Source organism: Pan troglodytes, chromosome X (genome assembly GCF_028858775.2).
Source record: "Pan troglodytes isolate AG18354 chromosome X, NHGRI_mPanTro3-v2.0_pri, whole genome shotgun sequence".
Lineage (NCBI taxonomy): Eukaryota > Metazoa > Chordata > Mammalia > Primates > Hominidae > Pan > Pan troglodytes.
Genome location: NC_072421.2, coordinates 127,979,023 through 128,484,108, shown reverse-complemented (window position 1 = coordinate 128,484,108; position 505,086 = coordinate 127,979,023). Strand labels below are relative to the sequence as shown.

The window sequence follows — 505,086 nt, the reverse complement described above, 5'->3', positions numbered from 1 at the left end:
AGCGACAAAAACAAATATGAGAGAATAAATGTTATTATGTGTTTTTTAAACTGTGAGTTTGGAAAAGTACAAGATGTCCTGCTTGTGCTCTCAAGTTATATTTAATATCATCAAATCCCACTCACCATTGCAGGTTATTGCTTAAGGGTCACCTGAGGTCGAAGTGGAGACAGGAGAGAAAGGACAAAGGGGGAAAGGATGAGAGGGTAAAGACATAGCCAGACTGCTCAAAGGAGTGCTTAGCAGGGAGGCTCCTGGAAGCATTCATCTCCAGTGAGTGGACAGGGGGGCTTACTTGAGAAGGAGCCAGAGTAGGCTATTGCTGTTCAACCCCAAACCCTGCACTTGAGACCCCCTCCACAAATCACATGCTGAGATTTCCAAAATACCCTTGCCCTTAGAATCTCAAAGGATTCTCACTTCAGCTGCAAGAAGCCAAGGGGGCATTACTACACACCCTATTTGACAAGTGGGGCTTTAAAGGCTACAGAAGTTTGGAAGAGGCAATGCCTAGTGTAGAAAAGAAAACCAACAGATCATGATGCAGTGGAAAGTATACTGGAATTTATAAATTTACATTTAGCAGAATCTCAAGCATGTCAAATTGCATAGAAAAAAAGCTGGAAGGAAATATGGACCCAATATTGATCATTATGGATGACTGACGTTTTCTTCTTCATACGTGTCTGGGTTTTCCTCTCCCCTCAAACATTTTACAATGGGCTTTACTGGTTTTATACACAATAAAAAAGGTAAATACTAAAGAAAAATAGGGCATCAGCCTAAAATTCATGTTCCATCTCTGCTCCTCTCACTCTCTGAGACTCAGTTTCTACAACCATCCTCAGGGAACTGAGATTGGATGGAGATATTGACTGAGAGAAAGGAAAAGAAAGGGAAAGAATAGAAATGGAAGGAAAGGGAAGAGAAAGAAAACAAAGGGAAGGAAAAGGGAAGAGAAGAGAAAGGAAGGGAAGGAAAGGTCAAGACTAAGATGGTGGTCTAGTTGAAGTTATCTTGGAAAAGGAGATACTGTTCTCTGACCTCAGAGATGGTGGCTATGATAATGCTTTGCAAATTGTCAAGAGCTATTATGCAAATGACAAGACTCATTGCTCTTAAAGACCCCTGCTCCCCATCGGACATATGTGTGCATGCACGCACGCACACACACACACACACCCCTTCCCTAAACTGCTTGAACATTTACACTTTGGCTCAATTTTCTCTTCCATTTCGGCGATCTCATTACCAATTCCAGGCAGAGTCTGTTCTCTGCTTGTCACTAGCCAATCTAGCTACCTTGGATTCCCCAGCGTAACTGAGTTTTTTCCCCCTATAGACTGTTGTCATTAACAAGTGTCATCTACATAACCCAAAGCCATGTCCCAGAGCTCTGCAAGAGCCAGCATAGTGACTAAAAATGCAGCCTGGTCCAACCAGGACGGGATCTACATTTCCTTCTTTCAAGCCATATTAATTACCTCACTATGATAATTCCTCACCTATGCCCAGAGTCTATGGTTTGCAAAGAAGCTGTATATTCCGTATCTTTCTGGGGCCTCACAGCAGTATTGGAAGGGAGGCAAGTCAGAGATGGACACTCCTGTTTACAGAACACAGAGAGGGCAAGTGACCTGTTCTAGAATCACAGAGAGTGAGTAAAAGATAGTATCAGAATTCAAATCCAACTTTATCCCATACCCAAGCCAGGCTCTTTCTCCTATAACATAGCATTAGCTTACAGTTGGATATGGAGAAAGGAAAACACAGAAAATGAGTAACTATGCACATGACCATTGAGAGATTCAACATGACATGGTTGCAAAACCTTTTTCTTACTGGAATAAGACGAGATCCACGACTTGTAATAAGACTCCATTTGGAATCTGGAAGCCAGATAAGAGAAAGTTCTCTGTCTGAGATTATCACTGGGCTCTTCCACGAATCATTTCTTCATTCATTTATTAAGTATATCAGCATTTATTAAATATTTCATATGCGCCAGGCACTGTGCTTAGTGCTGATGGATAAGATATAAAGAAAGGCAGGATATGGTCCAGAGCCTCAAGGAATTCATCATGGTCTAAGAGGGAGGAATTTAAAACATACATGGCTAATTCCAAATACATAGCAAAGTAGGATTCATGCCATGAAAGAGTAAAATGCTCTGGTAGCCTAGAGAAAAGATTCAGATCTGTTTGCTGTTTGGGGGATGTGGGATGACTTCATGCTATATGAAACTGACCAAGGAAGGATGAGTAGAATTTGAGGAAATAGGAACTGGGTGGGTGTAGGGACTGCCAGGAAGAGAACAGCATGATATAGGCACAGTGGTAAGAAACCAGACGGATTAGATGGGAATCAGTGAATAATTCTATTTTGATGGAGCTGGGATTGGATACAAGAAAGAAAAAGATAAGATGGGAATATATATTTGGGCCAGATCATGGTAAGCTTGGAATACTGTGGGCCCAGCATCAGTTTCCATCCTTCTCAGAGGCCAGCAGTGGCTGTGCAGGAAGGATTTGAGGAAGGCACAAAGGATGGACGCTGCTCCCTCAGATCCAGAGGCCAAGGGAAAAAATAGTGATGCTTACATTGGTTCCAAAAGAGGGAAAGCCACACTAAGTCTTTTTGGCAGGGTAGCAAATAATGGCAAGTTGCTTTCAGAGAAAATGTGCTCAATTTTGGTTTTTAAAAATTTTTTTTATATATTTAGGGGGTAGAAGTCCAGATTTCTTACATGCATATATTGCCTAGTGGTGAAGTCTGGGCTTTTAGTGTGCCCATCCCCCCAAAGAGTGAACACTGTAGCCAATATGTAATTTTTCAATCCTCATCCGTCTCCCACTCTCCCACCTTTTGAAGTCTCCAATGTCTGTTATTTCTCCCTGTATGTTCATGTGTATCCATTGTTTGGCTCCCACTTCTAAGTGAGAACATGTGGTATTTGTCTTTCTGATACTGAGCTATTTCACTTAAGATAATAGCCCCCAGTTCCATCCATCTTCCTGCAAAAAAACATGACTTCATTCTTTTTATGGCTGGGTAGTATTCGATGGTGTATACATACACCACATTTTCTTTATCCAGTCATCCGTTGATGGACATGTAGGTTGATTCTGTGACTTTGCTATTGTAACTAGTGCTGTGATAAACATGTGAGTGCAGGCATTTTAAAAAAATAATGATTTATTTTCATTTCAGGAGAAACCCAGTAGTAGGATTGCTGAATCAAATGGTAGTTCTATTTTTAGTTCTTTGAGAAATCTCCATGCTGGAAAATGCTCAATTTTGTTCACTGAAATTTTGGCCTTGGCACCTTCCCCAGTTCACCTTCTATGCCTTTACTTGTGCTAAACTTTAAACCTGTAGTGTCATCCTCAGCCTATCTCCCATGAATTCCACTTGTTGAGGATGCAGATTCATTTTGTTCAAGGTATTTTTCCTGCCCTTTGCTTCAGTGGTCCTCACTTCCCCATAGTTAAAGCCACTGATACCTATTTCTGCTCAGTCTTCTTCCTGGCTCCTCCTTGGCTTACTTCTTTGGAGTTAGTCTTTTTTAGTTTAGTTCCTGGTCCTCTTCTCATAGTCTAATTTGAAGATGCCATTCCTGAGCAATGTGGTCCACACTCATGGTTGCAACTTCTTTGCCAATAACCTCTAAATCTTTATCTTCTCTTTTCTGAGTCCATGTCCCACAAATCCAGTTGCCTCATTGTACATCTCCACTTTGATGTACCACAGTTAACTCCAACTCGAAATCTCTTTCACCATTCTAGAAGAAATAAACTTCTAGAAGAAATCTCTTCCACCATTCTAGAAGAAACAAACATGCTTTTCCACCTAATCTACTATCATATGCTTCATCATGCAAATTAGGCACCTAGACCTTTTTCTTGACACTCTCCACCCACTGTCCCCTAAATATCCAATCAACAAGCAAGTCTTGAAATTTCTACTTCTTTAATATTAGCCGACTATGTCTGCTTCACTTTATCTCCCTGCTGATATCTCAACTGGATTCCTAAAATAGCCTTCTAACTGATGTCCTTGACCCCAAATAATGCGCCCCAATTCTCACACAAGCCATGAATCAGTACTCTTTTCAAATATCACTTCTTCCAGGAAGCATCTCTGGATCCCTCTCAACCAGTCCTCTCTTCACATAGATCTTGCTCTGGGAATAATGGAATTAAATAGCATCTCATAGCCAAAGAACTTCAGAAATGCTGATGTTATGTCCTGTTTCTGTAAGAAGAAATTGGAACAAGGCAGATTTATGCTCCCCAAAAATATTCTTGAGGTGTATTCTGCTGTGGAGAATCCTGAGGTACATGTAAACCTAAGAGAGCAGGAGTTCAGGAATTGGGAGTGGGCTCCAAGAGAGCAGCCAGCTCTGTAGAATCCACACTAATCTGCTTCCAAACACTCCAAGTTTTCTAATTTTACCCTTTTTCTTTGGCTTTCTCACCAAAGATGTGACCCACTGCTGCAGGGATTTGGGAAATAAAATGCATCATTAATCAAAAATTACTCTTCCCTAAAATAAAATATTAGCTCTGTTGGGTAGTTAATTGCATTATCAGAATGAGCAGCTCATCCTCTTTTACAAGGGCTTTAAACACTGATCGCCTAATAAGTGCAGGAATTATAGTTAATCTAGCTCAAAATTTAATTATGATGAGTCATACATCACAAAGCAAGCACACGGGGCAAAACTCTGGTGAAGTCATGTCCAACTGACCTTGACCCCAGGCCTGCTGGTTCTTCTTTCTAGGTGGGAAATTGGAAATCCTTCCTGTTTGTGAAATAACAGGGACATCCAAACAAGACCCACCCCAGTCTACCTCAGAAGTCTTACGGGAAAGCCTGCCTTAATCAAATCTTGCAATGAGAAAGCCCAGAAGCAATTCTTCCTCTGGGCTCTGCCTTTCCAGACCCTGTTAGAGTATTATGCAGTTAGATTTGAAGAACACCATTACAGTGGATCCAGGCTGGGACTAGGTATTAAGGAATTGCGTGAGACGTTCAGAATTTCAAGAATGCATCTAAATATATAGTTTCAAAGACTTTCGTGGTTGACACAGACCTAAAAAGTCAACAGTTCCTCCACGTGGTATGGCTTTGTGTCCTCGAATTCTCCCAATTGCTCACATAACTGAGGACAATCTTCCAGGTTTTTTTCTGAGTAAAAAAAGCTGATCAGCCTTCTTCATTTGGAATTTTCCACTTCTAATAATGTGGTTTAAGAAGTTATTATCTCTGAGCAGTTACTGGCACCTAAATTATTTTCTCACTGGTCATTTTAATTATTTGTATACATATGCAGGTTGAACTCAATTGCCTCACTTTTCATTAATGACTGCTAAATTCTTTTATATTTAACCCATTATTCAAGCTAGTCATGACTTTGGGGAATACTCTTTCTGCCCTCCAAAATAGCTAGATCTTCTTCTTGCTCTTTGCCATCTGTACTATTGAAAAGCAATTCTTTTTTTTTTTTTCCTGTTTGGAAGTCATACATAGTTTTTCTTTACCATTTCAAGGGTGTATCAATCTCTATGTATTTATTTCCTGATGAGGGTATTAAGGAAGCCTCTTATATGTCTTTATTCAATCTTCCTACCCTCTAGGTTGACTTCCTTTTCTTGGTATTTTGGGGCTTAGGAGAAAAAGATTTTGATCTAAACCTTCCATGATTATAGGCATGTTAGTCATATTTCCTTCTCTTCCATTTTGCTTATCTGTTGTTGTGCTACAAACCATCCAAAATTTAGTGGTCTTAAGCAACAATTTTATGTTATTCATTATTTCATGGATCAGGAATTTGAGACGGCCTTGCCTAGTGGTTTGTTTCTCATTCATGTGGAGTTGGCTGGAGGGCTGGGACTGGACACTCCACTTTCAAGATCGCTTCTGCACCTACATGTCCTCAAGGTCTGGAACCTTGTACCCCACCTCAATATGACATCTCATCCTCCAGGCCCACTCCATATGACTTGAGCTTTTCATAGCGTTGATGGTCTTAGGGTAGTCACATGTTGGCTGGCTTTCAAGAAATCAGTGAAAATTTCCAGAGCAGTTAAGAGCTATTCCAAGTACTGTAACAGCATCACTTCTATTGTATTTTATTGGTAAAAGCAGTCACAGGTCCCATCCAGACTCAAAAAGTTAGAGAAATAGACTCTACTTCTTGATGGGGTAGTGGCATTGCAAAACAGCATATAGAATATGACATATTGTTGTAGCTGTCTTTGGAAAATACAAACTTCCACACTTTCTATAGATTTCCAGACTTAAAAGTCTCATACTTTAAAATACACATGGAAAGACTGTACAAGAATGGAGAAATTTCAAGAAATAAAGATTTAAGGATTTGGACTATTTACCTTGAAGATAATATCACGTGGTGGATGAAACAAGGATTTAAATTCATAAAAATCTATATTCAAATCCTACCATGAATCTTACAAATTTTAAACCCATGGAAAAATAACTTTATACATCAATAAACATTTACTAAGCATTTTAATATGCTAAGCATTGTGCTAGAAACCTAGGTATACATAAATGCCTAAAACAATATATAAGCCTTCAAAAAGGATCTTGAATGAGACCCATGTTTCGTGTTTGGGTAACCAGTTGTTTTGTGTTGCTGTTTACTGTGATAAAACATACAGGAGGAGATAATAGTTTCTGTATAAGCTAAAGTGCAGGGTTAAGCAGGGGAAGATGTCAAATAGGCAGTCAGAAATACTAGAATACTGAATGGTCTGGTCTAAAGACACAGTTTTGGCAGTGATCAAAATAAAAATGGTAACTGAAGCCCTAGAAGTGTATGAGTGTGCAGAGCGAGAAGAAAAGGTGGCATAAAAATGATCCCTGATAAAACATCAGTGTTTACGGGGTAAATGGTGAAAAAGGAACTTGCAGAGAAAAGATTACTGGATTTGAAGACATAACGTTAGAAGCCTGAAAATTAAACAAAGAGAGGAAAAATAAAAAATGTCAACATAGTGTTAATGAGCTGTGAGACCACTGAAATCAGCCTCATAGACATAATCAGAGTCATCAAAGGAGGAGGGAGGACAGAAAAAATATTTTAAGAAATAATGGCTGAATATTTTTCAAATTAGATAAAAATTATGAACCCACAAATCTAAGAATCTCAACAATTCCCAAGCATAAAAATTGTGAAAAACTACACCAAGGGACATCATAACCCAATTGCTTAAAATCAGTGATAAAGATAAAATCTTATCTTTAAGATAAATCTTAAAAGAAGCCAGTACAAGGGGACTGGGAGTGGGGTGGGTTAGGTGGGTGGTGGAAGACACATTACCTAAAGAGGGACAATTATAAGAAAGACAGCAGATTTCTTATTGGAAATGATGCAAGTTATAAGACATCAGAAAAAAATATATTTAAAAGCACTGAAACAAACCTGTTAACCATGCTAACAATGGACACAGGAAAGCTAAAGTGGCTATATCAATACATGCAAAGTAGACTTCAGACCAGTGAGGGTCTTTTCATAATGTTAAACAGGTTAATTCATTAAAAATACATAATAATCTTATATAATGAGGTTCAAAAATACATGATGCAAACACTGATAGAGCTTAGACAAATCCACGATCATGGTTGGAGATTTCACTACCCTTCTGTCTTAGTCTATTTTGTGTTGCTATAAAGGAATATCTAAGGCTGGGGAATTTTTAAAGGAATTAGTTTTATTTGGCTCATAGTTGTGCAGGCTATACAAGAAGCATGGAGCAAGCATTTGCTCCTGATGAGGGCTTCAGGGAGCTTCCACTCATGGCAGAAGGCGAATGGGAGCCAGCAAGTACAAAGATCACATAGCAAGAGAGAAACCAAGGTGTGGGGAGGTTCCAGGCTCTTTTTAAAAACCAGCTTTTGTGGGAACTAAGAGGGCAAGAACTCACTTTCCCTCATCTCAGGGAGGACATGAATCTATTCATGAGGTATCAGCCCCCATGACCCAAACACATCCCATTAGGCTCCACTTCCAACATCGGGGATTAAATTTCAACATGAGGCTTGGAGGTATATCCAAACTATAGTAGCAACAAATGATAGAAAAGTAGAAGGTTAGTGAGATTGGAAAAGACTAAAAAAGCGCTTTCAACGAAATTGACCGAAGTGACATTTATAGAGCACTTCACCCAAAGTATTGGAATAAATATTTTTCCGAGTACAGATAGAACATTTATCATGATAGACCATATTATGGCTTATAAAACAAACCTGAATACTTTAAAAAAATAGTAAAATTATACAAATATATTCTGATCAATATGAAATTGAATTAGAAACCAGTAACAGAAAGACATCTGAAAAGTTCCCAAATATTAAAAAAAAAAAACCTAAACAATACACTTAAATTACCCGTGGGTCAAATAGGAACTCATAAGAAATGGAAAATATTTTGAAGTGAATAAAAATGATAATGCAAAATACCAATTTTGCAGATTGCAGATGAAGTAGTGCTCAGAGGACAATTTATACTATGAAAGGCTATATTAGAAAAGAAGAAATGGCTCATATCAATAATCTAAACTTCCACTTTAAGAAACTATAAAGTAAAAGCAAATTAAGCTCAAAGTAAGGAGAAAGAGGGGCATAAAGTTAAGGGTAGAAATCAATAAAATATTATGTAAAACAGAAATACAATTGTGAAAATCAACAAAACCAAAAGCTAATTTTTTGAGTAGATAAATAAAATTGTTAAACCTCTAGCCAGACTGTTCAGGAAAAAAAAGAAAGAAGACATAATTTACTAATATCAGGAATGAGAGGGGTGATACCACTGCAGATTTTACAGATAATGAAAGAATATTATAGACAATTTTAGGCTAATAGTTTCAACAACTTAGATGAAATGAGCAAATTTCTTAAAAGATGTAAGCTATCAAAGCTCGCTCAAGAAGAAAGAATTTGTAGTTGAAAACCTTTCTACATAAAAAATTCTAGGACCAGACGGCTTTTCTGGTCATTTTTACCAAATATTGAAGAAAGAAATAATACCAATCCTACACAAACATTTCCAGAAATATAAAGATGAGGGAATACTTTACGACTCAGTCTATGAGCCAGCATTACCCTGAGACTAAAACCAGTTGTAATCAATACAAGTAAAGCAAACTATATATCAATATCTCTTACAAGCATAAAGATGAAAATGTTTAACTAATTTTATGAAATCAAACCCAGTAATACATTTAAAAGATACTACATCATAGTTAAGTGAAATTTATTCAAGGATTGCAAAGTTGGATTAATATTTGAAAATGTCAATATATAATAATTCACCATATTAACAAAGAAAATCCATATAATTATCTTAGTAACGTAGCAAAAACACGTTCTACAATATTCAATGTCCATTCCTGGTGTTAAAAATAGAAACTTCTATGCAAACCTGCCATAGAAGACAGCATCTTCAAACTGATAAATGGAAAACCTGCTGCTAATATCACACTGAATGTTGAAAGACTGAATGCTTTTGCCCTAAGATCAGTAGTAAGGTAAGGGTGTCTACTTTCACCACTTCTGTTCAATATTTTACTGGAGACCACACTCAATACAATAAGGTGAGAAAATACATAAAAGACATATGTATTTGGAACAAAGATATTTTATTCCCAGACTACAGGATCATCTCTGTAGAAAATCGTAAGGAATCTACAAAAAAGCTATTAAAAGTAATAAGTGAGTTTAGCAAGGTTGCAGGATACAAGGTCAATATACAAAAATCAATTTTTGTACCCTAGCAACAAACAAAAGGAAATTGAAAAATTTTAAATATTATTTTCAATACCGTCAAATAATATAAAATACTTAGGAATAAATTTGACAAATAACATGGAAAACATGTACATAATATTGCTGAAAGAAATTTTAAAAGACCTAAACAAATGGAAAGTTATGTTTATGGATCAGAAAGTTCAATAATGGTAAGATAGCAGTTTTCTCCAAATTGATCTACAGATTCATCATAATCCCATTCAAAATCCCAGTAGGCTTCTGTATAGATATTGACAAGTTGATTCTAAAATTTACATAGGAATTCAAAGGACCTAGATGTGTCAAAAATAACTTTAATAAAAAACGAATAACTGCCTGGTTTTAAGATTTATAGTAAAGGTATAATAATCAAGACAGTATAGTATTGGTATAAAAACAGACTTATATATCAATAGAACAGAATAGAGAGTCCAAAATAGACCCACACATATAAGGTCATTTGATTTTTCACAAAGATGGCAAGGCAATTTAATGGGGAAATCTTTTTCAACAAACTTCTGAAACAATGGAAAGATCACGTACAAAAAAGTAGGGCCTCAGCCCTTATCTCATGTTATATATAAAAATTAACTCAAAATGGATCAAAGACTTAAAAGTAAGAGCTAAAACTATAAAACTTCCAGCACAACACTTAATAGAAACTCTAAGTGACTTTACATTTGGCAAAGATTTTCTAAATAGAATACAATAAGCATGAGGACTTAAGCAAAATCAATAATTGGACTTCATCAAAATTAAAAACTATTGTTTCCTAAAAAATACTATTAGTAAAATAAAAAGGCAAGTCACAGATGGGAGAAAACATTTACAAATCACATATCCAATAAAGGACTTGTATCTAGAATATATAAAGAATTTTTATAACTCAATAATAAGAAGATAAGCAATACACTAAAAATAGGCAATAGATTAGAATAGACACTTCACGAAAGAAGAAATACAAATGGCAAATATGTACATGAAAAGATGTTCAACATCATTTGTCCTTAAAGAAATGTGAATCAAAACCACAATGAGATATCATTACACATCCATTAGAATGTCTAAAATGAAAAGACTGACCATACCAATGTTGGTGAGGATGTGGAACAACTGGAATTTTCATTCATTTCTCATGGGAATATAAAATGGTATATCCACTTTGGAAAACAATGTGGCAGTTTCTTAAAAAGTTAAACATATACCTATATTACAACCCATTCATCCTTCTCCTAGCTATTTACCGAAGAGAAATGAAAGCATATACACTAGCCCACAAATGCTCATTGCAGCTTTATTAAAAACAGCCACAAACTGTAAACAACCCAAATGTTCATCAACAGGAGAATGGATAAATAAATTGTGGCATATTTATACAATGGGATGCTACTTAGCAATTTAAAAGAGCAAACTGTTGATGCATGCACAACATGGATGAGTCTCAAAATAATTATTTTGAGTGAAATAAGCCAGACAAAAAAAGAGTACATCCTGTCTGAATCCATTTATATAAAATTCTAGGAAATGTAAACTAATCTGTGTTGATAAAAGCAGATCAATGGCTGCTTAGGGACAGTGTGTGGGCTGTTTGGTTTACCAAAGTGTATCTCAAAACTTTTGTTGGTGACAGATATGTTCATTATCTTGATTGAGGTAATAGTTTCATGGGTGTATACATGTGTCAAAACTCATCAAAATGTATATTTTAAATATGTGCAATTTATTATATGCTTCAATACAACTGTAATAAAAAGTAAGAGCAGGACTAAAGAGTAATCATGGTAAATGTAGCACAGTGGAGTAGTATGATTGATCACACTGAGTTGAAAAAAGAATAGGAAGTGAGAAAACTGAGATTGGGTATAGACCACTGATTTTTTAGACTTAAAAGATGAGAGCAGCTTTAATAGTAGATGAAGGGGACAGTGGTGGCAAGAAAAGATTTCTAAAGAAGAGGGACAGTTGAGCATATGAATAACCTGAGGTTAGGGAACTGGTAGGGAGAGAGGGAATAAAGGGTCAGGAAAGAGAATGGATAGTAGTATAAGCAAGATTCTAGGGGAGATAGGAGGAGGAAAATTAGAGGAGGGTGTACAGAGCAAAGGTGGAGAAACTAGAGGATGGGGCCAGTTCTTCTGAAACTAAAAGAGAAATGTGAAGTGAGAGCTAGTGAAGCCAAAGAGACCTTTGTAGGTATGGGGACAAGAAGCTGAAGGTAACTTCAATCTCCTTTATGAATTAGGAGTCTTAGCCATTGTATGGGGTGTGGTGAGGGTAGAGTGAAAGGGACTGTTCTTTGAGAGGAGTGATGAAAAACTTGGAGTATAGATGGGAGAAAAACTGGAGAAAGAGGTGACTTGGGGCATGTGAAAGGATTGCAGGGTGGCCAGAAGGACCAACTGAGGTTGGAAATTCTGACTGTTAGAGGTACCAATACTTGGGGTGCTGCTCCTTTCTCCCACAGTGGCCATTATGACATCAGAGAAATCATTAGTTTGGAGAGACTCAAAACTGAGGCTAAATAGTGCAGATGTGGTCATTGGAGGGCAAGGGGAAGAAGAGGCAGTCAATACTAAATAAATATGCTCCAAGATCCTGGCTGGACAAGGAAAAAAGTGAAGAGAAAAGGAAGGTCTTGGGCACTGGCCCCTCAGTGAAGCCAAAGAGCAAATGGCATGGACCCAGCCTTCATTAGGGGATTTGGGCCTCAGTGGGATATTGGAGTTGAAGCCACACCCAGTGATGTCAAGTGAATGGGAGTGGTTGAGGTGCTCAGAAGTTAAAGGTCAGAGAGATGTGAGGCCAGGGTGTTTGGGGTGGGACTTTCATGTGTATATTGTTGAGGACACCCAGGATGAGGACAGAACTTGGAGTGTCAAGGAAGCCTGTGAGCTGGTCCTTAGAGTTCAGGAAATGATCATCACAAGGGTGGTAGATGCTGGTATAGTATGATGATCTATGTCTTAATGGAGTTTCATGCCTTGAAATCTAGTGGAAAAAACAATTCTACTACTGAAAAGATTCATTTTAATTTGATTAAGTTCTAGGGACAAAGTTTCAATATAGTCAATTTTGTTTTCTTCTTATGCCAGTTTTTTTGAAGAGGTGGTTTGAACACTTAGTTCATTGCATCTCTGAGAGAACAAATTAAGATAATGAATTTAAAATGCTCAACCCAGAGCGTGGCACCTAGTAAGTGATCAGTAAATGTAAGCAGCAACTATTAATATTACTGTGCTTTTGATTTGTTTTACCATTAAGTAATGTTATCTCTTTGAAGACTTATTTCTACAGCCTAGGGATTTTCTCTGGAGCTATAAGGCACAGTTCTGTCTCTGCAAATGACAAATCCTCTGACTTCTAAAGACAGCCAAGACATCTCTCAACCCTAGGCAAAATATCCCCAATTTCTCCCCTGTTCCTCTAAGGATCTCCTTTCCAGAATCCCAGTGAAAAAAAAAAACAAAACCACAAAACAATTTCAGTCATAACTTGTCTGTTTCCACAGGTTCACAGCTAGAGAGAAATTTAGCCTCAGGACAAATTGTACCTTGAGTCTCACTCATACATGATTTAGACGATATTTAGATGATACCTTGCACTTAAGACTTTAGAGTTGTTGCTGGACTGAGTTAAGACTTTTGGGTCTGTTGAGATGGACTGCATATATTTTGCATGTGAGAAAGACATGAATTTTGGGGGGCAAAATGTTATGGAATGAAAGTTTGTGTCCCGCCGGAACTCATATGTTGAAGCCATAACTCCCAATGTGTTGGTAGTTAGAATGGGGCCTTGGAAGTGTTAGATGAGGTAATGATTACAGAGCCCTCATGATGGGATTTGTACCCTTATAAGAAGCAATATCAGAGAACTAGCTCTCTCTCTCTCTCTCTCTCTCTGCGCCATGTGGGGACACAGTGAGAAAGCAATCATCTGCAAGCCGGGAAGAGAGCCCTCATCAGAACTCAACCATGCTAGCACCCTAATCTTGGACTTCTAGCCCCCAGAACTGTGAGAAAATTAATTTCTGCTGTTTAAGCCACCCAGTCTATGGCATTTTATTATGGCAGCTAGAGCTAATATGTGTATCTTGACTAGAGTTCTGACTTCACATAGTATTCTTAGCATGTGCATATGTCACATTTTACTTATTCAGTCTTTTAGTAATAGAAATCTATATTGCTTTCAGTGCTATCACAAACAATGATTTTATAAACACCCTTGCACATGTCCCTTAATGGTTCTGTTATAGAATTATAAACTCATTCATAGAGTTTATGCATATTTAGTTTCATTAAGCACCTTCAGATTGCTCTCCTGAGTGGCTCTACCACTTCACACTCCAACCAACAGAACTTAATATATGATTTCTCATATCATCATCAGCTCATAATATTATCTGGCTTTATAACTTTGCCATTCAAATGTGTGTTAAGCAATATTTTGTGGATTTTTAAATTTGCATTTATATGAGTACTACTGAAACTGGGCATCTTTCCATAGATTCACCCGTAGATGTAGTTCCATCTACATCCAAAATGGATTTGAAACAGATTAACATAAAAATTCAGAGAAATAGGGCAGATAAATAAAGATCAAAAGAATGATAGGAAAATCATGTAGAGAAAGGGAGAACCAAAGGTGAAACAGTTTCCTCCACCTAACATAACTCTGAGTTTCCTGGTAGCCAAGACAAAAAGGAAAAAATGATTCATTTATTCAATAAATGTTTCATGTTGCAGCTTTAAGGTTTGAATTTCTTTGGTCTGTTAGCTGAGTTTCAGGATAGATAGAAAATAAATATAGTTTTGGGAAAATAATCTGACTAAATCAAATCCTCAAAATGTAAGCATCAGAATAACACTAGAGAAAATATTCCTCAGGGCTGAATCATCTTACCAATCATCATATCTGCAAATAGCTTTTGAGACATTTGTTTTGGTTTGAAAAATATTTTTAAGACATGTTGATTTTTAAGTTTTTTTCTAAAAAAACTTTTGTTTTGAGCAGTGGGAAGCAGACTGCATAAAACCATTCTGAAAATATTTTCTCAAAACACTGTGATGCTTAACAGTGTTTAAAGAATTTTGATTTTCAAATGTTGGTTTCAAAATGGCTATGAAAATTGCATTCCTCAGGCAAAACTATGGAAATAGTAAAAGAATCTATGGTTGTCAGGGACTGGGGGGAAGGTGGGATGAATAAGTAGAGTGCAGAAGATTTTGGGGGCAGTGAAACTACTCTGTATGGCACTATAATGTTGACTACATGTCGTCATACATATGCCCAAAGCCATAGAATGTACAACACCATGAGTGAACCCTAGCGTAAACTGTGGACTTTGGATAATGGTGTGTCAATGTAGCGATTCATCAATTGAAAGAAATGTATCACTCTGGTGAGGAAATGTTGATAACAGGGGAGGCTGTGCATGTGTGGGAGCAGAGGGTATATGGAAGATCTCTGAACCTTCCTGTCCATTTATCTGTGAACTTCAAGCTGCCCTAAAAGATTGTCTTTATTTTTAAAAGTTTATTTACTCCTCCATCACAATGAGTCCCCCCATTGCTGCACTGGGACCAACCAGCCATGGCTCCTGCCTGAGGGCTGCAAAGGGTCCCAGCTATAGGCCTGGATCATTATATATTTAGCCTTATGAACAAGAAAGGAGCAAGTCTGGGGGCTCCCCAAGGCAGAGGCAGAGTCCTTAACTCCATGGTCCCTGGTACTGCCACAAGTGTCTACTGGAGAACTGTAGAGGGGTAAATGAAGAAGTGGCCCTTTGAGCTTCAGCAGTCACCTTATTCAACTGCAGTAGATGAGGCCTTGCAAGCCACTTAGCTAACCCTGGTAGGGTGAAACTCTGGATCTTTTTGAATCCTGGTATCCCAAAGCAGAAAAAGCTCTCAGCAAATACCATTGTTTAAATGTATACTATATTTCAGGTCCTGTACCAGGCACTTAACATGTTGCACTCAATGTTGTCAGCAATCCCATGAGGTAGATAAAATAGTGTTATTCCCATTTTAAATATAAAGAAACTAAGGCTTAGCAACATTATGTGACATCCCCAAAGTCACACAGCTGGTAATTGGGGAAACTGGTGCTAGAACCCAAGTCCAAAGATTTCAAAACCTGAAATCTTTTAACCATTTCACTATATCACCTGCCTCCTCTTCACTCAGCAGTGGGATTAGCAATTAACATCATTATATTCATTATATTAAGAATATATTAATATTGTCCTTTATGCTTACCAAGTACATTACATCCTTGTGTCTAACTAGATTATAAGTTCCTTAAGGGTATCAACTGCCCTTTATACTTCCCTTGTAGCCCAATAGTGCTTATCATAGCTGTAGGAACTTACAAGGAAAGGATGGAAGGAAAGGACTAATATTTATCCCATACACACTATTCTAAGCATTTTATATGTTTTATCTCATGAAATCTTCATACCTCTTTGATATAACTGCTACTACTAGTATTCCTGTTATAAAGACTGAGGAAACTGAGGCCTAAAGGGTTTAAATGACTTTCTCAGAAAGAAGCCAGACACTAGAGAACATTCCGTATTATTTTGTTTACATGAAGATTAAAAACAGACAAAATGGCTACACGGTAATAGAAGTTATCATAGTAGCTACCTCTGCAGGGGATACTAACGAGAAGGAGCATATCGGAGCCTGCTGAGGTGCTGGAAATGTTCTACATTTTTATAGGAGATGGGTACATGATGTATACATCTCTAAAAATTCATTAGTTTGTACACTTAAGATTTATGTATTTTTGTATGTAAGTTGTATCTCAGTTAAAAGCAAATGAAACAACTTTTTAAACACTTTCTCAGAGAGCCGTAAGTAGCAAATGAGAGAGCTAAAATTTGAATCCAGGTACATGTGCTCCAACTTTTATGCTTCAAATGTCCCTGCCTCCTCTCACTTCTGCCGTTTTTATAAATATCAGCTCGATCCTCCTCTAGATAGTTTTCACTTCCCCTGACAGCTTCACTAGCTGAACATGAGCTGAGAGAAAAGGCTTCATTAAATATCCCACCCTCTGGCGCTCTCCACGCCCCTCACTCAACCCTTCTTTTTAATCAAGGGACCACATCTTAATCCTCATGATGTCAATAATTCAAGCAGAGGCATCCATCAAATGGACTTTAGTAATTAAAAGCTGGTGATGTTGAAATAATTCTTCTGCTTACATTCTATGATTGGAGAGTTTTGCAACCATACACTGGAAGCAATAATAAACAGCTTCAATTTAGTTAATCTATTCAATCTCACCAGTATTTATTGGTCAACTATTCTGCATAAGTCGTCGTACAGGGTCTGGTAAAGACTACAAAGATGACCACCAGGGTCCCTGAGGAGGTCTAAGTCAAGTGGGAGTAGTAGATGTGAACAGGTATCTCAGCTCTGCCGGAAGATGGAATGCTGTCATTAACACTATAGAGCTGAAAAGTGACATGAGTATCTAGGGAGAGACATTGATTTCCATGGTAGGAAGGTAAGGAATGTCAGGGAAGGCTTCCCAGAGGAGGTGGCTTTGAACTATCTCCTACCATACATCCAAACTATCCAGATATGTTGGCTCTGTACTCAAAATATATCCTGATCCAACCACTTCCTCCTCACTCCCATTACTAATAGTGGACCAAGCTATCATCATGCATCACCTGGTCTATTGCACTAGCTTTCTAACTGGGTTGTCTCCTCTTGCCTCCAGGATTTTCCTCACCAGGGTTCACAGACCTACTATTTAATAACAAATAAATAAATTGTTGCTGACTGCCTGCATTAAAGTCTTTTGTTGGCTTTTAATTTTACTTAGAGCAGTCTCTCAACTTTATTATGGCCTCCACAGCCCTACATGATCTGGCCCCTGCCTAGCTCTCTGATCTCGTATGCCCATCTCCTTGTTCACTGTACTTTAGCCACACTGGCCTCCTTACTATTCCTGAAACTTGCCAAACACATTCCTGTATCAGGGCATTGGCACTCTTAGTCCTCTCTGCTTGGAATGCCTCATCACTCACCTCATTCAGGTCTTTTATATGTTCCCTCCTCAGAGTCCCAAGCTAAAATAGGAATCTTCTCCACCATTGTCTACCCCTTTGCCCTGCATCATTTTTCTTCATAGCTCTTATCACTACTTGACATTTTCTTATATAAATATGTGTCCATTGATTTATTTACTGTCTTCCTCACTAAAATATAAACTCCATCAAAGCAGAGGCTTTTGTCTGTCTTGTTCACTGAAAAATTTCCAATGCCTAGACACGGCCTTGCACATAGTAGGTGCCCAATCAGTAACTGCTGAATGTACAGTTAGAAATGGAGGTAAAATATATTTCCCGTGGAACACTGATTCATGCATTCGTTCAACACCGTGCAGGGTGTGAACGTAACGTATGTCTGGGAAGGTAAACCTGACAAATGTGGTCCCTGTCCTCACAGAATTCTCAGTCTCATAAACAAGCAGTTACAAACTATAGCATAAGTTCTTTGATGAGGCAAACATTGTCGACTGTGGGAGCACATGAGAGGACTATCCTACAATGATGAGCATAGTCACTGGTCCATGGTATTTATTTATTCATTGAATCACCTGTCAAACATTTATTAAGCATCTCCTCTATGAAAAACACGGTGCTTGGCAAAGGAAATTAGGCAATTAACAAGATGACTCAATCTCTTCTCTCGTATAGGTCATAGTCAAGTAGATGGGATACATGATCAATGTCGGGATATAGAAAGATAAAGGTGAAGAGTGGTGAATGGAATAGAGCCAAGAAGCTAGAGGCAAAGAGGCCTGGGAAAAGGCTGTTGCAATAATCCAGTCAGAAAGTAAGACAAGCTGGTCTGGGACAGAGGCATTGGGGGTGCAGAGGAGGAGATTAACTTTACCCATAACTAATAAAGTAAGATATGACCACTTTTCCCCAAAGCACCCTTAACTGGCCTGAAGAACCCCATATCAGGCTTTTCACTCTGTCTCTCCTCCCACCATTATTCATGCTGCATTCTCAGTTGGGAGTCCCCATTAATCCTTCCTGACACTGGCATATTCCATTGCACACAACAGAAATTTGCCACTGTAAATAAAAATAGGGTGTGAAGGCATTTCCCCTACTGCAAAGCAGACTATATTAACCCTACTAAGCAGAAAGTGGAAGACGGGCAGGAGGCAGATGGGAGCCAAGAGGGTTTTGAGAGGTGGAAGGCTCCTCCCTTGAGCCAGCCAACTGGGCCAAGAGAGCCAGACCAAGGGCTGAGTTTCCAGGGGCCCATTCCATTTCAGTCGACTTATTTAGGCATTACTTTATTTATACCCCTGCTTCATTCCACGCTGCCTTCTGATCAACAGATCCCCTCCCCCCATCTACCCTTTCAAATTACGATCATTAGGATAGATTTCCTTGGGGACCCAGGCTACACCTGTTTCTTGCACGTGCTCAAGTGGGAAAGTGTCCAAGGACTGAATACAACTACCTCATTGTTGGGGAGAAAATTGAGACCCCGAGAAGTTGACCACATGGCTCAAGATCACAGATCTGATAAGTGACTAAATCTGTTTGTATGGATGTGAGTCCAGGTCTTTTGATATCCCTGGTTTGGGGATGGCATTTTCTTATGGTTCAAATGACAAGAACTCACTTTCCAGTGGAGACCTTTCCTAAACGGAGTGAAAATGTCATTTAGTGGAAAAAGGGGATTCCCTTCACAACTTGGGTTGCATTCAACTTTGCAAGAAGCTATGCTTATAAGGGTGAGAGTGTGAAGAAGTATACACATGCCTATGTGGTGGTTTCTGTCAACTCCACACATACAAATGCAAGCGCCCAGGCACACACTTATATGCACATTCACCCCCTTTAGTTGCCCAGAAGATTGGAGCCATCTCTGGTGAAAAAAAACACACACACACACAACTATTTTGTTTATGATGCAGCAACCATTTGAAGCCTGATTCCACAGTGGTCTGTAGGGCCTCAAATTGGGTGAGGGGTGACCTCATCATTTGAGCTTCCTCCTGTCCAACTGCAGGCCCCAGACTTTCTCTTTCTCTCTCACTCCCTCTACCGTCTCATTTTGTCTGTCAGTCTCTCTGTTGCTCTGGTCTCTATCACACTTTGTCTCTGTCTCTTTCCTCTATCTCTTGCTGTCTCCTATTTTCTCTCTCCCTCTCCATCACACTTTTCTGCTTACCCACCTTCACACTCTGTGTGTTGTTCTGCTTCCCTTCCTCTCTCTCTTCCAAGAAGCCCTCAAGGAGTCCCAGGCTTCTAAGCTGATGAGTCAGAACTGCCCTATTCAGCTCTTAACTGGCTATCTTCCTTAATCTTTCCACAAAAATAAGTCCCATTTGCAACCTATATTAAAAGCCTCCCTGGAAAAAAACAGTCTTTGACTGCTTCCAGCCACCTCCTCGCAGGACTTCGCACAGGGTTTGGCACACACCAGGTGCTCAAAGAATACCCATTCCCCAGCCGTGGCCCACTCCATTGACTGTTCAGCAATCACAAAGTTATCCCTAACCCCAATACCTCCTCTCTGGAGCTGGAATCATTCATGGCAGCTGGGAAAGCAAAGAACCTTTGAGCACATGTGTCTGATGTGCACATGTATCTAGAGAATTCTCTCCCACTCACTGGCACAGAGTCCAATGAGCACATATGTCTAGAGTGGTATCTCCCACTTCCCCAAGCAGAAATACATCATTTGCCCCAGGGCCTAGCCTCCTGAAGTCAGACTAGGCCAGTTATGAGCAAGGGTATACTGGTCTGATTGCCACAGCACCTGTCACCTCAGGCCCCTCATCATCCTTCTTACAGCTTTCCCCTACACTAGATCCCTATCTAGTTTTGCTGTTTTCTAGTTGTGGAGCTCATGTTTAATGTTTGTCTCCACCATTAGACAGTAGGTACCCCACAAGGGCAAAATGTGTGTCTTTTTACCATTATATCCCTAGGACCTAGCACAGTGCCTGGCACAGAGTGGGCATGAATACATATTTGCTGAATAGATCAGCAAATTAACCAATCATGCTCGGTTTTCTCTCCTGTAAAATGGAGTGTATTTGTCCGTTTTCACACTGCTATAAAGAACTACCTGAGACTGGGTAATTTATGAATAAAAGAGGTTTAGTTGACTCGCAGTTCTGCAGGCTTAACAGGAAGCATGACTAGGAAGCCTCAGGAAACTTACAATCATGGTGGAAGATGAAGGGGGAGCAAGGCACATCTTCCCATGGTGGAGCAGGAGAGAGAGAGAGGGAAGGCGGAAGTACCACACTCTTTTAAACAACGGGATCTTGTGAGAAATCATTCACTGTCATGAGAACAGCAAGAGGGAAGTCTGCCCCCACGATTCAATCACCTTCCCCCAGGCCCCTCCCCTGACACTTGGAGATTACAATTTGTGATGAGATTTGGGTGGGGACACAGAACAAAACCATATCATGAGGACAATACCAACTACTTCCTAGGATTCTTGGAAGGATTAAGATATGACTCTCTCTCTCTCTCTCTCTCTCTATATATATATATATATATATGCCAATCACTCACCATATATATGTATATATATATATATATATATATATATATATATATAGTGTGTTGGGTTGCATTCAACTTTGCAAGAAGCTATGCTTGTATGGGTGAGAGTGTGAGGAAGGAGTATACACATGCCTATGTGGTGGTTTCTGTCAACTCCACACACACAAATGCAAGCACCCAGGCACACACTTATATGCACATTCACTCCCTTTAGTAGCCCAGAAGATTGGACCTATTTCTGGTGAAAAAAAAAACTATTTTTTATGTTGCAGCAACTATTTGCAATATATACACTATATATATATATATATAGTGTATATATATGTGTGTGTATATATAGTGTATATATGTGTGTGTGTGTATATATACATATACATATATATATAGTGACTGGCATACAGCAGGTGCTCAATAAATGTAAGAACTTTGCAGTGTTGTTGGGGGGGACACAATAAATTGACACATGTAGAATTGATGAGTACAGTGCCTGACACAGAAGAGGCCCTCAATAAATATCCATGCCTTTCACCACATGCCTGCAGCCAGAGCTGCAGGGGGACCAGCTGAGTGAGCCCCCTTACAAATGCCTTCAGGAATGGTGGCCTGTGCCCTCTGGTAGCCTCTCTCAGCAACCCTAAGCAAGTGGACACTTACTTTGTAATCTCCAAGGCCCCATCTTCAGCCCCTGCCCAGCCTTTCCTGGCTAATTAGATGAGTAAAGGTGTTTACTGTCTCTGGCTAGGCAGCTGATGGATGGTCGAGGCTGCAGATCATTAACCTTTCCCGGGTTCCCAAATGTTCTCATTAAGGAGCCCTGTCCCGTGTCTTTTTCCAGCCCTGAGCGAAGGCTGTGGGGTTGGCTGGCACAGGGAGCAAGCAGTGAGTAGGACGTGACTGCAGTGGTTCTGGGCAGAGTTCTCTGCTATAGCCCCAGGATTCTTTCTGCTCTTTCCCCTACTTACTTCTTTTAGAAAGCTGCATCCTCCTGGAGATATATGCTCTTGGGAACCTCCCACCAAAAGGTTTTCCCTGATTCTGCCTCTAATTGGCTCTGTGACTTTGGGCAAACTACCTTGTCTCTCTCTGACCTGTTTCCCTACCTTTAGAACGAGCCTCTTTGCTCTTTAAAGGCTCTTGCTGCTCTTGGGAATCTCTGTTTCAGGAGCAGAAGTGGTGACAGATTACTACAAGGCAGGACCCAGGAGATGGAGCTCACTAATGGTGATCCTACTCCAGTCCACCAGTCAACCTAGTTTCTATCTAAAGGAACTCTTTACTCCCTTGATACTCCTCAGAAGGGCTCTATGCAGGATCCTCTGGACTCCCAGAGGCATGTACTCTAGTGCACAATGAGAATGAATTAATGAATAAAAATCTCTCAGCACTCATGGCAGAAATATGCTTCTGGGTTCTAAATCTGACTAGTTGTATGACTCTGAATGAGTTGCTTAACCTTCCTTGGCCTTGGTTTCTTTAATTGTAAAATAGTAATAATAACAACTCAAGTGATTTGAGATACTAAATGAGATAATAGATATAAAACTTCTAGCTCAGCGTTTGAATTTTCCTAAAGGAAGTCAGGGCACACCCTGTTTTATCTTGATAAGTCCATCTCCTTCTCACTGAAATTGAAGGGGCAAAATTCTAGCACAGTTTCTTTCAACCTTTCCCCACCAATCATCCACAGAGGCTTCAAATTTCTATCAGAAGAGCTACTCTTTGAAGGGCGTAGGACTTGTGTATTTTAGTGGGGTAAAGGCATCTCAAGGGGATATAAAATAGAGTTAACACATTTGCAGGAAGAAGTTTACCTGATTAGGCTATTAGTATCCAGAGAACAGAGATAGGATCCCAATCAGAGAAGTGGAAATGACCAAGATGAGAATATAGGACATGAGCACAGGAAATCCTCTACGGCTCTTCCTCTCCCTTTGCCCTTTCCAAATCCAGTCTATTATGGAGTCCTGTCTACCTCCCTGAAAAGATCACGTATCTTAAACTCAACATAGCCAACACTGAACTTATGGCCCCACCCCCAATCTGCTCCTCTTCCCTCAGTGCTCCCCATTATAGTGAATGGCACCACCATCTGTTAAAAGTCCCAAGTAAGATACTGGGTCACTTCTTTTACTGCTTTCTCTCCCTATAGTCCACAGAGACTCCCCAAACCCAGTATGTCTCACATCCAAAATATGTCTCAAATATGTCCACTTCTCTCTGTCTTAACTTGAAATTCCCGGGCTGTTCTCCAGGCCAATTGAATCAGAATCTAAGGAGGTGAAACTCAGGAATCGGTATTTTTTTAAAGCTCTCCAGATAAGTCCAAGGTGCAGCCAAGGATGAGAACCATTGCCCTACACATTAAACACAGTGATATTTTCAAAATATAAATCATGTTCTGTCACTCTCCCTTCAAAAACCCTTTGCTGGATTCTCATTGTGCTTGGAATGAGCTCCTAGCTCTTTCCCAAAACCTACAAGACCCTCTAAAAGATGGTCCCTGCTGATCTCTCTGATATTATCTATATCCTCCCCTTTTATTCTTACATTTAAACCATATTACCCTTCTTCTATACCTCCAATATACCAAGTTCATTTCCATCTGGAGGATTGGCATTAACAGTCTCAGTATTCCCAAGCTCAAAAGCCAACTTTGAGGCCTCAACTCCATTCCAAGGGGAGAATTGCCTTGTTTATACAAGGGAGAATAGTGAACCAAAAAAGTGAAGAAGCTTGGATTTTCCCTTGAGCATTTCCCCATCCTTTCTTCATCCAGTGCTCCTCCATACCATCTGAGCTGGTATGTGCAGTGTCCATACCAGCTGTCACTTGTTTGAAGGCCCTGTACTGGACATTTCCATCACTACAAACAATTTTACACTATGAAATCTAGTTAAATCCTAAATGCAAATTAAAACCATGAACACACACACACACACACACACACACACATCCAAAAATGGCTAAATTCTTTTAAAAGATATCAGTACAAGTGTTGGGAAGGATAAGGAGCACCAAGAATTCATATACTCTCCTGGTAGGCATACAAATAGGAACAATCACTTTAGAAAATTGTTTGACAGTATCTAACAAAGTAAAATACATACTTGATCTAACCTAACCTATGATCAAGCAATTCTATACTTAGGTATATTGAGAAATAAGTACATATGCCCACCTAAAAACATGTACAAGAGTGTTTATAGCCAATGAGAACACACGGACACAGGGAGGAGAACAACACACACTGGCATACACTGGAGACTGTCAGGGGGTGCGGGGAGGGAGAGCATCAGAATAAATAGCTAATGCATGCAAAACTTAATACCTAGGTGATGGGTTGATAGGTGCAGAAAACTACCATGGTATACGTTTACCTATGTAACAAACCTGCACCTTCTGCACATGTATCCAGGAACTTAAAATTAAAATAAAATAAAAATAAAAATAAACCTTCTAAAAAGGACAAAAAAAGAATGTTCATAGCAACAACATCATACATAATAGTCCCTAATTAGAAATCACTCAAATGTCCACTCAGCAGTGGAATGATAAATAAAATGCCATATGTTCATACAATGAAATGCTACAAATACAGTAAAAAATAAACTACTGGCTCATTCAACAACATGGATGAATTTTACAGACGTAGGGATGAATAAAAGAAGGCAGACATGAAAGAGTACATTGAAGAACAAGCAAGCTGAACATTGCTGATAGAAGTCAGACTAGCACAGTGCATCTCAAAGCAACAGCAGCACTTCAGAACTTGTTATAAATGCAGATTCTTGAGCCGCATCCAGATCTATTTAATGAGAATCTCTGAAGGTGGGGCTCAGTCATCCGTGCAACAAGCCCTCCAGATGATTCTGGATTAGTGGTTACCTCTTGGAGGAATATTAACTGGGAAAAGGCACGAGAGAGCCTTCTATCATGCTTGAAATGTTCCACAGCATCAGGGAATTATAACATAAGCAGGGAGGACAAATTCAGAAAATAATGGGGAATGGGCTGGGGTTTGAAAACAGGACATGGAATTCTGTCGATGTGAAGGAGTTTGAAGTGGCAGGGATGAGGAGTGGGAAAGGGCAGCCCTGACTGGTTCTAATTGTATTTGCCAGGCTGGTGCTCTCCATTTGAGCTTAGCTGCCTTCTTGCTCTCCAACCTCTACCACAAAGCCTGGAGAATGCCCCCATTTATCCTATCCAGAGAGTAGTGCTTAGCCATGGGCCTTGGTTGCTGACCTGCCTGCCTTTGAAACTTTCTTTCCAATTAATAGAACTCTCATCTCCTTAATGGAATGAGCCAGTTCTGTTCCAAAGGCCATTTCATTTGGCTTTGGCTCTGGCTGGTGGTGGGGAGACTAAAGGATCTTGCTGAGTCTGCGCCAGAGTCATCATTTTCCTGTCCACCCCATCAGTCCACTTACTTTAAGAGCCTGTCAGGAAGAAGATGAAGCACCCAACTTGATGCTATGTCCAAAACTGGCCACTTAGGTATATGGCGCTCCTGACACTAACCTGGGAGCTGGCCCGAGAAACTCCCAGCACTCAACAGGTTACCAGCTAATCAAAGTTGGCTTCTTGAGGACCCAGAACTGTAGGTTTAAACTAGACGAACCTTAGAGGGCTTCTGGTGTATCACCTCATTGGATTTGTGGTGGAAATGAAGTCCAGGACCACACAGGAAACTAGTGGCTCCCAGGAAGGATGCTTAGTAGATGTGCCAGCTATATCATCCATGTGTCTCCCAAAAGATGACCATATGGAAAAGTTTGTGGCTTCAGCTTCAGCTCCTATTTCTGTTCAATTTTTGTCAACAAAGATTGTCTCTCGAGCAATGGGCTTGTGATGGGAATATGTTTCCTCATTGAAAACTCGTTTCATGCCCAGGAAAGTAGCTTTCCTCCAGGACCCTGAGAATTAAAGATGCTCACCCCAGGGACCTGAAGAGGCAGGGCAGTGTGCCGCAAAATGGGCTGGCCCTCCCTAGGACTGTTTTCACAGCAGTACCTGTCCCTAAAGTTTGGGTTGGAGCATCCTGGCTTTCATTCTTTAATTTGTCCGTGCCACATGCTAAGCACCACTGTGAACAGATTCTCTTTGCCATGGATAATACAGCCTTTCAATTTGGAGAACTCTAGTGTGATGGAGGTCAAAGAGACCATGTGGTGTGGTAGAAAGACTACTGAATCTAAAGACAGAGAGACATGGATTCATAGTCCCAGCTCTGCCACTTACTAATCATGAGATATTGGTCAAATCATTTCATTTTTGAGCCCTGTTTTCCCCAGCTATACAATGGAGATTATAATATCTACTTTTCAGAGTTGTATAGATAAAATAGTGGCCATAGAGTATTTTACACAGTGCCAGACACACAGTAGGAACTCACTAAATGATACCTGTCGTCTTTATTAGCTGAGTAATCTCAAGCAAATCCTTTCACCTCTGGAGCCATCAGGTTTCTTATCATATTTCAAATGGAGATGATAATATCCTCCTGATAGGATTGTTATGATGATTAAATGAAGATACGTTTATAAAATGCCTTGCACAATGCCTGGCACATGGTAGGCACTCAATACCTGTCTGTTGAATTTGAATAGAGACCAAAGAGAACATATACCTAGGGTTGGGCAGGGAGGGCTTAAGCCACTGGTTTTCCAAAAGCAGGGTCTCGACATTCAATTAGAAGAGCTGGTAATTGCAGAGCCATCAGCACTGGGCCATTTATCTTAACGACAGGAAGCTGATCAGGGATTGTTATGAGATTTTATCCAGTAGCACCAGCTTGTTCAACATCAATTCCTGTCACCTGGATTTTCTCTGTTTCTCAGGTTCCCTGGGGGACCATGACAGTGTTTGTTTCGGACTCAGCAGAGAAATAAGAAGAGCAGAGTCCAGGACACAGACTGGCCATAGCCAGATGCCATGATTCTAGTCCTTGGACTATGGCAGCTTATTCTCACTACTGCATGGGGATAGGGAGTACTCAGACCAGTGGGATAAATAGGTACATCTTTAAACAATCTCTAGCTAACAAGAGAAGTACTGGACATAGGTCCTGGATAAGTGCTATGGGATTATAAGGAGGAGAGCAAAATATCCACTTTGGAGGGACAGGAAGGGCTTCCCAAAGGAGAGCACATTTGAACCGGCTTTGGATGAGTAGGGATTCAACAGGTAAGAGTAGAGGAAACGGCATCTGCAAAGGCATGGAACAGTGAGACAGCATGGCATATTTGGAAAAGAGATTCAAAGATGCTTAAATATATGAGGAGTAGACAGGAGGCTGGACAGGAAGAGAATGTGAATTTCCTTGTGGGAAAAAATAGGGAAAGTGGACTTAATCTTTAAGGAAAGTGGGAGTCCTGAAAAAGTTTTAAGCTAAGGCACAGTTCCCTAATCAGACTCATATTTTTAAAAGCTTATCTGGGCACACTGTGGATAATGGGCTGCAGAGGGGAGAGATGGTAGCATAGAAACCAGTTAGGAGACTTTTGCAGTCATTCAGGCAAGAAATGATGAGGATCTGTACTAGGTGGAGGCAACGTGGGGCAAGAGGGATCAAGAAGAGGAACTAGGCCTTGGTGGTCAATTGAATGTGGGGGTTGAAGGAAAACAGGGAGACTGAGGATGATTCTGAAATTTACAGTTTAAGAAACTGAGTAAATGGTGATGCCATTAGCTGAGATAAGGGACATAGGGTGAGGAAGTAATGAGTTATGTCAAATTTGAGGTACATGAAAGACATCTAGGTAGAAATGACAAAGGCTGCTATGTATTTCTTATATGCCAAGCATAGTACATTTTCTGTGTTTTCTAACTTGATGCTTAAAACAACCCTATGAGTAGACACTATAATTATTCCCATTTTATGGGTGAAGAAACCAAGTTTGGGCAGCTTGCTGAGTCTAGTCTAATTTCAGACTTCTAAGTGTTTGTACTTTACCACTCTTCCAAGAGATAAAGCCTTAAGGACAGTCTCTACGGCAAACGTCTTTGTATACAAGTTGTGAGGTAGCAATCATTGCTCCACAAATGACCACCCAGAACCTAAATTATTGCTGTGGCAATTTGCAAAGTCATTTCCTGTCATTTCATTTGAAACACTTTCTGGGAGCTAATCTAGAGAAAGCTATATCTAGCCTGGGAGACTCTCTGCCACTTGGCTGTTGACAATGGAAAAGACCCTCAGATGCCCTTCCACCTGACCAATATTTAGAGGCTTTCATGGGGTGCCATAGCTCCTCTCATTTGCTCTGGACCTTGGCCCAGACCCTTTCTCAGTGGCTGCTAGGCAAACAGCTATGTTCAGGCATCACAACATTTATAAAAAAACGAGCAAGTGCTAGGGAGCTTTTAGTGCTCCCAGGGGAGTAGAATTGTGATGTTTTGTCCTTTTTCTCTTTTCCCAGTCTTAGATACCTCTCTGTGCAAGACATTCCTTCAATGATTACCCCCGAATGGTCTTTCTTGGTTTTATTATTTTCCTTCTATCGACCACTTCCATCCTCAGGGGCTTTTCAGAGTCACTCTAAGACCTCTGTGGTTTTAATTAACCAAGTGGTTTGGTGCTATCAGCCTCCTTCCATCAATGTATTAGTCATTTCCTTCTTAGGCTCATTAATGAACATACTTAATAACACTGTTTCCAGCCCCAAATCTCTAGAGCCCTCCCCACCCCTCCCCACAATGCCTTTCCCCTTGCCAGGAACTGTTGGACACTCATACACTGGCCCCTTCCCTTTGCACCAGTTTGAAATTCATAAATATGAACTTACTCTCCAGGATTGGAGAGGAGTCTCTGGGCATGTGTGTGGGTGTGGGGATGCATATGCATGTGCAAGACAGGCAAGGCGGGGGAGTCAGAGAGAAACAGACATAAAGGAACAACAGGGAAAGATAATGAAAAATTTTCCATAATAGGGTTTTATCCACAGGCCTTTTGAAAATCAGTCAATTACATATAATGTGTATTCTCTATCCCCTCGTCCACAACCTGCTGTCATGACTCCCACTGTGCCACCTCTCCCCCAAAACTATGAATCATAGACTCATAAAAATGCCACAACTGGAAGAGGCCTTAAAGACCATCTAGCCCCAATTCCTGATGGTACAGATGAGAAAATTGAGGTTTAGAAGGAGCCAGGCTATTACTCATCTGGGGTCACCATGGGCATTACTTTTCTAGCTTCTTCAGTGGAGGCCCCCTAACCACCTTCCCTACCTGAGAGTGAGGCATAGTAGGCAGGAGGGGTTGAGAGTACAGAATCAGGAGGCTGATTGTTGAAGTTCAAATCTTAGCTCTGTAAGTCACTGCATTTGTTTCCTGGGGCTGGTGTAACAAAGTACCACAAACCGGATGGCTTAAAACAACAGAAATGTGTTCTCTCACAGTTCATGGGATCTGCAGGGTTGGTTCCTTCTGGAGGCTCTGAGGGAGAAACTGTCTTATGCCTCTCTCCTAGCTTCTAATGATTGTCGGCAGTCTTTGATGATCCCTGACTAATAGACACATCATTCCAATCTATGCCTCAATCATCACATCGCCTTCTTCTCTGTGTCTCTGTGTGATGTCCTCTCCTTTTCTTAAAAGGACACCAGCCATTGAACTGAGGACCCACCCCAAATCCAAGATGATTTCATCTCAAAATTCCTAACTAATTATGTCTGCAAAGGCTTTTTTTTTTACAAATAAGGTTACATTCTGAGGTTCTGGATGGATGTGAATCTAGAGGATGCTATTCAAATTACTACAGTGATGAAACCTCTCTGATCCTTAGCTTCCTCGTCTGTAAAATGGGCATAATAATATTCCTTATATCATGAGGTTTTGAAGACCAACAAATGGTTTTGAAGTTAATAGATGGTAAAACATTCAGAACAGTGCCTAACATGTAGTAAGCACATACTGGCATGTTAGCCCACTTATTCTTGAGCTCCTTTGAGAATTCTTTCATTTTTTTTTTTAAACTATGTATCTTACACTGAGAACAATGTTTGGCACATAATAGGGACTCATTAAATATTTGTGAAATGAATTCACGGGTGTTTTGGAATCATACCCAGGGGAAGCCCATCTTCATAAACTGATGGGACCCTGGAGGACTTATTCACACATTCCTCCAGCTGGAGAAGCTAGAATTCATCCAGCCCTTTAGGGAAACAACTGAAATGGCAAGGGAGGGATTGAAGCATGCAGGGTCAAAACTTACAAACGACACTGGGAAAGGGCACTCCTGGGCCACACTCAGCACTAAGGAAGACCACAGACTGGAGGAATTCGAATCACTTATCTCTATGGGCACAGATACAGCCATTGGGAGAGGAAGAGAGAGAAGAGGCAGGCAGGCAGGCACCAGCTGCCGGCTGACCGGGTCATTGAGTACCAGCAGCTCTCTAAATACAGAACCCAAAAAGGTTCTGGGGACATTGCTAGCAAGGCTAAGGGAAACAGTCATGGAGCTCCCTATCGGCTGTGTCTTCAATTGGATATTGTCGCCCAAAGGATGCCCTTACTAGGAAAAGTGCCTGGCAGAGGCTGAGCTGGCTGCCCAGCTGTCTTTCAGGGCTCAGTTACCTTTCACTCCCTCCCCGCTGGGCAGGGATTTGCTCCTGGAGTTTGGGTGAAAGAGTGTGTATGTGTGTATATGTGTGTGTGTGTGAGACAGAATGTTTGTGTGTCTGTTTCACTGTGTGGCGTACATGTACCTGTTTGTTTGGGGAGGATAGGTTTGCTCTCCAGGGCAGGAACATGTAATCTAAGCCTGCCTCCAAGGCCAAGGCCAGCAGGGGAGCTGAAATCCAAAATTAGCACACTGACCTGAAGCCTTGGCCTGAATGCATAAGGGTGCACATGGCAGAAAGCTGGCCAGGGTGGACATGGGAGAGAGGCATCAGAGAACCTCAAATTGTGTCACCCTTAGTGGGAATGCAGGTTCATGGAACCACCAGCCACCATCCCAGGACCGTGCTGTATGAGATAGCCAGTTGAAAGACAGTCAGTAGCTAGAATTTGGAGCTCAGTGTGTGACCTCATTCAGTTGGTGGCCAGGACGAGGGCTCAGAAAGAGCTAACATTTTTTGAGCATGTAACAGGTGCCAGGCACTGTGTTGAACTCTTTACAAACATGGACCTGTTTGCTCCTTAGGATCTTCCTGAGATAGTTGCTAATAGTATCCCTCTTTTCCAGTTAAAATCTCAGGCTCAGAGTGCACACAGCTAGGAAATGATAGAGCCAGAATCAGAAAATAAGCAGGTTGACTCCAGAAGCCATGGCCTTAACCATTAGGCTGTACGGTCCGCAGAATACGACTCATCTCGAGGCTAGGCTACAAGTCGCAGGCTGTGGCCAACATTAGGGGTTTGGTCTCCAGACAAATTTGGGGGTCTGTTTACATGGAGTTCATATTCTGCCACTGTCTTAGGTTTTGATTCATCTCTGCAGCAAAAACGTAAGGATTATATATGAGGTAGCGCCCCCTTGTGGGTAGAGTGGTGGCACCAAGTAAATCAGAGATTTTGAAGATTTTTTTTTTTTCTTTATGGATTCTCAGTGCGTGGTTGGGTCCAGTGTGGTTGGTGGGGCCTAGTGTGCTTGTAGTCCCAGGAGGGCTTGCCAGTGGAAAGGACAAAGTTGCCACAAAAGTACTGAGAAAAAGGACTTAAAGTGAGCTGAACTGAAGACAAGTTCAGCTGGGGCATCTAATGTGCTTTAAAACGAAAGATGTTAAAAGAAAGTTGAAAGATAGTCAGCTGGAATTTGGAGCTCAGTGTGTGACTTCATTCAGTTTGTGGCCAGGACAAAGGCTCAGAAATAGCTAATATTTTTTGAGCATGTACCAGGTGCCAGGCACTGTGTTAAATTCTTTACAAACATTGGCCCATTAGTTCTTCAGAATCTTTCTGAGATAGTTACTAATAGTATCTATACTCATTGTAGCCCCAAGAGATCAGGCTCATTTTCTCAGGGAAACTGAGAAAATGGAAATAAAGGAGATCCTGATGAGAAAACACTTAGGTCCTACCTGTTACGATAGTAACTGTGTAATTGTGTATCAATCATAAGTATTACATAATATTAGATGCATTAATGGTAGCAGCTCTAATTTGTGGAATTCTTACTATGTGCCAGGGTTTTGACATATATAATCTTCTTAACAACCTCGCATGCTGGAAATTATTTTTTCTATTTTACAATTAAGGAAGCTGAACCTCAGATGATTCAGACTGCCTGGGTTTGAATCCTGCCTCTAGAATTTACCGGTTATATGACCCTGGGTAAATCATTATCCTCTCTGTATCTCAGTTTCCTTATCCTTAAAATGAGGATAATAAAGCACCAATTTCACAGAGCTGCCATGGGAATTAAATTAGAATCGTTCATCCACATAAATCTCTTCGGACAGTGCCGGCACTTAGTGAGTGTGTAATAAATGTCAGTTATTTTTATCTATATGGTGAAGAGTCCCCAATGTCTCCTCTGGATTTCAGACTACATATCCACCTGTCTTCTTTGCATCTCCAGCTGGGTATCTCAAAGACACCTCAAACTTGATATATTCAAAAGCCAAACTCATGACCACCCCCACTCTCATCAAACACAAGCCCTGTCCTAGGAATTGTTATTGCCCCTTCCTTGGCTCAGTCCCCATAGCCTAACCATCAACACGTCCCCTGGTAATAAGTGTAAGTAGTTTAGCATTATGGTTAATAACAGAGACACTGGAGTCAAGCATGGTCAAACATAGTGAACATTCTAATTCTACCACTTATTAACTCCGTAGCCAGTCTTCTCTGAGTCTCAGTTTCCTCATCTGTTAAATAGGGATAATAATCTTATCTATCTCATTAGATTACTGTGAGGATTAAATGAATTAGTACATACAAATGTCTTAGAAGAGTGCCTCATATATGGAAAGTCCTCAGTACCCATGAGGTGCTATTTTTATTTTTATTATATATATATAATTTTTATTATACTTTGAGTTCTAGGGTACATGTGTACAATGTGCAGGTTTGTTACATAGGTATACATGTGCCATGTTGGTGTGCTGGAGGTGCTATTTTTATTACGTGAGTTTGTTTCCTGGGTTTTTGTTTTGGTAGCTATAGCCTTGGCTTCCTCATTACTATGACTATCCCTTCATATGTCTTCTTCTGTAAGAAGTGGAACGGCAAGAAATGAATGTATGAGATGCCAGTGGTGAAATCTGGATGGTGAAGCCACCAATGACCTTAAATCAAACAAAACAGCACAGATGGCTCAGACCCTCATCTATATTCCATATTTGTTAGAGGGAGGTTGGTGTCGACCTAGAACACGGCAAGACTTGGCATTAAGAGAAGATTGAAGTCAGGCCAGATGAAAAATTATCATTAGAAACATTCGTTTCATTGCCAAAAATGTATTAACTGAATCCCTATTATGTGCTAGACACTGGGGAGATAAGTGGATCAGACCCAGCCCTGTCCTCAAAGACTTCACAGTATCTGAGGATTGGACAAGAACTGTGGAGGCTTCAAGTCACTTCTCAACTCCCCGACAGGCTGTGATTTCAGCCATTCATTGGATATTTCTCAGCATCAATTCCCCCATCTTTGCAATGGAACAGTTGCTAGACAGATCTCTCTATTATTTAATAAAAACCTCATTTAGCTGCTCCAAAAATTCTGCCCTGAGGAGTGGATAGCAGCCTCAGATCTGGAGTCACACAGGCCAAGGGGCAAATCCCAGCTTTGCCACTTAGTAGCTGTGTAACTTTGAGGTAGTCGTTCAACCTCCCGGAGTCCCTGTTGCATCACCTGTACAATGGAGTTAATAATAGTACCTACCTCATAGGATTGTGGAGGAGTAAAAGATCATCCGTATAAAGCAGTGAACACAGTGCGTAGCACAGAGTAAGAGCTTGATGCCTATTGGCCATTATTTTTAACCTACAAGGATACAGAAATAATCCAAAAAGGAATACAAAAGACTATGAGTATGTGCATATATTGAAAACATGTTCACCAAGGAAAATATTATCTAATGTGCAAAAACTCTGACCATAGCCCAGGTTTATCTCCCAGTACCCACTTGTGTCCTATCAGGGCTCCCAGTGTGAAAAGTGGAGCTAGTCTAAAGGTTCAAAATAATGAGATTAGAGGTCAGGAAAACCTAGGTTAGAATCCCACTTTGGTATTCCCAAGCCAGCTTTCTAGAAGTATAATAACATACATGTTCCATGGTACTTTGCAGTTCAGATATGCTGTCATTAGGAAGGAAGTAGCCTTAGGTTGGGATCTCCATGGGCCATTGAACCAGGATTTTCATATCTCTTCGGTGGTGGGACAGAAACAGCATGCTTTTCCATTCAGTTTCATTGTTGTTTTTGTTTCGTTTGTTTGTAGGGAAGCCGTGGGGATAATTGCTATGAGTGTGGTCTCTACAGCCAGACTACCTGGGTTCAAATTCCAGCTCTGCCACTTACCTGCTCTGTGACCTTGGGCAAGTTACTCAGCTTTTCTGAGCTTCAGTTTTATCATGTGTCAAATAGTAACAATATACCACACAAGACTGCATTGAGGATAAAATGAGATCACCTATAATCATATAGATATATATTTGATCTAGTCCAGTGGCTGGCATGTTAAGTAAGCTGACAGCTCCACCATGCAGGTGAGAAATCAAGGAGCAGGAAGGCCAACAAATCCTCTTTACCGCAAAGCCTCTCTTCAGTGGTGCCTAAAATTCCATGAGTACAGACTCATACCCTCAGTTAAGTTGCCCAGATGCTTCCTATTGGAGATAAATGTATCCAGAAGATACTACACCTCAACTGGACTCAACCAGAGTAGAGACGGGGTGACTGGCAGCTGATGGTTGGGCACAGAGCTGGGGTGGTCACCAATGAGCGGGGAACCCAGAAGAGGGGTGAACAGGTCTCAGAAAAAAATTTTCACTGACCCCTCAACTGTACCTGCAGATGCACTGTGCCCTGGTGAAAGGACTGGAAGGGGCCGTGTCAGGTGTAGATCCAGCTACTTGCCTGCCAAGCTCGACAATTGTGCGGTTATGAGAGGAAGTGATGACGTGCAATATTTCCAGATACATGTGCAGGGGTTTTTTAATTAACTTGTCCTTGCACTATTAATTTTTATTGCTTGTTCTCTCCTCACTTCTGATAGCTCAGCCAGTGGGCACATCAGCCTGACATTTTAATCTTGTTCCCACAAAGATTATTTCCTCAGAACTGCATTGTGCAGCCCCCTCACCCTGGCTCTAGTAGGTCCCAAATGGGTAGAATTTCATTTATCAAGTATTTTCTTCAGTGTACCTGGGATCCTGTCTGGCACAGTGAAGGAGAATGGGCTGAGTAGCCTGGGATGTCTAAGTTTAAACCTCAGCCTTGCTGTGTGATCTTGGCTAAGTTGCCTAACCTCTCTGAGTTTCAGTTTCTTCATCTTTAAAATTGGTATTATGATACCCAACTCAGAAAATTGCTCTGGGGATAAAATGGTATGGCATGTGTTAATACACCCTTTTCAGAGACTACCCCATCTAAGTCTGGAATATTCAGCATGTAATGGTGAATAAAGAATGGCTAGGGGACAGTGTGTAGAGCCTGGAGGGAAAAGAGAAATAATAAAAGGAGATGTAGAATGATTAAGTCAGGCTAATTAACACATCCATCACCTCACATACTTATCCTTTCTTTATGGTGAGAACACTTAAAATCCACTCTTTCAGCAATTTTGAAATGTATAATACATTATTACTAACTATAGTGAGCATGCTGTGCAGTAGATCACTAGACCTTCTTCCTCCTGTCTAATTGAAACTTTGTACCCTTTTATTCACATCTTCCCTTTCCCTGTCCACCCCCTACTCCAGCCCCTGGTAGCTCCCATTCTACTCTCTACTTCTATGAGTTCAACTTTTTTAGATTCCACATATAAGTAAAATCATGTGGTTTTGTCTTTCTGTGCCTGGCTTATTTCACTTAGCATAATGTCCTTCACGTTCATCCACGTTGTTGCGAGTGACAAGATTTCCTTATTTTTTGACTGAAAAATACTCGTGTGTGTGTGTGTGTGTGTGTGACATTTTTTAATCCATTTATTCATTCATGGGCACTTAGATTGTTTCCATATTATGAAAAATTAGTTTGACTTAATCATTCTACAATATATACATGTATCATCACATCATATTGTACCCCATATGTATTATATATACTATTATTATTTGTGAATTTAAAAAAAAAGGAGAAGTAAGTGTGAGTAGAGGGTGCCGGGGGTGGTGGTCCACCTGATAGCTTTCACGTTCTCTGTGAAAGAAGAGAGGCCAGCTACTAAGTCTGAGGGAGTAGGGGTGGGCAGGAGGCTGGAGAAATCTGGGAATCAGTCTTCAGCAAGAATTTCCGCATGGTTGATTGTGCGTGGCTGTTGGCCCACCCCAGTGGCCTAACATCCCATTCCCACAGCTCTAGAAATTACCTTCTGCTCTAGAAACTCTTCCTTGGTTTAGTCACAGCATGGATTCTCCAAATGACAGACATTGTCTGTACATGTACTGGCTATTCTTTCCAACCACCTTGTCTCAAAGTTAACTTTGGCCCTTTTCTGAGCTCTTCCAGATACTGTGTATGCTGTGGCTTGTTACGAATTCTTCTCCTCCACTGTCCTGCTGCCTGTAAATTCAGTGGCTCATCGACAGGTCCTTTTGGACTGGAAGCTTCCTGGAGAGAGCATCAGGCTGGTGAAGTTCTCCCCATGCAGTAGGCATAGCACAGACTCGATGACAGCATTTCCTCCTGTCATCCTTTTTCCTGATACTTGAGGCAACACAGAGGCCTAAAGCCCTTTCTTGCCTTGTACTTGACTTTTCTATACATTTAAATGTGTCTTTTAAATTTTTTCTCTTACTCTTTATTCTCTCTCCTCTTTTCTCCCCTTCCACTTCTTTCTCTTTGGTTCTTTTTTTCATGTTTCTCCATTTCTCTCTTAATAAATATCTCCCCTTCTCTCCATCTCTATCTCTGCATATCTATATATATATATATACACACACACATATACACTATATATGTATATATACATATATACATATACACACATACAGTGTATATGTGTGTATATGTATGTGTGTATATATGTATATATGTACATATATGTGTATATATGTATATGTGTACATATGTGTATATATACATGTATATATGTATGCACATATGCCATCTTTTTCTATAAATAACTTTCTCTTTTAGTCTGTCTTGCTCTCTATATCGTATGCCCCCCTCACTGATTCTTCTTTCATCCTGATAGAAGAGCCTTTCTCAAAATTTCTTTTTCTTCCAACATTTATTTTAGATTCCGTGGGTACCTGTGGAGCTTTGTTACATGGGCATATTACATGATGCTGAGGTTTGGGGTTTGATTGAACCCATCACCTAGGTAGTGGGCATAGTACCCAATAGTTTTTCAGCCCTTGCTCCCCTCCCTCTCTCCCACCTCTAGTAGTCCCTAGTGTCTACTGTTGCCATCTTTATGTCCATGTGCATCCAATGTTTAGCTCCCACTTATAAGTGAGAACATGTGGTATTTGGTTTTCAGGATATCTTGAGCCCTGTGGAATTCCCTCACAACAGGTGGAGAATCCAAGAAAGTGCTTAAGGATGGTGGCAGTGGCTGGGGCTAGGAAGATTTACTGCTGCCACAGAAGGAGAGAGAAAGAGCTTTCCTTCCCTGCGTCTATAAGTGGCCTGAAACAAGTCTTTTGGAAACACCTCCCACACCCCAACTCCCCAGTGTCAAAAGAGGCCCTACCATCCCTTGCAGCCCCTCTCCCCCATGATAAACAGGCTGCCCTCTAGGTTGCAATGCAGCGAAAGAGCCTGGATGGGCATCATCCAGGCCAAGGTGGGCGGTGGCAGATGGTCGGGGAAGTGGAATGAGGTTACCAAGGGAGGGTATACATTTTCACATATTTGACCCCAGGATCCTTTCTGCTTATCAAATGTTCACATGAATATACTCAAAAACTATCCCAAGGAATCTTGGTTGTCAGGGACATAATGCTTGAATCAACCTTCCCCTCAAAATGTTCCATTATGTTATCTTAAACCACCAACCTCATCCTCACCCACTGACCCAGGCACTTGGCTTATAGAGAGGCTCAAGCTTCCATCAGGTGGCATGCCATGTGACTTTTATGAGCACTTCCAATGTTAGACTCCTCTGATCATATGCTACGTCTAGGTTCAACACCTGTTTTGCAGCACAATTCTACCTCCTCCTCACCAGCACTGGGGTGGTGGTGTGAAAAGAACCTCGCCTTAGTTTGGGGTTCTAACTCCTACAGTCCTGTTTGTTACAGTGGTCCCCAGTGGTTTCAGGAAGCATTTCCCAGCTGAGTAGCCAGCCCCTTTCAAAAGAAATATATATATATATATATATATATATATATATATATATATATGGATCGCAATTATTGAGTCATCTTCATTACGGTGTTAAACTGGGTACAAAGAGAAAATAAGCTGCTAACTCCCTATGCTTATGGCTGATATACAATTATAAAGCTGAAACAAAGTTCCAAATGAAATGTAAACAAAACCACAAAACCAATAAAAATCAAATGAACAACAGTTCTTTTTAACAAGGTGGATGATGTTGTTTTGCTAAAATTAAATTGCTATTCAGATCGTGACTATGGTGCTGACTGCAATACAGGTTCTTTTGAGTTCGTCGTGCTATATTACTGTGAGCCAGGCAATGACTCAGCTCTCGCACCACTTTTTTCCCCATCAGATCTATTGCTAAACTGTCATTCCTGTAGCCCTGAGGGACATCATTTGGCCTTCACTGGGACTAAGCCATCATTTATGTATTAAGTCCTCCTATGTTCTTTCCTCATTAGTCCTTGACAATGCAAGTAGGACATTGTGAAGGTAATGAGTTCTTTTACACAAAAATGTGGCAGAGATTGCTAGTTATCCATCCCACTACTCACCCCTTTCTCTCCTAATGTGCTCAACTAAAACACATACTGTATTCCATGGCCTCCATTGTAGCCATACCACCAAGTTCTGGTCAATGAGATACAAGTGGAAGTGTTATTGGTGATTTCTTGGGGATCTTCTAAAAGGGAAGGGGGCTGGTCCTTCCTTGCCCTTTCCCCCATCTTACTGCTTGGAATGAGCAAGTATTAGTTGGAGCTATGGCTATCAGCTTGCATCACGAGAATGACGGCCATGGCTTCAGAACAGCATAGTGGAGATCTGGGAGGATATGTGGTACCTAACAACATGGAGCTGCCACACCAAACCTGCACAGCTTATCTTTGAACTTTTTGGACATGATGCAGAATTCATCTTCTATCTTGTTTATACCAGTATTATTTTGGATTTTTTTCTGTTACATGCAGCCTAATCTGATCCTAATACATCGAGGCAGATGTAAATGAGAGTCCAGAAATCCTATGGTTGCCCTTTAGCTATAAGGTGGTCTTGCAGATGGATGATACAGAATAGGCTTATATCATTCGGTTTAGACTTTAATTGTGATAAAAACACAATTTTAACTGGTGCAGCCATTATGGAAGTACAGGCATTCCTCAAAAAAATTGAAAATAGAACTACCATATGAACCAGCAATCCCACTACTGGGTATATACCCAAAGTAAGTGAAATGTGTATATTGAAGAGATATCTGCACTCCTATGTTCTTTGCAGCATTATTGACAATAGCCAAGATATGGAATCAACCTAAGTGACCATCAATAGATAAATAAAGACATTGGAACAGCAAACCAAATACTGCATGTTCTCACTTATAATTGGGAGCTAAATGATGAGAACACATAGACACATAGAGGGGAACAACACACACTGGGGCCTATCAGAGGGTGGAGAGTTGGAGGAGGGAGAGGATCAGAAAAATAACTAATGGGTATCAGGCTTAACAACTGGGTGACAAAATAATCTGTACAACAAACTCCCAAACCCCCATGACACAAGTTTACCTCTGTAAAGAACCTGCACATGTACCCGTGAACTTAAAATAAAAGTTAAACATAATTATAACTCGAAAAAGGAAAAAAAAATTCTGGGGTGTGTGTGTGTGTGCCTGTGTGTGTGTGTGTGTGTGTGTGTGTATATATATATATATATATATATATATATATAATGGAATATTATTCAGCCTTAAAAAATAAGGAGATACTGTCATTTGGAACAACATGGATGAACCTGGAGGACATTATGCTAAGTGAAATGGGCCAGAAACAGATATAAAAATACTGCATGATTGCACTTATATGTGGGATCAAAAAAAAGCTGAATATATAGAAATAGAGTAGAACACTAGTTACCATGGGCAGCAGAGAGAGGAGATTGGGAGATGTAGGTTAGAGGGCACAAAGTTGCAGTTATGTAGGATGAAGGAGTCTAGCAAGCTAATGTATAGCATGAGGACTACAGTTAGTAATATTGTATTGTATACTGGAAATTTGCTAACAAAGTAGATTTTAGGTATTCTTGCTACAAAAAAACTGTGAAATATTAGATATGTTAATTTGCTTCACAATAGTAACAATTGCACTATGTAGATGTATGTCAAAACATCGCGTTGTATACCTTAAATATATCCAAGAGAAAACCACAGGAAAAACATCCCACAATTTTAAAATTATCACAGAAAACTCTCGAACCTCTAAGAATATCCCATACTCCCACAGGTTGTCAGAACCCAGAGGAAACTCTGGCTTAGTAGATTCCTAATGTATCACCCAGAAAGGATATAGGAACCCTAATACTGAGGTGATGATGTATACACCATGAAGTTATATTGGTGATCCCCTGCCTTTGTGCTTGTATCTATCTCAGGCAGGCCCCAAAGGAAAGAAACTAGAACAGGGCTAAGTAAGAAGCTCAGGTGAGGAGGACATTGGTTTGGGGAAGCCAAGCAACAACTGGAGGAGGAAGGCAGACATCAGCTCCATCTGCCTAAACCTACTTCCCAGCCCTTTCTCACACCCAGCTCCCTTTGTCCTTGTCCTACATCGGTGCCCAGAAGCCTGCTTCTGATGGCAGGAGAAGCCACAAGCTAAAAGAGTGACTCTCATTGCTTCCTAGAACGCCAGGAGCATGGAGCAGGTGACAGGAAGGTTGGGGCCAAAGCACTAGCCAGGAACAGTCAGCTTTCTATCCCTCCTGGGGCCCCAGCTGCTGGGCATAGCCACGGCCCTGGAAACTTGACTCCTCTGACTGAAATCTCCATGTTAATTTCAAATTTAGCCCTGGGCCTTAAGCCACTTCATAAACTGCCTCCTCATTTGTTTCCCTCCCCGCCACCTCCTCAGGGTTCAGAGCCAAAATTTGGTAGGAGGCGGCAGTAGGCCTGTGAAATATGAACCTCAGTTTGGCCTGCTCAACCTGTCTCCAAATAATAAATCTTAAGTCACTGTAGAGAATTCCTCCTGCCTTTGCCACAGTTCTTTTTCCTTCTGTTCCCCTTTCCTTCATTCTACTCCCACCACCCTTTCTGCCTTCTTGGAGTCCCTGCCCTTGGCCTGCCAGCCTTCCCTTCCCCTGCAGGCTTTGCTGGGTCCCATAGGGTGAAGTATTGGAAAAAGCATGTGTTTGGGCTACAGAATGAAAGTTAGTCCCGGATCTGCCACTAACTAGCTGTAAGATCCAACACAAGTCACTTCAATCCTCTGAGTCTGTTTCCACTCCTGGAAAATGCGAATAGTCATTCTCCTAATGAAGCTGCCATCATGATTTAATTAAATGAGACAAATAGGAAACTGTCCCTGATGCCTAGTAAGGACTTTTAGTCAATACACACATGTGTATCCCCCACCAGCCATAACTATTCCCCAAACCTGGCCCTGTTCCACTGCTGCTGGTCCTGGTGAATGGCACCTGTTGCCATCCAGAAAGCAAAGAATGGTTCCTGACTCATTCCTCCAGCTTGTTTTCCAAGTTCAATCCATCACCAAGCAAGTCCTGTCAATTTTACTTCTCTGTTTAGGTCAGATACCAGCTCATAATACCATGTACCTTTGTCACTACTTTGAACAGTCGCAATTTTACATTTATGGGTGTTCTTATTCATGTTTATCTCCCCTCTCATCATCATATTCCCAATGCCTAGCACAGTGCCTGTCATGTAGTCAGGGGCTTGATAAACATTGTTGAATAGATGAATGAACTAGGGCTAAGTATTATTTCCATTAACTGGCAAGCCACTTGAGACTCAGAGAAGTTAAAAAATGTGCCCAGAGTCACACAGATGAACAGCCAAGCCAGGCTTTGAACTGATATTTGTCTGATTCCAGAGTTGATGCTTTTTCCCCCAGTTTTATATATAATTGACAAATAAAGATGTATAAATTTAAGGTACAGAACATGAGGATTTGATGTACATATACACTTGTCCCTCAGTATCCATGGGGGATTGGTTCCAGGACTCCCTATGGATACCAAAATTCATGACTCCCCATGGATACTAAAATTCATGAATGCCGAAGTCCCTGTTATAAAATGGTGTGGTATTTGCATATAACCTATGAACATCCTGGTGGATACTTTAAATCATCTCCAGATTACTTGTAATACCTAATCCAGCATAAATGCTACATAAATAGTTGTTATACCACATTGTTTAGGGAATAATGACAAGACAAAAAGTCTGTACATGTTTAGTACAGCTGCAACCATATATTTTGTAAAAAATATTTTAAATCCTGGTTTGACTGAATCCATAGATAAGGAACCCACAGATAATGAAGGGCTGACTGCATATTGCAAAATGATTACTATAATCAAATTGGTTAACACATTCATTACCTCACAAAGTTACCTTTTTTTGTGTGGCGAGAGCATTTACGATCACCTCTCTCAGCAAATTTCAAGTATACAAATACAGTATTGTTAACTATCATAATCATGCTGCATATTCAGTTCCCAGAATTTATTCATTTTATAACTGAGACTTTGTACACTTTGGCAGTGATAAAAATGCTATACCAACAGGTTGAGACATGGTACAGGTATGAAGTAGGGCAGGAGATCTCTAAAGTAGACTTTTGTATATCTTTCCTTTGGTCCTTCAATGAAATCCTTCCCCTTTTTTAGGTTAGGGGCTGTGTCAGTGTTTAAGTCAGGGTCAGGATTCTAGTCTGGTTGAGATGGGGTTTTCACTCTTTTCCATGTCAATGCCACTTTGACCTGGGCATGGTATAGGTATATGCGTGTGTATGGAGGGATCAAAGCAAAGAGACAGGCAGGCCTAGACCTGGTAAAATAGAGCAAGATACGGATCTACACAGACATGCTGCCCTGAAACCTGAAGGCAGTAGGGATGGGAGTGGGGGCTAGCACCATCTGGAAGACACACAGACATTCCTCAGGGCTCCATGCTCATTTCAAGTGGAAAATGAACGCTGAGAAAAGTGTTGGGGTGTCTGGGGTGGAAATGTGAGAGCACAATAGGAATAAGAAGTATATTCATTATGGAGAGCTTAGTGTGAGCGAGGCACTGTACTAGATGCTAGCTTAATCTTCACATCAACCCAGACAAGGAACTAAAGGTCAGAGTGGTTGACTTGTTTGAGATTCCACAGCCAGAGGGGATGGCAGAGCTAAGACTTAGACCCAAGTCTATTTCTACAGGGAAATTTGAAGGAAGAACAGAAGTCAAAGCCCAAGTCAGTTCTGCCCAAGAAAAGCACCAAGCCACAGGACTCCCTTCTCTGATGAACAGCTGTTGATGAACAGCTGGCGGTAATATCAATATGTCCTGTTGTGTTCCAGGGGTCTTCCACACTGGCTCAGCACCTATCCCTGTGCCACCTTCCCCTCTCACTCTGCCTCTCATCTTCAGCAAGTTCTGGATGCCCTAGTGTCTCAAAATGTTAAGGGCTACTCTCTGGGACTCCCCTCTGTCCTGGTATCTCTAGGACAGGAAAGTAAAGAAAGTTTAGAAATGCCACCCACAAATCAGAAGAATTTGAATTAAAGATAATTTAGTATCTATTCTAGCACAGCATTCTAATTTGGGTTTATATGGTCTTTAAGGTTATGAAATCGACGTGTACCAGAAATATTTAACTGCTGGCTCTACTACTTACCAACTCTGGGATCTTAGGCAAGTCACTTCCTTCCTCTGATCCTTTGGTTTCTCATCTGTGAATGGAAATCATCATTCCTTCCTTTCAGGGGCATTGGGAAAATAAGAGATAATATGTATAAAACACTCTTGCACTGCTGTGATTCATAACCAGCTGCATCCAGCATAACATCCTGTTTCAGCAGATCTTAATAGTTATTAATCAAATGTTAAAGGGCTTTCTTTATTTATTTAGACATTTCATTGTAAATACAATTAACAATCTTATTCTTTTCAGATGCAATCCCTAGTGAGCCTGATGATCAAACTTCTGAGCGATCAGATTCCTGAAAGAGCAGTCTCTCCATGACAAAAGATGGATTTGGAAATGAGAAAGCAATTTCTGTGAAACTTCTGCACCTGTGGTAGACTCAGAAACACATACAAGGCTATAAATGTCTTTATGCACTTATTAATTTTCCAATAAACATACTCAACAGTACACCTAATAGGGAAGTTCTGTGATTAATTTTTCAAACAATAAGAAAATAAATGATCAGAAAGGCTTACAGTCTCATAACTACAATCTGTCAGTATCAACATTTATAAATTAAAAGGCTTCATTTTCTCATGATCACTGGATGCTTGGCACACATATTGGCTGAAAAAATACAGAAAAAAAGCCTCATTATTCAACCTAGCTAAATATTAGAGACCACATTTAAATGTTTTCATTTTTAATTTTGTGGGTGTACATATTTATGGGGTGCATGAGATGTTGTGATACAGGCATGCAATGTGAAATAAGCACATCATGGAGAATGGGGTATCCATCCCCTCAAGCATTTATCCTTTGAGTTACAAACAATCCAATTACACTCTTTCCGTTATTTAAAAATGTACAATTATTATTGACTATAGTTGCCCTGTTGTGCAATCCAATAGTAGGTCTTATTGATTCTTTCTATTTTTTGTACTTATTAACCATCCCCACCTCCCTCCACCCTCTCACTACCCTTCACAGCCTCTGTTAACCATCCTTCTACTCTTTCCATGAGTTCCATTGTTTTGATTTTTAGATCCCACAAATAAGTGAGAACATGTGATGTTTGTCTTTCTGTGTTTGGCTTATTTCACTTAACATTATGATCTCTAGTTCTATCCATGTTGTTGCAAATGATAGGATCTCATTTTTTTATGGCTGAATAGTACTTTATTGTGTATATGTGCCACATTTTCTTTATCCATTCATTGTTGATGGACACTTAGGTTGCTTCCAAATATTAGCTACTGTAAACAGTGCTGCAACAAACATAGGAGTGCAGATATCTCTTCAATATACTGAATTCCTTTCTTTTGGGTGTATACCCAGCAGTGGGATTGCTGAATCATATTGTCGCTCTAGGCTTAGTTTTCTGAGGAACCTCCAAACTGTTCTACACAGTGGCTGTGCTAATTTTCATTCCCACCAACAGTGTACAAAGGTTCCATTTTATCCACATCCTCGTCAGCATTTGTTACTGCCTGTCTTTTGGATATAAGCCATTTTAACTGGGGTGAGATGACATCTCATTGTAGTTTTGATTTCCATTGCTCCAATGATCAATGATGTTGAGCAGTGGTCCGATCTTGGCTCACTGCAACCTCTGCCTCCCGAGTTCAAGCGATTCTCCTGCCTCAGCCTCCCAAGTAGCTGGGTTCACAGGCACCTGCCACCGTGGCAGGCTAATTTTTGTATTTTTAGTAGAGATGCGGTTTCGCCATGTTGGCGAGGCTGGTCTCAAACTCCTGACCTCAAGTGACCTGCCTGCCTCGTCCTCCCAAAGTGCTGGGATTACAGGCGTGAGCCACCACACCCAGCTGATGTTGAGCAACTTTTCATATGCCCGTTTGCCACTGCACACCACTGGTTTGAGGGAGGTAGCCACTGTAGCTGAACATGATAAATAAGAATGGACTCACAGAAAGACACACAAGTGAACTGTAGCACCAGAACCACCATAGACATTACTCACAACTCCAGGGGCAGTATTTACATATACTATGAAATGAAATGACATACTCTGGATTTATGCAGTGTGGTGGTCCTGTGCAGAACAATGGGGGAAAAGGGAAGATAAACAGATAGAAAATACATTCTCTAGACTATGTGGCTTGTTTGGGCTGGCCAGGGTCTAGCCTGACCATCCAGACCAGTCCATGGGTCTGCTCAGTGGGTGGAGTTATCTTTTTGTTATCTGTGCAGTTATAAGTTTTTCCAGAGTGGCCAATGATTCTAGTTTGTCAGTGTGTCTAGAGCAGACACACTGCAATCCCAGCCATTGGCCTTACCTCTGGATCTCTCCTGTACCTTTCCTAGGCCTCTATGATGTTTCTCCAGCTGGATGTACAAGCTGAGAGTGGTCATGGTTGTCCCTGGAGCAGAGAAGGTTTCAGGGTGTCTCAACAATTCTTTCTGGGACTTAGGCTCCTTCGGCCCTAGCAACGTCCCTTTGGCCTGGCCCCTTAACGGAACTGTCTCCAGTGGGAGGCAGGATGTAGCCAGCTTTGGAAAGAGGCCCAGCCCACTCCAGCATGTACTCTGGGTGAGGTGGGCAAAAGGGCTCCCCCTCCCATAACCACAGTTTCCCTGAAAACCAGCCTCTCAACTCAATACAGCTCTGTCTGCTACATGACCTCTGTGGACCCAATATCTGCCTTATCTAACCTTCAGGCCTTGTATAGAAAGACACCTGCACATGTATATTTATTGCAGCCTAATTCACAATTGCAAAGATATGGAACCAACCTAAGTGCCTATCAATCATTAAGTGGATAAAGAAAATGTGGTATATATACACCATGGAATACTACTCAGCCTTGGAAAGGAACAAAAGTAATGTCTTTTGTAGCAACTTGGATGGAACTGGAGGCCATTATTCTAAGTGAAGTAACTTAGGAATAGAAAGCCAGTTACCGCATGTTCTCACTTATAAGTAGGAGCTAAGCTATGGATACATAAAGGCACACAGAGTGGTATAATGGACTTTGGAGACTCAGAAGGGGGAGAGTGGGGGCGAAGATAAAAAACCACATATTGGGTACAATGTACGCTACTTGGGTGACGAGTGCACTAAAATCTCACAATTCACCACTATATAACTCATTCTTGCAACCCAAAACCACTTGTGCCACAAAATTTATTGAAATAAAAACATATTTTAAAAAAGAAAGATCACATAGGGCAGTTATGTGACAGTCATGAGTAAGCAGCGTTCTGGAGTCAGACACTCTGGATTCAAGCAACTTCTTTGTCACCTACCCAGTTGCTTCACTTTTCTAAGTCTTGGTTTTCTTGTCTATAAAATGAAGTAAAAATAATATGTACTTTGTAGGATTGTTGGTAGGATTAGAAGACACAATTAATGTAAACTACAGTATAACCGTGGGCAAATTACTTAGCTTCTCTCTGCCTCAGTTTCCTTATCTCTAAAGTGGGAAAAATAGTAGTGTCTACCTCATATATAGGAATGTTATGAAAATTAAATAAATTGAAATTTGCAAAGCAGTATAGAAAGATTGGCACAGAGTGTTTGTTAAGTAAGCAAATGTCAGGTGCCTCCTCAATCATTCCACATAGATCTATCAATTACCTACTCTGTGCCAGTCATCTTTCTAGTCAGAAAGGATGTAGAAATGAATAAAATCAACAAGATTCCCTACGGAGTCTAGTGGGGGAAGACAAACAGTAAATAGGCCAGCAATAAAATAAATAAGACAAATATTAAAGTAATGATTTCCAGGAAGGAAATGAAACAAGGTAATAGGAAAGAGAGTAATGGGGGAAAAGGCACAGGGCACCATTCCATAAGGTGGTGTCTTAGTCCATTTAGCGTTACTGTACCATAATACCTTAGATTGGGTAATTTATAAAGAAAAGAGGTTCAGTTATCTCACAGTTCTGCAGGCTGGGTAGTTCAAAGGCATGACCCTGGCTTCTAGCAATACCTTGCATGCTATGTCATAACATGGTTGGGAAGGTCAAAGGGGAAGCAGACATGAGAGGGAAAACCTGAAGGGCATCCAGGCTTTACAACAATCCACTCTTGGGGAAACTAATCCATTCCTGTGGGAACTAATACAGTCTTGCAAGAGCAAGAACTCACTCACTACTGTGAAAACAACACTAACCCATTCATGAGAGATCTGCCGCCACGACCCACACACCTCCCTCTAGGCCCCACCTCTCAACTCTGCCTCTTTGGGTATCAAATTTCAATGTGAGTTTTGGTGGGGACAAACAATCCATAACTATAGCAGCTAGTCAGGGAAGGCCTTTATTAGGAGGTGACATTTAGCTAACACCCAGGTACAAAACCAGAGACAGATATTGGGAGATAAGTCTTCCAGGCAGAGGAAAGAGATAGTGCAAAGGTCCTGAGGTATGGTTGGAATAGTGTAAGGGAGAAACTAGTGGGTGATGAAGGCAAAGAGGGAGACAAGAGACCTGATCATGCAAGGCCCTGGGGTTCATGTAAAGGAGTTTAAGTTTTATTATAGCTGAATCAGGAAACCAATTTCATAGACCGACCACTTGTTTTATATTTGGCGGAACTGAGGCCCAGTGAGGGGAAGCAATGGTCAAAGATCACACAAAGAATTGGTAGCAAAACTAGGATTATTACTGAGCTTCCCTCATTCTCCAGCATCTTGCACTTTATTCTCAGACATGTCATACCATATCATATGATATCATATAACATTGCAGATTGGCCGAATGCAGTTTCTACGAATGAAACTGATTACCTGAAAATGCATTTCAGGTTATTTATCCAGCAATTCCTACCCTGCACATGCTAGTGCTCAATCCCAGGCCAGCCAGACATTGGTAAGTGCCACAGAGTTTCTGCACAGAGAGGCACTGAAAGTGGCCAGCTCAGCCCTTCCCCTTCCAGCCACCTGAGAAAGAGCAGAAATTTTTGCATTAGTGTAGGAGTCTCATAGGAGGAACCTGAAAGGAATTCCTGCACACAAACAAGAAGATGAAGTATCTGTCCTCTGGAGGTCGTTTTGACATGGGGAATTAGGCTGAAGCCTTGTGTGTTCATTCCTTAATCAAGAAGAAAAACATTTATCTGTAAGGGAATGCCATCTCAGATGGTACAGTACAGCTTTAGCCAAAGAAGGGCATCACAGTCCAGCATTAGCCAAAAAATAGCAACAGTTTAGCAGCCTGGACTGCTCGTTCCTTCAGGTTACTGTGGCCATCTCCTTGCTGGCCATAAGAGAGAAATGCTCTATTTTTATAATGCTCCACTAGTTAAATCAAGCCCATCTAAGACATTCTGCCGTTCCCTTTCCCGAGCTTATATAATCTGGCTTTTTCAAAAAAATTCTGACAAATACTTTTTTATAACAAAAAGCAAATAAGTTTAGAGTGCATGAGGGGTAGGAATGATTTAGCTTACAAAATATTGCTTTATGATGTGCTTTCTTTTCTGATTATTTAAATAATATATTTACTTTGTAGACCACTATGAAATTAAAGGACTATAAAGAAGAAATTTAAAATCACCTGTAACTACACAACCCAGCGATAACCGTTTGTAGTTTTTAATTGTCCTTTTCTTATGTACAGAAAACATTAAATAATTAAGATTATATTGTATATACAAATGTGTATCTTGTTTTCCTTATTTAAAATTGTGACTTTTCTCAATTCATTAGTCCCATAAAAGTATGATTTCACTAATTGCTATATAATATTCCAATAGAAACATATTTCATAATCTATATAACCCAACCTTTAGTGTAACAATTTACAAAGTGTGAAGACATTAGTAGCGTTTGTTTAAAAAAAAAAAAGTATAAAAAATGATCCATAGTTGTGAGTTTCAAACCCTGTTTCTAACAGAACTTTACATTTTTTTTAGCATGACTCATCTCAGAGCCTTATTACACTAATGTATATTGGACTCTCGACGGGAATATAGCACGCAGCGTTTCCTGTTTGTATATGCGGAGCATTTTATTGGACTGATGCTCTATAGAACAAACATAGTGAGATACCGCCCCAGTGTGGACATTTAGGATGTTGCAGTATTTCACTCTGCAGTAACCATACTTGGCATGGACATTTTTGTGTATTCATCTGGCTGTTTCCTTAAGAGAGATTCATAGGAAAGAAACTATTGGGCCAAAAAAACACAGAGTTCTGATTCTACCCTAGCTACCTTTTTCTCTTGGTCTCCATGGGCCCCACTCCACAAGGGATCTCAAGAAAAACAGACTCTCAGGTCGACTGAGTATTTTTCTGCTCAGCACAAAGCCTGCCTCATTGTAGTAGAGGTTTGTTGTTTTGTTTTTGGTTTTTCCAAATAAACTATTTTTATTCTAGAACTGTTTTTGGTAAAAGCTGGTAAGATAGTACAAGGAGCTCCCATATACCCAACATCCTGTTTCCCCTATTATTAACATCTTACATTAGTATGGTACATTTGTCATAATTAGTGAACTGATATTAATAATGCATTATAATTAACTAAAGTCCATGCTTAATTTATATTTCCTTAGTTTTTACCTACTGTCCTTTTTCAGTTCCAGGATCCAATCCAGGATACCACATCATTTGACCATAATATCTCCTCAAGTTCCTCTTGGCTGTGATGGTTTTTTTAGTCACTTCTTGTTTTTGATGACCTTACAAGTTTTGAGTAGTGATGGTTAGGTATTTTGCAGAATGTCCCTCAATTGAGACTTGTCTGATATTTTTTTCATGACCAAATTGGGGTAATGTGTTTTTGGCAGGAGGACCTCAGAGGTCAAGCGACATTCTCATTCACATCATATCAAGAGTATACACTATTAATATAACATGTCACTATTGTTGTTAACCTTGATCAACTAGCTTGAGATAATGTTTGTCAAGTTTGTCCATTGTAAGGTTGCTCTTTCTCCCCTTTCCATAATGAATAGAAAGTTACTACACAGTGCCTAGACTTAAGGGGTGGGAGTTATGCTCCATTGTTGAGGTCATTTTTAAATAGAAGCTATAGTTATCTATTTGTGCATCATTCTTTAGATGAATTCTTTGGGCCCATTAAGTATACAGGGTGTCATGGTTGTATTAAATCCAGTCCTTCTCCTCTAAGAACTTAATATCTATTTGGGAACTTTGTCTAGGGATGATATTATACAGGCACAATGTATTATAGCATTGACAACTGCAAATGGTGATTTTCTGGAATTCAGAATCTTCCTCAGGCTATAGAGAAAAGCAGGCATCAAAAAAGTATATGACAATGAAGATATTCACTTGCGAGTAAAACAAGTATAACTGATAAAAGTTATTTTAAAAACGAACAACCATTTAAAAGTCTCTCAAAATTGTCCTAAGGCAAGACAGCAAGTGAGGAAATATTTATTTAAGAAAATCTACTAAATCTTGACAAGAACAGTAAGAGTTTGTTGCACTTGAGCCATAACCCATTCCTTCCATCTCCCCTCCCCAGCTAAGCATGAAAGAAACTTCATTCTGGGTACATAAGGCCAAGAAGACAAGGCTTCCTCTCCCTTCAGTTCCCGGTCAAGTGACTCAATATCTCACAGGAGGGCAAGCCACCAGTATTTATCATCACCCCCCACCACTTCACCATGAGTTGCAGAGATGAGTGTAGCCAAGAAAAATGCTGATGTATTCCTTTCTCCACCCAGACACAATCATAGGGCAGAGGCTCTACCCCCAGGTATGAAAGGATAAGAATACTGAGGCACTAATTGTCCTTGCCCCCATCTCACTCATAGGGCAGAGGTTCAATTCTGGGAGAGCCAAGCTGAGAAAACCTGAGTCTACTGCCCCTGCCAAACAGCCTCGTCATAAAGCATGAATATCATTCCAAGAAAAGTGGGCCACTGTCCTTGCACCCAGCTCTGGAGTTGTGGCTCAGAGATTTTGGCTCAGCAGCAGAGGCGGGTCATAAGGACAGACAGCTCTGAAGCTCTCCCTAAAGTAAATAACTTTATTTGAAACAGACTGGAGAAGTTCAAACCTAAGGGCACTTTCAAAAACAATGGATATTTGGTGGTAAGCAATTAAGAAGAGGCTGAGAATTCTCTTAATTAAGATCAACCACTTAAAACATAGGCAAACTAGCTCACCAGAGAGAACCAGAGAAGGAGACAGCAAAGATGAACCCTCCTGAGATCTGAACAAACCTCAAAGACTTGCCTCAAGTACTATCTGTGAAAAGGGTCCTAGATTTAATTGGATTTATCTGTGAAACAATTTATATCCCAGGACTTTGTCAAAAACAATAAAGCAATCACCCAGCAAGTAGTGAAACTTCACAGCTGGGTATGATTCCAAACAATGCACATAGCTTGACAGAGAGATGGAGAAAGAGAGCTCCAATAAAACCACTGGCATCCTAGGGTGAGGGTGCACGTGCCCAAGGCTGTGCTCTCTGAAGATCAACACTGAAGACTTCACACTGAGGGAGAAATTGATTTCACTAAAATAGTTTAATCAAGTCACTAAACAAGCAAATAATGGCAAAAAGAAGCCTCGGAGAGAGAGAAGGGAAATCAATATCTAGTTGCTGCAAGATGTTACTTAAAATGCCCAATTTTCAACAAAAAATAAATAGGAGACAACTAAAGAAACAGAAGAAAGTCAATCATATGTATGGAACAAAAGCAGGCAACAGAAACAATCTGTGAGTGGGCCCAGATGTTGGATTTGACAAAGATTCCAAAGCTGCCATCAGAAATGTGTTTAAAGAACTAAAGGAAACCATGTTTGAAAAAGTAAAGGGGAAAAATTGCAGAGTAGGAATCTCCAAAACTCCTCTTCTCCATAAAAGTAATGGGAAAACTAGCAAAAATTGTCAGAAGCAAATTTTTCAGAACTCTAGAAATTATCCAAGAGTTTCCAGCAATCTGAGGTGCATTTATTCAAGAAAAATGGCTGAATCTCAGTAAGAAGAGTGAGATTGTGGTGTTTTTACTTGTCCTAGCCCAATTCCCTACACTCTAGCACAACAGTAGGCTTGAAAAATCATAATCTGCATTCATGGTGAAAACCAACAGCCTGACAGACACCAGAGAGAGCCGAAAGGAGCTGGAACACTTTCCAATAATTATTCCCAGAGAATTGTCATTATTCAACCTGTCTGGTGGTTCCCAGGAAATGCCACTTGTAAGGTTGTCTGTATTTAACCTGATTCAGCACTCTCCCAGTGTGAAAGCCTTCCACCTGGGGGCATTTATCAAAAACAATTCCAAGCAATTTATTAGCGCTGCTGCTGCATAAGATGGTGAGTAACAGTTGAGGCAAACAATAGAGTGACCAAAAATCTTAAAAGTTAAAACTAGGGAATGAGATATTCATAGGGACTTTGAAAAGCTTTTGACAAGGATGCCAAGACAACTAAATAAAATAATAGTCCTTTCAACAAATGGTGCTGGGGAAAATGGACTTGACATTCATAAGAATGATGATTACATCTACGTTTTCTCCTAAGAGTTTTATCTTTTTAGCTGTTGCATAAAAGCATTTAATTTATCTTGAGTTAATTTTTATGTATAGTGTGTGGTAGAGGTCTGTCCTGGTCCATTTTGTGCTGCTATAACAGAATACTACAAAGTGGATCATTTATAAATAATAGAAATTTATTTCCTCACAGATCTGAGAGCTAGGAAGTCCAAGATCATGGGGCTGACATCTGGCAAAAGCTTTCTTGCTGTATCATCCCATGACAGAAAGTGGAAGAGCAGGACAAGGCGAGAGAAAGCAAGAGATCAAACTTACAGCCTTAACCCCTTTTATAATTAGCATTAATCCATTCATAAGGGCTCCACCCTCATGATCTAAATATCTTCCATTAGGCTCCACCTCCCAATTTTGTTGCATTGGGGATTAAGTTTCCAACACATGCTTTTGGGGGGACACATTCAAACCATTGCAAGGTCTAACTTCATTCCTTTGAATGTGATAATCTAGTTATCCCAGTAACAATGGGCTGGATTGGGAGGCAAGCACAAAAATGTCAGGAGAATAGGGATAAAAGTGCTACCCAGAGAGAAGGAGAAAGACATGAAAAGGAATTTTCAACCATGAACAGCAGCCTACACTGACCAATTAACAAACCAATAACTTAGGCCTCAAGTACTAGAGTGGAAATATACCTCAGTGGTTAAAATAATAGGTTCTACACTCGGACTGTCTGGATTCAAATCCTAACTCTACCACTTGCTGTGTGACCTCCTCGTGTCTCCATTTCCCCTTTTGAACAATAGAGATAGTGCTAATACTTACCCCATAGTGTTACTGAGACAATTAAGACATGAGGCTTAGAAAGTGACTGATGCATAGTATGGGCTCAAGAAACATTAGCTCTTAATGTGTATCTGCTGTGCACACCAACCTGGAGTCCTATATGTACCATCCCTTTGAAGGGGATTATAGTTGACATCTTCTTACTTCATATTCAACAAATACTTTGTGTCAGACACCACCCCAGGTACTGTGGGAAATACAAAGATGAATAAGCTAGGTCCATGGCTTCAATTACCATTTACTTGTTAACAACTCTGAAATCTATAACTCCAGCTCACACATGATCTTTCCTGCACTCCATACACATCAACTGATTCTTGTTGAACCTCTCTACCTGAATTGCCAATAGGTACCTCCATGTCACCACATCAAAAACAAAACAAAAAAACAACCTTACTTCCACATAACTCCCAACCCTACCTCTTCCCCTGTATTCTCTATTGAAATTAATGGCATCATTTTCACCGAGTTGCCCCACCTAGATATCTAGGAATCTTTCTGGAGGCTTTGCTGACTCCCCATATCCTACCAAACACTAAACTGATTGATTGTACCTATTACACAGTATCGTCATAATCCTGAAGGACACAATTCCAAATGCCATAATTCCGAATGTTGGAATCCCAAAAGATCAAAATTCCTAAAATCTAAAAACCCTAACATCTAAAAGCCTGAAAATTATAATGCTGAAAGATTAAAATGCCAAATACTGAAACCCTGAAAGCTGAATTCTAGGGAAGAGATTAGTGAATTTTTGGTTGTATATAGGATACTTGCATCATGTTAGGTGGAACTATTACCTTGTTATTGTCTTTATTTGGAAATTAAGTGTGATTTAAGGAGATACATGTGGGTGTCAGTTCCCCTAATAAATTCTCTCTCAAGTATTTATATATGTATCCCATCGGTTCTGTCCCTCTGGAGAACCCTGACTAATACAGATTTAGTATTGGGGAAGCTAAATGTCATTCCTTCTTACTGTACTCCTTATGACACAATAGAAGAGACCTGAAAAAAAATGATCCTTTGCAAAAAGGCCGTGAGAAGTATACAAGGCTACTTAATGGTGAAAGATAAAAGTTTAAAAGCTAATTACTATTGGTGCTGCAAAAGCAGAAAATAATTTCAACAGCTGAGCAATTATCAGACTTTAAGTGGACAGCATATACTTAGGAAATGCATAGGCCACAACCACTCTCTAAATACAAGTGCAACAAGTGTTTCAGAGATCGTAGAAGTGAAAATGCAGGCAAAAAAATACAAGAAATCTGCCTTGTCAGATTATTCAATTATGTATGACTTGTGTCCCTTCTCACACAGTGCCAATTCACCATACTATGTATTTCATATTTGCATCATTTCTAATACTGAAAGTATGATTGTGTAAAGATTTTAGAGAGTTTTAATGTGTTGTATGCATTTTTTTTGCAAATTTGACTCCACAAAACTGCATTATCACAACCCTGACTTTGTGTATAAGCATTGTGTGTGTATGTAAAAACATTGAAACTTCCTCAATAAATGAAGAGATGCCCTTTTTGTATATATGCATTTGTGAAAGGTAAAATTTCTTGAGATCTCAGCTTTTTGGGTAACTATATGCGGTGGTGACCCATGGCAGTTTTTGAATGATCTTGTCAAGACTTATGCTGTCCCTTATAGTATTTCAGAAGACCACAGTTATAAAGCTGGGTGAAAACAATTACTAACTATAGTAATATGCATTTATGTATTTTGCTTTTTGATCTCTTTATGAATACGGTTCATCTTCTCATAACTTTTATACCCATGTGACTACTGTTAGTGTACCTGAATGTTTATGTTTGCAAAAATATACACGTTATTTTTGCCCATTTTATTGTGTAAAGTGGCCAGCCTATGAAGTGTTCTGTCATGATTTCATGTGTTTCTCAAATAAATCACCCTTTAAAATGTAAATAAATGTATTTAAAATAATTTTAAAGTTATTTCCCCCAGAATTATCTTTTCAGGATTTTGATCTTTTGGCAATGTGATTTTTGAGATTTTATAGACTTCAGAGATGGTGGTCTTTCAAGATTTCAACATTGGGATTATGGCTTTTGGGATTGTGTCTTCTGATATTATGACCCAAACCCTTCTCATTCACATTTCTCAACACCCCTTGCAGTTACCCTACTCACCATTGTTACTTGCCTGGATTATTCTAATGTAATACTTGTGCTCTCTCCAATACATTCTCCAAGTGAACAGCTGCAATGAGCATTTGAAAAATACACACACACACTTAAAAACCATCTGTGGAACAAAGTGTAAATCCTTTAGTCTGGCCAACAAAGCCTTTATCTTCCTCTCAAGTCTTATGTTAGCCATGACCTACTCCACTCCCCTGACACCTTCATTTCTACCATTTCAGCCAGACTGCCCTCCCTTCACTTTTTCCAAGGTGTCAATCTTTTTCCAGCCTCAATACATTCCCTATGCTGTTTCTCTACCCCCACAACTAATTTGTACTAGTCATTCAAGTTTCAGGTAAAATAACACATCATGAGAGATTTCTTCCCTAATTCCTCAGATTAGATCAGACTTCCCAGTTAAACAATTTTATTCCCTAACACTTATCATGTACGTTTAATGTCTATCTTCCTTATTAGACTGTAAGTGCACTAGGACAAGGACCATGCTTTAGTCACTGCTGTAGTCCCAAATACCTAGCACAGTGCCTTTGCACTCAGTAGATGCTCAACAAAAATTTGGGTTGAAAAAAGAAGGAAGGGAGGGGAAGAGAGATTAAGGGAGGAAAAAAGGGTGGAGGCAGGACAGGGAAACATTGTAAGAGGTAGGAAATAGATAAAACATATTCCTTGACATTGAGGAGCTTCTAGAGCCAAGTATAAGGTCACGTAAGTAGACAATTTCATACAGGGGTAGAAGTGCTATGGCAGAGGTGTGTACATGGTGATAGAGGAATTCAGAAGAAGGGACTACCCTGTCTAGGATCTCAGGAAAGGCTAGACAAAGGAGATGACATATGAAATGGCTCTTTTTTTAGCAGCTTTATTGATATATAATTCACATACCACACAATTTTAAAGTCTAAAATTTAATAGATTTTAGTATATTCACAGAAACATGTAGCCATCACCACAATCAATTTTAGGACATTTTTGTCACATCTGAAAAGAAGCCCCTACCCATTAGCAATCACTCCCATTGCCCCTTCCCCCCAGATCCTGGAAATCACTAATCTATTCATTGTCTCTATATAAATTTGCCTATTCTGGATATTTCATATAAATTGAATCATACTACATATGGCTTTTTGTGTCTGACTTCTTTCACTTAGCATAATGTTTTCAGGGTTCATCCTTGTTGTAGCATGTATCAGTATTTCGTTCTTTTTATGGCTGCATTATATTCTAGTGCATGAATATACCAGATTTCATGTATTCATTCATTAGTTGATGGACATTTGGATTTTTTCCACCTTTAGGCTATTATGAACAATACTGCTGTAAACGACTTGTGTACAAGCTTTTGTGTGAACACACTTGTTTGTGTATAGAAGGCTCTCAATAAACATTTTTTCAATAAATGAATAAATGAGTGTATACATAAAGTAGCTATTACGGTGCTCAGCAAAAACAGATGTTTAGTAAATATTAGTTGCCACTGCTGTTGTCGTTACTGTCATCATCATTATTACTAGAACTGAGCTACATCTATAAAATGGAAATTTTAAAATTCTTCATTTGCTGTGAGCATACTAGATCTGGTCCAACAACAAAAACAAATGGTATATGGGACAACTAACTAGTTGAGTGGCCTTAGGTAGGTCACATCTCCTTCTTTCTCAGATTCTCAGGCTTATTCATATATGCGCATGGCAGTATTGTATGGCAGTTCCGTGCACAGGCTCTGGAGCTAATGCCTGAGTTTAATACCAAGTTTTGTCTTTTGCTAGTGATGTGACCTTGGATAAGTTACTAATCTTTTTAATCCTGTTCCCTTATCTGTAAAATGAAGACAATAATAGTATCTAACTCCACAGAGTAGTTTTGATGATTAAATGAGATGGTGCAGGTAAAATGCTTAGCATAGGACCTGGCAAAGAGACAACATTCTAATGATAACTGTGACCCAAAGCCTCAGCCTCTGGTGGATCCTGCAAGAAAGCCCTCATCTAACCATAGCAACTCAGGTCGGTGGGTGGAAAACTGCCAACTCTCACGTGCTGCGCCTAACTTGAAGATTCTGGAGTGTCTCTGCAGCAAACAGCGCTCCTGGTAATTTAAGAACTACTTTCTGGTGGTCCATTTCTTCCCACTGTCAGGTCTTCATAATCTGAGCCAATGCAAAATGTCAGGGAAAATTGCATGTTGATGCACATCCCACAACTCCGGACCTTCCTCCATCAAAATATCATGATGTGTGGCTGTAAAGCCCAAGATAAATCATTCAGGCACTGTTGCTGTTCAAGATTATCTGCAAACATGTTCGCCTCCATCAGAGGAAATAATTAAAATCTCACATATTTCCTTATAGCAATATTCTTTTGCACTTGATTCAGTTGGATGATCATGATGATAATTCCTTACATCTGTATAGCTTGATGGCTTCAAAGAAATTTCACGTTAGTCACTTGGAAGGACATAACCAACTGTGGGAAGGGGAGGGTTGGAGACATTCAGTCACTTTGCAACTGAATAAACAAATGTCTCAGACCTCCTGATTTTAGTCTGGAGTATTTATCTTTGGTATCCTAACTCCCTGGGGAGGACTAGATCATTTACTCCTCTCAACAGCTATAAATTGATCTCTTCATCTTGTAACCAAATCTCCCTACTCTCCCACCTAGCAAATTTTGCCTACCTTCTGAGTAATCCATATCTGACCCTCAGCATGGGCGACCCTGCTGGATTATTGATGCTCTCATTCCTTTCTCTCACCACCTCTGCATGCAAACTGCACCCCATCCCTCTCTGTCTTGATCTCTGCCAGTTTAACCCATTTGTCAATTTTCAATCTTTAGTTATCACTCCCCACCCAGGTGCTTATTATAAGCTGCCAGTACATTTCCATCTCGTCCATCTTCTCAGTCTCTGAATCTACCACATGAAAGGTCATATTTCTCTATTCCAATTTCTGCTAATGGCCTTAACAACACTTAATGGGAACAGAAAAGGATTTCACCTTTCCAAAGGTGTCGATCAACTTTCAACAAGTTCCCAATTAATTCTGACTGTGCTTCCAAGGATTAATTGGACAGAACTGTTGATGTCCACTACCCTGGGGCTGCTTCGTGACATGCAATGTCCTGCTGGATACTTTCTGCTGTCTGAGGGTCACTTGTAGACTGGTGAGTTATATTTAATCATAATCATCCTGCTTGACAAATGGCCTTAGGGGGCCAGTCATCTCCCAAGAACATTAGCTGTCCTCTTGCAATTGATTGGCACCCCAGAGCTACCGCACCCCTCCCCTTTTGTGACAAAGCCCAGATCAGACTTCCTAAACTCAGGAGTTGGCAAACATTCCCAGTGCTCTGCCACAGTTCTTGTGTATTTGGAGGATTTGAAGCAAGGAAAGGTGATCCACATGCAGCGCTCACTGAGTTGGCAGTAGGAGGCTGGGAAAATGGAGCAGTATATGCATGGAGACTTACAAAGATGCCTTTTAGTTTTTGCGATCAGGGTTGTGGGACAAGATCAGCAATAGCTCTTAAGAGTTGTTCAGAGGGGCTGCAGGTGTCCAGCACGACATTTTGGACACACGTTCCTTGTCCACTGTCCCAGTGTCTGCCCATTAAACAACTGGTTCCTGCAGACATAAGGTAGAGATCACTGAAGAGAAAGTGTATCCATTTGTTGTGTTAGACCTCTTGCAAATCCATAGGGAAACAAGTTAAAGACAGTCTGTGCCCTCCAGCACCGTAGTCAAATCAAGAAGATAGACAAGTAAGTAATTATATTTAGAAAACAGTGAGAAAATAACTATTAAAAGGGGAAATACAGGGTGCTGTGAGAACACAAAAAAGGGGTACCTAATCTGTACTTGGGAGAGCAGTAAGGATCTCTTTGAAGAAGTAACAACTGACAGAGAGCCTCTCCTTAATCCAACTTTAGTCGGGCTCTGATGAATCCTCTTCCCAACTAGGCCTTGACTCTTGAACTTCTATGCGTTGTACAATTTTAGCAAGAATCCCGCTCATTGGTTTAGCCAGAACTCCCCATCTTCAATATCTGATCACCCTCAACATCTTATTGAGTTCTTCAACCTCCATCACCCCTCAGGTGATGTTTGATCACCCTGGCCTATCTTCAGCAAGAATCCTGTTAGGTCAGATTAGCCAGGATCCCATCTGACCCCTGATGTTTCCTCTTAGTAATTTTCCATCCATTGACCAACCCACTGCTGCTCGGCTATAAATCTCCACTTTTCCTTGTTGTATTCAGAGTTAAGCTCAATCCTTTTTGCCTACTGCAAAACCTCACTGTGGTGGTACCTAGGTCTATCACTACAGTCCACATGGATAAAGTCTGCCTTACCATTCTTTAACTGGTTTCACGAATCATTTTTTCTTTAACACACTCAGGCTGAGTCCTGAGGCATGTCAAAAAAGGTAGACTGGTGTGGGTGAGTGGAAAGGAAGGGTGTTCATCAGGCCAGAAGTGTGTGTGTGTGTGTGTATGTGTGTGTGTGTGTGAGAGAGAGAGAGAGAGAGATTGAGAGAAAAGAGAGAGACAGAATGAATATGTATGACTGAATGTCTGGCATAAACACAATTACTGAAAATGGATGAAATTCAAAAATAAGGCTAGTATAGTGTGCAGGGACCAAACCATAGAATACTACTTACACAGGCTATGCTGGGAAATTAGCTGTGATTCAAATAATCCTCCAATTTCTGTTATCTGCTGTGTATATAACATCTATATGAGACATCTCAGGGCCAGAAGTGAAAGAAATTGTAGATGTGATCTCTATGTTCAAAGTGTTCACAGCTTATTTGGAGTGCAGAGTCTAGATACGAAAAAGACTTCAGAAGCCTACAAGGCACAGTGGCAGGAATCTAGGGTGTCTGTAAGGCCTAGATATTTACATAGTAACTAACACACCTGAGCGAGCAGTAGAGGGTAAGGAAATGTTAGGGAAAGGAAGGGGCTTTATTCAAAGGCTCAGGTTCCATCAGCCCCCTCATACCAGTCTGTTAGCTCTAGACCCCTCTCTTCTTTGGAGTTAGTTACACACCTCCTGCAAGCTAACCAAGGTCCTTGCCAACACTGTGACACAGACACCGACTTTCAGTAGCTTCTCCTAATGCTCTGAGCCTCAATACATTTATCTATGAAATGGGCATGGGTGAAAACACAGTTGGCTTCATTCACGCTGAAAATCCCTTCCAGGAAAACCTGCTGCACCCTGCTCCTCAAGTACTTCATACTGATTCTCCATTGAAGATGGTGGTAGTTTGTCTTCAACATAATCAGAAGTCATTATGTCTTTCTATGTATGCTGTTGCCCTTTCCTTGTGCAGAGGTAGAGATTATTCCTCAAGTCCTCTTGGGTCTGAACTCATGAGAGTGCTTTGACTAACTGGAAAAGGTAGAAGTTTCATTACACTAGTTCTAAGCCTAGGATTTAACACAACTGGCATTATCTACTTCACACTCTTGAAACGCTCCCTCTGGGAACATACCTACCATGCTGCGAGAAACCCAACCTAAAAAGAGCAAGCACATGTAGGTCCTCCAGTCAACAGCTCCTGATGAGCTCCCAGCTGAAATCTAACATCAACTGCCAGCTATGTAAGTGAGCCATTTTCAATGTTTAGCCCAGTTTAGCTCTCAGATGACTGTAGCTCCAGTTGCCCTCTGACTGTCACTGAATGAAAGAAGCAAATTGAGAACTTCCCAGCTGAGCCCGCCCAATCCACAGAACCATTATAGATAATAATGAACTGTTGTTTTTAGCCACAAACTTTTGTTGTCAGTTGTTAAGCAGCGATAGATAAATCTCAGGGCCTTACTATTGGGTAAACCTGGGGCTCAACAAACTTTTGTGTAAAGGGTTAGATAGTAAATATTTTTGACTTTCCTGACCATGCAGTTTCTGTTACAACTACTCAACTCTGCCATGATAATGCAAAAGCAGTTACAGACAATACAGAAACAAATGGACATGGCTATGTTCCAATCAAACTTTATTTTACAAAATCGGGGGAGGACTGAGGCCTTTGCCATAGTTTGCATCTCCTAAGTTAATTGGATAAAATAATTTATCACAGAGTAGGAAAGACTAATAACTAGGTGAATCTCTCTAATAATATTAGCCTTTTGGCAGGAGTTTTCTGGAAACACAAAGCTTTCAATGATTGTTTTCCAAAATGGATTTTGTGAGACAGTCATGGGGTTGGGGAGATGTTCTATTGTCAAATAATTTTGTGAATCTGTTGGTGAAATCTAAGTATACAAAGTTTGTTCTAAAACAAAATCTGTTATACAAAGTTTTATACTGCAGGATTCCTTTACAATAGCCTTTACATGCTTATCCCAAAAAAGTATACTGCTGGAATTTCAGAGCTAATGCCAGGCTGCTGGAAGAGACGTTTTAAAATGAGGGAATTTGGGGTATCAGTTCTTCCTATATTTAAAACCAGAGCTGATGCTGTTTATCCCTCTTCATTCATTTTCTCTCACTGCTTTTCTTCAGGCTCACCTTTTGATCTCCATAATACACCGGCTCTGCCAATTATACACTGTTTGTTATTGATGTTTACCCTCTCCAGGCTTTGGCTTCCCTGATATGTAAAGCTAACAATTTTTACAATAACTATACCCCAGACCCCCATTCCAAGGTGGAGGAGCATTCCTGGCAGAATGAAGAGTTACAGTAAAGGCCCGAAGGAGACAGTGTGCCTGTTCTGTTCAAGGAAGCCAGTGTGGCAGCAGCAGAGTAAGTGTGGGGGAAAACAGTGGGAAATGAAGTTGGAGATGTTACCAGGAGCCAGATCTTGTAGAACCCTATAGAATATTATAAGAACTTGATCAATTGTTCTGAATGAAATAGGGAATCTTTTTTGTTTGTTTGTTTGTTTTTTGAGACGGAGTCTTGCTCTGTCGTCCAGGCCGGAGTGCAGTGGTGCCATCTTGGCTCACCGCAAGCTCCGCCTCCAGGGTCCACGCCATTCTCCTGCCTCAGCCTCCCAAGTAGCTGGGACCACAGGCGCCCACCACCACGCCCGGCTAATTTTTTGTGTTTTTAGTAGAGATGGGGTTTCACCATGTTAGCCAGGACGGTCTCGATCTCCTGACCTCGTGATCCGCCTGCCTCAGCCTCCCGAAATAGGGAATCATTGTGAGGTTTTGTAGTGGAGGAAAAGCATAATCTAATTTAGGATTTTAAAGCATCACCCTATATGCACCAAAATACAGAATCTCAAAATGTATGAAACAAAAATGGACAGAAATAAAAGGAGAAATAGACAAATCCTTAATTATAGTTGAAGAATTCAACACCCTCTTATTAACACCTGACACAATTACGAGACAGAAAATCATCATCAAGGATATAGAATATCTGAAAAACACACTCAACCAACAAGGTCTAATTGATGTGTGTGGAAAACCTCACCCCAAAACAGCAGAATACACATTCTTTTCAAGACACTGTGGAACATTTGCCAAAGCAGACCATGTTCTGGTACATAAAGTGAGACTCAATAAATTTTTAAAAATTGAAATCATACAGAATGTATTCACTGACCACAGTGGAATCAAACCAGAAATCAGTAACAGAAAGATAAACAAACACTTGGAAACTAAACAACACTTTTGTAAATAGCCCATGGGTCAAGGAGGAAGTCTAAAGGTAAATTAAAAAATACCTTGAACTGAATTAAAATGAAAATGCAACATATCAAAATTTGTGGTAAGCAGCTAAAGTGATACTGAGAAGGTAATTTATAACACTAAATGTTTATATTAGAAATGAGAAAATATGTCAAATCAATAAGTTCCTACCTCAGGAAATAAGAAGACAAAATAATAAATTCAAGCAGGGTGGAGAAATTAAATAATAAACACAAGAATAGAAATCAATGAAATTAATAACAGAAAAATAGATGAAATTAATGAAACAAAAAGCTGGTTCATTGAAAAGGCCAATAAAATTAACAAACCATTAGCAAAATTGACAGAAAAAAGAAAGAATGTAAAAATTACCCATATCAGGAATCAGACAGAGGATATCACTACAGACCCTGAAAACATCAAAAGAGAATAAAGGAATACTACAAAGAACTCAATACACACAAATTTGATGAAATGGACCAACTCCTCAAAAAGCGCAAACTATCAAAACTCAACCAAGATGAAATACACAATCTGAATATCCCTATAATCATCAAAGAAAGAATTCATAATTTAAAACCTCCCAGAAAACCTCCCATTTAAAGAAGTATTTATACCAAATTTACAAAACATCTTCCAAAAAATAGAAACTGGATGAACCCTTCCCAACTCATTTTAGGAGGCCATTATTACCCTGATACCAAAAACCGTGTAAAGATAATACAAAAAAAGCAACTACAGAACAAGGTCTCTGATGAACTAGATGCAAAAACCCTCAACAAAATGTTAGCAAACAGAATCTAACAATGTAAAAAAAGAATTATACACCTATAACAAGTGAGATTTATTCCACGTATGCACGACTAGTTGAATAACTGAAAATCAAATATTATAACTCATGCCAACAGGCTCAAGAAGAAAAATCATGATTATATCAATTAATGTGGAAAACAGATTTGACAAAATTCAAAACCCATTTATGATAAAAAGTTTTAGAAAAATAGGAATAGGAGGGAAATTAAGTTATAGATCATTTGGGGGAGAACTGACATATTTACTATCTTAACTCTCCTAATAAGTCTTCTAATCCATGAACAGAGTATGTCTCATTATATGATTGAGAACTTGATAAAGAGCATTTACAAAAAAACCTATAGGTAACAATGCTTAGCGGTGAAAGATTGAATGCTTTCCTCTAAAATTGAGAACAAAGCCAGGATATGTACTCTTGCCTTTCTCATTCAACTTAGTAGTGGAAATCCTGGCCTCTGCATTAAGGCAAGCAAAAGGAATAAAAGGCCTAGAAATCAGAAAGGAAAAAACACAATTATTCCTATTTTCCCTATTTACAGATGACATGATGGCCTAAGTAATAAATCTGAGGGAATTTTTTAAACTCCTAGAAATTATAGGTAGTTCAGCAAAGTTTCAGTTTATAAGACCAATGCACAAAAATAAATTGCATTTCTGTATACTAACAATGAGCATGTATACACTGAAATTAAAAACAAAATATCATTTGCAATCACTCCAAATAAAATGAAATACTGACATATGCACTTAACAAAACTTGAACAGGATCTGTAAGCTGAAAATAATAAAATGAAAGAAATTTTTAAACTAGCTAAATAATTGGAATGGAATAACATGCTCATGGAATAGAAGATTCAACATAGTAAAAATGTCAATTCTCCCTCCAAATGATTTGTAGGTTTAATGCAATTCCTATAAAAATATCTGCAAAGTTTCCTTGTAGACATGGAAAAGTTTATTCTAAAATTTATATGGATGGGTGCAGGCCCTACAATATGTAAAATGATCTCGACAAAGAAAAACAAAGTAGGGATAATCAATCTACCCAATATTAAAGCTTTACTATTAAATATTAAATACTAAGTATTATTATAAATAATAAATAAATGTTAAATAATATGAAGGTTTTAATATATGCCTTCAATAATCAAGATTGTGGAATTGGCAGAGGGATAGGCACATAGATCAATGGAACTGAATAGAGAACTCAGAAGTGGACCCACACAAATGTGTCCAAGTAATTTTTGACAAAGTTGTCAAAATATATCACTGGAGGAAGGATAAACTTTGTAACAAATGGTGCTAGAGGTATTGGACATTCATAGACAACAAATGACCCTTAACTTAAACCTCATACCTTATAAAAGTTCAAAATGGATCATGGACTTCAATGTAAAACATAAAATTATAAAACTTTTTTAAAAAGTTTTTTAAGTAGGAGAAAATCTTCAGGGTCTAAGGCTAGACAAGGATTTATTAAACTTGACACTAAAAATACAATTTATAAAGGGAAAAAATTGATAAGACTTCATCAAAATAAAAAACTTTTTCTCTGCAAAGGACCCTATTAAGAGGATGAAACAACAAGCTACAGAGTGGGAGAAAATATTTGCAAACCACATATCCAGAAAGGACAATATTTAGAGTATGGGAGTAACCCAAACTCAACAGTTTAAAAAATCCAATTAAATAATAGAAAAAAGACATAAACAGACATTTCACTGAGGATGATATACAGATGGCAAATAAGTACATGGAAAGATATTCAACATTATTAGTGATTAAAGAAATGTGAAAAAAAATCACAATGATATATCACTACACTACTATCAGCTTAGCTAAAATAAAAAATAGTGACAACATCAGATGCTGCCAAGGATGAGGAGAAACTGGATCACTCATACATTACTGGTGAGAATGTAGCCACTCTGAATAACAGTTTGGTACTTCTTCAACATATTAAATATAGTTTCCATATGACCCACTGTTATACAAATGAGTCAAAGATGGCCTCTGTATGTTAGCCCTATCTTGTTTATTTTTTTCACAAGCCAGGATTTATTAGCTCAAAAGCCCATCAGTACTAAGGTCAAATTTTCACACATTCTTTTGTTATAAATGTAGCTCAAATAAACAGATATTTACTCATTTAGAGCCTTCCTGCTTTGCATACTCCACAAAACTGCATCCAACACCTGTTAGCCAGAGATAAGACAAACCACAGGGCTAAAGACTCTAAGCCACTGTTACCCTTCAGAGTCTCTGCTGCTCAGTGATATAACCTAGACACTTAAGCTTCCTCTTTGATCCCTCGTTCCCCCCAGAAGTTCCCTTGCCCTCCTCTCCTTAATAAAATAAAGAGGGGAAATTTGGACACAGAGACAAACATGCACAGAGGGAAGATGACATGAAGATGGTTATGTGATAATGTAGGCAAAGATTGGACTGATGGCAGCTGCAAGCCAAAGATTGCCAGCCACTACTAGTAGCTAGGAAATGACAAGGAAGTATTCTACCAAGACAGTTTCAGAGACAGCTGACTTGATTTGGGACAGCTAGCCTCCAGAGCTGTACGGCAACAAATTCTTGTTGTTTTAAGCCATGTAGTTTTTGGTACTTTGTTATGACAGCCCTATCAAACTAATACACCATGGAATATTTGGAATATTACTCCGCAATTAAGGCAATGAACTATTGATAAACACAACTTGGAGAATTATGCTAAATTTTTTAAAAGGCCAATCCCAAAAGGTGACACACTGTATAATCCCATTCATAGAACATTATGAAATGCCAAATATTAGAAATGAATGACAGGTTAGTGGTTGCCAGAGTTTAGGGATGGGACTGTGGGGTGCACAGGAGGGTTGTGTGCATGGCTATAAAAGAGCAACACAAAGGATCCTTGTGGAAATGTTCTGTATCTTGACTGGTGCTAAATTTGTGAATCTACACGTGATAAAATTGTATAGAACTTACTACACACACAAGTATAAAGTAAAACTAGAGAAATCAGAATCAAATTAGTGATTTGTATCAGTGTATCGGTATCTTGGTCGTGATATTATACTATAGTGTTGCAAAATGCTGCTATTTGGGGAGCTTAGCAAAGTGTCAATGGGTCTCTCTAAATTATTTCTTACAACTGCATGTGAATCTACAATTACCTCAATAAAAATTTCAATTAGAATAAAGCATCACTTGGCTGTTAAGAACAAACTTTGAAGGGCAAGGGTGGCAGCAGGGAGAACAGCTAGGAAACTTCTGCATAAATCCAGGAATAAATGGATAATTGCTCCGACTAGGATGATAGCAGTAACGTAAAGGTAGAGAGAAGCAGTTGGATTCTGGATACATAGTGTTTTGAAAGTAGAACTAACAGAATTTTCTAACAGATGCATGTAAGATGTGAGAGAAAGAGAAGTGTCAAGGATGACGTAAAGGTGTTAATATGGTGAAGGCTGCAGGTGGAGAGGGTTTGGCAGTAGAGTTGGGGGGAAAGGATTAAGATAGTAAACCTTGGGGACTGGATGAGATCATTAAGGGAATAATTCTTGCTTAGAGAAAAGAGAAAAACTAATAACTGAGACTTCAAAGAAGGTTCTCGGAAAAAAAAAATGTACCTCAGAAAGTTACCCAATTACAAAAGTATGGAACATTGAAGCATGTGGATTTGTGGACTACTTGGAGTAAGGAGTCTGCAACCCACAGGCTGGGGATTATTAGGCTGGGATATCTTGGATAGGAATATGGGCCTCACGACTTGAGTCTATGTCCAAGGAACCCAGGAGGAAAATACCCTCCTTCCCCCACCCCCTCAAAAAGTGACAAAACAAAACAAAATAGTAGGTCCAAAGTGGCTGCTTTCATATTCTGCAAAGGTATCCCTGAGTGGGCAGATAGTTACTTTGTAAATATTGTGAAAAATGACTTCATTCTGCCATCTGATCCAATCTTTCCACTGGGAGCTTAGCTGCTTCCCCCAGATCCAACCTGTCAGTCTCATGGTTGATATAGACTCCAGAAGATGTGGCCCTGGCTGCCACCCTCCTCATCATGCTTCTCACCCCATCTGTTGGCTGGTTCTTAATTCTCTGCACTGGCATTAGAATTTCCCTCTGGGAACCCAATTAGGGTGTGCTCACCAAGCAAAACTAATGTGCCCTCTGTATGATGTGTATAGAGCAATGTTCAACATGTTGGTTTTGGGGGACTCAAAGCAGCAAAATGACAGTGCTCCCATAACGCCTGTCAGTCTTGGACAGGATCAGAAGAAGAGAAGAAAGGAGGGAGGAAGGGAGAGAGAATGGAAACATTTTGGGACAGAGCTGCCACCTACTACTGCTCCGCCATGCCTGGAAAAGCAATGAAAGCTGAAGGCAAGAGCTCAGTTTCCTAGCCCACTGGTGAGGCAGTAATATCTCTAAGCCAATTAGTTACACAGAGGGTGGGAAGGTTGCTCAGTCTGGAGAAATGAAGCATGAAGAGGGCCGGTTGGAGACAGGAGCTTTTTTCAGTTGTGAGGTGCATGGCTGTCACTGTTGGTGACATGAGAATAAAGGAGAAAACTGGTTTCTGTATTGTGGCTTCGAAGCTCAAACCTAGTGATGTCACTAAGTTATGGGAGGCAGAAGAAGTGGGCTTAGATGGGGATGAACCTTTTGACAGCCACAGCCTGCCTGCCCATCAGCCTGCCTCCTTATCCCTGGTATAGGTGGTTGGGGCCCTACAGGGTGCATTCCACAATTGTGGGCATGGAGTATGAAGAAGAGTACAAGAATAATCTGGGGCACTAGTCAAAAGCACAGATTTCCAAGTCCAGCACAGGCTTCCTGAAACAGAATCTCTGTAGGAAGGTTTTGGGAAATCTGCATTTTACTAAGTGACCCCTATGCTCCTGATCTGAAGCCTGTTCACACAGTGGCCTTTGGAAAACCAGAGGCCCTCTGAGACCCTCTCCAGCTCCAAGAGGCCAGGACTGTGCTCACTAGCCCCAGTGCCAGCCAATGTAGCCTGAAGAGAAGTGAGTGCAGAAGTTACCTTGCAGAGCCAAGGAAAAGGGGATGAATGCCCCCAGGGATAAGACTGTATTCCTGGAGACTCCAGCCCTTCTGGTAAGGGAGGGTACAGTTAGGAGCACTGTGTCAGGAGTCACACACTGCCCCTGCCTTTGGCGACACTTTGATCATGAATAATAGCTCACATATATTAAGAATCTATTATGTGCCAAATACTTTGCTAAGCACTTAAACTCTTTTTTTCCTTCTTATGAAAACTTTCTGAAGTAGGGATTGTTATTTTCCCATTTCATAGAAGAAAAGGCTGAGACTCAGAAAAGAGAAGCAACTTACCCAAGATCACACAGCTGTTAACTACCATGCTAGGTCTGGGTTGCCTCACCTAAGTAACAAAGAAGTATTTCGGCAAAAGCCTTTTGGAATCATTAAAACTAACAGAGCCACTCTTACGGTTGGATTCTCAAGCTCAGGCAGAGTTGAAGGTAAGGTTTGGGGTGGCCCGAGTTTTAGTAAACCGCAAGTCCCACATGGTTAATTGCATGGGTATCCACCTCTGTGAAGTGGCTTTTCTGTCTTCCCTGAGTCCCACCACTTCCCTACTGTTTCCATATCAGGACCTACACTAATCCAGAAAGTGCCTTTGAGAGAATTAGAAAAAGTTGTCCCTTTAATACATGCAACCCCATGGGCACAGGGCTTGGAGAGCACATTGAGACGCTAGGCAGATTAGAAAATGATGGGTTTTCTTCTGGGTAGATGCAACCCTGAATCAGGTATATGGCTTGGGGAGTGGAGAATGGACTGGATTATAGCCCTTTGAACTCCCTTGGCCATACACTCTTGTACAGAGTCCAATCTGCCCAATTTTCCAGAGCAGACCTTCTTACCACCCTGCCCAACACTTCTAGTGGTCTCTAGACTGAGAGGTTACCCAATTTCAGGGAGGTGAGAAACTAGGGAGCTCCTCCCTGAAGGACACCAAGCCTTTGGAGAAAGAAACTAGAGAAGGTCTTCTTGAGTTTCTTGGATATGTGGATTAATGTATTTTGTCAAATTTGGGAAGTGTTCAGCAATTAGCTCTTGAAATATTATTTCTGCCCGTTTCTCTCTCCTCTCCTGGGACCCCCATTATGCATATGGTGGTACATTTGATGGCATTCCACAGGTCTCTGAGGCTCTGTTCATCTTTTTTCATTCTTATTTTTGTCCCTCAGACTGCAAAATCTTGATTGATCTAGCTTCAAGTTTGTTGATTCTTTCTTTTGCCTGCTCAAATCTGCTGTTAAGTAAGCCCTTTTACTGAATTTTTCATTTGCTATTGTACTTTTCAACTCCAGAATTTCTACTGTGCTACTTTTATAATATCTGTCTCTTTACTGATATTCTCTATTTGATAAGAAATTGTCACCATACCTTCATTTAAGTATTTAAATGTGGTTTCCTTTAGTTATTTGAACAGGTTTATAATTGTTTCTTTGAAGTCTTTTTCTGCTAAGCAAACATCTGGGTCCACTCAGAGACAGGTCTACTGAATGCTCTTTTTTCTTGTACAGGGCAATACTTTCCTGTTTCTTTATATGTCTCATATTTTTTGTTGAAATTTGGACATTTTGGATAAAATATTGTAGCAACTCTAGATACTATTCTCCCTTTGGGGCTTGTTGTTCCTGTTGTTTGTTCATTTGTTTATTTGTTTGGTGATATGACTGGATTAATTCTGTGAAGTCTATTTCCCCTGCAGTGTGTAGCCCCAGATGTCCCTGCTAAGATTTTTTCCCCTTGTTTTCGTTTTAAAGACCAATTTCCCAGAGGTTGCCTCTAGATCACCATAGCTTAGTGGTTAGCCACTGACTGGTCAAAAGTTGTAAATAAGTTCCCAGGTCCAGTAGTTTTCACCCTTTACCACAGGATCTATGTATGGCTTGGAGATTACTTTCTCTGTTAAGGGGAAAACGTATTTTGAAAGTACCGTTTTCTAGTCAACCTGAGAAAGTGCAGCCTTGAGCATGGAAGTCTTCCTGACCACCAGAGATGGGTGTGATTTTAGCAGGGTTTTCTTAGACTGTCTCTTTCCTGGATCTACCTGTTAAACTCATGGCTGGTCTCCCTCTATTGCTATTACCAAGCTGTTATTCCAATTGCTAGACACTGATTTTTATAGTTTCAACAACACACCCTAGGGCATGAATTCCACCATTCTCTGAACCAAATGAAATCTCCTTCTCTGCTGGAGCCAGATCTTCCAGTCTTTGCAGTTTGCCTCACCCCTTCTCCCAGGTAGAACTGCAATGCCATGGCATGAGAGTTGTAGGAGAATTGGAGGACACTGTTCTTCACTTACTGCTCCACCCGCCTCTTTCCAACAAAGTGAATGCTGTGGGTTGAGGAAGCAGACAACACCACCTGGCTATTGCCATCACCCAATGTAGATTTCTACAGCCTGAAGATGGGGGAGATAGGAGAAATGAGAGAGATGGCAGGAAATGGAATCTATTGTTTACCAGCTCATACTGCCTTGCAAATATAGATCTTCAATACCAGAGAAATGGGGTGACACAAGCTGCCTACTTGGTTGCAGCTGTGGAATCTGTTCAGTCTGCCCAGAGTAGTTCCTCCATACACAGAGCTGGAGGAGAGATGGGTGCAGCCTCTGGCTCAGGTGCTGTGGCCTGCTGTGGTTCATACAAGTTTTGATCAAATTTGTTGAATAAATCCCTCCCAGTTTTGGACAATCTCCAGAGACTTTTAAAGGTTTTCTTTGATAATTTTGACCAGTGTAACAAATATCTCTCTGGGGGAGAAGATTCTCTGAGCTCCCCACAGAGAAGGGATTGTACAAATGTCTTCTCTAAACCTGAGATCCTATACCCATCCCTTCATGCGCAATATACTCAAACCACACTGATTTCTTTGTGTTCCTTCAATATACCAAGATTTTTCCTGCCTTGAGGTCTTTGCACATTATATTCCCTCTGTCTAAAGTGTATCTTCACCAATTCATGAGGCTGGCTTTCCTCTCACCATTTGGGTCACAACTCAAGTATCACCTCTACAGAGTGGTTTACCCTGACAACTCAATTTAAAACATAACAAAATAAAAAATCCCTGTCTGATCCATACTCCAGTCACTCCATCATATTATCTTATTTCCTTCATAGCACTTACTAATATCTGAACATAGAGACAATATAGCTTAGTGAGATAGTGCCAGACTACCTGAGTTTGAATCCTGGCTCTAACACTTTCTAGCTCTGTGACTTTGGACAAGTTCACTCACTCAGACAACACCTCGGAGCTTCACTTTCCTCATCTGTAAAACAGGAATAATAATAGTGTCTGCCTCTCAGTGTCACTGTGAGGGCTATGGATAAATTAATACATATAAAGTGCTCAGTAAAGTGTCTGATGCACAGTAAGACTTCTCCCAGCGTTAGCTATTGTGGTGCCAGCATCCCAAATGGGCCTCCAGTGATCCCTGTTTCCTGGCATTCACATTGGATTTGGTCTATGTTATAAGGCAAAAGTGATGAGACGGGGTTATAAAAAAAAGACTTCGTCTTTCACCGTGGGCACTCTCATTCATTTGCGCTTTCTGTCTCACTTGGATCACTCACACTGGGGGAAGGAAGCTAGCTGCCATATCAAGCAGCCCCATGGAGAAGTCCATGTGGTATGTCAAAAAATAGAGGCTTCTTTCAACCCCATAATTGAGCTTGGCAGCAGATTCTCCACCCCTTGCCGAAAGCTTGACTACAACCTCATGAAAGATCTGGGGCCAGACTATCCAGCTAAGCCGCTCCTCCTGAATTCCTAACCCTCAGAAACTGCTTGATACAGTAAATATTTGTTGTTTTAAGCTAAGTTTTAGAATAATTTGTTATGCAACAATAGATAAGTATCTCAGCTGCTAAATTATCGTGTTGGTTTACATGATTATTATCAGCCCTCTCTTCTCTGCTCTATCCCTAGACCCTTTAGGGAACTGCTGAACTTAGAGTTAGCACAAGAATTTTTATGGGTTGAGTATGTTCAAAATTTGACTAGACAACTTGATTAGGCCTTACTTGATTGTTACTGCACTATTTCTGATGTCATGGAAAAAACACTGGGCTAGGAATGGCAGCTATTTTCACTGGACACCTAAGTGATCTTGGATAAGTCATTTCACACCTCTGAACATTCTCACATCTCAAATAGAGAAAATAATAACACCATAGCTGTAAAGGTAGTTGTAAAGATGAAATGAAATAATAGAGGGGAAACCCACTGAGAGAACAATGTCAGGACAACTTCATCAAATTTCCTCTAACAATTGCCTTGTGTTGTCCACAGCTATGTGGGAAAACATCTTCTGAATTAAAAAAAATATTATTATTAATATCTACCTTGGTATGTGGAATTAAAAGACTCTGAGGTAGTTATATTATAGCTGAGTGTTTTTCATTCAGTCCCCAATTTGGCAGTTCTACAAGTAGCAATCATCCTACCAAAGCACATTTTTTTTTCCCTAATAAACCAAGGTATCAGTCTCTTTCAATGGTTGTAATTTTCCCCCATTGTATTAATTTAACACACTTTTGGTTTGAGTATGCAATTCCTTTTTGCCACAAACAGCTCAGTATTGAAATGTTGCTTTCACTGTTTGAGCAATTTTCTCTTTAAGCCAGTAACTGCCCATAACTTGGAATAGACACTTTTTCTTCGTGCCCTGGTTGCTATGTTCCCAGGCTTGTTGCGTGACACTGTTCCTATTAAAGTACTCTCTTTAGAGACTGAGTAACCTACTCATAGCCACACAGTAAAAAAAAAGCTTATGTAGCTACATAAAGGGATGAGGAATCTTCGTATGTGCTGCTATTAAGTGATCTCCAGGATCTACTGTTAGGTTATAAAAACAAAGTGCAGAATAATGTATACAGTATGATAGCTTTAATCTGATAAAGAGAGAGAATAGGAATGTGTATTTATGTGTATATTTTAAAATAATACTGGAAGGATAAACCAAAAATAATAAAAATGGCAACTTATGAGGAGGGAGAAACCAGGGTGAAAAGAACAATAAAGGAAGCTAAACGTATGTAAATGTAATGTATTTTATATATTTGTCTTTGGAACCATAATGCTGTTTTATAAATTATTAAAAAGTAAAATAAAATGATAAAGCAATCACTAAAAATCAAAACACAAAATGAAACTGATGAATTTAACTTATATTGAGATGGTAACATAACCTTAACCATACAGAAAGGAATTATTTCAAGTGATTGTAAAACACAATACTTTAACTACACATCCACAGTGGGATATACCTTAGGAACAAAAGCAGCTACAAATAAATCTTAAAGCATTTTCAGTAGCCATATTGTTAGCAATAACATTGGTAAGGTTATGAAACCATATGTCTTATTCAGTTCAGGTTGCTATAATAAAATACCATAAACTAGGTGGCTTATAAACACCAGATATTTATTTCTCACAGTTCTGGAGACTGGAAGTCCATGATCAGAGTACCAGCATGATTGGGTTCTGGTGAGAGCCCTCTTCTGTCTAGTAGACAGCTGCCTTCTCACTGTGTCCTCATATGGCAGAACTAGAGTTAGCTGGCTTTCTGGCCTCTTCTTAAAAGGGCACTAATTCCATTTGGGAAGACTCTACCTTCAAGATCTAATTATCTCCCAAAGGCTCCATCTCCAAATACCAACACATTGGGATTAGCATTTTAACATATGAATTTAGCAGGGGGGACCACAAACATTCAGTCCATACATAGCACCATAATAAATATTTTAGAATAAAGCAAATTAAGGTTTTCAACATATGGGAAAAGAGATATGAATATAAAATGAAATAAAATAAATAAAAACCCTATAACCCTATACTTTAATTTGAAATGTTAGTATGAACTCATGATGTAATCTTCTTAACACATATTTATTTAATAGCTCTGATCATAGAAAACTCTTAGAAAATATGAACATAGTAGCAAACTAACTGCCACAGCATTCAGATTGTGGTCTCTAAACACTATTTCCCATTAAAAGGAATCAGGATTCATTGAAGAAATAGCTCATACTGAGTCTGTGGCGGGAAATATATATGATGAGCCTCAAATTATAATGGGTGATTCTATATATCATGCAAATATCATTCTATATATCAAGAAAGATGATTCAAAGCTATTTTCTGTCGTGCCAGAAAGCAAGAAAACTAACAAACGCTATTTAGGTTTTGTCAAAAAGGACACAGAAGCCAACCTAAGTGGTTTCCAGTGGAAGATAGAACAATTTGATCATTAAAAAGAACAATAACTGCAGTCATTTTAACATATAAAAATGTTTAGATACATGAACTCATCATGATATTAAAACAATGCAAAGGAGGCAGGTGCAGTGGTGCATGCCTGTAGTCCCAGCAACTCAGGAAACTGAGGTGGAAGGATCGCTTGAGCCCAGGAGTTCAAGGCTGCAGTGAACTACGATCGTGCCACTACACTCCAGCCCGGGTCCAGAGCGAGACCCTGTCTCTTAAAAAATAAAAATAAAAAAATTAGCCAGGCATGGTGATGTGTGCTTCTAGTATTAGTTACTTAGGATGCGAAACAGGAGGATAGCTTGAGCCCGGAAGTTTGAGGCTGTAGTGAGCTATGATTGCATCATTGCACTCCAGCCCGAGCAACCGAGCAAAACTAAAATAAATAAAATACAATGAAATAAAAAAGCAAGCCAGAACACATTTATTTGGTCAGCTTTGGGAGATGCTAGGGAGCCAATTCCTTATTCTTAACACAGACAAATAAAATATATAAGGGATTTCCACAACTCAATAGCTATATATATAAATATATATATATATCTCCAATTTAAAAAATGGAAAAGGACTTCAACAGACATTCCTTCAAAGACAACATACAAATGGCTAGCAGGTATATGAAAATGTGCTCAATATCACTAATCATCAAGGAAATGCAAATTAAAGCCACAATGAGATATCACCTCACACCTGTTAAGATGATTATTACAAAAAGACAAAAGATGACAAGTGTTGGTGAGGATGTAGAGAAAAGGGAACCCTCATACACTATTGGTGAAAATGTAAACTGGTACAGCCATTTTGAAAAATAATGAGGCGGTTCATCCAAAAATTAAAAATATATCTACCATATCTTCCAGCAATTTCTCTTCTGGACGTATATCCCAAAGAAATAAAAAAAGTATTTCAAAGAGATATTCGCTCTCTCATGTTTATTGCAGCATTATTCACAATAGCCAAGATGTGGAAATAACCTAAATGTCTACCAACAGATAAATGGATAAAGAAAATGTGGTGTATATGCAAAGGGATATCATTCAGCCTTTAAAAGGAAGGAAATCCTGCCATTTGTGACAACATGAATGAACTTGGAGGACATTCTATTAAGTGAAATAAGCCAAACACAGAAGAACAAGTACTGCATGATCTCACTTATATGTGGGCTCTAAAATTGTCAAACTCATAAAAGCACAGAGTAGAATGGGTTGCCAGAGGTTTAGAGAAAGAGGAATAGAGAGGTATAGAGAAAGGGGAATTATTGGTCAAAGGGTACAGTGTCCATTATGCAAGATAAATTAGTCCTGGAGATCTAATTTACAGCACAGCATCTTTAGTTAACAATACTGTACTGCATACAGTAATTGAAATTTGCTAAGAGGGTGGATCCTAAATATTCTGAACATTAAAATAGTGGTAACTATGTGAGGTAATAGGTATGTTAACTACCTTGATTGTAATGATCATATCACAGTGTATAAATATATCAAACCATCAAGCTGTACACCCTAAATGTATATAATTTCTATTTTTTATTATACTTTAAGTTCTGGAGTACATGTGCAGAACGTGCAGTTTTGTTACATAGGTATACATGTGCCATTGTGGTTTGCTGCACCCATCAACCTGTCATCTACATTAGGTATTTCTCCTAATGCTATCCCTCCCCTAGCCCCCCACCCCCTGACAGGCCCCAGTGTGTGATGTTCCCCTCCCTGTGTCCATGTGTTCTCATTGTTCAACTCCCACTGTTAGAATTACCTAAGATTATAAGCAGCCATCATGAATATGTTTCAGTGAACAATTGCAAACATACTTGAAGCAAATGAAAAACAGAGACTCAAGGAAGAGAGCGTGTCTCAACAAAGAAATGGAACATGTATAAAAGAAAAAAATGAAAATTTTAGAGCTGAAAAATACTATAACACTACTTTAAAATTCATTGCAGACTCAACATCAGAATGGAGAGGACAGAGGAAAAAAATTAGTAAACTGGAAAATATAATAATGGAAATTAACCAATAGAGAGAAAATATAGCCTGAAAATGATGAATAGAGCCCCCAAAACCTGTAGAACTATAATAAACAACAGGACATTCACGTCACTGGAGTCCTATAAAAAAGAGGAAAAAAAGGAAAGGGCTGGAAAAGTACTATAAGAAAGAATAGCTGAAATTTCTCACATTTGTTACAAGACACAAACCTACATATTTAAGAGGCTGGGCAAACCCCAAGCAGTATACACCCCAAGCAATCCACACTAAGACACAGCATAGTCAAATTTCTGAAAACTAAAAAAGAAATAAGAAAAATTTTGAGAGCAGTGAGAGAGAAATGACACATTATCCATGGGAGGAAAAACTATTCAAATGACATCAGATTTCTCGTCAGAAAATAGAGAGGCCAAAAGAAAATGGCACAACATTTTCAATAGCTGAAACAAAAGAACAGTCAGCTCAGAATCCTATATCCAGAAAAAATATCCTATAAGAATGAAGGGGAAATCAAGATATTTTCAGATGAAGAAAAATTAAGAAAATGTGTGACTAGCAGAACTACCCTCTAAGAATGGGTCTGTAAACAGAAAGGAAATGACAAAAAATAAATCTTGGGACATCAGGAAGGAAGAAAGATCATAAAATTAAAAAAATGAGTAAAGACAAGAAATTTTCATTCTTGAGTTTTTAAATTATATGTGATATGTGGAGGAAAAATTATAACACTGTTGTGGTTCTAAATATATGTAAAAAATATTTAAGACAATTATATCATAAATGGGGAAGGACTCAGGAATGTAAAAGGAGGTAGGGTTTCTACACTTTACTTGAACCCATAAAATAATAACACTCATGGATTATGATTATACTGTTTACCTTCAGTATCTGTGGATTCCACATTTGTGGATTCAACCAACTACAGATAAAAAATATTTGAAAAATAAAACCAGATGGTTATATCTGTGCTTACATGTACAGATTTTTTCTTGTCATTATTCCCTAAACAATACAGTATAACAACTATTTACATGACATTTACATTGTATTAGGTGTTGCAAGTAACCTAGAGATGCTTTAAAGTATATGGGAGGATGTGCATAAGTGATATGCAAATACTACACCATTGTGTATCAGGGACTTGAGCACCCATGAATTTTGGTATTTGAGGGGGATCCTGGAACCAATCCCACATAGATACTGAGGGATGGCTGTATGTATTTCCAGTAAATTCTCATTATTCAAAGTAGTTATGCTCTATAAAGTTGCCTTAAACCCTAAATTCCTAAATACTGAAACACTGCTCCTACTACAATAAATTTTACTATGTATTTATAATATAGTACAGTATTCTACATATTGCTAGATACAATTTGCTAAAAATTTTAGGTCTTTTGCATTTATGTTCAGGACAGATATTGACCTATAATTATCCTTTTAAAATAATGTCTTTTTCCATATTATAAGTAAAAATTATGCTTGCCTTATAAAACAAGTTGCTAAATGTATCCTGTTTTTCTTCCCTCAAAAGCAATTTGTGTTACATGTCCTCCTTAAATATTTAGAAGAATTCACCAGTGTTGTCATCTGGCCTGGCTGTTTTATTTCCTGTGGCATGGTTTTTAATTACGGTTTTGTATTTCTTTAGTATAATAGATACAGGACTCTTCACATTTTCAATTTTTCTAGTGTTGGTTTTGGTAAAATTTTTAAATGAATTTGTCTGTTTTATCAAAAGTTTAAAGTTTTTGGCATAAAATTCTTCATAATATCTTATTATCATTTTAATATCTGTAGGATATTAAATGAAATTCATGAAATTGGTAACTTCTGTTTTTTCTCTTTTATTTGCTTGATCAGTCTTGCCACAGAATCTATCAATTCTTTATCTTCTTGAGTTAGACATGTAGATTGTTGATTTTTTTTTTTTGAGACAGAGTCTTGCTCTGTTGCCCAGGCTGGAGTGCAGCGGTGCAATCTCAGCTCACTGCAGCCCAGCCTCCACCTCCTGGGTTCAAGCAATTCTCCTGCCTCAGCCTCCTGAGAATTTTTCAATTTTTCTTCTTTAAATATATACTATATATTTTACATTTGTATATTTACCTATATATTTCTCCATAAACGCTGGTTTAATAACATACATTTTAATGTTAATTTTGTTTAGATATAGTTACAGTTGGTAAAATGAACAGATCTTAAGTGTGCAGGTTGATCAGAATTTTAACAAATGAACACACCTGTGTAATTAAAACCAATATAAAGACACAGAATATTGCTAGCACTTTAGAAAGTTCCCCCATGCCATTTTCAAGTTAATTATCCCCCTTCCACCCAGAGGCAACCACTATTATGAGTGTTATTTAATCATGTAAATGTATCACACTTTACTTATGCATTCTCCTTTTGATGCACATTTAAATTGTTACCAATGTTTTGCTATTCTGAACAAAGCTGCAATGAGCATGCTCATTTAAGATTTTTTGTGGATATATGGTCTTTATTTCTTTTAATAATTATCTAGGAGTAGAGTTGTTGGATTATAAGGTAGTTATATGTGATGGTTAATTTTATGCATCAACTTGGCTAGATCACAAACTGCCCAGATATTTGACTAAACATTATTTCTGGGCATGTATATGAAAGTATTTCCAGATTAGATTAGCATTTGAATCAGTAGCCTGAGTAAAAAAGATCCACTCTCACCAATGTGGGCTGGCATCATCTAGTCAATTAGGGCCCAAATAGAACATAAAGGTGGAAGAAGAGTGAATTCCCTCTTCTCTCTCTTCTGGAACTAAGACATCCATTTCTCCTACCCTGGGACATTAGAGCTGCTAGTTTTCAGGCTTTGGGACTCTGGAATTTATACCAGCAGACCCCTTCTTCACTCCCACCCCCAACTATTCTCAGGCCTTCAGCCTCAGACTAAATTACATCACCTGCTTTCCTAATTATACAATTTGCAGATGGCAGATTGTGGGACTTATTAGTCTCCATAATCACATAAGCCAATTCCCATAACCTGTCTTATACATCTATACATGCCCCATTGGTTTTGTTTCTCTGAAGAACCCTACCACATAGCATATGTTTGGAGTTATAAGAGTTTTGAAATGTGGTTATACCATTTTCCACTTCCACCAGCAGCATACAAGAGATTCAGATACTCTTCAACCTCTGCAACATCTGATATTGAAAGTCGTCTTAACTGTAACCATCTTGGTGTGTGTGTAGTAGTACATTGCTATGGCTTTAACTCAATGGCTAATGTTGCTGAGCATCTTTACTGGCCATTGGTAGATACTCTTCTATGAAATGTCTAAGTTTTAAAAACTTAGACATTTTTATTGGGTTGCTTATTTTTATCATTGAGTTGTAGGAGTTCTTCACATGTTCTGTGTGTGAGTCATTTGTCAGTTATATGTATCACAAATATATTTTTCAGTACAATGGCTTGTCTTCTTATTTTCTTAATGTTGTTTTTTGATGAGTAGACATTTTTGGTTTTTATGAAATACACATATCATTTTTTATTTCATCATTTTTTGCTTTTATAATTTCTCTTATGCATTTTAGTGTATATTGTTCTTGTATTTACTTATTTCTAAGACAGACTTGATTTTTCATAAAAATTATTTTTAATTGGCACATAATAATTGAACATATTTATGGAGTACAGTGTGATATTTCAATACCTGTACACAATGTGTAATGATCAAATCAGGGTAATTAGCATATTTATAATTTCAAATGTTTATCATTTCTTTATGTTGGGAACATTCAAAATCCTCTCTGCTAACTCTTTGAAAACACAGAATAAATTATTGCTAACTTAGTCACCTTACAGTTCTATAGAACACCAGAACTCATTCCTCCTATCTAGCTTTAATTTTGTATCCATTAACCAATCTTTGGCTATCCCTTTCCCTCCACTCTTCCCAACTTCTAGTTATCACTATTCTACTCTACTTTTATGCGATCAACTTAAGTGCTTTATACATTTAAAAAAACTTTGCCTAGCCTCCAGTTCATAAAGATAATCTCTTATGACTTCTAAGAGTTTTAAAGTTTTAGTTTTTATATTTATGATCCATTTTGAGTTTATTTTTGTATATGGTATAAGGTATGAAACAAGGTTCATTTATTTCAATGCTGATATTTAGTTGTTTTGACGCCTTGGTGTCATTGTCAAAAATCACTTGGTAATATGTGAGTTGGTCTATTTCCTGACTTTATTTCTGTTCCATGGATCTGTTTTCATATATAAATACCATATTATCTTGATTACCATAGCTTTATTTTAGATATTAAAATCAGCGTAAATACTCCTACTTTAATCTTTTTCTCAAGAATGTTTTTGCCTATTCTAGTCAAGATGCATGGCCATAGAAATTTTAGAAATATCCTGACAATTTCTATGAAAAAATCCAGCTGGAATTTTTAACAGAATCCTGTTGAAAGCAAGAATGAATGTGCAATAACTTCAGATCTTAAAATATTGAGTCTTCTAAGCCATGAACACTTTATATGAAAACATTCCCTAGTTTATTTAGGTCTTCAACGTTTTGAGTGTTCTGTGTAGAGAGCCTACATATTTTTTATTAAATATGAATATTATATTTTGAGCTTTGGTAAATTTTTAAATTTCATATTCCAATTATTTGTTGCTTGTATATATAAATACAATTGGTTTTTATGTATTGACCTTTTGTCTTGTAAATTTTCCATTTTTTGAATATTTCTTAGGGTTTATATGTAAATAATCATGTTGGGTATAAAAAAAAGAAAACTAGTTCAACTTTTCTCCTTTTCAATATTTGTGCCCTTTATTTTTCTTACCATATTGCACTTACCAGGGCCTCCAGTACAATGTTGAATACAAATAGTGAAAGCAGACATTTTTGTCTTGTTTCTAACCTTGAGGGAAGCATTTAATATTTCACAATTAAATGTTATGTTAGCTGTTGGTTTTTCTAGGTTGAGGAAGTTCCCTAGTTTGCTGAATTTTTCTTTTCATTCTGAATTGTTATTGAATTTTGTAAGATTTTCCTGCCTTTGTTGTGATCATATGGTTTTTAAAAATCTTTGTTCTCTTAATATTATTAAGTTAATAGATTTTTGAACATTAAATAGAACTTTGATTCTTCAAATAAACACTAGTTGTTCATAATGTATTATTCCTTTTATATATTGGTGGATTTGAATTGTGTGTGTGTATATATATACGTGTATATATGTATATATACGTGTATATATGTATATATACGTATATATATACGTATACGTGTATATATATACGTATATATACGTATACGTATATATATGTATACGTATATATATATACGTATATATACGTATACATATATATATATATATTTTTTTTTTTTTTTTCCTAGACGGAGTTTTGCTTTTGCTCTATCACCCAAGCTGGAGTGCAGTGGTGTGATCTTGGCTCACTGCAACCTCCACCTCCGGGGTTCAAGCAACTCTCCTGCCTCAGCCTCCTGAGTAGCAAGGATTACAGGCACCCATCACCCCACCCAGCTAATTTTTGTACTTTTAGTAGAGACGGGGTTTCACTATGTTGGCCAGGCTGGTCTCGAATTCCTGACCTCGTGATCCGCCGGCTTCGGCCTCCCAAAGTGCTAGGATTACAGGCGTGAGCCACCGTGCCCGGCCTGAATTGTCAATATTTTTAACAGATTTTTGCATCTATGTTCATGAGGGATATTGGTTTGTAATCTGCTTTTTTTGTAATGCTCTTGTCGGGTTAAAGCTGGGGCTACATAATTTGTGGGACCCAGTGCAAATGAAAATGGAGGGCCCCTTATTCATAAAGCTTTTTAAAAATGTTAAAGGTACTAAAATATCAACATTTTTCCTTAAAATATTTTATTACATATAAAATGTAATATAGATAACAATGATACATAAATGTTTCTTATAGAAACCTCAACCCTGCTTTTAAAACTTCCTAATTGATTTAGTCAGGCCCACTCAGATTATCCAGGATAATCTCCCTTACTTAAAATTCAGTGGATCAGGGGCTTTAATTGCACATGCAATGATACATGATACCTGAATGATATATAAACATACAAATTGCAAAAATGGTGTCAAAATTTTATATAATACAATGAATAATATTTTATTAATGTGGTATTTTTATTGATCATAAGATTTTTTTGGCTCACTTTTGTGAAAATTATTTATTAGATCCTCAAAGTTTTTAATTTTAGTAACCGCATTTTTTTTTTTTTTTTTTTTTTTGAGATGGAGTCTTGCTCAGTCGCCCAGGCTGGAGTGCAATGGTGCAATCACGGCTGACTGCAAGCTCCGCCTCCTGGGTTCACGCCATTCTCCTGCCTCAGCCTCCGGAGTAGCTGGGACTACAGGCGCCTGCCACCACACCCGGCTAATTTTTTTGTATTTTTAGTAGATATGGGGTTTCTCCGTAGCCAGGATAGTCTCAATCCCCCGACCTTGTGATCCACTCGCCTCGGCCTCCCAAAGTGCTGGGATTACAGGCGTGAGCCACCATGCCTGGCAAGTAACCTCATTTTTAATTGACATAATGAAAGCAACATGCATTTTTAGGTTGTGATAACAATGTAATAAATTTCCAATAAATTGTATTACAGTTAGACCTGATGATTCTTGGAGAACAATTTCTCCGAAAAAAAAAAAACTCTTCATACAAATGCAGTTTTCTGTAAGTGTGATTTAATTTAATTATTTTATTTATTTATTTTTGAGACAGTCTTGCTGTTTTGCCCAGGCTGGAGTGCTCACCAGCAATGGTGAGCTGGGAGGCTCACCACAATGTCCGCCTCCCAGGTTCAAGCGATTCTCCTGCCTCAGCCTCCCTAGTAGCTGGGATTATAGACATGCACCACCACACCCAGCTAATTTTTGTATTTTTAGTAGAGATGGGGTTTTACCATGTTGGTCAGGCTAGTCTCGAACTCCTGGCCTCATGTGATCCACCTGCCTTGGCCTCCCAAAGTGCTGAGATTACAGGCAAGAGCCACCGCACCCAACTATTAATTTTAAATGTATATTTATATGACGATATGTTAAGTAGAATTCTTAAAATGGCCCCTAAAATGTCATACCCTAATCTCTAGAACCTGTATAGATATATTAATATATGATGAGATACCTCTCATGATTGTGTTACACAGCGTAGTTGACCTCAAAAAAGGAAGATTATTCAGGTGAGCCTAGTCAAATCACATGAACACTTTTAAATGCAGTTTTCTCCAGCTAGTAGCAAAAGGGGAAGTCAAAGGGATTTAAAGCATATGGGGGAGTCACATGAGGGATCCTGATGCCAGTTGTGATAGTTTCTTTACTGTAAAGATGATTTTTTTCCTCGTTTGGAAAGAAGTCACTAAGTCTTGCCCAAACTCAAGGAGTGGTGGTGGCAATAATAATTAAGCATCATCTCCAAGAGGGGAGAATCTATAGAAATTTCTGATAAATTTCTGATAAACATGGAATTCTTTTGTAAGAAAATTTGTCTTGTTTCCCTCATTTATTTATTTATTCAATCATCTATTTATACCACTAAGGATTCAAATATTTTTATTTTGTACTTTGGGTAATAATCCAGTAGTACATGATTTACTTTGTTGTCCAGATTTTTCCATCTTTGCTCATTGGGAGCTCTTTCGCATTGCCTTCTGTCCTTCTGTGTCACTTTGACATGCCCTACCTTTTTTTTAGAAAAACTACTTCCTTATTTTGTGGTACTACAAGATGCTCCAGACTCACCTTGTATTTCCTCTGAATCATTTTCTCTAAATAGTGAATTAAGCCCATTCACATTTATTGATATCACTGATATGTTTAATTTCAACTCTGTCATCCTATTTTATTCTATTACTGTGTGTGTCAGTCAGGTTGAATCAGAGAAGTAGAACATGTAGGGTGTATGTCTGTTACATGAATTGGCTTATGCAATTGTAGGGCCTAGCTAAAAAAGCCTGAAATCCTTAGGGCAAGCAGTGACGAAGGGAAGTTCACTGGCAGGCTCAAATTCCACAGGCACAGGCCAAAGCTGTTGTCCACAGGAAGAATTTTTTCTGTCTCTTCGAGAAACTTCAGCCCTGCTTTTAAGACTTACCTAATTGATTCAGTCAGGCCCACTCAGATTATCCAGGATAATCTCTCTTACTTAAAATCAATGAATTAGGGGCTTTAATTGCATCAGCAAGAACATTCAACAGCAATACCTAGATTAGTGTTTGATGGAACAACTGGGGGCTATAGCCCAGCCAAACTGACATCTCATGGGAGCCGTCACACTGTAAGTATTATATTGTACTTTCTGTGTGTCTATGTGGGCTCTTTTCCTGCCTTGGTAATTAGGCAGGTTTGTCACTTTGTTCTAGTGGTTACCTTTACACTACTGTCTTTTATAATACTCTTACTTTCCTTACTTAACCTTCTACTACCTGGTTTGTCAGATTTAATCTTTATTTGATATCCCTTTACCTCCATGTATTCCCCATGTAACAATAAAACAGAACTAATGTTTAAAAGTATACTTAAAAGAAAAAAACTTTCCAGCAACAAAATAAAACCAGCATTGTCATACTAGATACAGTCCGTCATGTATGGGGGGAAAGCTGATCCAGAATGGTTGGCACCAATAAAAATCTCAGTGCCAAATCTTAGACTTCAAATGTAAATAAATAAAGCTCAGGGCCTCTTGGCAAAAAGTTGAAGTAACTTTAAAAGAATGAAAATAAGTTTAGCACCAAACTTCCCAACAATAACATAGAAAGCAAGACAACAATGGAGTAGCATGTTCAAGAAACTCAAGGAAATACAGTGTGAGCCAAGCTGTCTTTCACTTATTGATTACAATTTAGTCCTCATTTCTATGATGATTTTGACATCAATTAATTTCTTGAATTCAGCCAACTCTTATTTTACATACATTTGTTTTTATGTCCACTTCTGCTATGAGCTTTGAATTTCTAATTTAAAGCATTTTTACTGGTTTGTGAAGTCTCACAATTTCCTTTTGCTTCATGCTTGATTTGGGAAGAAATTTTTAATGCCAAAATGTTTTGATTCTAATTTTCTGACTTTGTTCACAGTACCTATGTATGAATATTGACAGTCACCTTCAGGTCATTTTTAAATAAAATATTTTCCTGCACAGCAAGAACAGTTGCATTGGGATGTAGAGGTGAAATAAGCTTTTTTGTTTCAAGAGTGCCCTTTACTTTGGTGTAACAAAGTTGGGGTTTTTGGTGGTGGTGATGGTGATGATGGTGGTGATTAATGGTCATGGTGTGTTTTCTGATTCTGTCATTCTGTTTTTGTTGTTTCTGCAAGAATTTTAATTTCCCTTCTTGCATCCTTCTTTCCTTTATCAAGTCTCTAAGGGGTGCTGCCTTTCCAATGTTTTGCTTTTCCCCAAAAGTGGTAGCTTCCTGAGACTTCCTTCTATGATCTCAGAAAATGTTTTGATTAAATTTTTATTATGAGATTATTTTAGATCCATCTGCATTTGGAAGAAATTAACAGAAAGTTCCTCTGTACCATTTACCCAGTTTTTCTCAACAGTAACATCTTGAAAAAGCACAGAAAAATACCACAATTAGAATACCGATATATATACAGTCAAGATACAAAATATTTCCATCACCACAATGATCATTCATGTTTTTCTTTTATATTCACCTCCATTTCCTTTCCACCTCTACTCCCTCTTTCATCCCTGCCAACCACTAATCTGTTTGCAATCTTTATAATTTTGTCATGTCAAGAATGTTATACAGATGGAATCATACAGCATGTAACTTTTGGGGATTGGCTTTTTTCACTCAGCATAATTCTCTGGCAATTCAGGCAGGTTGTTGTGTATAGCAATAGTTTGTTTCTTTTTAATTGTACGCATGTTACAACAGTTTACAAATTCACTCATTGAAGGGTATCTGGGTTGTTTCCAAATTTTGACTGTCATAAATATAGGTACTATGAATATTTGTGTATGTGTTTCTGTGTGGACATAAGTTTTTATTTCTTAGGAATAAAAGCTCAGGAGTATGACTGCTGGTTATATAGCAAGTATATGTTTTGTTTTGTTTTGAAGAAACTGTCAATCTGTTTCCTAGAAAGGTTATACATCCCCACCAGCAATGTATGAAAGATTCCATTTCCCCACATTCTTGACAGCATTAGGTATTGTCATTTTTAAGTTGTTGCTGTTCTAATACGTGTATAGTGATATCTCATTGTAGTTTTAATGTGCATTACACTAATGATGTTAAATATTTTTTCCTGTATAATGTTAGCTGTAGGTGCTTTGTACATGCTCTTTATCAAGTTTAGGAAATTACCCTCTATTACTATTTTTCTGAGAGTTTTTATAATGAATGAGTGTTAAAATTTGACAAATGCTTTTAATGCATTCATATGATAATTTTCTTCGTTAGCCTGTTAATATAGTGGATTATATTGATTAATTTTCAAATATTGAACTGGCCTCATAGCCCTGGAGTAAACTCCACTTGGTCATGGCGTATCATTTTTAAAATACATTACTGAATTATATTCACTAAAATATTGTTGAAGAGTTTTGTGTCTGTATTAGAGGGAAATTATTTGTATGTAGTTTTCTTTTTGGTACAGATTTTGTCTGGTTTTGGTATCAGCATAGTACTAGCTTCATAAAAAGAATATTCCCTAGTCTTCTATTTTCTTGAATAGATTGTATAGAATTGTTGTTCATTTTTCTTTAAATGTTTGGTAGAATTCTCCAGTGAAGTCATGAGAGCTTGGAAATTTATTTTTCTGGGCAATTTTTAAATTATGATTTCATTTCCTTTATTGTTATAAGGCTATTCAATAATCTATTTCATATTTGGTGAGTTGTAGTTGTTTATGCTTTCTAATTAATGGGTCTATTTCATCTAAGTTTTCAAATTTATGTGTGTAGAATTATTCTTATAATTCTCTATTATACTTTCGATGTCTGCATAGTGTAAAGTGATATCCCTTGTTTCATTTCTAATATTGTAATATGTGATTTTTTTTCCCTTTATTTTTTTAAGACAGAGTCTCACTCTGTTGCCCAGGCTGGAGTGCAGTGGTGCGATCATGGTTTACTACAGCCTTGAACTCCTGGGCTCAGGTGATTCTCCCACCTTAGCCTCCTGAGTAGCTGGGACTACAGGCATGCTCCACCATGTCTGACTAATTTTTTGTACTTTTTGTAGAGATGGGGTTTTGCCATGTTGCCCAGGCTGGTCTCAAACCCCTGGGCTCAAGTGATCCACCCACCCCAGCCTCCCAAAGTGCTGGGATTACAGGCGTGAGCCACGGAGCCCGGCCTGTTTTTTTTATTTTGTTTTTGTCAGTATTGCTAAAGGTTTGTCACTATTACTGATCTTTTAAAAGAGCAAGCTCTTTGTTTCATCGATTTTTATTATTGCTTTTCTGTTTTCAATATCACTGGTTTCTGTTCTTGTCTTTATTATTTCCTTTATTCCACTTGCTTTAGGTACATTTTGCTCTCCTTTATTATTTGAGGTGAGAATTTAGATTATTGATTTGCAATATTTCCTCTTTTTTTTTTCCCAAGGTAATTTTTATTTTTTATTTTATTTATTTATTTATTTATTTTTTTTTATTATACTTTAAGTTTTAGGGTACATGTGCACATTGTGCAGGTTAGTTAAATATGTATACATGTGCCATGCTGGTGCGCTGCACCCACTAACTCGTCATCTAGCATTAGTTATATCTCCCAATGCTATCCCTCCCCCCTCCCCCCACCCCCCCACAGTCCCCAGAGTGTGATATTCCCCTTCCTGTGTCCATGTGATCTCATTGTTCAATTCCCACCTATGAGTGAGAATATGCGGTGTTTGGTTTTTTGTTCTTGCGATAGTTTACTGAGAATGATGATTTCCAATTTCATCCATGTCCCTACAAAGGACATGAACTCATCATTTTTTATGGCTGCATAGTATTCCATGGCGTATATGTGCCACATTTTCTTAATCCAGTCTATCATTGTTGGACATTTGGGTTGGTTCCAAGTCTTTGCTATTGTGAATAATGCCACAATAAACATACGTGTGCATGTGTCTTTATAGCAGCATGATTTATTGTCATTTGGGTATATACCCAGTAATGGGATGGCTGGGTCAAATGGTATTTCTAGTTCTAGATCCCTGAGGAATCGCCACACTGACTTCCACAATGGTTGAACTAGTTTACAGTCCCACCAACAGTGTAAAAGTGTTCCTATTTCTCCACATCCTCTCCAGCACCTGTTGTTTCCTGACTTTTTAATGATTGCCATTCTAACTGGTGTGAGATGATATCTCATAGTGGTTTTGATTTGCATTTCTCTGATGGCCAGTAATGATGAGCATTTTTTCATGTGTTTTTTGGCTGCATAAATGTCTTCTTTTGAGAAGTGTCTGTTCATGTCCTTCGCCCACTTTTTGATGGGGTTGTTTGTTTTTTTCTTCTAAATTTGTTTGAGTTCATTGTAGATTCTGGATATTAGCCCTTTGTCAGATGAGTAGGTTGCAAAAATTTTCTCCCATGTTGTAGGTTGCCTGTTCACTCTGATGGTAGTTTCTTTTGCTGTGCAGAAGCTCTTTAGTTTAATTAGATCCCATTTGTCAATTTTGGCTTTTGTTGCCATTGCTTTTGGTGTTTTGGACATGAAGTCCTTGCCCATGCCTATGTCCTCAATGGTAATGCCTAGGTTTTCTTCTAGGGTTTTTATGGTTTTAGGTCTAACGTTTAAATCTTTAATCCATCTTGAATTGATTTTTGTATAAGGTGTAAGGAAGGGATCCAGTTTCAGCTTTCTACATATGGCTAGCCAGTTTTCCCAGCACCATTTATTAAATAGGGAATCCTTTCCCCATTGCTTGTTTTTCTCAGGTTTGTCAAAGATCAGAGAGTTGTAGGTATGCGGCGTTATTTCTGAGGGCTCTGTTCTGTTCCATTGATCTATATCTCTGTTTTGGTACCAGTACCATGCTGTTTTGGTTACTGTAGCCTTGTAGTATAGTTTGAAGTCAGGTAGTGTGATGCCTCCAGCTTTGTTCTTTTGGCTTAGGATTAACTTGGCGATGCGGGCTCTTTTTTGGTTCCATATGAACTTTAAAGTAGTTTTTTCCAATTCTGTGAAGAAAGTCATTGGTAGCTTGATGGGGATGGCATTGAATCTGTAATTACCTTGGGCAGTATGGCCATTTTCACGATATTGATTCTTCCTACCCATGAGCATGGAATGTTCTTCCATTTGTTTGTATCCTCTTTTATTTCTTTGAGCAGTGGTTTGTAGTTCTCCTGGAAGAGGTCCTTCACATCCCTTGTAAGTTGGATTCCTAGGTATTTTATTCTCTTTGAAGCAATTGTGAATGGGAGTTCACTCATGATTTGGCTCTCTATTTGTCTGTTGTTGGTGTATAAGAATGCTTGTGATTTTTGTACATTGATTTTGTATCCTGAGACTTTGCTGAAGTTGCTTATCAGCTTAAGGAGATTTTGGGCTGAGACGATGGAGTTTTCTAGATAAACAATCATGTCGTCTGCAAACAGGGACAATTTGACTTCCTCTTTTCCTAATTGAATACCCTTTATTTCCTTCTCCTGCCTGATTGCCCTGGCCAGAACTTCCAACACTATGTTGAATAGGAGTGGTGAGAGAGGGCATCCCTGTCTTGTGCCAGTTTTCAAAGGGAATGCTTCCAGTTTTTGCCCATTCAGTATGATACTGGCTGTGGGTTTGTCATAGATAGCTCTTATTATTTTGAAATATGTCCCATCAATACCTAATTTATTGAGAGTTTTTAGCATGAAGGGTTGTTGAATTTTGTCAAAGGCTTTTTCTGCATCTATTGAGATAATCATGTGGTTTTTGTCTTTGGCTCTGTTTATATGCTGGATTACATTTATTGATTTGCATATATTGAACCAGCCTTGCATCCCAGGGATGAAGCCCACTTGATCATGGTGGATAAGCTTTTTGATGTGCTGCTGGATTCGGTTTGCCAGTATCTTATTGAGGATTTTTGCATCAATGTTCATCAAGGATATTGGTCTAAAATTCTCTTTTTTTGTTGTGTCTCTTCCTGACTTTGGTATCAGGATGATGCTGGCCTCATAAAATGAGTTAGGGAGGATTCCCTCTTTTTCTATTGATTGGAATAGTTTCAGAAGGAATGGTACCAGTTCCTCCTTGTACCTCTGGTAGAATTCGGCTGTGAATCCATCTGGTCCTGGACTCTTTTTGGTTGGTAAACTATTGATTATTGCCACAATTTCAGCTCCTGTTATTGGTCTATTCAGAGATTCAACTTCTTCCTGGTTTAGTCTTGGGAGGGTTTACGTGTCGAGGAATGTATCCATTTCTTCTAGATTTTCTAGTTTATTTGCATAGAGGTGTTTGTAATATTCTCTGATGGTAGTTTGTATTTCTGTGGGACCGGTGGTGATATCCCCTTTATCATTTTTTATTGTGTCTATTTGATTCTTCTCTCTTTTCTTCTTTATTAGTCTTGCTAGTGGTCTATCAATTTTGTTGATCCTTTCAAAAAACCAGCTCCTGGATTCATTGATTTTTTGAAGGGTTTTTTGTGTCTCTATTTCCTTCAGTTCTGCTCTGATTTTAGTTATTTCTTGCCTTCTGCTAGCTTTTGAATGTGTTTGCTCTTGCTTTTCTAGTTCTTTTAATTGTGATATTAGGGTGTCAATTTTGGATCTTTCCTGCTTTCTCTTGTGGGCATTTAGTGCTATAAATTTCCCTCTACACACTGCTTTGAATGTGTCCCAGAGATTCTGGTATGTTGTGTCTTTGTTCTCGTTGGTTTCAAAGAACATCTTTATTTCTGCCTTCATTTCGTTATGTACCCAGTAGTCATTCAGGAGCAGGTTGTTCAGTTTCCATGTAGTTGAGTGGCTTTGAGTGAGATTCTTAATCCTGAGTTCTAGTTTGATTGCACTGTGGTCTGAGAGATAGTTTGTTATAATTTCTGTTCTTTTACATTTGCTGAGGAGAGCTTTACTTCCAACTGTGTGGTCAACTTTGGAATAGGTGTGGTGTGGTGCTGAAAAAAATGTATATTCTGTTGATTTGGGGTGGAGAGTTCTGTAGATGTCTATTAGGTCCGCTTGGTGCAGAGCTGAGTTCAATTCCTGGGTATCCTTGTTGACTTTCTGTCTCGTTGATCTGTCTAATGTTGACGGTGGGGTGTTAAACTCTCCAATTATTAATGTGTGGGAGTCTAAGTCTCTTTGTAGGTCACTCAGGACTTGCTTTATGAATCTGGGTGCTCCTGTATTGGGTGCATATATATTTAGGATAGTTAGCTCCTCTTGTTGAATTGATCCCTTTACCATTATGTAATGGCCTTCTTTGTCTCTTTTGATCTTTGTTGGTTTAAAGTCTGTTTTATCAGAGACTAGGATTGCAACCCCTGCCTTTTTTTGTTTTCCATTTGCTTGGTAGATCTTCCTCCATCCTTTTATTTTGAGCCTATGTGTGTCTCTGCCCGTGAGATGGGTTTCCTGAATACAGCACACTGATGGGTCTTGACTCTTTATCCAACTTGCCAGTCTGTGTCTTTTAATTGGAGAATTTAGTCCATTTACATTTAAAGTTAATATTGTTATGTGTGAATTTGATCGTGTCATTATGATGTTAGCTGGTGATTTTGCTCGTTAGTTGATGCAGTTTCTTCCTAGTCTCGATGGTCTTTACATTTTGGCAGGATTTGGCAGTGGCTGGTACTGGTTGTTCCTTTCCATGTTTAGCGCTTCCTTCAGGAGCTCTTTTAGGGCAGGCCTGGTGGTGACAAAATCTGTCAGCATTTGCTTGTCTGTAAAGTATTTTATTTCTCCTTCACTTATGAAGCTTAGTTTGGCTGGATATGAAATTCTGGGTTGAAAATTCTTTTCTTTAAGAATGTTGAATATTGGCCCCCACTCTCTTCTGGCTTGTAGGGTTTCTGCAGAGAGATCCGCTGTTAGTCTGATGGGCTTCCCTTTGAGGGTAACCCGACCTTTCTCTCTGGCTGCCCTTAACATTTTTTCCTTCATTTCAACTTTGGTGAATCTGACAATTATGTGTCTTGGAGTTGCTCTTCTCGAGGAGTATCTTTGTGGCATTCTCTGTATTTCCTGAATCTGAATGTTGGCCTGCCTTGCTAGATTGGGGAAGTTCTCCTGGATAATATCCTGCAGAGTGTTTTCCAACTTGGTTCCATTCTCCCCATCACTTTCAGGTACACCAATCAGACCTAGATTTGGTCTTTTCACATAGTCCCATGTTTCTTGGAGGCTTTGCTCATTTCTTTTTATTCTTTTTTCTCTAAACTTCCCTTCTCGCTTCATTTCATTCATTTCATCTTCCATTGCTGATACCCTTTCTTCCAGTTGATCGCATCGGCTCCTGAGGCTTCTGCATTCTTCATGTAGTTCTCAAGCCTTGGTTTTCAGCTCCATCAGCTCCTTTAAGCACTTCTCTGTATTGGTTATTCTAGTTATACATTCTTCTAAATTTTTTTCAAAGTTTTCAACTTCTTTGCCTTTGGTTTGAATGTCCTCCCGTAGCTCAGAGTAATTTGATCGTCTGAAGCCTTCTTCTCTCAGCTCGTCAAAGTCATTCTCCATCCAGCTTTGTTCCGTTGCTGGTGAGGAACTGCGTTCCTTTGGAGGAGGAGAGGTGCTCTGCGTTTTAGAGTTTCCAGTTTTTCTGTTCTGTTTTTTCCCCATCTTTGTGGTTTTATCTGCTTTTGGTCTTTGATGATGGTGATGTACAGATGGGTTTTCGGTGTGGATGTCCTTTCTGTTTGTTAGTTTTCCTTCTAACAGACAGGACCCTCAGCTGCAGGTCTGTTGGAATACCCTGCCGTGTGAGGTGTCAGTATGCCCCTGCTGGGGGGTGCCTCCCAGTTAGGCTGCTCGGGGGTCAGGGGTCAGGGACCCACTTGAGGAGGCAGTCTGCCGGTTCTCAGATCTCCAGCTGCGTGCTGGGAGAACCACTGCTCTCTTCAAAGCTGTCAGACAGGGACATTTAAGTCTGCAGAGGTTACTGCTGTCTTTTTGTTTGTCTGTGCCCTGCCCCCATAGGTGGAGCCTACAGAGGCAGGCAGGCCTCCTTGAGCTGTGGTGGGCTCCACCCAGTTCGAGCTTCCCGGCTGCTTTGTTTACCTAATCAAGCCTGGGCAATGGCGGGCGCCCCTCCCCCAGCCTGGCTGCCGCCTTGCAGTTTGATCTCAGACTGCCCTGCTAGCAATCAGCGAGATTCCGTGGGCGTAGGACCCTCCGAGCCAGGTGTGGGATATAGTCTCGTGGTGCGCCGTTTTTTAAGCCGGTCTGAAAAGCGCAATATTCGGGTGGGAGTGACCCGATTTTCCAGGTGCGTCCGTCACCCCTTTCTTTGACTCGGAAAGGGAACTCCCTGACCCCTTGTGCTTCCCAGGTGAGGCAATGCTTGGCCCTGCTTCGGCTCGCGCACGGTGCGCGTACCCACTGGCCTGCGCCCACTGTCTGGCACTCCCTAGTGAGATGAACCCGGTACCTCAGATGGAAATGCAGAAATCACCCGTCTTCTGCGTCGCTCACGCTGGGAGCTGTAGACCGGAGCTGTTCCTATTCGGCCATCTTGGCTCCTCCCTCTATTTCCTGTTTTCTAATGCATGCATTTAGTGCTATATATTTCACTCTCAGACCTGTTTTAGCTGTGCTCCACGCATTTTCATATGGTGTATTTTCATTTTAGATCAATTCAATGTATTTTTTGTATTTTGTATTTTTATAAAATGTTGTTTGCAACTTTCCCTTTGGCTCATGGATGATTTAAGTGTGTTGTTTACTTTCCTAGAGTTTAGCCAGTTTCCTGTTATTGCTACTAATTTCTACGTTTTTTTTTTTCATTATAGTTGTAAGACATGTTCTGTAATGATTTCAACTTTAAAATTTTGTTGAGGTTTGTCTTATGGCACAGAATATTGTCTATCTTGGTGTATGTTCCATGAACACTTGAAAAGAATGTGTATTCTGCTTTTGGATGGGATGTCCTATAAATGCCAATTAGATCCAACTAACAGGCTATGATGCTGCTGAGCTATTCTATATCCTTATGGATTTTCTGTCTAACTCTTCTACAGTTATTGAGACAGGGATGCTGAAATCTCCAACTATAATTGTGGATTTGTCTGCTTCTCCTTTCAGTTCTATCAGTTTTTGCTTCATGTATTTTGCAGCTTTGTCGTTTCATGCAGGCACATTTAGGATTGCTTTGTCGTCTTGGTGTGTTAGCTATTTTATCATTATATGTCTCCCTTTGGTATTTGTTTTTTGCTTTGAAGTCTACTTTATCTAATATGTGTAGGGTGAAAATATTGAGTTGTCCAAAATACATGTTTCCAGCTGAGGTTGAGCAACATAATGCTCCACCCTTTTGTCTCATCTGTTGTAAAGAGGTGGTCAGAGGATGCAGATAGTAGAGGGCAGTGTCATGTAGTGCAGGAAGTTCTGGTTCTGGGGCCATTTGGATGGATGGGGTTTGAATACCAACTCTGGTACCTCTGGGTGCAGCCTCAAGCAAGTCACTTAATACTTCTTTTTTAAAAAATCAAGCCATTCTTACATTGCTAACAAGTCACTTAATACTTCTGAACCTTGTTTTCCCTTTAGTAAAATGAAGAAAATAGACTCTATCAGGATGAGTGGTTTTAGGATATAAGGTTATAATTTATGTCAGATATTTACAGATATGTACTAAAAGCAATACATATGTAGTTGTTCCTAGTACAATAAATTGGACTTTCACAAAATTATTTTCTCTTTGAAAGAAACTAAAAACATTGGGCCAACAAATATATGAAAAAATCCTCAACATCACTAATCATCATAGAAATGCAAATCGTAACCACAATGAGGTATCATCTCATACCAGTTAGGATGGCTATCATCAAAGAGACAAAAAAATAACAAATGCTGGTGAGAAAGTAGAGGAAAGGGAACTCTTATATACTGTTCGTGGGAATGTAAACTAGTACAGCCACTATGAAGAATATTATAGAGGTTCCTCAAAAAAGTACAAATAGAATTACCATATGATCCAGCAATCTCACTACTGGGAATTTATCCAAAAGAAAATAAATCAGTATATTCAAGAAAATATCTGCACTCCTGTGTTTATTATAACACTATTCATAATAGCCAAGGTATGGAATCAACCTAGGTGTCTAACGACAGATGAATGGATAAAGAAAATGTGGTGTGTGTATATATATATATATGCAATAGAATATTCAGCCATTGAAAAGAATTCTGTCATTCACAGCAGCATGGATGGAACTGGAGAACATTATGTTAAGTGAAATAAGCCAGGAACGCAAAGGTCAGCACTGCAGGTTCTTACTCATATGGGGAAGCTAAAAAAAAATTGATCTCATAGAAGTAAAAAGTAGAACAGAGGGTACTACAAGCTGAGAGGGGTAGGGGGAAATGGAGAGATGGGGAGAGATTGTTAAGGAATACAAAATTATAGCTAGATAGAAAGAATAAGTTTTAGTGTTCTATACTGCTATAGGATGACTGCAGTTAACAGCATATTATATAGTTTCAAACTACTATATAGTTTCAAATAGCTAAAAGAAAGATATTGAATGTTCCCAACACAAAGAAATGATAAATGTTGAAGATGATAGATATGCTAATTACCCTAAACTGATCATGATATACTATATTTATCAAAACATGACTATGTACCACATGAATATGTACAATTACTATTTGTCAGTTAAAAATAAAATTAAATGAAATGAAAAAAGAAAGTTAAATGGCAAACCACAGATTAGGAGCAAGTATATAAAAGTCAAATATCTGATAAAGGAATTGTACACAACATACATAAAGATCTCTTATAACAATAAAATAGGCAAAATATTTTAACAGACATCACAAAAGGATAATTTGGATGGTAAATAAACTTATGAAAAAATGCTCAATGCTCAGAAAAATTAAAAGACTGCTAGTTGGCCAGGCGCGGTGGCTCACGCCTGTAATCCTAGCACTTTGGAAGGCCAAGGCAGGTGGATTGCCTGAGCTCAGGAGTTGGAGACCAGCATGGGCAACAATGGTGAAACCCCATCTCTACTAAAATAGAAAAAATTAGCTGAGCATGGCAGTGTGCGCCTGTAGTCCCAGCTACTCGGGAGGCTGAGGCAGGAGAATTGCTTGAACCTGGGAGGCGGGGGTTGCAGTGAGCTGAGATCACGCCACTGCACTCCAGCCTGGGCAACAGAGCAAGACTCCGTCTCCAAAAAAAAAAAAAAAAAAAAAAAAAAAAGACTGCTGGCGACAAGGATATGAAAACACAAGTAATCTCATCAATAAAGGGAATGTTAAGTCGTATAACCACTTTGGAAAAAAGTTTGAGAACATTTTACAAAGTTAAACATATACTTATGATATAACTCAGCAATTAAACTCCAACATATTTATCCAAAAGAAATGGAAGCATATGTATATATGTGTGTATATATATGTGTGTGTATATATATATATGTGTATATATGTATATGTAAGCATATATATATATTTATACATTGTTTATTCATTCACCTGTTGATAAACATTTTGGTTGTTTCTAGTTTTTTACTGATATGAATAAAGGTGCTATGACATTTACACACAAGTATTTGTGTGTATATATATATATATGCTTCCATTTATATATATTTTTCATATATATTTTCCATTTTCCATATATATTTTCCATTTTCCATATAAATATTCCATTTATATACATATGGATGCATATATATAAATATATATAAATGGAAGCATACATATATACACAAATACTTGTACGCAAATGTCATAGCACCTTTATTCATAACAGTTTTTTACTGTAAACAACCCAAATGTTTATCAACAGGTGAATGAATACACAATGTTCTGTATATCCATGCAATGGAATGCTATTCAGCAATTAAAAGGAATGTACTACTGGAACATGCAACAAAATGGATAAATCTCAAAAACACTCTGCTGAGTGAAAGAAGTAAGAAACAAAGGGGTGCAAACTATATAATTTCATTTATATGCAATTCTGGAACAAGAAAAGTATAACAAAAAAAACAGATCAATGATTGTCTGGAGTTAGGGGTGAAAGAACTGACTGCACAGGGGCACAAGGGAATTTGGGGTGAGGTAGTGATGGAAATGTCCTATATTTTAATTGTGCTGGTTACATAGGTGAATAAATTTGTCAAAATTCATCAAACTGTACACTTTAACTTAGTGCATTTTATTTTATGTAACTTATAATTCAATAAACTTGATTTTTTTAACGATGAGCTAAATACTTGAAAGGAATTTCTCAAAAAAAAAGATATCCAAATGGCCAATAGGGCATTTGAAAAAGTGCTCAACATCAATGATTATTAGGTAAATTTAAGTCCACCAATGAGTTACAACTACATGACCATAAGAATGACTTAAATTAAAAATACTGACAATAGTAAGTGTCAACATGGAAGTGGTGCACCTGGAACTTTTATACATTGCTGGTGTGAGTAAAATTTTAACTATGTTGGAAAAACATTTGACAGAATACTTAAATAACCCATATGCCTGCCCTATGATGCAATAATAGATATATTTTGCTATATATCTAGATATATTTTCCAAGATAAATGAGTACATGTATTTAAAAATGATATGTACAGAGTGTTCCCATTGATTTTATTCATAATAGTCTCAAACTGAAAACAACAAAAATTCCATTAACAGTAGATGGGATAAATGTTAAATTCATATAATGGAATACTACACAAAAATTAAAAATAGACTACTAGCACACGCAACAACATTGATGAATCTAACTGAAATATATTGAATGAAAGAAGTAGAACTAAAGAGTACACACTGTGTCATTCCGTGAGTATTATACTAAAAATAGACAAAACTAATTTATGATGATAGAAGTCAGAATAGTAGTCTTCTATGAGGATAACTGGGAAGGGGCAAAATGAGCCTGCTAGATGCTGAAAATATTCTATATCTTGGTCCGGCCGTGGTTATGAGGTGTTTACATGTATAAACATTCATGAAGCTGCACACTTAAGACTTGTGCACTTTATTATAATAAGTTATAGTCAACACATTTAGAAATGCAAATGGAATAAGCAATTTAGTAAAAAGACAAAGATTTTCAAATTAGATTTTAAAAACACAACTCTGTGCTCTTTAAAAGAGACACTTTGCCTAAAGCATGGAAGAAAGTCAAATATAAAAGAGCGGGAAAAGATACACACCATGTAAGCAATAACTAGAAGAAAGTTGATATAGCTATATTATTATGACTCAAAGTATACTTACGGAAAGAAGGATATTTCATAATGGCAAAGGAATTCAACAACAGAATTCAAAGATTAAGAAAGAATTAAATGGAAGATACAAAAATCACTAGTTCGTAGGGGCATAATACAACCTCGACAGGGAGATGTAAAAATCATAAATGTTTGTGCACACAATTTCACATTTTTAAATACATAACACATAAGTTCATGTAACAAAGCAGAAATAGACAAATCTACAACTGTAGTATGAAAAATTAACACATTTCTCAAAGTAAATCAGAAAATGCAGAAAGTCAGTACTTATATAAAGATATAAACAACACAACAGATGAAGTCGGCCTAATCGACATACATAGAATACCATTTGCAAAAATAGCAGAAAACACGCTATATTCGAGAGCTCACAGAACATTTCCCAAAAAAGACCATATGTTGAGTGATGAAGCAAGTTTCAACAAATTGTTAAGACTGAAGTAATATAGGAGAGGCTCTGTAACCAAAATGAAAATTAACTAGAAACCAATATTAAATAAATATCCCCAAACCTTCAATTGTTTGAAAATGAAGCAATACCTTATAAATAATTGATAGGTCAAAAAATACAGTGGAAAGCTGAAAATATTTTGAATTGAATAATCTATTTTGACATAAACTATCAAAGTGTAAGATTCAGCTAGATCAGTTTTCAGTAGGAAGATTAAAGTTTTAAATGCATGAACTAAAATGAAAAAAGTTGAACATCAACGATCTAATCTTCCTGCTCAAAAAGCTAGTAAAACAAATTAACCTAAAGAAAATATAAGAAAGGAAATGATAACAAGGACAGAAAACATTGCAATAGAAAGCTTATGTACAGGCCAGACACCTTTTTCCACTATTTTATATTTGACTTTCCTGCATGCTTTAGGCAAATGGTCTCTTTTAAGGAGCACAGAGTTGTGTTTTTAAAATCTAATTTGAAAGTCTTTGTCTTTTTACTAAAGGCTCACACCCATATTCACAGCACTTTGGGAGGCTGAGGCAGGCGGATCACTTGAGCTCAGGAGTTCAAGACAGCATGGGCAACATGGTGAAACCCCACCTCTACAAAAAATACAAAAATTAGCCAGGCATGGTGGCATATGCCTATAGTCCCAGCTACTCGGGGTGCTGAGGTGGGAGGATTACCTGAACCTGTGGAGGTTGAGGCTGCACAGTGAGCCATGATCACACCACTGCACTCCAGCATGGGTGACAGAGCAAGACCCTGTCTCAAAAGAGAGAGAGAGAGAGAGAGAAAGTAAGTAAGTTAGTTTATGTACAATTGAAAAAAATTTTAAAGTCAGAATTTAGTACTTTAGTAACAATATATATAAAGTATAACATATTATGACAAAGTAGGGTTTGTCCCATTAATAAAAGATTCTTTAACATTTGAAAATCAATGCAATTTGCCATATTAATGGAATAAAGGAGAACATCTATATGATGATCTCAGCATTTGCAGAAAACACACTTGATAAAATTCAGCATTCATATCTCAGCAATTAGGAATAGAATACAACTTCTTCAACCTGATTGAGGACTGTATTAGTCCGTTCTCATGCTGCTATAAGAACATACCTGAGACTGGGTAATTTACAAAGGAAAGAGGTTTAATTGACTCACAGTTCCTCAGGGCTGGGGAGGCCTCAGAAAACTTACAATCACGGTGGAAGAGGAAGCAGACATGTCCTTCTTCACAAAGCAGCAGGAGAGAGAAGAATGAGAGCCTAGCGAAGGGCGAAGCCCCTTATAAAACCATCAGATCTCATGAGAACTTACTCACTGTCATGAGAATAGCAAGAGGGAAGCTGCCCCAATGATTCAATTACCTCCCAACCGGTCCCTCCCATGACACATGGAGATTATGGGAACTACAATTCAAGATGAGTTTTGGTGGGGACACAGCCAAACTATATCAAGGACATTACATGAAACCTAAAACCAGCATCATAGTCAATGGTGAAAGATTGAATACTTCCCCCCTAATATCAGCAACAAGGCAATGATGTCCACTCCCACCACTTTTATTCAACATTGTACTGGGAGTCCTAGTCAGCACCATAAGGCAAGAAGAAGAGATAAAAGGAATACAGATTCAAAAGGAATAAATTAAAACTGTTTATTTGCAAACAACATGATTATGCTCATAGAAAATTTCAAGGAACCTACCAAAAAGCTACTAGAACTAATAGGTGAATTTAGCAAGGTCACTGGACAATAGGGCAATATACAAATATCAATTATATTTCTGTATAGTAGCAATGAAAAAAATGAAAAATGATGTTAAGAAGATAATTCTATTTACAACAGCATGTAAACGGAGAAAACAATTAGGGATAAATTTTACAAAATTTTTTATAAGATCTGTACAGTGAAAACTACAAAATACTGCCAAGGAAACTGAAGAAGACCTAAATAAATTTAATATGCCAGGTTCATGGAAGGAAGACTCAATATCATTAAAGATGTCAATTCTTCCAAATTTGATTTATGCACTCATGAAAATACTATTAAAAATCTCAGCAGCTTTCAAAAAATTGATAAGGCAATGTAAAATCATGTATGAAAAATCAACAAACTTAGAATAGCCAAGAAAATTAAGGAGGAAGAGGAAGGAAGAGGAGGTATCGAGAGAAGGAGAAGCAAAGGAAGAACCACCACCTCCAACACTATCCTAACACTATCCTCCAACACTATCAAGCTTAAGTACTTATACTACTAGATAGCAATAATTATTATAAAGCTATAGTAATTAAGCAGTGTGGTATTGATAAAACCATAAACAGGCAAGTGGAATAAAACAGACAGCTAGGAAACAAATCTACACATACAGTAACTTGCTTCATGACAGAATCATCACTACTACTCAGTGGTGAAAAGATAATTCTGGGTAAAGTGAATACTCATAAGGAATAATTAACCTTGACCTCTAACTCACATCATACACAAACATTAATTAATTCTAGAAGAAAAGTAGAAGAATATTTTCATTATATTCAGGGAAGCAAAACTTTCTTAAATGGACAGAAAAAAATAGCCAAAAAAAGCGATAAATTGAGCTTCATTAAAGCTAAGAATATCTTTTAATCAAAAGACAAGATAAAAATAAAGAGGAAAAGGGCCAGACACAGACTGGAGGAAGATCTGTATATATGCTGATCCATATTCAGAACATATATAATAAACTTTTATATATCAGTAAGAATAGATTGACAAAGTTTTAAAATAATAGGCATACAAAATGGACATCCAAATGATGCACCCATCATTATTCACTGGATAAATATAAGGCTACAAAGAGGTACAGCTAACCTACCCTTCTCCCTCACCAATCAGAATGGCTAAAATTTAAAGTTGCTGTGGATGTGAAGTAACTTAACTTTTGATACATTGCTGGCAAGAGAATAAATTTGGTGCAGCCACTTTGGAATATACTTTAGTTATACAGACATACATCCGATAAAAATTTGTCAAGGTGTACATGAGATTGGTACATTTTACCATATATGTTACATCTCAATAACAAGAAAGAATCAGAAATATGAGTGATATGGTTTGGCTGTGTTTCCACCCAAATCTCATCTTGAATTTCCATGTGTTGTGGGAGGGACCCAGTGAGAGGTAATTGAATCATGGGGGCAAGTCTTTCCCATGCTGTTCTCATGATGCTGAATAAGTCTCACAAGATCTGATGGTTTTAAAAAGCGGAGTTCTCCTGCCAAAGCTCTCTCTCTTTGCCTGCTGCCATCCATGTAAGACGTGACTTTCTCCTCCTTGCCTTCCTCCATGATTGTGAGGCTTCCCCAGCCACATGGAACTGTAAGTCCAATTAATCCTCTTTCTTTTGTAAAATGCCCAGCCTCGGGTATGTCTTTATTGGCAGCATGAAAAAGGACTAATACAGTAAATTGTACCAGTAGAGTGGGGTGCTACTGAAAAGATACCAAAAAATGTGGAAGCAACTTTGAAACTGGGTAACAGGCAGAGGCTGGAACAGTTTGGAGGGCTCAGAAGAAGACATGAAAATGTGATAAAGTTTGGAACCTCCTAGAGGCTTGTTGAATGGCTTTGACAAAAATGCTGATAGTGATATGAACAATAAGGTCCAGGCTCAGGTGGTCTCAGATGGAGATGAGGAACTTGTTTGGAACTGAAGCAAAGGTAATTCTTGTTACATTTTAGCAAAGAGACTGGCAGCATTTTGCCCCTGCCCTAGAGATTTGTGCAACTTTGAACTTGAGAGAGATGATTCAGGGTATCTAGTGAAATAAATTTCCAAGCAGCAAAGCATTCAAGATGTGACTTGGATGCTGTTAAAAACATTCAGTTTTATAAGGGAAGTAGAGCATAAAAGTTTGGAAAATTTGCAGCCTGACAATGAGATAGAAAAGAAAATCCCATTTTCTGAGAAATTCAAGCCAGCTGCATAAATTTGCATAACTAATGCAAATCCCCAAGACAAGGGGGAAAATGCCTCCAGGGCATGACAGAGGTCTTCATGGCAGCCCCTCCCATCACAGGCCTGAAGCCTAGGAGGAAAAAGTGGTTTTGTGGGCCAGGCCCAGGGTTCTGTACTGTGTGCAGCCTAGGGACTTGGTGCCTTCCATCCCAGCCACTCCAGCCATGGCTGAAAGGGGCCAGTGTAGAGCTCAGGCCGTGGCTTTAGAGGGTGCAAGCTTCAACCTTGGCAGCTTCCATGGGTGTTGAGCCTGCCAGTGCACAGAAGTCAAGAACAGAGGTTTGGGAACCTCCACCTAGATTTCAGAAGATGTATGGAAATGCTTGGATGTCCAGGCAGAAATTTGTTGCAGGGGCAGGGCTCTCATGGAGAACCTCTGCTAGAGCAGTGCAGAAGGGAAATGTGGCGTTGGAGTCTGCACACAGAGTCCCTACTGGGGCACTGTCTAGTGGAGCTGTAAGAAGAGGGCCACCATCCTCCAGACCCGGGAATGGTAGATCCACTGACAGCTTGCACCGTGAGCCTGGAAAAGCTGCAGACACTCAATGCCAGTCCATCAAAGCAGCCGGGAGGGAGGCTGTACCCTGCAAAGCCACAGAGGCAGAGTTGCCCAAGACCATGGGAACCCACCTCTTGCATCAGCGTGAACTGGACGTGAGACATGGAGTCAAAGGAGATCATTTTGGAGCTTTAAGATTTGACTGCCCTGTTGGATTTTGGACTTGCATGGCACCTGTAGCCCTTTTGTTTTGGCCAATTTCTCCCATTTGGAATGGCTGTATTTACCTAATGTCTGTACCCCCACTGTATCTAGGAAGTAACTAACCTGCTTTTGATTTTACAGGCTCATGGCAGAAGGGACTTGCCTTGTCTCAGATGAGACTTTGGACTGTGGACTTTTGAGTTAATGCTGAAATGAGTTAAGACTTTGGGGGACTGTTGGGAAGGCATGATTGATTTTAAAATGTGAGGATGTGCGATTTGGAAGGGGCAAGGGGTGGAATGATATGGTTTGGCTGTGTCCCCACCCAAATCTCATCTTGAATTTCCATATGTTGTGGGAAGGACCCACTGGGAGGTAATTGAATCATGGGTGCAAGTCTTTCCTGTGCTGTTCTCGTGATAGTAAGTCTCATGAGATCTGATGGTTTTAAAAAGAGGAGTTCCCCTGTACAAGCTCTCTCTCTTTTTGCCTGTTGCTATCCATATGAGACATGACTTGCTCCTTCTTGCCTTCCTCCATGATTGTGAGGCTTCCCCAGCCACGTGGAAATGTAAGTCCAATTAAACCTTTTTCTTTTGTAAATTTCCCAGTCTTGGGTATGTCTTTATCAGCAGTGTGAAAATGGACTAATATAATGAGAAAAGACATGAGATGATAGGAGGAATTTAAACACAAAATATATATTTGATCATATGAAAGAATTAGTATTAATTTTACAGCTGTGATAACAGTATTTTAGTCATGTTTTGTTAAAAGTCCATATCTTTTAGAGATGCAGCCTGAAAATGTTGTGGATAAAATAAAATGATGTGTGGAATTTACTTATAATAATCCAGTTTTGTGGGAGGGGGTGAATGGGAGAACAGATGAAATAAGATTGAGTATGTGCTAACTGTAATTGAAACTAGGTAATGGGTAAAAGGGACTTCATTATACTATTACTTCTATTTTTCATTTGATTGAACTTTTCCACAATAAAAAGGAAAAATAAATACCCTCCTCCCTTCATTCTAAAAGAGCATAGGTTTTGCGGCCATACAGAGTTCCCCTACTGATTAGCTGTGTGACTATAGAGAGGTTGCCTAACCTCCCTGATCCTCAGTTATCCTCACTTTCAAACGGCAATATTTAGAGACCTGCCTCACAGAAGTTGGAAGGATTAGATAAAATTCTGTTGTCAAGCACTCAGCATAGGGCCTAGCTAACATATAGCAGGTGCTCAATGTTTTCTGATTTCTTTTGCTTCTCCTATTTTTTTTAAACCAAGACATTTCCTAATTCCTCAATCAACATATAGATGGAATTTATTTTTTGTCTTTTATTCCCTATGGGACAGTGTTTTCTGAAAGACTCACCAACATGCTCCCCACCTGAGGACTTTAGAAGACCTGGAGATAGGGGTGGGGAGAAACGAGTAATGCTGGCATATCAGGACTCCTGGGGGCAAATGCCATTTTGTCCCACAAAGCTCTGGATAGAATAGGTGCCTAAAATGTGCTTACTGGCTGAGACAGTGGGTAGGTGAATTCTAGATTGCTTTTGTTTTGTTTCCCCATATTTGAAGGTGGATATGGTAGAGATGGTGGTGTATATGACACTTCTCCTTCCCTTTTCCCCCACTGGCATCAAAGCCTACTTGACTCAGATTTGAAGTACTTAAGGCTCCTCCTTCATATCTCTAATTTCACATCATATCACAATATTGGCAACAACTACAATTTATGGCATAATGATTAAAACCTTGAACATTGTCTCTGCCACTAACGCTGAGCCTCACTTTAACTTATCTGCAAAATGGGGATGCTACAAAGTGTGGCTGGAAGAATTAAATTTTAAAAAATTCATGAAAAAGTTAATAACACAGTCTGGCATGTGGTAAGTAGTAAACACTACCTTTTGATGCTGTTACAGTTGGCCTGTAGATCAGGGTCTTTACATATATTATCTCTAATGGTCTACACTCTTTGACTCCATCAGCCTCACCAGGAACCCAATTTTCCTGTGGGTGCACTGGGTCCCCTCAGTGCCTGCCCACTACAGCACTAATCATCTGGTCCAGCTTCACTTCCCCTCTCCTCCCTTCCAAACTGAACTGCCCAATTTCCTAGATCCCATCTCATTACCTCTTGTTGTCCACCAGGTGGCACCAGAGAATGCGAAAAGCCCACAAGCTCTGCACCAAACTTCCCAGAGGCGTTTGAATTCTGTGGGGGGCTTCCTGGACAACCAAACAAGACTTTCTTATGGGAGAAGAGTTTTTATTTTTTATTTAAGGTCTACCCCAAACCACCGTGCATGGGCCATCCTAGCCCATTAACTAAGGTTACAGCCCTGCCCATACTTTCATCCGTGTGTTTCCACCTTCCCTCATCCTTCCTTTCCAGCACTTGGGCCAGGAAGCTCTTCTCTAAGACAAAGTATCCCATTGCCACACTTTCAAAAGGCTCTATAAGTCCTCTTAATTCTTTTTGCTCGGGAAGAGTTGCTCCCCCTGCACTTCTAACCATCTCTCCCTATTTCCCCAAAGCCACTCCTTGGTACTTCCTGGAAGATGTCCCACTGAGGACATGTCTATGAGGCTGATAGGGGCAGAAAGGAAGATTAGTTAGCTATGGTTGGCTAGATTTCCAAGGTACCTTGACTCCAGAATTATATAGAACATTATATATAGAACATTATTGGAATAAAATGTTATTCCCAGGCAAGGCAGATCAAGGTGAGTTTCAGGGTACAGGGAAAGAATGAAGACAAGAAAAAAAAAAAAAAACTCTGGCCAGGTGCAGTGGCTCACGTCTGTAATCCCAGCATTTTGGGAGGCCAAGACAGGTGGATCACCTGAGGTCAGGAGTTCGAGACCAGCCTGGCCAACGTGGTGAAACCTCGTCTCTACTAAAAATAGGCGTCTCGTGGCAGGCGCCTGTAATCCCAGCTACGCGAGAGGGTGAGGCAGGAGAATTGCTTGAACCTTGGAGGCAGAGGTTACAGTGAGCTGAGATCGCGCCACTGCACACCAGCCTGGGCAACAGAGTGAGACTCTGTCTCAAACAAACAAACAAACAAAACAAAAACCTCTGAGAAAAATTGGTGGCTGGAGAGTGCTTAATACGCTTCAGTTTCCACAACTTTAAAAGAAAATAATAATAATTGCTATCATAATAAGGTTATAATAAGGCAAAAAAGAGTTATTCCTTGTAAAGCGCTTGGAACAGCACCTAGCATGTAGCAAGTGCTATCTTTAATTTTATAGCTGTAGTACTACACTTATCATATTAGCAGCCCTTAGCCACAGTGAAGCCCTCCAGACAGGGTGTTTTAGGAGGCTAACCCTGTCCTGGCTCTCAGTCACTTCAGTCTCCAGTTTCCTACTTAATCCTGAATTCATTCTGGCACACTACAGGATCTGTGACATCCTCCTCCAAGATGTCCTTGTCAATTAATCCCCACTTTCAGCTAAAATCAGTGAGCAGCAAGGGGGCTAGAGGAGTATCAGCAAGAGCCAACATGTGGCATATCTGTTGTATATCTGGCTCAAGGTAGGTATCAAAGTGAGCAATTTTTGGCACCAACAAGAGAGCTAAGGCCTTTGACCCAATCCCATTACCCCTCTTCCTTCCTGGCAGTAGCTCTAGCCATTGCACTCTACGGCAGCTTTGCAAGCTGGCTGGAGTGATATTGCCTCACTCTACCACACTGTGTCATCATCATGCGCTCCTTTCTGTGACTTAATGCTTGTTTATTTCTAGAAGGATGAGAAATGTAACATGTTCAAAGTTTTAAGTACAAACCATCATTTTACAGACAAAGCTTCAACCCAGAGAGTGGATGGGAGTTGCTTAAAGTAACAATGCTGGCATGTTTGTTTCTTCCAAAGACTCTAGGCTCCTTGAGGTCAGGCACCATGATTTCTACTTGATTAGTATTTCTCTTTATATAGCATCTTAATGGTAGAAGACCAATGAGCAGCACTCCACCTCAAGTTTTCCCTGAATACAGGGTCCATTGTTCTTCCAGTCCTAAATGCCAGCTGGGGGCCAGATCGTGAACACAGTGGTTGGTGCATGACCAGTTGCCCTAAAGACCTGAAGTGGGCTGAGCACTCCCAAACCTACCATCTGCAAACCCTTTCACCATTTTGCTTTCTATGTTCTTTAAATCCTTTTCAAGGAGTGAGGCTGTGGGTTACAACCAAAATTCCTAGTCCTTGCAGCCCCTCAGGAGTTGGCCTCTTCACACCACTTCACTATTCCCTAGCATGCCCTCAGGGCATCTGCACTGCATAATTCTGGGACGGGGGTAGGAATGGGGAGCACCATTATGTTTGCCATTATCCTTGTGGTCTATGTGAATAGTGTAGCTACTATTCACTGATCACTTATGATGGGTTAGGCACATCAAATGAGACACCCTTTAAATAAGTGTATGTCATTTAATCCTCACAGCAACCTCATGAAGTAGGTATATTATTATTCATTTTCAAAAATGAGTAAACTGATATTAACAGAGCCCAGTTGACTTGCCTAAACCTAAAATTAAACCACTCACTAGCAGCCTGGCTCCAGAGCCTACTCTAAAGCATGATCCCATTGTTCTTAAAATGTAGTCTGCACAGACCACCTGTATTAGAATCACTTCAGGTGCAAGTAACAAGCTGTTGTGTCCCACCCCAACTGAACTGAATCAGAATCTCTGAGCATAGGACCCAGGAATATTTGTGATTTTACCCAGGTATCTGAGATTAGACTAAAGCTTGAGAACCAATGTACTATACTTAACACATACATGCTGACTGACACAGAATCATGCATGTAAATATATGCCCATGCATGCAAATAAAAAACATACTCATCAACACATAATATTTTACATCAGAGTAGTCCTTAGAGATAAGTGGGGGAACATTTCCATAGTATCTGCTTTTCCAGCCAAATCATCACATCAAGAAATTTGCATAATGAATTCCACATTCCAGACTCCATAGAAAAAAATGTGTATGAAAACACCTTGGCCTCATTGGATCCTGGCAGGTGAGGATGGGTGATTGGCTCCCCAGACCCATAGCCCATCATACTTCTCCCCCTGTCTATAAGTCCATTAGGTTATGCCATAAGTCAATTTCAAAATAAAGTGAAGATGCAAAGGAAGTATGAGGTACATCAAAATCCTTGCCTGGCTAATTCTTAGCTGTATGGATTTGAATACATGACTTCATCTCTCTTGCTTCCGTTTTTTTCATTTGTAAAATTTCGATGGTAATTATAATAGTATCCATTTCATAAGATTGTTATGACGATTAAACGAGCCAATATATTGAAAGAGCTTGGATTCTAAGCTCTAGAACAAGAACTTGGCAAGTTGTACTCAATGTTAGTATAGTAGTACAAGTAATAGTAGTAGTAGTAGTAGTAGTAGCAGCAGCAGCAGCAGTAATCAGGTTTTGAGGTTAGCATCCAACCCCTGTCTGTTTTCAGCTGGATTACAAATGGGTCTTTAGGTGGAGAACCTTGGAGAGTTTGTCAATATGGTATGGGAGAATATGTTTTTCGATCTGAACCTACGATGGAGGAAAAACATGAAGATATTTTTCTTAGCACTTCCTCCTCTGTCATACTAATTCAACTCATCATTATTTATTTTATGATATGAAGTTTTACTGCAAAAGCATTCAGTGTTCCCATTCCCTGGCCTTGGCAGATGTTGCCAGGTATGGGATAAAGTGAGGAACGTGACATTAGAATGAGACAGCAAGGAGAGGAAATACATATCCAAAATTCCTCATACAAAACACTTAGGGGCCGATGTTTTCTGAAATTCATTATTTGAGAGATTTTAGAAAGGTAATATGGTATATATACATGGTCTATAATACCCCTGGTAGGTGTTACAAACACATTAGTATTTCTATATCAAAATGAATATTCATAGAAATAGGTTGAAGACTGTAAGTAGCCTTATGTTGATTCAGGTCACATTTTGCTACCTAATGAGTTTTGGTGGTAAACTTATGAAAACTTTCGGTTTTTGAGATTATTGGATTTACAGATAATGGGTCATGGCCCATGGTCTGGTAGCTCAAGAATGAAAGCAAAGAAAAATAGTTGAGACCCACTAATGAGATCCTGATGAAGACTCCTTGGTTGTGAATTGGTGGCCCAGTCTTCACTTTTCTCCAGCCAGAGATTATACCCGTCTTCCAGCCCGAAGTCCCAAAAGTGCCTATCACTTTGAGTGGAAGGTTGTGGATCACTTAAAGCAAAGTTGTATCTACTATAGATGCAGAAAACATGATCTTGGGATTTGAGCTTTGCATATACCAGGGTCAAGTTTTGACCATGAGTCGCATCAGGAAGTAAAGGACTGGAATAGAGCACTCTGATTTGCTCTTTCCATGTACTGAGATTATGCACAAGATTTTAACTAGAGAATAGGTGCTATACTATAGCCAAAGAATGTGCGTCAACCATAGCATCAGAAAATAGGTCTCTTTGAGTTTATCTATTTGGATTTTGTTGAGTTCTCAGATATGTAGATTCACATATTCCATCAGGTTTGGGATATTTTTGGCCATTCAGATATTCTTTGTATCCCTTTCTCTCTCTCTTATCCTGCTGGAGTTTCCATTTATGACAACGTTGGTCTGCTTAATAGTGTCCCACAGGCCCAGCAGGAGCTTGTTTAGCCATACTGAAGGCAGGAACATAATCAATCCCTCTTGTCCACAGCATATAGACTCCCTGGGGAAAGACGTAGATGCCAGATACAACGTAGATAAGCCAAGCCAAGAGCAGACGGTAGAAATAATGGAAAGTTGGCTGTACAGTCCCTTGGAAATACTGTTGGCAAGGCTGATATTTGGGCATAGAGAAAAGCATGGAGGCCTACCTCAGTGGTCATCCACCTTTTTGCTGCCCCCATACTCTTCATACACACAACACACTATCACGAACTTACATTTTACACTCAGTGATTCTCATGGAGAGGATGCCCTAGAAGCTACATGTACCCTCACAGAGATGATGATATGCCCCCTTCTGTACACTCTCTCAGTTCCTCACAGGTTCAAATCACTCTAGGGAATGACACAGTGGAAAACTAACATATTCTTCCCACTAAATCCTTCCCTGTGTCACTCTGCACTGAAGCCCAAAATGTCCATCAAAAGCCATTCCTGGAGGCTGAGGTATTCAGAAGCAGCCTGAGAAACCAGCAAAAGCCTTCAACTGAGAGTTGGACCCATCTGGATTCTACTCTTCACTCTGCTACCTACTAGCTGTGTGATATTGAGAAAATAAACTCTCTGAACATGTTTTTTCAACTCCAAAAAGGGCATCATAATAATAATATGAACCTGATGAATCCAAGTTCTTTCAATGTATTGGCTCATTTAATTGTCATAACAATCTTATGAAATGGGTACTATTGGCCGGGCGCAGTGGCTCACACCTATAATCCTAGCACTTTGGGAGGCCGAGGCAGGAGGATTGCCTGAGCTCAGGAGTTCGAGACCAGACTGGGCAACGTGGTGAAACCCTGTCTCTACTACAATAAAAAAAAAAATTAGCCAGGCATGGTGGCATGCACCTGTAGTTCCAGCTACTTGAGAGGCTGAGGCAGGAGAATCGCTAGAACCCAGGAGGCGGAGGTTGCAGTGAGCCAAGACTGCGCCACTGCGTTCCAGCCTGGGCGACAGAGTGAGACTCTATCTCTGAAAAAAAAAAAAAAAAAAGAAAAAGAAAAGAAATGGGTATTAATATTATTGTCATCCCAATTTTCCAGATGAAAAATTAGAGTTGCTGTAAGAATTAAGACAAAGTTGACAAAGTCAAGGGGTCAAGGTGGGATGTAAATCTCACATATGTTATATGGGCCAGGTGGCATATGCAAAAAGCACAGTAGACTGGGGTCAGATAAAACTGGATTTGAAACCTGGCTCTGCATTTACTAGCTGTGTGGCTCTTTTGAATCTCTTAATTAGCTTAACAGCTTTTTAAAATCTGTATAATGAGGATAACAACACTTATCATATTGGACTGTCATGAGCCTCCATGGGAGAATGTAAGTAAAAACAAACATGCATTCCATAGATATTTATTGAACATATAGTGAGTGAGATATAATGGAGATCACTGTAGCCTGGGGCAAGATGAGGAATGGTTTAGAAAGGGTGCTCAGGAAAACCAGTACTGGCAAAAAGAACATGATGGAAGAGCTTAACAAATGGGACTTTCTGGCCGGGTGTGGTGGTTCATGCCTGTAATCCCAACACTTTGGGAGGCCAAGGCGGGTGGAACACCTGAGGTCAGGAGTTTGAGACCAGCCTGGCCAACATGGTGAAGCCCGTCTCTGCTGAAAATACAAAAAAATTAGCTGGGCGTGGGGGTGGGTGCCTGTAATCCCAGTTACTTGGGAGGCTGAGGCAGGAGAATCACTTGAACTCAGGAGGCAGAGGTTGCAGTGAGCCAAGACCGCGCCATTGCACACCAGCCTGGGCAACAAGAACGAAACTCCGTCTCAAAAAAATCCCCAAAAAACAAATAAAACAAAACAAACAAACAAAAAACCAAATGGGACTTTCCATTTTTTGCAAGGTTTTCCAACTTGCATTAATTCCACAATTTATAAAAATGTCTGTCCTTCAAGAAGCACATATCTACTTCCCAGGGTTACCAGCTCCCTGGTCACCAGTTCTTTCCTTTCTTCTCAATCTCATGTGCTTGCCCTGTCCTTCTTAAGCAAAAATTCTGAGACACCAAGGACATTGCTGGTCCTGATTCAGTAAACGGCCTCTCTTTATGGTTTCTTCCCTGCATCATTCCTACCATTTCACTTGTATGAATCCACTTTTTTAACCTTTTATGACAACTTTATTGATGTATAATTACCAATCACTATCATCACAGGCTGAGCAAACAGTCTCTTAAGCTTGGTCACAGAGCAAGCTGCCAACACTGAATGCAGATCCTGTGTTTAACCCTGACCACCAGCCAAACACCTAACCCAAGACATAGCCTAAACTCCTAACTCTGAACTTGGAGGCTTAACTCCAATTTCACACCAAGCCTTTAACCCTGGCCACAAATGAAGACCCTAATTCTATCCACAAACTGAGCCACTTTCTGGCCACACTCCAGGGTCTTAATCCTGATTAAATCAAGTCCCTAGGCCTAGTTACATACTGACTGTCTACATCTGGCCCAAGAGTAAGTACTTAAGACTGGTCCCAACCTGAATCTCTAACCCTGATCCCCTATTGAACCATAACTATGGCTACTGTATAAGTCCTTAATTCACGATACAGGGATCAAAAATAACATCAGATATAGCCCCTAAGTCTGTACCCAGGCTGAGTCTCTAAACTAGGCTACAGACTGCATGACCTAACTCTGGGATATACTTAACATCCTGAACTGACCACAAAATGAGTGCTCAGCATAGATACTAACTGAGCTCTAGCCCTGACTACAGACTGAGGCTCTAACTTGGTCACAGCCTGAGATCTGATCTTGGAAACCAACCCAGCTACAATTTCCACAGACTTAGCACTAACCAGAAAATGACCCCAACATTGGCAACAGAATGACTACTAAACTTGGCCTCATACAGAGACGAAAACATGTACAGAGACCAGACTCTAAACTTGTCCCAACTCTGTGCCTTAATCATGGCCAAGAAGTGAAACCAAATCTTCCACAAAACTTGAGGATATTTTGACCACAGCATATGTCCTAATCCTGACTATAGACAGAACCCTGAACATGGCCACAAACTGAGTCTTAACCATGTTCAAAGCCCAAGTTCTAAACCTGGACAGAGACTGGGTTCATAAATCTGATCAGGAAATAATCTACTGATCCTGGGACAGACTGAGCCCTATCACTGGCCACTGATTTGACCCCTAAACCTTACAGCTTCTAACTGGTTACAGACTGCATCTCTAACTCTAGCCATAGACTGAATTCCTAACTCTCATCACAGACTGAGCCCATAAGCCTAACCTCTGACATGAGCTTTCAACCTGAAAATAAATCTGATTTCTCCAAATGGCTAATGACTGATCCTGAATTTTTGAGATAGACTGAACCCTATCTCTGGATAAATGTTCACCCAAGACTGGATCCCAATTTCAACCACAACTTTAACTTTAACCCTGGCTACCGACTGATTCCTAATACCAGAAATTAAGCTGCTCACCAGCACTGGGCAGAGACTGAACCCAAACCTTGAAGATGAATGAAGGACAAACTAGACAAAGACAAAACAAATACTTTTCATCTTCTTGGCCTAAAACCCTGCAACAGATTTAATTCTAACCCTGAGTACAGACTGAACTCACCATGGCTAAGATCTGAGCCCTCTTCCTGGCCACATTCTGAATACCGAGCTGGGATGAAGACTGTAAGTCCCACCACAGTCTGAGACCTAAAGGCCAAGCCCTAAGCCTGGTTAGAGAAATGATTCCTGACTCTACAAGACTAAATCAAAATCCTGCTCATACTATCAGATCTAACAACAGGCTGAGACTAAGTACTAACCTTTGTCACATATCAAGTCTTAAACCCATAAACAAAGTTCACTGTATTAGTGGCCACAAACTGAGTCCTAGCACTAGCTGGAGGTTGAGCAATCAGTCTGGTCACAAACTTAGTCCTCAATTGTGAATAGATGTACCCATGGCACTGGGCACATTATGGTCACTAACAATTAGCAAAGACTGAACTCTACTACTGATACCGAAATGCCTGCTACACTAAGCCAGAGTCTAAGTGCCAGACTGACAATAGGCAATGAACACTCTGAACTCAAACCCTGGCAACATCCTGATCCCAAAACCCTGATTACAGCCTGAGCCTCTAAAGCTTTCAATCTGGATTTTATGTGTTGTTTGTTCTCATCTCAACTCTATCCACAGACTGACAAATAACATCAACAGCTAATCCAAAAAACCTGTTTACACTCTTAGCCTTAAAACCTTCTTCATAGTAAGCCTTACCTTGGTTATTGGTAACTCCCAAACTCTGGTACAAGTTTAATCAGATAGCACTACCACCAATACTCAGTGAACACAAATGCTACATAAAGTCATAGTGGAATTACTCCCTCCAGACTCAACTCTGTTAGTGGTCAAATTGAAATGGCTAATACAGGTCACCGACTGAGCCCTGCTCTGGCCACAGAATGAGGGCCAACACAGGCCACTGTGAATTAGCTCCATAGAACATTGTTGATATGAGCTATGGACAAAGACAGAATCCTGACACTGGCTAAAGTCAGAAACCACACCTTGAACTTACTCTAGCCAAATATGCATCCCAAATCCTGTTCATATTCATCATTGAAATCCTGGCCACAAACTGTATCATAATTTTGTCCATATATGAAATGCTAACTCTGGTTTGAGACAAGGCTCTAGGGCACATGACAGGTAATGTCCTAACATGGCAACAGACTGAATATTAGACATTGACTGTGCCTTACCATTGGCCACGGACTGAGACTTAATTATTGGACCCAGAATAAACTCTAACCATGAATACGAATTGAAACTTAACCTGATGAAAGACTGAACACAAATCCTGTTCATATTCTTACTTCATTTTTTCCTAGGCAACATCATCAGCATGAAGACTAATCCCAGGCAGAGCCATGGTCCTGGCCTTTATTGACTTTCAAGTCTAGAAATGAAAGTGATTCCAACATTGATCAAAAACTAAAGTCAAACATTGAGCTGAGCCCTAACCTTGGGTGTGGTCTAAGTCTGGTCCACAGACTGAGCCCTAACTCTAATTTTAGAATGAGGCCTCTTCCTACACACAGACTAAATCCTAATTCTGGCCAAAATTTGAACCCAAATCTTGCACCTTGACTTCATAAACCAGGCCACTCTAGACTTACAGCAGCCTCAGAGTGAGCTTTAACACCCTGAGGCTGCTGTTAGTCCAGAGTGGTCAGAGATGCACTTTAATCTGTGACACAGACTGAACCATGGCTCTAAATCTTGGGCCTAATATTGCTATCAGGCTTAACCCTAAACTTGGTTTGATGGTCTTCTGATCCTGAATCCACAATGGCCTGTAAAAACAGCTACAGACTTACTAAATCTTAACCTGAGAAAAGATTGAAGCTAAATACATTCCACATTATACACATGAACCCTGGCCTTGACCTGGGCTCTACACTGGCTCTGGATACAGCTCTAACCTTGACTTCCTAATTGTTCTCTGAATCCAGACAGACTGTTTGACCCTGGGCCAGTATTTCACAAATTCATCTTATTATATAACAACAGACCAAAGAGTATCACGTTTGTATATACACATACAAATATATGTATACATTTGTGCTTATATATAATATATATTGTATATAAAATTTCTGTATGGCTTATTGGAGATATAGATATGTTTTATATATTATATATAAAATTTCCATATGGCTTATTGGAGATATATATATATATATGTGTGTGTGTGTATATTTATATCACCATACAGAAATAGCCATACACAGCTGTGACATACACAGTAAGAAATATTACTTATCACAGCTATGTATTTTAATTATTTATCTTGTTTGTTGATGGCTTCTTCCTAATAGAATATAGCCTCCAAAGGGAAGGGATGTTGTATGTGTTTTCCACTTCTCTATTCCCAGCATCTAGAATAATGTCTGGCACATTATAGGTACTCAATAAAAACTTGTTATATTGATGAAGGAGTAATTTCTTCTTACTATTCTGTCCTGCTACTTGACCTCTCTGTAATATATGCCAGTAATTCTACTTTGTTTTCTCTTGGTTCATCTGTTTGGGCATTCCCTCTCAGCTTCCTTGGAAGACATCTCTTCTTCTACTTGCTACTTGAATATCATTATTTTCCAGGATTCCATAATCTTTGTCTTTTTAAAAACTATTATTCTAAATACTCTCTAAGTTGGCTGGGCACAGTGGCTCACGCCTGTAATCCCAGCACTTTGGGAGGCTGAGGCGGGTGGATCACTTGACATCAGGAGTTCGAGACCAGCCTGGGCAACACAGTGAAGCCCCATCCCTACTAAAAATAAAAAAAAAAAATAGCCAGCTGTGGTGGCAGGCACCTGTAATCCCAGCTACTCGGGAGGCTGAGGCAGGAGAATCGCTTGAACCCAGGAGGCAGAGGTTGCAGTGAGCCGAGATTGTGCCACTGCACTCCAGCCTAGGCAACAGGGTAAGAAACCATCTCAAAAAAAAAATACTCTCTAAGTAAAGTTTAAACAATTTTTCACTTATTTAATTGCCCTCTATATTATACTAATGTCTCCCAAATGTTTAGTTCCAAGCAAGACCTCTCTCCCAAGCTTCCGACTGGCATTTCTCAGCAGCCTATCAGGCATCTCCAACCAAAAGTTCCACAGACTCTTCAAATTTTAAATGTTCAAAACTGATTTCCTCCTATTCTTCACAAAACTTGCTATTCTTTCTAGGTTCAATATCTCAGTGAATGGTACTACCATACACTTAGTCTTCCAAGTCAGAACTTGGGAGTCGTAATGGACTCCTCCCCTTCTCTCACTTTCCACATCTACCAACTCCATCTGATTATTCCATTTCCTGCTAGAAATACTTTGATGAACAGGAACCCATGTTTTAACTCACCATTAAAACCCAAAACCTGTCATAGTGTATGGAACATAGTAGGTGCTCTGCAAATACTTTGAAATCAATGATCAAATCAAAGTAAAGAGTCATGGAAAAAAAGATAAAAAGAAAGGAGACAAAGCTGAGAAAAGAAATTCTGCATTTGATTCACACAATGTTTTTCTGGTGGCCATAATACTGAAAATGCCTTGTTTCACTCCTTTTTATGGCTGAAATGAGGTGATTTTTCTTTTTCTCTTTTTTCTTTCTTTTTTTAATTTTTAAATTTTTTTTGAGACAGAGTCTTGCTCTATCACCCACTACACTCGAGTGTAGTGGTACAATATCGGCTCACTGCAGCCCTAACTTTCCAAGCTCAAGGGATCCTCCTGCTTCAGCTTCCTGAGTAGCTGGGACTACAGGCATGCGCCACTATGCCTGGCTAATTTTCTTGATTTTTTGTAGAGACAAGGTCTCATTATGTTGCCCAAGCTGGTCTCGAACTCCTGGGCTCAAGCAATCCTCCCAACTTGGTGTCCCAAAGTGCTAGGGTTACAGGCATGAGCCCCGGCACCCAGCCGATTTTTCTTTTTTTAAAAAAAGCAAATTATTTTCCTGGAGGAATTTAAAAGTATAAAAAGTATTAAAACATAATATAGCAATTCAATTACCACCCTCCAGAATGATTCCCCATAATATCCTAGCTATGTGTTCCCAGTATGTTCTATGTGTATATGCTTTAAAAAATAAACACTATATAAGCACAAAAATTCCTCTGATGGTTCTCTCCCACTTTCAAGTTAAATTATGAACTAATTGATATGACCCCTTGTTGCTGCCTGATCTAGTCTCTGCAATATGGAACTTTTGCTATTGTTCTCTGCACTCTTTCATGCCTTTATGCCTTTGCATATGCTTTGTATAGAATATAGTTGACCTCCCTGCCCCAAATCTGACAAATATTTTACTGGTTCTTCAACCAGTTCTCCAGAAGTAGAACGAGTTCTTCCTCCTCTATGTTCCTATAGAACCCTATGTAGACTTCTTTACAGCATTTTGCACATTGTATACTCATCTATTCCTCCCCCCAGATTCTCCTCTACTACAACTCCCCTCACCTGGATTTTGGGCTACTTGAGGGCAGGGACTATTTTTCCAAATTCTGTGGCAACAGTGCCTAGCCCAGAGCTTTGCACAAAGCACTATGCTGAATAAATGGTTGAATTTATTAAATCGTCTTCCTCCTTCACTTATCTTTTTAAAATATTGGGCAATTACCTCAGCAAAATGAAATTCCCCTGTCTTTCCCTTCATTTTACTCGTGAGTCGAAAAGTTGTCCTCATCAAGAAGTTGTAGTAATTCAACTGTAACAATCCATCAAGCTACAAGGATTCATCTCTAACAGAGAAAAAAAAAGGTCAAAAGTTAGGAGTGAAATTAGCCCTAATAAACAACCATTTTCCTCAACCTTTAAGTGACTTGGAAGTGCTTGGCATTCCCCACCTATGTCTTTATCCAGCTCTTTTAACATATTTTTACTCAAAAGGTTAAGTTTCTTAAAGACACATATAGTTACTCGTTTGTACTTAAGTTGTATTGTCTATCTGTTCTAAATTGTTATTTATAGCAGTTTATGTGGCCACTGTTTTTCATGGCAACAACATAGCTTCATTATGGATTAAATAGGCTTCTGCTGGGCTGGTGTACATCACATTTCTATGCCTATTTATGACACTGTTTCCAGGGGGAACTATAATTTCCAATTAGAAAAAAATATATACATTCTTCCATACCTTTCAAGTGATTTTAATGCAGGTGGTTCACAAGGAACACACTTTAACAATTTTAAAGGACTATAACTCTCAATTAAAATTCTAAGCTTATCAAAGAATAAACATCATCTTATGAAAAACACTTAAAACTCAATAACAATTTCAAATCACGATAGAAAGTGCTTCCCTCAAAATGCTAAGAGCTTAACCGACATGAAAATAAATCTAGAGCCTTCGTCTGTCCCCACAAGCACAAACCCATAACCCCAAGAGAGATTCTCTAGACGGTGCGCCCAAACTACAATACCCAGAATACCCTTCTCCGTCTGAACGCTGGGGACAATCGGAAGGGGAGGGGAAGAATTGTGCGTATTGAGAAATAAGTGTCCCGCAACTCCATCTCCCATAATTCTCGGTCCTCACTTGCGTCTCTCTGCCAATGTCAACACGAGTTACCCCCAGGAAGAACAGCCTCCAGCGACCTCAAACTACATTTCCCATGAAGCCATGGGCTCGGGCCTCCGGCTTCCCCGGTGACCAGTAGCCAATAGGAGACGCCGCAGTGGGCACCCTGTGTGTGAGAGTCCAGCCTTGGGCCAGAGTGCCGGGTCTAGGCCTGGAAGCGCGAGGCGGGCATTTCGGAAGAGAGTGGCGCGGCGTGGGGCGCCGCGAGGGCACTACGAGCCCAGGAACTGCCGCGCCGGCCCGATTTTCCGCGGCTGTATAAGGACTAGCGCTTCGGTAGCCGGGGAGCTGGAGGTCAGAGAGGCAGAAAGCCCCAGTGGCCGTGGCTGGGGACTGTGGGACTGAGGGGGCCTAGGGAGGAGGGTGCTTCCGGGGCCGCGGTCCTCAGCGCCTAACTCCACCCAGCTCCGCCTCTGCAGGGGAGGGGGTATCGGGACTGGGAGTCGGGGGTGGGCTTTTGAGCTCTAGGCGCCAGTTCTCTTGAGCCCGGGAGCGCGCTGTCTTTGCTCTTTTTTTTTTTTTTTTTGGTCCAACTCGCCCGCCCTTTTTTTTTTTTTTCCCACGACGCCGCCCTCCTCCCCCTGGCTCTGTGCCTCCTCAGAGGTCCGAAGTTGGGGTTTGCGTCCAGGGTTTTACCTAGGCGGTGACTGTACTCTAATTCTTACCGCGGGAATTGGGTGATCTCTTTCCTCTTTTCCCTCAATTTGTATTTCAGGTTTGGGCACATAACCCTCCCTGCGCTACACTCCCCATTTTCTTTGGGGCATGGGAATTCCTTGCCACGCTCAGGGCGTGACTTTTTTTTTTTTCAAACTTTCTCTTTTTGCCTCCTTAATTGATCGCCATCTCTTTACTGGCCCCTCAGCCACCTGCCACTTCCCCCACCAGGTCTTTGAAGTGGGAAGAGTTTCCCCTCAATTTCTAGAAGGGATGGGAAGCAAAAGAGGGAAGGAATCTTGCTTTTGAGAAATGTGTGTTTAAGGTTCAGTGCAGGGTTCTGGTGAGAGTAAAAGGCAAGTTAGACTGGTTATAAAAACCCAGCGCTTTAGGGGTTTCCAGCAAAGACTGATAGCACTAATGTTGACAAACATTTAGGGGGCACACCTTTATTCTACAGAATAAAGTAGACCGTGTGAAACAGACCATATTAATCATTGTATTATTACAAACGTGTGCAAAAAAACGCTAAGAGGGGTCAGTGGAAGAGCATACTGATGGGGGTGGTGAGTTCATCTATGGAAGTTCAAGCCTAACCCGGAAAGTGCTGAAGCCCTCATCCGGCTTTTAGGCTTTGTGAAGGAGGTGAATTTTAATTTGGGCTCCAGCAGAGTACAGGGGATTTGAAGTTGTCAAAGAGGAGGGAGAAAATGCTTCCTGCTACTGAGATTGGACTTTGAGAAGGGTAAACAGAAGAGGGAGCACTGTGAGACAGGTGGGCTTGCCTGATTGGAATAAAAGATATCAGCACAAATATACTGGGAAATAAATAGGGTGGAGAAGCTTGGGGTCATAATAACATGATACTTTGAAACATACACATAGTTTGGATATTATTCTGTATCAAATAAAATTGAAGGCAAAAATTAAGATTGGATGATTTTTCTTTTCATCCTAGGGAACCTGATTTGAGATCAATTCTTGGAGAACACAAAGAAGTGTGATGGTATGTTCCAGGTGTGAGTTTAAATCCAAGAAGAAGCTTGTCTTGCAGATGTTTTGTTTGTAGCTATTCTTAGCTACAGTCTATAGCTGTCAACTTTAAAGCCTAGAGACATCGATTTATTTTCTTAAGAAATGCATTTGCTGTCCCTGTGCATCACATTATCTGAACTGTAGTTATCTCATTGGGTGACAATAATGACTGCTATTTATTGAACCCACATAATGTCCTCGTCATCATCATAAATACTTTGTTGCATTATCTTAAGAGTGTTGTGAAGTAGGTACTATTATTCCTGTTTCTTTTTCTAGAAGAAAACACTAAAATGCACAGAAGTTAAACAATCTACTTAAAGTCACATAGATTATAAGTTGAGTTGAGGTTTGGGTGTACAGATTTCTGACTCCAAAGCCCATGCTCTGTTCAACATGGTTTGCTGCTCCCAATGTTCATTCTTGTTCTTGACTTTCCAGTTGTGGTAAGGAGAGATAGGTATAGTTCATCATCCTGGCCAAAACCCAAATGATTCACTTAAAGTTTCTATGTCAGAATGTATTTGCTGTAAAGTAGCTGCCAAAACCAAATTAACTGTCATTGCAACTGTAGCTAATTGTGTCTGCCAAAACCATAGTCAGTACGGCTATTTCTGAATTAGATGATTCTCTTTATAACACATATCATACCTCTAAGCTATTTGAACCTTGATAGTACTTTGGATGTATTTTATTTTCGCATTTTAAAAAGTTACCTGGGACACTAGATCTCTTTCATGACCTCTGCCCACGTGAAGTGTTGGAGAAACAATGAAGTACAAGGTGTGAACTCTTCCTGGGGTCTAGTTGGGGAGCTGGATGCCCACAGTTCTGAGATACTGTAGTGTGTAGTATAACAGAGACAGGTACAAAGTGCTATGGAGGGATAAAGGAAGGTGTGACTCACTGTAAGGGAGACTCGGAGAAGGCTTCCATGAGGAGGTGACATGAGATAGGTCTTGAAGGATAGTGAGTTTGCCCCAGGCAGGGAAGGAGTAGAGGGGAGGCATTTCAGATAGAGGAGTCAGTCTGTGAAAGATGTGTGGCTGTATAAGAGTAGGGCATGTTCATTCAATGTGGAAGAATTCAGCATGGCTGGAGTGCAGATAGTTGAGTAAAAGGAAAGTGTAAATGGGTAGGAGAAGAGTCTGGAAAGAGGTTGGGGCTGATTTGCGAAGAACCTTGATTGCAATCCTAAATTGGAATGTGCCCCCATAGGTCAGTGGTTCTCAAAACGTAGGGCATCTGCCAGTGGTAGTTACACTGTGCTCCCACAAACATTTTAATTTTACTAGTTACATGTTCAAATATGTCTTAAAAAACATAAAACTGAACTAAGCCGTCACATCTAAGACTTTGGATTTTACTTCATAAAAATAGAAAGTGAACCAGTTTTCAGTTCATTTAAAGACAAATATTAAGTAATAATAGTACACATTGTGTGTGAATATGGTAAAAATCACTAAGTAATACTCATGACTGAAATTTGGGAAGTGCTGCTTGTAGGCCATAAGAAACCATTAACATGTTTTAGAAGAGCACCACGATCAGATTTTTACTTTAAGGACAATGACAGTGGGAAGGATACAGTGGAGGTGGATATGATGAGGCTGCTACTCTGTTCCACAGAGAGACAGTAAAGACCCAAGAGTAGTGACGTGAGCGGAGCGAAGAGATTTGAGAAACATTTAGGAGGTAAAATTATTAGGACTTGGTGGATGTTAATATTATTTTGTCAGTGTTACCAGAATTGTTTTAAAAGTCTGCATGCCCCCCTTGCCTCTTGTCCTTTATATTCTATGGTGAGCAATAATATTGCCAAAACATGCTATGTTTCTATGTTCATTAAGATTACAATGGAAGCTATAGTTACCACTCGAGTGGATTTGGATTACACACAAACATCCTTCCCACCTTACTCAGTGTCCTTGAGAGCAGTAGCACAAATATTTAAGGCACTGATTAGGAATATGACCATGATCTGTGACCCTTAGACATGCAAGAAATTCCTCAGCCTTTAAGACTCAGCTCATATGTCAACACCTCTGTGAAGCCTTCCCGACAGCCCTTGCCCAACATACATGAATGCACACACAAGGCAATGTTAGGCCTCTGGCTTCCACAGGACCCTGCACTTAGTTACCTCCGTCCTAGCCTGTACCACACTGTAGGGTGTCGGTCTGTGGATGTCTCTGTGTTCCCCACTAGACTGTGAACTCCTTGAGGGCAGGGACCAGGTTTCATTCATCTCCATACCCATAGCATCCAGAAGAGCACTTGACACATGGTAGTCACCTAATAAATGGTTATTGGGTGAAAAGAATTGATAAACAGATTTGCATGAATATAACTGGGGACCTTGGTAGCACAGAGTGCCAAATGCTATGAAAAGACTAGGTGTTTGCTACATTTGCTACTTTTGCTGAAGAAAGGAGTAAATTAAAGTGCCCATAATTTCATGAAAGACCTACTTTTTCCCTCTTTTCTTCACTCTCCCCTGGTTATCTTACCTTTTTCTTTCCTATCATTTACCTATCCAGACACCTATTCCTTAGCCCTGCCCATTACTTTGCTGCTCTTGACAGAGTTCACCTTCCTCCTGCCCTGATACTTTGCCAGGAAACATCCTTCCTTCTACCCACCCAAGTCCAGTACACTCCGTCCTTGACATCACTCTCAAGTTCATCTCCTACTCATAGACTCTGCTGCTGGGACTATAATTTGATACAGCTCTTCTGGAGAGCAATTCGTCAATATGTATCAGAAACCTTAATAGAATACAGCTTTTAACCTACCACTTCAACTTCTAGAGCTCTATGCTGAGGAAACAATCATGATGTTTCCAAAAATTTAATACTCAGGACATCTATCCCAGAGTTCTTTATACTAATAGCAAAAACAAAAAAAAAAAAAAAAGAAAAAAAAGAACATCTTAAATGTACAATACTAGGGATTTGAATGAAATCAATTGTGGTACATTTATAGAATGGATTACTAAGTAGCCTTGTAAGTTGATTTTACCAAACAATATTTAATGATGTGGAAAATTGTTTTTGATATATTAAGAGAAAATTCACATCATAGAACTCTCAGTACAGAGTGACAGATCCCAGTTTAAAAACATATACATAACACACACACGCACACACACACGCACACGCACACACACATCTGTGTAGGCATACATAGGAAAAATCCTGTAATGGTAAACACACAAAAAAATATTAATAGGGGTTTGCTACAAGTAGTAAGATTGCATATGACTTCTACTTTTAACCTTTTGCATATTTTTATTTTCTAATCTACAGTATATTTGTTAATTTTTAAAAAGTTATTTTGACCAGGCACAGTGGCTTACACCTGTAATCCCAGCACTTTGGGATGCCAAGGCAGGCGGATCACCTGAGGTCAGGAGTTTGAGACCAGGCTGGCCACCATGGGGAAACCCCGTCTCTACTAAAAATACAAAAATTAGCCGGGCGTGATGGCATGCGCCTGTAATCCCAGCTACTCGGGAGGCTGAGGCAGGAGAATTGCTTCAACCCAGGAGGCGGAGGCTGCAGTGAGCCAAGATTGCACCACTACACTCCAGCCTGGGAGACAGAGTGAGACTCTGTCTCAAAAAAAAAAAAAGTTATTTTAAAATGTTTTCCCGGTGTCCACCATTGTCTTACTTTGGGGCATACCTTCCACCCCCCAACACACATGCATCACTTCTAGCCTGGATTACTGCTGCTTCCAGCCTGCTTCCCTTCTAGTCTACTCTTTACCAATGCTGACAGAATGATTTTTGTAAATCACAAATCTAAAACCATCCAGTCTCTATATAAAATAGTTCAAAGGCTGTCCATTGTCTTCAGAGTAATATCCAGACTTCTTAGACTGCCTGATAAAAGCTTTGAAAATCAGCTCCCTGCTTGCTCCTCTAGTATTAGGTTTTCCTTCTGTGATTTACTTTTCTGGGGGGTCTTTGGCCAGTGGCAGGCACATAATAGGTATTTAATTAATGTTAGCCAATGTTGATGTGGACTGTATGGATTAGCTATTTTATGCCAGGCAATCTACTGGTATTTAATTCTCAGAGCAAAAATATTAAACACATAAAATAGTTATTCCTATTTTACAGATGAGGAAAACTAAATACATCAAAGCGAGAAGAAAAGTTATCATAATAAAGGGCATTTTTTAAAGAGAAAATTTAAAACCTCCTGCCATAACTCTGTTTTCTTTATTTTCCAGCAATCCTTGCTGGTCCTTGTCAGGAAGAAAACAGGCTTTGTACACTCCCTTGGGCAAGTTATATGTGACCACAGCATAACAAGAACAGCCAACTGACATGATCTCACCCTGTCGTGGTTCACATTGTGCTCATGTACAGAAATCTTTCCTTTGTGTACATAACACTTCACACAGGAGAGATGGAATAGCTCCAGTTGCTCTGTTTTTCTTTATTTTTTGAAATTCTGTGTCATTTGGGATGGGGATGTCAACAGAGAGCTACAGAAAACTGTGATAGAATTGAATGTACAAGAAACAATGTGTCTCATGGGAGCCGATGTCATTGGTTAATTTATTTTTTTAAATGTGATGTAGATGTATTTTCCAGCAATCTGTCCCCAGGGAAGACCTTGGTTGAATTCAATAGTTAATCCTACTTACAGAACGCAGCCCATGTGTGCACTATATTCTTGCATTGTTAAGTTATTTTAGACATATGTAGTGGATTACCATACGACATACAGTCGAGTGTATATAGGATATCTGATTTTCTCTACAATAACGTATCAGTGGTCATTCAGGATCCTGAAGTGTAGTCTTCCCTTCATTTTCCTTACAGATAATACCCATTGTGCAAAAATGGATGATTTCTAAGGGATGGAAGTCCTAAGCATGAGTCATCTGAGTAAAATATTTCTTTATAAGGAACTGTTACTTTTAAATACTCCAGGAAAAAAAATCTATAGTTTTCCTGCTACATGATCAAATAATTTGAATGTAGAAATTACAGATAGGGTTTCACTTCATTCGATGAATTATTGTAGGCTTACTATGTGAAAGCACTCCGTTAGGCACTGCACTAGATACTCATAAATACCCCTTTTAATGCCTTCTGTATAAAAAGAGAAAGAACAAGGGAGAGAGAGAGCAAGCAAGCACACAAGAGTAAGAGAATTCAAGAGCAAATAAAAGAGAAAAATTTTAACAAGTGGGCCCATCTTATAAATGAAAATTCACCCAGCTGAAAATTGGGATATGTACCCATGGGGATGTGTGGTTTTTTGTTTTTTTTTCTCAGTGGGATAGCTAGGCAAAAATGAGCTACCAGATAGCTGATAAGCAAATGATCTGCTTCTCTGTTTACAAACAGTATGAGAAGGAACAGTGACTTTCTGTGCTTCCCAGCCTTGCACAAGCCTGCTGGTGATGTGAGAGTTATGATTGTGTCAGCTTTTCCAGGGTTTCTGTCTCTGCTGCAGAGATTTGGCAGACACCTCAGACAAATTTTATGTCTCTTAAATCTTCCTCAAGCTAGGCTTGGCTCTTAGATTTATATGTGCAAAAAAGTAAAGTGTTTACCAGTCTGACATTTTTGAAGATCAAAACAGACTTAGTTTAAAAAAAGAAATCAGCATACACCTCAGTTTAGTCAGAAAGACCTAATTGCTTTTTGCTATTTGTTTAAAACAGCCCAAATGTGTACTTTTCAGAAATGGCCACTGATCATATGTCTAAAGATTTATGTTCTGTCCCTCAGTGTTGCTTCCTTTTTTTCTTGCCTACAAAGTGTAAAGTTTTGCTGAAGTCTTAATTTTCCTTTTTTTGCCTTTACTGATACATAGTATAAAACACTGTAGGATGGAAACATGGTGAAATACATTGGCAATCTAGGAGGAGAAAAAAGATAATTTTTATTAGCTCTGCTTCCCTCCCCTTTCTGGTGCTCTGTTTTTCAGTGGTCTCTTACTCACAAAATGTTGTTCTTTAGCATAATAACGATAGGTGAGTAGAAGAATCAAAGAGCTTTCAGTGACCACACTTTAACAAAGCTGGTCCAAATGCCTCGGTAGGCAGAGCACAAATGAATATGGCAGTCATTCAGGAGAATTGAGACACTATGGAAAATGTTACTTCAGAGAACAACATTGCTTTAGTGGTGAACTATGAAAGATAAGGATGGAGAAATCCCCAGTAAGGGCCCTTGTCATCTGCTCCAGCTGCTCTTCATTTTTAGCCAGCAACAACTGCTAATAAGAGTTTCCTGGGATAGAAACTGCCCCACAATAAGCCCCCATAAGGTGTCCTCCTATCAGCTTTTCTTCAGTCAGGTCCTCAAACATACTTCACTAGGATTACTCTGGTCACATACCATTCTAATTTTCACCTTTCAAGAGATGCTGAGTTTGACTTCAAGGAGTACTTGATGTTCAAACTCATTCATTCAATAGACATTTGAGCATATATACAGGACCAGACCCTATGCTAAACACCAGGACTATAATAATGAATTTGATGTGATGTAATCCCTGCCCTTAAGGAGCTCACAGTCTAATAGGGGAGATAGACATTCAAACCAGTGATCGTATTTTGATGTGAAAAGCACCCAAAAGAGAGAGAAGGTGTTCTGGGAATATGGAGGAGGGAATTACAGCTGGGGGTGGACAACTTAGAGATCAGAGTCTAACTGTGCTGAATCATAAAGGATGAGGGGCATTGCCTAGTCTCTATGTGGACAAAGAGGTGATGGGCAAGGATTCCAGGCAGAGGGACCATCAACACATGCAAGGCAGTCAAATGTGTAAAACTGCATAGTTCAGAAAAAGGTAAGATATTGTGTGTGAACCACTGAAAGCGTGGGAAAGGGGGACAGGATAAGAGTCTGGAAAGGTATCCTGTGGCTGGTTGGGTGAAGTAAGTCAGCTTGCTAAGAAGTATGGCCATTGTCCTATATGTAGGGATGAGTGAACACAGGGTTTTAAATGGGAGGAGTAACATGATTGCACTGGAGGTTGGACTTCATGGGGGGAAAAGCTGAAGACAGATGAAGTCCACTTTCTTTTTTTAAAATTTTATTATTTTTATTTTGAAATACTTTCAATTTAGAAAAAAGTTGAAAGAATGGTATAAAGAATATTAAAATAACCATTTGAGAATAAAATTTTAACATGCTTCATCATTTCTGAATATGTTATTTGAATCTTCTACCAAAAAAAAAAGGATATTCCATATATAGCTACAATACAATCATAGACGTCAGGAAATTTTCTTTTTTTTTTCTTTTTTTTTTAATTTTACTTTAAGTTCTAGGATACTGCGCAGAACGTGCAGGTTTGTTACATAGGTATACATGTGCCATGGTCAAGGATCTAGAACCAGAAATACTATTTGACCCAAGCAATCCCATTACTGGGTGTATATCCAAAGGATTATAAAGTCCACTTTCTAATTTGGCAGTCTTTGAGAGGTTTTACCCTAATCACTTGCTACTATTCAGCAATGCCATCTCTGCTAGGGTTTCTTTCCATATACAGAGATCACTTTGAACAATTGTTTCCTTCTGCACACAGGACATAACTTCCTGCACTCCTTCACATGTTACTCAGATGAATATTCATTCTTTCCAACTCAAATCAGTGATTCTAGCAGTAATTGAGGTTTGATTATCATGAAGGAAAGAAATCAGTTTTGAAGCACAGCAGCTTCATTTCAAAAGCATTCTATGAGGCGTATATTTATTGCTTGCTGAGTCAGCAGGGCTGAGGCACGTGCTGGTCAGCTGCCCTTGGGATTTGGGGGAGGAAAAAGGAAAGGCTGAAGAGATGTCAGGAAGTGGCTATTTGAAAAATAAGCAGCAACCAGCATGTTGGAAATCCTTAAACGTCACATCCAGATATGGGAAGTGGATAGACGTACCAGATGTACATGAATATAAAACAAGTGCATGTTGAAGGTACCTGTGCCCAAACAAATTGTACCATCTAGCCAGTCAGTTTTAGATCATGTTCTTTCCCTGACTCAGATACTGTAAATGGCTTCCCATTATCCATAGGATGAAGTCCAAACTCTTCAGCCTGACCTTTAGTACTGTCTGCAATCTGGCTCCAACCTACCTTTCTAATCTTTGTACTTCTGTCTTACAGAACTCTGCTCCAGCCAGTTACCCTTTCAGACACTGCTTTGGCATTCCGTTACTTACAGTGGGAGCCCTCTCAGGGGCTGTATTTTTTACTTCTTTGAATTCCCCAAAGTGCCTAGCACAGTGTCTTGCATATAGTAGGCCCCCAAGATATATCTGTGACTGTTATTTTTCCCCACCCTTCCACCATTGTTTCCAATATCTCTACTATCAACCCAATGCCCTCACTACTGAAAATGGCAACTGAGACACTAGGTAAAAGAGGTTGGTCCTCAACAAATTATCTTTTAACTTTCTAGTTTGAAGTACTTTTAAATACAGAAAAATTGCAAGCATCATATAAGAATTCTTATATACCATTTGCTCAGATTCACCAATTGTTATTATTTTGCCCTATTTGCTTTATACTTTTCTATATAATTATAATTATTTTGTTCTGAAACACTTGTGGTTGAATAAGCCATACCCCTTTCCCCCTCTCCTTTTTGTCAACCTTTTATTGTGAAAATATTCAAATACAGAGAAAAGTTAAAAGAATTACACATTGAACACCCAGATACTCACCATTTAGATTCTACAATGAACATTTTGTTGTATTTGCTTTATCACCTATTAATCTATCCATTCCTTTCTGCATTTCAGATTAAGTGGCAGACATTAGTACAGTTTTAAAAAATTTTTCAGTATGCATATCATTAACTAGATGAACAAACTCTTTTGTGCTCTGAAATCAACCAAGTCATCCTGCATTATACCTGCATTTACTGTGTTGCCAAAACTCTAGTCTGTGTATCTTAGATCTGTTTGGCCATGGATCACATGTCTTTTTCATTAACTCTTGGATGACTTTCTATTTCACCTAGTGTCGTGCAAGGCACACATTCCATAGACAGCACTTGATGCTGATGAGCAGAAACAGAGCTAGTGCCAGAGGAAGAATCATGATAAAACCAGAATAAACTGGGGAAGGACAGAAGGGAATCTGAGAAGAGGGCCACAGGTGAATAGGAAAGAAGCCAGGGCTTGAAGAATTGGGGGAAAGCAGGATGTCTCCACCTGCCTGGTACTTCCAGCAGTACTGTCTGCTACTTCCGAGCTTTTTCTTTAAAAGGATGGGTTCCAGGAAACTAGGGACAACTGCTGCTAAGCAGAGCACATGACAAGTTTCCTTGCTACTCTTTAGGAAACCCCAATTAATGTATTCATGTTGCTTCATGAATATGCTGATTTACCATAAGATGCAAGTTAGTTTTGGAGAATGTACGGAGACCACTGAAAACCTTCCAAACTATATCTGTGCTATAACCAAAGAGCACTTAAATTCAGTGAATCCCAGTGTCGTTTTCCTTTATGACCTTTTCTTTCTTGTATTGCTGTGAATACAAGGATAGCTTTCATCGGTCTTCACTGAGTTGTCATTTTGTGTCAAGTACTATGCGAGATGCTATCAGATCACTGACACTTTCCAACAACCTGACAAGGTAGGGACTACTTCCTCCCCATTTTTCAGATAAGAAAACTTGAGACACAGCATGGTTAACTGTCTTGTCCATAAGACAGAATTCAAGAAATTCAGGTCTGCCTGACTCCAGAGCCCAGTATTCCTAACCGTTATACCAAACTGTACAATGAAATTTAAAAAAATGTCAACCCAGTATAAATGCAAGTAAATTTACTTTCACTGTTTTGAATCAGCATGTAATTTATTCACTAAGCAAGCCCAATTGAATCAGTGAATTAAGAACTATTCCTTTAATTCTTAAGATATTGTTATAGTAATGGATTCAAATTGCCTGAGTTCGAATCCCAGTACCAGTCAAGTACTGTAAGCAAGTCACTTAGCATCAGTAAGCCTTAGTTTCCTTGCCTATAAAGTGAGGATAAACGTGTCTGCTATAGGAGGATTACTTGAGCCGAGGAGTTCAAGGTTACAGTGAACTATGATTGTGTCACTGCACTCCAGCCTGCGTGACAGAGCGAGACCCTTTCTCAAAAAAAAAAAAACAACATATAGTGTTGTATTGTGAAGATTGGTTAAGAAAATTATGTAAAATTTGCCATGTCTGACATGCAGTAGGGGCTCAGCCTATACTAGATCACTGTCATTTCTTTCCTTTTCCTTTTATTGGACCAGACAACTCATCTGTAACTTTCACTTGAGGAAAACAAACTATTCCTGAAACATTTTTTTGAGGAGAGACATTCTGAAAAAGTATATTAGGTTATTTCTGAGGCTGAACAAGGACAGTTACCAACTCTTAAATGAAGTGTATTTCTTTTAAAAAAAAACTTTTAAAAATTTTATTTATTTATTTATTTAAGAGGTGGGATCTCGCTCTCTTGCCCAGGCTGGTCTTGAACTCCTGAGGTTAAGTGATCCTCCCACCTGGGCCTCCCAAAGTACTAGGATTATTGGTGTGAGCCACCATGCCCGGCCAAGTATATTTCAAAATAAGCTAGAAACATGAATCCTTAAAAGAGTTGGGGTGGTCCATCTCTCTGCCTCCTGCAGATTAAGGCTAAATTGTGACTTTATCTGTTTCATCACTAGACTAAATTCCACAGTTGGCATAGACTATTAAAACTGGGATATTGGCAATCCCAGCCTGGCCATTTCATGGCAAGCAAGCTGAGGCTAAGAGAGTAGAAGTGACTTGACCAAGATCAAACAGTGAAGAAAATCAGGAGACGTCAATTCTTCTGACTCCTTATCCAGTGTTCATTCTGTGGTTCCCTTGTCAGCTTTCAGACAGGTGAAACCAAGCCTTGCTGTGTGTTCTTTGCAGGAGCTTGAGCTGATTAGACTCTCAGGGTTTGGTGCAAGTTTGATTGATTCAGAAAACATGAAACTTTGTTCTGGTTCAAATCAGCTTGCTAGTTTTTGTTGCTTTCAAACTGTTACAATTTCTGTTTTGTTTGGAATTTAGCAAATTAGTGTTGTGTCTTCCCGTTTAAGTTCATGGTTTGGTTCAAGTTCTTAGTTCTTTGAAATCTTCCACTAGGACTTTTGTTTTTGACAAAAATACTCAGAATCTGGGGTGGCTAGTGATGGAAATTCATTTGAAAAAAATCAGTCAGGCTTGGTGACGGCTGCCGAGGAGGAGCTTGGGTGGTTTAGGGAACCATTAGTGCTTACATTCTGGAGCTTGAAATCGGGATAATGGAAACAGTGCAATGGTTTTTGGTATGCGTGTTTGTTTTTGTAAGGATGCTTTCATTGCCCTTCTTGCTAATCTGGGTTGAAACTACTGCCTCCCACCTCATTGCCTTTTGGGACACTCTGTCAGTCATATTCCTCATTTTTTGACTGTCAGAAAGAAGCTAACAAAAAAAAAATCATCTTTCCTGTCCTTTCCCTTTACTTTGAATGGCCCTTCTGAGGAACTTGGGGAATATGAATTTCAAGCTTAAATTTGTGAAGGAGTTTAGTTGCAATGTCCAAAGGCAGAACAGTCCTATTCTGAAATACAGCCTTTGTTCCTTTCTTACCAATGTGGTTTTAAAAGTCACAGGCAAGCCTCCTTTGCTGAACCTGAAATTGGACTGACACCTTCCTTAGTGGGCAGCCATGCTGCCAGTGAGGCTGTGGTGGACGGTAGCAGGGATGAGGCCTCTGGAGAATTGTATCCCACCTGCCTCACTTTCTGAATGGCAGAGGAAAGTGAGATCTGGTGCTAGGGCTGTCAGTACCTTTTCAGGCTCTTGACTGTTTCCCTAAGCAGTTGGAAGGCTAGGATTGCAGCTTTGATGGTTAGGGGGCCACTCCCAATACCTCAAAAGACAAGCACTTTTTATTATAGTAGGTGAGACTTTGGATGATTTCAGCAAGTATGTTTCTGATTAGAAAGCTCTCACTTTAGATTCATTTTCTCTTTTCTCCACCCCTCCCCTCTGTTTCCCTCCTCCTCTCTTGTCTTTTTCTCCCCTTCCCCCTTTCAGCAGCTCACTTGCTCTTAGCTACCAATTACCTGTTATGTGATTAATATTATCCTTTTCCCAATTGGCTTAACATAGATTTTGGATATATATTTTACTGGCATCTTCAGTAGTAGCAATGACGTTCAAAGGGGCAATTAGAAAAAGTTTTCTTTCTTCTTACAAGAAGTAGGATGGGCACTTGTTTGAGGGCACAGATAGCAGTGGATGGGACCAAGAGGAGCTGACATCTGATATCCCTGCTCTATCCCCCACCTTTCTTTTGGCTGCTTCAGATTTGGTTCATGTGGACAAACACACTTGGGAACCACTATACAGATGGAAATCAGGACATGTGGGATTTGGCTGAACCAAAGATCCCCAAACATTGCCTGGATCATTTAGTGCCCCAGGTGTGGCCACCCCAGGACTTCATGTGCTAAAATTGTGTCCCAGCTGAAGCCAGCTGGTCACTGTATATATAGGATCAAGGCAGCTTGGAGCCTCATAAAGCATAACTTTGGATTTTTACCTTGTGGATTTAGATTTAGTTAATCACTTTGAATCCTACCCCAACACACTGGGCAATGAGGATGTAACAGGCAAATAGAAAGCTTGAACAAAAGGAGATGCTCATTATCTAGTAGTTTGCATTCCAGATGGGACATAATGCTAGACCATATGAAGAAAAATGGACTGACTTTCCAGAAAGGAAAGAGAGAATTTAGAGGGCTCCAGTCTCTTTAATAAACTTTTGATGTATTATTTTAAAATTTTTTCAAAAACGTTCCCTGCTATAGAATTTTAAGAGCAAACAGCGATTCTGTCTAATTTAAAAATTGTAAGAATTGAGCAGTGTTTCATGAAATTATATTAGTTCTTTCTTTTTATTTGCCTTATGTGATAGAGGTTCCTCACTTCAATCATTAAGGCAAGATTTGTTTAGGGCATGGTAGTAATAATCCCATACAATTGTATAGCCCTTTACAATTTACATAAGGGTTTTCATACCTATTATCTCATTAGCTGTTCACAGCAATCCTGTGAGACAGTCAGGATAGGTACTATTATCTCCAGTTAACAAATAAAGGGAACTTAGGCTCAAAGAAGTTAAGTGACTTGGCCAGAGTCACATAGTTAGAAAGTTGTAGAACTGGAAGCTGAACCCAGGTTTCCTGATACCCAGCCCCAGTGCTCCTTCGGTTGTATCATATTTCCTCCCAAAGACACTATCTCCTTTTTGTTCCTACTCATGATTAATTTTAAAATCCGTCTAAAAATGAGCTTTAGTTTAGTGGATGAGTAAAACTGAAGCACTTACATGTAAAGTGCTTTCTCAAGTCACCTATGAAGTGGGTCCTGCACATAGCTCTTGGCTTTTCACCTTCATTTTAACTGAACTATTTTTAAGTAGACATAGATTTGTTTTTCAGTGTTAAATATATGGACAAAAGTTGTGTGATCCCCTGATTATAGGTGTGAAAGCTGCGCTTGGGGAATGGGACTAGGGATGAAGAATTGCCTTAAAATAATTAGCTTCTTGCCTTTGTGTTAAGAGATGTCATGTTCAATAGAATTTAATTTCTTTATACTTCCTTTGCTTCCAGCCTTTTAAAAATACAATTCTTTAGGGAAAATTAGCAAATATTCATTCTGAATGTTGATTTCTCAGGAATAAGGGTAGCCAGAGGAAAGAAAAAGCAAAGGGGTGACTTTCTGTGCCCTATAAGAGTGGGCAAACATTATTTTGTTTGGAGCTGTGAGCTAAGATTTCTTCCAAGGCATGCAAATCGTAAAGTTCTGATTTGTCAACTGCATGCTGTTTCTTTAGGCACTGATGTATGAAATCCCGAACGAATTCTCCAATGAACATACTGCTAATTGCTTCTCCACCTGCTCTCCAACCTCCTCCACCCCACCCCCTCCACTCCCAATTCAGCCTATAAGTGTCCGTCATTGGAGATGGATGGTGACACATGCAGTAATAGCAATTCATAAAAGCCAGTTCCAGCCCTTGTCTTCAAGGCTCCTGGATTTTCCACTGCCTGCTTTTGTGTAAGTGAAGTGGATGGAAGTGCTACTGGCATCAGAATCCTCCTCCCTATGCTCCGTTGCTGAAGCTCAGTTGCTCGGCTGGAGCTGAGCTAAACAGAAGCGTCAGATCTAAGCTGAATTATAGCTATTTTTCTTTTTCCTCAATGGGGTGGGTGGGTTAGGGATAGGGTATAGTGGGGGTTTGGGGTGCTTTGACTTTTCTTCTTGTGGAGAGAAGAGGGTAAGGAGAGAATAACTCACGATAGGATACAACGTGAAACAGTTCCCTGAAGAGTGTCACAATGTTCCTGGTACAATATACAGGTATAGTATGTTTTGTTTTATCTGAATTTCCCCTTTGTTTCAAAGTGCATTTCTTTCTTTTATTTTTCCTTCAGTTCAACTGTACTGAAGGACAAATAGCGTTCTAATGAGCTAAACAAAATAGCTGCATAAAACATGCCTGCCCCCAGCTATAATGTTTGTAGCAGATTGCTGTATAAAATCTGCGTTTTCTGTTAAACTGGTAGTCCTGATCCCTTAATTGTGCATGCTTCTCTGCTGTATTCTTGTATTGAATTTCTCAAGTCTTATGTCTGCAACTGGTAGTATGTGATATAGCTTAGAGTGTTTGCACAGAAGACAGTGCTTTGGAAGCAAAAAGCAATTTTTAAACACTTAGTGTGTTATGTTTCTCTAGAGTTTATTAACTCCTGTATTTGTTAATTGGTTGTATAGATTTGGGATATACCTAAGAGTAGGGAAACTTCAAACAGGAAGCATTCCAGGACACATCTGTTTGGTAAATTTAGTTATTTTTCATTACTGAACTCAGGTTGATGAACATTATATATTATTGTTGTTTGTTTATTCTCCTGATAGAAAAAAAAAAGTGCTGGAAACAGCAAAGCTACAAATACGAGCCCCAAACCATCTGTATTGTAAAATATCCTTGGATCAAAAGTGTTTCTTAAGTATTCTCTTAAGCTTTCAGAAACATAATGGTCCATAATAATGAAGAAGATTCTGATCAGGTATGGGCGAATGTTTTTTGAAAGGCTTCTTACACAGCAGTTAGACAGAAAGGTCCCTTGCAAATGAAAAACCCTGAGAAAGTTTCACTTTCTTGCTGCACAGAACAGAAGCTTAGTTCCTACAACCACGTTTTTTTGATAAGTTTGAATATCATTTGTTGTCAAGGACTTTCATCTCCATTGTTGCTTTATTATTCTTAAAATATTATGCTCCTATGCTTAACAGCTAAAAGATCATGTTCTATTTTGATGCGTGGTTTGACAGTTGATTTCGCTCCTCATTAATTGGACAGCATGCAGATGATGTGGAGAAGTGAGTGAGTGACAATATTTCAAGGTTACGTTGAAGAGCATACAGTGAACCTTAGTGCCTGGACCAACAGCTGCTGAATTGAATTGTCTGCAATTAAAGCAACAGCAGGTTTGTGTAGTCTCCCTGCAGCCCATTTATTTGAATTTATAGCTTCAGTTTCTTCTTTGAGTATTGGTTGGTTGGTTCTGCTAAGTGTTGGAAAGTTGTGCTTGCTGGATGTTTTCTCTGTATTCCAATGCATGCTTGACTCTAGAAGAGCCTTCTGTGTACATTTTAATGTGAGAAGTTGTTGAGGCTTTTTTCTTACGGTTAAAACCAGAGATTGTCTTATTTTCTCCACTATAAAATTAAATAGATTTACATGGAAAATATTGCTTTGTTGAATAAATAGAGATTTCTCATGGACCAGTGTTACTGGTTTAAGTTTCTGGCAATGAAAAATGCTGGACTTTGTTATGCTACTGGAATTACTATATCTGGGAAGAACTTCTCTCTGCTAATAAAAATGTTTACACATTAAAAACGACATTATCTCCTTGCCAGCTCTCAATTCCACAGTGACCTAATGAATAATTTCAAATCTAACTAGGTGGCTTTTATGACTGTATTTTATTTGTATGCTAATAGTGAATACATGTTTAATTCCTTAATGGTTTTACTCTATTAAAAATTACAATATTAGTGTAGTTGTTGGTTACTGAATGATAGTGGATGTGGTATAAAACATTTAGACAGTGATTTAATATATACTTTCTTAGTTCATTCTCAGTAAGTGTGAGGTCAGTGATATGATCTCCATTTTATAGGTAAGAAAACTGAGACTCAGGATGAGTAACTGGCCTGAGGTCTCCATCTAAGTGCAGCCTAAACTTACAGGTTACATTATCTGATTAAAGAATCTGTGCTTTTTCCTCCCTGATATCAGGCTGCCTCTCGGTTGATGGGTGCCAGGTAAATGTGACTTATGCTACTAGAGAAGGAGGATAAATTTGGTCATTTACTGAAAAATGTATTCTTGGATAGGACGCTAGAGATGTTTTCAAAACTACTTTTAATCCAGCATTTATTTGAATATGTGTGTGATTTCAAGATTAATTTTACAGATGTGTAAGAAACACTAGTGTTTTGATTAATGTGTACATCAATATGAATGAAAGTAGAGCTTTGTGAAATTTTGGGGAAGCAAAATGTTGTCTATTCCAAAAGGTTAGTATGGAGTATTTTCTCTTCTAAAAAGCTAGTTTGTTTGTACTGTTGTACTGGATGAACTTATAAGATTGTTTCCATGAAAGTATATGTATTTTAAGATATACTGGCTATGAATGTGAAGTGCTATATGTTTTTGAAATTTGAGTATTTCGTCCAGATCAGCAGAAAAAATATACAGCTAATTCAGGTTCACACTTTTCTTTCTTTCTGTCTGTCTCTGTCTCTGTGTCTCTCTTTCTCTCTCTCTCTCTCTCTCATAGATCAGCATTCTTATCTTTTAAAATTTCCAAATGGTTTCTCAATTTTAAATTAATTAGTTTTAAGGGAAAAAATGCTTTTTGTCCCACTGAAGAAAGGAATACTATTTAAAGCCACATTATCAGTTCAGCAAATGAACCCAACTACTTGAATGGCTCATACAAGCTCTCTGGTAAAACTTTCTTTAGGACCCCTTCAGTAAACATTCTTGAAGGGGCCATTTTTATATCTGAATTTATTAGAGACTGTCCCGTGTACTAGATTAATGACTCGATGTTCACGCCATAGACAACTCTTCTTCAGCATTTGACAATGAATATTTGAGAATGTTGATAAGAAAATGGGCCAGAGATAGAGCAAGTATTGTTATAATCTGTTTATGAGACTTTAAGATGGTAATGAATATATTATCTCAGATACCATGTAATTGGAATTTACCCTTATCTAAGATGATATCTTTATATTTTAACATATCTTAAAGTAAATCTGTCCTCGTATTATTTCCTTCTGGCAAAAAAGAAAGGAGGATGATATGAAGCCCTTTTATCATTCTTTAGACTTAAATGAATTTGACACTTAAAAAATACAGGTGGGAACTTCGGGGAACAGATCAGGATTAGAGGAAGGAGAACTGGGCAAACTAGGCATGAAATTGGAAGTTCCATATTAAACTTGGTTTCAGGTGGCAAATGTCCTATGTAGTTGGAAGCTCTGGCTAACATCCCTCACTGTGTTCCTTTTTCTAGGAATAGGCACTCTGAATATAAATGAAAAAGAATTTATTGGGGCTTTTAAAGAAATTGACATTTTCTTATTGGCTAAAGAAAAAGTCTTTCATCTACAAAATAGTTACTTTTTCCTTGTCTTGTTTGAGGCCAAGAAAAATTCAAGAGGGAGATTTGTAGGTTCTGGTTGTTCAGGGAGCTGAAGTTGAGTCGTCTGATGGATTTTCCTCTTTGGTACACCTATGAGCGTGTTTTAGAGGAGTGAAGGGCAGGTCTCATGGACGGGAATATAAAGGTTAGTATACACCAGTCCGTGGTGTGCTGGAGCCAGCTTGCACTAGCGTATTTAAGGGGATCACCAAGAATATTAACAAATTCAAAAATTTATTCATATTTGCCTTTTTCCAAAAAGGAATTAATATGCTTATTATGAATAATACAATAATTAAGGCATGCTATTTATGTAGGATAGTATACTGCAAATGGGGCTGCTAAACTATACTGATTGACATTATTGAGCATAGTACAGTTGAGTGTGTGTCTCCCCAGCCATATATAAACACAATAATAAGAATAGCTAACATTTGGCCAGGCACAGTGGCTCACACCTGTAATCCCAGCACTTTGGGAGGCCGAGGGGGGTGGATCACTTGAGGTCAGGAGTTCGAGTCCAGCATGGCCAACGTGGCAAAACCCTGTCTCTACTAAAAATATAAAAATTAGCCGGGCATGGTGGTGGGTTCCTGTAATCTCAGCTACATGGGAGCCTGCAGCAGGAGAATCGCTTGAACTCGGGAGGCAGAGGTTACAGTGAGCTGAGACCATGCCATTGCACTCCATCCTGGGCAACAAGAGCAAAACTCCGTCTCAGAAAAAAACAAAACAAAACAAAACAAAAAACAAACTAACATTTATTGAAAGCTTGCTCTGTGCCAGATCATGTTATAAATACCTTATATGTATGAACTCATCAACGCTCACAGCAATGCCATAAGGTAGACAGTAGTATTTCCATTTTCAGGTTAGAAAAACAGATACAGAGTTTAAGTATCCAGCCTACCACGTCACACAATTACTAAGTAGCAAGAATCAATATTGGATGGCAAGTTTGTCTTCAGAGCCAATGCTCTTAACCACTGTGGAGTATGCTGTATGTCTTTAGGGGTTCTTTATTAAAGAAACTGTTTGCCCACCTGTGTGCTACCCGGAGCAGATATCCCATTGTTCATGACTTCAAAAGACCTAGACAGTGTAGAGCTGTCTGCTGACCAGACTATTAAAAATTTTTACTTTCTTTCCAACCCCCATCGTTGGTAGTCTTTACTGACAAAGTGAAGGGGAACATTGCATCCCCAGGAATTTCTAAACATTGCTACTACTCATGTTCTTTCTTCAGATTTTCAGCTTTGCTTTTAAGATCTCTTTCATAATCTGTTGCTTCTCTCCATTCTCAGCTTTTTGCAACAAGAAACATTGACAGCCAAAGTGTAATTTTTCTTCCATGCAGCCAAATGGCCAAACATCACACATCTTCTCTGTGTCTACTCTCTCCCGACTCCATTTTATGCCTAACTGTTAGAATGTTCTTCCTAAATGCAGATCTTATCCTATCACTCCTCTCCTTAAAAATCCTCTAAAGGATTTTGCTTTTTTTTTTTTTTTTTCCAAACAGACATTCAGGGCCATCCATAGCCTTGTCCCAGGCACTCAGAATTCCCTTACACTCTTATCTCCCACTACACAACGCTCTCTATATCTTATTTACCTGCCACTCTAGACCACTTCTGGGTCATAAGTACACCCCAAATTTTCAAGCTCCTGTGCCTTTCCATACTGTTCTCTACATTTCAATTGCCATCCTTCCTTATCTCCAGAGATCGTAGAGCTGCTCAATATTTAAGGTTCCACTCAAATTATACCTGCTACTGTATTTAATATTTATTTTTGGTCTGTCTTCCCCCAATAGACTGAGTTCTTAAAGTCATGACCATATTTTACTTGTCTCTTAGCACATAACCTGGTGTCTTGCACACAGTTAGCACTCACATGCAGTATTCAGACCTTCAGCAGCTGCACCACCAGAGGTTTTTCTCCTCTTCTGCTAGCTAAAGGTTCCGAGCTGTTCCGAAGCCTGAGTTTCTGAAGCTGGATGGCTAAATTGCTTCTGCTTTGCATAGGTATTCTGGAATATTCTGTTCAAAAGTTTTTTTTTTCCTAGTGCAAGTACCTTCTTAATTTTTTTTTCTATACTCATCCTCGCTCAGATCTACTATACTTTGAAAGCTGTCTTTTGCCTTTGTGGAACATTTTGCACTTTTGTATAGCGGTAAGGGCTTGCCTATGTACACATATTTAATACCATTCAAGAAAAGAAATCGGTATATGTAAAGTGATAATTGGAATTTTTGATGCATAATCACAGTGTTTCTCAAAATGTGGTTTAGGAATTACCTGTGACAGCGTTACCTAAGACATGTGTAAAATGTAGATTTCTGAATTCCCATCCCAGACCTACTGAATCACTCTGAGTGATCTGCATTTAGCAAACTCCCCAGGTAATTCTTCTGTATGAATGACTTTTGAGAACCACTATTCAAAGGCAAAAATGCTAAATTCTGATCTGTATTCTCTATGGATATTCATATTAATTACATTGTGGAAAAACTATCCTGAAAATGGTTTGAATATTGTGTTCGAACACTGAAAGTCTTAGTTTCCTGATATCTAACCCAGTGCTGCCTGATGGAACTGTGTTAGATGATGAAGTATTCTGTATCTTTACTATCTATCTAACACAGTATCCACTAGCCACATGTGGCTATTGAGCATTGAAATGTGGCTACTTCAACTGAGGAACTGAATTTTTTTGTTTTATTAAGTTTAATTAAATGGATATTTAAATAATCACATGTGGCTACTGGATGTAGTACCGTCAGTGCAGCTCAAGAAGGTTTGGCTATCCAGAAGGAGTAATTCTCTTACAGGTCTAGATGGCCACAGTGATAATTGTATCAACAGGAAATCAAACTGGAATGTTGTTTCCTTTTACATATAGGACAAGCATTTCTTTTTATGGATAATTTAAATTTTAAAAACGGCCTAAAGTGAGTTATCCTCAGAAGGGATTTGACAAATTATGATCTCAACTAAATTTAAATGCGAGCTGCACTCTGCATTTCTCATCAGTACTGTTTTTCTCATATTGGCTTGCTGTTGAGGGTTGGCTGTTAAGTCTTGATTTCTGAGCTAGGGATAAGAAAGTTGAGTTAATCAGAAGAGCTCCTACCTTCAATGTTTATGTCATAGACACTTTTATACATTTTAGCTCTCATAGTCCCTTTCACTATTTTCTTTTGGATTGTTCAACCCCTTAGCCACTCATGACTCACAACTTTTCAGCTTCCATTTCTTCCACGAATAAATCTTTTTTGAACCAGTAGTATATTCCTTTCAGGACTATTTTGTTATTTAAAATAGCATTAATACTTTGGAAGAAGTTGATCAGAAATGGAATGTAGTCTGTACATAAAGAGATATAAATGTAGGTCCTTTTATGTTTTGTTATTGTGTGGAGTTCATCAAGTATATTAGTTGTACTTGGTGGCTTTAAAAAGAACCCAGTGTCAAATTTCTAAAGTACTGGGAAAAAAAAATACATGGATAGAGTAATGTCCTTGACTATTGTTATCTATGGAAACTATATGGTAAGTAACTATGCCTGCTGGACCTGCCCTCTGTTGCCTAGATCCCAGTTCTTTGTATACTTTTCAATTGCTAAAATTTTTAGCACATCCTGAAATTCCCTTCTTTCTCTTTCCATTCTTCACTTTCTTTGGCTCAGTTTTCTGTTTTTAATGGACAGCAGGCATCCTCCCCAGCTTTTTTGTAACATTCAAACTCACTCCCAGAATTCATTGTTGTATCCAACCTCACTGAACTGCCTAGAGGAGTTCAAAACGGGTGTTTCAAAGTGCCTCTCAGGGCCACCCTGGAGCACTCTGCAAATAGGTTCTTTTGTTTTGAGGACTAAAGAGACAGTATCGCAGCTACAGTTCTGAGAAATGTGTAAAGAGAAAACCCATTTGGATCTAAAGGAAAATTTTAACTTCTTGCCTCTCCCTTCCCCCAGACTACATCTACAATTTTCAGTGACATTTTTACTTTGTTTAGGAAACCAGTCATTTCTGCTTTCAGTAAAAAAAGTTCACTCTGATCAGGATCCTTCCTAATTTAAACCAGAGTAGAGAAGAAGGGAAATATGTTTTAAAGGTATGCTATAGGACTATGCTAAGATATTTACATAAATTATTTTATTTAATCCTTGTTAGTACTCTCAATAAATGATAAGTTGTTCTTCTTAGCCGAGACTATATATACCACTAACTTGTCTAGAGCTCTGTCTCCAGAAACACTGCTCTTAGAAAGCCTGCATTCCTGTTGCTTTTTACTTATACACATAATTGTGAATGGTTACCTATTCTCTTACTCTATTTCTCTGTGGGTATGGGTGTTGAAGAGATAAGATGGGAGGGAGGGAGGGACGGAGGGAAGGAGAGAAAGGGAGAAGGGAAGAGAGAAGAGAGATTATCAGTACTAGGATATTCCCTCATAAAAATCCCAGATCTGCATAAAATGGGAGAATGTAAAGAAAACACTTCCTGTGCTAGCTGTGTATTGAACAGGAATTGGGATGTGTTTTAAGAGAGCTTCTGACTAAGGGGTTGTAAAGAAAGCCTTCTTTAGATTCTTTATACACTCTACTTATTGCCACTCGCTTGCCCAGCAGTCTAAGAGACTGCTGACTCTTGCTGCCAAACATGGTTGGCATTTTCCCAAACCTTGACCGTGGGGTTTGGAGGTGGAACAGGAATTGCAAAGAACCACAAGCCTTACACACTCTGCTGAGTCATGGAAATTTGCCCAGCTTATTCATTGGAAGTTGTACAATCTGCATTCACCTCAATTTGTGGTAAGGAATATGAGGAACGTAAAATAATTGTGACAATCCATATTTAATAAAAATGGCAATAAGCTGCAAGTAAATCAGACTATTCTGGAAAGGTTTTATGGGTGGCATTTTACATTTCGTCTTGGTTATAAATATCAAACAAATAAATATAAAACATCAAAAGTAATTTTGATTCATGCTTTTATACATCTACAAGTGACAGGGGATAGTAAACTATATTAAGAGTGTGCAATGTGATACATCATTTTAAAAGCCAATATGGTTTTGAGTAACTGACATGGATATGGACAAATAACTTAGAGCATAGTAGTGAGAATCCCTTTTTAATTGGTAGTAAGACTATGCCCAAGTTTCCATTCTCTGGAACTGAGATGCTTGAAATGGAAAAGAGCAATTGAAATGCTTAAGGAATCTAGGGAGAGTGGTTTATGAAGGTAGGACACAAAGTAAATATGATAAAGACAGCTTGAGTAGTTCGTGAATATTGGCACTCACGACTCTTTTGAGTGGAGTGAGCAATAAAGAGCATAGTCTCACGGAAAAAGGAATAAGCACAGGCAGAAATATGACCACTGGAGGGATGAGCCTGGAATTCCAGTAGTGTCTCTCCCCATCTCAACTAGTATTCCCGAGTGCCCTACCCATGTGCTTTGTGAGGCATTTAACAAGAAGGGAAAGAAATGGTCTGAGAAGAAATGGTTTGAAGGAATTGAAGTGAGAAGGACATAATTGTTTTGTCAAATATTAACAGCTAGTTAAAATAAAAGGAAACCCCACCCCAGAACATTTCTTTGGCTGGCCTCACATTAAGGCCAGATGAAGCATAAGCTGTAGAGAAGAACCTCACTCTAACATGGAATATGATCTAAGGCAATGCCCTTCTTGGACCATCTCCACATGGATTTATTACTGGAAGTAACAGAAGGGCTATGTTAGAACATTAGAACACAGTTCCAAGGCATGAACACTGAGGTTGGGATTTATAGTAAGGCTCTGGTGTACTAGCTGGACAATGAGTACAATTTCATTGCAGATGTTTTCCATTGGAGATTTTTGACATGTCAGTGAGCCAGGATAAGTCAGCCAGCACTACTTAGCTAGCACCTACTGTATTGTGTTGCCTGTACTTGACCAATCCAGTGAGGGAAGTATTTGAAGCTGTTTAGCCATTTCTGATCCTCAGGGCACTATTGATAAGCTGCCCCTCCCAGGATAGTAAACTGCCCCTTGCTGTTGTGAAACAGGTGATGGATAAACAGCTTTTCTCATAGTATCTGTACTTCTCTCTTTTCAGTATCAAATCATTCCCAGTAAAGTGTAAAATGGAGTAGACGACTCCCCATGAGGTTTTAAATCTAGATCATAATGGACCACCTGCCAAATGCTTTCCCTTTATGATCCCAAGTTAAAGTTATTGACAGAGAGAAAGGCATTGCAAAATGGAGTGCCAGTTTCTTACGGCATTCATGGACTTAAGCCAAAATATTTAAAACGCTCAGACAAATAGTTCATTCAGGAGCTTTGGAAGCAACTTGTAAAAATCAACAGCCTGCCTATTCCATATCTGGGGAAAGGACAGAAGAGAGAGGAAGGAGATAAAAGAGTACGGAATGATTTGTATTCATTAACTATTATCAGTGTTAAGTACAATGTAGGATGTTGTTCTTACTAACATTTACGAAATGCTACCCTTAAACCTGCAGACTAAGGAAAGAGCAATCCAGTAGATGTGCCCTTTGCTAAATGATTGAGCCAGAAACAGCATATAAATATTAGAAATGGCTTAAACCACAGCATCAAGTTTTATTATTTCATAAGGAAGTCACTATTGGGACTTATGACTCTAGTGGGAATATGTAAGTACTCATTTATTTCCAGCTAATGAGAAAATTATTAAGAAAGAGAAAAGGGAGGTTTATAGATAAAAGTTCAGAAGGATTTTGTAATATAAGCATTTTAAAAGAATTTTATGGTTGTAAGAAACCTTAAAGGTTATCAAGTCATTTTCCCTCACTCCCTTTCATACATAATCTATTCCCTATATCTACTCCATCCTCAAGTGGTCAATCCAGTTTATGCTTAGATACTCCCAATAATTTAACACTCTCTACTATACGGTAGGAAATCTGATTTTTGAATAGCTCAAGTTATTGAATGTTTGCATAAATAAGCCAAAATCTCTTTTCAGCCTCTATTCAGCTCCTACTCTTAGACATAGTACCATCCACACAACCTACAAAATAAATTGAGGAGTTATGTAGTGTGGTGACCCTGATTCTACTTCCCCTTGCTGCTATGCCAAGCAACTGGTAGCCCTTCAAATGCTGGAAAACAATCATCATGTGCTCCGAGTGACTGTTTTTATTAACAGCTTTATTGATGTATGGCTTACATATCATACAGTTTACTCATTTTAAGTGTATAATTTAGTGATCTTTAGTATATTCACAGGGTTATGCAACCCTCACCAAAAATCTAATTTTAGAACATTTTTGTTGCCCCCAAAATAAGTAAACCCAGATCTCCTTAGCCTTTAACTCCCAATTTCCTATACTCCCTTCCTCCAACTCCCAGTGCTAGGCAACTACTAATCTACTCTCTCTATAGATTTGCCTATTCTGGACATTCCATATGAATGGAATCATGAAATATGTGGCCTTTTTCTTCTGGCTTCTTTCACTTAGCATAATGATTTCAAGGTTAATCTGTGTTATATCACTAATCAGTATTTCACTCCATTTTATGGTTGGGTAATATTCCACTGTATGGACATAGCACATTTTGTTTATCTAGTCATCATTTGGGTTATTTCCATTTTTGGCTATTGTCAGTAATGCTGCTATGAGCATTAATGTATAAGTTTTCATGTGGACATATGTGTTCATTACTCTTTGGTATATATATACCTAGGCGTATATACCTGGGTCATGTGGTAACTCTATGTTTAACCTTTTGAGGAGGTGGCAAAAATGTTTTCCAAAGTGGCTGCACAATTTTACGGTCCTACCAGCAATAAATAAGCATTCCAGTTTGTCCACAATCTTGTCAACACTTATTATTGTCTGCCTTTCTTTTTATTTTATACTAATAGGTGTGAAGTGGTGTCTTATTGTGGTTTTGAAAATACTTTCTACCATTCTGTAGGCCTTCTTTTCACTTTTATGATTATATCATTTGTCTGAAAATATTTCTAATTTTGATAAAGCACAGTTATCTTTTTTTCTTTTGTTGCTTCTGTTTTGGCATCATATATAATAAACCACTGCTTAATTTCAAAGTCATGAAGATTCACTTTCATGTTTTCTTCTAAGAATTTCAAAGTTTAGCTCTTACATATAGGCCTATGATCCGATTTTAGTTCATTGTTGTATATGATGTGAGGCAGGGATCCAACTATAGTATTCATCTGGATATCCAAATGTCCCAGCATCATTTGTTTGAAAAACCACTTTTCTCTGTTGCATGGTCTTGACACTCTTGTCAAAAATTAATTGAAGGTAAATATAAGTGTTTATTTTTGAACACTCAATTTTATTCCTTTTGTCTATATGCCTGCCCTTACATTGTTACCACACTGTTTTGTCTATATGCCTGCCCTTATGTCAGTACCACACTCTTTTGATCTCAGGAAATGAGAGTCCTCCAACTTTGCTCTTCTTTAAGATTGTTTTGGTTTTTCTGGGTTTCTTGTATTTGTACATGAATTTTGGAATCAGTGTGTCAATTTCTGCAAAAAAAAAAAAAAAGCCAGCTTAGATTTCAAAAAGAATTACTCTGAATTTATAGAGAGTGACTGATTTTTAAAAGGCACACACCTCACTTAGAATAAGATCCCATGAGAGGTGACTCTGTACATAGTTTTCCTATACCCTTTCTCACCAGTAACACCACTTCAGAACCAAACCTATACCTTTTAAAACTACTTTTTAAAAAGTAGCCAGAATCTCCATGGTATAAATATGTAATATAAGACAACCAAAATTAAGTGCCCTGTTTAGTGACTCACACACTTCTTGCATTTGATTGGGATTATTCCTGAGTGAAGAAGCCAAGAACAACAAGTTGAAGGAGAAAATTAGCTAGGTCAGAGATGGTTTCTTTTTACTCAGACCCATCCTGGAGTGAGCACACATGCGTATGTTTGTGTGTGTCGGGGGGGGGGGCATGCATGTGTTGGTGTTAGTGTCTGTGTGGGCAGGGAGTGGCTGTGTGTATGTCTCTACATGTTTCTGTTTTAATCCTTGCATGCAGATATGTGCATATGCATAGGTGCACAAGTATGTGTGTATATGTGTTGTGTTTTTTGTTTTTTCTTTTAGATCCTAGCAAGATGCCTTTTGATAATGGAATAGAATGTTACAAATAGGCTTTGTGGCATTTCATCCTTTTAGATGAGCTTATTGAGATTTTGGAGTTACAGATGAATTTGGCCTTTCCACCTGAAAAGGGTATTATCTTTTATTTCATTGCTTTCCTTCTTCTGTATCTCATTCCCTTGCTTGGCACTAGTTTCTGCATTTGCTTCTTCTTGGTTATTAAGCTATAGTTCCACATGATTTCCATAGTTGACCCATTCCCCTCCACTGTTGTGATTACCTGTGCTGCCAACCCTGTGATGATGGCTTATTGGCTTTTGCCCTTTCTTCCCACTCTTTACTACCAAGGAGTCAATTGATCCGCAGAACCTTTCTAATTCTCTCACACTCTATCCCCCAGATGGTGTCAAAAGTGTCAGGTCATGTGTTTTTCAATTACAGATGGAACAAAGTATTTACCAAGTGGTTTTCTAGGACATGACAAACACAGCCTGGTACACTTCTTAGTTAGAGTATGGAGAATAGAAAGCTAGTCCTTAAGAATGAAGAGCATTCAATCAGGATTTGAAAGCTTAGTCAAGTAGAAAGCTGGTACTGTATGTGCCTCTAGCTTTTAAAAAATTCTCCTCGCTTTTCTTCGTTTGTTATACTTTAAGTTCTGGGATACATGTGCAGAACGTGCAGGCTTGTTACATAGGTATACATGTGCCATGGTGGTTTGCTGCACCCATCAATCCATCATCTACATTAGGTATTTCTCCTAATGCTATTCCTCCCCTAGTCCCCCACCCCCTGACAGGCCCCCGTGTGTGATGTTCCCCTCCCTGTGTCCATGTGTTCTCATTGTTCCACTCTCACTTATGAGTGAGAACATGTCGTGTTTGGTTTTCTGTTCTTGTGTTAGTTTGCTGAGAAGGATGGTTTCCAGCTTCATCCATGTCCCTGCAAAAGACATGAACTCATCCTTTTTTATGACTGCATAGTATTCCATGGTGTATATGTGCCACATTTTCTTTATCCAGTCTATCATTTGTAGGCATTTGTGTTGGTTCCAAGTCTTTGGTATTGTGAACGGTGCCACAATTAACATATGTGTGCATGTGTCTTTATTGTAGAATGATTTATAATCCTTTGGGTATATACCCAGTAATGGGATTGCTGGGTCAAATGGTATTTCTAGTTCTAGATCCTTGAGGAATCACCACACTGTCTTCCACAATGGTTGAACTAATTTACACTCCCACCAGCAGTGTAAAAGCGTTCCTGTTTCTCCACATCCTCTCCAGCGTTTGTTGTTTCCTGACTTTTTAATGATCACCATTCTAACTGGTGTGAGATGGTATCTCATTTTGGTTTTCATTTGGCTTTCTCTAATGACCAGTGATATTGAGCTTTATTTCATATGTTTGTTGGCCGCATAAATGTCTTTTTTTGAGAAGTGTCTGTTTGTATCCTTCACCCACTTTTTGATGGGGTTGTTTTTTTTCCTGTAAATTTGTTTAAGTTCCTTGTAGATTCTGGATATTAGCCCTTTGTCAGATGGATAGATTGCAAAAATTTTCTCCCGTTCTGTAGGTTGCTTGTTCACTCTGATGATAGTTTCTTTTGTTGTGCAAAAGCTCTTTAGTTTTATTAGATCCCATTTGTCAATTTTGGCTTTTGTTGCCATTGCTTTTGGTGTTTTATTCATGAAGTCTTTGCCCATGCCTATGTCCTGAATGGTATTGCCTAGGTTTTCTTCTAGGGTTTTTATGGTTTTAGGTCTTACATGTAAGTCTTTAATCCATCCTGAGTTAATTTTTGTGTAAGGTGTAAGGAAGGGGTCCAGTTTCAGTTTTCTGCATATGGCTAGCCAGTTTTCCCAACACCGTTTATTAAATAGGGAATCCTTTCCCCATTTCTTGTTTTTGTCAGGTTTGTCAAAGATCAGATGGTTGTAGATGTGTGGTATTATTTTTGCAGCCTCTGTTCTGTTCCATTGGTCTATATCTCTGTTTTGGTACCAGTACCATGCTGTTTTGGTTACTGTAGCCTTGTAGTATAGTTTGACATCAGGTAGCGTGATGCTTCTAGCTTTGTTCTTTTTGCTTAGGATTGTCTTTCTTGCTTCCTTCTTTTTCTTTCCTTCCTTCATTGCTTCCATTAGCATGATGATCTGCCACGCAGAGGTAGGTTAGGAATGAAGGTAAGTAATACTTTGTAAGTATTAAACATAGGCTGATGCTGAAATCAAGTAGAGAAGAGATATGCCACCATGCGGAAACATGCAATATTAGAGATAGGGAGACATAGTTTGAAAAAGACTTCTCGAAGATTCTGATATGATCTTCAGTGAGTGCTATACCAGCCTAGCTGAAAATCACTGAGATAAATAAAAATGACTACTGTTTCATCCATGAGAATTTTTTAAGCAACCTTAAATAAGTTCCTATAGCTTAATACGTGCTTTTGCCTTACAAAATAAAACAGAACAAAACTAATGCTGAAGAAAATAGAAACTTACTTAGAACAACTTCTCAGATGGTTTCTAGTATTAGCAATTTGCTATGTCCAAAAACTGAGGAGCCCAATGAGGTAAAGTAGTTCTTGCACGTAAAAGGAAAGGCATTTGCTACCCCCAGTGTTCCTGCATATTGTAAGCTCTAGCAGAGTGGGTGGGGAAGGAACACCATTGTCTAAAATGGACAAATAGAAGAAAAAGTTTCTAAGAGGTTTGCCCAGCTTTAAAAATACTTTTTCCACATAATTAAACTAATTAGAGATTCTGTATTGATTCATGACCTCCTCTTTTAAGATATAATGTCTCATGGTGAGGTTAACCCTCAACCGTATTTTAGCATCAATTACTTGAATCAAATATCTGCATCGATTCCTAACTGAGGTTTCTGTTCCTCGGTGGCTTAGTAAAGAAGGTGTAAGGGAGATGTGTGCATCTCCTTATCTCTTTCTTTACCTGTTTGATGGTATTATGGGGAGGGACTTTCAAAATGCTTTTGTGGGAAAGAACTCTAGTGTTGGGATAGGATAAAGGCACATAATATTAGTTAATTTGATTGTTTGTCCTCGCCCTTCACCTTTGTAAATCGTATTCAACTCACCTGACTCAAATCCTGTACATCACAGAAAGCCTCCTCTTCTTTTGCTAGCCTACATTGATTTTCCCCTTCTTTGAACTACAGCAGTATTTATTGTCTGTACTACCCAATCTAATGTTTGATTGGGCGTTATATATTCTTCTGTTCTTTAGTGAGTTTGTATGTGCCAAACTTGTTCCCCCTTATAGAAGACTAGTGATTTATATGTACTACAAATGACTGTTGGGAGGAAATGATTGCAAGTTCTTTAAGGCAAGGACTGTGACTTTCTTATTCCTTTGTTTAGTATTCTCCGTGGCATATAGAACAATATATTTGGATTTAGGGAAAAATCACCTTTAATTACTGTTACAATTAAGATTTCACTCAATATTGCTATCTAACTTAAAACATGCAAAATTTACAAGTAGATACTATGATGCATATGTTATACAGTAATGGCTTTAGTCACTTGGACTAAATTGGCAGTATTCTTTCCCTTCTTTGCACTAGCCTTAGCTCATGGTACTGGTGGTCATTCCTGATGGCCTTGATACTGGCTCTTTCTCATAACGACTAGTAGAAGCATATAGAAATGCTATTTGATGACTTCATGCAATGGAATAGAAACATCGAAGAAAATATAGAAGCTCTCTCTCTCTCTCTGTCTCTCTCTCTCCCTCTCCCTCCCTCTCCCTCTCTCTCTCTCTCCCTCCCTCCCTCCCTCCCTCCCTCCCTCTCACTTGTTTCCCAAATATTCAAAGATCTATACCTGGCAAGCCCAATAGTTGTTTCTCTCTTAAAACACACAGAAAAAGGTTGACATAGACTTAAGAGGGCAAAATAAGAATGTCCTTCTAGAAAGATAGAGTGGCTTTTAATTCTCAGCAGTTGCTGGAACAGTAAAACAAGTAGCAATTGGCAAGGTGTGTGTTAAAGGGATTTATATATTTAATCATTTCCCCTCTGCACTTCCTCACCTTTGTAATTTCTCCTTGTAACATCAGGTAGAATACAGTGTCGACAATTGCCTCTCTTCCCCCCAGTTGACGTTTAAAATTATGAACACTGTGTAATGAAATGGTGATTTTTATTCTGTCCTGGTGGTAAAATGGGATTTGCTGATGTGTAAAATGAGACAAAGATAAATAACAAACAGATGTTCCCACAAAATGTTCATTAAATCCCTGCCTAGCAGAAGATGCCGGATTACATGTATTCAAACTCTAAATGTGTTAGAGAATAAGGAGCTTTTATACCTTAATGCTCAATTTACGAAAGATGATATAGCTTTCTTTGTAAAAATCATGGTAATCAGTGACTTACAGTCGTTTCTTCATTTCAGAGTGGCTTGTCATGACTGTTTTTAAACTTTTCTTATTGATTTTGACAGTTCCAATTATCCAAACAGGCATCACTTTATTGAGGGATTATGAAGTGGGTTTAAGCCTCATAGATTTTACCAGATAAGACCCCATCACTTCCAACATGTGGAAGTGATGTCTTTTACTTGGATTATCTCTAAAGGACTATCTGCCAAAGGGATGTGATGGTGATTTGAGGTGAGTGGGGATAGGAAGGGAGAGCAAGAACAGACTCACCATCACCTTCTTCCTCTCTCTCTTTCATAAAAAGTAGAATTTGTAGTTCTTGATACAGCATATTGCTTAGAGCAAGGCCTGCATACTACTGGTAAGCCACTGTTACGCTGTGCTAAATTTTAGGCAGGTGCCTATTTCTGTTAAGTTTTAATATGTACTTTGTGCTCTAAATGTGGGAAGGAATACCTACCTTTCTTTACCTGGGGAAGGAGGTAGCCAGAGAAGGTAGCTTAAGAATGATATTTGATCTGAGTCTTGAAGGATGGTGGAAGTTTGTTAGAAAAGAGAACAAAAAGAATTTCAGTCAGAGGGAATAGCATTTGCAAAGACACAGAATCCTGAATCAGGAAAAACTGTCAATGACCTCCCAATGATCAATGTGGCTTTGTGTCTGAGTTTCCTCATCTGTAAAATGGACTTAGAAATGACACCTACCATATATGGTTGTGAAGATTAAATGAGTTGATATATGTAATTTAGAACAGTGCCTGACACATGAGAATGATTAAGAAGTCTGGCCTCCACTCATGAGTTTGGTAGCTGGAGTTTGGTGTGTGGATAGGAAAGTGGAGAAAAACCAAGTTGATGTAATAAGTTGGGAGGTGCAGATTATACACTTACACTGTGCTAAGGAATGTGGATTTTTAAATAGGTGATTAGGAACTATTTTGGAATTTTAAGCTGGCGTTTCAAATGTGTGACCAGATTTGCATTTTAGAAAGACTACTTTGTTTGCCTCGTGAAAGATAAATCTGGATGTGTTGGAAAGGGGAAAGGATTTGTGAAAAATGGAGGCAGAAAGATCAGTTATAAGGCTATTTGCAGTAGTCCAAGCAGGATGATGGAGGATCTAAATTAGGAGAGTGGCACTAAAAATGAAAAGCAAGGTACAAATTAAACAGATATTTTAGTTACTAGATTTCACAGACTGGCAACTAATAAATGTGTTTTGTTTGGCCCACACAGTATTTGAATCTGAATGCTCTTACATGGAACATACATTCTCCAATTAGACTTAGGCTCTGCAATACCCTATTGTATTATATCACATATTGATGTTGCCTGGGCTGACCATTTTATGAGTAGGAAGAGGAAGAAGTTCAGGTTGATCCCTGAATTTCTAGGTCCAGTGACTGGATGAATAGAGGTATCAATACCCTAGATGAGAAAGTCAGGAGTAAATTTGGGAGAAAAGATGAATTACATTGTGGGTATATTAATTTGGAGGTATCTAGGATATCAGTAAGAAATAAAGATCTGTGGGTCAGGAAATAAGTCTGCACTAGAGATATAGATTTGGGAGCATTATTAGTTTATAGGTGGTAGCTGAAACCATTTATGTGGATTATATCACTCGTATAGTATATTTACAATGCAAAGAGAAATGGTCTGAGCCCAATAAGAAACCAGTGAAGTGACCAAAGATAATGGTAAAAGAAGAAAGAGTTTCAGGCATAGTGTAGACCAGTGATTCTAAGTGTGGTCCATGAACACCGGGGGCTCCGAGCCCAAGATTCTTCCAGGGAGTCTGAGAGGTCAAAACAATTTAATTCTAATATGTTATTTGTCTTTTTCACCATGTTGACATTTTCACTGATGGAGCAAAAGCAACTGTGGGTAAAACCGCTGGTACCTTGGCGGAAATTAAGAGAGTGGCACCAAATTGTATTTGTTAGTAATTATATTCTTTATTTTGTTTAGATATACCACATTTTGTTTATTCATTTATTGATTGATGTATATTGGGAATTTCTCATCTTTTGGCTATTATGAATAATTCTATGAAATTTGTGTGGGCATATGTTTTTATTTCTCTTAAGAATATACCTAGGAGTGGAAATGCTGGATCATATGTAACTCTATGTTTAGTCATCTGAGGAATTGCCAGACTCTTCCAAGTAATTGTATTCTTTACTGCTGCACACTCACAGTTAAGAAAAAAAGCCATTCTCAGTAATGTCTTTTATAAGTCAGTAACTATTATTAGTTTATTACATTTTGACCTTTATGTACATTTTTAAATGTTCTATGTATCAAATGGGAAGAACACATAAAGCACTTCTGATGCATACTGAAGGACAATGGTATTCATCCTTCAATAAGCCTTGCATCCTCCTATGCAAGTCTTAAGGTAAAGCATTTGTATGGTTGAGTTGCAAACTGAACTAGCAGCTTTTTACATAGGATTCCAATTTTACTTGAAAGAACAACTGACAAACTATGGCTATTCTGTGTCACTGAGTATTTGGCAGTAATTTTCTCAAAAATAAAGTGAGCCTGTGACTTTAAGGAAAACAACTGGTATTTCTTGCCAATGTTAAAATTTAGAATTAGAATTTTGGAACACGTATCTGCCACCATGAGCTTGAGAGTTTACCAATGCTAATAGACTTCTATGATGAGGCCAGTCATGATGTTAACTAATTTGAGAATATCGTGTAATGAAATGTGTAACATTGGAAGATTTGCATAACTCAGTGAACCAATATTTGTCAAATGATCAATGAATAATGTTGTAAAATCATGCCTGGGGAAAAATCCATTTAAAGTACAAGACTGACCAGTGGTTTTAATATAACAAAGCCCCAAAAGTTCATTAATATAGATTCAGATTTCCCATTTCACTAAAGAAACTGCCACTAACTGCCACTGTTAAATTTTGATGTAGTATTAAAGAATAATATCTACAATTATCTGAAAAGACTATTCAAATGTTCTTCCATTTTCCAACTATATATTTACCTGAGCCTAGATTTTCTTCATATATTTTAACCAAAAACATATCACAAAGAATTGAATGCAGAATTAAACATTAGAATCCACCTGCCTTCTAATATGCTGTCTTCCATAAAAAATATTTGCAAAATTATAAAACAATGCCATTATTCTCATTGATTTTAATTTGTTTTAGAAAATAGTTATTTTTGTAAACATGTTATTTCTGTTGACATGTGTTTGATTTATTTTTGTTATATTTACATGAATAATTACTTTTACAAGTCATAGTTATAATTTATAATATAGTAAATATTAATAAATATAACCTACAAAAACCAAAGGCTCTTTGGGGTCCTCCATATTTTTCAAAATTATAAAGGGGTTCCAAAGCAAAGAGTTTCAGAACTGCTGTGGTAGACTACTAAAAAAAAAAATGGGGTTAACAAGTGAAGAAACTTGTCTTACTGTTAAGTAGCCTAGAATTCTATTAAATATAAGAAAGCTGAGACAATGAAAAAGCAAAATATGGAAAAATATGACTAAGATCCAAATTGAGTGACATAGACAGTAGATGATAACCAAGTTTCTAAAAACATAGAATGTGGACAAAAGTTGTAAGGGATTTGTCGGAACGAGAGACTTGAGCATACATAGGATTTTGTAGAACAAAAAAGTGAACAGGATGCTTGCCAAGCTTTCCAAGCATGATGACCAGCATGAGCAGAGTTCTAGTGGCCGACATAAGCATCATGTGCTTTAGAAACAGTAAGGAAATCATCCCAGCTGGAGTAAATAGTTTGCACTGGTGAATAGCAAGAGATTAGCTGGATAAATAAATTAAAGCCAGATTATGGAGAGCTTTAAAAGTCAAGATTAGGGATTTAGATTTTATTGGCAATGGGAAACTATTAAATGTTCATGATTCAGGATGATGACATGATGAAAGTGATGGAAATTAACCTAGAAGTAGTGTGAATGAGAGGTTGGAAATAGACTAGAAATCAATCAGGACAATGTTATCTGTATATGAAGTGGTGAGGAACTAGTTGCTGGAATGGAATGCAAGTAATGGATATGAGAGATATTTTAATGGTATAATGAATAGGACTTGATTGATTAGGAAAAGAGGATTGATATTGAGACTAGATGACTGAGAGAATGGTGATGCCATTGTTAGAAAATGAAAGAACAGGGAAACCCATTTTAAGTAGTTGTTGATAACTAGGTTATTAACTTGTTTGTTGAAAGTGTGAGATTGCATAATAGAAATATGTATGCATAGGGAATCACTATATAGGGGTTTGAATGAGAAATATAAAATCGAGAGGCCACATATAGAAAGGTGATCATTGGGTTTCAGGAAATGAATGAGTTTTTTGAGGAAATGAATTATATAAAGCAGGAGCCCAGGAGCCAAATCTTAGGATCTACGGCTATTAGGATATGATAGGAGGAGCCCCTGAGGAAGGCTGAAAAAACAATTGGAGACTATTAGAACAGAATCCTATCAGATTGCAGAAGCCAATGGAAGACATAGTTTCAAGAAGGAGATATAAATCAGCCATGTCAAATTCCACAGAGAATAGAAGATTTAATGTATAACGTAAGCTCTGTGAAAGCTCTCTTAAATGATCTCTGTATATTTTACTCAATGATGTTTCCTAAGTGTGTAGAATTGTACTTGGCACATAGTAGGTAGTGAATCAATAAATGAGTATAATTAGCTAGTGATGCTGAAAGTTTTGTGAAAAACTTTTAAATATAAGCATATTGAAGAAAAATAACTAATGAGCAACATCTTCAGATACAAACCTCTGTAAACATATTGATTCTCTCTATTTGCTTATCAGGCGGTATTATTGGAAGCCAGCACAGTGTTGTTGAAATGCACAGTGAAGATGGAGGTAGATCGTTTAGCCTTGCTGATTCACATATGAGGCAGCCAGAGGGAGGCAGATGATATGTCTGTTTGCATAATTCTACAGACCAAGACCCTGCTGGTAGCCTTACCTTCTAGTCTTTAGTTTGTGCTCTTCATCTGAATCGGATATATTCTTTTGCTGCGGATGTATGGTGCAAACAGTATTGGCCTCAAAATGAATAACTACTTTAGAATTTAAATAGTTATAATCACAGTCATTAAGAAATCTGATTTTTGTTTAAACTTATTTTGGTATTGGCTCATAAATTTTAGTTGCAAGTTTTTTCAGAAGACCAGTGTATTCGTTAATTTCAAAAAAAAAAAAAAATCTGTGTCCAATTTTTGTTGTTGTTTTTCAAGGCAGAGTCTTGCTTTGTCACCCAGGCTGGAGTGCAGTGGCATGATCTCAGCTCATTGCAACCTCTGCCTCCCGTGTTCAAGCAATTCTCGTGCCTCAGTCTCCCAAGTAGCTGGGATTATAGGCACACACCACCATGCCTGGATTTCTTTTGTATATTAGTAGAAATGGGGTTTCACATGTTGGCCAGGCTGGTCTCAAACTCCTGGCCTCAAGTGATCCACCCACCTTGGCCTCCCAAAGTGCTGGGATTACAAGTGTGAGCTACCATGCCCAGCCAAAAGATTATGTCCAATTTAGTTGTTAAAGTAGATTTGTTTATTTCAGTTTTGGCATGAGTAGCCATAATGGATACAAGAGGAAAATAGGTGATTTTACTGGAGGAAACAGTATGGATTCCCTCATAAACTACTTACATAGCAATGACTATGTTTTGAGCTTGGACTTTGTATTAGTTATCAACTGCCCTGTAACAAATTACCCTCAAACTTAGCACATTAAAGCAGCAAGCATTATCTTACAGTTTTTGTGTGTCAGGAATCTAGAAATGGTTTAGCTGAATTCCTCTGCCTTAAGGTCTCTCGTGAGCTTGCAGTTAAGCTGCAACTGAGCCTGTGGTTGAATCCGAAGGCTTGACTGAACTGGGGAGAGGATCCACTTTCAAGCTCACTTGGGTGGTTCTTGGCAGACCTCAGACCGTTGCCACACAGGCTTCTCCATAGGGCTAACCCATGAAATGTCAGTGGCTACCCCAGAGAGGGTGATTCAGGAAAGACTGCCCAAGACAGAAGCCAGAGTCATTTTATAATCTAATCTCAAAAATGATATCCCATATATATTAAACTACATATATGTAATCACATTTATGATTATAATTATATATAAATATATATACACTCACACCTATATGATTTTTAAAGACACATATTTACTGAAACACAGTCTGAGAAGAAACTGAAAAGCCAAATGAGAAAAAGAGGTTTACATGAAGAGATAATTGATCTTCAAGTGACTCTTACAACTACAAACCCACCCAGAAAGACAGAAGAAAATGTTTAACATTAACAACTCCACTTAAATTTCAATACTGTTACTCAATTTATGTAAGTTAATGTGAAATAAGATACTAACTACAGTTAAATGTAGCCCCTATATATGGGTTTTAGTGCATATTTGAAGACAGAAATAGAAAAAAGTAGACTAAACTGGTAAGAAATTGAATTTTAAAAACAGGTATTATAGATTACCTCATAGTTCATATTTCCTCTTACCTTTACTTCTATTACATTTTAGTTTAGTAACTGAAATTATAAGAATCCGCATTTTTGTAGAATGGTAATTTAGTAGGAAGGGGAACAATGCTGTCTTGCAGCAGATCTTTAAATTCAATTTTTAACTAAATTAATTTCATGAGGTCTAGGTTGTTCTATCTAAATCCAAAAATTATAGGTATTCATTTAGATTCATAAACCATATCTCGTTTACTCAAAATGAAAGATATAACCCTGTCTTGTCTACAGAGAGTAAGAAAGGATTAAGGCAAGAGAGAAAAGTGTTTTATTCATCGTAACAACACAAGATGCCTATTTGAAACTGAGGAAGGAGAAGATATGTATAATATTTAGAAGGAGTTTATTTGTGTATGTACATTTCAAAAGGGATACACTTCTGAAATAGTCATTTCTCATTTGGAAAGACAGACATCTGTGTGCTCAAAAAGGAAACTAATAAGTGAAAAAGGAAGAGTTTGGATTAGCTTATGTCTGAGGTCCCACCTAGCTTTAACATTCTGAGTCCATGTTTAGATTAGACATTGGAGGTATAAATCTTATTTTTGTTAAGGAGAATGAGAAAACATGCATAATTAAAACCTGTAGATCATCCCTAAACTTCATTTTAGCCTAAGCTTTATAAGAGGCAAACCAAATGTGTTTGTGTTTGTGGTGTGGGTGAGTTTTCACGGTATCTTGGCTTAGAGGTAATGGGAGAGGGTAGTGCTGTGTACCTTGCAATAGGAGGTATACCTTATTCAGTCTTTTGTGTCCTACCAGGAAATGTAGATAATTGCTTTACAGACATAAACCACTTTTGTATTCTCTGTAGCTCAGGAATTGGCCAGAGTAAGAAGGAAGCTGTGATTAGCCTTCCCTGTGCCCCTCAGTTATTCCTTTCAAATAGGCTTTTGTTCCCAAATTCTCTTATTCTTCTTAAGGTTAAACTAAGGTGGCTGCTCCCTATTTTCTCATCCACCACAGATTCTGTTTCATACTCATTCATTTATTTATCAAATACTTATTGAGTGCCTACTATGTGCTAAGTAAGTTTTAGGTGCTAGAAATACATCTGGGAACAAAAAACATCCCTTTCCTATTGCTTAGGTTCTAAAAGGGGGAGATAGGCAAATGTTACACACCCACCCACATACACCCACCCCTCTCACACACATACTCAGAGTCTTAAGTGATTTTATATAGCTGGAAGGTGATAAGTGATTATGTATGTATGTATGTATACATATATAGGCAATTAGTGATATGGAAGAAATAGGGCAGGTTTAGGAGAATTGAAAGCATCGGTGGGAAAAAAGTTGCAATTTTAAATGGGATGCTCAGTGTAACCTCATTGAGAAGGGACATTTAAGATATTATTTGGAGGAATTTGGAGGAAAGCGGCTATCTGGGGGAAGAGCATTCAAGCAGAGAAAAAGAACCAGCACAAAGACCTTCAGACGAGAGAGTGTCTGGATTGTTCAAGGAACTAGGGTTCAAGGAGCTAGTGTGACTAGAGCAGAGTGAATGAACAAGGGGAGTACTAGGAGATTAATTCACAAGAGTATAACAGAGGGAGGGAGCAGATCTTGTAGGCTCCTAAGTAAATACCTTGTAATTGCCATTGTAATTTACCTTGTAAATACCTTGGCTTTACTTTGAGTAAAATGAGGAGTCCTTGGAGGGTTTTGAGCAGAAGAGTGATATAATGTGGTTTTTAAAAGGATTATGCTGGCTACTGTCTTTTTTGTTGTTTAAACCACTTTATTGGTATAAACCACTTTACTGGTATATGATTGACATAAAAAAGCTATATGTATTTCATGTGTACAACTTGATAAGTTTGGAGATAAGTATACACCACAAAACCATCACCTTAATCTATGTCATTAACCTATCAATCACCTCCAAAACTGTCCTCCCACCCTCTTATTTATTATTATTTGTGTGTATGACAAGAACACTTAACATAAGATCTACCCCCTTAGCAATTTTTAAAATACACCATACAGTATTGTTAACTTATAGGCACTATGCTGTACAATAGATGTAGGCCTTACTCATCTGGTGCGACCAAAACTTTGTACCCTTTGACTAATACCTTCCCATTTCACTCTCCTCCCAGGCCCTGGAAACCCTGGTATTCTACTTTCTGCTTCTATGAGTTTGACTACTTTATATTCATCATATAGTGCTATCATGTAGTATTTTTCCTTCTGTGTCTGGCTTATTTCATTATGTCACTTAGCTTGACATTCTCCAGGTTCATCCGTGTTGCTGCAAATGCCAGGATTCCCTTCTTTTTAAGACTAGATAATTGTTCTAGAGTGTGGTTGGTTGTGTGTGTGTGTGTATGTACACCACCTTTTCTTTACCCATTCATCTATAAATGGACATTTAGATTGCTTGGCTATTAAGAATTATGCTGCAGTGAACATGGGAGTGTAGATATCTCTTCAAGATAATGATTTCAGATCCTTTGGATTTATACCCAGAAGTGGGATTGCTGGATCATATGGTAGTTATATTTTTAATTTTTTAAGAAACCTCCATATTGTGTTTCAATATACATTTTCACTAACAGTGTACAAGAGTTGCATTTTTTCCACATCCTTGCCTACATTTATCTTTTGTTTTTATTGTTGTTGTTTTGATAAATGGTCACCCAAGCAGGTGTGAGGTGATACCTCATTGTGGTTTTGATTTGCATTTCTCTGATGATTAGTGATATTGGGTACCTTTTCACATACCTCCTGGTCATTTGTATAGATGTCTGTTTAGGTACTTTGCTCACTTATTATTATTATTTTTTGCTATTGCATTGTAGGAGTTCCTTATTTATTTGTGATAATAACCTTTTATCAAATAGATGGCTTGTAAATATTTTCTCCCATTCTGTAGGTTGCCTTTTCATTTTGTTGTTTCCTTCTCTGTGCAGAAGCTGTGGCTATCTTAAAAAGAGATTACAGGTGTATGAGCAAGGTGGAAGCAGGGAGACCAGATAGGAAGTTGCTTCAGTAATCTAAGCAAGAGATGGTGGTAGATGGAAGCAGGGTGGAAACTGTTCAATGGAAAGAAGTGGTTAGATTCAGATACATTATGAGGGTACAACAAACAGGATATGCTAATAGATTGGATATGGTGTGTGAAAGGGGGAAGTCAAGGATGAACCCAAGTTTTTTCCTTCTGAGGAAGGAGGTTACATTTACTGAGATGGGAAGGACTGTAGGTAGAGTAAGCTTGGCATGTAAGAGTTCAGTTTTAGACTTGATGGTTTGAGATGCTTACTAGACATCGAAGTGGAAATGTCAAGCAGTTAGGTGAGAAAACAAACCTGGAGCACAGAGGACAGGTCTGAACTAGAGCTATGCATTTAGGAGTGTTCAGCACATACATAGTATTTTAAATCCAAAGAAATCCGTGGGAGTGAAGACAGAGAAGAGATCTAAGAACTGAGCCCTGGATTAATCCAATGTTAAAAAGTTGGAGAGAAGCTGGGCACAGTGGCTCATGCCTGTAATCTCAGCATTTTGGGAGGCCAAGGCGGGTGGATCACCTGAGGTCAGGAGTTCGAGAGCAGCCTGGCCAACATGGCGAAACCCAGTCTCTACTAAAAATACAAAAATTAGGCCAGGTGTGGTGGCTTGCCCCTGTAATCCCAGCTACTCAGGAGGCTGACACAACAGAATCGCTTGATCCCAGGAGGCAGAGGTTGCAGTGAGCCGAGATCGTGCCACTGCACTCCAGCCTGGGTGACAGAGCGAGACTCCATCAAAAAAAAAAAAAAAAAGTTTCGGAGAAGACAAGGAACCAGCAAAGAAAACTGAGAAGGAATGGCCAGTGAGCAGGAGTAGGAGGAAAATCAAAAGAATGTGGTATCTTAAAATTAAGTAAATTGACCACTGACCACAGTCTCTTCTGTCCTCTCTATTGCCATTGCCTTATCCCTAGTTCAGCACCACATCATTACTTGTCTAAACTGCAATGGTGTCTTAATTGTCTTCTTGCCTCCCTTATTTCCTCTAATGCATCCCCCACCCTGTCAGACATTTCTGTTTCAAACACAAGTTGGATTCTGTCACTCCCTTGCTCAAAACACTTAATCTATTTATAGTTTATACACACTCTGCTGCTTTTGTCTTCCATGGCTTTGCCTTTGCTTGTGTAGTCCATTGTGCCTGAAGTATACCCTCTACATTTCTCATCACCAAGTGAACTCCTACTTACTCTGCGAGACTCAATTCAGGTACTATCTCATTCAGGAAGTCTTCCTTGATTTTTCCTCTGGACTTCAGTTTGCCTTATGCATATTTTTATTTTTGCCTTAAACATTTTTAAAAATCATTTTATGTTTATCTGTTTATCCCATTTAGGATTTTTTTTGTTTTTTTGTTTTGTTTTGTTTTGTTTTTGTTTTTGAGACAGAGTCTTGCTCTATCACCCAGGCTGGAGTGCAATGGCACGATCTCGGCTTGCTGCAACCTCCGCCTCCCGGGTTCAAGCAATTCAAGCAATTCTCCTGTGTCAGCCTCCTGAGTAGCTTGAATTACAGGTGCACACCACCATACCTGGCTAATTTTTGTATTTTTAGTAGAGAACTGGGTTTCACCATGTTGGTCAGGCTGGTCTCAAACTGCTGACCTCATGATCCACCTTGGCCTCCCAACGTGCTGGGATTACAGGCGTGAGCCACCGTGCCCAGCCAGGCTGTTATTTCTTAAAGGACAGTGATCGTATCTTGCCCATCTTTAAATGTTTGGCACCTAACATAGGGTCTGACACATAGTAGGCAGTAAATAAGTGTTTAATGAATGAATGAATGAATAAATGAGGGGTCACTTTTTCTCCTTGCTCTAGGTATGTCAGTTTCAGTTTAGAGGGTTATAAATTTTTCTCTACAACTTTGAATTGTTTCCAATTCTTCAATTTAAAATTCTAATATAACTAGTTATGGGACAGAATAACTGATTTGCATCTCAGATGCAGGAGAAGCGTGCAGAATAACAATATGCTGTGGGTTTGATAGCACTCAAATATTGTATCTCTCAGTGTAATCAATATACATCTGAGTTACTGTAATACAGCCAATACTCACAAGTTGAATTTGTTAGGTTACTGCATTTACCTCTCTAGGATACCAATACCATGTAAAATAAGTTCTTATGGGAAGACTCATGTTTGCTTGTATCTTTGGGGAGAAAGAAGATAGTGTCATCCTGGACCTTTAAAAAGGTATTTAATGCACATTTATCATAATCTAAAAGAATAAAGCTTGACTTTTTTTCCCGGTGTGCTTTATTTCATAGGTAGAAATGTAAAAATGCCCATGATTGGCCGGGCGCTGTGGCTCACATCTGTAATCTCAGCACTTTGGGAGGCGGAGGCGGGCGGATCACCTGAGGTCAGGAGTTCAAAACCAGCCTGGCCAAAGCATGGCGAATCCCCATCTCTACAGAAAATACAAAAATTAGCCAGGTGTGCTGGCATGCATCTGTAATCTCAGCTACTTGGGAGGCTGAGGCAGGAGAATCGCTTGAACCCGGGGAGGCAGAGGTTGCAGTGAGCCGAAATTGCACCATTGCACTCCAGCCTGGGCGACAGAGCAAGACTCCGTCTAAAAAAAAAGAAAAAAGAAAAAAGCCCATGATTAGGTATACCTGTCATCTAGCCAATCCAGCATTCTGTTTCTGAGAAGACTTTATTAGGAAATCATCATATGTCCCACTAATACCAACCTCAAATGCGTAGTAGTATTTCTGGGAGGAAAAACATTCTAATTTCTTTCAGTAGTCCCTATGGATCTATTGTCAGTGATTTTATCCAACATATTTTTAAATTTGTTCATTTGTAATTTTAAAAATTCTATATTTGAGACAAAAGAGTTTTCTAATTACATTTTGCTGTTTAAAGGAATACTTTTATTGAATTCAGCATTCTTTTTTACTTAATATTTTTGACATACATAAAACTATACATAATTAATATATATAACTTGATGAGTTTGGAGATAATTATATGCACCATGAAACCATCCTCTATCTATGTCATAAGTCTGTCCATTACCTCCAAAATTTCCTCCTGTTCTCTTATTTATTATTTGTGTGTATGTGGGGATAAGAACTTAACATAAGATCTACCCTCTTAGGAATATTTAAAGCATACAATGAGTATTGTTAACTGTAGGTGCTATGTTGTACAGTAGATCTCTAGGACTTGTATAAATGAAACTTTATACCTTTTGACTAATACTTCTCCGTTTCACTTTCCTCACAGCCCTTAGAACCCTTGGCATTCCATCCTCTGCTTCTGTGAGTTTGACTACTTTAGAGATGACTTTAAACAAATGCATACACCTTTGTAGTTAACACCATAATGAAAACATAAACTATTTTCATCTCACCAAAAAGTTTCTCTATATGACTGTTTCCAGTCAATCTCCAGTCTGCATAGGCAACCACTCTTTTGACTTCTATCACTATAAATTAGTTGTCTGTTACTAAGTTTCAAATACATGGGATCATACACTCTATGCTTTCTGGTCTCTGGCTTTTTTCCCTTAGCATTTTTATTTTTTAGATTAACCCATGTTGTTGAGTGTTATCAGTAGTATGTTCATTTTTATTTTTGAGTAATGTGCCATTATATGAATTAACTACATTTGGCTTATCCATTTACCAGTTAATACACATTTGTGCTTTTTCCAATTTTTCTCTGTATTATGAATAAGTCTGCTGTGAACATATAAGCCCTTATTGCTATATATTCCACTCTACGCACTGCTTTGCCCCATCTCACAAATTTAGATATAGCCTGTTGTCATGTTAATTCAGCTGAGTACTTTTACATATCCTGTGGGGTTTCTTCTTTGACCCAAAGATTATTTATATTTTTTAGATACTTCTCTGTTATTGACTTATTATTTAATTCCATTGTGCCAAAGAAGATGTTCTATATGATTTAAATAGTTTCAAATTTACTGTGACTTGTTTTATGGACTTGAATAGAGTCTATCATGAAGAATGTTCCAGGGACTGTAACCTTAGTTCCTTTTGGAAATAAGAGTTCCTTAGTTTGTTCCAAAAGATATATAAGAATATATATAGACGTTGAAATTATATATTCAACGTTGGAACCACTAAGTTCCAAAAGAACTTAGTTCCTTTTGGACCAGTAGAGCCTAAGGTCATAGTGACAGAAAGCACAAAATTTGCTTGTGAATCACTAGGAGTAATAGTGAATCAAGCCACTCCCATTTTTACCTCTAATACTTATTACAGAATCCATGAATCCTGGCTGTTGGAGAAATAACACCATATGTTGGACATTATTTTAGAGCATCCTGAAAGACATTACCTCTGGAAGACATTGTCACCTACCTGGTACTGTAGCTCAATCTTCAAAAAGCCATTCCACCATTGTAGTAAACTCGCTTCTTCAGCATGATGGGAAACATGGCAAGACTAGTGAATTCCACGAGCAAAGGCTCATTACCATTCTTCATTTGCTATGAAATGACTTTCTTGATCAAAAATGGTGCTACGTGTAATACCATCATGGTGGATAAGGCATTCTGTACTTTTTAAAATGATACTGACAAACTACTTCTAGAGTAGCTGAGACATTTTACATTCCCACCAGTAATATAAATGATAGTTTCTCAGAATTCTTGGCAGGATATGGTGGTGTCACTGTTTTTACTTTAGTACTCTGATAGGTGAGCGTGATATCTCATTGTGATCTTAATTTGCATTTCCCTGAGGGCTAGTGATGTTGAGTATCTTTTCATCTGTTTATGTGCCATCTGTATATCATCCTTATGAAATATCTCTTTATGTCCTTTGACCTTTCTAATTGGTTATATTTTTACTGTTCAGTTCTGAGAGCTTTTTATATAATCTAGGTATATGAGTTTTTTGGTCAGATATGTGCTTTACAAATATATTTTTGCCAATCTGTGGCTTGTCTTTTCATCTACTTAATAGTCTCTGACAGAGCAAAAGTTTAAAACTTTGATGAATAATAATGTATCGTTTTTTTTCTTTTATGGATTGTACTTTGGTGTCATGTCTAGAGCAATCCCTAGATCCCAAAGATTTTTCTTTCTTTGATTATGCACATACATTTCAGAATAAGCTTGTCTAGCATATACATTTTAGAATAAGCTTGTCTCTATCTGAAAAAAAATCTTGCTGGGATTTTGATGGATATTGCATTTAACCAATACGTCATTTTGAGGGAGAACTGGCCATCTTTCCTATGTTCTGTCTTCCAATCCTTGAGTGCAGTATGTGTCTCCGTTTATTGATGTCTTCTTTTATTTTTCATCGTTATTGTAGTTTTCAACATATAAATTATGTACACATTTCGTTAGATTTATACCTAAGTATTTATACCGAAGATTTATACTTAAGTACCTAAGATTTATACCTACATATTTCTCTTTTTTGAACAATTGTAAATGGTATGTTATTTTTAATTTCGGTGTCCACATGTTCATTGCTAGTGTATAGAAATATAATTGATTTTTGTAGTTGGTATTAATTATAGCCTCTCACCTTGCTGAATTCCAAATTAGTTCTAGGAGAGTTTTTACATAGACCCTCATGTCACCTGCAAATAGAGTGAACTTTATTTCTTCCTTTCCAATTTGTATGCCTTTTGTTTCCTTTTCTTGTCTTAGTGCACTGGCTAGAACTCCCAGTACTGTATTGAATAAGAATGGTGACAGGATATGTCTTTGCCTTATTACCAATAATAGGAAAGAGTATTCAGTCTTTCACCAAGATGTTAGCTATAGATTTTTTTTGTAGATGCTTTTAACCAAGTTGAGGAAGTTCCCCCTCTATTCCTAAGTTTTCCGAGACATTTTATTGTGAATCACTGCTGAATTTTTAAATGCCTTTCTGTATCAATTAATATAATGCAATTTTTCTTTATTCTGCTAATGTGGTGAATTCCATTGATGGATTTTTTGAATACTGATCCAGCCTTGCATCCCTGTAATAAACCTCAATTGGACATGATGTATGATTATTCTTATATATCTGCTATCATTCTAATTTTTTTTTCTTATAGGTAAATGTGTTGTTTCTCTCTTGCTGCTCTCAATATTTTTTCATTGTCTTTAGTTTTCAGTAGTTTAATTATTTGCATTGGTGCAGATTTGTGTGTGTGTGTCCTATTTGGGATTAGTTCAGCTTTTGGATTCTGTAGGTTTATGTCTTTGGTAAAATTTCTGAAATTTTTACCCATTATTTCTTTGAATACCCATTCTTCTCCTCTTGTTCTGAGAATTCAGTCATACAAATGTTAGATCTGTTGTTATTGTGCTACACGTCCTTGAGGCTCTGTTTACTATTTTTCACTCTATTTTCTCTTTATTGTTCATATTAGGTAATTTCTATTGTTCTATCTTCAAGTCCACTGATTCTTTCCTCTGTCATCTATCTGTATTCTACTATTGAGTCCATCCAGGATTTTAAAATTTTTGTTTATTGTATTTTTAGTGTTAATTTTTTCATTTGGTTTTTCTTTACATCTTTTATTTTTACTGAAACTTTCTATTTTTAAATTTAAGTATGTTCATAGTTGCTCATTAAAGCATTTTTGTAACAGCTGGCCTAAAATACTTGTCAGATAATTTCAACGTCTGTGTCATCTTGGTGTTTGTGTCCTCTGTTAAATTGATATTTCCCTGGTTTTTGATATAAGTGATTTTTATTTAATTCTTGACATTTTGGGTATTATAAGACTCTGGATCTTATTTAAATCTTCTGTTTTACTTGGTTTCTTCTGACATCATGCTGGCAGGGGAAGTGGTCATTACCTTATTACTGCCATGTGGAAGTAGAAATACAGACTCTCCACTCAGCCTCCATTGAAACTCTAGGAAATGGGGGTGGGGGAACCTCATTACTGCTGGTTGGAAGTGGAAGTTGAAGCTCCCCTTTAGGCGTTTGCTGACATCAGCCTGGTTGATAGACAGGAGCACTTGATTCCTATGACATTGCTGATTGGGGATTAAAAAAAACCCAGCTCTCTACTTGGCCTTCTTTGATACACCACCCCCGTAGGTTGGTTGGGACACCTCATTAGATCCTGGAGAAGGTGGAAGTCCAGTTTCCTCACTCAGTGCTTGCTCATAGGGATGAGGTTAGGGGTGCAGTTTCTTGTGTTGTTTGGCTATTGTTTAAGAGTTTTCTGTCTTGCTGTACTCCCCCTTCTTGGTCCTTTGACTAGAGAAAGCTGGCTTTCTTGAAGCTTTTTTTTTTCCCTCTGCCCATTGGCATTTCTAGGTTGCTGGTTTTACCAATACCTGGTCTGGGATATATATAGTAAAAAAAATACCCAGGGAATTCACCACTTTGTCATTCCCTGGGTCTCAAAGTCCCTAGTAAGTCTACTTTTTTTCTCCACCTTTGAAAATGTTCTTATGTTTGTCTTATATATAATGTCCAAGTTTTTAGCTGTACTTAATGGGAGAAATAGAGAGATGTGCAACTATGCTGTCTTGTCTTGAAACTAGAGACTCAGATATATTTTTTTTGTTGTAATTCACCACTTTAAATAGGGAGTTGTCCTATTATGATCTCCCGTACATAATGTTCATAATGGTCATTGAAATGGTATATTTCAATTATGTCCCTTCTCAGCCATTTTTCATCCCTTCAGTCATTTAGTTGACGTTAGTAGATGATCTTCAGCTTGATTATGACATCCTTGAATATCTTGATGGTATTTTTCAAATGTCTCAACTCCATGACTGTTTTTACTTCCAACTCAGGACACAGTAATTTTAGTGACCTCTTCCTGGGTTTCCTTTGAATACAAAGAAAAATCCAGACAAGTCTTCATTTCATTTAAAGCCATGCTCAAATTTCACCTCTTCAGAATGGCCTTTATGACCATTCTGGATATGTTTGCCCTGCTTTATTTTCTTTATATCACTTATCACTGTGTGATATTTTATTTTTCATATGACTAATGACTCTCTATTTTGTATCTATGGATTTGTTCACTGTCTCTCTCCTTGGAAAGTGTCAGAGCTCTATAAGTGCATGGGCTGTGTTTTGTTCACTTTTGTATTCCCATTGCCTAGAAAAGTCATTGGCATATAGTAGGCTCTAAATAAATATTTTGGCCAATTGAATGAATAAATACGTCACAAGAGATTTGGGTGGAAGAGAGAAGAAAGAATAGAAAATTCTGGGTACTTAGTGTAAAGAATTTTAACCAACTCATATGCTACTAGACAATAACATTAGATTAGATATATACACCAAACTTAGGCCAAAATGTGTGAAAGGAAGAAAATAACTTCTGTTTTCTTTCTTTGCTTCTTTTTTTTCTCATCTAAGCCATATTTCTTGTCCTAGGATAGGGGCAAGGTCTTTCTGAAAACAGCAGTTGTAGCCCTCTGATGAGAAGGGGTAAATTGAAAATTGGAAAAGTCTTGACTAGAAATTTCCACATTTTGCTTAGATGATAGAAGCAAGTGACAGTTTGGCCAGCTGCCCCAGGTGCATTAAAATTCATGTGGCCCCTGGACTAACTGGATCCATTCCAAATGTAGATCTTCCAAATGAAACTGAAGACATTGAATTGAATCCAGATTTTACAGGGGAATAGCTAAAATGAATAGAAGAAAGCAGTGATGTCATACTGTGTGGTCAGAACCCTGCCGTATTATCCTCCTCAGTATGACTTTTGTTGTAGCTATCTGTGGAGCCACACATTGACTGGGCTGTCTACATTTGTTAGAGCAGAGAAAAGGATGCTACCTTTTCCCTAAGATGTCATTGTATCTTGGAGGAAGACTAGAAAGGGATAAGATGTTTCTCATTTCATCTATTAGTTCGATATCTCTCTAAGCAACTCAGGTATCAGGCACCATAGATTGAAAAAAGAAAGCTGTTTTATAAAAATACATCCATTTATCCCAGCCTGGGCAACATGGTAAAACCTCATCTCTACAAAAAATACAAAAATTAGCCAGGCATGGTGACACCTGCCTGTAGTCCCAGCTACTTGGGAGGCTGAGGCAGGAGAATCACTTGAACCCAAAAAATATATATCCATTTATAAGGCATATTCAAAAAAGGAATAGTATATAGTATATCATAATAAAAATTAGGGCTAGGCTAAAACAAAAATGGAATTTAAGTTCACCTTAATGTCTTTTTAAATGTAATAGCTTTCTGGGGAAATACAATTCTGGTTTGAGAATATTAGTCATGTACAACACTTGTCCTGGATAACTGATATCACCTGAGCCATAAAATTACAGAGCCACCTGGCCCTTTCCAGAAAGATTTCCTTCAGAAATTATATTGTTTCTTGAACAGGCAAAGCTTTTACTCAAATGAGCTGTCTCCAATAAGCTCTCCATCAAATTATCTGCCATTGGTGCAGTTGTTCTTAATTTCACTTAAGTGCCTGCTGGCTGACTTTGAGTGCAAAAAGACAAAACATATCTTATTGGATGGAATTTAAGTTTGGGGGGAAAAAGGAAAGCAGCTGCTGCCTTCTTGACCTCCCTGCTCTCTTCCCACTAGTAGTGGAATAGGGGGCAGAGAAAATAGCCTTTGTTTTTAACTTGATTTACCTACTTTGGAGACTTCCTTACTTGTAGCATGTGAATGTAAACATATAAAACGTGTTCGTTGAAAGAAAAATTTCCTGGCAAAGCAAAATTCAGTCTGATGATTCGCTCCCACAAAATTTTATTTCATATGGTTGAGTAGAATTTTGCCTTTATTTGTTCTGCTGATTCAAGGAGGATGCTAACTTAATGGGTGTACTTTTTTGCTTTGTTTTTATTCTAATATCACCATTTGTAATTGTGGGTAGTAAATAATAGAATGAATAATGGAGAAATTTGATGGCTTTTCTTATAACCCTGTACATATAAGAAAAAAATTCTATAAAATATGGAAAGTACTTTATACCTTTTTGCTGAATTTCAGTGAACATGATCAATAATAACTTCACCCATCCATCCATAAATTCATTATTTATTTATTCAATGTTTATTTGAATGCCTGTTGCCCCAGGCACTGATGATACACTCATAAAAAAGATACAGAAGTGGACTTTCTATTCCAATGGGTCCTTGATGGTGTCCTGCTGCTTAAAGCCCCCCTTCCCCTCAAGTGCATTCCCATTTTATTTATTTTGTTTTCCCCAAAAAGATGGTGAGCTCTTCTATGGTAGAAATCCTATCTTGTGCTTTCTGTGATTCTAGATATTCAACATGTTGGACTGAATTGAACAAAGGCTATTGAAGATGTAGGTGAGGAAAATTTCACAGTCATAGGATATTAGATCTAGAGGGAATTGTTAAAGATGATTTAGCCCATAGATTTTCAAACTGTGTTCACAGGATCCATGAAGGCATCTGTATAGATGCATGTAAGACTGGTTCAGGGAGAAGGAGAGGCCCAGGAGAAGGCTTATGAGCCTGTTATGACCTTCCCTGTGCTTCAAGCATAAGATTTCCACTTTCAGCTCTTTTATGTGTAGGATATTCCTGTAAGTTGTCTTTTGAATAAAGGGTTGGCTGCTAAAAAAAAGTTGGAATCCGCTGACAGGTCCAACATCTCTATCATAAGATAGGCCTAAAAAGGTTGAGTGATTTGTTCAAGGTCATACATATAGTTAATAATGCTCTTAGAACTAAAACCTAAATCTTCTAATTTCCAATCTGGGGTTCTTTCCATGACATTCTGCTGTTTCCTGCTTCACAACTGTTCCATGACCAGCCCAATGCTTGACACAGAGAGCATAACTGAAAGAAAGAATGTTAAAATCCACTTTGACAACACTTCTTCTCTTCTTGGACATAATTCAATATCTCGGCACTTAGCAAAGTGACTGTCACACAGTAGGTGCTTAATGGTGATGGTTGTATGGTGGTGGTTATTCTTGATTGATTGTTTATCTTTCCAGATTAAAGCACTCTAATCTTTTTATTCTATTCTCATAGTCTCCCCTCCACCCCACCATCCCTTCAAACATCTTTCTTGTCTTTAGTCTCTGACTACAGTTCTTGGGATGGACTGGGTGTGAAAACTGGAACATATATAGGCAGTTCTAACTTACAGCTTAACTAACTTAACTAGCTAGCTTAAGCTGCCACTTAAATCCCTTTACCTTATTTCTTTAATTATGTAACAACAGTTGTTTATTGTTAAGATTAAGAAAATAACTGTGAAATATAAGTTGTACTAAAAATGGTTTTAAAAGTTCAGTTGGGTTTTTTGTTTGTTTGACTGATGGCTTTAAAAGTATAATTGAGCCATTAGTTGATTTATCCTTCTCACTGCTTCTCTACAGATGCGAATTTCATTTTAACTAGTGCTTTCAGCTTCTTGCTATGGTTTCTTTGGGCTTAGTTGGTTTCCTTTTCCTTTTCCTCACCTGTTGCCTACTCACTGTTTTGCAGTTGGACATCTTCTCCAGCCCAGGTTACCTAATATTACTGACAAAGATTTTCATCTTTCCTCAAGGAGGGATCATTTAGGATTGCAGTTTTTTTTTGTTTTTTTGTTTGTTTGTTTTGTTTTGTTTTGTTTTGTTTTGTTTTTGACAGAGTCTCACTCTGTCGCCCAGGCTGGAGTACAGTGGCACAATCTTGGTTCACTGGGATTGCAGTTTTTTACATCTTGCAGACACATCTTCTAGGACCAATTTGGCCAGAATGTTCTCTCTGGTGCAAATATAAGATTGCTTTAGGAAGGGTCTGCTGCCATCAGCCACTGCTGCTACTGCTGTTGCCAGTGCAATGGGAGGGAGAAAATTGGCTTTGTGGCCAGATAGAATTAGATTTTGTTTGTTTTTCTGGTTTATTTTTGCTTTGGGTTGATTTTACTTCTGTCTTATTAGCATCTTATTAATAGAGAAAAGTATTACAAAGAGAGTTTAGAACTCAAAGGTAGAAATCCATTCTCCATTTGGTAAAAAAATAGGACCTCCACTTTTTAAAAGTTCATGCTAGATTTACAATATTTGATTTAAGGGTACTTGCACAGTTTTCTTTTACTCTCTACTTTTTTTTTCCCTCATAGATGACTTTTTCTTGAGTAGTGTATTTATTGTGGTGTAGATTTTGGCATTATGTACTGAGAATCTGTAATTCAATCTTTTCAGGTGTTCATCTTTATTTAATGACATTGATAAATTGAACTATGGCTCTTTATATGCATAAGATCTTCTAACTATATGTAATCATATTTATTGTACAGTTATTTTTAAAATCTAGGGGTTTGTGCAGTGAGCCGAGATCGCGCCACTGCACTCCAGCCTGGGCGACAGAGCGAGACTCCATCTCAAAACAAAAACAAAAACAAAAACAACAACAAAAAAACCCTAGAGGTTTGGAGAAACCAAGACCAGTTTCATCATTTTCCAGATAGTAGATGACCAGGCTATTTTTAGAGAGCTTTGAAACTGGGGTTATTAGATAATTTGTGGTCATGAGACTGTAACTAAAACTTGTCTGAAGTTATTAGACTGAAAGCTGATCTCCTAGCCTAGAATAATACTGGAACTAGGATTTACATACTTAGAGTGACTTTTATCTTTAACACAATAGAATCATTGAACATTATATAATGTACAACAATAGTTTGTATCATGGTCAGTCAACAAACATTTATTGACTATAATCATTCACCGTAGGAGTGCAGATATTAGTTTCACAACAGCTGGTTTAAATTTGTTCTGTTACTGAGTGAAAGTTTTATACTGTTGATATACATAGATTCTTCTTTATGATATGTGTCTGGGTTAGGCAGAAGAATAGACAACTGTCTAGGTTTTAGTCCTGATTTTTCTATGGATCCTTTGTCATCTGGCCTTTTTTTCTTAGAGGTCACCTAATAGATACCACTCTGCTAATATAGCAGCTTAATTGTTTTTTATAATTGGATTCAAGGCAACATCAATCACAAGTGAAATTAATAACTAGGTGCTCTATGCAGTAGAATAATATATTTGTACAAACTTGTAACATTTTTCTAAAAATATAATGTACAGATGGATGCCACTAGTAGCACAACTAGAAATTATGCTTATATATTAATATGAATAGACAACCACAGACAGTCTCAGGAGTTCCTTAAAACAATCCTATTTATATTTATTTATTCATAGGTCTTAAGTATATCTGACCAATACTTAAATATAGTGTAAAAAAAAAAAACACTTCATCCTCCATTAAACTAGACCTCAATGCTTACCTCAGGCTGAGCTCACCCCAGAGATTCATCTTTAACACAAACGTGAAAACACATTTCGTTACAAATATAAATAATACAATTCAACCTTTTCAGGAGATTTCTGGGGACTTCCTACTTCTCATTTATTACAGCCTCCTGAATTTGGCCTTAGGGCTTTAAGATGTTTCAAGAATGTTTCCCCATTCACTTTTGTGGGAAAAATTCTACTTCCTCAATAGGGACTGGTTGGACATAGTTTCAGCTTTCTGCTTATGAAGTATGGATTTTTTCTCTCTGCCTATTTCCCACAGTACAGGCATTCTAACTTTTAAGGAGACAGTATGCTAAAATTCAGATTTATAAAAGAAAAATCAAAAGCAAGTCCACATGAAGGTTGATGGTACATGGATACCTCACTTTGTACCGAAAATGTGCTTCTGATAAACTGAACATATAAATTCCATATTTGTAGAAACAAATCTTACTTGCATGTACAATGTTAGCTTAGCATTGTAAAAGATTGCCGACTGGGCGCAGTGGCTCATGCCTGTAATCCCACCACTTTGGGAGGCTGATGTGGGCAGATCACCCGAGGTCAGGAGTTCGAGACCAGCCTGATCAACATGGAAAAACCCCGTCTCTACTAAAAATACAAAATTAGGCGGGCGTGGTGGCACATGCCTGTAATCCCAGCTACTCAGGAGGCAGAGGCAGGAGAATCGCTTGAATCCGGGAGGCAGAGGTTGCGGTGAGCCGAGATCATGCCATTGCACTCCAGCCTGGGCAACAAGAAGGAAACTTCGTCTCAAAAAAAAAAAAAATTGCCACATGGAGTGCTTCTGTAATACACATAAGCACTCTTGCTTTTCTGGTTTGTGGATTGGATAAGGGAACAGTGGATTTTCTTAAAGTAGGGCACACCTATACTCTGTATTCCCATATAAAGTTTTTAATTTCAAAGACTGACCCCTTTGTTAGACCCTGATTTCTCAACCTGATCTTCTGTAGTCTCTTGTGGTTTCTTCCTACTTCATTAGTCTAGTGACTCAGGTGAGCTTTCCTGACCCCTGATCTCTGCCTGGCTATCATATGTTATACTATATGAAAATATAATGATATATTTGTGTATTTATAAGTGAGATATAGCAGGAATTTATATAGGAGCCCTACAAATATATGTGTTTTTCTATCAAAGTTTTATGATATTCAAGACCAGCAAGCACAATGCACGTTGTGAAAGTTTTCTTTTTTTCTGTACATTACTACTTATTTTAAATATTCTTGTTTTGCTTCTTAACCTTTTACATGATATACTAACTCTATCCATTACCGAAGCATAACCACTTCTGAAGTGAAATGACATCTATCTAACCATGTTAAAAATAGTATTGGTTGGCCAGGTGCAGTGGCTCATGCCTGTAATCCGAGCACTTTGGGAGGCCAAGGCGGGCAGATTGCCTAAGCTCGGGAGTTCGAGACCAGCCTGACCAACATGGAGAAACCCTGTCTCTACTAAAAATACAAAATTAGCCGGGTGTGGTGGCACATGCCTGTAATCCCAGCTACTCAGGAGGCTGAGGCAGGAGAATTGCTTGAGCCCAGGAGGCAGAGGTTGCGGTGAGCCGAGATCACGCCATTGCACTCCAGCCTGGGCAACAGGAGTGAAACTCTGTCTCGAAAAACAAACAAACAAACAAACAAACAAAACTATTGGTTTTGTTTACAATAGGAAGAATACACTCTTCTTTGCACTGAAAGAGCTTAACCCATCTTCAATGTTGGCAAGGATAATGGTTCTTTTGATTTGTTTTTAAAAGGGTATGTACTAGTAGTCTCATTTTAGCCTTTGATTTTCTTTCTTACTACCCTGTCCTTTGGCTTCATTTGCCTCTTTATGGGAAAGAATGCATCTGAGGCTTTCTTTGCTTCTACTCTTACCATGATATGTAGACTAGTTTATGGAAAAATACATTGGCTGCCTGCTGTGCATTTAAATTCCCCACTTCCCTGCTGCATTTGTGTGCAGCAACTGAAAGACAAATAGATGCATGCAGGGCCATTTTTGTCAGCGAAAGTTTTTGGACATATGCATTACCAAGCACACATATCATTAAATATGAGTTTAATATCTGGAAGCAAAAGTGATAGTGCATCAACTTTGTCCACAGAGGAGAAAAGGGGTCACTGTTTATGAGAACTAAATGGAAGCGTATCCTTCTTATCAATCAAAGAAATTAAGAGATGAGAATTGGTCTTTTATGCCATCTGGTTCCTCCCCCAGGGACCAGCAGACAATTGGTCCTTGCATTATTATATTCTTAGTGCTGGTTATTATTGTTACATGTTTCCATAGCTTTGCAGTAACTTCAAATGCTTCTGGAGCCACGATTCCTCCACCTCTCTTGACCAGGGAAGTTCAGGCTGTATTTCCTTTCAAATAAGATATCTCCCTTCCTTTTCAATGTTTAGTAAGCCTTATTCCAAAAAACTGTGTCAAGTTACTGGGATTCAGCTTTTTCAAGATAATTTGTGTCTACTTGGTTATCCTTAACTTTTATCTTACTTTTTTTTCTGTTCTGAGTGATCTTAAACAATTTTAGGAATTTTTTATCGTGTAACAATTTAACATCATGAACATTTTGAAATTGGACCTCTAAGACCAACTGTATTCTTTACGAAGGATAGAAATGGGAAGGGAAAGATGATTGCCTCAATCTCTCTTTCTTCCCTCCCTTCCTCCTTCTCTTTCTCTTTCCCTCTCTCTCTCTCATGAACACGATACATGCACAAAATATAGTGGCCTTTACCCAACCAGTCTCCAAATGCCTCAACCAGATCATCACAGTGCCATCTGGATGACAGGCAAGGGGGAAGTAGGGAAGGGGGTGGAGGGACTAAGTGAGGTTTGGGAGATGAGAAATAGATATGTTAAGGAAGCAGCAAATTACAGAATTGCCAAGCCATAAGGGATTATACAGAACTTTTTCTTAGTTGTACAGTGTGGAAAGTGAGGCTCATAGAGTTAATGTCTAAGGCAGCTGACCTCTCTGGAGTCCACTGTTTTGTTTCCTATGCCAGGCTGAAGGCAAAGATTGTGGGGATTAACAGTACTGGGTCAAAATTCTGAAAATTTTTTCTTCCCATTAATTCATTCAGTTTATCAACATATATTTATTAACCAACTATGATGTACCAGACACTGTGCTAAGTGCCATGGACACCAAATGGTCCCTGACCTCAAGGAACTTATAGTTTATTCATCAAACTCTAGTGGGAAATAGAGAAGCAGAGAAATAGAGAATCACATACAGAAGGATATGTGATTACACATGTAGGATGCTATCGGAGCATATATGAGGTACCACCTAACTCTCTTTTAGGTGGCTAGAGATAGCTTTCTGGCAGAAGTTGCCCAGGCCAAGGTGGTACAAGTATTCCAGGCTGATGTGATGTTAAAGTGTATGAAATCCCTGAGGCTAGAACTGAAAAATAGTTTTGTATGACTAGAGATTATAAAGTAGTCAAGGATTGGGCCAGGGTGGGGGTGAGGTTAAAGGGGTTGTTGAGCAATAGAGTATGGACGAGACTGTAGAGATATGCAGGAACCAAGTCATAAAGGACCTTATTTACCATGCCAGGAAGTTTGAAGTTCTGCAGTCTATGAACAATAAAGAAGTCACCGGAAAGTTTTTAGGTCAGTGAGTGACATGATCATATTTGTCTTTTGGAAGGATTACTCTGTCTGCAACTAGAGAGTTGGTTGGAGGCAGGAAGACATATGAGGCGGTTATTGCAATAATCTTCCTGGACTGAGATGATTATGTTTGTTATTGAGAGAAGGTTCACATGTGAGATAGGAGGTAGAGTCCAAAGGGCTCGGTTACTGGATATGGAGAATGGGAGAGAGGGAAGAATATGGATAACTCCCAGGTTTCTGGCTTGGGCAGCTAGGTGGGGTGTGAGCCATTTACTGACTTGGAGAACACGAGAGGAAGATCAGGATTGTTGAGTAAACGTATTTATGGGATGCCCACACTGAGAAAAATCTGGATTAGAAATATAGATTTGAAAGTTATCAGCATATATAGTGATATGATTTGAAGTTGCGGGGCCACCTAGAGCTAATCTGAGGATTAGTTGCCCTTAGACTTGACTTTGCCTAAAACTCCTTTAGAAATCTGAAAACTATAGACCCTCTCCCCATAAAATTTACATACACTATTCTGCATACAATTTTAGGAAGGTCCACAGACCTCTTGAGGTGTATCCATGAACTCTCATGATGTACAGATTAAGAGTCCCTGATTTTAGAGAAAGAATAAATGAGGCATAAAGATGGAGTGCTAGAAAACACTGGCACTTAAGAAATGGGTAAAGGAGAAGTTCATGAAAAAAAACTGAGAAAGATAAACCCAAGAGTTAGGGGGTATCACAGAAGGCAAGGGAAGAGAGAGTTTCAAGAAAGTAGGAATAATTAGCAGAGTTTAGTGCTGCAGAGAGAACGAATAAGATAAGGACTGAAAAGTGATCATTGGCTTTAGCAACAAAGAGTCTCAGTGACCTTTGAAAGGGTTGTTGTAAAATACTGTGGACAGAATTCAGAATGCATTGATTAAGGAGTGGATGAGAGGAGAGGAAGTGGAACAGCAAATGCAGGCCACATTCTTCCAAGGGGGTAGAGTAGCTGAGTGGGGTGCCTTTGGTTCGTTTAAGGATGGATAGGGCATTAAGAGTTTCTTTTGGTATTTTCTTTGAATTAATCATCTCATTTTCTGATTTCTTATCATAAAAAGAATAAATAAACCAAAGGAATCAGCTACATAAGAAATGAAGTCTTGCATATTTTCAGTGCTTCTGTCTGATATTAATAAATGATGAATTGTGGTTTTAAGTCCCTATAGTTCTATATCTTTTCCTCGGCTTTGCTTAAAGTGTTTACCTACCCAGAATCCACAATGCCTCAGGCAGTACTAAATTAGCACTATAGGTGTATTAAGGCCAGCCTGGCTGGGGTGAGCACGGCATTACGGCTGGCTTTAGACCCTTGGTTGAGGAGCCAGCTTTGTAATACCCAACTTAGTAATTATGGGGGCTTTATGTTTGCATGTGTGAACCTTAGTTAAGCTTTGTCATAGATTTTTCAAAACAGCTGGGGCTTTTGGTCTATGAAGACATTAATTTGTGTCTCCAGGGGCTATGCATATATCAAATTGGAAAAGAGGGGAGGAGGAGCGAATTTCTTTTTTTGTGTGAATCCCAGCTCCCTGTTAACTGTTTAATTGAGGAGAAGGAAAGAGTCCTGTGACAATTACTGAATTAGTGATGCACTATTATCTTCTTCTTGATGTATTCTAGCTTGATGTATTTATGTTAAAAAAAGACAGTAAACGCTGTTTCCCATAGAAGGCCCTGCTTTGTTGCCCTTCAACAGAAATGTAGACTCAGATTTCACAGTTCCTGTTGTTTCAAAGGGAGGCTTAATGTTGGTTGGTGATGGTTGTTAATTTCAACTTTAGTCCTCTTTTCTTAACCATCTGCTGTGTAGTGGCTCTCAGTCACAGTTGAGGGACAGCAACAAGGATCCCACCTGGGGAAAGCAAAGTAATAACATAGGCCTTTGGAAATTCTGCTGTTTATTCCTCTCTAGCCCTATAAAGGATTATTGGGAAATCATGTCATCATGGAAGCAATGGCCATGTTGGAGTGAATTAAGGGTGGGAAGCGAGCCTGGTCCTAAATTCTTATGACCTTTGGAAATATCAGTATAAATGATGCTGTGGTAATCCAAGGTTTCCCCCTCCTCCACTGTGTTATCTTTTAGCCACTGCTGAATCTAACTGAAGAATGCCAGAATGTAGAAAAATGGGGCTTCTTTGTGGTTTTCTTATTTTCATATTTGCTACCTTTTTAGTCCATTAGAGAAGTAGATGATAGCAAATACAATACACTCTGCAAAATAATACAGTAACTCCCACCCTGCAAATGTGTGTGTGTGTTTGTGTGTGTTACTAAATATTCTTAACATTCAAGAGCATATTCATAGAGGAAAAGGACCGTGTTCTCCTCTAAAACAATCCTGTGATGCCACTGTCAGAATCCAGAACATGGCCCATGACTCAGTATGGTGTTTCTCCAATTAGAAGCCAAAACGAAACAGATTCTATCACTGTCTTATAGAACAGTTTTTATTAATAAGAATAACCAGTGTTGATTCTTAAGATTTCAGTTGGGCTGTGTATCTGTAGGTCTCATTGAGCAAAGTAAGAAGTTGTTTGTTTGTTTTTTGAGATGGGGTCTTGCACTGTCACCCAGGCTAGAGTGCAGTGGTGTGGTTACAGCTCACCACAGCCTCAACTTCCTGGGCTCAAGCAATCCTTCTACCTCAGCTTTCCAAGTAGCTGAGACTATAGGCATGCACTGCCAAGCCTGACTAATTTTTGTATTTTTTTTAGAGACAAGTTTTCACCATATTGCTCAGGCTGGTCTTGAACCCCTAGACTCAAGGAATCCACATGCCTTGTCCTCTCAAAGTGCTGGGATTACAGGAATGAGCCACCATGCCCGGCCAAGGGTTTTAATAGACTGTTTTATTTATTTATTTATTTATTTATTTATTTATTTTTTAAAAGAGAGAAAATCTTGTATTATAAGTGTGCATTGAGTTGGTTGTTGCTTTTTGTTGCTCCTACTCTAGCTTTTAATAGTTATTATTGGTTTCTTCACGTTGATTTAATTGGTTGTGAGTTGTTTAACCATAGAGTGTATAGAATGCATTTTAATTTCAACAGTATTTTTGGCCTATAATTTTCTAATAATTTGAACATAAGACATAATGGTGTTATAGCTCAAATGTAAATAATCTGTATATTTTTCTTAAAAAATGTATCTGTACTTCATCTAAAATTCGCTTGCACAGTAATACTTCATTGGTGATATGCTCTCTATAAATCTGTGCTACTTAAAACATAAGTTAAATAGTTACAAGATAATAAGATGACCAGGATATTTTTAATTTATAGGGCATTTAAAATACATTTCACCTTATTTAATGCTTACTGTGATTTTGAGAGAAAAATTCCTCCATTTTATAGAAATGGAGAGACAGAGGTAGGATGAAATATAGACTGTTTTCTGAGAGGATTGTAAAAAAGAGTAGAGCCTATCCAAGATGTCAGCCCATACATTGAAATTCTCTCATAAACCGATAGTTTTACATGCACTAGAGGCAAAAAGGCATTACCTGACAGTAGTTTTGATGACTACATTAAGATTTAAATTAATAACAAAAATTTTAAACATATTTATTGTATGATTGCTGATCCAAAGTCATGGGCAATATAGTTCTCAGACTTTTTTACAACATATTACTAGGTCTTGAGCTGTGAGGAGTATGGTTGTCTACTAAAGTTCAGGTTCCATTTCTTATAGTTAATACATTATAAATGGTCTTGCTCAATACAGCCCTCTGTTGTAACTCAATTGTAAATGTTGAACTTTCCCCTTCAGCTTGGATATATAATGATAATCTTTGTAAAGCATAATTTAATTAACTGTTTTAAAATTATTTAAGCAAGAGGTTAGGAAGAGAAATATTCAACTATTTCAGTTCTCTATTAAAATTATAAAAGTTGTTTAAAACTCCCATTTTTCCCGGGCTATTCCTCAGCAATAACCTGATTTGAAAAGCAATTAAGTATGGTGTGGGAAGATATAATACCTTAACCATAAGGCTACAGAATAGAACTATACATTATTGGACCCAGAAGAGATATTAAAACTTAAGTAGTCCAACACCCTCATTTTATGAATGAGGAAACCGTGATCCAAATAGGTTAAATGACTGATCCATGTTCAAACACTAGATAGGTTAGTGGCATAGATAGGGCTTGATCTCAAGTTCCTTGACTCAATTAGTGATCTTCTCAGTATTCTTTACTGCCTCCAGAAAATCAGAAAGGTGAAAACTGAACTCCAATATTACACTTCCAAAGCATGAACTCTACCTCTTTACATGACTTGAGATGCTTAATCAGTAATAACCAACAAGATTAAATTTATTATCTTTTTAATTCAGTAAGTTGCCTTGGAAAGCAACCACATAAAATGGATTGCAAGAGACACTTTGGCGGCAATGTCCCTTAGTGTGTGTGGCAGGAATTAGATTCACTGCATTGTGTATGTATCCCAACTGCTAAGAAAGCAGAGTCCTAGGAAAGAGCTACAGGAGCAGGCCAGTGCAACTGCTCTGATTCAGTAAGTAACTTGAATTTCTGATGGAATTGATCACTCATTAGCCTATGGGCCAGGAAAAAAGGAAATCAATGAACAAAAAATATCATAGTGATAAGAGACTATACGTGACCCCTACCTTGACCACATGTGCCTTGAGTTGAGCTTTATCTTCTCGAGATTAAGGAACAGTCTACTCTGCATGGCATACTTGGGCCATACCTAAAATCATGCTTTCCATCATTCTGGGAACTACTTCTTAAGAAAGATACTTGACAGACTAGAATGAAACAAAGATGGCCAGGGGCTGGAAAACACTACCATGTAAAGAAAGGTTAGATATTGGGCTTTTAGTGTCTAGAAAAGAAAAAACTTAGGAATGGAGAAGGGGAAGGGAACTGACATATTTTTAAGTACCTCTTTTGTGCCAGGCACTTTGCGTATATTATCTCTTCTTATTCTCACAGCCACCCTGTACAGTAGGAGTTATCTTCTTTTTTGTTGTTGTTGGTTTCTTTTTTGTTTGTTTTTTGAGACAGTTTCGCTCTTGTCCCCCAGGCCGGAATGCAGTGGCGCGATCTCGGCTCACTGCAACCTCTGTCTCCTTGGATCAAGCGATTCTCCTGCCTCAGCCTCCCAAGTAGCTGGGATTACAGGCATGCACCACTATGCCCAGCTAATGTTTGTATTTTTAGCAGAGACGGGGTTTTACCATGTTGGCCAGGCTGGTCTCATAACTCCTTACCTCAAGTGATCCGCCCACTTCAGCCTCCCAAAGTGCTGGGGTTACAGGCATGAGCCATCGTGCCAGGATAGTAGGTGTTATCTGCTTTCAAAGTGTCTGATTTGAAGGTATCAGATAACTTGCCTAATATAGAGTTAATATAAAGCAGAGAGATGCATACCTTTGAAGCTCATGCTTTGGATAGGAGTCTTCAAATATTTGAAGAGCTGATATGAACAAGAGGATTGAGGATTGATATGTGTCACTCCAGAGGGTATCCTTAGTAGTGATAGTAGCAGTTGTAAATGTAGCAGTAATATTAGCAGTAAGATCAAGAGCTGATATTTACTGAGCACTTATTTTGTACCAGGGACTGTGCTAAGTACTTGATTTGTGTTAACTTGTTTAATTGCAATCCTATGAGGTAGGTACTATTGTTATCTCCATTTTTACATATAAAGAAACTGAAACACAGAGATTAAGTGATCTACCCAAGATCATATAAATGAGGGAACCTGGATATGAACCCAGGTAGCCATAGGAATTCAGATTTTAGCCTAGCATATAGGGGAAAACCTTTCTATTCAAACTGTCTGGCGGTGGAATGGGTGTTCTTATGAAGCAAGGACTTTTCCAGTCCTGAACATGTTTAAGTATGTCTAGATGCCACTGTTAGGCATGCTGTGAATGAGATTCTTTTACTGGGATCAAGGTTAAAAGTAAGATAACCTCAAAGGACCATTTCAACTCTAAAATTATACAAATCTGATTTGACATGTCTACTGGTTAGTGAGCAGCTATGACCTTTCTAGTCCATTTGTGGACTTAGTTGGGTACTCAGAGCTCATAGTAGAAAGGCTTCACTTCTGTTACTGTAGATGAGCTGTTGGCACAGGAGAAGTATAAGTTAATGCACTGGGCCACCAAATGGAGAGAAGCCATTCCAAGGGTCTGTTGCAAGAACCAATTTAGAAACCACTGGACAAGGTCAAAAGAAATCCATTAACGAAAATTGATTAGTCTTTAAGGTTCTGGTTTCTCATTGTAATAATTTGTAATCCAAATGAATTTAGTACCCACTTTCAAATTCCAACACTTACAATTTTATCTTAATAATTCCTAGTATCAACCTGCCATATGCTTCTTCCCTTTCCAACCCTGTGATAATGTCAGTTATCTATTCATTCAGACACCTTTGTATTTCTAATATTGGCCAACTAAAAAAGCCATCTGTGGGTTCATATAAAATGCTCACCTAGAGGATAAAAGGTTTCATTGAATTTAAAAACACAAAGTACTATGCCATGAGGAAAATAACCCACTGATAAAGCTAAATAGCTTACTCTCTTCCTCTCCCCCAGCCTTTCTTTGCCTTTCTTTGGCTACCTTTATAAAATAAAATATTTCATGAGAAAAATTAGCTCTCTAGGAATTCCATCACTGTCAGTAGTAAAAGTGAGAAGGCACTATCAGTAACCTCTTTTACCCACTCTTGAGAGCTTTGGAAAGGCAGCTAGGAACGTAGCTTATCACTACTTCCTGGGTCAGAGATAACAGCTGTTAGTCACCTGGGAAGGCAGCAGAGCAGAGAGAAGCTAGCCAAGAACTGCTCTGGAGAAATACAAACATAAAAGCTTAAGACTCTTCAATCAGTTGCTCCTCAGACTGCTGAAAACCCCCTGTAGAAGGCCAGTCGAGTCTTTGAATGTGCTCATTTTTTTTCTGGAGACTCACTGATCAATTTGGTATTGTGCATTGTACAAAGGATCAAAAATCAGAGTCTGCCTACATTGATTGTGATTCCATGTGTCTTGCTAAGGTTACGTGACATTTTTCCCAGATGCTCAGTCCCTAGAGAAGGGAATTCTCTAACAGTGGTCTAGTTATGTTTCATATCTAGCCTTTCTCTCAATTCAACTTAAAGCACCAGTGATATTTCAGAAACAAAGTCTGAGACTTTTCTTATTAGAAACATTTTTATTGACCTAACAGAAGCCTTTGATTTAGTCACCCATATACAGTTTCTTCAGAAATCCCGTGATTCTGGGTTTAGCAGTGACCCCGTAAAATGGTTTTCTCTCCATTTAGTTCTTGCCAACTTAGCCTCGACCTGGAGGTCCAAAATACTTGCAGACTGTCATTTTTAGTGAAGAATAACTGAAGTCTTTCGTTGGCTGATGGTGAAGGAGAGTTCAAAGACTATGCTGGCAGCTCCATTTGCTATCACGGGAAGTTTCTCCTTTTGAAATCATCTCCCTCTTTCTAGCAGATCTGCTGTGTCAAGGGTGCGCTTTTTAGCAGAATTTATTCCTTGAGTTGCTTTCGGTGTAAGTTATCCGCAAAGGCAAAACATTCATGGTAATTTATGTGACATAACTTATTTCAGTAGAGTAATAGAATGGTAGAGCTAAAGGGGATGTTATGGAAGCTTCTGCTTGATATTCTTGTTTTATAGATGGGGAAACTGAGGCACAGAGGTGTTAAATTACTCACCTGAAGCCATACAAACTAGTTAGTATCAGAGCCTAGAGTACAAACCCAGGCCTCGGGACTCCTAATCAAGTGTTTTTTTCTAATATGTTATGCTGCTTTCTGCCTAGCTAATTCGTGTAGAATTTACCTATCATAATATACATACATATTACATGTAAATAAATATTAAATAGATATGTATGTTATGTATTCTATTGGTGGCAACATAACCTAGCAGTTAAGAGCAGACATAGATCTGAATTCTACCCCTTAATACTGGTGTGAATGTATACATCTAACTTAATCTCTGAGCCTCAGTTGCCTCATCTGTAAAACTGAGACAATAAGAGTACTCACTCACCTGTTAAAATTATGAGAATGAAATAAGAAAATGCATGTAAAGTACTTTGTAAACTGCCTTGTGCATAGTAAACTCTCTGTGAATGACAGCTATTTTTACTATTTAACTTTTTTCTATATAGCTCATTCAGTTCCACCCCCTACCGCCTCCCCTCCCCAGGATGAGAATTCCCTTGGAAATTTTAATTTTATTAAGCTAGCATGCAAATGTGTTGTAATGCAACATTCTTCTAGCTAGACTGAGTCTAGCATATCCATTTTTTTTCTAAGTTAATTGCAGCCTGATTTGGTTCTGTTTAGTATCACATCTATTTCCACAAACAGGAAATTGTCTTTTCTATATTTTGATTGGCAGGGATGGTTTTATAAACTATATTGAATTATATTAGTGTTTCTCTATGGTGGAGGAGACACTTTCATTATAAGCCTCTGTTCCTAGGTGCTTATCTTTTTCATAAAATTACCCTTTGGACTGATATATTTTTAACTTGTTTTCTATTTCAGATGGGGTGGAAAAATTGGAGGGTGTGAAAAATGGAGAAATTTCTTATAACATTTTATTTGACTACCAAGTAATCACATTTGAAGATTTTCCTGTTTGCCCCTGCAGTTTCAAAATGTTAAAATCCCATAAGAACCCAGAAACACACAGCATAATTATTTTAAAGAACAGCTTGCAGAAATTCCGCAGGAAGCAACAATGTATATATGAGATCAGAGTCTTATGAAGACAGGGTACCTGGTCCCAGAAGCTTTCTTTTTCAAATCATCTTTGACAATCAAGATTAAAAAAAAAAAAAGACAAATAGATTTCTTTAAATTGGATCCTGCTTTGTTATATTCCCAGCTATCCTCCTTTCTCAACATGGTTGAAAAATGTTTATCAGGGGAAAAAAAAGAGGAACAAAGTAAGCAGGAAGTAAAGGTTAAAGAGCAGTTAAGAAAAACAAGAATTTGTAAATGCCCAAGACCAGAAACCGGAGCCCAGTGCCCTGGGGATTTCAGTCAAATTGCTGTCAACAGGATCTGAAAGAGATGGAGTTCCATTGTAAGGAGAGTGCCATTCATTAGGGCTAATCCCAACTAAAGGGGATGTGCCTGAGTACCTGAGAGGAGGCAGAGTCAGTTGAAAGAGAATATAAAGGTTATGTCTAGGAGTAGTATAGAAACTTCAAAAGCAACAAGAAGACATGGGCTGAAAGGTTGCGCTCTATAGTGGAAGTTAGAGAATGGAGGAACAAAAAGGGATTGTTTAATCACTTAAACTAGTACTAAGTAATGTGGTTATTACAAAATTGCCTGTAACTTGGCAACCCCCATTTAAAATGTAAGCTCCATGAGATGAGGACTTATTGTCTGTTTGTTTACTGATATTAATATATATCTCTCCAGCACCAAGAGCAATTTCTGGCCATAGTAGGTGCTCAGTGAACATTTGTTGAATTAGTGAATGATAGAAGTTTACTATGAGGTTTCCTCCTATAAAATAAAGTTAATTTGTTTCCCTGAACTGCCTCTAATTGCTGCTTTGGAGTGATGAGGAGTAAAAGGTAAAGAAGGACCTTAAACCCAAGATGTAAATCAAAGTAACAGTGGAAACCTGGCTCAGGGCAAGAATGGTTTGAGGGCTGCCTTTAGAAAGTGTTCCATTCATCTTAGTTGGCAGCAAAATCGCCTTCATTTTTCAGATATCCTTTCCCTGAATCCTTAGATGTACTATGCTGGCATTAGAAGGGAAGCTAAAGTCAGGCATCCCCAAAGACAAGACTCCCTATTTGACATTTCACCTGCTACTGACAGCCTATGGCAGTTGCTGTTCCATTGCTTGATTCAAAAAAAGAACAGCCTCACACATCAGAAATTCTTCCCCCCTTGTTACTCTCTTAAGCTAATTTGAACCTGTGTAACCTCTGTGTGGGCTCGTCATGCCAGCTCCTAGAACAGTGCCCGGCACCTAGCAAGTACTCAATAAATATTTATTGAATGAAACGACCCTGTCTGGTCTCACAGTTTGAAAGACTACCTGTTTTGTTGGTCCCCTTTCCATAGTCCCCCAAAGAAGATAGAGATATATCAGGAAGAGCAATTATGGGGAAATTGAAGAAAAGGAATGGAAAGTAATTGCAATTTCATGTGTGCCCAGATTCCAGTGCACTTTGGAAAATCCCCTCCGTATCTCAGATGAGTTGCAACTCCAAATCAACATGTAAAGCAGTTATTTTAAATGTGCAATGCTAAGACTCAAGAAAGTTTAGTACCTGCTTTCATTCTAGGGTGAAAAGAAAATTCAGTGCTGTTTGTGTGTGTGTGTGTGTGTGTGTGTGTGTGTGTGTGTGTGTGATTATACATGAATACTTATACTTCAGATGACGTTATTAAAACATATGTGTCTTTCTTATGTTTATCTGGCCCACCAGTTAGGGAGTTATATTTAGGTATGTAATTCAAGATTTCCTCACACCTAATCCCAAAGCATTTGAGCATAACCAACATTTTGCTAAAAGGGGGTGGTGTGTGAAGGCAGATATGCCTTCTACAGGATGAAAGTTGGAATTTGAGTCCCTAAAGGTTTATAGGCAGGCCTAGGAGACTCCTGCTCTCAAAGCCAGGAAGTAAAATATCATGGACAGTATTTTTAATACTAGGGCTAGATGTGTAGGATGTGAAACTAGTACAGGAAATGTAGAACAAGAACATTTGGCAACCTTGTGCTTCCTGTCTAAAATAACCATTATGGAACATCAGTGGGAGGTGGTAGGCTATAGTGAATTTTAACATTTTTTGTATTAGACTGCCATACTACTGAATTTTTCGTATGTTATAGATTTTTTTCTGTTTTATTTTTGCTTTTTGTTCTTAGAAAAGTCAGTTCCCAAGTGGGGGGGGTGTGTGTGTGTGTGTATGTGTGTGTGTGTGTGTAAGGGAATATCTATATTTAGTATCTGCCTTTAGGTGTATTTGTTTCCAGAGTTACTTCTTTAACAACTGACATGGTATTCTTTGGGCAAGTCATTTATTTTGAGCACTGTAAGATTTCTGATGGGAGTGCTGTAAACTCCAGCTCTAAATTGATGTTGAAGAATCGATAAACTACTTAGCAGAGGAATAAATGGCTTGAGGAAAAAAATAACCAAGTAAAATATGTCTCTCTTTCTGTCCAAGCATGTATAGTGAGACGGAGCATATTTGACAAAGAGAGCATTAAACGGCTGTCACCTTCAGGGTCCTGTCCCTCATCTGGTTTAATTTTGTAGATTTTTTTTTTTTAAATTCAGACAGAGATCACCACAAAAAGAGATTAGAACCTGCTGATTAAAGGTTGGCAAAAGGTTTGGGATCATGAAAGCAACCAGATTCTTTTCCTAAAGAAGTAAGAATTATTTTCCCCTACTTAGAGTATCCTTATTAAATAGCATTGTCCCAGATATTATTCAGAGCAATCCAGGAATTAACTTTTTAGTTCAGCAAAAATTTATTGAGCACCTTTTTGGTACTAGATACTCTGCTAGATATTGTAAAAACAACAGTGAAAAAATATATACAAAGGTCGCTGCCCTCATTGAGCTTTACAACAGACAAATAAACATGGAAATACATAAATATATGCATAAAATACTTATCAACTATAGGAAGTGCTAAGATAGCTATGGATGAGTAAAAATATGAGAGGACCTACTTTGATATCACGGAAAAAAGGTTTCTATGAGAAAGTGAATTTTAGGCTGAGACCTGATAATTGAGGAAGTACCTGTCATGCAAAGAGCCTGAGGAACAGCAAGCACAGGTCTCTGAGGCAAGAGATGACTGGTTGTATTGCGGGAACACAGGGAAGGCCAGTATAGTTGAATGAGAGGGAATGTAGCATGAGATGAAGTTGGGAGAGGTAAACATCATACTGGGCTTATAGGTCCAAACAAGTTTGGATTTTTATTCTAAGAGCAGTGAGAATCCATAGAAAGATTTTAAGCACAGGAGTGATAATGAATTGTTTTACACTTTTTAAAAGACTACTTTGACTGCAACCGTGGTTTGAATGTCTTCTCCAAAACTCATGTTAAAATTTAATTGCCAATGTTAACAGTATTGGGAGATGGGACCTGTAAGAGATGATTAGGTCATTGCCAATGTTAACAGTATTGGGAAATGGTACCCGTAAGAGATGATTAGGTCATGAGGGCTCTGTCCTCATGAATGAGTTAGTGCCACAGGACTGGATTAGTTATTGCAGGAGTGGACTCCTGATAAAAAGATAGAAGTTTGGCCCCCATTCCCTCTGTTTTGTGTGCTTGCTTGCCCTTCTGCCCTTCAGCCGTGTTATGATGTAGCATGAAGGCCCTTCCCAGATGTAGCCCCTTAATATTGGTCTTCCCAGCCTTCAGAACCATAGGCCAAATAAACTTCTTTTCTTTATAAATTACCCAGTTTGTGTTATTCTGGTATAGCAACAGAAAATGTGCTAGAGATAGCTGCTCAGCAGAGAATGAGTTAAAGATGGGCAAGAGTGGAAGCATGACACAGCCAGTTAGGAGGCTATTTACTTACTGCAGGAGCCTAGATAAGAGAACATGATGACTTGGATGATGTTAGCAATGGTGATGAAAAATGTACAGATTCAAGATGTATTTTAGAATTATAATCAAAAGATAAGATTTAACCGATGGTTGGAATATATGGAATGTTGAAAGAGTAGGAGCCAAGGCCAACTTCCAGTAGAAAGACAGAAATGATGATGCAGAAGAAGAAAAAGGAACATCTGCAGTCTAAGCAGCAAGAAAGGATGGGATTTAGCGACACTTGTTCCATTTTAACAACACAGAATATAGATAGAGACATAGACAGGTTTGCAGATTTGGTGGTAGGAAGATGAAAGAGCTACTTCTTCTGATACCTTTTTCTTCTCCATGAAGTATGAGGCAAGATCATTAGTTAATGGCAGGAAGTGGAGTGGAGTGGGGGAAAATATAGGAGGATTGAAGACAGCAATGAAGATATTGTCACTTTAAAGAGTGGGAAAGCAAGTTTAATACAGAAGTAGCATTGTTGAGCAGAGATGAGTGCTCAGTTGAGGCTTGTGATCATGAATCCTTTAAATGAACGTGAAGCCCATTTGCTCAGCTATGTGCATTTTTCCCCATTCAAGTTTAGTAGCTCAGGTGCAGGTCCAGAAAGGCAATTTAATTGAATTCAACTCACATTTTGTTACATGAGTGCATCAGGGAGAATATAATATGATATAATAGAATGAGCACATGACTAGGGGTCAGAAGGCCTGGGCTGTGATGCAAGCTCAGCTAATTACAAGCCATGTGACTTTAGGCAAGTTGCTTAATATTGCTCTGCCTCTCTTTTCTCATTAGGAACATAAGAAGATTGGACTAAATAATCTTTAAGGTTCTTCTTAACTCTAAAACTCTGTGATTATTTTCTTTTTCCTCTTGTGACAATTCTTGATCTCAACCAATTTCTCATTCATAAAATGTTTTTGTTAAATATGTAGACTCTGAAGCCAGACTGCTGAAATTTGAATTCTAGCTCCACCAGTTCTAAGCTGTGCAATCTTGAGTAAGTCATTTCACCTTTTAATGCCAGAGTTGCTTCATCATTGCCATGGGCATCATAATAGCATATACCTTAAGAGGGTTATTGTAAGGATTGAATGAGTCAATGTGTGTAAAGCTCCTAGAACAGTTCCTGGCATGTACTGTACCCTCAAAAAATGTTAGCCATTATTGTTACCCAAAGTTCTGTATCATTTCTTGGGCCAGAAAATGTCTGAAAGTTTGGAATTCCTTATGCTTACAGGCATGCATACCCCTAACACCCTATTTAGAGCACCTCATTTTGCTTCAGGGTGATAGTGTGGCATAGAAAATGTATTTTGGAACCAGACGAACCTTGGTTTGAATGCTGAGTCTGCCATTTACTTAGCTGTGAGACCTAGGGTAAATAAATTAGCCAGTTGATATTCAAATTCCCCTTCTACAAAATAAGTAAGCAGTAATATTTATCTGATAGTTTGTGGATAAAATTAAATGAGATAGTGCATGTAAAATACCTGACCATATAGGGCTTGGCATGTAATGGGCATTTAATAACAGCAGTTATTGCTGTTATAGTATCCTGCCCTAATATATGACTTCTTATGCCAGCTATTGAGGAATAGGTGACTTTTGTTCTTATTGCTTCTTATTCTCATGGAGCACAGAAGAGCAACAAGTAGCCCATCAGAGAGAAAGATCTGAAAGTAGGAGCAGGATCAGCCAGTACATTGAAGATGGGGTGAGGCTAGAAGGGCTAAATAAAGAAGTGCACATTTGTTATATGTTACAATAAACACTAAAAACACATAGATTACTTTTAACAGTGAAATCTTCCTTTTGAGTTGAATGCCATGCCAGTGATAGTGGGTTAATAGAACCAGAGACAATCATAAGGCTGATCTACTCAGTTCTCAGTCTAGGAAGGTCACCATTGCCTTTCACTTCTAGACAAAGACGCCATTCACGGCTTAATTCTACTGATCCCAGGACGTTGGCCATTCCTGGGAAATCTTTGAGCTCCTTGATGAAAAGGCATCATATGAGGCTGAAAAATGTAATATAATTTCATTTATAACTGACCCTCAGAACTCCTTTGGGAGCAGCACCTATTTTGCTTCCTGGATTTGAAAACTTCCTACTGAGTTGTATTGATTATTATTATTTTTTTTTTTACAGAAAGGAAATATGGGGGAGAGCCCCTCATTTAAATGATTTTGTGTAACAATCAAAATGGATCATATAGGGCTAAAAAAGAGCTCAATGAATATAGATGTTTTAATCCCAATGTTACTTTCCGTATGGTATTAATTACAAAGATAAATTAGACCAGAAGTTTTTGTTTTCCTATCAATTTCATTTAAGAAAAATATTAGATTTAATTATCCTAGCTAAAATCTTGGTCTTTCTTGTTAAATGTATTTCATCTTATTAGCCTGTTAATTTCTTCTGTTAAGCTGACTGACTAATATTAATGCAAAGTTTTATCAACTGAAAACGGAAAGTAAACTTGTATTGTAGCCCTAATTTCCCCTTGTATGTGCTAGTTAAGTAATTTGAACCCAGAAGCTAAATTACCTTTACTAGAGACCACAAAGCAGATTAGTTAGTATGAATTATGGGCTTTCTTTCTGCCTCAGATATTTGCTCATATCTATTTTTCTTGCTCTAAAAAGATTGTGGTAATAATTGTGATCTTACCAGGTTACACCGTTCTAGTGGCTGGAGCATCAACTCGGATATTGGGATACCATTTGCAGTTGAGCAGGTTCACATCACTTCTCAATCCATTTCCTCTTCGGAAAAATGACAATGATAATATCTGTCCTTATCTCTTTTGCTTGGAGGTTGTAAGAATAAATGAAACATGGATGGAAACAGTTTGAGCATAAATACATAAATCCGAGGAATTATGACTCTTCAGGAATTATTTATGTATACCAGTATTTGTGTATTTAGAAAGCCCCTCCCTTACCCATAAACACATGCACACTTCACCATCATCATCAAACTTAAAGAGACATGCACACATAAATCCTCATGTTTTCAAACATACTTTTTTTCCTCATTGGCTTTTAAAAAATGGTTACTTTGAACTGTGTAGAATTGGATGGACATTAATATACTTTTATCTGGCTATGTATCTATTTATTTATTCATTAATATAGTCAACAGATATTTATTAAGTTCTACTATATGCCAGATACTGTAATATGCTGGGGGAAAAATATAATAATCAAGACAGGAATGACTCTTGGCTCATGAGCTTATGGCCAAATAAGGAAGACAACAGACTCTTTAAAAAGTTTAAGTACTGTAATGGGGGATTGTCAGAGCATAGTAGAGTACCTAGCAGAACCTTAGATGTAGAGGGTAGAAAAGGTAGAAATGCTTCCCACAGAAGTAATGTTCATGCTGAGGCTTTTAGAGAATGAGTAATTGCAACCTAGCAAAGAGAAGTGGGGAAGAGCATTCCAGTCAGAGGGGGCAGAATCACTGCAAAGTTGTGCAGTAATTTGGTGTGTATATCTATCTACACTTAGATATCAACCCATTTACAGGTAGCTGTGCCTCTGCCTAAACTTGGAGAAACTGCATGGCTTTTCAGACCTTGTGAATTGTTGGCTTTGTCCCTGAATACACTGAATGGATGAAACCCTGGCCTAGCATGAACTGCTTTTGCTCGTTGATTACTTTTCTAACTCATAAAAGTCAAGTTCTCAATCTTGAATGTTTTTTAGAACCTTCTTATGGTTCTGAGTGTTGTTTATTTTGGTTATCCCGACTGCAGATAATTGTGTATTTGCACTGACCATGAATTTAGATGCTTTTAACAAGTTTCTGCATTTTGGCTGGGTTAATTACTCTATTTAGTAGAGTTGTGTCCATCAACACACAGGCTGTTTTATCTATCCAAGCCCCAATAAGTGAGTATAATTTCCTGATATTAACATAGACTCAGAAACCACTGGTCTATGTGATTTGAATAATGACCATTTATTTTTAAACCATTTTAAGACCATATAAATCACTTTCTAAAATTAGTTGAAGTCATTTCCTTTCCAGACTTTCTAGGATTTTCTTCCTTCACTGAGCTCTAGCTACTAACAAGCTCTCAGTTGTATATGTTTGAATTATCTCTTGTTCACTTTTAAAAATTTTCCTACACCATTTACAAAGCAACAAACCACTGCCTTGTTTTTTCTTAAACCTAAAAACACTTTACCCCCCAAATTGATGTCTGGACCCAAGCCAAGCACAGCACTCTTCACAAGGAAAGTAGAGAATGTTGTGTATAATTAACAGAGGGCCATGGTAACTCATCTCACTGGCTTGAATATGGATCTAATGTCTGCAGATGCTAGCACTTCTGAGGCACAGAAAATGAATGGTTTTAAATGTGATCCTGGTATGCACTTGACAATACATATGGTGAACGACTATAATGTGTAATTACATATGCTTATCTCTTTGTGGGACTTTTATTTATTTATTTACAAAAAGGGCACCAAAGCCCAACTCTATCTGTTTGGACTGTGTAAGTTGATGGCTGACAAAGCAGGGTTCAGAGTTGACATAATGTCTACCACATGGTTAACTTTAGTTTTTGAATGTGACTATCGATAGTTGTAAAGAAAACACACTTCTCTATTCTTTCATAAAACATCGTATTATGAAAAATTTTAAATATAGAGAAAACATGGTATACAGTAGTCCTTTTTTTCTGCAGGGAATATGTTCCCAGATTCCCAGTGGAAACCTAAAACCATGGATGGTACTGAACCTTATATAATGCTATATTTTTTCCTATACCTACCTATGATAAAGCTTAATATATAAATTAGGTACAGTAAGAGATTAACAACAATAACCAATAATAAAATGGAACAACTATAACAATATACTGTAATAAGTTATATTAATATGGTCCTCCTCTTCCTCCCTCTCTCTCTTTTTCTCTCTCTCATAATATCTTATGCATTGTACTCAGCCTTCTTCCTCTTGTAATCTATTGACATGATAACTGAGAGGTCTACTAAGTGACTAATGGGTGGGTAGTGTATACAGCATGGCTACTCTGAATGAGGCCGTAAATCATCCATGCCTCAGATGAAATGGAGTAGAATGAGTGAGATTCAATTGTGCTACTCAGAATGGTGTACAATTTAAAACTTAGGAATTGTTTATTTCTGGAATTTTCCATTTAATATTTCCAGACTGTGCTTGACCACAGATAACTGAAACTGTGGAAAGCAAAACTGCAGTTAAGGGAGAACTACTGTACAGTTATACTCACCATACAGATTTACCAAACATTAATATTTTCTGTATTTGTTTCCAGCCACTTAAGAATACAGATATACCATATACCAGTTGAAGTTTACTTTGTGCCCTTCCCTAATGAAATTTCCCTCCCTTCATACCCAGAGGAAGTACCCCCCTGAAGTTGGTGTGGCCCTTTACCAGCCATGTGTTTGTACACATGTATGAATTTAGGAACAGTATTTGGCATAGTTTAAATGTTTGTAAAATTTGTATAATACTGTATGTATCATAAAGTAACTTGCTTTTTTCACTCAATATATTTTTGAGATTTATCTATATTACTATACATATCCATTCATTTTAACAGCTGTAGAATATTTCATTTTATGAATGACTATTTCTTAATGTATTTGTCAATTTCCTTGTTGATGGATGTCTCAGATTGCTTCTCATTTTTTACTATTACGAAAAGCATTCCTATACACATCATTTTTTCATGTCATCTTGTGCATGTGTGTGAGATATTTTTCACCTTAAAGTGGTGTTGCTGGGTTGCGGAAGGTATGCATCTTCAACTTTACTAGATATTGCCAAATTGTTCTCCAAAGTTGTTGTACCACTTTATACTTCCACAGATAGTTCATGGGGGTTCCACATCTCCAGCCCTCAGTATTGTCAGTCTTAAATATTTCATCAATTTCATAGGTATGAAATAATGTCTCACTGTGTTTTAATGTGCATTTTCCCATTTATTAGTGAGGTTTATTAGCTTTCCATGTGTTTATTGGCCATGTGGGTTTCCTTTTCTGAGAATTGCCTATTCATATCATTTGCTCGTTATTCTATTTGGTTGTTAGTCTTTTTGTTATTGATTTGAAGGATACTAATCCCTCATGCTTTGTAAATATCCTTTCCCAGCCTGCAGCTTGTCTTTTAACTTTACTTACTGCCTTTGCTGAACAAGCCCTTTTAATTTTACTGGAATAAAATATATCAAGGTCCTATTCTTTAAATATAAAACTGTAAAAGAGAGTATCATTCTCACACAACCTGGAATACTTCTCATTAAATTAAAATGAAGCAACTTGAAGTAAGACACCAGATTATATTGATATGACTTCATATAAAATAAGCTTTGGAAGTTACCTGCAAATGTACGAGAGTTGCTATCACTAAAAATGTAACTTCAGTAGACCCTTGAAGAAAACTAACTAAAGTTATGGAAGATGAAAAAGATCTAGACATCTGCTGTACAACAATGTACAGGTAGTTAGCAATACTCTATTGTACATTTAAAATTTTGTTAAGAGGGTAGATATCATGTTATTTGTGTTTTTTTCTGCAATAAAAAGGAAGCTAGGTAAATAATTCGGTACATTTCTTTCAACCTGGAAAAAAGCCATTTCCTAAGAAATCTGTCAGTTCCTTTATCAACAGCTATTTGCCTTGGACAAATAATTTCACCTCTCTTCTCATTTTTCCCAAATATAAAGTGAAGAAATTGTTTTATAGTCTCTAAGGCCCACTCCAGCTCTAATAGTTTTATGGCATGAGAAATAATGAGTTAAATGTATTCTAATGATTTCAAATGTTCATTAAGAATTTTTCCAATTCCAGATCATGCAGATTTTTTAAGGAATTCTACTAATATCTCTTGGAGGGCTTTTCGTACACATCTGTAGTCTCTTTCAACCCTTGAGTGTCATTGGTAGTGCCCCAGATAATTCCCATAGATGCTCTCGGAAGACCTAAGCCAAGAGAAGAAAAAATAATGAAGAAGAAAGATAAGTTGTAAAAGATGAGAGAGGTAAGAGGGAGTGAGGATAGTGAAGTATATTTGGAGAGGAAGCTCCAAGACCATTCTGTAACACCAAAGTTGGTGACCTGTGTTCCAAAAAGTCAGAAAAATATATTATTTTAATAAAGAACAGAAGGTCTAATATGTGGATGTGGGCTGGCAAATATGTGAATCTTGGTCAAATGCATACATCAGCAGCATCTGACTTATAAATTATTGCCCTTTGCATTTAAAGATGATCTGTATCATGACTTTTGATCTCTATTGGCAAATGGCTGTCTTTTGCATGCTGCCTCCATGTGAAAGCTCTGATTTTGCAGTGAAAGCCACTACTAGAAGATTTTTTTAGATTTTTTTCATATAAGACTGTGCTTCTGGTATTCTCGGCTCGAATCCTTATCAGAAACAGCCATCCTATCCCCTAAGGTCTGCTGCCACTCACCAACACTCTCTCAGGTGTGTTTGAGGTGAGCATCCTTTAAAAATCATTTCTATACTTTTCATTGTCCCATTTATTTTTCCTGATTATCTTTTATTTTGCAGATTTTCTGCCCCTCTATATATCTGCCAGTAGCCTGGTTTTGTTAGAGGAGTTTAGTGTGGGTGTTCTTCTGTTAGACTTCCAGGTGATGCTGATTAAACTATGAAAGAAGACAGTTAGCATCCAAGTCTCATAGTAAAATAAAAGGATAGGCATGGTCACTCTACCCGTCAGCACCCTTTTACATTACAGATGCTCCTTGACTTACAATGGGGTTACATCCCAATAAACACATTATAAGTTGAAAATATTGTAAGTTAAAAATGCATTTAATATACCTAATCTAGCAAACATCACAGCTTAGTCTAGCCTACTACTTTAAATGTGCTCAGAACACTTACATTAGCCTACAGTTGGGCAAAATCACCTAACACAAAACCCATTTTATAATAAAGTATTGAATATCTTTTTTTTTCTTTTTTTATTATTATTATACTTTAAGTTTTAGGGTACATGTGCACAACGTGCAGGTTTGTTACATATGTATACATGTGCCATGTTGGTGTGCTGCACCCATTAACTCATCATTTAGCATTAGGTATATCTCCCAATGCTATCCCTTCCCCCTCCCCCTACCCCACAACAGTCCCCAGTGTGTGATGTTCCCCTTCCTGTGTCCATGTGTTCTCATTGTTCAGTTCCCACCTATGAGTGAGAACATGCGGTGTTTGGTTTTTTGTCCTTGGGATAGTTTGCTGAGAATGATGGTTTCCAGCTTCATCCATGTCCCTACAAATTATTGAATATCTTATGCAATTTATTGAACACTGTACTGAAAGTGAAAAACAGAATGGCTCTTTGCTGCTGCCCGGCATGTCAAGAAAGTATTGTACCACATATTGCTAGCCTCAGAAAATATCAAAATTCAAAATTTGAAGTAGTATTTCTATTGAATGATGTTGCTTTCGCACCATTGTGAAGTTGAAAAATCATAAGTCAAACCATCATATGTCAAGGACCATCTGTACATTCAAACCTTACAGGAACATTAACTTTTCCTTGAATTTACTTTTGCATTCTGTGCACTTTGTGCCTTTGCTCCAGCAGTCTGTTTTGCCTGAAATGCTCTGCTCTCTTTTCACTTCCTCTCCTCTGTGTTCTACTTATTCTCTCTCTCTCTTTTTTTTTTTTTTTTTTTTTTTTGAGACGGAGTCTCACTCTGTCACCCAGGCTGGAGTGCAGTGGTGCGATCTCGGCTCACTGAGCTCTCTGCCTCCTGAGCTCAAGCAATTCCTCCTGCCTCAGCTGCCTGAGTAGCTGGGACTACAGATGCTTGCCACTAAGCCTGTCTAATTTTTTTTGTTTTTTGTAGAAACGGGGTTTTGCCATTTTGCCCAGGCTGGCCTCAAACCCCTGGACTTAAGTGATCCACCTGCCTCGGCCTCCCAAAGTGCTGGGATTACCTGCAGTAGCCACTGCGCCTGGCCTGCCCTACTTATTCTTTAAGAATGAGCTCAAACATAACTTACTGAAGAGGTCACCCCTCCCCAGAGAATTAGTCATTTCTTTTCTTTTTTTAAAAAAATTTTATTTTTAATTAACAAATAAAAGTTGTATATATTTAATGACATGATGTTTTGAAATATGCATAAATTGTGGAATAACTAAATTGAGCTAATTAACATATGTGTTACATCACATACTTAACATATTTTGTGGTGAGAACACTTAAAATGTTCTCTCTTAGTGATTTTCAAGAATACAATACATTATTATTAATTGTAGTCACCATGTTTTACAATAGATCTCTTGAATTTACTCCTCCTTTCTAACTGAAATTTTGCACCCTTTGACCATAATATCCTCAACTCCTCATCCCCCAACCACTTCCTGGTAACCACCATTCTACTCTGCTTCTGTGAGTTTAATTTTTGTAGATTCCACATATAAGTGAGATCATGTGGTATTTGTCTTTCTGTGCCTGGCTTATTTCACTTAACGTAATGTTCTCCACTTTCATCCATGTCGTTGGCAAATGACAAGATTTCTTTCCTTTTAAATGCTGAATAGAATTCTTTTGTATATATTTTCCTTATTTTCTTTATTCATCTGTTGATGGAAACTTAGGTTGATTCCACATCTTGGCTATAATGAATAGTGCTGCAATGAACATGGAAGTGTAGATACCTGTTTGGACATACTGAATTTATTTCCTTTGGATGGACACCTAAAAGTGGGATTGCTAGGTCATATGGTAGTTCTATTTTTAATTTTATGAGGAACCTCCATACTCTTTTCCATAATGGCTATACTAATTTATATTACCACCAACAATGTGCAAGCACTCCCTTTTCTCCAAATTCTCACTAACACATGTTATCTTTCATCTTTTTGATAATAGCCATTCTGTCAGGTGTGGGGTGATAACTCATTGTGGTTTTATCTGCATTTCCCTGATAATTAGTAACATTGAGCATCTTTTCACATACCTGTTGGCTATCAGAATGTCTTCTTTTGAGAAATGTCTATTCAGGTCCTTTGTCCATTTTTAAAATCGGGTTATTTTCCTGCTATTGAATTGAATTCCTTACATATTTTGGATAGTAATTCCTTATCAGATAAATGGTTTGCGAATGTTTTCTCCCATTCTGTAGGTTGTCCCTTCAGTCTGTTGTTTCCTTTGCTATGCAGAAGCTTTTTAGATTGATGTGTATCCTATTTGTCTATTTTTGTTTTTGTTGTGTGCTTTTGGGGTCCTATCCCTAAAATCATTGCCCAGACCAATGTCATGGTGCCTTTTTTCTTTGTTTTGTTTTTCTTTTTAAATTATACTTTAAGTTCTGGGATACATGTGCAGAACATGCAGGTTTGTTATATAGGTATACACGTGCCATGGTGGTTTGCTGCACCCATCAACCTGTCATCTGCATTAGGTATTTCTCCTCCTCTACCCTCCCACCCGCTGACAGGCCCCAGTGTGTGATGTTCCCCTCCCTGTGTCCATGTGCTCTCATTGTTCAACTCCCACTTATGAGTGAGAACATGCAGTGTTTGGTTTTCTGTTCCTGTGTTAGTTTGCAGAGAAGGATGCTTTCCAGCTTCATCCATGTCCCTGCAAAAGACATGAACTCATCCTTTTTTATGGCTGCATAGTATTCCATGATATTTATGTGCCACATTTTCTTTATCCAGTCTATCATTGATGGGCATTTGGATTGGTTCCAAGTCTTTGCTATTGTCAATATTGCTGCAATAAACATACGTGTGCATGTGTTTTATATTAGAATGATTTATAATCCTTTGGGTATATACCCAGTAATGAGATTGCCGGGTCAAATGGTATTTCTGGTCCTAGGTCCTTGAGGAATCGCCACACTGTCTTCCACAATAGGTGAACTAATTTACATTCTCACCAGCAGTGTGAAAGCATTCCTGTTTCTCCACATCCTCCCCAGCATCTTTTGTTTCCTGACTTTTTAATGATCGCCATTCTAACTGGTGTGAAATGGTATCTCATTGTGGTTTTGATTTGCATTTCTCTAATGACTGGTGATGATGAGCTTTTTTTCGTATGCTTGTTGGCCACATAAATGTCTTCTTTTGAGAAGTGCCTGTTCATATCCTTTGCCCACTTTTTGATGGAGTTGTTTGTTTTCATTCTTGTAAATTTGTTTAAGTTCCTTGTAGATTCTGGATATTAGCCCTTTGTCAGATGGATAGATTGCAAAATTTTTCTCCCATTCTGTAGGTTGCCTGTTCACTCTGATGGTAGTTTCTTTTGCTATGCAGAAGCTCTTTAGTTTAATCAGATCTCATTTGTCAATTTTGGCTTTTGTTGCCATTGTTTTTAGTGTTTTAGTCATGAATGGTATTGCCTAGGTTTTCTTCTAGGGTTTTTATTGTTTTAGGTCTTACTTTTAAGTCTTTAATCCATCTTGAGTTAATTTTTGTATTAGGTGTAAGGAAGGAGTCCATTTTCGGTTTTCTGCATATGGCTAGCCAGTTTTTCTGATACCATTTATTAAATAGGGAATCCTTTCCCCATTGCTTGTTTTTGTCAGGTTTGTCGACAATCAGATGGTTGTAGATATGTGGCATTATTTCTGAGGTCTCTGTTCTGTTCCATTGGTCTGTATATCTGTTTTGGTGCCAGTACCATGCTGTTTTGGTTACCGTAGCCTTGTAGTATAGTTCGAAGTCAGGTAGCGTGATGCCTCCAGCTTTGTTCTTTTTGCTTAGGATTGTCTTGGCTATATGGGCTCTTTTTTGTTCCATATGAAATTTTAAGTAGTTTTTTCTAATTCCATGCAGAAAGTCAATGGTAGCTTGATGGGGATAATATTAAATCTGTAAATTACTTTGGGCAGTATGGCCATTTTCATGATATTGATTCCTCCTATCCATGAGCACGGGATGTTTTTCCATTTCTTTATGTCCTCTCTTATTTGCTTGAGCAGTGGTTTGTAGTTCTCCTTGAAGAGTCCCTTGTAAGTTGTATTCCTAGGTATTTTATTCTCTTTGTAGCAATTGTGAATGGGAGTTCACTCATGATTTGGCTGTCTATAATTGGTGTATAGGAATGCTTGTGATTTTTGCACATTAATTTTGTATCCTGAGACCTTGCGGAAGTTGCTTATCAGCTTAAGGAGATTGTGGGCTGAGACGATGGGGTTTTCTAAATATACAATCATGTCATCTGCAAACAGAGACAATTTGACTTCCTGTCTTCCTATTTGAATACCCTTTATTTCTTTCTCTTGCCTGATTGCCCTGGCCAGAACTTCCAATACTATGTTGAATAGAAGTGGTGAGAGAGGGCATCCTTGTCTTGTGCCAGTTTTCAAAGGGAATGCTTCCAGCTTCTGCCCATTCAGTATGATATTGGCTGTGGTTTTGTCATAAATAGCTCTTACTATTTTGAAATATGTTCCATCAATACCTAGTTTATTGATAATTTTTGGCATGAAGTGGTGTTGAATTTTATGGAAGACCTTTTCTGCATCTATTGAGATAATCATGTGGTTTTTGTCATTGGTTCCGTTTATGTGATGGATTACATTTATTGATTTGCGTGTATTGAACCAGCCTTGCATCCCAAGGATGAAGCCAACTTGATCGTGGTAGGTAAGCTTTTTGATGTGCTGCTGGATTCGGTTGGCCAGTATTTTATTGAGGATTTTTGCATCAATGTTCATCAGGGATATTGGCCTGAAATTTTCTTTTTTTGTTGTGTCTCTGCCAGGTTTTGGTATCAGGATGATACTAGCCTCATAAAATGAGTTAGGGAGGAGTCCCTTTCTTTCTATTGTTTGGAATAGTTACAGAAGGAATGGTACCAGCTCCTCTTTGTACCTCTGGTAGAATTTGGCTGTGAATCCATCTGGTTCTGGGCTTTTTTTGGTTGGTAGGCTATTAATTACTGCCTCAATTTCAGAACTTGTTATTGGTCTATTCAGGGATTTGACTTCTTCCTGGTTTAGTCTTGGGAGAGTTTATGTGTTCAGCAATTTATCCATTTGTTCCAGATTTTCCAATTTATTTACGTAGAGGCGTTTATACTATTCTCTGATAGTAGTTTGTATTTCTGTGGGATCAGTGGTGATCTCCGCTTTATCAATTTTATTGTGTCTGTTTGATTCTTTTCTCCTTTCTTCTTTATTAGCCTGGATAGTAGTCTATCTATTTTGTTAATCTTTTCAAAAAATCAGCTCTCTCCTTCAGTTCTGCTCTGATCTTAGTTATTTTTTGTCTTCTGCTAGCTTTTGAATTTGTTTGCTCTTGCTGCTTTAGTTCTTTTAATTGTGATGTTAGGGTTTCGATTCTACATCTTTCCCACTTTCTCCTGTGGGTATTTAGTGTCTAAATTTCTCTCTAAACACTGCTTTAGCTGTGTCCCAGAGATTCTAGTACATTGTGTCTTTGTTCTCACTGGTGTCAAAGAACGTATTTATTTCTGCCTTAATTTCGTTATTTACCAAGTAGTCTTTCAGGAGCAGGTTGTTCAGTTTCCATGTAAATGTGCGGTTTTGAGTGAGTTTCTTTATCCTGAGTTCTAATTTGATTGCATTGTTGTCTGAGAGACTGTTATGATTTCTGTTCTTTTGCATTTGCTGTGGAGTGTTTTACTTCCAATTATGTGGTCAATTTTAGAATAAGTATGATGTGGTGCTGAGAAGAATGTATATTCTGTTGATTTGGGCTGGAGAGTTCTGTAGATGTCTAATAGGTCTGCTTGGTCCAGAGCTGAGTTCAAGTCCTGGATATCCTTATTGATTTTCTGTCTCATTGATCTCTCTAATATTGACAGTGGGGTGTTAAAATCTCCCACTATTATTGTGTGGGAGTCTAAGTCTCTTTGTAGGTATCTAAGAACTTGCTTTATGAATCTGGGTGCTCCTGAATTGGGTGCATATATATTTAGGATAGTTAGCTCTTCTTGTTGCATTGATCCCTTTACCATACTGTAATGCTCTTCTTTGTCTTTTTTGGTCTTTGTTGGTTTAAAGTCTGTTTTATCAGAGAATAGGATTGCAACCCCTGCTTTTTTTGTTTGTTTGTTTGTTTTTGTTTTGCTTTCCATTTGCTTGGTAAATATTCCTCCATCCCTTTATTTTGAGCCTGTGTGTGTCTTTGCACATGAGATGGGTCTCCTGATTACAGCACACCAGTGGGTCTTGACTCTATCCAATTTGCCAGTCCCAATTTGCTAATTGGGACATTTAGCCCATTTATATTTAAGGTTAATATTGTTATGTGTGAATTTGATCCTGTCATGATGATGCTAGCTGGTTATTTTGCCCATTAGTTGATGCAGTGTCTTCATAGTGTTGATGGTCTTTACGATTAGGTATGTTTTTGCAGTGGCTGGTACCTGTTTTTCCTTTGCATATTTAGTGCTTCCTTCAGGAGCTCTTGTAAGGCAGGCCTGGTGGTGACCAAACCTCTCAGTATTTGCTTGTCTTTAAAGGATTTTATTTCTCCTTCACTTATGAAGCTTAGTTTCGATGGATATGAAATTCTGGGATGAAAATTCTTTTGTTTAAAAATGTTGAATATTGCCCCTCACTCTCTTCTGGCTTATAGAGCTTCTGCAGAGATCTGCTGTTAGTCTGATGGGCTTCCCTTTTTGGGTAACCTGACGTTTCTCTCTGGCTACCCTTAACATTTTTTCCTTCATTTCAACCTTGGTGAATCTGATGATTATATGTCTTAGGGTTGCTCTTCTCGAGGAGTATCTTTGTGGTGTTCTCTGTATTTCCTGAATTTAAGTGTTGGCCTGTCTTGCTAGGTTGGAGAAGTTCTCCTGGATAATATCCTGAAGAGTGTTTTGCAACTTGGTTCCATTGTTCCCGTCACTTTCAGGTACACCAGTCAAACATAGGTTTGGTCTTTTTCACATAGTCCCATATTTCTTGGAAGCTTTATTCATTCCTTTTCATTCTTTTTTCTCTAATCTGTCTTCATGCTTTATTTCATTAAGTTGATCTTTGATCTCTGATGTCCTTTCTTCCTCTTGATCGACTCGGCTACTGATACTTGTGTATGCTTCACGAAGTTCTCGTGCTGTGTTTTTCAGCTCCATCAGGTCATTTATGTTCTTCTCTAAACTGGTTATTCTAGTTAGCAATTCCTCTAACCTTTTTTTCAAGGTTCTTAGCTTCCTTGCATTGGGTTAGAACATGCTCCTTTAGCTCGGAGGAGTTTGTTATTACCCACCTTCTGAAGCCTACTTCTGTCAATTCATCAAACTCATTCCCTGTCCAGTTTTGTTCTCTGCTGGCAAGGAGTTGTGATCCTTTGAAGGAAAAGAGGCGTTCTGGTTTTTGGAATTTTCAGACTTTTTGCACTGGTTTTTCCTCATCTTCATGGATTTATCTACCTTTGATCTTTGATGTTGGTGACCATCAGATGGGGTTTCTGTGTGGAGGTCCTTTTTGTTGATGTTGATGCTATTCCTTTCTGTTTGTTAGTTTTCCTTCTAACAGTCAGGAACCTCTGCTGCAGGTCTGCTGGAGTTTGCTGGAGGTCCACTCGAGACCCTTTTTGCCTGAGTATCACCAGCAGAGGCTACAGAACAGCAAAGATTGCTGCCTCTTTTTTCCTTTTGAAGCTTCACCCCAGAGGGTCACCCACCAGGTGCCAGCCGGAGCTCTCCTGTATGAAGTGTCTGTCGACCACTGCTGGGAGGTATCTCCCAGTCAGGAGGCAAGGAGGTCAGGGACCCACTTGAGGAGGCGGTCTGTCTCTTAGCAGAGCTCGAGAGCTGTGCTGGGAGATCCGCTGCTGTCTTCAGAGCCAGCAGGCAGGAACATTTAAGTCTGCTGAAGCTGCGCCCACAGCTGCCCCTTCCTGCAGGTGCTCTGTCCCAGGGAGATGGGAGTTTTATCTATAATCCCCTGACTGGGGCTGCTGCCTTTCTTTCAGAGATGCCTTTCCCAGAGAGGAGGAAGCTAGAGAGGCAGCCTGGCTACAGTGGCTTTGCTGAGCTGCCATGGGCTCCACCCCCTTCGAACCTCCTGGTGGCTTTGTTTACAGTGTGAGGGGAAAACCACCTACTCAAGTCTCAGTAATTGCAGATGTCCCTCTCCCCACCAAGCTCGAGCGTCCAAGGTCAACTTCAGACTGCTGTGCTAGCAGCGAGAATTTCAAGCCAGTAGATCTTAGCTTGGCTCCATGGGGGTGGGATCCACTGAGCTAGACCACTTGGCTCCCTAGCTTCAACCTCCTTTCCAGGGGAGTGAATGGTTCTGTCTTGCTGGCGTTCCAGGCGCCACTGGGGTATGAAAACAAAACTGCAGCTAGTTCGGTGTCTGCCCAAACGGCCGCCCACTTTTATGCTTGAAACCCTGGGCCCTGGTGGTGTAGGCACCTGAGGGAATCTTTTTGTCTGCGGGTTGTGAAGACCGTGGGAAAAGCATAGTATCTGGGTCGGAATTCACCGTTTTATGGCACAGTCCCTCATGGCTTCCCTTGGCTAGGGGAGGGGGTTCCCTGACCCCTTGAGCTTCCCGCGTGAGGTGATGCCCCACCCTGCTTCAGCCCACCTTTCTTGGGCTGTGCCCACTGTCTAACCAGTCCCAGTGAGATGAGCCAGATACCTCAGTTGGAAATGAAGAAATCACCCACCTTCTGCATTGATCTTGCTGGGAGCTGCAGACCAGAGCTGTTCCTATTCAGCCATCTTTCCAGCCACCCCCTTTCTGCATTTTCTTATAGTGATGTTATAGCTTTAGGTCTTACATTCAAGTCCCTAATCCATATTGCATTGATTTTTGTGTATGTGTAAGATAAGGTTTAATGTCATTCTTCTGAATATGCATATACGGTTTTCCCAGCACCATTTATTGAAGAGACTGTCCTTTCTCCTCGCGTGTTCTTGGCACCTTTGTTGAAAATCAATTGACTTTAAAGGAATGGATTTATTTCTAAGCTCTCTATTTTGTTCCATTGGTATATGTATCTGTTGTTATGCCAGTGTAGGTTGAGTATCCCTTATCTAAAATGCTTGGGACCAGAAGTGTTTCAGATTTGGGGATTTTTCAGATTTTGGAATATTTGCATTATACCTACTGGTTAAGCATTCGTAATTCAAAAATCTGAAATCTGAAATACTCCAATGAGCATTTTCTTTTAGCGTCATGTCACTGCTCAAAAAATTTTGGATTTTGGAGTGTTTTAGATTTCAGAATTTCAGATTAGGGATACTCATCCTATGCTCTTTTAGTTACTATAGCTTTGTAGTATATTTTGAAGTCAGGTAGTGTGCTGCCTCTAACTTTGTTCTTTTTGCTCAGTATGCTTTATTTGGGGTCTTTTGTGGTTCCGCACAAATTTCAGGATTGATTTTTCGATTTTTATAAAACATGTCAGTGAAATTTTGATAGGGATTGCATTTACTCTGTAGATTGCCTTGGTAATATGAACATTTTAAGAATGTTAATTATTTTAATCCACAAACATGGGCTATCTTTCCATTTATTTGTTTCTTGTTCATTTCTTTCATTTACATTCATGGTAATTATTGATAAGTAAGAATTAACTACTGCCATTTTGTTCATTGTCTTCTGGTCGTTTTGCAGATCCGTTATTCCTTTCTTCCTCTCTTGCCATCTTCTTTTGTGATGAAGTGATTTCCTTTAGTGGTATGCTTTGCATCTCATTTTTGAAGGGCAGCTTTGCTGTGTAAAGTTTATTCTTGTTGCTAGGTTTCTTTTTTCTTTAACTCTTTAAATATATTATGCTGCTCTCTCCTGGCCTGTAACGTTTCTGCTGAGAAATCCACTGCTAGCCTTACTGAATTTCCCTTATATGTGATTTGCCTCTTTTCTCTTATTGCTTTCAGGATGCCCTGTTTGTCTTGGCTTTTTGACAGTTTGATTATATGTCTGAGTATAGTCTTTTTTGGATTGAATCTGATTTGAGACTTTTGATCTTCTTTTACCTGGCTATTTATATCTTTTCCCAGATTTGGAAAGTTTTCTACTATTTTATTTAAGCAATAAGCTTTATACCCCTTTGTCATCTTTCTCTTCTACTTTAATTTCTATAACTCTAATGTTTGCTCTATTGATGCTACCCCATAAATCCTGTGAGCTCGCATCCTTTATTTTCATTCTTTTTTTTCCTCTTACTGTATATTTTCAAATAACCTGCCTTCAAGTTCACACATTCTCCTGCCTGATCAAGCCTGCTGTTGACTCTCTGTATTGCATTTTTCATTTAATTCATTGTATTTTTCAGCTCCAGAATTTGTTTGTTTGTTTAATAATTTCAATCTCTGTTAAATGTTTTAGTTTCTCATTTTGGTCATTTATTTTTTTTATTTCAATGAATTGTTTCTCTGTATGTTTTGTAAGTTTGCTAAGCTTTCTTAAAACAATTTGACTTATTTGTCAGACATATTATAAATCTTTATATCTTTAGAGTTGGCTACTGGAGCTTTATTTTGTTCTTTTGGTGGGATTGTATTTCCTTGATCATTATTGATATTTTTGGATTGGTATCTGCACATTTAAAAAAGTATGGGCTTATTCTAGTTTTGTAAACTGGCTTCGTCTCCAAAAGCCCTTCACTAGTCAGTCCATTTAGAGATTCTGGGAAGACCATTTGGTGTGATCCACAGGCAGGCTTGCTCTTGGAGTCTTTGAGCAGGCTGGCCTGGTGCCTGGGTCAGCAGGTGGATGGACCTAGTGCCTGGCTGGTTGGGGTTGAGCCTGGAGTCTGGATTCACTGTGGCATATCTGTTGATTGAGTCTACTTGAATAAACCTGGAGCCTAAGTCCATTAGGGTGGGACTGGAAACTGTATCCTTGGAGGCTGGCCTAAAGCCTGAGTCCCAGGGGCTGGCTTGGTGCTGGGCTGGGCCTTGCACCTGAGTCTGCAGGGGCTAGCCAGATGCTGGGATGGGCCTGGCATCTGGGTCCACTGGGATGAGCCTGAAGCCTGAGTCCTTGAGGGCTGGTCTGGCACTGTGGTGAGCCTAGTACCTGCGACCACTCATGTAGGCAGATAGCCTGAATTCACAGGGACTGGCCTAGAGCCTGAGTCTGCAGGGGTGATTCTAGAGCCTTGGTCCATTGGGGGCTGTCCTGGAACCAGGGTCTACTGGGGTGGGCAGTACCCTGGGTTTTCTGAAGCAGGCCTGGTCCCTAAGGCCGCTGAAGCCTTGGGTAACAGAGACTAGCCTTGAACCTGAGGCTAGTCTGATGCTGGGGCAGTCATAGAGCTTAGGTGTACAGGGGCCAGCCTGGTTCCTGGAGCTAGTGGAGATGGTTTGCAACGTGGGACTGTGGGGCGGGCCTGAAGCCTGGGTCTGTCAGGGCTGGCCCAGTGCTTGGGTCTACTGGGATAGGCCTGGACCCTTCGTCTGTTGGGGCAGGCCTGGATCATGGGTTTGCTGAAGAAGCAGTGGGCCACAGGGACAGGCCTGGATGGTGGGCCCACAGGGACTTGGCCTGGCACTGGGCAGGCCTGAAGCCTATCTTCATGGGGTCTAGCCTAGTGCCTCAGGTCAGGGTGCTGACCTGACATTGGGGCAGGCATGAAACCTAAGACTACATGGGCGTACTTAGCTGTGGGTTAGTCTGAAGCCTGGAATAGGCCTGGAGTCTGAGGCTTCAGGAGCTGGCCTGGCACTGGGCAGTCCTAGAGGCTATATCCAGGAGTGTTGGCCTGATGAATAGGACTGTGGGGGCTGACCTGGTGCTATGGTGGGCCTGAAGCCTAGGGCCATCATGGCCAGCCTGGTGCTGGGGGCAGTCTGAAGTCTGGGGCTACTGAGGCTGGCCTAGCCCTGCGATGGACCTGGAGACTGAGTCTACATGTCATGGCTGGATATTGAGTCTGTGGGAGCTATCCTGATGCCATGGTGGGCTTAGAGGTTCAGTCTGTGAGTACTAGCCTAAAGTCTGGGTCCATGGGAGCCTGCCCAGCAGTGGGATTTACTGAGGCAGCCTGGTGTTGGGGTCCAAGGTAACGTCTGGTGCTCACTTCCCTCCTCTTCTACCAAGCAGAGGGTATCTTTCCATACTGTGCTGCATGGGGTTGGGAGAGGGATTGACGTGGGTAGTATAAAACTGTCTGTCTTACACTCTTCCGTGTATCATTTCTTATTTCTGAGCTCCACCAAAGTGCTGTCATCTCTCACCTGATTTCCTTCACTCTTGTGTAGGTATTTTTGTGTGTAGGTAGTTGTTCAAATTGATGTTTCTGTGGGGAGAGGAGTGCAAGAAGCTCTAGTCCACCATTTAGCTCAGGTCTTTCCACTTTCAATCATCTCGCTCCATTTTTTGGTGCTTTTTAAGTATGTATCACATTGTATTATTGCTCCTTGTCTACATCTTTTCTGCAGATACACACACACACGCACACATACACACACACACACACGACACACATTTTGTAACCTTCTTGGGGGTGAAGACTTAACTTTAACTTGTAATAAAAATGTACCCCTTTCCTAATTGTAACTATGACTAAATTGTTCTACTCACAATTTTAATACATAAAGAATGAGAAGAGGGAGACACATCTAAGGAGGGACTTAATTGTGGATAATAAAACAAACTTTGTTTTTTCCCAGTCCAAGTGATATAAAGCTTACTTTGGGGAGAATAAAAAAACATCGATCTTGGACATATGCTTTGGCCTTGTTTAAAGGACCATGAAAGAGTGAATTTTTATTGTCATCCCAGTAGAATCCAGTACTATAGTAGTGACACCAAATTTGGCAAATGTGGAACTAGCATCATTACTTTAGGTAGTATACTGTAAACTTTCTTCATGACAGTGTTATAAATGCTATCTGAAGTGGATATGCCAGCATTAACACTTGTTAAAATTGTGGTGACTGGTTCATTGTGTTTTCAACAGCTGCACATAAATCAACTCCTCCTCTGTAATGGAACAGCTAGTGCAGCTACCAACAAAGATGAAACAAATTGTAATTTTCTGATATCTTCAGGTAAGTAAAGCAGTATGTCTCTGTTAATAAACTTAATAAAACTCTCATGAACATTGTCATTTGCTGCATTTGTCACCTTTATCACTATTTCTTGTTGCTCAATAGGAACATAACAGAAACTCACTTCCATGCCAGAGGATCTTGAAGAAAATATTGACCAGACTTTGTAATTAAAAATAACTAAAAATGTATTGGTCTTTATATCACATACAAGGGCAATTAGTAGCCTACCATAAATGTGCATTCTATGATGTACTAAGAAAGATATAAAATTAGTAGTTTAGTCTCTCTAGTTCTGTGAAGTGAGAGACAATATACGAAATGAACATCTATACATTTCATAGCTCAATAAGATGATAGAGACTGAAAGTGCTTGGAGAACATAAATTAAGGAGAGGTCCTTATGATATACGGTTATTCTCAAAAGGATTTTTTAGTCTTGCTAGGCTACTTGCTATCCCACCCAAATCACGTTTGCCAGAGTTTGGGATCTACCCCTTCCTGCTACAATCAGTAACAATCTCTGCCAGCTTTACAGATGTTACAGATTTGGAAATTTCTTTCCAACGCTGCATATGCCCTCCTTTGAACCTAATTGGTGGTATTTTTGTACACATTTTTAATTCCAGTTTTATGGCTAAATATTGGAACTTGCTTTCTGAATAATTCAATTACCAGTAATACCTTCTAGCCCATTCACATATACAACTCACCTATCCATATTTTATGCCATTTACCTTTATATCCCAAGATTAGAAGGGGCTATGTAAAGAAGTCTTAGTTTTTGTTGTCTTAGCTCTAAAAAAAAACAGGTGAGGAAGGTAAGAGACACCAAATGTTTCCTAGAAAATGAGGTCACAGCTTTTGCTAACATACCTAATGTACTTCCTGTATTTGGACAAAGCACTTAATCACCAACATACTGTGTATTTTACCTATTTATTTTGTTTATTTTCTGTGTCTGCTACTAGAATGTGAGCTCCATGAAGGCCTGGATTTTTGTCTGTTTTGTTCACTGCTGTATTTCAAGAACCTAGCATGTAGTAATTGCTCAATAAATGTTAATTGAATAAAAGGAAAGTCATCCAAGGTTTATTTGATCAGTTTAAGCTCAGGTATCTAGGGCAACTGCAAGTAAGGAAGAATGAGTAAAAGTCAACTCATTTTTACTGAGTATTTTTGCTATGTATCAGGTTATCTGTTGACTATGCTTTGCTTGAATTGTTTCATATAAGTTCCACAAAGCTCTGTGAAGTAGATAATATCCTCATTTACGGACAAAGAAATCAATGTTCGAGGAGTTAATTTTCTTCCAAAGCTGCACAGTCAGTAAGTGGCAGGGCAGGATTGTCATGCTAGACAGTTTGACTCCAGAGCCCTTCTTACTCTACTATTCTGGTTGTTTGAAAAGGCCAGAGAAGCATTTAACCATAACACAACCTATTGCCACTTAAGCTGTACTGTAAGGGAATCCTATATTTTCAAGCAGGGCTATATGGTACTCACCTTGGTTAAGGAAGGACTTTAGACTAAAATGAATAATTTTAGATGGCACCTATAGAGAGAATATAAGTCCCCAACTGCTTCCATGAGGAGTCCTGCCAGTAAGAAGACTGGGGTCTAGTGCTGGATCTGCCATTAATTAGCTATGACTTCTAGTAAAATGGCAGCAGTGAAGGGGAGGAAGAGACAGCAGTTAGACTAGGTGACTGCCAAGGTCCCTGCCAACTCTGAAACTTCTTTTTCTCTGTCTGTGAATGAAAGGCATAACAAGAGGCATTGTTGATTTTCATGTTGGGAACTCAAATGCCTTTCCCAATTTTAATCTGCTTTTCCATGCAACCTTACTGAAAGGTCCCTCCCCAACAAAATAATAGTGATAATCAGTTCATCATTTTAAAGCAACCATACGAATATTTTTACCAACTTTTTTCCAAACTTTATAACAGCTGGACATTGAATATCTTATTCTTTCAGCTCATGGGCCTTATGTCACCAAAATAGATGGCTAAATTTATTTTCACAATGGCATTTTGCTTCCTTATTGGAAAGTAAATGACCTTATCAACTACTTTGGAATGCAGCTATAGGGCTGTTTGCAAATGAGTAAAATTAGGTCAAGTGTAGTTAGGAGAAGTAGCATGCTATATTCATTCACTCAATTCAACAAATACTAATTGAATACCCATATGTGTTAGGCACTGTACTATGTGCTAGAACACTAAAATTGGAGTCCTGAGACCAGTTTAACACTTAATGAACTCTATCAGGCCAATTAACCTTTTTAAACCTCAGTTTTCTCATTTTTTAAAAAAGTAATAATAATACCTACTTTAACCCCCAGAGTTATAAAAATTAAACATGAAATGATATGAAATACCTTTGTAAATATGAAATGATATGAAACATCTTTGTAACTGTAGAGTGCTATTTGGTGTTGATAGTTTTCATCTTGGACTCCATGTGAGGTAATCTAATTAATGAGGTTATTTTAGTCCTTGAGCCCCATTAGGCTGTTTCAGAATAAATATCATGAATGTGAAATCTGATTGAATGATTAGCACAAAGCCCTTAGTGAGTCAGTGGTAATTCTAGAAGGAGAACTTAAGCTCTAATAATGATAAAAGTTACATTTTAGTACATCTTGCTGATTTGGAAAAATTTTTTTTTAATTCTTATGATGCATTGTTAATATTTTAGCATTCTATTGTCCACTCATTATCCTTCTTTTGTGCAAGAATTTATGGAAATATTTATGCAGTTATGCAGTCCTTATTCATTTGCTTTTAATTACTTCTGCTAGTACATAGAATTAAATTTATTTGAATTTGTTAAGTAGAAGATGCTTTTTCAGTAAGTCAGAGGTACAAATTCTCAGTCACACATGGCAGTATTAACAGTAATAATGTTCTGTAACAGTAAAAGGCTTGAATGTAGTTAAAAAGGTGTTCTAGGCTGCCGGTGTAGCAGCCTGCAATTTTTTCCTTTTCCCCTAGCAAAGGTTAAGTATCAGCCAAACTTTGTACACTAGAGCAAGCGTTTTTCTGGTTCTGTCATCTGTGATTCATAGCATCCTTTGTTTAAATGATAATGCACTCTGAGACCACACCTTGCCCAGTCTGGTAGAAGCAATCTCCTGCAAACAGATCCAAGTATTTCTATGTGAACTCTACTAGTTGAGCATACCACTGCAGTTGATGTACAGCAAATTATGGATTACTTGTTTCTGATAAAATTACTTGTTTCCTCATAGTAAAGCCTTGGGAATAAATACTTCCAATCTGGGTTTCCTCTCATCCTCTTCAGCTGTGAGCAGGAACAATCATTGCCATCACAGAGTCAAACTTTGCTTTTGACATTGACATTTTTTCCTAAATAAAGGAGACAGTAACTCCATTCACTATGTCTGCCTCAGTTCCATGCCTCTAATGAAGTGAGAATAAGTGATAGAAAGAGATCGAGTTGATACCAGGGCAAGGTAGCGAGAGGACCATTGTAAAATGTGTCCCAGCATGTATTGAGTGTCTATGGATATGACATATGGTGGTGTGTAAATGTGCATGTGTACCCATGATTGTGCCAGGGGTGAGGGTGAGTGTTGAGCAGACAAGATGCCATTAGCTTAGGAAAAAGAAACTGTACTTACACATGGCTTGAAAGCAATTTTTAAAACAAAAAGGAACACAGGCAGAGCGTAGAATGGGCAGCCAGTGTGGCATGGTCACAAGGAATACTTTGTTACTGATACTATCTCAGACATTTTCCCTAGGAATTTATTTCTCTAATTTAGGAATCCTGGACTGTTATTCCCTGCCGTTCCACGACATTCAGCTTAAATGTTCTTCCGGACTTGGTAACTCTTTTTCCTTTATTCTTGGCATTATTTGTTGAAAGAACATTTCTGAAAATATGGAAAAGCAGTTTTGAAGTCCAAAAGCTGCCTTGAAACCATCACTGTGATGGTGTTTTAGTCTGTTCGGGCTGCTATAACAAAATACTGAGTAGTTTATAAACAGAAATTTATTGCATACAGTTTAGAAGCTGAGAAGTCCAAGATGAAAGTGCCAGCAGATCTGGCATCTGGTGAGGGTTTTCTGCCTCATATATGGTACCTTGTATGTGTCCTCACATGGTGGAAGGGACAAACTCCCTCAGGCCCCTTTCATAAGGACACTAATCCCATTCATGTGGGATGTCAACCTAATCACCCCTCAAACACCCCATGTCTTAATAACATCACCCTTGGGGATTAGGTTTCAACCTATGAATTTTGGGTAACAGGGAACACAAACATTCAGACCATAGTTAAGTGGAATGGGCAAAGTTTTACCAGGAAGTGTGAGATCTCTGCGAATTGAGATATTAATGGCTTATGCACCAAGGAAGATACCAGGATTCAGAAAATCGAGTTGAGAAATGTATCTGGATCTGGATAAAATAGTTATGACAGGAAGCTTGTGAAAAATTGACATGAATTCTAAAAGTAAGATCACCTTTTTAGTGGTAGGGGACAAAGAGTATTTTTGTGCAGTGGCCCCACTACATTAAGTAATGGGAAGGAAGAGAAGGAAGAAAGTTTTAAAGAAAAACCAAAGAGAAGCCTTTTAGGTGAATGCGATGGAACAGCTGAAGGCTGGTATCTGCATTGAGAGGGAAGAAGAGATACTAGTGCAATTGTCAACTACCTCTTATAATGTTCAGGACTCCTACAAAGGTTAATAACATCTTTGGGTGCCCAAGACGAGGGAAATAATGGAGTGTCAAGAGAGGCTACTAACAGTGTTCAAAGTGCCAAAGTTTAGACATCACTTCTTGCCCCTATTTCCTATAAACAAGGACTTAGAGACAAACTGCAATTCTGTGGCAGTTCTGTGTTTAAGACACTAAATATAAGTATAGAATGATGGGTCTAAGCCAGAAGGTTAGAGGTTTGAGGTTTAAGTCAAGTCTTGATTATTCAGGAGCTCATTATCTGGTTTGTAGGTTATCCATACCCTTGGTATTCTTTATTCTCCGTTCTGCTGCCTCACTTTTGGTAATTTTACTGCTCATTAATTCTTTTACCAGAGGGTGGGCAGGGAAGGAATAGGAGAATGATGCTTCTATCAGCCAATTTTGCTACCTGTTAGTGCTCTGGTGGAGATTCTGATGGGGAAGGAGGCAGAAACTATGGGCCAAAATGAGAGGTTTGGGGTCCATATGAATTTCACTTTTCTTCATGATCTCTATCCTCTGTGAAAAGGTGAATTCATTGTATAGCTTTTGGAAAAAAATACAATTCATTTCTTTTTATTTTCAGATCCTTTTATCACAATGTTATGCTAGAAAATACACTATACCAAGCAAACTTCTATCCGTCCCTAGGGAGGGGTATGTTAAAGTATTTGATGTGGCAGTTTCAGTAATATGCTGTGGAATTTTTTGGTAGTAGTCAGCATTTTTCTTTTTCTTTTGAATTACCTATAACAACTTTTTAATTCATTAACCTTCTTATATATGTTTGGCTTCTCCCAAAGTTATTCCAGCTCCTATCTGTAATCCCTTTTGCTAGGATGACTGGGCTGTGTTCCATTTAATTCATTTTCTTGCTCCAACACTAATTATTTGGGGTTGGTAATTAAGCCACATATGTCACTTTCTGGCTTATTTATAAAGTACAGATCTAATCATGTTATAATACATGTTTTTGAAATGTAAAAGGTTTTAAATATGGGTGAATTGACTTGGATCACTAAGGGCTCTCTTTTGTGGTGGTCCAGGAAGCAATGGAAGTAACATGTATTTTAACAAAATATATGTGTGTAATATAGCCTGTGGTTTACTTACAGTGAGGAAGAAAGAAGCCAGAGGCTTAGAAAAATCAGTTAATAAAATCCCACGTAATCTTGAAAATGAGGCCTAGAAAGACGAAGAAATGCAACTGTGTTTAATAAACTATTTTCAAAACAAAGTATTTAATTCTGTTTTGTAGAATTAAATATTAAATGATAATAAAAATCAGAAGACCCTCTATGATTTTATAAATTATTCACTTTTTAAAATATTACATGATCCAACAAATATTTTGCACCAAATATGCATAAAGCCCATATTCTTACATTTTAGAAGGAGTCTAGAAACTGCAGAAATGTTCCATAAGTAATACCCATTCATGCCTTCATTATTTGTGAATAAAAAATGTATCATGGCATAACGGGCTCCATCCTTGCATAACTACAAGGAATTCTAATACAGACAAAATATTTTTACCATTGCCTTTGTTTATTTAAATACTAACTTTTTGAGCTTAACCAATGTTCAGTTTGGAAGGATTACAGTAAGGCCCAGTTTGCTTGAAAGAAGTCTCTTGTCCAGAATTGCCTGCTTAGCATGATGGTTTCCTCACTTCTTGTTTTTAATAAATCATTTCTAAATAATTAACTAGGCAATAGTACAAACTGAAACAATGGATTAGTTCTTCATGGCTCCTAGTAATTATTAAAAATGCAACTCTCCTGTTGACTAGGACCCCTAATAGAGAAGCCTGATCCCTGGAGTGTTAGTTGGGAGACCAAACTCTGCCACTGGCTTGCTGTGGAACTTTAAACAAGTCACTTTAGCGTCTCTGAGCTTTAGAATTCTGTATTTTAACTCTGTAATAATGCCTTCTCTGGTCACCTCACAAAGTAGCTGTGAGGTGGAGTGAAGCAAAGTTGAAAGGATAATAGCAGTCTCTGAATATAAATTATTGTTGTTAAAATAATAAAGTCAAGCATTTGTTTAGTCATAGCACTAAACGAATGTTTCTTCTTTTGCGGCTGCTTCATGTTTATCTGCATCTTTTCTGTAAACCCCAACTTCTCACTGTATCAAGCAAGACAGTATATTTGGTGATACAGTTCACCTCTATGCCGAAGGGCAGAAGCAACCATTTTAAAAAAAATAATGTGGCTTGCTAGAGGATATCTGGGAAGCAGCAACAGATGAATTGCCATTTTGAGCTAAATCATTTTGTTGACCACAAGGCAGAACAGCAGCAAGCTCAGATGGGAGAACTGTAGTCATTATCCAAAGGTCAGACTTGATAAGCAGACTCTGCTATTTCTTCCTCTAACTCCCATATGTCTGGAGGGGCATGTGGGCGGCAGGGGGAGCCAGAAATCTCACTGTCAAAAAAGTATTTAAGTGATTTTCTGCAAATAGAACTGATTATATTCTGTGTAGAATAACAGGATCCCCTGTCTTCAAGGAGTTCATAGTCTAGGGAAGTAAAGCAGCAGCAAGAGCTTCAGGTAGAGTCTACCTTTGACTTTTTGCTTGCCTCAAAGTAGACATTCCGTAAATGTCATTTGGATGATTGGATGAATGAATGAATGAACGGGTAGAGAGATGTGTAATGAATGAACAATGAAATCTGAAAGGTAATTCTTGGAGTTTCTATTTGGAAAATCGGAGGTGATAACTTGAAAACATTTGACAATGTATCTACTTCCATTAGAAATTTACCCGAAATTCAGATCATGGGTGAGGAATAAGTTTATTATTTTTATTAATTTGTATAGAAAATAAAACTGAAAATTAAGAATTTCATCTCTTTTGTGTAAAGTTATGCTCCAAATGAATTATGATATTATGAAGTTATGTTATATTGAATAATTTGTCATAATATATTTTTAATTAATTTTATTTGTTCCTCATCAGGACATCTTAAAGGTAACATTTACACTTTTTCTTTAATCAGTGGTGAGCTATGGATCAGTAAAAACATTTATCCGAACACAACTCTGCAGGCAACATGGTACAGGAGGAAAGATTTGTAGCCCAAAAATCTGGATTCCAGCTCCTCCACATATTGACATTATAACCTTTTGGAAATACAAAAGCTTCTCTGAGCTGCAATTTCCTTATTTACAAGCCAACAACATTAATACCTTCCCCCTTCCCCCACCATAAGGATATTGTGGAAGCACTTGCTAAGCTGTGTCATTCTAGGATGATGTCAGATATTGTTAAGGCAGTAGTTAGAAATAATGTGCTAGCATGCCAAGACTTTGGTTTCTGGCATTCTGGTGTAGAGGGTGGCGTGCAGTCCTTGACCATTGGCCACCACCGTGAGAATATTCAACTTAAAGATAGTTATGTGAAAGATTCCTCAAAGTTGCCATTAAACAAAATGTGTTGAACATAGTGATTGGATAGATTGTAAGGAACCATTTTAGACGCCATTTTGATTGTACTATTCATTTGAAGACATCTCCAGACTTCACTTATATTTGCCAATCCAAATGGTATATACTATACATTGCTCTGGTTTACAATAACCAGAATGGAGTTGTTTCATTGATAGACCCTCATAGCATTTGACAAGCACCAAAGTTATTAGAAGCTTTGCTTTACTGTAATTGTCACTCTTACTAAATTGTAAAATGACCATTTCAATTTGGAGGATTATTATCCTACTAAACACAAATCAATTCACTATCCTCTAAAATGTAACTATGTTTAAGAACAATAAGCAAGCCACAGCTATTCCCTGTGTGCTGGATGAGGTTGTAAATGTGTCACCAAATTTACAAATCAGGTTGTCACTGAAGCACAATTCTATCTCCAAAAGGGAAGACAATTATTAAGAAGGAGCTTAAAAAAAAAGACATTTTGTAGATGTATTAAAATAGAAAACATAAGCTGATTAGGCAAAGTTCCAAAGATTCATTAGTTTATTAAAGTAGATTGAAATGAATGTTGAAGATATTTAAATAAATTAACCTTTAATGAGTACCCAGGGGCCAAGGAAAAAGAATGACAGAGGATTAGGAGTATTTTGTCTGATTGTTGCATAATGCACGCTGATTAGTTTTTTTTTTTTTTTGAATACTCATTGCTGTATAACAATACTAATAAATAAAAAAGATTAAATTTAAAAACCTCTAGATTATAATTTTTGCTTGCTCTTATGTGTACACAAATACCATGCTTGGCTTTAATAACAATTCCTATAACATTGGCAGAGAGAGACAGGAATTTTTGTCATTATGTCAGTGTGTTTTGAAATGTCTCACATGTGAGCGTAGCTTTGGTCAATTAGGGTAATTTATTCCTACCATACTGGGCATACTTTTAGCATTTCAGCGTTAGACTCTTCTTCTGAGTTTCATAATGCTTGTTCCGTAAATAATATTAATTGATGGCAAGTTACTTAGAAGATATATTGGTATTTAAACATCATTAAAAAAAAAACTGTTCTGTGCTTCCTTACATGTTCTGGTTTATAATTAGCAAAATTCTTAAAAAGGCTTTTTTTTTTGAGCAGTGTCAGAAGTACTTTAATTTTTGGGGGGGGGGTGCCTTAACTGTACTACTATTAAATCATTTACTGCCTGCTAAATAAGTTTTGTGTAGGTGGTACTAGGAAAGCATCCTTCCAGGGCTCTCCCTGTTCTCCCTGCTCTCCTTTTCTGCCCCTATTAATTACTGAGTTTTATTTCATGCTTTTATGGATGTCTTCTATCTAAGCTTTTCTTTCTTTATCTTAAATTCAGAGCTGGCAGATCACATGGTTCAACTAATTTTTCAGCTGAGGAAACTGACAAAGAATTACTCACCCAAGGTTACCCTATGAGTTGATGGAAGAGCAGAGACCACAGCCTGCATCTTTATGGCCTGTTCTTCCACTACACTTGTATTAGTCAGGGTTCTCTAAAGGGACAGAACTAATAGGGTAGATGTATATATAAAGGGGAGTTTATTAAGGAGTATGGACTCACATGATTACAAGGTGAAGTCCCACAATGGGCCGTCTGCAAGCTGAGGAGCAGGGAAGCCACTCTGAGTCCCAAAACCTCAAAAGTTAGGGAAGTCAACAGTGCAGCCTTCAGTCTGTGGCCAAAGGCCTGAGAGCTCCTGGCAAACCACTGATATAAGTCCAAGAGTTTAAAAGCTGAAGAACTTGGAGTCTGATGTTCAAGGACAGGAAGCATCCAGTACGGGAGAAAGATAAAGACCAGAAGACTCAGCCAGTTTAGTCCTTCCATGTTCTTTTGCCTGCTTAATTCTAGGTGCACTGGCAGCTGATTAGATGGCACCCACCAAGATCAAGGGTGGGTCTGCCTCTCCCAGTCCACTAACTCAAATGTTAATCTCCTTTGGCATTGCCCTTACAGACACACCCAGGAACAATACTTTGTATCCTTCAATCTATTCAAGTTGACACTCAATATTAACCATCACAGCACTTAACTGTGCCTTTGCATTTTTTATATTTTACCAGATCCTTTCTAAAGTTCAATGGAATTACTGAGGTGACAGGTGACATCGGCAAACCACATTCAGTGTGATTTTTATCCAATGGTGTTATAGTTGCAGTGCTTTCCGGTATTCTTCATGACATTGTACACATATTGGTATAAATGAATGATTACTTGAGGACGGGGTGAGTGGCCTGGAGTCCCAAGGGTTATGAGATTCAAAGCCAGTCCCCAAGGGCAGTTTGGAATCTTTCTCCTGGAAATTAATAAGAAAACAGACACAATATTTCTGAAGTATTTTATCTGGTTCTTCTAGAACTAAGGTAAGGAACTTAATCCTGTAATTATACTTTGTCTAAATTTGTTTCCAATATTTCAGTTCTTTTTGTTTTTCCAGTAACCCTTCTAATCTTTCTTTCCAAAAGAGAATCTCATTTTTCATAAAAGTATCATAAATTGGACAAGTTTAAGTCTAATGTATTTATACCACACAACCAATACATTCCCCTACAGATTGTAGGTACAGAGTTAATTAACTTACCTTCTAAGTGTTACCTGGTTTGAACTTTAAAAAATAAAAATAAACTTTGGACAGCGAATACTCATTTTCTGGCTTTAAATTAGAAAACTATTTAGAACTGTGTTTCTCAATTCTGGCTGCACATTAGAATCACCTGGTAGCTTTTTAAATTTTTGTTTGTTTGTTTTTTACTTTTTGTAGAGATGGACGTCTTGCTATGTTGCCCAGGCCAGTCTGGAACTCCTGGACTCAAGGGATCATCTTGCTGTGGCTTCCCAAAGTGCTGGTATCACAGGCGTGAGCCACCATGCCTGGCCACCTGGTGGCTTTTAAAAACTAGATGCTTAGGTTCCACCCTGACCAATTTAATGAGAATTTCTGGTGGTAGAGTCCAGGCATTGTTTTCTGTTTGTTTTGTTTTTGTCTTTTTTTTTCTCAGTGCTCCAGTTGAATTTAATATGTAGCCAGGGATAAGACACACTGCCTTAAAGTCTTGATCTCCTCCAGGGCCACTCCTGACAAATATATTATGTTGGGCCCTGGGTTGGGGCAAGCAAGTAGGCTGATTAAACAACAACAACAACAACACACACACAGAACATGGGAGCCCTTTTTTTGCCTCTGTTTACTTTGGAGAAAACCAGATTTGGGTCACATGTGTGCCAAAGAAAACAATTGCCTTTTAAAAGCCCAAAGAAAGGACCTTTAAGTAGAATTACTTTTCTGCACTGCTGCTATATGGTCATCATTGCATCTGCTCAGGAGGCCAAGCTGCTCGGTCAAGTTTTCAAGAGCCTTAGTTCACCTGCTCTTCCATTTTCTCCTTCCCCCATCATCTCAGGCAAGTGGCCAATTTCCAGGAAATTCTGAGCCTGTAAATTTGTCAAGCCTGTAAATTTACTAATCCAAATCTTCTCCAAAGGATGAGTTTCCCCAAGCCTAATGTCAGGGCGGGGCGGGAGGGTCTAAAAAATAATAATGGAACAAACACAATGGAAGATGGAGACAGATTCAATTAGGAAGGGAATGAAAGTGGAAATGATCTTCCAAATAAGAGTAATACCTTGGCATTGAGGCCCATTCCAAGATCCTAGTGACATCAATTGGATTGAGAGAGTGTTTTGGTCTTTTCTGATCTCAACTTCTTTAAGGCATTTTTTGGAAAGTTACTATGCTTTTACAGTCTGACTTTGCCTGGTACAATGGTTTCTCTATTTTTTAATCAGAGAAATTGGCTTATACTTTTCCTGCCTCTGGAGTGCCTAGAACTCTTAGGTGTTAAGAATCTGTGCAGTGTTTAAGTCCTACCTCCCACAATGTAATGTAACATGATTTTAACTCTCATACAGTGCTGTTTTGTTGCAGAGACACTCTTAAGTTGAAAATGTTCATGAATTCGGCTGTGGCACTCTCTTCAACTCAATCCATCACTTTGCAGTCTTCTAGGAGCCCTGATTTGCTCTGTCAATTGTTTGTCACAGAGCATCTTCCTGAAATGAATTTACTTTAAAGTTAAAGATGATTAGAGTGCTTCTTCTCCAGGAGACAATTACATTGCTATATTCTTTGGCAGGGAGAAAAACAACATAGCATTAATTTTTCCAGGCTTTCTTTGAGTATTGTTAAAGGGAGAATTGTTAACTTAATCCAACAGACTATAATAACAAAAAGAATACTGTTATTAAAATGTTAAGATTTTCTAATAAAATTTTAAGGAGTTGTTTGGGAGGAGGGAAGGGAGAAGGATGAAAGGAGAAAGCAAAGGAATCTATTAAGTGTTTCTGACCTTCAAAAATACTTTTGTCTTTTGTCAGTGAATGCTATAGACAAAATAAACCAAGTCTGAGACCTATTATGAAAATGCTTTTCCCCATCTTTATCCCAATACTATGTTATTCTGCCTCTTAGACAATTATACTTTTTTTCTGAATGAATTAATATCTTTTGACAAGCTTTGTTAAGAATACCTAGTAAAGGTCAAGTGTAAGCCATTTACTGCTATTTCCTGGCAGCCTTTATGCCATGGTAAATAGAGATTGGAAGCAGTTTTATTTTTGAGCATGGATTTATGGATATGCTTCCATTGGACTGTGCTTTTTCTCATACTGAAACCCACAAATTTTGCAGGATTTTCAGGACTGTGGCTTAAGAATTTTTTCATGGAGTCATCTCAGACTCCTCTCTTCTCCTCAACTCCCAGATCCAATTATACATGAAATCCAGATGATTATATTTCCTGAATATCTCTGAAAACCATTCATTTTTTTTCATCCCACTGCCACTGTCTGAGTTCATGCGACTGTCATCTCTCCATTGTATCATTATGGTTTTCTTCTAACTGGTCTCTCTGCCTCTGGTGTCTTCTCCCCTTCAGTGCATCCTTCATCATGCCATAGGAGTGGTCTTTCTAAGGCACAAATCAGATGGTGACAGCCCTCCACCCAGAACACACACATACACACACACACACATATTAGAATGAACTCTAAGATCCTACAATAAGTCGTCTGATAAGGCTCTGTGTACTCCTGTGGAGAGAGCTTTTGTGGGTTAGGTAAAACTTCACTGAAGAGGTGACATTTGAAGAGAGTTTTGAAGGATGAATAAAAGTTCTCCAGGTGGAAAAAGGAAAAGTTATATGTCAAGCAGAGGAGATGGTATGTGCAGAAGCACATAGACATGACAGGGCTTAGCATGTTTGAGGAATTTTGAGAATTTTGGCATGAATGAAGCAAAGGGTACTTAGGGGAATTGGCAAGAGATGAAGCTGGTACAGTAATTTGGGCCAGATTTTCTTTGTATGTATCTGCCTTTCTTTCTTTTGTTGTCTTCTTGAGGAAAAAAAAATATCATATTAAATCCTAAAATTCTCAAGCCTTACATACTGTCAAAGCACCCAGAATTGTTTGAATGAATTGGACAAATAAAGAGAGAGACTATCAGTCAATATTAATTTATTGGTTTGTTTATTCCCATATGTATTGAATACCTCAATTAAAATCCAGACTGTAGCAAAATTAAGATCCTACTTTTTTTTATACAACAGCAATGGTAGGAGTTGTTTCAGACACAGATTAGTGATTTTTTTGCAGGCTTTTTACTTTACAGTCATGCTGTCTTCTCAAGGAGCAGATTCTGGTTTTCCTAGTGGTAGGTTTGACTTCAGCTTAGGCAGGGACTTCTCTAAAGGAGTTAATCAGTTGTCAACACCTTGTATTGATACTCCTAAGAGAAATTGTTATAGGAAAAGTATGGATCTTTAAGGATGCATTAGCATATTACAGGAAGCTCTGTTTTCTCCTGTGTGTTTAATTTCATAGCCAACAGCGAGGGTTATTTCTCATACATTCTTGAAAAACTAGCCCAAATGGGGCTAAAAGATTAGGAATGCAGAAAGCATAATTCCAGAACATTAGTGATGCAGTATAGCAAAATTAATAGGGTGGGAGCCAGGAGGGAGGATAAAAATTTTGAATATGTAAATGAAGATTGACCATATTTATGTGGTTCTATCTTTAGGGAATGCTAAACCACAAACTCATCATTGGTTAATTAGAAGATAATTAAAATTGTAGCATAGTGATTGGATAAATAGTTAATGAAGGCTGAATAAACAAAGAAAGGAAATCTGGTGAAATTGGTGTGTACATTTTGGGCAAAGCAAAGATACAAATGTTATTCATGCGGTGCATCAGTCTTAAAGGATACCAGTATCCTTCTAGCATTAACTGATAAAATTAACTCTCCAAAGACCAAAAGACCAGCTCTCACTTTCTCCTTCAAAACATCTTACACTGAAATGCAGATTTATTTGACAGCAACTTCAATTTTCATTCACTCACAGCATGTGAAATTATTTTGCTGAACCTTGTTTACAACTTATTTACTGGCATCTTAATAATCTATTAGCAGAAATTGGTGTTCTCTGTGTGTAGTAACTGTTCCTACTTAAAGAGCTGGCCCAGCCTAGGCTCCTGACCAGATCTGGCTGACAAGCTAGTTTTCAAAACCAGTGAAGTGGTTTCTGCAGGGAGAACTGTGCTTGCTTTTGATAATTGCCTCAGTTTTATGAAATCAATCAGCCTGAAGGGAAGACCTCATTACAGATCTGACAAGATAGACTCCAATTTCAATACTAGAACAACTCTCTGTCCTCAGGCTCTGAAATCTGCAATTATTTATTTTATTTAGACAGAGACAACCATAATAGAGTACCTCTGGGCACATTCTCAGGGAAGTACTCAACAGATAACCTAATGGTCAGTGTGTTAGGAACCTGCCCTTTTCCTGTCACTCAGGTGGAAAATTGGTCAACAGGAATTACAGCATGGCCTAGAGCCAGCTCAAAGCAGACACTGATGAATCACCATCTTTCCAATCCCCTACCCCAAAAGATGTGGAGAGAAAGGGTGGCTGCTGTAACTGTTCCCAGGGCTAAACTACAGCAAAATAAGGCTTTCTCTTCTCAGTTCCTCTGAAGACTGCCAGACAGACTTTATTCTAAGGAAAATGATAGATCACCCATCTACCATCTGTCACTTTGAACTGTTCTATCAAATCAACATTTTTTTGAACTTTGTTTTCAATGAGGAATGTGATTTTGCTGTGTTTCCCAAGCCTTAAATTGGACAGGGGAAAAAAGTCCTGAAGTGTTCTTCTTCTTGAAGTTGGAAATATGTATTTTGCTTTTCTGCTCACGGAACACAAACACCTTAACAGATTTAGTTCAGACTTTTCTTGAATAATTCACCCTTTACCAGGCCTGGGAGATGTCAGCCCCACAGAAAAAACACAGAGAACATTATGAGTGTAGGAAAATATGGATTTAGAGAGGAATGATACTCTCTCTAGTCCAGCTGTAGTATCACTGCTAGCAGTGTTCTGATAGTACAGCACCCAGATGGAACAGAGCATTCCTGAAAGATTTGGGAGGAGACATTTCCATTGTTAGGGGAAAATGTGATTCTTTCATGTTGGACAGTTCAAGGTAGTGATGAATATGGTCTCCTAAACAGAATCCAAGCAAAGAGCAATCACTGACTACTCCCGCATTATTTATTCATGATTTACTTTAATGGCTTTGTGTTATTAAGAAAAAGTAGGTTAGAAGAGGAGTGCAAAGCTAACATCTTCCAAGCTGTAAATAGACTGTAGCCTGGAGGCCCAAGGAGCCACACTACTCAAATGTTCTTATTCCATTTTTGAGGCAAATTTATATAAACCCCCCATTGGGTTAGAAGGGCGTTGACATTTGTTTAGTGTCCAACATGTGCTACACCTTAAACATACAATCTCTTATTTAATTTTCCTCACTTTGCTGTAAGGGGGGCATTATCATCCCCATTTTACAATGCAGAAACAGTCTGAGAGAGATCAAGTGACCTGTTTTATACACCTTGTAAGTGGCACACTTAGTAAGTGGCACACCTAGTAAGTTGCAGATGTGGCTTTGAATGCAGATCTGACTCTAGAGCAGCACTGTCCAGCAGAAGTTTCTGGGATGATTGAAATGTTATATAAATATGCTGTCCAAAACAGCAGCCACTAGCTACATGTAACTATTGAGCACTTGAAATGTGATTAGTGCAACTGAGCAACTGAACTTTTCACTTTTTTTCTTTCTTTCTGGTTTTGTTTTTTGTTTTTTGTTTTTTTAGATGGAGCCTTGCTCTGTCAGCCCAGGCTAGAGTGCAGTGGTGCGATCTCAGCCCACTGCAACCTCCGCCACCCGGGTTCAAGTGATTCTCCTGCCTCAGCCTCCTGAGTAGCTGGGATTACAGGCCCGTGCCACCATGCCCAGCTGATTTTTGTATTTTTAGTAGAGACGGGGTTTCACCATGTTGGTCAGGCTGGTCTCGAACTCCCGACCTCGTGATCCACCCACCTCGGCCTCCCAAAGTGCTGGGATTACAGGCGTGAGCCACTGTGCCCGGCCTGAACTTTTCATTTTATTCCATTTTAATTAATTTAAAGAGCTACATATGGCTAGTGGCTACTGTATTGCATAGCACATCTCCAGAGATTGCCTTTTCTTTTTTAAAAACTTTTAAGTTTAGCAGTACATGTGCAGGTTTGTTATAGGGGTAAACTCATGTCATGGGATTTTGTTGTACAGATTATTTCATTACCCAGGTATTAAGCATAGTACCCTTTAGTTATTTGTCTTGATCCTCTCCCTCCTTCCACCCTCCACCCTCAAGTAAGCCCCAGTATCTGTTGTTCCCCTCTGTGTGTCCATGTGTTCTCATCATTTAGCTTCCACTTATAAGTGAGAACATACAGTATTTGGTTTTCTGTTCCTGTGTGAGTTTGCTAAGGATAATGGCCTCTAGCTCCATCCATGTTCCTGCAAAGGAGATGATCTCATTCTTTTTTATGGCTGCATAGTATTCCATGGTGTATATGTACCACATATCAAAGACATGGAATGAACCTAAATGCCCATCAATGGTAGACTGGATAGAGACTGCCTTTTCTTAACTGTAGTTTGTAAATGGGACATGTAACCTGATGTACATAGAACGATTAACAGAAGATCCATATATGGGATCTCTTTTATAGTATTCTCTCAGGTAACGGTCTTGGTCAATGGAAGGACTGTTTTGCCCTTCAGAAAGAGAGAATGAAATTATGCAGATACATTAGGAGTGGAGTGTGTGATTGTCTACCATCACTCCCCAGGCTTCAGGAATCCTAAGATGCAGAAGATACCAGGAATGCTGAAGGAACCCATAAACCTTACTTCCTTCTTCCTTTCATGACAACTCCAGCAGCAGGTCAGCTGGTGCCTGGGGTGGGAAACACAACTACAGATACACCTTGACTTATGATGTAGTTACAATCTGATAAACCCGTTGAAAATTGAAAATATCATAAGTCAAAAATTTGTGACTCACTGGGAGCCGCAGCTGACCGCTGCTGCCCAGCGTGGTAAGAGAAGTATGGTTTCTACTGAATGTCTATCACTTTTACATCATAAAGTTGAAAAATCGTAAGTTGAACCATTGTAAGTCAGATACTGTCCATGCTGTATCCCAAATTGTAGCTGAGTTCAGTTCAATACTCATTTCTGGAGTGCTTACAATATAATACAAGGCACTGCGCCACGTCTTGGGGGAGGAGAGACTAAAAAATGACTGAGGCATAAAGTCTGTCCTCAAGGAGTTTACCACTAAGTGGGAGTGGGGTAAGGCAGAAGGGAAGGTAGGCTAAGACAGAATACCCAAAGAACTGTAACACAAGGCATGCTCTAAAAGGCTCAGGAAAAGTATAGGCTAACATTCAAGGACAGCCAGAATAGTATTTTATAATAAAAAAAATCCTGAGGCCAGGCACGGCGACTCATGCCTGTAATCCCAGAACTTAGGGAGACAGAGGCAGAAGGATAGCTTGAGCCCAGGAGTTATCTGCCTGGGCAACATAGCGAGACCCTGTTCACCACAAAAAGGAAAAACAAAAAGCCTGAATTCCTTGTGTGACCTTGGGAAATTTACTTCAACTCTGTAAGTGTCTCATTCCTTGTTGTAAAATAAGAATAATAATTAGAAAATAAAATAAAGGGATAATGTTTGTAAACAAGCACATCCTAAACAACCAATGAATAGTAGTTTCCCTGATGGGTAGTTCCCCTCTCTCTGTTGCTGTGTATGTATTGGTTTGGGTAGAGGTGAATAAGGAAAGACACCATGAAGGAAATAGCATCTGAGATAAGCCCTAAAGGAAGGATGATATTTTGAACATTGAAAATTAAGCAGGTGGAGGAGCAGTGTGAGCCAAAGGTGTGGAGGTAGGAAAGTACTGGATGGATTCAGTGAATGCTGTACTTCCATTTTGCTGGAGTGCCAGCCCTTTTGACTCAAAATGTGATTCCCACACCAGCAGGATTAGCATCATCTGGGAACTTATAAAAGCAGACCACAACTCAGATTTACTAAATTAGAATCCGCATTTTTACAAGATCCTCGGGGAACACATGTCCACATTAAAAAGTTTGAGAAGTATTAGGGTAGAGCATAAGCTGGGGCATAGTGGGAGACAAGGCCTGAAATGGATGCGGCCTTTTTATGAGAGACTTTAGTGACTTGACCAAGTAGTTTGGGGAGTCATTAAAAGTTGCTGAAGGATCACTGCCAATGAAAATTGGTCTATGACCTGTATCCCACCTTGAAAATGGTGACTTAAAGATAAATTAGGCTCTGAAAGTTTGTCTACCACCATTCAAGCAAGCCCCTTAGTGCTTCCAAAAAGGACTTTTCCGTTTTCTTTCTCACTTCTTCTTCATTACCTTTACTTACCCATTATTTGTAACTCATACAATTACCCTTGCTTCAGCTAAACCAGTTAGAATATTGAACTCATGAAATTGACAAAGTAGGTCTCATTTGTTTGACATCAGTTAAGACCTGGCACTGAGAAATGTTCAATTGTCTTGGCTGCTAAGCCCTGTGGCTGAAGAGTAATATTGCGGTCCAACTCTTTTGGACATTGTAAATATTCCCTCAGAAGTAGCAGGTGGAATGGTTGGGTAGTGAGAGCTACAAATATGGTTTTGAGGCCTAGAATGAGGAAGCAGGAGGGGTGAATGAAAGTGAGGAGGGCCCTCCAGAGATGGATAAATCCTTCGAAAGCACCTGCCAGAACATTAAGGGCCTGGCCATTATCTTAATCCCTTATTTTTCCAAAAGTTTTGAATTGAAAACAAATTTGGAGACCCTCATCTCCCAACATGGAATCTCATATCTGATTTTAAATTGAAGTCATTTGGAAAATAAGAATTAGGTTATAGAAACTTGTTTTACAGACAAATTAGCTAGACTGTTCTTATTGCCAAGTACTGATATTTTTTCAACATTAATTTATGTGTTGAGATTGTTGCCTTAATTTGAATTTATCAGATTTCTCAAGATTTTAGCCATTTTCTTTTAAAGCTAACTAATCCAGGGTGGAATTGTGTTTCTTTTCGCTAGGGTTATACAGTCTCTGAGCCACAGCTGCAGATAAAAAGTGGCATGCACTCACAGGGTCACATTTTGGTATTACAACCTGGGGCAATCATTAAAAGTGTTAGATTGCATCATGAAGGTTGGTCCTAATTTGACCTGATAGTGGACAGCTATGTAAAGTGAATTGTGACAGTAACTGTTAAAGCAGCTGGGCACAAAGAGATTATTGATCTTCTCACACAAGAATCATGAAAATTCTTTAGTGCTTTCCTCAAAGCCCACGAATCATTTGCATCTGTATGGCAGACATAACATTGCTTGTGAACTCCTTGACCTGCAGATTGGAGTATTCACTGAGAATCAGACTTCATTCTGAGATGTTTAACCCCCTAGTTCCATTAGATGAGAAATGTCATTCTACAAGGAACCCCACCCCCACCCTTTCCCAATATACATACTTTCTAAAGCAGCCTCATATGTGTTATGGAGTCAGATAATCTGCATTTCAACATGACATGAAATAACAGCTGGTCAGCTGTCTACACCAGTCAACTTGGTTTTAGATGAGATTACGTTACCACATGGATTTGTTTATTGTGAACATAAGATACAGAAATAGAAGAAATCTGTAACACCAGTGTTTATTATCTATTTGTCTTTATTTTAACAATTTGTACTTCCCTTTGGACAAACTGTAAATTTTGTGGGCTGGAGGGATGAGGAGATGAGATGTGAGGGAAACAAATGAACGAAGTACGAGGTTTTATTAAATTTATTCTTAGGAATAAAAGGGCAAGGACTGTGAGGAATGCGTAAGACTTTGGACAATTTCTGACTTTGTTAGTTATCTGTTACTCTGTCATTTGTTTTTCTTACAGTGATTATCAGTAGAAACTTTTAAAAGTTATACATCCTATGTCTTCATTTTAGGTAAGATAAGCAAGAAGCTGTTTTAGGGAAATAAAAGGAACTCCCAAAATAGAGTAGGTGGTAGTTTTTAAAAGCAAGCTGAATGCCTGGGAGCCCAGCAAGGAATGAGTCCCAGGCGAAGCAGTGCCCCTGGATTTAGGCCTGTCAGGAATTCTATAGATAAAATTTCTATAGAAATAGAAGAATAAACTAGATAACCTCAAAACTTTCTTCCAAATCTAATATTTTTCAGTTTCATCATGTCTAGAAAAAATGGTAGAAATTGCTTCCATAGGAGATTTAAAGATAAATTCTGTAGTTTGGGTGAGGATTACAATATGGTAATTGCCAATATTTTTATATTTATGTCATAATTGAAATTTCAGCAATAAGAATTCTTGGAATTAAAGTGGTGGTTTTCTTTTTTAGTATTTAATCATTTTAATGGGACTAGTTTACTTAAAATAGCATTTGACCTGGGTCACATATACATGACACAAAAAACACCCTTTAAATACCTATTGATTTACTGATTTATTGGTTTATTTGGTCCTGTCTTATGGAAGGAATGAAACAAAACAGTAAAAGTAGCTAGGAAGCACTGGTGTCATAGGATTTTGCTGTCTCTTTCATCCTTCCTCTTGAACTACAAATCTTTGGAGACTGTATTGGGTATTGGATGATATAAAATATGGGTTTGTGTTCAGTGAGTCAGCTTACTGAGTGAGATGTCCCCCCTCCATATGAGATCTTTCTCTATAAAAAAAATTAGGCCTGAAATGTTGTACTGAATTGTCATGATTTTCACATATCTGGATCATATATGAGGTGGATACACAGAAAGTACTTGAAATCTCAGTCTTAATTTGGTGCCAAAAATCTGTACATCCATGTAATTAATAAAATAACTATATCCCTAAGGTTACCATATGGGCCTAAAGAAAGGGCAAGCATAATTATAATAAAATGTCTATAACTGAACACCTTTAACTCATTAGATTTTTTTTCCCCTGGATTCCTTCAACTTTTAGAAAAAGGTATAAACAGGAATGAAAAGGTTCAATGAGGAAAGCAGGGTACATCCTTGGATCAGGGCAGATTCAGAACAATCTCCTCACATTGCACATCAGTAACTAGAAATTAAAAATGGAAATTCAATGTTATAATAGTAGTAGTTAATACTTATTGAACATCTACTATGTGCCAGATGTTATGCTGAATGTTCTACATATATAATCTCATTTAATATTTTTAGCAGTCTTGTGAGTTAGGTACTCTTATTAATGTCCTTTTGCAAATTGTGGCTCCAAACCTCCGGAAAATCCTCAGTCATCTACTTAATAAGTCAGGGAAATGGACTAATATATTATTCTGTAAAATTATCAAATGCAAAACAAAAATAAAAAGTTTTTCTGTTTCACCGTCATTAATCAGAACCTCCTAATCCCTGAACATTCCTTTTCATCAGCATTTTACCATTCTGTAGTATAGTACTCAAATGATGGAGATGCACTTAGAATCTAATTATTTTAAGTAATATTGATATAATCAGCATCAGAACTTTTAAGCTGTGGCATTAATTCTTGATTATCAGCTGTCAGGTCTTTAATTACATGGGTTAAAAGAATGAGTCATCTACCCCCATCCAATTAAGGATTAATTCATTTGGGCGCTCAAGGTATGGTGCTAGGCACCAAGAATATAATTGTGGGAGGGAGGGAGAGAGGGAAGTTTCCTTTTTAGAAGAGCTTTCAAGTTTATAGGGGGAAAGTTTGTTTTAATTTACTTAGAATAATGTAATTCTCATAAATATGTATTTGTTTATCTTTGCCACAGCCTTAGGTGTGTTATCACTCTCTTTTACACATTATGAAACCAAGACTAAGAGAGACCACATGACTTGCCAAAAGGTATCAGCTAGTAAAGGATAACCAGGATTTGAATCCCGGTCTGTCGGGTTCTTTCCACTGTGCCATTCTGTCTTCCATGGAACTTGTTTTGATCAGTATATTTCAGAAAGAAATTCCAAGAAAAGTTTTGGACTAGTATATTAATCATATTTGACTCTGGGACTAATCAGGTACGAGAACAATCTTCATTTGTAAATGGAATAAACATCTAGTCTTCTTTTTAAATAGTCTTGGTCATGATCTCAATTTTTTTTTAGTACATAGCAATTGATGTTTGTTTCTTTAGTTCTAGTCATGGTAGGGATTTAGTAGAACATGTATATGATGCAGTGAACAGTTCGCTTAAGATCCAGAAGCAAGTTTTACTCTTTCACTTAGTTACTCACATGATGTAAGGAAGAATGTTTGACAAGTTCCAGAAGACATTTAATGGAGGTGATCCAAGTGGAATCTGATTGCTGAAAAACAGTACTTGTTATGTGGGCTGAAAACATTAGCAAGAGGATACTCTTTATTATAAATAATAATTTAATGTCATTTCTTTCTTTTTTTTTTTTTTTGAGATGGAGTTTCACTCTTGTTGCCCAGGCTGGAGTGCAATGGCACGATCTCGGCTCACTGCAACCTCTGCCTACTGGGTGCAAGCAATTCTCCTGCCTCAGCCTCCCAAGTAGCTGGGATTACAGGCATGTGCCACCACGCCCGGCTAATTTTGTATTTTTAGTACAGACGGGGTTTCTCCATGTTGGTCAGGCTGGTCTCGAACTCCTGACCTCAGGTGATCTGCCTGCCTCGGCCTCCCAAAGTGCTGAGATTACAGGTGTAAGCCACCATGCCAGCCCATTAGAATCTTAGCATTCATTTTATTGAAACTTGATTGACCTTTAGCTGACTGGATTTCAAGGTTTTTTTTTTTTTTAAACTGACAATTTACAACATTACCTCAAGAATTGTACAGCTATGGGCCATAGAAAATTTGGGAGTTAAAGAATGAGCTATGGGCTGGGCACCGTGGCTCAAGCTTGTAATCCCAGCATTTTGGGAGGCCGAGGCTGGTGGATCACCTGAGGTAAGGAGTTTGAGACCAGCCTGGCCAACATGGCAAAACCTCATCTCTACTAAAAATACAAAAATTAGCCAGGCATGGTGGTGCATGCCTATAATCCCAGCTACTAGGGGGGCTGAGGCAGGAGGATCGCTTGAACCCGGGAGGTGGGGGTTGCAGTGAGCCAAGATCATGCTGCTGCACTCCAACCTGGGCAACAGAGCAAGGGACCATCTCAAAAAAAAAAAAAAAAAAAAAGAGTGAGCTATATCAGGCCAACCTGATTTCCCCCTCTTTGATAGGATTAGAGAACCAGTGGAGAAAAGGCTTACAGGAGATGTCTTAACTTTGGGCTTTAAAAAAGCTTTTGATTTCACATTTCATGAAGTTTAATTGAAACACTTGAAATTCCAGGTGCTGCTGCCAGAGGAGTAAGAACTGTCTCTGTCTCTGCTTGCCCCTGATTGAACCATGTAAGACTTGGAGAGTAGAAAATACCTTTTGCCATTTTATATGGTGCAGCAGTGACGAGTAAAGTGACCGTGCTTCTAATATTATTTGAAGAGAATGAGATTAACGTTACCGAAATCTAGGTCATAATTCCCCATTGCTCCAGCTACTAAATAACCCCTTTGCAATTTCTATATATTTGTTTCCTTTTCTCATTTGCCATGGAGTTATGGTTTCCTGATTTTAGAGACCCCTATATTACTATTGGAAGTGACTTTGACACAGGATAGTCTGATGATTATATCTGCATCAGTTCAACATACCTTGTAATGAAAGAATGGTAAAATGTCAGGAGATAATCCAAGGAATGCAAAGCCAAACTTTTTACAAGGAACAGTGGGTCCAACCATAGCCACATTTAATGAGGGACCTATCAGTTGCTAGCTTATGACTAAAAATGTTAAGTTGCCGCAGAAACAGGAGGGATCTTACAAATGACAGAGCCACAGTCTTAGATTTTAATTTTGTACTTACCGAAAAGATCTGTAAAAATTACAGAAGGCAACTGTCTTTAAGGAATTCACCTGTTTCTCCTAGGCTTTTAAGATTTAAAAGGTTTTCCACTAGTGGCTCATATAATAAAATCTGGAGACAATCCCAGTCCTTAATGGAGTCTGGACTTTGGCTTTCTTTTTCTTCTTTAGGATTGAACCAGCTGCCCTTTGACCCTGCTAACAACAACGAGCCCCTGCAGTTTGGTAGTGCCAGTGGCCCTCTGGTCACAGAAGGCCTCATTGAGAATGGAGGGGAATCAAGCAAGAAAAGAAAGAGAACAAATACTCCTTCAGGTAAGCTAGGTGATAATGCACTGTCTTAAGCCAGTGCCAGAGTCAACATTTTCCCAGAGCCTAGTATGTGGCAGGTCACATACTATGCTAGAGCTTGTAGGAACTAAATAAATGAGAAAGAGTCCCCTGTCCTCATGGAACTCATTATGGGATTGAAGGAGGGAAAAGCACATACACGAATAACTGTGATAATTAGATAGAGTATCATCAGTGCTGTGGCAAGTGTGTAAAGGGTGAAAAACCGATGAGAGCACAAATGAGGAAGAGTTTAATTCTGCCTTAGGGATTATAGAACACTTCATGGCAGAAGTGCCATTTTTAGCTGATCCTTGAAGAATGGGTAGGCTTGAGACAAGAGATGAGTAAAGAGCATCGATTTAGGTAGAAGGAATTGCATGAGTGAATGGTTTCACTGTGCATTTGTCTTTGTATGTACATGTGGCAGGCCATCCTCACTTTTACTTCTAATACAGATAGCTGCATATATTTGCATCTCCCCACCTCTACCCCTGTTCCCCTCAATACCCACTATGCCTACATATGTTTTATGCCCTTATAATTCTCTTAGAACAGTTGGCAAACAGATTCTTCTAAACCCTCTATAACAGCCCAATGGAGCTTTTAGCCTCCCTTGCAATTTCTCCTACCCCAATCCCTCATGTCCCATTGGCCTATTCTCATCTTAATGTTTCTTTTTTTTTTTTTCCAAAAGGAGTGAGAAAACCATAGGAGAGCCACATCTTAACTGATCATTTGATGTTTTACAATTTTATGTCTTTGTTGCATGGTTATTCATTTGGAAGTAGAATCTGTAGTATATAGAAACTGATCTGAGATTCGGGGATGGGCATAACAGACATGTTCATCATTTTTTCTTTGTTTTGTTTTTTATTATTACTTTTTACTTTCAGCTTATGAAATGGAACATGTTTACAAATGTATCATATCTGACTCTTAGATCATAGATCTCTGCTTATAAATCAAGATATTTGTTAAATATGAGTTTGGAAAATGAAAATACAGTAAAACATTAGTTACATGGAACCCTCAAGAAATGAGTGATTCTTAGAGAGCTCTGTTTTCTGGAGCATGGAAAGGCATGGTGTATAGCCAAGGAACTGGCCTGAGTTCTAATCCTGGTTTTATCTCTTTCTGTGGCCTGGAGTTATTTGCTTAACCTCTCTGAGAGTCACTTTCTTCAGCTGTAAAGTAAAAGTGATACTAAAGCCTATGTCTTAGGATTTGTTATGACAGTTAGTTGAAATGATGTAGGTAAAGTGCTTAGCATGGTGTCTGCATACAGTAATCACTTAATAAACATTGCTATTTTATTAGCATTATTATATGATATTATAAATTTCATGTTTTAAATCATCAACGTGTTTCACATTTTTAGGTTAAGCATTATGAGTATAAACCATATGTGTGTATGTGTATAAACTCATCTGTCTTTTAAAGACATGTATTCAATATAATTTAAACTTTGCTTGATCATTTAGGGGCGTAATTCCAGTCATTAGTTATCGTACGGCACTCTAATACTTTTAAATTTTTAAGGGTTTACTAAAGAGTATAGGTTTTTTACCTCTACACTAAATTGTTCTACGCTGCGGTGGTCTTTTAGTTATTATAGCCACATTTTACACATGTCCTGTCTCCTTTCTGCTGCCTACAGTCACTTTTTATTCCTCTCATCGTCCCTTCATGTAGCAGCCGTTTTTCTCCTTCTACTGAATTAAGAACAACAACAACAACAAAAAAACCCAGCCATCTCTCCAAGCTGATGTGCCAGATTAGTATAAGTAAAAGTTAAATCAGCTTTAAGTGGAACCTGCCACGGATAGAGTGCACAGAATTTAGGGCATCAACTTTAAGACATCTCTTTTGGCTCTGAGACTTTTATGATCACCTACTAGTTTTTCCATTGTATTCATGTTAAGTGATGTTAAGTGATGTGTGAATTTAGGGTAATACCTCCTGAACTGCAGTTAACTCATGAGGGTGGGGAAAGGAAGTATGTATTAATCTGAATTGTGAATTAACTTTAAAGAATTGCAGTTTTATTTCTAATGAGCACATTCAGTGAGAGCAAAGTAACTTGCACATATAGGATTTTAACAGTAGATTATGCTAATCTATAATTAGCAGAACAATTTGCATTCAAATAATGAATATGCTGAAGTTCTTAAAAAACAGTATGTTCTTTAAAATAAGTGAAATAAGCCCCTGGCAGGCTAAATTAGCTCCCTTGAAATCTTGTTCACTATTTGCTTAGAGAACCTTTTCTTTGTTAGTAGGACAAAGGTAACTCCAACCCAGGTTAAATTACCACAAATTCCAAATTAGTGTAGTCCAAATTAATGAGATTTTACTATACAAGGAGTCTTTTATAATTGTATAATTTATACTTGAACAATTTTATAATTGTTCAGCAGCAATCTTGTGATATTGTAAATAGGCAGACAGCTTTATAATATTATTTTCTTCCTCTGCAGTACTAGACAAAAGGAAGAGGGAAGATATTTCATGAGTAGCAACTTCCCTCTTCCTTTGTCATCATTCCCTGCACTGTGGCAAGGAGGAAAGCTAGAGTTGGAAGTTCCCAAAGGAGCTACCGACCATTTCATTTCCAAGCTGCATGTCCAGTCATTGCATTACTCGGCCCTGTAACTCCACTGAGTCAAAGCCATCTCTCTCCCTCTCCTTACCTGCAAACGAGGGAGGGATATTTGCTTGCAGGTCCAGTTCCACACTACACATTCTTTTTTCCTCCCTTTCCCAACCCTCCTACCTCTCCCGTTTTCTACAAACTGCCTCTTTCCTTTTGTACTAAAACTGATTTCTTAAAGGTCACCTGTGACCTTCAGATTGTCAAAGTCAGTGGCCTTTTGGCAGGTCGCAACCACCTTGAACTCTTTGTTTCATTTGATGCTATTAACAATGCCCCCTTCTTTGTATTTTCTCTACTTTTGCTTTCCTTGGTAATACACTTTGCAGATTCTTCCTTTACTGTCTCCTTCAACCTTCTTTCTCATTTTCTTCATCCCTCGACTGTAAGTATACTATTACCCACATTTCTAGATGAAGAAATAAAGGATAAACTTACCCAAAGTTGAATGTCTAGCAAGTGGTTTACCCAGGCCTCTAACTCCAAAGTCTATTTCTAACTACTATGCTGAAGTTACTGTGTCTAAAGTTATTAGGAATCTAGAACCACTACTAAAATGTATGTAAAACATTGGTGCAGACCAGGGAAAGCTGTGTTTATGTGGAAATAAATAGGTAAGAATAAGAGGAGCAGGCCTTGGATATGATCATCTTGAGGATCCCTTCAAACTCAGATCTCATGGTTCCTCTTTTCAGCTTTCTTTTTTTTCTGCTACTCCCCAAAACAAGTCTTCTATTTCAGCCACACCGATCCACTACTTTTCTCTGAAGACAGTGTGCTTACCTGCCTCACCACCGTGCTCATACCATTCATTTCCCTTTCCCAGCATGCTCCCCTTCTTTCACTTGTCAAAGTCTTATCCAACTGTCAGTGCCTAGTACAAGTCCTACCCTCTATAAGAAGCCTTCTGGATCATCTTAATTAGAAATGTTCTCTTGTACCTCTGAAATATATCGGTCATTAAATTCATATCAATCACTTGACACTGATTGTGGACCACCTTGAACTATTGCTTATGAGTTTGTGTATATATATATATGTCTTAGCTTTTCAACTCAGTTATAACTCCCCTGTTGGAAGGGCCCCAACTCTCTTAGCAGAGATATGGTGTCTTACACAAAATAGATGCTCCAGAAATATTTGTTGCTTGATCACATATTTGATTGAATAATTGCTTTCTCTATGCCTTTATATTCCCTATTATTTTCTTGTTATTTTCAGGATAGAGCTTTGCACGAAACTCTGCCTTTGTATCTGAATTTGACCAACTGACAGCTTCACTTGTCCCTAAAGGCTACTCAGACATTTGTGAGATTACATCCTTAGAACAGGCACAAATCAAATCTGGGTGCTTGTGAAAAAAAAAAAAATACCTGGCCCTAATGGAATCCTTGCCTTATTACAGCTGAGATTTCTTAAGTGCCCAAGGGAAACTGATAGGTAGAGTTTAAATGTCCTGCCTCAACTATGAAGTAGACCAGTAATCAGGATTAGACATTACTGCCATATTTGACCACATAATCTTTCTTTGTGGATCTGGTTGCTTTGTAGCTTTTGTAAGATGAGCTCAGAATTCTTCAGAGTGTGTTTCCTCTTAAATTTTACCTTTTCCCCATGGAAATGTTTCCTTGGTGATGCTGTAGCTGTACAAATTGTCTAAGATGGCAGCAAATCCATTTATTCAGATGGTACTCTATAGCAAAAGAGTAGAAGATTGTTAAACCCATGTAAAATCACAATGCTAAGTTCGTTTCTCAAAGTTGCCAACTGCCTCCTGGTTTGAGAGCCATCTGGATTTGTAGAAGCAGAAATACCAACTCTTTCATGAAATACTTCCACTAAAGTGGAAAAAACCATGAGTCAACAAGGCCAACTGGGTGATGACTAAAATCGAATGCATTGTTTTAAGCAACATCATGGTACAATAATATTCAAAGAAGGTGTCAGCTCTCTGGAAGAGTGGGAAACTACCCAGGAATAATTACAATACCAAAGTGAGCATCCAGGTGTGGGCAGAGTCCTATTTCCATTGTCTTTTCTCTATAAGCCTGTGTTGAAAGATAGATTTGTCCTTAAATGTGTCAAAAGTAGTATTGCCAAAGTTCATGTGAATAACGAATGACTCAGTGTGAAAAGAGGGATCTTCAGCCAGTTTTCATTTGCAATAATTATTTAATCACAAAAGTTCAAGATCTCCAGAAAGACCCTTCAAAATCAATAATAATTTGTATTGGTATGGTGATTGTTTCTTTCTCTTAATGTATTCTCATACTCACTGCGTTTTACACATGAGGTGCTAATCACTAGAGAGGAGAAATAACTTTGTCTAAGGTAGACTAGCATCACCAGGAGTGTTATAATTAAATAAGGACCTCCAGAGAGTATCCAGTCTTGATCATAGACCTCCCAACTCCATTCTCAGCTTTCCTTTAGAAATTCTGGAAATCAAAATGATACTTGACAATATAAAGACAGTGAACAATTACAGCACTACAAGGCTAGATTAATAGGAGAAAGTGGGCCTGTAGAGCAGCAAGAAGAAATTTGGTCAGCCATAAAGAACTATTATCAGAATGGGTTATCAGAAAACTTGCTCAGGCTCACTTGGAAGAGAAATATAAAAAGGAGATGAACACTCATCTGCTTGAGAGTACTTTTGTTTCCTTTCTTACCTGAAAGGAGGGCTACGAACCAGGAAACTTTTCTATGACACTTATAGCCTTTTGATTTACCTCAGACTCACAGGACTGAGACTTTTTATTTCATGTGTACTTTGAAGTCCACAAATGAAAGCGTTGATTGTTTTTAAAGAGAGAAAATGCCACCATTTTATATCTTGGTGTGTGGTATTTCTAGCATGTCAGCTGAATTATTATCTTGCCAAAGGCAAGAAGAGCCTATTGTTCCCTCAGATAGAATTAAAATAAGAAAAAGGGTAGACTAATAGCCCTACTCAGTTTCTTTAGTCCTTTGGACATTTTCATCTCATTACAGTTTCAAGAAATAAAACCATTATCTTGAAAACTGGAGGATCAAAAAAGTAAGCCTACTTTCTTTCTCAGGTCTGATAGAAGAAATCCAGTGTGAAGTTTTCATTTTCAAGGACTGTCCAGGGGAGGGCAGACAGGGTGGCACAAAAGAGGCAGGATAGAAAAATGGAAATACATCTCTCTTAAGTTGCCCCAATCATTGAAATAGCTTTGGAATGATTTTGTGACTTCATTGTACTTAAGTCATTAGGAATTCTCTCAGCAGACATGAAGTGTAAGTAGCCTGATACGTTGGTAATATAGAGGCTAGTGGTAGATGTTTAAGTCTAGTGTTTTAGAGTTGGAGACAACCTCAACTAACTCCAGCATTTTTTTTTTTTTTGAGAGAGAGAGAGAGTCTCACTCTGTCACCCAGGCTGGAGTGCAGTGGCTCTATCACAGCTCACCTCCCAAGCCTCAGGTGATTCTCTTGCCTCAGCCGCCCCCCTCCCCGAGTAGCTGGAACTACAAATGTGCACCACCACACCTGGATAATTTTGGTATTTTAAATAGAGACAGGGTTTCTCCACGTTGCCCAGGCTGGTCTCAAACTCCTGGGCTCAAAAGATCCACCCGCCTCAGCCTCCCAAAGTGCTGAGATTACAGGCATGAGCCACCATGCCTGGCCAAACTCCATCATTTTTATAAATGAAGAAACTGAGACCCAGAGAAGGGATTTATCTAAGGTCACATGGTTAATTCATGGCAGAATGAGAACTAGTTATTACCAGACCCATATAATCATTTCAAATTGGCTAGGACTGTGGCATGTAATTGATTCATTTTTACTGTGAAAGTGTATCTGTAACCTGGAAATGCTAACTTCTCTCATGCTAATAGTACTACGTGATTTGTCACAAGCTCACCTGGTGGTATGGGAGGCCCCGTATCTGTTTTGGCTGCTGCACAGGGGAAGGCACTTTGTTCTCAAGACAGAAAAGAGTTTGAGACTGGGAAATACCTATGAAGGAATTGCTTTCTTAGAGCAGAACTCGGGCAACTCAGCAAATTACAGAAGAATCTTTTTGTGACACCTGATTACTTGGTAAGGGACAGTTTGTGTCCTCCATCCCAGCCTACCCTTAAGGCCACTCCATTCAAGCAGGAAAACATTTTATACTTATGTTTTGTCTGTGGTTGTGTTAGGCCATTCTTTCATTGCTATAAAGAAATACCTGAGACTGGGTAATTTATAAAGAAAAGAGGCTTAATTGTCTCACGGTTCGGCAGACTTTATAGGAAGCATGGTGCTGGCGTCTGCTCAGCTTCTGGGGAGGCCTTAGGAAGCTTTTACTCATGGCAGAACTCAAAGGGGAAGCAGGCATGTCACATGGCGAAAGCAGGAGCAAGAGAGAGAGTGGAGGGGGAGACGCCACACTTTACAACAACCAGATTTCATAAGAACTCACTGTCACAAGGACAGCATCAAGCCATGAGGGATCTTCCCCCATGACCAAAACACCTCTCACCAGGCCCCACCTCCAACATTGGGGATTATAATTCAGCATGAGATTTGGGCAGGAACAAATACCTAAACTATATCAGTGATTTAAACTTTGTTGTATAACTTCGTCTAGAGAATCTCTTTCAATTTCGTGATTATTGGGCAAAGATTTGTCTGGAAAAAAAATCAGTTTTAGGTGAGTAAAACTGAATTTCAGAGTAAGAGGATTCTTGCATTTTGAGAGGTTGTTTTCATCTCCTCCTAGCTTAGTAAAGTGCAGAAAGCAAATGTCATTTTTGTCCTTGGGACCTGTAAGGTCCTCGCTAGCCTTAATAAGGGAAAGGAGCACACTCAGACATGTAGTGAAAACTATACTGAAGTCTGTGCTTTTAGTACTGAATTTGACACTTATTATTAGACTTTTGGCCTTAGGTGAACCACAGAAGCCATTTCTAAGCCTCAGTTTCCAAATTTGTTTAATGGGGAAAGCAACTTAAAAGCAGTCAGATAATACTTTTATGGTTACTGCTCTGCTTGTTATGGTGTAAGAGCTTGAAATAACCACATTGGTTTTCTTTTTCCAGTTCTGAATCAAACTGAGAAAAAAAAAACACAAAACACCTCAGGAGGAACAAAATATGGCATCGACTTTATTATAGATAAAATTATGTTGAAGAACATGGCTTGTGTCTAAGGCCTAATGAGACTTCCTACCACCTCTAGCTTCAAATGTATTCCTTGATACTCACCTGTGGAGATGATTGAGCCTTCAGAGCAGACCATTTACCGTCCCAGCGCCCTTGAGAGTGATGGCCTGTGTCACACTTCAGTGGAAGCTAGAAATGAAGAGCAAAATGGGCCTGTAGGTCTACCTCTAGAAGATGGTGCCTGTGCCCTGACTAGGCTCTACTCACTCATAAAAGAGTTGGAGGGCATTTAGACCTGAGAGCCAGAATGCACAGGATAGGCCATGAATAAGTACTTATTTTTATTTTTTTATAATATTAGTATTTTTTTTTTTGAGACAGGGTCTCCCTCTGTCACCCAGGCTGGAGTGCAGTGGTGCTGTCTCGGGTCACTGCAGCCTTGAACTCCAGGTCTCAAGCAACCCTCCTGCCCCAGCACCCCAAGTAGCTGGGACTACAGGCCATGCCTCTATGCCTGGCTAATTTTTGTATTTTTTGTAGAGACGGGGTTTCACCAGGTTGCCCAGCCTGGTCTGGAACTCCTAGCTCAAGCCATCCACGCGCCTTGTCCTCCCAAAGTGCTGGGATTACAGGCGTGATAATCAGATAAGTCAATCTTGCTCCTGTGCCAAAGAACAAGCAGGGGTGAAAGCCCAGAGAAGTTTTTATGGTACTCTGTGTCCCCCTCCACAAACACAATGGAAATTTCTTCTTTGCCACAGAATGGCAACAAGTGGGGACAAGAACCAAACCCCTACAATCCCCAATATCACTGTTTAAGATTAGCATGATTTTGATTTTTCAAAGTCTTTTCCTTAGGATTTTTTTATACCAGGGGAAACTGGCAATGACAGTCCATTGTGTGGTATAGGTAAATAGGGTTGTTCTAGTACACATGTGTTACATTTATATTTTACTTCTTCATGTACAAAATTGAGACATTCCAAATGGAATCAAACTCATATCCTCTATTGTTGAAGTAGTACCTTACAATGAAGAGATTTCATTTTTATAAATTTGAAACACAGAATACTTCTGCTGCCATTTCAGCATTGTCACATGTGGTTGCAAACTCTACAAGCTTTCCCTTCTCTTCCACAACACCAAAGTATAACAATTAAAATACTGTTTTACTACTACTACTAATAGCTAATACCTATGGAACACCTACTCTGTGCCTGACACTATGTATTTCAAATATATTATTTGATTTTCACAGCAACCCTATCAGGTAAGTACAGTTATTATCCTCACTTTACAGATAAGGAAACAAACACAGATACTAATTTGTCCAAATAGTAATGTGTCCCAATAGTAAGTAGAGGAGGTGAGATTCAAACCCAGGCAATATAGCTCCAAAATCAGTGTCTGGAATCAATTAAATCAAAATGAAAATGGGGCCAGGTGTCTATGCTATTTCAGAGCACCCCAGATGATTCCAATATGCAGCCACACTTGAGAAGCAGTGCAGCTAATTATACTGTATCAAAGGACTATTATACATGTACCTAGGCCACTGTGATTCAGAATGCTGGACATTTGTAGTATTCTGTGACACAGTGTGTCCAGAGTCCTCTATTAGGAACTGAAATGACAGAAGTGACAGTAACAGAGTAGACCAAAAGATGGTAAAGTGGTTGTGTAAATGTTGACCTCTCTAGGTATCTCAACACAGAAAGAAGAGACCACCTAATTTGCAATTTTCTCTTTCTCTGCTTTCTCTGCTCTATTTCCTGATGTCCATTGATTATCTACAGAAATAAAAATCCATAATGATGAAATTCCCTCTTTTTGTGTGCTAAGGGGACAGTCTTGATTTTTTTCCAATCTTCCATATCCTCCATAATGTGAGCTATTCAATTTAAGTCATGTAGATTGTAGTATTTCACATTGAGCAATTGCTTGTGTAATATAATTAATTTTAAAATATTTTGCTTATTCTGCATTTGAATTTTAAGCAAAAGCATCTTTAGTGTTCAAGCTGTTTTGTAGAATATGGTGAGGTGATGAGAGTGGTACACAAAACCATTAGAGAGATACTCAACTGCAGAAACAGAGTGTACTAATTTTGGGAGGGGGGCAGGTTTCAGCAGGTGGCATTCCCTATCTCCACCCACATTCTTCTGCATATTTGATTCAATAGAAACTATAACAGCAGCAGTAGCTTTTATTGAATATTGATTGTATGCCAACCGCTATGACCAAGTGCTTTACATGTATAAACTCAAGCAAACTTCCCAAGAAATCTATAAGATAGACACCATTCCCCACTTCTTTACAGATTTTTTAAAAACCTGAGGCTTGGAAAACATAGGAAATTTTTCCAGGCGACAACTAATAAATAGTATAAGCAGATTTGAAAGAGGGAGGCAGAGTAACAGTTGTTAAGAGCACGTGTTCAGAATCCTGGCCCTGACTTTAGGCAAGTTATTGCAGCTCTTGAAGCCTAGTTTCTTTACCTACAAAATAGAGGTAATAATACCAAGTGCACAGGGTTGTTTTAGGATTCAGTGAGAAAACGAATAAATAGTGCTTAGTGCCTGGTTTTCTTTTATTCAGTGAATATTTATTTAGTCTTAATAAGTGTGAGGCATAGTGGTAGGCTTTAAGTTACCACAATAAGCTGTGAATGAGACAGATTCCAATTCTGGCCTTGAGATGCTAACAGTCTAGTAAAGAAGACAGTCATTAAGCAAATAACTACGCTAACAATTATTTGCAATTATGCTGAATGCTATGAAAGAGTGACAGGTCGTAGTGAACACTCAGTAAATAAGAGCAAATATTTACTGAGTGTCTTTTACGTACTAGGCACTATGCCAGGTAGAAGATTGAGTGCAAGTGCACAATTGTGATGAAGAGTGGAGGCATTTTCATGAAATTTTATGTGAAATTAGGGTGCAGCTAAAGAAGCCATCTGCTTTCTTCTGGTCGGTCAAGGAAGCTTCGTGGGGAGGAGGCAAAATGTAGAAGATGCTTGGTGTAGTTTATTGGAAAGATAAGAGATCAAGTTGAAAACATCCCATCTTTGCCCAAGATTAGTTCCTGGAGATTGTGTAAATCTTGTAATGTGAGAGGCATTCCCAGCATGAGTGGCCTTTTTATCTGGCAAGAGGCTTGTGTGACAAACCACAGTGACCAGGCTTTTTCTCTGAGATGAACACTAAGTGCTGAATTTGCTTCAGAGCTTGACATAAAGTCTGAGCAGGCAACAAGTCATAACTACATACCGTTTTCAGATGCTGATTCACATATCACCTCATACAAATACAGTGGTTCTGCTGGCAAGCTGTTTTCTAATCTGGCCTTTTTTATTCCCCTCCATAATTACCCTGATCTAGGATGAACAGCCTGAGAAACATTGACTAATGCATCCTAAATTACATTAGCAAGGCAACCACAAGCTTTCAGCTTCTCTTGATTTTGTGTGAGGTCTCTGTTAAGCAGTTCTTACCACATTAGGTGTGCAGAGAGGACTACAGATCTTCCAGGCTGCAGCTTGCCATTAGTTAAGACTGTCATCCTTTGCTACAAAGCACCACACTCTCAGTGGCATTGCCTACAAAGCGGGAGATGCCTTTCACTTTTTGCCCTCCTGTCAAACAGCCAGTCAGTCAATTAGAAAGCTTTGTCTTGCAGCTCAGACTGCCCAGAAGTATTTTCTGCCTTGATTGGAGCGAGTGAAGAAGTGGTAGCTAAGGAACTTTACTCTGCCTTCCTTCTGGGCCCCTAACTGATGTTTACTGTAACTTAGGACTTGGCACACTAGTAAGTGAAAGTCTTTTTGCCATAACCCTGTGAAGAAGGTCCTATTAGTACTCTCATCTTGCATATGAGGTAAGTGAGGTTCAGAGGCTCACTGGATTGCACAAGATGAGACAGCCAGTAGGCTCTTCAAACGCAGGTTTTTAAATGACAGTGAGACCTGTGCACTTTGCATTATGCCCCACTGCTTTCTAAGATTTCTGAAGAAGGAAGTGATTTGATCTGAGCTAGACTTTCAGAAGATACTCTAACCAGAGGGTTATCATGGGTTATAAAAAGGCAAAACTAGAACTGGGAGACCAGGTTGAAGACTTTTGAAATAGCCCAGGGAAGTGATATATGGACCTGAGTCAGTGTTATGGAAATAGGGATGGAGAAGAGGAGATAGATCCAAAAAACTTACTGGTGGTTTATCATTCGGAACTAATAGGGCTTGAAGAGTTGTGGAGCCTAGAAACGAAAAAAACTATATTAAAATCATCTGGCCCACTTATCTACGCAGGGTATAATTATGCCCACTTTTACAGGTGAGTCATCTCAACTGTGATTCAGCCTAAGTGACTTGTCCAAGGTCCCAAGCTAGTTGAGGCCAAAAGGAGCTGGGACTCAGAACTCCTTCCTAGTATAATCCTCTTTCCACTAACGCATGGGATCTCCCAAATCTGTGTTTTATTATTTTAAGATGTTATTATTGAAGTACATAAAGGTACACAAATTATATATGTACACCAATGAACTTTCACAAACAGCGTACTCGTGTAACAAGCACCTGAAAGATGGCACAGAGATTTCTGGCACCTCAGAAGACTCCTGTGCCCTTTTCCAGTCACTTCCCCACAAAGATAATCTCTACCCTTACTTTCTCTCCCTCTTTTTAATAAGTGCCTGCTGGGCCATATCAGAGGTTGGGAAATTTACTATTGAGATCCTCCTGTTGATGGATACTTAAATTATTCCTGTCTTTTGGCTGCCACCACAAACAGTGCTGCAATGAACAGCCATGATCGTGCTGCTTTGTACACGTGAACAAGTATTACTCTAGAATAGACTCCAAGAAGTAAGTTTGCTGGGTTGAAGGGTTAAGGGCCTTGTACATTTTGATGACGAATACTACCACAATGGCTTCTGCAAAGGCTTCACCAAGTCAGAATCTCAACCCTGGTATTTGAGTCATTTCCTGTCTTCTTGCCAGTGCATGATATCATTAATCCTATAAATTTTTGCCAATTTGACAGGTCAGGAATGATAGCTCCTTACTGCTTTATTTGCATTTTTGTGATGAATACTGAATTTGAGCATATTTTTCAAATGTTTACTAGTCCTTTGTGTTTCTTTTATCAATCATTTGTGATATCCTTTGCCCATTTTTCTTTTTTTTTAAATTATGGACTTGTAAGGGTTCTTTTTATGTCATGGAAATTAATGCTTTCTCTGTTAAATGTGTTATAAATGTTTTCTCATGTATTTTAACACTGTTTGTGCTGTGTTCTTTCACATTGTCTGTTTTATAAAGTTACTTCCCTTTTGTAGATTCTCTAGTCATTCCTTTAAGCACGGAAATCCACACTTTCTGGAGTTTTCAGAGCAGCCCCAGTGTCACATATTCTATCCCATTGCCCCCAAAAGTACAAGTGCGTATGTCAAATTACGTTTTCCTAATTCTATAATTAGAAAATCTAGTCATCCCACCTACAGTGGTTGGCAGTAAAGCTCTTGGTCTGTTTTCTAGACAGGCTCCAGGTGCTCTTTGAGGGAAAAATAGGGTAGCAGAACACACCTGTCTTAGAGCTGTGGAATCTGGTATGTGCTAAAGGGAATGTGAATATGGTATAAATTCTGGTCATCCTAACATCGTATCACCAGCTGTCTTTTGCTATGACATTCAGATAGCTTAGGCACGTTGGAATGTTTGGTTGCCACTTGAAAGTGTTTGATTACACAGAATGAGCTCTGGAAGAGTTCTGTCTCATGTCTATAAAGGGAAATGGAACGTCTTCTTCTTTTGGCACATGGAAAACATCTTAAATTTCTATCCATATTATTTAGGACTGTAAAAATTTGTCATCTCTAAGAAATAAAAAGTTTGCTAATCGCATTTTTAAAAATGCTCTCAGGACAATATTTAGCCTATTTATGCAAGCCATTTGGAAGCATTCTCAACAGCAGACAATTGCAAACATAATATGCCAATATGTTTACTCGGCAAACATGTATTGGATGCCTACTGTGTGTCAGGTGATGTTGGATGGAAGGGTAGATGAATATGCTAATTTCTAGCAGAAACCGAGACTTGAGTAAGACCTAGCTCCAGTCTTCAGAGTGCGTACATCTGGTAACTAGAAATTATTTCCTTCCACTGATGAAAAACACTTTCCTAGGAATTCTAAAGGGACTACATTTGTTAGTTCTTAGTTAGAATTACTGAGTTTACATGAAAGTAATAAAACTGAATTTACTCTCATTTAATCAGTACCACTGCCTATTTCCTGCATTTTTCCCTCGGCAGCCCCATTATTATCCTCTGATTTCAGGAAAAGCCAATGTGGGCATTCAAGTAAGCAAAAAAGATATCTTGTCCTTTTCCAAAATTTCCCTTGTCCAAATGTTAGTGACATCTTTAGGTTATGTAAATGGAATTGATCTTGGTTTGGATTGATAGGTATTTAGATGGTAAAAATAAGAAAACACTGTGAGATGGGGGCTTAAGCCTGCTTAAGCCTTAATTGTCCTAAGAAGGAATGACACATTTTTCACTGAGAAATGTTCTGGGGTGATAATTGGCTTCCTGTTGCAGGCTGAACATGGCTTGAGAAGAAAATACTTCCCCTAGATTATGAAACAGGCAGCATTGGTATTGTATTTCTAAAATTAATTCAGTAAACATTTGCTCCAATAATTAGGCTTCATAGAGCGTCATGCGGAGGGTGCGTTTTCCTTTGTGTGCAATGTAAAACTTTCTTAAGAGTAAGTCAGCTTAAAAAAAAGACTATGAATCTTAGACCGATCATCTTCTTCCCCTCTGTACCCTACCCTGTCACTCCCATCCAAACTATATCCGAGAAAGTTCTAAAGAATTAGGCCTTGAAGGATAGCTCTATAATTTAGAATTCTGTCACTCTGTTCTCTGCCCTCCCCACAACACACATCATTTCTCACAATTGTTCTTTGAAAGGATCAGGCTGCTTTTGCATCCAGGATAGCCCCCGAGTTATTTTTGCAAGTTAGTGGCAGCCCAGTAATTTTATCCCCTTCCCTGCCTGTGGAGCAGGTGCTCAAGTCTTTCAGTTTTCTGTGGCCACTCATGGTTAGTTTTCCTCCAGGACAAGAATTTGTAGCCCTGTGCACCTCCAGAAAGACCAAGCAATCCCCATATACAAGTCTACTGTTAGACTGAAAGCTTAGTTGGGAATAAGAAAAGAATCAGATAATGTGGCAAGGTGGTGGACAGCAGGCTGGGGTGGTTGGAAAGAGGGGACACTTAGAGATCATTTTGTTCAGTGATTCTCAACCAACATGCCTAAGGGTGTATTTATCTGACACTATAGCAGTGATCCTTGTGAGAGGGTGATAGCAGCTAGAAGGAGGTATTCCTTTTGGAGCAGCTAACAAAAAACATTTACAGGGAGAAGGGCATATGTGTAGTTTTAGAAAACTGCTCCCCGCCCCCAGCTTTAATTGAATTAAGTTTCCAAACATACAGCAGTTCAGTAGCAGAACTATGCCTTGATTTTGTGTCTTCAGACTCCCTATCCTGTCTTCTTTTTCATTGCATTCTGCTATGGGAAAAAGAAAAGAGAAAGGAAGTAACATAACAAGGGAGAAAGAAGAGAAAAGAAAATAACTGCCTGTTATGACCTGCCTGCCTCCTCCACTGTCACTTAGTCTCTTAAAAGTGTCAAATAGCCTGAACCCTTGACTTCAAATGCCACCCACCCTGTCTCCCTTGAGCCCAGTTACAGCAACATTCAACTCCTTGCTAAAACATGCCCTATGCTTTCAATCCATTCCCTCTACCTGAAATATCCTCCTCCTCTTAACCAGGCAAAATCCAATATGCTCCCCCAAATGAAAATGTTTTACCACTGTGTGGGTTACTTTATGCAAAGATATCTGTAAGTAGTAACTTTTGGCTAAATAAGTATGCAGTGCACTTCCACAGTTTTCATCTTATTTGAAGGAAAAACATTGTCAAGACCAAGCTCCAACATGGCGACTTCTACCATTAAGGCTACCCAGATCTCCTAGTCTGAATTAAATTCTCCTGTGTTCAAATTAGCATTTTTCTCTTATAGCACTTACTATTTCTTGTGTATTATAGGAATTTATATGCACACGTAGATTCTACTAGCTTGTAAGTTCATGAAGTCAAGGATCATGTCTTACTCATCTTTGTATCTCTTCTATCAGTACTCATCACAGTGCTACATGCATAGTAGGTACCCAGTACATGTATTGAGTGAATGAGTAAATTTTTCCTACTTTCATAGGATTTTTTTGAACTCAAAATATTTTCTGTGAGATTGTCCATATTCCAGTGACAGAAGCATTATCATGTTTATTCATTCATACATTCATTCATTCCACAAATACTTATCATATGCCTACTCTGTGCCAGGTACTGTTTTAGTTGATAGGTATACAGCAGTAAATAAAACAATATATGTTCCTGCTCTCGTGTAGCATTCTAGTGAGTGGGGCAGATAATAAACAAATAGATATATAAGTTCTGGTACTTAATTACCTCAAAAAGCAATAATAATAAAGCAAGTTAAGGGTACACAAAATGAACAAGGGCTACAATTTTGTCTTTCCTTTACAACAGTATCCTTGACCCTACCTCACCCCACCCAGTAACTAATACAGAGCTAAACATATAGTTTACTGCCTATGATATTTACTGACTTTTGCAACATTCTTATGAAGTAGTAGAGTAAGAGCCAGTATTGATTATGGCTTGAAAGCTTGGGCTCTGGAAACTTTGGCTTAGAGCTGACATCCATAGATTAGTTTGTGATCTTACCAGTAATTAGTGTCTCTAAGCTTTCATTTTCTAAATCTGTAAAATGGAGAAAATAGCACCTACCTCATAAGGTGATTTTGCAGATTACATGAAATAATGTCAAATTACTTATTGTGAAGACTACATGAAATAATGAATGTAAAATTCTTCAGAATATAATAACCCAGAAATAGACCCATGTGCATATGGAGGTCTGATGTATGACAGAGGTAGTATGTCAGATCAGTGGGAAATTTGGAGACTAACAAATGGAGCTGGAAAAATGGTTATCCATATGAAGAAAAATGAAAATAAAACCTGCCTCCCACCATATATACAAGATCAATTACAAGAATATACATTTCAAAACAGAATTCCAAAACTTTTAATAGAAAATATCATAGAATATCTTCCTAACCTTGAAATAGTGAAAGATGTGTTAAGGCACAAAAAGAATCGACTATAAAATAAAAGATTGGTACATTCAACTGTATTAAAATTTAAAACTTTTTTCATCAAAATACATGTTAGAGAATGAGAAAAGACAAGTTACAAACTGAGAGAAAATATTCTTAAAATACAACTGGCAAAGAAATAATATCAAGAATACATAAAGAAGTTGGAAAAATTATTAAGAAAACATAAGCAATCCCATAGAAAAAATGGACAAAGGACATGAACAGACATTTCAGAAAATTGTACACACACATTTGGCCAGTTAGCTTGTTCAGAGATAAAACATCATTATGAATCAGGAAAATGCAAATCAAATCACGTAAGATATCTTTTATACCCAGTTGGTTGACAAAAAATAAAAAGTGACAATACCAAGCAGTCCTTCTAAATTGGGGTTCCTGGAAAGAACAAAGTACTAATGCCTTAAGACATCTATTGCATATAAATAATTGATTTCTTTCTTATGTAATTAGAATAATACTAGATATATACTATCTTTTAGAGAATTGAGAATATAGATAGACACTCAAATAATTGTCTATGTTCTGTGGTTCAGATGAGGAACCCATGCTAAGAAAGGAAAGTGTTAGACATATGAAATTCCTGAGAATAATAAAAAGCCCAGAAATGTAGAAGCACATGATTTCTTATGTGTTATTTGTAGGAATATATACAAATTGCTGCAAGCAATTTTGGCATTTTCTCTGAAAGTTGAACATACATATACCCTGTGACCCCAAAATTGTACTCCTAGGTAAATACTCAAGAGAATCTTTGATTCATTCATGGATAACAGGAGACACACGCAAGCATATTTAAAGCAGCACAATTCACAATACAAAAATCTAGAAATAACCTAAATTCTCATCAGCATTATTAATAGATTAATAAAATGTGGTATAGTCATGCAGTGGCATATTATACAGCATTCAGAACAAATGAACTACAACCACACACAAAATATGGATTAATCTTAGCAATATAAAATTAGATGAAAAAGGAAGCCCTAAAAGATTACATAGAGCATGTTATATTTTTATGAAGTTAAATATAAAATTAAAACATATAATTTTGAGATTACATATAGGTATAATAAAACTATATAAAAAGAAAAGCAAGTGGATAATGAACACAGGATTTAGGAGATGGTTACCTTGGCTAGGAGGAGGGAGGGAGGTAGGATGGGGATGAATAACTCTTATATTTAGATGTAGATTATTATCAAGATCTTAGCTTTTATTTTGGGTTGTAGGTTTACAGGTGCTTATTACATTACTTAAAATAACTGGCTAAATAACTAGCGGACCACTGCTGAGAGTGTGTCATGAACCAAGTATCATGACTGGTCCAATTTAATGTACCTGAGACCCTAAAATAAATACAAAATCATAAAGTATGTAGCCCAATGCTTTTAATATAAAATAAGGCTGGGTAAATGACAGTTGTCATTGCTAGCATTACTTATTCCTCCTACTCCTCATTTTTCTTTCTGTCAAGCAATCATTATCTTCCTATTGTGTCTGATAATTAATAATTCTGATAAATATTAATTTGCATGAGATCACCCCAAATGACTAAGCAAACTAGTTTAAAATTTAATAGTTACTGAAATTTCAACCTTTTATAAATCCACTAAACATCTTTCATTAAATTGTACTTTTTTGTTAATTATGAAATTACTCTATAGATGTACTTTTAGGATGTTACCAACAACAAAAGCTTTAAGCTCTGCATATTATGACTTTGGTACTCAAAATCATAATTGTATATTAATCTAATAGTGGCAGATGGTACTGAATTAGGGCAATGTGCTAGAAAACTAAGGTGTATGATGAATCAGTTGTTAGAGAAAAAATTGTGCTCTTAGCCTGGATCTGCAAGTCTGTTAGCTATGATTGATTGATGGATTGATTGATTGGACCTTACCTAGTACCTTTTCTTCATTCTTTGCTACACACACTCTTCTTTTCCCACCATCAAAAAAAAAAAAAAACTGTACTATACCTTTTTAGGAAACAAGTTTTACTGTCTCAATGGAGAAAAAATGACTTGGAGGTGGTTATCGGATCTCAGTGTTCTTTTGTGGTTGGGGGTTCAATGTGTAATGGGAAAAAATGTAAAAGACTAGCAGAAGATGAAATCATATGAAGAAATTAGACTATATATGTCCCTTTAACCATGAGCATCTTAAAATTTAAGACAAATCGGGAAACTTCCACTTCCAGAAGGATGGATTAGATGTGCTTTTTCCTATTCCTCCCACTAAGTACAACTAAAAACCCTGGATATTATATATTTAAAAAATCCTAAGAAGGCTGAAAGCTGCAGAGAAGGCAGATTGTCTAGGGACATCAGAACTTGAGGCGTGACATTCCTCAAGTTTTTTGGATTTTGTTTTTGCCTCATATCTCATACTTGGAGATTTTGGTTTTGCCTCATATATCTCGTATTTGGAGTTGAAAAAAACTGGTAACTCAGAAACACCAATGGGTACAGACAAAATAAAAGCCCCAACAAAAGCCTACGCTCTTTAGCCAAAGGACTAGGAAGCCTAGTAACAAGGAAAACTTGTAGACAATAGCTAAGCTCTCTACTCTAGCCAGACACCAGACACACACACAAATTGTGGTGCTACTCCTACCCACTCCCAACCAAGTAGGGAGCATAGATTTCTACCCTCGTGAAGCTCTAATGAGGCACATCAACACTTCTGCCAGGGGTCTCCACCAAGATCATATCAGAGAAGGCAAAGTACCAAGCTGGAACTTTTTTTAAATTTTTATTTTTATAGAGATGAGGTCTCACTATGTTGCCCAGGTTGGTCTCAAACTCCTGAGCTCAAGTGATCCTCCTGCCTCGGCCTCCCAAAGTGCTGGGATTACAGGTGTGAGCTGCCATGCCCAGGCTGAAGCTGGAACTTTCATCCCCACTAGCCACAATGATCCAACCCACTCCTATCCCACTGTAACAGGAAAGGCCATCTGGGGAGCCTGGACTTCTGTTTGTCTCTGACAGTTAACAATTATGAAGGTGCTCCTACCCACTAAAGTAGTATCAGAGGAGACCTCCAGGAGATTCACGACTGTATTTATCACCCAGAAATAAAAAAACACTCCTGCAAAGTGTCATTGGAGACTACTGGGGAGCTGGAACTCCCACCCCTGCCCATCAGTAACAAGGAGACTACCTCCCTCAGATATCACTGGAAGGTGAGTAGGGAACCTGGACTTCCACATCCATTTGGCAATAATGAGGCAATAACACCCCCCTCCCCTGCCTGAAACCTCGAAACATCAGGAAGGAAGAAAGAACACAATAAGCAAAACTATGGGAAAACAATCAAAAGAAAGCAAGAGTGACTATTTTAATATAAGATAAAGTAGACTACATTGCAAAGAAAATTTCTAGGGATAAAGAGGAAGATTATATAGTGATAAAAGTATCAATTCACCAAGAACACATAGCAATACTAAATGCATATGGACCAAAGTACTGCAAAATGTGTGAAACAAAAACCGATATAACTGAAAGGAGGATTAGACAAATCCATAACTATAGTTAAGTACTTCAACATCCCTCTCTCAATAATTGATATAACAACTAGATGGAAAATCCACAAGGGTATCAGGACTCAGCAAAATAATCAAAGAATAGGATCCAACAAGAGCAAAATACACATTCTTTTTAAACACGCAATGCATACCAAGATAGACTACATCCTGGGTCATTAAACAAACCTCAAAAAATTATTAAAAATTTGAATCATATAGAGCATGCCCTCCAACCACAATGGAATAAAACGAGAATTCAGTAACAGAAAAGTAATAGGAAAATCTCCAAAGACTTGAAAACTAAACAACACACTGCTAGATAAACCATGGGTCAAAGCAAAAGTCTCAAGCAATTTTTTTTGAGACAGCATCTTGCTCTCTCACCCAGGGTGGAGTACAGTGGCATGATCACAACTCATTGCAGCCTCAACCTCCTGGGCTCAGGGAATCCTCCCACTTCACCCTCCCCAGTAGCTGGGACTATGGGCATGCACCACCATACTCAGCTAATTTTTAATTTTTTTTTTGTAGTGACAGGGTCTTGCTATGTTACCTACCCAGGCTGGTCTCAAAGTCCTGGCCTCAAGTGATCCTCCCACCTTGGCCTCCCAAAGTGCTGAGATTACAGGAGTGAGCCCAACCAAGTATAAAAATTTTAAAAACACATTGAACTGAATGAAAATGAAAATACAACATATCAAAATTTATGGGAAGCAGCTAAAGTAGTGCTGAGGAGGAAATTTATAGTTGCAAATATATACATTAGAAAAGAAGGAAAGTCTCAAATGAATTAATCTAAGTTCCCACCTTAAAAGTTTAGAGAAATAAGAACAAAATAAACTAAAATCAAGATGGAGGAAGAAATACTAAAGATAAGAAGAGAAATCAATGAAATTGAAAACAGAAAAACAATGAAACAAGTAACTGAATCTTTGAAAAATATCAATAAAATTGACAGTCCTTTAGCAAGACTGACAGAGAAAAAAAGACGTACAGTACCAATATGAGAAATGAAACAGAGGCTATCAGTACAAACTATCAATAATGATATAGTTTGTATATTTGTCCCCACTCAAATCTTGTGTTGAAATGTAATCCCCAGTGTTGGAGGTGGGGCCTGGTGGGAGGTGATTGGGTCATGGGGGCAGAACCCTCATGAATGACTTAGTGCTGTCCTCATGATGGTGAGTTCTTAGGAGATCTGACCATTTTAAAGTGTGTGGCACCTCCCCCTGCCCCAGCCCTTTGCTTGTACCTGCTTTCACCATGTGACATGCCTGTCCCCCATTTTGCCTTTGTCCATGAGTAAAAGCTCACTAAGGCCTCCCCAGAGGCAAAGCAGATGCCAGCACCATGCTTTCTGTAAAGTTTGCAGTACGATGAGTCAATTAAACTTCTTTCCTTTATAAATTACCAGTCTGAGCTATTTATTTATAGCAATACAAGAACGACTTAACACAGATACTAAGGGACTACTATGAACAATTCTACCTACATAAATATGACAACATATATGAAATGGACCACTTCCTCGAGAAATATAAACTACCACAATTCATCCAAGTTTAAATGGATAATTTGAATAGCCATATAACTATTAAGGAAGTTGAATTCATCATTTAAAATCTCCCAAAATCAAATCTCTGGGGCGAGATGGTTTCACTGGAGAATACTACCAAACTTATAAAGAAGAATTACCACAAATTCTATAAAATCTCTTCCAGGAAATAGAAGAGGAGAGAACAAGTTCCAATTGATTCTATGAAACTAATATTACGCAAATACTAAAAATGAGATAAAAGCAGCCCAAAGTGAAAAGTGCAGACCAGTATTCTTCATGAATACAGACGTAAAAATCCTTAACAAACTATTAGTAAGCCAAATTCAGGAATATATTGAAAGAATTACACAGCATGGCAAAGTAGGGTTTATTCCAGGGCTACAAGGGTGGTTCAGTATTTGAAAATCAATCAATGTAATCTACCATATTCACAGGCTAAAGATTAAAAATCACATAATTTTGTCAAACAATGCAGAAAAAGAATTTGAAAAACTTAAACATCATTCATGATTTTAAAAAAAAAACTCTCAGAAATAGAAGTGGAGGGTAACTTCCTCTTTTTTTTTTTTTTTTTTTTTTTTGAGATGGAGTCTCGCTCTGTCACCCAGGCTGGAGTGCAGTGGCATGATCTCAGCTCACTGCAACCTCCACCTCCCAGGTTCAAGCTATTCTTCCACCTCAGGCTCCCGAGTAGCTGGGACTACAGGCACCCACCACCACGCCTGGCTAATTTTTGTATTTTTAGTAGAGACAAGGTTTCACCATATTGGCCAGGATGGTCTCGAACTCCTGACCTCGTGATCCACCTGCCTCAGCCTCCTAAAGTGCTGGGAGCCACTTCCTCACTGTGTCCAGCCACTTCCTCAATTTGATAGAGAATTCACAAAGCACCTACAGCTAACATTGTATGTACCTGTGAAAAACTGAATTGCTTTTCCCCTAAGATCAGAAACAAGGCAAGGATATACACTCTTATTCAACATAATGTTGTTAGTTTTAGCCAATGAAATAAGGTGGGAAGAAGAAATAAAAGGCTTACAGATCAGAAAAATGAGGGAAGATGAAATAAAAGGCTTACAGATCAGAAAAGTGAAAATGTCCTTATTTGCAGATGACATCACCTGCATAGAAAATCCCAAGAAATCTACAAAAGGAATAAAGAAACAAAAAAGCTCCTAGAACTAATAAGTGAGTCCATTAAGGTTGCAGGATACATGATAAGCATACAAAAATCAATTGTATTTATCTATATTAGAAATGAACACACGGACACTGAAATTCAAAAGACTACCATTTGAAGTAATCCAAATAAAATGAAATAATTAAATATAAATTTACTGAAATGTGTACAGGAGCTGTATACTGAAAATCACAAAACACTAATGAAATAAATCAAATAAAACCTAAATGAATGGAGTAACACATTATGTTCATGTAGAAATCACAATATAGTAAATATGTCGGTACTCATGACATCAATCTTTAGATTCAATGCAATCTCTATCAAAATTTTAGCAAGGTATTTCTGAAATAAAGGCAAGATTATCCTAACATTTATGTAGAAAGGCACAAGTCCTATAAGAGCTAAATCAATCTCAAAAAAAAAAATAAAAATAAAGTGGGAAGAATCAGTCTACGCAATATTAAATTTTGCTATATAGCTACAGTAATCAAGACTGTGTGGTGTTTGTGGACAGATACAGATCAATGGAACAGAATAGAGAACAGAGAAAACTACCCACATAAATGCACCCAACTGACTTTTTTTTTTTTTTTTTTTTTTGGTACATAGTCTCGCTCTGTCACCCAGGCTGGAGTGCAGTGTCGCTATCTGGGCTCATTGCTGGTTCCAGCAATTCTCCTGCCCCAGCCTCCTGGGTAGCTGGGATTGCAGGCACACGCCACTACACCTGGCTAATTTTTGTATTTTTAGTAGAGTTGGGGTTTCACCATGTTAGCCAGGCTGGTCTCAAACTCCTGACCTCAGCTGGTCCAACCACCTCGGCCTCCCAAAATTAATTTTTCAAATGTGCAAAAACAATTCAGTGGAGGGCATCTGACCTTTTCAGTGATACTGGAGAAATTGGACATCCATGGGTAAAATTAATGAACCTCAATCTAAACCTTACTCCTGTAAAAATATACTCAAAATGGATCATGGACTTACATTTAAAATATAAAATTATAAAACTTTTAGAGAAAAAAATAGAAGAAAATTTTCAGGACCTAAGGTTAGACAAATAATTCTTAAACTTGACACCAAAAACACAGTCCATAAAAGAAAAAAATTGATAAATTAGACTTTATCAAAATTACATTTTTATTCTGGGAAAGACCGTGTTAGGAGGATAAACAGAATGGGAGAAAACATTTGTAAACCACATATCCAACAAAGAATTAGTATCTAGGATATATAAAGAACTCTCAAATTCAACGGTAAAAAAAATAAATAATTCAATTAGAAAATTGAAAAAAGACATGAACAGACATTTCATGTAAAGTATATGCAGGCGGCAAATAAGTGTTTTAAAAGATGGTCAATATCATGAACCATTAAGGAAATGAAAATTAAAGTCACAATGAGATATCACCTTTCAGAATGGCTAAAACAAAAAATAATGACAGCACCAAATTCTGGCCAGGATTCAGAGAAACTAGATCACTCATACATTTCTGGTGGGAATGTAAAATGGTATAGCCATGGGGAGAAAGTTTGGCTGTTTCTTAAAATGCCTAAGAACTCTTGCACATTGATCCCAAAGAAATGAAGACTTCATACATGAATGTTTATAGCTTTTTATTTATAATAGCCAAAAAGTACGAACAACCCAGATGTCCTTCAATGGGTGAGTAGTTAAATTGTGGTATATTTGTACCTTGAAATACTAATTAAGTATAATGAAGATCAAAGTGTCAACACATGCAACAACATCGATGAATTTCCAGAGAATTATGCTGAGTGAAAAGCCAAGCCTGAAAGGTTACATGCTGTATGTTTCCATTTATATAACGTTCTTGAAATGACAAAATTATAGAAACGGAGAACAGACTGGTGGTTGTCAGGGGTTAAGAAGATAGTATGTGGGAGAGAGAAGTAGTTATGACTATAAAAGTTGGGCAACATGAGAGATCCTTGTGGTGATGGAAATGTTCTGTGTCTTGACCACACCAATGTCAATATCTTGGTTGTAATATTGAACTGTAATTTTGCAAGATGCTACCATTGGGAGAAAATGGGTAAAGAATGCATAGTATTGGCTGAGCAGGTGACTCATGCCTTGCCTATAATCCCAGCACTTTGGGAGGCCAAGACAAGAGGACTGCTTTACTTCTCATAACAACTGTATAAAGTCATTTATTGTCATAAGCCTCATTTTATAGACAAGGAAACCAGGAGTTTGAGACCAGCTTGGGCAACATAGCAAGACCTCATGTCTACAGAAAGTAAACAAAATAAAAATTAGCCAGGGGTGGTGGTGTGTGCCTGTGGTCCCACCTACAGGAGAGGCTGAGCTAAGAAGACTGCTTAAGCCTGGGAGGTCGAGGCTGCAGTGAGCTGTGATTGTGCCACTGCAATCCAGCTTGGGCAACCGAGTGAGACCCTGTCTTACAAAAAAAAAAAAAAAAAAAGAATGCGTAGTATCTCTCTGTATTATTTTTTATGCCTGCAGATGAATCTATAATTATTTCTAATTAAAAGTATAATTAAAAAGAAAATATTAAGACAAGTGAATGACCACCTAAGGGACAGGACACTTAAGTACAGCTAAATCCCCATTCTGAAAAGCAGTGGTAAAAGAATTGAAACATAAGAACTGGGAAGGGCCATTTTTGAATTGATGACCTCTTCCCCATCATACCTCTTTCCTCCCTGGTCATCTTAAAGCACAAAGATTTTAACCACAAAAGGTTATTTTCTGCTGCCTGTCATGCCTTTTTGCAGAGAATGTGAAGGTGCAGGAACTAATCAGGATCTTTCTTGGAGCTACATTGTGTAAATTCTATGAATCTGCCCCTCAAGATCAATATTCCTTAGCTACATGACCTTATTCTTTCACCAGTACAGCTTGGACAAAATGCATTGTGCATGTCTATGGGAGTGGGAGACATGAATTTGTAAGGGAATGAGCATGTGTATGAATGAGCACAGGTATGCTAATGCTGGCAGGATTACGGGAGCAGAGACAAGATAGGTTTTAGTGATAAATATATGTTGCCACTTTCCCACAGGGAATTTGACATCCTCATCCTAAGGAAAATATTGAAGATGAAGAAAATAGAAGAGTGAGTAATTAAGATTTGAGAATTCTTATAGGACGTATGAAAATTTTATGCTTTAGTCACAGGAAATATTCTGAACAATTATGTAGCACTGTGCTTACAAAGGTGAAGATTCATTTACCACAGTACAGGGTACATTATTGCCTGAATGAATATGCTTTGTGCTTCCAGTTTTCATCTTTTTCAGAGGCAACTATTGCCAATTGCCTAGTTTAGCTAATAAGTTAGAGTTTTTGTACTACAAGCTGTTGTCCAAGACCCAAAGTCAATTTACCAATTAGTATTCTTCCTCTTTCCCAATAGCTTCCCACCTGCAGCTTATCCAACCAGAAAATGGGCAGAGTATGGCAAGAGATTATATTTATTGAACACAGTTTAGGGCATGAGATCCATTCAGTCTGGAGAAAATGTTAATGAATCAAGTTACAAACCCACAAGTACCAGAAACATATTCTTAGTTCTCCCTCAGAAACTGCACTGGAGAAGCAGCTTCAGTGGAGGGCCCCTCGGGTCAGAAGATAAATTAGCCACAGTGAATATCAAAAGTCAAGTACACTATCCACAGGTAGTATTCAGAGGCCAGTTACAGCAACCACAGACAGCATCCCGGGGAAGATAACATCCATGGGCAGCATTTCCAAGAAAGAAGCAACATCCATTCTGAGGCAAGATATAACATGCAAAGACTATTTCCAGGAAAGCTATGACATCCTAGACAGTCTTCACAAAAAACATACAATAGCCATAAATAGCCTTCCCAGGAAGGGTACAACATCCGCAGGCAGCAATTTGAAGCAAAGTACAATATCCTCTTTTAAAAATATGGCACTCTAGCTCTCAAGGGTGAAGTCCACATCTGTGGAAATGTTACCTACGCCAACTGTCTGATATGGGCATCATTGGAGAAAGAATGGATGTCATTCCTGAATTTATGCTTTTTGTTGTGGGATCCCGTAAGAGCTAAATAAGTCAGTGAGAAAGCAGAGGTTTGCAGATGTCAGGTTAGCTTTAGAAATGTTTGAAAAACAGATTTTCCTTGTGGCTTTTTTGTTCCTTTGTAACATAGGTCTGACAACTTTTGAGAATAAAAATTACATCATGGAGCCTGATAAAAAAATGTGACCCCATGATGTAAAAATCAAAACAATTGAACTCATGCTCATGAAGATAGTGAGTAGACAGATGGTTACCAGAGGCTGGGAAGGGTAGTGGTCGTGGGGTGGAGGGGAGGATTAATGGGTACAAAAAAAATAGAAAGAATGAATAAGACCTAGTATTTGATAGTACAACAGGGTGACTATAGTCAAAATAATTTAATTGTACATTTAAAAATTACTAAAATTGTGTGGTTTGGTTGCTTGTAACACAGAGGATAAGTGCCTGAGGGGATGGATACCCCATTTTTCATGATGTGATTATTATGCATTGCATCCCTATATCCAAATGTCTCATGTACCCTATAAATAAATATAACTACTATGTACCCATGAAAATTAAAAATTAAAAAAACATGTGACCCCATGTGCTTAGTACTCAGAAACACATGGAATCCTAGGACCATAGAACCATAAAAATTTTAGAGGTACATCTTCATTTTTTAGTTAAGGAAACTGCCCAGAGAGCAGACTTTACCAAAGTCACATAGCTCTCCTGATTCCAGTGCTATTTAGATGTTTATATGATAATAACAGTGATAAGAATTGCAACAACAACAATAGAAAAAATAACAGCTAACATTTTCTTTTGAGCTCCTACTGCACCAGGCACTGTTCTAAGAACTATACATGGATTATCCCCTTTACTTCTGATAACAACCTTATAAGGTCATTTATTGTCATTAGCCTCATTTTATAGATGAGGAAACTGAGACACAGAGAGGTTTAATGACATTGTTCCATAATGCCTCAATGATTTCCTTATTATTAGGGCTTACATCATAGGATTACCAAACTAGATTGTTAGACTAAAATCAAGTGATGTTGCTGATGTAATTTAGTCTGCAGAATTCTGGATCACTGTATGTTTCAGTGGTGATGTAATTTTCAAAAACAATCTGTTCAGACTCTATATTTTATGTGATGCAGTCTGTCCCTTAACTCCTAGTTTCTCAAATTTCTTGAGTTCTGGAAGCTTACTTAAAATATAAGCCCAATGAAAGGTTTACAAGACATGCTCTGAGCATGTAGTTTTTTAAAATGTTAGATTCAAGGGTACAGGTACAGGTTTGTTACATGAGTATTCTGCATGATGCAGAGGTTTGGGCCTCTAATGATCCTGTTACCCAAGTAATGAACATGGTACCCAACAGGTAGTTTTTCAACCCTTGCTTCCCTTCCTCTCTCCCCTCCGCTTTTTGTAATCCCCCGTGTTGATTGTTCTCATCTTTGTGTCCATGTGTACCCAATGTTTAGCTCTCACTTATAAGTGAGAAAATGCAGTATTTGGTTTTCTATTTCTGCATTAATTGTCTTAGGATAATGGCCTCCAGCTGCATCCATGTTGCTGCAAAATATATTATTTTGTTCTTTTTTATGGCTGCATAGTATTCCACAGTGTATATGTACCACATTTTCTTTATCCAATCCACCATTGATAGGTACCTGGGTTGATTCTATGTCTTTGCTGAGCACATAGATTTTTGTTGTGTTTTTCACTAGTGGACAACTAAGTGACAGTGTTTGAAAGATACCAAAGTTGGTGTATACTTGTGTTTTTCAAGTACTAGGTAGACATGTTAGACTTATTTTTCGTAAGTCAGTACAATCCATGCATTTTTCGCAAGCCAAAGACTATAAGTCCATTCTCTGAGATTCATGTGTTCAACTGGCACAGGTTGGAAAGAAATTTTATACTTCAGCTTCTTTTTTGTCTTTTTCCATATTTTTCCTTTTATTTTTAGTTGACACATAATAATTGTACATATTTATAGGATGCAGATTGATATTTTGAGCCATGTATGCAATGTGTAATGATCTAAACAGAGTAATTAGCATACTCATCACCTCAAACATTTATTATTTGTGTTAATAATATTCAAAAATGTTCTTTTCTAGCTTTTTGAAAATACATAATAAGTATATTTAACCATATTCATCCTACATTGCTGAAGAACACCAGAACTCATTCCTCCTATCTAGCTATAATTTCATATTCATTAACCAAGCTCTCCCCATGCTCCCCACCCCTTGCCATATGATCCAGCAGTCCTTCTACTGGGTATTTATCCAAGGAAAAAGAAATCAGTATATCAAAGAGTTTCCTGCACCACCATGTTCATTGCAACACTATTCACAATAGCTAAGATACAGAACCAAACTAACCGTGTATCAATAGATGAATGGATAAAGAAAATGTGGCATATATACACAATGGAATACTATTCAGCCATAAAAAAGAATGGAATCATGTCTTTGGCAGCAAAATGGATCAGCCTGGAAATAAAAGTCAGGCATGGAAAGATAAATACCACATGCTTTCAAAGAAGAGGCAGAGACAGACAGATAAATGGCCAGAGGGAGATAGACAGGCGAATATAAAGATAGGAATGGACAGAGATGGATAAAGGCAGGGATAGACAGACAGGGAAGGATAGACCAAGAAGGAGAGACAGAGCCAGTCAGATGGAAAAACAGAAAGGCAGAGGCAAACATGGATAGATAAAGGTATAGAGATCAACTGGTTAATATAGAGAGATGGAAGCATACAAAGAGAGATGGACAGACAAAGAGAAGCAGACAGGTGGAAAGGAAGGCAGACTGGCAAACAGGAAAAGATGGAGAAAAGGAGGAACAGAGACAGCAGTGAGGAACAAGGAGAGAGATATGGGGACACACTGAAACAGAAGAGATAGAATGGGGAGGTCACAAAGAGAGAGAGAAAACAGGGTAGAAGAGAGAAAGACCCAGAAGCAGAGAAAGCTAAAGAACTAAAGAGAGACAGAAGGAGAGAGAAACTGAGTGAGAAAGAAAGTCAAGAAGAAAAGAGAGAGAGTAAAATTGGCAGAAAGAGAAAAGAAGCAAATAACACTCACATGGACAGACAAACCCTGAGAGATAGACAGAGAAGTGGGGGTGTTGCGGGTATTGCAGAGAGATGAAGAGTTAGAATGTGATACAGGAAGACAGAGACAGAGACAAAGCAGAGAGAACACACAGAAGGAGCAAGGGACAGAGAAAGAAGTGAGGGAGATACACACAGAGCCAGAGACAGATCATCATAGAGAGAAGCAGAGACCACAAGAGACAGCAAGATAGAAAAGACAGTGAGATAGCGAGAGAGAGAGAGTCAGTGAAAGTCACTCAGACAGAGAGAGTTGGCCAGATGGAGCTATATGGGAGAGGCAAAGGAAAGAGAAAGAGAGAAAGAGATGAGGAGATAGACAAATGGAAAGAAAGCCTGATAGACTAAGAGACAGACAGGCAGAAAAACAGGAAGACAAGAGAAATAGGCAAGGAGAGAGAGAAACAGAAAGAGGCAAAAAGAAACTGTTGCAGAGAGATAGGTAGACACAGAAAAAGTGTCAGGAGAATCAGGTAGAACCGGAGAGAGACACTGAGACAGTGATTGAGAGACACACTGAGACAAGACACTTAGAGAGACAGAAAGGGAGGGCTATGAGGCATAGGAGAAAAGGCAAATACAGAGAGAGATGCAGATGGAGAGAGAGAGAGACCAAGAGAGTCTGGGGGAGAGAGATAGGGTGATAAACAAAGCAACTGATAGACTAACCAATAAAGGGAGAATCAGAAAGACACAGAGAGCAAGACAGAAAGTAGAGAGATAGAGAGCCAACTAAATGGACAGAGAGACAAACTGAGAGATGAATGAGGGGAGGGAGAAATAGTGAGAAAAAGAGGGAGTCACGTGCAGGGAAATAGAGGAAACAGATGGGGAGGGAGGGAAGGAAGGAAAGAGACAGACTAAAAAAGAAAGGTTAAGGAGGGAGATGAAGAAAGAAGGAACAGGTAGAGCCTTATAGAGTCATGTCCGGGACATACTGATACAAAGACACCAACAGAGAAGTAGTCAGAAAGAGGCAGTGTAATAGATTCAATCTATCAGAAAGACATAGAGAAAATGAGAGAAAACATACTGGGAGAAAATATTTGCAAACCATATATCTGGTAAGAGTATAGTATCCAGGACATATAAAGGACTCTTACAACTCAACAACAAAAAGACAAACAACTCAATCAAAACATAGGCTAAGGACTCAAATAGACATTTCTCCAAAGAAGATATATGCAAATGGCCAATAAGCACATGAAAAGATGTTCAACATTACTAGTCATTAGGGAAATGCAAATCAAAACCATAATTAAATACCACTTTGTATCCATTAAGATGGCTAGAATCTAAAAGACAGAAAATATCAACTGTTTTCAAGAATGTGGAGAAATTGGCACCCTTCTAAATTTCTGGTAGGAGTATAAAATGGTTCAGCCACTTAGAAAACACTTTGGTGGTTCCTCAAAAAGTAAAACATAGAATTACCATATGAACCAGCAATTTCACTGCTGGGTATATCCAAAAGGATAGAAAACAGGTACTCAGACAAGCATGTATGCATGCATATATAGCTGCATATGTTCATAGCAGCTATATTCATGATAGCCAAAAAGGTGGAAACAAACCTAATGTCCATCAATGGATGAATGAATAAACAAATAGTGATATATCCATACGGTAGAATATTATTCAACCATAAAAAGTAATGAAATAATTATACATGCTACAAGGGAGATAAACCTAGAAAACATTATTCTGAGAGAAAGAAGCCGGACACATAATGTTACATGTTGTATGATTCCTTTTCTCTGAAATGTCTATAATAGGTAAATCCATGGAGACAGAAAGTAGATTGGTGGTTGCCGGTGGCTAGGGGAAGGGAGGAAGGGAGGACAACTGTTTAATGAGTACAGGCTTTTCTTTTGGAGTGATGAGAATATTTGGGGACAGGGACTAGATAAAAGTAGTGCTTGCATGCACAGTGTGAATGTACTTAATTCCACTGAATTGTTCACTTTAAAATGGTGACATTGTGACAGAAAGAAAGAGAGGAAAACAGCCTGAGAGACAGTGAGCCAGCCAGCCAAACTACTAAAGGAAAGAATAAACACAGACAGACAGATACCCAGACAGGTAGGCAGGCAGAGAGAGGGACACTTATTATAGAATGAGAAAGATATGGATAGAAACAGAGAGGTACGAATAGAGTCAAAAGACAGGGAGACAAAGAGACAGAACAGGTAGATACAGAGAGAGGGACTAATGTGGCAAGATGCACAGAGCAGCAGACAGGCAGAGAAAGACAGATACAGAGGGAAAGAGAGAAATGAAAACCAACAGAGAAGAATGGGAAGACAGATTGACAAGAGAAAAACTTAGGCTGTGAGACAGAAAGACAGACTTGGGAAGAGAGAGCAACAGACAAACCAAGACAAAGAGACTGACCGAGATGGGAGACTGAAAGAGTTGGACAGATACCATGTGTTATAGGCCAAAAGACAAGAAACAGAGAAACTGAGAGGATCACAGCAAGACTGACAGCCCGAGAGAGAGGAAGAGGGTGAGAGAAAAAAATTATTGAGAAAGATAGTCAGCTAGACAAAGAGATAGAAGTAAAGACTGAGATAAATACATGCAGACACCCAGAGAAACAAGTGGACAGACAGGCTGGTGGAGAAACAGGCAGACAGATTGGACAGATAACCAGAGTACAGACAGACAGATGGGTAACACAGAGACAGAGAAACAAAAAGAGACACATACAGAGACTGACAGAAAGACAAAAGAGACAAAGTATTAACAGAGATACTGAGACAAAGAAATGAACAAAGAGGCACAGAGAGGCAGAGATACTGACAGAGACAGGAAGGCAGACATAGAGCACCAGGCAGACCAACCAAAAGACAGACAGACTGAAAACTAGACAGGGACACTTAAACAGGGATATTTAAACAATGAGAGAAAAGTAAATAGATGGTCAGAAGCCGTTGGTCAGAGACAGATAGACAGAGTGAGATGCAGACAGGCAGAGGGAGGAAGGGAGCAACAGAGAGAGAGAAGAAAGAAAGACACTGACTGAGCAACAGACAAAGAGCAACAAAGAGACAGAACCTGAGAGAGAGAACCATACAGTGACAAGAAGCAGGAAGACAGAGAGAGTGTCAAAACAGACAAGGAGACACAGGCAGAGAGGAATTGATGGATGGACTGAGAGACGGACAGAGAAACAGAAAGAAAAATAGACAGAAAAACAGATATGCTATGACATAGACAAAAATGCAAGCAGAGAGACAAATTGCAAAATAAATGGAGAGGTGCCCTCTCACTCTTACCGTCAAAGGCCCCACCATCACTACTACAAATGCTCTTCCTTTTGAGCCTTAGATGAGTGACAACAGAGAGAAATTTTAGCATTGTCCCTAGATCATGGTAGAGACTTGGGGGAAGGTGGTGTCTGGCAAAAATTATTCAAATCATGCTCGCAAGGGGACTGAGTCTGAACATCATTGCTTTTTGGAAATATCCCATGGCCCATGTGCTATTAGGTAGAACACTTCTCCCCTGTCAGTACTGTGGAGTTTGGGTTGTTGTTATTTTGGTTTTTAAGCAAACACATGAAACCTTCCAGAAGTCCATTGTTTGCAGATTTCCCATCATGCTTCCTTTCTCCCTGGAGGAAAATGCTTTGTTTCTTTGATAAAGCAAACTGACCGCTTTTCTCCTTTACAGTTTTCTACTGAGTGTCTTGTTTTCATAGTTTAGAATTCATATAGCTCTCAGGCTAGTTTCCCTAAGATGTTTCTACTTAATATTCAGCCACAGTGCCAAGAAGTTTAACATTATTTTCATTTTTTAAAATAAAAAATCTAGAGGAAACCTCTCTTCTTCCTGTAGGCATTTCACTTTAAATGTCTTCAAGGGACTTTGGGCTTTTTCTTAATTATGATGGGCATCTAATATTTGCTGCCCCAACTGTATGAAAATATGCAAATAAATAAGAAAGTAGACTCCATAGGTGGCCTTTTTGTTGTGCCAGACTCTAAGATGATCTTAGCCCAGCTCCTGCCCTGAAGAAGAAAGCTATGCAAAGTGAATTAAATGCTGAGGACCAGGCTCAGCCTACCTCCTAGAACCATGGGAACTAGAGAATGAGAATAGGTCTACACTGTTTGTGCTTTGCTAAGACAGCAGCAGTGACCTGGTTTCTTAGAAAATTCCCCAGCCTGCTTCATAGAGGTCATTCCACCATCATAGAGAGGTGAATAGGAAGTTCAGTACTCCAGGGCATCAAGCAACTAACATTCGCAGGAGAAAAAGTCACTCAGCCTAGGGTTTAAGATCCAAGTTGGAATGTGTCTGCTGGAACTATATCCACAATCACCTAGAAAAAATAGCTTTTTTCCTCACTCTTTATGAAATTACTGTATTTTTAGAATTAAGGTGGTTCTAGGATCATCCCATCCAAATGTCCCCCAATGGAATCAATTATTTAGCTTAAGGCTCTTTCAATACCAAGGGTTTCAACTTATTTTCAGAATTTAATTCTCTCGTTCAACTTTGTAATAGTCTAGTAAGTGAAGAAATTAAAGAGGGGAGTCAATATAATTTAGTAAAAAGAGTAGACTACTAAGTAGGGAGCTTAATGTAGAAGACAGGCAGTGATAGAAAGAGGTTAAGAACACAGGCTTAAGCATCAAACTGACCTAAGCTCTGTGTAACCTGTATTACTTCAGGAAGTGTTTCACTTCTCTTTGCTTTCTGTGTAGTGGGGAAGGTAATAAGACTCCTACAGTGGTTGTGAAGAAATAAATGAGACAATGTAAGTAAGGAGTAATATACTTCCCACAGTATCTAGCACATAATAAATAGGTGCTTAATATGTTAGCTCTTATTAACTCAAAATGAAGTGACATGACAGAGTTATGGCTTCTTGATTCCTGGTTCAGTTCTCTTTGAAAACCAGGATGTACTGAATGTGTTGCAGTGTACTTAATATGTACTCTGACTTTGCCACACCAACCTTCTGTGCCCTTTGTTGTTTTTATTCTGAATTTTCACAACTTTGGGGAAAACAAGAGCCTAATGAGTATTTTCCTCTAACTATGTAACTCTACATTTGCTTGTAATCTTTGCTATTATCTGCAGTCCTGTTTTAATGGTGGCTACAGCCTCAGCTAAAATCTGAATTGCCCACAGGCCTCCACATGTTGAATGAATGCATCTGTCCAAAGACACCAGAGACTCCAAAATCAATCAGAGCCACTTCCCCAAACTGGGGACTTGGTAGATCTGAGTAATGCTCCAAGTCTGGTACACATTGCTGCAAATCTTTATTAATGGAAGACACATAGGATGAGGAACTGTTTGTCCTCTGGTTGAGCCTAATTGCACTGTGGAAAGAGCTTGCTCAGCGGAGAAGCTCTTTGAAAACCCTGCTTCAGGGGCATGAAGCCCACAGCTCAGAGCTGCTTTGTGTCTTAAAACAGGTCATCTGTATATAGTACTGGGAGTCAACCAAGGGGTGAAACTCCAAAGCAAATTCAGAGAGGTAGTGATCAATATTCTGCTGAAACCAGGAGGTACTTGGGGTTCTTTTATCTGTATGGATTATTACAAAGTTGAACAAGAGAATTAAATTCTGAAAATAAGTGGAAACCCTTGGTGTTGAAAGGGTCTTATGCTGAGTAACTGATTCCATTTTTTTTATTATTCAGACTTTTCATTTAAAAGGCCATTTCTCATATAAATAGGTTTGGGGGAATTCAGACTTTCTGCTAAGTGCTAATTGCTGTCTTAAGTGAATTGAAAAAAAAAACAAAAACTTAGTAGACTTGTGTTCTGTCTTTTAGGAGAGTACAATGTAAGATCTCATGTGACGTTTAAGGGCTTCATTTAGAGTACTTGTTTAAACCATGATTCACAAATATTTTTCATAGCTTGACTCCCCTGCCTCCCTGGCCAAGGGAAATGCCTCAAATCACACTTCCACCCAAACCTAAAAGCAGCTTGCACCATCAAACAACTTAGGAAAACTCCATGACACCAGTCTCCTTCATATCCCAGTTAATATTTAAGAGTAGGAGATAAGCAGGGATAATTCTCCTTTTATATTTTCACTGTCAGCAACCCATGTTATACTCTAATAGCCTCTTAACTGGCCTCCAAACGTTTACTCATCTCTGACTTGCACACAGCTGTCCTGTTATGATGGAGAGAGAAGGTCCTCATGGGAGCCCTGGTTCTGGCTGTGCCAGACAGACACACAGACACAGCCACCCAGCTTGGTTTGGGGCTTAGGATAACAGACAAAAATGTAATCATCTTCCCATCCTCCCTTGATTAGACCCTAGTGTCACTCTCACATTTTTCATCAGCTAGTTGGAAATGGGATTGCTTTGTGGTTAGAGACTAGCTTGATTGTTTGTTCTGCTTTCCTTTGTGGTAGGGAGTTTTGGCAGTGGGAAATTCTTGTTGGAGGAAAATGGGGACCCCAGGTACATATCAGGTTGGAAATCATAGCAGTGATATTTAAAAAGCAGTACTAATTAAGGCAGAAGAAATCTGACTTCTGATAGACACCAAGAACTAATTTGCAGCTGTTATCTTACTATCCTCAATAGCTAAAACAAGGAGGGCATCTTAACTAAAGTATAAGAGAAGGCCAAAAGCAAGGTCCCAAAATAAGGAAAGATGAAGCTATGAGTTTATGAGGACCCTTGTGTTGGCAGTGAAGCAGGTACACATTAGTCCACTAGGGAAATGAAGCTATGTCAGACAGCAGACGTGACTGAAGTTCATGATTTTGTAATTGTTCCTGGAGTGTCCTGTCTGGATGGGAAAAATGGTGAGTACAGTGTCTTCTGGGAAGTCCATTGCTGCTCATTAACGGGAACCTTTAAAGAAATGTGTATGCTGGGAAATGCACTCACCTTTCTCACCAGTTGCTTGAATTGTCACAGTAGCAATTTTTCTTTACAGCATAGATGGCTTCTTGGAAGTGAGAACGTATGCTCTCTTTGATTCAGAGGTTATAGTTCATCACAGGCTGCAGAGAACAAATGATAGATTCCGACCAAGGGCCTAAAGTTGGAGCTAGCCAACCAAATATTTTCTGGCAGTATTTAGTACTTCAGTGCCATCTTTTGTCTCTCCTTATTTAAATTCTTAAGAATCAGTTGAATGCAGGACTTTTTCTAAACTTTAATGGTTTATACTAGTAGGGAAGGGAGAGTGAACATGAAGCTTCATCAAAAAGACGACTATCTATACAGCAGTAGTTCTTAGACTGGTCAGGAAATTCACTGCATTGCTTTACAACCTTTATTAAGGGCACTCTTCCATTGAGAGCTCTCCCATGGAAAGAAGTTGGTCTTCTTTCTCTGGGTCTTCATAAATAGCCATTGCAGGGTTCTGCATGTAGTGAATAAGCAGTAGGTGGTATCACATGTACTGTTTGGTTTCTCAGCTCTCAGCACTTTAGAATCTAGATTGTGGAAAGAAGAGGAGCACTTTTTACTGTGCCTTTTTATTCTCCAATAGCTCTTCAAACACATTGTTCTGATCCTAAAGTCAAGCCTATAGAACAAACCAGGATCCTCCAAATGTGTCCCTATCTGTGCTAAAGAGACCAAGCTTTCTGTTACAAAGTAAATTTTTTTTTCAAGACAAGCATCATATGAATCCGGATATTGGACATTGTAGTTGTTTATTAATAATAACCATTATCATTTGTGCTATACTTTAGCATATTTTCAAAATGTTTTCCGTTAACAGAGGAAAGAAAAGAGGAGGGTACTGATTTAGCCCAGTAGACAGTATGAAGCAGAAATACCTGTGTTTGAATCTTGGCACTGCTGTTTAACTTTGCTATCTTAGTTGCTTCTCTTTAAAACTCTGTTTTCTCAACTGTAAAATGGAAATAATATCTTCATACCAAACTTATAAGGTCATTGCAAAGATTAAATGTGGTAATACTCTTCAATCTTCTAGCACAGCCGTCCGCAACCTTTTTGGCACCAGGGACCGGTTTCGTGGAAGACAATTTTTCCACAGACTGAGTCGGGGGGTATGGTCTCGGGATGAAACTGTTCCACCTCAGATCATCAGGCATTATTTAGATTCTCATAAGGAACACACACCCTAGATCCTTCACATGCACAATTCACAATAGGGTTCGCACTCCTATGAGAATCTAATGTTGTTGCTGCTCTGACAGGAGACGGAGCTCAGGCTGTAATGCTCACTCACCTGCTGCTCACCTCCTGCTGTGTGGCCCAGTTCCTAACAGGCCACGGACCGGTACCAGTCTGCAGCCTAGGGGTTGGGAACCCCTATTCTAGCACAGTGATGGACAGAAAGTTGAAGTTAGAGCTCTGTAAATTCTTATGTTTATACTCCACAGAGAGCCAGAGAATCATCCTGTAATCCAGTCATTCAAATGAAAGCTTTTTGAAATTTACATTTTCTACATTTTTCTCATTGTATATTTTTAACAAAATGATGTATATTTCAATTCCTGCCTATCATAAATGCAGCATATGCTATTTTCTCATGTTGTTGCATTGGTTTAATTAATAAATTAAAAATTGTTAGGATTTCAAATTGTTCAAAACTTCCACATATCTAAATGATATCCTTATCTTTCTTCAAACCCTGGCGTATATATGATTTAAAAATAAATAAATGTGTCTCTCTCTGTGTGTGTGAGTGTATAAACAGAGACACATAGCAGCAATCTTACGAAGAGTTCAAAATGCTATCTTTGGACCATCAGCTCGTAATATTTAATGTTATAAAGTTGAAAACAGATAAAGTAGAATATTTACTGAGTCTTATATCAGACAGGGAACTCATAGAGCCATCTAATTCAACTCTCCTACCACCACCAGCATCCCAATACACAATTGCATATGACACATTCCTGACAGCTATTAATCTAGCCTGTATTTAAATATTCCATGTGACATTAAGATCCCTGCTTTACAGTGTAGCCATTCCCCTGTCCATGGCCCTTACAGAGTTCTTATGGGGATTCCATGAAATGATATGTCAACAATGGACCATAGTGCTAGGCATTTAGGAAACACTCATTAAATATAACCTATTATCCTTATCACTCGATGTTGGACCACTCTTATTGTTAGGAATTTCTTTCTTATATTGAACCATAAGCTGCCTTCTGGGTCCTAGCTTTGTAATATAAAACACATCAGACCAAGTCTAATCTTTTCATCCACATGATGGTCCTTCAAATACAGTTTCCACAAGTTTTCTCCTCTCTAAGCTAAATAGTCCATTTACTTCAAAATTTCCCTCACAGGGGTCGGGCATGGTGGCTCACACCTGTAATCCCAGCACTTTGGGAGGCCGAGGCAGGCAGATCACTTGAGGTCAGGAGTTCAAGACCAGCCTGGCCAACATGGTGAAATCCCATCTCTACTAAAAATACCAAAAAAAAAAAAAAAAAATTAGCCAGGTGTGGTGGCAGATGCCTGTAATCGCAGTTACTTGGGAGGCTGAGGCATGAGAATTACTTGAACCCAGGATGCAGAGATTGCAATGAGCCAAGATGGCATCACTGTACCCCTGCCTGGGTGACAGAGTGAGACTCTTTCTCAAAAAAAAAAAAAAAAAAAAAAATCCCTCATAGGAAATAGTTTCCAAACACTTCACCCCAGTTACTTCAAGCCTCTAGTGATGTTAAATGTTGTTATTTGCCCATCACAACCGAATGGTGGCCAGAGCAGAAGACAATGTGTCTATTACTTCTCAGGCTCTGGAATCCACTTAGTGCTTCTAATAATACAGCCTGAGGTATATCTACTTTTCTGAAAGGCATTTCATGTTGTTGGCTCATGTTAAAGTTGCAGACTAAATCTCCTAGCTCTTTCTAGTATGAACTATAGTGAAGTCATATTTCCCCCATTCTATTCTTCTATGGTCACCCACCTTTTTTTCTTATATTATGTTCTGCTTTCGTAGTTTTGGGCCCATCATTCCAGCCACTTTCCCTCATAAAAATAAAGCTGGACATAATAACAATGCCAGGAAGTAGCAATATTCACTGTCTTCTAGCTCCAAATATTCTCAGCAGTTTATTAGTATAAGTGCTGGTTTTCACCATCACCCTAGCACTACTCTAATCCTTCAGGAAAGCTACAGTCAGCTCTCTTGAATCCATGTGGTTTGATTCTTTCTTGTTTCCCAGAGCCTCCAGCCTCTGCTCAGTTCTGTCTTGTTTTCAGGAGAAAGCATATTCTGGTCTAGTTTGTCAAGACAGTGTACAGCAGTGGCTAGCAGCGTAGTGTATTGGAAAGAGTGTGGGCTTTGACAACAGACAGACTTGGGTTTAAGTCCTGGCAATGCTACTTACTAGCTGTGTAGCTTTGGATAAGCTATTTGAAACCTCTCTAAACCCTAGTTTATTTGGCTTTAAGATTTCAATGGGACAGTTTATATACAGTAGTGCCTTAAATACACTCAATAAAGGGTGGTACCATTTTTTTGGAAGCCCAATTATATCACCAAGTAAGTTAAGAATACTCTCCAACTTTGTCTTATCTACAGTTATAGCAAGCAAGTTTGTTATGCCTTTATCCAGAAATCATACATTAAAATATTGAGCATGACATGGTCAAGTAGAGAGCCCTGTAGCAACTATTAGAGACCTCCCTTCAAATTGTTGTCAATCCATTCATCACCACCCTTTGAGTACAATTCTTCAACCAGTTAGGAATCCAGCTAAGTTATTATCTGGTCTGATCTACATTTCTCCATCTTTTTTATAAGGCAGTTGTGAAAGATTCACTGTAAAGATGTCATTCTAGCAGCCCTTTCACAAAAAAAAAAAAAAAAAAAAAAGGAAATTATCTGTACCAAACCAGACGTGTTCTTACACTGGCTTTCTGGTCAGCACTTACTTTTTTTAAGTGCTTGTACATCATCTGTTTAATAAGCCATTCTTTGAACAGTGACAGCCAGCAAGCTCAGCAAGCTGTCGTTTTTAGAATCTGAGTTTCCCCTTCCTCTGAAAAAGAAAGGGGAATTAAACATAAGAAAAATGGTACATGTGGCCATAGAGAGTGGCTTCCCAGGCTTCATTTATTTCAAAAGCAAGACTGCAGTCCACCCTGGACAAAGGAAAATTATATTTGAATGCTATTTGAAAACACTTGATTTGGCATAGGTTTCTGTGGCTGGTTAGAGCTACCCAGAGTTAACAGGGCAGTTTTCTTTATCGGAAACAGAGCTAGGTTGACTCTCTTGAGTCCCTCACATTTAAAGATTGCATTGTTCTCCGTCTCTCCCCCTTTAATTAGTGTATCCATCTGTTTTTCTGGTACTAAGGGGAGGCTCTTTGGTTGGTAATTACAGCGATGTCCCTGGGCTCCTATTTTGAAAGCATGCACCACATTCATGACCTTCCAGGCTCAGGTAACAGTTGCTCTTTCCTGGGATTATGTTGTTTATTGTTATTGGCATCTGATATTTCCTTCTACTTCTCTCAAGCCAGGGTTTTCCTTCCCTGAAGTTTCTTAGACTACTCCTCCATGTATCTGACCCTTTGCTTATTAGAAAGCGATTATACCCAGAACAAAATGCTAATTTCCCATCCATCAGAAAGTATATGAGGGCAGGGAAGTGTGTCCAGCATACCATACCTTTAAGAAATGCTCCTTAGAGGGAGAAAATGAAAGGAGCTCAGAGGGTCAAGTGGATGGAGATAAGGATGAGCAGTTTTCAGCCTTGGGCCACTTTTGCCAGCAGTTTGCTAACTGCCCTTGAGCTGATTCCCGTGGTTCCTTCTCCTTAGTCAGAAGGCATATATATATTCCCCACAGGGCAGTCTCCTCAGACTAACCATGACGGTCCTGCAGCATCAAACCATAACTTACTTGTTCAACATCATCTCCTATTCCATCCCACAGCTATGGCCATCATGGTTTTCTGAATCAGAATTTGAATAAAAAATTAAAGCAAGTGGTTGGATCAAATTTTTTTTTAGTTTTTCCATATGAAAAAACTTAACAAATGTATAAAAATGAAGTTTCATTCATTGGCTCACCTTTATTACATTTCCTATTTAATGAGTGCTTTCATGTGCCAGCACTTTGCTCAGTACTTGGTGGGATTTTATCATAGGCTCTTCATTGCAGGCCCATTTTACAGAAGAGGAAACTAAGCCCCAAGAGGTTAATTAATTAACCCAAGATAATACAGCAAGTAAGTGGTAATCCTGAGACCCAAACCCAGGTCTGTCTGACTCCAAAGGCCAAGCTCTTAACCATTGTTATGTCTTCCTTCAATGGCATTTTATTCATAAGTGAACAGAATGTTATGAAAGGCAGACAGCCCTTTGAGCACTTAGAGTGAATCATGGCTCTACTTGACATTCTCCCACTGCTCTCTACTCAAATCAGTATCCTCACAGATATGCAACCTCATGTATGCCTGCCCCTTTGGTTTAGCTCATGCTGTTCTCTTCCCATACCCTTTACTCACTCTTTAGTCTAGAATCATCCTCTTCCTCCCCTCTGCCAGTTAAATTCTATCCATCCTTTAAATGCTTAATTCCATTTCTTCCATGAATGTTTCCCTCACTGACTTCTCTCTTTCCCATGCCACCATAGCACTTATTGTTGTGACTACCATATTTAACCCTTCATTATACACTATTTAGGGCATATGAATTTTTTTTTTTTTGAGACAGAGTCTCACTCAGGTGCCCAGGCTAGAGTGCAGTGGCAGAATATCTTGGCTCACAGCAACCTCCGCCTCCCAGGTTCAAGTGATTCTTGTGCCTCAGCCTCCCGAGTAGCTGGGATTACAGGTGTGTGTCACCTTGCCCAGCTGTTTTTTATATTTTTAATAGAGACAGGGTTATGCCATGTTGGCCAGGCTGGTTTCAAACTCCTGGCCTCAGGCGATCCACCCACCTCGGCCTCCCAAAGCTGGGATTACACACGTGAGCCACCACGCCCAGCCACTTATGAATCTTTGTGAGGTCGGGAACCATGTTTTATATTTTAAATATGGTCTCATAACACTTGCATAGGGTCACTTGTGTAGATTTTCAGTAAATATTTGCCTTGACTCTAGATATATAATGATCAATTGAATTCATTGTGTTATATGTATTTTCTCAGAGCCCTCCTAGCCACCGATCCCATTACGACAAATTAAACCTATGTCAGAAGTCTTCAAATAAGCATAAAATTACTTTGTAGCATCTAGACCCTGTACTAAGATCTGTTCTTTAACCTATATTCCTGACAACATCTCACAAGTATAACAGGACAATTGGAGAAATATATTGGTGAGTTAGCTGGACAAGTCAAAGTCAAGGTGTGAGTTCCATTCTCAATGCTGCCACCTACTATGACCTGGGACAAACATTAACTTCTCTGAGCCCTATTTTCCTTATCAGGTAGATGGCGATAGTAATACCTATTCTCACCTCGGTGGGTTGTTAAGAAAATGTAAATGAGAAAATACATTTATCAGCATGTGTTGTAAAATGTAAAGCACTATACAAAAATGGGCTATTATAATTACTATTAAACCTTCTAACCATTTTTAATTGTCTAGAAAAGAGAACCACTCTTATCAATTACAGATGCTCCTCAACTTAAAGATGGGGTTACTGCCCGATAAACACATCGTAAATTGAAAATACCATAAGTCAAAATAGATTTAATACATGTAACCCACCGAATATCATAGCTTAGCCTAGCCTACCTTAAACATGCTCAGAACTCTTATATTAGTCCACAGTTAAGCAAAATCATCTGGCAACACAGTACCCTATACTGTATCGGTTGTTTACCCTCGTGATCGTGTGGCTCACTGGGAGCTGCAGCTCACTGCCACTGCCCACCGTCACAGGAGACTAATGTACCCAATATCACTAGCCCGGGAAAAGATTAAAATTCAAAATTCAAAGTATGGTTTCCACTGAGCATATCACTTTCACAATATCGTAAAGTCAAACAAATTTTAGTCGAACCATCTTAAGTCAGGGACCATCTGTATTTCGAAGTAATTCCATCACTTCCCTGTAGAAGGGACTCCAGCTTAGTCTTCAAAGCAGGTGTTAGACTTGGCACATGGTTTCTATTAGTTGGCCAGGATTCCTTCAGTGATAGAAGCATATGTTCCTGATCTAAAAATTGACTGATGTGGACACAAAGAGGAAACCACTTTGTTTTCAGCAGGTAATAGGGCAGCTCTCTTTGGCTGCACAGTTGGGGCCTTTTGTGATAGTACTTGCTTGCTGTGCTGCCCATGGGGTGAGTTAATGAACCACTAGAGAGCTGCTCTGAATTAGAAAGGTCATACCTGACATGAGCCATTTCAGCAGAAACATCCTGTTCTTTTCCCCTCTTCAAGGGGGAGATTTTATTTTAGACCATCTGTGATTTGCCAAAAACTTAAATTGTGTGGAGGGCAGAATGACCCTTGTGAATAAATGTCAGGAGAGAAAACACACCAGGAATTACAGAATCATCAAATGTTACAAGTGAAAGATCCCTTAGAGATTATCAAGTCCAACCCTCTCATATCACAGGTGAGGAAACTAGCATCCAGAGAGAGGAAGTGACTTAGTCAAAATAACACAGAATATCTAGTGATGGAGCTGACACTAGAAGCCAAGTTTCCCAAGTCTCCATATTTCTTGTCCACTGTGCTTTCATCTACATCAGTTCATTTAAGTTATACATTTGAGATTTTTTAAGTAGCTATAGTGATTTCAGTGTTGTTTCTCCAAAATGGAAACGCTGCCTAATCCACTAGCCAGGAACAGCTGGAAAGATCCAGCCCTATTAATTCAGAATATGGCACTTACAGGTTTTAGCACAGTAAGTTTCCATACCTTAAAATTTCTGCCACCTCCGCAGAGGAGTCAAGCAACTATTTCACACCTACACACTACACAATATTTCTAAGTTGTTTAAATCTTCAGGAAAAGACACCAGCTTTGTGAACAGCTGGATGGCATGGTGGGATATAACATCACAGTAGAAACTGAAAGAGTGAATTTACATTTCAAGGTAACTGATGGGGGCCTTGAACAAATCACTTAATCTGCCTCTATCAAATAGAAGCCCCAGTACTAACAGCATGTCTGTGCTCCTTCTCTGGTCCTCTCTTTTGCCCTTAGATCACATAGCACCTAGCATCTTGACTCCATCCTCCAGCCCCTTGTGAACCTTTGAAACATTATCCTTTGAACTTTCTTGGTTCTCTTGATGATCTTGTCCCACTTCCCTTTCTTTTGTCCACCTTAGACTGCCTTACCCACTCCCTACTCCTCTGAATGGCTTGTTGTGGACTGTTCCTCAGGTGTCCTGGGCTGCCTGCAAGTCCTGAGATTCTATCAGTAAATTTTGGGTGCTGTATGTCAGAAATTCCCAGGTTAGAAATTTGGGACATCTGGCTCTGCTGTAGCCCCAAATCCCAAGTAGTTGGCTCTGGTTCCGTGGATCCTGGACCTAATACATTCTCTTCTTAGATGACTATCTTTGAGTGGCCAGAACATTAAATGTGATTTAATAATATTCTAGATGGCAGGATTGGGGTGATCTGGAAGCTATGTATTTTGGAAGCATTTCAGAAGTAAGTTGTGTGTGTGTGTGTGTGTGTGTGTGTGCGTGCGCACGCGCATGCAATAAGTAACTCTTCTTTGAAGAGAAAAGGTGGAAAATACTCTTTATAGATTATATATGTCAAGTAAACTGCTTTAAGAAACTGCACCATTGATTGTAACTTAAGGCAAAGACAAGAGAATGAACTAAATTCACATAGTTAACCTTGTTCCACTGCTATTCTGGGTATCGTGGTGCTCTTTGTGACTAGGAGTGCCATACCATCTTTGGCTAAGTCATCCTTCTTTTTCCCCATGTATATTTTGCCTCAGCTACGTATGTCTTTTTCAGACTCCTAAATTAAGCTGTTGTTGGACATTTTAAGACTCCTTAAAAGCTTTTCTGTAGATACACTATAATAATTCGCTTCTTCAGAAAACTGGTTTATGGAGTATGTTAGTACGGATGGGCTACAGGAAGCACTGATTCTTTTGAAATTTCTGGTTCTAACTAAGGTCACTCAGTAGTTTGGTTGTAAATTCTTCAACCCTTCTGAGTCACTTGGGGGCTTCTCTCACAACAGCTTTATCTTTGGCAGAGCTAGGATTCACTTTGGTGGATAAGGTGGCCCTATGTAAAGCATGGCCCCAATATAGAGAGTGAAAATTATCATCTCAAGTAGCAAAAATGAGATGCTCCAGTGATGTCTCCAAGCCATTTTGGTCTTGACTCTGGAGAGCAGCAACTAATATTACCCACATTGACCCAAGAGAACAGAGAAAACTAGCTTAATTCTGAGACTTCGGCCTCCTTTATTTAGCCCCCTAGAGCATGGGTCAGTAAACACCACCTATAGGCAAAATTCAGCCCACTACCTGTTTTTGTAAATAAAATTTTATTAGAACATAGCTACACCAATTGTCATATTGTCTGTGGCTGCTTTAGCACTGCAAAGGGGAAGGCAGAGTAGTTACAAGTGACTACATGGGCTGTAAAGCCTAAAATACTTACTTAGTATAGCCCTTTACATAAAAGTTTGCCATCCTCTTCTCTAAATTAAAAACAGATGTTTGAATGGAAATATAAAGGTCATTTGGATTACAATTTCAAGTAAAAGTAATTTATAAGTTGTATAGCCACAATCCCATAGTATTTTTTTTTTTTTTTTTTTTTTTTGAGATGGAGTCTCACTCTGTCACCCAGGCTGGAGTGTGGTGGCACAATCTTGGCTCACTGCAACCTCCCCCTCCCCAAGCGACTCTCCTGCCTCAGCCTCCCAAGTAGCTGGGATTACAGGCGCCCGTCACTATGCCTGGCTAATTTTTGTATTTTTAGTAGAGACGGTGTTTCACTATGTTGGCCAGGCTGGTCTCAAACTCCTGACCTCAGGTGATCTGCCCACCTCGGCCTCCCAAAGTGTTGGGATTACAGGCATGAGACACTGCACCCGGCCATCCCGTAGTATTTTTTAGCAAAATAATTTTACTGTGCCTACTGCTTAAAAATTTAGAAGAAAAATGTGAAGAAAGATGTGAAAAATCATTCACAATCACAACACCCAGAGAGAACCTCTATCAGCATTTCATCGCATACATTTTCTGGCTTTTTTGCCAGTGTATCTATTTTTTTAATAAAAACAATTGAATCATATTGTACATACTATTCTGTAGCCTGATTTTTTTCACCTATTAATGTATCTTGGCATCTTTCAATGTCAGTAAAGATAGATTACATCATCATTCCTACTGGCTACAAAGATTTCCATTATATAAATATGTCATCTAATGTATTTAACCAATCCTCTGTTATTGGACAGTTGGGTTATTCCTAATTTATTTTCTTCTTATAGCAATGCCATAATAAACATTTATTGTATGTACAACTTTTCATACTTGTATTTTTTAATATTCTTTTCCAATTTTTTAGAAATCAGTTACTTTTATTATGTCAGAAAAAAATCTTATAGTCCTCCTCTCTTCTATGGTGAACAGATATTTTCATAAATGGCAAGAGGTTTCCATTTTATTAATATAGACACAGAACCAGAGGGACCAGGAGGTCACCTTCCCTCATGGGTAGGTTGAATTAGTATACCCAGCCAACATCATTAAATAACAGCTTTGCCACCTAAAGCATGTGCATCTCAATAGGTTTTTGTGAAAGCTTCTAGTCACATTAAATATTAATGACTGAAGACAAAGCACTGCTTTAGGAGAACATAATGGCCCAAAGGAAACTGGAAGGCTCTATTTAAAAAATAGACAAAAATACCCCACAGCACTTCTAACAGGATCAAATTTCTGATGGAGATAATAGAGCTGGCAGCCAGAAGAGAAGGTGGAAACAGCAGGAAGGTGCTATGCCCTGTGGAAATGGGCTGAACACAAAATGTACTTGGAAACCCAAGATTCTCCTCTCTGCCTCTGGAGCATTAGGGAAGATGGAAAATGAGCACAGAGGTGGTGATATCCCTGCACTGCTCCTGTGAGACAGCCAGTTCCCAAAAGCTGCAGCAGGCATTCACATAAGTAGGATTGTCAATTCACCTTTGAATGTCTCAATTCAGACACATTGGATGTTCACCTAACCCCAAGGAACTCTATTGATTGCCAGTGGTCAGCCTGGGCATTTTTCAGTGGTTTTGGTAAACAGGGAGCCAGTGTTTGGGAAGGCCTGAAAGTCAGTGTTAATCAAATGTTTAATGATATCACAGAAGAGAAGAGAGCAGCAAGAAAGATTATTGTATCTATTTGAAAATACTCTGCCAGTGGTATGAATGCATTCTCCTTATAGATCCATCATCCAGATGGAAAAGGAGGCTGGTCTTTAATATTCTGTGCAATCATTTGTGTGTGAACAGTTTGCCTTTAAAAATGAGATGTCAACACTCAGTTGTTCTTTACCCAACACTTTTCTTCCAAGTTGCCTGTAGTACTGCATGGCATCGTGATAGGTAAATTGATGCCCAATTACCCAGACACATGGAGGCAGAGAAATTTCTGCTTTCTCTCTTGTCAAGCTTATGATTTCTCAGTTTTTTCTCCTCTACAACTCGCAGCCCTCTCTTTTACTTTTCCGTGCTGTCTCCATACAGAGAGCTGTCATATGGCCTGCCCTCGTCTCCTTCAGAGGCCAAGCAAAAGAATACTCCTATTACCCCTGAGATCCACTCTGCTTAAATTACTTCCGAGGAGGCTTCTGCAGCAGCAGCCTAGATCTCAGCAACATTGCTGCTTGGAGGACTTTCAGGAACTTTAGTAGTTCTGACTCTAACCCAGAGCCTCCTAACCTTCATTAATTGTGACACACCTCTCAGCTTCCAAATTTGTAAGATCAATAACTAATATCCCGGTGAGAGGAGCAAGTGCTGGCTCTGCAGGAAAACTCTGCCTTGCTTTCCTGCACCAGAGGGATCTCTGCAGTACAGTGGATTTGCCTGCCAAGCTAGAAATCCTGCTATAATCTGGGACACCTATCTGAACTGTATTGCAAATGGCAGAGACTATTTTCAGTCTGCTCCTTCTGTCTATCCACATCTTTTTTCTTTTCCTTTTTTAAAAATTAAATTTTTGAAATTTTGAGATAACTGAAGATTCACATACAGTTGTAAGAAATAATTCGGAGAGGTCCCATATATCCTTTACCCAGTAACGTTTTACAAAACTGTAGTATAATATCACATCCAGGATATTGACATGGATATAGTGAAGACGCAGAACAATTCCATTTCTCATATTGCCCACCTCCCTCCTGCCTTCCACCAACTACTAATGTGTACTCCATTTCTATAATTTTGACATTTTGAGAATGTTATATAAATGGAATCATACAATATGTAATCTTTCTGGATTGGCTTTTTTCACTCAGCGTAATTCCCTTGACATTCATTTGAATAATCGTGTGTATCCATAGTTGATTGAGTATTCCATTGTAGGGCTTGCCACAGTTTTACCATTCACCTGTTGAGAGCATCGGGATTCTCCCAGTTTTTTGCTATTATAAATAAAGTTATATACATTTATGTACAAGTTTTTGTGTGAACTTAAGTCTTCATTTCTCTGGGATAAATGTTCAGGAGTGTAATTGTGGGGTCATTTGGTAGTTACATATTTCTTTAAGAAACAGCCAAACTTTTCCAGAATCCTAGCCAGCATTTGGTGATGTCACTTTAAAAAAAAAAAAAGCCATTCTAACAGGTATATACTGATCTCTCATTATGGTTTTGATTTGCATTTCCCTAATGATTAGTGATGTTGAGCATTTTTTTCACATAGCTATTGGCCATTTGTGTGTCTTCTTTGGAGAAATGTCTGTTCAAGTCCTTAACTTGTTTTTAAAATTAGGCTATTAAGTTTCTTTGTTATTGAGTTGTAGGAGTTCCTTATATATTTTAGAGATTAACCCTTTGTCAGATATATGATTTATAAATATTTTATCCTATTCCATAGATTGACTTTTCAGTCTGTTGAGTTTTTCCTTTGCTGTACAGAAACTTTTTAGTTTGATGTAGACCCACTTGTTTATATTTGTTTTGTTACCCATGCTTTGGTGTCATATACGTGAAATCATTGCCTAGTCGAATGTCAAGAAGCTTTCCCCCTGTTTTCATCTAGGAGTTTTACATTTCAGGTCCTACATTTAAGTCTAATTCATTTTTAGTTGATGTTTGTGTATGGTGTAAAATAAGTGTCCAATTGTACTCTTTTGCATGTGGATATCCAGTTCTTCCAGCACTGTTTGTTAAAGAGACTGTACTTTCCCTGTTGCATATTTTTGGTGCTCTTGTTGAAGATCAATTAACTGTACGTGTGTGTGTGTGTGTGTGTGTGTGTGAATGGATTTATTTCTGGGATCTCCATTCTGTGCCATTGGTCTACACATCTGTCTTTAAGCCAGTACCATACTGTTTTGATTACTTCAACTTTGTAATAGTTTTTAAATCAGGAAATGTGATGCTTCCAGCTTTCTTCTTTCTCAATATTGATTTGGCTATTTGTGATCTTATGGATTTCCCTATGAATTGCAAAATTGTTCTTCCTATTTCTGTGAAAATAAAATGTCACTGGGGTTTTGATAGGGATTGCATTGAATCTGTAGATCTCTTTGGGTAGTATGAACATCTTAACAATATTAAGTCTTCAATCCATGAACATGGAATGTCTTTTCATTTGTTTGTGTCTTCTTTAATTACTTTTGTCAATGTTTTGTAGTTTTCATTATGCAAGTCTTTTACCTCTTTATTTAGGTTTATTACTAAGTATTTTATTCTCCTTCGTGCTATTATTAATAGGAATTGTTTTCATAATTTCTCTTTCAGATAGTTCAGTGTTAGTGTATAGAAATGCAACTGATTTTTCTATATTGATTTCGTTTCCTGCAATTTTACTATATTTGTTTATTAGTTCTAACCATTTTCTTAATGGAGTCTTTGGGATTTTCTATATATAAAATCATGTCCTGTGGAAACAGGGATAATTTACCTTTTGCTTTCCTATTTGGATGCTTATTTCGTTTTCTTGCCTAATTGCTCTGGCTAGTATTTCCAGTAGTATGTTGAATAGAAGTGGTGAAAGTGGGCCTCTTTACCTTCTTCCTGATCTTAGGAGGAAAAGCTTTCAGTTTTTCACTATTGAGTATGATATAGTTGTGGGCTTGTCACATATGACCTTTATTATGCTGAGGTCCTTTCCTTCTATTTCCAGTTTGTTGAGAGTTTTTATCAAAAAAGGGTGTTGAATTTTATCAGATACTTTTTCTGCACCCATTAAGACAATCATCTGATTTTTATTCTTATTCTCTCAATGTCATATTAATTATTTTTTGTATGTTGAACCATCCTTGTATCCTAGGGATAAATCCCATTTGATCATGATGTGTGATCTTTTTAATAGAATTCCGTTGAATTTGGTTCATTAGTATTTGTTAAATTTGTTGAAATTTTTTGCATCTGTATTCTTCAGGGATACTGTGTTTCATTTTGAGTATGACTTAGATCAAGTTTCTCCTCCTCCTTTTCCCAACTGTGGATGTCCAGTTGCTCCAGTAATATTTTGTTAAAAACTATTGAATTGGTTTTGCATCTTTGTCAAAAATCAATTGAGACTATTTGTATGGCTCACATCTTTTGTTACCCCTGGCAACACCTCCTCTATCCACATCTCCAAAACTAGCAAAAGAGAATAAGGCAACAGAAGATGTTATGGCTTTATGCCTTTTATAAATAAAACTATAGAAATAATAATAGCTAACACATATGGAGTTTTTGCTATGTACCGTAAACTTTATGCACCTTATTTTACTTAGTCCTTAAAACATTCTATAATGCACATACTATTATTACCATTTGGCACATGAGAAAACTAATTCAGAGAGATTAAGTACCTTGCTCATGGATAGGGGGAATCTGATAATCAAACCCAGGTCTTGATCCTTAGGCCTGTAAACCAAAAATAAAATTCCAGTGCCCCCTTCAACCATCTGAATGTATCCCTCCTCAGCCAGGGCACCCTAACATTTAACCTGAAATACAGGTTCAGGCCATGACAGTAGTAGGGGTTGGACATGCCTCATTATACCCCTCCAGCATTAACATCAACACAGACCTTAAGTCTGATAAGAAACAGTTACAGTCTATTCTCTCTAACCTAGGTCTCCACAACTCCTTATCATAACCCAGACATTCCTTTCTATTGATAACTTTTTCAACCAATTGCCAATCAGAATATATTTAAATCTACCTGTGACCTGGAAGCCCCCCATCCCCCCCATCCCACCCTCTGCCCCCCACCACTTCGAGTTGTCCTGCCCTTCCAGATCAAACCAATGTCAATCTTGCATGTATTGATTGATGTATTATGTCTCCCTAAAATGTATAAAAGCAAGCTGTTCCCTGACCACCTTCAGCACATGCCATCAGGACCTCCTGAAGCTGTGTCACAGGTGCATCCTTAACCTTGGCAAAGGAACTTTCTAAATTGATTGAGACTTGTCTCAGATGCTTTTTGATTTACAGGCCCATCTTAAACACTAGGCTTCTCCTCCTGTCAGTACCAGTTCTTTATGTGCCAGACCATCCAACCACCCTGGGTAAAAACTAGTGCTCTAATCTACAATCATTATAATGGCAGCAACATAGGACTGGTTTCTGCTCTGAACATGAAGGCAGGTCTGCATTGGTTCACAGCAACTCCTGGTTAATATCAATGGTCTTCTTATTCTTTAGGAAGTTCTAACTGGAGCAACAAATTTCTACATGTCACTTCCACCTGTCCCCACCAGCTACTGCAGTATAAAACATCAGACTGCTCTGAAACAATGCTCCTTTTCCCATTCTATTCTTGGTTATATGATCCCTCTGTGTATATACATGTGCGTATATGTGGAGGACAGAGTGACAAAGGGAAGGCTAGTGAAGGCATCTAAGAACTTGGGCCAGAACCAAAATTTGGAGGAGCAAACACAGGAAGGGAAACAGAGACTATAGTTGGACCGATTTTCTGAAACTTTAATTGACTGGTTTTCTAGCAGGAGAATCGTACCCTGTGGCTCAGACTTCTCTCTTTCACCTGTGTTGATTGGGACCTTCACCCACACATGAACACACAATACCTTGGATGATCTGGAGGACCACGTGGAAGCCTCTCAAAGACCATAGGTATTCCAGGCCACTTTGGCTAAACATTCTTTATCGAAAGCTGCTATGGCCTCCAATGCTGTTGTTATTGCTGTGAGGGTTCTAGCACATGGGAAGTGTATGTTAGAAACTTTCTAGTGATTGAGCAGACTATCTGATTAGCTGTGACGCTTTTAGTATTTCTGAATTTGTTGTGAGCCAGTGCTTCATAAATATCACAAAGATGAATTTGTATTATGATAGGGAGCATTTTAGTTGATGATCAGACCTTGAAATTTACGTTTCCATATTATCTCCTATTTAACTACTTGCCTTCCATTTCTTAGTCATTGAGCTTTGGGGAGACAGTATTATACTTTGAGCTGGTTGGAGGCAGGAAGCAAAAAAAATAGTAACGGTAGAAAGGTAGTAGTTAATTAACAGCAAGTGTTTTGGAAAATATTTTACTCAAATTCAAAAGGAACTCAGCTGCATAAATCCATGAGTAATATAAAAATTATGATGGTATTCTGCACTTGTGAAAATCATTTCTCCTAGTGATATTTGGAAAACATCCTGATGTGCAAACTCTAAACCCCAAACTTCTACCCTGAGGATTCAGAAGCTTTTTCCAGAATTCATGAATTTTATGATGTCTGAAAATTTCTATACATATGTCCATGGAAAAGCAAAATTTTAAGCAAAGAAAACATTTGATCTCTTGCAGAGGAGGGGATATAACCTTGAGCTTTGAGTAAGGGTTATATGGGTAGTCATAGAGGTATTGAGTACAATATTGGTCATTATATTAAAGATGGTAGTCATTTGAAGGCTATCATCACAAGTAGTCACTTCCCCCTTGGAATACCTGGGTTATAGAGCTTTAAGCACTGTTTAAACTCTGAATGATCATGAGTCCTTTGAGTCTCACAATCCACGCAGTCCACAGACTTCAGTTTCCTTTCCTATCTAACAGGTTCTTTCCTCCTCATTGAAAAAAATTGAGCAAGTGAAAGGCCACACGTGTTCTAACTCATTTTTGTATATTAAAAAGCAAGACAGAGAAGTCATCTTTTACCTCCTGAAAAAGAAAATGCTCTTTTCTCTTTGGACCTTGTCTCTAGGAAAAGTCCATCCTCCCTACCTACGAATGTAGGTATCCCTAGAAGTATCCCTTTGCCCTAGTCATCACCTTACAGAATGTTGAGATGCAGGAAGAGGAATTAACCCTATATGTCTGGAAAACATCAGGAGAGAGAAATCACACAGTAATTTGAACAGAAAAATTTTAATATAAATATTAACTATAACAGGGGATTGGCCAGTAAGAAGTAAAAACAACTACAAAGAATATAGGACTAACAAATATAAGGAGCAGCCCCTACACCTAGAGCTGAACTAGGGCACCCAGGAGAGAACCTTTTCCCCAGGGCTGAGATCCATATCTTGCAGGACAAGGGCACAGTCATGACTCATTAAATAGCAGAGAAATTGCTGTGGTACTACATCAGCAGAACTTGCTGGAATTCTGCCCTGTGGAACTTCTGGGAAATCCACCCTCTATAGTGTCAGGGAAAGCTGGTCACAGAGAGGTATCTCACAATAGGCACCCCACCACGAAACATCCTGAGGGATGGGTACTGGGAGAAGCTGCTGGGCACTGCTGATTATACTACCAGAGCTGCATGCTTGAAAAATGGCACATGCTGCAGGAACCTGGTGCTTGGGGAGCTGTGTGTGCTGTGGGAACTGGGCCCTGGGGAAGCTGAAAGCCTGAACTACAGGAACCTGCCAAGTGAGCACACCAGCACACAGGACCCACAAAGAAAAGCCCCTTCCTCCTGAAATGTCTCCCTAACGCCCTCTACTGACAAAGCTTAACATTGTGCCAGCTGGCAAAGGAAAAATATATAAAGGGCCCAGAACCATTTTCACAGAGCAGGCAACAAGGGTGAATTTGGAGCTAAGAGGTATTAGATTGATAACTAGCACACCTACATAGCTCAGGTAATAGTCCTCAGGTAATAGTAACTCTCTAATAGTGTTATTGCCTAGCCCTAGCTCGTATTCTGAGTGATCTCTCTTCCTCTTATAATTTGGAGATGAGGGGATAGAAATCAGTTGCTTCTTGCCTCATTGTCTTTTATCACCTCTAACTACATCCTGCTCAACACCAGCCCCAAGAGAAAACAGAAGATGTGATTCCAGCTCAACTCTGCAACCTTTCCTGCTCTGACTACCAAGTCTAAGTTACCTTCAACTCTTTGTCCTCCATCTACCTTCACTGTACCATTTGAGATGGGGACAAACATTTGAAGACTGTCTAAAATATGTCAGATTGCAGAAGAGGTCACAGAGTTTTGTGGTTAAGAGCATGGGCTTTGGGGTCAGGCTTGGATTAGAATTCTCATTCTACCACTTACTGCCTGTATGATCTTGGACAAGTTGCTTAATCACGTTGAACCTTCATCTCTTCAACTGTAATTGGAGATAATCACACCCACAACTCAAGAATGGTATGAGGATTTGGCGTTAGTAATATATCAAACACAAAGCCTGATACCTAGGGCCAAAAGAAAGAAATCTGACTTCAAACCTTGACCCCATCTTTACTATTTCTGAAGCCTCTGAGCAATTTACTTAAACTTCTGTGGCTCGGTTTGCTCCCCCATAAAATAAGAATATTAGTAATACCTGTCTCATAACATTGTTGTGAGGATTAAATGCATAGTGCTTATTTTAGTAGTTAACACAGAGGAGGTGTTCAAAAAGTGGAAGCTATATAAAGAGGTATGCCCATTAGGCATTGTGCTATATACTTTACATCTGTTCATTTACTTACTGTCTTATTCCTGTTGTCTTCCCTTCACCCAGCCTCACCTCCCTACTCCAGTGCTTCTGCCTACAAAAGGAATACAAGCAATATTTTTTGACCATCTGACTGCCTGCTGCTCCAGTGAGCAAACCTAGACCACGAGCCAGGCCCTCTTCAGCCCAGGGGCCCTCTTGAGACAGAGTCAGAGAGCTTAGTTACTCATTCTCGCTTATGACAAAAGATCTCTATCCCTTGGAAGAGAACTAATTTCCTTAGTAGTTACACAATTGCTTCTTTGAAGTTGGTCACATACCAAAGGGAGAAAGCCAACTCACAGACCTCTAAATCATCGTAAAATCGAACTCTCATTCTACTTCCAGTCATTAGCAAGAGACCAGGAGGCAAAGGGAAGTGAGACTAAATCTTGTTGAAAAGAGCATGTTTTTCTAATGTCAGCACGATATGCCCCTGGCAGAGTGCAGGCCAAGTAACACATCCAAATTCCTCCTTTATCGGAAAAACTTCAGGTACTTCACAAGCAGCCATTTGTACTCGTATATATATTTGGCTCATCTGTTGCATAAGTGAAATCCCCAGGTAAGACATCTTAACCTTTGTATTTGAAACTGATGCAACTTAGCAGGAAGCAGCAGTATGCGTGAAAATTGAAGAAGCCTGTAACTGTCTGGTCAGTCTCTTCCACTGGGCATGCATATCAGGGCGATACTGTGTATCCCCAGCCATTACTTTCACTGTGGATTCCATTGTCATCAATCCTACCCATGGAGCCTCTGCTTTACAAGGAAATCTCATAAGGGAAAGGGCTTTGCTTTGTTGGAGAGCTCTTTATATTGCACTTGAAGAGAGGTAAAGGAGTTGTTCCTGGGATGTTTCCTTGGAACTCGCAAATAAAGACTTGTGGGTTCTGCCCCTGAGCTACTATGTAGCATGCCATCTGAAACTGTTTGTTCATGTGTATTCCAAGTTCTTTTGTTTGTCTAGCGTCCAACCTGAGAGATACTCCAGACAGTAAGGTATATACGATGTTCCTGGTCTTTTCTTTTAAACATATATTTGTGTGAATTCCTACTTTGTCAAATGATGTTATCACTAAGCAGGAATCTAGGATTTGACTTCCCAGCACTAGGGTATGATGAACACTTCATGCTCAATGTTGTTGCTTAGACATTCCATCTGGACAGAAATTATTATTCCAGTTCACCCCTTTACCCAGCCTGTGCCTAAGGAGCTTTGCAACTGGTGTCTACTCACAATAAGCTACTGTTGCTGTAGCCATCACCTCTAGAGATGCAGGAATTACTCACCTTGGCAGTTTCCCATATGTCCTATCCAGCTTCCTGAGAAATTTCACTAGTATTCCTGCAAACTAAACTTAACACTAGATGGCAAAGACAGCCTTACGTGAACCAAGGTCTTGGAACTCAGTCAGTCTCCCAGCAGATAAGTATTTGCTATTCATTGTAACACAGCCCCATTGAATAGACATGTGCAGGTGTGGAAAGAGAACAAGATAACTACATGCAGCCAGCCCATGCATGTTGAGGTGGGGTAGGTCTGTCACCCAGGGACCTGGATATGGGACTAGAATAAAAAAATGATTGTTAAAGGGTGCAAAAACATGGCACTTTTATTTCTGTTGCTTCTAATGGTTTGAAGGGAGAGCTCCATGTTATCCTGCCTCTGCCATTTTACAAAATTTTTTGCTTTCTTCACTCAAGCAGAAGACAGCAAGGAGAGCTGCTCATTCTACTTCTCAGCTATCCATGCTCGACTCAATTATTGCAAGGACTGGAAAAGCAATAGATAGTGGGACCTGTTTTTAGGCTCAAAAATGACTGGGAAGCAATTTTAAATAATAGTTTCTTTAAAGAAAAAAAAACATGTTTAACAGATTAAAAAGTGATTAGAAGTTCATATCCCTGGGAAGACAGAATAAGGGGAGTATGTTAATATTTCTATAGGAAAGGTTTTTGCATTCGGGTTAATATAAGAGATAACTTGGATCACAAAGATTTCCTTGAACCCTGAGGCAGATTTTTTAAGGAGACTGCAGCTATGGGTAGGAGGATCTGCTTACTTTTGCTGCCTGTTCTGGTGAAAAGTAGGTCTCTTCAGGCTGATAGTCAGCCAATATGCACTGGACAGTCATACCAGTTTAAAGATACTGAAAAACTTCTGTACCAGTTGGTAAATAAGCACTGTCAGGAGCCCTCTAAGTGATCACCTGTCACCCAGGCCACCCTGATCCCTCTAGTATCACCTAGACTTCCCCACAGTGTAATAGTCATGGATTGACCCCTGGCTAAGACATCTTAACCCAGGTAACACATCTTAACCTTTGTGTTTGAAACTGATGCAACTTAGCAGGAGGCAGAAGTAGGCATGAAAATGGAGAAGCCTGTAACTGTCTAGTCAGTCTCTTCCAATAGCTTGGAGGCAGAACCCACCACAAGTCTTTATTTGCAAGTTCCAAGGAAATACCCCAGAAACAACTCCTTTACCTCTCTTCAACTGCAATATAAAGAGCTCTCTAACAAAGCAAAGTCCTTTCCCTTGTGAGATTTCCTTGCAAAGCACAGGCTCCATGGGTAGGATTGATGCCTGTGGAATCCACAGTGAAAATAGTGGCTGGAGATTCACAGCATCGCTCTGACATACATGCCCACATGGCACAGCAAGAGGGTCTCCCAGGCCCTGCTCCAGTACTAAGGTTTTGCATACAGTTCTGTTTGCTTGCCCATGCCATGCTGGTGTTTGAATATTTTGAACATCATTCCTGATTCCCCGATATTATCTCTATGACTTAAGGCCATTTTTATAGGCAGAATCAACCAGCTCACCAGAGGATCCCTAGTAGATTTTATTGCTCTCATATAGGCTGAGTTCAGTTGGCAAAAGAAAAAAATTAGTATGGAAGACATTAGCAAGATTAACTTGAGGACAATTTTTATAAAAGTTAAGGAAAGCCTTTCCACTTTAAAAAATACCAACAAATAGTGTGAACTGCAATTATTGTCAGGTGTTACAATACTGTCAGCAGATTGAAGAAGACAAAAACTGATAGAGTTATGTTGGCTATTTGTACATTCACTATGCCATATCCTGCGGGGGGACGGGTAATTTGACAGTATATTAGGCGCCATCCCTGCCATCAAAGTTTTTATTGATACATCTCAGCAGGGAAAATAGCAAGGGTGCCCAGTTAGCTATTAATACAAGGTAAAATGCTAATAGGCATTTAGAGAGTCACATTAGTGCTACGTATCTCTTAGAGAGGTACAGAGTCAGAATACTTTCTATGGTACAAGAGAACCCCCGGAGTGGAAAATGTTCAGTTCCTGGGAAACAAAATGGGGAGGGGTCCCTTAGACAAAACCAGATTATCCTTGTGATGTTAAATTAGTACTGATTCTGCAATGAAGAGTAATATTTAATGCTACAAACCCTGACTTAAAGAAAAACGTACTGAAAACAATGATGCAGAACAGATCATTGCTGGATTCCTTCTGCTCCTTTGATGGAAATAAATTAGATAATTTTGATTCCTTTATCATCCTTTATGAATTATATTTCCTAGTAGAATGCAAATATCATTGGTAAAGAAAGAAAAGCAGAGATGAATCATCATAATGAATGTTCAAATAAAGAACATCAGATTCAGAAAGCTACATTACTATATCGCCTAAATAAAACCAACCAGGATTTCCCACTGCAAACAGTCTTAGGCTTTTGTGTATAACATGCTTGTTTAAGTGCAGTGACTGGAACACTGATTCCCCCTGGGTAGTGCTGTAGTTGGTAGTACTGTCGCAGAGGCTTTCTGGAAACCCAACAAAGTTCTTCTATTGAGGTTCTCTTAGCCACTTCGAGTAAAATGCATCCCTCCTGATTCATTGGTATCCATTAGCTTTCTTTGTTTCTGAATAACAATGTCCTGCCCCAGACTTCCTACCACCAACTGGAATGGGAAGGGTAATGCAGAAGGATGGCATGTCTTGTACCATACCCAACCCACTCACCCTCCATCCTCACCTTGGGATCTCTGGCACTTGCCAAGTGACTTCGCTGTATGGGAAACTTATAGGGATTGAAGTTGCACCTGTGGGTGTAGGGAAGGGTCTCTCTAGTTGTCAGACAGCAGATTCAGCTTACTCTTTTGCCTCATTCACTGAATCAGTTCTCATTGAGTACCTACTACATACCAAGTGTAGCCCCTTATCTTTATTCCTAGAAGTCTATCTGCCTTTCCTTTCCCCACTTGGTTTGGCGAATTCACTGGTAATTCCAGATATGCGTCAACCTCAATTCTCTCCTCTGATGAGCTTAGGTGGAATTTAATAATCCCCGCTAAATTGTCTTGTGACTCTGTCATATGAATAAAGGCTATGGACTCTAGGTTAGATTGTAAGCATCAAATTAATTTTACTGCAAAGGTCAGGCTGCTCTCCTGGCATTCTGTTGTGCTTGAAGGTTAGTAACTACATGCTTAACCAAAACCTTCCTTTCTGAGCTGTATTCAAGACAGATTTCAAGATACAGCCAGATTGAAAACCAGATATTTAGAGATAAAAGGTTGCATACTCTGACCTCCAGGAAATAGCAAGCAGCTGCAGACATTCCATGTGTATATACAATACATCACCATTTCTAGGAGATGATGGGCATTAAGCTTAGCACCTCTTGCTCCCAAAGCAAATGTCTGCTCATCTTTTCTACCAAGCTGCTCATGTCAGAATAAAGAAATATTTCTTCCCAAATGACTTCTAAGCTTGCTTCTCTGAGAAATGCTGCCCCTGGGGAAGCAAGGCCTATCACCGAAGTTTGGCTGAAAAAAGACATATTCATATTCAGATAATGGCAGACACCTCCATCCTGGTTCCCTTTAACCTTCATCTGTCTTCCTAATTTACCACAGGCTCTCTCGTTCCAGCTCACCCCCTTTGACCAACCCTGTTGTGAGTTCATGCGCTCCTGATGTATGTGTCTGATATACTTATCAGTTCAAGTTCTACAAGTAACAGTCATGTAATAATGTGCCATTTATACTCCTGGAAAAATCCAAAGATGGACTCTTACACTATAAAGTCGCATCTAGATTATTATTAGGGTTAAAATTCCTTGAATCTATAGGGGCTGGGATCACAAACAGACTTCTTATAGCATGATAGTTCCTTTAGGCATAATTGTTGTCTTTTTCAAATGTCTGAAAAAGAGATAGCAATTGCCAATTTTCTGTTCCAGAGAATAGGTCCTATAGAAAGAAATGCAATCAGCTTGCAATTCTGAATTTTATTATTCACAATGGGAAATTTACAAGTACATCACCAGAAGCTCTGTAGGCTGTTGCTCATTACAAAGATCAGTTTCACCTGTGACAGTAACAGTGCTGCCCCACTGTGTCCAGGACAGTGTGTGTGTGCAGTGGTAGAGTTCTCTAAAGCCATCCACACCCTCTGCCCGAGTCTCCTATAGCCAGTAGTGTTTGCAAGACAAGGCAAAGTGAGGTCTGTAACCTGTGGCTGTGGAGCAGAGGAGAATGGGAAGTGAAGTTGTCTCAAGAAGGCATCATCTGGGACACTGTGAACCCTAGCAAAGATGCTAAAATGATCCGAAATGCTTTTTGAAGGAAAGTTCAAGCCCTCCCTGCAGATATACTATGAGTGGAATAACACTCCATCTGGACAGGCACACAAGTCAAATGCCTTAATTTCTGAAACAGAATGACAGCTTGACCACTTTGTATGTCTTAATAGCTAAAATATGTGACTCGCTCTCTTCAGCCCACAACACAGATTATCTGCCTTCCGTGTGCTCACTAGAGCACTCCATCTTAAATCAGTTGCCCTCTAGTTCTTAGATGTATATAGGGACATGCCAACCAGGAGTACTTGCCTGAGAAGCACTGTACCCAGGGAAGCAGGCCCTGTCAGTGGAGTTTGGTTCAAAAATGACACGATCGTATTCAGATAATGGCAGACATCTCCCTCCTGGTTCCCTTTAACGACATCTGTCCTTCTGATTTACCTCAGTTTCCTCCTGTTCATCTCCCTTGGTCACCCTGTTGTGAGTGCATTTACTGCTGATGGAAATGTCTAATATGCTTGGCAGTGTAAGTCCTACTGGTAACATTCATGCGGGAATGTGCCAACATCCCATCTTTTCCTCTAACCAGTATGCCAAACCAGACTTGTCGCTCTATACTTGGGACTTCTGTAGAGGCTTGTTTGGTCTTTATTTTGTGTGTGAATTTGTCTACACCCAACCCCAAGTAGATGCTAAGCTCTCTGAGGAAAGAGCTTCAGTCTTCTCAGAGTCCTCTGCTTCTCCTGTGTCCCTCTCAGCCATTAACAAATAGCACAACAGGGGCTCAGTCAGTATCTGTTAGTTCATTTGTAACTAGAAAATATTACCCCTGGTGGATTATACTGTTTCTGAACTGAGATGTACTCTTTTTTTCTTCTCAGAAGTAAGCTTTTACTCTAAGCTTGTATTGGACTCTGCCAGAAGTAAACATGTCTTCTGTGGGTCTGTGCTGCAAGCTACAATCAGATTTTCTAAATGCAGTGGCTTAAGGATTATATGCTTTTCACTACAGCCGAGAGGGTGAGTAAAAACCCTGACCCATTGCATTCCATAGGTGCTGCCATCATGGAAAGAGCAGGCTGAAGGCCTTTGCTTCCTTACCTTAGCTCCCTTTATAACCCAAATTCTTTGATGGGCCAGGAGGGCTGCCTCTGCTGATTTTCACTTAACCTCTCCATACCTCCCTGTTTTCCTCAGAAAAGCCCATCAATATCGACCTGCTTTCCAAGGATGTTTGAGGATGTAATACTGATAAGAAAACACTCTCTATGAGAGAATATTGATGACAGTTGTTTTGTAGCCACAAAGGGAGAGGGCACTTGGCAGTAATTGGGAGCCATGTTTAGCCACCAAGCCACCCATTATCGTTAGTACTCAGATTGATTCTAATGCATCATAATAATGCAGCTTTTAATCCACATGTAGAGGGGTAATTTATTGTCAGGTGGTGATTGTTAGTAATAACAAGCTGTTTGAACATATTCAGAACATAGTTGTACACATCTCTTTTGTTTCTCTTCCTTCCTTTGTTTGCAAGTCTAATTTTTACCCTTTTGCCTATCCTATTTTCTCCTTTTAACTGCATATTATAGTATTGTTTTTATTCTTTTTAAAGATAGAAGCTTAGTATCCCCATGAGCAGCTAGAACACAGGACCCTAATTTGGAAAAGGAGTTTAAGTTGCCAAGTCCAATTTGAGAATGGTCGTGGATTTTATCACTCAGCTTTATTAATGGACCTCATTCCCACTGTATTGCGTTTCTTTCCCTAATGCATTTGTATAAAAGCTCTTGCCTCTTCCATTAACCCCTTTGGCTGGTGTTAACTCATTCCCAGGCATGTGTTGCCATAGCTGCAGCCGCCCCTCAGCTGGAGCCCCCATGCTAGCCCCTTCAGAGGCCATGTGGGGTTTGCCTGCTTGTTCCAGGCGTCAGCTGTTAGGCGGAGGGCAAGAGCCTTACAACCTGAAAGGTCAAACAGCCTTTCGTATGTGTTTAAGCCCTGTCTGGTTTTTTGTTTTTTTTTTCTTAGCAGCAGATGGGCATGTGGCTGTCCAGCCTCAAGCTGGGAAACGTGTGGGAACATTACCAGCATTCTTCCTCTCACACCCCCTCCTGGGCACCTAAGCAGGTAGCCTAACTCTATATTCAAAAAGATGATCAATATTTCCCCTCTGTTGTTTGAATCTCTTCCTTCAACACCTGAGGCAGCTGTGGGGAATTGTGCACAACTTGCGTCTGTTCACCGAAATAATTGCCAGCAGCTTTATGGAGCGTCTCTTGTGTGTATTTTTGCACATTTACAGATTTGGTTATATCGTTTGCAGAATGGAAACGTGGCTTTCCACTGCTTACTCTCATTCTCATAGATCTTCAAGGAGAGACCCTTTAAAAAACAGAATGGAAATGACATGCAAATGGTTATGTTAATAGCACACAGGCAAAAGTCAGGACCTTCAGAAGGTTCCTCAGGCGCAAACTGATCAGGTGATGAGCACATCTTGCATACATTTCGATTTGAGTTACCAACCTGCACTGTCCTATGAGAAATGATTAGGAAGAGAAAATGTTGCATTCCTATAATGTGTGACTACTTTCTGCCCTGGGCTCCGGCACTGACGTAGACCAGAGCAAACACAACTCCCTCACATGCAGATTGGGCAGGTACAGTGGGATTTGGGGAAGATGTTTGAAGTCGGGGGATGCGGGGGGAAGCTTCCACATGGACCAGTAATAAAGCATCGGAAAAGAAGTTTTAATTTTATCTGTGATATGCTGGCTTTACCAGGCAGCTGGCAAGGATAAATCTGTGGATTAGCTCCAAACTTAGAAAATTCATAACCATTTAGTTGTTTACCTTGACTTTAATAGAACTGATGTCATCAACAGCAGCAGAACAGCAACATCGTTTACTCACCTTTATATAGTATTTTATAGCTTTCAAAATACTTTTCCAATTAATATCCCTTGTTTATCTCATCAACCCTGTAAGATCAGTATTACTGTTTTCTACATTTTTTGTGATGAAGGAACCCAGGCCCAGAAATATTAAGTGACTCACCTAAGTTACATAGCCAGCAAATAGCATGGTCTTCTGGCTCCAGACCCCTGAGGTACCCATGCTAGGCAATACTCACAGCTCCGTCACCCTGCTCTGTAGCCTGCTGCCACCTCCATATTCCCTAATCACCTCTGAACTTCTGGGTAAACGAATTAGGGCACATGCAGGGATTCATTTAAAGAACAAAAGGAAAGTCACCATGTTACAAAATAATTACTGCCTTTACATATGGATTCACTGCTAACTGATATCTTTGGCATTCATGTTTGTTCCTAGATCACTAACTACTCCTCTAGCTGAGTGGAGGAGGGGTGGTGAGAGAGACACAGAAAGGAAGGTAGATAGAGAAAGAGAGAGAGAAGGAGGAAGAGAGGGAGGGGAGGGAGAGGGAAACGGTGGGGCAGGAGTATGAAAGAAAACAGCACAGAAAGCTCTTGGCAATTAAAGAATCCTTTAGAAATTAAGATAAAACATTTTTGAAGAGACGGTATCAACATATGTAGTAGAATTATAAAGATAAGCAAGGAATTATTAACACAAAATTCAAAATGGTGGTTATCTTTCAGGGGAGATGGGAGCGATTAGGGAGGGGTACATGGTGGACTTTAAAGGTAATAGTGATATTCTTTTTCTTAAACTGCATGTTGGGCATACAAATTTCATTGCATTGTTGTTGTTTATACTTTACGCTTGTATCTTATAAATTTTCCTGTGTACCTACTCAATATGTAATTTTAAAAATTAGAAAAAGACACTGTGAGTCAGTGGAAAAAAATAGGATTTGATATACAGAAATTAGCTTTACATTTTCAAGGAAGATAGCCACTCTTGAAAACTAGGTGCACTTTGGTAGAAACCTAGCCAGTTGGCTCTGACAGTGTCTCCCAGTGACATATGAGTTAGTTTCTCAAGAAGTGGTGATTTGCAAGGAGGGCATGCTTTCCCAGAATTTTGCTGGGGTCTTTGAGTATTTCAGCTGCCTTGCCCATCACCTCACCTCCTTTCTGACAGTGAACTTCTAGCTTCTTTAACAGCTAAGAACAGTGGCATGGTCACTTGGGAATTTGAAGTTAAGTGCTTGAACTGTAACCATGGATTTATGGGCTGTTATCCAAAGACTTATTATCTTTATGGTTTTCCTTGGTGTTGGAACTGACAGAGAATGCAATGAACTGGTGGGCTTGTGTACTTATTTTTATCACCCGTTGGTTTCTCTCTGGCCAATCTAGTCACACTGTAAGCACAGGCTGTCAGGAATTACAGCTTTTCTTCCATGTGGAAATAAGTGGATAAGCAAATACTCCCAGCCTGATTTTCTTTCCAATTCATTATTTACAGGGAATTCACCCTTTGTAATCATTTTCAAATCAAATTTGCTCTGCCAATCCCTGTAAGGTTTACTCTGAAGATCATCACTAGCCTAGACGCCTTTTATTTTTTAACAGCTTATGTCTCCTCCATGTTAATGCCAATAAACACACACACACACCACACAAATAGATTAAAGGTGATGTCACTAGTGGCCTGGAGATTCACTCAGGAAGAAAATTTAAGTTACAGCAGAAATGGATAAAAGAAAGTTAATAACTCACATGTGTTTGCTATTTGGACTACTGTTGCTGTATTAAAATATTCAGAAGAGCTATTGAATTAAACGTGGCAAAATATATCATATACAGGATAGATTTCAGGAAAGGCACTATTATTAATACTGTCCCAGAATCACAAACTGCCAACCAAATTTACTTGCATATGTATTGTTCCCGGAGTATGCTGATACAGCGGGTGTCCTGTGCCCAGCTGTCATGGAGGTCACAGCTGTGGCCATAATCTGCCTTTGTCTTGTTAGAAAGCTGTCTGTGAAGAGCAGGTTCTTCTCCTGCCTACCCCCTTGCTTTCCAATCTTGTCATGGATAATTGAGCTACAACACTAAGTAATTCTGGCTTTCCTCCACCACAGATGGGGGGATCAGGAGAGAGAGCACAGATACAAATGTCATCCATGGTTTTAGAGGAAAAAAGCAAATAGGTTTTGGCAGCAGGTCTGATAGGTTGGGGGTATGTACAGTGGTGGAGGGTAACACTGGAACATCTTTTTAGGATTTTATTAGCAGTAGCACTTTCAGAAAATGCATTAATCAGATGAGAAGAATACAAATTAATCCCACTGTTTTTTTCTGGCAGTGTTGTTGGTAAAGAACTTGTTAAAGATAAACCATCTTGTCCTTTTTTTGTTGTAAATACATTCTCTCCTATTAGGTTGGTGCAAAAGTAATTGCCATTTTTGCCATGACTTTTAATCACAAAACCATAATTACTTTTGCACCAATCTAATATTATTAATGGCTGGTTCCTGTACTGGTATTTTCATGTTCTTTTCACCTGAAGAAATTGTAACACTCCCCTCTTTCCTTACCCCCAGTGGCCCCTGTTTTCCATAAGATATCAGAGGTAATGCCCACCATTGTTAGTATATTGATAATAATTACTAGTATTCTACAAGCATTTACTAAGTTAGGCACCACAATAGATCTGTTTTGTATATTTTCTCCTTTAATCTTCACTATAGCTCTATAAGATGGGTACTATTATTATCCCATTTCTCAGATGTAGAAAATGAAGCACAGAGACATGAAATCACTTGCCTAACATCACACAGGTAATAAATGTTGGGCCAGGACTAGAACTCAGATCTAATCCAAAGATTATGATCTTAACCACTGTTATAACCCTATTTTTTTTTCTCTTCATTCAGCATCGTTCAGCATTAAGGCTTGAGAGTTTATCATGCCTGGTCTGGCCAAATGCATGCTAGTGGTTGATGGGAATGTGTTGTGGTTTTCAAAAAAAAAAACAATCAGTCATTTTGAAACATGAAGGGTAGTGAAGATAATGTGAAGGTATGTATAATAAAGTCTATTGTCTTTTGATTATTTGTCAAATTGGAGTGGAGTTTGAAAACTCCAGTTTGGCTGCTTTGCAGAGGTAAAGAAGCACGAAAGGGGCCAGAGCTGCTGGCCCAAGGCAGAGCCATTAGTCACTGCCTCATGCGGTTGTATGTGTATATATAGCATTGCCCTTAATATCTGAGGATGGCCCTGCTGAGGCAGCTAGTACTTCAGCCAAAGGTCCCATTATCAGCAGGATTTACCACCTGACTTATTTATAGTCATCATGGCCAGGGTCCCACCCCCCACCCCCACCAACTTAGACCATGGCCATGTAGTTAATGACTTACACAGCAAGTCAACAATATAGCCCAACACCCATCCTCTCAGAGTCAACCTACTGGGAATACAAAATGACTCCAGTTGTTCCACATTCTACTTTTAGGAGAGAGAAATGATAAGGAAATTGATATGGAAAATATTCTCCACTCACTCCCATTTCCCCAAACAAGAACAACTTGCATTCTAGGTTTTAGACTTAGTACAAATACAGCCTTATTCTGTACCTTTTAAGATATTTGTAGTACCATGATAATTGGCTTAGTTTTCAAAACTCAGTTTAAAGTCACTACCTCCAGCTTCACATCACTTCCTCAGTGCTCCCCTCCCTCCTCCACCACCTTCTCTCCTTAGCACCATCCTAGCAGGGGAACTGTCTCCCCCTTCTTCATATCTCTGTTTAGCCATTTTCAAACCGTACAGTAGTTTTTGTTTTCATATCTGCCACTCTCACTAGTCTATGAGCCCCTCAAAGGACAGGAAAACATGTAGTTTTCACCTGGGTACCATCACATAGTATATGGCTTTCACAAGTTTGTTAAATTAATATTCAGAATGTATCTCATAGTCTTGCAATAACTTCACCAAAGATTCAGGTACAACTAGCACGTATTGATTACCTATGTTGTTTTCACCACCACCCTGTGAAAGGGTGGCATCATTCTTATTTATAGATAAGAAAACTGAAGCTCTGTGTTTCTCAAATTTGTAGTGGGTGTAAGAGTTACCTAGGGTACTTGTGCAACAGGCAGAGTCCCCAGTGCCACCCAGGTGAAAACTTTAGCAGTGAACCCTGGAAATTGGCCTATTTAGCAAGCACCCAAGGTGATTCTGATGCACATGGTTGGAACGTACTTTGACAAACACAGGTGTAAGTGATTGCTACATGGTGAGTAAACGGTAGGGCCAGAGTTCAAACTAGCCTTCCAAACTCCAGATCTTGTTCATGCTATATTTATCCTTGTCATACTCTATTTTCTATGGCAAGGAAGTGGACTGAAACGTATTGGAAAGATTTTCAGCAACAAGGACTGCAGCAAAACGGCTTGTGGATTAGCCCCAGGACTGGTGTGGGGTTTTTTTTCCTCCAAGAGATCTTGCCAGACTTCCAAGAGCATGGTAGCAGTGTTGCCAAGTCACCTTTTACTCAACTTACCTTGGGAAAGCACAGACCACAGAGCTTTGGGAACTTAACAAAGTTTATGCTTCTGTTTTTTTCTTTCTCCACCCCCTCCCCCACCAGCAGCCATGCCATTAACTTAAAGAGCGTGCTCAGTACCTGAAATGCAGTTAGTTGATTAGTTTAAATATTAAGATTTCTAGTTGAACACCAGTAACTACAACATTTGGGGTCCTGACAGTAATATTTATGTGTTTATTTCAAAACCAGGAAAAGAATTATATGACTTAACAGGCAATTAGTGCAGATATTAAAGGAGCTGAGACAGGTAGCATTTTTTTTTTAGGCCCATCTATGCTTTTTGGTGTTCTTTACCTAAATATTAGGTAAGAAAATATGGAATAAATGTGATGATGTAATCCTAGATTAGAGGACCATAGTCAGCCATTCACTCTAGACCAAGGTAACATTAGTTCACAGGTATCTGAGAAGTCCATGAAGCCAGAGGGTTGGCAATTACAGACTGTAGTCCAGAAAAACCCCAAAAGAGCCTCTCAAGGGGAGTCAGCCACTGCTCTTAGTAGCTGAGGCAGCCCTCTAAGGTTCCCACAGTGGAGCCTGATGGTATTCCAGAACCCTGGGTCCAACCAGAACCCCTGGGTCCAACCTTAACCTATTCTTCTGACTCAATTTGCCTAATAACCTGGAACTGAAAAGTACTATCCCTGAGATACCTCAGCCCATGCCAGCCCACCCTGAAATTACAAAAGAAGCCCTTGGCCGCAGCTCAAAGATCCCCCACAGGGCATCTGAATGATTTCTTCCTTGCCAGAAAAAGGGAAGGGAAAGATAAAGGAAGTAGGGTTAAAGTCATGATCAGGTACTTGCTCTGTGTCAGATATTGGGCTCAGCATTCTTAATGATGGTATATAGCCCAGTGGTTAAACGTGTTGTCTCTGGAGCCATACTTCCTGAATTTGAATTCCAATTCCAACATTAACTGTATCTGTGGCCTTAAGCAACTTGTTAACTTCTTTGTGTTTCATACTCCTCGTCTATCAAATGGGTATAATGATAAATATCACTTGTCTCATAGAGTTTTTGTAAGAATTATATTGTACAATACTGTTAGTGGTGGAAGTGTCTGAGTTACCTGTGGCAAATCCATACAGGTCTGCAGCAACCTCAGTTCTTGCCTCCTCAGAAGAAAGAATTCGACTGAGGGGCATAAGGAAGAAGAAGAGACCAAGGCAAGTTTTAGTAGTAGTGAAAGTTTATTAAAAAGCTTTAGAGCAGGAATGAAAAGAGGGTAAAGTACACTTGGAAGAGGTCTAAGTGGATATCTTGGAGGTCAAGTGCCCTGTTTGACTTTGGACCTAGGGTTTTATATGCTGGCATACTTCCAGCATCTTGCATCCCGTTTCCCTTGATTCTTCCATTAGGGTAAGCTGCCTGCATGTGTGGGGGCCTGCTAGCACTTGGGAGGTGAGCATGCTCAGTGTGTTTACTAGAGCTGTACACATGCTCATCTGAAGCGTTCTTCCCTGTTCCAGTGGAATGCCCCTGGAAGGTCATATATCAGTTCAACTGTGCCATTTTGTCTCTTAATGCACATGCCTGAGCCCACTCGCCCAATACCAGAGATCTTATTGGGATGCTGCCAATCACCAGTTTCAGGTGTTTTTATTTATTGGGAAACTACTTTTTCCTGGCGCTGGCTATGATCAATTATTATTTTAGAGAGTCAGTGTGACAACTACCTGATAGTCGCCTGACATTCCTGGTGGGGCTGGGGGAGCCCTCTCCTGCCCCACTCATGCCTGGCTAGCTACTTACTATAATAATACATGCAAAGCTTTAAAACAATGTTTAGCACATAATAAGCATTTAACCAATATTAGGAATCAACATCATTATCATTATCTTTTATATGAAAGATAGGTATCATTATCCCCAGCTGCAAGTGAATAAACAGGTTAAAAAGTTTGTGGAACTTGCCTAAAGTCATTCAGCTAGTCAGGAGTACAGCCAAGGTTGGATTTTAGATCTATCTGGCTCCAAGTCCTGTATTCCTTCTACTATACCTTGTTGCCTTCATAAATGTAGGGTATGTGCTATCACTTCCTTGGAGAGGCACATACCAAATTCTGTGGCCTTCTTCTTCCTCACTATACCACGCCCTCACCCCACCCTCACTACAATTGCCATCTGGAGGGCCGGCCTGGCTCTGTGGCTTTAAATTGATCTAACTTAAATATTGAACATCTTGATAACTGCTCCAATACAGAGGTGGCTGTCTTCAGGACCCTCTAGCTTATAGACTAAAACAATAAATCTTCCAGGATGAGGTTTAGTTTGTGAAAGCACCCGCTATGCTGAGATTCTCATCTGTATACCTTGAAGATCAAGCTACTCTCTTCCAACTCCCACCCTGCCACACTCACAACTCATGTGAAAATGACTACCTACTATATATATAGGCCAGCATAAAGACCCTTCCCTTGCCTCCCTTTGCCTTCCCTTCCCTTATCTTCCTTTCCTTTCTCAAGGAAGAGAATGTATGACATCTTGATTCCCTTGAGTGACTCTTTGATCCATCCTGCTTGTCTAATAGCATCATCTCTCTCAAGCCATCTGGGAGCCTTGTATTACAAAAGCCTACAAAAGCCCCTGTCAGTTTTCTCACCTGCATCACCGTGATGCAAGCTGTGGCATCACTTGAAGTCTGCAATAGGAGGGACTGTGGCCTGTGCTTCAGGCTTCAGTGCATTGTTCACAAACAATGATAGATTGTTAATTTTCAAGGAGTATGAAGAGAGATTCAAAATAACACCTGCACTGCCACAATATATTGCTTCATAAGCAATAAATACTACGCAAAAGATAAAGCCTTGAGCCCCAGGCTTAATGCAGACCCCAAATGTGATTTGTTCTACTGTTTCCTTTCCCTTAGACAGAGAACAGAAAACACAATGTTATTCCTTGGTAGGACACCCGACCCTGCCCCTGTGTCATCTTTTCACAACAAATACTTCTCGAATGCCTACTGTATGCGAGGTCCTATGTGATATGCCAGAAATGAAGTTTTCTTCCACGTTTTGTGCAAGCATTTTCTAAACTTCCTTTCTCTTTCCTTTGTCATGGTGTGCCTACTGCTATTTCCAGGACTATTCTCAAACAGCAACCCATGAGCATTCCATGGTACCTGGACTTCCCACAACAAGGATCATTTCTTTGATGCGAAGCATAGAAGTAACCATGCTGAAAGCGTTAATAGATTCTTGAGATGGGGTCAGAGAGGAGGGTTTGATCAGATTAGTCTTAGTTGCACGATAGCACAAGAGAGTAGGGTACGGCATAAACTACAGAAGTTGGAGTTGCCTATACATGTGATAGATGGGAAGGATTGTGGAAGAAACCAGGGGTATAAGGCGTTCTCCAGTAAGAACACACAAAAATTGTTACAGTAGAGCAGGATTTCTCAACCTCAGCACTATTGACATTTTAGGCCAGATAATTGGTTCTTGTAGGGGGATGTCCTGTACATTGTAGGATGTTTAGCAGAACCCCTGGCCTCTACTAGATGTCAGTAGCAACTACCTGCTGCCAGGTATGACAATCAAAAATGTCTCCAGATACTGCCAAATGTCCCCTGTGGGGCAAACTTGGCACTGCAATAGAGGACATTGAGAGTACCCATCTGTATAATGATGAGCTCTAGAGCCCTCAGCTCAAATATTCTATAACTTGATGAACCCCCTAGTTTAGTAGGCCATAGTGGTCAAGAGCATGAATTTTGAAGCCAGACTGCCTGGGTTTGAATCTCGGCTCTACTGCAAGCTAGCTATATAACTATGGATAGCTTGCTTAACTTCTCTGTTCCTATTACCTCATCAGTAAAATGGGGATAATGAAAGGACCTACTTCATAGGATTGTTGTGAATTTTAAATTAATATACATAAAGTGCCTAGAACAGTGTGAGGTGCATAGTAAGCATTATATAACTGTTGACTCTTATTAGTCTTATTATAATTGCTATCTTTAAAACTATTAAGAAAACCAAATACCGTATGTTCTCACTCATAAGTGGGAGTTGAACAATGAGAACACATGGACACAGGGAGGGGAACATCACACACCAGGGCCTGTCAGGGGGTGGGGGGCTAGGGGAGGGAGAGCATTAGGAGAAATACCTAATGTAGATGATGGCTTGATGGGTGCAGCAAACTACCATGGCACGTGTATACCTATGTAACAAACCTGCATATTCGCACATGTATCCCAGAACTTAAAGTATTAAAAAAAAAACTATTATTCATCATTTTTCTGAGTCCTAGTATATTCTGGAGGCCTGATGTCCCATGTCCCACCCACCTTTAGACCACTATCTGTTTCTTTTTCTTTTTTCTTTTTCTTTTCTTTTCTTTTTTTTTTTTTTTTTGAGACAGAGTCTCACTCTGTTGCCCAGGCTGGAATGTAGTGGTGTGATCTCGGCTCACTGCAACTTCCATCCCTGGGTTCAAGTGATTCTCGTGCCTCAGCCTCCCAAGTAGCTGGGACTACAGGCATACACCACCACGCCCAGCTAATTTTTATATTTTTAGTAGACGTTGGGTTTTACCATGTTGACCTGGCTGGTCTTGAACTCCTGACCTCAAATGATCCACCCACCTCCGCCTCCCAAAGTGCTGGGATTTACAAGCATGAGCTACCACGCCCAGCTGAGACTACTATTTTCTTTCTGCAGAAATGATGACAGAGCTAAGTTCACAGTTGAAGACCACACAATGCAAAGAGATTTTAGATGGCTGTGGGTCTATGAAATAGGCTATGCAGGTAAGCCCCACTTTGTACAGTTGCTGAGTTCTTGTAGAGTTCTCTTATTTAAAAACACACTTATTGGCACCTACTTTGAGCTAGTCACAGTAAAGGGCACAGAAGTAAATGAGGTTTGTGTCCCCTGGCCTCAAGGAATTAACAAATATGGCTGCTACATGGACTTTCATTTTAGTAAATTTAATTACCTTAAATTCTCTAAGAAATTTTAGTTCCTTCTCATAAGTGAAGAATTTCTCAGTGATGCTATCTTCCCATCCCCAGATTTATCTTCCTTAAAGTTTGTATGTCTGTAATTGGGAATTTTTTGTATTATCAGCATGTAAGGATTATAATACTTCAAATTGTCATCATTTTATCTTCCTTTCTTTTTCCATTTAAAATTTTTGTTTAACACTCAGCCCTCAAAAGAAACCCTCCAAAAGAGATTTTATCTTAATACAATAATAGAGTAGTATCCTGTTCTGAATAGCTTGACACCTGCTTCTGGAAAGAATATCTGTGGAGGACTCTTTTGTATACTCATATATTTCCTCATGTATTTGTTTAAAATAGCTTGTTAAACATCTTTTCTATGTCAGACACTGTGTCTAGGCACTAGAAATAACAAGGAGGAATAAGCAATTTCTGGGGAGAGACAGACATGGAAAAAGATCAGAAAAATATAATGTAGTAAGGGCTATGATAGCAATGTCTTCAGTGAGCTAAGAGAACACAGAATAAATGTACTCTTTGGAAGAGAGTTTAGTGTGATGAGTAACATTGTGAGCATTGGCATCAGAGCTGACTGGGCTTATATTCTTGCTCTACTACCTACTAGCTGTGTGATGTTGAGCTGATCACTTAAACTCTCTGTGCCTCAGTTTCATTATTCATACAGTGTATTCTAGTAATTCATGTGTATGCTTGGTTCTCTCAGTAGACTTTGAACCCACCAAGGGCTGGGACCACTTCCTCATCGTTTACCATAACTATTACCATGTTATTATGGCCATTTATTGAGCGCTCAATATGAGCCAGAAGACATGCTAAATTCTTTACCCACATTATCTAATCTTCAACAAACCTATAAGGTAGATGCTTTCATTTTCCTAATTTAGTAGCTTCCCATTTTTTCGTCAAACCCAGTTATTTGCTCATAACACTTATTACAGTGCATAATTACTTGTATTTTAATATCTGTCTATTGCATTAGAGTATAAGTTCTACAAGAGCAAGGATGAGGTCTCTTTGACTCACCCTAATATCCTCAACATCTGCAATACTGCCTGACACATAGATAATGTTCAGTGAATGTATGGTAAATATGAAAGGAAGACTGGAAGGCAGGCAGGCAAGAAGAGAAGAAAGAAAGTGAATGAGCACATTACAGTTGCTAAGTAGTAGAGTTAGACTCTAGTCCAGAGCCATCTGACTCCCAGACCAATGCTCTTGATGATTAGACAGGATTGCTTCCTGTGGTTAACAGGCTTTCAATAGATGTTTGTTGACAAAACTGTCTCCTCAACTTTGCATAATAATGTGTAACAAAATTACAGTGAGCATAAAAACCAGTGGATATACACTCGGACATAAGAAAGAGAATTGTAGGAGAGTAAATCATCAGAGAAGGAGAGTTTTTGTCTTAATGAAAGAATATAGTTGAAGAGACAGCACCAACATACTGTTGTCCTTGTTTCAGAGGAAATTGTGTGTGTGTGTCTGTGTGTGTGTGTGTGTGTGTGTGTGTGTGTGTGTAGTCTTCAAAATCAAATAACTTTGACAGTGATTGACAAGTTAATTAGTGATGCATCAACAATACAAAAATAAACAGATGGCAGAGATTTGATAGTTATAAAATGATACCAAGTTCAAGTAGATGATCACTTCCAAATCTTGTATTCTTTTGGTGCTAATGGAGCTTATTCCAAAGTGCCATATCTTCAACCAAATTACCTAGAAGGCACTTACTCACAGCCACTCTACAATCTCTGACCTCTTGAGAACTTGTCACACAGCAGAATAGGAGAACCAGCATGGCAAGACATGTTCTTCAGACTTGGGGTAGGTATTTTAAAGACCACTTGACAACCAGTAGCATTCGCCTTCTGAATATTCTTGGCTGCTGCCAGTGATTGTAGGATTCAGGGGAAAATTACTAGATGTCCATTTCTAGTCTAGAAAGTGGATCAGGCCAGAACTTAACTTTTCCACCATTAAGTGATAATTCTAAACAGATACTTAGCACAACATGTTTTGTTACCGTGGACCTTGAATCCAGATTACTGCCAGAGGTGATCATCTGGGATTTTCCTTTGAAAGCAAAATTTTGCAAGCTTTTATGTATGATTATGCCGATATGGGAAAAAGATCATAGCTAATGAGATCAAACTGAGTTATTAGTTGGGCATATATCCCTGGTTGTAACTAAGCAAATTTCTACAAGTATTCAGCTGTCCTAGAGAAAGAATTGGCTTAGCAATAATGCCACCTCTTTAAGACAATTTGTCATTCTGAAAAGGTATACAAATAATCAATGGGTGTCATTGTATAGACTGCTTATTGTGCCCAAAATCAATGTAAATTAATTTTCTTTATTAATTTAAATATTTCTGAATACCTACTTTATACTAGACACTAAACTAAGAAATAAGGAAAGAAAATGCCTCAAACCCAGTACCTGACCTAAAAGAGGCATGCAGGCCAGCAGAAGGGAGACATGTACACAATAACAATAATCCAAGGCAGTCGGTGGTAAATGCTTGGTGCTTCTTGCTTTTTGGAATGCTCTTCTTACCCCAATCTTCCATTCACTACCTGGAAGAAAATCCTATCCCTCCTTAAAGACTTACTTCAAATGATTATTTCCCAATGAAGGCTTCCCTGGCATTCCTCCTCCACCGCACAACCAGAAACACGTATACCCAAACCCATTGCAGCAGCTTTAATTACTCCTCTGTGTTCCCAGAGCACTCCACTCATGGTTTAATTACAGTACTTATTATAATAATTTATATTGGATTGTTTATTGTTTTTGAATTCTTCCAGAGCAGTAAATGAGTTTTGTTCATCTCTGTGTTCGTAGTTACTAGCAAAACAGCATGGCATATAGTAAGACTCAAAAAAGTTTAGTTTGCAAGGAATGAGTGAGAGAATGAGCAAACATGTGAAAATCAAATTCTAGATAAAATGTTATGAGAACACATCAGAAGAAGTAATTAATTCCAATGAGGTGGTTTTGTTATAGGACTTTTTCCTTAGTTCAGCAAAGAACCAGGTTCTTGTCACACGGCCATGAGAGATTAGGCTTGCAGACACTTTGAAGGGTGAGAAAAATGGAATGTATTGGAGAAAAAGGGGTAAAAAAGGGAAACGGGGACCCTCTGCAAGGCCAGAGTCCTGCTGGTGTGCTTCCCGCCTCATAGATTGAATCCCAGATTCCACCCAGGAAGAGGAGGGGCCAGGCTCCTTCCCACTGCAAACACATGAACTTCCAAGGCTCCACCCCAGGGTGCAGGTCAGTGGGAGGCTCTGCCAGGGAGCCCTTCCCACCTGGCCATTTCAGTTTCATAAACAAGGTAGCATTTGAGGTGACCCTTCAAAAATGAGTGGGATTTTGACAGGTGGAGATGGGTGTTAGGGGAGGGAAGGGAGATAAGAAGGACATTTAAAGCAAAACTTCCTAAGAATTTAAGAACCACTTTCATTGAGATGAAATAATGTTGTTAATCACACATGTTCCTTATCTGTTCCTGTAAACAAGCATAGCAGGAACTCTACTTACTAACATGTTAACAAGCATTGTGAATTACTATACGTTTTGAAAATAACAATACTGTGTTTTCCTTCAAAATTGTAATTGAGATCATTGTCTTCCCCCAAACACTTATCCCGCCCCTAATTAGTCCAGAGTTTGGCTAGGTTAATATATTATAAATTCTCATTCTTTGACCTCAAAATCCTTTACTGAGAAGTGTTCCTGTTTGTTTGTTTGTTTGTTTTAATATTTCTCATGACTGCAGAACCAATGAGTAGCCAAACTGTTGTAAGAAATTATTTTTGGCATTGGGTCCCAGTCCTTCTAAACCTACCAGTTTCTTCTGGGACTGATTCTCCAGCAACCGGAGAAAATAAGAGTGTAGACTCAATAATCTCTAAAGGTATCTTTCAGCTGTAACATTCTCTAAAAACTTACCTCCCCTAGCTGGGGGCTTGGAAGTCCAAGTAGACTAATTATCACTATGTAAACTCTCAACCCAAAGGATATTCAGCATCCCATATTTGTTTTCTTGATAATATTTGCAAGGAGGCTATTTCTAGCCTTTGGATATGCCTTTGTGAGAGAACACTGAAAGCTGGATATGACTACTAAAGTTCCTACAGATGGAGAAATCACTCTGTAGGAGTAATCACTCTGAAATGTGACTTCTGACTGTAATTAATGAACACTTAGTGCCATCAATCACTGTGTGTGTGTGAAGGAGGGATTAAGGGGGAAGAGGCAAAGGCAGCACAGAAAAATGACAAAAACTAATATTTCAGAAATAATGTTTTTAGACATTTACATTTGCTTGTTCTGACCAATCAGTGACCAAAATAGCACATGTATAAATAACCCTGGCAAGAGTCAGCCCTGATGTTGCCTTGGACTTTAGCAAGCTACTATTAGAACAGAGTTGCCTTCATGGGTTGTAATTGGCAGAAGTGTGTACTGGGAGGTAGGAAAAAAGCCATAGAAAGATTTTTCTATGGCTATCAGTAGTCAGAGGAAAATTTCCCAAAACGAAAGTCTGTTTGTGCTCAGATGACTCATGACTATATCTCTCCCAACACTGTGTACATGTACGTGCTTATAAAACCCGTTTCAATGTCTTTGCTTATATCATTCCTGCTCCTGGGATGTCTGGCCCCTCTACTTTACCTATCTAATAACTGCTCATCACTCATGACATGCTCTATATAAATCTGGTCCATTCTTTCAAGTCCTATTTTCTCCATGAAGTATTTCCTGCTTACTCAGGCCACAGTAGCTCTGCATACCATAAACTACAGTAACATTTCTGATCTATACCATTTGAGTCTTTCATTGTTTCCTAGTTGTTTAACTGGAGATAGTAAAGCATAGTGGCTAAAAATTATACGTTCTGTATGACCTTGGACAATATATTTGACCTTTCGAAACTTCTCTTAAATGTCTCTAAAACTTCTATTAAATGGAGATATAAACAGTCCCTACCTCGTAGGGCTGTTCTGAAAGTTAAATGAGAATGATGCATGCCAAGTGATTTACCTGGCATACAGTAAGTGTTCAACAGAGGTAGTAGTGGGTGGAGGTGGTGATAACAGTGATAATGGTAATAATTATCACCATCATCATCAGTCTCTTCAATTTTATTGTACAACCTTTGAGGGCAGGGACTGTGTCTCTAGTCTGCTTTTTCTCATTGTTCCCCTAACCCCCAAAATTGTCATTCAGCTAATTTGATGTCTGCTGATTGTGTGTCCAGCTCTATTCAATAGTACTGCTTCAAAGATATGAAATTACATCAGGAGTATAATTTTCATCTTTTATTGCCAACTACAGAAGCCCTAGGATGTTTTTTCTTGCTTTACATGCATAAGTAGTTTGGATGGAAGCTGCTGAAGTAATCATATGCTAGTAGACTGTGAGAAGAATAGAAAACTTCTTAATCATTCCAAGCTCCTCTGTTGTGTATGCTTGAAAAGAGAGAGAGAGAGAGAGAGAAGGAAGAAAGGGAGAGAAGGAAGGAAACACTTATACTAAAATACCATCTGGTAAATTACTTTCAAATTCCATGACTTCCTGCCAGTTCAAGCTGTGTTGTTTTAACCCTTATAAGAAAGCTGGCATTGAGGCCTTATCCACCACTTGTCCATTTCTCCAGCCATTTCTATAAACAGTTTGCCAGAATTTATGTTTATAAGTAAACTAGTTGCTAGAACCTTAACACAACAAATTATTTTGCTTGTCATTTCTTTTCAGCTGATAACAGTAGAACTCTGAACGTGGATTCCACTGCAATGACACTACCTATGTCTGATCCAACTGCATGGGCCACAGCAATGAATAATCTTGGAATGGCACCGCTGGGAATTGCCGGACAACCAATTTTACCTGGTATGTTATTTTTAATCACCTCGCAAGTGCTTATTTTTATTGACCATGTGGTAATAAATATAGCAGTATGACACAACTTATTTTGAAGTTGACATTTACCAGATTCTGCCTAGAGTGTGCATTTTTGTAATATGAGCTTTATAGTCTGGGTGGCCGGTAGTTACTAGTATACTCCGTTTTGCACTTTGGACATGCTGGGTGTATATCCAATGCAGGCTAGGGTCATTGAAGCTTTAAACAGCTCTTTGAAATACAAGGCAACAGGATTTTGGCAAGGAATTACAAAGCATGTGTAATTTTATAGATTTCATAGAGGAGGCAAATAAACATGGAGACAGGAAGAGAACTGACTTAGATATCTCCAAGATCTTAAGATTCCTAGAGGAGAAGAAAGGAGACAGTGGAGGACAGCCCAAAGACTCTTTTTAACATTGAAGAACTGTGTGTAAATACACACACATATACATATATACATAAACAAAGTAACCCATAATAGAATTGACATGGTGGACTAACTCCATCTCCGCTGAAGATAAAATGAGAAGCAGAACATCACAGCACCTGGAGGGTTTTGTTTAGACACAAAAAAGCTTCCTGGACAGTGAGAGCTAATTAATTATTACAATAAATTTTTGAAGACATTTGAGAATTGCCATCTCAGGGAGCCTGAGGCAGCTTTTTAAACAGCCTAAACATTAATCTCCCCAGATTCAATTAATTGTGACTTTACTTAAAAGCACAACAGGACCAGGCCAATCTAGAACCTTGCTACTCAAAGTGTGCCCTGCATAACCTGGGAACCACTTAGAATCCCAGAATCTCAGGCCCCAGCACAGACCTACTGAATCAGAAGCTGCATTTTCGCAAGGTCCCCAGGTGCTTCGCAGGCACACTAAATTTGAGAAACAGATTTAGAGTAATGCCATTTTGTCTTGCCATTTATTTATATAGTTAGCTACACCCCCAAAAACATTATTTCACAATTCCAGCCTAGGTTTTAAATCCTTATAAGTTATAATGAGGGTGAGGTCCACTAGACAGCAATACTAATAATGAATTAAGAAATGTTATTACATCAAAAGCCAAGAAACAAGCATAAAAGCAACCAAACATGAAGAAAAAAAGGTATGTGAATAAGAAATGGGTGGAGAAAAAAAAGGAGTCTAAATTCTATATATGGCAGGTGCAAAGAACTCTGCCAAACTATAATTCATACCATAGGTTGTAGTTCACTGGACTGTATTCTTCTCCATTAGACCAACAACAATTGAAATGAACAACCAAACATCCTTTGAGAGCTACCGTGATTGGACCATGGATCTCCTTAGGTTTTGAATGACTAGTAGGGCCAATCTGGGATCAGTGAATGTTACTGTAGGAGCCAGTATTGCAGAGTGGTTAAGAGGTCAGGTTCTGGATTCAGTCTGCTTGGCTTCCAAGCCGGTTTCTTTCACTATTGGATCTCGAGCAGTTGTGTATCTTCTGAGACCCAGTGTCCTCATCTACAAAGTCAGACTAATAGTACCTAACTCCTAGGATTGTTATGACAATTAAATCATACTTGGCACAATGTCTGGTACATAGAAGGTACTCAAAAATGGCAGCTATTAAAATACTTCAAAAATCATTACTAATGTATTTCTCATAGACATTTCTAAGGAAGTAATGAGTTTTTTATTTAGTACCTCTTTATTATTTGATTATAATAGAATTTAAACTGAAATATATATTGTTTTATATATTTATATGAAATATATATTGTTTTATATTGTTTTAAACTGAAATATATATTGTGGAGTGTCCCTGAGTCACAACACTTATAGTCTAAGATGACTAGACAATCTAATTTGACTTAAATATTTCCAGTTTATGACAGTCTGGACTTTTATGTGTAAAAGTCCCAGGAAAAATATTGAGGCCACATCTGCGCTGTGTTCCGGGGAACTAAATGTTAACTGATATCATATGATTTGTAAGTTATCGTATATAAGCATAAATCTATGCTCACAAAGTAATATTCAATACTTAGCCATCCATCTATAACATGGAAAAGAAAGGCCTAGCATTGAGAACAAAAATGCCACCAAGCAATCATTACAGACCCAAAGCTTGAGCTGGGGTCAATAATAAGGCTAGAAGATTGGGGTAAGTTTTCTTAACAGTGTGGTGGAGGGCTTGAATCCTCATAACAGTATCTTGCTTAGTGCTTAAGAACACAAGCCTTGAAGTTAGAGGATTACATGGGTTTGAGTCCTTGCTCTGCCACTTACTGTGTTACCTTAAGCAAGTTACTTGACCTCTCTGTTCCTCAGTTTTCTCATCTGTAAAATGGAGATAATGATAGTGTCCTAGCTCACAGGATTACTGTGGACATTAAATAATATACTTAGCACACTGCTTACCATATAATAAGCACCCAATAAAGATAAACTGTCATCATTATTACTACTCTTAGCAGTACTATATGCTCTTTGATGTAGAGGAAGTACTAACATACATTCTTCAAATCGCTGCTAAGCTCCCACTTAAATTGAAAGTATTTGGATGCTATGGAGCCACTGTCAATGCTAATATGCTAATGAGCGTTCTGCACATCCAGCTTCAACCAGACGTTTGAAACCTCAAGAGTATTTTTAATTTCTACCATTGGCCCCCTTCTCCACATCTTGTTTTCTTAATGACTGTAAAGAAATGGTTTCTCTTTGACCTGTATGTAATTCAGTGATTCTGCTGCCACCATGCTCCAGGGAAAGTTAATTGGCTCTTTAGAAACCTGGTCATAGAAATGCTGTTATTAGTTCAATAGTTCCCTTCTTGTCTTAAAGTGCATGGGGCAATAACATCAGGCTGAGATATACTTTGTAAAGCTATGTATAAAATCACTTAAGTTGTGTGTGAACTGGTTTTTCTCATCTCTGTATTATTTTAGGAAGGCAGTTTACCATTGGCATTTGAACTTGGGTTCTAGATCCAGAATGCCTATGTTCAAATCTCTGTCATTAACTAGTTGTGTGACCATTGACAAGTTACTTCACTTCTCTATGCCTCAGTTTCTTCATCTGTAAAATGCAGATAATAACGGCACCTATGTTATAGGGTTGTTATGAGGATTCATGTGTTAATACATGTAAAGCCTTAGAATGATGCCTGGCTCACAGTAATTCCTCAATTAACTCAGCTATTGTTATTAGTGTTTCAAGTTCACATGTGCGATGTGGCTCACAAAAAGTTGAATTATGACTCATCTTTACCTTTAACAATAGTGAAGGACAGCAAATGCAAGCGTGAAATTTTTGCCTGGTGAAATACTGGACAGCAACAGGTGAAGAGAACAGTATATGTCTGACAGTGCTGATGCCTGTTCCTTATAAATCTGGTGGAGATTTTCACAGAAATGGAAGGTTGGCACGACACTCCAATGCTCCCTACCTTTCTTCTTGCCAAGGTCTGGAGAACAGAGTGCCTGCCATCTTTACAATGGGTTAAAACATCTCCCTGATCAGCACCCCATGCCTCAAGATTTCTTAAAATGGAAAAGGCAGCAAATAAGCCTCATGGAGCTGTTGCCTGAAGTCACCCATCAAAGGCTCAGTAATTCAGCTACTTTTATGCTTCTCAGGAGGTTTCCTACTGAGCCAGAAGACTTTTCTTTGTCCTGTCTCATCTGGCCTGTCTGTGACAATAGAAAAGTCTTTTGACATTGATGAAAAACTAACAATAATGTAAGCTTCCTTCACTTCCCCCAGAGACCTCTAATCTATACTGTCATGGATGCTGAGTCTCTTGGACACACACTTGTCATGAAGGCAATGTCTGGCATAATTATTATATTCATTGAGTAGGGAGTAGAAACAGGCTATCTCTGAGGTTTGGTGTGGAGTTCCCTTTCAACTAACATGGTGTTTTGTACAGCTGTGGTTCAATAAAGTTAATCCATAATGATGGCAGATCAGGAGGTCCCCTCTGGCTGGCAGCTGTCTTTCCTGCAAGAGTATTTGCTTTGAGAAGCTGGTCAAATAAGACTAATGTTAGTGGAACCCAGTAGAGTCAGGCCCTCTGGTTAAAGAACATTGTTCTGCCCCAGTCATTCCAGATGAGTCCAAGGATGGACCCATTAAGGGATACTTGCTGAATACTACCTGCTGCTTCCTTTATTTTCCCCTCAATTAAAATATCCTTAGCAGCCAAGTGTGGAGCCTGTGAAGTCCAAAAAGAGAAGAGTCCCTCATTATGATGTCCCCACTGTATTGACTGTGTCTGCTCCATAATGAAAGATATTGGAAAATATGGACTCATGGACCTTATTTCCAGAGAAAAGCCCTGCTCATTCTTAAGGAGGCAGTTCTCACTGGATCCAACAGACCAACTCTGATGGGAACAGAAAGAAAGAAGGAGTTTGTATGATACATGACAGACCACTGTTCTGCAAGCTCCTCAGGAAGGCCTGGACTTCGGTTTGTATTATTTTTAATATCTGCCACAAATAGAGTATGCTTTTAGTGGCAAAAAAGTTGCAATCCTGAGAAAGGAGAGCACTGTTCATCATCATGGTATATATTTTACCAAGAGCCAATAATACGTAAACATTATATATACCAGATAAAATTAATGTCTCTTCAAAACAAACCTGAATTCTACCTACTGATGGTACTCTCAAGATTCACCATGGAGCATATCTACACCTGGAGATACTCATTTAAGTCTCCTCCATGCCACCACGCTCCTGTACTAACACAACAGCTGGCAGTTAGCTGTTGTGTCAGGTCATCCTTTAAAAAAAAAAAGACCGAGGCGTCATCATTTGGTTTGGACATAATTGGGACCCTACTTTTATGAATATGAATGAGTTCTGTATTGTATAGCTGAAAAGGTTAAAAATGTTGTAGTTATTTATCTTGATATTACAGAAGTACTTTACTTCAACAAAAATGTATGAGTTTATATGATCTATGTATTGTCATATTTTTATTTGGGAACAAGCACATCATGATTTTGACTTGATTACTGGCAACAACAAGATTAACTGGGCCACAGAAGGACAAACAGGAGATGGTCAACATAATAGAGACTGTGTATTGAGGTCCCCGCAAAGAACGAGGTCCTATCTCCCAGGGAAGACACCAAGAAATACAGATAGTGAGGCGCTCGACATCACAGTCTGTGTAGGTAAATGCTGTGGAGCTGTTTTCTCTTGGAAACATTTTAAACTATTTAAAGCCTTTGGAAGAGTACATGAAGCTCAAGGGCTAGAGGATCTTTGAGATAAGAATTTCATGACGTTAACTGGCTGGAATAAGTAAATGCACAGTGATAGGAAAAATCATTTAAAAAGAAAAGGAAAAGACTCCCCATGGAAACTATTAGGAGAAAGAACTGAGTCAAACTATTTGCTTATTCATTCATTCATACAAGAAATATTCACTGAAGCCTGCCGGTATGAAGGTACTGTGAGAAGCCCCGCGGACAGAGCAATGAACAAGAAAGACAAAGTTTCCTACCCTCATAGTGACTCCAATACTTTTAGAACTTTCGCATTCTCTCCCTAATCCAACATGTTCTCGAATATGAGCTGGCTGTTCACTGACAACAGCTCAAAGGCCTTCCTTTCATTTTGTTCATTTGTTCTGTTATTTATCCATCCATTCATTGAAAATCTATTGAGCTAGATATAGGGGATTCCAATATGGGCATGGCACAATCCTTGCCTTCAAGCTCAAGTTGCAGTGGCAGAGGCAACAAAGTAAATACCACTACACCATCATGTTGCAAGTGTCATAATAGAAACTTGTACATAAGTATTGTTTTAGCCCAGGTGTGGTGAGGGGAAATGCTAGGTAGATGGCAGTGGTCAGAGAAGGTTCACAAAAGAGGTAATGTTTGAGCTAGGTGTCCAGGTATATATAGGAGTATGTCAGGAGGATGAAAGAACTAAGAACAGTGTAGGCAGAGGAAACAGTGCATCAATGATTGGAAGGTATGCAAGGGTATACAGTATGGAGACAGTGGTTAACTATTGAGTTACATCACCTCATTCAGCAAAGACTTTGAGGCAGCTTATAAGAAAGATTACAGTATATGAAAAAATACAATAATTTATAAAAAAATAAAATAAATCAGCATCTGGGAAAATATAAATGAGAATAGAAGACAAAGACCAGGTAGGGAAGTTAATTAAAATTCAGGTGTGTAGGTCATAGGATTCCCACCTGATTTCTGAAGTTGAGCTGCCCCTGTGACAAAGCAGCCAAAACAAAAAAGGGAAACCTGATCAGTTATATAATTTGCATTTTCCATGAAGAAAAAATATACCAGTCCTCAAGGGAAGTGAAGCTTTTAATGGCCCTTAATAATGTGTGTGTGTGTGTGTGACATTCTAGTTCTGAAAGAAATTTTTCACAGGAAGTTTCATATATAGGGGAGCACGCTAAGTGAAATGGTTGAGTGATCTCAAAAGCCCAAACACTGGTGTGTAGGCCAGGACCCGTTTATGGCAAAATGTAAAAACTAAAAATGTAGTAAATTTGTCATGAAGCTAAATTTGCTCAATTGAAAGGACTGCCCTTTATTCTGAGGTGATAGACTTCCTATATTTTTTATTTTAAAATCTTCTTTTAGTTTCTTTGTTATTTTTTCCCCACTTATTTTCTTGTCAAATTAAGAGGCTGGTGACCTTAAATATGCGTATAATTTTATTCATTTCCAAAATCCAGAAATCTGGGAACCACAGATGTAGTGGGAAATGTCCTCACTAATGCCCCTCCAAAGGTGAATACCTTTGGAGGGCATGACTCTGGACCTGTCAAATGTTCTAAAAAGGCAAGAACACAGTGTAAATGAATAAAAAGGAGTTGAGGGAAGATGGGCTACAGAGGGAGATTTTGCAAAACTTTGCACTAAAGGAATAAAGCTCCACTGGTGGAAATTTGGGATCAAAGTTGAGATATGTTTGGGAGGACCTTTGTGAACTGAAATTGTGCCACATAACCCACCAATCCCAGTTTGCCAGATTGTTTGCTGTTGTACATGAGCCAGGCCCTGTCTCACCTTTCCAGCTGAGCTGAAACAAGTGTTTAGATGATCTTTTGGGGAAACGGGACAGATGTAGGTAGAATTTGAGAGTCATTGTAAAAAAATTTGGGAACTTGTGCCTCCAAGAGGGCTGGTGAGAAGTCCAGAATCATCTTACAGCTCAGCCAGGCTGTCCTTGGAAATCTGTGTTCTCTCTTCAGATTAGAAGAGAGATATAAGGTTGAGTAGGTAGATATTAATCTGACAAAGACTGCCTAAAAAGTCTTTTAAAGAAACTATGTAGAAAGGAGGCAGGACTGTAATGGGTTAAAATTTCCCAGTACACAGGCATAATTCTTAATTTTCCAATGAATTTTGTAGGAACTGTAAAGAAATAACAATAATGTCTCAGAAATATGTAGCTCAGTTGAAATCATAACTTTCTATAAAATAGCTGAATTATGCATATATAATTAGATCCTATTTGAAATAGTTATTTTGGAATAATCTGTGGTTGCATTTCAGTGGTTTTACTGTGAGTAAAAACTACCTCCTGGGGCTCAGGGGTCTCTGGAACACCTAAAAGATTGGAAATGCTTTTATTGGGCCAGGGGAGCTTGGATGGGGATAAGTCGTTAAGTGCAGGCAAAGCCTTTCTGAGAGTGTAAAGGGGCTTCCAGTAAGAACCAGGGTCCAGTTCTGAAAATTGTAAGCAAGATAGTCAATGTATGTCACTTCCTACCTTTGCCTACCTCCAATTGATACATGGCCACAATTTCAATTTCTTTTGTGGCACCAAATTGCAACAATGAATTTTAAAAAGAGGCCCCAAAACACTGTGACAATGCATGTGTCAAATATCTCAATAGGAACTTCTGGGTTTAGAGATAAGCAACCCCAGGATAGCCTCCTGGATAGGAAGGTGTTTGAAGGCCACGTACAAGGTTGAGTAGGTAGATACTGATCTGACAAAGAGCATCTGTCTTTCTCTATGAAACTGTGGACTTTGTGGGAAGCAGTGTAGACTAATGGTTAGGAGCACGTTTAGTGAGAGCTACTTACTGTGTATCCTTACTGTGTTATCTCTTTCAGCTTCAGTTTCCTCATCTGTAAAATAGGGAATATTATTTCCCATCCCTTAGGATTGTTGTGAAGATTAAGTCAGATGCAGTGTATAAAACCTGGAAATTCATAAGTAGCCAATTAATGAGTAGCTAGTATTCCTCTCCCCTACCACAAAGGTAAAAGTTGGCATTTTACAGCAAGAAGATAGCCTGAGATCAGGAGTTCGAGACCAGCCTGGCCAACATGGTAAAACCCCATCTCTACTAAAAATACAAAAATTAGCTGGGCATATTGGCGCGTGCTTGTAATCCCAGCTACTAGGGAGGCTGAGGCAGGAGAATCGCTTGAACCTGGGAGGCAGAGGTTGCAGTGAGCTGAGATCATGCCATTGCCCTCCAGCTTGGATGATAAGAGCGAGACTCCATCTCAAAAAAAAAAAAAAAAAAAAAAAAAAGAAAAGAAAAGCCAGCATGAACGGGCCTGCCAAAAACTATTAGGACTGAACCATAAAATAGGCACGTGTGATGTCTTTGTCAGACATCAGATGTAGAACACCTCTGAGGTTTCTACGGTTTGGTAGACAACTGTTATCTTAGTACACCTAGTAGAACGTCAGTCATCTGACATTGTTCCAACTGAACAATGGTCCTTCCATATAGCAACAGTGTAGTGGCATCAGTTGCCCAAGACAGTGGCTCTGTGCCCTGCAGGATCCCAAAGCGCCTTTTCAAAAATCTGAGAAAAATCATGATCAGTCTAGTTTGGCTGTTTAGTGTACTTTCTATTTTCATTCCTTGAAAATTGTTAACTCTATTAACCAATCACACTCCACTGCAGCCATGCTGGATATTCTCCTTATCTATTGCTATATAACAAACTACCTTAGAAGTTAGTGACTTAAAACACAATCATTTTATTATATTTTAAGATTTTTCTGGTGAGGAATTTGGGTAGGACTGAGATGGGCAATTTTTCTGTTCTATATGATATCAACTGGGATACCTCAGTTGTGGCAGGCTGATTTCAAGACTTCACTCATATGCATGGCATCTTGGTAAGGACAGATACAAGACTGGGCTCAGCTGGATCCATCTTCTGTCATTTGCTCTAAGTCTCTCTCCACATGGTCTCTCTAGCAGGGTAGTCAGCCTTCCATGAGGATGAAAAGCTCCTGTATCACACATTTCTAGAGACAAAAGGTAGAAATTGCATCTCTCTTAATGCCTGGGCCTGAAAAAGGGCACAGTATCCCTTCTGCCATATTCTGTTGGTTAAAGCAGTTCTAGAGCCCATCCAGATTCAAAGGGATAGGGGCATAGACCCTTACCTTGATGGAAGGAGAATCAAAGAATTTATATCCAACTTTAATCCACCATATTGGGGGAAGAAGAATTGTATGTAAACATTTTGTTGCTCATATGCCTTATTTTTTCAACATATTTGCTTCACTTTATATATGCAATCATATTAATTCATTGAAACCATTGTCATACTACATTGAGAGGCAGTGTAGTGGTTAAGGGCATTAGAATTAGACCAAGTTGGATTTGAATTCTAGGTCTGCCTCTTACTGGCTGTATAAACTTGAGCACGTAACTAAACCCCCCTTGAACCTCAACTTCTTTATCCATAAAATGAAGGATAACAATATCCAAGCTCACAGGTCTATTAGAATGTGATTATATAAAATGCTTAGCACTGAACCTAAAACATTTTAAGCACTTAATAAACAGTTATGGTGGTTCACTGATGGTACAGCATTGTAACTGTTTGTGTGGTTGTTTCCAAACTAGAGTATAAGGCCAAGGATTTTTGTCTTATTCATTTCTGCAGCCCCAACACCTGACGTAGGACCTGTCATCAAAATATTGAATGAATAGATATAGGGATAACTGGGTAGCTGCACAGAAATGACATTTGCCTCCATTGTAATTCCTTGGCTCAGATGTGTACAGAGAATGGACAATAATCACTCTGCCAAGGTTGAGTAAGTGCAAGTTGCTAGGTAGCAGGAAGGCTCAAAGCTACATGGAAACATTACTTGAAATCACATGGTAGAGTTGCAAGTCTGAGGAGCAAGCTGGCCCCAGCTAACAGACAGCATTTGCAGAATTTCCAGTGGGCTGGGACTTTGGGAAGTACATGAATCAGAAGAGGGAATACGGGCTGGGCCTGGTGGCTCATGCTGTAATCCCCACACTTTGGGAGGCCAAGGCAGGTGGATCACTTGAGGTCAGAAGTTTGAGACCAGCCTGACCAACATGGTGAAACCGCTTCTCTAGTAAAAATACAAAAAAAAAAAAAAAAATAGCCAGGTACGGTAGCGCATGCCTGTAATCCCAGCTACTAGGGAGGCTGAGGCAGGAGAATTGCTTGAACCCGGGAGGCGGAGGTTGCAATGAGCTGAGATCGCACCACTCCACTCCAGCCTGGGCAACAGAGCGGGACTCCGTCTCAAAAAAAAAAAAAAAAAGAGAGAGAGATAATACAAATCAACATGTCATGGCTCTTTCAGCAATGGCCATGCCAATAGTCAAGAAGGCAGTGGGGAAATGGTGTTAGAAGAGACGGTAAAAGCAAAATAGAACAGGATATTTATTGCGAAAAGGACTTTGGAGGAGTATCTTGGCCTTTTCCATAACTCTTTTATATGATTTCAAATCTTTGAAACTTTGAATTCCTAATATAAGTGGCAATGGTACATACTTGGTAGTACTCCACAAGCCAGGCCAGGGGCCTGGAAAAGGGAGAGAATTTCTCTGGTGTTCTATTCCCAGTGTGTTTTAAATTGCTGGAATTCTTTGATTTTTCAGGTTCTGCAATATATGTATAAAGCCCATGACTTCAAATGGTTTTCTTGGTTGACATTGGAAATCCACATTCACTTTGGTGCTTAATGGTTAAAGATAAACAAAAGAAATAATCAACGTGATAGAAGCCTTTGAAATGTCATGTACAACCTGCCCTCTAGGAAGCCCTTATGGGCAGTGTAGCCTATGGAACTCCTGGCATATTGAACAAAAGGAAGAGGGGGAGTTTATCTACTCTGGCTTTAGCCATATGCAATGAATACGTTTGCTTTTAAATGAATTTATAAAATATTAATGTAATTATACGAAACAGCAGAGTGGTAAGTACATCAGTCAGGAGTTATATTTATCCTGTATATTTGTTTTTTGTTTGTCTCCATTTATTAGTAGACAGTAAATGGAGACAGACATTTCCTTCTCAGCCAAAGTGGCAGAACTTGTTTAATGAGCTGATGTTTCTGTAATCTGTGGTAAGGTAGAGTTGTGAGTGACAGAGCTATATGAATAACAAGGAGGCAGGCAGAACAACAGAAGGAAGACAAACATTTCAGTAGAAGAGGAAAAATAGATGGGATTGTTTTGTTGGCACACAATCTAATCTGATCTTTTCCTAACGAAAAATAACAGTTTGTAAATGGGTAAGATAATGTTAATAATTTCTCCAAAATCTTCTGCATGAGGAATCAAATTTTCCGAAGACATAAATGGCATTCTTAACCATAGTGCTCTTATTTTACAGCATAGGAAGACAGGGTATCGGAAGCCTTAAGTTCTCTAAGATCAAACGGGAAACCTAGACACCACCCCCAACACTTGCATAGAGCCTGACATATAGGAAGCCTATCACAGATGTTTGTGAATGTGTGAATGAATGCCTCAATTAGTGAATTTATCAGTGTGAGTTTTCACATTTTAAATGGAAGGAAGGAAACTTACCTATCAGTACTATCTCTCACGCCAGAGGTCTTCATATCTGTTCTGTGCTTTCGTCCTTTGAGCTAAATGCCATTATTTACCCCCACTTTTACCAAAAAGGAAATAGAGGCACACAGATATTAACCCCCCACTTTTACCAAAAAGGAAATGGAGGCACACAGATATTAAGAAACTTTCTTCAACGTCACATAACTACTATATGGAGGAGAGTAGAGTATAGATATGAGAGCCATGGGTGGGAGGGAGGGAAGGGGAGAGTACGTGTGTGTATGTGTGTGTGTGTGTGTGTGTGTGTGTACATGCAAGTTGAGTGAGATGACATTTGAGGGCTAAAAGTAAATATTTTCATAAAAATAAAACTTCCTCTTGGGAGAATTTTTTTCTTCCCAAACATTTTCAGTGTCTTGACATCACAGGATAAAAAGGCATGTGAGAGGCTGGGTAGTGCCCTAGCTTGCTTGGGCTGCCTTTGTAACAGGGGATGTCCATGTGCCATCTGCCTGCCCAGCTCCAGATCTCCCTCTTATTGTGCCTGTCAGACCTGAGGTTCTGCTTCTGTGGGAATCCTGGGTTTTTCCTGCTGTTTAGGTTGACCTCATCCAGCATCTTAGAGACAAAGAGCCACCCAGGGGACTTCAGGGCCACTTTAAGGACATGTGTACAGGCATTGCTCTTCTGGCCTGTGTGGTGAACATGGTGAAGTCTTTGGGAGTAAGTCCTGCTACTGCTGCTGCAACTGCCTCTGCATTACCAGAACCCCTCAGGCTGCAGTACTTTCTTTCTTTGCAGTCCACTTTCTTTCTTTGCAGTCTGCAGGTTCTATAGCGAAGGCAGAAGTGGGAGGCAGAGAAACAAAGAAGTAAAGTGCACTCCCTTCTCTCAAATAAATTCCATTTTGACCTAGAGACAAGATTTAAACAATGAAATCAATACCGGCCTTAGATCCAGGCAAGTGGGGCTCCTCTTCAGGGACCCCTGTGCTTTGGAATGCCTACCTGGATAATTTCTAAGTCCCCTTCCAGAGCCAAGCACTGGCCAGGCAGGCAGTATCATCAGGGCAGCTGTCCTGGGTCCAGAGCAGCTCCTCCTTGTATTCTGGTTGTAAGAAGTACCTTTCTTGAAATTTTCTAAGTTCCCCTCCAGTGTCTGGGACTGACTGTGACTGGCATTATCATCTGAGAAGCCCCAATCTTAAACAGGACACATATGTACCTGAGTCCCCATTTCTCCCCTTTGCGATACTATCCAATCCTCTAACCTGTATGTGCAGTGAACTAGATGCCCCAAGAAGCTTCAGGACTCATGGAATCCTCCCCAAAGTCTTGGTTCCAGGAGAGTGGCCTGGCAAGGAAACCACTCCAGCTGGCTGGTGTGGTATTTCTTTCATGGTATCGCGTGAGATTGTGCCACGAAAATGCTGCCAGTACTGATTCGCAGTGAAACAAACCATGTACGTAGATAGGCCCCACAAAAAATACTTGTTTGGGTGCCCCCACACATGCTAGAGGCATCCCTGAATTAAACAAAGAATAATGCAAAATAAAAAAAAATCAGTGGTAACAGGTATAGAACCTATAGCTTTTAGAGGCAAAGTCAAGAATGAACCAGAATTATCTGGAAAAGCCTCTTCAAGGAAGGTGACACTTAAGCCAGGCCTTGAAGCATGGGGAGAATTTGCGGAGGCTCAAATAATTCCAGGCAGAAAGAAAAACATGAACAAAGGCACAGAGAATAGTTATTTATCAAACCTATGCTCAGCATATTAGATTCATCATTTTGTTTACTCCTCACAGCTTCCTGTAACGTAGGTGATATTAACCCTATTTTGCAGATGAGGAAATGGAAGTTCATCCTTCTAAGCAAATGGTAGACCTAAAACCCAGGTCTGCTTGATCCCCAAAACTCTGTGCTCTTAATATCATGCTGTACCGTACAAAGAAAACATGTACAAGGGACAGTAAAAAGCCTTCTCGGAATGGAGCAGAGAGTGTGTGTTGGAAACTAGGAGAGGCAAGATCAATAGACAAGGCATGGCCATCCTATGAAAGACCTTGGATGCCACAATGAGATGCAGAGACTTAAATAAGCCCTGGTCAAACCAAACAGCCCCATCCTGAAAGGAAAATGCACAACTATAAGATAATATTTAAGACCTGGGAATACTAAGTACCATGCTTGTTAAATATTTTGCCTCTGTCTTAGAAAGGCCTTTGATTTGAAGCTTACAAAGTAACATTCTATCTCCACTTAACTTTGCCTGGTGTCATTTATTGTTCTCTCTTCTCCTTTTTTAGACTTTGATCCTGCTCTTGGAATGATGACTGGAATTCCACCAATAACTCCAATGATGCCTGGTTTGGGAATAGTACCTCCACCAATTCCTCCAGATATGCCAGTAGTAAAAGAGATCATACACTGTAAAAGCTGCACACTCTTCCCTCCAAATCCAAGTAATATTCTGCTTTTTTCTCCACACAAGACACAATATTTTAGTGTACAAGAAAGCTTTCTTCTTTTTCAAAAGACTACCCAAGGGCTTCATAGATGTTTGTACGAAAGCTTCACCTAGAGAACAGAAGACAGGAAAATTTTCTCTTGCTAGGCAGGGTTGAATTTTATGCACACAACAGTAGACTTTTGTGTGCAGGTTGCAGTACAAATGATACATGTTTCTAATGCCATCTGGTAAGGAATTCAAGTGTGTTAGTAAAGAAGGAAGCATACAGATTGCTCAACACCATCATCTGCAGTCTTTTCTTTTCATAACTGCCACATGTGCTGATGGTGGCAGAGACAGAGTGTGGTCTGAAGCACATGAGAATATACATTTGGTGCTAAGAATCTTCCACTGCTAGCAACTATTCATACATCACTCGAACCACTGCTATTCAACCGATGGGTTGTAATATACAGTGAGGCATGGCTCAACATATTGGAAGGGCAAAGAGGAATATTGAGACTAAGTCACACTACTCTTAGCCACCAGTCAATGCAGTTCATGTGGAAGTAATCTAGAGATCCATTTTGTCAGTAATGAGGAGGCTTCTCCTTAGATTCACTTTAAAACATGTGTAAAGATAGGGTGGCCATATTTTACTTAAAATGTCCCACTAATAATAATTGACTAAAACTTTTTTTCCAGATGCACTTGGGGTTTTATATACATTCAGTGATTAGAAGCTGATTCTGCATGTGCCCCAAGCCTCATTAATGATTTTTCCATAGTTCTAGTCATACTGGGTGGCATACCAAGGGAACCACCACTACAGTACAAAGATTAGAGCTGTTCGTTAAGAGATACATTCAGTGGTTTAGGGCATAGATCAAATGACCTTGCCTTATCAGGATAAATATGAATCTTTGACATGTGACTTCAGACAAATATTTCATCTCCTACCTTTAATAGGAATCAGTTAATCATGGCCCAAGCCCTGGCAGGGACCCAGATTTTACTTAGTATGGTCTGCTCATAACTGAGAGGATTTTATAATCAATCAGGTTGGTTGGATAGATCATCTTGGCCTCTTTTGCTAGAAAAAAAAAACAGATCTTTATGCTTTCTTCTGGTTTTTGAACGTGGTTGTCAACAGGATACATCCTTCCAGACCAATAAGAAATCTAGGAGGCCAGCATCTCAGAGGACTGTATTGAGAGAAGAGCTAGTATGTCACAAGGAGAATTAGGGAATGGAGAATAAGATGGCCCTTGCAGGCCTTACTTGCCAGCTCAAATGGCCATTCCTGGATTTGTGTTTAGTGCCTAAGTGAATGAGCAGCACCATTTTATCTGTCTCTTACTCTTAGTTCCACTGTCCCTACAAGTGGGCAATGGCCTTTTTTACCTTTCAGCATGTTGCTTTCAGATTAGAGAAAGTTGTATTCCTGATAGTACCTTTTCTACACAAAAAGCCATGAACTTAGGCACTGCCAGTGTTAAAACCTCCTGCTTATGAAAGGGTAGAATCCCGCTGATTAATCATTCATTTATCGCATAATCAGCCTGCAGCAGGCTTTCATTGTCTCAAATACATCTAAGCTAACAGGATGGCTCACAACCTGTAATGTCCAGGTTGGGTGCAGTAGTTTACTTTACAGGATGTTCAGTTTCTAAATTTCTAAAGTACAGATGCCTTCTTTATGACACATAGACCATATTGTTGAGCAGTCTTCAAATGAATCTAGAAATATATAGCTTAAGAAGGCTCTAACTTTTGATAGCCTCTAGTAAAAGAAACGGACTGACATCTCTCAAATACATTTTTATATTTCCCCACCTGCAGCCATGCCTCTACAGTTCTGAGTTGGAAGAACCTCTCACAGAGTGAGAGGGCAACATATCTCCCCCATGGCTCCGTCTTTTAGTTCTTCATCCTTGTATTGAGAATGCTTACGGGGCAACTAGCACCAGTAAATTGGTGGCTTCTGGGAAGGAACCTGGCCTTGGAATTGAATTCAAACATAAAACTCTTGACACAGCTTAAAGTAAACTGGTGTTCTGTTTGCTTTTTAGAACTTGAGTTTTGTTCAAAGTGGGCTTGGATTACTTGGGTGGAGAAAACACTAATAGAAGTGCTTCTCTTAGTTCTCTGCTGAAAGCATGGCAAAAGTGACATTGTTGTTGGTGGCCCCAAGACATTGCTTTGTGAAGGTGAGATGGGAAGAGCAGGGTAGGAAAGGAAGAACAGGGATTTGGTGTGACTGAACCCTTTATCATCTCAGCCCACCAACCCTGCCTGATCAGGCCTTGATTATTGTATTAGTCTGTTCTCACATTGCTATAAAGAAACACCTGAGACTGGGTCATTTTTAAAGAAAAGAGGTTGAATTGGCTTATGGTTCTGCAGGCTGTACAGGAAGCATAGTGGCTTCTGCTTCTGGGGAGGCCTCAGGAAGCTTCCAATCATGGCGGAAGGCAAAGATGGAGCGAGGTGTCTCGTGTGGCAGGAGCAGGAACAAGAGAGTGGGAATGAGGTGCTCCTGACTTTCAAACAACCATATCTCGCGGTAACTCACTCACTATCACAAGAGCAGCACCAAAAGGATGGTGCTAAATCATTCATGAGAAATCCACCCCCTGATCCAATCACCTCCCATCAGGCCCCACCTCTAACATGGGGTATTACAATTCTACATGAGAATTGGGCAGGAACACAGGGCCGAACCATATCAATTATAAACCCCACTCCTTACTCCTGCCTGCCTCTGGTATATTCTCTTACACTCAATGGCCTCTGAAATTCCTCTCAGCAATAAGGTCCTGTGATTCAGGGACTCATACGGTCTGCTTCTAATTCTTGTTGCTTTATTAGAAAGTATCTTTACCATCCATTCCCTCCCCTGTGTCCCACCTGACATTTCATCCAAGTGCTTGTCACATATATAGAACCATAAAATTGTCCTGTGGCTCCCACTGCCCACAGATTCATAGTCCAACTCCTGACCTCAAAAACCTTTTACTTGTCTGCTTCATATGACTGTCTTCAATCCATCACTTCTACTTGCCACATACCTGCCATTTAGTCAGGTTCAACTACTTCCTGACCTCATACTCCTCACACTCTCCTCCAGCCCAACTTCAAGCATACCCCTTTCTGGTTCACTTCCACATGGAAGGTATCGGAACTAAATCTGTAGTGAATCACTCTAAGGCATTTTCACTTAAATAGTGAATGCCAAATCTAATGGATTTCTTTCCCTCACACAGTACGTTTAATCTGTGAGAAAATTATGTCAGTCTACCTAACAACATATGTCTGTAATCCTTCCATATTCACAATAACCACTGCTATGATTTAGTTTGTATCTGCCATGATTCATTTTCTAAATTATTGTAATAGCCTTCTAATTAGTCTTCCTTCTTCACCCTTGCCCCCTACAGTCTATTCTGAACAGAACAGACAGAGTGATCCTTTTAAAACCTAAGTCTGATCATGTAATTCCTCTACTCAGAACCCTTGAATGGCTCCCCATTTCACTCACAATAGAGACCAAAGTCCTTTTAATTGCCTAGAAGGTCAGATATGATCTGTTCCTCCCCTCCATTGTCTCTTTGACTTCATCTCCTACTCTCCTCCCCATCTCTTCCTCTGTTCCGGTCACACTGACCTTCGTGCTGTTCCATGAACACACCAGCCACTCTCCCATCATAGGGCCTTTGCGCTAGCTCTTCCACCTAGCTAGAACGCTTTCCCTCTAAATATCTGCGTGGCTAACTCTCTCACTTCTTTCAAGTCTTTGCTCAAATGTCACTTTCTCAGTGACCCTGATAACCTATTTAAAAATTATCTCTCTGCCACAGTCCCAATCCTATTTACCTTCTCTATTTTTTATAAAACATGTTTCTTTTTTTTGAGACAGGGTCTCGCTCTGTTGCCCAGGCCAGAGTGCAGTGGTGTGATCTTGGCTCACTGCAGCCTCCACCTCCTGGGCTCAAGTGATCCTCCTGCCTCAGCCTCTCGAGTAGCTGGGACTGCAGGCATGCCCCATCATGCCCAACTAATTTTTGTATTGTTTTTAAAGACAGGATTTCGCCATGTTGCCCATACTGGAGTTATTACCTTTTAACCAACTATATAATTTGTAGAATATAAACCCCACGAAGGCAGAATTTTTGTCTTTTTTGTCTCCTGATGTATCACCAGCACTTAGAAAAGTGTCTTACTTATAGTAGGTGTTCAATAAATATTTGTTGAATGATGGTGGGAGGGAGGATTGGATGGATGATGACAGAAGGAGGGGTCAGAGGTCTAGAAAGCAAAGCAAGAGAGTATGAGGTAATTACTACTACATGCTAATGACTTCCAAATCTATATTTTTAGTCTATATCTCTTCTAAGCTTCAGATACATGTAGCCAACTGCCTACTAGACTTTTCTGGGTGTGTCTACATCAAATGTACAAAAAATGGTATTATAGTATAGAGGACAGACTACCAGTTTATAAATCAAGACAACTGTGTTCTATTCCCAAGTCTGTCACTAACTAGCTGTGGGATCTGGGGATAGTCATATAACCTCCTTGGTCTCAACCTCCTTGTCTGTAAAGCAAAAATATTGTGTTAGATTAGCCTAGATACCTCTAATGCTTCATCCAGCTCTAAAGTTATGATTCTCTACATTAAAAATGTAGCTACCACAATAATTATTTACATAGGCAAAAGCCCTTTAAAATGCATTAGGAAAAGCAAGGGCTGGTTGGCAGGTAGCATGTAGAGCTTTGTACCTTCTCTGGAGCAGGCACTATAGCATAATGGGTAAGTTTTCAAGCTCAGAAGTGACACAGGCCAGCCTGGTTTCATATCCCAGCTCTCCACCACTAAATAGCCATAAGATCTCTGATAAGGATCTTAACTTCTCTGTTGTAGACTAGGCAAAATCAGACCTGGTCTAAAAAGTCAATGGATCAAACTAGACTGGAGCAGACCAAGTACCAGTCTCCTAAAGATAAATGGTGAGTGAGTACCCCATTGTTGCAGAAGCAACATCCTCTGATTTCCAGGAAACTGAGATACAACAAGAAAAAAATAAGTGCCCTGGAACACACTTTTTTTTTTTTTCACAGAGTGTCTATCAGAGATTTACTGAATTCCCAATTAGCAGTTCTTAGTGGTGAAAAAAAAGGGTAATACGATTCTCTCCAGAAAATTTGATTTTGCCAAGATTTTTCACTTCAGTGATTAGACCTTCTATGGAGAGGTTACATTTTGAGTCTACTGGGAAATAACAGTGAACAGGGAATAAGTAATGGAATATCATCTGCTATCCGTCTCCAGGAACATGGGAAAATACCCAGGAGCCAGAAAAAGAGCAAGAACAATGTTTTCATTTTACCATATCAAAATGGGAAGACTCTCAGGGCTGAATGCTATAAAGAGAGTTAGAGAAATTGAGCATTAATTAAAATTCCCCAGCCTTCTAATTTTTCCAATCAGGTGGGATTACATTAAGATACATTTAACCCCTGCTGATTGTCCAGGGGACCTTCAATCTTGAGCTGTCTAATAAAATCGACTTAAAGACTTTGCAGTATATAAATCCTGGCAAACCAGCTGAGTGATCTGTGATGCTCCTTTGAAAAGCAAGATTCAAGTGGCTTATCGGTTCTCTATACTGCTTCCTGCCTCACTTCTCAAAGATCAGCAATGACTCAGATTGCCCCAACATAGCTCCCCAGAGTAGATGCTTGGGTATAATTAGAATTGCTAAAAGCTCCTCCTTTTCCATTACCAGAGATTAGAGTTCTTTTTATTCCCAGTTATCTTGAATCTTTATACATGGAACTTTTCTTTGTCTCCATCCTGAGTGGTGATTGGGGTGCTATAGAGCTTAGCACATTACCTGATTAATAGGTGGGCTTTGAATTTGCTCTCCTATGGGTTATCATTGCTGTGCCCTGATCACTGTATTTCAGTGGGATTAGAAAATCAGGCCCAGACGACAAAGTGCTTTGAGCTGTTAATTAAGGAACGGGTACTATCCATTAAGGAAGATAGTATAGCCCATTGCCCTGCTTGGTGGCATACCCCTAAATCTCAGCAAATGCTATTAAAGAGGCTTTCTACATTTACCCAAGGAAAATAAATAAATCCTCAGCATTCTTGACATTACTCTTAGTGGCTTTTATGCCCTTTTACTTAGAAGACAGTCACCACAGAAGAATCACAGCACCTAAATAGGGTGATGACTTCATCACAGAATTTTTTTTTTTTTTTTTGAGACGGAGTCTCACTCTGTCACCCAGGCTGGAGTGCAGTGGCAAGATCTCAGCTCACTGCAAGCTCCGCCTCCCAGGTTCAGGCCATTCTTCTGCCTCAGCCTCCTAATTAGCTGGGATTACAGGCACGTGCCACCATGCCCAGCTAATTTTTTGTATTTTTAGTAGAGACGGGGTTTCACCGTGTTAGCCAAGATGGTCTCCATCTCCTGACCTCGTGATCCGCCCACCTTGGCCTCCCAAAGAATTTTTAAATCCCACAAATGTAGCCAGGGGACGGAGCCTTTGCCTTTTCAGTGTTACATGTAACTGCCACAGTAACCACATGCTTTTTAGAGTCTCTCAGTGGACCTAAAGGTAGACTAAAGGAAACTCAAATGGTATAAAAGTGATTACTAACTTCACAAAAGGATTCTTTGCCACCTAATTCTCCTAAATAGTAAACTTAGGAAGCCTTTTTGATTCTGAAACAGGATTGTATTCTAAAGTCTCTAATTTTAAAACATGGTTCTAACTATATGGATACTCTTGGAAATTCTTTACCTTATATAGTCGGTGGGGGGGGGGGTTGTGTTCCATGGTCAAAGCCATATGTGTCTTCATAGCTGTAGATTTCTCTATCCATATGAGTGGTTCCTTCTCAAACCCAGCCTTGTCTAAAGATCTGTGTGACACTAAGATCTGGAAGTTTAGAAGTTCAGGTCTTAGCTACCACTCTACTCCAGACTTCTGGTAGGACTTTAGAAAGTCCCAGGTTGGGAATTAAGAAACCTGGATTCTATAATAGTAAATAATAATAACGCTACAATGACTGCTATTTATTGGGAACCGGCCAAGTGCTAGGCATTGAGCCACATGCAATATAGACAGTATATTATCAGTTATCCTACAATAACCCTTGTAAGGTGGGAACAGCATCCCTGTTTTAAAGATGAAGGAAGAAGTTTTCAGGGGTTATATAATTTTCCCAAGGTTATACAGTCAGTTATGAAGTTAAGATTTACATTTAGGTTTACCTGCTCCAAGTTCATGTTCCTTCTCTCTAATGTGGTGACCTGGAATGAGACATTTAACCTCACTAAGCTTTTTCCTCTGTAATATCAGAGATTTAGACTAAGTCAATAGTTTTCAACCTTAACTACACATTACAACTGCCTGAGAAGCTTAAAAAGCAACAAAAAAACAAAACAAAAAAACGAATGCACAGGCTGCACCCCAGACTAATTAAATAAATCAGACCCACTGGGGTGGGACCCAGGCATTATTTGTTTAACTTCCAAATTGATTCAAATGTGCCACCAGAGTTAAGAATCACTGGAAGTGTGATGGCTAGAATCCCTTCCAGTTCTTAAAAACTCAAAAGCATAAGTCTCAAACAATTCTAGACCTCATCTTCTCTATTTTGGCCCAAACTACAACCTCTTCAGTGCCTGTGACTAAGATATTTCAGATTCCTGCTCACTAGGTTATTTTCCCTTTCCCTCTAATCCTTTCATATGGAACAAAAAACCAGTACAGTGAGGTCTTGAAATTACAGACTTGTAAAAATTAACAGAAAGTTTGTAAGTTCCCTGAATCCCTTTACCCCTTTTTTTGACCAAATACAGGGAAAGAGAGTATTATGAGTAACTGATTATTCTTAGCCACACCAACAAGACAGAGAGTAGTAGCAAAGTGAGGAAGCTAGAGATCCTGATACCCAAGGAAGCTCCCAAATCAACTGCTTGCCAACTTGGATAAGAGTCAGGTTGGGGGCCTTGGCCTAATCTATGAACAAGACTCATTTATTTTTGCATGTGAGCTATAATCACTGGTTGTTGAGCTCTCCAAATCTTGAGCTAGGAGAATTGTTGTTAAGAGCTGAATGGAAAAGAATGGATTACACAAAATAAATCCTTGCAGATACAAAACCAACACTAGAAAACCCATGACCATCATGCTTTGTTTTGTTGGGCTACAAACTGTAGGAGTTTGCTTGGAAATTGCTTTGATACATATAAATAGCAACAAAGAACTGGCAGATAGAACAGGCTTTATGTTTAAGATGAGTGCATATTTTTTTGAAGCAGAGGGAGAATCATCTCATTAAGTAGGTTTTTAATGATTCTCTATGGCCAAATTTATCTCACTTTAGTTAATGATTTCCCAGACGAGCTTATTTTCTCTGCTGTCTTTCGTATTTCCCTGTAAATGCTGCAAGACTGACTCTGGACCTCACCTCTCCAGCAAGGAATTTGAGGAAAGGCTCACTGATATTGAAAAAAACAACATAAAAGGGATGGTTTGTACTCTGACTGATTTTGTGAAACCAAATCATTCTGACAGCTGTAGGCATTGTTGTAAGTAGGTACCCCATCATTGTCAAATTAATCCTGAATCTGTTCCTTCAAAAAGCATTAACAGAGAGAATGTAGTAACTACAATCTGAATTAAACAAATCCTTCCTCAGGAACCCTGGTTCTGAGAACTCTTGAAAATAACAGTTTAAACTGAGTGGGATTTTCTCCCACTAATTTCTTAATAAAAATGACTAAAAATTTGGCATAGCTGGATTGTCACAACAAAAGTAACGAACAAAACTAAAGGACTCTGGATGGGACAGACAAATAGGCCTGGGTCTTTATGCTCCAGATATCATGGTCAGCAAACGATTGAATAAAATGATTTTCAGGTTCACTCAGTCAGTTTTCTGTGGAGCAGAGATGAACACCTCAGAGGCCACATCCTTCTGACACTCTTAGACAAAAGTTTGACAGGGATAGCAGGGAAATGTTAGATTTCGAAGAGGTCTGTCCCAAGCAAACATTTTAATTTCAAATGTTTTTGCCCTTACAACTTAGATCTCCCACCTCCTGCAACCCGAGAAAGACCACCAGGATGCAAAACAGTATTTGTGGGTGGTCTGCCTGAAAATGGGACAGAGCAAATCATTGTGGAAGTTTTCGAGCAGTGTGGAGAGATCATTGCCATTCGCAAGAGCAAGAAGAACTTCTGCCACATTCGCTTTGCTGAGGAGTACATGGTGGACAAAGCCCTGTATCTGTCTGGTAGGTGTTTAGATGTGGGGATTGTGCCCACCAGGCACAACGCAGATATTAAAGATAGAACTATTTGTGTCTATAGCAGCTAAGTTTGGGCTTAGTATTACCTGCTCTTGCCTTCAGAGGTGGAAACTGAATGTTCCCATTCAACTTCTTCCTTTAAAGCTCTTCAGTAGCTCCCAGTTGTCTATGGGATAAATCCAGACTCCTCACATGTGGCATCTAAAGGCCTTGACTGTGGGCTGTCCCTCTTAGAGTCATCTCCCAGTCCTTCCTTCCCTCACACACCATGTCCCAACCACACTAAGTGAACTCGAATTCCCAGAATGTGCCATGGTGTTTTATGCCTTTTCCTCTGACTAGAGTCACCCTGCCCACCACACACACCCCCTAAAGCTCCAGCTCAAGCACACCCTCCTCTGGAAAGCTATCTCTGACCTGTCTCCCCACTCTGCCCAGCACTGCTTTAGGCACTCCTTCCTCAGGGCTTTCACAGCACCTGGTGCTTCCTCCCAACATGACACCTACTGTACCATGCTAGAAATGTCTCTTTCCACATCCATCTCCCCCACCACAACGTGAAATCCTTAAGGGCAGGGACTGTGTCTTATTTAACATTGAATCCCCAGCATCTAGCACATAACCTGGCACAAAAGTAGATACTCATAAATAGTTATGGAAGTCAGTTATTTGTCAAATATTTATTGACTGCTAGGCAGAATGCTAGGTTGCTGGGGATACAGCAAAGGGTGAGGCAGATAGACTTCCTGCCATCAAGGATTTTACATTCTGGAAATGGCAAAATATAATATATATGAAAACAAATAAATAAGTTACTTTCAGTGCTAAGTGCTCCGAGGAAGATAAAAAAGGTTAAGGTACCCAGAGTTGTTAGGAAAGGAAGTCTTCTCTGACATTTGAACTGAGACTTGAATAATGTGAAGAGAGATTGCCATGTAAACATCTTGGGGAAGAGCGTTCCAAAATAAGGAACACCAAGCCAAAGTCCGTGAGATGAAAATAGACTTGGTATGTTCAAGCAGAGGATAGAAAGTTAGTATGACTGGAGCATAGAAAATGAGAGAGGGAGTGGAGGGAAATGAAATCTGAAAGGCAGGCAACTATGACAATGAGTTTTATTCTGGAAGCCACTGGAGGATTTTAAGGAATTCAGTGACATGATCTGATTTACATTTTACAAATGTTACTTCTGAGCAGAAGATGGGCTGAGAGGTATGAGCAGGAGTGGTGACTGGGAACTAAGTTAACCAGCTGTAATATTAGTCTAACCCAGAAGTGATGGTGGCCTGTATAGTACAGTGGTTGGAGTGGAGATAGTAAGAACTACTTTGCATAAAATCTCCTGTTTATAGTAAAAATTCAGATTTAGGGTGTGTCTTGGTCCATTTTCTGTTGCTTATAACAGAATATCTGAAACTGGGTAATTTTTTTTTTTTTTTAAGATGGAGTCTTGCTCTTGTCGCCCAGGCTGGAGTGCAATGATGTGATTTCGGCTCACCGCAACCTCCGCCTCCTGGGTTCAAGCAATTCTCCTGCCTCAGCCTCCCGAGTAGGTGGGATTACAGGCACCTGCCACCACGCCTGGCTAATTTTTGTATTTTTAGTAGAGATGGGATTTCACCTTGTTGGCCAGGCTGGTCTCGAACTCCTGACCTCAGGTGATCCACCCACCTCGGCTTCCCGAAGTGCTGGGATTACAGGTGTGAGACATCATGCCTGGCAAAACTGGGTAATTTATAAAGAAAAGGAATTTATTTTTTATAGTTATGGAGGCTGGAAGTCTAAGGTCTAGGGGGCACATCTGGTAAGGGCCTTCTTGCTCTCTGCAGAGAGTTAGCTCAGGTCTTTCTTCCTCTTCTTATAAAGCCACTAGTCCTACTCTCATGACAACCCATTAATCCATTAATCTGTGAATGGATTAATCCATTTATGAGGACAGAGACTTCATGACCCAGTCACCTCATAAAGGCCCCAGCTCTTAATACTGCCACATTGAACTACTTCTTTGCCTAACAGTAATGGTTTGGAAGAATTGAGTCTAAGTGCTAGACATTTCATGATGACAGCATCTTCATTGGTATAACAGGTACTTATTGAACATCTTTTTTCTGTAAACTCTTGTGCTAGATGCTATGCAGAGTAGAAAATGAGTAAAACCTAGTTCTTCCCCTTAATGAATTTAGGGTTAGTATGTAGTCATACACTTATTTATTAAAGAAAAATGTATTTAGTGGCAGGCATTACTCAATACACTGATATGATACACACACTGCTAATAAGAGATTAAAAGTTATAAGTGCCATGGAGGAGGAAGTGAGGGAGGAAGGTAGGAGAGGGAGAACGAGAATATTTCTGACTCCTAACTGGGGGCATCAAGAAAGGTAGCTTTTGGACCAAGTCTTTGACAAAGGGAAAACATTTGCTTGTGGACAATGGGGCATGAAAACAGCATGAGCAAAAGTACAAAGGTGGTAAGCTTTGGCAAACATTCAGGAAACAGTGAGTAGTGGTTTGTTTACTAAGTAGACATGAGAGCAGGAGGCAAAATATCAGTTATTAGCACACTCCGAAAGGCTTAACAGTTGGGTCTTTACTCCTCAGGTAATAGGGAATTGAAGAAATTTTTGAACAAGGAAGATAATTGTTTCTGCAAGATTAATTTGACAGCTCTATATAAAACTGTATTAGAGGAGAGATGTGAAAAGAGGAGAGGAGGTCAGTTAGAAGCCTGTTGTAATAGGCCAGGGAAAAGGTAACAAAGGTTTGAAAAAGTAGGCTGGTAACATGGGGAAGGAAAGGAGGAGGTGTAGATGGAGAATACTCTTTTTACATTTGGTAAGTGCTATAGAATCTAATTACCAAAAATTCGGCAGCACTTAATAATAACAGAGCATTCCACGAGACTATTTTAATAAGAACATAAAGGTCTCAAAAAACCCTGCGTAGGTGTACTTAAAAGACAATATACTGTTCAGGAAGCATCCATCTAAACATCACCAAAATCAGCTCTCTGTTAACAGCCACCTCCTAGAAACATTCTTAGGGCTGCCAAAAGAAAGGGGATTTCCATCAGTGATATGAAAACAACTAAATTTTGCCCTTTAAATTTGAATCTGTCCCCCTGAAAGTGCCCAAGTGCTAGCAATCTCCTGAATGGGGTAGCTGTTATCTCATTTTGTAAAAGAAAGCAGTTAAAAGAAACAGAAAAAAAATCCCTTACAAAAGGGGGCTAGAAAATGTGGAGATCATCATTTTTTTTCTGATGGAATTGGAGCACCTTTGGGAGCTGGCACTGTGCACAGTGCACCCACCCCATAGCATTGTAGCATCTTTAATGAGGTTTATGTAGAGCTTTCATCTCATCCTCTCATTTGATCCTCTCCACAGTTCTGGGAGAATAGGCAAGGTAATCATTGGTAGCCCCATTTTTCTGATGGCTCAGATGATCAAATAAGATGAATGGATGTGCAAGTGTATTATAAACTGTAAAGAGCCCTAGAAAGGCTTGCTTATGAAATGTATTCATTCTTCCTTTTTCTAAAAAGAATGTATGACAGTTTTGGCATTACTGGGTAATATTATTCTTTGTAACAGCTTTAATTAGCTATAATAATTTAATTTTAATGAGGTATAATAATTGACATACAATGATCTTAACATATTTCAAAAATACAATTATATAATATTCTATATATGTATTCAGGTATGAAACCGTCACCAACAATGAAAATAATGAATATGTCTGTTATCCCCAAAAGCTTCCTTTACACCCCTTTTGCAATCCTGTCCTTCTACCCCTCACCACTCTCCCTTCAGGCAACCATTTATCTGTTCTCTATCAGATTAGTGTGGATTTTCTAGAACTTTACATAAATGGAATCACACATTGTGTATGCTCTTCCTTCCTTTCTATAGATCCATATTTCCACTTGGTGTCATTTTCCCTATGCTTGAATTTCCTTTAACATTTTTTGTAGAGCAGGTCTGTTCCTGATGAATTCTTTCAACATTGATTTGAAAAAGTGTTTCACCTTTCTTTTTGAAAGATGTTTGTCCTCTCTCAGATGTTGTTCCACCATTTTCTTGCTTGCATTGTATCCAACAAGAAATGTGATGTTATCTTTATCTGTGTTTCTCTGTACATAATGTGTCTTTTGTCCATGGATGCTTTTGAGATATTTAAATCAAAACCACAATGAGATACCATCTCACACCAGTTAGAATGGCAATCATTAAAAAGTCAGGAAACAACAGGTGCTGGAGAGGATGTGGAGAAATAGGAACACTTTTACACTGTTGGTGGGACTGTAAACTAGTTCAACCATGTGGAAGTCAGTGTGGTGATTCCTTAGGGATCTAGAACTAGAAATACCATTTGACCCAGCCATCCCATTACTGGGTATATACCCAAAGGACTATAAATCATGCTGCTATAAAGACATATGCACACGTATGTTTATTGCGGCACTATTCACAATAGCAAAGACTTGGAACCAACCCAAATGTCCAACAATGATAGACTGGATTAAGAAAATGTGGCACATATACACCATGGAATACTATGCAGCCATAAAAAATGATGAGTTCATGTCCTTTGTAGGGACATGGATGAAATTGGAAATCATCATTCTCAGTAAACTATTGCAAGGACAAAAAACCAAACACCGCATGTTCTCACTCATAGGTGGGAATTGAACAATGAGAACACATGGACACAGGAAGGGGAACATCACACTCTGGGGACTGTTGTGGGGTGGGGGGAGGGGGGAGGGATAGCATTAGGAGATATACCTAATGCTAGATGACGAGTTAGTGGGTGCAGCACACCAGCATGGCACATGTATACATATGTAACTAACCTGCACATTGTGCACATGTACCCTAAAACTTAAAGTATGATAATAATAATAAAAAAAGATATTTATTGCTGGTTTTGAGCAATTCAATTATGATATGCTTTGATATAATTTTCTTCTTGTTTCTCGTGCTTGGGGTTCATTGAACTTTTTGGATCTGTGAGTTTGGATCAAATGTGAAAAATTTTCTCCCCTTATTTAATTTTTTTCTGTTCTCTTCCCCTGTCTTTTGGTGCTCCAATTAGGCATATATTAGGCCCCTTGAAGTTGTCTCGCAGCTCACTGCTATTCTGTTCTTTTTTTTTTTTCAGTCTTTTTTCTTTCTGTATTTTATTACAGATAGTTTCTATTGCTAGGTCTTCAATTTCATTCATTTTTTTCATTATAGATACGGGGGCACCTGTGCAAGTTTGTTACATGAGTATATTGTGTAATACTGAGCTTTGGGCTTCTAGTATACCCATCACCCAAATAGTGATTATTATATCCAATAGTTAATTTTCAACCCTCATTCCCCTCCCACACTCTTCACTTTTGGAGTCCCCAGTGTCTATTATCTATCTTTATGTGTACCCATTGTTTAGCTCCCACTTATAAGTGAGAACACATGGTATTTGATTTTCTGTTTCTGAGTTATTTCACTTAGGATAATGGCCTGCATTTACATTTTAAAGTATTACTAAATTCACACATCCAAAAGCCCAATCTTCATATAATCCAGTGAGACAGGAGAAAAGAAATGCTTCTCTTTTGCTGCTTTCAGAATTTTTTCCTTCACATTGGATAATCTGATGCCTATATGCCCTGATGATATTCTTCTTGCAAAATATCTTCCAGGTGTTCTCTGAGCTTCTTGTACCTGGGTGTCTACATCCCTTGCAAGACCAGGCAAATTTTCCTGGATTATTCCCTCAAATATGTTTTTCAAAGTTTTTACTTTTATTCTTCTCACTCAGGAATGCCTATTACTCATAGGTGTGGTTGCTTTACAGAATCCCAAATTTCTCAAAGACTTTATTCATTGTTTTAAATTCCTTTTTTATTATTTTTGTCTGACAGGGTCAGTTCAAAAGACCAGTGTTCAAGCTCTGAAATTCTTTCTTCTGCTTGGTATAGCCTGTTATTAAAGCTTCCAACTGTATTTTCTAACTCCTTCAGTGAATTTTTAATTTCCCTAAGTTCTGTTTTTTTTTTTTTTAAGATCTCTATCTCTTCTTTCATATCCTGCATTGTTTTTCTGGTTGCTTTGTGTTAGTTTTCAACTTTCTCTTGGATCTCATTGAGCTTCCTTACAATCCATATTTTGAATTCTTTATCTGTCGTTTCAGAATTTTCATTTTCATTAGGATCCATTGCTAGACAGCTAGTGTGATCTTTTCGGGGTGTTGCAACACCCCGAGTTCTTACACTGGTTCCTTTTCATGTGGGGAAGCTGTCACTTCTTATTTTTGAATCTAATTTCATTTGGATGGGACTTCCCCCGACTCCGAAGGTGTGACTGTAGCGTATGTTGGGTAGGGTCCTTTAGCTTTGCTTCTTTAGCCCTGTGCACTTCTGTCAGCAGGTGTCCTATTGTGCTGTGCAGTTTAACCTCCTGGTGAGTAGGTGGCGCCTACAGGTAAGAGCCACCTGTGGCAGAAGCAGATCGGTATGTACTGGATGTTTTCTTACTGTGAGGTGCTCTCTGTTCTTTCAGATGATGGGCTGGTCTGTGAAATTCCAGGTTCCCTATTCAGCCCAGGGAGAGTGGATGGAGGACAAAGCTGGGTGGAGCTGGACAAACAAGCTCACCCACGAATAACCCAATGATGAGCACAGGCAGCACCCCTGACAGGAGTGGCTAGGGGAACTCTTGGAGAAATGTGCCGAGGTCTCTTCAGGGGATGAGGGGGCCACATCAGCTCCACTTCTTAGACAGGCAGGATCACAATGTTTCTCTGTCACAACCCTCTCCTGGGGCTCCTGACTCAGTTTACACACTGGCCATCTATCTCCAGGCTACCATGTAGCTAAAAGGAGTGACTTTGGGGAGGAAGCTCTTCCCTCAGCCCAGTACAGACAGCTTTGTGGCTCACCTATTCTTTGACACAGCTTTGTGTAAAGACGGGGAGGGACTCTGCCTTTCAGCATGTGAGAGTGGGAGACAACTGTGGGGGTGCCGGCTGCTTGGGCCCAACCTCAGGCCTCAGGCCAAGTGGTCAGGCGCCAGCAGTGATGGACTGAGCTAAGCAGTCCTTCAATTCCCAGGCCTCTAAGTGGCCCACTGGATGGTGTGTGGGGGGCCTGGAGGGACTCCACCAGGACCGGGCCAGCAGGCTTATTCTCAGGCCCCCAGGGTTCAGGTGGTGGCTGCGATAGGGAGGGCAGGCTGGTCCCCAGTCACCATTAGAATTCTCAGGTGGGTGCAGGCAGAAGGCTCAGGTGCTGGGAGCCCCCAGTTTCATTAATTTTTTTCTTATGCAGCATCTAATTTGCCATCAGTCCTGTCTGTTGATGTTTTTTTCAACTTAGACATTGTAGCTTAAGCCTGTAGATGTTTGATTGTGGCTCTTTTTATATCTTTCATGTTTCTCCTTAGTATGACCAGTCTTTTCTCTAGCTTCTTGAGCATGTGAAATCAAATTTTCATCATTGTTTTTGTATCCTTATCTACTAATTAAATTATCTGCATCACTTCTGGGTCTGTTTGGATTGGCTGATTTTTAAAATCTTTATTATGGGTCATATTTTCCTGCATCGTTGCATACCAAGTAATTTTTTTATTAAAGTTTACCTTATTTGGTGACATATTTTTATTTCTATAAATAGTCTTGAGTTTTGTTCTAAATGCAGTTAAGTAACTTGGGAAAATTTTGGTCCTTTTAGGTCTTGCTTCTTAAGCTTTGTTCAGCAAGACCAGAGGAGTTTAGGGCTAATTTTTCTCCACTATTAAGGCAGAACCCTTCTGATCACCCAGTACCAGAAGTGTGAGTTTTTCTGCTCTGGCTGGTAGGAAAAGGAGCTATTCCCAACCCTGTGGGAGCTTTTCAGGGATTGTTACCTCTAATGCTCAGGTAGTTTCCCACACATATAGACATTAGTACTCAGCTAAATAATAGTGGAGGACCCTCTGCATATCTCTGAAGCTCTTTCTCTGTGCAGCTTTCTTCTTTCTGGTACTCTGCCTTATGAACTCTATTTCCATAGTCTTCCTAGACTCCCAGTTCAGTCTCCTCAACTTGGGAACACCATCATGCCCTGTCTGAATTCCCTTCCCTGTGCTGAGGCCCAAAAACTCTCTTATTAGGAAACTTTTTTATTAGGAAATAAACTGGGGCAATCATAGGGATCACTTCATTTGGTTCTTGTCTCTCAGTGATCCCTGTCTTCATTGTCTTATGTACAGTGTCTTTAAAAAGCATTATTTCATATATTTTATCCATATTTTTAGTTGTTTAAGGTAGGAGGACAAATCTAACCCGTTACTCTATCTTAGCCAGAAGCAAAAGTCTATGTTGGGTATTATTCTTGAGAGGCAGGTTAGAATAGAGGAAAGCACAGCCAGCTCTACTGTTTGCTAATTGTCTGACCCAGGGCAAGCCACTTAACCTCCCTAACCTCTTTTGATGCTCAGTTTTCTGTTTGGTATAATGTTCTACCCTTCTACCCTGCAAGCTTGTGCTGAGAATGAAATGAGATAAATTCCTATGGAAGTATCTAGCTGAGCTCTTGAAACTTAAAAAGTACTTAGTTTTTTCCCCACTTTTTTTAAGATACATGACTTGGGTAAGTATAGCTGGCACAGAAAGAGGAGGTATGGAGTTGAATCAGATTTTCTGAATCCCAGTCCTATACTACTATATTATAATCACACTACATCTTTTTTTTTAAGGATCCCAAATTATATGTCACCTGGGTCACACATCACTCCCCATCATTTTTTTTTTTAGAAAAAAAAATGGCTCACAGTTGACAAATGCTTCTAGGAAGCAATTTTAGGGATTAAAATACCAAGTTAATGCATTTAAGTTTTACCAAAATCTTTGTGATAGTATAATGGACACTCTTGAATTTATTTAAAGACAAGTTCGTTTGAGGCCACCTTTTCCATTCTTCCCAGCCCTTGGTGCCATATAAGGATCATGCTTGATACTATTACCCACGGAGCCAACCTCAGCCAGAGGTAAGGTATTAGATGGAGGAATGGAACTCTTAAGAACAAGACTAACCCAACCCATAGAATGTGAGCTATTATCAGAGATAATCTAAATCTTTTGATGATTTACTTGCTAAGCATGGGGAGAGAATTTGGAGTTGTGTGGTCACTTGGAACTGCTGCAGTGACATCTGAAACACTGAACTTGGAAAAGTATGTATAGTCTTTCATGTCTCTCTCTCTCTCTGTCTCTGTCTCTGTCTCTCTCTCCCTCTCCTTCTCTCCTTCTCTCCCTCTCTCCCTCTCTCCCTCTCTCCTCTCCCTTTCACCCTCCTGTGGACTTAGGTTACCGCATTCGCCTGGGCTCTAGTACTGACAAGAAGGACACAGGCAGACTCCACGTGGATTTCGCACAGGCTCGAGATGACCTGTATGAGTGGGAGTGTAAACAGCGTATGCTAGCCAGAGAGGAGCGCCATCGTAGAAGAATGGAAGAAGAAAGATTGCGTCCACCATCTCCACCCCCAGTGGTCCACTATTCAGATCATGAATGCAGCATTGTTGCTGAAAAATTAAAAGGTATCAAAGGCACTCAAGCTTCATGATTAAAAGAACTCTTTTCTTTAGAGAAGTGTCATAAATATAATTGCATTGTTGACAGTTACACTTTGAGTTTCCTACTAATGGATTCTAAGCATTTCTTGTGTTGGAGCCTTGCAGATAGAGAGGTGTACCTAGTAACTCAAGAACCAGGAAATTTATCCCTACTACCTGTGTCTCTGCTCCTTCATTGTCTCAAGGGATGGCATTTTTCTCTTCAGACATCAGGTGACTAGAAATAAACAAGTTTTCCTCACTTTCCACGTCAGAGACTTTTAGGCATGATCTATGACTTGGGACCTGTAAGCGCCCTCTTTTATAGTGGATACAAGTTAGGTTATAATTCCAAGTCAAATGAGTGAATCAGGATGATAGGATTTGATGTGATCCTGAAAAACTCTGGTAAAATTCTTGTTTTAAAGATGAGAAAATGGAGGTCCAGAAAGTAGTCATGCTGTACATTCTTCTTAGATGACTCAAAGACTTAGCCACCACCAACTAAAACGTAAAGACTTTTAAATCACTTTAAAAGGCCAGTTTATTTAAAACAGTGACTGTGGAAACGTGTAGACATTGCTTAATCAGACTGCTTTCCCATTAGTTTTGATTCTTGTTCCCCTTGTTTGACTCTCAGCCATTTTGTTAATTTAACATTAATTGCTCTGCCTGGTCTCCTGTCTTAGTAGCTCAAATCCAGTCTTTCTCATTTTCTGAGTATAGATGATTTTATTGGATGAATGCTGGTGTCCCATTGATCTTATTGGTAACACCAATCCAGCTCTAATGGTATGAATTTTCCCTGCTTCTTGTGTTCTCAACTCATCAAGATACTGCTAATCCTACTTTCCAAATAGGTCTCCTTCACCAGACATGTTTGTACCACATAGCCTAAGGGATTCACACATGTAAGAAATTGGTTTTGACTTTCTTTAAGGGAAAAGCAGAAAACCTAGAGTCCAGAATAGAGGCACAGAAATAATGGTACATTTTGAAAAACTGGAAAGGCTGAAAGCATTGGTAAGACGCCAGGTCCAAGACTTGCCTAGTCACACAACACCAAACAAATCAGTTTAAGTTTAAAAAATGAATTTAATGGGTGTGTGACCCTCAAGAGAAGCAAAAACTGAGCATCAACATAAAGTCTATATCTAAGTAATAAAGTGAAAAGCTGCTATAAAGGGGAGGCTGACTGCTTGTTATATGTCTGCACTGAAAAAGGGGCAAGAGGCAAGAAGTTCAAACTGCAGTGAAGGAAATTTCCATTTAACATAAGGGTTTCTAGCCAGAGAAGGATGTGAAGCCCTTGAATTGGGCTTCAATAGATCCAAATGTACTCTCCCTCTCTGGAGCCTTTAAGAACAGAAGGCATAAGTGGCTATCTTGGGGAGCTGAACCAGAAGCTTTGGAAGAGCTGTGCTACTATCTTAACTAATCACAGAATAACTCCTAACTAGCTGCAGAAATCTACATGGAGGTTCTTCATGCAAGAGAAAAAAGGATGTGGAGAAATATAGAAATAAAATAAATTGCATCAAAATAGATTGTGACTGGGACTGAGTGGAAGGCCTGGGGCTGTGGATTGAACACAGGAGTGATACTATAAAAGGTCGAAGATGTGCACGTTTGTATCTAAAGAATGACCTACTTAACTCTTCCCTGAGGCTCCTCCCAACACTGTAATTCCATGGATCCATGGTAAAGTTACTGTTAAATTCAAGTTAAACTCAGGATTCAAGTTTGCTTTTCCTCATTAAAACACAGGACTGTAGAATTCTGAAGTTCCCTCACTAATTCATGGTTTTTTCTGTCTCTCTCTCTCCCCTCTGCCCCCTTTCCCCCTTCTCTCTCTCTCTCTCTCTCTCTCACACACACACACACACACACAATCAGAGAGGGTAAGAAATTTGCAATACATGAAAGCTATATATCAGTACAGAAAACTTTTTTCAAGGAAACATTACTCTTTCTGAAAATTCATCACAGACCACAACCAGTCTGACTACATTGATCCTTCCATTCTTCCTGTTTGTCTGCCTGCCTACTGCCTGTGTGTGCACATGTGTGTATGTGTGGCTCCTCATCCTCAGCAATTCATTTACCCATCACTGCCAAAAATCATGATGCCCTCTTTGCCAGCATGTTGGGAAAATAGATCAAAATTTGGTTACCTTTGTTGGTTATAAAAATATATTTTTTTCAGATGATTCCAAATTCTCAGAAGCTGTACAGACCTTGCTTACCTGGATAGAGCGAGGAGAGGTCAACCGTCGTAGCGCCAATAACTTCTACTCCATGATCCAGTCGGCCAACAGCCATGTCCGCCGCCTGGTGAACGAGAAAGCTGCCCATGAGAAAGATATGGAAGAAGCAAAGGAGAAGTTCAAGCAGGCCCTTTCTGGAATTCTCATTCAATGTGAGTGGAACTTAGAGTTCTGCTGGAATGAGAATAAGTCACTTCACTTAGTCACTTGCTCTCTATGGGAGCTCAGGCCTCCAGAGCCATCCTGTGTTAAGGCTCAAGGCTCCCTTTTTCACTGCCTTGTGCTCTCCTTATATTGTCAAATGCCCAAGCTCCAATTTCACAGGAGACATGTGCGCACCTGCTAGCTTCATTTTCTCTGGTGTATCTACTTCAACTCCTTAGAAACACTGATCCTTAGGCCACATCCTATACTTCTACAGCCCTGGGCCTCAATAGAGGGCTGGGTATTTTATTGCTAAAGTTACGATGTAGCATCAGCATTTTAAAGCTGCTTTTCTTCAGATTTGTATAATTATCATCATGTAATATGCCTTCTAGAAACTCCATTTCAATGATCAATGTAATTATATTTCCCAAGGTGATTGGATAAAAATCAAATTTGCTACTTCTACATTTTTTATTTAGTTTACTTTCTTCTGCTACCTTTGCTGGATGTCATAGACACTGGGACAAGGTGAGAAGCTACCAAAATGGCCATTTTTAAAAAGAAATTCCGCTCCAAACCTATCTAAGGTCTCTGAAATGAGCCAGATCAGATAAATTATCAAGTACTTTTTTGTTTACCACATTATAAAATTATACACTCTTATTTTTTCAGTAAGAAAGTATATTCACCTTAAGAATAAGGGTATAATTTTATGATTTTGCTTTTAAACAATTATGGTCCACTCTTTCCAAACTTGACTTCCCTGTACTTGACTCATACATAATTGTGATTAAGGGGGAGTTGTTCCATTTGCCACTTGTATTTTGAAAGTATATATGGGCATAAAATCCAGGAGGCAAAAGCACATGTCTTCAGGACTTTAGGATAAATTTTTAAAAAGAGAAAGCAGCACGCATCATGGGACTATAAATCCTTAAGTCATTAGAAGACAGGGTGCAAACAGGGATGTAAAGAAAAAAAAAAAATACCTCTGGATTTTCTTACTGTGAACACCCAACCAGACAGGGGCTCTTGTCCTGCTTTTCTTTTCCCAAAGGAGTCATGTCTAAGCTTCCCCTCTCTTGAACTGTGATTAGGATAAAGCCCCAGAACATCTGCACACATTTCCCTGTTTGACATTTTAAGAGACCTTGAAAAATACTCTCCAGGACCGCACTTACACAGCATCCTTCCCTAAAACTTATATTTTTCCAGTCAACGAGTCTATCTTGGTAGACTTAAAAAAGATTCAATCCATCTTATGTTTTGATTTGATGCTTCTTGTTAAACATACCTCAGAAGAGTAAAAGCATGAATTCTGTTGAAGCAAGGCATCCAAGTGTGTGTCAGAGGGCTATGAAAGGAGCCAGGGGTAGAGAGTTTCTGGTACAGTTTGCCATTTTCTTTCATGCTGTGTGGAGTCACTAGTACTAAACTAAAGACAAGTACTAAATAAAAGTGCATTTGCTATGACTCTTCCTCTCCTGGCTCCATGAATTCACAATGCCTGTATTAAAACTCTAGTTGTTACCATTTTACCCCAAACCTCTGGTGTTCCCTTTTGTCTTTCTGTATGTTGATGTCTTTTCCTTTGCGTCTCCTTTAAAATCAAAGTACCCCAACACATGTAGCCTTTTCCAAGCACAACCACAGCTTAGTATAGTGTCATAACAACAAGATACAACAAGCCTGATGCTTCTCTTTTATTTCATTTCTTTTCTCCTCTCTTTTTCCATCCCTGGATGATACCCTGGCCTGATCCAACTGCTGATTTGATGCTGCAGTTGAGCAGATAGTGGCTGTGTACCATTCCGCCTCCAAGCAGAAGGCATGGGACCACTTCACAAAAGCCCAGCGGAAGAACATCAGCGTGTGGTGCAAACAAGCTGAGGTTGGTAACTTTTTATTCTGGTAGCCCCTCAGGGGGACAGTTTCTTTCGTTAACAAGTTATTGATCTGGAGTTTAGCCAGAATTAAATAGTGCCAAGCTCCCATGGTCACAATAAGGCCCTAATGAAACACTAAGATATGTTCTATAGCCTGTCACTGTGTCCAGACCACCTGCTGTCAAAAGGGTAATAAATGTGCTTGTGCTGTGGTGAATGCATTCTGCTGGATGGAAACCTTAGTAGTGAAAATGTAGCTGGGATAATTATAAGTTTACTTCTCTTAGCGAGCTAGTCTTGGGTACAACAATAATTACTGACCTGCGCTTCTAGTGTTAGTAATATTAGGGCTGTCTTACATTTTTTAGAGTGTCTTGACAGTGAAGGACGGAAGCCGCCTGGTGTTATACTGGATCTTTGAAATTTCCGAGCTTCTTTTATCAAATTCATTTAGTCATCTTTATAGGTGGAAGCTTTAAAGGTAACAGGACTCTGATCTTAGGTTAAGGTTGGCACACACCTCTCTGCTTATACTCAAGTGACATTTTTAGCATAACACTAGAATAAATGTGATGTGATTAGGTTGCTCTTCTGCATCAAAGATTAAAAACTGAGATGGGAGATTTCACTGATCTGCCATTGAAAATCCTGTTACATATGCCTCAAGTCCTCCTATTCCTATGGGCAACTTCCTTACCAAGTCCCAATATTTTCAATTTATATATGCAGCAACTTTTCAACTACATTTCTGGTCCTCTTTGCCAGCCTGGTAGCAGTCCCATTATATCTATCCATGTAAATTGTCATATTCCTTAACTTTTAAATAGCATTTACAAGATATTTACATTTATAAAGTGCTTTCACATTGGTTATCTCACCTGTGTGAGCCTCACAGTAGACATGGTGAAGTGAAAAAAGTATTGAACTCAGAGCCAGACATGAATTCAAATCTCAGCTCTGACATGTTAGTGCTGTGTGACTGAGCAAGTTATTCAGCCTTTCTCAGTCTCTATTTCTTCACCTGTAAATTCGAGACAATAATGAAACCAGTCTTATAGGATGAGATGAGTTAGGAAATGTGTAAAAATTTGAAAAATAGAAATAGTATTACTTCAGTTTTTATTAACAGCTTCATAAGTGATAGTGAGTAGGTATAGATTTCATATTTTACCTGCAGGAAAACTGAAACGTAAAAATGTTAAGTGATTTACACAAAATTACAAAGCTAGCAAATGGACTAGAAATTATTCTCCTCACTGTGAGCTCTGGTACAAAATGCTTTGTGGTCTTGAGCTAGTTATTTAACCTTTGTGGATCTTTGTTTCTTAACCTATAAAATAAGGATAGTAATTTCTCTCTGTCCTTCACGAGAATACATGAGATATGTTTGTGTGAGAACAATTTGAAAACCATGAAAAGCATTTAGGAGAAAATAAGCCAAATCCTGTTTATAAACTGATAGTATCTGAGCCATCAATTCTGGCACGGCAAAGGGATCTGGGAGTCACTAGAAAGAAATCCCTGAAGACAGCCATCCAATGGGTTGGTAGAGTCACAAATAGCCAATAGCATCTTTACTTGTTTTTTAAAGAATTAGGGGAGAAAAGGAAACTATTATCTTACTGTAGCACAAAATGGTTTTAGAATCCTAGGGCTGCCTCATGTTGTTCACCTTCAACAAACAAAATTCAACTTTGTGATTCAGATGTTTACTGATCACTTTCTCCATCTCAAGCACTATGATAGGCAACATAGAATGAAATGATCTTTGCCCTCAGGGAGTTAGAAGGGTAATGAAAGTGATCAAGAGGAGGAGGGGAGTTTCACACGCTAAATTTAAAATATCCAGTCTTCAGTTCAGAAGAATAAAAGTCGAGAGAAAAATGCTCAGTAGGTCTTATGATTGTAGAAAAGCAGAATAGGCATTAAGTTTCTACCTTCCCTTTGATACACGTACACTTCTAACTCCTCTTTGGGTTAGAAGAAGTTGGCTGAATGGCCCCACCCTTTAAGGAAAGCCGTGACAGTACATTGCCTTTTTGCAGGAGGAAGGGAGCCTCTGGTTGGAATGCTGATTTGCCTAGGTCACAATACTTTTTTTTTTTTTTTTTTTTTTTTTGGAGACGGAGTCTTGCTCTGTCGCCCAGGCTGGAGTGCAGTGGCGCGATCTCAGCTCACTGCAACTTCCGCCTCCTGGGTTCAAGTGATTCTCCTGCCTCAGCCTCCCAAGTAGCTGGGACTACAGGCACACGCCGCCATGCCTGGCTAATTTTTTGTATTTTAGTAGAGATGGGTTTTCACCATGTTGCCCAGGCTGGTCTTGAACTCCCGAGCTCAGGCAATCCGCCCACCTCGGCCTCCCAAAGTGCTAGGATTATAGGCGTGAGCCACCATGCCTGGCCATCACAACACTTTTGCAAACTATGTGGCCATAAAATATTATCCATCAATCATATTCATCAAGGGTCTGTGTAGTTATTAGGTTGATACAAAAGTAATTGCAGTTTTTGCCATTAATATTTCAAGCCTACTTATCTAGCGGATATATACTTGAGTTTAATTAGACTCACAGTAGAGATAGCTGTACCAGTGAGCTGGACACTCCTTAGGACCTATAGAGAACTGAGATATTTGCACCCTATTGCCCAATATTGTAACAAAACTTCCTTGGCAGAGTGGTGATGATAAAGTACATGACCAGCATGACTTTCCAGGAGCTACATGTTTAATGCTGTGCCTTGTAGACTGTAGAAACCCCAAAAAATCCTTCCCGCTTGTTTGATTGAATTAAATTAAGGTCCACCTTGAATATCTCAAATCTTGTTCAGTACTACACCAGCTGAAAGTGGGACATAGCTCATAACCTTTCTCTGGTATTGCATTCCCTAAACCTAAAAGATCTCTTTCATTTTATATTGGTGCCTCTTTAAGTCATTGTTTTTGTTTTTATTTTTGTCCTTGTTTTTTTTTTTTACCTCTGCAAACTTTTACTTGATAGCAGGCAACTGTGAGGACTGAAAGGAGGTATCCTGTGAGAAATAAATAAACCGTCCTCTTAAATTGTGGCTGCCTCTTAGCACCCCTTGAAAATCAGAACATCTCAAAAACTTAATCAACTAGGCTGCCTTATTTTTGACCTAGGCATCCAAGCTACATAGAACTCATAAGCCAAGGGTTTCATCAAAGTGAGTTTCTGACGTTCAACCTTTTTACCAGTTGCATCTGAGAACAAGTCAACCAATGACCTCCTCATGTCACAAAGTGCCTGTTCCTTGTCTCATTGTCATCCTTCTACCAGCAGCCAACACGGTCTTACTCTGCTGAGAGAAAGGATGTGGAGTATGAAGAAAAAGTTTCCGCCTTTGGGGAGCTTAGACACTGACTTTGGTAGCATATGTCAAGCAAACTAGTTTGCTAATGAGTCTTTTTCATTGCTTTACGTTCCTGATTTATATGTGTGTGAGGTCCCTGCTAATACAACTGAAAACGGTATTAGGAGAAGGCTGAATGAAGTCCCTCCCCTTACTAAAAGTTGGTGTCTATAGTGACTTTACTGGCAGTTCTGTGTGTTGTGGGAACTCTTTTTCTACAGAATCACTTAAAACCTATGTGTTTCTCTCTAGCTGGCCTAGATTCAAAGCTAAAGCTTTGATAATGTGTAAAAACTAGAGCCATAACAATAAGCCCTAGGAGATATCCTCTTATATCCTCCCTCAGATGCGGTTTTACACCATGGGGCTAGAGGAAAAGGGACTTGGTGATTACTAGTATTCTTGTAAAATGAAATACTGTGATTGCTAAAATAACTTTCTTTATAGAATTACAGGCCTACCATTCCAAACTCTGAAGAACTGTTTGCAGATAGATATTCAAATAATCTGCATACCCTTGGTTTAGGACCTATCTGTACTAACACCAGCTGTTGGCCTTCAGCCATCAAAAAACATACTAACACAATTTGGATAAGCCTAATTTGTATTTCCACTATGTATCATATAATAGACATTAATTAAGAACCTGAGTTTGTACTTTGCTTCATTATATTAAATGATATCTCATAATCAAATTTCTACATAAGTGTAGAAGCTATCTCCCTATCCTCTGCTTTCCATTCCCTTGTCTGATCTCTTCACCACCAATTTTCCTCTTAATGTTGAAAGTCTTAGGCTGGGCATGGTGGCTCATGCCTGTAATCTCAGTACTTTGGGAGGCTGACACAGGCAGATTGCTTGAGTTCAGGAGTTCGAGACCAGCTTGGGCAACATGGTAAAACCCCATCTCTACCAAAAATACAAAAATTAGCCAGGTGTGGTGGCCCACACCTGTGTTCCCAGCTACTTGGGAGGCTGAGGTGGGAAGATAGCTTGAGCCCAGTAGGTCGAGGCTGTAGTGAGCCATGATCACACCACTGCACTCCAGCCTGGGCAACAGAGCAAGACCCTGTTAAAAAAAAAAAAAAAAAGAAACTCTGGCTAAGTAGAATTTTGTTACACATTTATTAAGAAACTGATTTGTCTGGTAATCATGTTCCTATCATAAAACATGAATAAGATTAATTTAAATCCACATACATTTTTGTGAAACTATAGTTAGATAATTAATGTATAACAATTTATGATTTGCTTACTTTATGATAAATCAAAAATGTCAGCTGGCACAGAAGTGGTTCTTTTCATGTATTTTCCTGTCTCCGATTTCAGTTTTATTCTATATGAAAGTACATTGTTCCCCATTATAGAGTAGTGTGTGAATTTCTAAGCTTCAGAAAAAGTTATCATTAGATCAGACTCAGTCATTATAATGTGTTTCCAGAAATCACTAACAGTTCATTGTTGAAATGAAAAATATCACAGATCTACTGTGGGCAGGAGAATGGTATAAAAACTTTAGGAGGGCTATCTTACCTTTTTTGTTGTAGTCTACCAGTGATGTGACCCAGTCAGTTTCAGGTAGAGATTTACAAATGCAAATTGCTGAAAAATGTTTCCACATGCCATCACCATTCTTTTGGTTTCAGCACTGGATTCAAAATGCCAGGATGGAAAATGGGGCAAATCTGGGAGACAGCTATTTCCTTTGCTGTCTGCTCTTCAGTGGCTCAGAGTTTTTCCCCTGCCTGCACCTATGTCCAAACTAGGTAGAATGCCTTCCTGGGGTTCATGTCACCTTTCAGCCCTTCACTCTGAAGGTATTTGTTAGGGTTTCCTTCCCAAAGTAGAGCTTTTCTGATCCAACCGGAGAATATAGAAGACAAGTAGCTCAGACATCAAGTGCTTTAAGGGAAAGATTTTCAAAGAATTAAAACCTCACTCCTTATTTTTAGGAGTACTGTCACTTACTAAATGTTCCCCATAAACTTACTTTAGTATAGTACTCCATAACCTCTGCTGCTCTCTTTACCTTTTATCTCATTCGTGTGATATAGTATTGGGTATTTATAGAAGAAGAAGAATATGAGCCTGAGTTTCTTTGTAGCTAGAAAGGATTGTCTAGTGGGTAGGGGGCTCTGAGCTCTGCCAGTTTGCCTGCCTGACTGAACCACTTAGGGAAACATACCCCTTAGTTTTTCTTACCCTTACTTTATTATCAGTTAAAGCAACTGGTGATTCTTATTCCTGAAGTACTTTGAAACATTTAGGTAAAATTTGTTCATAGGTCTGTTATATTTCCAGGGATTTTTGAAGATGTGAAAGACTAGATAAGCTGTATCACATATTTTTTTAACTTTTTATGTTTCTAAGAAGAGATTACACTTTTTTGCCCAGCTGGAAGAAGAAAGATGTTTTGTGGATGCTGAAAAGCTAGAGGACATGTCTTAGCTCTCAGATATTCCTGCCCTGGGACATTTCCCTAGAAGGAACATATTTTACTCTTCTGAGAAACACAATAACTTTCTCAGGGTTATGTGACATGTTTGTGAATTGAGAGTTGGTCTCTGCTTATACTCTCCAATAGTCTACATTTTTGTTAGGCAACTAGAAAGCCATGACTTTTCCTAATGCAGTAAGTTGTACAATATTCGAATTTGCCAATGTCAAACTTCATTATAATCACCTTTCCAGTAACAGCTCTTTGATGATAACTGAAAATCAGACTCCTGAGATAGAATGAATTCTCAGAAATGAGAAATTCCTTTATTGTTCTCTGTATAATAAGTTTGAATAAGACATAGCAAGTCTCTCTCTTGACACAGCCCTTTAAAGTTCATTTTTCTCAAGCAAGTCATTATTTTTTTCTATTTTAAGTAATGCCCCTGAAGCACATGGGAGAGTCTATGTTAGCATCTTCTTTTTCTATTCTTAACTATCAGTGATGATACTAAATAGCTCACTTTTTAAAAAAAGAGTCTTTTATTTATTTTTAGTGAAAACTTAACTTGAGATAGAAATCATTATTTTTCCTGATAAAATGAATAAAAAGGAGGATGTTGGTTGGGATAATGACTACACCATAAATTATTTAAAAATCCATTTGAAACACATATAATTCCCCTAAATGGAGGCAATTTTCACAGACAACTTCGGATATTTCCTGTGTACAGCCCAGTACAGGCTAATCCAAGCAAGGAATTCTCAGTTCAGTGCTGAGGAGCCTCTGACAGGCATTAATTGGCCTCTAAATGATTGCAAGCTGCTTCAAAATGCACAGTTGTTGTGCTTACCTTTTTAAAGTGACTTTTATCATGGGATCTTAATCATTTTCAGTGTTCTTCATGCCTTCCTGAAGGTCTGTGTTTATATCCATTAGCACTTCCCTTCAGCCTGAAGAACTTTCTTCAGCATTTTCTATAGCATATTTCTATAGCGCAAGTCTATTGGTGATGAATTCTTGCATTTAATTTTGTCTGAAAATATACCTCAGCTTTATTCTTGAGAGAATTTGCCTCTGAATACAGAATTCTGAATAAATGGATATTTGTATTTCTTCATGAACTTTAAATATATTATTTCACTGACTTCTGGCCTTAAATTGTTTCTGAAGGAAGTCAAAGTATTCAAATTGTTGTTCCCCTCTGTATAATGTATTGCTTTTCTCTGGCTGCTTTCCAGAGTTTATCTTTATCTTTAGCTTTCTGCTGTTTTAATATGATGTACTTTTTTCACACATATCGTGCTTGGGGTTCACTGAGCTCTTTGAATATGTAGATTAATGTCTTTCATCAAATTTCAGAAATTGCCAACCCTTATTTCTTCAAATCTTTTAAAATTATTTTCTTTCTCCTCTTTTCCTGCAATTTTATTTACATGTATCTTAGATCTTTGTAATTTCACAAGGTCCCAAGGCTCTGTTTTTTAAAAATATTTATCTTTCTCTGTGTTCTTCAGATTGGATACATTTGTTTTGCTCTCTCTTTAAGTTCTCTCATTATTCTGTCATCTCTATTCTACTTTTAGGCTCGTCTGGTTATTTTTATTTCAGGTATCATTTTCTAGCTGTAGAATCACCCAGATATGGTAGTTATCAGACAAGATTATAAAGCAGCTATTATAACGATTCTCAGTGATGTAAAAGAAATATGCTCATAATGAATGAAAAGATAGGAAATCTCAGCAGAGGAATAGAGATTTTTTTAAAGAATCCTTGGTTCTTTTTATTTCCAGGCAAAAGAATCCTTGGTTCTTTTTATTTTCAGACAAAAGAACTCTTGGCTCCTTTTAAATGTTTCTATTCCTCTGCTGAGATTTTCTATCTTTTCATTCATTATAAACATATTTTCTTTACATCATGAGCACAGTTATATTAATAGCTGCTTTAGTTTCTTGTCTGTTAAATTACCACATCTAGGTGATTTCAGTGTTGGTCTCTGTTAATTGTCCTTTCTTTCGGAAATGGGCCATATCTTCCTAGTTTTTCTGTGTCAAGTAATTTTGGGCTTTATCCTAGATATTACAGATATTATGTTGTGAAGACTCTGGATTATGCTATGTTCTTTCAAAGAATGTTGACTTTGTTTTCGTTTGTTGTAACGGTCAATTTACTTAGTTGGATTCAAGCTGGGAATTCTATCTCTTGGATGGCCAGCTCAGTTGTCATTTCAGTTCTTTTAGCCTTAGCTGTGCTGTTGGGAATCTTCCTTGTGCTTTCTTGGCTTGGGTCTCATGCAGACATTTGAGCAGATCTTATATACAGAATTTAAAGTTCTTTCCCCCTGCCTCTATTGTCTCCTTTCTGGGATTCCCTTCTTACTTTCCAGTGGCTGTAACTGCCCTGAACTCTCCTTGAGTTCTTTAGGCCATAAAGACTATGGGCTTTCTATTAGAAATTTAGCCATCTTATGAGGTGCTAACTCTGGTCTACCCTCAGACTAAATTGCCCTTTAAAAACTGAGAGACTCACCCTATGCTATTCCTTTCTTCCAAGTGTCAGCTTCTCTTCAGAATATGTCTGCTTTTGTTCACTCTCCAATGTCATCAAGTAGTTAATGGGTTTTGTTTTGTGTTTTGTCCAAAGATTATAGTTATTATCCATGGGAAGGTTGGTCTGGTAGAATATTACTCCTGAAAGCTCATCTTTGCTGTAACTTCTAAAACTACAAAAACTCAATTAAGAGTTATGTTGAGTAAAACTATAAAAAGACAGAGAAGAGAATGGCAAGCAGCAAAATTAAAGGGTCCAGCATGGGGAGGTGAAAATGGCAGAACCCTTAAGGGAAAGTCCACAAATCCATGTAAGAGGTAAAATGTCTTTCATGGCCAAAAATACTGTCTAATATGATAGGAATATAAGAATCATAGACTCCTGGAGCTCTGGGTCTGGAAAGAAAGCCTAATGCAAGACAGAGTATAACCAAGTCTGCTTTGTCTGAGACTGTTTTACTTTCAATATGCCTCTTTGCCTTAAGAGTATTTGGAGGATTTTTTTCCTAATATGTCAAAAAAAATGCTGCTTTATCTTATCCTTAACTCCATTCATTTCCTCAACATTTTCAAGGAATTCCCACCTAAAAAGCATACTTTTTAACCTTAGGAAATTCGCAACATTCATAATGATGAATTAATGGGAATCAGGCGTGAAGAAGAAATGGAAATGTCTGATGATGAAATAGAAGAAACGACAGAAACAAAAGAAACTGAGGAATCAGGTAAAGATAATTCTGTTTTCTTTATTTAATAAACATGTACTTGCAGACATGATATTTTCAAACTTTTAATACCCAGTAAGGTATGGCCATCAGCCTATCAGCCTGGATACCAGCTAGAAATAAGTGGCAAGGCCATATGTGTACATACTGGCTGATTATCAGCTCTGTGGCTACAGGATTTTCTGTGGTTTTCACTTATCCATACCTTGCATTGAAGTGCCTAATTAAAAGTGGACTTTCTTTTCCAAAAAGTGCTGGGCATTTAAGCAGCTGTAACCTAGTATAGTCAGAACCTCACTGTGAGACAGAGGCCGTGTTACAGGTCCTTAGTAGGACCCATAGGGCAAACTTTTTGAACAACAGATAATACCCTCCCCTTCAATTTCATAATAAACTATCTTGGATGGGAGAATTACCATTGCAGATAATAAAATAGCCAGAAGACTACTCTTTTTAGGCAAACCATTCCAGACAATCTTAGGAGTCAGATTACAGGAAGGTACAGTGGAAAAGCCACTGGACCTAAAGTTGAAACACCTGAGTTCTAGTCCGAACTCTGTCCTTCTTGACCTAGGAGGGACTTCTTCCCCACTGAGCCTCAGCTTCCACACTTGTAAGGAGTACATTATAAAAACCATTTAACAGCCAGGCGCTGTGGCTCACGCCTGTAATCTCAGCACTTTGGGAGGCCGAGGTGGGTGGGGATCACCTGAGGTCAGGAGTTCGAGACCAGCCTGACCAAAATGGCAAAACCCCATCGCTACTAAAAATACAAAAAATTAGCTGGGTGGGTAGTGCATGCCTGTTATCCCAGCTACTCGGGAGGCTGAGGCAGAAGAATCCCTTGAACCTGGGAGGCAGACATTGCAGTGAGCAGAGGTCGCACCATTGCACTCCAGCCTGGGCAACAAGACCAAAACTCTGCCTCAAAACAAACAAACAAAAAAACATCTAACAGGGATTTTGTGATGGTTAAATGAGTTCATTTATTTAATAACTATTACATGCTAAGCACTATACTAGAGATTGGAGATATAGTTGTATACTGTTCCTGCTGTGTGTGTGTACATGTGTGTGCGTGTGTGTGTGTAAAAGAGAGAGAGAGAGATTGTAATTCAAATCTGAATTTCCTGGTTCCAGTGCTTGTATAGTGAAGTCAGCAGCTCTATAGCCACTTGAGTGGTCTTAGAATTTTTACTCGAACAGAAACTCTGAAGGAAAGAAAAACATCAAGTCACACTTTGAAAAAGATATTTATTAGCTATTACATCTGAATTTTTTCTATTTTTGCCATATGTTTGAACCCTAAACATACAAACTGCTATCTATATTGAATAAACCCTTTGTAATCAGTGGTTAGCTAGCATTTTCAGGATAGTCAATTAATTACTGCAAATAAATACTGTAAACTTATAGTCAAAATAAACACAGAGTTGAATAAGAATTGAACTATTCAAATTATTTAAGTGCTTAGCTAGGATGTTTTATAGCTGATTAATCTTTCACTTGTATGATTGTTTACACCTCAGTATCTACAGTATTGTACACAGTATTTAGTCAGTGTTACCATGAAATAAATGCTGCCGTAAGTTTAAGCATCCACTTGATAAATTGCTGAGTTTGTGGAGTTATTGGAGGAGGAGAGGGGAATATGGGAGACTCAGATTGAATGCACTTACTAGAGTTATATAATTGCATTTTGCTTCTGTATCTCTTTTGAGTTAAAAGCTGTATTGGCTACTGCACAGAATCTTATTCGTTTAGAGACTGGAAACTCCCTGACAGATCATCTTATAGCTATTTTCTTTCCTGTTCCACATGCCAGGATGCTGCTTTGTCAAATAAAGCTATCTACAATAGACTTAATGGAGCTTACCAAATAGCTTTTCTCCCAGAAGGTTTCAATTCATTTTAATTCAAGGACTTTTGTGCATTTTTCTTCCCCTCGATTGTATCTAATTCTGTTATCTCACTTCTGTAGTACTCAACTGCAGAAATCCCGCTCATTGTGAGCCAGTGAAAAGGTCTTCAGTTTTTATCTAAAGTGGCTACATGTTTTAGCTATCATTTGGTTCCAATTAAAAGCTTAAGCAACGAGATCTCAGAGTTGTTGTTGTTTTTTTTTTTTTTTCCTCTGTCCATGCTACCAAACTTGAATTGTAGGAACCTATGGCATGTTTCTGGTTAGATTTTACTTCCCGAAGAAAGTAAAACCAGCCTAGAAGTCTCAGTTATCTTTCCTTGGAGTGCCACAAAATTTCTGTTATTTGAGAGACTCTATATTAGCCAGCCCATATTTGTGATGCAGTACTTTAAATACTCTTGCCATGGAAGAAAGGACTGATGTACACAAAGCAATCTATTGAAGAGGGACAATCACATCAAAGCAAATCATGATAGTGTAAAATTATTTCATTATCTTGTTAGCCATGATGGAAAGTACTGTACCCAGTAAACATAAGAAAAGCTCTTCCCTTTCAGCACCCATCTTCTGCTCTGTTTACTTAGACTAGTGGTTCTCAGACTTGGTATACTGAAGAATCATTTGGGTTACCTTTACAAATTCAGATGTCTAAGCTGCAGAATCTGATCCAATAGGTCTGTAATAGGGTTGAGGAATCTGCATTTTATCAGCCATCCTAAATGATTTCGATGCTGGTGGTCCAGGAAGCACATTTGGAAAACATGGACTTAGACTAATTCTCCTTCATTGTTCTGGCCAAAGTTTTCTGTTCCCTTAATATTAATCTAATCTCCTTCTTCCTTCCCCACCTTTTATTTTCCATTATTTCCACTTCAAGAGTTTGGCCAATTAATTAACAAGCACTATGTCCTATAAGCTGATGGAGATAGAGATATAAATATGTGTAAATCCACACAAAATTTTAGAAATACCACTTGCTGCTAACATGGAAGGTACTGATTAGAATGCAGCAGGGCAAGAGATATCAGGTGTGGGCCAGAGTTGTCACAGTCAGTGAAAAATTGATCAGGGCCTTGAAAGATGAACAGGTTTAGATGATAGGAAGATAAGAAAGCATCTTGATGGTGGGGGGAAGGGAGGGAGTAAAAGGGTCGGGGCTCAAAGTGGGAAATAAGCATGATGTATATAGGGGACAAAAGACTGAGTAGAGTAGATGGGTCCAAATTATGGAGGGCTATGTATGCCAACCTTAGATTTCGCATAGTAAGCAATATGCCACTATAAGCACATCTTGTCTGTGGCGCTAATATGGTGAAAGCAACATGAATTATACATTTTAAAAGATAATCTTCAATTAAGAGAGTCTAACCAGATACTTTTACAGGAAGTGAGATGTAAAATGCTGAAGGGTGGGACCGGAGTGAAGGCAAGAGGAACTGAGACAAAAATGGTAGAAGAAAAGGAGGCAATGGATTGAATGAGATTAAAGATGCTAGGAGTCATTTTCGAGGAATATACCTAAGTCTTTAGTGCCAGATTGGATACAGATGATTAAGAAAAGGAAAAAGCCAGGAATGAGTCTGTGTTTTCTAGTCTGAGAGACTGGAGACCTGTTGATTGTATTGGTTCACTAGAGATGTCATAACAAAGTACCACAAAGTGGGTGGCTTAAATGACGGAAATGTATTGTCTCACAGTTCTGGAAGCTAGAAGTCTGAGATCAAGATTTCAGTAGGGTTAGTTCCTTGTGAGGGAGAATCCATTGCATTCCTGTCTCCTAGTTTCTGGTCATTTTCCAGCAATCTTTGATGTTCCTTGTCTGGTAGATGCATCATCCCAATCTCTGTCTTCATGTTTAGATGGTGTTCTCCCTGTGTGCATGCCTGTTTCTATGTCCAAATTTCCTCTGTCAATAAGGATACCAATCATATCAAGTTAGGACCCATCATAATGACCTCACTGTAATTTGACTACCTCGTAAAGAACCTGTTTCCAAATAAGCCAGATTCTGAGAGCTTCAACATATCTTTTTTGAGAGGACACAATTCAAACCATAACAGTAGAACTGACAGAAATGGACTGATGGATGGGACTGATTTGCGGAATATGATGAGATGAACTGCAGATAGTAGATCATTGAGAAATGGGCAGAAGGGGTTTGTATTCAAATTAGAGTTGAAGAAACTAGAAGGAATAGTAGATGGTAGTGTAGAGGTATCGGCTGAAGCCCTGAGAAAATTATTAAATGAATATGAAAGACAAGTGAAAGAAGAGCAAAAGGTTGAATACAGAATTTGGGGGACTATCCACAATAAGGGAGAAGGAAAGAAAGAGGAGTTTGCAGAGGAGTTAGAAAAAAGCAGTTCTGAGAGGCTGGAAGAAAACTAGAAACGAATTGGGTTGTGGAAACCAAGAAAAGTTTTTATAGAAGTAAGTAGTCATTGACATTAACAGATGTTACAAAGAAAATCGGAATTGAGAGAAACAATGCTGGGCAAGAGCTATTTTAGTAGAGTGATAGAGGTAGGGGCCAGAATACATGACATTAGTAAAATAAAGTAAACAAATACCATAGATCAAGAAGTTGGGTACTAAGCAAAAGGAAATATGGATATTATAAATGGCAACTAGAATCGATAAAGTTAAGGGTTTTTGTTGTTGTTGTTGTTGTTCAATAAAAAGGAAGGAGGCAATGGAGAGTATGAGATTGAAGATGCTAGAAAATAAAAGAATACTATGGAAGTGGAATCTTTGAAAGAAGAAAGGGAAGGGATCCATATTCAAGTAGCGTTTACTTTAGAGAGGAGAGAGCCCTCTTTCTCTGAGACAAGAGAGGGGAAGCTGAAAGAATATAGGTAGCCCAGGCTTCTCCATATACTAAGAGATTGTTTATTCATCACAAAAATGATTTGGAAATGAGACCACGAGGAGAAGGGAACCGATTTGGAATAAATGCTATGGGCAGTATGGAAGGAAGAAATCAGTGAGAGGTGAGAGACCCATCAGCAGGGGCCAACATGAGTGTGTATTGATGTAGCTGCCTAGCTCTGCAACTTCCTATAAGAGTTCTCTGTGGCCCAGGATAAGAGAGAGTGGAGTCAAGTGACTGTGGGTTGGGGATTGGCATGGTAAGCCTGGCAAGAGGTTTTCAGGAAGCTGAAGCAATACAAGGCACTGAGGAGTTTGCACTGGGATCTATTCAGCCAGAAAGCAGCTAATGAACTAGCTTAGTGAACTTGGCCACTCCGTGAGATTAAAGATCCCAGCAAGGAAAGAGAGCAGCCTTGGGGTGATGAGAGGCAGTGAGGAAAATGGTAGATGAGGATTCTGTGTTTGAGATGGGAATTTAGAGATGTAAGAGGGGTAACAATGAGGTTCCAGGTGCATCCATGCTGGCAGAAGCCTGGTTGGAATGGTGACAATAACCTGTAGAGGCAAGGGAAAGCAAGGCATTGTGAGGTCAGGAAACCCACTTGAGATTTTTTGCCTGAGCTGACCTGCAGCCACCCCAATAGGTCTTATTCATATCATTTCCTGCTCTTTCTTCCCACTCTTTGTTCTTTTCAGCTTTTTCCCTTTGTGAATCACCTCAGCTCAAACTTTCTTATTAGCCTTGAGAGAAATGTTACCCACTCTTCCTTCCATAATTTTGTAACATTTTTAGCATCTCCTGTAATTAAGCTTTAAAAGGGTGGCTGACTCCCTGAATTTACTTCTACTAATTTTTTTTTTCTTGTTTTCTTTGTACCATTGAAGAGACTCAGGCACTAATTTTTTAATGGCACAAAATCATTTTTGATCTTTTGTTGTACAGAAACATGTCTGGGATTTTGCTGCTAGTGGCTCCGCTAAAAAGAGGAGTTCACAGCTGCCTTCATACTTTCATATTGCCATGATGAACTGGCAGCCTTCAGATCTGAGGAACAATTGTCATAAAGAGAAACATTTTCCCCACATAGGAAATAGCCAAAAAGGAGAAGCCAAGAACTAATGATGGCAGGATATGAATACATTCACTGTACTATGCTCTTTAGTATCAGGACTGATGGATTCACCTACTCAAACATATTATTAAAAGGTAATATTGAACTTTTCAATGTTCTGGCAATGTACAAAGAACTTCAGCTTCAGAAATGGGCCCAATTAATATTAAGTCTGTGAAAGGAAAGACTTGGTGTCCTCATTAAAATGACAAAAACCCCTCATTTCAGAGAGTGGGAAATATATTTTGTAGGTAAGGTCCCCTCAGTAGCATTACAGGTGATCACATTTTCTTTCACTTGGTGACAGGTCCAAACTGAGAAGATTATTATCTGCTCCCACTTTGCTGCAGGTATCCATCACTGCTCATCAGCATGCCCTTTCCCCCAGGACAAAAACAGTCTCTCCTCCTCATTTTCTCAGAGGGAAAATATTTTTACATTTAAACTGGAGAATACGCCTCTAATCATTCTCCTAGATCTCTGCCCTTTTCTCTTCCATGTATCTCCGTGTGACATGTAGAACATGAGCATAATTACTGGCCTGCAGTACAAGAAGAAATAAAAGGAGGAAAATGAAATATCACTATTTTGTATTGAGCCATGTGGACTGCCAGAGGACAAACATGCAAACCAAAACAGAAATTAATAATTGTTAATCTGTAGGAGTCACTTGATTTACAGAGTAACCTGTGTACTATTCAGCCAAACTCCAGCTCGAGATGCTGTCCTTGGTACTCACCCTGCAAGCAAACCAAATATTTCTTCCTCTGTTTGGCAGATAGTTAATATGCCTTTTTCTATAGAGTTTTGTATATAAAAATCATCTTCACTCATAGTATCTTCTTTTGATGTTGTGGTTGTTAGTGCTTGTCTGATGAAAAGTATCCCAGCCACTGGAAGAGATGGCAAGGATAGATATTATTTGGAGTGCTTGGAATCCAAGAGACACAAAATCTGCATAACAACAAGAATTAAAATTAATAATAAAACCAATCATAAAATGAATATGTCATGCCAAAGATCTTTTTGTAAGTCTTTAAAACTAAAATGCAAGGTTTAAAACTGCTGTATCAGGATCATTGCATGGCCATCCACAGAAAACAAATGTGGATGCTAAGAACACCTCAACAACACTAGTAGAAGATACTTCTAACCAGAACCCTTCATATTACGTTGCCACTTTCTGCTTTGGATAGACCATCTGATCACAGCAGCCTACATCAGTACATACTAGTTTTAGGAAAACCCCCATGTTCAAGGAGTTGAATTAAACCCAGCACCTCTCTAAAGGCAGCTTCCTTTTAGGAGTACAGAATGTTTTCACGCTAATATGGGTGTTTTTTTTTTTTTTTTGTATATACTTGTCTTAGTCCATTTTATGTTGCTATAAAGGAATACCTAAGACTGAGTAATTTATAAAGAAAAAAGGTTTATTTGACTTACAATTCCGAAGGCTGGAAAATTCAAGATTGAGTATTTGCATCTGGTAAGAGCCTCAAGCTGCTTCCACTCAAGGCAGAAGGTGAAGGGGAGCCAGTGTAGGCAGAGATCATATGGTGAGAGAGGAAGCAAGAGGAGAGGGGAGGTGTCAGGCTTTTTTTTTTTTTTTTTTTGATATGGAGTCTCACACTGTTGCCAGGCTGGTGTGCTGTGGCGCGATCTTGGCTCACTGCAACCTCTGACTTCCTGGTTCAAGTGATTCTCCTGCCTCAGCCTCCTGAGTAGCTGGGATTACAGGCACATGCCACCACACCCAGCTAATTTTTGTATTTTTAATAGAGACGGGGTTTCATGTTGGCCAGAATGGTCTCAATCTCCTGACCTCGTGACCCACCAGCCTCGGCCTCCCAAAGTGCTGGGATTACAAGCATGAGCCACCAAGCCCGGCCAGGCTCTTTTTAACAACTAATAGAGTGAGAATGCACCCCCCTTCCCAGGGAGGGCATTAATCTATTCATGAGGGATCCACCCTTATGACCCAAACACCTCCCACTAGGCCCAACACCACCACATTAGGGATAAAATTTCAATATGCATTTTGCTGAAGAAAAATAAATCATAACCAAACCACAGCAATATTTCATCTTGGTAATGCACAAGTTCTTTCCATTCATTATGTAGAGGATGAATCTTCTCTTTGAAATTCCTTTAGATAAACCCTTCTTTCACCATTTATAGCTAATAATGTTAATTGTTTAATTCCTTCTTTTTTTTTTTGGAGACGGAGTTTCGCTCTTGTTGCCCAGGCTGGAGTGCAATGGTGCCATCTCAGCTCACCACAACCTCTGCCTCCTGGGTTCAAGGGATTCTCCTGCCTCAGCCTCCCGAGTAGCTGGGATTACAGGCATGCGCCACCATACCCGCTAATTTTGTATTTTTAGTAGAGACAGGTTTCTCTATGTTGGTCAGGCTGGTCTCAAACTCCCAACCTCAGGCCTCCCAAAGTGCTGGGATTACAGGTGTGAGCCACTGCACCCAGCCAGTTTAATTTCTATCACTTTTCTTTTATTTTCTCCTACCCAAAGTTCTTCCCTATAGGTAATTAAGAAAATTCATATCTTTGTCAAATTGCCTTTCAACTTTCTTATACATTTAATATACAGATTGTAAATTTGATCCATTTTTTTATTTTTATTTTTTCACGTCAGAGTTTGATTTAGTCCTGCTGCAAACACACAGAATCTGAAATGTTTAATGCAAATGGAATAGATTTCTTGAGATCTAATATTTTTAAAATTGCCTGACAACTTACCATCTAAGAAAACTTATTTAAGGGAGGCAAATTATTTTGGGAGATGAGTATAAGAGGTAGTAGTAGGAAGTTAAGGAAATATTGCAGAAATGTATTGGAAGACAAATATGCCCAAAGAAAAAGCTCCACTGAAAAAAAAAACATTGAATTCTGACCATAGAACTAGCACCCTGCTCCCAGGTCAATAATTTCAACAAAAATAAATAAATAAAAAAGACCTTGCTCAATCCTGAGGTTAGTGAAGGAATATAGGAGAGTTGTGTGTTAATGTGACTACTGAAATCAAAGAGCAGTACTATTCAAAGGGAATGATGTCTTGATCTTAGGATCAAATATGCTAGACCTTGAATCAGAGAATCTGCATTACAGTAGAAAAATGGGGAGTGCTTTTTGCACGTGGATTCAGGGCACACCAGCAACCTACACATGCAGCATTCTCTAAGCCATAATGACCATTCTCATCTCCCACTCAGGGTAGGAGTAAGACTCTTCTCTTGCAGCACTCTAATAAGTTGGGTTTCTTCTTCTTCCTTGCAAATAATAGGGAAACTAAACATTTATACCTATTGCACCCCCAAAGCTGAAAGCAATAAAGAATGAACACATACAGCAAGCTGTTAGGTACATCTCTGTTTAGGAATTGCCTCAACATTGGGTTTCTATTGACAGAACAGAAGAAGTTGCCTCTGATCTTCCTCAGGCTCCCATTGTACCCTGGCTTAGCAGCCCACAGTTAATTTTAAGTGGCAAAAGAAAATTTCTCCAGGATGAGAAGTTAGATTTCTACTAAAACAGTGCTCTCCATAGGGTATATGAGCACATTCAACTGTCACTAGAAAAGAAACTGAGGGAGGACACACGGTGCCCACTGCTAGAAATCTTGCAGTTAGATTAGAATGGAAGAGTGTCTGAGTTTTTACATAATTTTAGACATCAGGATATGGCTAACAGGTTATGTTCAGGGCCTACGCTTGATACTGTCAAAATACAAACAAAAATAACTGCCTAGAGAGAACATCCATGTCCTAAAAGACAAAACATTTTATCTGGGTGAAGGGATGACTTAACTCGTGAAACTTGAAAACACAGAACAACAACAAAAATAATTTCCTTGAACATACTCAACTAGAAGGGCAAGGCATTTTCCTACATAAAACATTATAATTTTCCCACTACTCCAAAGGAATCCAATAAATAATTTTACAGTGAAAAGGCCTGGATCAAACCTAGAAGTGACACCAGTCCCCAACGAACACAAGTCACAGGTCCCTGTGCAGGTCTCAGGGTGGAGTCATGCAAGAACGCCAACACTGCCATGAGCCTGGCCTGCGGTTTCATCTTTCCCAAATGGGACCAGCTGGAGGGTACAAGCTGCTTTACAGAAGAGTTCTATCTGGTAAGCCCGGGTCGTGAATGAAGCCAAAGATGACAACACAAGAAGTGGTCAAAGCCAAGGTTTCCTAACGCTGCCTTTGTCTTCTTCCCACGGCCTGGCCTGAGTGCTGAAGCTGGGCCCCAGGAGGGGAGTTCTTCAGTGGGGCCTCCTCACCCAGGCTGGAGTAAGTCCACTGGCCTATCATGCAGGGAAGAGCTCTGGCAGGCTTTCTCAGTAGGAGTACTTTGCTATGGGGTCCCAGTAGGTGTTCTCATGCTGCAGGCTCTGGGATGAGGTCCTGCATTTGACCAGGCACAATTCCAAGTGATCTTTGACTGCCATGGAGAGGTTCTGGAATGCCACAGCTGCTTGATTGAGGAAGTGCTCCAGGAGAAGTTGCTTGCTGGACTGCAGGCAGCAGGAGACACAGTACTCAGCAGCCATTTGGCCAGCAGCCATCGCAGCAGTACTGCTTTGTGCTAGGGACGTTGACGTTACAGCAGCCATTCACCAGCAAATCCTTCCTCTCACAAACGTAGCTGAGTTCATCCGTGATGAGGTGTTTCCCTTGAATGGAGTTGTGGCACTGATTGCTGGGACGACTGCTATTGCCCAAGTTAAACTACACTTTCCACGGGATGGGCTGATCATGGTCTTGAACCTGCAGGGGATTCCTCTCTCTCACTGCCCTCTCCTCCTGCCTGGAGGTGGTGCTGAGGAAGTAGACAAGCGACAGCCCAAAGACCAGGGCGAGAACTCACCTCTTCCGCAGAAGCCGGCGCCACACCATGGCTGCTAGGTTCACCATCCCAGCGTGGATGTGGGGCGCGGCTGCTGGGGCATGAAACGCAGCAGGCCCAGCCCTTAGGTGCTGGGCAGCCCCATCCCTCCAGGCGGGCGCGGGCCCCACGGCCTGCGGCCCAGTCTGCTTTGATCCATTTTAAAAATGTCTCTTTTTCTGGGTTTTGTGTTCTGTTAGTAATCAAAAAAGGTATAAACTACAAATGTTTCCATTAATTTGGCATGTAAACAATAGAAACTAGTGGGATCATATTTTTTAAACCATAGTCATAAGCCTGAAACTTGATTTTCTAAATTGTATTTCCTGGACTACAATGAAACTAGTGTTATTGACCTCTTGAATACCTATGGAAAACCCACCATAATTATTTGGTTCTCATTAAAAATAAGGTTGAAGAGACGGCTCAAAATAAAAGCCTTGCCTTTTTATCTAATTTATGTCTACCCTTACACAATTTTTTGCTTTCCACTTCATTCTACCTTTCATTCTAAAGGTACTAAATGAATGTTTGTTGAGTGAATGAAATCTTCTGATTAAATATTTTGAAATAGGCTTTATGATTTTTGAACTTGAAAAATGTGCCCTAAACCATAAATAATTACATATAACCTAAGTTTCCTTCATTTTTTAAATTAATAAGTTTCTTTTTTAGAGCAGTTTACATTCACAGCAAAATTGTACGGAAAGTTGAGAGTTTCCATATAATCTCTGTCCCTGTAAAAGCACAGTATCCCCCACTATCAACATCCTTCACCAAAATGGTACATTTTGTTACAATTGATTATAATTTGTTACTATTGATGAACCTACATTAACATATCATCATTACCTAAAGTTTATAGTTTACATTAGGGTTCATTCTTGGTCTTGCATGTTCTTTGGGTTTTGAAAAATTTGAAATGGTATGTATCCATCACTGTAGTATCATACAGAATAGTTTCACTGCCCTAAAATCCTCTGTGGTCCACCTTTTCATCCCTTCCTCCTCACTAATCACTGGCAATGACTAATCTTTTTACTGTCTCCAGTAAAAAGTTTTGTCTTTTCCAGAATATTATATAGTTGTAATCCTATAGTATGTAGCCTTTTCAGATTGGCTTTTTTCACTTAGTAATATGCATTTAATTTTCTTTCATGTCTTTTCATGGCTTGATGGCTCATTTCTTTTTAGCACTGAATAATATTCCATTGTCTGGATGTACCATAGTTTATTTATCCATTCACTTACTGAAGGACATCTTGATTGCTTCCAACTTTTAGCAATTATGAATAAAGCTGCTGTAAACATCCATGTGCAGATTTTTGTGTGGACACAAGTTTTTAGTTCATTTGGATAAATGCTAAGGAGCATGATTGCTGGATGGTATGGTAAGAGTATGTTTAGTTTTGTAAGAAACTGCCAAAATGTCTGCTTACTTTGGATTTGTTTAATTTGTTCTTCTTGTTTTAGTTTCCTAAGGTAAAAGCTTAGATTATTAGTGTTAGAACTTTCTTTATGTCTAATAGATGGATTAAATGCTATAAATTTCCCACGTAAGTACTGCTTTCACTGCATTTCACAAATTTTAATAACTTGTATTTTCATTTTCATTTATTTTAAAATACTTGTAAATTTTTCTTGAGATTTCTTTTTTAATCTATGTGTTACTTATAAGTATACTATTCAAGTTCCATGTATTTGGGGAATTTCCAGCTATCTTTCTGTTACTGATTTCTAATTTAGTTCCACTGTGATCTGAGAACACACATTGTAAAATTTCTCTTCTTTTACTTTTTAAGGTGTGCTTTATGGCCCATAATGTGGTCTCTCTTGGTTAAACTTCCATGTGAGCTTGAGAAGAATGTGTAATCTGCTTTTATTAGATGAAATAGTCTATACATGGTAATTATATACAGTGGTTTGATGGTGGTGTTGAGTTCAACTGTGTCATTACTGATTTCTGTTTGCTGGATCTGTCCATTTCTGATAGAAGGGAGCTAAACTCTCCAACTGTAATAGTAGATTCATGTATTTCTCCTTGCAGTCATATCAGTTATTCACTTGTGTATTCTAATGCTCTGTTATTAGGCTCACAAACAGTATTGGTATGTCTTCTTGGAGTATTAACCCCTTCAATAGTATGCAATGCTCCTCTTACTCCCTGATAAATTTCATTGCTCTGAAATCAGCTCTGTCTGAAATTAATATAGCCACTTCCACTTTCTTTTAATTAGTGTTAAAATGGTATATCTTTCTCCATCTTTTTCCTTTTAATCTATATGCACCCTTATATTTAAAGCAGATTTCTTGTAGACAACCTATGGTTGGGTCTTATTTTTTAATCCACACTGACATCTGTCTTTTAATTGGCATACTTAGATCAATAATTTTTTTAACTGATTATTGATATAGTTGGATAAATATCTACCATGTTTGTTGCTGTTTTCTTTTGGTTACCCTTGTTTTTTGTTTCTTTTGTCTTCTGTACTTGTTCTGCCTTTTGTATTTTTAATTGAACATATTATATTATTTCACATTTTTCTCCTTTATCATATCATTTATACCTTTTTTCACATTTTTTAATGGTTTCCCTAGATTATATACATTTACAATTAATTCAACCCCACTTTCAAATAACACTATACCATTTCATGGGTACTGCAAGTATCTTATAATAGCAAAATGCTCCTGATTCTCCCCTTCCATTTCTTGTATCATTGCTGTCATTTATTTCACTTGTCCATAAGCATACATAAATGCATACAGGAATACCTCACCTCACCTCACAGGTATTACAGGTTCCATTTCAGACCACTGCAATAAAGCTAATATTGCAATAAAGCACTCTATATGAATTATTTGGTTTCCCAGTTCATATAAAAGTTAAGTCTACATTATACTGTAGTCTTTTAAGCATAATGCCTAAAAAACAATTTACATACCTTAATTTTAAAAGACTGTATTGCTAAAAAAATATGTTAACTATCATCTGAGCCTTCAGCAAGTTGTAATCTTTTTTGCTGGGGGAGAATTTTGCCTTTATGTGGATGGCTGCTGACTGATCAGGTTGGAGGTTGCTGAAGGTTGATGTGACTGTGGCAATTTCTTCAAGTAAGACAATAATGTATACTATATCAATTGACTCTTCTTTTCATTAAAGATTTATCTGTAGTATGTAATGCTGTTTGATAGCATTTTACCCACAGAACTTTTTTCAAAATTGAAGTCAATCCTCTCAAACCCCATAACTGCTTTATCAACTGAATTTATGAAATATTCTAAATCCTTTTTTGTCATTTCAACAATGTTCACAGCATCTTCATCAGGAATAGATTCCATCTCAAGAAACCATTTTCTTTGCTCATCCATAGGAAGCAACTCCTTGTTCATTAAATTTTTATCAGGAGGCTCCAGCAATTCAATCCATATCTTTAGGCTCCACTTCTAATTCTAGGTGTCTTGCTATTCCCTCCACATCTGCCATTACTTCCTCCACTGAAGTCTTGAACTCCTGAAATTCATCAGTGAGAGTTGAAGTCAACTCCCAAACTCCTGTTAATGTTGATACTTTGACCTCCTCCCCAGAATCATGAACATTCTTAATGGCATCATGAATCCTTTCCAGAAGGTTTCCAATCTACTTTACACAGATCCATCAGAGGAACCACTATCTATGGCAACTATAGCCTTATGAAATGATTTTTTAAAATAATAAGACTTGAAAGTCAGAATGACTTCTTGATCCACAGGCTACAGAATGGATGTTGTGTTAATAGGTGTGAAGACAACATTTGTCTCCTTGTACTTCTCCATCAATATTCTTGGGTGACTAGGTGCATTGTCAACAGCAGTAATATTTTGAAAGGAATATTCTTTTCTGAGTAGTAGGTCTCAACAGTGGGCCTAAGATATTTGGTAAACCATACTGTAAACAGATGTGCTGTCACAGGAAGAGTAGATTTAGCATAATTCTCTTTTTTTTTTTTTTTTTTTTTTGGAGATGGAGTTTCACTCTTGTTGCCCAGGATGGAGTGCAATGGCACAATCTCAGCTCACTGCAACCTCCATCTCCCAGATTCAAACGATTATCCTGCCTCAGCCTCCTGAGTAGCTGGGATTACAGGCACCCGCCACAACGCCCAGCTAATTTTTGTATTTTTAGTAGAGACGGGGTTTCACCATGTTGGCCAGGCTGGTCTCGAACTCCTGACCTCATGATCTGCCCACCTCAGCCTCCCAAAGTGCTGGGATTACAGGCATAAGCCACTGCGCCCAGCCAAAAGTTTTTATTTTACATTCACTTTTTCATTCTTTGATGCTCTTCCTTTCTTTATGTAGATCCAGATTTCACAGGGTGCAGAATTCTAGGTTGTTGATTTTTTTTCTCTTAACTCCGTAAATATTTTATTCCACTTTTTATTTGCACAATTTCTGAAAAGAAGTCAGGTATAATGTTTATTTGTGCTCCTCTATAGGTAAGGTGTTTGTTTCCCTTGTGGTTTCTTTCAAGATTTTTTCTTTGATTTTCTTAAGTTTGAATATGATATGCGTAGGCTGAAGGGGTTTTTGGCATTTATCCTGTCTCGTGTTCTCTGAACTTCCTGGATCTATGGTTTGGTGTCTGACATTAATTTCGGAGAAATTCTCAGTCATTATTGCTTCAAATATTGCTTCTGTTTCTTTCTTTCTTCTCCTTCCAGGTATTTCCATTACACATGTTTCCAACTTTTGTAGTGGTCCTACAGTTCTTGGATATTCTGTTATGTACTTTTTTCAGTATTTTTTTTATTTTCAACTTTTATTTAAAGTTCAGGGGTATATGTGCAGGATCTGCAGGTTTGTCACATAGCTAAATGCGTGCCATTGTGGTTTGCTGCACAGATCACCCCATCACCTAGGTAGTAAGCCCAGTGTGCATTAGCTGTTTTTCCTGATGCTCTCCCTCCTCCCAGCCCCTACCCTCCAACAAGCCCCAGCGTGTGTTGTTCCCTCCCATGTGTCCATGTGTTCTCATCATTCAGCTCCCACTTATAAGTGAGAACATGTAGTATTTGGTTTTCTGTTCCTGTGTTAGTTTGCTAAGGATAATGACTTCCAGCTCCATCCATGTCCCTGCAAAGGACATGTCCTCATTCCTTTAAATAGCTGCATAGTATTCTGTGGTGTATATGTACCACATTTTCTTTATCCAGTCTATCATTGAGGGGCATTTGGGTTGATTCCATGTCTTTGCTATTGTGAATAGTGCTGCAGTGAACATACTCATGCATGTGTCTTTATAATACAATGATTTATATTCCTTTGGGTGTATACCCAGTAATGGGATTGCTGGATCTAGGTCTTTGAGGATTCACCACAGTCTTCCACAGTTGTTGAAGTAATTTACACTCCCAGCAACAGTGTAAAAGCGTTCCTTTTTCTCCACAACCTCGCCAGCATCTGTTGTTTTTTTCTTTTTGTTTTTGCTATGGTCTGAATGTATGTATCCCCCAAAATTCATGTTGAAACTTAATCAGCAATGTGCTATTAGGAGGTGAGGCCCTTGGGGGGTGATTAGGTCATAAGGGCAGAGCCCTCATGAATGGGATTAGTACACTTATAAAAAGAGACCCCAAAGAGCCGCTTGTCCCTTCCTAATGTGAGGACACAGGTAGAAGTTACCATCTATGAACTAGGAAATAGGCCCTCACTAGACACTGAAGATACTGGCACCTTGATCTTGGACCTCTGAGCTTCCAGAATTGTGAGAAATAAATTACTGTTGTTCATAAGCTACCCAGTTTGTGGTATTTGGTTATAGCAGTTAAAACGGACTAAGACAGATTTTCAGTTTTGGAAGTTTCTATTGTCATATCCTCAAGCTCAGGGATTATTTCCTTAGTTATGTCCAGTCTAATATTTCCCCATCAAAGGCATTCTTCATTTCTATTAGTGTTTTTGATCTCTAATATTTAATTTTATTCTTTCTTTGAATTTCTTCTTTATGCTCTTATTATCCATCTGTTCTTGTATGTTGTCTAATTTTTTCTTTAAAGACCATTGCATATTAATCATAGTTTTTTTAAAAAAAAATCCCAGTCTGATAATTCCAACATCTCTTCCATATCTGAGTCTGGTTCTGGTGTTTGCTGTATCTCTTAAAACTGTGTTTTCTACTGTTTAGTATGCCTTGTAATTTTTCATTAAAATCTGGACATGATGTACTAGGTGAAAGAAATTCTCATAAGTAGCCCTTTAGTAATATTGTGGTAAGGTGTAGAGGAAGGGAAAGCATTCTCTAGTTCTATGATTAGGTCTCAGTCTTTTGGTGAACCTGTGTCTCTGAACTGTGAACTTCACCAGTGCTTCTCAGTTTTATCCCACTCCCACCACCATCACCCCCCACCCACCCCCACACACACACCTTTGGTGGGACAGGATGGCTGAGGGGGCTGGAGTTGGACATTTATCTTCCCCCAGGTCTGTTAGGTTCTTCTAAAACCCCAGCAGGTGAGGCTCTGGTAAAATAGATTTTCCCGAGGGCAGGCCTTGTGAAGAAGACCAGGATGGTCTGCGATTTCAAAATTGTTCCTTTTCCCCTTCCCCTGCCAGAAACATGAGGAGATTTTTCTCTGATATTCACTGTAAGGAACTGGTATATCTCCTGGAGCTAAAACTTACAAATGTGTGGGAGCTCTCCAATGACTGGGTCTTCCTGGAGTTTTGTTTGTTTGTTTGTTTGTTTGTTTTTTCCAAGACTGAGTCTCACTCTGTCACTCAGGCTGGAGTGTAGTGGCGTGATCTCAGCTCACTGCAACCTCCACCTCCCAGGTTCAAGCAATTCTCCTGCCTCAGCCTCCTGAGTAGCTGGGATTACAGGCACACAACACCACGCCCAGCTAATTTCACAGACTTGTCCACACTGAGCCTCCAGCAATTTGTTAATTACACCTCAGGTTTTCCTACCCAAGGACTGGGTCCCATGGAAGTTTCTGCTCATGGGTCTTTGGTCCAGTAAATTGTGATTCTCTGTATTCACCTGTCTGTATCTCCAGTTTTGTTTTGGGGGCAGCTGCTTGCCCTGTAACCTCACTTCTCTAACAAATATAAAAAGAGTTGTTGATTTTTCACATTGTTCAGCTTTTTACTTGTTATTAAGACAGAGTGGCAGCTTCTAAAGGTCCTTACATGCCAGACTGGAAACTGGAAATCTTATGTCTTAGTTTTTACATTTACCTTTCCTCTGTGAGACGAGTCAATGCTATATTCGTGTGTGTGTGTGTGTGTTTCAAATTGTTGTTTAACAGTTATTTTAAAAGAAGTACATGAAAACGTGCATATTAAGAAATCTTGGGCCAGGCGTGGTGGCTCACGCCTGTAATCTCAGCATTTTGGGAGGCTGAGGCAGGCGGATCACAAGGTCAGGAGTTCGAGACCAGCCTGGCCAATATGGCGAAACCCTGCCTCTACTAAAAATACAAAAATTAGCCGGGCATGGTGTGGCCGCCTGTAGTCCCGCCTACTCAGGAGGCTGAGGCGGGAGAATTGCTTGAACCCAGGAGGCGGAGGTTGCAGTGAGCCAAGATCCCACCACTGCACTCCAGCCTAGGCGACAGAGTGAAACTCTGTCAAAAAAAAGAAAAAAAAAAAAAAAGGAAGGAAAGAAAGAAATCTTGAAATGCAATTGCATATTCACTAACACAACTCCATCTGTGCCTTGTATTTCTTTTTCCGGGCTCCCATATTTGTGTGCCTCCCATAACCATGTCCCTCAGCATTTGCTTTCCAGCCTGCTAACCTCTGGCACTACTTTGATTCTTCATTATTCCCCCTTACATTTTCAGTAAAAATAAAATGAGTGTAACTGAAGTTAGAATCTGACTCTTTATACAAAGCTACAGAGCAGCAGGAAATTCCGAGGTTAAGTTTCTCAATGCTGCATTCCTTAAAAACATCTGTCAGCAACATGATTGTGTAGGCAGTTGTCAGTTCAAGGGAATTGGTCCTATATTTTATTATTATAGGGCTGTTATTTCCTACATTTCAAATAAAAGAAATTGATGCTACCTCGAAATATCTTAGTTATATTTGAGGTGGAGAATGAGGAACATGATGTGAACTTTTGTGTGTTGGAATCCTAGTTCATTTATAAAAACGGGCCTGTGTGCTTTTGTATCCATCTCTTGCTGAGATGGCCAACTCAAACCTGAAGTTCTTCATCAAGAGGAAGAACCAACCTTTTTGTGATATCCAGATGAATCACAAATGAATCTGGATATATGGTTTCATATTTTATATTGATTGTTAGCCTTAGTATCACAGGCAGAAGCTCTGAAGGAAGAAAATGACAGCCTCCGTTGGCAGCTCGATGCCTACCGGAATGAAGTAGAACTGCTCAAGCAAGAACAAGGCAAAGTCCACAGAGAAGATGACCCTAACAAAGAACAGCAGCTGAAACTCCTGCAACAAGCCCTGCAAGGAATGCAACAGGTAAAGGCATTTTGGTTTTCTGAGCTTCTGGGTAGAATAGCATCAGCTTCTCACCTATAAAAGGGTCCCCTGCAAGCAAATTGAATATCAAACCTATTATTCTTCTTGATGTAATATTATCTGGCATGGCTGAGGAAGGAGTTATTGTTGTGGTTAATTAAATATTCCAATTAATACAGAGATAGCAATGGATTGCCAACTTTCAAAGAATGAGCATTCAGTGAAAAATATTTAACATTAGACTACACTGAACATAATCTAATCTTTTCTTTATGCTTCAGAAGGTATTTAGGGATCTAGACAGGGCCTCAGGGTCTTTACAAAGAACCTCAATTATTTAGATATGAAAAAGAGCTGATGAACAAGTATCTAGTTGATAGAATACCAAGAAATACAGCCTTTTAAAAGGAATGGCAGGAATCGACCCTTGATTTCAGTAGAAATAGGTACATTATAGGTTTTTAAGTGTCAATGCTTTGAGCACATAATACCAACTTGTTTTTATTTTGTTTTGTATTAACAGTCACTTATGTGAATGAGTTTACCTGTGCATAATTCAAAGTGTAAAAAGCAAAGTAAATAAATGCACCCAACTGCGATTGCATTCACAGACAACATAGTGTAGCAGATGTTCAACATCTAGGAGTTTTACGTAACCATCACCACAGTGATCCTACAGTTTAAAAGATATCAACAGCTGCTTTCACTATAGTAAAGGAGTAGTGCCTCTGAGTAAGGCCACTATTGTCTTCTGTCATGCTAGACTACCAGCCATTGTCCTTACATCTTAAATTGTGCAATAGTTTTTAACTGTATGCCTTGAAATTGTCTAGGGCAAAGCTAATTGCTGGTTGGAAATTACAAATCATGAACAGCAGTCTATTCTGGCACTAGGAACCCTATGTTATTCTTTCTGCCACCATTGTCTTCCTATACGACAAGTAATATGACATTAATATTTCACCTTTTCTGTTAACAAAATGTGTGAAGTAATGCTCACCTTTTACCGTCACCATGGAGTTTAATTAGAACATGTAAATTATATCAGAGATCTTTCTATGAAAAAATGCACCTCCTCACCTACACTTCAAAGAACTTTGACAATGTACATTGTATCATGCTTTTTAACCCTTCCAGTGGTCTTTTGCAAGCCTCTGAAAAGCAAGACTTTGGAAACATTTTTGTTGTTGCTGTTTTTCCCCTCTTTGATTTTCAAACCATTTCACATAAGGATAGTTCTGCTACTTAAATGCAATTCGAAAATCATGAAATTTTATTTCATTTCATCACTTCAAAGACCTCAGTGAGAATTAGGTCTCTACGTCTTAAAAAATAATTTCACTCATTTTGATTATTTTGTATTGAAAAAAATGCCTTGTAAACAATGATAAAATTTCTCACATCTTATCTCAAAAGATGTATAGTATAATAAGGCATGTAAGGACATGAACTCTGGGGTTGACCCAACCTGGTTTTAAATCCCAGCTCTGCCACTGACTATCTGAATGGCGTTAGGGAAGCCACTTAACCTCTCCTAGCCTTAGGGATAATAGTAACATAGGGTCATTGTGAGGTTTAAATGAGACTGTGCATGTAACACCCTTAGCACAATGGTTAGTACATATTAGGCACTCAATAAATATTATTTGTTGAAATTATTAATAATGCTAAATATAGCTTCCTGCCTACTTATATGGAAACTAACATATGTAAAATTTGGATTATTTACTACTATCCTCACAGAAATTGAACTTGGCTTGGCAAATGGCTATTTGCAAGAATGCTTTACAACATTACATTTACTTATATGCAGCAATCAAAACATTGCCCACACAGTATTAACTGCACCCTACTCTGACCCCCGGCCAGAATAGGGAAGAAGTTAAGTGACTGGATCAATTAGTTTCTCAGGACCTTTCTAAAATATTAACAAGTTCAAAGGAATTTCGTAAGAGGCAGACAAAATAACGTAAAGTGAAAATATCTTGATTTGCCCAATCTCTTTATGGAAAAACGGTCGTGTGTGCTGGAGGAAAGTGAGGCAGGCCCACCTGATATCTGATTTCAGCCAGAGATTTTAAATGAAGTGTGGCTCCGTAATTCATAAATTGATTGTCTTTGGTCTTTTCTTGTAGCATCTACTCAAAGTCCAAGAGGAATACAAAAAGAAAGAAGCTGAACTTGAAAAACTCAAAGATGACAAGTTACAGGTGGAAAAAATGTTGGAAAATCTTAAAGAAAAGGTACATGCACCCTAAGTGAACCTTTTTCCTTGCCCCTTTACCTACTTTTCAGTGACAGTGAAAATGCCCTGGAAGTTATGCCCTAGAAATCAATGGGGCCAAACATTTTTGGCCGATTGGGAATTAAAAGCCCCTCTCGGGGGTAATTCTTATACTAAGGGCTTTGCTTTTAGGTGTGAGTCCTTGGCATTTCTAAGGGTTCTGGAGTGTACACCTTTCAATGAATAAGAAGTCGGTTCATCCCTAAAACTCCTCAGTCTTCTGTCTTGGAGACGACCAGAGTGCACACCTCTTCCCTGCTTCATCTTGTCAAGCAAATAGCAACATAGAAAACTCATGTGACACAAAGTACCTTTAATTGAGCATTTCATTAAAGGAAGAAACACAAGTGCAGCTAGCACATTGGCATTTCTTTGCAGCTAGTCAATTTAGTGTAATAATGAGCAGCTGCAGATGAGAGGAATAGCCAATACCAAGAAGAGAGAAACCTTGGGGAAAAAAAATGAGACACAGTATTCTAAAGCTAGAAGCCAAGATGGGACTTTATCAATTGCGAGCTCTCAGCAATAAGAACCACCAATGAGGACCAGAGAGTCTAATATCTGGATAGAATCATGTATCACAACCATGAATCAGGTGCCCATTCTATTCAAGGTGTGTAAAGTCAACCCCTCCAATTTCCTTGATGCATCAATACTCAGCTGACGTTATCCTCTGAAAAGGGAAGCCCATTCACCAAAACTTCCTTGTTTTAATTCTCTAAAGGAAGAGAAGATTAGGAGCTTGGACCGAGGGTCAGAAATCAACAGTGATACAGTTCCTCAAGAGCATATTCTCTTTATCTTCTGTTCTCAGCTCAGGAAGATGCAGTGCATACAGGCCCTGAGTGTGTTTACCAGCGCAGTGCCTTCCCCTAGAGTGTCATTAAGAACTGGCAACCTTGGTGTAGTTGAAACAAATGATTGAAAGTGTTTTCTTCTAGAGGCCATTTGCAACGTGCTTTTAATTCTTCCACTTCATAAAACCAACTCACTTTCCAGTTTTGTGGGCACTATTAAAGAAACAAGCATAATCCCAGAGAAATTCATTTATCAAGCATTTAATTGAAAAGAGCCAAAGCTGCTTTACTTATCAGGACTTTCCTCATGCCATCGGGGCTTCTAAAGTGTCCCAGAGCTGCCACATAGCTCTGTTTTGCTTCCTGCATAAAATGGATTATGTATCCAGAAGACTGTAGACAGACATGGGGTTATGCTCATGACATTATGCTTAGAATTACTCTTCAGGATTGACATCACAATTTGACCTAAGGACATTTTTTTGTGTAAGTAGCTTTCTGCTTTGTAAAGTATTTCATTTAAAGAAGTAAGAGGTCAAATGGCATAGAAGAAACTTGCCATATTGTGCCTAAGGGCAAGTGTTTCCCATTTGGAAACTGAATAGACCATGAAGTGTTGGCTGATGAGGACAGGGGAAAAGATCCAACTGATAATCCAAAAAACAGTGAGTCAAAATATGTTTTTTTCTTGTTATTTTAAGCAAAGCTTCTTTTAGAGAAATTCATGACAGTTCATTATAAACTGATCTTCTCTGGGAAGCTGATTTGTGACCAAATATTTCAACCTGACACAATTAGGTTAGGAAGCAAAGTACCATCACATTAGACTGCAAAAATAATTTCAGGTTGAAAGGAAAGCAATAAGTTTTGGTGAGGAGGGATCTCTTTTTTTATTTGCTTTTGTTTGGGTTTCTTGACAGTAAGCTACAGGGTGAGTTACTGTCAGTGTTTTGCAGTATAACAATGTGACTTATGTCTGTCTTAGTGCGGAAAGAACTAAGCTCTTTAAATCTGCTAGTAAAATTCAAGGTGATAAGCATCCTTTTAATGTACCTTCTAATTTTTTAAATGCCAGCTATAATAAAATTGAAGTCAGGTTTAAGGAAGGCTGCAGTTCTATTCAAGATGGCTAAAACTTCCCAGAATATTTTCAAATCTTAAATCAACCCCAATCTGTTAAACTCTCACACTTAAGAAACGGCTTACCGTATCATTTAATGTTTTAAGGGGGTCAGAAGCAGATGTGAAGCCCGTGGCTTAGAAGTGAGCTAGTAGTTTAAATCAAACTTGGCATAATGGTTACTGCCTGGATTGGATTCTAAAGGCCAAAGATTGAGTAGGTCATCAAGAAAGGGTTCCCCTCTGACTACAGCCAGGAAGCCTGTAAATTCACACAACAACATGTCTTGCAGCATAGACCATTCATTTCATTCAGAGACAGCATCCTGGAAGCTTTGAAGACATCTTTAAAGAAAACAGAAGGAATCCTGTCCCTTCTAAGGGTTTGTGGAAAGGAAGAAGTGAAAATGCATCTGAGTCAGCCATGATCTGCCCCCCAAGGAGCATTTCAGCAGCATTTTCTTTTCAGCAGTAAAAGAAGCAGTGATTTCTTTTATTCCTTCTTCTGAAAGCTTTGCCTTCACATTTATAATAACAGAAAAGATATTCTCCGTACCCAAAGAGAGAAAGAAAGAACCATGAAAGGTCTGGAGGTATTTTTCAGTTTGATTGCTGGTCATGGATTTCACCTGAGTTTCTCTTAGGACCCCCCCCCCCACCCCCTTCCTGCTACATTCTGAAAGAGAAGAACTTTCCACAACAAAGAAGGCCATTACTAATGCTATTTTTTGTCATGGTCATTTCTTGCTGTAAAGTCAGGAATATTCTAACTGATAATGTCCTTATCAGAGAGAGAGAGAGAGAGAGAGAGAGAAAGACTAGTAAATGAAAGCTCTAATTTTTAGTTCAAAAACCAACAGTTGATTAACTGTCAGTGGAATATAAGCTCTAATTTTTAGTTCAAAAACCAACAGTTGATTCACTATCAGTGGATTGGCAGTGTAGCCAACGTAGATTGTCCATTGAGATGGGACTTACCATTAACAGAGTGTGGACCTTAAACTTTTTTAAAAAAACAATGGTCCTTTTAACAGTGGGATGAAATCCTGGCTCCACTTCCTTGCAGTGTGATCTTAGCCAATTTACCTGAGCCTCACTTTCCTCATCTGTAGAATGGAGATAATACTTACCTAACAGTGCCTAGCATCTTGTTAGTATACCATAAATGTTGGGTCTAGTTGCCCAGATTGCTTGTATAAAGTCAAGATGAAGGCAGAAAAAAAAAAAAACTGGTGAAGGTAAATGTTTAAATGTTTCTGTGTTTTGGAGCCCTATAAATAAACTTTGGAATATCTGTGATGCTTTTGTAATTTATGCTATTTTCTCTCCCATTCAGTAATCCAAATTGAATGGTATTGTTTTTATGGTCCTGTGTTAAGTTACCTGTTGTGTAGTTAATTGAAACCAACTCTATTGCCAAATAAAGTGAACTGACCTAGAAGCATGTTGTGTCCACAGGAAAGCTGTGCTTCTAGGCTGTGTGCCTCAAACCAGGATAGCGAATACCCTCTTGAGAAGACCATGAACAGCAGTCCTATCAAATCTGAACGTGAAGCACTGCTAGTGGGTAAGGAAGCTAATGCACACATGCCACGTACAATGCCTGGGTACAATGGAGGAGGGGAGGGCTTTACCTAAGATTAATAAGCACATGCCAAGCATTTATGAAGCATGGCAGCGCAAGAACTCAGAATTCTGAAGATGATAGGTTAAGAACAAGTACAAATTTCCAAATTTAACAGCAGCTGCCAGCCTCCCTCACACTCCTTGTAGCCACTGCCATGTCAAGCAGTCAAGCATGTCAGTACAAGCACTAAGCTAAGAGGGGTCAGCTGGAGAAACACACTGTAGATTTTTTTTAAATATCTGTGCAAGGATAGATAAGCCCTTTCATGTCCACTCAGGGGGCTAGCGCAGACCGTATTTGGCAGAGAGCTTTTCCAGAGAGCCTCTGGAGCAACTATAGGCCTCTCAAGTTTTTCCAGGTTACTGGCTAAGCTATTTTTACAACACTTCTGACACCAAATGACAAGGGATTGTTTGTTTGTTTGTTTGTTTGTTTGTTTGTTTTAACCTCCGGACACCAGATACGTGGTGTCTTTTCCAACACCACATCTCCAACTCTTCAATACCAAGTGGGTGTCCTACAGTTGAATTCCGTTCTCACACTCACTACCCAAAGTTAGAGTTTAACATTAGACTCCATAAGTTTAAGGGCTCAGTCCTGGAAGACTGCCCTCTGTATAGATGCCAGTCTCAAATATACGGTATCCAAGTTTCCTCTACTTCTGTCTGATTTGGCTACAAAGTCAGGGGTTTCCACAATACCCACCCCAGGTTTGATAATTTGCTAGAATGGCTCACAGAACTCAGGAAAGTGCCTTACTTACTCTTACTGATTTAGCATAAAGGATACAATGGAAGAGGTGTATAGAGCAAGGTACTGGGAAGGGGTATGCGGAGTTTCTATACATTTTTGTGTGCGCATCTTGATGTGTTTGCCAACCAGAAACCTCTCTGAACCCCATCATTTCAAAGTTCTTATGGAGGCTTCATTATATAGGCATGACTGATGAAATCACTGGCTATTGGTGATTAGCTCAATCTCCAGCCACTCTCTCCTCCCTCTAATCATGCCTAAGTCTTTCTGATGGCCAGCCCCAATTCTAAAGCTATAAGGGGCCCCCAGCTACCACTCATCTTAACTCTTATCACTCCAGAAATTCCAAAGGTTTTAGGAGCTGTGTGCCCCGGGGACCACGGACAAAGACCACATGTTTATTTTTTTATTATATCACAGTGGCAGATGACTCAGGAAACTGGTGTTTTGGACACTAGTGGGCTTTGATGAGGTCCATGCTAGCATTGCTGTCTGTAAAAATTCATTCAGAGAGGCAAGATGGCACAAATGGTTAAAGAATCAGACAGACCTGGCTTCCCATCTTGACCCCACCATTTCTTCTCTGAGCTTCAGTTCCTCCATCTGCAAAATGGGCATAATGATATTACCGACCCGAAAGGGCAGTTGTGAGTATTTAATACGATAACTCACCTAAATCACTTAGCATAGTGCCTGGCCCATAGTAAGCCCTCAGTAAGTAGAAAACATATTACACTTCACAGCACCATTCACAAATGCTGGCTAACTTTATATTCCATTTGGAGAACAGTGGCAGATTGAGGCTCTAAAATATTTAAGAGGGGCTAATCATTTAAGAGTGACTGGTCTTAGGCCACAGCAGATAATCCCAGCTGCCATCTAGGAAGCTGAGCTATACAGTAGCCCCACTCTAGTCTCAAAAGCCCTCCACACTGACTGGCTTCTGCATATTTTTAAGATATCTCTGCCTCCTTTGGTAATGGATATTATCCTCAGATTTAACACTTTGATATGTTGATAAAGATGCACAGGGGGACCTGCCATTGAATCTTCAAGAAAAGTGACAACTTATTACAACTTATTAACGTCTTCCAACTCCAAGTTCTTAACAAATTGGCATGGCAACAGGGAGACCAGTCAGAGAAATGCTGGGGATACAAGGAAGCCTCTGTGAATGGATAGTCCTAGAAAAAAAGATTCTTAAAATAAGTCTTTCTTGTTTTGTTTTTTCAAGAAGGTAGTCTTGGGCTGGCAGAGAGAAAGGAAAATCTATTTTTTCAATCAGCTTTTTGGGTGTGAACCCACAAAATCGCTTAATGTTTTTAAACCTCTGGAGTTATTTCTTGGCATTTGACAGCCTTTCTTGGCCAAGACATCTAGAATTTCTTCAAACATGGAATGTCTTCTTCAGAATTTAAGTTTCTCAGCCGGAATCAGTGTTTAGAAATTCAATTTATCTAGTCGTTTAAGAATAAAGTAATGTTCTAAGTAATAGCATCCCTTTGGAACAGATTTTGAGCCCTGCCATCAGTTCCTTCTGGAACCCTTCCCCAACTTACCCCTTTGATTGAACTTCAAACTACAATTTAAACCTGTGCTAGTCTTTGTCAGCCTCTTAAAGGGACAGACAAGTTGTAGTTTAGAAACCAAATCAAATTTTGCTTTTATTTCCTGACAATTTTCAACATACTCAATTCTGGGTCTATTTGATGCACTTAAGATCTTATGAAAGGAGGTGAACGCAAAAAAAAAATTGAAAGAAAGAAATATTATACTTTTGAAAAATTTATTTTCCACCTGTTTCCAGAGAAAGAAATATTAAACAATTAACCTAATGGCCAGAACAATGAAGGCAGCATGTGAAGCTGCCAGCCACCCCAGAGTTAGGCTAAGTGGAAATCAGGGGCATTCCTGGAGGCTGTAAACTGCTATAAGAATTCTGTTACACAAAGAGATTCAAGGCTCTAAGCATGGAATGCTAGTGACCACTTGAGTTAGCCGTGAATGAAATGTTTGACTTTTCTTTACAGAGCTGTTCACAAAATAATACCCAAATACAATCAGCAGACTTTCTTGTGAGAGGCACAAGGTTAATCAGGAAAGTACATGATTTGTACGTTTACCACAACAGCAAGGCATTATTAACACCTAAGAGGCTAAAGTCTAATTTAAAGACTGTGAAGGAACTGCAAAAGCCCAGCACAGTGTAAATTCATTGTAAAATCCTTGAATTCAGACAGTGTTTAGCCATCACAAGTAATGAAAGTGACTCCTCAAATGCCAGCTTTTCTACATGTGATATAGCACAGTAAGAGGCAGTATGTGACTGTCTGCGTTCAAATACCAGCCCTGCCACTTACCAGCTGTGTGACCTTGGACAAGTTGCTTACACTTTTAGTGCATCTGTGTCCTCAGCTGTGAACTGGGGATGACAATACACACCTCATGGGATTATTATAAAGATTAAATGAGTAAAATACGTGTAAACTTAGAATAGTGTCCAGTATATTTCTGTTGTACATATGAGTCAGCTCTTGCTATTCACTGTCATGTGGAACCTCGAGAAATACAAGGCTCAAGTATAACCTCCATGCTCTTGTCTCTGTAGGGATTATCTCCACATTCCTTCATGTTCACCCATTTGGAGCAAGCATTGAATACATCTGTTCCTACTTGCACCGTCTTGATAATAAGGTATATGGGGGCCTAAAATGGGGATGCAAGGGGATGTGGGATTTTTTGTTAACAGGTGACCTGACTCTCCTCAAGCATAAATAGGTCATTAGTTACTGCTTTCAGGAAGTTTCCCTCACCTGCTCTCTCACTGTGATTCAGTGCAGAGCTTCCCCTTTGCAAGTGGGATGACCCACGTGTCCTGGTTTGCTGGAGACTGAAGTGTTTCCTGGGACTTGAGATTTTCGATGTTAAAACCAGGGCAGTCTCAGGCAAACTTGAATAAGTTGACCATCCTTTTTCCAACATATATCTTAGAAGACTTTTCCTCTCTTAATTTACCTATAAGCTGCAAACCAACCCATATCAGCTTTCTTACCCACCAAGCTTTTTTTTTTGAGACAGGGTCTCACTCTGTTGCCCAGGCTGGAGTGCATTTGTGAGATCACAGCTCACTGTAGCCTCAACCTCCTGGGCTCAAGTAATCCTCCCACCTCAGCCTCCTGAGTAGCTGGGACTACAGACGCATGCCACCATGCCTGGCTAATTTTTGTATTTTTTATAGCAACAGGGTTTTGCCGTGTTGCCCAGGCTGGCCTTGAACTCCTGGACTCAAGCAAGCTGCCTGCCTCGGCCTCCCAAAGTGCTGGGATTACAGGCATGAGCCACCGTACCCGGCCCCATCAAACTTTTGTCCGTGGTTTTTAGCCATTATCCAATGTTCATTTTCAAAATGGGAAGTCTTATTCCATCCACCTCTCCCACCATCACCCCTGCTATTATCTATTACAAAACAAGGGAGGCAGGTGCCAAAAAAAAAAAAAGATGGAGCAATGAGCTGAGAGCCTCTGTAACACAGACTGAATATTTGCTCACAGATGATCTCATGGTCCATTTCCTTCTCTGGATGCTATCCTTTGGGGGAACTCCTAGGGCATCTGGAGCAGGGGTAAGTGCTAATTACCTAGTAAATCAAGGATGCCTCTAAGATGCAGGAGGGGACTCTTGACTCCTCAGAATGAATCAGCTCAGGGTACATTTTTTTTTTCAGAAGCAGCATTCAGTGAAATGTGCCCATAAATTGTACTGCCTATTTCATAGGATCTGGGCCTTTTGAGAAGTGCCATTGAATATAGATGCTGTCCAAAATGTTAAGTCATTTAAGCATATGTTCTCTTAACAAAGACAGTGGCCCACTTGGGAATCTTATTGTTCTAACCACATCCCAGCTGTGGTGATACATCCTCTTCAATGGCATTTGCTTTCATTCTAGCTAGCACTGCCCCCTCATTTCCTTCTGGGAAGTGATGCTATTCTGCAATTAAATAGCCCATTTGGCAGTGAAGGGGAGGATGGAATGTGAATACTAGGACCAAGTAGTCCATTGCAATGGTATGAAATTGAACTATGTGTCAGTAAAAACCATCTGCTTATTTTTTAATTTACAAAAATAATACATGCACATTATCTTAAAAATGTAAGCAGTATAGAAATCTAGTAAAGGGAAAGTGCAAGTTACCACCCACAATCCCACTGCTCAACGATAACCACTGTTAACAGTTGGGCACATATTTCAGACCCTTTCCTGCAAGTGTGCTGTACCTATATTAAATGTATATATCTATACACATTATCTATGTTTTCTGAAATCGGGATTCAACTCTATATGATACCCTGGAATGTGCTTCATTCACTCGACTGGATACAGTCTACTGCCAGCACTGGGAAGAAGGCATAACTGCCCTCCTAGCCTAGGCCTAGCTCCGCCTTAGCAACTTCCTGCCGGAGTAGTGCCAGGGTCTCCCAAAGAGAGCCTGAGGTGATACCAACAGAATCGGGGCTCCCTCCAGCTCCAGGGATATTCACTGTGACACCAACTCTGGGTGTCTTACAGGATCCCCTGGTGCTCTTTACCCAAGCCCTGGTGCCAAGGCTCATAGTGAGGAGGGTAACTTACTAACTCTACTAATGTGAAGATGACCACCTAAAACAAGTCCTAAAGGAGTCCACAGATTGTTTTTGTTTTCGTATTGAGGGGTGTGTGTGTGTGTGGGTGTGTGTGTGTGTGTGTGTGTGAAAGAGAGAGAGAGAGAGAGATGGGGAGAGAAAGACAATGCAGAGAAGTATGAACACAGAGATTTCCCCCTTCCTGTTACTTCTCCATTATGAACTAACGCATTTGTGAGGGATTCTGCTCTGGTGGCAGCCATTTCTACCTTCCTCCCCTCCCAAAAGGCTCAGCAGCTTCAGTGGACCTGCACGCAGCATCACTAGCACTGAGCAGCCATCATTCAGCTTCTTACAAACCCAGGCGTTTCCACATGACTGACCCCAGCTCTTTCCAATAGCAACTCAGCAGACCCTGTCTGATGGTCACAGCAGAGGAACGCTGCTGGCTGGAAGCCACTCTGCCAACACACACAAATGCGCAAGGAGCAGGAGGAGGTTAAACGCCCCTGAAGCACACACACAGACACATCAGCATTCTAAAGTAGGCAACACTGGGAAAGAAGATTAGGAAAATAGAACTGGTTTTGAATGGAGATGTTCTCTCTGTCCCACAGATCTGCACCAGCGATGTGGAGTGTCTCATGGGTAGACTCCAGCATACCTTCAAGCAGGAAATGACTGGAGTTGGAGCCAGCCTGGAAAAGAGATGGAAATTCTGTGGCTTCGAGGGCTTGAAGCTGACCTAAATCTCTTTGCCTAACAACTTGGGATCCTGAAGATAAATATGTGTTGGACAAGCATAGAAAGTGATTTGTATTTTTAATGGTTTTCAAGTGGAAGTTCCTTTGAATTTGTCAGTTCATTCCTGGAAAATCTTTTGAGTTAAAATAAGGATCCTAGGACAGCACCTCGAACTACAGGCCCTAAAGAGAAATTGCCTCAAACCACAAGTGCTGTAACTTCCTCCCCTTTCTGTCAATTGGTTGTCTTTAAATATTGCAAAAGTCCTGATGCTAAACAGTATTTGGAGTGTTTTCAGTGTCTGTACTACTGTTGTAGACCTTGGTATTTTTTTAAACACTGTTAACTGAAATGTTTTGATGATTTGTATGTGATTTGTGTTTCTAAACTTCTCTTTACATTAATGTTGTTACTGGTGAAAGGCATGAGAGCAGCACTAAGTCCTCTGTGTAACTGCCATTGTCTTTCCAATCCCCAGTAGACCAGTAAATAAATAACACATCAGTGTCTTCTAGAAGGTGCCTGACCAGGTTCACCTTTTAAACGACAAAGCATGGTTTGTGGCTTTTTGCAAAATTACTATGAACCAAAAGTTGACAAATGTTCCAAAGTTATTTTCTCTAACATATCACATTAAAGATCTGTTTCAGAATTGTAAAAAGTACATCTAGATGTGTTTACAGAAAGCAAGTATCCAGTATGACTGGCATGTGTTCATGCTATTCAGAATCACTTGTAAATAGTCTGCTTTTAAAGGAGGGCATGTTCAGTTTTCTGTGAATTAAAATATGCTCATGTGTGGGCACACACGCACAAACACACGCACGCACGCACACAGTGGCAGAAGGGATTTATATTAATATTCTTTCCCCTGTGGCCTTCTTACAGTCTGTTGGTCCCTTTGCTTCCGTTGTCAGTGTGTTGAATTGCAAACCGTGTACTGCTGTAAATACTATGTTTACTTCATGCTGAATGTTTGCAAAGACTTGATATAAGTATTAATAGTAATGAATCAATGAATAAATAATGAGCTAGGGTTTGTGAGGCTTTCTACAAATAGGTCAGCTCCACCTGGAGTGCGAATTGCCAGAGACACCTTGGTAGTGCCCATCGGCAAATCGCAATGGTAGCATGTGAGTGGACCATTCAGAAACTTCTGCTTGGTGGAAAGTAAACAGAGAGGATGGAGGTTTGGGGCGAATGTCCTGAGGCAGAGATGGTCTTTATTGTGTGTGGTGGTGGTTGTGGTATTTATAATAATGCAAGCATACCCTCCCTTGAGTCTCAATTGAAGATAAAAGAATGTACTGAGCAAGCAAAGCCAATGGAGAGTATTTCACAAAAATACTTTGTAAATGAGATGCCAGTAGTGTTCAAAGTTGTATTTTTAAAAGATAAATATTCCTTTTTATACCTCAGTTTTGTGTCCTGTTTTTAATGACTTACGCTCTAAGTAATCCATTAGTAGTTATCTCAGTTCCTTCCTTTGGGTTACTAGGATGTTGGAAAAAGATGCCAAGTCTGTCTTGACAACTGGAAACAGGGTTCCACAGCAGCCCATTCGTGCTGAAAACTGGCTTCCCCCTGAAGCACCCTGCTGTGGCACCAGCAGGAAGCTCGGGTTGATTTTACACTAGCTTGCTCACTGATGCATCTCTCATCAATGCTACGGAAGGCTTTGATTCATCAGTCTCGGGCTCTTGGAATACCTAATTTTAATAATATCTATGAAATCAAGGGAAACTTTCCACTTACAGTTATTTCTTGTTTAAATAAACTAAATTAATTTTTAGGGGAGAGCAGTAGGAAAAAGAGCTAATGCATGCAGGGTTTAATACCTAGGTGATGGGTTGAGGTGCAGCAAAACCACCATGGCACACGTTCACCTATGTAACAAACCTGCACATCCTGCACATGTACCCCGGAACTTACTTAAAAAATAAAAGAAAAAAAATCAAACTCCTTACCATGATATTAATACATTAAAAAAAATTTTTAAAGCAACAGCTGCCACACCTAAATACCTTACTCTCCTTCACTTAATCAACTTACATTGCAGATTGTCTGTTTCTGTTACTCCTGCCAGTTTAGTATAGGTATACTCCTCCCAGTTTGCTTGAATATACTAGTTTTTATGGTTAATTTTGTGTGGCAACTTGGCTAGGCTATAGTGCCCAGTTGCTTGGTCAAACACCAGTCTAGATATTGCTGTGAAGGTATATTTTAAATGTGATTAACATTTAAGCCAGTAGACTTTGAGTAAAACAGATTACCCATTATAATGTGGGTGGACCTCATCTGATCAGCTGAAGGCCTTAAGAGAAAAGACTGAAGTCCCCTGAGGAGGGAATTCTGCTTCGAGACTGCCTTTAGACTCAAAACTGCAACATCCAACTCCTGCCAGAACTTCCAGCCTGCCGGCCTGCCCTACAAATCTCTAACTTGCCAGCCCCCATAATTGCAAGAGCCAATTCCTTAAAATAAATAGATCTCTCTCATATATATCTATATATAGATAAGCATAGATATATAGATATGAATGTACATTATATTACACAATCAAATTGTGGCACATACCATCTCTCACAAACCTTTTCATCCATCATAGAAATCTATTAATGAAGCTGCTTTTTCCTACAAAGTCTCAGTGCTATTTATGGTTCTGTTGTTCCTCCAGAATTTTGAAATATTGCTGTTTTGTTATGTTTATGAGATACAGTAGTTAGCGTTTCTTCAATATAATAATGAATGGAAGGTTTCTTTTGTTTTACAAATGATTTTTTTATCTCCTTCCCTAGTCCTGTGACATCTCTAATTCTGACTTTATTATTACCAAGTTGCTTGTTAAATGTCTTCAATGCAAATGAAAGTTATTTTTCATAGAATATTAAAGACACATCTGCATTCAAGTTATATAGAGTTTTTTTTTAATTTTGGCCCAAAAATGTATGCTTTTCATATAAGGCAGGATAAACTGTATTATTTGAAAAGATAGCATAAATGTGTGAGAACTTTTAACTTGCCCAGTAGAACTGTGTGAGCCCTTGGGATTCTCAGCTGTCTTAGATGGTACATCATGTAGATATGGCTTCATTTTCTACCACAGTTGCTACCATCTGCTGAGCACCTATTAGGTAGTCATGATGCCCAAAGTCTCTGTCTGTGTGTCTTCAGGCGAGTCACATGGACACAACAAGAGCTTCAATTTCCTTACAGGCAAAATTAAGAAGAAATAGTACCTACCTCACAGAATGGCAGGAAAGAGTGAACAACATAGCGTCTGCAAATTGCCCAACCAGTGCTTGGCCCATAGTGAGTTCTCAATAAGAGGTATGATTGTGATTCAACCAAAGTTCATGACCTTACTCACATTTTAAAAAATGTTTCTGTGGGCTAGGAGCAGTGGTTCACGCCTGTGATCCCAGCGCTTTGGGAGGCCGAGGCAAGCAGATCACTTGAGGTCAGGAGTTCGAGACCAGCCTGGCCAACATAGTGAGACCCGCCCCCCCGCCCCGTCTCTACTAAAAATACAAAAATTAGTCAGGCGTGGTGGCAGGCACCTGTAATCCAAGCTACTTGGGAGGCTGAGGCAGGAGAATCGCTTGAGGCAGAGGTTGCAGTAAGCCTAGATCACTCCACTACACTCCAATCTGGGCGACAGAGTGAGTGAGAGTCTGTCTGCAAAAAAAAAAAAAAAAGAAGTTTTTGTATTCATACATAGAATTGTGGGACCACATCATGTTGCTGGACTTCAAGAGACGAAATTCAGCTGTTTATACATATTCTAAACATTTACTCTGTCCCAAACACTATCAGGCACAATGGGACACAAAAGGAGTATGGCTGTCCCCTGCCTTCAAAAAGCTAGAAGGGTAGCTGCGACACACTGAACTTAAGTCTTTCACCCTTTAGCCAAAGCCATAAAAGCTAATTGTGAAAATATTCAGTGCTGACTACCCATGAATTGTGTGGATAAGGTGGTAATGACCTCGTGCTCTTGACACCTGAGCTATTACTATCTATGCCCCCACCCTACCTCCAGAGTATAAGTTGCATGAGAGTATGGTTCTCGTTTTTCTTGTTTACTGCCATATCCCCAGAACCTGGTACACTGTAGGTGTTTAGTAAAGGTTTGTTACATTAGTATTTGTGTAGCATTTTAAACTACATTCAGGCCGGGCGCAGTGGTTCACGCCTGTAATCCCAGCACTTTGGGAGGCCAAGGTGGGCAGACCTCCTGAGGACAAGAGTTAGAGACCAGCCTGGCCAACATGGTGAAACCCTGTCTCTACTAAAAAAATACAAAAAGTAGCCGGGCATGGTGGTGCACACCTGTAATCCTGGCTACATGGGAGGCTGAGGCAGGAGAATCGCATGAACTTGGAAGGCAGAGGTTGCAGTGAGCCAAGATCATGCCACTGCACTCCAGCCTGGGTGACAGAGTGAGACTCTGTCTCAAAAAAATAAAAAACAAAAATAAACTACATTCATATGCACTAATAATGATAAAAGCTAACATTATTTAGTGATTCCTACTTACCAGGATATATGCATGCATGTATATACATATATATACACACACGTATATGTATATACACACATATATATATTTAATGTTTACTACAATGTGAAAAGTAAATGTATTAGCCTCCATTTCAGCTGAGACTTGGAGATGTGAAGTAACTTCCTTAATTTTTTTTTTTTTTTTTTTTTTGAGACGGAGTCTTGCTGTCACCCAGGCTGTAGTGCAGTGGCGTGATCTCAGCTCACTGCAAGCTCCGCCTCCTGGGTTCACGCCATTCCCCAGCCTCAGTCTCCCGAGTAGCTGAGACTACAGGCACCCACCACCATGCCCAGCTAATTTTTTTTTTTTTTTTGTATTTTTAGTAGAGACAGGGTTTCACCATGTTAGCCAGGATGGTCTCGATCTCCTGACCTCGTGATCCGCCTACCTCGGCCTCCCAAAGTGCTGGGATTACAGGCATGAGCCACCGTGCCCGGCCACTTGCTTAAGTTTTTAAGAGGCAGAAATGAAATTTGAATCTTGGTCTCTCCAATCACAAGCTTAAAACTTTCCACTGCTCCAATATTTTATTTAATCTTCATATCAACCTAATTGGTAATATTATTATAAACCCCATATTTTTCATTCACGTGCCATTATAGAGCACCTGATATGTGCAAGTCTTAGTCCTGGAAATTCAAAGGTGAACACAACATGTCCCCTTCCCCCAAGAGCTTATATTCTGGTAGGGGAGCCTGCTAAATGACACAGTCATGGTGCCCCAAGTCACTTTATAACACTGTCACTTCTCTGAGCCTTTTTAAAATCTTTAAAGTGAAAATCGTATATTTCCCTTGAAGTTTCATTTATGAGGTGTTGATCAATGTAAAGTGCCCAGTACTATGCCTGGCAAAGTAAGTGCTCAATAAATAGCTATAATCATTATCCAACCAATAGTCATATCAACAATGCTTTAATGACACCAGAGCTACCTTCATAGTAATGGGCCACACAATAACTTAAAAGAAAGAGACCTGCTGGCTCAGAGAAATTCAGGAGATTTTACTGAACAATGCTCCATTAGAGTTAGGTAGTGCTTGGCCCAAGCCAAACACAGTGAGGAAACTTCCTTCTACTGTCTTCTGATACAGTCTAAGTATCCTTCCAATTCTACCCACTCCCATTACAAGATAGACCACATCCCATTAACAAGAAGGCCAAGGAGGTCCTATCTCCTCTACCATTTCCCAAGATTCATAACATCATCCCAGTTTTTCAGTTTGACAGTAAGCTTTGAAGTTCTAAGCTTGCTTAAGTTTTCTATCTGGGAGGATGACCTCAAAGGCATACTAAAGCAATTAATTATTGGGGCAACAGAAGGAAAGAAAAGAATTGATTATACAAACAGGTATGCACATTCAAGGCTATAGAGCCCTATGGAGATGACATCAGATCTTGGGTGGAAATGGTATACAAGACACATTAAAGAGTGTTCTACCCAACTGCATTCACTCCAAGTCTGTTTGAATATGAATAGTCCTCTGTGGCATCAGACCTCTGAAACCTTAACTTGTTACTCTTCCTCAATAAATACCTTATATGATGCTTTAAGCTGTTTTCAAAGCAACTCCGTGCACAAGCATTATGTCATTTGATCTTCACAACACATTGTGAACTAGCAGGGGCAGATGACTTCCTCACCATTATTGCAGCTAAGGAAAACAAGTCTCAAAAGATGAAGAGCTATACCCTAGGTCGCACAGCTAAGTGGATGATGGAGCTGGGATGAGAATGTAAGATTCCTGAGTTCTCCCTATCTCTACCCCACTTCAGCTCCAGCCTCTGCCTGTTATAGCTGAGGGAATATAAATTAGGGGTTCTGAACATTTTTTGGTGCCATGAACCCCTTTGTAAGTCTGGTGAAGCACATGAACTCCTTATCAGAATAACATTTTTTAAATGAATAAAATAAAATACAAAGGAAACCAACTACAGATGCTCCTTGACTTACTATGTGGTTACATCCCAATAAAACTATCGTAAGTTGAAAATGTCATAAGTCAAAAATGCATTTAATACACCTAACCTGCCAAACATCATAGCTTAGCCTAGCCTACCTTAAACATGCTCAGAACACTTTAGCCTACATTTGGGCAAAAAATTAACACAAAGCCTATTTTATAATAAAGTGTCGAATATCTCATGTAATGTGTTGAATACCATACTGAAAAGTGAAAAATGGAATCTGTTTCTGTACTGAAACAGAAAAACAGCACCAAACAGAAACCTGTATGAGTACTCAAAATACAATTTTTACTGAACATACATTGCATTCACACTATTATAAAGTTGAAAAATGTAAGTCAAACCATTGTAAGTTGGGGACCATCTGGATATTGAAATAGTATACTTCTCAAAATATTTTTAAAACATGTTTGTGATATAGTAACATATATGCTCCTTTAACACCTGAAATAGCAATATGAAACAGCAACAAGCCTAATAACCACTTCAGTTCCGAAGTAGTGATGAGCATAAACAGCTCAAGAAATCCACAATATCATGTGATATGATAATATCTGTGATGCTGATGAAAAAGGCACAGGTACTGCTAACATCTCTGTAGATTGTAGCCTACATTTATAAGGAAAGAAAATGCCAATTTTCAGTTAGAGGTTAGTAAAAATATGAATTTAACTTTGCCATCCAAATTCACACACTAAATTCTACCTGAAGTCTCTATGTAAAGAAGCACCAATAGCAGGAAGACTGATGAAAGGTAAAGTGAGAGTTCCCAAAGTGGTACCAGGAGTAACTTCATTAAAAGCGTTAATATTTATAAATTACTTAGAATAATGCCCATCACATGGTAAGCTCTATAGAATCACTTATTAAATAAAATATATTTTAAACAATAAGATTTATAAATGATTGGCATACTAAGTCTTTGCACATTTTGAAATTCTAAGTCAATGCATAAATGACAGGATATGCCTTCAAGTTTGCATTTCCATGTGAAGGAGTGACAGATGAGCTTCAATATGAGCAAGTATAAAGTACTGCATTTAGGAAAAAATGAGCCAAACACTGCTTACGAGACGTTAGGCTCCAAACCATCAGTTCTAGCACAGGAAAGGGAACTGGGCGTTGTTGACGTCCCTGAAGACATCTGCCCAATGGGCGGTTGGTATCATAAAAAGGCAAGAAATTCCAAGCAGAGTTAAAAAAAGAAAGAAAAAGAAAGAAAGAAAGAAAGAAAGAAAGAAAGAAAGAAAGAAAGAAAGAAAACATAAAGCATCATCTTATCCCCTTTTAAGAAAATAAGTTTTGTGCCCACACCAGTAAAACAGTCTGTTTCATGTGGCTGGGCCTCAAGACATGAAATTCAATATTTCAATTCATATGTGGTTCAAGTGCTTAATCTGTCTTAAGACATTCTGCCAGACAATAGGGGATGTACAGATGAATCTGAGACATTATTCTTGAGGAGTATGAAGAGGAACTCAAAGAATCAAGGGTGTGGATGAGTTTTAATACACTAATGAAACATATTCTACCCATTTGAACCAGTTCAGGAGAGAAAAACCTGGAATGCTGAATTCAGTGTTTTTCACTTAATACAGCCTTCTCTCTGTCTTTCTCTCTCTCTCTCTCTCTCTCACACACACACACACACACACACACACAGACACACACACACACACACACAGAGCAGTGCATGCAGCACTTGGTAAAACCAGTATTACAATCATGCCTTGTTTATAGTATTTAATATAAGTGAGCTTACCAGATAGTTGAAACGTTCCCCTTCCAGTACCAATCTTTTAAAAATCATTTTAAATTAAAACAAATTGTAAACATTTCTGAGATACTTTACATCCTTTCCCATGTTGTTAAAAGGTTCCAGACCTGTCCTGACTTCTCCTCTGCATTATGGATCCATGCTGCCACTGATAACTTTAGTTATTAGATTGCACAGTCACAGAGGTATTAAGCCTGAAGTTGAGGGTTCCATCTTCATCCTTCAAGCCAAGAAGCCATCGAGCTATTTTCCCTTTCTCCCTGGAAGTATATCTGTTTTCATATCCGATCTCTGCTCTTTCTTCTTGTTTGCTTCTTGTCTATTATGGTTAGGAACCATATCATCAAGCTCCTAAAGAACTTGGAGTTAAGTAAGAGACAATTAATTGAGTAAAGAACCAAAAGTTAAATCAGAAACTATCATTGATTGATGACTCAAAGTTATACTGACAATTCTATAACCTTCATATCCGCTCCACTTCATACCACACCTAAAGACAAATCTCCTTACCCTGGCATTCAGGGCCTTTTATGATTTTGCTCCAGACTTCATTCTAATTGTATTTTCCACTTCTACTACTCTTCAAATACACTACTTCAGCCAGACTGAACTCCCTGTGCCTCCCCATACAGTCACAAGTCTAAAACCTACCCTTCCTTCAAGGTCTAACTCAAATGCTACCTTCTCCATCAAGCCCTCCTGGATTCCCCTCACTCCCTCTCCATCTCTGAATGATGTCTCCGTTTCTTCGAGCCCTCAGAACCCTTTATCTGTACCTTCATCATGTGACTTAACCACTGTCCACCTCATAGTGTGCTCATGTACATGTCATCCTCTCTGCAAGGACCATATCTGATTCATTCATTCATGCATTTACTTAGCAAATATTTACGGAGCACCCACTACATGCTAGACAACTATTCTAGGCATTGATGATACAACAGTAAGCAATCAGACAAAACTTCTTGTCCTTGAGCTTATGCTCTAGGGATGGGGTAGGGGGCTGTTTCCATCAGCTTGGGCAGCCATAACAAAATGCCATAGACTAGGTAGCTCAAACAACAGAAGTTTATTTCTCAGTTCTGGAGGCTGAAGAGTCCAAGATCAAATTGCTGACTGATTTGGTTTCCTGGTGAGGGCTCTCTTCCTGGTTTGCAGATGGCCACTTTTTTACAGTCTTACATTGAAGAGAACGAGAGAAGTTGGGGGAGAGAAAGAGAAAGCTCTCTAATATCTCTTCTTATAAGAGCACTAATCCCATCATGAGGGCCCATCCTTATGACCTCATCTCCCCCTATTTACCTTTCAAAGGCCCCATCTCCAAATACCATCACTTTGGGGGTTAGGGCTTCAACATATAAATGGGAGGGGGCACAATTCAATCCATAGCACAAGTAGACTAACAATAAACAAAGTAAATAAATTATATAATATATGAGAAGGTACTAAGTGCTAAGGAAAAAGATAAAAATGGGAAAGAGGATAGAGAATATTGGTGGGCCATGTTGAATTTTAAATAGGGTGATATTTGAACACCTGAGGAAACATCATTTGGGCAAAGATTTTTTAAAGGTAAGAGAATGGATTACATATATATCTGGAAGGGAAGTGTTCTAGGCAGAGGGAAATGCAAAAGCAAAGGTCTTGAAGCAGGAACTTACCTAATGTATTCAAAAACAGCAAGGAGTACAGTACACTTGGAGTATAGGGGGGAAAACGGTAACATAGGAGAAGATGAATTCAGAAAGGTAACGGGAGCCCAGATCCAATAGGACCATATAGGCCACTGTAAGGACTCTAGGGTTTATTCTGCGTGAAAACTGGAGCCATCGTAGGGTTTTGAGCAGAGAAGAGACATGATATATGTAGCATTTTCAAAGGATCACTCTGGATGCTGAGTGGAAAGTAAACTGTAAACGGAAAGGGAGGAAATAGGGAGACCCGTTGGAGGCCATTGCAATAATCTAGATAAGAAATAAAGGTGGCCGGGCGCAGTGGCTCACGCCTGTAATCCCAGCACTTTGGGAGGCCGAGGCGGGCGGATCATGAGGTCAGGAGATAGAGACCATCCTGGCTAACACGGTGAAACCCCGTCTCTACTAAAAAATCCAAAAAATTAGCCGGGCGTGGTGGCTGGCGCCTGTAGTCCCAGCTACTCGGGAGGCTGAGGCAGGAGAATGGCGTGAACCCGGGAGGCACAGCTTGCAGTGAGCCAAGACCGCGCTACCGCACTCCAGCCTGGGCGACAGAGCGAGACTCCTTCTCAAAAAAAAAAAAAAGAAAAGAAAAGAAAAAGAAAAAAGAAAAGAAAAGAAAAGAAATAAAAGTGACTTTGGACCACGGTGGTAGCATTGGAAGTTATGAGAAATGGTATGATTTTAGATGTATTTTGAACATGTGAATGAATTGAATACAGGCTGTAAGAGAAAGAGTGGAATGAAGAATGAAGCTTCTTGGCACAAACCAGTGGAACTTACCAAGATGGGGAAGACTACAGAAGGAGCAGATTTGAGAAGGAAGATCAGATTTGGAGATGTTAAGTTTGAGATGCTGAATCTCTTTCAGGTGGAAATGCCAAGTAGGCAGTTGAATAAAGGATCTGAAGGTTAGAAAATAGGTCCAAGTTGCAAATATACAGTTGGAAATCATCAGCTTTCAGACGGTATTTAAAGTCGTGAAACTAAATGAGATTACCAAGGAGATGACCAAGGTCCAAGGACTGAGGCCAGGAGAACGCCAAGATTAAAAGGCCAGGGATATAAGAAAAACCAACAAGTGACACTGAAAAGGACCATGAGAGTGTAGCATCCTAGAAACCAAGTGAGGAAGTGAACAAGGATGGAGTGAAGGTGTCAAATGCTGCTGAAAAGGCAATTAATGTAAGAAGTGAGAAATGACCTCTGGATTTAGCAATGTGGAGGTCACTTGTAAACTTGCAGTTTCAGTACAGTGGTGGAGGGCACACGCCTGACAAGTAAGTTTAGGAGAGTATAAAAGCAGAAGAATTGCAAGCTGAATATGCATAACCCTTTTAAAGAATTTGGTTGTACAGAGGAGCATAGAAATGGGGCTGAAACTGAAGGGGGAAATGGAGTCAAGAGAGCAGTTTTTAATATGGAAAATGACAATACCATTGCATGTTGTTAAGAATAATCAAGAAAATAGGGAGAATGATTGACAAATTTCAAAAAGGGAGAGCGTGAGCTAGGGAGAAGAAATGAAGAAAAGAAGAAAGGAAGGGGCAAGTGAAAAGGAGAAGAAAGGAGGCAACAAAGGAGAAAGAGCCAGAGAGAATTAAACTTCTAAAGTTGGGCATACAAAAAGTAATTCCATCTATTAGGACCCTGTCTCTTGCCTAGGGATGGTGGTAGCAGGGTCCTTGAACTGGCTTAGGCAAGGGTGATTTAGATAATTGCTACAAAGATTGGAGGTATAATGTGAAGAGAATGAAATCTAACTACAAGGGTACAAGTCCTGACTCTGTGACCTTGAGCAAGCTACTCAGCCTCCCTCTGCCTCAGTTTTTTCATGTGTAAAATGGAAATGATAATACTATCTTCCTCACAGGATTATTATGAGACTTAAATAAGTTATTTAAAGTGCTTGAAGCATGATGTCAACATGAAGTATCATCATTACTGCTTTAGGGAATCAAAAGCCAGGAATCTCCCTGGGCCTCAGAAACAACTACACTGGTGCCACAGAATGAGCCAGGCCTCTGCATGTCTCTTGTCACTATTGCTATCTGAATTATAACTTCATTCTTTCGTCTTGCTGCCATCACCAACAACTCCAGAGCTTCACATTTTAACAAAGCCAACTACACACAGAGAGAGAACTGAAGTATACTCTGACCTCAAATACAGAAACTCTGAGGAAGGAACTCATTGACCAACTTGATTCAAGTGTCCAGACCAGGTAGCCATGGGGCTACTGTCGTGTAACAAAATGGACGCTCCTGGGAAAACTATGTAAGTGGACTAGGACGCAGAGCAGTGCCCAAGAGAAACCTAAGTGGCTGGGCAGGGGTAGGGGAGGAGAGGTAGAAAATTGAGAAGGAAAGTGCCAGTCAACTAGAACAATAATTGCCACACCCTCCTCTCTCCATATCCCTCCTCATGCCACCAACAAAGAAAGGCAAGCACAGGGAAAGTATAAGGATTCTCCATGAAGATTCTGCTAATAAGCAGAGGCTTCTCTCTTGTCCAGAACCTTGATAAAAATTGTAGCCCAGGCGTTAGAAACAATGACCCTTCTAATTATAGGGAGTCTCCATGAGGCCTGCATGCTGGTGTACTTGTTTTTTCTGGTCCCAGCCCTAGGTAAGTCACAATCTGGGTATAAGACACCCACCCCTTCCTCTGCCCAGAATATTTCAACAAGACTGCACACCTGAGGGCTGGTAGTGATCTCTAGACTAGTTGAGTCTGAAGGCTGATGAGCATTCTTTCCTCCTTTCCCAATCTCCCATCGTATGCAGTATCTGATGCTTGCTTAAGCCCCCAAATTCTAAAACCACAGTCTTGCTGCTATGGTCTGAATCCTTGTGTCCCCTTAAAAATGCATATGTTGAAACTCTAACCCCCAAGGTGATGGTATTATAAGGTGAGGCCTTTGGGAGATTAAATCATGAGATCAAAGCCCTCACGATTGGGATTAGTGCCTTATAAAAAAGAACACAAAGAGCTAGTTAGCCTCATTTACCATGTAAGGACACAGCTAAAAGGTGCTATCTAGGAGGAATGGCCCAAGAGAGCTGACTTGCTCCCTCTTAATGTGAGGACAACAGCTAGAAGACACCATCTATGAACCAGAAATTGAGCCCCGCCAGACACCAAATCTGCCAGCACCTTGATTTTGGACTTCCCAGCCTCCAGACCTGTGAGAAATAAATTTCTGTTGTTTATAAGATGCCCGGTCAGTGGTATTTCATTATAGCAGCCCGAACAGACTAAGACATCTGCCAAAATGCCGGATAATTAGAATGCCAAGACACAGCATGGAGAAAAAGCAGCTGGAAGCCAGGGAGTCAAACAGAAGGCTATTAAAGTTTGCCAGGCATAAGATGATCAGGGCTTGGACCAGAGTAATGGAAATAGGACTAAGAAGGAAAAGAGAGATTTGAGAGACAGTCTACAAAAAAAAAAAGTAAATGGAAAAGGGGTCTCAGAAGTATAACATAGTTATATTTATCCAGTACAACTTAGTGTCCAAAAAGAAAAGGGTAAGAGAACATTTCAAAGATAAGAATGTGATTATCAATAGACAGTGCAGCAGAGCTGAAAGAAAGAAGAAATATTAGATAATATAAATTTAAGCTGTTTGCCACTGTTTGCTGTGTCATTATTCTCAGGTAAACAGGAGTGAAAATGTATAATTTTTTTTAAAACTACCAAGAATTGCAGGCCTAGCCTCCCACACTTGGTAATTTCTTCCATAACTTCTTCCATTGGTTATGAAAGAGTATTGATGAAGGTGGGGAGTATGGGGGACTACACATCCATTATAAGAATAAATATAAAGTGTATTAGAGTTCTCCAGAGAAGCAGAATCAATAGGAGATGATACACATGTTTTAAAAATAAGGAATTTGTTCACATGATTATGGAGGTTGAGAAGTCTCATGATCTGCAGTTGATTAGATGGAGACCTAGGAAAGCCTGTGGTATAGTTCCAGTCCAAGTCTGAAGGCCTGAGAACCAAGAGAACCAGTGGTGTAAGTTCTGGTCTGAGGGCAAAAGAAGACCAGTATCCCATCTCAAGCAGTCAGGCAGAGACAGAGAGCTAATATAATGCATTCTCCTCCACCTTTTTATTCCATTCAGGCCCTCAATGGATTGAATGATGCTCGCTCACACTGGGGAGGGCCATCTGCTTTACTCAGTCTACTAATTTAATTTAAATGCTAATCTCATCCAGAAACACCCTCACAGACACACTCAGAAATAATGTTTAACCAAATGTCTAGGCACCACGTGACCCAGTCAAGTTGATACATAAAATTAACTGTCACAGTAACTCATCTCTCCAAACCTGCTTAGTATAAACCCACCCAACCAGGTTCATACTGAGTGCTTATACTTCAAGCTCCTCCATTATTACAAGTTTTATATATTTTTTATATTTATTATAAGTTGACTACCAAAAACATGAGTGTTGTAATTCCATTATTCGATCTAAGCAGATACTTGGAAATGTATGGTCTTTAGGTGGGGTGGGCCACCTAGAGACCATACATTTCTACAAGTAATAATTCTACATTACGACAAGTCCCAACGACCTTTCCTCTTCATATTGTCTCATTGAGGCCTGGGTCTCAAACAATGGTCACCCAGTCTTGGATAATGCCTTCATTCATTTACTCACTCAACAAATTGAGCACCTACTATGTGCCTACCTTGGCTCTGGCCGCTGGGAATACAGCAGTGAACAAAACACACACAAATAACTTTTCTACTACTTGTCATATGGACTAAGCATTCTAGTGAAGGAAGACAATAAATAAACACACACACACATGCTTATATGTACAAGTATATATATGTGTATATGTATATATATCTTAGTCCATTCCTGCTGCTATAACAAAATACCTGACACCAGTAATCTATAAAAAACAGAAATTTACTTCTCACAGTCCTGGAAGCTAAAAGTCCAAGATCAAGGCTCTGGCAGTTTTGTTATCTGGTAAGGGTCTGGTCTCCACTTCCAAGATGGCACGTCGTTGCTGCATCCTCTAGAGAAGACAAATGCTGTGTCCTCACAAAGCAGAAGGCAGAAGGGCAAAAGTGCCTAGCCTAGCTAGTTCCATTCATGAATGTGGAACCTTCATGACGTAATCACCTCTGAAAGTTCCCACCTCTTAATAATATCACACTGGGTCTTAGTTTCCAACATACACATTTTGGAAAGATGCATACATTCAAACTACAGCAATATATAGATAACATCTATTAATTATATATTATATATAACATATTAAATCATATATAGTGTACATTAAAATATATCATATATAACATATATTAATTATATAAATTATATATAATTATATAGTATATAGTACATATAATACTAATATATAATTATGTATATTAGTAATATATAATTATATATAAGTAATATATAATACTAATATATATTATATAGTATATATAGTATATATAATACTAATATATAAGTATACATTACATATAGTATATATAATATACTAATATATAGTTATATATTATACATAGGATATGTAATATATACTAATATATAATTCATATTATTATGTAATATGAATTATATATTAGTATATATTATAATTATATATAATTACATATTAGTATATATACTACATAAAATATATAATTATATATACTAATTATAATTATATAGTAATATGAATTATATATTTATATATTATAATTATAATTAGTATATATAATTATATATTTTATGTAGTATATATACTAATATGTAATTATATATACCAATTATAATTATATATACTAACATAGATTTAATATATATGTAGATTGTGATAATTGCTATGTAAACTCTAAGGCAGGGACTAGACCTAAAGAAGATGGGAGAATGAGCCGTGGTAACAGGGGAAGGGCATTCCTGCACTGGGAAGAGCAAACACAGAGGCTCTGAGACAAGAATGTGCCTGGTGTGTCTGAGGAACATAAAGGAGGCCAGGGTTGCTGAAGCAGGGTGAGGGGGACATTATTAAAAACTAAAATCAGAGAGTTAACTGAAGGGAGGAAGCAGATTATATCAGGCCTTATGGACCCTGAAGACCTTTGGCTTATACTCAAAGTTAAATGAGACTTGTGGGGCAGGGGGTGGGGCTCTGAGCAGAGAAGTAACATGCCTACCCATTAAAATAATTCCATTACTGTGAAAGCTGCATTGAGAATACAGTGTTGGCTGGGCATGGTGGCTCATGCCTGTAATCCCAGCACTCTGGGAGGCCGAGGCAGATGGATGGTTTGAGGCCAGGAGTTTGAGACCAGCTTGTCCAACATGGCGAAACCCCATCTCTACTAAATATACAAAAAATTAGGCAGGCATGGTGGCAGGCCCCTGTAGTCCCAGATACTTGGGAGGCTAAGGCAAGTATCTGTAGTCCCAGATACTTGGGAGAATCGCTTGAATGCAGGAGGCAGAAGTTGCAGTGAGCTGAGATCATGCCATTGCACTCCAGCCTGGGCGACAGAGTGAGACTCCGTCTCAAAAATAATAATAAAAAAAAAATAAAGAAAAAAAGAGAATACAGTGTTACAGGGGGCAGAGGAGGAAACAACAACACCAGTGAGGAGGATATTGCAATAATCCAAGGGAGAGATGATCGTGGCTTTGGGGCGATAGCAGTAGAGGACAATAGTTGTCAAATGCAGGATATATTTTTAACATGGAACCAACAGAATTTCCTGATGGATTGGTTGTGAGGTGTAAGAGAGACAGAGTAGTTAAGAACAACTTCAAAGTTCTCAGCCTGAGCAATTGGAAGGAGGGGGATCCACTACCTGAGATGGGGAACACTATAAGATGAACAGATTTGAGAAATACTTCAGTTTCTTAACATGTTAAGTTTGAGACATCGACTACCAATTCAAGTGCAAATGGCAAGTAGGCAGTTAAATATATAATCCTGGAGTTTAGAGGAGAGGTCCATGCTGGAGACATAGGTTTGAGAGTTGTTAGCATATCGATGATATTTGAATACATAATACTAGATGAAATCACAAAAGGCATAGGTGTAGCTAGAGAAGAAATGAAGTTCAAGGACTAAGCCTTGGGGCACCACAATATTAACAAACTTGGAGAGGTGAGTAGGGAATTGCAGAAGAGACTGAAACAGAGCAGGCAAATATAGCAGGAAACCATTTTAAGAGTTTCCTTTGTCCGATCTGCATAAAGAGCAACAGAGCCCAGAGTGTTACCTGCAAAAATGAATGAAGAGATGAATGTTAACAAACCTCTCACCATTCTGGAGCTGCTTTTATGCACATGGCAGTATATTAAAGTACCTGCGTGGACTTTGAAGGAGTACATGAGGTCATCAGGTATTTTTGACAAACTAAACACACATCCCATCCCTTAAGGTATCCTATTTACTGTTTAACTCCCTTTCTCCTCCCAAATTTCTGGGCATAAAGCTCCGGGTTCTTATTTGATCCATATCTAGACTCCCTTTCACCAGATTCTGTACTCAAGCCTGGCGCTGGAAAACTAGCTCACTCTGAAATACTTAGGGAGCTTCTTAATGAGCTGGATTTTCAGCTGTTAAACCTGATGGAACTCATAGATATGTTAAAAAAAAAATCAACTGTGACAGCCCTGACAGGAGATGGAAGGCTATTAGCAGCTGCTATTAGCAGTGAATGAGTGCCAGCGATATATGCTGAGCTCCCTGAGCAGTAAAACACAGGTGGTTAGCCGAGAAACAATCACAAAGACAGACTGGGACAAGGATAAAAGGAGGGGGCTTTATTTTCTTTCACTCATGGCATTTCCACTTTTCTTACCACTAAGACACATTAGTTACATAAACACCTTTGAATAAAGAACCCAGAGAGAAACAGCGAAAAGATTTTCAAACGTTATTTGCTTCTCTAGATATATACAGATAAGAATATTAACTCTAATAGTACTCCTGTGATGGTTCTATCATTATGGCTGCAGCTTGTAGGAAATTCTAATTTTGAAATCCCACCTCTAAGGCTTATTATTGAGAGAAAAGGAAGAAGAACAAAAAACAGCTAATGCCAGTGTTACAAATTCCATTTTTTGTTTTAAAAAAATCCATCAAAATGGCATATTTGATTGCAATGGCAAAACGTCAAAGCTGGAGGGACCCTTCAAGGCTATCCTGTTTAATCCCCTCCTTTTACAGATCAGGAAACTGAGGCAGAGAAGGAAAATGACCTGCCCATAGTCACAGAGTGAGACAATGGCAGAGCTGGAACACTTTCAGTCTCCCACTTCCAGCTTAGTGCTCTTTCTTTAAGCTACACTTGAGCATGTACTAATGGAAAACAAATTAAAGCAGAAGATTGCAAAATGGTAAGAAAACCTGAAATCGCTCATAAAGGGTTGTTATTTTCTCAATTAGTTTTCTGCAGCACCAGAAATTCTAGCTGAAGTAATCCACAGAGCAAAACAAAGTTGATGACAGTCAATTACTAATCACTACTTTCATTTGAAAGCATTGTATTTGCAGCCTTTTTTTTCTTCACAGGGTGAGACTTCATACATGTAAAAATTGGATTTAATGCCATTGGAAGTTTGTTATAAAGATTACTGAAAATCATGAGTGATTCATGGTCCCCAGGCACAGCTGTTACGCTATTGAACAGCTAAAATTCCTCGCCAGCAAGGATGAAACCCAAGGGTCAGTCCTTCTGAGACATGGACAGAACACATCAAATCACTGATGATATCAGACTGGAATTTTTTTTGAAAAAGGATAAGGAAAGACAAAGCCAAGGAGACTGATTGTGTGTGTATGTATGTGCATGGGGCCACGTGTGAGGAATTAACACCACTCTCTCCCCAGCTCTATAGGGAGGTACTGGGGGCCACCTGCAGAATCTTGTCCTTCATGGCTCAACTGCAAGGTGAGAGTGCAGGGAGGGCCTCTTTTATTGGCAATGGGATAGAAAATGGGAAGTAAGAGTGCATTTTCTTGCATACTTTTCTCCTTGCGTATTTCCTATGTGCAATTTTAAAATACTCATTTCTAAAAATATTTTCCCAATTAAGTTTCTCCCTTCCCTTGGTTAAAGCTAGGAAACAGCAGTGCCTGCATCTCCTTTGGAGAGAGTGGTCCTCATCTTTGCTGGGGCAAACAACGGTTAAATCAGGGGTCAGTTGCTTGGCTTTTCCTGATGTCTAAGAAAGAGAATACTCCTCTCCAGCCATCTGTCTCTTGCTTCCTCATTCACTTCTGGCCTGGAATTAGAGAATATTGGCCTCCCATCCGCCTCCAAACCTATGGAGATAATCAAGAAGTTGGGGGTGGAGTTGCCATAGTGTTCCTCCCATAGAAATCTTTCCTCCTTCCAGGAGCACAAAGCTACCAAAGCCAACCGCAGAGATGGAAAGGGAACTCTAAAAGTAAAAAGTGTCATTTCTTTTTACTTCAAATTGACATTCACTCTAATCAGCGAGAGAAAAAAAAACAACACTAAAATAATCCAGAAAAGCATTTATGTGCTCAGCATTGCAGGGGAGAGAAGAATATGAGGTAGAATCCTTACACTCACATAGCCACTATCCCGGTTGGGGAGAGAAGATGTACACGTTCAACAAGAGTGAATATAAGAAAAGACAGAGGCTGACTAGATTATGCAGCAGGAATTCACAATTTTAAAAAGGTGATGAGGCTAGAGAGCTCACAGAAGGCTTTGTAGAGGAGAATGGCATGAACGAAAAGCACAGGGGCAGGAATGAATACAGGCTGTCTATGGAAAAGTGAGGATGCCAGCCTATTGGGAAGATAGAAGCAGTGGGGTCTTGAGAGCCAGGCAGAATAGTCTGAACCTGATGAGGTTACAGAACAAGACATTGTGGAGGTCTGAGCTTAGGAACAATTTAGGGAAAACAGCACTGAAAAAAAAAAAAAGTAGTCTGGCAGGATTGATTTAGGAGAGAAAAGGCCAGGAAGGTGGTTATGGTGCACCCAGCAGGAGACAATAAAGGCTTACATTACAGAATTAGAAAAGGAACTAGAGTCAGCAGGGTAAAATGAGCCAGAGCTAAAGGAAGTGAGAAAGATGTGTTTGGGATTTAATTTTTGATTTAAACTAATTTTGTCACTGGTTGCTGTGAACTATGATGATGACGTATGTCATTGCACTTGGCTAAACAAGAATGAGAAAATCAATCTCTGTGCGGGGTGTGTGTGTGTGTCTTTCTCTCTCCCTCACTCCCCGTGTGTGTGTGTGTGTGTGTGTGTGTATAGTTGCAGAGCCTTACACACTTAGGTAATTCCCCTATGCCTTCTCCTGTTGCTCTGAGTAGAAATGTTAGATGAAAAACTGGGAGGTGGTCATAGGAATTAATATATGCAGATATTCTTGGCATAAATTAATAACATTTATTTCACATAATAGGAAGCCCAAAATAGAGCAGATTCCAGGCACAGTCCAGCTAAGTGCTGGAACAATTGACTATCCATGTCACATAAAATGAACCTCCACCCTTACCTCACTCCATACGCAAAAATTAATTCAAAATGATATTCACAACCCAAATACCTGACACAGGACTTCTATCCAGAACACATAAAGAACTCTTGCAACTCAATAATAAGAAGGCAAACTACTTAATATTTTTAAATGGATAATAATTTAAACAAACATTTCATAAAATAACACATAGGAATGACCAATAGACATGTGAAAAGATTCTCAATGAGTCACTAGCAAAATGCAAATTATACCACAGTGAGATACCACTACTCACTCACTCGAATGGCTACCATTAAAAAGAGTGATAATACCATGTGTTGGTGAGCATGCAGATCAACTCAAACTCTCATACATTGCTGCTGAAATATAAAATAGTATAAGCACTTTGGAAAACAGTTTGGTAGCATCTGGCAAAGTTAAACATACACTTACCATATGTCTCAGAAATTCCACTCCTGGCTATTTACTCAAAAGAAATGGAAACCTATGTCCACAAAAAGACTTGTACATGAATGTTCATAGTAGCTTTATTTATAATGGCCAAAACAGGAAACAACCTGTATGTCCAACAGGAGGTAAATTTAAAAATCGAGTTGTATCCATACGATGAAATACTATTCAGCAATACAAAGGGACATACTACTGATATACTTATTAGCATATATGAATTCCAAAAGCTTAATGCTGAACAAAAGAAGCCAGACAAAAAACTAACCTAGACAAAAAAATAACGTTACTAAAACAATATTTTAGTAACGTTGATTTTAAAATCTTTACTGTTGGCCAGGTATGGTGGCCCACACCTGTAATCCCAGCACTTTGGGAGGCTGAGGTGGATGGATCACCTGAGGTCAGGAGTTCGAGACCAGCCTGGCCAACAGGGTGAAACCTCATCTCTACTAAAAATACAAAAATTAGCCAGGCATAGTAGTGTGTGCCTGTAATCCCAGCTACTTGGGAAGCTGAGGCAGGAGAATCTCTTGAACCTGGGAGGCAGAGGTTGCAGTGAGCTGAGATCATGCCACTGCACTCCAGCCTGGGTGACAGAGTGAGACTCCATCTCAAAAATAAAATAAAATAAAATAAAATAAAATAAAATATTTACTGTTGATTATGACCAAAAAAATTGAGGTAGTACAGTAAGAACTCAACGTCCTCAATGGTTTCCTACAAGTTAATTGATATAAACAAGAGTTATGGCATATTTGTGGTCAAAAAAATCACCAAACTTCTAAATAAAGACTCAAAACACATCTAATAGTAAACATGGAAATAAATGTGAGCTATACATACATTTAAGAAATATTAATAAGTAAGAGAATTATTTACCGGTTTATTCCAGTTCAGGGTTGTGGTGACTGGAGCCTCTCCCAGCAGCTCAGGACGCCAGGTAGGAACCAGCCCTGGACAGGATGCCAACCCATCGCAGGGCATACACACACACAGCCACACTCATTCACACTGGGATCATACAGACACACCAATGAACCTAACGTGCACAGCTTTGGGCTGTGGGAGGAGACAGGAGGACATGGAGAAAACCCACACAGACTCTGGGAGAACATGCAAACTCCACACACCCAGTAGCCCCAGCCAGAATTAGATTTTTTCATCAGTGTTATAAAGAAGGGATGTTATTTGACGACCCGCTGTATATTGTAGTGATTAATGAGTGCAAAAATTAAAATTAAAAATTTTTAAATATTTAAAAAATTTTTAAATATTTAAAAATTTTAAAAAATTTAAAATATGACTAATCTAAGCATACAAATTACAGAAAATAATATAGCAGACACCTTTGTGCCTACCACTAAGATAAAACAGATATAAACACTTTGTCTTACGGAGCTCTATAAAAAGAAAGAACAAAAGAGGTGAAACATTACTACTACAGCCAAAGCCCCACTTTTATCCTTTCTCCCTCCTTCTCTCCTCCCCAGAGAGAACCATGTTCCTGAATTTGATGTTTATTAATCAGCTCTTTGGTTTTATACATTTACCATAAAAATGTGTGGCCATAAATAATGCAGACATCATTTTGTATATTTTTGAATGTATGTAAATGGAATCTACTGCATGTACCTTACAAATTGCTATCATTTAACAATATTTTTAGATTATATATATTGATACAGATGGAGCTAGCTCATTTATTTTAACTACTGTATGAATAAGCCACAGTCTATTTATCCATTCCCCAACTGAGGGATAGCACATTGTTACAACTTTGTTACTTTTATATAAAGTGCTGCATAAACATCCTCATTCATATTTTTTATTCACAAGAGTTTATTTAAGGTAGACATATAGATGTGGAGTTGCTAGGTTAAGGAACGTTATGGTTATTTATGCTGCATAACAAACCACTCTAAAACAGTAGCTCAAAACAGTAATTTATTTTTACTCATAAGTCTGCAATTTGGGTGGGGATGGCTCATTTCTGCGCTACACAGCGTCACCCGATGCCTCCACTGGAACTGAGTATCCACTTCCAGAATGAATTATCTTCATTACTGGCAAATTGGTGTTGGGTGTCAGCTAGGAGCTCCACTAGGGCTGCCAGCTGGGGATCTCAAATTCTGTCTCTGTGTGGTTCTCCATGTGGTTACCTGGACTTCCTCACAGCATGGCAGGTGTATTCAAAAAGTCCCTGGCAGAAGATCAAGGTTTTTTGTGATCTTGTGACTAAAATTCTACAACATCACATATACTGTATTCTGTTAGTCAAGCAGTGACTAAAGCCAGTCCAGATTCAATGGGAGGAGCGACAAGGAATTTGCAGCCATTTTAAGTCTACCACACTCTCCTCTCTAGCCATAAATTATTTACATTTCTCACACATGCAAAAGACATTCACCTTCCCCCAAGGCCCCCAGAAGTCTCAGCCTATTTTAACATCAGGATTAGATCTGAGGACCAGGATTTCATCAGCTAAATCAGGTCTAGGTGGAGATGAGGCTCCTCAAGTGAAGCTCCTTGAGTACAGAGCCTCTAGATCTCAGGACCTATGAAATAAAGAAACAAATTATATGCCCCCACATACCCAACATACAATGGTGAGTTAGAAACTTAATAATCACAGTAGACACTTCAGTTCACAAAGGAGGGGAACAAGGAAACACATAGCATTCCATAGCAATTCTGAAATCCATCACTAGTTCTTTAGTCAGGGCCCAGTCCTGATCTCTGGGAATGATTCTTCTTAGCTCTTGGCTCCACCCTCTGAGTTCTTGGTTGTATCCACTGAATCATTCTTCCTTATATATAAGAAATGGCCCATGGACAGGCAGGACTTCTGGAATGGTGGTATGAGGAGTTCAACGAAGTGTTTCTGCAGTAAAACAACAATTTAAGTGCTGAAAATTATTTTTATAAACCATGTAGAATTTCTGGAAATTGCCCCAAGAACATATAGCAAATGAAGAAACATTTATCCAAGAAAATCTACTAAATCTTAACCAGTACAGTGAGAGTTTGTGGTATTTGAGCTACTACCTGCTCCCACGCTCCACCCAACAAGATCTGTGCAATGAAATCTCAACTCTGGCACATGTAGATGTGAAGACAGGTGTTCCCCTTCCGCACAACTAGTCCAGGGCTATAGTTTTAACCTGAGAGGAGCAGGCTGCTGGTGTCCCTCATCTTCCCCAGCCCTATGTTACAAAAGTTCTATCCCTGGTAAGCAAGTCTGAGAGGACAGGAACTTCCCTTTCCCCATTCAGCTCCCACTGGTAGTGCAAGGGCTCTCCCTGAGGGATGATAGGCCTAGAGGAGTGGTACCCAATTGGCTCCACCCCAGCTCATTCAGAGGATAGAGGTTCTAATATGGGACAGGCAAGCTGAGAAAACCAGGGTCTACCACCATCCCCAGTGCCCACTGGTAAAGCAGGAGTGCCACTCCAGAAGAAGCAATCCACTGCCCCTGACCTCAGCTCCAATACAGTGGTGCAGAAGTACTGCCCAGGAGGAGAGTCAGGCCATAAGGATGGAGAGCTCCACAGCTCTGCCTGAAATGATGGACTTCATTTAAAAGAGAACATGGGAAGATCATGCCTAAGGCCTTGCCAAAAACAATGGATTTTCAATGTTCACAGCAAAGAAAAGATAAATATTTGAGGTGACAGATATGAAAATTACCCTGATTTGATCATCATAAAACTGGCTTTGCAAAATTATAACTGAGGAAATTATGACAGTGAAGGAAATCAGATCTAACCGACTGCATCTTGCTTCTAGCCTTTAAGTTGTCCTTGTTCATTCCGAACCAACTTTGGGAAGGAATTCAGTACATAATTTCACTCTGAAACAAAATTGATAACAGCTCTTTCCTGAAAAGACCCCCTTCTTTCCTGGGGAACAGTCTGCCTTTACAGGACTAACAAATTAGCTACAAGATTAGAAATTACAGTTTAGGGATCATGCAGCCTCTGGCTCCAAGAGTCTGAACCTCCCAAAATTGCTCCTGAGGATAATATCACTATTGTAAAACCTAGGATCAGTGCTTGAGATATTTTGCAGACCTTGCACTGAATGGAACAGCTAACACCACCTAGACCCGTATTCTGGCTCAACCAGGTCTGCCATCCCACCCAGGAACAGAAAACAGCAAGAAAAACTCACTTCACCCCCCTATGATTCCATCTCCAACCTGACCAATCAGCACTCCCCACTTCCCAAGCCTCTACCCGCCAAATTATGTTTAAAAACTCTGATCCCCAAATGCTCAGGGAGACTAATTTGAGTAATAATAAAACTCCCATCTTCCGCACAGCCAGCTCTGCGTGAATTACTCTCCCTCCATTACAATTCCCCTGTCTTGATAAATTGGCTCTGTCTAGGCAGCTGGCAAAGTGAACCCATTGGGTGGTTACAGTTATACGTTATATACATGTATCAAAATATCACTCTGTATCTTATAAATATGTACAAGTATTATGTGTCAACTAAAAAGGAAAAAAAGAAACCAGAAATAGTGCCAAAGGAAAAAAAAAGGAGATCTTGGTGGCAAGCAATTAAGAAAGGCTGGCAGAAGCACTTTGGGAGGCTGAGGCGGGCAAATCACCTGAGGTCAGGTTTTCGAGACCAGCCTGGCCAACATAGTGAAACCTCTACTAAAAATACAAAAATTATCCTAGTGTGGTGGTGCGCACCTATAGTCCCAGCTACCCGGGAGGCTGAGACAGGAGAATTGCTTGAACCCAGGAGGCGGAGGTTGCGGTGAGCTGAAATCACACCACTGCACTCCAGCCCGGGTGACAGAGCGAGACTCCGTCTCAAAAAAAAAAAAAAAAAATGCTGGTAGCTTCATGAGACTAATACAGCTGACCCTTGAACCATGCAGGGATTATAGGCACCAACTCCTGCACAGTCAAAAATACATCTACAACTTTTGACTCCCCAAAACCTTAACTACTAGTAGCCTATTGTTGACTGGAAGCCTTCCTGAAAACAAAAATAGTCGATTGACACATAAACCATATTTACATATCTTTTGTGTATTCATTACACACCTAACTTTGTCTTAATTTTCTCAATATTTCTAGGCTATGCAGTTCATCTACAAGTTTTCCAAATTGTCACAAATCTCCAAAAACTTTCCAATATACTTGTTGAAAAAATTCTGTGTATAAGTAGACTTGTGCAATTCAAACTTGTTTTGTTCAGGGGTCAAATGTAGCAGTGAGCAAGAAGGCAGATCAGTCACAAGATTGACAGAGAAAATCCAGGAAACAGACAGCTAAGAAGAGCACTCCAACAGCCCCAGATCTCTTTGATGAGAAATTGCCGTTGTACCTTACTTCTTTAAACATGATTTACTTTGGTTATTTGAACATATTTATATTAGCGGGTTTGAAGTCTTTGTGTTTTTCCCATTATTTCACATCTAAAGACACATATCTGTTTGTTCCATTGTCGATGATGATAATTTGACCACTTGGTTAAGGTAGTCCTCCAGACCTCTGCATTGTAACAATATCTTTTCCTCTTTGTAAATAATGCTAAACTTGGCCTCAGATTGACCAATGGGAGCCCATTTGAGTCAGTTCTTATGTTCTTTTGCTATATTCCCCTAGTCTTTGTGCACATAATCTCTTCTTAACACAATAAAATATTCCAAAGAGGGAATAAATATTAACACAATATTTATTCCCTTGCCCCAGACCTGTACTCGGCCATTTCTCCAAGGAGCTACAAGGGTATATCCTTTTGAGGGCTCTAGTTTAATGCGGGGGCCTCAATTCTGTTTTTGTTTTAGTTTATTATTTTTTCCCATAAATTATTGGGGTGCGGGTGGTATTTGGTTGCATGAGTAAGTTCTTTAGTGGTGATTTGTGAGATTTTGATGCACCCATTTTGGTGGGCATTTGGGTTGGTTGCACGATTTTGCAGTTGTGAATTGTGCTGCTATAAACATGCATGTGCAAGTATCTTTTTTGAATAATGACTTCTTTTACTCTGGGTAGATACCCAGTAGTAGGACCACTGGATCAAATGGTAGTTCTACTTTTAGTTCTTTAAGGAATCTCCACACTGTTTTCTGTAATGGCTGTACTAGCTTACATTCCCACCAGCAGTGTAGAAGTGTTCTCTGTTCACTGCATCCATGCCAGCATCTACATCATCTCATGTAAGTCAATGGATTAATCTCCTGTACTTATATAAACTTCTATAAAACTCAGGCCCTTGGATTACTGAAACTAACATTCTCCCATGCCAGAAAAGCCTCACATTTAACCCATGTGCTTTCCACTCAGCTCTCAGTCTTTTGGGGGGACTCTGACTTTTGGGAATTTCTCTTTCTTAATTGTATACTCAACTATGCATTTGAAAATGAAATATTCTATCCAGCAATGGGTGTTTTGTAGTCAGAAAATTTTTAAGCTGTCTCATCTATCAAATCACCTTTGTTTCTATTTGCAGCCTTTGGGAGTATTTGGGATCTGAGAAGAAAATCCACACAGAATTCTGGTGGGTTCCTTCTCTCTTGGACAATTTCATGTATGATGTTTATCTCCAGGCTGAATGAAAGACTATAAGGGTCCCTTCTCAATTCCAGGCCATTCTCCATGCTCCTTTCTTTGCTGTAGGCTACAAAACCTCAGCTTTGTCTCATCTCCTCTCCATAGTTGCTATCTCCTCTGCTCTCCCATAATTGTGGTTATGGAAGGGGCCATAACCTCCTCAGCTTCCCTCCTTTTGGGGGCTCTACATAACTACCTACGCTTAAATGTTTTATTAGTTCATTTTAAGGACTTTACAAGCTGATCATGTGACGAAACACACAGAGGCTAGCAAAACATGAGGCCAGTAAAACATCTTTTAGTTATGGTCCATGTTCTGTTGACCTTTTATATAGGGGACCCCTGACACAAGTTTTCTCAAACTCTGAAGACCAGTGTACAGTGGACCCCAGAGAATCAGCATGATTCTTCAAGAAAGAATCAGTTTCTCTTGGCTCAGCTCTGCCTCCCTCCCTACTCAATGAATGATGATTCTGCTATGGGGAACACTGGCATTTTAAAAAAGTTCATTGATTATGCATCAACATCTGTATGGCAAATGCACCATTCAGCAGTAGCAAGTAGGACACATTGAAATTCTGATTTAATAACAAAAAAGAAATATGTTTTTCACAGATCCATTTATGTGCCAAAATACTAGAGCTGTCAGAACATCTGCAACACCTCATATTAGGACTTTTATTTTCTTTAGTGAAGAAGAAGGTGTGTATGTTTAGAGAGGGATTGTTAACTAGAATTTTCATCCCTGTATATCAGGTAAGTATTAAAAACATATATTTCTATAAGCCAATCTCCCAGGATTTGATTAAGTCTCCCTTGGGCAGTTTCATGCCAGGATGCCACAGATAAGACCAAATCAAAGAATTTAGACAAGTATCCCACAACCCACTTTGTGTAAACTAGCCTTTTTATTTTGACTCTTGAAACCAAACTTCTTTGGTGAATCCTCATGTATTTCTTTCTGGAAAAGAAAAAAGCAAACCATACTTAAATTGAAATATTTCAGTCTATGAATTTACTGTTCATCTGCCCTGAAGCCAGGAGTGATGGGCTGTATGGCCAAAATCCCATAATTAGAATTTTTAAAAAGGTCCTCCTCCACTAATCCAGGGATTCTTATCCTGAGGTCCATGAACCCCTATGGGATCCATAGCACACTTTATGAAGACTTTGAACTCTCCAAAATTCCAAAACTGTGTACTAAATTGTGTAGGGAAGTAGGGGGTTAGGGCTTATGTGCATTCTTTTGGGAAAGAGGCCCTGGCCTTCATCGGATTCTCCAAAATATTCAAAACTCTTTGCAAAAAGGCTGGCTTGGTAGATCAAGAAAAATGGCTAAGTTTCTGCCCCTTGCTACAAAGGCCTTGGGTTTGGTCCCATGTGATTCAGGAGGCTTTCCAAGTGGCTAAAATTCATGAATAAACAGTGTTTATAAATAGGCTCAGACCTGCGAAATGCTGTCCAAAATGGCATGCATGGGTCATGGGTCCAGGACCCATCAAAAGTTATTTTGATGTCCTAGACAACATGCTGAATGTGGGCCCTGATGAGCTTGGGGCAGATGAATCTTACAGTTTGGCCTCTTCCTCTCCAGGCTCTTTGAACTCGGCAGCGGCCTTATGCATGCTCTACAACTCAATATCTTGGCATCCACCTAGCTGTTGTGCTCCTAACTTGGGGTGTCAAACTACAAAGGGAAAAATAATTTTAAATAACAGCAGTTCATATTTATTAAGCATTTCCTCTGTCAAACACTGTGCTCAGTGTTTTATTAATTAATTTATTTATTTATTTATTTATTATTTTTTCAAGACAGAGTTTCACTCTTGTTGCCCAGGCTGGAGTGCAATGGCATGATCTCAGCTCACTGCAACATCTGCCTCCCAGGTTCAAGTGATTCTCCTGCCTCAGCCTCCCGAGTAGCTGGGATTACAAGCACCCGTCACCACACCCAGCTAATTTTTTGTATTTTTAGTAGAGACGGGGTTTCACCATGTTGGCCAGCCTGTTCTCAAACTCCTGACCTCAGGTGATCTACTCACCTTGGCCTTCCAAAGTGCTAGGATTACAGGCGCGAGCCACTGTGCCCAGCCCATGCTCAGTGTTTTATATGTCATTTAATCCTCATGACAACCATGTTATTATTAGCTCCATTTTACTTATGAGGAAACTGAGGCTCAATACTGAGGTTGTGACTAGCCCAAGGTCACAGAGCTGGTAATAGGTGAAGCTGTCAATGTTCATGATATTTACCATGAGACTACACTGCTCCCCACCTCTCCCCAAATTTCTCCCTCCATTCAGAATGCCTTCGCCTACTCTTATTCGGCACAGTCCATATACTTTCTCCAGGTATTGGTAACCCCAGAAAAAGCAATAAAAGCATTTACAAAATACTATGTGCCAAGCACTGTATCAAATGTTTTTCATGCAGTATCTGATTTAATCTTAACCAAAAACTCCAGTATCCTCTTGCATAGGGCATAATGAAGCAATATGGTTAGCAGTTAATAGCATTGTTTTAGGAATCAAACTACCATTTTACAGATAAGGAAAGCAGAGCCTAGAGAGGCTAAATAATCACCCAAGGCCAAACAGGTAGCAAGTGGCAAAGCTGGGATATGAACTTAAAATTTTCTGACTCAAGAGACTGTGCTGTTAAACACAGAAAACATCTTTTAAAAACACTAAATGTGATGTTAAGACAATCAGTCATCAAAGTTTATACTATTTTAGTGAGGTGGAGAGCAAGGGTAAACACCTAACTTCATTTTCTTTTTTCTGTGACATGTTGCCTTTCCTGTGTCCCTCTCTAGGTGACGGAGCCTCACATGCAGTAATTTGTGCTAACATCAGCATAATGAGACAGAGCCTAGGCACTGTGCATACATAAGCCAAACAATACACAAAACTTCCAATTGACTAAACCAGTCATGCCGGATTTATGAAGAGAAAAGAAAAGGGCGGACGACGTGACCAAAATACACTCTCACTGAAAAGCACTTTTTGTCCCCCCACCCCCGCCCCTCATCCCCTGCTTTATTGCCTTGTAAAACAAGAATTACAGCATAAAGCACATGGCTTATATCACAAGCAGGTCACATGTGGTGCTGGTGACCTGCAGCTCTTATCTACCCCTAGCAGATTCACTTGCAGCCTTCTTCTGTCTCTGCACACTTCCCTGAATATAAACGTGCTTGCTAAGTGGTCTGCACCTTGCGTCCATTCTTGCCTTGGGTAGGGAACACACAGAATTCTGGGACCAGACATGAGGATCTTTTACTTTAGTGAGACAATAGTCTTGGTTTTAATAAAAAGGAGGAGGGCTACTGTGTCTCTGCTGCAGATGGTATTAGGGGAGGGAAGAAGTAGTCAGAATATTAAATCACCTTTCTTTGTATGCATGGTCAGATTTGCTATTCGAAATTCAGCAAGCTTTGAAAACACGACACTGCGCACTGCCTCCAGGTTTGGCAGCTCTTCCTTTTCTGTTGGGATGAGTGCCCGACCTCAGGGAATAGTTCCTTTAGATGTCAGCTACACACTTTGCCCAGACAAAGCTTCCAACAGCTTGACTTATTCCAAAGAACCCCCATAGCAACTGAGAGGCTATTAGCATGGTTAGATGTCGGGTAGGCCGAGCTGCATCCACAGAAAGGGAGAGAAAGAGATGAGAGGGATGTTGTCGATAGAAGCTTCAGGAGTGGGGAAGAAAGCCGCTGAGAATTGCAGACGAATATCTTTTCAGCAAGGTGGCATGAAAGGTCTACATGGAGGTTAGCCTCTGGAGAATTCTTCAACTCCAGATTTTAGTGTCTCAGAGAAAATGTAGTCCTTAGGAAAGGCTGGAACTTTTCCATTATGACACTTGATGATAGCATTATGCGACGGTCAACTTGTGAATGTCAGCATTACCACCATACATTTTCAGTCATTTGCACAATCCATAAACAAATATTCCAAAAAATGTGTCATATTTATTGAACATTGGGTATTTTCCAAGCACTTTTGTGGGACTTACTTTATGAGATAAAGGTAGAATTTATTATCTGCATTTTACAGGCTAATTAATCAAAAGTACTTATTGTGAGCCCACTATATGCATAGGAGACACACATCATACTAGCATACAGTACATAATGAAGCAATGGCTTTAGTGGTTAAAACATCAAGTTTAGGGCCAGGCGTGGTGGCTCACACCTGTAATCCCAGCACTTTGGGAGGCCGAGACGGGTGGATCACGAGGTCAGGAGATCAAGACCATCCTGAGTAACACGGTGAAACCCCGTCTCTACTAAAAATACAAAAAAATTAGCCAGGTGTGGTGGCGGGCGCCTGTAGTCCCAGCTACTGGGGAAGCTGAGGCAACAGAATGGCGTGAACCCAGGAGGCGGAGCTTGCAGTGAGCCGAGATGGCGCCACTGCACTCCGGCCTGGGCAACAGAGCGAGACTCTGTCTCAAAAAAACAAAAACAGAAACAAAAATAAATAAAACAAAAAAAAGCAAGTTAGGAGTCGGACTTACCTGCCTTTGAGTCCCCTCTATGCCACTTGCTATGTGACCTTGAGCAGATGTCTCAACCTCTGCCTGACTCAATTGCCTAATCTGTAGAATGGAGATTATAACAACCTCACAGAATTGCTATGATTATCAAATGAGAAGATAATATATGTAAGGTGTTTGGCACTGTACCTAGAATATATCAAGGGTTCAATAAGTGGTAGCTCTGGGGAGTGGTGATATTTTTATCACCAGCTGCAGTAAGGAAAACAATAGATATGAGACAGTCCCTGTGCTCAAAGAGTTCCCTGTCTAGATGGGAAAATAAGTTGTCCACACATGAAAAAAAAATACTATCAACACCAGGCAGTAACTATTAAATGCCACATGAGTGATGAAGAAAATGTTACTCAGTCTAAAAAAAAAAAACCACAAAAATAAAAACGAATAACACAATTTAAAAATGTGCAACGGATTTGAATAGACATTTCTACAAAGAAGAAATGAATAATGGCCTATAAGCCAATGAAAAGATACTCAGCAACATTAGTCATTAGGGAAATGCAAATCAAAACAAGGAGACACCATTTACACTCAGTAGGATGGCTAGATAATAACAAGTGTTAGCAAGAATGTGGAGACACTGGAACCCCCATACACTGTTGGTGAGAATGTAAAATGGTGCAACCACTGTGGGAAAGAGTATAGCAGTTCCTCACAAAGCGAAACATAGAGTTATCATATGACTTAGCAATTCCACCCCTTGATATATACCCAATAGAACTGAAGTATTATTCATGCAAACAACTTGTACATAAATGCTTATATCAGCATTATTCATAATAACAAAGAAGTGAAAACATCCCAGATGTCCATAAACTGATGAATAGATAAATAAAATGTGGCATATCCATAACAGAATATTATTTGGCAATAAAAAGAAGTGAAGTACTGATACATGGACAACATGAACAGATCTTGTGAAAGAAGCCAGATGCAAAAGGCCACATACTACATGATTCCATTCATATGGAATGTCCACAATAGGCAAACCCACAATGACAAATTTGTGGATGTCTATTGCTAGGGATGGAGTGGGGTTTGGGAGTGATGGCTAAGAGATGTGAGGTTTTTAATGAGTGGAGGAAGGTGTGAAAATGGTCAATAATCAATCACGGTGATGGATGCACATCTCTGAGAATATACTAAAAGCCACTGAATTGTATACTTTAAATGGGTGAATTGTGTGGTGTGTGAATTATATCATAAGAACTCTGCTTTTTAAAAATAATGTGCTATACAGGAACAGAAAATCAAACACTGCATGTTCTCATTCATAAGTGGGAGTTGAACAATGAGAAAACAGGGACACAGGGAGGGGAACATCACACACTAGGGCCTGTCAGGGGGTGGGGGCAAGGGGAGGGAAAGCATTAGGACAAATACGTAATGCATGTGGGGCTTAAAACCTAGATGACAGGTTGATAGTTGCAGCAAACCACCATGGCACATGTATGCCTATGTAACAAACCTGCACATTCTAAACATGTATCCCAGAACTTAAAGTAAAATTAAAAATAACAATAATAATAATGTGCTATAAAAATTTGGAGGACAATGACATAACTGAATATTAGGCGGCAGTTATTGAAATGAACTGAGGATGGGCCGTATTTTGAAAGCTTGGGAAGTGAAGATTGGGCATATGTGTCAGTTAGTTATTGCTGCTTAACAAACCATCCTATAATTTGTGGCTTAAAACAACAAACACTTACTTCTCATATGTCTGAGTGTCACCCAGAGATCAGCTGACCTCATCTGGGTTTGGCTCCAAATGGTGGCTATGGAGACAGGTCTTTTCCACATTTCTCTCATCCTCCTTGGACCCATGGGCTACCCAGAGGAGGTTCTTTTCATGCAATGGCAGAAGCACTAGCCTGATCACATAAGTCATTGCTTACGTCATATCTGTGAATGTCCTATTGGCCAAAGCAAGTCAAATGGTGAAGTCTGAAGTCAAAGGGTAGAAAAAAACTGCAGAGTCTGGCCAGGTGCGGTGGCTCATGCCTGTAATCCTAGCACTTTGGGAGGCTGAGGCAAGCGGATCACTTGAGGCCAGGAGTTTGAGACCAGCCTGGCCCACATGTTGTAACCTCATCTCTACTTAAACAATACAACAAATTAGCCGGGTGAGGTGGTGTGTGCCTTCATTTCTTGCTTCTCGGGAGCAAGCAACTCAGGAGGCTGAGGCATGAGAATTGCTTGAACCCAGTAGGTGGAGGTTGTAGTGAGCCAAGATTGCACCACTGCACTCCAGCCTGGGGGACAGAGTGAGACTCTGTCTCCAAAAACAAAACAAAACAAAAAACTGCAGAGTCTCATGGCAAAGGGAAAGACACAGGGATGAGTGGAGTATTAGAATCAATAATCCAAACTAACACAGTATTCCAGATAGAGAGAACATTCATTCATCAAACAAACACTGTCTACTGCGTAGCAGGTGATTCTGAGAACCAGGATAAATACAACAGGAAACAAATCATGTTCCCCACTTTCATGCAGATCACAGTAGTCAGTGATCCCAAAACAGCAGGTTTAAGATGTACCTGTAAACAAGGAGCAAGAAACCAAAGTACTCGAAGGATCCAAACTTGTGAGGCAAATAAGTTGAAATGAGAGGCAGGGCTAAGATGACCTGGAGAGTGCAAGTGCAGTCTAAAGGAGGCGACTGCTACTTAGCTCTAAATGACTGTTACCAGAAGGAAACATGAGCTTAGTCCTTATATCCGTCACATAATAAACTCCACTATCCAAGCCAAACAAAACTCCTGAAGGCAGGACGTGGCCTGAAAGCCACAAGTTTGTTGACCTCTGATGTGAAAACAAAAACAAAAACAAAAAACAATTGGGGGAAAATATGCTAACTGCTGTAATGGAGGTCCATAAAACAAGCAATGGATGCAAAAGGGAAGGTGTGCCTGTGACTGCTTGGGGGACTCTAGGAAGGCAACAAAGGGAAGGTGACATCTGAGTGGACTCTGTGAGGGCAGAAGGCAGGAAATTCAGGCAGAAGGAATGTGTGCACAAAGGTATGGAGGATTGAGAGAGCATGGTGTGTTCAAGAAACTTCCAGTAACTTCACATTGCTAGAGGATAAGGTTCTAGAGAAGCAAGAAATGAAGCTAATGAATTAGGCACCAGATTGTGGAAGTTCTTTCAGGTCATACTAAATTGTTCAGACTTTATCCTAAATGGTTGTGAGCAGGGAACGGATACAATCAGGTTATCTGTCTACTATAGGTGTGATGGATTTGAGGGATGCAAATGGAAGTAGGGAGGCCAGGGCAGAGGCTATTTCAGGGGAGAGAGAACAAGAACTGAACTAAGGCAGTGATAGTAGGAAGGGAAAGGTCAGATGAATATGAGATGTGACAAGCAGGCAGAATCTACTGAATTTGGTTAAACATTTAAATGTGGGTAGTGAATGAAAGAGAAAACAATAGAATGAGACTTTGATTTCTGGGTTGAGCAACTTGAAGATATAATAAAATGTCATCCATGGAGACAGGAAAAACAGAAGGAGAATGTTGGGGTGGTGGCTTGAAATTACGATTATGGTTTTGGACATGTTATGTTTGGGGAGAGATGTCTACTAGTTAGTTGAATATGCAGGTCTAGAGCTCATCAGAAAGGCTGGGGCTGCAGATGTGGATTTGGGTACCTTCAGCTACAGGGTGGTAATTGAAGTCAATGGTTTAAATGAACTTAAAGTTGAGAGTATAAAAAATAAGAGAAATCCTAGGGAGAATAGTGTTTAAGGAGTGGGCTGAAAAAAAACTTGCAAAGGATACTGAGGAATAATCAGAGAGATAGGAAGAAAAACAAGAAAGAATGCCACCATTGAAATGAAATGTAAAGATAATTTCAAAAAAGGAATGGTAGTCATTAATTGCCAAAAGAGATTGAGTCAGGTGGGAATGCAGAGAGTCCACTGAGATTGACAAAAAGGTACTCATTGGAACCCTTGACTTGAACTCAGAAAAGTGATGAGGAGTGGGGGTGGGGAGAGCAGAAGGCTAGTGATGATGAATTAAAGAGAAAGTGGGAGGTGAGAAAGTGAATATGGTGAATGTAGGTCTTCCTCTGGAGAAGCTGGGATGAAAAGTAAAGAGAGATATTCAGGGTTAAGTAAGTTTTATTTCATTTTGGTTTTGGTTGTTTGTTGTTTAAGATGGGATATCTCTGAACTTGTTAAACAAGCGTTCAATGGAGGGGAGATGATTTAATGCATAGGAGTTAGAAATGATAATATATTGGGTAAGTTCCCTAAAATACTGGTGGGGAGGGTAAAGCAATGGCTCTGATGGGATCCAAAGCAAAGTCGGAGGGACTCGTCTCTGACAATAGGAGGGAAACAAGTTCAATATGTGTAGATGTAAATAGATTACTAGGTTTAGTAGCAAGGAATTGAGGAAGTTCCTGTTTGGTGGCTTCTATTTATCATGTGTAGTAAGAATCAAGGTTATATTCTGAAATTAAGGAGGAAAGTGGTGGAGTAAAGGGCTGGAGAAGACTGGAAGGTTTGAAAATAGCCCCTGAAGAGAAGGGGAAAAATGCTGACAAACGATGAAGAGTAGGACAGCTGGGCAGCCACTTAGCACGAAGTACCAACGGTCCCACTAAGGTTAGAAACTATGAATTTGCGCTGACCCAAATGTGAACAATTGTGTGATTTTTTTTCCAGCAGTGCTCAGCAGCCCAGGAAGAGGAACAAAAGAGTTGGATGTCTGAATTGGTTTGGAGTTGGATTTCACATGGTGAGCAGGCAGGTGTAAGAATAAAAGCAAGATTCAAGGGCTGATGTGATGAACCATGAGGTCTGTACTACAGAGGAAAACAAAGTAAATTAGGAGAAAAACTAAGTGGTTTCTATTAGATCAGGAAATGGATATTGTATGGACATAAGAGTGAGAGGCTTTAGAAAGTAAAAAACTGTGGATAGAGGAGTCTCAGAGGATTAGATATCAGGGATGGAATATGACAAATTCTGAAGTGTGGTCTTGTGGGGAATGACTGAGGTGGAGTGGAGGTGGAGTTAAAGATGAGTAGAGAAGGGAAAGACCAGGAAGTTGGATGGATCATCCAAAATGATGGCACTTGGATGGATATGAAGATCACGATCTCGGTGACAAATTCTTCACCAAATAAAAGTGAGGTTACAAAATGATAGCAGTAAGAAAGAATAGAAGGTAGTGTATTTAAATGGCATGTGCCTTAAAGAGGAAAGGTCATTTGGAAATGGCACTTGAAATCAAGTATAATTCTGACCTTACTCTCATCCTGTAGTTCAGGGTCATAGAAGAATGGGCAGCAAGTACTCAGAGGATCACAGCAAGTCCTTAACTTGGGAGAGAGCCAGGATCCAGTCTAAGGGCCCCAGAAGGCACCATGGAAATAGTTGGTAGAGAAGAAAGTAGGTGAGTGAATTCAGGGTTGAGTTGGTGTGAAGGGAGCGCATGGTGGTCTAAGAATGACCAGAGATGAGGCTTAAGATAGAATGACCAGAGAGGTTAGCATTTGGGGAGATGCCAAAGAAGATAAAAGATGAGAAACCTAATGGGATTGGCTGGTATCAAAGCCCTGAACTAACTACAGAGGAACATTTCCATACTAATGCAGACCCATGCACTGGGTGCCACAAAAGCCATGTGTCATTAGTCCTATATGCTTTAATCAGCATTCTGTGACTGAATTTCTTTGGCCCAGGGTTTCAAAATACCACGGGCTCAAGAGTCAGATTCTTGAGGTTCTAATCCCAGCTCTACTCTTTCCAATCATGTGACTTCAGAAAAATTACTTAACCTCTCTAAGGCTCCTTGATAAAGGAGAGATAATAATAGTACTGGCCTCACAGAGTTGTCAAAAAGTTTAAAGAGATGCTGTGTGTGAAATGCCTGGTACATGATAGGCATTCAATAAATGTTAGCTATATTTGCCAATGTTGGTAAAAAGTAATTTTGACCTCTCCACTGAGTTCTGTAGGCTTATGTAAGCAAAAGCCTATGTTGCATTGCTTTTTGGATGTCTCACAGGCTTCCCCACCTAATCTCTTCTTCTTACACTGTTCCTTACTTCACTGAATAACCTCCACCAATTTTACTATCCAGATCAGAAACCTAGATATTATCCTTGATTCCTCCCCATGGATTAACTTTTCACATCAAATCCATCATCAAATCCTGCCATTTTTGTCTACTAAATATAATTCAGTCCAGCCACTTCTCTCCATCTCCACTGTCACAACCTTACTCCAAGAGCCTGGAAACTATCCCAGATTCTTCTCTTTTCCTAACACCCTACAACAATCATTACTAGTTCCTTTCATTCTACCACCTAATTACATCTTTTTTCTATTATTTTTTAAACTTTTAATAGGGATATATATCATACATGTAGAAAATTATATAAAACATATGCACAATTTAAAGAATGATTACAAAGTGAACATCCATTAACCCAGATAAGCACTACCAGTCCTTTAAAAGCACCTTCATGTTATGTTACCCCCTCATCACATTATTTCTCTCTCCCTAGAAGTAATCACTACCCTAAATTTTGTAGAATAAATCCCTTGCTTTTCCTTGTAACTTTACTATCTATGTAGACATCCTTAAGCAATATAGTTTAGTTAGGCCTAAAGTTCCAGAAATGGAATTATGTATTCTTTGGTTACTTACTTATTTTACACAATGTATTTGTGAGATTCATCTATGTTGGTAGGTGTAAATTTAGTGTTCACTTCCATTGCTATATTGGATTTTATTGTACAAAGATATCATAATTGATTTATTCATTCTACTCTTGATGGACATTTGCATTTTTCCAGTTTGGGGCTATGACAATGTAGCTATGAACATATATAAAAGATATTCTAGGAGACACACCTAGTAGTTGAACTGCTGGGTCATAAGAATCTTCTATCTTCTATCAGATAGTGATGAACTATTTCTTATGTATCTGTACCAATTTACATTCTCATTGGCAATGTATGAGATTTGCCATTGCAGTTCACTTCTGAACTTAGGAGAAAGCATTGTTTTCACCATTAACTGTGGATATTTTTGGTAAACACTCTTCATTAGGTTAAGAAAGTTCCCTTCTATTCCTGGTTTGTTGCATCATGAATGGGCACTAGCTTTCATCAAATTCTTTTTCTGCCTATCTTGAGATGATTGTGGGGTTTTTTGTCTTTTACTCTATTAATATAGTATATTACACTAATTGATTTTCAGATGTTAAACCAATCTAGCATCACTAGAATAAATCTCATTTGTGTCATGGTGCACAATCATTTTTATATGTTGCTGAATTTGGTTTGCTAATTGTATTAGTTTTCTAGTGCTGCGTAACAAATTACCACAAAGTCAGCAGCCTAAAACAACACCCATTTATTAGCTCACAGTTCTGTAAGTCAGAAGTCAAGCATGTCATGACTGGGATCTCTGCTAAGGATATCACAAGGCTGAAATCAAAGTGCCAGCCAGACTGAGTCTCACCTGCAGGCTCTGGGAAAATATCTGCTTCCAAGTTTTTATTGGAAGAATTGAGTGCCCTATTATTGTAGGACTGAGGTACTAATTTCCTTGCTGGCTAACTTTTGGGGGTTGCTCTCAGCTCCTAGAGACTGCTGGTATTCCCTGCTCTCTGCTTTTTTAAGCAGCAACAGCATGTCAAATCCTTGTCATGCTTCGAATCTCTGACTTGCCCTTCTGAGACCAGCCAGAGGAATCTCTCTGCTTTTGAAGGGCTCGTGTTATTTAGCCAGGCCAACCTGAATAAATTCCTTTTCAGTCAACTGATTTAGAACCTTCATTACATCTGCAAAATCCCTTCACAACAATGCCTAGATTAGTGCTTTATTAAATAACTGATAAAATATGTATGTACACCAAGGGCCAGGAATCTTGGAGGATCATGTTAGAGTTCTGCCTTCCACACTAATATTTTGTTAAGGATATTTGCATCTGTTTTCATGAGGGATATTGGTTTGTAGTTTTCTTTCATTGAGATACCTTTTTCAGACATTGGTATCAGGTGATACTGGCCTCATAGAATAAGGTGGGAAGTGACCCTTTTTCCTTTATTTCTGAAAGTGTTTGTGAATAAGTGGTATTATTTCCTCTTTAAATATTAGATAAAACTCACCAGTGGAGCCATTTAGACATGAATTTTTCCTTTTGGAATTTTTAAATTACTATTAGGTTGGTGCAAAAGTAATTGTGGTTTTGCCATTTAAAGTGATGGCAAAAACTGCAATTTCTTTTGCACCTACCTAACATTTCATTTTCTTGTTATAGGTTTGTTTTGTTTTGAGACAGAGTCTCACTCTTGCCCAGGCTGAGTGCAGTGGTATGATCTCGGCTCACAGCAACCTCCACCTCCCGGGTTCAAGAGATTCTCCTGCCTCAGTCTTCAGAGTAGCTGGGATTACAGGTGCCCACCACCACACCCGGCTAATTTTTGTATTTTTAGTAGAGATGGGGTTTCGCCATGTTGGCCAGGCTGGTCTCGAACTCCTAACCTCAAGTGATCCGCCCACCTTGGCCTCCCAAAGTGCTGGGATTACAGGCATGAACCACTGCTCGCAGCCTACTTCTTACAGGTCTATTCACATTTTTTATTTCTTCCTGAATCTGTGTCATTAATTTGTCTTTCTAGAAATTTGTTCAGTTCATCTAAGTTGTCTCACTTGTTGACATCATGTTGTTTATAATATTCCCTGTACTGGACTGAATACTGTCCCCCAAATATCTGTGTCTACCCATAATCTCAGAATGTGATCTTATTTGGAAATAGCATGTTTGCAGATATAATTAGTTAAGATGAGGTCATTCTAAATCCAGTGACTGTTGTCCTAAGAAGTCCACATGATGACACAGAGGAGACACACACAGTGGAGAAGGCCACGTGAAGACAGAGGTTGCAGTTATGCTGCCATAAGCCAAGGAATGCCAAGGCTTGCTAGCAACCCCCAGGAGCTGGAAAAGGCAAGGAAAGATTCTCTCCTAGAGTTTTTGGAAAGAGTGTGGCTTTGCCAACACTTTGATTTTTGACTTTCTAGCCTCCAGAACTGTGAGAGAATACATTTCTGTTGTTTGAAGCCATGCAGTTTTTAATAATATGTTATAGTAGTCTTAGGAAACTAACATACCCTCTTATAGTCCTTTCAATTTCTGTAGAGTCAATAGTGGTGCTCTCTTTCGTTCCTGACTTTGGTAAGTTCTGTCTTTTCTCTTTTATTTTGTTAGTTTAGCTAAAGATTTGTCGATTTTGTTGGTCTTTTCAAAGATCAACTTTTGGTTTTATTGATTTTTCTCTATTATTTTTCTGTTTTCCCTTTCCTTGATTTCCACTCTAATCATTATTTCCTTCTGCTTGCCTTGGATTTAGTTTGCTACTCTTTTTCTAGATTCTCATTGTATAAATTCAGATTATTGATTTGACTCTTTTATAACATTTTCTAGTATAGTCATTTAAAGTCATAATTTTCCTACAAAGCACTGCTTTAGCTGCATCCCATAAGTTTTGGTATATTATGTCTTCATTTCCATTCCACTCAAAATATTTTCCAATTTTTATTGTGATTTCTTCTTTTACCAGTGGGTGACTTAGAAGTATGTTGTTCAATTTTCAAATATTCGGAGATTTCCAAGATTTCTTTCTTTCGTTGATTTCTTATTTAATTATGTTGTAATCACAGAAGATACTTTGTATGATTTCAGTAATGTACTAAGACTTGTTTTATGGCCTAACATATGTTTTATCATGGACAATGTTCCATGTGTACTTGAAAAGAATATTTATTCTGTAACTTTTGGGTGTAATATGATATAAATATTCGTTGGTTGATATGCCATTGTTCAAGTCTTCTATGTCATTGTTAATTTTCTGTTTAACTGTTATATCAAAGATTGAGAGTATTAAAATCTCCAACTACAATTGTCAAATTGTCTATTTATCCTGAGTTTCTGTTTTTAGGTGCATATACATTTATAACTATTAAATCTTCCTTACGTATTGACTCTTTTATCCTTATGAAATGTTTATCTTTTTCCTCGAATATTATTTCTTCTCTTAAACTCTAGATTGTCTAATTTTAATATACCCACTCCGGCTCTCTTATAGTTACTGTTTTCATGGTATATCTTTTACCATTATTTTGCTTTTGACCTGTTGTGTCTTTGAATCTAAAGTGTGTCTCTTGTAAGCAGCTGGATCTTATTTCTTTTTTTAATCCAATCTGACAATCTCTATTTTTTGTTTAGGTTATTTAGACTATTCACATGATATATATGTACCACATTTTCTTTATCCAGTCCACCATTGATAGGCACCTGGGTTGATTCCATATCTTTGCTATTGACAATAGGGGGCAAATGTATTTATAGCTGAGCCTCCTCACTTGCACAGCAGAGATCTCAGGAGGCCCCAAGCTAGTCACCCACTATTGGCCAACCCTGAGGTCTATAGGCAAAAGCATGAAGTAAAACCAGAGGTAGATCTGAAAACAGTCTGACTTTGAATGCCATCTTCTATCAAGGCACGGATCCACAGATGATACCGGCAATGAGGTATTTGAGCACCTCCAACCACCAAGCTATACAAATATAGAGACAACCACTAGGAAGCCAGGCTTAAAAATAAAAACAAGAGTATTGAAACATAACTGAGCAGAGGCATCAGTGGCCACATACTTGGACGATGCAAGGGTAAAAGATTTAGCCTAAGCAAATTACCAACCAAAGAAATAAATAAATAAGCAAGACAACAAGAGAAACCTTTAGGAGAAAACTATCAGAAGACAGAGTGGCTACAAAATTGATCGAAAATGGCCAGTAGTCAGGAAGAAAAAATTACAAGACATGAAAATAAATAGTTTCATTTATTCTTTCTTGCTTTATTTATTTATTTCTTTGTAATATATATTACATCTCTGTATATTTGAAGCCCGCCAATGCAATATTATAATTGTTACTTCATACAATTTTATGTTGCTTAAAAAAAGAGGAGAAATGAAAAAAGATATATATTTATAGAATCTTTCATAATACCCTACATATTTACCATTTGTGCCATACTTTATTTCTCCCTATGGAGTCAAATTGTCTGCTATTGTCACTTCCTTTCAACCTGAAGAACTTCCTTAAGTCCTTAAGGATTGCTTATAAGCCAGGTCTGCTAACAACAAATTATCTTAGTCTTTGTTTATCTGGAAATGTCTTTATTTCACCTTCATTTTCAAAGGATACTTTTATAAGAAATAAAATTCTTATTGGACAGCTTTTTCCCTTCAACACTTTGAACATATCATCCCCTTGACTCCTGGCCTCTATTACTTCTGATGAGAAAGTTGATAATTGTATTTATGCTCCCCTGTACATAACGAGATTTTTTTTTCTCTTGTTGCCTTCACGGTTTTTTCTTCATTTTTGAACAGTTTGACTGTGATGTGACTAGGTATGGATTTCCTTGTATTTATCCCACTTGGGGTTTGTTGAGGTTCTTAGATTTATAGACTGATATTTTCCATCAACTCTCTGGGAAGTTTTTGGACATTATTTCTTCAAGGCTTTTTTTTTCGCCTCTTTCCCTTTCTTCTGTTTTCCTGCCCCTGTCTCTCTCTACACCCATCATAATGTATATTATTTACAGGCTTAATGTTATACCATAGGTCTCTGAGGCTCTGTTTTTTTTTCTTCTGTCTTTATTTCTCTCTTGTTTGTATTGCATAATTTCTATTGAAATTACTTATCTTCGGCCGGCATGGTGGCTCATGCCTGTAATCCCAGCAATTTGGGAGGCCAAGGCGGGTGGATCACCTGAGATCGGGAGTTTGAGACTAGTCTGACTAACATGGAGAAGCCCCGTCTCCACTAAAAATACAAAATTAGCCGGGCATGGTGGTGCACGCCTGTAATCCCAGCTACTCGGGAGGCTGAGGCAGGAGAATTGCTTGAACCCAGGAGGCAGAGTTTGAGGTGAGCCAAGATCGCACCATTGCATTCCAGCCTGGGGGACAAGAGCAAAACTCCATCTCAAAAAAAACAAAAAAAAATTATTTATCTTCAACTCCACTGATTGTTTCTTCTGCCATCCAGAATCTGCTCGAGCGCCTGTAGTGAACTTTTCACTTCTGTTATTATACATTTCAGCTTCAGAATTACCTTTAAAAAATCATTTCTAACTCCATATTGAGACTGTTTGTTGATTCATTGATGTCATACTTGCATTTAATTATTTCAACATGTCTTCTTTTAGTTCGTTATACATATTTATAACAGATGCTTTGAATTCTTTGTCTCCTAAATCCAACCATTAGGGACACTCAGATATAGTTTCCACTGATGTATATTTTCCTTGGTATGGGTCACATTTTCCTATTTATTTTCATGTCTTGTAATGTTTTCTTCTTGACAATTGGCCATTTTTGATCAATGTTGTAGCCACTCTGTATTCTGATAGTTTTTTCCTAAAGGTTTCTATTGTTGTTTTTCTTATTTATTTATTTCTTTGGTTGGTAATTTGCTTAGGCTAAATCTTTTACCCTTGCATGGTGCAAGTATGTGGCCACTGATGCCTCTGCTCAGTTATGTTTCGATACTCTTGTTTTTATTTTTTGTTTTATTTTTAAGCCTGGCTTCCTAGTGGTTGTCTCTATATTTGTTTAGCTTGGTAATCAGAGGTGCTCAAACACCTCATGCCAGTATCACCTGTGGATCGGTGCCTTGATAGAAGATGGCATTCAAAGTCAGACTGTTTTCAGATCTGTCTCTGGTTTTACTTTGTGCCAGGCACTTTTGCCTATAAGCCTCAAGGTTGGTCAATAGTGGGTGACTAGCTTGGGGCCTCCTGAGATCTCTGCTGTGCAAGTGAGCAGGCTCAGCTATAAATATGTTTGCCCCCTATTCTCAATAGCAAAGATATGGAATCAACCCAGGTGCCCATCAATGGTGGATTGGATAAAGATAATGTTGTATATATACACCATGGAATACTACACAGCAACAAAAAGAAAAAAATCATATCCTTTGCAGCAACATGGATGCAGCTGGAGGCCACTATCCTAAGCAAATTAACATAGAAACAGAAAACCAAATACCACATGTTCTCACTTATAAGTGGGAGCTAAACATTGGCCACACACACACAGACACAAAGATGGGAACAGTAAATACTGGGGATTCCAAAAGTGGGGAGGTAGGGAATGAGGTAATGGTTGGAAAACTACCTATTAGGTACTATGTTCACTACTTGGGCGATTGGATCATTACATGCAATATACTCATGTAACAAACCTGCACATGTGCCCCCTGAATCTAAGATTACAATTTAAATTTTAAAACAAGAAATACATTTACCCCAACTACAACCACGACCTCAGACTAATAGGACCAATCCACTGGCCTTCTCCCACTGGCCAGCCTCCTAGAAATCAGTTCCATTGACAGTGATGCTAAGCATGGGCACTGCCCTTTTCTCAAAATAGAATGGGTCCTGCCCCTTGACCTTGGCAGAAAAGCTGCCAACTCAAGATCTGACAGAACCTCCTCCGCACTGGAACTGATATGAGATAGGAGCATCCCTAGGCCACAGATTTTCAATGTTCTTACCCAAAGTCAAGCAGTTTTTCAAGCATAAGTGCTTCTCAGATTCATGTACACCTTAGGTTAGTTTCTAAAGTGCCAAAATGGTCGCTTGTATGATTTAGCCTAGCTTTATATTTGCTTTTTAGGGAGTGGATTTGCCTAACTCCTTAATCAGCCACACCCTGAACTTCCACTCCTGAAAGGCTTCAATTTTTGCCTATCAAATGGGTGTGTAATGGTTTCTCATTATGGTTTTCATTTGCATTTTCCAATCAAGTTGAGTACCTTTTCATGTTTACTGGCTGTTTGAATTTCCCCTTTTATCAACTGTCTATTTAAGTCTTTTGCTAATTTTTCTGTTAGGTTGTCTGTCTTTTCCTTGTTGATTTTCAGAAGTTATTTGTATATTCTGGATATGAGTCATTTATTGGCTCATAGATGCTGCAAAATTTTCTCTCCCCTTGTGGCCAGTCCTTTCACTCTTTTGTGATGTATCTTGATAAACAGAAGTAATTAATTTTAATGCAGTTGAATGTATCAATGTTTTCCTTTGGTTCTGCTACTTTTTCCTTCTTTTATAAACTCTTCTTTATCCTGAGGATACAAAGGTAGCCTCCCATGTTCTAAAAGTTTTGCTTTTTCACATTTTGGTCCTTTATCTTCCTAAAGTTGATTTTTATATATGGTGTGTTGTAGGGGTCAATTTTCATTTTTGTCCTATACTCAGTTTTTACTGCATTATTAATCAAAAATGCATGCTTCTCATGCCATTTCAGTTGTATATGAAGTGTCAAAGCATGTACAGTATGTATCTCTCTGTGCTGTATTCTATTACATTGGATTATTTATCTCTTCCTATGAAAATATTACCCTGTCTTAATTACTACAGTTTTATAATAAGTCTTAATTATATTAAAATTATAGATTGACTTAAGGGACAATTATCATCTTCCATCTATTGAGATTACATCAGATTTTTCTACTTGAATTTGTTAAGGTGGCAGAATTACATCCATTTATTTTGTGTGTGTGTGTTAAAGCAACTTCGCATTCTTAATATGAACCCAATTTGGTTATTATATTTTTAAACATTGCTAGTTTCAATTTGCTAATATTTTGTTTAGGATTTTTGCATTAATGTTCATGAATGAAATTGGCCTATAATTTTTTTCATAGTTTCTTTTTCAGATTTTATCAAGGTTAGCTTCATAAAATTAGCTAGAAATGTCCCCTTTTCTTATTCTCTGGATAAATTTGTATAAGTTTGGAATTATTTCATTCTTTTTTTCTTTCTTTTTTTTCTTTTCTTTTTTTTTTTTTTTTTTTTTTTTTTGAGACAGAGTCTTGCTCTGTCACCCGGGCTAAAGTGCAGTGGCACGATCTCGGCTCACTGCCACCTCTGCCTCCTGGGTTCAAGCTATTCTCGTGCCTCAACTGCCAGAGTAGCTGGGATTACAGGTGTGCACCACCATACCTGGCTATCACTCTTGAATATTTGGTAGAACGCACTGGTGAAGCCATCTGGACTTGGAGTTTTTCTTTGCAGGAAGGTTTTTAATAGCAAATTCAGTATATTTAATGCTTGTAAGAAAATGCAGGGTTTTTTGTTCCTTCTTAAGTCAGTTTTGGTAAGATGTCTTCTTACGCCACCACTCCAACTCTCCCAAAACCACCTTCTACATGTGAACTGAAGGAATTGTTGTTTCAAAAAGCAAAGCAGATTATACTATTCCTCTGTTTGAAAGCTTTCGATGGCTTTTAATTTTATTAATAAACAAAACCAAGAACTGCTTGCCTTGGCCTATGATGCCTTGCATGAACTAGTCCTGCCTAACTCTTTAGCCTCACTTTTTTTTCACTCTGGTCCTTGCTCACTCTGCTCTATAGCCACACTGGCCTTCTGTTTGGTCCGTAATAAAAAACCAAGCTTGTGTTTCCCTCAGGGCTTTGCATTTGCTGTTTCCTCTCTCACATGCTCTTCTCCCAATTGTAACAATGCTGGCTCTTTCTCATTCTTTATAGCTCTGTTTAAATGTCACCTCTTCTGAAAGACCTTTCCAGATCATCCCATCTAAAGTAGGTTCCTGTCTTATTTTTTCCTTCATGGCACTTAATCATAACTTGCAGTCCTAATTGTTTTGTTTTGTTTATTTCATTTAGCCTTCCTTCCTTTCTCTAACCTGTAACATGCTTGAGACCTGGGATGTTGACCACCTTATTTATTGTTATGGTCCTAGTGTCTAGCACACTACCTGGAATGTGGTAGGCACTCAATGTTTTTTTCATGAATAATGAATAACCTTAATCAGGGCTAAGACATGGGTGGAGGGGATGGCTTGCTTAGGGGTAAGTCAGGATATAACAAATCAACCCTAAAGCATTAGTAGAGTAAAAGCAAGCAAAGTTCAAGTGGATTTGATATTCAGGAACAGTAGACAAACCAGAACTGAATAGGGATTTTGAATGCCAGACTAAGAAACTTTGATTTTATGTTAATGGCAACTGAGAGCCTTTGAAAGTGTCACAGGAAGAGATTAAACAAGGTGCCTAGGTTCTAACAGCTAATTAATGTCTAAGCCAAACCTGAAATTCAGATCCTTGACTCTGATTCCTCTGTAATCAGTTGCTTCTCTAAGTAACAGCACTTGGAATAAAAATATAAAAGCACAGTGGTAAGCGACTGGGCTCCAGACTCAGACTGCCTATATTCACATCTCAACTCCACCACCTCTTAACTGTGGGACCTTGGACCCCATTCTCTACACCTGTGAAATGGACATAATGAGTACTAAAGTCATCAGACTGGTTTGAGAATTAAATGAGATGTAATACAGTGTCTGGCCCATGGTAAGTGCTCAATAAATGCTGGTTGCTATTAACCACGTCTTATTTCTTTTTACTTGGCAGTATTTTCTAACTCTTCTACAATGAACATGTCATGCAAAAAGAGAAAGCGATGGAATTTACATTAAAAAGTGACTTGAAAAATAGTATCCCTTCAACCTAGAAGGATCATCTCATCTCAGTTTTTGGACCCTCGCCCAAATCATCCTTTGAAAATACTCACGTGAGATCACATCAATAAAACTTCCTTGCATTCTCTCCTGAACTCCTTCTGTTACAATATTAGAGGGAAGAATACCCAAGTTGTATTTGGAGCCCCTGTTTTCTTAAGATTATAATCCATGGAGATTCAAGATGCAGGAGAAAAAACTTAAAGGGGGAGTCTTCATTCTGACAATAAGATTTGTGAATTTCCACTTGCTTTCTTGTCAAAAGGGATAGGAAAGATGCGAAGAGAGAGTTCTCTGGCTGAAGAATTAACTTCCAATCAGCTTGGAACTCCAGGAACTGTTCATGTGAACAAGCTCAATTTCACACTCTGTTCTTCTCATCTTTAAGATCCAAGAAAGTAAACTCAACAGGAAACAGTTATTTTAGGCTAGTGCCACATCAATTTACTTTGTGTTTCTCAAGTGTAGATGCAGCGGGAAGAAGGCAACTTAGCTCAATCTGAAACTATGAAGAGGAGCATTTCGGCTTGCTGGGCTGCAGCGTTCCTAGTGGCCAACAGGTGTATAAAACACATCTGCCCATTTCTTTCAGCTCCGTTTCTGTGGGCTTACTGGTTTCCAGAGTTGAGTGGCCTAGATATTTTTCTAAGTGACAACCTCTTAACCTACAATCCATTGATGGGTTTTGGGGGGTCTATGAATGAGTTAAATTTGTAAGTGCAAAGAATTGAAACCTTATTGTACTGAATTTTTAAAGCCATTATTATGAGGAAGGATAATATCGTGAATGAGAGAGCTGCATAAATGCTTTAAATGGAGAGGCTCTGAAAACGCCTGTTGCCTTAAATGTAATAGATCCCTTCCACTGATTTGCCAGGGTGCACAAAATTCTTTTCATTAGCATAGCCCTGTAGAACCTCCTTGGATTAAGCTTCAAGAGCTTCCGAGGGCTTCCATTTCCTTTAGTGACAGGCTAGGTTATTTGGATGAACCCTCCTGCCAAAAATAACAAAAAATGCTCCATAAAATACAGAAACATTCCCTCCCTTTAAAATATTTACATGATTAAAAGAGACGGGAGAATCTCTTGAACCTGGGAGGCAGAGGTTGCTGTGAGCCGAGATCGTGCCACTGCACTCCAGCCTGGGTGACAGAGGGAGACTCTGCCTCAAAAAAAAAAAAAAAAAAAAAAAAAAAAAAAAAAAAAAAAGATAATGTGGGAACTGCCAGGTCAAATTTCCCAGAGAAGTAAGCTGAATATCAGTACACCAAAGCCACTTGTTATGAAGTGAATGTGTATGTCCCTCACCCCAAAATTCATATGTTGAAATCCTAACCCTGAATGTGATGGCATTAGGAGGTGGGGCATTTAGGAGGCAATTAGGTCATGAGGGTAGAGCCCTCATGAATGGGAGTGGTGCCCTATAAAAGGGATCCTAGAGAGCTCTCTCTGCTCTCTGCCATACGAGGATAAAAGGAGAAGTCAATAGTATTCAACTTGGCAGAGGGCACTCACCAGAACTGATCGTGCTGGCACCCTGATCGCAGACTTCCAAGCTCCAGGACTGTGAGAAAGAAATTTCTGTTGTTTAATCCACCCAGTCTATGGCACTTTGTTATAGCAGCCCAAATGGACTGAGGAACTACTTTTACTCTGTGAATATTTGCTGGTACTGAATACTTTAAGCATCAGTTCTACGGCCTCAAGGGGCAAGGTGCAGAGAAGTCAAGGCCCAGGTCCCACTCAAGGTAAGGAGTCCTACGGCAAACCCAATCCACATGAAGTCGAGCCTCTAAAGGGCTCTAAGTTAGGGTAGGGATGAACCACAACTAAAATAGGCCTTCTCTATTAATCAGAGTTTGGTCAGGAAAACAGGAGCCACTCTATGTATTCCAAGTATGAAAGGTTTTAATACAAGGAAACAGAGATCTACATATCTGTTGGAAGAGCTTGGTGAGCAAAGGTCATGGAAGTTGCTGCCAGAGTTCTCAGCCTGCAGTATCAAGGCTGGTGATTCTTACATGCTCACCTGGAAACAAACTACTTTGAATCTCAAGAACCTCTAGGTATCTCCCATCAACATAACATATTTCTAACTATTTTCTCTCATAGTGAAAATATCGGTTCCTAAAAACATTAATATAGTTATTTGCTTTATCCTATGATATGCATAAAATGGTTTCAAAATAAAATACTATTAACAATAAACATAATGAGGAAAGTTAAGATGTCTTTCTGGTTCCTTGTCCTTAGAATTTATCTCACTAAATATCTACAGTCAGAGTGTTGTGTTCAAAAATTACTTGAAACATTAGTTACTCTGCATATATAATTAGGTTATTTGACTGTGTGGTAAAACTCTGGTGGGGCCAGCTAGGCCAGAAGTTTCTTTAAAGGATATTTTCTTTAATTTTTTAAGCAAGAAAGTTCAAAGAATTATACAATGCAAACCCACATACCCTCTACTTAGATCAACAATTGTTAACATTTTTCCATATTTGCCTTACATAGATAAATAATAGATGTATATATTTTATTTTTGCTGAACTTTTTAAAAGTAAATTGCAGGAATCATGAGTTTACCTCTAAATACTTTAGCATGCATTTCCTACAAATCAGGACATTCTCATGTAAATTACCATTCTGCCTGAAATTTCAAGAACGTTTTGTCCATACTTAAGTAGAGTACAAGAAAGGAACCCTGAATAAATTCTGTAAAATACAAAAGGGAAGAAAACAAGTATCTTTTGTGAAGTTTAAGGAGATACACTAGTCATAACTAGAGGAACTGAACTGATATTGAATTTGGACATTTGGGATTGGTTGCTCCAAGCATTCACCTTGTATTAGTCCGTTCTCGCACTGCTATAAAGAAATACCTGGGAGGGAGGAGCCAAGATGGCTGAATAGGAACAGCTCCGGTCTACAGCTCCCAGCGTGAGCCACGCAGAAGATGGGTGATTTCTGCATTTCCATCTGAGGTACCGGGTTCATCTCACTAGGGAGTGCCAGACAGTGGGCGCAGGTCAGTGGGTGCACGCACCATGCACGAGCCGAAGCAGGGCGAGGCATTGCCTCACTCCGGAAGTGCAAGGGGTCAGGGAGTTCCCTTTCCTAGTCAAAGAAAGGGGTGACAGACGGCACCTGGAAAATCGGGTCACTCCCACCCGAATACTGTGCTTTTCCGAGGGGCTTAAAAAACGGCGCACCAGGAGATTATGTCCCCCACCTGGCTCGGAGGGTCCTACGCCCATGGAGTCTCGCTGATTGCTAGCACAGCAGTCTGAGATCAAACTGCATGGCGGCAGCGAGGCTGGGGGAGGGGCACCCGCCATTGCCCAGGCTTGCTTAGGTAAACAAAGCAGCTGGGAAGCTCGAACTGGGTGGAGCCCACCACAGCTCAAGGAGGCCTGCCTGCCTCTGTAGGCTCCACCTCTGGGGGCAGGGCACAGACAAACAAAAAGACAGCAGTAACCTCTGCAGACTTAAATGTCCCTGTCTGACAGCTTTGAAGAGAGCAGAGGTTCTCCCAGCACGCAGCTGGAGATCTGAGAACAGGCAGACTGCCTCCTCAAGTGGGTCCCTGACCCCTGACCCCTGAGCAGCCTAACTGGGAGGCACCCTCCAGCAGGGGCAGACTGACACCTCACAAGGCCGCGTACTCCAACAGACCTGCAGTTGAGGGTCCTGTCTGTTAGAAGGAAAACTAACAAACAGAAAGGACATCCACACCAAAAACCCATCTGTACATCACCATCATCAAAGACCAAAAGTAGATAAAACCACAAAGATGGGGAAAAAACAGAGCAGAAAAACTGGAAACTCTAAAAAGCAGGGCACCTCTCCTCCTCCAAAGGAACGCAGTTCCTCACCAGCAACGGAACAAAGCTGGACGGAGAATGACTTTGACGAGGTGAGAGAAGAAGGCTTCAGACAATCAAATTGCTCCAACCTATGGGAGGACATTCAAACCAAAGGCAAAGAAGTTGAAAACTTTGAAAAACATTTAGAAGAATGTATAACTAGATTAACCAATACAGAGAAGTGCTTAAAGGAGCTGATGGAGCTGAAAACCAAGGCTTGAGAACTACGTGAAGAATGCAGAAGCCTCAGGAGCCGATGCAATCAACTGGAAGAAAGGGTATCAGCGATGGAAGATGAAATGAATGAAATGAAGTGAGAAGGGAAGTTTAGAGAAAAAAGAATAAAAAGAAATGAGCAAAGCCTCCAAGAAATATGGGACTATGTGAAAAGACCAAATCTACATCTGATTGGTGTACCTGAAAGTGACGGGGAGAATGGAACCAAGTTGGAAAACACTCTGCAGGATATTATCCAGGAGAACTTCCCCAATCTAGCAAGGCAGGCCAACGTTCAGGTTCAGGAAATACAGAGAACGCCACAAACATCCTCCTTGAGAAGAGCAACTCCAAGACACATAATTGTCAGATTCACCAAAGTTGAAATGAAGGAAAAAATGTTAAGGGCAGCCAGAGAGAAAGGTCGGGTTACCCTCAAAGGGAAGCCCATCAGACTAACAGCGGATCTCTTGGCAGAAACTCTACAAGCCAGAAGAGAGTGGGGGCCAATATTCAACATTCTTAAAGAAAAGAATTTTCAACCCAGAATTTCATATCCAGCCAAACTAAGCTTCATAAGTGAAGGAGAAATAAAATACTTTACAGACAAGCAAATGCTGAGAGATTTTGTCACCACCAGGCCTGCCCTAAAAGAGCTCCTGAAGGAAGCACTAAACATGGAAAGGAACAACCGGTACCAGCCGCGGCAAAATCATGCCAAAATGTAAAGACCATCGAGACTAGGAAGAAACTGCATCAACTAACGAGCAAAATAACCAACTAACATAATGACAGGATCAAATTCACACATAACAATATTAACTTTAAATGTAAATGGACTAAATGCTCCAATTAAAAGACACAGACTGGCAAATTGGATAAAGAGTCAAGACCCATCAGTGTGCTGTATTCAGCAAACCCATCTCACGGGCAGAGACACACATAGGCTCAAAATAAAAGGATGGAGGAAGATCTACCAAGCAAATGGAAAACAAAAAAAGGCAGGGGTTGCAATCCTAGTCTCTGATAAAACAGACTTTAAACCAACAAAGATCAAAAGAGACAAAGAAGGCCATTACATAATGGTAAAGGGATCAATTCAACAAGAAGAGCTATCTATCCTAAATATATATGCACCCAATACAGGAGCACCCAGATTCATAAAGCAAGTCCTGAGTGACCTACAAAGAGACTTAGACTCCCACACATTAATAATGGGAGACTTTAACACCCCACTGTCAACATTAGACAGATCCACGACACAGAAAGTCAACAAGGATACCCAGGAATTGAACTCAGCTCTGCACCTAGCGGACCTAATAGACATCTACAGAACTCTCCACCCCAAATCAACAGAATATACATTTTTTTCAGCACCACACCACACCTATTCCAAAACTGACCACATACTGGGAAGTAAAGCTCTCCTCAGCAAATGTAAAAGAACAGAAATTATAACAAACTATCTCTCAGACCACAGTGCAATCAAACTAGAACTCAGGATTAAGAATCTCACTCAAAACCCCTCAACTACATGGAAACTGAACAACCTGCTCCTGAATGACTACTGGGTACATAACGAAACGAAGGCAGAAATAAAGATGTTCTTTGAAACCAACGAGAACAAAGACACAACATACCAGAATCTCTGGGACGCATTCAAAGCAGTGTGTAGAGGGAATTTTATAGCACTAAATACCCACAAGAGAAAGCAGGAAAGATCCAAAATGGACACCCTAACATCACAATTAAAAGAACTAGAAAAGCAAGAGCAAACACATTCAAAAGCTAGCAGAAGGCAAGAAACAACTAAAATCAGAGCAGAACTGAAGGAAATAGAGACACAGAAAACCCTTCAAAAAATTAATGAATCCAGGAGCTGGTTTTTTGAAAGGATCAACAAAATTGATAGACCGCTAGCAAGACTAATAAAGAAAAAAAGAGAGAAGAATCAAATAGATGTAATAAAAAATGATAAAGGGGATATCACCACTGATCCCACAGGAATACAAACTACCATCAGAGAATACTACAAACACCTCTACGCAAATAAACTAGAAAATCTAGAAGAAATGGATAAATTCCTCGACACGTACACTCTCCCAAGACTAAACCAGGAAGAAGTTGAATCTCTGAATAGACCAATAACAGGATCTGAAATTGTGGCAATAATCAATAGCTTACCAACCAAAAAGAGTCCAAGACCAGATGGATTCACAGCCGAATTCTACCAGAGGTACAAGGAGGAACTGGTACCATTCCTTCTGAAACTATTCCAATCAATAGAAAAAGAGGGAATCCTCCCTAACTCATTTTATGAGGCCAGCATCATCCTGATACCAAAGCTGGGCAGAGACACAACCAAAAAAGAGAATTTTAGACCAATACCCTTGATGAACATTGATACAAAAATCCTCAATAAAATACTGGCAAACCGAATCCAGCAGCACATCAAAAAGCTTATCCACCATGATCAAGTGGGCTTCATCCCTGGGGTGCAAGGCTGGTTCAATATATGCAAATCAATAAATGTAATCCAGCATATAAACAGAACCAAAGACAAAAACCACATGATTATCTCAATAGATGCAGAAAAGGCCTTTGACAAAATTCAACAACCCTTCATGCTAAAAACTCTCAAGAAATTAGGTATTGATGGGACATATTTCAAAATAATAAGAGCTATCTGTGACAAACCCACAGCCAATATCATACTGAATGGGCAAAAACTGGAAGCATTCCCTTTGAAAACTGGCACAAGACAGGGATGCCCTCTCTCACTACTCCTATTCAACATAGTGTTGGAAGTTCTGGCCAGGGCAATTAGGCAGGAGAAGGAAATAAAGGGTATTCAATTAGGAAAAGAGGAAGTCAAATTGTCCCTGTTTGCAGATGACATGATTGTATATCTAGAAAAACCCATTGTCTCAGCCCAAAATCTCCTTAAGCTGATAAGCAACTTCAGCAAAGTCTCAGGATACAAAATCAATGTACAAAAATCACAAGCATTCTTATACACCAATAACAGACAAACAGAGAGCCAAATCATGAGTGAATTCCCATTCACAATTGCTTCAAAGAGGATAAAATACCTAGGAATCCAACTTACAAGGGATGTGAAGGACCTCTTCCAGGAGAACTACAAACCACTGCTCAAGGAAATAAAAGAGGATACAAACAAATGGAAGAATATTCCATGCTCATGGGTAGGAAGAATCAATATCGTGAAAATGGCCATACTGCCCAAGGTAATTTACAGATTCAATGCCATCCCCATCAAGCTACCAATGACTTTCTTCACAGAATTGGAAAAAACTACTTTTAAGTTCATATGGAACCAAAAAAGAGCCTGCATTGCCAAGTCAATCCTAAGCCAAAAGAACAAAGCCAGAGGCATCACACTACCTGACTTCAAACTATACTACAAGGCTGCAGTAACCAAAACAGCATGGTACTGGTACCAAAACAGAGATATAGATCAATGGAACAGAACAGAGCCCTCAGAAATAACGCCGCATATCTACAACTATCTGATCTTTGACAAACCTGAGAAAAACAAGCAATAGGGAAAGGATTCCCTATTTAAGAAATGGTGCTGGGAAAACTGTCTAGCCATATGTAGAAAGCTGAAACTGGATCCCTTCCTTACACCTTATACAAAAATTAATTCAAGATGGATTAAAGACTTAAACGTTAGACCTAAAACCATAAAAACCCTAGAAGAAAACCTAGGCATTACCATTCAGGACATAGGCATGGGCAAGGACTTCATGTCTAAAACACCAAAAGCAATGGCAACAAAAGCCAAAATTGACAAATGGGATCTAATTTAACTAAAGAGCTTCTGCACAGCAAAAGAAACCACCATCAGAGTGAGCAGGCAACCTACAAAATGGGAGAAAATTTTCACAACCTACTCATCTGACAAAGGGCTAATATCCAGAATCTGCAATGAACTCAAACAAATTTACAAGAAAAAAACAAACAACCCCATCAAAAAGTGGGCAAAGGACATGAACAGACACTTTTCAAAAGAAGACATTTATGCAGCCAAAAAACACATGAAAAAATGCTCACCATCACTGGCCATCAGAGAAACGCAAATCAAAACCACAATGAGATACCATCTCACACCAGTTAGAATGGCAATCATTAAAAAGTCAGGAAACAACAGGTGCTGGAGAGGATGTGGAGAAATAGGAACACTTTTACACTGTTGGTGGGACTGTAAACTAGTTCAACCATTGTGGAAGTCAGTGTGGCGATTCCTCAGGGATCTAGAACTAGAAATACGATTTGACCCAGCCATCCCATTACTGGGTATATACCCAAAGGACTATAAATCATGCTGCTATAAAGACACATGCACATGTATGTTTATTGTGGCACTATTCACAATAGCAAAGACTTGGAACCAACCCAAATGTCCAACAACGATAGACTGGATTAAGAAAATGTGGCACATATACACCATAGAATACTATGCAGCCATAAAAAATGATGAGTTCATGTCCTTCGTAGGGACATGGATGAAATTGGAAATCATCATTCTCAGTAAACTATTGCAAGAACAAGAAACCAAACACCGCATATTCTCACTCATAGGTGGGAATTGAACAATGAGAACACATGGACACAGGAAGGGGAACATCACACTCTGGGGACTGCTGTGGGGTGGGGGGAGGGGGGAGGGATAGCATTAGGCGATATACCTAATGCTAGATGACGAGTTAGTGGGTGCAGCACACCAGCATGGCACATGTAGACATATGTAACTAACCTGCACATTGTGCACATGTACCCTAAAACTTAAAGTATAATAATAATTAAAAAAAAAAAAGAAATACCTGAGACTGGGTTATATATGGTAAAAAAAAAAAAAAAAAAAGAGTTTTAATTTGCTCACTGTTCCACAGGCTGTAGAGGTAGCATGACCGGGGATTTCTCAGGAAACTTTCAATCATGGCAGAAGGCAAAAGGGAAGCAGGCATATCTTATGTGGCTGGAGCAGGAGGAAGAGAGCAAAGTGGGAGGTGCTACACACTTTTAAACAACAAGATCTCATGAGAACTCAGTTACTATCATGAGAACACCAAGGGGGAAACCTACTGCATGAGCCAATCACCTCCCACCAGGCCCCTTTTCCAATATTGGAGCTTAAAATTCGACATGAGATTTGAGCAGGGACACAAATCCAAACCATATCACACCTAGATGTGGTGTTTGAGAACTGGATCCCTAGAATCTGAATCTGACACTAGAGCATGGTGCTTTAGGTAGCTTCCCAAACCTTTCCTCACCTCACACCCCCACACACAAAAAACATGGGAAAGTTAAGCATGAGAGAATGTTTGGGAGGACCTAAGGACAAAGTCCCACCTCTACGAGTGGGCTGTACTGACGTCCTTACTCCTAGTGATGTGCAAAGGTCTCTTTCAGCTTTACAATTCAGTATTTTCATGATACTCTGATTTGGGATTCAGATCTACCTCCACATAACATGGACGGTGTGTTAAGCTTAAACATAATGCAAAAATAGGACAAAACATGAAAGCAGTACAGAGACCATTAAGGAAGCAAAGAGACTCGTACTTAAAAACCACAGGAGTCAAGGTAACATTTTCAGAAGAGTAAGAAACGTTGAGGTATTTGAAAGCCATCACTGATTTCCAGCTAAACAAACACCGGTGCCTCTCTCTCTCTCTTTTTTTTCTTCTGCAGAAGAAGGTTTTGAACCGCTGGCCCCAGGACCACACTGCCTATGCTACAATCTTTGCTAGCACAATGGACGGCCTGTGTTCTGCTTTCAACTCCTATGAATCTAGAAACTGGAATTTGGAGCCAATGGTTGAAGTGGCAGCTTCCTGATTCCTCACTATTCTGACTATGGCAGAGGCATGTGTGGGTTACTTTTATGACATGTGTATCAACTACCCAGTGTTACAACAATCCTGTGTGACAAATCACCCCGAAACTCAGTGGCAAAAAATCAATAACCACTCATTTGTTATCATGAGCCTCCAGATCAGCTGAGCAGTTCTTCTGATCTTGGTTGGGCCTGGCTGGATAGTTCTGGTCTCAGCTGAGCTCACTTCACAAACCTGGCAGTTGGCTGTCAGCTGAAGCAACTGGGGTCACTGGGCCACATGTTTCTCATTATTCAAAAGTCTAGTCCATGCATGCTCTTATGGTGAAGGCAGAGGAGCAAGGGGGAAAGTAGACAGGTGCAAGCAAGCAAGAAAGTGCTTTTCCAGGCCTCTGCCGGCATCAAGTTTTCTGTTGTCTCATTGGCCAAAACAAGTCACAAGGGCAAGCCAGAGTCTAGACTATATAGCCTAGATGTTGGTTGTCTCCAGGTGTGACTTCTGTTTATTTTGCCCCACGCTAACCTTGAAGTAACAATCAGCACTTAGCTGGATCCCTAAATAGCAAATCCTCTCCACAAAGCACAGGTAAGCAGGGCAGATTTAGCTGGCAATTCTGTAGAGAAATGAGGGTTTATATAGAAAACCAAACAGCAACCGCATTGATACAAAATCTCCATTAGACACCTTTGTCTTGAGTTTCTCTGTCACTCTCTCTCCCTTTCCTTTTCTGCTTTCCTTTCCCCAGCCATGAACTAATTTATCTCCCCCTCCCTCTTTTATGCAGAGCATTTGATTCTATTCAGGCAGCTCCAAATTTGCATCAATCACACTCAACCCATCAATAATGGACTAACTAGTGATTGGAATTCACAGTTCTTAGAAGCTAGTGAGACTGTACATAGCAATATTTTCCTGTTGCAATAGTAAATGTATTTTTCTATTCCCATCCAAAAGAAAAAAAAGTCATGTGGCTCCCTTGCTTAAAACCCATCATTTGTTCTCCCTCTCTTATAGACTAAACTACAAACTCCTCAGTGTGGCATAGCAGGCCCTCCATGATCTACCCCTCCCTGCTTCTCTATCTTCATGTCTTCCAGCGGCCCCGTCTTATACCAGGCTGGAGACACACAGAAGCATTTGCACCTATCCAAATGGGCCAGGCTACTTCAACCCTCCACGCCTTTGCTCCTGTTGGTCCCTCTACCCCAATCTATCTGTCCCCTCCACCCCAATCTATCTGACTAGTGAATGCTTAGTCACTTCTTCTCTATAGAGCCTTTTGTGAATCTCTGTGGTAGAACTGACCTCTTTCCTCACCTATGGCCCTACCATACATTAAGACACTTTAGATCACTTACATATTTCCTGCTACAACACTGTGAGCTCTTGAAGGGGAGAGAACACAGCTTTTCATCTCTGTATCCCCAGTGCCAGGCATATAGCAAATGACTAAGTTAATCAATTTTGAGGTTGGGTTGTAAAAGGAATTTCATAACTGTTTTGTACATCATTTAAATTATTATATAATCCCACAGTGACTACTTTGAAGACAAGAACATTAATTTGAGAGATTATAAATTCTGGCAAGTTGTTAAAAACCAGTCACATTAACTTTATGTTCACTTTTCATACGTATCCTCAAAGACATTACCAAGTATTGAATTAGGGGACACTTTGCTTTCACTTTTGGGGGCATATAAGTCAAGATAGGCCAGGTTATGTTGCACTAACAAACAATTTCAAGATCTCAGTGGGTTAAAAGAGAAGGAGCTTGTCTCTTTCCCACACAGTCCACTGCAGGTCTAGTTGACTGTCAAGGGCAACTGTCCTTCTCCACTTGGTGGCTCTGCATTGCACCTCCATTATCATTAAGTTCTCCCTATTTGATAAGTCAGAGGAAAAGAGCACTGGAGAGTTCACAACCAATAACGTTTCCACCTAGAAGCATTTTTCATACTTTATTTGCCAAGGAAAGTCACGTGGCCACATCTAACTTCAAGAAAGGAGAAAAGTTTAGTCCTATTCTGAGCCCAGGAGGAAAGGGATCATCAATATTGGTGAGACTGGGCACAGTGGCTCACACCTGTAATCCTAGCACCTTAGGAGGTCGAGGTGGGAAGATTGCTTGAGCCCAGGAGTTTGAGACCAGCCTGGGCAACATAGAAAGACCCTGCCTCTAAAAAACTTTTTAAAAAATTAACTGAGAGTGGTGGCACATGTCTATAATCCCAGCTACTCAGCAGGCTAAGGTGGGAGGATTCACTTGAGCCCGGGAGATTGAAACAGCAGTAAGCCGTGTTTGTACCACTGCACTTCAGCCTGGGCGACAGAGCAAGACTCTGTCAAAAAAAAAAAAAAAGTGGTGAGCAGCACTAACACATCTTCCACTGTAGACTGAATTGTGCCCCCAACCAAAATTCATATGTTGAAGACCTAACCTTTAATGTGATGGTACTAGGAGGTGCAGCCTTTTGGAGGTAATTAGGTTTAGATGAGGTGAGAAGGATGGTACCACCATGATGGGATTTGAGTCCTTATTTAAAAAAGAAGAAAGACCAGAGCACTATGGGACCCAATCCAGGCAATCTAGGCTGCCTGTTGAACTATGAGCCCAGTTCATATGTGTTAACTCAGTTTCACGCCTCCCAATATCTCTGTATTTTTATTTATTGTCCCTTTATCAAGCACCCACAAGATGCCATGCCCTGTGCTGGGTGCGTTCCTGTCCACTAGCTCAGTGGATTCTCATAACTACCCTAAGATATAGCTCCTCTCATTACCCCCATTTGCCAGGTATGGAGAATGAAGCTGACAGAGATTAAGTGGCTTGAACAAGGTCATAGTAAGTAGTAGAACCAAGAACCAAGTCTGTAATTCACTGAAACCTGCATTGTGTCCATTGCACTACACACATCCTTCTGCCCAAAGCCAGACTCTCTGACTCTGCTCTCAGCCCTGCCTCCTCTCAGCTCCCCAGCTGCTCACTCCATTAATTATTCACCACTTCTACTCACTGGCTTCCTGGAGCCCTCAGTCTCTTCTGTACTACCCCCTTCCTGTCAATCATTCAGAATTACTTAGTATCCCCCATCCCAAATTAGTTTTCTTCAACCAAACAGAGATCTCCCCTGTCCTCTCTGTCCAGTCTCTACGAAACCGTTGCATCCACCTGTGCTCTGTTCTCTCAGCTTTAGTCCTCTACTGTCTGTCCTCAGCCCTCACCATTCTGCCAGTTGCAACTACTCTAAAACGTCCCAGGTAACCAAATCCAACATCTAGGCACTTCCATGTGACCCTGTCTACAGCAGTGACTCAGTGGCAATGAACACACTTGGTGCTGCCCCTTCACCCTGGAAGCTTCTTCCCTGTCACATCCTCCAGGGCATTGCACTCCTCTGATCATTCTTTCTGTCTCCACTGGCCCCTTTGCCTCGTTCTCTCTCCTTACGTGGGCATTCTCCCAAGTTCTGTTCTCAGTTAGTCCCCTCCCCCCACCCGCTTCCCTTTCCTTCCCTTCCCTTCCTTTCTGCTATAGACTGAACTGTGTCCTCCACCACCATCTCCCAAATTCATATGTTGAAGCCCTAACTCCCAATGTGATGGTACTAGGAGGTGAGACCTTTGGGAGGTAATTAGCTTTCGATAAGATCATGAGGATGGAGCCCTCATGATGGAATTAACGTCCTTCTAAGAAGAAGAAGAGAGATCAGAGTTCGCTTTCTCTCTTTCATATGAGGACACAGCAAGAAGGTGGCTGTCTGCAATCCAGACAGAGCACCCTCACTAGGGAGCAATTGACTAGCACCTTGATCTTGGACTTCCCAGCCTCCAGAACTGTGAAAAACAAATTCGTGTTGTTTAAGCCCCATAGTCTATGGTATTTTGTTATGGCAGCCCTGGCTGACCAAGACAACTTCCGTCTCATTTTCCTTTTGCTCTCCTCTCCTCTTTCTTACCCTACCCCTCATTATCTTCCTCAGTGACCACATCTACTACTGGAGCTTCAACTATTACCATTATATAAACATTCACATGATGTATTTGCAGTGCAACCTTAGACAAGTTAATTTACCTGAGACATAGTTTCTTCATGTATAAAATGAGAGCAAATGCATTTTATAATGAGCTATTGAATGCAGAACAATTTGTACAGTTTGTGGCATGCAGTACGTGCTCAATATATGTGGAGTTTTTTTGGATGCCTGAGTAGATAGAGTCAGTGGAGAGGAAGTGGTCGAAGGTAAGGTAGAAAGACAGTTTTGAGGATTTGGCACAGTCTCGGACTCTGGCACCAGTTAAACCTCAGTTGAATTCCAGTTCCACCACTTACTAAATTTGCAACCATGGGCAACTTTCTTAGTTTCTTTGAGCGTTAGTTTTCTTAACTGTAAAATCAAGATACTTAAGTGTAGATTTCTCAGACATGCATTTAACTACCCCTCCCCCCAATAATCTGGCCTCACTGAACGTTTTCAGTTTCCTGTCCCATTCCTGTTAAATGATATTTAACCAAATATCTGAGCACCATGACTCAGCCAAGCTGATATGTAAAATTAACCATCACACCCACATACAGCCAATGTGTACTGAGCACTCATTATAATGATGAACTAACCTGGCCTTGTTCAGAAAGCTACGTAGCCTACTAGAAATCTAGTATTTTCCTAGAAAATATATATGTATATGCCATATGTTCCAGCCAAACCAGACTACTCAAGGTTCTGTATGAAGAATTGAATAATTATAATCAAATTGAATTCTTACAAGGTGACGTGGTATAGTAGAATCAAACAAACCTGGGTTTGAATCCCACCTCTGCTGCTTACTAGCTATGAAACCATGTGCAGATTATTTACCCTCCACAGGGCTCAGCTTGCTTACACACAGAAAGAAAACAATAATAATAATAATAATAATAAAACCTGTCTCAGCACCTGAAACTGTAGTAGCAGGCCCCGCCTAATTCTCCAGCTTGATCATTCACCTTCCTATGCTCATGTCTAAGTTTCAACCTGCAGAACTCTTTGTAGTTTTCCCAAAGGCCAGGCTCTTCCTCATCTCTGGTTATTCATTATACAAACTACTCCTTCTGCCTGAAATGTCTTCCCCTCCCCCACTATTTTTTTACCTAACTCCTAATTATGCTTTAGATCCCAGCCTAAATGTCACTTCCTCCAGGATGCCTTCTCTGTCCCACCCCAGCCCATGTTAAGTAGCTCTTCTCTGTAATCACATATGATAACACTCAAGCTCCCACATTACAGCTTCTGTATATGTTTCTGTGTCCTCAATTAGGTTGTGAGATCTATGAGGGCAGAGGCCACAGCTGCTCCAATACCACCCCCACAGTGAAGGCACCTCTGGAACTAATCTAGGGTAGCAGTCTCTGCCACTCTATGTATTACTGTATTTCAGTTTCTTCATAATCGTAATCATTGTCTGGAATTATTATATTTGCTTATTTATTTGTTTGTTCTTTGTCTTTCTCACCAGTGTGTAAACTCTATGAGAAAAGGGACCATATCTGTCTTGTTCCCCACAAATTTTCAGCTTCTAGAAAATAACCCAAAACACAGTAGGATTTGTGTGCAGTTGGGCTTAGGAAATGTAGAAAGCAGAGGGAATACTGTTCCAGTTTAAGAAAAGTCACATGCAGAGGTGTTTCATACAATTTATTCAGAGCATAAGAGTATAAGGACAGAGAGGACAGAAAAACTGTGGACAGCTTGGAATGCCAGACCAAGGCATTTTTACTTAGCCTGGTGGACAGAGGCAGCCATGGAGAGCTTTTGCACTGCGGAGTAACATAAGGTGTAAAGCATGTATAGCTGTACAAATATATTGGAAGCATAGGCACCAATAAAATGAGCAGAGAGTATTCACCATTTCCCCCTTTGGAAAGCAAAAGATTAACCACTGTATTAGTCAGCATTCCAAAACAGAACCAACAGGATGTGTATACAAATATACACACAAAGAAAGAAAGGGAGAGAGGGGTGGGGGGCGGGGAGAGAGAGAGAGAGAGCGAGAGACAGGGGGCGGGGGGAGAGAGAGAGAGAGAGAGATTGCAAGGAATTGGCTCACATGTGATTATGGAGGATTGGTAAGTTCAGAATCTTCAAGGCAGGCCAGCAGGCTAGAGACCCAAGGAAGAGTTGATGTTGCATTTCAAGTCCAAAGGCAGTCTGGAGATAAAATTCTTTGTTGTTCAGGGATGATCAGTCTTTGTTCCTTCAACTAATTGGATGAGGCGCACCCACATAAAGGAGGATAATCTGCTTTACTCAAAGTCTACTGATTTAAATCTTAGTGTCACCCAAAAACACCTTCACAGGGCTGGGTGTGGTGGCTCATGCCTATAATCCCAGCACCTGGGGAGGCCGAGGCGGTTGAGGTCCGGAGTTCGAGACCAGCCTGGCCAGTATGGTGAAACCCTGTCTCTACTAAAAATTCAAAAAATTAGCCGGCCGTGGTGGTGGGCACCTGTAATCCCAGCTACTCGGGAGACTGAGGTGGGAGAATCACTTGAACCCAGGAGGCAGAGTTTACAGTGAGCCAAGATTGCACCACTGCACTCCAGCCTGGGCACCACAGAGCAAGATTCCTTCTCAAAAAAACAAACAAAAAACAAAAACAAAAAACACCTTCACAGAAATATTCAGAATGATATTTAACCAAATATCTGAGCACCATGACTCAGCCAAGCTGATATGTAAAATTAACCATCACACCCACATACAGCCAATCTGTACTGAGCCCTCATTACAGTGACGAACTAACCTGGTCTTGTTCAGAAAACTATGTAGCCTACTAGAAATCTAATATTTTCCTAGAAAATTCTAATTTATATTTTAAAAGTAGAAATATCATCCATGACTTCCCTAAACAAGCCCTTTTGCTGTTTCTTTGTCAGATATATTAATTAACCTTGCAAGGAGAGTCTCTACCAACCCTTGCCATTTCAGAAGTAATTTAGTTTCTATGTGTCTGGGTCTTTTTGAGTTTTCATTATTAATTGTTTGAGTATATGTGGTGGGACTGGGGAGAGTGGCAGGGTAGGGGCAGAGAGAGCAATGTGCTTGGAGAAGGATACATATGAGGCTACGGCTGTATTTGTAATACATCTTGCAATATACCTTGAAACTTCATAGTGAGTGCATTTATGCTTGCTATCTTATTCTTTTTTAACTTTAAAACGTTTGGAATTTTTCATAGGTTTAAAATCTGAGGCTCAGTGAATTTAGGTCACATTTCTAAAGTCACACATTCAAACCTACATCTGGGTGTTGCCAAAGCTCATGTTGTATTCATTCAGCACCACAGTACCCATTAGCAATGCCCGTTCATAAAGTTCCACCAATATTCACCGTTGATTGCTTCAGTCATAGCCAGATAACTAACCCTTGTTTCTTCTCCTTGATCTCAATGCAGTCTTCATAGCATGCTGTTAGCCATCTAACTTTCAGTAGCATTCCAAACACAGCTCTGGGAAAACACCATCAAGAGGATTAAAAACAATGATCCCTGTTTATGAAACTTCCCAAGCATCTATCATGAAATCTGCTCTTAGTATTACCAGTGTACATTACACTGCATGTGTAATGACAATTCTTAGTAACCGTACCAGTGCCAGGGTGGAGAAGAGGGTTGTTGTTAGTATGATTTCTTGGCTCTGATGCTTGGCAAAAAAAAAAAAAAAATCAGCCCTGGATCCTATCACTGTCCTGTGAGATTACAGTGACAGCTGTATCAGCAAGGCAACAATATTAATATAAAGGACCTTATGTTAGCCAGGCCCAGATGCATAAGCTTGAAAGAAATACGAGGGAACAAAGGCATACCTGGAGAGCGCCACACAAGTAGGGGACTTATAACAGTCCTCAAAAACTATAACTATGCCTAGAAGAACACCACTGGCCAGCACATCTACCCTATGCAGCCATAAACCAAAGCATATTCCTCAAAAATTTTCCAAGTCTCAGAATAAGCACAAGCAACGAAACGACAATAAAATGATCTTACAGTTTCAGTAGAAGGTGTATGGTTAATTTTATGTGTCAACTTGACTGGGCTAAGGGATACCAAGATGGCTGATAAAACAGTATTTCTGGGTGTGTCTGTGAGGATGTTTTTGGAAGAGATGAGCATTTGATCTTCATAAAGATCACCCTCACCAATGCAAGAGGGCATCATCCAATTCACTGAGGGCCCAAATAGAACCAAAAAAGTAAAGGAACGGTGAACTCACTCTTCATGTCCTTGAGCTGGGACATTCATCTTCTCCTGCCCTCAGCCATCAGCTCCCCTGGTTCTCAGGCTTTCAGATTTGGACTTAATTACACTACCAGCTTTACTGGGCCTCCATCTTGCAGACAGCAAACTGTGAGACTTATCAGCCTCCATGATATGTACATATATATATGAATATATATATATATAGGAATATATATAGGAATATGTGCATATATATATATATACACACACGGAGAGAGAGAGAGAGAGAGAGAAATCTATCATGAAATCTGTCAAGCGTCTATCATGAAATCTGGTCTGAGTATTACCAGCATAGATTAACACTGCATGTGTATTGACAGTTCTTAGTGACTGTACCAGTGCCAGGATGGAGAAGAAGGTAGTCGTTAGTATGAATTTCTTGGCTTTGATGCTTGGCAAAAAAAAAAAATCATATATATATATATATATATATATATATATATATATGAGGCTCAGTGAGTTTAGGTCATATTTCATATGGCCTAATACGAATATAATATATGATATTATATATATATGTGTGTATATATATATGTATATATATATGTATATATATATTTATATATATATTCCTGTTGGTTCTATTACTCTGGAGAACCCTGACCAGTACAGATGGCATAGACAACAATTAACACTGATACCACCGACATTTGACTTGGTTCCCAAGTACAAACATAATATAATTTAAGGCAAACAATTCTTGTGTGCTGGATACATGTTCTCTTGACAAATTTCTCTCTCTGGCCTTAATATGTACCTCTTGGGGATAACAAAACTATCCATGGTGGTATATTAGTTTCCTAGGGTTACTGTAACAAAGTGCCACAAACCAGGTGGCTTAAAACAAATGTATTGTCTCACAGTTCTGGAAGCTGGAAGTCCAAGATCAAGGTGTCTGCGGGGCCAAGCTCTCCAATGGTTCTTGGGGGAAGGTTTGGGGGGAATCTTTCTTGTCTCTTCTAGCTTCTGGTATTTGATGGCAATCCTTGGCATTACTTTGCATTCCTTGACTTATAGATAAATCACTCCAGTCACATGACTGTCTTCTCCCTGTGTGTCTTTGCATCATCTTCCTTCTGTGTCTGTCTCTAGATCCAAATTTCCCCTTTTTATAAGTCATCAGTCATACTGGATGAAGCTTCACTATAATGATCTCATTTTAACCTGATTACCTCTGTAATGACCCTATTTCCAAATAAGGTCACATTTGAGGTACTGGGGGTTAGGACTTCAACATACCATTTTTGAGGGACACAGTTCAACCTGTAACAGTGGCAGAGTCAGAAACAATAAAAATAAATAAAATGGGAGCTTTTGCAGTAGATAAAAGGAACAGAACTGTTTGTAACTTACAGCTCAATAAATAAAAGAATCTACTAAATAGTGTGCTGCAGAGGGATAAGCACTTGAGTAGATGTCAGGGACTTGGCCTCTAGCCCTAGCTATGTCATCAATCCCCTACCTGGTGCTAAACAAATCAGTTGACATCTTGAGTCTCAGTTCCCTAAACTGTAAAATGAGTGGCTTGAACTTATGGTCTCTAAATGTCCTCTAAACTCTGATATTCCATGATTTTTTCAATTACAGAAAATTAAGCCAAAAATCAAATTCAATAAAGTACATGGTGGATGGCATAGGGATATACCACTTGGCTTAGCATCTTCTCCAGTCTTGAATGCCACCAGGAGGGTTATACAAGGTAAATAGAGGCAAGGATAAGAAAAGAAAGAAGTGTAGGGTAGATAATGATTTCCAAAAGTAACTTTTGTGTCAACCATCACCAAGTTCTAGAGTGGTACACACAGTGTTGTCATTGCACTGATAAGGTCAGGTGCACTGGAGCCATGGAGACATTTGACAATGTGACTACATTAATGCATAATGGCCTGCTTATGAGGAGTCCTTAAATACTGGGTTTTGAATCCAATGGTGTTTGTTCTTCTTCCCGTTCTGGATCCCATTTTTTCAAAAAAACAAAAACAAAAAAAGCAAATGGTAAGGGAGCAGTTAATTGTTGTGCAACTACCTAGGCTCTGTTCTAAGCTATTTACAGACATTATCTCATTAAAACACACTAAAACAAAACAAAACAAACAACCTATATAGTAGGTATGTATTAAAACAATAACCAGCATTTATCAAGTGCTCACTCTGAGCCTAGCACTTCGATATGTATAATTTATTCCTCCAAACAACGTACTGCAAAGTACAAAAATACCATATGCACAGTGATTCCCATCTCACAGACAAAAAGCCTTAGGCTCAGAGAGTTAAGATAATTTGCCCAGGTTCACACAGCCAGTAAATGGCAGCTGGTACTACCCGACTTCTGAACCTGGGCTCTTTACACTCTACCTTGCTAACAAGTTTACATTTAGAGATGTTAAGGGAAGGAGAGGGAGAGAAGGAAAGAAAAAGGGAGAGGGGGGAGAAGGAGGGAGAGACCTATAGACCTGATTCTGTTAATGCAGAAAAGAGACCATTGGAAGGACAAAAGGAAGGAAAAGAGATGCTACATACTGGTGGAGGAAGATAAAAATTAGTCTTCTACAGAAATGATTCACAGATCTTTTTTTTTTCCATTTCATTCTACGTGATCTTGAGGTTTAGAGGGATTGTTGGAGGAAGGAGCGAGCCCAAGGACTAGCCATGAGAGACAGCTAATTAACAACAGATGCACCAAATGAGATTGTGTGTGTGTGTGTGTGTGTGTGTGTGTGTGTGTGTGTGTGTGTGATGAGAAAAATTGAGGCAAAATCATCAGCAGATGCTGAAGTCATGCTCTCCTTTTGGGGGAAGGGAAATGGGGACAGGACATGCAGCCATAAGGCAAAAGCAAAAACATCCCAAGGAGATTGCTGTTGTGAGGACTTATTATCCCATGGAAATGCCCTTTGATCAGGATCCATAATCACCATATTGCATCCAATTACAAGTTAAAGATGAAACATGATTGCTGCCATCATGTTTTTATCTAATCAGAAGTTGGGAAGCAATTACGGTAATGATGCAGGGTGCTAAGGGGGCTCATGTCAGGAGGAGAGGGAAAACCTTGCTTAAGGACTTCTTGCTATTCTGCAGGAGATGAGTCGAGGTGTACTGATGCTCTAAAGCCATGCCAACTAAAGGATATGAGGGGATCTCAGACCACAGAATGATTTGGGCAGCATGGGATGGCCAGGGGTGCATCGGGGTAGGGCGAGGCTGGCTCCCACTAACCCACAGTTTTCCAAGTCTGACTCTTGGACCCTTGGTGTCTCAATCATCCATGGTGCCCATGATTCCTGGACTGCATTCCAATCCTCCTGAGCTTGAATCTCCTGAAGATAGGGGCCCCAAAGACTGCATTTTTCAGGATACCCAGGTGCCAATTTTTCTAATGTGCCCATTAAAAAAGTAATGGATCAAAGAGAAGTGAGATGCTGCATACCTTAGCTAATACCCAGTAGAGGCCCCTGGGTACCAGCACTTTCTATATTGAAAAATATATTTTTTTACCAATAATAATAGTGATGTTGTAAGTTATGAGTGACTAAACACAGAAGTTCTTTACAGTCTTAAGTTTTGAGGACTTCAGCGAGGGTAGATTATTTTACACTTCTCCTTCTAACTTAGTTTAAAATCTCAATTATGAAACCCTCAGGTGCAAAGAAAATAGACATGTGGGATATATATGTCTTTACTTACTCCTCTGTCCTCACATTTATTCTTTTCTTTTCAAAGCACCCTTAATCAGGGCAAATGAAACGAATCACCCCTCAAAAACACACACATCCAATTCATTACATATTTGCTTTATTATTTTTTATTATTTTTTAAAAATTTTGTAGAGATGAGGTACCGCTATATTGCCCACACTGGTATCACTATGGTGCCAGGTTGGTCTTGAACCACTGGCCTCAAGGGATCCTCTGCCTCAGGCTCTCAAGTAGATGGGACTACAGGTGCAAGCCACCACACCGGGCACATGTTTGCCTTCAGCAGCTGTTATTGTTATCATTAGACAACTATAATCACTTAGTGCTTTCTGTGTGCTAGGCATTGTGCTAACCACTCCCAAAGGCATTACTTCATTGAACATGCACAACAGTCCTCAGGGGTAAGTACTTTTTTTTTTTTTTTTTTTTTTTGAGACGGAGTCTCGTTTTTGTCACCCAGCCTGGAGTGCAATGGCACGATCTCGGCTCACTGCAACCTCTACCTCCTGGGTTCAAGCGATTCTTCTGCCACGGCCTCCCGAAAGCTGGGATTTCTAATCCACCATGCCTGGCCAATTTTTGTATTTTTAGTAGAGATGGGGTTTCTCCATGTTAGCCAGGCTTGTCTCGAGCTCCTGACCTCAGGTGATCTACCCACCTCAGCCTCCCAAAGTGCTGGGATCACAGGCGTGAGCCACCATGCCCGGTCAGTACCATTATTATCTCCGGCTTACATAAGAGGCACTGAGGTTCAGAGACGTTAAGTTAGTTAGCCAAGGTCACACAGCTGGTCAGTGGCAAAGCCAGGATAACAGTAAGTTCCTGTGTGCCTTGTCCTACATGAAAGAAGGAAAGCAGTAGTACAGATGATGACAAACAATAGAAAATCCACAAGCCTGTTAGATCTGGCTTTGGAATGCACTGGGTGATTTTTGGCCACAGAACAGCTTCCCTAATTAAGTCTGTTTAGGCCGGCGTGAAAATTAGTCTGTTGGCGCTGAACCCTTGTCATCTGAGGACAGTGAATAATCCAAACTTGACAGTATTTCAAGGAGTAAAAAGTGATATGAGATGAGAGTAGAGCAGGGAGCCTGGGCAGTCCATAGGGCAGTTTGGCAGTCCACAGGCAGTCCACATCTTGAAGCACTTGCTTTCACATTGAAATCTCCTACTTCTTCTAGCCAATTTATGGCTTTCATCTCCACGCTCCCTGTAGATTTCCTCTTTATAATAATATCCATGTCATCTAATGACAAGACGTGATAACTAATGTAAGGTTGCTTCTGACCCCTAATATTCCCACACTGAAACTCTATTAGATTCCACATTGACAGCCCCTTCTGACTCCAATCTACCAGCTTCTCACTGAGCCAAAGAGTATAAGGTCCCTCAAGAGCAAAGCAATTTATTTAAATAACACAGTAAGTAGATGGAAAAGTGAGTTGCATTCAGAAAGTCAACATTCTCCTGCTGAAAGTAAAAGGTCTGGTGTGGCTGCTCCTGTTGCGATGGTAGAACTGGCACAAGTCCCTCTGTCCCCTTCTATTGGGTCATTTCCCAGTTCATTTAAGTGGAACCAGTTAAATTAGTTTCTGAAAGTTGTATTTACAACAGGGCTGGAGCCTTTCTGTAGGGGAAAACCCAGGCTCTAGCTTACTGCACTCAACACCCGGGGACCTCCCTTTGGAACTACCAGGAAGGACAGACTCTGAGAAGTTGACATGCCTGTGTCTAGATGGATGCACCAGAGCAGAAAGCTTGAGCTTCCCACCGTTTAAAGAGCTGCCCGAAACTCCCTTCTATTTCAAAAGGTTAAAGGGGTCTTGCCTACTGTCTAATGAGTAAGATCTTCTGGGACACCCCCTTATAGGAAATGAAACAATCTATTTCTAAGGTCTTGTTTACATCTTCCCCTTGCAGTGGTTGGGAACTCCTTGACTGTAGGACTGCTATGTGTGAACACGGAAATGCAAAGTCTACTCAAGCAGATCTTGAACTGCCATTGATTCCTTTCAAGTGATAGCGGTTTAATTAGTTGTGTAATGAGGCTGCCTAAGTGCCGAGTGTAACCTGCTCTTAAGGGAGAACCATTTATACTGCCTGTGAAGCCCACCAGAAATGGTGTCAGCTTGCTGCAAGAAGGGCTGAGCCAACTGCAGCTGTCAGATTGTCTCTGACTGAAGCTGAAGAGAATCGATGAGACCTTGAATCTTGTGGAGGAAGCCCGGATGGCGGGCAAGCTTTGAGAAGGGTGTTCTGAGCATTGAGCATTCTGCCAAGACAGCAAGGCTCTATATGTAGACCCAAACAAGATTTTGCTACTCTTTCCTTTTCTCATGGCTCATTCTCTTCCTTAATACATTTCCTTTAGTCTCTCTTCCTTCAGTCCTATCTCTGAAAAAAAAAAAATCCTCCTTTCTAAGAAAAACCCTTCCACTTATTCCTGTCTCAGCCTCCTCCTCTGTCATCTCTTTATATGAATTGGCCAGTCCCTCCCTCATTTCTAGTGCCTCCCTCTGCAGGCCCCTTCCTCTCTGACTTCAGTGATGCTCTAGACTCCACAAGCTTTTCCTTCAGGCCTCTGGGTTCTCAAGTTGCTGAAGCTTGCTTTCCTTCCCTCCACTACCACACTCATTCCTTTAAATCTTTGAAATCTGGCTTCTAACTCCACCCTTCTACCAAATGGATTCTTTAGGGTGGTCTTCAATGCATCCTGATCACCAACTAGTGTGACTTTTTTCTTCATGTTCCCTCTCCTGACCTCTCCTCAACTACTGTTTGTTTGTTTGTTTGTTTGTTTAAAAAAGCATTGGCCACCTGTTCTGCCATCAGAGCTATCTTAGGAAATAAATTTATCATTCTTACCATCAAAAATCTTCAGTGGCTCCCTAATGTCGGCTAAACTAAGGACAAACTCCTTATCCTGGCTTTCCAGGTCATGATCCTCCATCTGGGCCTCACTGCCACCACCCTCCCCAATCCCTCCCTGATATATACTTTTTAATCTGGCCTAAAATACTTTCTGTTCCCAGTATACATTCTGACAATTCTTGCTTCTGCAGTATTGCTCACACCATTCCCTCCACTTACAAGGCCCTTTCTCATATTTCACAGGTCTAAACCCAATTCAATGAATATTTCTTGGGCGCCTATTTCATGCCAGAGACAGATCAGATATTACTTCCTTTGTGAAGCTTTCCCTGGTCCTATAGACAGTGGATCCCTACAGAATTTTTGGTTTTGGGAGGAGGGTATAATCTCCTCATGGAACTTCAAACTCCACAAATACTTTGAATATTGTTTTTGCCCTTTATTAACTCATATGCTCTGGAAGGACAGATGCCATGTCTTTGTATTCCTGGAGTATTTAGCACAATGCTTTCTTCATCATGAACATTCAATAATCTTCTGTCAAATAAATTCAGACTGTGCAATTTATAATGATTTCTACTCATGATTCCAGTCATTTTCCTGAGACATTAAACCTACTGAGTCCTTGCTCTTCCCAAGCTCAGCCAGATAAATGTGCCCCTTTTGACTCCTCTGTTGGGTAAGAATGGTAAGACTGTAGGAACACCATATGCCACCAGTACTAAACAAGGTATGCGAGAGCAACACCTAAAAGAGCATGCTATTTCAAAAAAAGAAGCAACACTGAAGCTACAGAGAGTATCAGATGCCAGAACCAGCAAAGCCACATGCCAAAAAACTGAAGCCAAGGTTGTGAGTGTGGTATCATATAGGGGATGAGAGAAGCATACAGGTCTCCTGAAAATTTGATGTCCAAAATTTCCTGTGCAATCAGAGCTCAGCAGTAACAATTCTCCCAAAGATATCAAGGCTCCAGAAAATGCTTAGACTTGAGGTCCTTGTGTTTGGGGCAGCAGTAAATCTACCTGAAAATAAAAACCTTCAAGAAGTGGATGCTTAGAGAGAGATGAAAAGGCTGAAACATCGGAAACACCTTTGTTTCATGGAAATGACACTAATTTAGTGAAAAGGGGAAGCTAGCTTTGGAGGAGAAAAAAAAAATAGCTCCATCAAACCACAGGTGACAAACAGCTCTTTTTCCCTGTAGTTGAAAGCAAGTGAAATGAGCAGCCAGTGTACCTCACAGGCTAAGGAACATATTAGGATTTGTTTTTGTTACTATTTTAAGTGAGAGCTGACCTTGTGCTTCTCATTTCTGGAATAAGAACACTGTTTCCAGAGGCATCACGGAGCAGTAGAAAGATCACAGGCTTTGGGGCAGAGACATCTCTGGTCAAATTCTAGCCTTGTGCCTATTAACTATACCTTGGAAAAGCTATTGATTCCTGTAGCCCCAGTTTTCTCAACTGTAAAATGAAGACAAACATACCCTCTCTGCAGGGTGATTGGAATGATAATGACAATAGCAGCAGCATTCATTTATTAGGTAGAAGGCATGCTAAGCTTACTTCATGCATATTATTATCTCACATATGCTACCACACAACCATCTGAGCTAGGTTCCATTAATATTAGCACTCCCGTTTTACAGGTGAGGAAACTAGAACTCTGAATAGTTAAGCGATTTATCCAAGGTCATACAGCTTATGAATGGCACAGCTAGCACTGAAATCCAAATCTAGATGTGCTCTTAACTTGCTACTATAGCCAATCTTGCTAGAGACCATCCCACGCCCCTCCCCACAGCGTTGCCCTGTGCATCCTCTCCACCTGGTGTTCATCGGAATCCTTTGCAGTGTCCTTAATAAACCGAGATAGTCTTCATTTATTTCCTCTTCATGTTTCCCCCTCTTTCAAGCTGCCATGAAACACAGACTCTTCTCATTTAAAAAAAAAAATGCTTAGCTGGCTTTTGGAACATAATTCTTTCATTAGCGGGTCTCGCTCTGTCATCCAGGCTGGAGTGGAGTGGCGTGATCATAGCTCACTGTAACCTCCTGTGCTCAAGTGATTCTCTCATCTCAGCCTCCCGAGTAGCTGGGATTACAGGGTAACTTCCTGCAATGAGTCAGCTAAACATTCCTGAATCCAACCATTCTACCCCTGGCAAACTCCAGTATCTGACGCTCTATCACGTGTGGAAACATAAAGTCACTCACATCAGTTTCAACAAGTACACTGCTTAGTGAAATACGGGTCTTTGAAAACATACTGGAATTTGAAAAAAGAAACAACACATTGATGGTAATGTCTTCCTCTGAATGAATGTGTGTAAAACTGTAACAGGCACAAAAACCAAAGCCAAAGAATCAAAGACTTACATCTGTCAAACCTATTCCACAGAAGCCATTTCAATATCAGGGCTATTTCTTAGAAAATGTATCTCACAATTTAAATTTGAAAACAAAGCAAAGCACAAACACCAAGTAGAAGTTACACTACAAGGAACATGCAGGTCAGCCAGGTGTAGAAGATAAATGGTCAAAATATGATATGAAGAAGAAAACTAAGAAAGTACATATAGCAATTCAATCTCTACCAGGTTTTCTGAATAAACATTGGAATTTAATAGAATTAAAAATAACCTCTCATAATGGAAAAAAAAAAAAGAGAGACCATCTCCTAAAGTAGCTTCACCTTATCCCCGGAGATGGCAGTGAGGACAGTTATCAGCCTATTCCTTACTCCTTCTGTTGCTTCCAGACCATTGTTCCTCTGCCATATCCCAGGAACATTTACTATCCTATTACCAGCTACTTTGCTCTGTCTAGTGAGTCTTGGTTGATTAGACCCTTAACTTTGTTTTTCCAAGGCCACTGGCTGTGGCTTATTCCAGTAACTTCATCGTAGTAGTACTAATAACAGTATTAATAGCACACTTATTGACAGCTTGCTATCTGTCAGGCACTGCACTAAGCACTTTATATACATGGGCTCACTCAGTCATCACACAGCCCCATGGGGCGGCTACCACTATTACATAAGATCATGCAGATTAAGTTCCTACCACAGAGTAAGCTCAATAATTGCTAGCTTTTATTATAAATGGTATTTTTCAATAGATCTGTGAAATACAAAGCCCACAAAAGGGATAGGTATGGGTAATCTTTTATCTCTTGAGAGCAACTATCCCAAAGTGGACTAAAACTAACTTGAAAAATGTTAACAAGGTTTAGGTTTTATGGGCAAGAAATATAAAAATCCTGCTCAACTGCTTTTAAAATAAAAGGCAAAACTCTGTTCAACAAACGAAAGTGAATAAAGAATACTTTACTCTCATTTTTGTCTAAATAATGGAGAAAGGAACTAAGGGAAAGAGAAGACACAGAGAAAGAGGGACCTTTCAAAGAAGATAACACAAATAGTGCATATTGAGAGATCTTGGATTGGATGGGAGGCAGAGAAAAGAGGAAGAGAAGCCACTCTCGATGTTTTGGGGGTTCTGTATCTGGACAACAGAGAGATGCTTACACAAACCACAGGTCCTTCTCTTTGCTGAAATTTCAAGTTCAGAGCCTCTCAAAAGTCCATCCTTGTCACTCATACCCCAGCAAAAAGAAGGAGAGAGAATAAAATCAAGCCAGAGGAAGGAGGAGAGAAACACAGAAGAAAGAGAAAAGAAATAAAAAGCACAACCAGCATGGTCCGCCTCACCATACATCAGACACTGTTGGCAGAAGCCTTTGCTCCTTCTCCACTTCCAGCTTTGCCATCTTCATGCCACCTCCCAGTTAGCACTCAGAAAGCTGGGCACACCCAAGGTCAGCAACCCCACACTTTCTCTGACTTCCTCCCAAACTTAACCACACTCAGCCCAAGGGTGATGCAGTCTCTATCACTGCTGTCGTTGATATCACCCACTCAACTTCTCCCTGGGAAAATTAGGACTCTGTGCAAAGCATCTCTCCCTCTCAAAGGCCATCTCGGGGCATGGGGCCTGCCTTTTAACACCCAGAGATCTCTGTTGAGTTCACACCACATTCATGTTGGACTCAACAAAATTGTCTGTATATGTATCTGGCTCAATGTAGGGGGAGAAGGGTACATACTTCAGAAAATTGCTTCAAGTTGTACCAAGTTAAGCCCAGGGCCACATCCAAATAATAGGTTGAAGGTTTCTTATCTTTGCACTGTGGTATAAAAATAGTTTCTTCCTCTTGATCTTGATTCTTCTCTTTGGCAGTGGAAATACAATTCTTTTTTTTCTGAGCAATCTCTATTTTCAATGCAAGTCTTTAGCACACTAACCTATTTACACTTTTGAAAAAGCCTAAGACTATGATGCATTCTCAGACTTCCAGGGACCCTCAGCATTAGAATCCAAGTGTCCTTGCAATTCACTGATGAAGAATGGAGACAGGTGAATATTTGTTATCTGTATTATACAATGAACATTAGTGGTCAGAAGATCAAGGTTATGCACTGCTACATGGAAAGCCATTGTCTTAATGCATTGTGCAATATTCATAATAAAAGGTGAACATTCTTTTTGCAATGAAATTTCTCTTTCAGTCAGAAGGAGCATCTGCTAGGTGAGTAATTTTCTAGAAGGAATGGAATTTTACACCTGTCACAGAGACCATTCCCTATTAGGTCTTTTAAATTAGAAAAGGTTAATTATTTCATGTCTGGTTATAACGACTTCATTGAGGCTTCATATGCGATATGATTAGGAGGCTATTATGACAAATATCTGATTGTTGGTGTGATAGAGATCACCACTGTGTCTTCTGCAGCTGCGCTGGTATGCCTAAACTGAAAGAAGAGCACATGTGGTGTTTGGTAATGAAGAGTAGCTAGTTGACATTAAGGAGTTCAGGGAGTTGGCATTAATCAAACACACATTACTGTGTCTTGTTCTTTGTATCCAAGAAATCGAAAAGAAAAAAAGAAAGTCTTGGAGTTTTCCAATTTTAGGCATGATAAAAACTAGTTTCATTTAGACCATATCAGATCATTTTTCCCAGATTTTTTTTCTCTATCACATTTGCAACACACTAATGTAACAACTGAGGTTAAAAGCCTTCAGGACTCCAAGTGTTGCTTCCATTTCCTAAATGACAGCAATGGCAGGACACTCCTCCAGATGATGTGGTTCCCATGGTCCATCAACTCGCAACCAGCGTTGGTGCATTCCTCGCTTTCCTAGTCCCTTGCCAGCTGCTCAGTTGGCCACCACATTCAACTTTGGCCTTGTGTCTACAACATACATGAATGGGCCTCCCTTCAAGGACTTCATTAATAGCCTTCAGCATCTGCTCACATTCCAAGCATTGGGTACTAACTCCAGAGAGGGACCGGCATATGGCTGCATTGTTCTACTTGTCGAAAATGAAAAACACAGGAATGTGCCCTCGACTTCTGAACTTTAAATTTCTGACTACTGCTGCCTTAAAACAAAAAATGTAAAGAGCCCTGTTTGCTTGTGTGTGTGTGTGTGTGTGTGTGTGTTCGTGCATGTGTTTCTATGTAAATACATAGAAAAAGATTTGAAAATATTCACATCAAATATGCATCAATATGTTAATAGTCACCCATAAGGACTGAGATTGGGGGTGAGTATATGAGAAATTTTCACTTTTAATACAGTGTAAGTCTGTCTGCATTGTTTGAATTTGGCAACAATTACACAATCCTGTTATTATTAAAAAATAAAATCTATGTAAGCATAGAGAAAAGTTGATGAGGACACACATCAGAGGGTTTAGAAGTGCTACCTCTGGAAGGTACAATTAGAAGGACTTTTGCATCCTTATAGATCATATATATTTTAAAATTTTAAATGTTGTGTTTTGGGCATTTTTGTTATACGTAACACTATGGCATTTTTAAATTGAACTTTTAAATTAATGCTTGAAACTATAGTTACAGAAAAGTATTCTAGACCTCATGGATTTTGTTAGTATCTACGACTATCAAGTATTCATTTGGTACTCCCACGTGCTAGTGATATGACTTTAAGTCTAACAATTTTTCTTTTCTTTTCCCATCACCATCGAATGACTTGGGGTTATAAACAAGTGCATAGTTATATGCGCCTTGGCCTGAGTGGATAAAGTTAGGAAGTAAAGCACAAACTTTCTGTGCATTCTGTAGAATGTAAGCTTCATGAGGTGAGAGATCATGTCTGTTTTGCTCATCACCACACCTCTAGTGCCTAACATTTTTGCCTGGCATATAGCAGATGTCCAATAAAGGTTTGTTGAATGACTAGATGAATAAGTGTTCAAAACCAAAGGCAAAGTGAGATCTCTGAATGCAGAAATCTATGAGTTGAAATATCAAGGACCATGCTATGTAGAAGGTAAGAGAAGAAGAGAGGAGCACGGCTTAAAGAGACCCACTGAACTGGAAAGTAAAGAGACCTGGGCCTGGCTGGGAGCATGGCTCACGCCTGTAATCCCAGCACTTTGGGAGCCTGAGCAGGCAGATCACGAGATCAGGAGTTTGAGACCAGCCTGGCCAAAAGGCCAGCCTGGCCAACATGGTGAAACCCCGTCTCTACCAAAAATACAAAAATAAGCCGGGTGTGGTGCCGGGCACCTGTAATCCCAGCTACTCAAAAGGCTGAGGCAGGAGAATTGCTTGAACCCGGGAGGTGGAGGTTGCAGTGAGCCAAAGATTATGCCATTGCACTCCAGCCTGGGCGACAGAGTGAGACTCCAACTCAAGAAAAAGAAAAAAAAAAAAAAAAAAAAAGAGACCTGGGTCTAACTGACGGGATGAGTGTCTTTGGACAGGTACTTTCCTTTCTCTAGAACTCAATGTCCTCATTTGTAAAGTGAGAGGATTAGAATAAATCTATAGTACTCAAACTGTTTACAACAATAACTCATATTATTTAAAGGAAACACAAGACCATGTAAAATAGTTACAAGTGTAAAAATCCATAGAGAAGTCTGAGATGATGTTAACCAAGTGTTAATGAGGGTATTTGGGGAGGATTTTTTAAGTTTCATTATAGTTTTCTCCATTACTTGAATATTTCATAGTGATCATGTATCAGTTTTACAAAAACAAACATCATTGTACTATGTTAAAGTAATGAGCAGACTATGAAAATAAAAGAAATAAGAGAAGTATTACAGTGACCCAATAGGATTAAAAGAGAGACCCTGAGAGTTACAATCTCTCCTGGTAAGATCAAGCCTCCTCTGGACTTGACGCCTCTCTTAAGAACATCAAAGGGCCAGGCGCGGTGGCTCACACCTATAATCCCAGCTCTTAGAGAGGCAGAGGTGGGAAGATAGCTTGAGTCCAGGAGTTTGAGACCTACCTGGGCAATATAGGGAGACCCCGTTCTCCACAAAAAGTAAAAAAAAAAAAAAAGGGAGCCCAGTGTTCCACCTGCTCCTAGTGAGAGTGAGACCACAACTCCACCTCCCCCCATCATTCCCATTATCGACCACACTGCACTACAGGACACACCAGTCCCAAGGAGAGGCTACATTTAAAACTAACCATCTGTTCCCCAGCCAAGAGATCATCAGGTTTCATCATGCTCTAAATGCCTATTTACTTCAGTCATCACAAAAGTTCAAACCATCTAGATCATCCATGATCACTCACATGGAAATGAATTCCTGCACCTCCTCATCTCACTCAATCGACCACCCCTTCCCAACCCTCCCAAACCCTTTGACCTTTCTCTCTGCAAAATTCCCTACATTCTCAGCTTCTCCAAAATTTTCCTTGAACTTTTGGGTTTATCAAAAACTCGGCTCCCCTCTGAAGACATTGCTTCCTGTACAGCGCTCTCAAGTGGTGACTATTTTTTTTCTCATACTTTATGTACCACCGGGCCCAGAGGTGGAACAGGTGTCCTCTTTGCTCCCCCTTACCACTTCCTGTGTGTAGACCTTCCCCAAACTGCCTGCCCCAGCTTCTTTCAATCACTTTGCTGTAAGACTAAGTTTCAGAGTGTTACCTGCTACACCTCCTTGTTGTTATCATCTCCCCTCTTCCTGTTCACTCTCCCTTATTCATTGATGATTTGAGCTTGTGGTTCACTGTCTTTTCACAACTGCCCCTGTCATCTTTCTTGGCGATTTCAATATCTATGTGGAGTCTGCATACATACATGCATGTGTCTGTGCAGACCTACATTCATTGTCTACATTGTGAATAATCCGTATAGCACTCTGGCCTCTCAGCTGCTTGACCTCCTCCACTCCAAAATCTTGTTCTCTCTTTCCATCTTTGGTCACCCACATCCAGGCTTATTTCCTAGATCTCGTCATAAACTACTGCAGGACCTTCAACATCTCAATTTTATTTTTAAAAAATTTCTTTTTAGTCAATGTTCTGCTGAAAAAAATCTCAATTTTAATCACCCCACTCTTTTCTCTCTCTTCCTAATTCCCTCTAATATCTCCACTCTAACAACCCTCCCACTGTTAATCATCTTTTTACCCTCTATCACCCCCTCATATCTTCACTTACATGTTTATTTCACTTAGATTCTACAGTCCGTTATTATCATCACTCGTTGGCATCCATCCTCAGCTCCCCAATTCCCTCTCCCATCATCACACCTACCTAGAAAAACTGGAACAAAGGTTAAGTCCAACTTTTCGTCTTGTCTACATCTGCATCCCAGTAACTGATCCTGGCTGGAGTAAGCTTCGTGTTAAGCTTTATGCCTAAAATCACAAGTGGGCTCTCATTCTCCTTAGAAACCACTCCCAAATTTGAGTCTCTAGCTCTGAACTCCTTCTTGAATTCCAGGCTCATATAACTAACTTCCTACTGAACATTGCCTCCTGAATGACTAACAGGCATCTCAAATTTAATTTGTCCAAAACCAAACCATGATTTTCTCCTAAATCTGCTGTCTTTCTGCATTTACCATCACACTTGTTGCTAACTTCATCCTTTCAGTTCCTCAAGCTGAAACACCTTGGAGTCATCTTTGCTTCTCTTTCTCTTGGGCCAACTCCCATTTCATCAGCAAAGGCTTTTGGGTCTACCTTCCACATATATTCATTACCAGATCACTTCTCACTACCACTATTGCTGCCATCCTGGTTCAAGCTCCCCTTATCTCTTGCCCAGATTACTGAAATAGCTTCCTGCTATGGGTTACAGTCTGTCCCCGCCAAAAATATATGTCGTGATGCTAACCTCCAGTACCTTAGAATGTAATCTTATTTGGAAATAGTGTCATTGCAGATGTAATTAGATAAGTTAAGATGAGGCCATACTGGAGTAGGGTGGGCCCTTAATCCAATATGACTGGTGCCCTTATAAGAAGAGGAGGGAGACACAGAAGGGAGATGGCCATGTGAAGGCAGAGACACACATGGAAAAAGCCATACAGTGACAGAGGCAGAGATTGGAGTGCTGCAGCCGAAAGCCAAGGAATGGCAAGGATCAATGGCCACTGACAGAAGCTAGGAAGAGGCAAAGAGGGATTCCACGCAGTCGCAGAGAAACCATGGCCCCAATGACACCTTGGTTTCAGATTTCTAGCTTCCAGATTTTTGAGACAATCAGCTTCTGTTATTTTAAGCCACCTAGTTTGTGGTACTTTGTTAGGGTTTCCTAAGGGAAAATAATATACCTCCCAACTTGTTTCCTTGTTTCTACCCTTGACCACCCACTGTCTAGTTTCAACACAGCAGCTGGAATGATCCTGTTAAACCTCTAAGTCAGCTCATGTCTCTCATCTGTTCAAAACCCTGCAATGGCTCCACATTTCATTCCGAGTAAAAGCCTTACAAAGACCTGTAAGTCCATATAAAAGCTGGTCCTCTGTTCCTAATCCAGTCCATTCTTTTATTACTCTCCCCCTCACTCACTCTACTTCAGTGACATTGGCCTACTTTTCTGCTCCTCCAGACATGCTTCCATCAGGTCTTTGCACTGTGTTCTCTGTTGTGACAAGTGCAAAGTCTCTGAGGCTTGCCTAGCTTTGAGGGTGACCAGCTTACTTGATTATGCAACTTCACATACAAAGAAGCCCACAGGTCCGAATTGAGGGGTTGGGGGAAGCACAGTGTTGTGAACTATCTATATGGGAAGACCAAAGTGTTTAATGGCTAAGCAAATAAGACTTGGAGTCCAATAGGTCTAAATTAAGTGATCAAATCACTTACAATTTCTGGGCCTCAGTTCCCTCATCTATAAAATGGGAAAATAACGTTGTGAACCCACTATTAAATCAGATGGAGCATGCAAGGTGCTTGCCACATAGTTAGCACTCAATAGGTATCAGCTATTATTATTATTAATCAATAAAATTTAAAAGAAGTTTAAAACTGAGTACCAAAACACCAAAAGTATTTTGAGGCCTACTAAAAAAATAAACTAGCCTGGCATTTGAATGGACACATTTTCCTGTAGTACAAGTTTGGGCTCAAGAACTTCTTAGGGAAATTCAGATGAAACATTTGTGGAACCCTAGGATTTCACCAAACATAGATAGAACATGACATTTTTCTTTCAGGTGTCTTTCACTTCTGACACTCTCTGTATCCCAACGATGTAGTCATCATAACAACAGGGCAGTGGCACAATCTTGGGTCTGGCAATGGGCTTGCTTCATGGCCAAAGTTCCCCAACAAGTACTACCACCACCAAACACCTTCTCACACAAACCCAGCTCCTGACACTCCCCCCCCTACACCCCAATATGAGGACTGATTTTGCTTTCAAGCAAGGAAACTATCCATTACCTTTTTTTTTTTTTTAGAAAACCATCAAACTTGGCTGGGCACAGTGGCTTATGCCTACAATCCCAGCAATTTGGAAGGTCGAGGTGGGCGGATCACTGAGGTCAGGAGTTCAAGACCAGCCTGGCCAACATGGTGAAACCCTGTGTCTACTAAAAATACAAAAATTAGCTGGGCGTGGTGGTGGGTGCCTGTAATGCCAGCTACTCAGGAGGCTGAGGTGGGAGAATAGCTTGAACTCGGGAGGAGGAGGCAGTGAGCCGAGACCATGCCACTACACTCTAGCCTGGGTGACTGAGGGAGACTCTGTCAAAAAAAGAAGAAGAAGAAGAAAAGAAAACCATCAAACTTAGAAAGAAGCACATTATTTCTAATTTATAAAAATAAAAACAGGTCTCACAACTCCAAAGAAAGGGTGATATATCTAGGACAGGACCACTGGCAGGGTAATTGTGACAATTTTGCCTCGCAGAAGTGTGAGAAAATTGTAGGAAGAACCTACGGAACATCAAGAGGATTCATGCTACTACCTAGGGCAAAAATTTAAAATCAGGTATAAATGAAAAATCCAATATTTTAACAGTCATGATGTAGACAATAGAGTCCACATCTTCTGATTTTAAAAGTAAGCAGATATAAGATAGATTTTAAAAAAAAAGACCTGGATAAAATGCTGATATTTTAAAAGATGGATGAAAGCTTTTTTGAAGTTTTTTTTTGAGACAAGGTCTCGCTCTGTCACCTAGACTGGAGTGCAGTGGCATGATAACAGTTCACTGCAGCCTCTCAGCTGGGACCACAGGCATGTACCACCAAGCCTGGCTCATTTCTTTTATTTTTTATAGAGACAGGGTCTCGCTATGTTGCCTTGGCTGATCTCGAACTCCTGGGCTCAAGCGATCCTCCTGCCTCAGCCTCCCAAAATGCTGGGATTGAGTACAGGTGTGAGCCGCCGCACCCAGCTGAATTTATTTTAAGGTTTCAAAACATGTTACAGTATTCTCAGAACTTTGTATGGTCTTTGACAGGAGCGCGCCCTCTAGTGATTTCAGCAATGCCTTACACGTGAACAGGCGCCTGCGGCGAGAAGACTAACGTGAGCATTTTTAACATTTCCTCTAAAAGTGAAAAAAGGAAAATGATCTAATTTTAGCTTTAAGAAAATTATCCCCCCTTCAAAATCTTATACCATCAAAATCTGTTTACCTTGATAATTATCTTTTTTCGACATAAAGAAAATATATCCAGCGTTAATAGTGTCTTTGGGCAATAAACTCATGAGTGATTTACCTTTTTTTTTTAATAATAAACATGCGTAACCTTTAATTTTGAAGTATTTTTATTTTGTAATGTTGCAATCAGATAGAAAACTAGAAGTGATAGCATAATAAGCACCTGTGGACATACAACCCAGGCCTCTGGAATTATACCATTTTGCCATATTTGCTTCAGAGTTTTTAATAATTTTCTATTTTAAAACTTACAGAAAAGTTACAGGTACAATTCAAAGAGTTTTTTTTCTAGTTGCCAATTTGATGTCCCATAGTCCTCAAATACTTTAGTATTTAACGGGCGCTAGGACATTTTCCTACATAACCACAATTCATCCATCAGAGTTTTCAGATTTCACTTAAGTTCTACCAGTTGTTTCAACAACGTCCTAGGATAGCTCTAATAACCCATACCAGGCTATCCGCACACACAGTCACCCTCCTCCCATTAGGTGGACTCCAGCACCCCAAGCTAGGTTGTCCTTCCTGCGTGGATGCCTTCCTCACCCCACTAAGGCTCTGATAAGCCATAGGGGCTCCCCACTTCCCATCCCCATGTAGACCACAACCTTGCTCACCCTGTTCAGGCTCAAAAACCCAGAGCACTTTTCACAGATGCTCTCCTCATCCTGCTTGGGCTCAGACCCCCCTACCCAGGCTTTCCCCTACATAGATGCCTTGCTCACATTGCCCAGGATATAACACACCTGCACCACGCCACCCACATGTGTGGATGCCCTCTCCCAACCCCGCTGCAGCTCTGATTTCTCATCCTGGGCTGCCCACGTACAAGGAGACCCTCCTCACTTTGTTTAGGCTTTGTTCTGGGTCTTCTAAAAACATATGTTGAAATCCTAACCCCAAGTACCTCAGAAGATATCACAGTTTCAAATGGTGTCCTTATAAGAAGATGGCCACATGAAAACAGAGACACACAGGGCCATGTAAAAATAATTCCACACAATGACTAAGGCAGAGATTGAAGTTACGCAGTTGAAAGCCAAAGAATACCAAGGATTGCTGACAAACCCCCAGAAGCTAGAAAGGGGCAAGGAAGGACTCCCTCATAGGTTTCAGAAGAAGCATGGCCCTACTTGCCATGGTGAGCAGTGACTATTTGGGGCCAGTGGTACGCAGGTAAGAAGAATTTACCGAGACGGTTGTAGGTAAAGAAAAGCAGATTTATTAAAGGATGAAAACACATCGCAAGAGTGCAATGAATGGGCAAGTTAGCAAGAGAGGAGCTGACTACCAGGAGATGAAGGCTTGCTGGGGATTTTATAGCATGGTGCTTGTGCTGTGTGCTGAAGAGGGCTTTGTGCAGTACTGAAAACCCCAAGGTTGCAGTGAGCTAATCTGCACTTTTCTATTAGCTGAGGGTCTGGTGATAGCTGGACACAGGAAGATTGTGAGTTATTTGCTCAGGAGGGCCGTGTCTCTTGGAGTATGAAGAAAGGCAGACATATAGCTTATCTGCTTTTTCTTTTTGCTTCCTCTTGGTGCTGCCATCCTGACTCTTTTTCCCTAAACAGGATTCCACATTCCCCCTGTGACAGAGCAACAATGACAAATCTTTGGTGTGTGGGTGAAGGTCTCATCTTCCAAATGCTTATTGCTGACCAGGGGCATAGAGTTGGCCCTACCTAGGATTGTTAGTCTGTCAGGAGGTTATGAGGACCTGAGTCCCTGAGTTGGGAATTAAATTGGGCAGGGTGGCTGTGGGACCACGGCTGAACAGCATTTGCAGCCTAAAATTTTGTCCTGCTGTGTCCAAAGGAGTGTTGTGGAGTTCTCTTAGTGGCTGACATCCTTGATGCAGTAACATTTTGGTTTGAAATTTTTATATTCTAGAAGACACAAAATGAGATATATAACATTAACGATACATGCTGTAAATAAACAAACTAATATGAGCATTATTATAGGCAGGGGAAGTGGGGTAACCCGTGGCCCAACCCAACCGTAGGATCTCTAAAACAGTTGTGCAAAAGAGGAATCTTGAGGAACTCCTTTTTGAAGGCCCTCTGTTGTCCTGATGTTTTCTTTTATCTTTTCCAAACTTTCTTCTACTTTACCCGAGGTATTGATGTAAAGCAACAAGTTTCATTTAACAGTGTGCAAGTGCCTCCTGCCTCAGTGGTAAGCACATCCAAAGCACCTTGATCCTGCAAGACAACCCCTGCCAATGAATCTAGGGCCCGTTGTTGGCCCTCAATGGCTGTTACTGTAGCTTCTCAAGATTGTCGGACTAGGATGGTGAGATTATGAATGCTACACTTAAGCATGGGTATACCTGCAAACCAAAAGATTGCACAGGCTACAGAATGTCCTAGACCATTCCTGCCTACCATGGATTCTCAGTGGTGAGGATGCCAGATGATGGGAGGTTGATTAAGTCACGTTTCTGTTTTTTTCGAATGGCCTTTGTAGGGCCTGATTTCGGAAGGATCCTAAATTTGGAACTTGGCTAGAGGTTATGAAGTCTGAGGAGTTATATATATATGTATATATATATATACATACACACAAATATATTTATATATTATATAATTATATATAAATTATATATAGGTATCTATATATAAATATATTTATATATTTATATAAATTACATATATATTTATATGCAATCCAGGTATGGCTGCAACTATAGTGCACGTGCCTTTCCACTGAATAAGCAAGGCTAGAAACAGGTTGGATCCACATGAAAAGAAGAACCCAGTTTCTGTTAAACTCCTGAGGAGGGACCTCGTAACCAGGCACAGGTGTGGTTAGTTTGGATTCCAGTATAATTTGCATAAATACAGGGATCCCATGGTCCCCAGGGATCAAACGTGGATGGACAATGACCCAAAAAGTAGTCATTCATGCATAAGGGGGGAAATGTTTGACCTGTTGTGTTATGTGGATGTGGGGCCTGAGAGATAAGATTTGTAAATATAAATGGGATAAGGGAAAATCGAGGAAAAGATATAGATATGTTGGTGAGGTTAAGAAGTTGTCCAGTTTTGACCCCTATTCCTATATATTCCATCCTGTTAGCTGAACTCTTTATAGGCATAAAGGAATCACTATAAAGGTTGCTGGCCTTAACTTTGTCTTTTCCCCACCATAGAGAAAACCTGTGGGGGTACACAGTGAACTCATCACAGGCATCGCATGGCTCCCATTCCTGGTGTGTTTGACTATAGTTGAGGGTGGAATTTCACTGGGCTTGTGTTAAAGCCCCTAGGAAAGGGCCAGACTACTTGGAGTTTTTAACGCAGAGGCGAGCCTTACAGGCCATTCTCTGGTGCCTTCCCAATCCGCTCAGTTGCAGTGGATGATTGTCACGAGGGATTGGTTGGCCTAGGTCCCCCTCCTAAACCTGTGTTTTTGATGTGCATGTAAATAGTGTGGTCAAATCCAGATCATTGGGCTTGTGTGTTATCTATAGATAGTGGGACTGCTAGGAGTGTAATACCATTCTCAAGTGCCTGCCTGCGTGGGCATATTCAGTAGTCAGTACTGTGTTATGTTGGCAACTTGATATATTACTGGCTAGAGTGGGTGCCTGGGTGAAGCCATTGAGACAATAGTTAGCCATGACAGAATAAAAACAGAGCCACATTTAAGGAAAATAATAATATGTGGGAAACTCAGGGAGACAGGAAAGAAGAAGGGCTGTAAAGAGTATAAGAAAACAAAATGTTAAAAAAAAATACCTACTACCTTAGGATATAGATGTTATGGTGTGTGGGTAAATAACATTACCAGGACAAATATAAAGAAATTTCATCTGGGCAGTAGTCTTGGAGATCCCCCTCCAAATAGCAATCATATGCTACCTTCCTTATAAAAGTATTAATATCAAGAGGGCGAAGCTGCTCAAGAGAGGCAGTTGGATCACTACTGAGAGCTTGCAGTAGAATAGAATAAAGAGTCAGCTTTAAGAATAAGGTGTAAGAGAGGTGCTGGACTTATTTCTATCAACTTTAAGGGAGGTTAAAAATTCTAGGTTGTTTGGTTTAATAAAACTTGTTTTACCCTTTTTCTTTTAACTTTAAATGAGTTTCCAGTGTTTACATTCCAGTTAGACCATAAATAATGAGTCTTAGCACCAGCAGCTTAGTAATGGCAGATTTAAAGCAGGCAGAAAAAAAGAGAGGAAGACAGATAGCTTTAGAAGACTTGACTTAACTCTTAGTACTGGTTAACCATTTGAGCTCTGAATTTTTCTTGTAATTTGCCCATCAATTTAAAATGTGCACAAAAATGGGCCATAATATGTAATCAGCTGGGGTTTTTAAGAGAATAACAAAATCAGGGGTTAGGATGTTAGAAACTGCCTTTTCCTTTTGAGGCTGGACATTTGGATTGAACAGAAAAAGAGAAAAAAACGAAAGGAATGGAAAGAGAAAGGTTAATCTTTACAGAAGGGCTTGTGAGCCTTCCAGCCACTGTATGGTGTGAGGCCAACACCCCTCCCACCCTTGTTTATTTCCCATCAAGGAGAGCCTTAGCACCCCAGATTTACACAGTGTAGGACAAATTCCTCCCACCTCTGCAAGTCACCAGTTAAGGTGAGCTATTTTCAGCTGGAGCAGAGAGCCCCTTCAGCTTAAGGCCATCAGGGGTTGGGATACTGTCCTGGGGGGCAGGGGAGGCTTTGGTTCTCAGGGCAGTCCTGTTTCTACTGGCCGAGTTTGTGGCAGAGGGGACAAGCCATGCAGGGGTTTTCCCATTTATCCCATTGGGGCACTTTGCCTTTTAGTGGCCTGGCCTTCTGCACTGATGGCAGTTATCTGGAGGAGTGTTCTTAGGACAACCTGGAGGGGGCTGGGGCTTGTAAAGCAGCCAACAGTTTAGCCTGCCTTTTTGTCCCTGCATTTTTCTCTCTCCTTAGACCTGTCCTTCTGCTGTTCTTGGTTATAAAATACTGAGGAGGCTAATTTGAGAATTTCTTGCATAGGGGCCATGCTGTATTACACGAAAAAATTAGATGTTTCTTTTTGAGAGTTTGAGGGTGAAATTTATCCCAATGTTTTAGAATGCAGCCTAGAGGTGAGTCTGAAGGAATTGACGGAGTTTGTCCCATAGTGGGACTGGAAAATGAGCCATTTGGGGCTAATTGAACCACGCTTTCTCTTGGGGCATCCCGCCAAGATAAAAAAAAGGTCCCACTCATGTCTGCTGAGGGACTCAGGTGCACTTTCTAAAGGGGCGTCCCAGCTATTACAAAAGACCTCTCAGCCACTCGGGGGTCTTACACTGGATGGCCAGTCCAGGTACTCACTTACGCTGGGTAAGCAGCCCAGGTACGAGGAAAAAGGGTAAAGGAAGAACTCCATTTGGTGCTGGCCCAGGAGAGGGGCAGGTAAGGGAGACTCGCCTCTCTGAGGCGGAGATCACCTGGTTGAGCAACGTTCAGAACAGGATGGCTGGCTGACTCCACCAGAGAATTCAGAGTAAGAAAGATGGTCTGAGTCACCCAAAACATGTGTGAATTCACTCTGAATGAACTTCTGCTGTCAGCTAAGTCACACACAGGAATTAGGGACTTTAGACTAAAAAAGGTAAGAGAGACAGTCTTCCTTCCAGGCAAGGCAGCCAGCCCTGTTCACTCTCTGGCCTTCAGGCAACACTGGAGAGTGGCCCTAGCCAGTTACCATCAATTGCCAGAGGGATACTAGAAGCTGGCTGCTGCGACACTGAACAGAGAAAACTAACTCAGGTCCCTCACTCACCCAAATGAGCATGGCGCTCAGATGCTTCCCACACAGACACCTTTCAGTCCCGCTGGAGTGTAGCCCCAGCCAGAGACCTACAGTTGTCTCCACGCTGAGATGCTGTCCACCAAGGGTCCCGAGTTGGGAAAGAAAAATTGAGAGGGGAGAGGGTTCCCTGTAAGGAGAGAGAAAGCTCCTGCACAGAGAGAGGAGTTCCTGTACAGGCCACCAAAATGTTGCAGGTGAGCAGCGACTATCTGGGGCCGGTGGCATGCAGATAAGAATTAACCAAGATAGTCGTAAGTAAAGAAAAGATGACTTACTAAAGTACAAAAACACAATGCAAGACTGCAATGGGCAAGTTAGCAAGAGAGGAGCTGACTGCCATAGACAAAGGCTTGCTGAGGATTTTATAGTATGATACTTGTGCTGTGTCCTGATGAGGGCTTTGTGCAGTACTGATAATGCCAAGGTTATCAGTACTGGAAACTAACTTGCATTTTTCTATTACCTGGGGGTCTGGTAATAGCTGGACACAGGAAGATTGTGAGTTATTTGTGCAAGCGGGCTGTGTGTCCTGGACTATGAAGAAAGGCGGACATAGCCTGGGTGCGGTGGCTCATGTCTGTAATCCCAGTACTTTGGGAGGCCGAGGCAAGTGGATAACCTGAGGTGAGGAGTTCGAGACCAGCCTGACCAATATGGTGAAATCCCATCTCTACTAAAATACAAAAATCAGCTGGGCGTGGTGGCATGCACCTGTAGTCACAGCTACTCGGGAGGTTGAGACAGGAGAATTGCTTGAACCCGGAAGGCAGAGGTTGCAGTGAGTCGAGATCATGCCAGCCTGGACAAGAGAACAAGACTCCATCTCAAAAAAAAAAAAAGAAAAAAGAAACAAAAAGAAAAAAAACGCAGACATAGCTTTTCTTTTTTTTTTCTCTCAGTCCCACCATCCCAACTATTTTTTCCCTAGTTAGGACTCCACACTATCAACACCTTGATTTTAGATTTCTACCCTCCAGAACTGTGAGACAATAAATTTCTATTGTTTTAAGCACCCAGTTTGTGGTAGTTTATTTTGGCAGCCCTAGAAAACTAATAGAGATTTTGGTATTGGGAAATGGGATCCTTGCTGTAACAAATACCTACAATTATAAAACTAGCTTTGTAATTGGGTAATGGGCAGAGGCTGGAAACATTTTGAGGCTCATTACAGAAGCAGCCTAGATTGCCTTAAAGTGAACATTGCTTGAAATGTAAATGTTAAAGGTACTTTTGGTGAGCTTCCTGGTATTGGGCATTGGAAGAAAGGTGATCTTCATTATAAAATGTCAAAGGATTCGGCTGAATTATCTTCTACTGTTGGGAAGGAAGTAGAACTTGTAAGAGTTAAGCTTGTTTATTTAAAGAAGGAAATTTCCAAGGAAAGTGTGTAACATGCATCCTGTTTCTGCCTTGATTCTTAGAGTAAGATGAGAAAGGAAATAGATAAATTAAGGAGCAAATTGTTAAACATAAAGGAACCAGAACTTGAAGATTTGTAATATTCTCAACCTAACCATATTGCAAAAAAGTAAATAACCTGTGTTCTGGCTGGGCATGGTGGCTCACACCTGTAATCCTAGTACTTTGGGAGGCCAAAGTGGGCAGATCACTTGAGTGCAGGAGTTTAAGACCAGCCTGAGTAACATGGCAAAACCCTATCTCTACAAGAAAATACAAAAACTAGCCAGGTATGGTGGTGTGTGCCTGTAGTCCCAGCTACTCAGGAGGCTGAGGTAGGAGGATTATCTAAGTCCAGGGAGGTCAAGGCTGCAGGGAGCCATGATAATGCCACCACACTCCAGCCTGGGTGACAGAGCAAGACACCATCTCTAAATAAAGAAAGAAAGAAACAAGCTGTGTTCTGGAGACAAGACTAAAAGTATGGCGGAACAACCATTGATAAAGATATTATGACTTACAGATATCCATAATTGTGACTTATGGATCCAATCAACCATCTAGCAGAAGCCACGAATTGAGATGCAGTTATACACTAAAGATCTATAAAGTACCCTCTTTTCTGTTGGCTTGGACCTCCATGAATTGCAGGGGAAGCCAACAAAATTTTTTAGAATTTTATACCTCAGAAACACAACCAGCCTGGACTAAAAGAAACTGAAAAGGACAAAATGAAGGAAGAATGACTGGGAAAGCTATACATGCAGATAACTGAGCCATTTGGACCTGCTATATTCTAGAGAACAGGGCCACTGCCCAGGCCTGAGGGGGTGGGACCTCTCCCCAGGGCCAAAGGGACAGGTCTACCACCAGGGATCCCAGGACCACTGCCTAGTCCTGAGGGTGTCGGGACAATGGCAGGGTTCCAGTGGGTGGAGACACTACCAAGATTCCAGAGGTGGTGCTGCTGCCCAGGGCTGAGAAGTGGGGGTGGGGGGTGTTGCCATCCAAGGCTGAAAGAGAGAATCACCAGTAGGGTTCTAGAGAGTAAGTTTGCTGGCAGGGCTGAGAGGGTGGGACTGCCATCCAAGGGTAAGGGAATAGGGTCACCTCCAGGGTTGCCAAGGGTGGAGGCACTAACCAGGGCTGAGAGTGCAGGGCTGCCATCCAAGGCTGAGGGGGCAAGGTCATCACCAGGATTCTAGAGCACAGGGCCACTGCCCAAGGCTGAGAGGGTGATGTGGCCACCCACAGCTGCTGCAATGAGATCACCACCAGGGCTCCAGATGGTGGGCCCACTGCCCAGGGCTGAAAGGGCGGTGCTGCCATCCAAGGCTGAAGGGGTGAGGTCACCAGTTCCAGATGGTGGGCCCACTGCCCAGGGCTGAGAGGGCGGTGCTGCCATCCAAGGCTGAAGGGGTGAGGTCACCAGCAGGGTTCCAGATGTTGGGCCCACTGCCCAGGGCAGTGTTGCCATCCAAGGTTGAGGGGGTGAGGTCATCACTAGAGTTCTAGAGCACAGGGCCACTGCCCAAGGCTGCAAAGGCAGAACTGCCACCCAAGGCTGAGGGGAGGTCACCAGTAGAGTTCCAGAGCACGGGTCCACTGCCTAGGGCTAAAGGGGTGGTGCTGTCACCCAAGGCTGAGGGGGTGTGGTCATCACCAGGGTTCCAGAGGGTGGGACCACTGCCCAGAGCTGAGGTGGTGGTGCTGCCACCCAAGGCTGAGGGGATAGGGTCATCAAAAGGGTTCCAGATAGTGGGAACATTGGCCAGGGCTGAGGGGGCGGTTTTGCCCCCCATGGCTGAGGAGGTGGGTTCATCACCAGGATTCCAGATGGTGGGACCACTGTCCAGGGCTGAGGGGGCGGTGCTGCCACCCAAGGCTGAGGGGGTGGGGTCATCAACAGGATTCCAGAGGGTGGTCCCACTGGCCAGGGCTGAGGGGGCAGTTCTGCCAGCCAAGGCTGAGGGAGTGGGGTCATCAACAGGGTTCCAGATAGCGGGACCACTGCCCACTGCTGAGGGGGCAGTGCTGCCACCCAAGGCTGAGTGGGTGTGGTCATCACCAGGGTTCCAGATGATGGGACCACTTCCCAAGGCTGTGGGGGTGGTGCTGCCACCCAAGGCTGAGGGTGTGGGGTCATCACCAGGGTTCCAGACTGTGGGACACTGCCCAGGGCTGAGGGGGCTGTGTTGCCACCCACGGCTGAGGGGGTGGGGTCATCACCATGGTTCCAGATGGCGGGACCACTGCCTAGTTCTGAGAGGGTGGGGCTGCCACCCATGGCTGCGGAACTGATATTGTCATCAGGGTTCCAGACGGTGGGCCCACTGCCCAGGGCTGAGGGATTGGTGCTGCCATCCAAAGCTGAGGGAGTGGAGTCACCACCAGGATTCTAGAGTCCATGGCCCCTGCTGAAAACTGAGAGGATGGGGCTGCCATCCAAGCCTGAGGGGGTGAGGTCACCACCAGAGTACCAGAGGATAGAGCCGCGGCACAGTCCTGAGGGGTAGGAGCCACCTCTATGATTCCGATAGGCGAGGCCACTGCCCAGGGCTGAGACGGTGGTGCTGCCATCCAGGGCTGAGGGGGTGAGGCCACTGCCAGGCCTGAGAGGGCGGGTTTCCATCCAAGGCAGAGAGGGCAGAGCCACCTCCAAGGCTCCAGGGGACAGAGCCACTTCCTATGCCTGAGGGGGCAGAACCACCTCCAGAATTCTTGGGGGCAGGGCTATTGCCCTGGGCTGAAGGGGTGGGGCTGCCATCCAAGGCTGAGGGAGTGAGGTCATCCCCAGGATTCCAGCTGGTCGGGCTGCTGCCCATAGCTGAGAGAGCCGGGTTTCCATCCAAGACCGATGGAGCGGAGCTATTTCCCAGGGCAGATGGGCAGAACCACCTCCAAGGATCCTGAGAATTAGGCCACTGCCAAGGGCTGAAAGGGCAGAGCCACCTTTAAGACTCCAGAGGGTGGGGCTGCCATCCAAGGCTGAGGGGGTGGAGCCACCTGCAGGGTTCCTGAGTGCGGGGCTACTGCCCAGGGCTGAGATGGCAGGGCTGCCTTCCAAGGCTGAAGGTACAGAGCCATCTCTGGGTTTACAGATGGCAGGTCCACTGCCCAGGATCCAGGAAGTGGAGCTACCTCCAGGGTTCCTGCCCAGCAGGGCCACTGCCCAGGGCTGAGAGGGCGGGGCTGCTATCCAATGCTGAGGGGCAGAGCCACCTGCAGGGTTCCTGAGTGCGGGGCTACTGCCCAGGGCTGAGACGGCAGGGCTGCCTTCCAAGGCTGAAGGTACAGAGCCATCTCTGGGTTTACAGATGGCAGGTCCACTGCCCAGGATCCAGGAAGTGGAGCTACCTCCAGGGTTCCTGCCCAGCAGGGCCACTGCCCAGGGCTGAGAGGGCGGGGCTGCTATCCAATTCTGAGGGGCAGAGCCACCTCCAGGGTTCCAGAGTGTGCAGCCACTGCCTCAGACCCAGGGGCCTGAGTCACCACCACTCAGGAATGAGGGGACAGGGCCACCAACCAGGACCCTGTGGACCAGGCTACCTTCTCATTTCCAGAGGATAAGGCTATCTTCTATGTTTGCAGAAGATGGGGCTCCTGCCCAGGTTTGAGGGGTCAGGGTCACCAGCCAGGACCAATGGGATAAGCGGAATCTTTGGTTACAGATGGTAAGGTGGGCCCCTGAGTTCCATAGGGCAGCATCCCCCTCTTTCTTCAAAGGGTGGGACCACTGCTCTGGGATGAGAGCGTCAGTTTGCCTCCTCATTTCCAGAGGGCAGGGACATCTCCTGGGTTCCAGAGAACCAGGTGACTGCCAAGGCCTGAGTGGGCGGGACCTCTACCCAGGGTTCAGGGGACAGGATTGCCATATAAGGATGAGGAACCAGGGGCAAGGTAGCCTCTTCTTTACAGACATTGGGGCAGCCACCTAAGGATAAAGAGGTGAGTCCATTGGACAAAGCCACAGAAAATTATTCTGAAGCCTTAAAACCTAATGGAATTTTACCTGCTGTGTTGCAAACTGCCTTAGACCTTTTTACTGTCCAGTCTCTTTTTTTTTTTTCCGAGATCGAGTCTCACTCTGTTGCCCAGGATGGAGTGCAGTGACGTGATCTTAGCTCACTGCAACCTCTGCCTCCCAGGTTCAAGTGATTCTCCTGTCTCAGCCTCCTGAGTAGCTGGGACTACAAGCGCCCGCCACCATGCGTGCCTAATTTTTGTATTTTTAGTAGTGACGGGTTTCACCATGTTGGCCAGGCTGGTCTCGAACACCAGACCTCAGGAGTTCCACTTGATCCACCTGCCTCAGCCTCCCAAAGTGCTGGGATTACAGGCATGAGCCACCATGCCCAGCCCAGTCTCCATTTTGGAATGGAAATGTTTATCCTATGCCTGTCCCACCATTGTATTTTGAAAGCAGATAACTTGTTTTCTGGGTTTTACAGATTTACAGCTGGAGGGGAATTTTACCTCAGGATGGACCATGGCCCAAACTTTACCCATCCCTGAATTAGATGAGATTTTGAACATAACGTTGATGCTGGAATGCGTTAAGACTTTTGTGAGTATTAAAATGAGGTGAATGTATTTTGCAGGTGGGAAGAACATTAATTTGGGGAGGCGGGGCAAAGAACAGATTGTGATGTGTTGAGCTGTGCCCTCCAGAAAAGGAAATGTTGAAGTTCACACCCCCAGTATCTCAGAATGTCATCTCATTTAAAAATAAGGTCATTGCAAATGTAATTAGTTAAGTTAAAATGAGGTCATACTGGACCAAGATGGGTCCCTGATTCAATATAACTTGTGTCTTTTTAAGCCGGCAGCCAGGAGAAGACCAAGACAAACCAGAAGAATTCCATCTGACAATGAAGGCAGAGATTGGGGTTATGCAATTGCAAGCCAAGGAATACCAAAGATTGCTGGCAAACCACCAGAAACTAGGAAGAGGCAAAGAAGGACTCCCCTACAGGTTTCAGAGAAAAAGCAAGGTTCTGCCCACTCTTGTTTAAGACATCTAGCCTCCAAGACAGTGAGACAGTACATTTCTGTTGTTTTAAGCTACCCAGTTTGCGGTACTTTGTCATGGCAGCCCTGGGTAACTAGCACAGACTCTGACATCCTATGCTGTCCCATACATTGATAGCCCCCTCACTCTACTCATGCTCTGAATCCCATGCCAGACCATCTTTGATGTAAACACCTTCATTGATCTGCTTGGGCTCTGACATCCCTCACTTAGCTCCCCTTAAACATGGATGGCTTCCTTTCTCCTCCTGGCTTCTGATTCTTTACACCAAACCAACCCCCACAAGGAACAACTTTTTCACTTTCTTCAGGCTCTGCCTCCACTTCAGGCTGCCTTCATCTGTGGTTCCCCTCCTTACCCCAGTTAAGCACCAACATCTAGAGCTACACCTCTATTTGGACACCTATCTTGCTCCAACCCACCTCTTGAATTGTTCTAGAAGTAATGAGAAGGGAAAGAAAAGAACAGGAAACAGGAAGGGATAAAAGAAGAGCCAGACTTGGTTTTAAGAAATACAATATGAAAGATGAAGTGAAAGCGTCCTTCATATCCCTTCATAATTTCATTTGCCTCCCTTTCTCCCTAGAGGTACTACTATACTGTATTTATTTTCCTCTTTTTCATGCAGGATTTTATGCTACTACTACATAAATAATTATCCATTAACATGATTCAAATAAGTTATGTCATTCCACAGTTATATCAACTCTTGGTAGGTTTTGCTCAAGATTATGATTTGAAATACATGTTGTTAATATACGTAGCTCCAAGTCTTTCAACTTAAACTGCTATATGGGCATGAGCAAAGCATAAACCTTATTTGTCCAGTCTCCTGTTGATAGGCATTTAGGAAGTCCCACATTATAATTGTGACTTTGTCTATTTCTTTTGTTATCTCTATTGTTCTTTTGCTTCATGTATTTTGAGTCTCTATTATTTGGTGCATGTCCATTGATTTCCTGGTGGATTGGTGGTTTGATCTTTCTTTCTTTCTTTTTTTTTTTTTTTTTTTGAGACGGAGTCTTGCTGGGTCACCCAGGCTGGAGTGCAGTGGCGCGATCTCGGCTCACTGCAAGCTCCGCCTCCCAGGTTCACGCCATTCTCCTGCCTCAGCCTCCTGAGTAGCTGGGACTACAGGTGCCCACCACCAGGCCCGGCTAATTTTTTGTATTTTTTAGTAGAGACGGAGTTTCACCATGTTAGCCAGGATGATATCGATCTCCTGACCTTGTGATTCGCCCGCCTCAGCCTCCCAAAGTGCTGGGATTACAGGCATGAGCCACCGCACCCAGCCGATCTTTGTTTCATTAAGTAATGTTTCTCTTTGTCTCTAGCAATTAAAGTCTACTTTATCTGATATTATTATGGCCACTCCTACTTTTGCAAATGCAAATGTGCTTTGAGTATCTTTTCCCATCCTTTTATTTTCAGCCTACTTACATGTATCATTGTATTTGCAGTGTATAGTATTTGTAGATAGCATGTAGTTGGATCATGTATTTTTTAATTGGTTCTGCCAATCTGTTTTCATTACTGAGTTTAGACCATTTACGCTTAGAGAAGTAATTACTGGTATGTTAGAGCTTAAATCTGCCATTTTATTTGTTTTCTGTTTATTTCCCCTGTTTCTCATTCCTCTATTTCCCTTTTCTTGCCTTCCTGTGGGCTACTTGAACATTGTTAGAAGTTTATCTTGATTTATTTATAATGTTTTGAATATATCACTTCGTATAGTTTTCTTAATAGTTGCTCTAGGAATTACAAAATATATATATAGTTTACCACAACCTACTGGTATTAATATTTTACCACTTTGAATAAAGTGTAGAAGCCTTATTTCCATTTATATCCCTTTGCACTTCCCACTTCTAAAATGTAATTGTTTTAGAAGAGGGGAAAAATAGATACTGAGGCCTACTTGAGGGTGGAGAATGAGAGGAAGGTTAGGGTCAAAAAACTACCTATCATGTACTATGCTCTCTACCTGGGTAACAAAATTATTTGCACACCAAACCCCATCAATGCACAATTTGCACATGTAACAAACCTACACATATGCCCCCAAACCTAAAATACAATGTGAAAGGGAAAAATAAAATATAATTGTCTTAAATATTTCCTTTACATGTATTCACCACCACATCAGATGCTCTTATACTTTTTGCTTCAACCATCAAATATGATTTAAGAAACTCAAGAAAAATAGAATAGTCTATTATATTTATCCCTATTTTTATCCATTCTTATGGATTTTTTTTCCCTTCTGAAGTTCTAAGCCTACTTCTGTTATCATTTCCTTTCTGCGTAGATAACTTCTTTTAGCCATTCTTTAAGATAGGTTTGTTAGCAACACATTTTTAGTTTTCCTTCATCTCAGAATGTCTCTATTTCTTCTTCATTGATGAAAGATATTTTCATTAGGTATAGAATTCACAGTTGACAATTTGTTTCTTAAAAGAAAATGCTAAAGCACTTAAAAAATGCTGCACCTCTTCCTTCGGGCCTCCATCATTTCAAATTCACATTCAAATTGGTGTTCTCCTGTAAATAATGTTTCTTTTATCTCTGACTGCTTTCAAGAATTTTTTTCTTTGTCATTAGTTTTCAGAAGTTTAACTATAATGTGTCATAGATAGATAGATGATTGATGATAGATAGATAGATAGATAGATAGATAGATAGATAGATAGATAACGTGGAGACAGAGCATGAACTAGGTACAGTCTCAGTCCTTCATATATTTTCATTCTACTGAGCTTCTTGGCAGCAGAGACTATGTTTTACTCACTGTTTTATCAGTGTACTCACTGTCAGGAACCAGCAGAGTCTGGCATAGAGTGGGCACTCAATAAATGTTGGCTGACTGAATGAGAAGGCAGAAACAAATAAATAGAAGAAAGAGAGAAAGAGGAAGAGGAGGGCGAGAGAGATAATGAGCCCAAGACAGAAAAGAGAAAGACAAGGAGAAATGTATTGAGCCCTTGAAGAAACCAAGTGTTCTACATGGGACTGGGGGTGGTATGCCTAGGGGAAGGAGGGTCACAGTGTCTATAAAGGAGATAGATGTAAAAGTCAGTCCTATGGCCCTAATAAAAACTACACAATTACTCATCGAAGTTTGTTGAACAGAAATCAGTACGATCACAGCTACCATGGACAAAGCTTGATATATTTTGGTTTAGTTTAAATAAGGGGTATTGGTTTCAAAGAGATATTAAATTTCGACTCTAAGGGGCTGAAGTCTCGTGTGCCTGTGCGTCTGGTGAGGCTTAGCGGTCACCACTCCCCCCTCACCCGCTGCCCACCCCACCTCCGAGGGTGACGCCCCTTGAGGACGTCAGCTCTCCAGCCTAGAAGGCAGCATTGTGAGGGGCGTGGCCTAGAGGACGTTCTACTCTGGCCACCACGATCTTGGCAGCCCACACCTGATCAAGACCTAAAGCGTGAAGGGTGTGCATGAGGAGAAATGAGGACCGCCTGCTACCCCAGCGTCTGGCCCCCTGGGGACTGAAGGCTGGCCCTGGAGCTGTACCTCGGCAATTGCTATAAGGCTGCCGAAGCCGCCGCCACTAAGGCGGCCGCCAGCAGCCTGAATGCAGGCAAGAAGCAGTGACGCACCGTGAGTGGAGGCCGGTCCGTCTTCCTACTCGTGGCCCCAAATGAGGGTCTCCGGAAGGCGGACAGACCGAGTAGGGAGATCTCCGCGAGTGGGAGGGAACGAGGCGGGTTCTTGACTGCTCAGCTTTCAGCCCCTTAGCTCTGGGCAGCCGGTGGCTTTGGCGGCCACTGGCCACCACTGGCAGGGGTCGAGAGGTAGAACTGGTAACCCAGAAAAACGAGGACATCCAAGTTGTCAGCCGGCCTGGCGGGTTCCTTCAACCCCGAATGCATGGTTCTTTGGTTTATTTGGAGGTATTAGCCTATTTAATAGGAAGTAATAATAGGTTTAGTCTAAACTAAATGAATAATTTCTATTAGGTTGGTGCAAAAGTAATTGCGGTTTTGCCATTACTTTCAATTACTTTTGCACCAATTTACAGAAGAAAATACAAACTTCCAATTGCATCTGACAGAGCTCGCAGGAAAACCCCATTCCAGAGGTCAGAGCATATCATCTTTTGGATCTGTGTCTTGGGGTCAAGCTGCCTGTTATCCCAGGAAGCGATAATGTATTCTATACTACAGTTCTAAGTGAGAAGGTAAACTAAGTTTTAATAGTGCTTAAGTGATTTTCTTTACCCTTTTCAGTTTGCTGTTAAATGGGAAACATTTTGCTATGATTTTGCTTTGTGTTAACTTCAGTTTTACATACCAAGTTAAATGAGTTGAAGTGTTTAAATTCTTAAACCTCATTTTAATGACAGAAAGCCCCATGATATGCCTCAGCCGCCCCATCCAACCTTATCTCCAACCCAAGAGTCTTCACTGACAGGTTGGGGTCTTTTCTGCCTACCCACACATACCCTGCTGATTCCTACTTCCGTGCCTTCGTCCATCCAGCTCCCGAAACTTGACATGCACTCTCCTCCTCTCCTTCACAACAGTCAATCCCAACCTCTGTGTTCAGGAATTGGACTGAGGTTGAGGCTACAGGAAGACTGAATATAGGGTTCACAGATAGGGATTCCACAGGACACTTCCAGCCTAAAGACAGGCCTGGGAGAGGAGAGGGAGAGAAAGCAGTTAGGTTTACCCAAATCAGCCCATTGTCTGTATCCTCTCACTTCCCATTCTGCTTGCAAGTTTTATTTTCAGTGAACAGCCTAATCATTTAAATAAATTGATGTTTAAAAGTGTGGCTTCGTTTATTTTTACATTTGTAATGCTTTTGAATCTACTTGTTTGTGGCTTTTTTAACCTTCTTAGGATTTTAACCTGACTGATCCTTACTGCCAAATTTAGGAAACCAGGTTTATAAAAGTCTACATGATGCACATTTAAAAACATACTATCAGTGAAAAGATATTCTGAGGCCATTAAAGAAGGGTGGCTACATCACTAGCAATAATAAAGTGCATTGAAGCACACCTCCTGTTAACCAGCCAAGACCTAGGTGCTTCCCTTTACCTCACTGGGAGCCTGTGTCAACTTTCAATTGAGCAGTAGAGGACACCCAATAAAAGACTCAATGAATAACTCAGTACTGGGGCCAAGGGAAATCAGGTAGCTGTTTTGTCTAAATAAAACTCGTTCCTACTTGACCTTTATTTCCATTTTAATAGCAACAGATATTACCAATGATTTGAGTATGCAAAGATACACAAACACTTATTTATTTATTTATTTATTTATTTTCACCCAGTTGTATTGTAGTGCTTTTCCTCTGGCTCTAAAAGTGGTAATATCACCGTCTACCTGTCAAAGAATATTTCTCATACACTTTGAGAAAACTGGAGATAAAATGAGAAACTAGCAAAATACAGATTGATAGAATAAATTCTTTGGGGAGTTAAGCATCATTATTATATACGTGTTTTAATAACAATTTGATTGGGAATAGTAAATTCCTGATTATGATATGAACCATACTAATAAAACAATGTTTGGATAGAAATTTCTTGGTGAGACAGCAATTGTATAAAGATGCTGACTTCAAAATTGTCACCAAAATATGTTGTTATTAGACCTTATCCCAAATTTTTATTAAAATGAATATTCTTTCCACCCTCTCCTCTGTAAAGTGTTATCATTGTTACAACCTTGTATTTATATTGTTGGTTTTTGTTTTTGTAGGTTATATGTCCCTTGAAGGAGTTGAGTAAATACAGGCAGTATCTGACTAGTTTAAAATTAGACTTTGAAAGAAACTATATAAGAGAACAAGTAAGTTAAATACTTAAATTTGTTTATTTGGGGCCTGTAAGAAAAGTTTTATGTAAGGTTTGGTCCTATGCAGAATATGTTCTTATAATATTTTGACCTAGAAGTATTTATTAAGGTAACAAATCAAAAGGCTAAGACCTCTATAAAAGATCTGTAAAAGATAAAATGAGACATTTGTCTTTCATTTCTAGAGAAAAAAAATTCACCTGTCTGAAATGGAGCCACACTAGACTTAAATGTAGGCTAACAGAATTAGCCATTTGCAAAGCATAGGATGTTTACTAAGCCTGAAACATAAGACAGATCAAAGGACAGGTTTATGTCTGGCAAATATAAAGGCTTTACTTCTTTTTATGTTTCAGAAAATGATTGAAAAGGTAAATAAATTATGTAAAACAAAGAGAGCCTGTGACAGTTAGGCTACTGCCCAATTTCAAGAATGGCTATTACAGGAAGGTACACAAACAGGTCTGGACCAATAGTTTTTCATAAAACATAAGTATAATGAAAGCTAATGCCTAATTCTTGTGGACATTGTGGATCCCAAAAAGTTGTATCAATACTAGAAATAATTAAAAATAGGACAAACAAAAGTACTAGACACTGTTTAACCTCCCTAACCTCCCTACAGTTTTTTTGTGTGTGTGTGTTTTGTTTGTTTGTTTTGTTTGTTTGTTTGTTTTTTAGACAGAGTCTCACTCTGTCACCCAGGTTGGAGTGCAGTGGTTTGATCTCAGCTCACTGCAACCTCCGCCTCCCAGGTTCACGCGATTCTCCTGCCTCAGCCTCCTGAGTAGCTGGGATTACAGTCACACGCCACCACACCCACCTAATTTTTGTATTTTTAGTAGAGACAGGGTTTTGCCATGTTAGCCAAGCTGATCCTGAACTCCTGACCTCAACTGACCCGCCCACCTTGGCCTCCCAAAGTGCTGGGATTACAGGCGTTGGCCACCATGCCTGGCTCCCTGTAGTTTTCAACATGCAGAGAAAGGAAGACAGACCAAGAAGTACAGAAATTGGGAATCTTGGTACCAAGAATAGGGAGGAGAGTTTCTACCTAAGAAGTTGGAGCCACTAGAAACCCAAGAGATAAGCAAAACTGATGTTTGAAGAAGAAATCCAAAATACAAATCCCTGATCTTGTGAAACCCAGTCTACAATAGCAGAGGGAGAGAGAAGGTGCCTTTAGCATATGTTTCAAACTTAAGTTTAAGGAAATTACTGCAAGGCCAAAACAGGAAAGTTGCTATAACTTTATTTGATGCTAATGTAAACAGGTGTCATTCCCCAACCAACTATGTATGTTCATTCAGCTACTACCCACACATATTCAATGATACCACTCAGAAGCCAAGCCCATGCCTCGGGAAATGAAAGGATGAGTTATAATTCTTTCTCTTTCTCCTTTATCGGGGTAAGGGCCAGTTCTCCATCCCCTGGTTCTTATATTCCATAGATTCGTCACAATATGCCAGAATACAAACTGATCCACCAGAATCCCAGGCTGATAGTCTATAGACCTCATATATAAGACCTCCACTTATTTTTTAAAGGAAATTCAAATCTGCTGGGTTTTTTTAAAGTCAGTCCTTCAGTTAATTCCAATCATCTTTAGAAACTCATGTTCCCCAAACTACTGAGTTATGAATAATTTCTATGTAAAATGTTTTTAATCACTCTGTATCACATTTGCCATTGTCCTAGCCATAATAATAGACAATTCTACAACAAAGACAACAAAGGTAAAATTCTACAACAAAGGTAAAAATGAGTGCAGCATGATGAGTTAGTGGATCAGGCTTGAATAACTTTAAATTTTCTGTAGCTCAAGAAATAAAAAAACAATGAAGCAGGTAATTTGGGAATATCAAAGCAGGCAATGCCATTGTAAGGGTAACACCCAGTTTACCTTCACTTATTGTGCACTTATTTTTTCTTTTCCTTTTTTTGGGACAGGGTTTCACTCCAATCACCCAGGCTGGAGTGCAGTGGGATGCTCTCAGTTCACTGCAGCATCAACTTCCCGAGCTCAGGTGATCCTCCAGCCTCAACTTCCCAAGTAGCTGGGACTATAGGCACACGCCACCATACCTGGCTAATTTTTGGTATTTTTAGTAGAGACAGGTCTCACCATGTTGCCCAGGCTGGTCCCAAACTCCTCGGCTCAAGTGATCCCCCAACCTCAGCCTCCAAAAATGCTAGGATTACAGGCATGGGACACAGTGCCCAGCCAATATTTGCACTTTTATGTAGATATTGATATATGATTATATGAAATTGGACACAGCCGGAAAGCAGAGTGTACTCAAGATGAAAGAAAAAGAAAGACGATATGAAGACTGTTGCGGGAAGTCAGGGACCCCGAACAGAGGGACCAGCTGGAGCCGTGGCAGAGGAACATGAATTGTGAACATTTCATGGACATTTATCAGTTCCCAAATAATACTTTTATAATTTCTTATGCCTGTCTTTACTTTAATCTTTAATCCTGTTCTCTTCATAAATTGAGAATGTACATCACCTCAGGACCACTGTGATAATTGTGTTAACTGTACAAATTGATTGTAAAATCTGTGTTTGAACAATATGAAATCAGTGCACCTTGAAAAAGAACAGAATTAGGGAAAAAGGGAAGACAACCATAAGGTCTGACTGCCTGTGGGGTTGGGCAAAAAGAGCCATATTTTTCTTCTTGCAGAGAGCCTATAAACAGACATGCAAGTAGGAGAGATATCGCTAAATTCTTTTCCTAGCAAGGAATATTAATATTAATACCCTGGGAAAGGAATGCATTCCTGGGGGGAGGTCTATAAACGGCTGCTCTGGGAGGGTCTGTCTTATGCAGTTGAGATAAGGACTGAGATACACCCTGATCTCCTGCAGTACCCTCAGGCTTATTAGGGTGGGGAAAAACTCTGCCCTGGTAAATTTGTGGTCAGACCAGTTCTCTGCTCTCCATCCCTGTTTTCTGTTGTTTAAGATGTTTATCAAGACAATATGTGCACCGGTGAACATAGACCCTTATCAGTAGTTCTGCTTTTGCCTTTTGCCTTGTTATCTTTGTTGGACCCTTATCAGTAGTTCTCCTTTTTGCCCTTTGAAGCATGTGATCTACCCCCTATTCTTATACCCGCTCCCCTTTTGAAGCCCTTAATAAAAGACTTGCTGGTTTGAGGCTCAGGTGGGCATCACAGTCCTACCAATATGTGATGTCACCCCTGGCAGCCCAGCTGTAAAATTCCTCTCTTTGTACTCTTTCTCTTTATTTCTCAGCTGGCC

General features: G+C 39.4%; 1 protein-coding gene, 1 long non-coding RNA gene and 1 pseudogene across 19 annotated transcripts; 2 read left to right on the top strand and 1 right to left on the bottom strand.

The window, feature by feature from the left end:
* The first annotated feature begins 122,071 nt into the window (after positions 1-122,071).
* On the top strand, positions 122,072-399,742 carry ENOX2 (ecto-NOX disulfide-thiol exchanger 2). 18 transcript variants are annotated; one of them, XM_063804882.1, is made up of 16 exons: positions 122,239-122,474; positions 123,796-123,843; positions 239,969-240,112; positions 314,331-314,419; positions 320,403-320,537; positions 334,651-334,806; positions 343,907-344,113; positions 353,465-353,698; positions 355,920-356,132; positions 357,912-358,018; positions 366,981-367,095; positions 386,199-386,380; positions 388,516-388,623; positions 392,039-392,147; positions 395,569-395,654; positions 398,198-399,742. In XM_063804882.1, exons 4-16 carry the CDS (start codon positions 314,371-314,373, stop codon positions 398,327-398,329), a joined length of 1,833 nt encoding a protein of 610 aa, XP_063660952.1. In that variant the 5' UTR covers positions 122,239-122,474; positions 123,796-123,843; positions 239,969-240,112; positions 314,331-314,370; the 3' UTR covers positions 398,330-399,742. The 18 variants fall into 18 exon arrangements, with proteins under 18 accessions (XP_016799453.1, XP_063660952.1, XP_016799451.1 ...); XM_063804884.1 differs by having other exon boundaries at positions 122,263-122,474; positions 386,205-386,380; XM_063804885.1 differs by lacking the exon at positions 314,331-314,419 and adding an exon at positions 139,283-139,410 and having other exon boundaries at positions 122,263-122,474.
* Positions 377,331-377,937, bottom strand: LOC129138729 (SREBP regulating gene protein-like; annotated as a pseudogene).
* Positions 399,743-493,288: 93,546 nt separating the features above from the next.
* LOC107971074 (uncharacterized) lies at positions 493,289-496,651 on the top strand. Its single transcript, XR_001713997.3, has 3 exons — positions 493,289-493,461; positions 495,401-495,516; positions 495,772-496,651. It is a non-coding gene; the product is annotated as an uncharacterized LOC107971074 (long non-coding RNA).
* Positions 496,652-505,086: the final 8,435 nt, after the last annotated feature.

Coding starts and splice junctions, on each gene's coding strand:
- ENOX2 (XM_016943957.3), top strand. CDS start 138,258: ATGTTCCTGGTACAATATACAG. Junction 344,114..353,464: donor CAAAGCCCTGTATCTGTCTG/GTAGGTGTTTAG, acceptor CTGTGGACTTAG/GTTACCGCATTCGCCTGGGC. Junction 367,096..386,198: donor AAAAGAAACTGAGGAATCAG/GTAAAGATAATT, acceptor ATTGATTGTTAG/CCTTAGTATCACAGGCAGAA.